This window comes from Antechinus flavipes, chromosome 1 (assembly GCF_016432865.1).
Source record: "Antechinus flavipes isolate AdamAnt ecotype Samford, QLD, Australia chromosome 1, AdamAnt_v2, whole genome shotgun sequence".
Classification (NCBI taxonomy): Eukaryota; Metazoa; Chordata; class Mammalia; order Dasyuromorphia; family Dasyuridae; genus Antechinus; species Antechinus flavipes.
The window spans coordinates 167,158,649-167,735,364 of NC_067398.1; the positions used below are offsets into that span (position 1 = coordinate 167,158,649).

General features: G+C 35.2%; 4 protein-coding genes and 1 pseudogene across 4 annotated transcripts; 3 read left to right on the forward strand and 2 right to left on the reverse strand.

The window, feature by feature from the left end:
• The first annotated feature begins 96,056 nt into the window (after positions 1-96,056).
• On the forward strand, positions 96,057-411,079 carry ATG10 (autophagy related 10). The gene is made up of 9 exons (XM_051992929.1): positions 96,057-96,237; positions 116,414-116,521; positions 185,371-185,457; positions 218,962-219,000; positions 297,715-297,853; positions 333,080-333,177; positions 409,417-409,514; positions 409,778-409,895; positions 410,573-411,079. Exons 2-8 carry the CDS (start codon positions 116,414-116,416, stop codon positions 409,887-409,889), a joined length of 681 nt encoding a protein of 226 aa, XP_051848889.1. The 5' UTR covers positions 96,057-96,237; the 3' UTR covers positions 409,890-409,895; positions 410,573-411,079.
• LOC127545933 (dnaJ homolog subfamily A member 1-like) lies at positions 134,096-155,577 on the forward strand (annotated as a pseudogene).
• Positions 411,080-417,829: 6,750 nt separating the features above from the next.
• On the reverse strand, positions 417,830-422,010 carry LOC127559270 (40S ribosomal protein S23). The gene is made up of 4 exons (XM_051992943.1): positions 421,894-422,010; positions 421,644-421,803; positions 418,513-418,633; positions 417,830-418,014 (listed from the first exon to the last, which is right to left on the reverse strand). Exons 1-4 carry the CDS (start codon positions 421,895-421,897, stop codon positions 417,868-417,870), a joined length of 432 nt encoding a protein of 143 aa, XP_051848903.1. The 5' UTR covers positions 421,898-422,010; the 3' UTR covers positions 417,830-417,867.
• A 1,874-nt stretch (positions 422,011-423,884) lies between these two features.
• LOC127559259 (40S ribosomal protein S23) lies at positions 423,885-426,377 on the reverse strand. Its single transcript, XM_051992937.1, has 4 exons — positions 426,264-426,377; positions 425,052-425,211; positions 424,220-424,340; positions 423,885-424,078 (listed from the first exon to the last, which is right to left on the reverse strand). The coding sequence occupies exons 1-4, from the start codon at positions 426,265-426,267 to the stop codon at positions 423,932-423,934; spliced, it is 432 nt and encodes a 143-aa protein (XP_051848897.1). The 5' UTR covers positions 426,268-426,377; the 3' UTR covers positions 423,885-423,931.
• Positions 426,378-455,762: 29,385 nt separating this feature from the next.
• LOC127559279 (V-type proton ATPase subunit S1-like protein) lies at positions 455,763-483,845 on the forward strand. The gene is given in 7 exon segments (XM_051992955.1): positions 455,763-455,925; positions 465,313-465,391; positions 467,948-468,189; positions 476,812-476,862; positions 479,296-479,536; positions 481,568-481,586; positions 481,589-483,845. Coding segments are annotated over 7 exon segments (1,011 nt in total). The 5' UTR covers positions 455,763-455,830; the 3' UTR covers positions 481,873-483,845.
• Positions 483,846-576,716: the final 92,871 nt, after the last annotated feature.

Below are 576,716 nucleotides of genomic sequence, written 5' to 3' on the forward strand. Positions count from 1 at the left end.
TAAGGAAATGTACTTTATAGTATAGTATTACAAAATTAAGTGGTATATAAGAAATTTGTACCTTTTACCTAATATGGGCAACTAGGTGGTACGATGAATAGAATGCTGGGTCTGGAGTCAGGAAGACTCATATTTCTGAATTCAAATATGGCTTCAGTCACTTACTAGTTGTGTGACCCAGGCATGTCACTTAATCCTGTTACCTCAGTTTCCTCATCTCAAAAATGAGCTGGAAAAGAAAATGGCAAACTCCAATATTTTTGCCAAGAAAACCCAAAGGGTGGCTTGTAACTGAAAAACAACTCCAATAGGGGCATTTCAGATGGGTGCTAGGTACTAAATCCTTTGACTGTTGGTTTCATTTGTTATGACAGTGACTATTTGATTCCCTGCATTCAATGGCCTTTCTTGCACAATCTCTTCTACCTTGATAAAACAGATACATCCTATGTCATGCTCGGTTAATCTGAAGTTAATTTCTTTCTAGGAATCAGGAAGAAGAGTAATTCTGCTCTGTTCCAATTCCAACTTTTTTCTATTTGTTTTTCCCCTATAGATCAAATGATAAATTTAGAGACTAGAAAATAGGTAGCTAACTCTTACAGGCCTTAACCTTTTATGTCCAGGTTTTTAGCTTGACTCCAAATGAATGTCCTTTTTCATATATACAATTTAGTTTCAAAAAGTTAATCACTTGGGGGCACAATTAGCCATTTATACCCTCCAAATAAGGTGAAATCATCTAATTGGGCACATGAGGGGATAATTGTACTTGCAAGAAAAAATGGTAATGAAGCTGTTGTGCATACAACCAGTAGTTTGGAAAACTTTGCCTCAAGAAGGGACAAGCAGCAGGAGCTCTAGCCTGTAGTGGTGTAATTATTTTACAAAACACTAAACTCCCTGAAAAAAAACTTCAGTAGTTTCAACTATGAAATTATTATGGATTCTACTATCATTTGGGACCTTCAGATATTCAATTTTCTTTCAGTATAAATTAGATCATTTGCCTAGTATTCCACTGAACATACATATATTCAGCTGCATGTAGGAAGGACACTGTGCATCCCACTGGAGATAGTCTTTGACTTTAGTGGTACAATGGGAGAATGAGACACTTACTGATTTGTGACCCTGTGTTACAGAGGAGGCAAAACAAAGCATTTTAGGAGCAGAGATAGAGCTGAATGGACTGGAAAAGATTTTAAGCTAGATGGTAAAGTACCTGGATGGGAGTTGGAAAAATGAGTTCAAATCTGAACTCAGATACTTCCTAACTGTGTGATCTTGGGCAAGTCACTTAACCCTGTTTGCCTCAGTTTGGTCCTCTGTAAAATGAGCAGTAGAAGGAAATGGCAAAAACTATTTCAGTATCTTTGCAAAGAAAATCTCAAATGGGTTCACAGAGTGTAAGATATAAGTTAATTCAACAACAATAACAGCAATTATATGTATAGGCCTGAAAAATAAAGGTGTGCAACTAATTCTCCCTTCCCTCCCAAATCCAAAGTTGGGTTTAACTGATTATTACTTTTTTCTCAGACCTGTGATTTTATTAGTGTAGGGTAGTAAGTGGCCAGGGAGGAAACTCCATCTACCAATGCATCTCGAAAAATATTCTGTAACCTTACTTCAGAAAGTTACTCAAGACTTGGAGAAGTTAATAATCTTGATCAGAATGATACAACCAGAATATGTCAGAGGCAGGATCTGAAGGCAGAGTTTCCTGATGCTAGGGCTCCGTCTCATTAAATCATTATTCAAAGGAGAATGCTGCACAAAAAGACATAAAGGGACTCACCAATGAGATCATTAGTATGTACCAACTGATGTACTGCAGTCAGACATCAACATAGGCATATTTTATGAATCCAACTTGAAATGTCCCTCAACCCAAATAGGATGAAGTATCTCGGGACCAGGAGAAGAAAGAGTTCAGTGTAGATGGTGCTAAGCAATAGAGAGTGAAATCATAATCCACCCTAAGGAGCAAAATAAAGTTAATAGGGCAGGTTCTCTAGTGCTGGTTCAGTTGCCAGACACTGGAGTCTGAGGCAGAAAATCAAGGAAGAAATGGATTTCACTTCGTTAGTAAATATATCAATAATAAATTAAAGCCCTCCAAAAGCTAGAGTAAAACTCTAGTATAAATAAAGAAGGTAGTTCTCACATCCACGAAGAGTGTTGTTTAGAATTGCAACCTCTCTGATTGCAAAATTGATTAAAATCACCTCTCAGAAATGCAGATTCTTCTAGTCAAAGGGTCGATGATCTGTTAATTTTTTCTCTTTGGTTTTTATTACACTTTAAGTTCTGAACTGTTTCCCTCCCTTCCTACATGCCTATCACTAAAGAAAGTCACCATTTCATACGTAACATATGTTCACATTTATGTAAAATCATGTTATATACATTTCTATTTATCAGTTTTCTCTCTAAAGATAGATAGCTTCTTTCTTCATGGGTCTTTTATGGTTGATTTCAGTATTTGTGATACTCAGAATATCTTAGTCATTCTTCAAACAATATTACTGTTACTGTGTACAATGTTCTCTTGGTTCTGCTGATTTCACTTTTCATTATTTTGTTTAACTTTCCATGTTTTTCTAAAATCACTGAGGTCATCATTTCTTATAGCATAGTAGTAGTATGTATTCCATAGTAGTATTCCATAAGAATCATATACCATAACTTGTTCAGCCAATTCCCAACTGATGGCATCATTCAATTTCCAATTCTTTGCTACCAAAAAAAGAATAGTACTACATACTTTAGAACATATAAAACTTAAAGACTTAAAGTTTTAGAGAGATGCCTGGGGCACTGAAAATTCAGTGACTTGATCAGGATAATAAAGCTAGTCTGTGTCAGAGGTAGAACTTGAATCCACCACCAACACAACTCTTTCTATACTAAGAAAGGCTTTCTCTATCCTGGCTTACAGAAAATGGTTAATAAATACCTGTTGAACTGAAAATATGACTCAGAATTATAGAACTATAAAAATCTAAAAATGTCAGTGACTTTAAAGCCTAATTCAATTTCCTCATTTAACATTTTTTTAAATTATAAATATAATTACCATTAATATAAACAAATACTCAAATAGGCTATGATGTTACCTTGCTGTATTACTAATGCTTTCTAAAGGCTAAATGAAGAAGACAACCTTGGTGTGATACTTTACTACTTAAAAAAGGAAAATAATTGGAAAAAATAATTGGAACTACACTTGGAAGTGACTTATACAAGAAAGTAGGAGAGAATTTGAGATTATGTAGAAACAGTTTAGCAAGGGATGGGATGAATCAGGATGCTTGTGAAACAGCTGTTTGGGGGCAGTGGCAGCAATTACCAACTTTTAAAATAAAGTGACCTTTTACCTGTGTCTCTTGGGTCTTCCTCCTATAATTCCTTCTAGTTTTAAATATGAACAATATAGTTCATAGTTCAATATGTTCATGCATAAAAACTCATGCACTTTATTCATTAGGGAATAGTTCAGGCTTTAGCTAGGGGACTATTTACTCTTATTTCAGATGTAACTTTAACAAGATTGGTGGTTTTCTGAATCTGTTAAGATTAGAAAAAGCAAATAAAAGAGAGGAGGAAAACTGCTAGAGGCAGGAGTACTGACAGCAGAAAAAACATAGCTGGAAGGAGATAGGAAAAAACACAAAAAGCATAGTCAAGAGATCACATCAGTCTGAACTTGAGTTATCTTGAAAATTCTCTAATGTCCAACAACTCTTTCTCTGATAATATCTGACAAATGAAATGTCACTAAATTTTGTAATATCAAAGACTTTTAGTGAAGTTGGGTCATTTGAACAATGCATAAAAATGGGAAAGTCGTAAAAATATTCAGTATATTTAATATTTTCCTTGGGTTATTGATAGATTTCATGCAGGAGAGAATAAAAATCACATTATGGAAATGAAAAGTCATTATTTCTCTTAATCCTATTGGAATTAAATGACAGAACTATTAATCAAATACAAATTTTAGATAAAAGACAAAGAAGAATATTTGAATGACCACACATATATATACAGTGTCCCAAAAGTTTTAATGTACTTTCATTCTAAGTTTTAAAAGCTTAAAACTGCACTTTGATTTTTTGGAACAGTGTGTGTATGTATATGTTTATGTATTCAAACATAACATATATGATATAATACAACATGATATAATCTTCCCACATATGATTCTGTAAAAAAGAACCATGTCATTTGTTATCTAATATGTTCTTTTTCATCCACTAAAGTCTTCCTTCATTGCTTGATGGCGGAAGAGAAAAGCCTGAATTCTTGAAGCCCTCGGCCACGGAGGGAGAGTGCAATTTGGTTCTACCAAGTTGAGAAGCCTTTGAGCATGGGCCCACTGAGTGTATGTTGACATCTAAGCAGCAACCTTAGCTAAGTGAGGCTCATTACCCACTCTGTGGTAACATCAGCCTTTTAAGATGCAGAGTGGATGGAGCATACTCAAAGACAAAATCAGGCTCTGGAAAATATGTTTTCTCTTAAGTGCTTTCACATTAATTTTGTATTTAGTGTTCTTTTCCAGTCTTCCCTCCCTTCCCAGATATAAACTTTTCAGTTTGCAAATTACTAGTCCTAAGATTATGTATTTTGTTGAAATATTGAGGGTCTCTTGTTTTGGGTTACTTTCATCACCAGTCCTTCATGGGACCTCAAAAGATGTCATATTCTAGTGGTTCTCATTGGTACTTATCCTATATTTGGATTTTTGGCTCTGTTTCAAAACAAGAGAAGCTCTAACCATCACATAAACACTCTCATAAAAGAATGCAGCATGAATAAAATAAAACTATGCTTTAAAATTGAAATATTCTTCCAATATTTTTTATTTTTCTCATACTGAGCGAGATGGTGGGCAGTGGAGTATGAACCCACTTTGTTAACACACTAACTGACAGAGAGAAAAGAAATGGAGTTAAACATTTAGGAGAGATAGCCAAGAGATTATAAATGTGGGAGACAGAATCCCTTAGTGTTCATCAACTCAGATCACTGATTAATTTGGAACTTGGTATTTAGGTAGTATTCACAATGTCCTAGGCATCAATAGAAAGAAAGATGTTGTCCTTGTTCCTAGTTGTTAGAAGTTGCCTGAAATATTAATATGAGAAATGTGCATATTTAATTTCTATTTTTCTTCTCCTTTTTTGTGTAGATGATGGTAATAATAATAATAAACATTTTTATGTCCTGACAGCAGTTGGTGCTGTTTATAACACTGTTAGACATGGCATATTTTATACTCCATTTTAAGATTTTAATAAAGGAAAAATTTGTAAGATGTGGGGTATATTATTATACCTAGAGCAACCAATTAAATTAGTCCCCTGGTACAGCCTGCTTTATAAACTCATTTATCACACAAGTTAGCTGGATTTGACCTTTCAACTCCCTCTTGGATAAGGATAGTAGCAATTTCTCAGTAGACAAAATTATTGATTTTTTTGACAGAACTTCTTTTTTACTTTGATTTCTCCTCTGTTCTATATGATTCTGGTATAACCTTCTCTGAGACTAGAGATCCTTTTACACATTGACAAAGGAAAGATATGGATGTTGGTATTTTAAAACCCCAAATTAGGTTCATAAATTTAGAGAATTTAAAATTGAAAGCATTCTTACAATTATCTTGTCTAACCTCTTATACTTTCTAGAGAAAGAAGTCCAGAGAAAATGACTTATTTGAAGACACAAAGCTTGTCAGTAACACAGCTGGGATTTCAGCTGGGATTTAAATCCAAATTTTCTGTCTCTACTTTCTAAATATTTTTCACTAGACCATGCTGACTCCATATTCAGAGTCGAATATTTTATGAGAGCCTTTTGTTGACCATGGTGGGGTTTTTTTGTTTATTTTTGTGAGGCACAGTGCTTGGTACATAATAGGTGCTTAATAAATACTTGTTGATTGATGATTATTTATTTGACATGCTCATTGAGCCAGAGGGAGCTCTGGTTGTTGAAATGTTCAATTCTGTGAGTTGTGACATATGTCAAAATGTTCTTTTTATATTAAATGAATGGTTTGAATCAAGTCATCTCTGAAGATGTTTCTAGCTCTGAATCTTATGATTCATGATATGTATGCCAAATGTTGGTGCTGCCATTGTGATTTCAATTAGCCAACAGCAATCTTCCTCCTCATCAATAATTGTCATCATAAGAACAAAGAAATGATGATGATTATGATGATCGTGGTAAGAGTATCTTTTCTCACTAATTTCCATCAAACAAGTTTAAAAATAATAAAAACAAAATCTCACAATTTAACAATGGGCTAAGGTTTGCAAAGTGCTTAACATACATTTTTCATTGATGCTTCTTAAATATTGTCACAAGAAGTTTTTGTTGTTGTTCAGTTGTTTTAATCATGTCTAACACTTTGTGACCCCATTTGGGGTTTTCTTGGCAAAACTACTAGAATGGTTTGCCATTTCCTTCTCTGATTCATTTTACAGAGTAAGAAACTGAGGTAAACAAAGTGAAGTAATTTGTCCAGAATCACACAGCTAGTAAGTATCAGAGCCAGATTTGAAATTGGATCTTTCTGACTCCAGGCCGTGCTCTCGACCCACTATGCCTTCTTTTTGGATCTAGCACCTTAGTGATCTCTGCCATTTGGGATAAAAATGTAATTTTCTTAGCAATAGTAGAATGAAAACCTGTTCATTTGAGGAATTGGTACAGGGGATTTGAGCAAAGTAGTTAATTTACTTTGGGGCACCTTTTGTAATTCTGCTCCTATATGGAGCTGTGAGATTAATGGAATTGTTTCCATAGTAGAGGTTGCTGCAGGGATCTTACATTTTCTTTTCTGATGAATGATTAGTGATCTCCCTAAGATTCCTGAAGACCAGAAGAGAATGTGATTGGCCAGATTTTTTTAGTAGAGTCAGTGAGTGATACAAGATTCCCTCCAGACACTCTTTGCAGTCCATAACACCCATTCAAAGGATTATGATGGGATTAAGCTGTAACACAAACAATCTCAGGTCATCTCTTTTGGATGAAATTAACCTCCATTTGGCAAAAACTCTGGGCAAATCATTTTGCACTGAGTCTTTAGCTGATATTCTGTTCTACAAAGGAAGAAAGTGGTTACGTATTTTCCTCTGGACCATTTTCATTATTATTGGGGATCAACTCAGTTCAACTGTATGAATCATTGATGAATTCAGTCAAGTAGTAGCTCGGAATATTATTCAGAATCTTCATGGAGCCATTTAGGAGGCCTGGATTTAGAAGATTAGGAGAAACTAACAAAAAGCCTAGGATAGGATATGCACATGTTTATTGACACAGCTTTGTATGAGGACTCAGACATTGAGAAGGCAATATTGTCCAAATGGGGTCAGAGTCCCTAAAATGAAGACCTCAGTTCCCAGGTCTCTCTTCCAAGAAAAACTGAACTATCTAGCAAAACAGCTTGCATTGTGAGAAGTTGTATGTGCAATTTTGAACTCTAAGCTGAAAATTAGAATTTGCAATTTAAAGAGCTAGGTTAGGATCTCTAAGTAGTTCATTATGGTAGTGAAAGCTATAAAGAACTCTCCAATTTTTGCATGGAGATAGATACATTTGGAAATTTGAATATGTTTCATAATGGAATAACCAATAAACCTTTCTTTAATGGTTTAGCTTGCAATGTAGCCAAAATCCAAACCAATTTCAAAAGTTGATTGAAAAAAAAGTATAAGTAGTTTAATTTATACAAGACAAATTAGCAAGATTAAAAATGTAAAATAGTTGTTTGTTTGTTTTTTTTTTTTTTTTTTTTTTACTGAGACTACAAGTCTTAACTATGGCCAATTTTCGTGGAGTAAAGGTTTCAGTTAGCTTCCAGTGTGGAAAGAAATCAGCCACAGGACGTGGGGATAGATTTTGTGTGTCTGTCCTCTAGGAGATCACATACCAGAGAAAGTGGATGGAGACAGAGCTAAGTATGAGAACTTTATATAACATCTCCAAGGGAAGAGGTGAAGATCCTTGTTGGCCCAAGGAGAATGTATGGGAGGAGCATTAATGTTTAAATCTAGATTGATACTTCCCTTTGTGATCTCTTTAAAAAAAAAAAATCAGAATGGAGGAGGAGTCAAGAGTAGAGACCAGATGGATTCTCCTAATATTCGCCTCTAAACAACAGGATATACTGGGAGAAGGGAGATGGGAAAGGTAGAATGGGGAAATTTTTCTCAGATAAAATAAAAATGCAAAAAAGAGTTATATAGAGCAGAAGAAAATGGAGGGGCAATCCTTGAATCTCACTCTTATCAGAATTGGTTTAAAGAGAGAAGCGTATATGTACCCACTTAATTGTATATAAAAATATAACTTATCCAACAGGAAATAGGAAGGGAAAATGACAAGAGAAGGAAGAAAAGGGGAGGAGTGACCAAAAAAAGAGGAATAGATTAAGAAGAGCAGTGGTCAAAAGCAAAACAGGCTTCTGAGGAAGAGCAGGATAAAAAGAGAGAAATAAGGATAAATAAAAGAAAATAGGATGGAGGGAAATATATAGTAATCACAACTGTGAATATAAATGGGATGCACTAACCCATAAAACTGAATTAGATAATACAATGGATTAGAAACCAGAATTCAGTATATGTTGTATATAAGAGACATACTTGAAACAGAAACACATATACAGTGTTAAAATAAGGGCATCCTGGAGCAGAATCTATTATGCTTCAGCTGAAATAAAAAAAAAAAAAGCAGGGATAGCAATCATGATCTCAGACAAAGCAAATGTAAAAATAGACTTAATTAAAGATAATCAGGGAAACTATATTTTGCTAAAAGGTATCAAGGACAATGAAGAAATATTTTAAAAATTATAGCAGGTTCTTTGATAAAAGCCTCATTTCTTAATTACATAGGGAATTTATCAAATTTATAAAAATAAGAGCCATTTCCCAAGTGATAAAGGACTAGGGGATAAGAACAAGAAGTTTTCAGAACAAGAAATCAAAGCTATTTATAATCAGATGATGAACTAAATAATCATTGATTAAGGAAATGCAAATTAAAACAATTCCACAGAAATACTTCACACCTATCAGACTGACTAATATAAAAAGAAAAGAAAAATAAAACAGAAATGTAACAGAAAACTAATATAGCAAATTCAATCATGCTGGAAAATAATTTGGAACAATTCCCAAAGGGCCATAAAACCATAAATATCCTTTGATCCAGCAATACTACTGCTAGATCTGTGTTCCAAAGAGATCAAAGAAAAAGGACAATGACTTAGTTGTACAAAAATTTTTTTATGGCAGCTCTTTTTAGTGGTGGCAAAGAATTGTAAATTGAGGGGGTACTCATCAGTTGGAGAATGACTGAACAAGTTGTGTGGCATATGATTAGTAACAACAATGTTGCAATGATGATCAACTGTGAAAGACTTGTCCATTTTGATCAATATATAATGATCCAAGGCAATTCCAAAGGGCTCGTGATGAAAAAATTCCATCTACCTCAAAAGAGAGAACTGATGAACTGTGAGTGAAAATTGAAGCATAATTTTCTTGTTTTCTTTCTTTTCTTTTTTTGGTTTGTTTTACAATATGGTTAATATGGAAATATGTTTTGCAAGATTTCGTATATATAATTGATATGTTGTTTGCCTTCTCAGTAGATGGGGAAGAGATAGGAAGGAGCAAGAGAATCTGGAACTCAAAATTTAAAAAGAAAAGAACGTTATAAAGAAAGAAATAATAAAATTTTAGAAAAGACCTTCCTAAAAGATGAAGTGTTGATTTCCCCTTCAATTCATTTATGTTGTTCCAAAACTTCTGGGATTCCTGCCATTTATGTTAAGGGGTCTAGAAATTCTAGTAATAGTTATCAAACACCGGGGTTTCTAGTAATACATGTCAATTAAATTCTTCAGCCCATTAGGAATCCATTGGTGGATGTAGCCTGCAACTGATTGGCACCCACACATTGTACAAACTCCTTAATATCCTTATAAAATAGGAGATTTAAGAAAAGAAAAAAAGTAGTTAGCCAAATTAGAAATGGTTAGTCCTTTTATTATAAATTTAGGGTTTTTTTTTCCTCCACTGCCTCATCAGTCTAGTAGCTTTCCTGTTACTTTTTTCCTATTTATCTTGTATATAGTTTGCTTTGTATATATTTGTTTGCATGTTGTCGTCCCCATTAGATTTTAAGCTCCTTGAGGGCAGACTATCTTTGGCTTTCTTTTTTGTATCCCTGCTATTTAGTCCAGTACCTGACACATAGTAGGTGCTTAATAAATGTTAACTGACCGATTTTCCACAAAAATTTGAAAAAATTAGAATGCATCTTAAAAAAAAATTTTGCCACCTCTAAAGAAAATATTGTAGTATGTTTTTCAGGTTGTATGTTTTAATAGGACCCAACAAGGCAGACTGGACTGTAATTCCATGTGTGCAGTGTATCAGCTTGACAAACTGCACATGCCAAAGAAGGACTGAGAACAAAGACTTCATTGACGACCTTGGAAGCTGTGCTTGGACAAATGAACAACCTCATTCCTCACAGAGTTCTGTTTTATTCTCCTGCATCTGGTAGGGGCACCCAACTTTTGGAAATAGATGTGTTTCTGCACTCTAAATGACTTATTTTGTAATTCTTCGTCATAGCCAGACTTGCTTAAGCTGATGGCAAAAAGAGGTTTTGGAGGTTTTCCACCACAAGGTTATTTAAAGTTCTTTTGAGCTGCTGCCAGACCCTCATTTAGCATTTTAATAAACTTCCTGGGCCAAGGAGTAATTTTCCCTGTATCCTCTTTGTCCTCAGTGTGAAGTAATAGCAAAAAGAAAGGAAGAAAGAAAAAAACAACCTATCATTTTGAAGCCAATCTTTTGTAGTAATTATAAAATTATGCTTATGAATAATGAGACCCAAGACTTGGGTCACAAAAGGGGGAAGGCTTATTTCTGTGGTTAGTGGTAAAACTGGGGGTCACTGAGACACATCAGGGATTTTAAAAAGTGCCAACAGAAACATTTTTCCCCCAATACCGATAGCTAGTGAAGGGCATTAAAGGAAACTGCATATACAGTCAAGTGACAGCAAGATAACTTGAATTAAATTGCCTAAACATTTGCTTACTTACATACCCTTATCTAAAGCTACTTTAAAAGCAGAAGTACCAATAGGCTCACATGTTCATACAGTGATATGAAAATTACCCTCCAAGATAGCTGGCTGTATGTTCCCCCAGAGCTTTTTGGGGGGATGGGGAGGAGCCTGAATTTTAGGTTTTTTTAATTGCCCTATGATGTCACTTTTCAACATTTCTAGGCATTTGACCTAAACTTCAGCAGTTTCAAGAAAAATAATTGCAAAAATGTTTAAATAATTTGTATGGGGTTTTTGAGAGCAAGGCAAGGCTGCTTACTCTGGTCTCAAGGGGGATTTCAAGGCAGGATCGATGTTATGGCCACAACACACTGTTTAGACAGGATAATTATCAGCCCCTTTTCTCTCTCTTTCATTATTAAACTAAGAACTATTCCCACTGAGGGTTTCACCTGGCATGTAGAAATACTGTTGCTACAGAGTCCCCTATCTGGATTTTCAAACAGGCTAAGTCAATTAACAGTCTATTAAATTGCTCATTTATAGTCATTGTTATTTAATACAGTACTACTTCTAGCCATGTCATGAAGAACTTTCTGAAACCAGACCAAAACAAAAGTTAAAGTACAGTATATTTGGAATAACTAAGGGTGACTTCATCTTGTGCAGAGAATTATTTGAAAATATGAGCTCTTCCATGACTTTTGACAACGATGTAAATCAAAAGATCGATAAAACAAAACTGAACGGTAGGAAATTAAAATGCTTGATTCCAAAAAAGAGTTGAGAAAATACACCTCCCTCCCTCCATGGCCAAAGTAGGGGACTGCAGGAACAGAATTTTATACAAGCTGATAGAAACAGTTGTTGACATGTTGCTTGGATTTGCAGAATTGGTTTGGCTCTCTGTTACAGGGAATGGCTTGTAATGGTAGGGGAGGGTGGAGGAGGAATATATTCATAGACAAATGTGATGTTAAAAGCAAAAAGCACCAACAAAATAAGGTTTTTAAAACAAGAAAATATGTGCTGCTATTGAATACTTCATTGTTCATTTGTTTGTCTGCTGAAATTTAGAACTAAGAAGCCAAAATGACAGGAAAAAGGACAACCCAGGGTGGATTGCTAAGAATCAGAATCATGCTTAATTAGGTATCAGAGAAGTGTGTGTATTGCAATAATGCCGTCAATGTCAATGTCGTAATATTGCTATTTCTTTAGGGGACTTCAGAAAGTATCACTCAGATAAATCAAAGTCTTTTGAGGATAAAAGGTTCTTGAAACAACAGATTTGGGACAAGGCAACAACAAATAACATGCTTGCTCTGCTTCTGATAGTGATATCAATTGCACAAAAAAATTGGGGATCTTGCTATACAGGGTCTACCACAGAGAAACCAATGTTGCCTCTGCATATAGTCCAAATCAGAAAATTGTCAAGAGGTCAATAAGTACCAATGTACACCTTGGAACCTTTAAATACAACTGAAAAATTTTAAGCATCCTTCATAAAAATCTCTAAAAGTAAGGAAAACTTAAAAAAAATTTAAAACAAAGCTATGAATTTATAGGAAAAAGAGCTAATCATAAGGCGAGCTTAAATCTATTAGTTATGTCTTACCACATGCACTTCTACTTTTCTCCCCAACATCTGGAATCTCTTATTTTTAAAGACTCCTTCCCACACGGGTACTTACTTCTTATCTGCCACTTTAGAATAAATCATTTTTCCTTATTTTGTATAATCTTTATCCTACGGATTTCTGCACCTTGGGTGTAACTGAGAGATGGCAAGGAAGGGAAACCTTATCTGAGATACCATGACCAGAGAAAGAAACGTTACATTCTAAGGTGTTGAATGATGAAGGACTAGCTTGCAGGAGAAAGCTACCATTGCCATTGTTGATCATCATGGAGACAAGTGAGCCATGGGAGGAAGTGTTCCTGCTCTAATGTTACTATGGTCACCTATTCCTATTGCTCTGGAGGTAGAGCAAGCAGGAGAGAAAGTTTCCTCAAGAAGAAGCTATTGCTTAAAAAGACGAGTTAAATAGAGATAGAAACACTCTTCTTAGCATACTGACATTGCCACTTTAGAGTGAAAAATGCAAAGGAGGAAGCATCCCTGAGATAATGCTCTCAGTGTTCCTTAGCAAAGCCCTAGGGTCCAACCCTAATTATGACTTTGTCATCCATCAATCCTTCATAGAGGATCTTTCTAAATTATCAGAGGACTTCCTCCAAGTCCTATTTCATGGATTTCATACAACATATCATTGATTCATTTGTTATCCCTTGTTATTAATACATGTATGATTGGCCCTACTCTTAAAATCATACATATCTATAATACTGTCTTTTCACAGAGGACCCCACAAGTTGGGGTCATAGACCAGTGTCTCAAGGTGTCTCAAAAGAATTTGCAGATTTGAATCTATTTCCTGGTCAAGGGGCATCGTTTTACTGTAATTGTAACTCCAACTGAAGTGGGCTAAGTTCCAAAAGAAAAGCACCAAGAGAGGGAAGACCCCTTTATCTAGCTTTTTCTCATTGATATGCTAATTCTATGGCCGGGATAGGGCCAGGGAGTGTTCTCTGGAATTTGGTTCTCACTGACCAACAGATTATTGCTATAGGGGTTTGGTCTGTGGGACTCTCCTGAGAAGCTATCTGACCAAGGAGTGGTCCATTCAGAATCAGAAGGCTTAGATTGGATGTGGGGGTTTCCTGAGGCAGACTCCAAAGCCAGAAGATTTAGGATTACTGATTTATTGTTAGAACAGAAGTCTCTCCTCCCCCCGCCCCCCCCCCCCCCTTAAAGTCAGAGGACCTGAAAGTCATTGCTGTCTCCCTTAGAAGCTATATTACATCACTAAGGAGAAATAATCACTGGCAATGTGTTGTAGTTTACTTAGACCTTCAGGCCCTTTTGGTCACTTGTAACATTGACTCTTCTGAGATCATGACTGGCAGCATCACCAGGATAATATTAGTATTTAAGAAATGTGGAAATTTTACAATAAAATACAACTTGGGTAACTTTTTTGAAGGAAACACCCTAAACCGGACATGCAAACTCTTATAACTTAGGCATTCAGATCTCATGGAATTTCTGAGGAGAATTCTGGATTCCCAAACTCACAAAGTTACGCAAATGCATCCATTGGAATATTCTCTTGTTTAATTCCGGGAAAGAATAAATATGAAGGCAACCATGTGCTCCCAGCTGCCATGGCCAGGTAGTACATAGGATCACTGCTCCTGTACCACTGGACTTTTCAGATCAGCTCAAAGTAACCCTACTACAATGCCTAGGAAATAGTATGTGCTTAATAAGCACTTGTTGACTATTGATTAGGTTATTCAAAGTTGAAAAGGAAAGGGACAAAGATTAGGTTGCTCCTTGTGAAAAATGAATATTCTTTTCTTATATTTAACAACTATTTATTGTATTATGACCCAGGCTTTTTTGCCTTTCTATTTTCTCATCCCAAAATGAATCAGTGTTGGAAATCTCTCTTAAAGATTTACCCAAGCCAAGATCTAAAGAGACAGTAAAAGAAATTCTACTTTTGAGCTAATGGGTATATTCCTTCTCATTGTGTTTGCTCACACAGGTATAGAGAAAGGTTAATTCTCCCTATTGTCAAGACAAGTGATGTGGAAATTGATGTCTCTTTGGCCAAGATCTAAGCAACCTAAGTCAAGTAACTCACAATATATTTTAATATATTAATATTAATGTAATTAATATTAATATAATTTTAATATAGCCCACCTCCCGTTGTGTTAACCAATCCAAGTTGATTTCTATCCCTCAAGAACACCTACTCTTTAAAGGACACCTAAACTGTGAGCTCATCACCATGAGAGGTCTTTGGTTTAAGAGAGATGGTTAAATAACTACCCTATTAATAATATGCTGACCTTGTTAATAAAATGATTAAATAACCTAGAAACTATGTCTTTCAAGCCTTTTTAATTGTCACATCCTTTTGTATGTCCCCTTGGTTAGACTTGGCAATTCCAGAGTGAGGTATCATTACAGCTCTGCAACCATTGAAAGACTTTGTTAAACATAATACATTTTTATGTGTCGCTAGAAATCAGCTACTCAACATTTCATAAGTGGAAACCACACAGAGAATATATAGGTGTGCTCCAGGTATTTGTTCCCTATTTCTCTATCTATCTCCATGACAAGCACTGATAAGAAAAAAGCAATTTAGTTAAATTTTATATATATATACATGTGTGTGTGTGTATGCGTCTGTATGTATGTGTGTATACAAACCCACACCCATACATACACTCACATATACATGTTTTTCCATGAGTATACACAAATACTTATATATAAAATATAAAATAATCCTATATATACACATACATATATATATATATATATATATATATATATATATATATATATATATATACTCGGATACTCATGGAAAAATCTAAGGGGAAGCCCATTGTGACTCCAAAGCATCATATGGCCAATATGAATTCTTCATCTGCTATGTTTTCATGAAGGGATTGTTAAGCAAATTTTTTCTGAGTAACAATTAATCTTATTGAGGAATCATTTTGGTGTTTCAGGACTTGATGCAATCAACACAATGCTATTTGAATAAAGAAACATTGGAGAAATTTTACAATATATAAGGAATCCCTTTTCCATTTGGACTTATTACAGAACATCTATACTATCAGTGCATTTTTGTTGAGCTCATGTTTTGTGCCACACATGATATAAAAGTTTTTTTTCCCCTGCTACGATTGTATCTCTCTTTTTTATTTTTTAATTTTAATAGCTTTTTATTTACAAGTTATATGCATGGGTAATTTTACAGCATTGACAATTGCCAAACCTTTTGTTCCAATTTTTCCCCTCCTTCCCCCCACCCCCTCCCCTAGATGGCAGGATGATCAATACATGTTAAATATATTAGAGTATAAATTAAATACAAAATAAGTATACATGTCCAAACAGTTATTTTGCTGTACAAAAAGAATCGGACTCTGAAATGTTGTACAATTAGCCTGTGAAGGAAATCCAAAATGCAGGCGGGCACAAATATAGGGATTGGGAATTCTATGTAATGGTTCTTAGTCGTCTCTCAGAGTTCTTTCACTGGGCGTAGCTGGTTCAGTTCATTACTGCTCCAGTGGAACTGATTTGGTTCATCTCATTGCTGAGGATGGCCATGTCCATCAGAATTGGTCATCATATAGTATTGTTGTTGAAGTATATAATGATCTCCTGGTCCTGCTCGTTTCACTTAGCATCAGTTCGTGTAAGTCTCTCCAGGCCTTTCTGAAATCATCCTGTTGGTCATTTCTTAGCAAACAATAATATTCCATAACATTCATATACCACAATTTATTCAGCCATTCTCCAATTGATGGGCATCTACTCAGTTTCCAGTTTCTGGTCACTATAAAGAGAGCTGCCACAAACATTTGTGCACATACAGGTCCCTTTCCCTTCTTTAGTATCTCTTTGGGGTATAAGCCCAGTAGAAACACTGCTGGATCAAAGGGTATGCACAGTTTGATAATTTTTTGAGCATAGTTCCAGATTGCCCTCCAGAATGGCTGGATGTATGGTTGTATCTCTTAAAGGAATCTCTTTATTACCTTAAGATATGAGAAACTTTTATGAACCAAAAAGCCAGAGTGTTGGGAAATTTTTCACTTACTTGACTGGGGCAGTTACTATAACATGAGGAAATAGGTGCATGATATTCCCTAACATCCTGAAATTGACTCCCTAGTGTGGGCACACAGTTCATATTCTCACTGAAAAAAAAGGTCTTTTGAAATAAAGACAAAATAACAAAAACAGAACTGAGACACTTGAATGAAAAACCATTAATTCTAAAAATGAATGTAAATTCAGAATCCTGTATATGAACGTTCCTTTAACAGATCTCATTCTTTTTCCCAAGTTCTCTCTCTCTCTCTCTCTCTCTCTCTCTCTCTCTCTCTCTCTCTCTCTCTCTCTCTCTCTCTCTCTCTCTCTTTCTTTCTCTCTTTCTCTCTCCCCCCTCTTTTCTCTTTGACTCCTCATGATATTCAGCCTAATTGGTCTTCAAATCATATAATAACCAACCCTTATAGAGTACTCTATGCTTCCTTTACTATTCTCTAGGGGAAAAAGATAAAGTTAACAGCTCCAGATTCATCTTCTTCAACCCTGGTTGCCAATCACAGCTCCTATTTACTATTTCCAACTGTTACTATTCATGCTTCAAGGGAGAACATCATTTATTCTGTAACAGGGAGAGCTGAGTAAAAGTTCTGTCTTTCCAACATATGCTTGGGAGATACATTGGTGTAGAAGAACTTTAGAAGATTCATTCCTGAAATCGACAAATGATGAGCACAATTTATCATCTAATTATCTCTTCATCTCTCAATCTGTGACTGTGAAGGCATAAGATGCAGTAGAATGTCATTTTTGAAAACCTGTTTCTCTTGCATATTTTCATCAAGGATGCTATGGTTATTCAGATTGATTTGGAATCTCCTACTTTGGGCATTCCTCTCTCAAAAGATGCTGATCACAATCAATCTAACTCTTGTCTATGTCCTTCTATACTGTTACCATGGGAAGTCCCCTTCCCTCAAATTATAAGTGCTCTTCATGTTATCTTTTGATATCATTGGACTACCAATCTAGCACATCGGTGACCTATCAGTCAATCCTTGCTCATGTCATAAGATCATTTCATTTTCTTTTTCACTCATAATTTTCTTGTAATCACCATATTTCTCTTCATTCTCTTCAGGCTATTTGTTTTTGATTCTTTGCAGACTGTACCATTTTATGAATTACAGCTCTCCAACATTAAATGATTTGGAGTCATTTAAACAAATTCAAAATTTTTCAAAGACAATCTCCTTAAAGAATCCTTACTTTATGTGAACTATCCCTGCTAACTCTCATTCTCTACCTTTCCCCTCTTGAGAAAACTATCTAGAATTGATTTCTCTACTTCCTTTCTTCTTACTCTCTTCTTAATTCTCTGCAATGTGGTTTTTGACCTCATCATTCAACCTAAACTTTTCTTTCTAAAGTTACCAATAGTCTCTTAATTGTAATCTCTCCCTTCTTAATCCTCTTCTTTCTAGACCTCTTTGCAACTTTTGACACTTAATCATCCTCTTCTCTTTGCTATTATCTTCTCTCTAGGTTTTCACAACATGGCTCTTTTCTGGTTCTCCTCAAACCATATTCAACTGCTCCTTCTTAGCCATGGATATCCCTCAAGATTCTGCCTGGGGCTCTTTTTTTTCTTTCTTGTCTACATAGTCTCACTTGGGGATCTCACTGAAACCCATTGATTCAATAATCAGGTCTATGAAGATGATTCTTAGATCTGTCAAGCCCTAACATCTCTTTTTAACTCCATTGTTACATATCCAATTACCTAAAAGATGTCTCAAACTGGAAGTCACATAAACATCTTAAATTCAATACATCCAAAACAGAACTTATTGTCTTTCTTCTCTAAACCCTCCCTCTTCCTAATTTCTTTACTATTTTTGAGGGCATCATCATTGTTCCAGTCCCCTAGGTTCACAGCTTGGGTATCATGCTTTTCCTCTCATGCCCTTTGTCTAATCTATTACCAGGTTCTATCAATTCTATCTTCACAATTTGTACATTCTCTCCTACCCACTGACTTCTCTCTTTTGACATTTCTACTATTTTGTGTAAGCCCTAATTACACCTGAAATACTGCAATAACCTGCTGGCTGATATCCCTGCCTTGAGCATCTCCCCACATCAGCCCATCTTCTATTCAGTTATCAAAGTGATCTTTCAGGTCTGACCATGTCACAACTTCTTCCCCTTACCCCTCAAGCTCCTTTCCCCTGCTCCTGTCCCAATAAATAAATTCCATTGGCTTTCTATTATCTCCAGTGTTGAATTTAAAATCATCTGTCTACAAGGTATCAAGTTTGAAATGTCTATTAGATGCATGGGAAACTAAAGTTCAGGAGAAAGACTGAATATTCTGCATAGAGATAATAATTAAAGTCAAGGGAGATAATTAGGTAGTCAAGATAAAAAGTCTTGAAGAGGACCAGTGACATCACAGGTTATGTCTTGACTTGTGCATGAATTGGATTTAAAGCAGAGTCACCAGCCTTACTCTCTCTTCCAGAGTCACCAAAGTCCAGTTGCTAGAGAAAAGTAAAGAGGACTGGCAAAGGTCCAGAACGTAATGGATGATATTGAGGATGATTCGTTGTCTGATCAAGCTCTAAGCTCTCCATAGCACCTGCGTCAGCTAGCTCATCACCTGTTTCACCAGGTGAGAATCTTAACCAGAAGAGTCCTTCTCCAATTCATTGATGAGTCTGTGTAATTCATTACCCTCAACTCAATTTAGTCTGTCTGCAAGGTGTTTATATGAGTGTATCTGCTGCACATGATACGGCTTCTTGGAGCCACAAGTGAGAGCTGAGTGGGAGGTAGACACCAAAGGTTGATGAGCAGCCCTGGAAAGGGCTCGGCAAGCTCTGGTACCAGAGATGTATTTATTTTCTTTGTCCTTATCTATTCTCATCTTTGTGCCATACTGTATATCATAGTACACGTTGGTTTAAGTTGAATCATCTTTATTCAATTTAGAGCTGAATTTCCCTACTTCTTCAACTTCAAAAAACATTGATATGTAAGCTGTATCATTTTCGCGGCGGTTTTTCTGCAAATGTTACCATCTAAACAGATAATCAAATGTCCCATGGAATGATATTTATTGTTACCTTGGGAATGGGGCTAAAAACCATCTCACCAACTCTTTTATTTGTTGTTCCAAGGATAACAAAGGACCAGGACATAGAAGGGAGCTCTAGTTGAATACAGTTGAAGGACAGTTCATTTGTCCTTCAACTATATTCAATTAGAGCTCCCTTCTATGTCCTGGTTTCATTTATACATCATAATAACTGACATTCATATAGATCTTGATGCTTGTAAAACTCTTTATATACATGATTTCATTTGATTCTTACAAAATCTCTGCAAAATAAGTTCTGTAAAAGCTATTTTCTCCATTTTACAGATGAGAGACCTGAGTCTGAGAGGGATTAAGTTACTTGCCCAGGGTCATACAGCTAGAAACTTTCTGATGTGGGACAAATCAAAGGTGTATAGATTCTAAGTCCAGAATTCAAGTCACTGTATAATACAACTCTTTCTCACAAAGATTTATAGAAAAAGTAAAATAGTCTGCTGTCATCTTAGGCCCTTCTTTAGGGGAATAAGAAAATTATGCCTAAGATTGTCTGGATTTTTCCCCTCTTTGAAATATCTTGAAAACCGGGGCAGCTAGGTGGCGAAAAATATAGAGCACCAGCCCTGAAATCAGGAGGATCTGAGTTCAAATCTAGCTTAACACCTCCTAGCTGTGTGTTGCCTCAGCAAAAAAAAAATCTTGAAAATGGATTCTTGAGTATATTTTAAATGATGTGGCTTCCAGCTTAAATTTCTTCTGAATGTATTTGGACAGGTCGAGTGGTCCTTCCCAGTTTCATCTTCTTAAGTGCCATCAGCTCTTGGATACTGAAATGTTTGTGTCCAAATGTGGTGGTTCCATTGTCATTGATGATGAAAATAGATGGTTGTAGAAATTCTGCCAGATCTCTTCCATTTCATGCCTGTACTTCGCTAGGCTGATCTTTGGAGAACAGATAGAATCTGTCCCTGGAAAAGTACTAGAAGCCTTTCCAGCTTGGTAGAAACTGGAAGAGCTTACCTTCCCCTAACAGAGTTCTTGTAGAATTGAGGGTCACCTCCAAAATATTGCATTGTTCCTTTAAAAAAACAGGAAGATAGACTTTATCTAAGACAATTGCTCACTTGTAAAATTCTATGCTTGTCTGTATTTTTAAAATTTGAGGTTATTTGCAAGAAGTGTTCAAGGTAATCCCTACCATTTTAGGATTTTCAATAATTTCAGACTTGTTTAAAGTTGATTTTTACATCCTCTAGATTTCAATTTTGAGCTTGTTGGTCAATCTTACTTGATTAAGGTGTAAGATGTCTTGGTGGATTAGTTTCTTTTAACTGCTCTTGCTTATTGGCAAGTAAAAATGAGGCAGCTAGATGGCATAGTGGAAAGAGTGCTGAGACTGGAATTAGGGAGACCCAAGTTCAAATTCAGTGTTAGAATTCACTAGCTGTGTGGTTTTTGTCAAATTATTTAACTGCTCTTTGCCTCAGTTTACTCAACTAGAAAATGAGAATAATACTAATTCCCACCTCACAGGGTTCTGAAAATCAAATGAAATGACATCTATAAAATCCTTAGCACATGCTTGACATGTAACATCTCTTACACAAATTATTATTTTTAAAAATGGTGTTTTAGATTGTTTACCAAAATAATCTATGATCCAAGACTTATTGTAGACCACTGACCTACCAGTGGCTTTATAAAATCAAAAGTACATCCAGAAGACTTTCTGGATATATAGACCAAGAGGACTGTAAAATAGGAATTTACCTTTCAGGAGAAAAAATCATCTAAATTTAAAAATAACATCATTCAGCTGAATAGAATGCATAGAAATCACAACATGAGCAAAGCCAGATGGGTCTCTCATCATTGTGAATATTAGATCCTTTGTGAACTACGATTTTGCTTGATGATTGAATGGCATAGGTCAGTCTGTCTCTATCTTTATTTCTGTCTTCCTGACTTTCTCTCTCAGTCTGTCTCTGTCTCTGTCTCTTTGTTGCTTTAGCACACTAGAACTTAGAGAAACAGAAAGCTGAACATTCCTCAGAGGTCCAGGGCAGAAAAAGAGTACGTGGGTCAGATCCCTAGAAGGATCTCTCTGTCTGTGTCTCTCTATCTCTGTCTTTCTCTCCTCTCCCTGTCTCTCTCTCTTTTTGTCTTTGCTGTTCTGTCTCTTTGTCTCTGTCTCCTCTGACTCATTTCCTCCTATCTATAAATATGCACTGGTTTTCCCAGTCTGAAAAATCTTTATTCACCTGATTTTCCCCTTTGATTCCTGTTCTGTTTTTTTTCCCGTATATTTCACCATAAAACTTCTTGAATGACTGATCTACAACTGCTGCTTCTGCTTTTTACCATACTCCTTAGTTTTTGTGCAGTGTTGCTTCTGTACTCCATGTTATAAGCATTACCTTCAGAAGGTCCCCATTGGCCTCCTGGATGCTATATCTTTTCTCCGTCCTTGTTTCCCTCCATCTATCTCTAGATCATGATGACATAGGTTTCTTTCTTTTTCAGGCTGATTCCTTGGGTTTTCATGATGTTATAATACTAGCTTGATTCTCTCTCTCTCTCTCTTTCTCTCTCTCTCTCTCTCTCTCTCTCTCTCTCTCTCTCTTTTTCTTTGTCTCTCTCTGTGTCTCTCTCTATTTCTGTCTCTGTCTCTCTGTCTCTCTCTTTCTCTTTCTCTCTCTCTCTCTCTCTCTCTCTCTGTCTGTCTTTCTGTCTCTCTCTCTCTGTCTCTTTCTCCCTCCTATTCTTTCTTTCTGTAGCTCCTCTGCCTCTTCTAATGTTCTCTATGTGGGCATTTTCCCAAGATTTAGTCCTAAGTCTTATTTTATTCTCTCCATTTTCTAAGCTCTATCCCCTAAGTCTTCATGGTGATGTTGATAGAATCCTGATATCCAAAACACTGTGCTGGTGGAGCACAATTTTTGATGGATTATCCCAGGCTAGAAAGCCAATGTATGTGGGAAAAATTATGAAATACATATAGGTGTCCTTCAGCCTAACTTTGGTCATCTTGTCTCCAGGTTGGCCACAGGGCAGTAAAATTTTTGGTCAAAGCACCTTTTGAAGATGGTTTACTAAGCTGTAGAAGGAGTGCAACTTGTATCAGTGGAGAAAGTACCCACAGTAACATAGTCATACATTTTTGATGTAAGAAATAAGATGTTTCCCAGAGAGAATTTTAATATTTCAACTATCACTCTGTAAGAAAATGGAAATTTTAGTATATTTTTGGTGGAACAATTGTATGACTCCAGATAATAAGTACATGTAATATTTCTTCACTGAAATATGGGTAGAGGATTCCTTTACACTTAAGGATGAAGTGAAAAATCTTAAAAGAATGGGAGAGGTTGCCATTTGTTCTGAATTAAAGTCCAATGTGAAGTATTTTGGAAATAAAAAAGTTGGTAGAAGGTTAGGAGAAAAAAGACATAGTTTGTTTCCCCTAACCAAAAGTGGACTTTGTCTCAGGGATGAGGATGAAAATGGTGAGGCAGTCGATTTTCAAACATGGGATCTGAACTGACACTAATTTAATTCAGGAAATGTGCCACAAGTCAGTTTTTACTTTTTGGTCAACTACAAAGCCCTCTGATTTCTTGTGGCTGTTATATTCTGCAAACTTTATTTATCTTTTGTAAATAAATCCCTTGATTTATTTTGACTTGAGACTTAGAGAGGGAAAAAATGAGAGTGGAGGGTGGCAATCTAGGGACACAATGAAGGAATAAGTGCTATGGGGCATTGTCTCAGATTGGCAGAAGCAAAACAGGAGATAAGAGTTCCAGTGGGCAGAAAAGGTAGAGAAGCCTGAGGTTCCTTGAATAATCATAATCTAAGGTAGAATCCCACAAATTACTTTAGGAACTATTACATAAAGAGGTGGAACCAAGATGGCAGAGTAAAAGGCAAGGTATTTGCTGAGCTCTTCCTCAAACCTCTCCAAATTTCTTTAAATAATGACTCTAAACAAATTTTTAGAGTATGAGAACACACAAAAAGATGGGGTGGAACATTTTCCAGATGAAAACAAGTTAAGAGGTCAGCAGGAAAGTTCTATGGTACTGGGGGAAGTCCAGCACTAAGGCAGCCCAGGCCCCAGTCCCAGCACCAGTACCAGCAAAGCAGGAATGGTCCTGGGGTCTCTGAATAAGCCACAGAACTAACCATTTCTAGACCTCTAAGCCCAGAGACTTGGGAGGTCAGCAGGAAAGATTTGTCAATAGGATGAGAGGACCTTGGGAAACCAACACACTAGGAATGGGATGCTGGCCATGATGGCAGCAGCAGCTTCAGGAGACATCAGCTGACAGAAAGTCTCTTTACCAGCACTGAGGAAGGACTCTGTTGCTTTAGTACACTAGAATGTAGAGAAACAGAGAAGCTGAACATTCCTCTGAGTTCCAGGGCAGAAAAAGAGTGTTTGGGTCAGATCCCTAGAAAGATCTCTGAAAACATTTTGGGACAGTGCACCCTCCACCCTGGAAATGGAGCCCTATTTTAACTAAGACTTAAAAGCCAAGTAATGGGCTGGGAAAATGAGCAGACAACAGAAAATGGTTCTGATCATAGAAAGTTACTATGGTGACAAAGGAGTACCAAAACACACATTCAGAAGAAGATTACAAAGTCAAAGTTCCTACATCCAAAGCCTCCAAGAAAAATAAGAATTGGTTTCAGATCATGGGAAAGTTCAAAAGGGATTCTAAAAATCAACTAAGAGAGATAAAGGAAAAATTGGGAAGAGAATTAAGAGTGTTGTAAAAGGAAATACAAATAACTAATGAGGAGAAGAATGCCTTAAAAAGCAAAATTGGCTAAATAGTAAAGGAGGTACAAAAGGTCACTGAGGAAAATATTTCCTTGAAAATTAGAATTGAGCAAATGGAAGCTAATGATTTATATGAGAAATCAAGAAACAATAAAATAAAGGAAAAGAATGAAAAAAATAAAAAACAATGTGAAATATCTCATTGGAAAAACAACTGACTTAGAAAATAGAAGAACAAATAATTTAAAAATTATTAGTCTACCTGAAAACCATGATTCTAAAAAGAGCTTAGAAATCATCTTTCAAGAAATTATCAAGGAAAACTCGTCTTTATATTCTAGAAACAGAGGGTAAAATAGAAATGGAAAGAATCCACTGATCATCTCCAGAAAGAAATCCCAAGATGAAAACTCTCAGGAATGGTGTAGCCAAATTCCAAAACTCCCAGGTCAAAACTAAAATATTGCAAGCATCCAAAAGAAAACAATTCAAGTATTGTGGAGCCACAGTCAGGAAAATTCAATATTTAGCAGCTTCTTAAAGGATTGGAGAGCTTAGTATGTGATATTACTGAGAGCAATGGAACTAGGATTACAACCCAGAATTATTTACCCAGCAAAACTCAGTGTAATCCTTTAGGGAGAAATGTGAGTATTCAATGAAATAGTGGATTTTCAAATATTTGTGATAGAAAGACCAGATTTGAATAGAAAATTTGATTTTCAAATAGAGGACTCAGGAGAAACACAAGGAGGTAATCATTAAAGGGATATTATATGAGACTTAATAAGATTTATCTGTTTGTATTCCTATATGGGAAGATGATTCATATAACTCATTAGAACATTCTCATTATTATGGCATTTAGAAGGAGTGTGCATAGAAAGATGGAACAGGTGTGAGTTGAACATGAAGGGATAATATCTAAAAAAAGTAAAATTAAAAGGTGAGAGGATTATAGTGGGAGAATAAGAAAGAGAGAGGTGGAATGGTATAAATTATTTGCTATAAAAGAGGTAAAAAAAAAAGCTTTTATAATAAAGGGGAAGAAGGGAAAGGAGGGGTAGTGAGTAAACCTTACTCTCATCAGAATTAGCTCAAAGAAGAAATAATATATACACTCAATATGAGTATAGAAATTGATATTACTCTGTAGGAAAATAGGAAGATAAGGGGATATGGGAAGAAGATGTAGGTTGATACAAGAGATGATATATTGGGGGAAAAGATGGTCAGTAACAAAACACTTTTGAGGAGAGTTAGGGTGAAAGGAAAAAGAGAATAAAATAAATGGGGGAAACATATAGCTACTAATAGTAATTGTGAAAAGAATTTTGAAGCAAGTTTCTCTAATGAAGGCCTCATTTCTCAAATGTAGAGGGAATTGAGTCAAAGAAGAGCTATTCCCTAAGTGATAAATTGATAAATAGCTATTCCCCAATTGATAAGTTGGTCAAAACTGATGATAATTCATATCAAAAGATATGTCCAAAGGACTACCTAGCAATACCACTAAAAGGCAAGGATCCCCAAAAAGCTTTTTTTTTAAAGGAAAAGGACCTGTATATACAAGAATATTTATAGCAACTCTCTTTTCAGGGCAAAGAATTAGAAATTGAGAAGATGCTCATCAATTGGGGAATGGTTGAATAAACTGTGGTATGTGGTTTGATTGTATGGACTACTACTATATCTTGGACAGGCACAAATGGACAATAAATTGGACTTAGAGTTGGAAAAAGAGGAAGAGAAAAGGCTGGGTTGTATTTGGGAAGTTTTCTGATGCTTTCAGGGATGCCAGACTAGTCCTGAACACAAAAATTCATTAAAAACTATTATTATTCTTCTACTGATGTTGTGTGGCAGTGAATTATGGAATACTATGAGTTCTGAAGAATCAAAAATCATGATTGACCTAAAAGGCAATGGAGAAGAACTGCATGGTGAATGTAAATTGGTTATTATCATTCTGCAAAGAAAAAAATGCTGTAAAATAGGCCTTCAAAGACATTTATGGTCAGAATTAGATGTATGCTGACCATACAATAAAAATGATAACAGTTGGAATCCCAAATGATACAATGATTCCCACAAATCATTAAAAGAACTCAAGAAAAAGATCATAAATGTAGAACTAGAAGGGACCTCCGAAGCTAAATGGCTTCTGGTCTAACCTTCTCATTTTGCAGATGAAGCAACTGAGGTTGAGGAAGGTTAAATGACTTTCTGGAGATTCCCCAGGTACTGAAATCATCAGAGGTGGAATTTGAACCGTGGGTCCTCTAACTTGAGAGCCGGTGTGCTATTTCTGCTGAACCATGCTGCCTCTGGATTCTTCAGGATATTGTAGTAGGCCAGTCAATCAAATCACAACTATTTATTAAGCACCTGCTGTGTGCCAGGCACTATGTATTTATAAAAGATTTTATGTGCTTTTATGATGGATTTATAAAAGGAAATGGATAAGAATTAACAGGATGAAAAGGCGTATAAATGATTCTCACACACAAAGTGGAGCTCCCAGATCAATTGAAGTGACAAAATAGAGGGACAAATGAGAAGCTGTGTCTGTGCTCAACTTCCCCTCTCTACCTCAGAACAGCAAGAAACGCACCAGATAAAGTAATAAAAATAACAACTGGAAGAGGAAAAATGAAAGAATGAGCTATATGACTTATTTTCCACAGAAATAAATAGCAGGATTCTGTTCTTCCATTCTGTTTTCCACTGTGCCCTGGGCACAGGCTGGATTCAGCTCTCCAGGCTCTGTGGGGTGGTGACTTTCAGTTATTATAGGGAGAAAAGGCTGCTGGGACTTGATCAGTGGGTGTAGTGTGATGGTGATCTCCCACCAAATGAATTCAATAAAATGACAATGACAAATAAAAAAGGGAAATGAGATATTCCTGAAGAGACATCAGCACAAAAAACAAACACAAAACAGGAGAAAGACTGAGGCATTGAGCAAGCAAATTGTTGCTTAATAAATTAAAATAATGACATAAAAGAATTTCAGGATAAAACTATAAAAGAAGCAAATAATTCTGCAATATCTGCAAATAGAATCCCAGGATAAAATTTTCAGACCTGAGAGGCCCAAGAGTGGTGGAAGGTCTAATTCTGAGGATTGGCCTATTGGTGGGCCCTAGCTGACAGAAGTGATTCTATATTTAATCACGATTAGCCTGCCAGTGTATTTGAAAGTTCCTTTGTACCCAGGAATTTCTGGTTTAGTTAGCTCCATCTAAGCCAGATATGCAAGGTATGCAAGGCTGTCTTGATCATAATCAATTTATTAAACTTTTCTAATTGCAAAGACCTTGTGGTTCATAATAGAGAGTTCCAACTGCTCACTGTAGGTCACCCTTCAACTTGGTCCTTGACAATATGCCCAAGAACCCCAATAAGAAATTAGGACAAAGACCCAAGTTTCTGATGTGCGCTCCAATTGAGAGGCCTTGCTTATGGAATTAAAAGGCTGGGGAGCCACGTGTTTACATGCCTATGAGTAATAAACTGTCTTACTTATGATCCTTGAGGGCAACCTCATTGGCTGTTGTTGTTCTACCTTTATTCTTGAAGAGAATCAATGATGATCATACCCTGATATCTTGTGCACAAATTGGATTTAAGTGTAAAGTGGTCAGCCTCTCTTTCTCCTCCATAGTCATCAGTGACAAGACAAAAATCAATATGACTGGTGATGACTTAGCAGCTCTATTTTATAAGATATTTCAGGGCTGAATCAAAAATTTTTAATTAGCTAAATAATTTGATTTTTATTATTATTTTTATGAGTACTTCATCTGATATCTTCTTACACTAATAAAAGAATTGAAAGAAGAATGATATTAATTAATTAATTAATAATTAACTAACGGAAACTTGAGAGAACAGTTGATATCTTAGATGTTGGAAAACCAAGTAGTAATGTGTTACATGCTACTTCATGAGATGATTTTTCAAACTTCTTTTAATTAAAAAATATATGGTATATTTAATGATGTAAAGTGAATATATTGACAGTAGTGTCAATCATTAGTACAATCTAAATGGTACCAGTAATTAGGAAGACAGACCATCCATGTTCATATAATTCTTTTGCTCTATACCAACTGATATTGGAAAGTGAATTTTTATTATTTCTCTTCTTTAGCCAGAAGCACACATATACTGTATTTGCTCCCTTTTCCATTTATTTTCCAATATTTTCATTCTAAATTAAGAAAGATTCATTTGGAGTACTCATTTATAGGCATCTTTGCTTTGGGAGTGGAAGGGAAGACTTTAAATATTAATTTACCCCATCATATCCATGAGAAAGAAAGAGAATGAGGGAGAGACCATTCACATTTTTTTCAGTCACCTCTGATTCTTTGTGATACCATTTGGAGTTTTCTTGGAAAAGCTATTGGAATTGTTTGCCATTTCCTTTTCTAGCTCATTTTTACAGATGATAATACTGAGGCAAACAGGGTTAAGTGACTTGCCAAGTATCACACAGCTAGTAAATATCTGAAGACAGATTGGATCTGAGGAAGATATCTTCCTGATTCCAGGCCCAGCACTCTATCCACATGTCCCATTAAAAGAGACTTTTATATTAGGATTTCCTTTCAAGCTTTAAGTGTGTTTTGATTCAGAGGGAATTCTCTAGGTCCGGATCTCAGCCCAGTGTTAAAGACTTTTGGTTCTGGTTCAGACTGAGGTACTTTTATTATATTAAAGGAAAGAAGGGATTCTTTGATTTTGGGTTTTCTAGACCATCAAAAGAAGGTTCTTTCCAGTTCAGCTCTATGAAATAGCTCATAGGAGGTAGCAAGTCACAGGATCCCAAGAGATGGAAGAAGCTTTAGAGGACTTCTAGTCCAACTCCTTCATTTTGTGGATGAGAAAACTAAGCACAAATCTAAAAAGAAAAAGAGGGAAGAATCAGGAGCATAGATGTGTAGAGGAAGCTAGGGGAGGCAAAAGAGGCGGCAAATATTAGCTCCCTCTCATAACCTTAGAATAGCAAGAAAAGCAACAACTAAAGTAATAAGATCATCAACAAGGAAAGGAAAAATGGACCTCTCACAATTCCCGTTTCTAGCCAGAATCAAACTGTGATTCTTCTTTCTAAATCAAACCTTTGTCTTGTTGGAGACAGGAGAGAGAACTCTATGTAAAATCTTCCTAAAGGAAAATAAAATCAAACTGTGAAAATATTTTTGTTCTTAAAACATGAAGGAATCTATATCATTGAAAGCTACAGGTCCTAATCAGAAGCCCGCTAGTATGTGCTACCACATAGATACTCAATGTACAATATCAGTATCAAATATGGAATGCCCCTTATTTATTCTACCATAGAAAATGCAAACAGTAATACATAAAGGAATCTCCTGAACAAATGTACAAACACAAAGCATTTAAGTTGAAAACATGGAAAGAATACTGGATTTGGAGTCAGAGACCCAAGATTCAAATCCTGACTCAGATCACATAGATGTGATATTCCAAATGCCACTTAATTTTGCTGGGTCACAGAGTTCTCATTTGTAAAAATGAAAAATTACCTCTGAGGTCCCTTCCAATTCTAAATATATGACCTTATGGCTTTAAGCTCCATTCTAATTCAAAATCTTCATAATATATTAATTTCCCTTAGAAGGTAAAGACACTAAGTGTTGCTTAACCAAGATGCCCCAATTACCTTCCACTGGCATTTTTTAAGCCATGTACAGCAATATTATGGAGGATTGGCCAAAGATCATCTCTCTTGACAACTCATGACATAGTTTTAGTCTCTTGGCTTAAGAGTGATCTTTTGTGGAGGACTATCTTAATTTCCTGAGAAATCTAATGAAATCTTCTTCTCTAAGGCAAGTGTCCAGATACTTTTAGTCTTTTGAAAATATTCATGCTTGCATGGCAAGTCTAGTCTCTGGAATACTAGTTTCTGACACAGGCTCCCAAAAGGGAAACTTAAAGGCAGAAGGTGGCCAGAAATTTGAGATCCATAGATTTCTTTCAGGTTTGCCTAAATAAGGCCATTTCCCTATTCATGCTCTTTTCCCTACAAGTTACCATTTTCTGTTACTTGCTGGGGAGAGGGGTAGTTGAAAAGCAGGTTGAGCAAAGAGGAATTTTTCATCAAGAAGTGCTAAGAAGAGATTGGAGTGAGGAAAAATGGAGTGAGCTATTTTACAGCCCAGATCACTCACATGAACTCAGAAATCACTCTGACAATGATTTGTATTTCTGAGTTCAGTCAACTACACTTTAAGAGGTAGCCCCAATATTTAAAGTCTGGTCAATAATGTCACTATGCAAGTTTACCTCTGTGGGAGATGGGATTTATCAAGTTGAACAGGGGAACCCCTGATACATAGCTAAAGCCCTTTAAGAAAGGTCACAAAGCACTATTCAAATGCAAATTATCATTGTTTTTGTTTTGTAAGTCTTGATTTCCTCCTCTTTATCTTCCCCAACTATATTTGTGGTTGTTTAGTCCTTTTTTAGTTGTGTCCAACTCTTCATGATCCCATTTGGGGTTATTTTTGGACAGTTGCTGAAGTGGTTTGCCATTTCCTTCTTCGGCTTATTTTATCGATGAGGAAACTGAGGCAAAAAGTGATTTGCCCAAGGTCACATAGCTAGGAAGTGTCAGAGATCAGATTTCAGTTCAGGAAGATGAGTCTTCCTGACTCTGGACCTGGCCCTTTCCCCACTGTTTCACCTACCCACCCCAGATCCAACTGTATACACATTCTAAACTGGGTCATTCTGAATTAAGTGCTAAGTACAGTGTGCTGCACACTGAGGACATAAATACACACAAAAATCTCTGACCGCAAGGAACTTGCAATCTAATGGGAGAAGACAACACAAAAGTAAGCTGAAAAGGTCTTCATTTGTGAAGACGACCATGACATCAAAAGGTGATGCTATGATGTGCAAGTGAACTAGATTTGAGGGAGGGAGGGCTGTGTAAAGTCATCTGCCTCATTTTCTCCTCTCAAGCCCTCTGATCAGAAGCAAAATATAGATCAGGATGACTGGAGATGGCCCTGGATGCAGTGAAAAACCTTGGTCTTTTTAAGCTAAAGTCTTTAAAAAGTCTCAGTCTGACTGAAGCAACTGCCCATTCAGTGATTAAGGCTGACTGAGAACAAAATGAGGCAAAGAATGGCCTTTTTAACTTAGTCATAAATAAATAATAGATAGCTAGACAGCAGACAGACAGATAGACAGAAAGACAGATATAGTTAGATAGAAAGGTAAATTGATAGACAGATAGGTAGATAGATAAATAGATAGACACACAGACAGACAGATAGATAAATAGATAGACAGATAGACAGACAGGTAGATAGACAGGTAGATTGATAGACAGAGTCAGATAGATAGACAGACTGATAGATAAATAGATAGATAGATAAAACTAATTAACTACGATGTTTCCCTGATAATAAGACATTGTCTTATTATTTTTTTGGACAGAAAAACACCGAATTTTTTTTATTTTTATTTTCAGGGGAGGGCTTATTTTAATGAACATTGACAGTAATTTTAATAAACAGGTATATGTGAACCAAAAAAAGTACCTTTATTCAATAATGATCATGTCATCTTCTTCAACATTGTCATAAGTGTCCATACCCTGAATTCCGTCCTGGATGTCTTGCGCCTCTATTTCCTTCAGAAGAAGTGGACCCAATCTGTCATGTCCAGCAATATAGCTCTCTTTAAATGAACATGTCTTGTCCAGGTAACCTGCTTGTAGTGCCTTGGCGACACAGCTGTCAGTAATTTTATCCCATGACTTCTTCACCCAAGTCATGAATTCTTGCAGACAGGGCTTCACAAAGTTTCCACACTGATTTCTTTCCATTCTATTTTCAATGTAGTCATTGACTTCCATGCGCAAATGGTCCTTGAATGGCTTGTTTATTGCAATATCAAGGGTCTGAAGATAGGCAGTCATTCCTGCAGGAATCATTACTTGATCTATTCTTCTCTCTGCAAGGAAGTTCTTCATTTCTTTAGCGCGGTGAGTGCTGGCTGAGTTTTTCTTTTATCCTCCATCATGCCCCCTCACTCCCGCTTACATACTGGGTTTTTATGTTGTCCTGCCTCAGCTCTACTCCGCGGCCCTGCTCTCAATGGCGCCAGCAAGCAAATCACTGGGGAAGAACAGGATGACGCGCTCACTGCTGCAGCTCTGATTGGATGCAGCTCGGAGCGCAGCGTGCGTTTCACCCGGGGGTGGGGGGGTAGGGGGGGGTGGTAAGGATGGTGCATACAGAGGGTACCGTAATGTAGTGTGTAGCGCAGGGGATCACCTTCACTACAGTAGCAATCTCAATAGGGCTTATTTTCAGGGGTGGGCTTATTTTAGAGGAATCTTACACAGTAAGGGGAGGGCTTATTTTCGGGATAGGTCTTATTATCGGGGAAACACAGTAACTAAGGAGTCAGTCTGGGAGGGGAAGATCTTCAGGGTTCTGTCCAAAACAGAAACAATTGTTATTTACAATCACTCTTAGCCCAACAGAGCCCAAACAAAGTCCAAGTTGACTGGGTCCAGAACCTTTTGTTGGCCATTAATGAGAGCCAGAAAGAAATCCCAAGCAGGAAAGCTCTTGGTAAATGGAGAGATAATTGTGGTGGGCCCATTCCTTAAATGGAGATTTTGTAGCTCATGGTTCCATCCTCCAGTCAGAAGGTCCAGTCAGAGAGGGAGGCAGAAGGTCCAGAGAGTTGGAAGTTCCAAAGCTGATCCAAAAGGTTAATGGGGTTCCCTATGATAATCAAGAGAAGCAGCATGGTAAGATGGAAAGGTATTAACTTTAGAGTTGGACTTTGGTTCAAGTCTTGAATCTGTCAAATACCACTTGTATCATCTTGGACAAGTCATTTACATTCTCTTGGTCTTAGTTTCCTCAGGTCTAAAATAAGATTAAAGAACTAGATGGTCAGTAAGCATCATATGTAATAGTGATAAACTGGAACCATTCACAATAATATCAGGAGTGAAACAAGGTTGCCCACTATCACCATTAATATTCAATATTGTATTAGAAATGCTAGTTTTGGCAATCAGAGTTGAGAAAGAGATTAAAGGAATTAGAGTAGGTAATGAGGAAACCAAATTATCACTCTTTGTAAATGATATGATGAGATACTTAAAAAACCCCAAAGATTCTACTAAAAAGTTATTAGAAATAATCCACAACTTTAGCAAAGTTGCAGAACACAAAATAAATCCACAAAAATCCTCAGCATTTTTACACAGCACTAACAAAATCCAACAGCAAGAGTTACAAAGAGCAATCCCATTTAAAATAACCATCAAAAGCATAAAAGATTTGGGAATCTATCTGCCAAGGGAAAGTCAGGAACTATATGAGCAAAACTACAAAACACTTTCCACACAAATAAAGTCAGATCTAAACAATTGGAAAAATATTAAGTGCTCTTGGATAGGTCAAGTGAATATAATAAAGATGACAATACTACCTAAATTAATCTATTTATTTAGTGTTATACCAATCAGACTCCCAAGAAACTATTTTAATGACCTAGAAAAGATAACAACAAAATTCATCTAGAAGAACAAAAGGTCAAGAATTTCAAGGGAACTAATGAAAAAAAAATCAAATGAAGGTGACCTAGCTGTACCTGATGTAAAACTATATTATAAAGCTTCGGTCACCAAAACCATTTGGTATTGGTTAAGAAATAGATTAGTTGATCAGAGCAATAGGTTAGGTTCACAGGACAAAATAGTCAATAACTATAGCAATCTAGTGTTTGACAAACCCAAAGACCCCCCAGCTTTTGGGATAAGAATTCATTATTTGACAAAAATTGCTGGGAAAATTGGAAATTAGCATGGCAGAAACAAAGCATTAATCGATACTTAACATTGCACACCAAGATAAGATCAAAATGGGTTCATGATCTAGGCATAAATTATAAATAAATTAGAAGAACACAGGAGCATTTACATCTTAGACCTGTGGAGGAGAAAGGAAATTGTGACCAAAGAAGAACTAAAGGTCATTATTGATCACAAAATAGAAAATTTCGATTGGATTAAGTTAAAAAGCTTTTGTACAAATAAAACTAATGCAGACAGGATTAGAAGGGAAGCAATAAACTGGGAAAACATTTTTCTAAATGTTTTCTAAAGATTCTGATAAAGGCCTCATCTCCAAAATATATAGAGAATTGACTCAAATTTATAAGAAATCAAGCCATTCTCCAATTGATAAATTATCAAAGGATATGAACAGACAATTTTCAGGATGAAGAAATTGAACTATTTCCACTCATATAAAAGAGTGTTCCAAATCATTATTGATCAGAGAAATGCAAATTAAGACAACTCTGAGATACCCACTATACACTTGTCAGATTGGCTAAAATGACAGGAAATGATAATGCGGAATGTTGGAAGAGATGGGGAAAACTGGGACACTGATGCATTGTTGGTGGAATTGTGAACACATCCAGCCATTCTGGAGAACAATTAGGAACTATGCTCAAAAAGTTATCAAACTGTGCATACCCTTTGATCCAGCAGTGTTTCTATTGGTCTTATATCCCAAAGAGATACTAAAGAAGGGAAAGAGACCCATCTGTGCAAAAATGTTTGTGGCAGCCCTTTTTGTAGTGGCTAGAAACTGGAAATTAAATGGATGCCCATCAATTGGAGAATAGCTGGGTAAATTGTGATATATGAATGATATGGAACATTATTGTTCTGTAAGAAACAACCAGCAGAATGAATACAGAGAGACCTGGAGAGACTTACATGAACTGATGCTAAGTGAAATGAGCAGAACCAGGAGATCATTATATATACTTCAACAACAAGACTATATTAGGATCAATTCTGATGGATGTGGATCTCTTCAACAATGAGAGGATCCAAATCAGTTCCAATTGATCTGTAATGAACAGAACCAGCTACACTCAGAGAAAAACACTGGGAAATGAATATGGACCACAACATTACATTTCTACTCTTTCTGTTATTGTTTGCTTGCATTTTTGTTTTTTTCTTCTCAGGTTATTTTTATCTTCTTTCTAAATCCAATCTCTCTTGTGCAACAAGAAAACTGTATAAATATGTGTATATATATATATATTATATATATATATATATATATATACACATATATATACATATATATATATATATATATATATATATATATAGTATTTAACATTTAACATGTATGGGACTACCTGCCATCTAGGGGAGGGGGTGAAGGGAAGGAGGGGGAAAAGTTGAAACAGAAGTTTTTGCAAGGTCAATGTTAAAAAATTAACCATGCATATGTTTTGTATATAAAAAGCTATAATAAAAAATACTTAAAATTTTAAAAAAGAATTAGATGATCATTTTAGCTCTAAGTCTATGAAAATAAAATCTTATGGAGTCAGTTCTGTGATTTATTTCCCCATGTTACCTTAGACATATCATTTAACCTCTCTGAAATCAGTTTCTTCATCTGCCAAATGAAGAAGCTGGACAACATGGCCTCTAAGGTCCCTTCCAGCTCTAAATCTATATCCCTATTTTAATTAAGAAGAGGTTTGGCAAGATGTTTAGTCCTTGAGACCGGCTAAAAGCCTACCTCAAATATTTACTATCTGTATGATTTTTAGGGAAGTCACTTAATCCCTTAGGATCTTAGTTTCCTAATCTTTAAAATAAAGAAAATCGTACAAGTATGATTGTACAAGTATGATTCTGCTCTAGGAAGTTGAGGAAAATCCTTTGAAAATCTTAAAGTGCTACATAAATATGAGTTTTTATTCTTCTTCCAAAGCACCTCACTATTCCTGGGCATAATGGGTATGGTGGGGGCAACATTTGAATCCCCACTCCCATGCAAGTTAAGCTAGTTTTTCCTTTAAAGGTACTGACACCATTCTTAAGACATAACTGGTTCAGGGGACTGAAAGCTATGGGTCTTTTTAACTCTCTACAAACCAGCTTCTGACTTCATCATCCAATTGAAATTGCTCTCTCCAAAGTTACAAACCTTCTCTTCATTATCAAATCTAACAGCTTTTCTTCAAATTTTATCCTTTTAGATCTCTCTGCAGCTTTTGACCATCTTCTGCTTAATATTTTATTTTCTCTCAGTTTTCTTATTACTGTTGTCTCTTAATTTTCTTCTTTCACCAATTCCTTCCAATCTCCTTTCCTGGATCTTCATCCATGTCACACCCAGTAACCAACAACACAGGGTTCTGTTTGGGTCCCTCTTCCTTTCTCCCTCTATACGTCTTCACTTGATAATTTTATCATCTCCCATAGATTCAATTATCATCTCTATGCTGATGATTCTCAAATCTACTTATCCATCCCTAGCTTCCCTGCTGACCTTCACTCTCATATCTCCATCTGCCTATTAGATATCTCAAAATGGATGTCCTTTAAACAGATTAAAGTCAAAACATCTAAAACAGAACTCATTATCTTTGCCACTCACCCCCTCTAAAACCCTCCCTTTTTCTTAAATTCTCCATTCTTGTCAAGTCCCCCAGGCTTGAAACTTAAGAGGTCAACCTCCATTCCTCCTATCTTTCCTCACCTGAGGGTGAGAGATAGTGAGGTAAAGAAGAAATTGCTCAAACCATTCAATTTTACCTTTCTAACCCCTATTGCAGTGGTTCTCAAACTTTTGTTTTCAGTATCTTTATCCTATTAAAAATTATTGAGGATCTCTCCAAAGCGTTTTTGTTCATCTAGATTTTATTTATAGACATTTACCATCTTGGAAATAAAAACTATTTTTGAATTTGTAGACCCTGTAAAAGGGTTTCAGAGATCCCCAGGATTCTCTAGACCATGCTTTGAGAACCACTGACTTATTGAATATACCACTTTCTTTCTGACATCCATAAAGAGCAGGTCCTCATCTCCTTACTCATAAAAGCCTCTTGGTTGATCTGCTTGAAACTCATCTCTCCCCACTAGTTTATCCTCCCCTCAGCTGTCAAAGTGATCTTCCTAAAGGGCATTTCTGACTATTTAATAAATTTCAGTGGCTCCCTATTACCTCCAGGATCATTTTTAAATTCTCTGTTTAATAAGTTGACTCCTCTCTTTCTACTCTTGTTATATCTTACCCCTACTCCTGACCCTCAACACACACACACATATATATAGTCTTCTATTCAGTAATATGGACCTCCTTGTGGTTTTTGAAAAAAAGATATTCCATTTCCCAGTTTTAGGTATTTTCAGTGGCTGAACTCCATCCCTGGAATGTTCTCCCTCCTTCTCTCATGGGGCATTCAGCTGGCACAGGGGTTAGAGCTTTGGGCCTGGGGTCAAGAAGATCCAAGTTCACATGTGATCTCACTATAACTGGAGGGTACAAGACAAGTCATTTATCTCTGCCTCAGTTTCCTCATTACCTCCCAGGCTTATTGTGAGTATTAATGGGAAAATAATTGTAAAGGACTTAGTATAGATAACTATTGTTATCTCTGCTTCCTTATTTCAAATTTAGCTAAAATTTTACTTTCTACAATCTGCCTTTCTAGATCCCTATAATGCACTAGCCTTGCCTCTATTGATTATTTCCTGTTTATCCTGTATATAGCTTGTCTGTACACGATTGTTTATGTGTTGTCTCCCTCACTGTACTAGGAACTCCTTGAAAGCAGGAATTGTCTCTTACCTGTTTTTGTATTTAGTCGGCTCTTAATAAATGTTTACTGACTGAACGCCTGGCGGTCTGAATATAAGACAGTCCCAAGGAGCTCAGGTGCTCTCTGATACAAGCCGGCAGAGAGGCTTGTGCTGGAAACTCCAGCTGGGGAAGCTTTGCTGAATGGAGGCAACAAGGGGTATCTTCAATGCCCTTCCTTGTTGAATATCCTTCTCTGGCTATGGCTAATTAAATCTCCCTTTTTAACTGTTGAATGACCTATGAGTATCTAATTTCATTCCAATATTGAATATAACCTACTGTGGAACTGAGTCAGGCCGAACTCAAAACAATAGATGTATTCACGCAGGATTGGAACAAAATAATCTCATTGAAATGGGGGCTGGACAGTGCCAAGGAATGTGAGCAGAGTGGCATTTGTGCATTGGGCTGTGCTTTTAGTGATGCTCCTAGAAATGGTGGTTGCTTCCCAGGAGGCCCTTCCATCCTGAGAAGACAAGAAATTAAACTTTCCGTGGCCATTCGGCAAGGGAGACCAACACAAACATGCTCTGGGTCCATAAGAACTATATCTTGACACTGTACCCAGTAACAATAACATTGTTCAATGATCAACAATGAACAGCAATATAATGATCCAAGACAATTCTGAAAGACTCACGATGGAAGATCTTATCCACATCTGGAAAAAGAACACATCGAGTCTGAATGCAGATTGAAGCACACTATTTTCATTTTGTTGTTGTTGTTGTTTTTTGTGTGTGTGATACGGAAATATGTTTTACATGATTGTACATGCATAACCTATATCAGATTGCTTGCTATTTGGAGGATAGGGGAGGGGAGGGAGAAAAAATTGGAACCCAAAATCTTTCAGAAAATGAATGTTGAAAATTATCTTTACATGTAATTGGAAAAAATAAAATATCAAATAACAATAAAACAAGGGGTTTATATGTGCACTTATATACATATATGTATATATGTTTATATACTTATTTATATATACATATAGGTATATAGACATATGATTATATCTTGAAGATAACTGTAGTAAATTATCTTTTAGGCTTACCAGGAATATCATCCCTGGGCCATAAAGCCTTGTCATTTAAACCTCCTCCAAGTTCAATTAGAGTCTCAGTACTCAGTTTACCTTCCAAGTGTCCAGAATTAACTTTTGGGAACTGAAAGAAGTTTTAGCCTTACTAGGAGAGATCAAATGCAGAACAAGGTGTGTTCTACCCTTGCTGAGACTGAATGCCCTTGTATTGCTAAGTCATTGTTACCTACTTGCCTCTGAGGAGCCAACTGAAAGAAAGCCAGCTTGAGGACAATAATATTTGTGTGTGAATGAGGTAAAAAAACTGATTTGGAATGATTTTTAGAAAAGTATAATAGAATAACACAAGTAGCTCCCAAGTCTATAAATGTATTGGGACACATAGCCAGTTGAAAGGGGAAGCGAGGGATATCAATAATAAGAAAGTATATACCAAGGCAGATCCGTGGGATTTTAGGATTGTCTAATACTGTACTGAAGAAATGTTGCACATTTGTTTTAATTGGCATTGCAGAGAACAATCAGAATTTTGTTATGTGGATTTTGCTGTTGGTTGCTTTTTTGTTTTTGTTTTTGGTTTAAGCTATTAGACAAGGCATTTGAAAAAATGATACCCAATTCTTCCCAGGACCCCAGAAACATCTCTGGAATTGAGGATAAGAAATGTGTCAGTTGTACCCAATTAATTAACCAAAGTCAGGAAGAGTTACTACATCAGTTAACATTCACTCTAGAACTTGAGCTATGAGTTGTAGACCTTCCTGCAGAGATCAGGCCCCAGACCCTCTCCTCAAGCCCAGAAGAAATGGATACTGTTTGTACAAGGCACAAAGACAAAATAAACTTTCCTAGAGGGGTCTTATTTTTATTTTTTCTATGAGAAGGTATGAGAGACCCTGAGCTAGTCATTCCTAGTCTTAGGGGAAGTCTTTTGAGTTCAAGATTTCAGGTACTTCTGGGTCCCTCTGGGGAGGTCTGGAAGCAGGAGGAGTTTCCCACATTGTAGAGGAAGACCACTAACAGAAAGAGACCCAAGCTCTGTGGCTGCTGGCCAGAGTTCTTGGACTTCCCAGAACCGATCTGTGTAGCAGTGGCTGATCTCCTTAACTATGCTGGACTAGTCCGGGGGACTCTAGCACCTGGCTGGAGTTAGGCTCCAGCAATAGTGGCAGTCCAGGTGCTCTACCTTAGCAGGTGACAGGGCATGGCCTGGACAATGGCAGGACAGACCCACAGAGGCAGGGAGAAAGAATACGGGGGATTTTACTCCTTTAACAAAGGGAAACAGCTAAGGGAACCTGGCGTCAGGGAAATAAAGGAAACACAACAGAGGCCAGGGTCAGTCATAGTAGCCCGGCCCGGCCCAGAAGGAGAACCTGAGATAGGCTCGCAGCCCTGATACAGAGATAGGGGCTGACTGGCTGAGCGGTCAGGGGCACAAGCAGCAGAGACAGTTGGCACAGGACTGGTGAGCAGCTATATGGCACCCAACAGGACGGACAGACAGGGTAGCAGCTCCCGGAGCCAGTGACAGCCCAGAAGGGAAAGGGCTGGCAAAAAGGAAGGCTCTCTGCAAGCTGGAACTTCTCAGTTCTTGATTAGATTCCATATTACTGCCAGTGTCTGCTGTCATCCTAGAAATCTTCCCCAGGGAGGCCTTGAGGGACCAGGGGATGCATTGTGTGATGACTTGCTTTCCTTGCCTGGTGGGCCAATGATAGTTAAGTAGGTAGTGGTACATGGAAATTCATCTTGACCAATTATGAGCAACAGTGACAATAAAAAATTATTATCATTTTTATTTATGCTGTTCCTGAGCTGTTTTTGCCTTTGGTTACTTCTTTACTAAGGGGAGACCCATGATCAATTGCAAAAATGGGTTAATACCTACCAAATGGACTTGATCTTTTAATCTAGGGTCTTACAAATAATAATAGTGGTGGAAATGCTTCTGAGGCCTACAATTTTTTATTTAATTTTTTATTTTACAATATTTATTTTTATATACTCTCACTCCTTCAATTATCTACTACATTACTTTATTTGATTTTATATATTTTTCTGTTTTAGTTTTTTCCTCTATTATATTACTTTAATTTTATATTTTTTGTTTTAGTTTTTCTTTTCCTCTATTATATTTATTTAATTTCATATATTTTTCTGCTTTAGTTTTTCTTTTCCTCTATTATATTATTTTACTTAATTTTATATATTTTTCTGTTTTAATTTTTCTTTTCCTCTAATGCTGCTCATATCAGGTTACCTTAATGTTGGTTAGGGTTGACCAGTAATAGTTTTAAAGTAATTTAAGAGGTGGAAATTCTAAATCTTTTTGTACAAAATTACTTTTATGGAAATTTTTTATATATTTGTACATGTTAAACCTATATCTGATTGCTTACTGCCTCAGAGAGGGGAGAAGGAAAGGAGGGAGGGATAGATGTTGGAACTCCAAACTTTGAATACAAATGTTTAAAACTTTTTTTAATAAAAATATGTTGGGGACAAAAAAAAAAAATAAAGAAGTGGAAGTTCCTCTAGAAGATCTCTTAAGATCTTACTGCCAAGGGATGGAATATGAGGCTGGTAACAATATCCTAACCTTTGCCCCTGCAAGTTAAACTAGTTTTTCCCTCACAGGTATTGAAACTACCTTCAAATCTTCATAGACTAGGAAGACTAATTGCTTGAGCTATTGATATTACTTTTTGGTCACAAGTACAACATAGTCAAAAGGAGCTATAGACATTCTCTGATGCTTGGCTGGTGGACCATTATGAAAAACTCAGGCAAGGTAACTTAGGATGGCCTCAATACATTTTTTCATTGAATATCTTTCTCTTGCTATGGCTAGGTAAATTTCTTTTATTAATTGTTGTATGACCTACAAGTATATTATTTCATTGAAAAATTGAATATAAGCCATCTGAGTTAGATTAGTTTCCCTTCAGAACAATGAAGTAATTAGCATACATGACATAGCTGCATAAGGCTTATTAAAAAAAAAGATAACAATAGCTGCACAAAAACAGTAATGATGACAATAGTAATAATTACAAAATCTTATCTGCAAAACTAGTTGTTTCCTTAATTTCTCTTTTAGATTTTTTTTTCCTTCCATTACACTTGATTTCAGTGCTCATGGGATTTTCATTTCTAAATTCAAATTTATTTTTCCTGTAGTGTTATTTTTCATTGTGATGAAAAATCTTTCACTTTGTATAAGCTAATTTCCTTTTTCCTTTGAACTTTTCTACTTTTTCTCCAACTCTATTTTTTTCCTTTTTTTTTCTTGCGGCTCTGTTTCCATTTCAACTTTATTTTTTCATTGAACAAAAAGTTCGCCTTTTTTTCCTCTTATCCTTTCCCTCTCGATTGGAAAAAAAGAAAAACCAAACTCTTGAATCAAATATCCAATCAAGAAAAACAAGTTTCTGGAATAGGCATGTCAAAAAAATAAATCCTCAATTTTCTCAACATTCCCAATATTCTCTCCTCCCCCACTCCATTATTCTTAAGAACACAAGATCATAGTTTTTAGAGCTAAAAGGATCTTAAGGATCATCTAATTCAAACTCCTCACTTTACAGATGAGCAAACTAAGAGGCCCAGGGATGTAGAGAAATTTGCCCAAATGAGTAGGAGAGATGGGATTTAAACTCCTATAATGGAGAGACTGAGCCCTAATTGGCCATATATTTCATTTATCTTGGATTTATCCTTCCTGATGGGATATATCAAGCATGTTCTAAGGACTGGGCTCTCATTGGTCAGTTCTCCTATCATAGTTTCGTCTTTTCTCTCCAGGTTTAGTGCTTTTTCAACTACCTTATCTTCAAACATTGTAAGTCATGCATTTTCCCCTGACATATCAATAAAATTTATGTTTCTCTCTGTTTTTAGTCTGGGATGCCTTCCATAACCCTAATTCAATTCCAATCAATTCAATAAAATATTTACTAAGCATTTATTTATGTAATAAGGCAGTCTAAGTTTGAGGACACAGAGACTAAAACCAACTAGTTCACAGACTTCAAGAAGCATATGTTCTTCCAGGGAAATACAACTTCTTTTGCAGATAATTTATAATTTTGCACAATAATTTAAAGAGGGAACAAACATTAACAGATAGAGGAATAATAGCAGTGACATCTGTGTGAAGTTTAGAGGGAAGATAATGGTTCTGAAAGGTAGGGATGAGGAAGGAATATCATGAATTCCAAGTATGGAGGAGGTCTTGAACAAATACAGGCGAATGGGAGATGAAGGGTGGGGTAGAGACTAAAACATATAAATCCGTGATGGGGATTAACATGAGACAAGGTAGGAAAGGCATTTGAGAATCCGATTATAAAGAGTTCTCAAATGTCAGAATGAGAAGTTTATATGTTATCTTAGAGAAATTAAGGAGTCAATAATAGCTTTTGAACGGACATAATTAGATCTGTGCCTTAGAAAGATTATTTTGTCAGCTCATGAAGGAGGATATGTTAGCAAAGAGAGAAACTAGAAGGAGAGGGCTCAATTAGAGATGAAGACAATAGTCCAGACAATAGATAATCAGGGCCTTAGTGCAGTGGCCATGTCAATAAAGAAGAAAAAGTTGAGAGATATTATGGGGCTAGAACTGAGAGGACTTGGAAAGTAAATCAATATGGTAGGTGAGGGGGGGGGGGGAAAATCAAGAATAACTTGAAGTTTGCAAATCCAGGGGACCAAAAAGATGGTAGTGGCCCTTGTTTGGAGGAGAGTCAAAGAAAGGGGACAAAATTATTTCCGTTTTGGACATAATGAGTTTGAGATACCAATGAGATGTTGAAGATAAGGTAGGTAAGATAGGTAGATAAATGGATAGATAGAAATAGATTTGGCAGTCATTTCCCTTGGAATGATTATTGAATCCATATGATGACATCTCTTAGTGATGAAATCACTAAAGGAAAAATGAAAAAATGAGCAAGACAGATAAGAGACTGAGAGAACAGGGTGATTAACATCCATTGAACCACTAGAAGGTATTGTATAAATTGCAAAATCAACAAGAATGGTTGAACAAAGGAAGTTTCAATAACACCATGGGTGATGAGGATGCTGATAAAATCGATGGCCAAGATGTATGAGGAAACTTCAGAATGTATATTTAAGTCTCTAAGAATGAGGGTAGAGTAAAAATGGGAAGAACAATTATGAGCAGATACTGGAATTCTTGGAAAATAAGGTAAAGTAACCTGGAGTCTGGATTCTTATAGCAACAAAGATCTGATGAAAGGTCATGGATAGAACAAACCTTAAAAGAGAAAATCGTAAAGTTCTGGCACCAATGGAATGGAGGACCTAGAAGTGGCAGTGTGGAGCAAGAAATAGTCTGATTCCATTTCCTGGTCCTTTGTTTTGGGGCACAAAAGAAAAGGAGCCACTCCCAGGGAACAAAATAGTGAGGAAAAGTGTATCTTCGAGGGAAAGCCAGATTTCTAGTAGTACCAGAAGACAGAAAAAGTATGAGATAAGGAAATATAGGTTGAAGGGGAATTTTTATTTTACTATATCCTAGTAACTTATTGGATTACTAGGTGTTCTACAGAGTATAGTGAAATGGAAGAGAGGAGAATATGATCTGTCAAAGGATGGGCTACAGGGAATAAGGATAACAATAGAGCTAAGAGAGTGAGGGATGTTTTAAAGGGAAGATATTTTTCATCTTGTCAGATAGTTTACTGTGAATTACTGGGATAAGCAGGATAGGGCATTTGGAGTTTGCTAGCCATTGGATCCATTCATCCATCCATCTGTTAAGCAATCAAGCATTTATTAAGTACCTACAATGTGTTTGACACTCTGCTAGACACTGGGGAAAGAGGCAGAAATTAAATAGCTCTTTACCCTCAAGGAGTTTACATTTTCTGAGGGAAATGGAAGAAGCTGGAAAAAACTATAGGGAGTTTCCATAGCTTGTCATTACAAATATTGAAGAATTAAAAATAGAGAGATCCATAAATTCTTACTGTGCATATAGGTCAATGACTAGTTGGTGGACAATGAGTCATACCTAGAAGATTCCCTGCATTTGAAACAAATACTTGATTCCCCATTTTTCAACCCTCTGACATATAGATCTTTGAGCTTTGGCTCAATGGTTCTTCCATTTCCTTCAGAAAATATAAGTTCTTTGAGGATCAGGATTATTTAATTTCTGTCTCTTTCCCCATTGTCTAGCAGAGTATCATACACATTGTAGGTAGTTAATAAATGCTTATTAATTGATTGACAGATAGGTTTCTTCCTATTGTACTGTGAATTCTTAGAGAGCAGAATGTGTCTTATACCTTTTTTGTAATATAATATTAATAAATGTTTACTGATTGATATATGCATATATAACACATATACATATGCAAATGCATATATAAATTTACATATTCCTTTTGTGCTCAAAAGAAATGTGAGATGTGCAAATTCAGAGATATCTCCATTCCAGATATTCATGTGGACTATTTGTACTTGACCTGTACTAGAGCCTTCTGAACTCATTAGTCACGGTCAGACATACCCTTCTGATTTACACCCTTAAATTGTGAATGGAAACCTCCTGAGGTTAAGACATTCAGAATAAAATGCTTGATAATGAGAAGTTCTCCAGTAAATACAGTATAGATTTTGCCACAGTGGAGTGGCAAAGAGACAACTAATGGGAAAATCTTCTAAGTGGACTTTTGGGAATGTAGTTTGGAAATTTACTTCTATTGTGTCAGGGAAGGGTCTTGAAGCATTGAGGACAAGCTGGGAAGACACTGAGGAGGAATTTCAATAAACTGTGGATTTGGGGGCAGCAAATTGGTGTAGTGAATAGAGCACCAGCCCTGAAATCAGGAAGACCTGAGTTCAAATCTAGTCTCAGACACTTAGCCCTTCCTACCTGTGTGACCCTGGGCAAGTCACTTAACCCCAATTACCTCAGCAAAAAGCAAAACAAACAAAGAAACAAAAAACTGTGGATTCAAGCCATGAGGATCCATCCATCTGTCAATCAATTAATAAGCATTTATTGACTACCTACAATGTGTTTGACACTCTGCTAGACAATGGGGAAAGAGACAGAAATTAAATAATCCTGATCCTCAAAGAACTTACATTTTTTGAGAGAAATGAAGAACCAATTGATTGGATCACCCAGTCTACAGGGTCCTTGGTCCCAATATAATGATGTCATTTGGTCCTTTTTGCGAACAGAGGACAACCAAACTACCATTTACATAAATAAATGTATATGTGTATATGTGAGTATGTGTGTGCATATATATGTATGTACACACACACACACATAACATATTCCAGGAAGGATAAGAGTCCCATTACTTCAGGCCCTCCATCATCCTCATCATTTCTCTTTGGTTGCTGAAGCAGTTTCATATCTCTGACTTTCACCTCTTTTATAATCTCTATCACAAACAATTTTTGGCAGATTATTTCGTTAAAAAACATATTTTGAAATGTCATTCCACTGCTTAAGAACCCAGAGTGTTCCTCTATGGACTCTTGGATCAAGTCCAGATTCCTTAGCTTGACATTTCAGATTTTCCATCAACTAGCCCTACCACCTATCCTACCTTTATCTCTTTGCTGTTTCCTATTATGATTCCTCTTTTCCAAGTCAGAGTCTATATCTTCTTTATCTCCATTTTCATTTCCACCTCTGTCTCTTTGCTTGGATTTCTTTTCCTGCCTGGAATTCCCTTTTCCCCCTCATCCTGTGCTATGTTTTACTTCCTAAAAGAACCATGTCAAACTTCATCTCTCTCTTCCAGGAAATCTTCTTAGACAAAATTCAGTCCTAATGCCTTGCCTCTGCTTTGGATCCTTTTAGCACATAGAACTTCCTACTTTAATGTGTGGAAATTGCTTTTCACATGCCTGATATGTGGGTACCATGTGTATCTTGTTCCCTCAAATAAATGGCAAAGTTGGTTTTCTTTTGCTTCTTTGGTATACTCCTTGTTGTTGCTTTGTTATTCAACAATTTCAATTATGTCTAACTCTTTGTGATCCTATTTGGGGTTTTCTTGGCAAATATACTGGATTGATCTGCCATTTCCTTCTCCTGATCATTTTACAGATGAAGTAACTGAGGCAAGCAGGGTGAAGTGACTTGTCCAGGCTCACATGGCTAAGATATGTCTGCAGTCATATTTCATCTTAGGTCTTCATGAATCCAGGGCTGGCATTCTTTTCATTGCACCAAATAATACCACAAAACAGAATATGCTTAATGAGCATGCTTGCTTAATGAAGGGAATTGATAAAATTTGTCCATTTGTAACCTGCATGGAATCTTATCTGAGTCTATTTCAAATCTAATCTCATGGTCCTAACTGCAGGAATATGTATTTTTTAAAAATTGCTTATTTTATCTTAGCATAAAATACAAATGTCCATGATATTTTTTCCTCAGAATGTCCTTTCAGATAGAATGACATGCTTCTTAGCACATATTTTATGTGTGAACCAGTAAATGAAGTTATCACAAGTAATACATTTCTCTTTAAAATGATGATTGTTCCAGGCTTAACTGAGAATGGAAAAGTGTCCCTTTGGAAGGTATACTTACATAGAATTTTCAAGGATCCAAATAACTTGCTCATCAGGCTAGGGCAGAGTTAGGGTGGGAGGAACTGGGGGACCACCTGGTATATAAAAGCCATCTCCATTCAATGCAGCAACAGTAAGCAGCGCAAACATCCATCCACTTATTTCCAGCCAGCTGCTCTAGTCCAGTTGTTTACATATCAGCTCCAGAAACCTTGCCCTCCTACTTCCTCATGGCTCGAATCCACAGTCTCTTGGAACTTCATTACTGGATCCTGATGTGACTATCCTTTCTTGGAATTCTTTCATCAAATTTTTGCCCATATCCCATATCCTCCCTTGACTTGCTCTGTGTCTTCCCAGCTTGCTCTCAATACTTCCAGACCTTCCCCTAATACAATAGAAGTACCATTACAATTTCCAAACTACATTTTCCAGAAGTCCATTTGGAGGGTTTTCTCATTAACTTCCATCTTTGTCACTCCACTGCAGCAAAATCTATACTGTATTTTTTAGGAGAGTTTCATGTGGAACTTATACTTATCTATCATTTTATTCTGAATGTCTTAACCTCAGAAGGTTTCCATTCACAATTTAAGGATATATGTGTGTGTGTGTGTGTGTGTGTGTGTGTGTGTGTGTGTGTGTGTGTGTGTGTATAAATCAGGGTTAGTGAAGTAATAGAATGAGACCTTTATTCTAAATTTTTGAAGATAATCCCATTGATTTTAATGAAGTGACATCTTCTAGATGGATTTCATAGGCCTTTGTTGACCTACTGAAAATTCTCAGAGGATGGGTGACTGGATCATTACATTCTGGGAAAATTGATTGTATTAGCAAGTAGGACCAAGGGGCCTCCCCACACTGGATTAAGTAGCTGTTCTCAGTCATTTCAGAGAGGTGTCAATCAGTTTCTTTAACTAATCATTACATGAAAGAACTCAAGATTCTTCACTACTTTGGTTGATTTCTCCTGAAAGCTGTTCAGCTTATCAATGATCATGGTGCCCAAAAGTGAGCATACTAATCCAGATGAGTTCTGATAAGAGCAGAGTTTTTAATAGGATTGTCATCCCCCTGTTCCTGAAAGCTGTGCCTAATGAAGCTCTAGATTGCATTAGCTATTTTAGCTATTGCATCCCACTTCTAATTCATAATAACTCTTTTTGCCACTAAGGACCCCAGAACAATCTTTTTCAAACAAACTGCTGCCTAATCATGTGAAGTTCACTATTTTGAATCTAAATGTAAGTCTACATTTATCCTTTTTGAATTTCTTTTATAAATTTTACTCAATACCCTAACTTGAAAAGATCTTTTTGCATCCTGATTCTATTGTCCACTATAATAGTTATTTCTCCTATTTTTGTGCCACCTGAAAAAAAAATGACAAAAGTAATACCTATGTCTTTATTGCTTCTATTACTGGCTAACTCCAAAATATTAAAAAGTTTAACAATCCTGTGGCATATTGTATATTGTGCTGGATTTAGAGTCAAGAAAACCTGGGTTCAGATCCTACATTTAATACTTACTAGCTGGGTGACCATGAATAAGTTGCTCAATTTCTCTGAAGACCTATTTCTCTAAGTCTCAATTTCCTCATTGGTAAAATGAGGGTATTGGATTTGATGAACACCCATGGTCCCTCTCAACTGTAAGTCTATGACCTTATGATCCCTTCAGGCCCTAGGGAGAATGTAAGGGAAACTTTCTTCCAAAATGACATTGAACCATTTACTTTGTTCTTTAAAACTAATATTTAACCAATTTGAGATTCATTGAATCATATTATCTGTTGGTCTCCATTTTTCCATCAAGAAGACTACAAGAGATTTTATTAAAGGCATTGTTAAAGTCTAGATAAACTTTATCTTCAGTAATCCCCCTTGTCTACTTGTTTAATAGTCCTTTCAAAAAAAGTAAATAAGACTAATCTGACATGAATTGTTCTTTGTAAAGCCATGATAGCTTTTTGTAAAGACTACTTCTTTTTCTGGATGTTTATAAGCCATCTATTTAATATGTTCAAGAATTTTCCCAATAATAAAAATCAAGTTCACTGTCCTTAAGGACACAGACTGGGTTCTTTTTTATCTTTCAAAAAACTGGGAGATCATTTACCCTTTTCCTATCTATGTTATTCCTCTTGTTTCCAGTTATCTTTCAAATGTTACTGACAAAGACTTAACAATCACTTCTGCCAGTCATTTCAGTATCCCAGAGGCTGTAATTCATCTGGGCCAGGTGACTTGAATTCATTAAGGGCATCTAGATATGCTTTTACTATTTCCTTGCTTATACTGGGTATTATCTCCATGTTAACTATTTTTGCTTTGTCATTTCCATTGCAAAGGTCATTCTTCTTGGCAAACAAAATAGAACTAAATCAAGAATTCAGGATTTCTGCTTTCCCTTAACTATCATCATCATCATCATCCCATTTACCCCCATCCTAGCTACCTAGTCATTCAGAAGTCTCGATCTCTTGGACATACCCTGCAGAGTAAAAAATATGGCGTGTCAAGGATGCCCCTGTTATAGGACATTTGAGAGAGAGAAAGAGTAGTTTGGAGAGGAGATCAAATAAAGGTGTCCCCCTTCTCTTCTTGGATCCTTCTTTTTTTTTCGGAGTTAGAAAATAAATTCCCTTTATAGTTCTTAGTTTCCTTCTCTAGCCTTAACTAATTATGAGCTTTGGTGCTCCAAATACTATTTTTCCAGAATATATTTATGTATTATATAAATATTTGTATTTATATATATTTATCTTCTGTTATCTGACCTTGCTTCCATGTTTTGTACATATCATTTAAAAATCCAAGTCTTTTAATATAATTTCCTGTACATCCATCCTGTGTCTTTTTAGATAATTCCTATTTTCCCTCTTTATTGAGCTATTTCTCCTTTGTGTCTTCAGAATTTTATTTCAAAAGATTTCTCATCATTCTTGTATAAACATTTCCTGTAGAATTTTAATCCATGTGATGCTACCCATCTTTCCTCAAAACTCTTTAAAAATCTCTTTACTTAAAATCTAGGGTATAAGGACAATGATCCCTGGTTTTCCTCTCTTCTGTCACAAATTCCAGAAGGGAGTGATCACTTTCCCCCAGGGTTTCTATCATTTCTGTACCCACACCATTTTTCTCTATAAGTGAAAGTTAAACCCAATATAGACTTGTGTTTTGTAGATACCTTCATTTGTTGAAGAATAAAATTATCACTTTAGTTTCTTAATTAATTGATCTCAAAGTTATTTAGGCATAAGAACAATTCTTCACATAGTATTGTTTGCATGGAACCATGTGAGTATGTTTTGTCTCTGATTTGCCAGGTATCATTTTGAATATACTAATAATTGCTTATATTATCAGTGGTTTATCCTTTCAAATGAGACTTTTTACACTTAATAATTTTGTAAGCAACATAATATGATGAAAATAATCCTTTTGATGTCACGGAATTTTTTTGGTTTTGATTATTAAAAGCGTATTAATTTCCCTGGAAAAATTGTCTTGCTTATAAAATCTGCATGTACACTTTTCAAGATGTCATTTTAATTTACTAGGTTTTATGTTATCTGAAACTAAACCATTTGCATAGAGCAAATCTGTCTTCTTCATCAGGTACTACTGAGAAATTCCAGTGACAAATATAGTGGATTATATTTTCTAAACTTGAGATTTTTATATTATGCTTCTGTGTTTCCACTACTTAAGCTGTTTTTATTATCTTTGCTTTCTTTTTTTTTTTTAGTTTCAATCTCCTTGATTAATTTTCTTTTCAACTCTATTAGACATTTATCTATAATTTAAAAATTAGAGATAATAAAAATTAAAGACAATTAAATTTAAATTTAATTGTTGAAAGCTTCAAATGGTTTTCTATAAATGTTCTTGAGTCAATTCAACTTTTTAAAAAATTACAGATTCTTTGAAAATAATTTAATTATACTGCTCAAAATAAAATAAGTAATATTGAGAAATATGGCAGACAGGATTGTTTCACTTCCATAAAATGATCATTTTAACTTTGAGTTTATATCCTTCACCTTAAAATGGAGTAAGCAGTGTGACAACACAATGAATCATTGGTTCAAGGATTATGGCTTCATTAAATGTTGGCAATGAAAAAAACAAATAAATAAATAAATAAATGTTGGCAATGAAAAGTTGACATAGTATCTACTTAAATTTACCCTATTTGTGTATCCTATATTAAATAATCACTATTTTGCATTCACTGTCAATTGGAAAAAATTTATTATAATATAGTATATTATGTATATTATATTATAATTATATATATGTATAATTATATATATAAATATATTATAGTATAGTATAGTAGTCTCAAATTAACTGATTTTGATTTGAACTTGGCCTTCAAAGGAAAAGTCACTGTATTATATAAAAGAGAGATTTGGACACTGCTTTGCCTAATCTATTCTCCCTTATTTTCTGAGGTTTCTCATCCATCTCTTGGACAAACTTTCACACTTACCTCCCAGTTTGGAAAATACTTCTCTAGTAAGGAGGGGTCACCTCTACAATAATTTCAATAAGTGACCATCTACTGTCATGTGATGACAGAATTTACTGTCTACGATGGCATTTAGATATGTCAGAAATATTTTTTAAATGGTGGGAGAACGGGGAGCCCAAAACAGCTCCTGGGCATACAAATTTGAGCTATATTACTGAACTCAACTCAAATGCCTGCAATTCCTGCTTCTTAAGGAAGCAGAAATTCTTCAGTAGATATATCTTGAAAAGTAAGGAGATAGTACTGATACTGATGATAGGGAAATACTTGTGGGTCGAGGTGCTCTATACTTTTTGGGTCTAATTTCTATTCCAAATGATAATCCTTTATTCTCTTGAACACCAGTCTTTTTTAAGTCTTCTTTTCCCAACCTTCTTAAGTCCCACTGAAGGTTGGAATGATTTTAATTCCCCTTAGCATCCCAACTGCTCTCTTCTGAATACGATTCAGAATATCAAAATCCTTCCCAAAATATGGTCCCAAGAACTCAGCTCTCCAAACATGGTCTCACCAAAACAGAGAACAGTCTTCCCTTCATGGATGCTGTGATCCTTGGTACAAAGCTTCATAGAATCATGAGCACCTTTTCCCACATATTGTGGTCCAGCCAGATTTCCCTCGATATATTTTTTCCATTGCAGAAAATTCTCTATTTAGGATATAGCTGCTTCTCTACCTTTAAGAGCACAGTTGGATCCTGATTAATGCGAATAATGAATCTGCTGAAGTAGTAGCAGGTGTTCAAATTTGCATTATTCAAATGTATAATTATGTAAAATAAAATGTAGGGCAGCTAGGTGGGGCATTATATAGAGTGCCAGGTCTAAAGTCAGAACATTTATCTCCATGAGTTCAAATCCAACCTCGGGTACATACTAGCTATATGATCCTAGGCAAATCACTTAACCCTATTTACCTTAGTTCCTCATTGTCAAATGAGCTGGAGAAGGAAGTGGCAAACCACTCCAGTTTTTCTGCTAGGAAAATTCCAAATGGGATCATGAAGAAGCATGATTGAAACAACTGAAAATAATGATGAAAATAAAACACGGCCTGTGTTTCCAACTCAATGGAAATATACAGTGGTAATCTAAATAAGGCAATGACTTCCTGGATTTGCACTAATCCGAACCTAACTGCACCTTTCTGCCCTGTAATCAGGACACACCTGAAGTATGTAAAACATAGAAAGCATATAAGTGTTTAAATCTAGTTTGCAGTGAGATATTTATGCTGAATCAGTCTGGGTAACTCCATTTTAAAACTTTTAAGTCCTGGTAGGTAGCCTGCATAAAATGGCTGGTTGCATGCTGATTAATCCCATCTCCTCCAAATTATATGAAATGACCAATACTCAGGGAGGAGCTAAAGTAGCACTAATCCCATTTCCTAATGATTTTATACTCCAATCAAAATACCTTTGACCTTAGAAGTTGCTTTCTCCTGTCTATAAAAAGCCACCAAAAGATGACTACCCTAGCTTATTGAATAAAATTCTTTCAAAAGTTTATTTTCTGAATTTGCCTTTTTAATCAGGTGAATTTTCCTTTAAACACTAGGATATACTTTTAAAAAAAAAAAAAGGCAACACTAGGATAAGTATTTTTGTTGTTATTTTTATTTGTTGTTTTACGGATCTATCATTTCATCCTTTAAAGGAAGATCTCAGCAGAAATCTCCTTTTACCAACATAGATCAACAATTGCTCTCTCAGAGCGATTTTTCTAGAGTGGAGGCTCTCAACCTTTTTAATCTCAGAACCCTTTTACAACTCTTAAAATCACTGAATACCCCTAAGAGCTTTTGTTTATATGAATTATAGCTATTTACTGTTTGTGTTAAAAATAAAAATTGATATATTTAAAAATATTTACTAATTTATTTTTAAAATAACATAACAAACCCGTTGCATGTTAATATAAATGATGATTTTAAATTGTTAAAAAAAAAAAAAACCCTACATTTTCCAAGATGAAAAAACACCTAGTGAAATTGACATTATTTTACTTATTTTTGTGAATCTCTTTATTGTCAGGCTTAATAGAAGACTATGGAACCTACTGACTGCTTCTGCATTCAATTGGTCTCATACAAGATATGTACAGACAGTTCTCACTTTACATAAAATGACCCATCTAATAGACTTCTGTGTAATGGGAATTTGCCCACCCATATGAGGAAAGGAGGAAGGAAGGGATTCAGGAAAGGGGCCATGCACCCACAGGGGGAACAAACAGTTTAAGAATATGTTGAGGCCAGAAATAGAGAAGTAAGAGCAGGAGGAGGAACATGATGGGGCTGCCACAGGAGGAGGGAATCAGACACAGACACAGATAAGATCTGCTTGGGTTTGGCTCTGGACTACTCCATACTCTCCTAAACTCGATCACCTGAACTTTCCTCACCAAGGATACTGACTCACATTCAGATATTCAACACCTTCTCAACTCACCTCAGTTGCCTCTAATTGGAAGGCTTGAGGATGGAGCACTTTGAGGTGGTGGTTGTTCAATCATTCAGTTGGGTCCAATTCCTTGGACAGTAGAACAGCAGGCCCATTTATCCTTCATTATCTCAAAATCTTTCCAAATTCATGTTCATGGTTTCCATGATACTATCCGAATCATCCTTTGCCATCCCCTTCTCCTTTTGCCTTCAATCTTTCCCCAAATCAAAATTTTCCCAAGAATTCTTGTCTTTATTTTATGGTTAAAGTATTACAGCTTCAGCTTCAGTATTTAACCTTCCAAAATAGTCTGAATTAATTTCTTTAAGTATTGACTAACTTGTTCTCCTTGCTGTCCAAGAACTCTCAAATTTTTTTTTTGGTCCCACAATTTGAAAGCTTTCATTCTGAGGAGTTCATCTTTCCTTTTAATCCAACTCTCACAACCATACATTGCTACAAGAAAAACTAGAGCTTTGATTATATGGGCTTTACTTGGGCAGGTGATATCTCTGCTTTTTAGTATGCTTTCTAAATTTGCCATAGCTTTCCTTCCCAGGAGCAGGTATTTTTTAACTGAATGGCTACAGCCACTGTCTGTAGGGATCTTTGAGCCCAAGTGTACAAAATCTGGTGCTCCTTCCATTTCTTCTCCTTCTTCTTGCTAGGAATCTTAGTTTTGTTTTTTGTTTTTTGATATTAAGCTTCAAGTTAGCTTTTATATTCTCCTTTTTCACCTTCTTTAAGAGGTTTCTTAATTCTTCTTCACTTTTTGCCTTCAGCGTATTATCTTCTGCCTGAGACTATTACTGATTTTCTAGCAATCTTAATTCTGGCTTTAGATTCATCCAACCTGATATTTTGCATGATGTGTTCTGCATATAAATTAAATAAATAAGATGACAACATTTACTGTACTCTTCAGTCTTAAACGAATCAATGTTTGCTACTAACTGTTGCTTCTTGGTCTGAATTCAAGTTCTTCAGGAGACAAGTAAGGTGATCAAGTATTCCAAACTTTGAAAATTTTGTGGTCATCTACACAGTTGAAAATTTTAGTGTGATCAGTTAAGCAGAAGTAGATGTTTTTGTGGAATTTTTTTTTCCTTTATTTTTTTTTTTCTGGAACTCCCTTTCTTCATAATCCAGTGAAAGTTGGCAATCCGGTCTCTAGTTCCTCTGCCTCTTTGAAAACTAATCACCTTTGGCCTTTTCAATAAACATCAGTGTTTGGAACACAGACTTGTGTGACTGTGATGTTGAACAGTTGACTTTGGTTTCAAACAGCTATTATTCTGTTACTTTTGAGATTATGTCCCAGAATAGCTTTTCTCATCCTTTTATTGACTGTAAGGGCAATTCCATTTCTTCTAAGGGATTCTTGCTCACAATGGTATATGTAATGAGCATCTGAATTAAATCCCCCCATTTCTGCCTGTTTCAATTTACTAACACCCAAGATGTCAATGTTTATTCTTTCCATTTCCTGTCTGACCACATCCATTTTACCCTTGGTCCATAGATCTTACATTCCAGTTTCCTATGCAATATTGATCTTTACAGTATATCAGACTTTCCTTTCATTACCAGACATATCTGCAGCTGAGCTTCCTTCAGCTTTGGCCCAGACACTTTATTATTACTGCAGCTACTTGTAACGGTCCTTCCCTCTCCCCCAGTAGACTACTGAATACCTTCTAACCTGAGGGGCTCATCTTTGGATGTCACGTCTCTTCTATCATTTTAATTCTGTACATGGGGTTTCCTTGACAAAGATACTGGAATGGTTTGCCATTTCCTTCTCCAGTGGATCACCTTTTGTCAGAACTCTCCACTATGACCTATCTTGCATATTCCTGCACAGGAATCATTTCATTTCGTTAAGCTACATAAGCCCTTCCACCAGGGCAAGACAGTGATCCAGGAGAGGGTGGAACATCTAATTCCTTCCTCTATAGAGAACTCATAGTCATCCTAATCTCAACCATCTCCAGTCATCCTGTATCTGGCCACTGGACCCAGATGGTTTTGGAGAAGAAAGAAAGGCTAGTGACTTTGCACAGAATTTCTTCTTTCTAGGAGATTGTTCTTCCCCAAGAAATGTAAATTTTGATCACAAAAAACTCACAAGATATCTTGGGGTTTACAGCTACATTTTTTCTTCTTTTTTTCTTAAGGACCATGCCTTAAACTCAAATCACTCTAGTTCTCAATGACTGATCAACAAAACGTCCTAGCCAAGTCCACTTGGTCTTTGTTTTGGTCCTGATTGGCTCAGAGTGAACATAAATAGCAATTATTTCTGTTTTGCCATAAACCTGAGTGTCTTCCCAATTAGTTTCCCAAATTAATTTATTTTACTAGGTAAAAAAGGTCATTCTTTAACTCATTTCTTTCTTACCTAGCGCTAATCACTGACTGTGTCCTTGTTTCACTCAGACTGAGACCTGTTAAAAACCTTAGCTTAAAAAAAAAGCCATATGCTCCCACTGTATCCAGGGCCATCTCCAGTCATCTTGATCTATATCTGGCCATTGGACTCAGATGTCTCTGGAGGAGAAAGTGAGACAGATGACTTTGCTCGGCCTTCCCTCGGGGAAATCCAGTACAATTGCATGTCATGATATCACTTCCTTGATATCATGGTCCTCTTCAAGAAAAAGGACAAATAACAAGAACCAAATCTTCCTGGTAACTCCATTGCTTGACTTAGACTCTACAGGAACACCATGACTCTGCTCTTGTACTCCCAAAGTAGGGGTAATCCTCCTCCATAGACAGAAATGGGGGGATTTAAATCAGATGATCATTACATATACTACTGTGGGCAAGAATCCCTAAGAAGAAATGGAGTTACCCTCACAATCAATAAAGGATGAGAAAAGCTGTTCTGGGGCATAATTTCAAAAATGACAGAATAATATCTGTTTTCCCCCATTAGAATGCAAACTCCTTGAGGATAGAACTGTCTCTTTTTCTTATTTGTTTCCCTACTTTGAACTAAACTGAACTTACCTTGGAGTATTTGAATCTCAGTCTTTATTCATTTTACCAGGCAGCCTCCAGAAAGAATATATTTTTAAATGTGTTTCTAAAGTCTGTTGTTAAGGTATATGTTAAAGTATAATTAAATTAAATCTCCTGGTTTTTATAAAAGAGGCTACATTTAAGGAAGGGATAATTTGGAACAGAAGGCTTTGCAAAGGCCAGTGTTGAAAAATTACCCATGCATATGTTTTGTAAATAAAAAGCTTTAATAAATTCAAAAAAATAAAATAAAAAAAGAAGCTACATTCTTTGTTGTGTGAATAGTAATGAAAATCAGCAAACATTTTTAGACCCCACTATTGGCTAGCCACTGTGCTTGGGGCTCTGCATACAATAATAAAGAATAAAATAGTCCCTTACCCCCAAGAAGTTTACATTCTATTGGGTTAAGTGAAGAAAAAATTTTGTAAAAAAATTAAAGGCTATTTTTCTTACAAAAAAAAATTTAAGGTAATAACTATTTTATTTACTTGGAAAATATTTCTATAGCTAAGATACTATTTTTTTTTCAATTATAAGGTAATTCTTAACAAGTCTGACAAGAATAATATTGGGGAAGATTCCATGAAGCACGAAGATGTATTCCAACAAATCCTTGTCTGTCCAATTTGAATATGTCTACAGAGTTAGGTTATAGACAAAGTAACACTCTTTTGAGTTTTTAAATCATGTAGACTTCCTCAAAGAATCCTTTCCCTATTGTCAAATTAGAACTTTTTTTCTTTATGAGTCTTCTTGTCAGAAAGAAAGGATAATAAATTATAAATGGTCACATAACTAGATGGTTCGAATCATTGATAGTAAGAGAAATGCAAATTAAAACAACTCTATGGTTTCTCCTGACACTATGCATATCGATGAAGATAACAAAAGATGAGAACAGTTAATGGTGGAGGGATTCTTGGAAGACAGGAACCTTAATATATTGTGGATGGACTTGTAAGGTATTCTATTCTGGAAGCCTTCACCACAAGGGGGGGGGGGAGGAAGGGGAAGTGACTCAACCATTTGATTCAGTATTCTCATTACTAAGCATATGTCCCAAGTATGTCAAAACAGAAATAATTCAATATTTAGCAAAATCATTATAGCAACCCCCTTTTTTTTTTCTGAAGCAATTGGGATTAAGAAGTGACTTGCCCAGGGTCACACAGCCAGGAAGTGTTAAGTGTCTGAGGCCAGATTTGAACTCAGGTCCTCCTGACTTCAGAGCTGGTATACAGCAACAATCTTTGTGTTGGAAATGACGTAAAACGTATTGAGCAGGGAATGGCTAAACTATCTATGGCACATTAATACATTAACATTAGAATATTGTTGTACATTAAGAAATGTAGAAATATTGTTGTACATTAAGACATGTAGAAATATGTTTAGAATAATTACACATATTTAACTATATTGGATGGCTTATTGTGTAGGGAATGGGAGAGGAGAGAAAGGAAGAAGAAAAATCTGGAACACAAGGTTTTGAAAAGGTGAATGTTGATAAACTGGGAAATGTGGAATTCAAAAGAACATGGGAAAATGTATATGAATTCATATAGAATGAAGTGATCAGAACTAGAAAAAGCCACTAGTATAGATAATTATTACTATAATATAAATCAGTGGTTCTCAAAGCATGGTCTAGAGAATCCTGGGGATCTCTGAAACCATTTTAGAAGGTCTACAAATTAAAAAATAGTTTTTATTTCCAATATGGTAAATGTCTATAAATATAATCCAGATAAACAAAAACTCTTTGGAGAGATCCTCAATAATTTTTAATAGGATAAAGATACTGAAAACGAAAGTTTGAGAACCACTGATATAAATGAAAACAATATTAAAAACTACAAGTCTTTGAAAAACCCAATGAAAGGTCTAGAGAACTACATACACACACACACACACACACACACACACACACACACATATAAACACTCCTCATGGCAAAGTGGTAAAACAGTAGAACAGAATATCATATACTTTGTCAGATATGTTTACTATATATATATATATATATGTATATAGTCACAAGGAAAGATCCAATCTTTGAAGAGAAAAGGAAAAAAAAACATATTTGTTCATGTCTACAATATACTAGGCACTGTGCTAAACACTTTTAAATATTATTTCATTTTATTCTCACAAAAACCCTGGGAGGTAAGTACTTTTATTGTATTTTTGCAGTTGAGGATACTGAAGCAGACATAGATTAAGTGATTTGCTCAAGGCCACACAATGGCCTGATCTAAGCCTGGATTTGAACTCAGTTCTTGATTCCTGGTCCAATATTCTACTACTGTGACATCTAATGATGGAGGTAGGGGATGGGAAGGGGGATAGAAAGACAGGATTGAATGATTGATGAAACACAAAAGGCATAAACATAAAATATTTTTAAGAAGAAATAAAGGGTAATGAATTAGAGATATTGAAGTTTGTAACTCTATTGACAATCCCTTTTTTCTCATTGGACTTATTTTCCATCGTTACTGTGAAAGCACTTAGTAAACCTAAGGGTATTTTGCACATGGTAGGTGCTTAATAAGTGTTTGCTGGACTGAATTAAATGTACTCCTGCACACAATATCTCTATCATGTTTATCCTATAGAGCTGGGTACTGTTATTTCTTAGGCCTTAGAATGCTTAAGGCAGCTTCGCTAGAAGCATCTCTGGGAGTGATGTCCATTAACTATTTAGGCTGATCCTAGTCAAGGCAAAAAAGGCCTTTATGTGATCACAAAACTGCTTGCAGGTAGGTTTGCTGCCCATAAAAACTTCTCCAATCATGGTCGCCTCGCCTAGAATGTAAACTGCCATTTATCTGGTTTTGTCCTGCGCTTAAACAGAGTCATCTTCTCCAGATTATAAGAATGTTAGTGAAAGTGGTTAAGTATATTGTGAAAGATAAGCTCCTAGCTATAATCTGCAAATATAGCCATCTCAGCTGAAGGCCAACCTGTGAGGTTTGCTTTTGTCATCTTAGTTAGAGCCCTAGGAGACACACTTACTGACTCGTAAGGCACAGACCCTGGCTGGCTGATTGTGCTCCATTCACCAGACAACAATGATGCTGTCTCCGGTATCAATGTGTGGTGACTGAGTTCTCACCTGCTACTCAGGTGTCAGGGTTGATAGGAATGATTAATTTGTCTATGGTGGAAACAGTTTTTCTTTTCTTAGGAAAATGACCCTCAGTCATGGGACACTGGCTCATTAAGGGACCCAGATGCCCAGAGTTCAAGCATTTATTGTTCCAAAGCAAGAATTTGAGGAAAGCATTAATACAACCTCCCAGAGGGTCAAAAATAGTCAGGCAGGGAGCTGGAGCTTCTTAGGAGCACAGGTCAATTCAGGGTCCATCACCTCAGAGGGAAGGGACTAGCATTAAGGTAGCCTGGAAAGAAGTAGACAGAGAGGAGGAGAGAGAACCTTCCAGACATGGAGGAGAGCCAGTGAAAATGTAAGTTGGGAAATGTAGTGTTTTGTGTGAAAAACAGCAAGGGGGAGCAAGGTGGACAGTGTCACTGGAATATAGAGTACATACAGGGGAATAGAGCATAAAAAGTGGGGAAAGGTAAGAAGAAGACAGATTAAGAAAGAGTTTGAAAAGAAATACAGGATTGAGAAGATGTATTGGACAAGGAGAGAGAAAGCAATAACTGCAATTAGCTTGTGTGCTCCACTGGCATTGTCTCATTATCAGAAGCACTGAGGAAGGGCCCTAGTACTTCAGTTGGGGCCCCCATGGTGAACTTATACCAGTACATGAAGATGAGTTTTACGTGGCAGGCAGGAATGAATGCTTTGTATTCTGTATTCTTGGATGGGATATGCTCACTGATGAGAGCACTTACACATTTGAATATTTGATAATGTGTGAGGTAATGTGCTAGTTCTTAAGAATTAAAAAAAATATATAACACAGACCCTCTTCTCAAGATGCTTAAAAAAGGAGAAAATACACGTGCAGAAATAACTATAATACATAAGACTGAGTTAAGTACAAAAAAGATACTTAGATAAAGTGATCTGAAGAATCTGAAAAATTCAACTTGGGGAACCAGGAGTCATAGAAAGTTTGATAGAGAAGAAAGCATCTAGTTTTGAAAGAAAGTTGAGGCTTCAAAATCATAAACGGGGAAAGACCAAATAAAAAGTTATTATAAAATGTTAGGCTTGAATCAAGTTAGTAACATTGCAGGGAAGAGAAGCCGATGAATGTGAAAAATATTGTGGAGGTAGATCTAACCAGAGGTAGATCTAAACAGACTTGACAAATGATCTATTGCATTAAGGGAAGTAAAGGGAAAAAATTTTAGAATGATTGATATTATGAACTTGGAGAGAGAGACACAGAAAAGTCAGTTGAAAGTCAATAGGCAAGCATGGTAGGGTTATTTTATTTGTTTTTAGTAAACAGGAAATCTCAGTATATTTATAGACTGAAAAAAGCATGTCAAAAGAGTAAGAAGAAGATTCTAAAAGTAAAGTCACAAAGATGTTGGAAGTAAGATATCAGTGGAGGAGACAGCTCCTGGAAGGAGAAAGGAGATCAATTTGGAACTATGCTCGAAGGGCTATCAAAGGGCTGATCCAGTAGTATCTCTACTGGGTCTGTTCCCCAAAGAGATCATAAAGAAGGGAAAAGGACCCACATGTGCAAAAAATGTGTGTGGCAGCCCTTTTTTTTTAATGGCAAAGAACTGGAAACTGAGTGGATGCTCATGAGTTAGAGAATGACTAAGTTATGGTTTATGAATGTTATGGAATATTATTTGTTCTATAAGAAATGATCAGCAGGAAGATTTCAGAAAAGCTTGGAAAAGCTTACACATATTGATGCTAAGTGAACAGAACCAAGAGAACATTATACACAGTAACAAAATTATGTGATGATCAACTGTGATGGACTTGGCTCTTTTCAACAATGAGGTGATTCAAGGCAATTCCTATAGACTTGTGATGGAAAGAGCCATCTGCATCTAGAGAGAGAACTATGAAGACTGAAATGTAGATCAAAGCATAGTATTTTCACTTTGTGGTTGTTGTTTGTTGTTTGTTTCACGTAAACTGGGAAAACATTTTTACAGTCAAAGGTTCTGATAAAGGCCTCATTTCCAAAATATATAGAAAAAGTTCATGTCAGATAGTTTGTTTTTCTTTCTCATGTTTTTCCCCTTTGGATCTATTTTTTCTTGTGCAACATGACATGTAGAAATATGTTTAGAATAATTACACATATTTAACTATATTGGATTGCTTATTGTATAGGGAATGGGAGAGGAAAGGAGGAAGAAAAAACTGGAACACAAGGTTTTGAAAAGGTGAATGTTGATAAACTGGGAAAACATTTTTACAGTCAAAGGTTCTGATAAAGGCCTCATTTCCAAAATATATAGAGAATTGACTCTAATTTATAAGAAATCAAGCCATTCTCCAATTGATAAATGGTCAAAGGATATGAACAGACAATTCTCAAAGAAATTGAAACTGTTTCTAGCCATATGAAAATATGCTCCAAATCATTATTAATCAGAGAAATGCAAATTAAGACAACTCTGAGATACCACTACACACCTGTCAGATTGGCTAGAATGACAGGGAAAGATAATGCGGAATGTTGGGGGGATGTGGGAAAACAGGGACACTGATACATTGTTGGTGGAATTGTTAACACATCCAGCCATTCTGGAGAGCTATTTGGAACTATGTCATAGAGTTATCAAACTGTGCATACCCTTTGATCCAGCAGTGTTTCTTCTGGCTTATATCCCAAAGAGATACTAAAGAAAGGAAAGGGACCTGTATGTGCCAAAATGTTTATGGCAGCCCTGTTTGTAGTGGCTAGAAGCTGGAAAATGAATGGATGCCCATCAATTGGAGAATGGTTGGATAAATTGTGGTATATGAATGTTATGGAATATTATTGTTCTGTAAGGAATGACCAATAGGATGAATACAGAGAGTATTGGCAAGACTTACATGAACTGATGCTGAGTGAAATGAGCAGAACCAGGAGATCATTATATACCTCAACAACGATATTATAGGAGGATGTGTTCTGATGGAAGTGGATTTCTTTGACAAAGAGAAGATCTAACTCACTTTCAATTGATCAAGGATGGACAAAAGCAGCTACACCCAAAGAAAGAACACTGGGAAATGAATATAAACTGCTTGCATTTTTGTTTTTCTTCCCGGGTTATTTTTACCTTCTGAATCCAATTCTCCCTCTACAATAAGAGAACTGTTCGGTTCTGCACATACATATATTTTATCTAGGATATACTGTGACATATTTAACATATATAGGACTGCTTGCCATCTGGGGGAGGGGGTGGAGGGAGAGAAGAGTCGGAACAGAAGTGAGTGCAAGGGATAATGTTGTAAAAAATTACCCAGGCATGGGCTCTGTCAATAAAAAGTTATTTTTTAAAAAATAAAAAAGTGATGAATATTAAAGAAAAATTTGGGAAAAGAAAAAAAAAGAAAAAGTGAGTGTTGAAAACTATCTTTGCATGTATTTGGAAAAATAAAAAACTATTATTAAAAAAAAGAAAGGAAGTGGTGGACATCGGGAGATGAGTGAAGATAGGAAGAGGTTTAAAGTTGAAAAAGTTCATGTCAGATAGTTTGAACTTTTTCAGTAGACTATGAAGTGAGTTTATTTGTTAAGAGGAAGAAGGGAGGAAGTGAAGCTGAGTGATTAAAGTGCCCCCCCCAAATAGGTTAAGAACTGCCATTTTGGGAAATATAATAGAAAATTAATGCAATATGGTTGATAGGGTTGCTGCAACCTATCAGAGATAGGAACTCTCTGATCAAGATTTCTTGGGATTTAGAATTAGAGGAACCTTAGTGAGCATCTAGCATGACCTCTTCATTTTAAGTATAAAGAAACAATCCTAAAAAAAACTTAGGCAACTTGACTGAGGTCATACAGATACTAAATAGCAGAAAATGAGCATTCAAATCTTGACCCTCTAAATCCAAATTCAGTATTTAGTTCCCTAAACTGTGTTTAGATAGCCTAAATGTGTAGTAGACCCAGTTAAGGAGGCTTCATTATTTCTTCCAGTTGTGTTAAGTTGTGTCTGATTTTTCATGACCTTATCTGGAGTTTTCTTGGCAAAGATCCTAAAATGATTCACCATTTTCTCCTCATTTTACAAATGAGAAAACTGAAGCAAATAGGATTAAGTGATTTACCCAGTAAATTTCTGAGTCTGGATTTGAACTCAGGTCTTCCTGTTGTCAGGCCCACTAACCACTAAGCTGCCCAAGTTCTTCTAGTAAAATTTGGTACCTCAGAAGTAGGAATGAAAAAAACAAAAAGTAGAAGTTGCTCAGGATTAAGGGTTAGGAACGTAGGGAGAGATTGAGGAATCAAAAACTGCAGTGAGGGTGAATGGAGTTACAGGAGGATTAAAAATGTGGGATTAGTGTAAGAACAGGAAAATGTGGTCAGAGTTCCAGATCTTCATGGAACCTCAGAGTTGGTGGGGACTCCAAGTCTAGCTCTAGCCTCAATAGGACCCTCTTCACCACCTCCCCAAACAACAGTCATCCAGATTCCTTTGAAATGCACCCAAATATTTATAGTAGATCTTTTTGTGGTAGCAAAAAACCCCTGGAAATAAAGGAGATTCCATCGATTAAAGAAAGGTAAAAGGTTGTGTTAAATGAATGTGGTGGAATACTACTTGTGCTAAATGAAATGATGAAGGGAATGATTTCAAAGATTTAGAGTAAATAGAATCAGAGGAACAGTTTATACTTTAATATCATCATTATAAAAATGAACATTTCAGAGGATATTTATGAAATGGCGAAGAATGAAATGAGCAACACTAGGAGAACAATGTATATAATTGCAACAATATTTGTAAGAACAACTTTCAAAATTATGAGAACTCTCTTCAATAGAATGATCATTCATAATTGTAGAGGATTGATGATGAAGTGTGTTATACATTATAAAGGAGTTTTAAATTTGGAGTGCAGAATGACATATCTTCATATAGATAGATGGGAAATAGAGATATAGATATAACACACATACAAAATGTATAAATACACATGCATATATGTATATCTACAGATTATATATTTATATATATAGATCTATATACATACACAGAAATAGACATGCAAGCTACATAAAAGATATATAGTAGTTACAGATATATAGATACACTTCTGTGTGTGTATATATGTGTATATATACCTGAAGATATGTATGTATGCATATATATACATGTATATGTGAATGTATGTATACATGTAAATATATTCATCATTAAGGAAATTTGTTTTACTGGACTATACATAATTGTTATAAGAAATTTTTCTTTCTTTTTTTTCCCCAGTGGGTGGGAGGGAGAAAAAAATGTATTTCTATTATTTTTTAATAGACTTAAAGGGAATACTACAGATTTGAAATGTTGCCTTTATTTTCAGGTGAGGTCACTATACTATTAGTTTTACTTAACTGTTTTACTTTATTTCAAGAGACCTCTCTTGAAGTGGGAGTAATCTGTAAATGATTATAATGTAAAAAAAATGAAGCACTTTTATTTCAAGAAAGACCTTCATTAGATGGGAATTTAAGGTAAATGAGATGAATTCAAGGTCCTTAATGTTCCAGATTTAGAGCTGGAAGAGATCTAGCCCAAACCTCTAATTTTACAATGAGAAACTGAAGATCCAGAGGATTATTTCTAGGAGCATATTTGTGATTAAAATAATCTGCCCAAAGTTACACAGGTAGCATGTGCCAGAACAACAATTTAAATCTAAGTCTTCTGGCTCTCCCAAACCATTACACGTCAAAAGTCCAGGAAAACAATTTGATGTGTGCATGGTTTGGAGGCAGGGATTGAAGTAGAGAAGGAGGTACCCACTGTAAGCCAAGAAGTTTCCAAAGCTGAATTAAAGTTGGCAAGAAGACTTGAGATGCCTATCATTCTAGAGCCCTAAAACTCGATCTACTATCCAGACAAGACAGGATTGAAGAAAGGATTCAGGGCTGAATCGAAGGAGAAAATTTGGAGAAAGTAGTTTATTTATATATGTGAAAGAAAAGAGATCAAATATATATATATATTACATATTAACTGTTAAAACTCATATATAATTTCTGTATACAACTTTGTGTTTTATTTTCAACATAAATATTTCCTTACAGCACAAGAAGACTAAAAAGGAAAAGGAGAAAGAGAAAAAGAAGGGGGAAGGGGAAGAAGAAGAGGAGGAGAAGGAGAAGAAGAAGAACAAGAAGGAGAAGGAAGAGGAAGAAGAAGAGGAAAAGGAGGAAGAAGAACAAGAAAAACAAGAAGAAGGAGGAGGAAGAGGAGGAAGAAGAGAAGAATTTATTCAGGTTTAAAGACAATGGATTTTATACACAGATCTTAAAGGAACTTCAGAGTCAATATAATCTAACCTCTTCATTTTAAAGACCAAGGTCTAGTACTATTAACTGACTTGCCCAACATTATACAATTAGTAAGCAATAGAGGTGAAATTTTAATTTAGGTCCTTTGACTTCAGAGGCAATATGCTAATTAACCCCACTGCTTTTTATATCTTTATTCCCAGGTAATACTGGGTGACAAAGAACCCAGATCAAGAGTTGAAGTAGTAGTAAGAAAACAATAGGAAAAGCCAGTAAGTTAAACCTTAGCACATTTTGGTGGGAAAATATGAGGAATGGATTGTTCCCACGATGCCATAGAAGGAGAACGATAGGAACAGGGCTCGGTTTTAAGAAGACTCATCTTTCAGTAGTCTGGGAATCCCTTGCAGCAAAAGCAGAATGGTATGTTGCTTAAGGAAATGGGTGTTGGGAGTTAGAAAACTGCATTCAAGTCAAGGCTAAGCTTAGGTTATGGAATAAAGAACTATCATGTGATAGACTATCATGTGTAGATTTTCCTGGATCAGGGAAATCACTCCTTTGGACCATTGTTATAGTCTTTTCTTTGGTTCTCCTGCTTCCAGTATCTGTTCATTCTCATCCATTTTTTGCACAGCTGCCAAAATATCAGGCATGGGTCTGAAATTCCTCAAATCCTTCAGTAGTTTACTATGATTTATAAGATAAAATGCAAACCTCTTAGTCTAGAATTTAAAACCCTAATTTGAGAGTTTGAGGCTACCTTTACAGCCTTATTTCACATTCGATCCCTTTGTACACTCTATGTTCCAACCACACTGTGATAGTAGCTCTTCCCTCAACTCAACGCTTTATCTTTTACCTCCATGTCTGGGACTGACACTTTCATTCCTACCTGCCAAATCCTTCAGATTGCAGACCACCTCCTCCATGAAGCCTTCTCTAGCACTATATTGAAATCGTTTCTCCTCTTTCTCAAATTTTCTTAAGTTACTGTTCCTGGATTTTTCCTTTGCCCCATCCATACCCTATCTTGTGTATCAAGGCATTTTGTGGCTATTAAATCTGGAGTTGTTAACAACTTGTACTTCCCTTGAGACTCTCTTTTTCACTAGCAGGCCTGTTCAATACAGGTATGAGTGTAAGTGTGCAAATACACATGCACATACACACATGCCTTCGCTCATGTTAACCCTAACTCCCAACATGAAAATGTATAAAACAAGAACTATTCTGACTCTTATGGCTTGAAAGCTATATATTTTATATCTTACCCTTCCCTCAGGATTTTACATTTTAATTAAGGGATTTGAAGGAAGTTTTTAAACCCTAAGAAAACAGCTCCAGAGCCAACCATTATTCGCCCTCCAAGTACAGGAATAGGTTCTTTGCATTACATTTCCATTTAACCATTAGCTGTCAGATTAACTTTTACAAAGGAATATTTATTTCACAAAATATAATCACAAATATATAAATTTACTCTTACAGCACATGGGAGGTATAATCTTCCTTCACCTTTGTACTATTCCAAGCTCTGAGGAGATGAAGGAGATTGAGGTAATAGTTTAGCTCAATTCGTGTAGAATTGAGGTATCCGATTAATAGTCAAAGTGAGCTTGAATCAGATTAAAATGCAATTGGGAAATATTTAACAAAATAAATAAAAATATATAACACAATATAGACAATATTTTTTTGTTTGTTTTTAAGTTAATATGGGGTAACATGCAGATCTATTTCTCTTTGAGTTTGATTTTGCTGTTATAGAGTATAATCTGAAATTCTAAATTCTAAGGCTTCTTTGCTGGGCTAAGTAACTGGCTGCTTCATTCTACCTGCAATCCTAAATTTCTGGTAACCAGACTTGAACTGCTAGATCATAAAAAGATCCATGAACACACCTGAGACTGAGAAAGACACAATATAGAATAGAGGCCCTGGGTTCATCAGGAGAACAAGAAAAGGAAGTCCTTTCTCTCTTACCTGTCTAGTTCATGGCACTTGAGCTGTGGGTCACCTGTGACCTTCACTCTCTGGATGAAGCAGAAAAGTACATACAGGAAAGAGAATGAATGTCTCTGTCTCCCTAGCTCCAAAGACTCATTCTTTCTGGCTACACAGGCAACTAAAGGATTTTGTTTGTATGATAGGAGACAAAGGATGCCTCCATATTAGGTGATCTGGACATACCAAGACTAGTCTTCTGTAAAATAGAAGCTATTAGATGTGGAGAAATGACTATAATAAAATTTCTTGTCAGATTATTTGTAAGAATTAGTAGCCTATGACTATTGAAAATTGCATATTTTTATGTAATTTAACTATCTATCACTGTAAATCAAATGATTTTTACTTTCAGAACATGAGTTATTGTTTGCCACTACTGTGAATGTTCATAGGAATTTTTTTAAAGACCTTAAAAAATATGAAACAAAATAATTTTAGGTTTGTGCATTTGAGGAAATGGGTTAGTAACTATTAAATTCTAAAGGGAATTGGATCTTAATGATGGTGGTATATTCCCACTTGAATAGCAAACCCCCCCAGTATTTATCAAGAAAGCTATTATACACGCCAATAGAAATGGCATAAATGGAAACATTTACATCTTTTGTGGTAGAACTACCCATGGCAAAAGCACCTTTTGTGTATGCTGTTCATATTCAATGGACTATATTTTCCTGGGAACGGTAAAGTAGCTCCCTTACTTCAATGACAGGGTTTCATTAGTCAAATAATATAACTCCCTCCTCTGAATTTCTTAGGCCTTCTCATCAAAATCCAACTTCTTGCTCTCACTGCCAAATCTCAGGGTTATATTTATTATCCTTATTTCTGTTCCTTTTTCTTTTTCCTAGAGTTTATTTTCATAGCTCTCTTTTCCCCTGCTTTGGCCCTCTCAGGTTGAGTTCAGATGACTGATGAGGTAACTCCTCTCAGTCACTTAGGTTTATTTTCACATTGTAACCGCATGTGACTTCTGTCAGCCCGTCTGCTCATATTTTTGCAGCTGTGGTAGTGGTAACATGCAGGGCCTGATCCCAAACTTCTGATCAGTGTTCGTTCTTTTTATTGCTTTTTAAATGTGAGCAGATGACTATGCTACATGAGCAGCAAATTAGGTAAACTGAGTACAGCTAAAGAGAGTTTAGTGCTACAGAAAAATAAAACTGAATCGGACACACATTTAATAATAATAATCAATGTTATGGTTGGATAGTAGTGGAGCATAGGGGATAAGGAGCTTATATAATTTATTGTAGTTTCTATTATCCTTAATCAGTCAAACCATTTTATTAGCACTCCTTCAGTGTTGACAGTTTTCACGGATCCTTTCATCCTTTTGATAGATCCATGATGTTATTGATGTAGGTACTGTCAGCCTTAGTGAAAATCAAATCACATATGTGTCGTCTTAACGCGTATGATTCTTGCTTATGTCTTCCATGCATCTTCTACAGGAGCAGTGTCAAATTCAAATAGAAATTACTACTGTTTGCCTTGTATTTACTTCTTATTATTCTTCAGTTGTGTCTGACTCTTTGTGACCCCAGTTGGAGTTTTCTTAGTAAAGATACTGGAGTGGTCTGCCATTTCCTTCTTCAGCCCATTTTACAGATGAAGCAACTGAGGCCATAAATTAACAATGCTGCATCAGACACTGACTAGCTGTGGGACCTTGAACAAATCATTTAATTCTGTTTGCCTCAGTTGCCTCATCTGTAAAATGGGTTGAAGAAGGGAATGGCAAACTACTTTAGTCATGATAAATTGAGTCATGAAGAATCAGACCTCATTGAATAACTGGACTACAAGAACAATGTTGTGTTATCTTTTTTGTTTATTTTGTTAAACATTTCCCAACTACATTTTAATCTGGTTGGAGCCCTACTCCTTTACCCTTTGCCTTTGGTATGTTTGATATGAGGGGTCTGTTCACCCAACATAGCAGTGGCTTCTCTGAGCTCTTAACTTTATAAAAATATGAACGGAACATACTGTTGATCATTTTTTAGTTTTCCCTTCTTCAGTCTCCATGAGCACCTGCCCACCGCCCTTTCTGATCATATATCTCTGAGGACATCTATACAATTTCTCAGGGATATGATGAATCCTATTGATACCTCCCATGTGCCTCAAGGTGACTGGCAACTTTGGTACCCTGAAGACTAGTATTGCATGCTCTCAGCCCTGTAACATGCTCATATTTTTTAAAAGGGCCCTTGTTTCAGGAGATGTCCAGAGAAACGAAAAGCACTGTGCTGTTTTTCAAATGTGATTTTGCTCTCATAACATAGTTAAATCTTCATTACACCTACTGGTACTCATACTCACATACACCAAAATGTTCTGCACCTGACTTCCTAACAACTGGGTTTTCCTGGATTTCTGATTCTTTTCCTGGGACCCATCATTGAGGAGTCCTGTTTTTTCCCTTGGTCAATCAATATTTGTTAAATGAATGAATGAGTGAGCAAATCATTCAGACTAACATATCCCTTTAGTATGGTACCTGGTGCATAGTAAATGTAAATGTTGTTGGTTGATTAATATAAATCAAAAACACAGAATTTTAATGTTATAAGAGGCTTCAAAGACCACTTAATCCACCTGATGACTGAAAAAGAATCCTCTCTAATACATAATTGTTTTAGGTCATTCAAACCTTGCTTGAAGACTTTTAATAAAGGGAATCCTCGAGAAATAAAAGCCCATTCTATTTTTGGTTATTTCTAATTGTTAAGAAATGTTATCTTTTATCAAGGCTAAATCTACCTCTTTGCAGCTTCCATTCAAGTTGCCATCTCCCGGGAGTCATACTTCCCTCCATGTTGCAATCCTCTGACATAATTCTCTTTGTGCTTTCATTTTCTCTGTTATGTATTTTCAACCATCAGGGTCCTGTCCCTCTCTGATTTGATACTTTCTCTGTATTTTTTTTTCTCTAGGAATTGCCCAGTGTAATTATACTGAACTGTGGTGGACTCTGCTGGATGAATTACCCCTCATTTTATCTTCATATTTCTGACTTCTTCCTAAAGAATTTCCACTACCATTTCACCCTAAAATAGATTTTTCTTTGTGCCTCCTCTCTCTCTCCCTTCCCCACCCCTAACCTCAACCGAACTTACCTCAGGCACTAGAATTCACAGTTCTGGTTCTGCTGGTTCATCAAGGGCTTTTTAGAACCAAGTAGAACAAATGTCATTCCTCTTCTACATGACATCCCTTAAAATACTTGAAGACAGCTATCATGTATCTTAAACTTTCTCTTTTCCTGGATAACCATCCCAGTTCCTTCAGATGATTCTTTTATGTCATGAAGTCTATTTACTCACTGTCCTAGGTGCCCTTCTCTTTATTCTATATGTTGATCAACTTTCTTCTTAAAATGTGATGCCCAGAATTAAACGGTATTCCATATGTAGTCTGGCTAATGTAGAGTATAATTATTTGCTTCATAATTTGGGACATTATGACTTTTAAATGTAACCAGTTTGTATTAGCTTTTTTGACTGCTATGTCATGCTTATAAGCAGAGAATTTTTAAAAATTATTTTATTCTGAACTTGAATAAAATAGGCATTTCTATAACATAGTAGACTGGGGGGAAAAGATGCTTGTCCATGAAACTACAAATCTATGATGTACAACTTGCTAGAATCGAGACAAATTCCAATATAGCTTTAAATATTCATAGTGACACTTTTTTGTCATGTCAAAAAAAATGAATACAAAGAGGTTGCCCAAGCAATGGGGAATAACTGAACAAATTATAGAATGACAATAATACTAATAACTGACATTTACACAGTATTTTGAGAGTGAGAAATACTTTACCTGCAGTATTGTGTAAGAGAGAGAGATCTTTATAGTCATCCAGATTCATAACTTCAATCATCCTTGACTCCTCATTCTTCACTTGTCCCACTTCTACCAGTTGTCAAGGTTTGTTGATCTGCCACTATAAAATCTATTGCATCTGTCCTTTTGTCTCTACTCATACAGCTATCACTTTATTTCAACTGGGCTATTGTTAATAGCTTCCTAATTGATCTTCCAGATTCTAGTCTCTCTCACCTCCCCAATGCATCCCTCATGATATTCCCCAAACTCAGGTATATCCATGTTACATTTGTGCTCAATAAACTCAGGGGCTTCCTATAATTTCTAATATCAAATGGAAGATCCTTTATTTGGAATTAAATGGTTCATTTTATATTACCTCCCTTAACATTCTGAAATATAGCTAAACAGACTTAATGGCTATTCCTCACAGGTGACATTCCACTTCCTGTGTTGATAATGTCCCCCATATCTGTAATGTATTCCTTCCTTACTTTTGCCTCTTAGAATCCCTACAATGAGTCCTTGAATTGGATAGGGCTAGAAGTAGGTTAGAAAAATTCCAAGTGAGGAAAAGTATATAGAAAAAAAACTGGGAGTTCCAAAGAAACTACTTTGCCCACTTTACAATTTTTTTCAGTCTTTTTTTATTTTTAACTGTGTATAGACAGAAGGAAGTTATATGTGATGAATTTTGTGTCACAAAAACTTATTTTCTGTTTCTTACATCAGTATAGCAACCCAAGTCTTTTTCCCCTTCCCCATCTTCTTAATAATATGACAGTTTTATTTTAGAGAAGGAAAAAAAAGGTGACTCCCAAAACATGTGCAATGTGTAACATCTGTCGACCTCCCACCTACAAAGTAGTTTGGGCAAGTCTTATTTTTTTCATTCAGTTCCCCTTGATCTTTATAATTTTGCAGTACTTACTTTTGATTTTTTGATGTTCATAAACAATTTAGTGGAAATATTGCTTTAGTAGCTTTCTGTGCTTATCTGAATATAGGTTTGGAGATGGAAGGTGAAGATGAAGAACTTCTCAGGAAGGAAGTGTTGTCTCTTCTGGCCCCCATCTTTGGAATGTGGGAACAGCTAGTCAGAGCCAGTCACATCTTTTCTCCTCTCACTGAGCAATTCTTATTCCCAAGTCACTGGTCTTGACTCATTCCTTCAGATAACTTCTTTTGCACATGTATGTGGGGATGGGGGAATTTGGGGTAATGAAATTTAAAAGGCCATGTTTTCTGATAGTTCATCCTTGCCCATGGTGCTCTGACTCATTTTTAGCCTAGAGCAAAAGAAGAAAACTTTAAATAGAATTTGGTTCCACCTTTTGGAAAGCTTATAAAAATTATTAATATTTAAAACCACATGATTTTCTTTTAGGAGAAAGTGTAGCACTTTAGGGATCAGGACTCGAACTGTCTGTATACTTTGTGTATAATATAGCCCCACTGTTCTTAAATCAGACAACATAGACATCAGTAATTAGAAAGCAATTGAATTTATGTAGCTGGCAAAAGTTCAAACTACTTATACAAAAATTAGAAAAAAATTATAGAATAAAATTAATTTTGGAAACAGCTATTGTCCTACTAATAATTGTCATACATACAAGAAGGGAGAAGGGACCTTCAAAGTTGGGTACTGATTCACACCAAGAGAAAATCAATAACACCAATTCATTGTGGCAATTGAAAGTAGAAGCCCTTGTAGCACTTGGAGTCTGGCAACTGGCAACCGGAGTCACTCATCAATCAGTAATCTCCTGGGCCAGAGACCATTTCATCCCCTCACTCAATGAGAACCTTGGGGTCACCACTGCTTCTGCTACCACCACCAATCACACATGCTGTTGCCATATGCATTCCCCAAGCAGAGGCTGGCTTAGAACCCGTGTTTGGTTCTTCTTTGGGTGGAAGGAAAATGATTTTTTTGTCAATTCTGTATCTAACCAATAGCCACCACTGGTAGATCTGAAGACTTTACTCTGCCTGCAAAGAGTTGTCTCCAAAAGCTTTTATAATCCTAGATTTTTGAGATTGCTCCTACATTCTTATCTAACTCATTCCTAGTTTTGAACTGAAGGGAAATTCTTCTAGGAGTAAAAAAAAAAATGCAACCAATTACTTTCTCCCTGGATCAAGATTTTAGCTCTTAAGTTAAAGGACTACAGAAATAAAAGGGAAAAGTAACAGAAAGAAAATTTTTAACATCATGTACACAGTTCCTATTTGTTCATGAACCAATATTTTCTCAGCTATAGACATAATGAAGGTTCAGGGGTCAAAGCTGACTGCTTTTTGAGCAAGAGGGCTGAAGTCTCAATGCCCCAAAGGTGCAGTTGCTTTAATATTTCAAAGAACAAAGATGAGAAAGAGGAAGGCAAGTACATGTCCTAATAGGAATTAGATGCAGCATAGGAAAAATCCCACAACTTTGGTCATTTTGCTCTTCCTGCTCCATCTGCTCTCTTTCTTTCTCTTGCTCTTCTTTGTTACATTCTATTTATTTATCAGTTCCTTTCCATTATTTTGTCTCTTTCCTTTCAAAACCTCTGCAAATTGTAAAGCCTAAATCCATTCACCTATAATGAAATCCATGGGTGCCTCCAAGAGGTCCCTTACTCAGGGGACTAACTAGAACATCAGAGGATCTGGAACATACAGTGTGTGACAAGGAGTAATATGAAATAAGGCATCATATGGAAAGGTGGGTTGGAGCCAGATTGTAGAGAATTTGAAATGCCAGGCTGAGGTATTTGTATTTTATCCTGGAGGTAAAAGTGAGATACTGAAGATTTTTCAGTGGGGAAAGCACATGATCAGACCTATGCTTTATGGAGATTATTTTTGGAAGCTCTGTGGAGGATGGATTGGTGGGAGAAGGAAGATGGAGGATCTAGAAGTAAGCTAATTAGGAAGCAATTCATTAAATCAAGCAAAAGGTGATGAGACCTTAAACTTGGTTAGTGACCATGTGAGTGGAGAGAAGGGAAACAGATGTGAGAGATTTTGTGGAAATAGAATGAACAAAAATTGATAATGTAAGAAAAGGGAAAGGAAAGGGTCGAGGATAACTCCAAGGTTGTGAACATGCATGATTAAAGGGATGGTGGTATCTCTCACAGAAAGGGGAAAACTCAGAGAAGAAGAAAGTTTAAGGAAGATTTTTGGAAATGTTAATTTTGAGGTGTTAAGGAAGACCACAGAAGAAAAGAAGAACCAGTATAGGCAGTCAAAAAGCCTTTATTAAGTACTGACTTTAATTTGGGCACTATACTGGTCATCAGGAATATAATGAAAGGCAAAAATATCATTGCCTTCAAGGAACTCACATTCTAATAAGGGAGACAACATACCAATAATTGTGCCTACACGGTACATACAGTGGAAATGAAGTTATCTCAGAGAAAAGGCACTAGCAGATAGGGGAGGGGGAGAGGAAAATCCCTTCAGAAAAGGTCAGATATGATTTGAGTCTTAAAGGAATCCAGGGAAGTCAGGAGGTAGAAGTGAAAGGGAAGAGCATTGTGGGAATGGGATAGAATCAGTGAAAAGAACAGACATAAATTATAGAGTGCCTTGTGTTAGGAAGAGCAAGCTCATCAGACTGGTGAAACAGAGAGTGAGTGCATGGATAGGTTTAAAGTAAAAGAAAACTGGAAAGGTAAGAAGGGACCAGATTCGAAAGGTCTTAAAAAGCTGAACAGTGAATTTTATGTTTGACATTAGAAGTAAGGGGAGACAATCACTAGAGCTTAATGAGCAGGGAATGATGTGGTCAGGCTGAGCCTTCGGACCATCACTTAGCAGTTGAGTTATAGATGGATTGGAATAGGGGGAGTCTTTGAAGGCCATTGCAATAGCCCAAGTGGTGAGAACCAATACCAATGTACGAGAGATGTTGTGAAGGTAGAAACGACTGGATGTAGCAATATGGTCAGTGAGTATGAAAGGACTTGAGGATCATACTGAGCCTGGGAGCTTGGGATGGATTGATGTTGAGTGAAGTAAGAAGAATGAGAAAACAACACAGGCAATATCTACAACAACATAAATAGAAAAAAAAAAGCCACACAGCAAAAAAATCAAAATTGACCATCACAAAGATATAAAGATTGACCATGGCTCAATTGAGCCTTCTTTGAAAAATGCTATTTGTTTAATAAGCTGATTAGGAAGAGTTTGGGCAGAGATGCTGGAGATAATAATGATGTTGCAAGAAATAAAAGACATTAATAAAACTTGTTTTTAAGAAAAAATGGGATATTGTTATTTAACATATACTTTAATATGTTTAACATGTATGAGACTGCCTTCCATCTAGGGGTGGGGGTGGAGGGAAAGAGGGAAAAAGTTGGAACAGAAGTGTTTGCAAGGGTCAATGTTGAAAAATTGCCCATGTATATGTTCTGTCAATAAAAAGCTATAATAATAAAAAAAAATTTTTTTAAAGAAGAAATGGGGAAGTTGGGAAGAACAGAGGATTTGGGAGAAATTGAGTCGGACATAGATTGTGATCTTCCCAGGATCACATAGCTAATAAGTGTGTAAGGTCAAATTTGAACTTAAGAGGCTCTAATTCCAGGCCAGTACTCTATCCTATGAGGTATCATCTTGTCTCTGGTAGAATGAGATAAAATCAGTAATTTGGAACAAAGATCTGAAGAGGGTATATAGATAGATGGATATCAAAGGAGAGCTTGCTGAGTGATGGAAACAAAGGGATGACTTGGAAGGAGCAACAAAAAATATAAATATGATATCTTTTATCCCTGATGGAGAATCCTAGCTCAGTGAAGAAAACATCCCACTTAATGACATCATCAGAGGAAATCAGTAGCTTTACAGCTTAGGAAGCATAAGTTGCTTTCCTATATATGTACCCTTCATATGTTTTCCCTGGCAACAATGACAAATATTCCCTGTTTTGATCAACTCATGTTTTTTGCATGTTCTTTAGTCACTCAAAATATTAGATGTACAAGGGGAAGCTTAGATGGCACATTGAATAAGACACTGAGCCCAGGTTCAGGAAAACCTGAATTCAAGCTTCAGATACTTATTAGTTGACACTTAATCAAGTCATTTAATTGTTGTTTGCTTCAGTTTTTTTCAACTATAAAATGGGAGTAATTAGAACACCTACCTTCAGAGTTGGTGTGAAGATCAAATGAAATGATATTTATAAAGTATTTAGCACAAAGCCTGGCACATAGTAGGTTCTATATGAAAGTTAGCTATGAATAACATTAATATTACATGTATTCTCTATGTGTGCCTCCTTCCTTACTGGTGATATGTCAAATCGAGTGAAAAAGGAGAGAGGAAGGGGAATATTTCTAGTCACTTATTTTGCTGTACTATGTGATTATGTTTTCTGATTTGAAATAATGTACCCTCTGAGTAATCCACGCTATTAAATACAGCAGGTAGCTTTTAGATTCCCAGTTCTTTGCACTCCACATTGTCATAACCACCATCATGGTGTCCTATAATATTAGATGTAGATGATATCATCTAGATATTAGTTATCTAGATAATTTAGATATTATTCAAGGTTACATAATTATTGGTAGAACAGGAACTTCAAGCCAGGTCTTCTGATTTCAAATCTAGAACTTTTTTAAAATTACACTTTTGTTATATTATTTTATGCTATATTTTTATTACATTAATCCTTCTTTTCTTCCTCATTACTTCAGATCCCATTTAATCATTAGCTACAAGGGGATACCAATTTTACTTTATTACCATTTGCTTTATATAAAATTAAAGTAATGACACAACAATTAGTTCTTTTATAGTCACACACTATTATTAAAATGGATTGCTTAATTAAAATTCTCTAATTTTTTTTAAATAGAAAGGTTTCATGACTTCAAAAAGTTTTTAAAACCTCAAATTAGGTGATTCCAATTCATTTAAGAATATTTAGTGGATACCAATTATGGTGGGAATGATATCCTAACATACCCTTATTTCCTATGCAACTTAGGCTATTTTTTAGACTTAAATTGTTTTCCAGAATGATTGGCCCAATTCACAGCTCTTTCAACAATGACCTGACTTCCCACAAACCTTCCAATATTTAGATTAGATTCATTCCTAAAGGCTCTTCAATAATGACTCAATGGTTCATTTTGCCTTCAAAAATTCAAGTGTTCTAAATAGTCAAAGGAGAACATTAATGCTAGAAATTTTCCTAGGATCATCTGAAATTGATTCATTTCTAGCTCTCCCTTAGGGGAATTCAGTTCATCTCTAAGTCACCAAGGTAACAATGGCATTAATATGGTACAGATTTATTAAAAAGCACAGAAGGAAGGAAGGAAAAAATCCCAACAACCTTGCATCTAAACCTAATCAAGAATATCTTTCCTGCTACTTCCCTAATTAGCATTTCATTTATCCTTTACTTATAAATTACAACTATCCATATTCTGGAGCTTCAGTCATACAGTAAATATTTGATAGTTCACTCATCATTGATATATTGAAGCTACATCTTTAAAGCACCATATACATTTTACAGTATCAAAGGATTTTGCATGAAAATTTGATATTGTAATTATTATCTGTTTTATAAAAATATATCATCAAATAAAAGAATAAACCTAATCAATAAGGGAATCGTTTTAGGTATAGTCTCCTACGCAAACCTCATATTTCTTCCAGTAGTAAGTTAACAGATTCCACAAAATCACAGTAGCATTTGATGGTGTCTCCCTCAAAGCAAGCTGAGAGTCTTAGTGAAGAGTCTGAAACTGTAGCTAGCCACTTGCTTACTTTCCTCTGGGATCTGCTTAACTTGATATCCAATCTGTATCTCAATCTTTTAGGTCTTGATTCTGCCATCACAAAATACCAGCATTGCTTTATTAAAAATAGGTTATTTCAGATTAATTTCATTTTCTTCTTTAGATTGGTAGACTGGAGAATATGGTGGCTTTAATTTGTGTAGACATTGGCAAAACATTTCACACAATGTAGAATGCCATTTTTGAGGACAAAATGGAGAAATGTGGGATAGACAATAGCGAATTTAGTTGGATTCAGTATAGAGTGAATGACTGACTCCAAAAAGAAGTCTTTAATGATTTAATATCATGTTGGAAGATAGAACATTCCAGAAATTTTTTTCCAGATTTGTATTCCTTTATATTTTTATAAGTAGGCAAAGGCCTAAGAATTATTTTTTTTTTATTTTTTGGCAAATGACACAAAATGAACTGGCATCTTGGATAATAGAGTTAGGATGCACCAAGATTTTGAGAGGCTAGAACCCTGGATCAAACATAATAAGATTAAATCTAATGGAAATAAATGGTAATGGAAATTACTTGAGTTAAAAACAAATCAATTTCATAAGTACAGTGTGAGGAAGATATGACTTGATATTAGTTCTTTTGGGGGAAAATGGAGTTTGTAGTGGACTCATAGCTCAATGAAAACAAACAAACAAACAAAAATGAGATCCAATAGTCAGAAAGCAGGTATGATTTTAGGAGAGTCATAGTATACAGGAATTGGATAGTTCCTCTGTACCCTGGTCAAGCCACATTTGCAGTGAGAAAATCAAAATGGTGAAAGATGAAGAGATCATGCTATGGTCCAGTTGAAGAATGCAGGCTTTTTTGTTTGTTTGTTTGTTTTGTTTTAAATCTTGGACTAAAGGACTTAGAAGAGGGACATAATGACTTTTTCTAAGTATTTGAAAGATTGACATGCAGAAAAGAATTTTTTTTTTGGCTGATCCCAGTGGATAGAACTATGAGCAATAGGTAGAAGTCATAAATCATAATAGTGGGCCTAGAATTGGGATCATAGCAGGAAGTCCTTTGGGAATCAATAATGTCCTTAGATCAGGCACCTAAAGGTTAGCTAAATCCATCAGTTTTTTAGATTATGGACATATTGGGTTTGCCTAGAATTAATGGTTTCAGGGCACCCTAACCATATTATCTGATTATCCTGGATTATTAGAGATTAAAAAAAAAAAAGAATACTTTGGGCATTTCTCCAGGTGAAGCTATCCCCACTAGTCATGTTTCATGCAATATTTTCCTGGAGTTTGGGGACAGCCAAAGGCAACCCAGTTTGTAAAAGCCCAGATAGATTTGGTGCCTTTGTCTTTTCTAGACTTTTTCTTTTAAGAAAATATTCAAAAGATTCAGAATAAGGGATTAAGAGTATAAAACAAATCTATTGCATTCTCCTTTTGGCAAAGAGCTAGAAAATTAATGGATGCCCATCAATTGGGGAATGGCTGAATAAGTTATGGTATATGAATGTAATGGCATACTATTGTTCTATAAGAAATGATGCACAGGCTAAAAAGCCTGGAAAGATTTACACGAGCTCATTCTGGTGAAGTGAGCAGAACCAGCAAAACATTATACACAGCAACAGGAAAATTGTAAGATGATCAACTATGGTAAACTTATCTCTTCTCAGCAACTCTGTGATCCAAGGCAATTCCAAAAAACTTTCGATGGAAAATACCATCTGCCTCCAGAAAGAAAACTACAGGGATTGAATGCAGATTAAAGCATATTATTTTCACTTTTCCCTATCTTCTTTTGTTTTTTTTCCTTTCATTTTTTTTTCTTTCTTATGTTTTTCCCCTTTTGTTCTGATTCTTCTTCCCCAACATGACTCATATGGAAATGTTTAAAATAAATGTACAAATATAACCTAAAAAAAGAATTGAATAAAAAATATAAAAAGTCATTGCATTCTCTATTCTGGGGAAGTGAGTAGGTTATGACCCATCTTGAGGCAGAGTCCTCTTCTACCTTCTGAAGCATTAAAGTTCTCCTTTGACTATTCTAGAACACTTGAAGGAATTCAATAATTCTTAAGTGACTCTTGCTCTATTGTATGGAGTATAATGTTAACCCCAAACGTGCTTTAACATATTGTGAATTTTCATTTGTCAAATTCCTATAAATGTTACCTTAAATAATATTGGGTTAGAGAGATACCCCAAAGTTTTATTTTTTTTGGGGGGGAGGGAAACTATGCCAGTTTAGTTATTTCTCTCCCTAAACTAGGTATGCATGGATTTAGAATAATGCTAATAAAGAGTTTTTCTGCCTGAAGTACCAAAAATTCAGAATGCATGATCTTGGGCATATAACTTGACCTCAGACAGTTCCCAAAGAGTTACAGATGGAGGGAGGGCCATTCAATTTTATTATTGCCAGAAAATGAGAATTAAATTGAATACCACGGGCAACATGTTAAAGTGGATGAGATCTGGCAAAAAAAAAGATCTGTATTTGAATTCTGCCACTGGCCAACTGAGCACATACTGCTTATATGACTATGGACTAATTACTTAGCATTCTTAGTGCCCCCAAGCAATTCTTTAAACCTACATGTTGTAGAAAACTTAATGACATGCTTCAGAGAAGAGTGTTTTTACAGTGTGAGTTGCAACATTTATGAAACTACAGACCCTGCCTTACTCCTCAAAACAAAAAACCAAAAAATCCAACCCAAAACTCAAACAAACAAGGACTGACCTTGTGCAAATATAACCTAAAAAAAGAATTGAATAAAAAATGTAAAAAGTCATTGCATTCTTATAGTCAGTAGAGACTATTTTGTTCTTTGTTTTCATATATTCCTGGCACATAACATAAAAATTGTTAATATCAAATATAATATTACCTATCATCTTCAATTCCCTTTTAATAATTCTGATAATGTCCTTGCATTGCTACTCTTAAAATATTCACTCTCAATTAGGTTGAGTTGAGCCATATTCTAAGTTTCTACCCTTTCAGCTTTCCTTGTGAAGGAATCTAGCTTGAGTTGGATGTCTGCTCCTAATGTTCTTGTCCTGTTCACTGAGATTTATGGTGAGTTAGATGATAAGAATGAGTGGGTTTTCCTTGCGTAGTTACTGAGGTTGGCTGCCATCTCATGATTAGGTCTCAGGACCTCACTACCTGATGTGTATAAGAGCCTTTCAGGCAGGTCTCCTGCCCAGGAGGCAGGTTTGCTACTTTCTTATCTCAATTAAAGGCACTTTATTCCTCCACTTATGTGTTTGATTTATTTCAGAACTTGATATAGGCACTTAATACTTGTTGATTGACTGATTGTCAATACTTGTAGCTTAGTGGAAAGGTAAATGGAAAGAAAGACTCTTTGAGTTAAAGTGTCATGGGTAGAGTTTTTTTTTTTTTTATTAGTAAAGTTAATTTGGCAGGAAAACATTTCAGTAGCTACATAGGCCATGGAATTGGTCAAATATGGCTTAAACAGAGTTTATGTTTCAGGAAGCACAAATGTACTCTATAACATAGATTGCTGTCCTCGGATGTGACTCAGAAGGGTCAATCAAGGTAACCTAAGGCATAATCCACTAATTTTCTCTCTTTCACAAATATGGCAGTTGGAAGGACTCTGTTTACAAAGTTGAAAAGTTCCCTCTAGAAGAAACTTTTAACTTCAAAAATCTGTCTAGAGTTGGGAAGCCTCAAAAAGAGAAGATAAAAGATCTAGTTTGTTATCCTTCCTGGCAGAATCTTGGCAGGGGTATATTATTAAATGTTTAACAACAGGCTCCCCTGGGGGGAAAAAGTGCCCATGACACACTTTTAAATTTAATCTGTATTATTAATATTTTCTCTACTACTCTTTTTAAATCTAAACAGGGATCCTCAAACTTTTTAAATAGGGGGCCAGTTCACTGTCCCTCAGACTGTTGAAGGACCGGACTATAGTAAAAACAAAACCTTTGTTTTGTGGGCCTTTAAATAAAGAAACTTCATAGCCTGGGTGAGGGGAATAAATGTCCTCAGTTGCCACATCTGGCCCACGGGCCGTAGTTTGAGGACTCTGAATTCTAGACAATCAAATAAACAATAAATCAAGCCCTGATATACAGAGTTTGCTGATTTCAGGATGTAAATGCTCATGGCTAAAAAGTAGGCTTTGCTGGCTCCAGCCTAAGGTACACTGCTGCCAAATCACACAGGATTTTTTTTTTTTCCCCAAAGGAAATACCTCACTTTATTTCTTTAAATGATAGCTTTTTATTTTCAAAATATATTCAAAGATAGTTTTCAGCATTCACCTCCAAAAAGTCCTGTGCTCCAAATTTTCCTCCCTCCCTTTCTCCCACCCCCTTCTCTAGACAGTAAGCAATACTATATGCTAAACATGCAATTCCTCTGTAAATATCTCTATGCTTATTATGTTGCATAAGAAAAATCAGATCAAAAAGGAAAAAATGAGAAAGGAAAAAACCAAGCAAACAACAACGAAAAGGTAAGACTGCTATGTTGTGGTCCACTCAGTCCCCACAGCCCTCTCTTTGGATGCAGATGGCTCTCTCCATCATAAGATCATTGGAACTGATCTGAATCATCTCATTGGTGAAGAGAGCCACATCCATCACAGCTGATCATCACATAATCTTGTTCTTGCTGTGTACAATGTTATCTTGATTCTACTCACTTCATTTAGCATCAGTTCATGTAAGTCTCTCCAGGTCTCTCTGAAATAATCCCACTAATCATTTTTTACAGAACAATAATATTCCATAACATTCATATACCATAATTTATTCAGTCATTCTCCAATTGATGGGCATCCACTCAGTTTCCAGTTTCTTGCCACTAAAAAAAGGGCTGCCACAAACATTCTTGCACATGTGGGTCCCTTTCCCTTTTTCATGATCCCATAGAGGCACTGATAGCCCTTTGGGCATAGTTCCAAAGTGCTCTCCAGAATGGTTGGATCAGTTCACAATTCCACCAACAAGGTATCAGTGTCCCAGTTTTCCCACATTCCCTCCAACATTTATCATCATTTTTTCTTGTCATCTAAGCCAATCTGAGAGGTGTGTGATCTTAATGGATATTTTTAGTGAAAGCATTCATACTTCTGTAATTGACAAACTACAAATCAAGGCTTGATGAATTGTTATAGTTGATTGTCTATACCTAACAAAATGATGGAAATAAATGTTAATAATGCAAATTAAATAGAAAACTTGTGGTTCCTTTTGAGAATCAGTTCTTAAACTTTCTTGGCATTCTATGGGTCTGAAGGCATAAAATAGGAAGAGAGAATACTTGGAGTGGCTATTTGCACATCAAACACTTTGAGAAAAAGGTAAGAAGGGAGACTTGGGAAAGGAAAACGTCATAGAGCTTACCTGGAAGGCCAGAAAACTCTTTATGCAGATGGAGCTGCTATCTTGGAAAATGGTGGTATGTTTAGTTATTTTTCATTGTGTCAACATCTTACAAAACATTTTGGCTTTTCTTGGCAAAGATCTTGAAGTGCTTTGCTATTTTCTTTCCCAGCTCATTTTACAGATGAGGAAAACTGAAGTAAACAAGATTAAGTGACTTGCCCAGAGTCACACAGCAGAGCAAGGACTTGGTATGACAAGCAAAGAAAGATGCTCCATTTGGTGAGGGGGAGTCACTTCTGCTCCTCTAAGAAGGGTCTAAGATGGTTTGGCAATGGGGGCTGGTGGCTGGATGTGGGAATTATGTTACCAGTCTGGGAGTTAGCGTATTCATGAAGGTATTAGTTCCTCTCCTTCCCTTTTCTTTTTCTCTCTCCTTTTCCCTTCCTGTTTTATGAACAAAATATATTGTATTCATGACTAATCCTTCTGTGCAATTCTTTAAGTATAGCTAAGTCACAGGCCATATAACTGCTAGTGGTCAGTGGTTGTAAGATCCTAACAAAGCAACTTAATCCACTTCTATCTGGGGGAGTCTACACGGAATTGGGTGAGATGAGACACTTAAATGTGAAAGAAAGAGGAGGAATGCTTTTTGTCTTTAAATTTCGTTTGTTTACTGACCAATCAATAATCTGTATGCATTTTGGGGTACTGTGATATAGGTAGTTTTTACATTTTTGTAAGGGAGTTTTAATCTTTGTCCATGCTCCATTAATTTTTTTTTTCTGGAAAAATCTCCAACATCTTATATGTGTGGGGAAAAGAGAAGGATAAAGAAAGAATGGGGAGGAGTGTATATGGAAAGGCAACTTCAAATTTTAAATGTATTTTGTAAATATTGCAGTATATCATTCTAGAAAGCAAAGGATATTTGTGTTGCATTTGGAGAGAAATACAGAGGGGAAAAGGCACCAAACAAGCAAAAGCTGAAGGGAAATCCCAGCTTGTCTTTTTAGTGTGAGGATCTGAGAGGAAGTCGTCAGCTTGCCTCTCAGCCTGGTATTTATTCATTGAGCCTTCTCCTTAACTGAGCCCAAGGTGGCAGGGCTCCTAAAGCCTTTCCTAAGGCCTAAAAGCTTATATACAAGCCATAAATTGTAATGAAGCTCTGAACAGACTCAGAACAACTTTTCGTTTCACAATTTGAAGCTTAAACATTTATTGTACTCTAGAATAGAAATCTTGTGTAGCAAATACTGTCTGTTTTCTGTTCTTTTGCTGTCTACTTCACCATTTGCCCCAATTGCATTCTGTTTGAATACTTGAAATTAATTTTGATTTAAAAAAGATTTCTGTATATTCATTTAAATATAGTATTTATGTACTGTTTTATGCTTGCTCATTTACCTGTTTAGTTTATACATTATTTTCCTGAAAATAACTTTTTGTTATGAAGAATATAATGGAAATAATATAATATGATATAATAATATAACATCATAACAAAATATGATAATTTCTGGAAAAAGGTCTATGTGGTCTAAGGTTTTTTTCCTTTGCTGGATGTAACTGACAATCTTAATTAAATTAGGAAGTGATATAGATTGAATAAAAGAACTATAATCTATATAGATAATTACTGTTGCATTTTATCTATATGTAATTCATATGTAGTTATTTTCATTCTTCGTATTTTATAATCAAGATGTTTCCATATTGCTTCAATGGACCCATACTCTCCCAGATGGAGGTACTGCCCTCCAGTGTTGCGGATCCATAAATCAGTCACACTTTCTCATTTGATGAGACTTTTATCTCTGTTCCCACTCCCAATCCCATTGGAGGATTACCTTTCCATGGAGGAGGGGTCTTTTCCTGTGGGAGCATATCCTAAATTTTTACTAGCCAAGGGACTCACTTTTGTTTTTAATCACATTAGTCTTTGGTAATATATTTTACATTATTTCTCTGATTCAGGAAAGAGTATAGAATTAAGATTATGGAAATAGTCTCTTTTTCTTCATTGCTTCTTGTGTTTAATCTTTGAATTTAAATTTCCTAAACTATAAATGGAAAAGTTGAATTAGATGGTCTCTAAGATCTTCTCTTCTTCTAAATCCAAGTGTATGACCCTAACATTTTGGGTATTTATAATATTACTTCTTGTATAGAAAAGTAATGTAGTATAGAAGATTGAGAGCTAACTTTGAAACCAGGAAAATTTGGCTTCAGTTCTTGCTTCTGACACAAATTATCTGTCTGATCCTGCACCCTAACCTTTTACTGCTCTAGGCAATAGTCTGAGACTCTAGGTTGCAGAGCAGGAGCTGAGGAGGGACATGATAGCAACTGTTAATTCTTCTCAGTCTTTTCAGAATCTATTCCTTTAGCAATTTGAAGAGAAGCCAACCTTTTCTATCTTCTGTCTTGAAAATGGAAACCAAACTAGCCAAGACAACTCAATACTCAGAGAAGACCTGAAGCTTGTTCAGTTCTAAAAGAGACTGTTGGACCTGAGGAGTGCAAAGAAGCGCTTCCTGAGAACTGAAGCTCTCATTCCTCACCTTGAGCCAACTCTTCTCTGCCCTTCATGCAGGACAAGACATTTATATCTACCATTAAAGAGAGAGAATATCAATGGGTCTTGGGATAGGACTTACATTGATAATTGCTCATATATGAAATGATGACAGGTCTATTGCAAATATTTTACTTCATCTATTTCCAATTTTTCATTAAACAGGTCAGGATGGAAGACATTACCTTTAGTGTCTTCTGATTTTTATTGTTTCTTCTACTTTGGTATTAATTTTGACCTTTATTCTAATGTGCCCATAATCTTACTACCAGAAAGTACTGCCTTTTCCTCATGTGGACAGAAACAAGACATTCCTTTAAGCAAAGAAGTTGAGACTGGACTGAGGACCTGAGAAAAACCAGTCTGTTAACTCAATAGAATTGATAGAAACAATGCTTATTGGTTCACACATTAGAGAGAATCCTTACAAGGTGTTAAGTCACTAGAATTGATAGAAACAATGCTTAACCTTTAAGAGTTTATACCTCAGAGCTCACACCTTTAAGAGAGTTTACACATTAGAGCTCACACATTGTAGTTCACAAGTACAGGAGGTACACCAAGTTAACTTTGTAACTTTGTGAATTCACACTTCCCATAATCCCACTCTTGGAGGAGGAGTCAACCTTTGAGTTTAGCCTCTAAAAGAACATAAAAGGAGCTAAGTTAGTGAAGTGAATTCAGTTCAGAAGATTGACAAGCTAGAGACTGCAGTTGGGCAGAACGAAGGATTCGGAGGAGAACCAAGATTCAGAGGGAGCTGGAGGCAGAAGCTGGCAGACTAGCAACAAGAGCTCTTGGAACCAAAGAAAGCTTAACTGGGCTATTTTGGAAGAGACAATAAAAGATTGGATTTTAACTCCTGGCTGTATTTGAGGTGATTATTCCTCTGAACTGAAACTAAGGCTGCCTCCAGAAAACCTCCCCAAGAAACTGCTCCCAGAGGACGATCATATTATACAAAAGAGAATACTACATCAATTCTTCCAATAATTGTTTTGAGAAGGTATTTGCATTTGAGAGGTAAGAGGAAGATTGATTGAGATAATGAAGCCTACAAACCATAGTTTTCTACAAGCTAAATTGAATATGACTATTTTCCAGTCTTTGGAATTTATTGCTTGCAAACTCTATACCAAAGAATTGGCTTAGGGACCAAGACTACTGTATAATAACTATCTGTTTTATACTTCATAAAATTATAGATTTGATGTGTCCTATCATAAAGTAATAACCTTATAATCAATTGTTTCAGTCTTGTCCAACTCTTTGGAGTTTTAGACATTTGGAGTTTTCTTGGCAAAGATAGTGAAATGGTTTCCCATTTCCTTCTCCAGTTCATTTTATAGATGAGGAATTGAGGAAAACAGGGTTAAGTGACTTGCTCATCATATAACTGGTATATGAGACCAGATATGAACTCAAAAAGGTCATTCTTTCTGACCTCAGGAGTAGCACACTATCCACTGCAAGACTAAGTTGTCCCCATCATATGGTTTGAGTTACTTCAGACCAGGAGGTTTTACTTTGAAGGAGGAGAAAATGGAGACTAACCACAAGACTGATAACTAGGAACTAAACATAAGCAGACTGATAACTAGGAACTTACTGAGAAAACAAATAAGTCATAGACTAAAGAAAGAAACACAGGAGCTAAAATGATCAAAGTAAGCCTGAGGGAGAGGAAAGGAAGAGTAATTGAGCAGGTGAGAAAGTACAATTTGGATTATATACTCCTTCTTCTACTCTCATTAATGAGTGATTGAGAATGACATAGAGAAGATAAGCTTGGTTGCTGAGAACTGATGAATGAAAGTCTCTGATGCTGGGAGCTGATTGGAGGAATAAAGAATCTTGTAGTGTGGATGAGGTGATATCTAGGTTTGTCTGCTTTGTTCTTCAGGGCCATCTACTATTTGAAAGCCAACTGAAGACAGGCTGATCTGAGAGTTTATTGGATTAGAAAAGATTCCTGATGCTGGGAGCTGACTGGAAGAAAGCAGAATCTTTTATAACTTGAAGAGTAGGTTGGGTTTGTCTGCCTTAGTCAAGTACTATCTATAGCTTGAGGGAGGAGAACATCCTATATGATTGAATTGCCCTTTACTGATTTATCTGATTGGAAGAGGAGAAACTCCTCATGGTACAAAGAAAAGAGCTGCAGATTGTCAATGAAAGAAAATGCTGCTATTTTACTGAGAGAGCTTAACACTTCTAAGAAGAGGCTTTATCTAGCTAGAAAGTGCAGAAGCCCAGAACAGTTCACTTGTTGGTGGAAATGTTGTTTATTCTATTCCCCCCAAAAATCATGGACATCAAAACCTAAAGTTGAGGGTTGGGAGTTTTTCTGGGAACTTGGTTTTCCTACTCATATGTCTCATAAGTATATATAGTGTGTATATGTGTGTGTGTGTGTGTATGTATGTATGTGTGTGTATATATATATATATATGTATATACACACACATATATATACATATATGTATATGTTTGTATGTATACTAGTTATTTTTTAGCAGTCTTTTAAAATTTAAACCTCGATGTGATTAATGGTAAGAGGAATGATTATTCATAACCAATGATTTAGGGAAATCCAGTTATCTCCTTTTCTTAAAGTTCTTATTTCCAAAGCTCTCAGTCTCTGAAAGCTGAATTAACTTTCTCTTCAATCAAGTGGTCAAATTGTACCCAATCTTACAAAGAATTTATTCTAAGGTGAGGAAGCCCATTGTGCTCTCCACAGGTTTGTGTGGGGGTAAATTCTTTGAATACGTTTCCCAAGGTTGAGCAGTTTAGAAGTAAACGACATATAAATTTATTGGAATAGCTCCAGTCCCTCATTGTAATCCATTCTCTCATTAATTTTTAACTTATCAGAGTTGATGTCACTCTCTCAAGTACTTCCTTTTCCAAGGGCATATAAGCTATGAGCCCACTATCATGATTGTCTTTGGAATTAAAGAATGCCACTGAACTACACAGAAATTATGCTTTTCAAACTTTTAAAATGTCACAGTGGATCTTATGTCTTTAATTAATATCCAGTCCAGCAAGGATTTATTAAGCATCTATTAGGTATAAAATACCAGGCTTTATACAAATGAAACAAAAGCAATCCCCATCCCCAGAAGGAATTTACATTCCACTTAGAGAAAAGAATACACATAAATTGTTAAGTGTATTTATGGTGATTTGAGGAAGGAAGGCACAAACAATCAAGAATATCAGGAAAGGTTTCTTATAGAAAGTGGCAAATGGGCTGAACCTTGAAAGAAGATAGGGATTGATTCTAAAAGGCAGAATTAAAGAGATTTCCTTCAAGACATAAAGTCTGGCCTATGCCAAGAACAAAGTAAGTGATTTCAGGAAGTAAGTTATTGTCAGGAGCAGAGGGTACATGAAAGGAAGGGGAGAGAGTGGGTCAGGAAAAGAGAGAATAAACATTTATATATAATGCCCACTATGTACCAGGCACTATGCTAAATGAGTTGCAAATCTGTCACATTTGATAACTTCAAGGAAAAGCAAAATACATTAAAACGGTTGGCAAGACTGCAAGATTGTTCAGGCTTTCCTTTAAATGCTGTTAGGATTTGCATTTAATTCCAGAGGTAATAGGGATCCCTTGAAGCTTTTTGAGCAGAATAGTGATGTGGGCAGACTTGTCTTTTATGTCAGACTTATGTTTTATTAAAGATTGTTTTGGCAGTTATGTGGAGGACAGAGAGATAGAATGCCAGATGTTTACTTAGACTATTGCAATAATCCAGGTAAGAGAAAGTGATGAAGAGTGATGCTAAAAGTGTGGCAGTTTGAGTGGGATGAAGGGACAATATCTAAAAGATATTATTCTTCTTGATTGCCAAACCAATAGTTTTTTGCTCTTTCTTGGTATGTGATTTTTAAAGCCTATAACATATAGTGAATTTTATTTTTGCTCTTTCACAAACAGATCTAACAATGACTTTCATAAAGATATGGACATCATGTATGCATACTATATTGGTGCCCAGAATTGTGTCCATCTGTTCATATTGAGATATGTTCTGATTAATTTAGACAACTTCCTTTTCTAACTAGTTCTGTTTGTCACTATATATTGCTTTTCAGTTCATGCTTCTTACCAACCTGTAGTCTTTGGGTCTTCCACATTCAAGCTAGAACATCCTATCTGTCACCCAAAGGCCAAACTTCTGGCTTAGCTGATGTAATGTTTGGACTAGAACACTGATTAAGGAAAGATGATTAGGACACAGTTCCCTTATCAATCCCAAATAAATAGTGTTGCAACTCCTCACAGTTTTACTTGATATAAGTCAGACAAAGATGGGTTGGGTTCTTACCCTGCAAACAGGGAAAGAATGTTGATAGGAAAGATAGAGTAAAAGAGGAGTAAATAGGAAAGGAGGGAGAGAAGACAAAAAGAATGGAAGTTTAGAAAAGATAACAGAACCTGTATTTAGTTACCAGCTATTTTAAAGTGTCTAGTCTAATAAAATTACTTACTAAACATGATTTTGAATTTTTTCTTTTGGTAAATGATATCAATGATTATAATTAAAATAATGTTATCCTGGTGATGGACCTTAGAAGTAGCCCCAGTTATTTGTTCAGAATGAGGCAAAAGTAGTGGTCAGATTTTGTTAGATTAATTTTATAGTATTTTTGATATGTTTTTGCAACCTATTAAATACTTTTCCTTAATTGTTGTGTATGTTCTGGTGGTTTTGGCAGCCTAGCTTTGCCATTACAATAGCATATACTGTAATCATCCCTTTTCAGTTCCAAGCTTAATAGCTTTGCAATGAATTATTGGACATTCAATAGCCCTTGCTATCAGAGTATGTAGAAATGATGGGTAAACATTAGTTGTACAATACTTGCAATTATTACTTTAGAGTTTCTAAGTTTAAACTATACCTACCGTAATCTTAATTTCTTTTTTTTTGAGCACTAATAACTATTTTTTGCTCAGAAGTGAGGTTTGACCTTCTTTTGTGCTACACATTGCTTTTAGTTTCTTCTCTTTTAATGGGTGAATTATTGAGCATTAAAATACCTCCAGATACCTCTAATGATAGATTTCTTTAATGGTAGCCTAGCGGGAGAATAAAAGAACATTGAACTGGGAGTCAGCAGACCTAGGTGGTGGTTCTGGCTACAGCATTAACTAGCTGTGTGATCTTCTTTGAGCCATATTTAACCTATGGGTGTCTGAATTTCTTGGAGAGTGAATATATAAATTGACTTTAACCCACAAGGTTGTAGGTAGAAGGGTGGGACTCTGTTGATTATTTTAGCTCTTAAAAGTGATTACCTTTGTTGGGAAAGAATGCTTTTGATTGAACAAAGAGAATTGAGTGAACTGGGCCTATTCACCTTCTTGAATTAATCAAAGTCACTTAGTGAGAGGCTAGGCCATAGCTCTAGGAATCTGTATAAAAGGAAGAAGCTATCCTAGAACCAGTTGAGAAGCAAAGAAAGGACTGAGTTATGACAAGAAAAGAGATATTAAAGAAAGTCACTGGCTGTGTAAAAATGTATAGCCCAACGACCAACAGGATGATTTCAGAGAAGTCTGGAGAGACTTAAGTGAACTGATGCTAAGTGAAATGAGCAGAACCAGGAGATCATTGTACATGGCAATAACAAGACTATACGATGATCAGTTCTGATGGATATGGCTCTCTTCAACAATGAGATGATTCAAACCAGTTCCACTAGTTCAGTGATAAAGAGAGCCATCTACACATAGAAAACCGTGGGAACAGAATAGAGAAATACAAATTAAATCAACCTTGAGATATTATTTTACAGCTATCAGATTGGCTAAAATAATTGAAGGGGAAAGCAACAATGGTGAAAAGAATATGGGAAAAAATGGGACCCTAATTCATTGTTGGTTGTGATTGTGAACTGACCCAACCATTTTGGAGCACAATTTGGAATTATGCTCAAAAAGTTATAAAACTATGTATACCCTTTCATCCAGCAATACCATTATTAGGATTGTTTCCTAAGATGATTAGGGATAAAGGAAATGAATTATGTTTTAAAATATTTATAGCATTTCTCTTTGTAGTGACAAAGAACAGAAAATGGCAGGAATGTCCATCTATTGGGGAATGGCTGAACAAATTGTAGTATACGATTGTGATAGAACACTCCTGAGCTATAAGAAATGATGAGTTCAATGATCTTAGAAAAACATGGATAGATTTGCATGAAACGATGGAATGAAATCAGTAGAACCAAGAAAATGTTGTATTCAGTAACAACAATATTTTTCTAAGGCAATTAAATAATTTTGACTATTATAAATGCCCAAATTAACTACACAGGACCTATGGAAAAAGATGGTATCTGCAGTCAGAGAAAGAACAGATAAATAGAAGTATGCATTGAACGATTTTATAAAAGCATACGCATACACACATATTTGTGTCTAATAGTAGCCATTTCTGGGGTGGAGTGGGAAAGGAAAAAGAAAATTACATGATAACTTTATTATATATTTAAAAGGAATATGCAAGTTGTATTTTCATAATAGATGAGCAGTTTCTTATTTAAAAAAAAAAAAGAAAATAGAAAAGGTCATTTCTTTCCCCAACTTTACTTTGGATAATTGTTTATTTTAACACATTATAATATACTATTTCATTACCCAAATGTTTTCCAGTAAACTGAATTTTGTTTTAACTACAAAAGGTCCAGGGTTAACTAGGCATAGATTGAAACAAAAAATTAGGCAGAAAGCCCAACTTCTGTCTAAATATTAGGAATTTTATTAATTGGGGGTTCAAGGAGACTATGACTGAACTCAAAAACTTTTCATCTAAAATAAACCCCCTAAAGTTGAGAAAGGTCCACTTGGCCTTAGGAAAACATTGTCCTTCAGGCTCAAAATTGGCTAATTTTGGTAACAGGGCATTGCATGAGAATCCCCTAAAATTTTATATGTAAAAGTATTTTGAAATTATCTTTGCAATGGAAAAACTAATCATGGGAAGTACACATTTTTAAGTAGTGTTTCTAAAATTGGCAGGTAAGCAACTATCATTCACGTAACGCTATTCTGCTGTTTTAAAGCAGGTTATCCTTCCTCCATTTATTTTCTACATCCACCCGATTCTTTTCATATTAATAAGAGTCTGATGTCTTGCCAGCAGCAGATTGCAGTTTTCCTGATGTCTGCTGTCTCATCCTCCAGTGTTTTTTAGTCATCTTCCTACCACCAGTTCATTCTTCCTACGTTTCTCTTTTGTTCTCTAACCTTCACTTTTTTCCTCTTTTTTTCGCAGTTTCTAATTCCAGAGTTTCAGATCCTGCTGGATTTTTTCTGAGGGTGCCAATATAAGGCCCTGTTGTCAACTCCCAACTCTTAACTCTTTCCCCCTCTAGGTTTTCTCCATCCTTTCCCCTAATCTTCACATACTACCGCAGACCTTGTTACTGATCGAGAGGGGTTTGTTGGCGTGTGACTTTCTGGGGGAGATGCTTAGCAGGACCAGTGCCAGTCCTTTGTAGCGGGTGGATCGTGCGTTATCCATCACTGTCCTTTTGTCCCTCCGCCCTTTTATTTTCAAGAATTGTAAAGTTGTGGTTCTGGAGGCAAGGTCTGTGTGTGCATAATTTGAACAATAACTCAACCACGAAAGTTGGCGACTGCCTTTCCTACCCCCAGACTGGAGCTGCGTAGGTTTTGCTCTCCACTCTAAACCTGTTGGCCCAATGGCGATCTTTGCTCCACTCGTTGTTTGTTCTTTTTTTTTTCCAAATTGCACTGGAGGATGGGGGTAGGCTTGGGTAAAGAGGGGTGGAGAACTAGGGAACCTATTTGGCTCTGGAGGAGGATGACGTCACCAGCGAAGAGGGAGGTCGCCCCGCCCCTCTTCCGCACTGAAAACGTACGTCAGCCTCCTTCGCATCCGCCCGCCCACGCTGACGGGCCGCAGTGGCGGCGTGGGGGGAAGGGAGAGGAGGAGGAGCCTCTGGAAGCCGCCGGCGATCGTAAAGGGAGAGGCAGAAAGGGTGGGGCTCAGTCACGGCTCCTCCTCCTTCTCCCTCTGTGTCGGCGACCGGCGTTCTCTTTTAGGGGAAGCCTCTGCACCAGGGGCTTGGTAGGGGCGGTAGCCTAGCCACCAGTTCCCCGGCAAGCCCCGCGCCGCCCCGCTTCCGTGCCCTGTCCGTCTTGGCGACGGAGCGAGGGGCAAAGCGGAGCGGAGTGAGTATCCATCCGTTCGGCAGTCAGTCCGTCCGGCAGTCCCCACAAGCGACCGGGAGCTCCGGAAGGAAGGAGGGAGGGAAGGCAAAACTAGGGAGGAGGAAGAGCTGCGCGACCCGGCCCTGCCTGGCCTCTGTAGCCTCCTTGTTGTCTCCCGAGACCGAGCCTGGGCTGGAGGGAGGAGAAGGGGGAGGGGTGAGGTTGCTCCGCTCTCTCTCTCCTCCCCGGTCCTCGCGGCTACCGCGGCTGCCGCCCTTGGCAGCGATCCTTCCGAGCCTGCTCACGTCCAGGCACTGTCCGAAGTGCTGGGCATTCGGAGGAAACGCTGTGGCAGCCCTTGCCCTCGGGGAGCTTTCCCTCTTTTCTGGGAAGACCAGTTGTGCACTTACAAGATTTTATGGGGTAGAACGGAGTAGGCGAGGGAGCAAGGACCCTAGGAGGTGGGAGGAATCCGGCAGGCCTTCTGTGGGGCTGAGTAGTTGACTCTTGTACTTAAGTCAGGTATTTTCCAGTAGTGGGTTTTGTTTGTTTGCTTTTTACATTTTAAAGGTTAGGTGAAGACTTGGAACTGAAAGTTTTGCTGCTTTGAACTGTCCTCTAATTGTTAATTTGGAGCTGACGTTTTTCTTTTACCTCGAATAATACATTTAAACAATAGATCTCAAATTACTTGATAGTCTGCATCTAGGTACCACTTAAGTCCACTGAAATGTAACCATGAAGTGTAAGTTACATGAAACAATACATGACAAAATGGGAAAGGATAATCTGACATATATCAAGTAGCTGAAACTTAAAGTTTCTCAGTAATATAACGTGCCTATTCATGACTTAAAATCTGATAAGGGCAAGGTATTGCCAGAAATTTTTGTTGAAAGGCTACAGTTTGAGAGATGAAAGTTCTAAGTTTATGCACCCTTTTCTTGTATGGAGACAGGAACCCGAGTATACAGATTAAATAAGCATTGTAGAGATCAACACTATGTAGTACTATGTTGAGTTTGGTATCCTTAAGCACTAAAGTGAGACAATACTGAAGTATTACTGTTTTCAATAGTAAAATTTATGGCATAAAATAAATACATATTAAGAATTTAGAAACGCTTTCCTGAGGTCATCTAGTTATTTTACAATTGAAACAACTCCAGAGAGATTAAGTGATTTAACAGAATCACAGAATTTAAGAGTTAGAAAAGGATCTTAGAGATTATTTAGGCCAACCCATGTATGACAAATGGCCTTTGTTTTTTAGACCACTTTTGGTCAATCCACAGAACTCCTTCAAGGCAGCCCATTCCATTTTTGCATGACTTAATTATTAGGAAACTTTTCCTAAAATAAGCCTAAACAATTTTGTTGCAACTTTACCTATATTTCTCTTTGTTTTAGTATCCTAGGCCAAGCAAAGCAAGTTAAATGTCTCCTCCACAAGACAACTCTTGTCAAATGACACATCCTCCTTGGGTTTCCTTCAGGCAAAATATGCCTGGTTCTTTTTTAAATTTAAAAAAAAAAAAAAAAGATTAGTAGTCTTTTCTTTTTAAAATTTGAAATCCATATTCTCTCCCTCCCTCTCCTGCTCTCCTGTCTCACCCATTAAAAAGTCAAACAACATATCAATTATACATGTTAAATCAAAACATTTCCATATTAGCCATCTCTCTCTCTCTCTTTCTTTCTCTCTCTCTCTTTCTCTCTCTCACTCTGCCTCTCATGTCTCTCTCACATACATATACACACAAAGTGAAAAAATTATACTTCATTTGGCACTCTACCAGTTCCCTCTCTGGAAGTGGATAACCTTTTTTCATACCTGTGCTCTCTATGCTCCTAATTGTCCTAATAAAATTAAAGTTCTTAGGGGTTATATGTGTATCATCTTCTCACAAAGAAATGTAAATATTTAAGTTTATTGAATCCCTTAAGATAATTCTTTCATGTTTAGCTTTTATGCTGCTTTTGAGTTTTGTTGGGTAAATTATTCTTGATTGAAGTCTTGGCTCCTTGGCTTTCTGGAATATCGTATTCCATGCCCTGTACTCTTTTATAACATAGCAGTTTCTAAGTCTTGTGTGATCCTGACTCTGGTTCCACAACATTTGAATGGCATATTTTTGGTTGCATGCAGTATTTTGTCTTTGATTTGGGAGTTTTGGAGTTTGATTATAATATTCCTGGGAGTTTTCATTTTGTCATCCTTTTGAGGAGGTGATATGGCAAATTCTTTCAATTTCTATGTTATCCTCTGAACCTAAAGTATCAGGGCAATTTTCCTTGATAATTTCTTGAAATATAATGTGTAGGCTCATTTTGCAATCATGATTTTCAGGTTCAATAATGACTTCATTGTTTTTCCTTATCTATTTTCCAGTGCAATATTTCACATTTTCTTCTCTTTTTTCATTCTTTTGATATTTTTAAAAAAATTGTATCTTGATGTCTCATGGAGTCATTAACTTCCAGTTGCTCAATTCTAATATTTAAAAAATTACTGTTTTCTTCAATGGTATTTTGTACCTCTTTTTCATTTGGCTTATTCTGCTTTTTAAGGAGTTCTATTTTTCAATGAATTGTTGTACTTCCTTTTCAATATGCCCTTTTCTACTTTTAAAGTTCTTTTCTTAAGTGTATTTTTGTGCCTCTTGTGCCATTAGTCTAACTCTGTGTTTTAAAGTGTTATTTTCATTATTTTTTTGTCTTTTACCAAGTTAATTCTTTTTTCATGATTTTTTTACATCACTGATTTCTTTTCCCAATTTTTTGTTTATTATCCCTATCTAACTTTTCTAGGAATTCTTGCTGGATACTGGGTCCTTACCTTTTTTTTTTTTTTTTAAAACATTGTTGTCTTCTAAGTTTGTGTCTTGAGTTTCCTTGATAGTTTTATAATCAAATCATTATTACTTTTTTATTGATAGTTTGCTCATTTTTTCCAGTCTGTTTCTTCATTTTAAATTTATGTTAAAGTTGGGTTCAACTTGGGAGTTGAGAAGGCACTGGGCCAAGCTTTAGGCTTTTTTTTTTTTTTTTTGGTATGGGCAATTACCAGTTATCCTAATCTGTGTCTTGCCACTGGACCTAGATGACTTGAGGAGAGAGTGAGGCGATAGTTTCCATCTGTACCCAGTGCCAGCCAAGGGTCTTTTGCAATCTCTTTTTGACCTTTTTTCTGATCCCTTCCCTCTTACCATTTCTGGGCTGAAAGGTCCTGAAGCAGCTGCTGCTCCCTAGCTACTTCTAAGGCTCATCACTGGTGTGCTGACAAGGTCTGGGCCAATGCTGGTATTGCAGGCTTCCCTTACAAACTTCCTAATTTGCCTTAGACTGGAAAATTGTCTCCCCCTGACCTTTTATTGGCTTTTTCATTCCAAAATTTATTTGAGAAATTATTTTGAAGGCTTATTACTATTATTATTATTTTTTTTTTTTTGCTGAGACAATTGGGGTTAAATGGCTTGCTCAGGGTCACATAGCTGGGAAGTATTAAGTGTCTGAGGCTGTATTTGAACTCAGGTCCTCCTTACTTTAGGCCCATTGCTTTATCACTGTGCTATTTAATTACCCTTTTAAAGTTGTTTTGAGGGGAATATTGGGAAAATTAAGCTAAAGATCCTGCCTATACTCCACCATTTTCTGAGATAATATTTGTCATGTCTTGTTCTTTCAACGATGACAAGGAATCAAAGTCCTTCACCTTCTTAGATGCTCTCTTCTATGCGTTCTCCAGTCCATCCATGTCCTTCTTAAACCATGACACCTTGAACTGACTGAGCACAACATTTAAGACAGGTCTAATATTTACAGTGTACAATAGGACTATCACCTTCCTATTCCTCTAAGCTATGTCCTCTCAATGCCTTTACATAGTATTTTTTGCTGTTTCACTGTGCTGCTTGCATATTGAACTTTTAGTTTCTAAAACCCTCAGATTTTTTCCAGCATAACAGGTCTGGAGTGATCTGTTCTCTTGAAACTATGATGACTATTCACTGCACCAACCAGCTGTCCCACTTCTCTCTTCTTTTAAGAAAAAAAAAATGATATTTGACCTTTTCCAACCTTTAACTTTCCTGTTTTCCATGATTTTTCAAATTTCACTGATGATGTCTCAGCAATCACAGCTGCCAATTCTTTCAAAATCTAAGGATGCAGTTCCTCTGGGCCTAGTGATTTGAATTAATCAAGGGCAGCTTGGTGTTCTCTTACTTGTTCCTTACTTGCATTAAATTTTAGTCTTTTTTTTTTTTTTTTTTTTGCCATTTCCAGTATACAGATCATTCTCCTTTTCAGAGAAAACAGAAACAAAATAATAATTGAGCAGTTTTGTTTTTTCTATTATTAATTATCATCATTACATCCATTTCATGTAAAGGTCCTATCCCTTTTTTGTTCCTCTTTTTTCTCCCAGATCCCTTTCATCTTCCATTTTCCCTCTCTTCAGTTATGTTTACTTCTCTTACCTCGTCTCTTTCTGAGCTTTATTGTTCCTGATATTATTTTTTCTGTGTTACTGTTATGCCATGGTTCTCTTTTATTGTCCTGACCCAGCCCTGACTCAGTTTTCCTAATTGTTCTGCTTCAAGTTATAATTGTCTCCTCAGTCCTGTAAAACTACCCCTCCCTCTTTATCAGAATATTTGATAAGGATAAAAGATCTTATGTTTTAGAACATCAGAGTGCCTCTCCCCATCCCAAGCTATGGGAATGTCAGATATTGTCTTATCAAGATGCCTCTCCCCATCAACAGGATTCCTTCCCCCCCATTAGGTCATTCCATCTCTGGTGGCTCACCCTACCCTGTCAGAGTCCATTCTCAGCACCCTGACTCCACTCCCACCTCAGTCTACCCCCTGAGTTTGAGCCAGGTGTGTATATAGGTCATTGCGAACTTCCATTGTTTGCTGGATTCTTGGAGAGGATAGTCTCATTCAGCCCTGGGACCAAACCATGGATCCATTTGGTCCCAGTAAATCTCTCCCTTTTAAATAAATTACTAAATACTCTCTAATCTCTATCTTAGCTCAGTTTCTCTGGCATTACAACTCATTCATTCTTGGGTCATCTATTTGACCTTGCTTACATCTTCTGTGCATTTCTTTTTAAAAAGTATATTAGTTGGCAAGTTACTTAGGAATCCACATTGGTCTTTACAGAAAGATTTCTTTTTTTTTTTTTCTTTTCCCCACTTGTTGGAATTGTTTACTTTTATGTTGTCAGAATTTTTGAGGCTTTCCCATTTCTTCTGGTCTGAGTTTCCCCAAAGTATGTTATTCCATAGTCTTTAATCTTCAAAAGATGTAAGAGCCAGTGAGCATATCTGTATCTGTATTTCTCTGTATTTGATTTCTCACTAATGGGAAAATTTTTGACCCATGTTCTGCCTAGTAATCCTGGAAATATCCCAAGGCTTGGTCATGGGCTTTTTTCTCTTTCTTTCCATACATCTTGTGGTGATTATATCTACTCCTGTGGATACAAAGATTATCTCTAAGCAGATTCTTAGATTTTTGTATCTATCCCTAGCCTTTCTTTTGAGTTGTAGTCATTCATCACCAATTATCTTTTAAACCTCTCAAAATGAATGCCTGGAGGCAATGCAAACCCCACATGTTTAAGTTGGGAGAACTCTTCTTTCCCCATCCCCAAACCCTCTCCCTTTTTGAATATCCTTATTACTGCCAAGGGCTTTAAGAACCTCCTATCCACTAATTTAAACGTTAGTGTCATTTTTGATTTCTCAGGTTCATCTACTCTACACATCCCATTTATTGCCAAATCTTGTGGTTCTATTTTCATAACACAGCTCTTTTACACATTACCTTGTCTCACACAGCAACAGCCCCACTTCAGGTCTTCATGATCTCTTGTTAAATGGTCTTCTTATTCCAAGTTCTTCTCACTCCAATTCATCTTCAATTCAGCTTCAACTCAGTAAAATAATTTTTCTAAAGCATAGGTCTAATCATACTACTCCCATTATATTTAGAATCAAGTATCAACTCTTCCTTGGCATTTAAAGGCCTAATACCTGGCCTTTTTTCTACCTTTCCATCATTTAATTTTTAAGTTTATTTTTAATTTTTGAGTTAACAAAAATCTAATTTCTCTCCTTCAAAGTTATTTATTTTTATGATATTGTTATTGTATAAATTGGTCTGGTTCTGCTCATTTCACTCTGTATCAGTTCATATAAATTTTTTCAGGTTTCTCTGAAACTGCCTCTTTCATTATTTAATGCATATATAAATATATTATATTTTAATTACAATATTTTATAATAATTTGTTCAACCATTCATCACTTGAAGGGTACCTCCTTAGTTTTCAATTCTTTGTCACTACAAAAAGAACTGCCATAAATATTTTTGTACATGTGGTTCTTTTCTTCTTTCCTGTCTTCTTATATTTGATCCCTCTTCATACACTGTACAGTCCAGGAATACTGGCCAGTAACTTTCTGTTGTTTTCAATGATACTCCTTTGTCCTATTCCTGTTTTGGCTCCTTGCTCTTATTTCAAATTATATTAGCTGGTCTTTTGGTTTCAGCTCTTTACTCTGTATTGATGATGGGTAATCTTCTCTAGCTAGTCTTTTTGCCTATTCTCCCCTAATTTCCTACTGCTTATTGGATAGCTTCACATAGATCTAAAACAGCATTCAAAACAGTTTGATTTCTGAAGCCCTGTAGTAATTTTAAATTTGAGATAATAGGATTAAGAGCTGAGCAATCTTGTTATTTATTAGCTGTGTGAACTATGGCAAGGCTTGTGAAACTTTTTCTTCTTAAGACACCTTTTTGCCTAATAAATTTTTACATGACCTGGATAAGTATGTAAAAATACATATATAAACAAACATTTGCTGATAACGTCATAATTTTGCAACATTCAGTTAGGAGACCTTATATACTTGTATATATATATATATATACACACACACATATACTTATATGCATTATACTTTATATACTATATATACTCAATGTACTTATATTTGTGACCCACAATTTAAGAAACTGGGACCCAAGATAAGTCATTTAATCTGTTTGGGCCTCAGTTTCCCCATATGTAAAATAAGATTATTGGAGTTAATGACTTCCAAGGCCACTTCCAACCTCTAAATAATTGATCCTGTGAAACTAAAGTCATAAAGGTTTCAGTGACTTTTCCAGTAGGCACATAATTAGAACTCACTAATCAATTCCATAAAAATATAACATTCCAAAATGTCTTCTTTGATATTTGGTGCAGTTGAGCACCATCTTTGGTATTTTTGTCCTTTTACTTCTGTGATGGTATTTTCTGGTCTATCTTCTTGGTTTCCTTTGCTGATACCTTTTTCTTCCATTCCTAAATCAGAATCTCATCTTTTCCTCGGTGGTCTCATCTACTACCATTACTTCAATTATCATTTCCTGTGCAGATGATTTCCATATCTATAGGCCTAGTCTTGAATTCTGGAGCTCAGACCTTCTTGTCTGAGTATTTCCAGGAACTCCTGCCCCACCCTTTCAAAAAAAAAAAAAAAATGGATGAATGCTTGTAAAAGCATTTAAGTGCTTACTGTGCAAAGTGCATGGGAAAGGAATGGAAAAGTAAGACAGTCCCTGTTCTTAAGGATCTTGCATTCTGATGGGCAGACAGCAATTTAAGATTTCAGCTGTAAGTCAGAGGAAAAATTCTGCAATAAAAGAATAACAAAAAACATTATCTTGCTTCTTTTAACTTCCCTTTTTCTGGTAAAGGTAATATTATTTCACTCCTAAGACTTTGCAGTTTTCTTCCATTTTGGAATGCCTCATTTCCTAAAAAATAGCTATTGATTCTTTCTTAGCAACATCTCATATCTAACCCCTCCTTTCTACTCCCACCCCTTTAATTCAGCTTCTTTCTTAGGCTTTAGCTTTTTAGCCAATTAGGTTTGTGGTCTCAGTTGCTTATAGAATTAACTTTAACTCATGTTCAGGATTTAAGGTTTTTTCTAATGTAGTTCCAAATAATCTTTATAGTCTTATTTCTTACCCTTCTCACATACTCTTTGCTCCTTCAGAACAGCGACTTCATATTTCCTAAGTTACTTTCTTCCTCCTTATAGTATTTTCTGTTCAGAAGAGGAACCCCTTATATTTTCACCTGTTGAAATCTTCTTCCTTCAGAGCTTAGCTCCAGTAACATCTTCTCTGTGAGGCAGAATTTTATTAGAGACCATGAAATGCATTTTATATATAATATGTGCTTTAGCAGAATTCTTCAGTTTATTGTTATTGTTGATGTTGATGTTGTTGATGTTTTTTCTTCATTCTCAAAGAGAACTATGACATCAGTGGGATGATGTCATGACATACAAGTGAATTGGATTTAAGTGAAGGAAGTTTGGGCAGTCAACTGCCTCACTTTCCCCTCCAGAACCATCTGGCCAGAACCAGTGGCCAGACATAGATCAGGACAACTGGAAAGGGCTCTGTATAAGTGGGGAGATCTTGACCTTTTTAAGCTAGTCTTCAACAAGTCTCAGTTTGACTGAGGCTGCACCATTTAGTAATTAAGGCTAGGACTCAATGGGCAAAAGAACACTCTAGAAAACATTTGTAAAGCAAAGAGAAGCTGAGTAGTGAGCATGATGTTAGAACAAAGAGCATTAGATTCTTCAAGGAACTGAGGATTCTAGTCTTGCTTCATATATTTTCTGCCCAAATGGCCTAGGTAAGGTCACTTGACCTTATCTCTGAGCTTCATTTTCCCCATTTTAAAAGTGAAATAACAGTTTGCTCTATCTAGAAAATGAGTGTGGAAATGCTTTGAAAATTAAAATACATGGAAAATGTTATTATTTTATGGCTACAGAAAGCACTCCAGCTTCTGCCACTGGTGGAGGATGGAAATGGAAACTATGTAAAAGAAGGTATAGATAGATTAACACCAATTGATCATTGTTACTAGAAAAACAATGCAATTAAAATAGCATTATCTTGTCAGTTATATTATTGCAAAAGTAATAATATCTTGGGACTAAAAACAGTTGATGTCATAGTATTTATTTAAATGATAAAAAAAACAGTTTGTGGATAGGATAGAAAGACTAATAAAAAGAATGGAAAATAGGCAGGCAAAAAATGAAAAAATAAAAAATACGTGAAACCTAAAAATATTCTTTTTTTTTTTTTTTTTTTGGTAGTTTTTAAATATATGTAAGGCAGTATATTAGAGTGGAAAGGTATTGACACTAGTTTCAAGGCCTGGATTCAGATCTCAGCTCTGAACTTACTATCTTCATAACCTTGATCATGATGAGGTTTAGGTTTTGGGGTTCCCTTTAGTAGGGAGCCAAATGATAAAGTCTAGATTTAGGGAACCAAAATGAGATTAGGGTTTCTGGTGGTCAGGGAGTTAAATGATAAAGTCTAGTGGGAGGTTTGGTGTTCGGGAAACCAAATAGAGAGGTTTGGCTCCCCTGCACCCCCTTGGATTCGGCACAAGGGTAGGGAGTTTGGGGGAACTCTCTTTTGGCAGCACAGAGATTCTCTGTAAAGGAATTTACAGACCGAAAACCTAGATTGATAAAAGATTTACTATAGGGATTTGGGATGTAAGGTTAGAAATCCTGATAGAGAAGCATAAGGTCTCGTTAGGGAGATAGGTGAGGATAAAGGATAACATTGGAAGAGAATAGTATTCCAGCGGGCAGAGGTTTCCTTGGCATGACATGGCATAGCTTAACATGGCATAGCATAGCATGTTTGGAATCTCTGCAAAGAGAGGATTTTAGTTTGGCTCTTTTATAATAGGAGCTTTGACTATAAGCTTAAGGGGGCTCTCAGGTGCATTCCCAAATTGGCTCATCTACTGGGTTTCAGCTTGAGTTGAAATTTGAATAGAATTCAGTGAGTTTCTTTAATTCAATAGGATTGGAATTCTTTTTGCTAGATAGCAGAATGAAACTGTCTTGTTTGCTTTCCCTTTGGTAGGGTCCCTTACTGAGGCAGAATTGAAGGAGATTTTCTTCTTCAAAGGATTTTTAGAGTTTCAGGGTCCCTTCTTCAATGTCATTGAACTTGTCTGGTCTTCAGACTTCTCCTGTAAAATGAATGATTAGATGACTTTGAGATCTCCCTTCCATCTCTAATTCTATGGTCCTCTGTTGTAGGAAAGACTAAAACATTTCATGTTAGTATGATTGCATGGTTTGTTGTTCAGACTTTTCCTTTCGAATGGCTCAAATAAATATTCCTAAGTTATAAAAACAATTAAACCTTTCTTGAGGCTTTCTGTGAAGGCTCATTTTGGCCTAATTCTTAATTCATTTGCATTGGTTGATACACAACTGGTCCAGTGTGTGTTCTTTTGTGTTTTAGAAAAATAAATCAAAAAGCTATAATGAAAACATATCTTTTAGGTCAGAATTGTATTGTTTTTGGCTAAAAGCCATTGTAGAAAATTCATTCTGTAACTTTCTAGCAGCTATTCCAAGTCCATATGTTTGTTAGCAGGAAAAATTGTGAAGTAGGCTGTGTTTTCCATCTGTCCCACTTTTTTTTTTTACTGCTCCATTTCAGTACCCTAAGGTGCTCATAAAATGTGACAGCTGCCCAGGCCCCCTACCACAGTGCCCTACCCATGTATCCAATTGACCCTATGTTCTAAACTACTATTGCCACCTTCACCTGTCGACGTTTAGTAATCCAGTATTGGATTCTTGAGATCCCCGCAAAACTTTCAATCCTTTGGAACTAATTTAAAATAAGTTGCTAATAGCTTAATAACTAGCATTATTTTGAGTGGAAAGATAACAATATTTGGGGTCAGAAGGTGTTAGATTCCTGTTTCTAACACTAAGCATGTGAAACTGGATAAATTATTTCACCTCTCCTTCGCCATCTAACCTTTGGATACCTAATAGTGATGTTGTGAGAAAATGTTTTGTAAATCATAAAGCATTAAATAAATGTGTTTTTATTATACTTTCTAGATGTCATTTTTCCAAGAGTCTCTAGCTAATAAATGGCAGAGTCTGGGTGATAGCTTTCTTTGAGTATTTGAAAGGCCTTTCCTCCAAAGAGGGATTTGTCTTATTTTACTTCTTCCAAGAGGACAAAATTAACAGTGAATGAAAATTAAAAAGAGGGTCAGATTTAGGCTTGTGTAAGGAAAAGCTTTCTAAGAAAATAGTGTTAGCTGAATGCATTCAGAGGAAGGGGGAGGATAAGGGGAGAAAGGGCAGTGAGTTTCCAACCCCTCCCCAAATCTGCAAGCCAAGGCAAGATGAAAACTGGTTAGAGATGTTGTGCAGAGTATTTGACATTGGCTCCCATGGGGACTGACAGGCAGTCCCCAAGAAGGGTGGGAAGGCAACAAGAGCCTGCTGTTGTGATGACTTTGGGGAGACGTGAACTTTCTTACTGGCTATTGGAGGACTGGGGGAAGAAAATTGTTTCACTTGACTGGGTTTCCCAAGAACAGATATATGCCTAAAGATAATGTTTAGCAATTGTGTGAGGAATGGCTTAGAAAGGGGAGAGAATGGACTCTGAACCACCTGTTAGAAAATTACTGATGTAGGTTAGGCAGCAGCATATGGAGGGCTCCAACAAAAGTGGCAGGAGTGGGATCAGAGAAGAGAGGGCAGATGGGAAAGTCATTGTAGAGCTAGAACTCACCTTGGTAATTGATGCGTTTATTAGTAGAATGGGGATAACAGTCCTATGTTGGGACTAATAAATAATATCTATCTTTTCATGATTCTTTTGCTTCCTCCACATCCCTGTGTTCAATCAGATTGTTAGGTCATAGTTCCTACAAATAACTGTATATGAAGAGGGGAAATGACTTTTCAGATTCTATGTCCCATAATTTAAAAAAGAAAATATATCCATCATGTGGTAAATATCAAAATGGTATTCTATAACCTAACAGGGTCCAGATTTGGCACTTTTCCGACCGTTGCTACCTTTTCTTATGGGAAAGGTTGGTATAGTTGGTTAGCTCACAATGTCATTGTGATGGCCAGTAAGTCTAAACCTTTCTCATTCTTGCCTTTCCCAGTTAGAAAAATGACATGGCTGTTTCTAACACTAAGCATGTGAAATTGGATAAATTATTTCACCTTTCCTTCCCCATCTAACCTTTGGATACGTAATAGTGATGTTGTGAGAAAATGTTTTATAAATCATAAAGCCTCATAGTCCTATCTCCACCTATTGGGTCATTTGGGAAAAGACTTTCTCCTTCAATCTTTTGCCTTCACTTCCCCTTCCATTCCTCTCTTCAGAATTTAGTGGCACGGTACATAAAACCCTTAACTTGGAGGTTAGAATATCCAAATTCAAATTTAGTCATTTTAACTTTTCAACATTAGTTTCTTCTTCTGTAAAATAGGTTAACACCCGTCTTACAGGATTTGTTGTAGGGATCAAATGAGATGATATATATGGAGTCCTTTACAAAGTTTAAATGCTATACAAAAGCTAGCTATTTTTATTATTACTGAAGGTAATAGCTTTGGGGAAGCCTTTGAGGAGATTACAACCAATAGTAATGATTCAGTTTGAGGGACTTTGAGGGAAAAAAAGTCCCTGGCCCTATTCTAATTTTATCTTTGGGAGTTTAGCTGTGAAAATACAGGATAAATTGCTCATAAAATGTGCCCTGGTGTTTTACTTTTTGACCAGCTGGGTACCCAAAATGGTCTAGCTCATATGAAATCACTTCAGAACTGTTTCTTTCCCCCTTCTTCCCTCCCTTCCCCTTAGGAAAACCTAGGGATATTTACAGTTATATTCAAAATAGTGGGAAAAGAATTCTCTATATTAAAAGACCAATTTAAAAAATTCACCACTGCATAGTGAACATGAAAAATCTATATTACAGATGAAGGAAGCCCTATAGAGAAAAATCCTTGTCTGTATACATGAAAGAGAGAAGACACTCTCAGCCTCTTGCCTATGTTGCCAGTAATATTACCTGTGGGTCATTCTCTGATCCAAATGATCCTGTCACTGGTGGAGGTCTGCCTATAGAGTATATCTGGTCTTCCTTGAATAGTATGTCCTTTCTAAACTTTGCCAATCTTTCAGTGTCCCAAAACTGTGAAGCTGCCAGATCTCATCTTCTCTTGACCCCAAACTCCATTCACCCATGCCAAATAGACCCCGCTCCACCCCTCTTCCCTAGTAAGATAATTTCATTAATCCACAAAAGTTTTTGGGAGGACCTATGCTATATTATGAAAATCACAATCCTATAATGATCTGGTATGTTCAAATAGTTTGGATACTTATTTTTCTTTATTTCTTTTAGCCTCCTTTTTCCAATCTAGGTAATATTGATTTTATGTGGTTTTTAAATTCATAAGAAGAAATGTCACCAACCAAAAATAATGAAAAGTCAGCTCCACCTACACTAGAAAAGAAATCACACAAAATGTTATTTTGGAAGATAGTCGATGGAAATTGTTTTAAATTAAAAAGAAAGAGCAATTGAATGATGCTTATCCATGGTGTAAAGAGTTCACTAAAAAGTTGTAGTATCAATAGTTTCAAGGTAAGCTCCTGCATGCTTCCTATCCTATTTACTAGATTGTATTTTGTACAATTTTGTAAGTAAGGTTACCTTTTTTTACTCTTTGGAAATCACTCAAACTTTAGCTGCATCTAAAAGTTTTATAGTTAGAAGCTTAAAACAATTAAAATAGCTATTTGGTATAAACTAAAGATATTCACTATCTTTTTTTGGCTATAAACATTTATTTTCATAGGAATAAAAGGCTCATTCTTAAGCAAAAGGTATGTATACTCAGGGATAGTAGATTTTATATTTAGAATTAATATTTTTCTATTCTTAACAACTCCTTGGACTTATATATCTGTTTAAAATTCTCAAGTATTTACTGTGTACAGGGTTATGTATCTTTAAGGATTATCTTTGATATATACTTTACTTATAGGCATGCACAAGGTTGAATGTTATGGCACACCCTGGGTGGGGAGGGGACGCATTACCAATGATACTGTATGGATGTGTTATAGTCCAGAACTGTATACTTGAAACAAGGATTCTTACAAGGTGCTAACTCGTGGAATTAATAAGACAATGGTTATCTAGTTTAGCATGGTGCTTAATAGTTCTCTAGTTCAGTACATGAACTTAGTACTTAATATAGTTCTACAAGATTAGCACCTATTCTACAAGATACACACCTACTATGATGTAAGCAAAATAGAGTATATAAAGCTGGGACAAACTCAGCCAGAGTTCAGAGTCAGAGAAGACAGAGGACAAGTGGCTCGGAGACAGACTAGGAGAAGATAGAAGACTGAAGGCAGGAACTCAAACTCTCAGAGCCAAGGAGACAGATTCACTCCATCTCATACCACCGTGGTGGCTGGCCTTCTGCACTTCCATTACTGAGACCAAGTACCATCTGAAGGTCCTCCAGAAAGCTAGCCGAAGCCCCAGGCAAGGAAACTAGACGTTGAAGGAGATAATAAAGAATTTGGACTTTATCCCTGGCTATTCTTGTGGTGATTAATCAACTGAAATGAAGGCTGGTCTAGAGACCTCCAGAAAATTAATCAGAACATTACATGGATGCATGCATCTTCACTGGAAACATCCTTGTGTAGAGATACGATGATGTAGTGGAACTAAGATGGACTGGCCCTGGAGGCAGGAGGCCAGACTTTTAAAATAGTGTCTCTGACAGGTACTGGTTTTCGCTATGATTTGCAGCAAATACCTTTACCTATGTGTATCTCAGTGTTCAACTCTTTTAGAATCCTTGAGAGCAGAGACTTTGCATCCTTGCATAATATATGCATATCCTTTGCATCAGACCTGATACAGAGTAAGTGCTTAATGAATACTTGTTGATAGATTGATTATAAAATGAGTAAACTACTCACTGTATTGTAGCTTCATAGGGTTGTTGTGAGCAAAGTGATTTGAGAACTTTAAAACATTATACTATGACAACTCACATTTAGAGAGTGTTTCAAGATTTAAAAAAAGTACTTTCCTCTTCTATGGAGAGAAATCCCTCACTGCATACATGGAAGAGAAAAGAACCCCTTAGCCTCTTGCCTGTGCAGTCAGTGGGTGAAAAATTATAGTACCCCTGGCTCATGCTCTAATCCAGATGATCCTCTCACTAGTGGTGGTCTGCTTACAGAACAGATCTGGTTTCAAGCTGCTAAAATTTAAATTTGCACTAATACTTTTGATATACTCTGTATATCAATCAATAGATCAAGTACTTATGTAGCAAGCCTATGCTAATTGCTATGGATACTGTGACAAAAAGTGATATGGTGACCCCTTGGTAATTAAAATTTAACGAGGAAGTAGCATACATACATAACTATGTACATGATATATATAAAAGGAATATAAGATTGTCTATACACCAATAATTGGGGAAGATCAGGAAAGATTTGATATAGAAATTGGTACTTCATCTGAGATGTGAAGAATACCAGAATTTCCAAAAGGTAGAAATAAGATGGGAGGGTGTTTTAGGCATGGGGGATAGCCGTTGACAAGACACTGAGTGTCATGTGTACAGATATTATCTTTCCCATTTTATACATGAGGAAGCTGGACCACAAAGAGCTTAAGTGACTTGTCCACAGTCAAAAAGACTGAGGGTAGAGATTCCAATGTAAATAAATGTCCTGATTCTTGGTCTAGGCCTCTTTGCAAAATGCCATGCCATCTTATGAATGAAAGTCCCCATATTCCAATTTGTATGTCTAAAATTATAAAACCTTGAGAAGACCAGAGTACTAAAATTGTAAAAAGGTATATGTAATCATGTTGCTTTTCATTTTTAATGAGTTAAAATACATATAAGCAAGAAACAATCAAATTAAAGGACATATCTGTATGACCTAAATGGAGATGCGTAAATCCTTTTTAATGAAATTCTTGATTTTATAGTCAAGTTGTATAGCACTTGAATTGTTAGATGTCATATCTTTCAGCGAAACCAAGATTTTAAATTGTTGGAAAATATGCAACTAAAATTATTCATTTTGTTTTATATATTTGATCATCTTTCTGGTACTACTATTTTGTTAACTGGGTAATATGTTACTATTGAATGGATTTGTAATTTTTAACACTTATTTTGACTAGTGTGGTAAAATCTCAGTTAATTGAAATGTTTAGGGAATGGAATATTCTGATTGATTTAACATTAACTAGAGATTTGTTTGAACCATTAACATTTTTTTCTCCTAAACATATTTGTATGCTTCCCTGCCTTAATAACAAGAGTATGCTGAATACAATTTAATCTGTACTTGATGAGTTAGGATCTCATTATTCTGAACATGAGTTTTTCTTAAACAAGATTACATGGTATAGTACTAATGATGATGAATTCAATTCAAAACACATTTATTAAATTTTATTTTTAGTTTAAAATTTAGCATATATCTGCTGTGCCTTAAGTCGCTGTGCTTGTCTCAGAGTTTATGACCTGATTAGGGGTGTCACATGTACACAGAAGCATGACATTGTTGAGAGATTCAAAGGAGATCCCAAAATATTGGGGTTGTAGACCTGTGTCATGAGGTGTCTCAGAAGAATTTGCAGGCTTGAATCCATTTCCAAGTCAGGGGGCAAAGTTTATTATAATTGTTAATGCCAATTGAAGTGGGCTAAATTCCAAAAGATTTTAGCAAAGAACCAGGAACAAGAAGATAAATTTATAGGGAAAAGATACAGAAATTAGATGCTTCTTGTCACTGATATGCTAATTTTATGACTTAGAAGTAGAGTTGAGGAGTGGTCTGGTTTGCCCCTTATTATTGTCTCAGAAACTTTGTTATTACTAACAGATTGTTATCTGACAGCCAGCATTGTTTGTGGAACTACAGCACTCCCAAGGCTAGATGACCTTAAATTAAGGCTAAAACTTCCCTATAAGTTGCACCTGATCAATACAAAACACCACCTCAAAAGGTGAAGTTTAAACAAAATGTTCAAAGTGCAACAAACACTGGATTTGGAGTGAGAAGACCTGGGTTCAGATTTCTTTCAGATATACTCCTTATTATTGTATGATCAATTTGGGCAAGTCATTTAACTCATTTTCTTTTCTCATCTGCAAAAGGGAGACATAGAAGATATGATCTTTCTGGTATTTTGCAGCTCTAAATAATGTTTTACCTTTTAATTGTGGAGTTGGAATCAGGGAAGAAGGCTAATGGTGTAGCTGATGCTTTGAACTAGGCCTTGAAAGAAGGGAAGGAGTGTATTCTAGGCTCAATGATTGCAAATGACTGTTAGTAAGAAAAAAGGAAACATCTGGGAAGGCTAATCTAGTTTGGCTTAAATGAAGCGGGGTAATCTGAACTGAATGAGGAGGGATAATATGAAACAAGTCTGGAAAGGGAAGTTGGAACCAGCTCTTGAGGGCCCTTGAAGTTCAGGTACAGGAGTTGGTATTTTATCCTGTAGGTAAGTGAAGCAATGGAGTTTTTTTTTATGGGGCAAGTGATATGATCATACCTGTGTAATAAACAAATAATTTTTGATACCAGTGTAAAGATGATATATGGGGGTGGGGAGATAGAAATCAGTGAGACCAGTTGGAAGGCTATCCTAACAGTGCAAATTAGAGCCAGTAAGGGTCTGACTTAAGTTTGCTTAAGTAAAAATATATTGTAATGGTAGATTTGGCAAATAATTGCATGGGGGAGGGGAAGTTGAAGAAGCAGTAAAGTAAAACAGGTTTGGCTTAATTAATGATGCCCTTGAGGCTTCTTTAATACTTCAAAAGATCTTTAATTTCATCAATTCTTCCTTGCTGCCAATTGCAACCCCTCTACACTTTAGACAGTTCACTACTTGCTGTGACTTATATGTATAAAAACATATATACATTGCTAATCACTATATTTGCATATATGTATGTATAATATATGCATATATAATATATTATCTCTAATACATATGAGGCCAGTTTTCTGGTGATAAGCCTCTCTCCCCTTAATTAGACAGGCTCTTTGGCAATAATCTTGTTGGAGTAGAATGTGACTCCTTGGTAGTTTTATATTTGGGTTCTCAGATTTGTCATTAGAAATGTTGGGCACTATCAGACAGGTACCAGATTTGCAGTTCAGCTTGGGCCTAGTCTTTTGTCTTTTATAAGAGGGAGGTCAAATTCTTCTGAATTCACATATAATTGTTGATTGTATGATCCCATAGGTTACCTAATGGTTTCTTCACTTTCTAATTTCAGACCTTCACTTATTTATGGTTCCTCTGATGTGAATGAATTACAGATACTTTGATGAACTGCCCTGGGCTCCGGTTGTCTTTGGCCTCTCTAGCATAATTTTAGGCTAGATGCAAAGAATAGCCACTATCAACAACAGTCTCAACCTCTGAGTGTCCTTCTTAAATATTCCAAACCCCCTTTCCTTTCGTTACTCTTCTGCCTACTGAGCAAAAATGCCCGTTTTTCTGTTATTTTGTTTGGTTTTTGGTTTGTGTACTGCTGCCAGAATTTGGTTTTTGAATACTTAAGAAAGGAAGTGGTGAGCACTATGAATTAGGAAAACTTCATAACAAGTTGACTAACTTCATTTTTGTTTCTTCATTGTTCATAGGTCCCCTAAAATATAGTTCAAAGACCTCAGTTTAAGGACCCTTGGACTAGATAATCAGATCACTTGTCAGGGATATTATAAAGAGAACTCATGCTGCTCATTGTGGGACTAGATGACTTTTTAGTTTTTTTCCAACTTTTTGTTTTAATAATTTTGGCATCAGTGACTTAAGAATAAATACTCTAATGATTGAGTTTTTAAAAAAATGTATCCATATGGCCAGTTTCTTGTTTTATTTACCTCTTTCTAATTAATGTAGGGTCAAAAAAGTTCCAGTTAAACAAAGGTTTCAATTAGTTGTATTCTGTTTAATTGGATTTAATATTTTAAAAAATCCATTTCCTGATAATTCAGATCTCTCATTTATCTAAACCATTTTGTTCCTTTATTTTCTCAGAATTGTATGGATTTACCATAGTATGCTCTTTCATCACCTACCACTTCTATGCCTCAGTTTTCTCTTCTATAAAATGAGTGTTGGACTAATTCGTTCTAGTTCTACAAATTGATATTTCTATGTAATAAATTGCTATATATTTCATACTATAGCTAACTGCAGGTTGTTTTTGGTTCATTGAAATTTTAAATAAGTAGGTATTCTCTTTTTAATAAGAACTTCAAATTTAAAGATTTCATAAAGTTGAGAAGGGTATGTAATCTAAAGGCTAACTATATATTTGGGGTCTTCTGTTTTCTTTTTCTCTCTTCTCTCCTCCTTCCTATTCCATGTTCCCCTACTTCCCTTGTTCTCTTCCCTCCATGCAAACTACTCCATCCACATTGTAAAATCTCCAGAGGCATTAAGAGTGATGGGGTATAATAGCGAGATCACTGGATTCTTTGTAAGGAAAAACCTAGATTCAAAACTTGGCTCTGAAGCTGTGGGATCTTGGGCAAATCACTTTAACCCTCTAGTCCTCAATTTTCTTAACTGCAAATATTTATATTATGTGCCTTATAAGGTTCTTTAGAGTTGATTTTTTAAGTTTAAAGGCTACTTAGAAATGTAAGTTGTCATTATGCCTATTGTCATCAAAATGTAAAAAAATTCAATATTCACTTATTATTGTGTGCTTAGCACAAATGGCTTTATTCTTCTTTTCCTCATTCACTTAAAATCTTCCATACAATTGCCATTAATCCCTTCTTTTTGACAACTTCTAGAATGGAGAAAAGGAGAGGGGAAATAGAATTTAGGTGGAAGGCAAGATAGGAAGTGCTATGAAGACCGCAAATAAGTTATCTGTCCAGAAGTGAAAATAGACAAACTCTTGTTGGAGTCCTGCGGTGCTGTTTTACTATCTTCAGCCCGTCTCAAGCTTAGCTGCCACATATACTGTATTATTGTAACATAAAGTGGTGTGCTTCATATTACTTTTATGTGACCTAGTTAAAAAATGATGAATCTTAATCTAGTTTTCTGTTTTTTACCTTAATATTTTTTAAAAAACAAAAGTGAAACTACCTTTTTAAACTTGTAAAATCAAAATTTTGGCCTAACAATTAACATTGTTACAGTGTTCCTTCTGTTTTTAATGTTAACTCTGAGGGCCTTTTCCCCTACAGATGGCAGAAAATGAGTTCTTAGAAGAAAAAACATTCAAGCAACACTGTGAAAATTTTATTAAACATTCAGAGGAAATAGGTGATGGATGGGAATGGAAAAATTCAAAGGTAGGAACAGTAATTTTGTTATTTTATGAAGATATTGTGCTGTATTATTTCAGTAAACATTAATTAAATTTAGTGAAAGAAAAGCTGATTTTAATTAAAAATTAGAATTTGTTATAATTGTAGATATTAGATACTTATAGATTATAGATATTGTATATAAAATTAGAATGTCATATTTGTAAAATGTAAGTTTTATTATTTTCTTTTTTAATTGATATTATTTTCCCCAGATTTCTGTAAAACCAGTTTTTTACATTTATTTTTAAAACTTTGAATTCCAGATTCTCTTCCTTCCTTTCCACCTTCACTCTCTTTAAGAAGGCATATGTGAAGTTATGCAAAACATTTCCATAAAAATCATGTCGTGAGGGGGCAGTGAGGTAGGGCAACTAGGTGATACAGTGGATAGAACACCAGCCCTGAAGTCAGGAGGACCTGAATTCAAATTTGGTCTCAGACACTTAACACTTCCAAGCTGTGTGACTCTGGACAAGTCATTTAACCCCAATTGCCTCAGCAAAAAGGAAAAAAAAAATCATGTAGTGAAAGAAAACATGTCCCCCTACTTCTCTCTCCTGCAAAAAACCCTCAAGGAAAAAAAAAAAAAAAACCAAAGTAGACAAAGAGTATACTTCAATCTGTATTCAGATACAGTTTTTTCATTTGTATGGATAGCATTTTTCATTAAAAGTTCTTCAGAGTAGTAATGGATCATTGGATTGCTGAAAATAGCAAAGTCATCCACAGCTGATCATTCCACAATATTGCTATTACTTTGTACACAGTTGGTTTCATTTTGCTTAGTTTATGGAGGACTTTAATGGTTTTTCTGAGAGCATCCTGCTCATCATTTCCCATAAAGCAATAGTATTCCCTCATAATTACATATCAGAATTTATTCAGCTGTTCTCTCATTGATAGATATCCCATCACTTTCCAATTTTTTACCCTAAGAAGAGAGTTGACATAATTATTTTTTACATATAAGTTCTTTTCCTTTTTTAAAGATCTCTTTTGGGATTCATGCTTTGTAGTGGTATTGTTAGGTCAAAGGATATACATGATTTAAAAGATCTCTGGCTATAGTTCATATCTTTTGATCATTTATCAATTGGGGAATAGCGCTCTCTCTCTCTTTTTTTATCAGTTCCCTATACAAGTAAGAAATGAGACCTTCATTAGAGAAACTTGCTTCAAATTTTTTTTCCCAATTACTATTGCTAACTGGATTTTTACTCTGTTTATTCTATTTTTTCTCTTTCACCCTGACCCTCCTCAAAAGTGTCTTGTCATCTCACCGCCATGCTCTCTCTTCTATCACCCTCCCCTCTTTTCATATTTATTTACCCTCCTACTTTCCTGCAGGATAAGATAGATTTCTATACTTATTGGGTTTCTATATTTTCCCTCCACTTCCCCTCTTTTCTTACACTTTAAAAGGGTTTTTTTTTTTTTTTTTGCCTCTTTCATGGCAGATAATTTATGCCATTCTACCTCTCCTTTTCCTATTGTCCTAGTACATTCCTCTCTGATCCCTTAATTTTGTTTTTTAGATATTATTCCTTCATATTCAACTCACACTTGTTCCCTCTGTCTAAAGATATTCTTTCTAACTGCCATAATAATGGGAAAGTTTTAATGAGTTACAAGTATCATCCTCCCAAGTAGGAATGTTAACAGATAAACCCATAAGTCCCATATATTTCTTTCCTAATTACCTCCTTATGCTTCTCCTGAGTCTTGTATTTGAAAATCAGATTGTCTATTAAGCTCTGGTCTTTTTATTACAAATGCTTCAAAGTCTACTATATCATTGAATGTTCACCTTTTCCTCAGAAGGATTATACTCAGTTTTGCTGGGTAGGTGATTCTTGGTAATTTTAGATAGGTAATTTTAGACCCATTTCTCTCTAGAATATCATATTCCAAGCCCTCCAGTCCTTTAATGTAGAAGCTGCTAAATATTGTATTATCCTATACTGTGGCTTTACTATACTTGAATTGTTTCTTTCTGGATGCTTGCAATATTTTCTCCTTGACCTGGCAGTTTGGGAATTTGGCTATAACATTTTCATCTTGGGATCTCTCTCAGGAGATGATCAGTGGATTCTTTCAATTTCTATTTTATCCTCTAGACAGTTTTCCTTGCTAATTTCTTGAAAGGTGACTCTTTTTTGATAACGTTTTTCATTATCAAATTAATCAAATATTTCTTAAATTATTTCTCCTGAATCTATTTTCTAGATCAGTTGTTTTTTCCAGTGAGACATTTCATATTTTCTATTTTTTCGTTCTTTTAGTTTTGTTTTATTATTTCTTTCTCATGGAGTTGTTAGCTTCTATTTGATCAATTTTAATTTTTAAGGAATGTTTTCCTCAGTGAGCTTTTGTACCTTCTTTCCCATTTGTTCAATTATGATTTTAAAAGCCTTCTCATCATTAGTTTTTTGTGTTTCTGTTTGCATCACTCTCAGTTCTCTTTTTTACTTTTCCTGTCTCTTACTTGATTTTCAAAGTCCCTTTTTGAGCTCTTCCATGATCTGAGCCCAGTTCTTATTTTTCGTGGAGGCTTTGGATGTAAGAGCTTTGATTTTATCATCTTCTGAGTGTGTGTTTTGATCCTCCTTGTCCCCATAGTAACTTTCTGTGGTCAGAATCTTTTTCAGTTGTTTGTTCATTTTCCCAGTCTGTTTCTTGGTTTTTAAGTCTTTATGAAAGTAGGGCTCCATTTCCAGGGTGGAGGGTGCACTGTCTTAAGCTTCAGGTATTTGGTGCAGCTGTTTTCAGAGATTCTTCTGTGGATCTGACCAAACACTCTTTTCTGCCCTGGAGCTGTGATGTGAGGAGCATCCTTGCGTTACTGTAGCTGTGAATTCTAGTGTGCTAAAGCCACAGATCTTTCCTTGGTGTTAGTGGAAAGGCTTTCTGTGAGCTGAGGCCTCTTGAAGCTGCTGTCACTGCTGCCCAAGCCTACTCCTGATGTGCTGGTTTCCCAAGGCCTTCTCATACCACTGACACACCTTTCCTGTTGACCTTCCAAGATGTCTTTGGTGTCTTTGGGTTGAGAGATCTAGAAACTGTTAGTACTTTGGTTTATTCAGAGGCTTCAAAGCTAGTTCCTGCTTTGCCTGTGGCAGAGCCGTGCACTAGACTCCTATTCTAATGCCACAGACTTTTTGTGGTGACCTTCTAAGTTGTTTTCATCTGGAAAATTATTCCACTCCATCTTTTTGTGTTTTGACACTCTATAATTTGTTTAGAATTATTATTTAGCAGAATTTGGAGCAGTTTGGAGGAGAGCTGAGTGAGTCCTTGTCTTTGTTCCATCATCTTGGCTCCCCCTCTTCAGTTTTATATTTTCAATGTCATATGATTCTTTGCATTAGATTAATGGCTTATTTAATAAAATCCTTACATAGCATATCTTAAATGAATTGTTTGATTGCAAAGGAATTGAATGATTCTGAACATCCTTAAAACAGTTTATACTTTTATTTAATAATCAAGATCATGAAAAAAGATATGTTTCAGCTAATGTCACAAAATTTGAATTTATTAAATTTTCTGATATATTTACATTTATTATTATTATTATTATTATGCCTACTTAGAATTCCTACTGAATGTCTATTTGGAAATATTTTCAAGATTGTTCAGTGTATGTGTGTGTGTGTGTGTGTGTGTGTGTGTATGTATACGTATATATATATATATATATATATATATATATATATATATATATATATACACACATATAGAAACACACATATATATGTGTTTTCTCAACTACTGTAAGACATATGAATTAATCTGTACATTTATACTGTATATGTTTGTATTTATTTTAATATATCAGTGAATCTAAGAACTCATCAATGTGGATTTTCTCTTCACTGGTACTAGGTGCACCTCATTAATCAATCAATGAGAATTTATGAAGTCCCAGGCATTGTGCTGAGCTCTAGCAATATAGTAAGATAGTATAATTCCTGCTCTCAAAGATTATATCATCAGTCTATCTGGGGAAGCAACATGAACATGGAGAAAAGTAAATACAAAATACATATGAGAACATGATCTACAAAGTAATTTGGGAGGATATAAGTACAAGCACTTGGGAACATTAAGAAAGGCCTCATGCAGGGGGTCGTGTTTGAACTGAGCTCTGAAGAAGACCATAACTTTTCCAGATTGGGAGTGCATGCCAAATAGACAATAGCCTGTGCAAAAGCAAGGAGGATGTGATGTCTTAATTGAGAAACAGCAGAGAATAGTGTAGCTATAATGAAATATATATGAGGGAAAGTAATATGTAATAAGCCTAGAAAAGTAGGTTGGAATCAGGTTGTGAAAGGTTTTGAATGACAATAGGAATTTTGTATTTGATTCAGGATGAATAATGTAGCCCTTGGAGCATGGTCAGAAAGAAGGAAGAAAGGAAACAGGAATTTATTTAGTATCTGCCATATTCCAGGCACTATCAGCACATTAGAAATATTTCATATGATCCTTACTATAACTCTGAGAAGTAGGTGAATAAACTTTAGGCAGATAGAAGTTCAGGCCAAATTTGAAGATAGATAGATATATGCGGCAGGAAAATCAATTAGCAGCTATCATAATGATTCAGGAGAGAGGTTATGGTGACCTGAACTAGCACCATGGCCACAAATAGAAGTAGGAGATGTTTTAGATGTGAAAACGATGTGAGGTGGAAATTGGTTGGATATGTGGAGTGAGCAAAAAGAAAAATTAAGGATGTGTACTTTAGTGATTTGATTGAGTTAGTGGACTCAATAGCAGTGGAGAAGTTAAGAAGCAGATTAGGTTTTGGGGAAGACATAATTAATTCTGTTTTGAACATGTTAGATTTGAGATGTGTATGAGACATGCATTTAGGATGTCTAGTACATAGATTGGAGCTCAGGAAAAAAAATGAGGATAAGTTATGTAGATTTGAGGAGCATTTGCATAAAAATGATAAAATTGAAACTATGGAAACTGCTGAGATCACCCAGAATATAGGAAGAGATGATGACTCAAGACAGAGCCCTATAATACATACACCTATGCATAGTAGGTAAGGTATGGATGGTAATCCCTCAAAGCACCTAAAGAAGGATCTACACACATGTAGGAAAAAACTAGGAGAGAGTATTTTCACAAAAATCCAGAGAAGAGTATCCTGAAAAGGAGAGGGTATGATGAAGATTATAAAATGCTGCAGAAAGATCAAGAACAATTTGGTTGGAGATGGTGGAGTTGTAAATTGATTCAGACATTCTGGAGAGCAATGTGGAACTATGCCCAAAGGGTTATCAAACTGTGCATGCCCTTTGACCCATCAGTATTTCTACTGTGCTTGTATCCCAAAGAGATCTTAAAGAAGGGAAAGGGACCCACATGTGCAAAAATGTTTGTGGCAACCCTTTTTGTAGTGGCAAGAAACTGGAAACTGAGTGAGGGTGCCCATCAATTGGAGAATGGCTGAGTAAGTTATGATATATGAATGTTGTGGAATATTATTGTTCTGTAAGAAATGACCAACAGGATGATTTCAGAGAGGCCTGAAGAAACCTACATGAACTGATGCTGAGTGAGATGAGCAGAACCAGGAGATCATTATATATGGCAACAAGAATATATGATGATCAATTCTGATGGATGTGGCTCTCTTCAACAATTAGAAGATTCAAACCGTTTCTAATTGTTCAGTGATAAAGAGAGCCATCTACACCTAGAGAAAAGAGAGTGAGAACTGAGTGTGGAACACAGCATAGCATTCTTACTCTTTTTGTTTTGTTTGCTTGCATTTTATTTTCTTTCTCATTTTTTCCTTTTTGATCTTATTTATATAATTATATAGATATGTGTGCATATATTGGATTTAATATATTTTTTACCATGTTTAACATATATTGGATTATTTGCCATCTGGAGAGGGAATAGGGGAAAGAGGAGAAAATTGGAACACAAGGTTTTGCAGGGGTCAATGTTGAAAAATTTTCCATGCAAACATTTTGAGAATAAAAAGCTTTAAAAAAAAAGGATTTGATTGGAGAAAAGGCTCTTGGCTTTATCAAATGAGAGATCATTGGTAGATGGAAAGAATTGTTTCAGTTGACTAATAAGATGGAGTGTAAGGGACTGAGAAGTAAACAAAAGATTTTGGTTTTGAAAAGGAGAGGTATCTGTGCTATGAAACAATAATTCTCAAAAACATTTGGTATTAGTTAAAAAATTGAGAAGGTGACTAATAGAACAGATTAAGTATACCATATACATATGTAATGAACATAATGGCATAATGTTTGACAAACTCAAAGATTCCAATTCTTTCAATCAGGACTCATCATTTCACAAAAATTGCTGGGAAACTGGAAAGTAGTCTTAAAGATAGGTGCAGACTAGCTTCTTATATCATATAAAAAGATAATAAATTAACAGTGGATACATAATTTGAATATAAAAGGCCATGTCATTAACATTAAAGGAGTAAGAAAGAAAATACCTTTCACAATTATCATTAGGGAAAGGATTTGTAACAAGGTATGGCAGAAGATAAAATGGAAAAACTTGCTTAGACAAAACCAATGCATTTAGAATTACAAGGCAAAAAAATGAGGAAAAATATTTGTGGAACATTTCTCTGATAAAAAAACATCTTGCTAAAGGTTTATAAAAAGCTACTTTAAATTTTTAGGGACAAGGGCCATTCCCTAATCATAAGTAATTTTCTTTCTTTTCTTTCTTTCTTTCTTTTTTTTTTTTTGGCTGAGGCAATTGGGGTCAAGTGACTTGCCCAGGGTCACACAGCCAAGAAGTGTTAAGTGTGTGAGGTCAGATTTGAACTCAGGTCCTCCTGACTTAAGGGCTGGTGTTCTATCCACTATACCAATTAGCTGCCCTGATAATAAGTGGCTTTCAAGAGAAGAAATCAAGAATTAAACTTTGAAGAAGAGAGTCACTTCCCAAAAAGTACAAGCAAAATTGCAGAGAAAAATAAAGAGCTTGACCAAAGGGACTACAAGAGTGGCTGGAAGAAATGAAGAATGCAATTAAAAAAAAAAATTACATGAGAGCTTTGGGAAAAAAAAAATCAAAGGGGGAAAATAGATTAGAACAGAATGTAGGAAATCTTTCCCCAATAGTGGCCTCTGTGAAAAATTCTTAGTGAAGTTAATTGAATCCTAGGTGATGATTTGACTAAAATCTACTGACAAGGTAGATCTCATTGAATTACAGTAGTTGGGGTCTAGTGGAAGTTTCTTCCTAATCCCAGATCCTAACTCTAACCTTTTAATATTGACAGTTATACCTACAAAATGCTTGGCAGTTCTTTACATATGAATTGCTTTGAAAGTTTGAGAGACTCTTTGAGAATTTCATAGCTTTAGGGTATAGTTGGAATCAAACTTACCAGGTAGCTTTCTTTGGAAAAACTTGTTGCTATTGGAAACCTCATTTTCCACAAAACAACCAGAAATTTTCAGAAATGGGATATTGCATCCTAGTCTGTTTCAATGTAGGATCAAAATTTTAGTACATGTTTACCTTTAGGGCATTTTGTCCATATGGAATCATGAGGAGGAGAAATGTCAAAATTGTTTCCATCTGATGCAAGAAAGTGGCTATAGAAAGGCATTTTGGGAAAAAAAAAAGCAAATTAGAAGAAATTTTGAAAGCATCAAATTTAAAGCACCCATACATGTAGCTGATTCTTCTTTCACAAAAATATTTTTTGTTCTTTAGAAAAATCCTAGAACTAGCGTAGTGTTTAGAGTTAATGCAATCCAATTTTTACAGATACAATAAAGTATCACTAATGCAGAGTAATCAAAAACAACTTAAATAATTGAAAAATATGAAATGCAGAATAATTAAAAAACTAGCTTCATTATCTTACTTTTTTGGCATGGTGTTTTCACAAACATTATCTCATTTGATCCTCACAGACCTTGTAAGCTAAAACTCTCGTGCTTGCTTTGCAGATGAGGAAACTGAAACTTAGAGAGATATAGGATTTATTTCCAGTCACTCAGAAACCACATCTTATGAGACCAAGGCCAGGGTTCCTTTTTACTCTACCAGACTTCCTGCATTTATAAATATATAAGAATGAATGAAAATGCATTTATTACACATGATGTGCCAGAAATTGTGCTAAATATAAGGGATACTGACAATCTTTGCTCTCCAAGAGCTCATATTATGAGGTTTGGGAGGAGGAAGGTAACTGTCATAGGGGAGTAGTGGCTAAGTAGGAATGTTTTGAACAGGAAAGTCACAATGATACTAACTTAGGGCAATTGATTGCCATGTCTTTTCCTATGGTAGTATTTGTTTGATTATTGTTCTTAGAGCTAAAGTTGGAAGGTGAGGAAATAGGGAGGGACGGATCCCATGCTGAATGGTATATTATATAGATGGCTAGAAAGTAGAATGATGGATTTGGGTCATGGTACATGGTCATTAATCAGATGAAAATAGTTTATAACTTGTCTATCAATTGCATCCAAACTGGGCCACTAGAAATGCTTGGAAGAAGTTGTTCTCTTAAGGATAGAGGAGTTTCCCTTTTTTGTTTGGTTTCCATTGTATATTTGTTTAGCAAATTTTGATGACCACATATTTTAAAATCAGCCAGAGTCAGGAATTCAGGTTAAGGGAAAATCTTCCATCTTTATTCTTTGTGGAGGTGAAGGGGGATGGCGATAGGAATATGAGCAGCCCCAACACAAACCCGACCAGCAGTCTCTCTGCCTCTCTCCCCGCTTCTCTGTCTCCACCCACCAAAATGGTCCCTACATCATTTCCTGTACAACACATCAGAACTTGCACAAAGAGTGGGCGGGGGCCATTCTTTCTCCAAGCATATATTAATAGAATATGGTCCAATTACTATTTAATCTCACGTGCTTGGGACTTCAGTGCATCAACTTGAGCTTCAGCCCATTACAGCAAATTTCCTTTTTTTCTGTCAGCTAAGCCATAAGCATTCATTAAGCCAAGTTCTATGCCAGACCCTGGGGATACTAAGACAAAGTCCTTGTTTACAAGAAGTCTGAGTTCTAAGGGAAAGGCAACATAGATATGTAGAAATGAAAGATAGGGAGGGAATTCATTTAGAATTAGGAGGATCACTGTACATAGGACCCTTTGATCCAGTAATACCCCACCTTGGTCTGTATTCCAAAGTTATTATAGAAAAATGGAAAAAGATCCACATGTATAAAAATGTTTATAGCAGTCTTTTTGTGATAGCAAAGAATTGGAAATTGAGGAGATATCCACTTTTTGGGGAATAACTGAACAAATTGTGATATATGAATATAATGGAATAGTATTTTTTTAAATTAAGAAATGATGAGCAGGGGGCAGCGAGGTGGTGCAGTGAATAGAGTACCAGCCCTGAAATCAGGAGGACCTGAGTTCAGATCTGGCCTCAGACACTTAACACTGCCTAGCTGTGTGACCCTGGGCAAGTCACTTAACCCCAACTGCCTCAGCAAAAAGAAAAAAGAAAGAAAAAATGAGAACAGGTTGATTTCAGAAAAACCTGGAAAGACTTGCATGAAATGATGCTGAGTGAAATGAGCAAAACCAGGAGCACATCATATACAGTAACAGTGAATAATCAACTTTGATAGCTCTTCTCAGCAGTACAATAATCAAAGAAAATTCCAAGACTCATGATAGAAAATGCTATCCAAAAGGACTATGGAATCTGAATACAGATAGAAGCATATTATTTTCACTTTTTTAAAATTTGTTTTTTGTCTTTTCTTTCTTGTGATTATCCCTGTTGTTCTGATTCTTCTTTCACAATATTACTAATCTGGAAATATGTCTAACATGATTATTAAAAAAAAAAAGAGAGGGGAAACACAGGCTTCATGTAGAAATCACAAGGGATTATATATAGGAAATTATGATAATTACATTATCATGGGGAATTTTTAAATGGGGTACTCTCAAATACCATCTTCTGCATGAAGCTCTTCCTGATCCTCACATTTCTTGCCTATACTACTTTGTATTTAGCTAATCTATGTTTAATTTAATTTATCTGCTTTATATTTATACTTGTGTGTATTTGTTTTCCCTCCTATTATAATTTAGGTTTCTTATAAGCAGGGGCTATTCTAGGCTTTGAGCCTGTGCCTAGCACATAGCACTTCAAGCTCATTGATTGATTATAAGTTGCCCATAAACATGGGGAAAGACTAGTAATGTAATAATTGCTCTTACATGTGAGCCTGATTCTATCTTTCCTAAAAGAAGGAATTGCTCCAAATAGACCAGTTACATATTTATGTTCTTTATATATAGCATTAATAGTTTATATTTAATTTTAAAAATCTATAAACCTTAAGGGAAAAAATATTGTCTGAGATGGATAGGGCAGAGTGATCCAGGACAGCCTGAGACTGATCTAATACTTCATGTTCAAGATAGGAAAGAAAAGAACATTCATGGTTCATCAAATGATTAATAAAATAAGATATTCTTAGTCACAGGAGAGGAGAGAGATTCATTTAGGTTACTGAATTACCATAGTTAAATGAGGCTTTCCTCTGCCATTTTGGTTATATTACTATTCAAGCCAGTCAGAGATCTTGGGGAGGAGCCAAAGTCTTGGTCTGTTTTAGGGTGAGTAAATTTTTGTTGATTGAATAATCACTGAATAAGCTACCCAAAATTTCTACAGCATTTACACTTCTTTTACTGATTATCGTAAAGCCTTTGATTCATTTTCACACAAATGGCTTCCTTGTGTACTATAAATGTACAAAATAGACCTAAGAATAATGAGAATTTTAGAGTGTTTGCTGTCTACATGAAAAACTCTTCTTTATTTGAAACATTCCACCAACACAATAATGTCAACAGTTGATAAAAATGTGGCATCTTTCAGGAAGACAGCTGAAGTGCCTTATGGTTCTGACTAGCCTTAAATCCATTATCTTCTCTCCTAAACTGAACTAAGTATAGCTTTCAATTAAAGAAGGAATTTCAACCATTTGATATATATGATATATGATATCAAGTTATCTATTTATACTATATTTTTACTTACCTTTTACTATCTATTTACACTATCACTATATTTAACTTCTGACGTCAAGCTCAAAGGCTTAATTCTACTTCACTTATGTAATCTTTCTCTAGTGATGTCAAAATGTCATTTAGACTTTAATAGACTGTAAATTCTTAATGTATGCCAAGGAAATATAGATACTTTCTGTTTAAATTCAGAGGTCAAATTGAATCAGTGGGTAAAGGCGATATTTATTTTGGTAAGTAAGATGCTTTGGTCTCCTTTAGTCAAGACACAATATAAAGCTGTCATGAGGTTGAATAATTAAGAGACTTTACTGGTATCCTGAAATCAAAGCTTAATGGGGAAAAATGCATTTAAAGGCATTAACATCCATGTAATACCATTTGTAATATATACTTTTAGAACTATAAAATGAGCCATAAGAGATCTGGAAAGTATTCTTATAAAAACTTGTACAATATCAATAAAACAAAACTATCAACCTGAAGCAGTTTTAGAAAGGTTAACAGTTCTTTGCCAAAAAAGGGCTAAAGACTTGATGTGTGTGTGTGTGTGTGTGTGTGTGTGTGTGTGTGTTTAGGTATATATCATACACACATACACACACACACATACACTCAAAGTACATGATAAACAGTGTAAAAAAACGTAACAATTATAGAGGTGCTTTTGGAAGAACCAGATACCATTTAATCAGCCTTCAGTAAGGTATGACAAAATGTAACTGAAAGTGATTGAAGCCTATAAATAATGAGTAGGATACAGATGTGAAATCAAATGGCTCTCCAAATGGGACATCCACATGAATTCAACTAGCAATATATCAACAGAGAAGCATTGGACAAATGGAGTCATCTAAACTTGTTACAGAAACAGAAAGGTTTATTATAGCAATTCAAGACCATATCATTTTCACTAGAAATTTACAGAATAATTTTTTCTAAAAGAATCTAGCTTTAGTGGTCAATGTAGATCATCTGGTAATCTATTTGGTAATTATTTGGTAAGTTGTAAAAGCTGAGAAACACATTTGTTGATTCTTAACATCTACTGAATACCTTGCAAAATGTGATGAGAGAGTTAGAATCACACATGAGATTCTAGTAGGATGACATAGGCCCAGATGACAAATATGGGCCTCAAAACATTATAACAAGAGTATTATCATAGACCAAACTGTTACCTATATTTGCTTGGATATGACATTGATTCATAGAAACTTGAAAACAATTTTTGCCATCCCAAATATGCAATTTCTATACCATGGTTTTTTTTTTTTAAGCCTTTAAAATTTAGAGACTTGGAAGAAGAAATAAAAATCATGTGGAATCTGGATGAGGTCCATATTATCCCCATGGTTCTTTTGTTATTGAAGGTGTACTGAAGATGAACTTATTTACTAATACTTTTGTTTAATTGTAAAAGTAGTTATTTTATCCAGCTGTGCCACAGTCTGTAGATCCTTAAATGTAAAAGAAAAAGTAAGATAGTGACTTGACCTCATATGAACTCTCTAAGAAAGATTTTGCATATTCCTATAATATCTCCCATTTTACAAAGTGCTTGGACGAATGATTTCCTCACAGAAGTCTAGTGTGCTAGGTTTGAATTGGGATTATTAACTGTTACAGATGATAAGAAGCAGAAATCTAGAGAGATGAGGTGATTTTCCCACCTAATAATATGAGTAAGCAAAAAAAACCTAAAGGAATTATTATTATTATTTTAAAGGAATTAAAGGGGAAAAAAAAACTATCCAAAAATATTGTTGAGTTCTTGTCATGAAGAATGTGTACTTATATTTGGGGAAAATTATAGAATCAGAAAATAACATCAAAGAAAAACACATCTTGTCCCTTCTGAAAGTATTTCTTTCTAAAGTTGAAGCTTCATTTCTTTCTTCAGCATTTTTTGTGTCTCCTTTACCAAATTGTTGACTTTGTTATCATGATTTTTTTGGTATCATTCTCAGTTTTCTTCCCATTTTTCCTTTTTCTTCTTTACTCTTTTTCAAGCTCTTCCATGGTCCAAGATCAATTCATATTTTTCTTGGAGGCTTTGGATGTAGGAACTTTGATTTTGTGACCTCCTTACTGTGTGTTTTGATTTTCCATAGTCACCACAGTACCTTCTATGATCAGAATCTTTTTCTGTAGTTTGCTCATTTTCCCAGCTTATTACTTGACTTCTAACAGTTTGTTTAAAAAGGACTCTGCTTCTAGGGTGTTACATGTTTCAGGGATTTTGTGCAACTGTTTTCAGAGATACTTCTAGGAACCTGAAAGTTTTCAGTTCTTCCAAGAAGTTTTGTTCTAAAGAGAGGAGCACTTATTACTCTCCATGTCTGGGTCTGATCTGTGAGCTCATCTCTGATCTGTGAGCTTTTGCATCTTCTGTCCTGGAACTGTGAGAAGAGTCCCCACTTCAAGTCTTGGTGTGCTAGTGCTCTTCCTTGTCCTGGGACTGCCACCCAGATCAGAGTATGGGCAAAGCAATGGAATCCTGCCTTGGTGCCAGCAAAGGGACCTCCCTGTAATCTTCTGGCTAGTTTGATACTTGCTTTCTGTGGGCTGAGAGCTCCTGAATCAGTCATTGCTACTGCTAAATTTGTCATAGTTGACCATCATACAATCTTGCCATTATTGTATACTGTAATATTCTTCTCTAAAATGTAATTTTTTTGGGGAGCAGGTTTCTTGGGGGGCTTTTGGAGTCAGCCTTCCTTTCAGTTCAGTTATCACCCCAAATGCAGCCAGGTATTAAAGTCCAAATCCTTTATTGTCTCCTTCAAAGTCTTAGCTCCTTCACTTGGGGCTCGGTTAATTTTCTGGAGGCCTTCTGGATCTTAGTTTAAGTGTTCTCTATAGGACAGCCTGCCACCACTTCTCTGTCTTCCTTAGTTCTGCCCAACTGCCTTCTCTGGCTTCTGAATCTCCTCAACTGAAACCTGGCTGAGGCTCTGAGAGCTTCTAGTGGGCTTGTCCTTTCTGGCTCTGAGAGCTCCTCTTTATGTTCCACACTGAGTATACATCAGTCATTATATCACTAGGAAACCATTATTTGTTGTAGGATTAAATCAATGCTAAACTAGATTTAACCACTGTCTCCTCAATTCCAATTACTTAGCACCTTGTAAGAATCCTAACAGTATACAATGTTTTCCTGGTTCTTCTCACTTCACTTATCATCAGTTCTGAAATCAGCTTGTTCATTATTTCTTATAGGACAATAATATTCCATTTTCACTGTTCCTCAATTGATGGACATCACTGAATTTCCAGTTCCTTGTTGTCACCAGAAGAGCTGATACAAACATTTTTGCATAATGGGTCTTTTTCCCTCCTTTATGGTCTCTTTGGAAAAAAGACCCAGTAATGACACTACTTAATCAAAGGATATGCCCAGTTTTAAAGCCCTTTGGGCATAGTTCCAGATTTTTCTCCATCAGTTCACAACTCCACCAATAATGCATTAGTGCCCCAGTTTTCTCACATTCTCTCCAGTATTTATCATTGTCTTTTCCTGTCATCTTAGCCAATCTGAGAGGTGTGAAGTATTATCTCCGAGTTGTCTTAATTTGTATTTCTCTAATCAATACTGATTTAAAACATTTTTTCCAGATGATTGTAGATGGACTACAAATATGACTTTGAAAGTTGTCTTTTCATATCTGTTAGATGTTGTAATCCATTAAATTAAAAAGTTTTGCACAAACAAAATCAATGCATCCAAGATGAGAAGATTACAAGACCAGGGTAGGGTGGAGTGAGAAGAGCAGGGGGAGAATTTTACAGAAGATTTCTCTAATAAAAGCCTCACTTTTAAAATATATAGAAAACTGAATCAAATTTATAAGAATATGAGTCATTTCCTAATTGCTAAGGGGTCAAAAGATATAAACAAGCAATTTTCAGAGGAAGAAATCAGGACTTACTATAGTCACATGAACAAATAAATCACTATTGATTAGAGAAATACAAATTAAAACAATTCTGAGTTAGCACCTCACACCTTTCAGATTGACCAATGTGATAGAAAATGAAAATGACAAATTTTGAAAGGGATATGGGAAAATTGAGACACTGCTGGAGTTGTGAGTTGACTCACCGGTTTTGGTATACATTTGGAACAATGCTCAAAGAGCTATAAAACTGTATACTCTTTGACCCAGCAATACTACTACTGCATCATATACTGTATCATACTGTATCCTAAAGAGATTAAAAACAAAGAGGAAAATGATCTATTTGTACAAAAATATTTATAACAGTTCTTTTTGTCGTGGAAACAAATGAGAAATTGAGGAGATAACCATTAATTAGGCAATGGCTGAGCAGGCTGATTTCAGAAAAATATAGACTTTGATGAACTGATGCAAAATGAAATTAGCAGAACCAGGAAAACATTATGTACAATAACAGCAGTGTGATGTTTAAATAAAAAAATAGTAAATAAATTGTGTTTGATTTAGCTTTTCTAAGCAAAGAAAGATCCAAGAGAATTCCTAAGGATTTATGATTAAAAAGGCTATCTCCAGAGAAAGAATTCAGGGTCTGAGTGCAGAGTGAAGCTTACTATTTTTAACTTTATTTCATGTTTTTTTTTTTTTTTCTGTTTTTTTCTTTCTTTCTTTCTTTTTTTTTGGGGGGGGGTCTTTGTTTTCCTTTTACAATGATATCAATATGGAAATATGATTTGGATATCTGTATCTGTATAACCTATATCAAATTGCTTATCTTTTCAATGATAAGGGATTTAAGGAAGGGAATAAGAATTGGAATTCAAAATTTAAAAAATTAATGCTAAAAGTAGTTTACATGTAATTGCAAAAAAACCCCACCCTATTCAATTTATGTAATCAAATGTTGTGTTCTGCTTTCTAGAGCCCCCAAGCTGGGGTGACAAAATGTACCGATGTTTTCTAGAGCTCCCAACCTGGGGTGATTAAATATACCTTCTTAGTGAAGAACTGATGAGGTAGGATTCCTGAGGAGGGTGGGAAAATGGAGTCCATTTATTTCAAGGGCTTTCCCCTCTTTATAATGTAACAAAAGCAACTCTGAGCATGTAGGACCATATAAACAACTTGTTACTGTATGTAGTTTACCCACCTGGTATCATTCTTCCACTTGGTATCACTCTGCTTCAATCTCCACACAGGTTGTCACCTTCCCTTGACTTCTCAGGAAGGCCGAGAGCGCTTAGGGGAAATGGGGAGCCGAACCAGACATTGGTAGCAGGTTCCCTCTGGGCTGAAAGGTCTTATATCTTACCCAGAGTTTCCCACTGACTGTGACCCTCTACAATCAAATTGTTCATTTTATCTTTTATGATCATCTCTCTCTTTTTTTTAAAGGGAATTGCCCTCTTAGCCATTGTTGTACATGATAATGAGTTCAGTGATATAATCATTTTATGTATCCATTGTAGAGTGAAGTCATAAATCATGGGCATTGGAGAGACTGATAAATCTGGAAACCAGTATGTTTGAGGTTATGCCAGTGTATATATTGCAGTCACTAAGTAATAAGGATAAAAGGGAATAAGTTGGACAAAAAGAGGAAGTTGATGAACTTGTTATTGAAATCTGAGAAAGAGGGAACTGACCCGGGGACTAAATAGATAACTACAGCCAGGATCTGAATAGGCTACTAAACCTGGCACCTTGAAGTATGGGTGGTTGCTTAGTGATGGAAGGGGTAGGGTCTGGAAGTTCCAGTGAAAAAGAGGGAATTTTTTCTGGTCTCTGGTATTGAGGAACATGAGAGAAAGAATACATAGTACTAGAAATGGTGGCCAGGGATCCAGTACTTCTGTGAGGAGCCAAGTTTTTTTGATTAGCAAGAAATGGAAATAATATGAAAGAAAGTGAAATATGAAGATGTATGTGATGTAGAAACATTAAAATGGAGTTCCACAGGGCACAATGGAAGGAGAAGGTATAATGGGATAAACCCATAATGCATAAGGATTGCTGTGAGCTACATATTGACTTAGAAAATCCCACATTAACATTACTTGTGTTTGCATTATTATTTATTCATTAAATATTTCAAAATTAAAGGCAACTAGGGGATGTGATGGTTAAGATTTATGTACATTATCAGTCTTCCTCCTTAAAAGAAAGGCTCTCTTTACTGTTTCCCAAATCTCTATCCACTTGCTATTATTTGTTACACAAACAAGGATTTTTTTTGGTCATTTTTGGTCTTTTATATAAAATAAACAAGATAGTTTGGAAATAGAAGGAGATTATAAAGTAACAAGTATGAGCATACAACCTATGACCTTGCTATCTCCATCATAGTGTATTCATATTATATAAGATATATATGCTATATTTTCCTTTTTCCTTTTATTTTTATTATTATTATTTGGATAGAATTAATAAAGAAATTTGTTTTGTTTAAGTCTAAAAAAAAAAAAAGAATATATGTGTTATATATTCTTGCTTCTCTTTCCAAAAACTCTTTTTTCACAAGTTGAACGTCACCAATTTTCTTGACTAAATGTCTCAGCCTCCTGGCAGCTTCCTAGCCTGGGTATGTAAAAAGACCTAATCTATAGAGTTAAAGCCCCTCAAATTTAGTGATTGCTCAAAACCGTGAAAGTTACCATACTCTGATGATGAACTAACCATATGTGTTCCCAGATATAGATGGGGATGGAAATGAGGAGATCTGTGTCTAGATTATTTGGAACCACAATACAAGGTTGCTGATTATTTTTTCTGTGTATGAACAAATAAGTCTCCTTTGTTCAATAACAAATCCCTCATTTCATTCTCATGTTGAACCTGAGCTAAGAGGGCACCTATGACAGAGAAATATTATATATGCAATGGAACTTTTTATCTATAGGAATATAGATGATTGGGGAAACAGAGAAAGAGAGAGAGAGACAGAGACAGAGAGGAAGAGAGGGAAAGAAGGAGAGAGAACATTTTAAATAGGATAAGTCCACTGTTCTAATTAATGAGTGTATTCTCAGAATGAGAAGGAGATATGAATTTGTTATTCCCTCAGTCTTAGCTTCTTGTGCCTTTTGTACTGTGCTTGTGCTGAATGTAATTCTAGAATCTATTCTTGGAGACATTTTCAGATTCGATTGATAGAACCAATAGGAAAGGGAAGACCTTCAGTGCCTTTCTAGCATTTCTCATTCAGAAAAGGCCTTTACCTTGTTGTTACCTTTGACTTCTTTGTGTTCTTTCTCTGTTACTTAATGGTAAAGCAGGAAGAAGAAACAGTTATTTGGTGGTATGATTATTCTCTATATCAATTGCACTTATGTGTGAAGCCATTTTAAGAATATTTTTTCCCAATCATAAATTATTTTACCAGTTAAATCTTTGCTTTTTTAAAAAAAATTGAGTAGACATCCTGCTTCTCACCTATTTCCTGATCAATAGCTTAGGTGTGATGAAAAATAAAATTTAAATTCAATTGTTTCCATAGCAACCATTTCAGAGCCACTTGCTCTTTGATATAACTATCTTTTTTTTTTTTTAAGAAACTTTTTTTTTCTAGTTACAATTGTTTAAAGATTTTTAATGTACTTTATGAGCAATTTAGGGTATTTTCAAGGATAATTCCTAGATTTTGGCTTTAACATTTAACCCCCACATAAAATATAACTCTGCAATACATATATGCTTGAGAAATATAATTTAATCATAGCTTCCAGATCATATTAACTTCTCTCAGAAGGATGAAGTTGTAGAAAACAGTCAGTTTTTGACTGATGGATGCAGTAGGTTTGTATCTGATGAGACTTTTTCTAACCTAGGGGACACCCATCTCAGATTATTCGGTGACCTATATTCAGGGGAAGAAATTCAAAGCAGAAGAAGCAGCTGGAGCCTTGCAAAACAGGCTTTGGCTGACCTAGCAAACACATGGTCAGAGTAGGAGGGCAAATATTTCTTGTTTTTCATGGAAGATCATAGAACCATAGTTTCCAGAGAGAAGAGAACAAAGGAATGAAAAAAGCATTTAAATGTGATCTATGTATTAGGCATCATGCTAAGCTCTAGGGATGCAAATACAAAAATGTGAAGGTCTCTGCCATTAAGGAGGTGATATCCTAAATGGGATATAAAAGGGGTAGCATAACTTGTAAACTAGAGTTAGAAAAAAAGGATTGGGGAGAGGACCAGACAGAGGGGATTTGTGGAATGGCATGGTTTTGAAGGTGGTTAGAAAGTTTTATGAATCTGATTGTGAGTAAGATAAGATCTCTTCTCCTACCTCATGGTCCTCCAGTGTCCTAGGCAAGGATCTGAGCTCCATTGGGAAGGAGGGGAGAGTTGGAGTGCAGGTGGCCTGATTTGGAGATGACTTTGCCATGAGGTCTAGCTTAGTCCTAGGTAAGAGAGGGTGAACATTTATCTCCAGTATCCTCTGTTTTATATGCACATGGTTGTTTCATGTTGTCTCCCCCATTAAAATTTAAGGTCCTTACGGACAGGGCCCATGTTTTTGTCTTTCATTGTATCCCTTCTGATCATTGTACTTATCTGAGAGGTAGCCTGAGAGTTGGGAGTAGTTTTTTTTCTTTAAAATTTCCTGACTCTGTGACAGACCAGACCTCTGATAATTCTAATACTAGAATAGAAGAGACTGTCATAAGTCATTTAATAGTTAGGAAAAGGAGGTTTATTTACCCAAGTGTGATAGGACCAATATCTACTAGAATTACCTTTCTCTCTCAATAACATGAATTGGGCTAGTTTTTCTTTTTGTGAACTTGATGAAGGAGTGGAGCAGGGTTTAATTTGTTGTTTCTGGTAACTTTGGCAATATTGAGGTGACTTCCTTCTGACTTCAGGGCATAAAAAGGCAAACCCATATCACAGTGAGTCTCTTTAAAGTTGGTCGATATTCCTAGACCAGGAGAGTCACATACCCTGCCTATTCCTTTTCCTATATCTTACTCCGACAAGAGCTACTAAATCTTTATTGAAATGCTGTGTATATTAGGGTTAAGGTACATGCCTAAGTCAGGCCAGACTCTAATATAATTCTAAGAGAAGGAGATTCAACTAGGATATGCAGTGAGGTCACCATAAGTTAATTTAGTGGAGTAAAGATCTCCTGCCTCTGAGTTGCTTATCATTATATGCGAGCCAAACATCAGAGAGACTGGAGTTCCCTTCCATCTGTTTGTGACCAGGAAGTGACATCAGTGCCCCCTTCCCCCGCGCCCCCCCCCCCCCCCCCTTTGCCTGGAGCCTTTAGTTCATTGATTTCAGTACCTTCTATGGAAATACTAACCTATCGTGCATGAGGGAGATGGAGGTAGAATATCATCCTCATCACAGTAACCAGTCCTTTTTGGTGTATTCCCATTCCAGGGACCAAAGAATTGCTGCATCATTCCAAAATTTTGCTTTAGCATCTTTAGCACCGAGCCCTCATGTGCTTGGAAGTAGTTTGAGGAACACAGCTCAGCTCTCTCTCCACATGTCACAGGATGTGCTCTTGCAGAATAGAGGGGAAAAGAGAAGAGGATAGTTACTTCTATGTCACATAACAGGCAACATACTATTACATCTTAAAAAAAAAGAAAATAACCCTGAAAAAAAAAGATATTATTACATCTTTTCTAAGAAAAAAGGATTATAGAGGAAAAAGTTTATTAAATGTTTATTTCCTTTGACTAATTAAGATATGCTATATAGCATTTAAACTTTGAAATTATATTCTTTCTTAAAACTGAGTTTGTCTAAGTAAAGAATCCCAAGTACTGATATAGCTTTGAGTGATTCTGGTATAATTCTGGTTTAAAGAGTTCTATAATCAAGAATATAAATAGCTATTGATGGGATAAATGGACCCCAGCAAAATATTATGTTCCTGGTAGCAACCCAATAACTAAGTAAGCCCCAATGAGGAGCAACCTGACTTACTGTGTAATTCTAGGCAAGTCACTTAACCTTTATACTTTAGTTTCCTCATGCAAGGAAATGGCAAACCACTTTAGTATCTTTGCTAAGAAAATTCCAAATGGAGTCATGAAGAGACTTTATCTCTTATGCCTCAGATACTCTTGATGGTTTTAACTCTCTTCAGGACTGTCATACTTAGCTTTTGAAAAACTACCAATGCAAGCTATTCTTCCAGTTCCATCAGAGAAACCTCTTCATACTTTGAACAGTAATAACAGAGTATTAACATGTCTTAATATTGCAGGTAGCCCATTTACACCTTCTTAACTCTGTCATCAGATTCTTATTTTGTGATTAAATCACAGAATCCATCCTCCACTCCATCCCCCAGTCATAAAAAATCCAATTGTTTTTATTATTAAAAAAATCCTACAACATAAAAGTTATTAGATACCTATAATATACAAGGAGCTGAGGGTGCAAACAGAACAGTCTCTGTCCTCAAGGAGATCATATTTTACCAGGTAGAAACAACTATGCAAAAATTAATTTTGGAATGGGGAGAGAATTAACAACTTGGAGAAATAAGAGAAATCTCTAAGAGGACATGGTCCTTCAGCTGGGATTTACAGAAAGATAGATAGATAGAGAAGAGAGAATGTGAATTAACCTGTGAAAAGTCATAGAGGTGGTGTACAGAATGTTGTTTATGGGAAGGAACAAATAGGCCAGTTTTCTGATGTGTAGAATGGAAATTTCAAGTACAATATTGTATGACTGTAATGTTATACATGATCACATATGTATACACGTATACATGAGCAACAAAAGTAATGGAACCGCAAAAGAAAATTGAGCAAGAGAGGCATTGATAGAGTGGTTGATAGGTCTTAACTGCAAACAAATATGATACAGATAAGAATTATAAATGCTTACACAAAGTAAAGACAGTAATGCTATTTACTTGTAATGGACTTAAGGTTTCAGAAATAAATGGAGGTCAGATTATTGTGGGAAATAGAAATATGTTTAAATGAATGTGAAGTAAAGGATGGTCTCTAAGAAATACATTGAAAAAAAACTGAGGGTGAGGCAGAATCAATGTGGTTGTAATTAGAACCACTAAAGGAAATTATTTGTGTATATAATAGATAACCATATTAGTTGGGGTGGGGATGTCTATCATGGAATTTTTATTAATGATTTAGGGTGGAAGTGAAAAACAAGTTAATGATGTCTGCATCAGAAACTAAATTGAAATATGTTGAAATTATCAATAAGGTCAGAGAAAATCATGCAGATCATAAAATCATATTGCTAGAAGGAATCTTAAGAAAGGGTCAAACTCCTTTAGGACCAAATAATGTGGTTATTGGTACTGTTTTTAAAGACATTTAGGGATCAAGATTCCGTAACCTCTTTTATCATTATAAACAAAATTACCTAGTCTGTTTTAGGACTTACTCTTATAAATGGAAGGTTGTACTTGTATGTGTCTGTACTGAGTATTGTTATTTAAATTTGTTTTCTGCTTTGTAGAGACAGATAATAACTACTCAGTGTCTATTCATTTTTTCTTACTCTGACTGCTCTATAGCCTTCGCATATCTCTTTTAAAACACAAAGACTAAAATCAGGCATATTCTCCTCTCTAATCCATCCTGAATCCTGTCAGCAAGTTAATCTTCCTGAAGTTTCACTCTGGTGTCATTTCCCTGTGCAAAAATTTTCAGGGTCTCGGTGCTTTCTAAATACAGTTCAATCTTAACTTTATCTTTAAAGTCTTCTATGTTCTGATCCCAGCTTGAGGCTTCTTGAAACTTTTCTTCATCTAGTCTTGCACATAAAACTCATGCTGTGGAGAGACTGCTCTCCTGGTCATTTCCTGAACCAATACCTTGATGCCTTTGCTTATGTCATCTTTCTACCTGGAATATTGTCCCTACATTGCTGTCAATCAGACCACATTTATGCAGGCCATTCTTCAACACCAAACCCAAGTCCTATATCCTTCACACATATTTTGTTGGTGACTAAAGTCAAAAATGATTTCTTCCTCTGCTCAAATTTTATAGTACTTTTGTACCACTTATGCTTTGTAACAGTAATTATATAACTGTAAGTCAGTTTTTGTTATGCATTCATTTCAGTCATGTGTTTCTCTTCATGACTCCATTTGGGATTCTCTTGGCAAAGATACTAGAGTGATTTGCCATTTCCTTGCAATGAGGAAACTAACGTATAAAGGTTAAGTGACTTGCCTAGAATTACACAGTAAATCAGCTTGCTCTACATTGGGGCTTACTTAGTTATTGGGTTGCCACCAGGGACATAATATTTTGCTGGGGTCCATTTATCCCATCAATAGCTATTTATATTCTTGATTACAGAACTCTTTAAGTTTTTTACATTTCTGTATCTTTCATTGTGACTGGCTCAAGGACTTTTGTATATTATGTGGAAGCAATGTATTCATGATTGGATAGTGGTGAACTACAACTATCCAATGTTGAGTGTAATGTAATTACATATTGTATGTTTTGATTATATAAACTTAAACTAAATAATAAATTTACATAGATTTTGAATGATTACCTTGTGTCCAGTGTGAATCCCAAAAGTTTTTTCTATAATACTTTTGCCAGATTTTCCCCAATTTGCATCCATTGTTAAGTTTTATTGACCCTGTGTAACTTTATCTTGTACTTTAAAAATCTTAAAAAAATTTTTTTTGGGGGGTTAGATCCTTTTGCCATTTATCAAAGTTGCTTGGCAGACATTTAAATACTTCCACATGTTAACAATCCAGTCTTAACTCAGTATCACATGCAAGCAAGTTCTTGGTTGCTATAAGTTTTTATTTTATTTTATTTTCCCTTCAACTTTTCTCTCATCCACTGACAAGGCAAGAAATATAAAATCCATTATGAATGTGAAGGCATGCAAAAAATATTTCTGTATTAGCTGTGTTCCAAAAGAAAAATCTCATGAAAAGGAGAGAGAAAAAAGTATGTTTCAATTTTCTCTGAGTCCATCAGTTCTCTATTTGGAGATGGTTAATATTTCTCATAATGATTGTTATGGATCATTGCATTAATCAGTCACTAAATTTTTCCACAGTTGATTATCTTTACAATTGTTCCCCTGAATATGCTTACTTTACTTTGCATCAATTCTTATAAGTTTTCCTAGATCTTTTTGAAACCACTCCCTGAATCATTTCTTATAACACAATAATGTTGTATAACATTTCATATACTATTAACTTGTTGAGCTTTTCTCCAGTTAATGGATATCCCCTTGATTTCCAATTCATTTCCACTTTAAAAAGAATTGCTATAAATATTTTTGTACGTATAGGTCCTTTTTATTCCTGATCATATCCAGGAAAGAGTCTAGCTTATCTTTATTACAGATAGAGCTTGCTTTTCATTTTAAATTTCAATTTTTAAAACTTTTCAAAACAAAACAGGAATGGGTATTTCATAAAAAGCCTTTTCTGTACCTATTGACATAATCATGTGATTTTTCTTGCTTTGTTATTGACAGAGCCAATTATGCTTGTAATTTTCCAGATATTGAATCAGCCCTACGTTCCTGGTATTAATATAGAAAAAACAAACCATGCATTTGAGATTTGTACTTTTCTGCATTTGTGAGGAGTTGATAGCTTAATACATGATTAGTTTTTGTGGAGGTGTTATTCACAGCTGATAAATAGGTATATCCCATTTTATTCCTATTCAGTATTCTTCAGAGATCTATTATATCTAAATTTTATAAAATTCCATTCATTCCCTTAACTTGTTTATTTTATGGTTAATTTATCTAAGTAGAGTAAGGGTGAAGTACTGTCCCTTACTCTTATTGTTCTATTTCCTCCTGTAATTCATTTAATTTTTCTTCAGGAGTTTGGATGCTATGCCACTTGTTGCACATATTTAGTATTGATATTAATTTATTATCTATGGTATCTTTTTAGCAAAATGAAATTTCTCTAAATATCTCTTTTAATTAGGTCTGTTTTTGTGTTTCCTTTGTCTGAAGTCATAATTGATATTCCTGTTATCATTATTATTATTATTATTATTTTTACTTTAGCTGAAGAACAGATTTTGCTTCTGCCCCTTATTTTAACTCTGTGTGTATCTTTGTGTTTCAAGTGTTCTTATAAACAATGTATTATGTATTCTTGTTTCTAATTAATTCTGCTATCCTTTTTTATTTTGTGGGTAAGTTCATTCTATTCACATTCATAGCTATGATAGCTAACTGTATTTTTCTCTCATTCTACTCTCTAATATTTATTCTCTTTTTTTTATCCAGTTCATCTTCAAGGGTCTGTTTTGCTTCTGATTATTATTTTTCTTAATTTACCCCCCCCCCCTTTCTCTGAAATTCTTTTCTTCCTACTTCCCTGTAGGGTAAGATGGATTTCTGTTTGCAACTGTATGTTTATTTTTTCCTCCAGTCAGTTCATATGAGAGTGAAGTTCAAGTGTTGCCATACTCCCCTGCCTCTCATTCTCTCCTTTGTTTTATCTTATTTATCTGTCTATCTGTCTGTCTGTCTATCTATATTTTTTTGTTAAATAGCATTTTCTTTTTTTCAATTACATGTCCATATAGTTATCAACATTCTTTTATTATAAGATTTTGAGTTCCAAATTTTCCTTCCTCTCCCTACTTCCCTACCCTCACAAGATAGCAAGCAATCTGATATAGGTTATATATGTGCAATCACTATACATTCTTCCTTGCATGCTCCATTTATGTAAGATCATTTCTTGCATTCTTCCTCTCTTGGTATATCCCTCTTTCTCATACATCCAGTTTTACTTTAATATTACCCCAAAATGATGAGATCACAGCCATGCTAAGTAAACTTCTAACGGCTCTAATAATAATAAAGTTCTGAGGGGTTACATATATTATCTTTTGTATAGAATGTAAACAATTTGTTCTTTTTGATTTCTGGCTCAGGTTTGTCTTTTTATACTTCTCTTTAGTCTTGTGTTTGAATACTTTTTTTTTTTTTTTTTACCTCTGCTATTTTTATAAGTAATACTTAAGTCCTCTATTTCAGTAAATATCCATTTTCTTCCTTTAGGATTCACTCAGTTTTGTTGGATAAATTATTCATGGATATAATCCTAGTTCCTTTACCTATAGATCTTATAGATCTTTCTGTAAATAGTATCTATGTTTCCAAAATTCATGCCATCTGCAAATTTGACATAGGAGGATCTTTGCTTTAATTAGTATCATTGGCAAAAAGCTCCCTCTTTGGGAGCTCCATTGAAATCTTCTCCTAATTCAGTATTTCCATCTCCACCAGGATGACGTGAGAGCCCTTGTCTTCCCTTGTAACAAAGAAAACAAAACTGTTAAATAAAACTGATGATATTTGAATATAACCTTCCATTTTTATGGTCTTCTTTCCAGTGAATGTTAAGTGGATTTTTTCTTAACTCTGGAGCCAACATTGGTAGCTGTAAATGCATATTATTTAGCTTCATTTTGTTTTTTTAAATTGTTTTTTGGTAGCTATTATATATTTTTTCATAGTTCTTCATTTGTTTATATTTTCTTATGTTTCTTTGAATTTCTCATATTATTTCTCAGAATTTACTAATCTATTACATTGCTGAACCACAATTTGTTCAGCCATTCCTCAATTGATGGATATCTACTTCATTTCAGCTGTGAGATCTCTAGGTCAAAGATTATGGACATTTTTGACATGACTTCTTGAAAAAACCTTGTTCACTGCTTTCCTTTTTAAGTGCTCACAAATTATTTCTTTAGTAATGTGTATAGTGTTTTGCCAGGAAAAGAAATTATTTTCATTGGGCTACAGTTGGTTGATTCTACTTTCTTTCTTGAAAATTGGGATTCTATTTGCCTTTGTCCAATCTTGTAACAGTTTTCCTGGTTTAGATATTTCAAATTTGACTGACAGAAGTTAAACATTACATTTGCCTGCTTTGCTATTACATTAGGGTAATCTTTGTTTGGGTTTGGCTATTGAAACTCATTGAGGGTAGCTAGCTCTTCTCTTGCATGTTTCTTTGCTTATTTTCCACTAGTTGCTCACCACATTTGTTCTATCTTTCCCAAGATATCTTTCCAGAGAATCTTCTCTTTGGAAGAGAAAACAGAACCAAAACAATAACTGACATTTCTATAGTTCTTCCAAGTTTATAAAACATTTTACATTATCTGTTTTGTTATACTATGAGAAAACTACTTCAATTATTATTATCCCCATTTCATAGAAGAAGAAACTAAGCCTCAGAGAGTAACTTGCTCATGGTCACATAGTTATGATGGGTTCTCCTAACTTACGTTCAACATTCTTTCAATTGTGAGATTGCCTCTTGTATAAGCTGAATTGTCTATCTTTTTCATAATAACAAGTGCTAACAATAGCATTTATAGAGAGCTTTAAATGTGCAAAGAACTTTACATGTGTAACTTATTTAAATCACCATGACATTATGAGGTGGTGGTGGTGTTATCCACATTTTATAGATGAGGAAACTGAGAATGAGATGATTTAAATGATTTGCACAGGATCAGGCAGCTGGAAAGGATGTGAGGCAGGCTTTAAAACCAGGTCTTCCTGATTCTAAGTCCAACACGCTATCACTTATGTAACACTTAAATGGCTTCAGTTGGCAGTTATCCTTGTACTACTTTCTCTAACCATTGGTCTTTTCCCTTCTTCAATTTTCCTTTTGCTTCCAACATAGTTTAAGAAAGAAAGAAAAAGACAGTAGAAGCATCCTTTTTTTAATTAGTGGTCATTGCCAGTTTCTGAAGTTCTGAGGTCTACTGCTGTTGACACTTTAAAAAATCCAACATAATAGTGATATTTTTTTGTTTTCACCTATATTACTTGCTCTTTATTATTATAGCAGAGCACAGGCAGCTCTATGTTATAGTTATGTTGTTGCTATGTGATTGATGAAGTTCACTTAATTAACTTTTTAGCTTTTTGTTGTTGTTTGTTTGTTTGTTTGTTTTCTGAGGCAATTGGGCAATTGGGATTAAGTGATTTGCCTATGGTCACATACCATAATATTTGAACTTTCTCAGGTCCTCCTGACTTCAGGGCTGGTGCTCTATCCACTGCATCACCTAACTGCCCCTTGACTTGATCTTTAATTTAAAAGGGATTCCAGAAGGTGGAGGTCTGTTGAGATTTAGGGCAGGTAGAGAACAGAGAGGGAGTAAACACAGAAATAGACCCAGTTCTTTAGAGGAAGGCCTGTAAAATTCTGTGTCCTCCAGAGAATCATGCTGCCCCAAACCCAGGTTACTTCCTAGGCCATTCTGGGAACTGTACAACATGGCTGGGAGGAGCAGAGCAACAGTCGTGAATCATAGAGGAATTCCTGGGTCAGAAGAAAGGATCTTAGATCAATCCAAGGATCTATTTCAAGCTGGGAGTTACAGAAGCTCAAACCAAGAAGCAATTACTGATAATGTGATGAGTTATATGAACTCTGCAGGTCTAGGAGATGATAGTCCATCTAAGCCAAAAGACACAAAAGAAATCCCTGGGAAGAGATGTGAGCCATTAGTGAGGTTAATTGTGAAGCCTGCAAAATTGAACGTGGCTTTTGTGATTCCAGTGTTCAAAAATATAGTGGATTACATTTCCATCTTCTTTACTTCTTTGTCAAATAGAGGGTTTTTTTTTTTTAATGGCTTCTCTGTATAATGTCTTTAGTCTCCTTAGACATCTCCCCTTTTCTTCTTCATCAGAATCATTTCTGCTAATACCTTCAAAATTTCATTCTTGAAATTAATATCTATTTTAGGCTTATCTCCCTTCAAAATATTGGGCCATAGGATGGCATCTTAGCCAGTCTTACTTCCTTCATCTTCCACATCATAAAAAAGATGATCCTGCCTTAACTCTTGGTAGACTTAATGACTTAATTAACGAAATGATCTATTTGTCCCATTATTATTTTTAAGCTTTTGTAGCAGGAGGGAATGTACTTATGTGCCTAATTTAATCATCTAGACTATTTCTCAGTATATCTTGGCTTACTAGATTGTAAGTTCCTTAAGGACATCTTGTGGATTTATTGTAAATGTAAAATCAGTGAATTACCTCTGGAAATGTTCTACAGAAATGAAAAAATACTGAATTTCGATGAAATGGTATATATAAAAGGAGGATTTGGGATGAATTCTTGAAAATTGATTACTTTTTGAATTACATGGACTTCTTCCATCATAAATGAATTCTTTTGTTGAAAAAGCACTGAAGTTATTAATTAGAATTTGAAAAAATGTAGCTTATTTATTATTTGAAAGAATTGTAGAGATCATCTAGTTCAGCTCTTTAATAATAAACCCAAGGCGTAGATGTAAAGTGACTGGTTCATTGTCACTCAGGTAATCAAAGACAGATTTAAAGATTGAGCAAAGCAAAACTTTTGACTCTAAATTCAGTAATGTTTTAAACATATGTACCATATTTTCCTCTGTGCTAAACATATGTACCATATTTTCCTCTGTGCCTGAGAATAGTTCATAATCTAATGAGCAGTGACCTGGTGATGAACCTCTTTGACTTTAGCTCAGATGACAGACTTAAAGACAAATTCAAAACATTGTCTAATGCTTTTTATTTTCAAATTGTTGTCATTGTTCTGAGATAATAATAACAATTAACATTTATATAATGCTTACTATGAGGCCAGATTTGAACCTGAAGTCTTTCTGATACTAGGCCTAATATTATAATCTAAGAAGACAGAAATATCAATTGGGAGACTGGCAAACAATGTGACAGGTCTTGACATAGACCTGGGGAAACATATTCTAGATTTATAAGTGAAGCTTTCTTTGAGGCCATGTTTTTTAATATTAAAAATAACACATTTGACTTCCACAGTATTTTCCTCAGCAACATTCATAAAGGCTACTGAAATGTAAAATAAAAATGTGTAAAAAAAAAAAAAAAAACCCAAAACAATGAGATCTTAGAATAAATTTTAGACAGTAAAACCAGCTGCCTAAAAGCATTTCTCCTCTGTCTGCTCCAATCCATGGTTTGAGTGTGATGTGAAGCAGAGATCTCTAATGCTTTTCTAGAGGCAGTTGGTGACACGGTAGATAGAACACTGGGACTGGAATTAGTGTCCTGAGTTCAAACATCAAATACTAACTAACTTTATAACTCTTAACTTCTGTTTCTTTCAGTTTCCTCAACTGGAAAATGTATAAAATATGGAAAATATTGTATTTACCTCTCAGAATTGTTGTGAGGATCAAATTAGATAGTAATTGTAAAGTGTTTGGCACCGTGCCTGGCATAACAGTAGGTATTATATAGTATTCCTTTTTCCCCTCCTCTCTAGAGCAGTACAGTACAACCAAGTTCTTCACTGTTTATTGTCATATGCAAACTAAACTTTCATAAGCCTTTGTCAGAAAAATATTTTCATTTAATCAAATTAGATTGTAACTATTCAATGCTCTCACACTTAATAACTTCAATAAATCCATTTTAAAATAAATCCAAGCTATCCATTTATCTCTGTTATTTTTACATTAGCCTGTTTATGGTAATGCTCCTTAGCTAGCAAAGGTAGATTATTTCATTTTAATGAATGTCTCTCATATTTGTATGCATAGATATCAATTATATGTGCATATTATCTTGTCTATTATTAGAGAAATTTCAAGATTCATTAAAAGAGACAGACATTATCCATTGGTCTCTACGGAGTAAAGATATTGTATGAAATTAACAAATAAACTTGTGTGTTTGAAAAACTTAATTTTTCATTGTATGATTTGTTCTTTTATTGCTATTGACTGAGTTCTATGCAGAAAAACTTTCCCTCCTATCTTTTCTCTGTTCTACTTGTTCTCCCAACTTCCCATCTGGCTCCTAGGTGGTCCCCTTGCCTCCTTCCACTGAATGTGGGCATTTTGATACATGGTACACCACCTGTATTGCTCCCCAGCAATAGAAAATTGTGAAGGAAATAAGTTATTATAATGTTTTATAAGTTATAAGCTATGATAAGTTATTATAATGTAAAACCCAGTGCTTCCCAGGAAGAACTAAAAGGACATATGGAAAATTAGCCTTGAAATATTACTCAGATAAGAGTCCAAATGAAGAAGAGTTCAAAAGAGATTTCTTAAGCTTAGGAAGAACATTCTTATTAAGTCCAGTCGACTAGCTCCCTGGAGGCCTCAGGACCTGAAATACTAAGTGAAAGAAGCAGGCAAACTGCCACAGGCTCGCAAGTGATGTATCCTCAATTCTGGAGACCAAAGTCACCAGCCTCTCTCCTCCTCATCCTGCCACCAAGTGACTCTGCCCTCTTTCCCTCTCCCTCCAAACCTTCCTGTGATTATCTTAACACTAAACATTGAGCTGTAGCAACAGTGAGAAGAGCTATTTATCCAAACATATGCTAATAGAGTCATTGTCTAATAGGTAATTAGCCTTAAGTGCTCAGTTGTCTGAGTCCAGTGCACCTATTCAGAATTTCAGTCCTTTACATCTCCTGCTTTCTTTTCTTTTAGAGCACAGGTGGCCATGCCCTCCCTGATTTCTCAAGAAGGGAGGTGAAAAATACCAAAGGGAACTGGGAGTCAAGCCAGATATTGTTAGCAGATATCTGAGATGAAGGGTCTTACTAGAAACAGGTATACACAAACCCATCAGCATGGGAGATATTACACAAGCACATAGCATTAACGTAGAAGATATAACGTAGATGACTCTCCCCACAGCCAGTGCAGACTCAATGTGGTGTAAAAAAATATGAATTGTACATGCAAGTAGTGATATAACAAACAAAATAAATCAACATGGTGTTGTAAAAGATTTCCAGAAGTCCTAGAAGGAGGGTATGTAAACAAAAATCCCACATATGCCTCCTTGAGCAGCCAAGAGAGAGTCCAAAACCAGTCTATTGTCCATTAGTTCATGTGTCAAGGAAAACAATGATCCCCACAAGTTTTTGAAGTCCTGCAACAGTCTTTTTATGTGTTAGGGAATCCAATGATTTTTGCAGATTTTGAAGTCTTTTAACAGTCTTATCATGTCTCAGAGAATCCAATGATTTCTAAGGGTTTTGAAGTCCTACAACAGTCCTATCATGTCTCAGAAAATCCAATGATTCCTCAGGGTTTTCAAGTCCAACAATTTTTGATGTCCATGAGTCAGTGGCCCAAACTGCCAGGCTCTTTCAGTGGTGGGCACAGTCAGCAATAGAACCATCCGATGTTTCTTGGGTCTTCTCCTTTGTTTCAGTCTGCTCTCTCCTATGGACAAGGTGAATGTGACTCATTGGCACCCATCTGATTCCTTCTCTATCTATAGAGATACAAGCAAGCCCTCTCCCCCAAGCAGTTAACCTATTTGGTCCCTTCCATTCACCACTTTGTGGATCTCTCCACATCACCTGGTGATTATCTGAAGATAGTGGAGTTGCTCACACTGGACACTGCCTTTCCGGTGAGTTATAAAACCTGTCTGCCAGAGCCAGTGCATCTTTGTCAAAAATCAAGAAGTTAATAGTATAAAGGGCTAGAATTAGAAGTTCTCTAGGGTTACCCGTGGCTTCCCCTTTCTTTTGTTTTGGGAGTGTCTTAATGTCTCTGTTTCTCCTCTCTACTATTGCCTGTCCTTGAGGATTAAAGGATATGTCAGTGGTGTGTAAAATCTTATCCTGTGCACAAAAGTGTGCAAAATGTTTAGAAGTATATGCAGGTCTGTTTTTATTACTAGTGGCACACCCATAATTGCAAATGCTTGTATAAGGAATTCAGTGACTACTCGGGCTGTCTCTTTTGCTGCTGGTATTGCAAAAGTGAATCCTGAAAAGGTATCTACCACAAAGTGGATCTCTTCGATAAAGAGATCTAATTCAGTTTCAATTGATCAAGGATGGACAGAAGCAGCTACACCCAAAGAAAGAACACTGGGAAATGAATATAAACTGCTTGCATTTTTGTTTTTCTTCCCACGTTATTTATACCTTCTGAATCCAACTTTTCCTGTACAACAAGAGAACTGTTCGGTTCTGCACACATATATTATATCTAGGATATACTGTAACCTATTTAACATGTATAGGACTGCTTGCCATCTGGGGGAGGGGGTGGAGGGAGGAAGAGGAAAAATCGGAACAGAAGTGAGTGCAAGGGATAATGTTGTAAAAAATTACCCTGGCATGGGTTCTGTCAATAAAAAGTTATTTAAAAATAAAAAAATAAATTAAAAAAAAAAGCTATCTACCACAACATGGATAAAAGACAGACAACTAAAAGATTTATAATGGGTCACATCCATTTGCCAAATTTCATTGGGTCTCAAACCATGAGGGTTCTTCCCTGGAAGGAACATAGGAGCATGGAAAGGAGGGCAAGTTGTACAGGCTTTTACTATGTGCCTTGTTTCCTCTCTTGTTATTCCAAATTGCAAACATAAAGCTCGAGCAGCCTGATGATATTTAGAGTGAAATTCTTGGGCTTCCTGAAATAAAGGAATATTGGCCAACATGGTTAAAAGGCTATCTGCCTTTGAATTACCATCAAAAATTGGACCTGGAAGTCCACTATGAGAATGGACATGCATAAATCTTACCTGGATGCTTTCTCACTTGTTCTTGAAGTTCCTTGAAGAGCTGATATATATTAGAGGCTACAAATTTTAATTGGGCTGTGGCAATTCTTTGTACCATACCCAATGAATAAGCCGGATCAGATATTATATTTACATCTCCTAGATAATAAGTAAGAGCTAGAATGATTGCATACAATTCATTCTGCTGAGTGGACTGAAAAGGAGTTCTGACTACTTTCTTTATAGTTAAGTCATGAGAGTATACAGCACAAATGTTATGTTTGGATGCATCTGTAAAGATAGTTGGTCCTTTAAGAGGAACTTTAGAAACTTTTCTTCAAAAATCCATTGCCAATTATGTAATCGTAGGGTTTTCATTAATGGAGACCTGTGTGTAAAATTTGGAGCTGTGGCTAACAAAATTTGCCACTCTGGGATGGTTTCACAGCATACATTAATTTGTGCATTGGTATAAAAGGTGTATATCTTGTCAGGTCTTATCCCAGGTAATTGTACTGCTCGCTTAATGGCCACAAGTACTGGGTAAAGAGTAAGGCTTTGTTCTGGTTGTGCTGGGGGGCTCACCTACTCTATCACACTGTCTCCTTGATGAAGGACTACTGTGGGTGCTTCTTTTGTAGCAAAAACTGATATTTCCAAGGGTTTTTGGGTGACTATTTCAACCACATTGAATAAAGCCACTTCAATTTCTCTCAAAGCCTTTTGAGCTTCTTTTGTAAGCTGGCATGATGAGTTTAAAGCACTGTCTTCCCTTAAAATGTCATATAATGGTTGTAACTGATAGGTAGTCAAGCCTAACACTGGTTGCATCCATTGGATTTCTCCTATCAATTTCTGAAAATCATTTAAGGTGTTTAGCTTCTCTGTTCTTAAGGACAGTTTTTGTACTGTAAGCACCTTAGGGTATACCTCATATCCTAAATATTGAAAAGGAGCATGTCTTTGAATTTTTTCTGCAGCTATGTACAATTTGTAATTCCTTAGACATGCTTCTAACATTTGTTCCTCAGGTGCACATCCTAATATATCATCCATATAATGTAATAGCATAACTTTTGGAAATGCTTTTCTTACTGGAGCAAGAACAGCAGCAACATACATTTGACACATAGTGGGGCTGTTTTTCATTCCCTGTGGCAAAACTGTCCATTCATATCTTTTATAAGGCTCAGCTAAGTTAACACTGGGCACTGAAAAGGCAAATCTTTTCATATCCTCCTTATCCAGAGGGATAGAATAGAAACAATCCTTAATGTCTGTAACCAAAGAAGCCATTCTCTAGGCAACTGAGTAGGAGATGGAAACCCAGGCTGAAGAGTTCCCATAATTTCCATCTGTTTATTTACCTTTCTTAAATCAGTGAGCATCCTCCATTGTCCAGATTTCTTTCTTACAACAAATATAGGGGAATTCCAAGAACTTAGAGAAGGTTGTAAGTGTCCTTGGTCAAGCTGCTCCTGCACTATATCTAATAAGGACTGAATTTTTTCACTAGTTAAGGGCCACTGTTCTATCCATACTAGTGTATCAATTTTCCATTGGATAGGAACAGGTGAAAGTGTTGGCAGGACTTCAACAACAGCCCTGCTTAAAAAACCAAAGTACTCATTTGTGATCCTAATTGCTGTAAAATGCCTCTTCCCCAAAGATTGATGGGGAAGTAAAAACTCCTGTCTCATCTTCAAAAGTCCATCTCATAGGGGCAGCTCTAACTTTAGCTGCTATTGATCCTCCTACGCCAGGCATCTAGGTGTTTGCCTTAATCTTTGGCCAGTGACTGGGCCAATTGGCACCTCTAATGACTGTACAATCTGCACCTGTGTCTACCAATCCTTCTAATGGTAGGCCATTTATATAGATCCTGAGCATAGGACAATCAGCTGTCACAGCTGCAGTTTAGATTATTCCTGGATTTTGTTGCTTGGAGTCAGAATCTGGGTGACTATCACCAGGTTGCTTATTAGGATTCTTTATGAGTAAATCTGGTGCTACTACTTCTCCTGGGTAATAAGTCACACATTGTTTACCTGTATTAGTGACTGGGATATTATCTACACATTCCCCAGTTTCCCACATCAGTGTGTGGATGGACACTGTTTTGTGCATACACTCAAGAGGTGAGATGATCAAGCCTACTGTGCCTGGAGGCAAGGGATCCATAGGCTGGAGAGGAACAGATTTCATCTCTCCAGGGGGTATCTCAGTTGTCCCAGTTGCATACAGCTCTATTCTCCCCAATTGTAATCCCTTTCTCCCATCAGATGGCTTCCTGGCTGATTGGTCATGTCTGAGTACTGAACTTCTAGGCACTCTCTGGGTGCACCATTGGCTGCCATCATACCTCAAGTATTTTTTGCCTTGGGCCCTGGGGCTGGGCCCCTCATCCCATTTCCCTGAATCTGTCTACATTCTGAGGCCCAATGGAAGTCTCTGTTGCATTTTGGACATGGGGTTGTGGGTCTTGTTCTCCCACCCTGTTTTCTCACTCTGTCTCTATGCCAACATTGAGCTTTTGGATACCCTACTTTACCACACTGAAAGCATTGACAAGTCTCTCTGTAAGTCCCTTGCCAAAAGGGTCCTTGTCTTTCCATCTTGGGATCTTGGGAAGTCTGCATCATAGCCTGGCTATAAAAGGCATTTGTGCCCACTGTAGCACAGCATCTTATGAGCTCCTCTAAAGGAGCAGCCTTGAACAGTCCCAAGTATAATTCTTCTGCAAACCTCATTAGTATTTTCTTTAGCAAGTTGCCTTATCATAATTTCTGTTACTGCATTTTCACCAATAGTTCATATGACAGCTGTCTGCAAACGTCTCACAAAATCAGCAACGTGTTCATTTGGCACTTGTGTTATTTTCATGAAGGTTTCTCCTCTGTCCTGTTTATCTGGGACAACACCCCATGCTTTGATAGCAGCAGAAGCAATTTGCTCATATGCTGTTACAGGATAATTAATCTGTGCTGAAGTGTCTGCATAAGAACCTACACCTCTCAGTTGGACCCAGATGATTGGAGTATTAATTATTTTATTGGGCTTGTATCCTACAGAATTCACTATATTCAAAAAGCCATAAGAAGTTTTATCCAGGTTCTAAGCATGTCCTTGCTATAAATTTCCAGTCTCTAGGGGTAAAGACTTAATAAGCCAAATTGTGTAATAACATCTTAATATAAGCTGATGTAGCCCCATAAAGAGTGCAAGTCTTTTTCAGGTCTTTGAGGATTTCTAGATTAAAAGGAGTGTATCTTCTCCTTTCTTTACCTGAAGAGTTAAGGTGTTCAATCGCAGGATACATTTCTATTCTCAAATGAGCTATATTCTGCCCTTCCTCTTTAGCTTTAAGTAGTGCCTTTTGCAATTTAATCATAGGAGGGGGTGATTGCTAGGGGAGAGGGCTGGTGATATCACTGCCCTTCCTACTCCTCCTCCTCCCTCTTGGTGAAATTGATGGCGGGGAGGGAGTGGTTAAGAGTCTGCTCTGGTATGGGCGGAATTGAAGCTGGGCTGTGAGCGTGAGAATCACCAAGCCCTTCAAGTTCACTTAACTCCTCATGCCCTCTGTTGATATTTCCATTAATCTCTCCTTTCTCATCCTCTTTCTCCTCACACTTCCTTATGTGGCTGTTCTTAAAACTTTTCTTTTTTCTATAACTGTAACTCACAGGATTCTTTAAGGCCAATTGTATTAAGTTGTATATATAGAATGTTTCCTTGGAAATTGAATCAGGACCTTCATCACTGTAATATTCACATAGTTGATCTCCTACTAGTTTCCAATTATCTGCCTCTATTTCTTCTTCCTTGAAGAACCAAGGGGACGTGCATTCTAATGTATCCATGAGTCCATCATTCTGCTCCCAAGTTACAAGCAAACCTTGCCTCTTTATTAACCTAAGTATGCTTCCTGTAGATCTCCCTTGGGATGGGGGTGGGGGAGAATCTTTTCCTAATAACTGCCCCATTTCAGCTAGAAAATGAGAGTTACTAAGTTCAGCTCTTAACAAATTAAGTTCCCTGTTTGTCTATTAAAATACTCACTCTATTTCCTGGTCACCAGGAATTCTTCAGTGAAATTAGGGTCCTTAGTCCACATTTGGTGCCAAAATATTAAGTCAAAGCTAGCTCCCTGAAGGCCTCTGTATCAGCCAGAGTCAGAATAAGTAAAAGTCCTTAGTCTTTAGGAGGAGAAGTAAAAGAAGCAGGCAAACTGCCACAGGCTTACCAAAGATGTATCCTTGATTATCGAGTCCAAAGTCACCAAATTCTCTCCTCCTAGTCCTGCTGCAAAGTGACTCTGGCCTGTTGCATCCCATTCTCTAATTCTTGCCTACAATTATCTTAACACCAAACATTGAGCCAGCACCAAACAGTGAGAAGAGCCATTTATCCAAACATGCTAATAGAGTCATTGTCTCACATGGAATAGGTAATTAGCCTTAAGTACTCAGTTGTCTGATTCAAGTAGGCCTATTCAGAGTTTCAGCACTCTACACATTCTGATGCAAATAAAAGACTATATGATAAAGGTGGAGAAGAAGCCTTCACAGAAGATGGTTCTGCTTTGATTTTCCAATGGATATCTTTGTTACGGTTTTTGGAGGTGGGATGGAGAATGCAATGGGAATGGAGAAGTAAAAATGTTGTTCATCAGTTGTTGGTGACCTTAGATTTATGTGATGGTAATAGCAAGAATACAGGCTTTGTAAAAGAATGTAAATTGTGATAGATGTGAAGAAAGGGACAGTGAGAAAGAAGATATAGAATGCTGTCCCAATGGCAAAGTTCTTGGAATACAAATAAGAATTCTTCAGATAGGACTTAGTACTAATTCAGCAAATTCAGTAAGTTTGCATGGTATGTCAGGATTATGGGGAATAAATCAGCCCTAAAGATAGATATAAAAGGTGTAATGGAAGGAAAATTCCTTGAGAGAAAAAAAGGATTCTAGAGAATATTGACAAGAGCACGAAAGGTGGTCAGAAGATAACATTTCAAGGTGAAAGTGACTAGGAGCCAGGAGATATTGTCATTGTTTTGGATCCAAAAGACAATTCTATAATTATACTAAGAGGTGAAGAGATTTTCATGTATATGGATATTCATTTGGATGAATCATTGTGTAGCTTTCAGAAATTAATATCAACTCTTAATAGGAGAATTATACTTATTACTTTTCATCCGGATTGTTAAACATGAGATATCAAATATGTGCTGAATGAGGGCATGACAATTTATTGTCAGCCTTATGAGAAAGCAATTCTAATAATTGAATTTAAGGTAAACTTCCAGAGAATGGCATTTTTTCATCAGAGAAGCTCTCTTTGTTGAAAAAGTTACTGCTTGAAGGAAAGGAACTAAAGAATATTGAAGAAATGGATTAAGTTGAACTGGTGAACCCTGACCCATCTCCATTCTGATGGAGAAGCTTATGAAAACAATGAATATTATCCCAGAGCTGGTATTTAAAGTCAGAAGTCTTAATAGGAGTTAGTGAATACTCTTTATTGTAATATGAGCTTTTATATGCAATAGTGACTGAATAAAAGATTGTTGTTATCTTAATACCCTTACTACTAGCTATTGTTTTTATTGTAATATTGAATTATAGTTGTGTTTTTAAAAAATTAATTAATAAAATCAGTGATATTAATAAAAAAAGATATTTCATCATGGCCTGGTGGTAGGTCCCAGATTTCCAAAGGCTATGCTAATAGAACATTATGAATTTTCAATGTTTTGAAATGAAAAAGTTCTTCAAGTTTATTTTCTAAATTTGAACATATTTCTTAATCAAAACTATTTTTGAAGGACTGTGCAAGTATACGTTCTATTAATGTTTAAAGTAATACTACAAAAGGGAGAAAAAAATAACTACCTTTCCTTTAATGATGGCAAAAGTGAAAAAATATTTTTAGCACATCTTTGGCGATTAGAAAAAAAACTTAAGCAAGGTCCTGATGATCCTATCAACATGAACAGCAATTTTTTTTTTTTTTTTAACTGAGACATTTGGGATTAAGTGACTTGCCCAGGGTCACAAAGCTAGGAAATGTTAAGTGTCTCAGACCATAGTTGAACTCAGATCCTCCTGACTTCAGGACTAGTGCTCTATCCACTGCACCATCTAGCTGCCGCATGAACAGTACTTTGAGATAATGGGAGAAAAGATGAAGTAGACTGCTAAAAGCTTTGTAGACCAAGCAGACATGCCATATCGCTGAATTAAATTTTGAGTCTTAGTCATTAACATTGAATTTCCACTTTGTAATTTGTTGATTTTATGAAACAGTCTGTCACTTAAATATATATGGTCCTAAGCAATCCTTTCACAAAGAACAGATTGTATTGATTGTGAGTAAAATACTTATGAACACCATGATTTTTCAAGTCTATTCAAGAGAATCCCTGAGAAAGGCACAATTATAGTTGGGGGTGGGGGTGGTGTGGAGACCAAATATTAGCTAAAGAATTACAATGCATCCTTTCTTAGAGGTAGCCATTTGAAACTTTAGATTTTAGTCAGAGACTGTTTGCAAAGGATTTATTCAGTATAAAAAGATGCCCTGAGTCTATCAGGAATTTAATACTTAGGTCAAAGTTTGAACTTTTAGTGAAAGAGAAAGCTTTGGTTAGAAATTGTATAACTAGACAGATTTTTGTTCTCAACATATAAAAAAAGTAGGGCCTTTTTATTTAATGAACCAGCTTGGAGACTCTGAGATTCCACATTGAGATTATGAATCTGGTTACTGAGAATACTCATTAATCTAAACACATATATAGAAGAAGAATTGGGTTTTTTTGGGGGGAGGTGTGAAGGAAGTATTTGGTGAATATAGTATCAGAAGAGTCTTGGAAGTATTTTTTGAATGGGAATTTTTGTGTACATCTATTGCTAATACTTTTTATTTGCTTTGTTAAGAAATATGGTATATTTGAAATTATTTAATTATTATTTGTCACAAATAGATTGCTAAATTTTGTGGGACATGCTGACTATTTAAGAACATAAGAAATATTATATTGGATCAATTTTTCATCTAATTCAATGTTCTATTTGGCACACTTTATGCTTATTTAGCAGACCTTATATTTCTACAGTACTTTAAAATATTTAAGACAGTTTCATACCTGTTATCTCATTTTATACTTTTTTCATAAATAATATTCATCGAAGATTTCAATTATTTTGAGTATGATGGACAATGACACTGATGTATAGTGATTCTCAGTGTTTTCCTTTGTCTTATCACATGGAAAGGCATAATCTCTTCCCCTTTTTTGATACAGGTTTTCCTTTCTCTATATGTACAGAATCCTAATTTTGAAACATGTTGAAATGTAAGCATACTCTTTTTCTTGTGAAATTTAAATTTCATTGTTGTTTAGAAATAGTGATTTCTTTTATTGATTGTTTTCAGTTGTTTTTCAGCCATGTCTCTTCATGACCCTATTGAGTGTTTTGGGCAAAGATACTAGAGTGGTTGACCATTTCTTTCTCTAGCTCACTTGACAGAAGAGATAACTGAGCAAGAGGATCAATTGACTTGCCCAGAATCACCCAGCTACTGAGTGTCTGAGGCCAGATTTGAACTCAGGAAGATGAGAATTCCTGCCTCCAGGCCCAACACTAGATCCCCTGTGCCACATAGCTGCTGCAACCTCTTGTTGTTTGTGGTATGAGGTTTTGAGACCAAAAGTATGTCACTGGTTTTAGAATTGGTCTACATGTTATATGCATCTAATCATACATTTAGTCAGAGAAATGATATAGGACCTCCAGGAAGCTGATGAGGTCTCCAAGAAAGATGTCGAGGAAGAAAAGAAGACCAATGATAGCCCCAGAGCAGACACATACATGATAGATTGTGTAGTGCTTCTAGGAAAGTTTTATGTCTCAGGCTGAGCTCAAGTTGTCTTCTATTTGAGGTACAGAGAATAGCAAAAGGTTTAATGGTAATTAAATTGTGTCAGAAGTTCAGTGGCAGTTGTGTCCTTTGTATTTGAGGCATTCACTATGGTATGAATCAGGGGTCATGGGACCTGACACAAGATCCTCTGATAGTGAATCTGATGCTTTTTCCATATAAAACTTTTGTTATATTAAGAATGTTATTTACACAAATGTGCAATTTTGTTATATAAGCCGCTTCACATAATGGAGTATGGGCCAAATTACATTATAATGAACTCCAAAAGGCGGTCTAAAATTCTTTTGTTTTATTAGAATGCCATTGCATAAAATATTGCTCAAAATAAATGGACCATTGGCCAAAAGTTAGAAAATTTTGGCTACATAATAATTTTTATTGTGCAGCAAAATTTCTTTTAAATGGAATCTATTATAGCCAAAGTCCCTTATGTAAAGACAGATTTAAAAAAAAAAAAAAAGAAAACAACAACCAAAAAACCCATCCAAAATGGGACAATCTGCCATAAAAATTTAATTGTGAAAATCCTCAAAATTTTATTTTAAAGAGAGAGATATATATATATATATATGCCAAAATTCATACTTTCCTCTTTAATGATGAATTAGGTTGCAGAAAACAATACAGATTTACAAAGAAGTAACATTGACATCTTGATCAGTTAGTTCCTTTTATTTAATAAAGGCTTTTTGTGAAAATCCAATTTTATTGTAATGATAGTTGTAGTAGGATCTAATCCTGTTCTACAAATGAACCTCCCTTTTTGTCCTTACCATGTGCCAGGCAATGTGATAGGTATTGGTGATGAAAAGACAGAAATAAAACATCCCTTTCTCTCATGTAAGTTACATTTATTGGGTGAAAATATGTTCATGGGTGTGTGTTATTCACTTATTTTAATTGTGTCTGATTTTTCATGACCCCATTTGAAGTTTTCTTGGAAAAGATCCTGGAGTAGTTTTTCATTTCCTTCACCAGCTCATTTATAGATGAGGCAGACAAGGTGACTTGCCCAGGATCACACAACTAGTAAGTGTCTGAGGCCAGATTTGAACTCTGGGAGATAAATCTTCCTGGCTTCAGGCCCAGTTCTTTATGTACTTAGTTGTTGCATGTATTGTGAGGGTTGTCCTCAGGCATGTAGCAGGGAGATGTCATTGTGAAGTTCAAATGGCCAGAATAGACAGGTCTAGTCTTTCTCTTCTTGTCCTCCAAGGAAGACTGAGGTTGGGGCCAGAGGCCACTCTTCTCTTCCAGGGTATGGGAGCAGGTAGGGTGATAGAATAGGCTGGTGCCCAGGTTGGAGTTTGTATGCTCCCTTAAATGATGTTCATCTGGGAATAAGGCTTTCAGGTTTAGTCTAACTTTTGGTCGCAGTGTTATTATTGGGAGGGAATGGGGACTTCAAGCTTTATATTTAATGTGACATCCCTTTTCTACTAAATACTATTTCATGATGAACACACATAGCTCTTAGCCAAGAAACCCAGCAAAATAATGCGATGACCAACTTTGGTTCTTCTCAGTGGGTTCAGTGATTCAAGGCAATCCCAATAAACTTTGGATAGAAAATGCCATCTGCATCCAGAAAAAGAATCATGAAAATTGATGTAAACCAACACATGGTATGTTCACTTCTTTTTTTCTGTTTTTTTGTTTTGTTTTGTTTTGTTTTTTTGTTTCCCGTGGTTTTTCTCTTTTGTTCTGATTTTTCTCTCCCAACATGATTCATAAAGCAATGTGTATTAAAAAAATAAATAAAATTATATTTAAAAGAAAAAAAAAGAAACCCAGCAAAATTGAAATCAGAAAACATATACATGGGGGAATAAATATCAGAAAATATAGAGTGAAGAAGCTCTTTTGTTGAAAGTTAAGGCAACTTCATTTAAGCAAGCAAGCAAGCAAGCCAGTCCTGCATCTCACTGAAGAGGAAGTTCCCTAAAATTTTTAGCATAGCAAATTAGAGTTAGGGTCACAATGGAAACTGCTTGTTCTTCTCATGTTAGTTTCTTCTGACGACCTTATTTTTTCTTTAGCAACCTGAAGTGGTGTTGTCAGCTTCTACTTTTTCTTTGGAAGTCAGAGGATTTCCAAGTCCATAGAGATCCAATTATTGAAATACAACTTGAAGGAGATTGGAGAGAATCTCCTCTTTCTCAGGTTCACCAACTCTGCCCTGCCCCTGACATAAACATCTCTACTAAAAAGAGGATCTCATACAATGAATGGGCTTTGGACTGGGATTGTGTGTGTGTGTGTGTGTGTGTGTATCTATATATATATATATATATATATATATATATATAGATACACACATATACATATATACATACATAAATACATATATACATATATAGTCAAAATCGATACAAAATGATTTGAGGATAAGGTGCTATTAGGATAAGGTGCTATCAGCAAGAGCATCAGAAAAGATTTTAATATAAAAGGTGATACTAGAACTGAGCTATGAAGAAAGGAAGGCTCGGAGGAAGAGGTAAAGAGGAAATGTACTGCTGGCCCATGTTGATGGCTCCTGAATAAGAAGAAAAAGGTCAGTTTGGCTGGGCAGTAGGGTGAATAAAAAGGAATTAACAAAGCTGGAAAACTAATGAAATGCCAAACAAAATAGTTTATAATTCTAAGTCACTTTTTGATGACTATGGGAAAGATACATTAGAAGAGAGAAACTTAAGGCAGAGATGCCAGTTAGAAAATTATTGCTCAGCAAAGAGGTAATAAAGCCTTTTTAGGATAATCAATGTATGAATAGAAAGGAAGGACATGCACAGTCTAACATCAGAAGAAAAGTAGCTTTGTGTTTTGTTGTTTTGTGTAATAAGCACCACATTGTATAATTTATATTTAGAATTGCATAGAAAGTCCCCATTTGTTTAGCTTGGACCCTCACTATTGCACTACCACATTATCAAGGATCTGCCCTTTCTTTCCTTCTCCCTATTGTTCTAGATAATTCTTTGACCTATATAAAGGGCCACATTGAACATACTTAGCACAGTATGCTGTTGGTAATCTTTGCCATAAGTATGTTACTGAAATAGCATAACAAACCTTTGGCTTTATGTTTTAATTCAATCATATGATACCCCCTTTTAATTGTAAGATATGGATCAGTTCATTAAGATAAGAAACAGGGTAGACAAACTGAATTATAATGAATGTGCAGAGAGTAGGGCAAATACTGCAGACTCCTTGGTTAATAACTTGAATGAAGATAATGCTGCTAGTAGTTCCAGTGTGTGTAATTAACTGAGTAATGATGAAAAGAAGACGATTTTGTTTCTCAGTTCAAGTCAATGTGACTAGTCAAAGCTATCTGATGTTCTGAAATTTGATGACCTGGTCTATGATATTCCAAAAAGTAGATTAGGCAGGCAGTCCTGATTATCTTTAGATTGACTCATCAATCCAAGTTGATCATGTTTCCTAGAAATAAAATACAAATAAACTCAATTGATAAAAAATTATAAATATAGTCTAAGATCAAGCATTTTGCTTTTACTGTTCTTTCTTTTCCTTTAATGATACAGTAAGCGAAGGTCATGGTAATCCAGTATATATTGTTAAGGGATTCAGAAATGGGCCCCTGGATAATAAACATTTAATAAAAGGGAAACTGTTGGAATCCTTACTAACTGCTAATTAATTAGAGTTGATATAATCTTACAAGAAGATTTTGGCCAGAACCTGAAACAAGGCATGTACAAAACAGTGTCCATCCACACACTGATGTGGGAAACTGGGGAATGTGTAGGTAATATCCCAGTCACTAATACAGGTAGACAATGTGTGACTTATCACCCAGGAGATGTAGTAGCATCAGGTTTACTCATACAGAATCCTAATAAGCAGCCTCATGATAGGCACCCAGGTTCTGACTCCAGACCACAAAATCCAGGAATATACTAGACAGCGGCAGTAACGGCTGACCGACCTATGCTCACTATCTATATAAATGGCCTACCATTGGAAGGATTGGTAGACACAGGTGCGGATTGTACAGTTATTAGAGGTGCCAGTTGGCCCAGTCACTGGCCAAAGATTAAAGCAGACACCTATGTGTCTGGAGTAGGAGGATCAATAGCAGCTGAAGTTAGTGCTGCCCCTATGAGATGGACTTTTGAAGGCAAAACAGGAGTTTTTACTCCTTTTATAGTTGAAAAACTCCCCATCAATCTGTGGGGAAGAGACGTTTTACAACAATTGGGGTTAAAAATGAGTACTTCGGTTTTTTAAGCAGGGCTGCTGTTGAAGGCCTGCCAACACTTTCACCTGTTCCTATCCAATGGAAAACTGATACACCAGTGTGGATAGAACAGTGGCCCTTAAGTAGCGATAAAATTCAGGCCTTATTAGATATAGTACAGGAGCAGCTTGAACAAGGGCATTTACAACCTTCTCTAAGTCCTTGGAATTCCTCAGTGTTCCTTGTAAAAAAGAAATCGGGAAAATGGAGGATGCTCACTGATTTAAGAAAAGTGAACGAACAGATGGAAACTATGGGAACTCTTCAGCCTGGACTTCCATCTCCTACTCAGCTTCCTAGAGAATGGCCTCTTTGGGTTATAGACATCAAGGATTGTTTCTATTCCATTCCTCTGGATAAGGAGGATATGAAGAGATTTGCCTTTTCAGTGCCCAGCGTTAACTTAGCTGAGCCTTATAAAAGATATGAATGGACAGTTTTGCCACAGGGAATGAAGAACAGCCCCACGTTGGGCGCCAAAATGTTGTGATCTAGTTCAGATGGATCTGAATCGGTCCCTGTTCGGGTGCCAAAATGTGGTGAGCTTCTTCTTCTCAAAACACCGCCAGGTGATAAAAGTTCAGATCTTTTATTATCTCCAATATAGCCCGGTTAGCTTAGAGGCCTATCTCTCTGTTTGGTTCCAAGAGCTCTCTCTGAATGTCGCCAAATCCAAAGGTCTGGTCCTTCATCCTCTGCCTCTGCTTTCTTCAGCCTCCAGCCAGCTCTAAGCTGAAAGGAAACAACAAACCACTCTAGTATCTTTCCCAAGAAAACCTCCAATGAGGCTGCAAAGAGTCAGACAAAGCTGTCCTTGTTATTCCTAAAATTGATTGGTCACCAGTGATGTCGATTTGTTTCGGTGGTTCATCTACTGTATTTCAATATACTGTAGGAGTTTAAATGGAATATAAAGAAATAGTGAAAGACACTTTTTTGTGTTGCTCTGATCATTGTTTGAATCTTTCTTTAGTATGTGCATGAGCTTTAAGCAAACAAAACAGAATTGCCTTTGATTTGATTTGATTTCTTTTTAGTTTTTCTCAGACTTTGTGCTTTTATAGAGTCATATACAGATGCAATAATAGAGATTTTCACAAAAAGCACGATCCCTCTTGAATACTTTGAAGTCCTTGTCAAGCATAAGATGGGAAGGTGGCATAACAGAAGTTTTGGCTACTATAAAACAAAAGACATTATTAAAACAGCTCACTTTGATGATGTTAACTGCAAAGTCAGGGAGTTAGCCATGAACGTAAATCTTTGTCCTCCATGTAATGTCCTTATTCTTCAGATGGTGGTAAAAGGAACTAAAGCTTTTCATGCTCCAGATCTCAAATTATGAGAATGAAAAGCTTACATAAACCATTAGCTACAATGATAGGTGATCCCAGATATTTACAATCTGCTTGCGATAATGGTATGAAAATGTATGTAGAGCATGACAAAAAGGACAACATCCACTTGGATTGGCAGTTTTTTTGAGTCTTAGCATTACTCTAATGCAAAAGAGGATCAAGGCAGAATAATTTTGTTTTATTGATTCCTACATTCTGTGATTACATGCATTGACCACTGATTTGAATAGCAAACTTATAAAATTAAGACTGCAATGGAAAAACTGCTGAGTTTAGATATTGGCAGGAATATGAGAATCATTGCCAAAAAATGTAAAGTGTCCTTGGATGAGTTGGAAGTTGATTTCAGATTACAGAGGATGATGTTATGATTATTCCATTCCTAAAGATAGCACTAGAACACCATCAAAGAATGGTTTGATCAGCTGAAGGATTTTTTTTTTTTTTGCAGTTCTGTCCAATGTTTTGCTGTCTTATCTATTATAGGTTGTTCATGTGAAAGTTTTTTTTTTTTTTAAACCAGCACATGTATGAATCAAACTGAGCATAGTGTCCCACTAGTTCCTCTGAGATTTACTCAGTTTTGTACATTGAATGAGAATGGACTTCATCATTTAATTGCTCTGATATGACTGAAGAACTTAAATACATGATATTTGATGATCAGTGTCACATTTTCTAAGACAGGAAGAGGGGAAAAAACATTTAATCTGTTTTGATTAGTTTGAATATTATTTGGTTAAAGATAAAGGTCATGAAATTTAATTGTATTATTTAATGTGCCTGATTTTTCACTCTAGCAAAAATGCAACATTTTATGTCTCATTTTAAAGATTATATTTTCAATTAAACTTTAGTTGTTAATTAAAAAAATTAAACTTAGCTCAGTTTTAATTTCTTTAGCTTTGTTAATGAATACAAATAATGCCCTTTATGACTGAGCATTCAGTAAATACTTGTGGGTTTTTTTTTTTTTAAGTCCCTGGGGATATACCCTAATGAAATGTTCTGGGTGTGTCTGAAATGCTGAGTTTGCAAATCAGGGTGACAGATGAAGTCTGAAATGCAGAGATGTGAAGTGACCTGCAAAGATCATGTAGCTTATGACAAGACAGAACTGGGTGTGAACCTTCCAATCCAGTTCTGGGACTTCTACTCTTTCACAGCAGCTATAGTCTTGTGTGTCTGTTCATGCTTCCTTCCCTTTAAGTGAGTGATCAGAAAGTATATGAATGTGTGACAGGATGGTCCCATGAAACTGAAGTTATTGTTCTATTAACTACTTTATATATAATAGCTTTCTATCACATTTAACATTCAGAGTTTGAGATCTAAATAAAAGTAGATATATGATTAATCAAACTGCATTTTCCTTAGGGATCAGGAATGTTCTTGGAGAAGTAACTTTTGGCTAAATCTTTCTCCCATCTTTAGTACTTTCAGATTTTATGGGTCAATATGCAACTGTTTTAATTAATGGAGGAAATTCACTCATCTTTATTTCAAAGGCGATCTAATAAGCTGAAGTTATAAACCGACACAATATAATTATGACATTTTTCTCACATAACCAATTTTAGTTAGGTCATGCTGGGCTTAGAGAGGAAAAATAGTGAGGTTGGCAGCTTTTATCAGTGGTACTATGATTAATCCTTAACATAAATGAATTTACTGTAAGAGGAAGGTATTAGCCTTTTCTTTTTTTGAAGGCATTAGCTTTTTATTTTTTATTTTAAATCTTAAACATGACATTTATATCTTAGATATAATAATGCTATTTATAGTGAAATATTGATCTAATTTCTTTTAAAACTACACTTGTGCTCTAAGGGAAAGTGAGGAAAGGCAACTTGAGGTTTGACTAATAAGAAGTGAAGTGTTTTTAGAAGTTTTTCTACAAAGGTACCAATATCCAGCTACTATAAGAGCTGGCTTGATAAGAAGTAAGTGTACTAATTGCCCTCAACAGATGCTATAGATATTTATTGCAAAATGTCATTGAAAAGACAGATTTAACATATTAGCTTAGAACACATGTTGATTTAAAGATTAGAACATGTTAAATAAACTGTGTCAGAAATGATAAATAAACCAAAATGAGTTAAATTATACTTAAATTGCTTGACAGGTCTGCACATTTAATGTTACATTAATGAGTTTTGTACAGAGACTGTTTAAAATGAAATCCTTTTGCATCAGATGTTGCACATATGCTTTCAGTATTTATTTTTGTCTAAAATAAAACTTAATGAAACAGCTAATAAAATCCCATTTTGTTCAGTTTCTTGAAAGAAACAGACCCTTGAAGTGCACACAATATTTATTTATTTATTTATGCCTCCATTCTTGCTACTTTCCAGCATGTAAATTTTCCAGTAATGAAAAACAGTCATAAACTTATTCTTTCAGTAAACCAGGACTTATTTTTGATTTGTAGAATCATCTTATAACATAGATATAAACTTTACACATAATTACATGGATCAATTTAATCTGTTTTCCATATACAAGTATATTCTCTCCTGATTGTAGTGTAGTGTAATATATATGTGTATTTCAAAGGAGAATTTAGAGAATTTAACAAATTTTTATGTAAATAACCAGGAGTTAAGTATGAAATTCAAGCTAAGATTGAATAAAATAATAGGTTTCAATTATTACACACAGCTTTGGGGCTTCTAAATACTTGGCCTCTGTGTTCTACAGTATATATTTGGGAAGGTTTTAGAACTTTTGTGGACATCTGCTTATGAAAATTGACTGACAGGCTATTTTGGCTAGAATATGGAATATGAGAGGAGGAGTAATATTCAGGAAGTTGAGACAATTCTGTAGACATCTGGCAATGTGGAAATGGGGTCAGGAAAGAGGTTGATAAAGATTTGGGAATCATCTGTCTTGAGATAGTAATTGAACCCCTGGGAACAAAGAGATTATCAAGGGAAGTAGCATAGAGAAAGAAAAAGGAGTGGTGGTGGGGGAAGGCAGTAAGCATTTATTCAGGGTCAACTATGTACCAGGCAGTGCACTAGGTCCTTTACAGACATTATCTCATTTGATCCTTACAAAGGTGCTTTTATTTGCTCATTTTGCAGTTGAGGAACCTGAGACAGCAGCAGTTAAATGACTTGCCCAGGATAATACAATTACTAAGTGTCTGAGGCCATATGTGATCTCAGATCTTCCTACTCTAGGTCTTGTGATTTAACTATTTCATCACTTGGTTGAAAGCTCAAGCCACACACTTTTCATCTATAAATACTCTTAGAAAAATATAGCTTACCTTCATCTCACACTACTCTCTCTAGTGGAATGTCTGGGCTAGCTTTCTGGAGGATCTCTGGATGGGCCTTGCAAGGTCTTTAGGTGGAGAAGTGATGAAGGCAGGAGAGCCATGAGGATGGTCAAAGATGGAGTCTGGAGATATTATTGTGTCTGTGGCTGAGAGACTCCCTGTTCTCTAGTCTTCTCAGCCCTTAAATACCTCAATTTGATTACATCACTACAGCAATTGAGCATGTGCCAACTGTAACTATTACATCACCATATCATACTAAGTGTATGCCAACTAGAGTGATGACATCATTATATCACATCAAGTATATATTTATTTTATTTTTTTAAGTAACTTTTTATTGATAGAACCCATGCCAGGGTAATTTTTTTAAACAGCATTATCCCTTGCATTCACTTCTGTTCCGATTTTCCCCCTCCCTCCCAAGTATATGTTTACTTAAGTAAAGAACCATTATCCTATCAATCACACTGAGTAGATGCTTAACTATAAGCACCCTGCTGTCCTTGATTCAAGTATATCTTTCCAGAGTTCTGGCCCTCTACACACTAGCAGCATTATCTCACATCATATACCAAGATAAGTCAAAATGGGTCCATGATTTAGAAATAAAGGGTAATACCATAAAGAAATCAGAGAAGCATGGAATAGTTTATCTAAAAGATCTATGGATGAGAGAAGGATTTATGATCAAATGAGACAGAGAGCATTATGGGATATAAAATGGATAATTTTTGTTACATTAAATTAAAAAGATTTAGAAATAAAAAGCTAATGTTAGCTGAGAAGGGAAAAAAAAATTTACAGCAAATTTCTTTGATAAACGCCTAATTTTTCAAATATAGTAGAGAACCAAGTCAAATTTATAAGAATAAGAATCATTCCAAATTGATAAATGGTTTAAGGATATGAAAGAGCAGTTTTCAGACAAAGAAATCAAAACTATCTCTAGTCATATAAAAAAAATGATTTGAATCACTTATTGATTAGAGAAATTCAAATTAAAATAGTCCTGAAGTATCATTTCTCACCTATCAGATTGGCTAATATGACAGAAAAGGAAAATAACAAATGTTGGAGGCAATAGGGGAAAATTAGGATTCTAATATACTTTTGGTGGAGTTGTGAACTGAACCAATTTTTCTAGAGAGAAATTTGGAACTATTCCCAAAGATTATAATATTGTGTATCTTTTGCTCCAGCAATACTATTATTAGGTCTGTATCCCAAAGAAATGAAAAAAAATTAGGAAAAGAACCTTTATATACAAAAATATTTATAGCAGGTTTTTTTTTTTGTTTTGTTTGTTTGTTTTTTTTTTGATGAGCAAGAACTAGAAATTAAAGGAATGTCCATCAGTTGGGGAATGACTAAAGAAATTGTGGTATATGATTGTGATGGGATACTATTGTGCTCTAAAAAATAGTGAATAGGATGATTTCAAAAGAATCTGACAAGACTTACATGAACTGATGCAAAATGAAGTGAGCAGAACAAAAACAATGTACACAGTAACAGCAATATTATATCAAGATTAGCTGTGAATTATTTAGCTATCTTTAGCAATTCAATGCTCAAAGACAGTTCCAAAGGACTCCATAATGAAAAATGTTATCCACTTCTAGAGTAAGAACTGAAGGAGTTTGAGTACAAATTGAAGCATATGTAAAAAAAAAAAAAATTATTTTTCTTGGTGGATTTTTTTGATGGGGTTTGTGTTTTTTTAATGACATGACTAATATGGAAATGTTTTTGATGACTACACCTGTATAATCTATGTCAAATTGTTTACCTACTCAGAGGAGAAAAGGGAAGGAGGAAGGAAGAAAATTTGAAAATCTAAAGTGTTAAAAACTGTTTTTACATGTAATTAAACAAATAAAAAAAATTTTAAAGGATGAAACCATCATAGAAAAGAAAAAGAATTGCCAGTTCAGTATTCAAAAAGTTGTATTTTTTTCCTCTTTAGTATTTTTTCTAAGTTTCATTATTTGGTTACAATAAATGCCCTGATTCACATACTTAATATGTTTTAAAACACAAAGTACATGTCTTATTTGAATGTTCTCATTATTTATAAAAATTGAATTTATTAAAAATGCTAAGCAGAGCAAATATTCATAAATCTTGTTTTTAAACTTGATACTGTAGAACAAACTTAAAATAAACACCTAGCTACAAATCATGACCTTTCTCACTTAATCCTTAGCTCTTCTGAATCACTATTTAAACTAACCCAGAATTTAGTACAAGATTTTGATTTGGATGCTTTTTCTAACTCACAGTGATTCATATTTTGGAGTTACTTTGTTCCATATGATTTCAAGGATTTGTTCAGTTCTGCTTGTTGGGAAAAGTTTGTGTCTTTCTTGGCTGGCAGTTTTAGCTGAAGGTATCACTCTTATGACTACCCTTTTTCACTAGTTTGCTGCTCAGATCATATACCAAAGATTTTAGTTTCCTCTAACCTTATTTTCTTTTCCGGAAGAATTTGAGTTAATCCCAATGTCTCTGCCAGTCAGAGGAATCTTTTATCTCTTTCCGTATATAGATAAATGTATGTGTCCTGAGTTTCCTGTATGTTAGGGGAAATAAAATTAGGATAGGGAAGTGAGCAAATCTGCCCTACAATTAGAGTTTATTAGCTCCCCAGTGCCACTCTAACTGACTAGCCTCTAGATATTGCTTGTATAGGTATGCATGAATCTTAGCCAGGTATACAGGCATATCCTGGGCAAGCATTCTCATAGATCCATTCTATGATGCCATCAATTTTTCATTCAGTACTTCATTCACCTACCCATTCTGCTCAACTTTTTCTCTGCCCTCCTTATGCTTGGCTGGATTCCCAGGCTTGATTCCTTTCAGCTACTTCTGTCTTATTGCCACTCATATCCCAGGGTGATAAAAATAATTAAAAAAGAGAGAAAGTTAAAAAAACACACCAGAATTTAAACAAATTTTAAAAAATGTATCATCCAATTACATGTAAAAATAATTTTTTTAAAACATTTTTGGGGTTTTTCAAAGTTTTGAGTTCCAAGTTCTGTTCTTCCTTCCCTTTTTCTTTTTCCTTTTCCCTGAGATAATAAGAAATATAAAATAGGTTACATGTATAATGATGTAAAATATGTTTCCATATTAGTCATTTTGTGAAAGAAAACTTGAATAAAAAAATGAAAGAAAGAAAGAAGGTGAAAAATTTTAAAAAAAAATAATTAAATTAATTAATTAAAAAAATAAAAAAAGGTGTTTTGATGTGCATTCAGACTCTGTTAGTTCTCTTTCTGGAGATGAATAACTTTTTTTTTCATCATGAATCTTATGGACTTATCTTAGATCATTGTATTGCTGAAAATAGCTGAGTCATCCACAGTTGATCATCATATAATACTCTTTTGTTTTGCACACTGTTCTACTGGTTCTGCTCACTTCATTATGCATCAGTTCATGTTAAGTCCAGCTTTTTGGAAATCATCTTGCTTGTCATTTCTTATAGCCCATATTTATTACAATAATATACCACAACTTGTTTAGCTATTCCCAAATTGATGAACATTCTCTTAATTTCTAATTTTTGGCCACCACAAAAAGAACTGCTACAAATATTTTTATACAAAAAGGTACTCCCTTCCCTCCACCCTTTTGAAAAATCTTTTGGATACAGACTTAGTGTTGATGATTCAAAGGGTATATATAGTTTTATAACCCTTTGGGCAAAGTTCCAAATTTTTCTCCAGAAGGTTGGATCAGTTCTCATTAGTGGGTGCATTAGTGTCCCAGTTTTCCCACATTCCCTGCAACATCATTTTTCTCTTTTATCACATTATCCAGTCTGATAGGTGTGAGGTGATACTTTACTTATTTTAAATTGCATTTCTCTAATCAATAGTGATTTAGAGCATTTTTTTTATCTAAGTTTAGATAACTTTGCTTTCTTTGTCTTAAAATTGTTCATATTATACAAGACTTTAAAATAGAAATTTGGATTTGCTTTATGCAGAATATTTATTAATAAACTCTTGACAAAATTAATCCTTTGTAGCCTAGGCTATGAAAAAGAGAGCTTGAGATGATTAGGGTTGGGTTGTTCTTGAAGACACTAGTGAAACTAGTAGAGTTCAATGCTAAAAGAAATATTGAGTGGAGATATGCTTCAGGGATGATCTTGATTATTCCATGTAAAATTAGGTGGTTGGTTTTGGGGGGGGCTAAAAAGGGAGAAAGGTCTATATTGTGAAATTTATAGTGACAAAATCCGTCTACCAATTTAGATTAGCAACTCTTTGTTCTTCAATTTAATAGAGTTACTTGCAACATTAAGAGGTTATGACTTACTCAGGGTCCCATTTTCATTATATGTCTGAAACAAGACATGAACCTAGACCTACCTGACCAAGGCTGGCTTTCTATCTACTGTGATGGGAGATTATTTGTTACTTTGAAGTACCATATATTTTTTCAAAGACTACATTTAAAATAACTTTATTATAAGATAGGATCATCTAGAAATAATCTTTTGTCATTGTTCATTTGTTTTAGCTTTGTCTGACTCTTTGCAGCCTCATTGGAGGTTTTCTTGGGAAAGATACTAGAGTGGTTTGTTGTTTCCTTTCCTTTTCTTTCTTTCTTTTTATTATTATTATTATTATTATTATTATTTATTTTTTTGCTGAGGCAATTGGGGTTAAGTGACTTGTCCAGGGTCACCCAGCTAGGCAGTGTTAAGTGTCTGAGACCAGATTTGAACCCAGGTCCTCCTGACTTCAGGGATGGTGCTATTGAGCCACCTAGCTGACCCTGTTATTTTCTTTTTCCATCTTATTTTACAGATGAGGAAATTGAGGCAAACAAAGTTAAATGATTTGACCAGGGTAACATAGCTAGCAAGTATCTGAAGTCATATTTGAACTAAGTTTCTCCTGATTCCGCGTCTGGCAATCTATCCCCTGAACTACTTAGTTGCCCTTAGAAATAACCTTACTGGTCATCTACTCCAATTCTATCATTTAATTTACTTATGAATTTGAAATTAAATAATTTTGTTGTTTTCATTTTCAAAAATTCTCCATAAGCTGCCCTGACAGAGAGGTTCACCTTGTATGTGTAGACTTCCTAAGGGACAAAATACTTAACTATGTGAACATTTCAGTGGAACCTAAAATATAAGTTGTCATCTGGTAATCATAGTTTCACTTTCTTCTTTTTCCTTTCTATTTTTTAAACTAATGCATCAAAGCATATAATGACTTAAGCCTGCCTTTCATCTATATAAGCTTATGGTAAGAAAAAGATTATATTTGAACTATCATGCCCTTGTATTCAATTTTTAATATTTTTGCTCTTATTTTTAATACATCTCTACTGCATTCAGGGAAAGATAGTTTTCCCATAGGTCATTTAGCATTTGTAAATTTCCGATTAACTAGTAGCTGAAAAATGGGGTAGTTGTCTGCTGCCCTGCAAAGATAAGATATTCAAACTTTAAGTGGTGCTTTCATTAATTCTAATAATTTTTCTCATCTGCACTGACAATTTTTCCAGCTTTGCAAATTACAAATTATATAAATAAGTCCCATAAAATAATCAGAATTAAAATAAGACCAATTAATTTATGTAAAGTTATGATTTTCACATCACAAATGAAAAAAGTAGGTTTGAAAAGGGCAGAATTGGTGTCATCACATAAAATTCTTTTAAAAATCATTTTATCTAAGACATTTGATAAGTAAAGATAAAACTTCATACTCTTGATCCCACAAAGACAGAACACTGGGAACCCCCATTCTCCACAAAACTAAACAAAGAGAAGATACTTCTTTATAGTGAGTCCCTGGATCCTTTTCAGCAGCTATATCTTTAGTTGGGTGGTCCTCAGGCACAAATGAGCAGGAAAGCTCTCTCCAAGAACCATTATAGCACTGTACAATAAAATAAGAAAGCATAAGGATACACATGAAATTCTCCCATCTGTGAACTTAAAATTGAAAACTCAAACTTGGTTAGTTGGAAAATATTGAAAACAAGTTTTTTTTTTTTTTTTTTTTTTTTTTAATTAAAGCATTAGCCCTTGCAAAACCTTGTGTTCCAATTTACCCTCCCTTCCCCCATGCCCTCCCCTAGATGGGAAGTAGTTCAATTCATGTTAAACATGGCAGAAATATATGTTAAATCAAATATATGCAGACATATTTATACATTTATCGTGCTGCACAAGAAAAATCAAATCAAACCAATTTTAAAAAGAGAGAGAAAAGCAAAATAAAATACAAGCAAACAACAACAAAAAGAGTGAAAAAAATGCTACGTTGTGAACCACACTCAGTTCCTACAGTCCTCTCTCTAGGTGTAGATGGCTCTCTTCTGTAATGTCCTTAGTTCAGTTTTCTGGAGGTCTTTGGGGCAGCCTTCGTTTCAATAGAGTAATCACCACAAGAATAGCCAGGTATTAAAGTCCAAATCCTTTTTTGTCTCCTTCAACATCTTGTCTCCTTGTCTAGGGCCTAGCTAACTTTCTTGAAATTCTTTAGGAGTCCTGGTTTCAGTGAAGAAATGCAGGCCAGGCCAGCAGGAGTCTGACCAAAGATGGAATTGAATCTCTCTCCTTCCCTCCAAGAGCTTGAGCTTCCAGCTTATATGCTCTACACTGAGTATAAACCAATTGTTATATCACTAGGGTAAGATTAAATCAATCATACTGAATTTAGAGAACTATTAAGCACCATGCTAAACTAGATAACCATTGTCTGTCAAATCCTCTGACTTAACACCTTGTAAGAATCCTTGTTTCAAGTTCAGAGTTCTGGCCTGTAACATCTCCTGCTTTCATTTGTTTTAGAACATAGGTGGTCATGCCCTCCCTGACTTCTCAGGGCAGGTGAGAACCCCAAAAAGAAGGTGATCATGTCTTCCTTGACTGCTCAAAAAAGGGGTGAAAACATGAAAAAAGGAGGTGATCATGCCCTCCCTGACATCTCAGGAAGGGAGATGAAAACACCAAAGGAAATGGGGCATCAAATCAGATTAGTGGGATCCTGAAGGTTCTCTCTTGAAACAGATATACATAAATCCATCAACATGGGAGGCATTACAAACAAACAACATCAATCAACATGAGGAATTATACATGTCCATAAGTCCAAGAAATAGTCCAAAACCAATCTATTGTCCATTACTTCATGTGTCAGGAAATCCAATAATTCCTGCAAGTTTCAGGGAATCCAATGATTCCTGCAGATTTTGAAGTCCTATATCAGTCTTAAGAACAATTTTTCATCTCAAGTAATACAATGATTCCTACTGGTATTGAAGTTCTGTAACAGTCTTATTATCAGCCATACTCTTTCAGTGCCAGATATTTTTTAGGTCTTCGCCTTTGTTTTGAGGTTTTTCTCTTTTTCTATCTCCAGGTGCTCATTGCCATCCATCTGTTTCCTTCTCCATCTGTAGAAATACAAGCAAACCCTTTCCCCCTAGCATTTAACCTATCTAGCATCAGTTCAGTTTTCCTGGAGGTCTCTGGGCAGCTTTCGTTTCAGTAGATTAATCACCACAAGAATAGCCAGATGTTAAAGTCCAAAAGTCTTTATTGTCTCCTTCACTTGGTGCTCAGCTAGCTTCAGAGGGGACTTGGTTTCAGTGGAGAAAATGCAGGAGGACAGGCCTGCCACCACAGGGTGTGAGATGGAATGAATGAATTTGTCTTAGTCCCCCAGGAGAGCCACCAGGAGCCTGACCGAAGATGGAATGAATCTGTCTCCTTGGTTCTGAAAAGCTTGAGCTCTCCCCTGTCTTCTCTGCCCTCTGAATGAATCTGACTGAGGCTCGCAGCTTATATACTCTACACTGAATATAAACCAATCATTATATTACTAGGAAACCATTATTTGTTGTAAGACTAAATCACTTATACTGAACTTAGAGAACTATTAAGCATCATGCTAAACTAGATAATCATTGTATTTATCAATTCCATCGATTTAACATCTTGTAAGAATCCTTGTTTCAAGTTCAGAGTTCTGGCCCATAACATTCTTCATAACTGAACAATTAGAACTGGTTTGAGTCATCTCATTGTTGAAGAGAGCCACGTCCATCAGAATTGATCATCGTATAGTCTTCTTACTGCCTTGTATAATGATCTCCTGGTTCTGCTCATTTCACTCAGCATTAGTTCATGTAAGTCTCTCCAGGCCTTTCTGAAATCATTCTGCTGGTCATTTCTTACAGAACAATAATATTCCATAACATTCATATACCATAACTTATTCATCCCCTCTCCAACTGATGGGCATCTACTCAGTTTCCAATTTCTATCCACTATAAAAAGGGCTTGCCAAAAACATTCTTACACATATCCCTTTCTCTCCTTTAAGATCTCTTTGGGATATAAGACTTAGTTCAAATTATTTCATTTCTCTAGGCTTCAGTTTTCTCATCTGGACTAGATAGTCTCTGGTTCCTCCAAGTTTGAAATTTGCAATCCTATCAAAGGGAGCTAGAATAGTAGTTTGTAGAGATCTGCCTAGAAAGAAGGCAACAGCCCCATTCCCAACCCCCTCAGCTCCCTTTTATGTGCCAACTTCTTTCTTCAGAGTGTGAGCTCCTTGAAGGCAGGGTTCCCTTTTTGTTTGTATTTGTATTCTCCATGTTTAGCACAGTACTAGACTCATAGCAGGTTCTTAATAAATGAATGCTTATTGACTTGACATCCTAGTTTGGCCTAAAATTTTATAGAGAAAGCAGAATCAAAAGGGAAATTCTCGTGTCCCACATACAAATGGTTTCAGTAAAGAAAAAAGAGTATCATCTCAGAATAGTGATAAGAAGGCAAAGTGAACTCTTCAGCCAACTTAGGTTTTAATAGGCCTCCTGTAAGAATGTCAGGATCAAGACAGGGCTTTGCAATACATAATAAACAGCTAAATAGGATGGTGGATAAAGTGTTGAACCTGGAGCCAGGATGACCAAAGTTCAAATCTGGTCTTGGACACTTTCTGGTTTTGTGACCCTGCTGCTCGAGAAAGAACTGGCAAACCACTCCAGTATTTTAGTTAAGAAACCTCCAGATGGGGGTCACAAAGAGTCAGACATAGTTGAACAACAGAAACAGCTTTTTGAAGTAATATTGACAGCTAGAGGATCCAAGAAAGAATAGACTGGTATTCAGGGTGGATAGAAAAATCATGTGTAACCCCAGAAAACACAGAAATTCTCAATTTCTCTTTGTTTTCTCTCCCAAGGAGAATAACTTTTAGAATATAAAACAAAAATAATTAGGAGAGGACTGAAACCCAAAGTAAAGAAAAAGCAGTGGTAAGACCACCTAATGGATGTCAATGAATTTATGCCACAAGATCTGGATAACCTACAGCTTAAGTATATGGAAAGAACTTTTAGAAGTGATAGCTGAGTTCACTGAGTGATAGTCACAGGACTAGAGACATGTAGTTGGTGCACTAATTATTATTTTTTCTTTAATGTTTTATTGATACTTTATTTTTTGTACACCATTATTACTATGCAGTTTTTCTTGTGTTATAGAAATCTGCTTTATAACAAAGAAGGAGAATTAAGCAAAATGAACCAACTTATTGACCATTTTATTCAACATATACTTCATTTGGCTGCTATAATTTACCATCTCTTTGCTGAAAACTATGAATGTGAACATAATTAACAAAACGTAGAAGGCAATAGCTGAAGAGATCAGAAAATAGCATCTAATAATTTATTGCTTAAAAGATAAACATTTAAAACATAAAGAAATATCTGGGGTTTTTGATTAGCCCTAGGATCAATTATAAATCCCTCTGTCATTTAAAAGATACATTTCTCACATGTTTATGCCTCTTTTCCCCTCTTAGGTTTTTTCCCCATCTTTTCTTATATATTTATGTCTCATATGAACATATTTATGTACATGATACTTCCTCCATTAGAATGTAAAGTGTGGGGGAGAAAATCACCCCAAATGACCGAAAGAGAAACTGAGGCAGAGCTCTGAGTTTAATAAAACACTTTATTAGAGGAGTCTGGCTCCTCTCCAACGAGGCATGTCCTAGAACTCTCTCTTGATCTGACATGCCACTTCCCCTCAGAGCACTACTTTTATAGGGTTACAATTATGCTAAATATAAAACAGAAATTTTAAATTGGATACCATAATTCATAGGCTAATATGTGAATATCAGCAGTATCACAAGATTTTGAGATGGGAAAGTCAGGAAATATTTTTGCTGACTAGATGGGTCATAAGATGGATGAACTACCCTTTGGGTTGGGCAAGCGGAGATAGTACAATCCAAGAACATTTTTGGGGAGAGCTTAGGGGTTTTCTATCATGCCAGCATGGAATTTGGGTGAAACAGGATAGAGATACTTACTGTCAGCATTCTTATGATTCTATAGTTATGCAAGTAGGCCTCACAACTGGTACAAAAATAATTTCTATTATATAAATATAAGATTTGCAAAAAAGCCTTTCTATTAAAATCTGTTTTCCTATATGACTTATATAACTATGAATTACTTATTCTTATATTTTTTATTACATGATCGACTAGATATGTATTATTAAGTGAATAATTACTAACAATCATTGTCCCTTATAAAATCCTAATGATTTGACCAATAATAATTGGGTTTAAATAGGGGCCTCCAAGAAATCAGCTTTCTCAAGAGCTTGATACAATCAGCCTCATACCATCCACAAATGAGAGGATTTGAGGCAGGCTCTCATCATCTCCAGAAAAGAATTCTTCTTTGATCTTGACCCTGCACTGGATCTTCACCATCATGGTGGCAAATGAATCTCCTTTTCTCCCTGGCCTGATGGTTTGTTATCAGAGTAGCAATGATCAATATTATTTCTATTGTTACTTCTTCCAAGGAATTTTGAATATTTTGCTTCAAAAGAGCTTAGCCAGCAATTTTTTGTTCTATTGAATCAAATATTTTTTCATATCATTGTTCAGTAAGCCCAATGGGATCTTGTATTTTCTACATCTTTTAGTTCATGGTGAGATGGTAAAGCTATGATATACTTTGAATATCATTTGTGAAATTTTGCTTGTTCCCTACTTATTCAAGGATACCCTTGATTTGTGTATATGTGACTATCCTGCACATGTATTTATGGGATGTAAGGCACAGAGATAGGTTGGGGCTTATTAATGTTCTCTCAGTAAACTTTTAAAAATGTTAACAAGATCTTGAGATTTTTTTTCCATAGGTTTTGGTATGTTCTTTTTCAGATACCTTATATATTTGCCTCATAATTGTATCAGCTCCAGCAAGGATATCCTTTTTACATATACTTATTCAATCTGACTGCTTTTCCCATTTTTGTTTTCTGTAATGCCATTTTCCTTTGTTTATAAGACCTCAGTGACTATAATGCACCTCCTTCTTCTATTTTTATCCTTGAATGCCCTTGGGATGATTTTGCTTAGTTGACTATCTTGCCAAGCTTTCTTTTAAAGTAATTTTACCCTCTACTGCTTCTCTTTGCTTTATGAGACAGTATTGTTCATAATTGTTTATCTTCCTTCTTTTTAAGATTTTATAGATGAATTTATATTCTAACTCATTGTTGCCTTTGGCAGCTATCTTTCTTTATTTGGCAAATCGGATATTTGCTAAGGCATTTTCTATGATCTTTTGGTTTTCTTGTTGAGGCAATTAATTTCCTTAGTTAAATATCTGGATCAAAGTGTTATAGCCAATATTAGTATATACATATACACACATATATTTATCTGTATCTATGTAGATATAGATATTATTATACAAATATTCAAATATATCTATATAATTACATATGTATATACTCAATTATAGCCAATCAACAAACACAGACACATATATATAGCATATGTATATCAACATTGACTATAATAATATGTTTATATATGTGAATATATATATACAACCAATATTATATTATGAATGAAATTATTGTAGTTGGTGTCTATGTTTAGCCCATAAAAGCTTATTCATAATATGATGAGATTATATTGATGCTCCTCTTTGAGGATGACATATTGCTGGTTGCATTAATGAAATCCCTTTACGAAAATATATATAAATATATATTGCAGAGTCTTATGTAAGATAAGTATAATTATTCAAAGAGTTTAGCCTAACCTTCTACAAAGCTTTTGCAATATCAGCATAATGTTATCCTCAAATAAGAACATCAATGTGACCTCACTGGTCACAGATAAGTTCTCCTTAACTTGGATGCTGAATCTCCCTGTCACTGTATTGAATGCCTTTGGCAAAAATCAACTTGGTTTCTGGATTACCTAATATTTATGAACAGAGAGTCTGAGAAAAAAAAATGTCATCCCTGTTTCAAGGAATTTTGTATAATTTTGATTTTTGGATGAGAGATACCTCATTGTGAGAGAGTCTTTAAAATAGAATTTTGTTTTGCTAAACCAAATGTTGATGTTCTTGTCTTTTTTTTTCCCCTGAGGCATTTGGGATTAAGTGACTTGCCCAGGGTCACACAGCTAGCAATTGTTAAGTGTCTGAGACCAAATTTGAACTCAGGTCCTCCTGATTCAGGGCTGGTGCTCCATCCACTACATCACTTAGCTGCACGATGTTCTTGTCTTTTAAATATAAGCAAAACATACTAGGCACAATGAAATCTTTTTTATACAATTTCCCTCTTTTAGTTAATTGTGTGATAGTAAAGATGTGGTATACTCCACAATATAATTTTCAAAAGCCTGCCTTTTCCATACTTGTAAAATCAATGAGGAGATTCTCAATGTGCGTGTAATTGATACTCATAAGATTTTATTTAAATGAGAAAGTAGATTGTAGTTGTATAGTTGTTGAGATTCCTGATCGCCTCATTTGTGTGTGTTGGGGGGACATATAATAAGATCCAATATTTTCCCAAATTTTTGGTATCTTCCCCACCTTCAGAAATTGTATCACCTTTAGCATAAATCTCCTTAGATATTTTTGATCAAGTTTACTTTCCCCATCTTTGTTCTCTTTAATGCCATTTGTTTTTCCCTTATAAGTTAAGTTAAGGCAGTAATTTAAAAGTCATTAGTGTGATGTTTGCTGTCCTTAATGGTTAAAAAAAGCTTTTTATTAAAATCATTGCAAACATTTTCGGTTTTTTTAATTCTACTTTTCAAAAATCTTCCATTTTCACACTGAAAAGCTCTTGGGATTGCTTTGCCCAGTTGGGTATTTTTTTCCCATGTTTTCTTTAAATTGGTTTTACCCTTCATTGCTTTTCTGTTTTATAGAGTGATACTGCTTGTAATTTTCCACCATCCTTCTATGTATTATTTTACAAATAATTTTATATTCTAATCAAGTATTAACTTTGGCTGCCATCTGTCTCCGCTTTGAAAATAAGTCAAGTGTTTGTTAACTAAGGCACTTTTTGGATGTTTTTGATCTCATTGTTATGACAATTGATTTACATTCATTAAAGTCTATGTGAAATTAATATTGTCTCTCTTTTCTTCTGCCCATAATTTATTTTTCATTGTTAATTGTTTGTTTAAATAGGTCAAAGTTAAGTTCTTTCATTTATACCTCAATTAAGAAAAAATTTAAGTTCTTTCTGTTCTGTTACATCCCTAGAATAACATAAATCTTTTTCTTCTTTCTTCTTCTTTTTTTTCTATTTCAGCCTTCTTTATTTCCTTTGTTTTTTTCGTTCCTGCCACGAGTTTTTCTTTGTCCCCTCACTGACTATTAGAGATTGTAATTTTTCTGAAAGGATAATAGTAAATTCTTCTTTCAAAGTAGAAGAATTTGTACATTATTTAGCCCTTACCAGAATATTAAACTTGTTTATCCTTTTCTGTTTCTCTTGATTCTGTCATTTACTTTCCAAAGAATTTATTCAGTTTTGCTTATCCCACCAAAAATGTTTTGGAAACATTCTATTCAAGGTTCATTTTTCCATTTTTATGATTTAATCTCTATTTTGTTAAGTACAGCTAAGCTATTCTTGGGTATAGCCTTTTTTCTTTTGCCTTTTGGTTTGTAATATTTCATTAATTTATTTTGTTTTCTTTTTCTATGTGATTTTGACTGATGTTCTTTAGTGTGTAATTTCTTTCCTATGTATGGATTGTAGACTGTAGAATAAAACTGTCCATAACTATTAGACTTAGGGAACAAATTGAAAATAGAATCCATAGATTACACTACCAAATGCAATTCCAAATGGTATGCATCCATAAATGGGACTGTTCAAAAGGTTAAATACATACATATGTGTTTCAGATTAAATACATTCTTTCTGGATATTTGCAGTGTGTGTGTGTGTGTGTGTGTGTGTGTGTGTATGTAAGTAAATATACATATTGTAAGCATCTAGAAAGAATGTGTTTATTTAACCTGGAAACTTTGGGGTTGTTTTGCCATCTTTAAAAGGAGAACAACAAAAAATCCCTGTACTCAAAGAGAAAGAGAGAGAGAGAGTTGAGATAATATAGAACATGATAATGATGTTGATGAATTCTACAATTTGTGAGTCAGTGTGCTTGACTTCAGTTCCTGGGAAAATTCCATATTGCTATATTAAAGGTATGTTTGTGAACAGATGGAAGGGAAGTGATGAGCATGATGGTCAAAACCAAATTTCTTCAGGAAAAGTTAATCTAGATTACTCTCATTTTGCTTTTTAACTGGATAACTATACTTGTAGATCAGAGGAATATGATAGAATTTATTTTTCTGGATGGAGAGAGCAACAGAGAGACACAGAGACAGACAGACAGACAGATAGTGAGCCCAAGACCTTGGATAGTTTAAATTAAACCCAAATATAATAAAAGATTTCCCATTGGCATGGATAGCTTAGAGAAACATGTATAGCCATAAAGGGACAGCCATCCAAGAAATCAGACCTCCAGAGAATCTGCTGTGCCCCCATTATCTGACTGTATAATATACTTGATGGGCAAGGATACATATGTTAACAGTGAATGATGAGATGAAGGTGGAAAAACTGGACAAGGGTAGGAATAGCAATATGGTTTCAACACCTACAGTGATGGAACCTGACTTCTTTTCTCTGTATATGGGAACTCACGTTGGTTAATGGTTGAAGATTGTGTTGATGTCAAACCCCTAGAAGGAGTGATAATGAAGTTCATTTTCAACTTTGGCCTAAACATATCTATTTAGACTGTACTGTGGGAACTTACTTTTTAGGAAAAGGGTGCTTATAACATTGACAAGTATGCTAAGTGTGTCAGGATGGTGAAGGAACTCAACCATGCTTCATAAGGATTGGTCGAAGAAACTAGGTTTAGATCAGAGGAAACATTAAGATTTGGATAGAGGACATAGTATTTTTTAAAAATTTTTCTTTTTTTCTCTTAATTTTCTTTCCTAAATTTTTTTATTTAATTTTTTAAAATTAAAACTTTATTTACAAAGCATATACATGGTAATTTTTCAACATTGACCTCTGCAAAACCTTCTGTTCCAAATTTTCCTCTCCTTCCCTCCACTCCCTCCCCTAGATGACAGGTAGTCCAATACATGTTAAACATGTTAAAATATATGTTAAATTCAATATATGTATACATATTTATAGTTATCTTGCTGCACAAGAAAAATCAGATCAAGGAGGAAGGAAAAAAACTGAGAAAGAAAACAAAATGCAAGCAAACAACAACAGAGAGAATAAGAATGCTATGTTGTGTTTCACACTTTGTTCCCATGATTCTCTCTCTGGGTATAAATGACTCACTTCGCAGCATACAAAATAAGTCCCCATAAATCCTCAGCATTTTTATACATCACCAACAAAATCCAACAGCAAAAGATACAAAGAGAAATTCCATTCAAAATAACTGTCCACAGCATAAAATATTTGGGAATCTATCTACCAAAGGAAAGTCAGCAATTATATGAGCATAATTACAAAAAAACTTTCCACACAAATAAAGTCAGACTTAAATAATTAGAAAAATATTAAGTGCTCTTGGATAGACCGAGTGAATATAATAAAGATGACAATACTCCCTAAACTTATCTCTTTGTTTAGTGCTATACCAATCAGACTTCCAAGAAAATATTTTAATGATCTAGAAAAAATAACAACAATTCATACGGAAGAACAAAAGATCAAGAATCTCAAGGGAATTAATGGAAAAAAAAATCAAATGAAGGTGGCCTAGCTGTACCTGATCTAAAACTATATTATAAAGCAGCAGTCACCAAAACTATTTGGTATTGGCTAAGAAATAAATTAGTTGATCAGTGGAAAAGGTTAGGTTCACAAGACAAAACAGTCAACTATAGCAATCTAGTGTTTGACAAACCCAAAGATCCTAACTTTTGGGATAAGAATTCATTATTTGATAAAAACTGCTGGGATAACTGGAAATTAGTATGGCAGAAATTAGGCAAGGACCCACACTTAACACAATATACCAAGATAAGATCAAAATGGGTCCATGATTTAGGCATAAAGAACGAGATTATAAATAAATTAGAGGAACATAGGATAGTTTACCTCTCAGATTTGTGGAGTAGGAAGAAATTTGTGACCAAAGATGAATAGAGACCATTATTGATCACAAAATAGAAAATTTTGATTACATCAAATTAAAAAGCCTTTGTACAAACAAAACTAATGCAAACAAGATTAGAAGGGAAGCAACAAACTGGGAAAACATCTTCACAGTTAAAGGTTCTGATAAAGGCCTCATTTCCAAAATATATAGAGAATTGACTCTAATTTATAAGAAATCAAGCCATTCTCCAATTGATAAATGGTCAAAGGATATGAACAGACAAATTTCAGATTTTGTATTTCCACTCATATGAGTGTTCCAAATCACTATTGATCAGAGAATGCAAATTAAGACAACTCTGAGATACCACTACATACCTGTCAGATTGGCTAAGATGACAGGAAAAAATAATGATGAATGTTGGAGGGGATGTGGGAAAACTGGGACACTGATGCATTGTTGGTGGAGTTGTGAACGAATCCACCCATTCTGGAGAGCAATCTAGAATTATGCCCAAAAAGTTATCAAACTGTGCATATCCTTTGATCCAGCAGTGTTACTGTTTATATCCCAAAGAAATTCTAAAGAAGGGAAAGGGACCTGTATGTGCCAAAATGTTTGTGGCAGCCCTGTTTGTAATGGCTAGAAACTGGAAAATGAATGGATGCCCATCAATTGGAGAATGGCTGGGTAAATTGTAGTATATGAATGTTATGGAATATTATTGTTCTGTAAGAAATGACCAGCAGGATGAATACAGAGAGGCTTGGAGAGACTTACATGAACTGGTGCTAAGTGAAATGAACAGAACCAGGAGATCATTATATACTTCAACAACGATACTGTATGAGGATGTATTCTGATGGAAGTGGATTTCTTTGACAAAGAGACCTAACTCAGTTTCAATTGATCAATGATGGGCAGAAGCAGCTACACCCAAAGAAAGAACACTGGGAAATGAACGTGAACTATTTGCATTTTTGTTTTTCTTCCCGGGTTATTTATACCTTCTGAATCCAATTCTCCCTGTGCAACAAGAGAACTGTTCAGTTTTGCACACATATATTATATCTAGGATATGCTGTGACATATTTAACATGTATAGGACTGCTTGCCATCTGGGGGAGGGGGTGGAGAGAGGGAGGGGAAAAATCGGAACAGAAGTGTATGTAAGAGATAATGTAAAAAGTTACCCTGGCATGGGTTCTGTCAATAAAAAGCTATTTAAAAAAATAAATGAATAAATATTAAAAAAAACTAAAAAAAAATAATAAATGACTCCTTTCATCACTGAACAAGTGGAACTGGTTTGAATCATCTCATTGTTGGAGAGAGCCACGGAGAACATAGTATTTTGAAGTATTCTTATGTGTAATAGAGATTAATTAGGTGTACACTACTTAGCCCCTAATAAGGAATGGTAGATAAAAGTTGCAGATAAGAAAAGTTTTGCTTTTATGTGATGAATAATTTCCTGCTATTAGAATTGTCCAAAAATGTCATGGGCTGCTTCAGGGGGCATTTTCTGACTGATGATCTTGTATTTTTGTAGATTAGGCAGGGGGGTTAAGTGTAGATGAACTACCAAGCCTACTTCTAAGTCTATTACTTTGAGTCATGAAAAGCAGTAAAAGCTATTTAACAAAATATTTTGATAACTTTAAAGGTTCTAGATGCATATAAAGCTATTATAGCTTTGCTCTGACCTCTTTGCTAAAAAGAAGGGTAGCTAATGATGACTTTTTGTCTGAATTATGAGCAGTTTTTTAAAACACATAATAAAGACCATTGTTGCTTATGTTGGGTGTTTATAAGTAGTAGCTTTCAGGATAATATTTTCTTAGAATAATTAATAATACATCACTTATTCTTTTTTGGGGGCTGGGCATAGGACTGCTCTGATGGCTACATGAGCAAAACACATTTCCAGACTAGAAATGGGACTTCGGTGCCTGAACAGTTTTTTTCTCAAGCTGAGGTGAGTACTTTAAAATATATATGTGTGTGTGTGTGTGTGTGTGTGTGTAGAAGAAAGAGAGAATATGGACTTCTAATAAAGGGACATCTCAATGAGAAAATTTCATCCAGGGCCCTGAGAAGTTGTTACTTATCTAGGCTTAAAGAATTAGTATGTACACACACACACATCCCTTCCTCCTGGGATATTTGTACCAATGTAGATCACAGTCTCTCAATTGATAGATGGATTAAGGGCTTTCTAAGGTAAAAAAAAAAAAAAAAAACATAGTGGCCAACTCTCTAGGGCTCTTATATCCCCAAATTTAAATAGGCTGGTCTTTTTCTGTCAGATGTGTGGTCCTTCACTGGTGTCATAGAAGTCTCACCAACTAGATAGAACATGCCATACTTTTGTTTTCTGTTCACCTAGACTTTAGAACTGAGAATTACTTCTTTGCCATCATGAAGCATCCAAGTAGGACTTCAGTGTGGGAGCTTTGGTTTATATATTATAAAAATAAATTTAGAGAGATTTAATTTATTTAAAACCTATTTAGCATCTGGTACATTCTGAAAGTAAAGCTCCTGGAACAAATTTATCTTCTAGTACATTTTTAATCAGAGAAACAAGTGGTTGGATGTTTTCTACTTAAGCATTTTCTATCATATTCAAACCAAAGATTTTAGTGAAACCAAGAACTCTGAACACATACAGGTTTTTAACTATAAGATTCCAAGTTTGAACATTGTTTGGAGGTTCATTTATTCCTGAAGATAGTGTACTTGCTGCTAGGTTTGGCTTTATTGTTTGACAAAGATTACCAATAGTATACTGTGCTAAGCATGCTCAAGGGGGTCTTTTATACAAGTCAAAGAATTATTTAGAGCAATAGGGAGAAGGAAAGAAAGGGCAGATCCTTGATAATGTGGTAGTGCAATAGTGAGGGTCTAAGCTACAACAAATGGGGACTTTCTATACAATTCTAAATCTATATTATACAATGTGGTGCTTTTTACACAAAACAATCTATTTTAAAAATAAAAGCATGTAAAACAAAAAATACAAAGCTACTTTTCTTCTGATGTTAGACTGTGCATGTCCTTCCTTTCCACTCACACATTGCCTACCCTAAAAAGGCTTTATCAGCTCTTTGCTGAGCAATAGTTTCCTAATTGGCATCTCTGCCTTAAGTTTCTCTCTTCTAATATATCTTTCCCATAGTCATCAAAAGGACTTTCTTAAAACTCACTCTCTAATTCAGTAAAATCCATTTGCTTACTATGATCTCAGAACTAGCTATAATAAGCTTTCAGGTTTATAAACTAACTAGCTCACAAGGTGATCAGAAAAAGCCAATCAAGGATGCTCTCAAAGTGTCTCTTAGAACTTTGGAAATGATTGTATGACATAGGAGACACTGGCACAGAATTGCCCAACATGGAGTGCTCTCATCAAAGAAGGTGTAAAGCAATATTAAGTTAGCTCAGAAGAAACAAAAGATGTTCAAAGTTAGTTCAAAGTCCATAAATATTCATATGGACTATTGGTGTCTGACTTGTGGCAAAGCATTCTGAGCTTGTATTGGTCTGATCAGCTACAGTTGGACATATTACTGGACTCTAACATAGTGATGTCATAATTTTATCATTTTTTATAGCACAGTAGTATTCCATAGCATGTATATAACATAACTTGTTCTTAAAATCAATTCCATAATTAATGGAAATAACTCTAATTTTTCTAATTCATTGCTACCAGAAAAAGAGGCTATTAATATGTCTGTATATTTAGTTTCTTATCCTGATATTTATTTCTTTGGGACATAGTGATATCACTGAATTAAAAGGCTTATATAGGTTAGTGACTTTTGAGGCATAATTCCAAATTACTGTCTAGAATAGTTAGACCAATTCATAGTCACACACAGTGCATTAAGGTACTTGATATCCCTCAGATCCTCCAGCCTATTGTCATTTTTCTTTTTTTGTCATCTTAGGTAATCTAATAGATATGCAGTAGTATGTCATATTTAATATTTGCATTTTTGTAATTATTAGTGATTTAGAACATTTTTTATATCTTGCAAATTTGCTAAAATTTAATGTTTTGATTAGTTTTTAAATTTAACTCTCTGGATTCTCTAAGTAAATCATCATATCTGCAAAAAGTAATAGTTCATTTCTTTTTTGCCTGTGCTTATTCCTTCAATTTCTTTTTCTTGTTATTGTGATGACTAGCATTTTTTAGCACAATACTGAATAGAATAGTGATCATGGGCATTCTTGCCTTTTCTTTGATCATACTGAGAAGGCTTCTAGCTTGTCTCTATTACCAATCATACTGCCTCTTGGTTTTAGATAGATATTTCTTGTCATTTTAAGGGAAGCTCTAATTATTACTATGCTTTGGTAGTGAGGTTTTTTTGTTTTGTTTTGTTTTAAACAGAAATGGCTTTTGTCAAAAGTGTTTTGGGTTGAGTTTTTCTTTTTTAGTCAAAAGCTTTTTTCTGCCAAATAATCTAATGATTTCTGTGGGTTTTATCATTAATATGTTCAATTAAAATTTTTTTCTTCTTATATTGAACTGGTATAAGTCTAGCCTGGTCTTAGTCTATGATTTTTGTGATATATATATTGTAATTTATTGATATTATTTTATGAACAATTTTTGCATTGATATTCACTAGGGAATTATGTTGATAGTTTTCTTTCTTTTTTTCCTTTCCTAGATTTAGTTATTAAGACCATGTTTGTGTCACAAAAAGAATTTGGTAGGAATCTATCCATTTTTCCAAACCATTTATATAATATTAGAATTAATCTTTAAATGTTTGGTAGAATTCATTTGAAAATTCCTCAATTCCTAGGGTTTCTTTCTTTAAGAATTCATTTGTGACTTGTTTGATTTCTTTTTCAAAGATAGGGTTATTTAAGTTTTGTATTTCTTATCCTGTTAATTTGGGCAATTTGTATTTTTATAAATATCAATTCATTTAATTTATATTATTAGTTTTGTTGGCATGTAGTTGGACAAAGTACCTATTAGTTACTTTTATTTCTTTTTCATTGTAAATTCATTTTCCTCATTTTTCTTCATTGGTAATTTGATTTTCTTTTTAAAATTTAATTAGCCAATGACTTATCTGTTTCATTGTTTTGATTTTCTTTTCTCCAATAATCACATTTTAATTTTAATTATTAGTTAAATAAAATTTTTAATTTCAATTTTGTTCATCTCTCTTTTGATTTTCAGGATTTCTATATAGACTGTTCGAAGAAGATAATTTCTTAGAACTGTTTTTCAGAAGACATTGTTATCAAATCAGGACAAAACTTTTTTTTTTTTTTTTTTTTGGTTAAGAAATTAAGGGAAAGCTCGAGAGTTTTAAGGAAATTATTCTAAAGTATTCTCCTGATAAAATTTCTAAAGACAAGTGGCATCTAATTTTATATACTGATACAATTAAGTTTTTAGACAATTCCCTGGCCTTCTTTTGTCATCAACATTTTTGTTTCCTGTGTACTATAATTTCCCAATAGTCATTGCTAGTTTGGACTGTTCATTTTAAATTAGGAGTTCTTAATTTGGGGTTTATGAACTTAAAATTTTTTTTTGCTATATCTATGTATATTTTGTGCATTTAAAAATGCATAAAATTCTATTTTATTTCATTCATTTAAAAATATTGTCCTGAGAAAGGGTCCATGAATTTCATTAGACTGACAAAGGGGGATCTATGGTTCCAAATATGTGAAAAACCTGTTTTTTTTTGTTTTTTTTAAATCATAGCTTGGGGCAGCTAAATAGCAAAGGGGATAGAGCACTAGCCCTGAAATCAGGAGGGCCTAAGTTCAAATCCGGATCAGACACTTAACACATCTTAGCTGTGTGACCCTGGTCAAGTCACTTAATCCCAATTTCTTTCACAAAAATTTTTTTTCAAAATATTTTTTAAAAATTCAAAAATTTTAAAATAATAGCTTTTATTTTCAAAAAAAATTTCAAAAAGAAATTTGCAACGACAGTTTTCAACATTCACCCTTGCAAAACCTCGTGTTCCAATTTTTTTCTCCCTCCCTTCCCCTCTTTCCTCCCCTAGACAGCAAATAATGCTATATATGTTAAACAGGTTGCAGTTGTTTAGTACAGTTCTTCTGTATATATTTCTACAATTATCATGCTGCACAAGAAAAATCAGATCAAAAAGGAAAAAATGAGAAAGAAAACACAGTCTTCTCTCTGGGTGAAGATGGCTTTTTTCATTATAAGCCTATTGGAATTGGCCTGAATTATCTCATTGTTGAAAAGAGTCACATTCATCAGAACTGATTATCACACGATCTTGTTGCTGTTTACAGTGTTCTCTTGGAAGAACCCAAGTTTAAAGAAAATATATGCTTCCTTTTTTAAAATGTAAGATTATTTTCCAGTGATTATCCTAACATTAGCCAGCAACACAAAAATGACTGTTAGTCTATCAAATCAACAATTAACAAATATTTATTAAGTGCTTTTTATATGTCAGACACTCTGTTAGCTCCACAAATACAAAGAATGAAGCAAAACAGTACTTATTCTCAAGAAGTTACTTTCTGTGCAAATAAAAAGGAAACAAGATGGAAAGAGAACCTCTTCAGCACATTTTTTTCTTCTAGTATGTACTATAAGCTATTATGACCAATATCTCTTCAATTTAGTTCAATTTAAATCAGCGCTATTCCTCAAGTAGATACTATGTGCAATGTATACTCCAGTCTCTCTAATAGGAAGTTGCTTCTTCAAGAACCTGTGATTTCAATGCTAGAGTAGCCCTCATTGATCTTGATTACAACCTTTCCATAACTCAGTTGATGATCTTTAAGAACTGAAAGGACTGAAACTTTTATCATCTCTTGGCCAACCTGGTAATGAATCTTTCTAAACTTTGTTAAGCTAGTTCTTGGACAGCAGACATGAATTCTGTCACTGGACCCATACCTGAAGCCTTTCCAACTTTGTTGGATCCATAAAAGGTTATATTATACTGGCACAATTTTTGAAAACCAGTCTTATGAGGGAATTAGAATAGGGCTTTAGTAGAAATATCATTGAATAATTTGTAGCAGTATCAGCCACTACCAACATAATGATTGCTATGGTTAGGTAGAATTGGAATAATGTGGTTCCAAGTGCAGTGCCACTACAAATATTGGGTTTTTTAGACTTCCTCCTAACAAATATAATACCTGGTGCCTGGCTTAATAAATATCGAACAGACAATAGTTGGATTGTTTTGCTATTTCCTTTTCAGCAAAGATTTTTGCCTCATTCTTTTTCTAATAGTTTGATTACAATTTGTTGGAATCTTTACAAATTGCTAACTCATTAGAGTTGATAGATTGTTGATCTGATCTTATAAGAAGATGTTTTGGGCCAGAACCTGAAACAAGGTACTAAGTAGAACTAATTAGTACAGTGCTTATGTTTACACCTTTACTCAGGAGGAGAAAAATTGGAACAAAAGGTTTGGCAATTGTCAATGCTGTAAAATTACCCATGCATAAATGTGGTGATCTTCTTCTTTTAAAATATGTAGAAAGTTCTCTCTGGGGGAGAGAGTGCAGATTTCTCGGGGAGGTTTTCTTGGAGGCAGCTTTAGTATCAGTTGAAAGTAATAATCACCTCAAAACGCAGCCAGGTGATAAAAGTTCAGATCTTTTATTGTCTCTAATATAGCCCGGTTAGCTTAGTGCCCTCCGAATGTCTTCAAATCCAAAGGTTTTGTCCTTCAGCCTCTGCCTCTGCTTTCTTCAGCCTCCAGCCAGCACAAAGATGGAATGAATCTCTTGTTTCCTTCACTTGGGGCTCGGCTAGCTTTCTGGCAAGTCTTTCAGACCAGCTTGGTCTCAGTGGGGGAGGTGCAGGAGCCTAGTCACCAACCACAGTGGTGTGAGATGAAGATGAATCTGGTTGTCCGCTGAACTCTCGACTCGTAGCTTCTTCCTCTGAAAACTCTTCTTCTGCCACCAGTCAGCCAAGTGGAAAATATTCTGGAATAGATCTTTCTTCACTGGCCTTATAAAAGACTCTTCTGAGAGAATGGGATTATGGGTTTTCTCCCATAGTGCTCTCTGGCCCAAAGAGCTTTAAGGGAGGTGTGAATTCACAAAGTTACAAAGTTTACTTTGTGAATCTGGCATACTTGTGAACTCTGATGAGTAAAGGTGTAAACACAAGCATTGTACTAATTAGTTCTACTTAGTACCTTGTTTCAGGTTCTGGCCCAAAACATCTTCTTGTAAGATCAGATCAACAATCTATCCACTAATAAGTTAGCAGTTTATAAAGATTCCAACAACAATTGTCACCCAAGCTTTTCTTTTAAAAATGTCTCAGACATAATCTTTTCAGATTATTAAATATTATTCCTGTTTGTGATTTTCATAGAAATCATACATATAAAAGTAGAATCTAATTTGATGGGTAACAGACAAATTTTTTTAAACTCAGAAATGGAAACGATCGATGTCTTTTAAATTTAAATTCTGCATGAATTTTGTGCCAAGGATTGATTATGCTTGCCACAGACAAATATTATAAAATATCCCTTCATTTCTGTCAGGACAACTTGATCTTGATATGTAAAAATCTATTGATGTTCAGGTACAAGTGTGCTTGTAGGATAGACTCTGTCAGCAGAATTGTTGGTAAATTTGTGATAATTAATGAGCTTCAAGACCTTTAAAGAGACTGTATAAAGCAACATTATTTAGTGTTTTTATTCTTCATGCCTTAAGAGATACCTTAACTCTGTACAAGGCAAAGACTAATTCTGATTAGTTATGTTTTCTAGTATTCTGAAACATTTAAATTACAGTTTTGAGGATTTTAAAACGTTTCAGAAGTATACATTGTTCTTTATGTTTTTGTACAGTAAAATTGATTTATAAAAGGTTGAATCATTATGCTCAAAGAATGTTGAACCATTATACCTAAAGAATGGTGAACCATTATGCCCAAAGAATATTGAACCATTATGTTCAAAGCATATTGAATAAAGGATGTATTTTAAGCCAGGAGCAAGGTATGGGGCATGCCATTGTGCTCTGTGCTTGTCCCTGTTCTGCATAACATTTTTATCATTGACTTGGAAGAAGATATCGATCAAATACTTTATGTATAAAATTTGGAGAACGCAGATATATGGGAGATAGGTAATACAATGGATGAGAAAATAAAGATTAAAAATTATTTCAGGTAGAAAATAATTTATATTGGTTTAAAAAACCAATATGAAGTATAGTAGGGATAACTATAATTTTTAAACAGTCAGTTGCATAAAAAGAGAATTTTAGTTTGAGAGAAGTTCAAGCAACAAAATCCCTGTTTCTTTAGGTGACCACAAGCATTATCAGGCTAAAGCATAATATGTAGGTGCTCTAAAGGGAAGAATAATGTCCAGATCCAGAGAATTTATCATGCTGTACTCTTACATAGATCACATTTGGCACATTATTCGTGATATTTAAAGAAGGACATTAATAAAATAGAATGTTCCAGAAATAGATGAACACTGGTGAAAAATCTAGAAGTGATGTCTCTTGAAGAACAATTGAGAGAATTGGCTATATTTATATATATTATCTTTTCTAGAAGACATCATAGCTACCTTTAAATATTTGAAAGATTGTTACACAGAAAAGAGTGAATAGACATTTTGTTTTGTCTTTAAGGACAAAATTAGGACAAATGAGTGAAAATTAATTTGATAATTCAACATATCTAGGATATCACTGGTATGGTCAATTTTTATACCCTATATACTTTGCTATCCTGTTGTAGTTCTTTGGACAAGTCTATGTCTTGTAAAAAAAAAAAAATTAGATGACCTACAAGTCCTGTTCTAGGCTTTCCTAGGTTCTTCATATATTTTGTACATATCAGTGGAATATTCAGGCAATCTATCCACTCTCTGTCACTTATCATAGAGGGTAGATTAATTCATTCTTGTTATTTATGTCTCTGATACCTAGCATGGTGCTTGTCAAATAGTAAGTTCCTGATAGATGTTGAATAATTGATCATACATTGCATGATAAATAGAAGATTAGAAATTTTTTGAGGGCATGAGCTTTTAACTTTTGTATTTGTATCTTCCCCATTCCCTAATATGTCGCACAGTATTCTGTTTGACAGACTAGTAATTTAACAATTACTGGTTAATTTATTGTTGGCTCATCTCTCATTTGTATCCTTGATATAGAACCTTTTATGGTTGTCCAAGTGGATATACTACTGAAATTGTATCAGTCTTGAAATACTGCAAACAAGACAAAGAAATAAATGAGTTGCAAATAAATTTAAGGGTATAAGATTTTCCTTGGAAAGGCAAATAAAGGAGTTAGCAGAATCAGTTTTATTGTTTAAAGTTAGCAAGAAATATCATTTGATAAGCCATTTGATCATTTTGTATTGTATTGTACTTTATAAGTATTTGTGAAAAGTATTGCCATAAAAGTAATTGCAGTTTATACATCAACATTACATTACACAGGATGAAAAAGTAGTCATATTGTATAAAGAATTTGATACTTCAAATCAGATCCACTCAGTTTGATACTCAGTGTATTAAATGCAGTTGGGAATTGGTAAAGATGGTGAGAAATGCAAAATATGAATTAGGAATAAGGAAGAGGCCAAAGGATTGCACAGGAGCCTTTAACATATCATAAATACTGTCTATGAGAGAAAAATGAATATGGTGTTAAACATGGCAGGTATCAAGTAATATCACCAAAAAAAGGTAAAAATGAGTGTATTTTGGAAGTCAGGAAAGAATTCCTTATTGAAGTGAAAGTAACTCCTGAATTGACTGTCTATATGTAGATAGACCACTGACTTGTTAGAACAAAGATCAAAGTTGGCACGAAGTTGGAAGAATAAAAATGAATATAGGATATGGCATGCAATTAAAATAACTCCAACATGAATTAAGTTCCAATCTGCAATTTTAGCAGCTCCAAGTTACTGATGATTGAAAAATAGGATATGGATGGAAGAAGAAACAGACACAGACTAAAATAATTTCACAAAGAACCTTAACCAATATAAATCAATTTCTATAACAACGAGAACAAGAGAGCCTACAAAGTGTTTTAGTTGACACACTTTCTTGCCAAGTGAAAAGATTTGTCAGCCAAGGGTAACACCATTTTAGAACCTAAACTCATTTGTAAAATATTATGGAGGATGATAGAAGATTGTGATCAGTATTGCCTCATAAAGCAAAGAAGCATTAGAGGGTAAAACCAATTTTAAAAAGCTTGGTGAGAGATCCAGCTAAGGGGGTCACTCCAAGGTCATTAAAGGGTGAAAATGAAAGAACCACAAAAGATATGCAATGATTTTTATGATAAACTTTTTTTTATTGCCAAGGATTAGCATTACCACACTTATAAATTTATAGTTACTTTGTAATTCTTCCATGATCTTGATGTTAGGAGATGGGAAAAAATAATAAAAATAATTTATATGATATTTTATGATTGCAAGATGTGCTCCTCAGCAATTCTGTGAAGTAAGCAGTGTAAGTATTATTGTTCCCAGTTTATAGAAGAAACTGAGGCACTGAGGGTAGTTGACTTTTTGCTTGATGTGTTTTTAAGTATTACTTAACCTATGCAGCCTTTTAATTTGTGTAATGATAATTTTTGTGACAATGAGTTTTACAGTGTTTTTAATATCTCTGTTTTATCAGTGACAGAGAAGGCTATTGTATAGGTTAGAAGAGGAGAAAGAATAATTATAGCATAAACTAACTTTTATTCAGATTATAGCTGAGCACTTCACTAGCATTTATATGTTGATATGTTGGACTGATAGTTTGTTTTAATATAGTCTTTTAATCATTATAGAGTTAAAAAATTAAATACTTTTCATTTGAAATAATAGCGAAGTGCCATTCATAATTTTTAACAAAAAATTTTCTATTCCAGCAGCCTTTGTTGGAGGTAGAAGCCATCCTTAAATAAGTAAATAGGGACAGCTAGATGGCTCAGTGGATAGAGCACTAGCCATGAAGTCAGGAAGACCTGAGTTCAAATTCTGCCTCAGGCACTTAACACTTCCTAGCTTAGCTGTGTGACCCCAACTGCCTCACAAATAAATAAATAATAAGGTTTTCTTTTAAAGTGGCAGCAGAAGCTCACTATGATAATTTGATAATCATCAATGGGCATGTTTATTAGTTTTTAGATTTTTCATTTTAGTTATGTATAACTTCTTGAAGAAATAAATAGAAAATTATAGAACATTTCATTTTGATAAATTAACTCTTATACTCAATAGTTTAATTAAGCCTTTGGAAATTTTAGAGAAACTAGTTGAATGACATGCAGGAGAACTTTTATTCAAAAGATTAAAATAAATAATATTGTGATTATCTAACATATAGGACGAGAAACCATACAATGTTGACTATTGATGATAAACATGATTAATACCCCTTTTAAAGAGTATTTGTGTTGATTTCTTAAGTGCTTGAGTCTGCTTAAGAATTCAAATCTAGCTGACATATCTTTGAATTACTTTTTTTATCTCTAACCTCTTTATTTATTTGCATGCCTTCCTCTAAATAGGATTATCCTGGTCCTGATTTTTGACTAATATAAGTAAGTTATCCACACATATTTCTTTAAAAAATTACTAAGAGGTCATGGTATTGTCTTGGTTTAGTTTCTTTTGTTTGAGATAAATAAAACAACTTCTGAAATTTAATTTCTTTTTTGTGAAGAGATACAGGGGATGGTTATTAAGCACATTTTCTTTATATTTTCGCTTAAAAAATATCAGCAATCTCAAAATTTCTTTTTTCTTCTGTGCCTCAGGATATACCTGCAGATTATTTTTTTTTAAATTATGAAAATGATAAAGTCATAAAAACAGCAATAGTATGGTAGGTTGAAAAAGGATTTTTACCCTGGGGCCTTCTAGTAAATGGGACTTTTGTCAAACCAAGACAGATAGAAGGTTTCAGAGAAACCCTCAGCAACAGCTAAAAAAGGAAAAAAAAGCCTGCTTCAAATTTCTTGAAGAATAAGCATGAGAACCAGTGTCATACAATGATTTCAATTGCCAATGGTCCTTATTGCACATTGGAAGAGTGATGGTGCTTGGAGTAATCAAAACTTCAAATGTGTCATTTGCTTTAAGGATTTTAAGTGGGTTTTTGGATTTTTTTTTTTTTTTTAATCCTGTTGGAATCTTTACAAACTGCTAACTCATTAGAGTTGATAGATTATTGATCTGATCTTACAAGAAGATGTTTTGGGCCAGAACCTGAAACAAGGTACTAAGTAGAACTAATTGATACAATGCTTGTGTTCACACCTTTACTCATTGGAGTTCACACGTTTGGGAAATTTCAGGGTTTAGTATGAGATATCTGAATTCATACCTCCCTTGAAGCTCTTAGGGCCAGAGAGCACTATAGGAGAAAACCCATAATCCCATTCTCTAGGCAACTGAGTAGGAGATGTTCAAATATTGTTATTTATAATTGAATGAATAAATCAATGAACAATAATGTGCTTGTGCACTGAAATAATGTGCACAAGCACATTATTGTTCACTGATGTATGAAAGTGATTCTAGGTTCACAAAGACAATGCCAGTAGAGCGCAATCTTAGAGTTGCCCTCCCAAAGTGAAGGGCCTCCAGAATAGCCTTAGCAGAGAGCTCTGTATGATAATCAACCTGGCCCAATTCTGAAAAATTCATTACAAGGTTTGCTGCCAGATGGTGAATTTTCATCCTTTGGAACTCTTGAATACCATATACAAAGTTATGGAAGTGTTGTTTTCTATTTTCATGAACTGAGTAGCGATATTGATGAAGCACAGATTCATTAAGAATTAAGAATATTAATTAAGAAATAGAATAATTGATAAAATAGTTCTCAATAAATGCTAATTATTTCTTTTCAAATAATTACTAGCTTTAAGACAAAAATAGATAAATGGTCAATGAAAATACTAAGTAAAAAATATGAATGTGATTGTACCAAGTATACTTTGCTAAGTAATTAATATGCTAATTATTAAAACCAAGTTAAAATTCAGGAAAGTCATATGTATTTAACATATGTAAAAATGAATGGTGATGCACATTGTAGGTATTCAGTAAATGTTTATTCCGGATGATAATGATAAATGAGCTTTCTCAAGTCATTAATTCACTGATTCCTGATCCTAGTTTTGCTGCACCCCAGGATGTCTGCAATTATCTGAAGAGGTATTATGAAAAATTCTCAAGACAAAATAAATATTAATTCACTTTCATTTTCAAAGTAAATACATATCTTATAGTGCTGTTAAAGCTATTTATTTATTTATTTTTGGAGAAAGAAGGACACCATGAAAACAGTGATGCAAATAACAGGAAAGTAGGACTTCCAAAGGGCTTTGAATCATAGCATTAAGAATTGAATAAGCAATAATATACATTATATGTTTCTCTGGAATATTCAAGTATTATTTAAGACTTATGACATTTTTAAAAATCCAGAATGAAGTTTTGTTGCTAAAATTATATTTCATATTTGAGCAAACCACAGGGTAATTTGTGGTTTCTAGATCTTGATTCTATCTATAATCTCAATTTTGGAGTTGTTGGAGAGGCAGAGACCTTGGAATGAGAATGGATTCAAGTCTTTCCTTTGATATATACTGGTTGTATGACGTGGAGCAAGACACTTAACCTCTTACTAACCTAGGCAACTCTCAGAGATTACAGATTTCAGAAATGCATCAGCAGGAGGAATGTACCTCTATCAAAGAAATAAAAAAGTCAGAACCAAAAGAAAAATAAATAAACCAATTGTGTGGGTGTTAGCATTTCACCTAGTTTGTTGATTATAGATAGTTAATAAATCAGCTGAGATGATGGTAGGAATAAGAGCCATGGAAGGTTTGAGGAAGGAAGAAAAGGTTTAGAATACCAGTTGAAGAGAGTGGGATAGCGAATTGATAAGGCTATAGTAGGATTGCCTAGCTGTAGTGAAGGCCGATTTGAGGATGTGTTACACAAATTTGTAATAGACTCAGTCTGAATGCTTGATTTTCTCAATCTTCATTTAGCAGCATCTGTATAGGAGTGGTGAAACAGAAGACAAGCCTTAAGAGTAGAAGGAGGAAATCTCACTCCCCAAAGACTTTCCTCTTCCTCCCTTAAGGTGTAGATTTAGCAGAAGTTAGAAGTCCTGGTGTCAAAAGGATGGTCGTTCCCGTTTGCAATAAAAGTTCTCCATACTGTGGTTAAGAGATTAGGGGGGCCACAAGAGTAGAAGTTGTCTTGTGTTGCCACAGATAGAAACCACCAGACTCAAATCTTTTGGGTCTTTCAAAGGGACAGGAACTGTAGAAGATGTTCTTTTCATCTGAGGCTGGAGATTAGTATTACTCCTGGACACAGGGGGAAAATAACTTTGGGGCAGATGAAAATTGCTGGGCAGGAACCCTTACCTTTTTCTCTCAAGAGATGAAAAGCTCAGAGTCAAAGAAAGATCTGCTCTCAACAATCAGCGTTGTCAGGAAGTGGTTAACATGCTTCATTATGAGGTCTCTAGAATCATGGTTTGTCATTGCAGTGATTAAAGTTTTAAAGTCTTTTAGAGTTGTTTGTCTTTTCAATGTTATTGTTATTGTATAAATTATTTTCTTGGTTTTTGCTTACTTCTTTCTGTTTCAGTTTATACAAGTCTTCTCATATTTCATAGAAACTCTTATCTCCATAATTTCTTATAGTACAATACTATTTGTTTATATCACATATAATTTATTTAGCCATTCCTTGATTGATAGATACCCACCTAGTTTTCTTTTTATTTGGCCATTGCAAAAAGAGCTGCTATGAATATTTTTCATCTTTTCCTCCTTCTTTTGATCTCCCTTTGGTTATAAGCCTAAAAATATTATAGCTAGGTCAGCGGAAATACATACTTTATTAACTTTTTGGGAATAGTTCCAAATTGCTTTCCAGAATGGCTATACCAATTCTCAGCTCCAGGAACAGTGCATTAATGTTCCCATTATCCCACAGTCCTTTCAACATTTGTCATTTTTCTTTTTTTGTCAATTTTGCCAATCTTATGAGAATGAAGGAAAACTCATCAAATTGCTTTAATTTACATTTCTCTAATTATTAGTGATTTGGAACATTTTAAGAAATATGGCTATTGAAAATTTAAATTTCTTCCTTAGAAAATTTTCTGTTTATATCCTTTCACCAATTACCATGATTAGTTTTCATTTAGAATGCTTAAGGCAGGAAGGAAACAATCACTTACTTGCTACTATATTCCAGGAACTATACTAAATGCTTTAAAAATGTTATTTTATTTGATCCTCACAACTCTAGAAGGTAGGTGCTATTGTTATGTGCATTTTACATGTGAGGAAACCCTGCCACAGAGAGGTTAGGGGTCACACAGCTAATAACTGCCTAATGCTAGATTTGAACTCAGGTTTTCCTGACTCCAAGTTTAGTGCTGTATCTGCTTCACCATCTAGTTTCCTTTGCAATGAATAAGTCTTTATAACAATAAGCAAGCCTTTACAATAAAAACAATACAAAACCCCCACAATTATCTTAGTTCTTTGGACATTTTTTCTGTGTTTGAATTTTAAGAGAATATGGCAAAAGAACTCAATTGGCTGAAAGTATATTCTAGTAATCATGGATTTAGAACTGGATGAGAACTTGTAATGCTGGAGAAACTGAGGCAAGATAGAGATTAGAGAGAAACTGAGGCAGAACAATAAAAGGAAATTGTGGCACAACAACCTTAAAGGTTATCTTACCCAAATCCCTCATTTCATTTTATTTATTTATTCATTCATTTATTGCCAGAAATTTTTTTTTTATTTCGTGGTGTCCTTCTTCAGATTTCATTTTCAGATTCTCCTAAAATGAATGTGTTTAAATGATTTAACTCAGTGTCATACCAAGCTTAGTATAAACTCATTTCTATCTGAACAATTTTTCCTTTCATATGGGATAGGGAAATAGGGATGAGGAAATATTGCATATAATTTGTTATTCTCCTCAACATTTTTTTAAACGAATTTATGTCCTAAATTGCCCTAGTTCTTGGACATGAAACCTCTCTGCTTGGCAGAATAAAGTTTTTGATGAATAAAGTGGTTTATAAGCTCTCTGGCCTTCTTATTATGGTTATTGTCTTAGACCATTTGAATTTTCTTTTCTTTTTAAAAAATAATAATAGCTTTTTATTTTTCAAAATACATGTAGATGGTTTTAAACATTCACCCTTGCAAAACCTTGTTTAAAATTTTTCTCCTTTCTCCTCATCCTTCTTCCTTAAACAGCAAGTAATCCAATATAGATTAAACATGTGCAGTTCTTCTAAACATATTTCCACATTTATCATGCTGTGCAAGAAAAGTCAGATCAAAAGGGGAAAAAAATGAGTGAAAATACTGTGCTGTGATCCACATTCAATCTCCAATAGTTCTCTCTGTGGATGCAGATGGCACTTTCCATCACAAGTCTTTGGAATTGCCTTGAATCACCTCATTGTTGAAAAGAGCCAAGTCTATCACATCAACTGCCTCATTTTAGAGATGAAAAAACTGTGATTGAAAGAGTGAGTCATTTAGAGACAAATAGATAGTTCAATGGATAGAGCATTGAGCCTGGAGGGAGGAAGACTTGAGTTCAGATCCAACCTCAGACAACTATTGGGTGGATTTTGGGCAAGTCATGTCTACCTCAGTTTCCTCATTTGTAAAATGGGAATAATAACACCTGTTTCATGAGTTTTTTTGAGGACTTCATGAGATGATATTTGTGATAACCCCTTACCACACTGCCTGGCATTTAATGGCTGCTTAATAAATGCTTATTCCTTACCTTTTCCCCCTTCATATACTATGCCATCAAAATTGGGATCTGAACCCAAGTGATAGGCAAGATATTAGAACTGGAAGGGATGTTCAAGGCCCCTCATTATATAGATACAGAAGCTGAGGCTAATGGAGGCTATGTAATTTTCTCAGAGTTACAAAGCCAATGTGTAGCAGAGGTAGGATTTGAACTTAGGTCATCTTGACCTCAAGTCCAGTGTCCTTTTCACTATATCTTGTGTTCCCCACTCCATATATACATATATATATATATATATATATATATATATATGTGTGTGTGTGTGTATATGTATATAAAATCTCTGTCTATTGATTTCAAATCCTGTTTAGTGACTATTTATACCCACTGTATTACACAGGTGACATGAAATTTTGATTCCTTATAAATGTTGGCATTTCTTGATTTATCATATTGACCTGTTGTGACTTAGGTTATTGACTTTTAACAAATTTGATAATATGCTTTCCCTTGGCAACTTTTAGTTCCTTAGACAACAGCGAGAAAATTGTAAGTTATGTGGGAAGCAGGGAAAGTTCCTAGAGGAAACATATTGATAGCACTGAGAAGTGTCAGCTGACAGCTAGGTTCAACGAAATAATATATACAGGAACTAAAAGATATACCACAATAGCCTCTCAGGGTATGATATTTATAGGAACATTTCTATGTTCCAAAAATCTTAGTGCAATTTTAAGTTTTAGTAAATTAGAAGTGAAAAAGAAATGAGTAAAGGCTGCAAAGTTTTAGGAGCTTAAAACTACATCAAGACTTTTGAGATACCTTGCATATGGGTTACGGACTTATGAGGGAAGTGTAAAAAGTAGTATCAGTTCTCCTTAGTAATTGAGGACACTGAGACTGAAGAGTGATTTCACTTACTCAAGGCTATATACTTCATCAAATCAGGGAATTCAGTCTAGTTCTTCTGACAGCAGAGTCCACGATATAGTTGATGCTGATAATGATAACCCAGAATCATCAACAAAATTGCTTTCAGTTTACTAAGAAAAGATCTCTCTAGTTGTCCTAATCCCTATCTAGCCACTAACTCATAAAATGAGGCAGATGACTTTGCCCAGCCCTCCCTAACTGAAATCCATTTCACTTGCATGTATGTCATAGCATCACCTCCCTGATATCCTGATCTTTGAGAATGAAGGACAAACAATAGTCACAGTGTACCACCATAGAATATCAGTCTCTTTAAAATGGTTTTTTTGCTTTAGGGAGAAGCTTAGGGTTCAATGAAAGAAAAAAATCCAGTCCATTCCACATTCTTGTTCCCATTCAGTTCTGGTCCCATTTAATTATCCAGCCAATTTCCCTAAGATATAGGTACTAGCTCTATGGGTTAGTCATCTAACTGACTCATAATCTGTACACTTGGCACCCTTCAACATAGCATAGAGGTCATTCCTACTTGTACACAGAATAGATAGTGTCCAAGTGTGTTTGAGGGGATATCAAAAAGTCTGCATGATCCAGATCTTTTATATTTTCTCAACTGGTCTTCTATAGTTACCTAAAATTCGACTGTCATGTTAACATGTTTGTGTTACATCATCACACATTGTATATAAAAGAATGCCATTTGGAGAGCTATTAACTTTAACTATTAAAAATCATTCCACAGTGAAATAGTCTATTTTGTCACTTTCCTAGACAAGATCAGGACCCCAAGGATAGAACATGTGACATAAGTTTTGATGTAGGAGGGATCTCAAGCATTAGGTGAGTGAGTTTGAATAGGACTTCTCTAGGATGCTTCCTCCAAGAAGTCCTGAGAAGTATGCCTGAATAGCAGGCAGGCACTGAGTCCCCAGGGACCATGATGCTAAGATGGAGAGGTTAGTACTTAAAAAAGAGATAGGCAGGTACTAGGGACAAACATTCCACTTTGTGATTTTACTAATATTGATGCTGACTAAAATGTATATCATTTCTATTTTAACAAAATTAAGCTTTTGAAAGTAGCCAGTTCAATATTATATCATCAACTTTCTGGCAAATGATGGTATAAAATAATTTGCTTTCTTCAAATTATGGGGAAAAATGATAGTTTCTCATCATAATTTAAATTCTTTGTAGAAAAATGAGTAAGAAATAGAGATATGTTTTCATAAGTAGCCAAGTAGTAAAGTGAATTACAAATATTGAAAGCAGAAGTAAAGCCACTTTGATAAAGATTTTTTAGATTTTTGCTATATCATTTTGAATTGTATAAATTAGTTATAGGAAATTCAAAGCATTCTTCCATAGGGTGATTGTAAATGTAAAGGCATTCATTGCTCTTTGCAATCTATTAGTCTATAGATGTTTTTGATGAATTTAGAATCCAGAATATTTTTAAAATAAAAATGTTTTTGTTTTAACTAAATTTTTTTTTTGAGTTACCATACTTTTTTTCCCCTTTTCTTTCTTCCTTTATCTCATTTAAAAAAAAAAAAACACCCACAAAAGCTTTGTAGTAAAAAAGGAGAGTCAAACAAAACAAATTTTCATATTGGCTATATGCAAAAATATGGATAATTAGTTTATCATCAGTTTGTCATGAGATGAGTAGCAGTCTTCATCACTAGTTGATCATTGTTTTTATGATGTTGATATGTAGTATAAATTGCTCTCCTTTTTCTGTATCCATCCCTTTACATTGTTTCATAGATATCTTCCCAGGTGAAACCATCTCTTTGAAAGTCGGTCAGTTTACTAAAGAATTAAAATACCTCACATGATTAGTTTAAGAATTTCATGATTTATGTTTGAGATGTAAATAAGTGCTAGAAAGGCTTTTAGAGAACTGGAAGACTGGTACATGTGATTCCTGACAAATAGGTGCAACAGGAGATAGAATACGGGGCCTAAAGTTAGGAAGATTTGAGTTCAAATGTGTTCTCATATACTTCTTAGCTGTGTGATCCTGAAGTATGTCGCTTATTCTCTTTGTCTGCCTCAGTTTCTTTAACTATAAAATGGGAATATTAATAGCACTTCACAGGTGGTGTTGTGAGGGTCCAAGGTGATAATATTTATAAAGTGCTTAACACAGTCCTTAGCACATAGGTGATTAATTAATAAATGCTTATTACTTTCTCTTGGCAGAGAAAGGATTGCACGGAAATGAAAGTCCAGGCATATTATGGCACCATTTGGCTAATAGGGAAAAGGGCTTGGATATACAACTTGACTGAACAGATTTTGTGTGTATGTTTGTTTGCATCTAGCAAGGGACCATTTGTCTCTCTCTGTTATTTTGAAAATAAAAGAATACATAAATGCTGAAAAGAATACTTTTGGATATCTTTCCTTCAAAAAAGTTTTTAAGATGATTTCCATAAAAGTCCTATTCCAGTGTCTCAGCAAACTATGGAGGTGAGCTTGGATGGCTAGTTCACTATTAAGGACCTACCTCACTGGTAAAATTGAGTATGGAGGTGAAATAATCCCTGAGGTTTCCAATTCAAAATCTATGAGCCTAGGATTATAACAAATTTGAAATCGTCCAGTGGTGACCAGTTAACTTTATTTCTGTTCTCTAAGAGACTCATCACTAGCATGGCTACAACCTCAACAACTCTTAAGGTCCTCAAAGTAGTATAGATGTAAGAGTGAAGGGCATATCCATGCTGACAAAATCATGAATCATTAAAGTATTAAAAAAAGGTGACCTCTGTCAAACTAAAATGACACAGGATCAAAGACTTAGAGCACAGTGGTCTTAGGTCCTAGATCTCTGCTAACCTCATTTTATGGATGTCATGGTGGTACAGAAAGGTCGTGATGTGCACAAATTTTCACAAGAAGAAATTCTCTGCAAGTCTTTTAAGAGCATGATATTTTATATTAGATCTTGCCAGTAGAAGTTCATCCAACTTGCCTTTTTTTCTGGAACTCTTTTTATGATAGTTTTGTAAGTTTGTTTTTGATAAAAATAGTAAACAAATGAATGTTTCAGAAAACCAAAGATAGAATGAATCAGCTGGAACTGATTTAGTGTTATGGATAATTACATAATTAGTACAGCTTTAAAAAAATACCTTACTTTGTACTTGATGGACTGGAACTGCTGTGAAGATGTATAATTACACAATCAGCATACTTCTTATATCAGTGCACTTATAAAAATTCTTTAAATATTCATTTGTACTAAACTATATTGAAAAAGGAATATTTTAGCTCTTCTACTTGGCAGTCAGTTTTGACCAAAAGTTTGAAAACTATATGGAGGGGAGGGGTCAGAATATTCAAATCTAAAATATTTAAACTGTGATATTATTGTACTAAGAGGTAGCATAGAAAATTGTAATTTTTAATGAATACAAGATTAGAAGGGAAACAATAAACTGGGAAAACATTTTTATAGTCAAAGGTTCTGACAAAGGCTTCATTTTCAAAATATATGGAGAATTTTCTCTAATATATAAGAAATCAAGCCATTCTCCAATTGATAAATGGTCAAAGGATATGAACAGACAATTTTCAGATGAAGAAATTGAAACTATTTTTAGTCATATGAAAAGGTTCTCTAAATCACTATTGATCAGAGAAATGCAAATTAAGACAACTCTGAGATAACACTATACACCTCTCAGATTGGCTAGAATGACAGGAAAAGATAATGGTGAATGTTGGAGGGGATGTAGGAAAACTGGGACACTGATACATTGTTGGTGGAATTGTGAATACATCCAGCCACTCTGGAGAGCAATTTGGAACTATGCTCAAAATGTTATCAAACTGTGCATACCCTTTGATCCAGCAGTGTTACTATGGGCTTATATCCCAAAGAGATCTTAAAGGAGGGAAAGGGACCCATATGTGCAAAAATGTTTGTGGCAGCCTTTTTGTAGTGGACAGAAACTGGAAACTGAGTGGATGCCCATCAATTGGAGAATGGCTGAATAAATTATGGTATATGAATGTTATGGAATATTATTGTTTGCTAAGAAATGACCAACAGGATGATTTCAGAAAGGCCTGGAGAGACTTATATGAACTGATGCTGACTGAAAAGAGCAAGACCAGGAGATCATTATATACTTCAACAACAATACTATATGATGATCAGTTCTGATGGATGTGGCCCTCTTCAACAGTGAGATGAACCACATCAGTTCCAATAGAGCAGTAATGAACTGAACCAGCTACACCCAGCAAAAGAACTCAGGGAAATGAGTGTGAACCACTACATAGCATTTCCAATCCCTCTATTTTTGTCCGCTTGCATTTTTTATTTCCTTCACAGGTTAATTCTTCATTATTTCAAAGTCTGATTCTTCTTGTGCAGCAAAATAACTTATGGATATGTATACATATATCTTATTTAACATATACTTTAACATATTTAACATGTCATCTGGGGAGCGGGTCGGGGGAAGGAGGGGAAAAATTGGAACAAAAGGTTTTGCAATTGTCAATGCTGGAAAATTACCCATGCATATATCTTGTACATAAAAAGCTGTAATAAAAAAAAGAAAGAAAGAAAATTGTAATTTGCCCTTGGAATCACTAAGGCTCGAGTTTAAGTTATGATGAGATTCAGCACAGGGCAGGGAGTTATGGGAATCCCCTTCTGATTGGCGCAGGTCCTTCGTAAATGGATTTATGAACTTGTAAAGTTAAACTGGCAAAAGAAGTTTATTATTAGAACTGAGACTGACATCTTTAGTGGCAGGTCCCAACAGAAAAGTAAAGATCTAGCAGAGAAATCCTCTAGCAGAGAAAGTGAATAGGGTCCTGTTAAGGAAATAGGTGAGAGAGATAGAGGGAGTAACACTGAAAGAGAATGTCTTTTCAGTGGGCAGAGGGTGCTGGAAGGCGTCTATGCCAAGGAAAAAGAGAGGTTTCTTGGCATGATTAAGTCCTCTGCTTTTGACTCTCTGCAAAGGATTGAGCTGAAGGAATCCAACTCAATAGAGTTGGATAGAAATCTTGATCTCCAGCTTGGGCTAAGTAGGAGTGGTCCTGGACTCAACTAGTCCCACCCAGATAACATAATGAAACCATTTTATCTTGATTCCCTGGGGTGGGTCTCTCAGAGGAGAGCTTCTCTGGGGGAGTTTCCCAAGCTTCCCCTCCAAAGTCCAAGAGAGAGAGTGAGAGAGAGTTTCAGGGCTCCCCTCATCATTTTCTTCTGACACATATTGCCTGAGTTATTATGGGCAAATGTTTTAACCTTCCACTTCTCTAGGCATGCTCTAACATTGTTTTATAGAAGTGTTGCTAATCTTGATTGAGGCAGGGATTTTCTACACTGGAAATTCTTTTTGCTTTTGTCCTCTTTCTGTTCAGTTCATCAAATATTTGTTCAGTGTGCATAATAGATAAGGTATGTTCTTTGTTGTTGAGAGTACAATGTTACAAAAGAATGTGGCCTTTTCTATTAAAAAAACATATTTTGGAAGAAATTTTGGATTTTGTAAGAACACGTAGTCAGATCATCATTTTGCTTTTTTTTTTTTTTCAACTTTGCTAAAGTTGTGAATTGTTTCTAGCAGTTTTTCAGTTGATTCTCTAGGACTCTGTACATATATCATCATATCATCTGCAAAAAGTGATAATTTGGTTTCCTCATGACTTACTATAATTCCCTTAATCTCTTTTTCTTCTCTTATTGCTGATGGTTTAAATAGATACTACTGATCATTTTAAGGACTCATTCTGCTATTTAATCAATCAACATTTTAAAAGTATCTATTGTATGCTAGGCACTATGATAAGCTCTAAAGATGCAAAAGAAAATGTAACATGATCCCTTTCCTGATGGAGCTGACATGGAAGAGACAAAATGCAAACAAAGTCATACAAACCAGTAACATAAAGAATAAATAGGAATTAATTAACATAGGAAGACTCTGGAATTAAAATGCTACCTGTAGAAGATGGGATTTTTAGATAAAATTTAAAGGAAGTCCTAGAAATCAGTAGGCAAAAAAGAGGAACAATGTGGGGGACAACCAGTGAAAATGCCTGGAACAGAAAGTGTCTTATTCATGGAAAGACCAAAAGCCTAGTGCAGTTGGAACAAAGAATATATATTGAGGAGTAAGATGTGAGAAGATTGGAAAGGTAAAAGTGGGCTAGATCAAGTATAAAATTGATCTTGGAAGCTAAAGGGAGTCACTAAAATTTATTCAGAAGGGTAGTGAGATGGTCATTTTTCAGGAAAAGAAATGGTATCTGGATAGAAAGTGGATCAAATTGAGGAATGACTTGAGGCAGGCAGACTCACCCGCAGGATATTGTAATAGTCCAAGGTATGAAGTGATAAAGGCTTGTATCAGTGGTGGCAATGTTACAGGAGAGAAGAAAGTGCATTCAAGAGATGTTTCAAAGATGAAATTTTCAGCAGTGATTGGATAGATCATTGCTATAGATTTTTTTTTGGAGAGAGAAGGATAAAGGATGATACTTAGGCTTTGAGTTTTATAGACTGGGAGGATGGTGGTGTACCTTTTAGTAATAAGGAACATAAGAGCTGGGGAGGGTTTGGGGAAAAGATAATGAGTTTATTTAGTTTTAATGTTTAATTTAAAATCTCTACTAGCTATCCTATTTGAGATGATTGAAAGACAGTTAGAGATGAAAGATTAGAGGTCAGCAGAGAATTTGGGGCAGGAAAAGTATATTGGTGAAACATCAAAATTAGAGATGGTATTTAAGTCCATGGGAGTTGATGATCTCAAGTGGGAAAAGAGAAATGAGCCTAAGACAGAACTTAAAAGGATACTTACAATTAGAAGGATGAAGATTTTGCAAAGAAAATTTAGAAGAATTGCTCAGAGAGGTTGAATGGGAACTAGGAAAGAATAGACTCCTGAAATCCTAAAGAAAAGAGAATATCAAGGAATAAGTGATCAACATTATTAAAGGCTTTAGAGAATAAAGATTGAGTTTCTCATTAGATTTAGCAACTAAGAGAACACACAAAGTTAAAATAAGGAGTTGGTGGAGCAGAATCCATTATGTTTCTGCTGAAGTTAAAAAAGGCAGGGTAGCAATCATAATCTCAGACAAAGTAAAAGCAAAAATAGACCTAATGAAAAGGAATGAGCAATCTGCTAAAAGGAACTATAGATGATGAAGCAAAATCAATACAAAACATGTGCACCAAATGGCGTAGCATCCAAATTCTTTTTTCAATTTTTCAATTAAATTTTTTTTCATTCAAATTGTTAAGAGAAAAATTAAATAAGTACATGAGGTACTGTAAATAATATTAGATCTCTCTCTGTGTCTCTTTCTGTCTTCCTTCCTCCCTCCCTCCCTTTCTCTTCACACACACTGAATTATATCAGTATTTAAAGGAAAAGTTAACTTAATTGCAAGGAGAAATAGACAATGAAATTATAATGATGGTTACCTCAATATATCCCCTTTCAGACCTAGACCAAATCTAACCAAAAAAAATCAAGAAAAACCTAAAGAACCCTAATTCAAAATTTAGAAAAGTTAGATATGACAGATTTTTAGCAGCTACTTAATAGGAATAGAAATGAGTTTATTTCTACTTATTCACTTTTACAACTGTAAGCATGGGGAGACAAGAGGAAGGAGTAGAGAATGTTTAACTCTCCTATCATTCTGCTCTAAACATCTTTTAAAATAATGCTTCAGATTACATTCTGGAGTGACAGAGCCAAAGACAATATCGAAAGTTGAAAGAATGACCTATGGTTGGCGGTGGGGAGGGACTAGCGGGGAAGGCTGATCCGGAGCCCATTTAGATGAAACACAACTGATGAGACTAGTTCTAAGTGGTGACAGAAGCAACAGCAGAGACAATAAGGGAATCTGTCAACTAGTCAGAAAGAGATTAGAGTATCCCTACACTAGTACTGAATTTAGACATTGGTTGGCAGTTCCATTGCCTATACCTACTTCCTGATCATAGTTCAAGGGCAGAGAGGAGAGGAGTATTTTTGGTCAGGAGGGAATGGAATCCTTGAAAGGCAGTGCCATTTCTAGCCCAAGGTCTCAGGGACCCTGAGGAACAGTGTTGTTTCTAGTCCCAAGGAAGAAGGGATTCTGAAGATAATTATTGATTGAAATTCTAAGGGATCGGGTGTCCTTCTTAGGTGAGGACCAGATTGTAGGTCAAGTGAGCAGTGACCATACCTCTCTCCAGATCTCAATACCTTGGAAGCATTGAATACTTTCAAACCCCCAGATCTAACTTTGAAAATAGTATGAAAAAACATGAAACTTGAGACAGTCACCCCATCTAGATGCTGAGAACAGATCCCAACATAAACATAAAGTCTCAAGTCAAGAAATAATCTGGAAAAATGAACAAACAACAGAGAACCTAATTATGATAAGTTATTTAATGGTGACAGGGAAGATCAAAACACAAAGACAGAAGAAGGCAATGAAATCAAAACAGTAAAGCCTCAAGGAAAAATTGTGAATTGAACACAAGACCAATAAGAATTCCTGGAAAAGCTAAAAGATGATTTTCAAAATCAAATTTCCCTCTCTGTGAGTAATAGAGGGGAACAAAGATAAAGAAATAAAAATAAAAGAGGAAAATTATGAAAAGACAATAAACATCATGGTAAAAGGCAAAAAAAATGAAGAAAATAACACCTTAAAAATAGAATTGGCCAAATGAAAAAAAAGTACAAAAATTAACTAATGAAAATGACTCCTTAAAAAGCAGAACTGGCCAAATGGAAAAAGAAATGTAAAAGGTCATTGAAGAAAATAATTCCTTAAAAATTAGAATTGGGCAAGTGAAAGCTAATGACTCCATGAGACATTAAAAAACAAGGTTGAAAAAATAGAAGAAAATGTTAAATATCTTATAGAAAAAACAACTTGCCTGGAAAATAGATGGAGGAGAAATAATTCAAGATTTATTGGACTACCTTAAAGCCTAATCAAAGAAAGAGCCTAGACATGATATTTCAAGAAATTTATTAAGGAAAAATAACCTGATACATTACAACTAGAGGTTAATGGAAGGAATCCATCAGATAGTTCCTGAAAGATATCCCCAAATGAAAATTCTTAGGAATATAATAAGCAAATTCCAGGACCCACAAGTCAAAGATAAAATACTTCAGGCAGTCAGAAAGCAATCATTCAACAATGGAACCTCAGTAAGATCACAGAAGATCTTGCAACTACCACATTAAAGGAATGAATACTTGAATGACTACAAATATGATATTCCAGAAGGCAGAAGAACTGGGATTATAACCAAGAATAATTTACCCAGAAAATTTTTTTACCCTTTAAAGGGTAAAAATGAAATTAATGAAAAATAAGATTTTTGATCATCCTGATGAAAAGACTGGAACTGAATCGACAAATTGACTTTGAAATATAAGGCAGAAGAAGCATAAAGAAGTAAACTTGAGAGACAAATTGTAAGGGACTCAGTAGGAGTTAAACTATCTTTCTATGTGGGAAAATGATACATATATTTTCTAAGAATTTTTTTTTATCATTATTAGGGCAGTTAGGAGGATTCTATATAAACAGAGTGCAGGAGTGAGTTGATTTTGTTGGGATGGTATTTAAAAAAATGGATAGGAAAGAAAGAAGGAATGCCCTGAAAGAAGGGAGAAGAGAGAGAATGAAGGAAGTCATCTCACATGAAAGGCATTCCATGAAGAACTTTTAGAGTGAAAGAAACGATGGGATAGCAGATAATGCTTCATCAGTTCTAAATTTAAATTGGTCATAGAAATCTATCTTAGCTAATAGGGAAGTATGACAGAAAGGAGATAACAGAAAATGGAGGAATTTATAAAAGAAAGTCAAATAAAAGAAAGCAGTGATCAGAAACAAAAGATATTTTAGAGAAGGGAGAGGATAAAAAGGATAAACAGAAGAAATAGGATAGAAGGAGATGCAGAATTAGTAATCATAACTATGAATGTGAATGGGATAAGCCCACCCATAAAGTGGAACGAGACAGCAGAATGGATTGGAGACCAGAATCCAATAATGTGTTGTTTATGAGAAACAAATTTGAAGCAGAAAGATATTGTACAGAGTAACAATAATGTAGAGATTACCAAATGTGAAAGATTTAGCTACTCTGATTATTTAGTGAACTAAAACAATTCCAAAGGACACAGGATGAAATAATGCTATTTTCCTCCAAAGAGAATGGATGAATTCTGAATGCACATTAAGGCATATTTTTAATAATTTATTTTATCTTTATTCTTTTATTTTGTTTGTGGTTTCTTTTGCAATATGGCTAATATGGAGATTTGTTTTTCAAGACCTCTAATATATAATTGAAGTCAAATTACTGCCTTCTCAGGGAAAGGGGAGAATATGGGAAGGAGGAAGAGAATTTGCAATTCAAAAATTTAAAAAAATGTTAAAAGTTTTATGATTATGAAATATTTAGGAAAGGAGGAAAGAAGAAGGAGGGAGGGAGAAAGGAAGGAAGGAAAGAAATTAGTTGAGAGCTTATAATGCTGGAGAGACTGAGGCAAGATAGAAATTCAAGAGTTTATAATATGTTATTTGAGAGAGAAAGATTGTTTGGTGCCCAGAAGACTGAATGGGATTCGAGTCTCAAAGCATTCTGTAGGGAATGAAGGATTCCAGGGATTTTTTAGACTCCAGCTATCAAGGAGACAAAGGCAGGGGTGAAGTGAGCACTGGTGAATGGTAATTTCCAGAACCATAAAATTGGTTTGAACAGGAATGATCATAAGTCCCTATGTCCCTATGTAGGGAAGTAGGTAATCAAAGTAGAGACAGGGAGTCTAAGTCTGTAGAACAGATAAAGGGTGCCAACTAGGTATTTGAGATGAGCCCTCTGTTCTTATGGAATGCTAATGGTCAGGGCTCCTAGCCCTAATTTATATCCATTCTAATGGTCAGGAAGGGGGGGGGAGGGGTTCAACCAGGGGGACTGAGGCAGAACAATTAAAGGAAACTGGCATAACAAGCTCTTCTCTCCATATAGCATAATGTCCTTGTAAGGCTTTGAGAAAGACATAAGAGATGTATGTAGCTTCTTGTCTGTACCCTTCCCCTCTCACCCCCTTCAGGGTACTTTAATTTTATTCTTGGTAGGTTAACCTTTCCAGGAAAGGGAACTGGCTATATCCCCTAAGTGTAAATGGAAGATATGGTTGGAGACAGAAAGAGGTTTTGAGATATGAAGAAAGAGTTGAGTTAAAAAACAAAAACAAAACATTGACCTCAGTCTTTTAAGAAAAGTGGGAAGCAAAGTGATCTGCTAAGACAGTGCCTCAAGACACTACAAGAAAAAGAGAAAGACCTTTTGATTTAAAGGAAATTACATTCCTATGGAAGGCATTGATTTTATGCAATCTCTATTATTAGAGTAAATACCTGTATTTATAAAATGACAGATTTTTTAAAATATCAAAATAACCCCTCCCAACTATAATGTTTGTTGTCATTTTATGTGTTTTGATTTTGGAAGGCAAATACTATAAGAGGGCTACCTCACTTTTGGGTATGGGGTGGGTGTGAAGACCTACTTTGTTTTTCACCTGAAGCCTTTCAATCAACCAAAGAGAACTTATACTGATGGGAAAATAGGAGAATCTGAGAGTAGATGCTGATAGAACTCTTGCTAACAAATTACAGAGGAAATAGGAAGATATGGAGGCATATGTTGAGTAGAGGTGTGCCCTAATCTTTCTTATTAACCCTAATACATGTGAAAAACTAGAAGGCTACAGGTCTCATTTTCCTCTTTGTGACCTTATGTTAGTAGGTATTTATAATGTCCAGAGGCTACCGGAAGGAGGCTGATCTGTGTTTTTGGATTTTATTCTTTATCATTTTCATTTGGTATTTTATGGTGGAATGAAAAGAATATTGAAACTGTGATCAGAAAGTTTGCTTTAAAAAAAACTATTACAATAAAAATAGCATTATAAACTATTAATAATCTTAAATTACTACTTTTCCTTTATTATTGCTTTTCCTTTATAAATAAATCAAAATAGACTGAGATTTTGAAAAATAGGAAAAAAGTCCTAATTACAGTTTAATTATTTCATTAAAACTCAAGTGTTACCCCAAATTTTTACTTTTACTAAAGTGCTTCTAAATGTTGGCAAGCTCTGGAATTTTGTATATGGCTTCTCAACAAATTTCTGGAACCCAAAGTATTAAAAGTTCCTGGCTTTTTCAGCTGCTTACATTAAATAAGAAGACTTTTAAAGTATGGTTTTGTTGCTAATTAGTGCTTGGTTTTTTTCAATTACTAATCTATCTATAGCTAAGTGAGAGGAGTCATCTTTTCTATTAAGCATCTTACTTTCTTGTAGTAGTTCAGTATTTCTTTCTCTCCTATATCAGAAATCTAAAAGCTGAGGAAACACCCCTCCCCCCCAACAAAATAGTATTTCTTTGTATTCACTAGAAGATATGTTAAGTTTCATCATTCTGATGAAAAAAAGTTTCCTTATCAACTTAGTTAACTTATTTCTCTTGTTTATCAATACTAAATTAATACTAATCATTCTTTGCTAATTATTAAAATTTTAAAATTTGTTGTCAGACTAAAGTTGTATTTTCTTAAAGAAGCCAGACCCTTTTTTCTCTATTAAAAAAACCCCAAACACTCTAAACTTTTAAGACAGCTCTAAAGAACAGTTATATAGTGGTTTCCTCACATTGTGTGAAATGCAAATCAAAATAAATGACAGAAAGCATGACCAAGGTGGGATTGAGACATGGTTACTCCATTGGAGAAGAAAGAATAAAAGATATGGAAGAGAAGCTATGTCATTTTGTCATTGACCTTCATTAAATTACAACTATTGTACTAGTAACCATAAGTGTGAAGTAGTAAGGACTGAAGAAAGAGGATTGAGTCAGAAGTGGAGTTAAAGGATTTCACTGGCAGAAACTGAATGAAGATTTAAGAAAAAGAAATATTTCAGAAGTGGTAGGTTTATTACATTAAAAGAAAAAGATATTAAAAAGGAACAGCAAGTTGTACAAAATATATTTTTAGTTTAATGTGTAATCATTGTTTCTATTATACTATATTATAGAAATGATTGTTGTGTTCCATACATTACCATTAAATAAATTAAATTTTTTAAAACTAAAAAAAAAAAAAAGAAAAGAAAAAGGATATTTTCACACTAGTGAGAAAATACCCTTTGATTTCAGAGACTACAATGCTTATAAAAGTTTATAAAAGAAACTATAAATTCATTGAGGGCATTGACAATGACCCTTTTAATTTTTATATGTCCAGGATTTAGCATAATACCTTGCATGTTGTATCTGCTTAATAAATATTCGTTAAATACTTTAATTACACTGTTCTATAGCAATATGCAACATATTCTATTATAAATACAATAGACTTGACTAAAAACTGCAACAGGATATTTCAGAATGAATTTTGCTTGCTGTTTTTGTCATTTAACGTTTTTTGAACCTAATTTTCTCCCTCCTCTCCTCTCAATTTACACAATGGTTTCTTTAAGGAACTTGAGGCTTTCTTAATGGCACATGTGGCAATTGAAAGCAGTTGATAACCCTGCTAAGTCTAACCCTCTTAATCCCTCTCACATTTACTTAACCACTATCATGAATCTAAAGGGATTCTTTCTCATGGATCTACTTCAGGAGAGACTCACCAAGGGGACAGATGCCTACTCAATACTCTCTTCACATATATATCTTGCAGGAGAATACAAAATAGGAAAGTACTTTACAGATAAAGGAAAATTGGAATCACCTAAACTCAGTGGTTTAATGAGGACATGATTCCTGCCAGAGGAACTTACAGACTGTGGCTGATTAGCTCAGGTAGTTAGAATACTCAGTTAATGAAGGCAAAGGGATGAGCTTGGCTTGTGTGAATTTATTTTCTTAGCTTTGTTTAATGGCCATAAACTGAACCCTTATCTCTGGCCAGCCATTGATAGTATGCACACAGATGCATGCCATTGGTCACAAGATGTAAAAGGGAGGCAGTGTTCACAGTGTAATGATTATTAACTCTGGAGACCAAAAATCTAGGGCCAAACCATTCCTCTGATAGCATTCCCATGATTTGGAGCAAGTTACTTCCTGGACCTTCATTTCCTCATCTTTAAAATGAAGGCTTTAGACTATAGCCTCTATTCTCCTTTGGTCTAGATTATGATTTTCTAGTTGAAATGAAACATCCCGAATTTATACACTGTGTTAGAAAAACAATGGGAAGTGTATGTCTTAGTAATAGTAACATAGTTTTGCCAGCTTCATCGGACAAAACAACAAATATTTATTAATATGTGCAAGATAATGGGAGATAATAAAACAAAACAATTGTCCCTGTCCCTAAGGAACTTATAGTCCTTGAAATTTAGTCTGGGAAATGATAGAAGTTAAAGGACAGATAACAAAGACTAGTAATAAGTCATTAAATGAAGTATGGAGAAGTATTTTATATTCTTATTGCTTTACAAGATATAAAGAATTCCTTCAAAAATGATTTTCATTATTTAGAGCACAGCTGTTTATTGATTTACCATTGATTAGCCATCCTCCTAGTGACTGTTTTTAAAAATGAGGCACACTTTTTAAGAGCCTGAAAAAGTAGGAAAAAACTTTGAGGAGCCTGATCCTTGATAGCTTAGAAGTGAGCCACTATGAAGGAAGAACACACCTGAGAAGTGCTTATTCCTTCATGCTGGAGCAGGGAAGTGGAGTTCTTTCTTATTCCCTTATCCTCATTGGTCATGATGTCTTTAAAAGGAACAAGGTATGGAAACACATAGTCAGCCAAAGATAGGAGACGTATCTCTGGAGTGTGATGTGTTTTAGGAGCTGAGTGACTAGTTTAGCAAAAGCACTGTGCTCAGAGGGCATTAGAATGCTAGGAAATGAGAAAGGATGCAGAGGTTCCTTAGTACTAGGGTCAGATGGTATGTGTTTTGTAGTTTTATGTCTTTCTAGTGAAGTGTGTGCTCACTCATCCCACTATCGGTCCTTGTGGTAGAATGTGCCCAAATTTATTAAGGGAAAGTTTTATTATTACTGTTCTTATGATAGCATCTCAGTAAATACTTTAAGTTGATGGTATCTATTAATTGAATCAATCTGTTACACAGGCTCAGGAATTCTACTTTTAGGAGTGTGTACCCACACGGTACTTTAAAGGTGAGAAAGTAGCTCCCTGGAAGACCTAAATTGGAACCCAAGAGTGTAAAGTTGGGGAATAGCTCCAAGAAGGGACATTATTTAAATACATAGAAAACATAAAGTAAATGGAAGGCTGTTTGTTGGGGATGGGAGGTATTAGTAGCAGAGGGCATTAGAAAAGGATCAAGACAGTTCTTAAGCTAAACCTGAAGGAAACTGAATTCTAAAGGCAGCAGCAATAACCTGTGTAGAATGGAAATGGAAGGATGGATGCAGGTGTATGGAGAGGGGAGACATGTATTTGTATAATAGCAAGAAGGCCATTTTGGTTAGAACATTTATGTGAAGAACAGTAGCATCCTTTTTATCTGGGACAGATAGGCTGGATCAACAAAAAAGATGAAAGAATAGATCAATAAATTGGGCTGCAACTAAAAACCCAACAAATTAAAAAAAAACACCTTAATTAAACACTAAAATAGAAATTTTGAAAATCAAAGAAGAGATTAATAAAATTGAAAGCAAACAAACAAAATAAGCATAGGGGAATAAATAGCAAGTTTGAATAAAAAAGAAACAAATACCAATATCAAACATGAAAAAGAACATGTAACAATAAAAAAATAAAAGGAAAAGTTATAAACTATTCTACTTGACTAAGTGTCATTTAAACATCAACCTAATGAAATGGATGAATATTTATAAAAATATAAAATGTCCATATTAACAGAATAAAAAGTGAAGAACTTAAATGACCCAATTTCAGAATAAAAAATGAACAAGTTATATTCTAGTTTCTGGGAACAATGTGTCAGATCTTTGGTGTTTCTGAGTTTGATTTGAGAATCCAACATCTTATTCTCTAAGTTCCTATTTGTAGAAAAGACATTACTCTCGTTCTCATTCTCTGGAGGGCCCACTGTAATAATTTAGTAAAAATATTTCAGAGTCCCTTCATCTAATATAGGCTCTACAAAAGTCAGGAAGTAGAATCAAGATGAATTGTATTCAGATGTCATACAGTTAACATAGATGCATTTATTTTTCTTATACCCAGTAGGATAATTGTGAGATAAGTTAAAAAAAAAAAAAAAACCAACCCTTAATGAAAAGCTATTAAAGTATATGGAAACGCAAAAGTTCTCAAATATCTTTTCATTATGGGGCATCTAGAAATATTTCAGCAAATAAGTAATCAGGAAAGATGAGGTTGTTTTCTTCAATTACTTGATTAACCTCTTGTCTTGTGGGCAGCTTCTGTCTTGAAGGTCCTCTTGAGATTTTATCTGAAAGTGCTTCAATTAGTCTCAATTATTTTTATAATGTTTTCTTTCTGATAGACTTCAAGATTTTACTTTATGCTTCTTCTTTAAAATGGTAATTGTGAATAAAATCTGCATTGAAAATCTAATCGACAATCTTTTATTGAACTTATGTAATGTAATTAAATTTCTTTAATTAACAAATTCCTAAAATAATAGGAAAACTATTTATTTTCAGGAAGATGATGAAGGAGCCAGGCATAGCGACCTGAATTTGGTAAGTAGTGATTTTTATACTCTATTCTAGTAGTGGTAGTCTTTGTTTTTGTTTTTTTTTCGGAGATGGGAAGGGGGCTCTAAAATCTAATCTTATTAAATTGAGATATTTACTTATAGTTTTTTAAAAAAGCTCTTCACAAATTTTTCCTAATCTTAAGACAAAATGGTTAATATATAATGAGTTACTTTTATAGCTGTAAACCCCAGGATAAAAATCTGTGATTATAACTAATAAAAATAGCTATCACCATGAAAGATATTCACAACAATTTTAAAAATTACCAATTAGATCAGTGCCAAATTCATTGAAAACTTTGAATTTTTCCAAAGTGAACTTTTTTTTGAGGAAAGGAAAATTGGTATAATTAAAAAAAAATACTTATTTTAGAAGGTTATACAAGGAGAAGAAGTTTTCCAAAGTGTTAAATTTTTTTGCCCTAATTTAGTTATTGCTATTAAAAAGTTATGGGTTTCTTCTTCCTTTTGTTTCTTCTCCTTACCCTATTCTGCCTTTTTCTTCATCTCCTCTTCCTCTCCTCTCACCCTTTCTCCCTTCTCTTCTGTCTTTGACATCATCATATTTATTCCCAGAATTTTTTCTTCTCTTTCCAGAGAGGAACCATATAAACAAATAGTCTTTTTAAAGATTAACAAAAGGGGCAGGGTAGTGCAGGGGAGGTTGGAATCTGCACACCTAATGAATCTATTTAATAAAGCTCAAACATATCTGTAACAGTGGTGGACCTCCTGTGGATCTCATGAAATGGGTAGGTTGGAAAAGTCTTCTCATATTTGTTTATTTGAGTCTCCCTTGGTTTTTTATAACTTTATTATATTGACTTCTGATTTTTTGGTATGTGGTTGTCCTTTCCATTTCCCTGTGGTTACTATGTATATTGTTTTCTTGACTCTGCTTACTTCACTATATATTAATTCATATAGATCTTTCCTTGCTTGTCAATATTCATCACATTCATCATTTCTAGTAGATAATGATTATATGACCTAACCACCATTTGTTTAACAATTCCCCAACTAATGAGCATTTACTTTGTTTCCAATTATTTTTTTCACAAAAAGAGTTGCTAAACTTTGTTTTTATGGACACTTTCTTATTATTGGTGGCTTTCTTGGGGGCATAAACCCTAATAATGGAATCTCTAATTCAGAGTAGAGACATTTTAGTCTATTTATTAATTCCAAATTGTTTTCCAAAGTGGTTGAGTGGTACAGTAAAAATTGGGAAAAGAAATGACAGTGATATAAGTTGTTGTTTGTCCTTTGTTCCCAAAGAGGACCATGGCATTAGGGAGAGGATGTTGTAACATGTGAGTGAATTGGATTAAAGTGAGGGAGGCCTGGGCATGGTCACTTGTCTCACTTTCCCTTCCAGAACTGTCTGGGTCCAGTGGCCAGATATGGATCAGAACTACTGGAGATGGCCCTGGATACAATGGGAGACCTTGGCCTTTTTAAGCTAAAGTCTTCAACAGGTCTCAGTGTGACTGAGGCAATCAATGGCCATTCAGTGATTGAGGCTAGGTGGTAATAGAGGAAAAGAATCTCCTCTTTTACTTACCTGACCATCTAAATAAATAAATGAATGAATCTGGGAGGGCAAGACCTCAGGGTTTCTGGCCAAAGCAGATATCACTGCTACTTACATTCAATCTGAGTCAATATGGATCTCCACAATGACTGAATGGGGCTTGGCTTAGAACCTTTTGGTGGCTCATTAGAACCAGATTGGTTTTGCTTTAAGGCCTGGTCCTTAAGAAATAAATCTAGCCAGCAAAACCCAAGATATCTTAGGAGGATTCAGAGGTGCAAAAGAAAAAAATGCTTTTTAGAGCAGCTGTAGGAACGGTATAATACCCTCTATAGACAGAGGGAGGAAAGGAGAGAAGGAGGAAGGAAGAAAAGGAGAGAGGATAGGAGAAAAAGAAGGAAGGAAGTAGACTTCCAACTGACGAATTTCAGGGTTTTTTTTAAGTTATTGTTTGTGAGTGAAAATTGCATATTATAATATTTCATAGTATTTGTCACATTGGCACTAGAGATAATTATATAGATCAATTTATTATTTTTGATGAATTTTTTTTTGAAGACAAAACAGTTTTCTTTTAGGATAGGAAATTTACTTGTATTATTGGTTGAGTTTCAGTAACATGACACAAATAGCAAATTAATATTTACTATCTCTTTGAGAGCTGCTGTTTATTTCCTTTTCAGTTAGGCTCATTTTTAGTTTTTCTAAAATTTATCTTTACAAGTTAAAGATTCTTAGAATTTTTTTCTTAACAGTGAATAGTCAGTTTACTTGCAGGTAAAAATTAGTCTATGGCTTCTCTTAAAGTACATTATTCTGTTGCTACAACTTGATTATCTGACAGATCTGCTGAATTGTGGACAGCACTCTTGACAGCAGGTTTGCTCAGGAAGCCGATATTCGTGTTGTAGGCAGCAAACAGTTGCTTTAACTTTTTTTCTCAAAATGATTCCGTTAACTTCACCCTGCACTTACACACTCATTTACTTCTATAGATAGCCAGGCACAGAGAAGCAATGGCTCATGAAACAAAATAATAACAGGAAAATGAACAGTAACAGGGTCAGAATTTGAAAAATAAAAATGGCGATGCTGTGGATTTTATGACTTCTTTAGTGACTTCACACATGGGAAGCCTCACAATATGCCCAAATAGGAAGCTTCAAAAAAGATTAAAAAAAAAAAAAAAAAAACCAGTCCTATTCCTCTTTTTCTCTTTTTGTGCTGAATTTCTTGACTTTTCTTGTATTCTCATCCTACTCGGACATAGAGCTTCTTACCTTTGTTCCCAATTTTGTTCCCAAGGTAATGTTCCCATTACCTTTGGTTCCAAATCAAAATGTTGGCACATCTGCTATCACATGGATATTATTACATAGTCAAATAAAGACTAGAAAAACATCCAGTTCTCCAGTCTGTCTGCATTTGGAATATTTTTATGCACTGCTGTGAGAACAAACAGGTGCACTCATACATCTATTTCTAAGGTATTGTCTACTTTGTCATATGATTTTCATAAAAATGAGATTTCAGGTCTTGCAGATGTAGATTTTGGCTATCTCTGCTGTTAAGAGATGGGGTTAGAAGGGGTAGATGGCATGTACATAACATCAAAGATATTTCAACACTATTAAGGTTAAAGGCCAGTTTTAATCCCCATCAGAGATTCTTAACTTAGGATTCATGAACTTTTTAAAAATAAAATTTAGATAACTATATTTTAATGTAGCAGTTTTCATTGCAATTCTTTACATTTTAGTTTAGGCAATTAAAAACATCCTCAAGAAGGAGCCCATACATAGGCTTCACTAGAAGGCCAAAAAGAGTTCATGATATTAAAAACAAACAAACAAATAAAAGCAAAGAATTCTTGCCTAAGATATATCATCCTGTGACTACTCTATTGACTCTGACTAAATCCAAAATACCCACTATGATGATTGGACTAACTATTTGAACCTAAGGGGAATGTGTAGTTATTGAACAAATAATGTACTGTACTAACAAACTTAAATATAGCTCTTGTTTTTAAACTTAAGACTATAATCCTTTATTTGGACATTACAAACATGACTCTTGTTCCTTTTAGAAAAGCAGAAAAAATAAGGATATGACTGAAGCTTCCCTACCAGTAAAGGCTCTCTTTGTTTCTGTTGTTTCTATTTAAAGAGAAAAATTTTAAGTTTGGAGGTGTGTATGTTTAGCAAATATTTGAATACTGTTGTGTGATAACTTCTGTTTACATTCACATATGTGTACATTACTGGCAACAGTGAAACTCTAACAGCTGAAGTGAGGACAAGCAGGATAAGGGGAGGAAGCAAGATCATTAGCTTACAGATCTTCTTTCCTAGTCAGCTTGTTTTTGAAGATTAGCGATTCTTTAATTAAACTACAGCTTACTCTGGTGATTATTATCCTTCCTTAATGCATTAAGGTATTCTTGGCAAAAATTGGCTGTCTTCTCTGGAATGCAACCTGGTAACAATTTTGCTTTTCAAATTTGGGATAGTATCTCAACAAACATTATTATTAACTAATGGTCAGAATTATGACCCATACTTAAGTGGAATTTTTGCCAGAACTGTAATCTTATTATTTAAAAAAAAAATTGATCTCACTACTTAGACTTCAATTGATCTAATACTCTCATCTTTGTTTTTGTGTTTTGCTAAAGACTTAGTTCATCTTCTTTAATTTATAAAGGGAACTCAGTTTCAATTGATTAATGATGAACAGAAGCAGTACACCCAAAGAAAGAACACTGGGAAATGAATGTAAACTGTTTGCGTTTTTGCTTTTCTTCCCGGGTTATTTTTACCTTCTGAATCCAATTCTTCCTGTGGAACAAGAGCACTATTCAGTTTTGCACACATATATTGTATCTAGAATATACTATGACATATTTAACATGTATAGGACTGCTTGCCATCTGGGGAAGGAGGTGGAGGGAGGGAGGGAAAAAGTCGGAACAGAAATGAGTGCAAGGGATAATGTTGTAAAGAAATTTTTTTTCAAAATAAAAAAAAAAGTTTAAAAAAATTTATAAAGGGAAAAGAGAACAATTATTTCATGTTTTCCTTGGCATCCAGATTTTTTTGAGTATTTTTAAAAATTTCATTAGTTTTTTTTTTCTTTGCACTTTGAGATTTTGGTTACTAATTATATTTTCAGTGCTATTAATTTACTACCTTTTCCTCTTTGAGGATTTGGTAATACAGTCATTTTAAAAATTTTGCAAATCTAAACATGTTGGCTTCTTCCTTTTGGCCCTGTTGAGGCATACACCATTGTTAGGTTTTGGCAAGCATAAATTCTTCCTGTGATATGTTTCTGAAAAAAGTTAAATCTATTATATCTAAGGGATTATTATTATTTTAATATATATACATAGCAGACATCTTGTGGGTGGCTTTTGCTTTTAATGCATTGAAGTCTTCATTTGGCTTTAGAAAACTTTTTTTTTAAATCAACAAACAATAAAGTTGCATCTTGTATCTCTGCATTATTCATTCAATTATTTATATTTATATATATATTATCTTAATTTTCTAAATCAGTAGTTCAACTGTATCAGTGACTCTTTGGTATGAGTTTTTCCTTTTTTGCATATATTATGATTCATTTGTGCCTTTTTATCTTGTATGATTATTGTTCATATTTTTCTGTAAATACTTCAAATTAGTCCATCCAATGTGCCAGAATTCATCTTCTAGAGCAAAAGGTTTCAACTTTTGGGGGTCATGGAATCCTTTAGCAGTCTAGTGAAACCTATGACTTTCTTATAAGAAACCAATTTTTAAATGCATAAAGTGAATTACATATGATTACAAAGGGAAACATTGAAATCTAGTTATGTAGATTTATCTAGCTATGTCCATCACTCCTTCTCTACATGTGTATACACACACACACATACCCCCATACATATATTGTAGTTTATACTTCATTTTTGAAGACGACTAATGATATCATGATGTTGAGTTTAGGGTACAGTATTCTCAACTGTGATTAATCAATATAAGTCCAAATAGCTCTACCACAGAGCCTGCAATACCAATAAGATAGTAACAATGGATTTTAGGTGATGTCTTGATTTGTACACTAATTGGACTTAAGTGAGGCAGAATAGTGAAAATTATTAGCCTTACTCTCTCTTCCAGAGTCATTGAAGTCCAATAGTAAGACAAAAGTCAAGGTGATTGGTGATGACCTTGGTGTCTTCCATAATTACCAAACTTTAACTGCTCCATGGTGCTTACTTTAGCCAACTTTGTGGCTCATTTGAACAAATTGTGCTCATCCTCCCATTCCACCAAAGTAAAGTCTTCACATGTTTGGGGCATCTCCCCAACTCACCAATGGGTTTGAGACTTGTTGGTTGCCCTCAACCTGCCTTTCTGCCAAGACAGTTTTATTAGGATTTGAACCTTTTAATTCTTATAGTTTCTTGGCAAGTGGATATCAAAAATGGAAAGCACCCCCCCAAAAAGTATCAGCAAACCTTTGTACCATAAGTGCTGGTCCTCTTGGACAATCCCATACATGTATACATTGTACTTTGTGTGTGTATGTAAACATGTGTATATATGCACATACATAAATACTTACACATATATATGTAGGTTAGGTATATAAGTATTTGTGTACATACACATTTTTACATACATAAATGTTTTCTGACCACAAGTTAAAAACTGTTGCTCTAGAATTTTCCTTATTTATTTATTTGATTGTGTAAATACTAGAGGAATGTTTGAGTTGTCTGTTGGTTTTATCACTCATTCTTGATATGTCATCCACCCATCTCTTGCAGACAAACATTTCTTTGGATACATCCTTTTTTGTTGCTTCTCTTACATGGTATATTGGCAATTTGCTTAAACCCACCAAATCCCCTGGTCTCCCTATTACCTTTTGTGTGACCCTTCAACTTGAATTCTTTGGAGACTGTAGTATTCATAGCTCATAAGGAGTATGTGATGTTCAGTGAGTATGGCCTCTCATCTGAGGACTTGCTGAGCCCTTTTCAGGGCTGTTTGGTGTCCACCTTCACCCCACTCTCATCTGTGGTTCCAGGAAGCAATAGCATGTGCAAGGACCATACTCCTGTAAAACATTTCTGCAGATGGGCTGAACCAGGTTGAGGGTAACTGATGGGCATCAAACCTCTTGATGAGTTAAGGAGATGTCTACCTCAAGCATGCCCTGACAAGTTGGGCAGATGAGAACTGTTTATTTAAAGGGTTATGAAGGTAGCTGAAGCAGGCACTGTGGAGCACTTAGAGCTTGGCCAGGCATCAAAGATGTTAAAGCTATTTACTACATTCCAGGCTATTGCCAGTCATCTTGACTTTTGTTTTGCTACTGGACTTCAGTGACTCTGGAAGAGAAAGTGAAGCTGATAACTTTGTGCAGCTCTGCCTCACTTAAGTCCAATTCATAAACAAATCAAAACTTCACCTGTGATACCATTGAGCCCCTTTGAAATGAAGAACAAACAACAATAAATTCATAGCTCACAATTGTAAATGACTAGAATACTATTGCTAAAAATGTGGACTCTTTTTTTTTAAAGGAAGAGGATGAGAGAAAATAAAAGCACTTTACAATATAGTATATAATATATAATATAATATTAAAAACAACAGAAAAAAGAAATGGACATAGCATGTGTTGATTTACATTCAATCTATAGTTCTCTTAATGGATGCAGAAGGCATTTTTTTATCCAAAGTTTATTGAGATTGCCTTAGATCACTGAATCACTGAGAAAACCAAATATTTTATAGTTGATAATTGCACAATCTTGCTGTTACTATGTACAATGTATTCCTGGTTCTCCTTGTTTTACACAGCATTAATTCATGTCAATCTTTCCAGGCATTTCTAAAATCAACTTGTTCATCATTTTTTTAATAGAACAATAATATTCCATTACTCATATACCACAACTCATTCAGCAATTTCCCAATTGATGGGTATTTACTCATTTTCCAATTCTTTGTCTATTTCTTCTTGTAACTGGCTTGGTGCATATACATTTTGTATCATTACTACTTCATTGTTTAGGGTGCCCTTTAACAAGATGTAGTTTACTTTCTTATCTCTTTTAATTAGATCTATTTTTACTTTTGCTTTATCTGAGATCAGAATCACTACCTCTGCTTTTTTTTTTGCTTCAGCTGAAGCACAATAAATTCTGCTCTAGCCTTTTATTCTTACTCTGTGTGTATCTCTCTATTTCAAATGTGTTTCTTGTAAACAGTATATTGTAGGATAGTGCTTTTTAATCCACTCTGCTATTATCTTCCATGTTATGAGAGAGTTCATCACATTCACATTCACAGTCATGATTATCAATTCTGAAGTTCCCTGTATCCTATTTTCTCCCCTATATATATATTTTTATTCTCTTTCCACTCTAGTCCCTCCTAAGTAGTGTTTTGTTTCTAACCTACCCTGCCCTCTACTTGTTCTAATTTTCATCATCCTTCCTCCCTTATCCTAGGCTTTTCTCTTACTGTTTCTGCCCTCCCTTCTAACTTCTCCCTTTTCTTTCCCCTTCTTCCTCCTACTTCTTTATAAGCTCAGATAAATTTTTATATCCAACTGAATGATTTAAGTTATTCCTTCTCTGAGCCAAAACTGATGAGATTAAGTTTTAGACAAAGCTCATCCTTCTCCCTTCTTTCTCTCTATTGTAATAGGTTTTTTGCACCTTTTCATGTGATCTAATTTGTCTCATTATATCTCCCCTTTCCTCTTTTTCCAGTATAGATCTTTTTCTACCCCTTAATGTCTTTTTCTTTGATACTGTCACATCAGAGTCCATTCACAACTATACCCTCTGTCCATGTATTCACTCTCTAACTGTCCCAATAACAGATAGTTTTTCTAAATTACAGATATCATTTTCTATACAGGAATATAAACAGTTTAATGTTCAAATTTTATATATATCTATATCTATATCTATATCTATATCTATATCTATATCTTTCCACTTTTACCTTTCTATGCTTCTTTTGAATCTTGTGTTTGGGGATTAAAAATTCTGTTTAATTTAGTTTAGTTTTTTTTTTTTTAAATAGAAATGATTGAAAGCCTCTTACTTCATTGAAAATCCAAGTTCTCCCCTGAAAGATGATGCTTAGTCTTTCTGTAATCTCAGGTTTTTTGCCTTCTGAGATATGGTATTCCAGGCCCTCTAATCTTTATTGTAGAAGCTACAATACAATACAGGAAAATTGTTTTTGTCTAGCAGATTGCAGTATTTTTTCCTTGAAATTATAATTCAGAAGTTTTGCAATAGTGTTCCTTTGGAGTTTTTCTTGTGGGATGTCTTTATGGAAGTGATTGATAGATTCTTTCAATGACTATTTTCCCCTCTGATTCAAGTATATCAGGATAGTTTTCCTTGATGATGTTTTATTGAAGAATGCTATCCAGGCTTTTTTTTTTTTTTTTTTTTTTTTTTTTTGCATATGCAGTTCACTTCCTGCATATAATGTTATTTACAAAAATTTGGAAAAACTTTTTTGAGTGACTATAGATTATCATATTTAGGAGGCTCTTCAATATTCCAGGGCTTAATATTATCAGTATAATGTTACCCAAAAGCAAAGAGCTTCAGAAGAAGCTTGGTTCAAATATATCAGGACAATTTTACTTGATGATGTCTTGAAGAATGCTATTCTGGCTTTTTAAAATTTTTTTATTTTTTATTATGGCCTTCGGGTATTCCAGTAATTTTTAAATTGTTTCTCCTAGATCTATTTTCTAGGTCAGCTGTTTTTCCAGTGAGGTATTTTACATTTCTTCCATTTTCTCATTCTTTTTAGTTTTTTTGACTGATTTTTGATGTCTCATAGAGTCATTAGCTTTCATTTGCCCAGTTCTAGTTTTTAATGTGTAATTTTCTTCAATTAGTTTTTGTATTTTTTCCCCATTTGTTTCAAGGTGTTGTTTTCTTCAATGGAATTTTTTTTTTTTTTTTTGCTTTAGGCCAATTGTATTTTTTAAATAATTGCCATCTTGGGGCAGCCAGATGGCAAAGTAGATAGAATACCAGCCCTGAAGTTAGGAGGACCTGAGTCCCATTCTGGCCTCAGATACAAAATTATTTTAAATAGCTTTTTATTTACAAAACATATGCATGGGTAATTTTTCAACATTGACCCTTGCAAAACCTTGTGTTCCAACTTTTCCCCTCTTTCCTCACACTCTCTCCCCTAGATGGCATATAGTCCAATACATGTTAAATATGTTAAAATATATGTTAAATATCTCTTAAGTTATGTTATGTTAAATAAATATCTTTTTTGTGGTGATTGAGCTCTGCTCCATGGCTTTGAGCACAGGGGCTCCTTGGGTTTGGGTCTTGCTCACAGCAGGAGGTAGCTCTACCTGCTCTTTCCAGGAAACATCCTTGTTTCCCAGAATTTCCCTTCTGAGCTGGGACTGCCCCACTGGTCTGCGCTGCTACTGAGCCAGGACCAAGGTCTCAGTTGCTGATCTGCTATATTTAAGACTCCTAATTGGCTTTCTTAGATTCTGCTGGGCTGAACACCACTTTCACCCCAATAAGACTGACATTTCTTGAAGTCCTTCCAATCTATCTTGAGCTAGAGAGGGGTTTCATTCCATTAGATTCTGTTAAGATTTCTGGTTTCATGTGGTTTTGGATGGAACCTAGGAGAGCTTGGGCAGCTTCCTGGCTTCACTCTGTCATCTTGGCTCCATCCCCAGAACTCCTCTAGAATTACTCTGGAAAATGTTCTTTGCAGTGCATTTCCTGTATATAATATTATTTACAAAAAGTTGTAAACACACAAGTTGCAAACACTTTTTTTGAGTGACTGTAGATTATCATATTTAGGAGGCTTCCTTAAATTCCTTAAATATTCCAGGGCTTAATATTATCGGTATAATGTCACCCAAAAACAAAGAGCTTCAGGAGGAGCTCCCCATTTATAGACAATCATTTTACCGTGAGGATTCTGTGATAAACATCCTCTATGACAAAGGCTAACACCCCAGTGAGTGTACGTATTGCTGTTTTATAGCTCAATTAGAGCAATGATGAGAAATTATCGAAGTTATGTTTATTTTGTCATCTTTTAAAGATTCTTTTATTGGAAGGAGAAGACTTTAGGCAGTATATTGCTCTATAGTATCAAATACATTTTTATAATCAACCAACCATAAACACAATGTGATTTTACATTGTACCTTTCATCAATTTTGTGATTTTGAAGATATGTTGTACTATAAAATAGAATTTGTAAAATGTCTGTTCTTGTCTTATACATTTATTCAGGATGCCATCAATGCAAGTATAGTTTATTTTCTTTTTTTTTTTTTTAATAATTTTTTTATTGACAGAACCCATGCCAGGGTAATTTTTTACAGCATTATCCCTTGCACTCACTTCTGTTCCGATTTTTCTCCTCCCTCCCTCCACCCCTTCCCCCAGATGGCAAGCAGTCCTTTACATGTTAAATCGGTTACAGTATAAGGTATAGTTTATTTTCATAAGATTTTAGAGAGAAGAGAAACTGGGCATATGTTTGGTACTTATTAATGTATTTTGAATCCCCTTTTGGATGGTCGAATCCATATGTGATTTTTGCCATCACTGAGTATATATACACCTTAAGAACTGATCTCTCAATTATTTAAAAATTATATCATCCTCATCAATTTCTTTTATGTATTTTTGGTCTCTTAAAATGGTGAGGTCTTCCAGTCCTGGTTGTACATAACATTGTATTGCTTCAAGCCTCAGAATACTATAGGATCTTCTTAAGATACATAATCACTCAAAAAAGTTTGACCTCGTTAAAGTTAAGCAAATCAAAAATGTCTATTTTTTGTACTATGTACCATTGGTTTGACCATCAACTGAATTAATCCATCAGTTACATTTATCTTTCATACTAAGGTTGGCCAGTGAGCTAGGCATATAATTAAATAGTAAAAAGAGAGTGTGCTGGACTGAATTTGGCAAATCATGCATCATGTTCATTGATCTAAGGTTTTTGTTCTTTGAAACAAATACTCATCTTCCTAACACCAGTATTTTTCCAGTGATTTATATGTCTATGAATCATGGTATATCACACATTTGAAGAATCAAAATTATGGGTGATCCAGAGGGCAAGGGAAAAAAATTTATAGTTGATATAAATAGGCTGTAGCACATTATCCATGATGACTTATATGCAATGAGATTTGTAAGGAACATCATTCAGGATATGTATGTACAGAAAAAGAGATGGGTCACTCTTAAGTAGGCTGGAGAGAAAATAGCAGAAGATAGCTCAAGTATTACATTTGTACTTATGCAATATTAAAAGACCTAGAGAAAGGCTTCTAGCCTTTTGGGTGGAAGACTCTATGGAAGCCTTTATGGAAGATTTATGGAAGGATATGAATAAGAGTTGTTCCACAGAAGATTTATGGAAGGACATGGATAAGAATTGCTCAGGAAGAAAAGGCATAAATGGGCCATAATCTGCACTCTTCTAGGAAGTATTCATTTCAACAAGATCCATTGAAGTGTATAGTAGAAAATCTCCCACCAGAAATATGAGTTGTATTTAAAATAACATTATATGTATCACAAAATTGACAAAAATAGATTTCTCTATAGCCCTGAATTTCCTAATAAAAGACAAACAATACTACAAAAACATGAAGAATTATTTTATTATGATATTAATGACTCCAACAAATGTTAGTATTAAATAAAAAAAAAAACACTTCATTTTTTAAAAAACAAATAGTCCTGAATCAAGATCAAAGGTTACAGTGACTTGATGATTCAGTAATAAAATATCAATGTATTTAGAAAGTGCTTTTCATAATTATTTCAATTTTGCTGAAAAGTTTATCAAAAGGTCTAGGCTACTAATATGAGATGGATCCCTGCCCAGAGGGAATTTGTAGAATTCAAAAAAGAATTTAAAAATCAAATGAGAGACACTGAGGAAAAACTAAAACTAAAAATCATCCAAGAAAAACAAGAAGATTATGAAAAAAAAAGTTAATCAGCTAAAAAAAGGAGATTCATCTTAAAGATGAAAATAACTCTGAAAACTAGAAATTGGGCAAAGGGAGACTAGTGAAGCTATGAGAAATCAAGAAATAACTAAACAGATTATAAAAAGTGGAAAAATAGAGCAGAATGTGAAATATAAGAAAATCAACAGATCTGGAGAACAGATCAAGAAGAGAAAATGTAAGAATTGGACTGCCTGACCAAGTTGTGAACAAATAAAGGATCTTGACACAATAATGCAAAAAATAATCCAAGAAAATTGTCATGGAGTGGTAATACATAAGGGAAAGTATAAATAGAAAAAAAAAATCTACCTATCATCACCTCAACAAGATCCTTTGTGGAAAACACATAGGAACATTATTGCCAAATTTCAAAACCTCCAGATCAAAAAAAAAATTTTACAAGAAACAAGAGAAAAACAAAAATCTCTGGAGCAACAATTAGAATTGTACAGGACTAAGCAGCAGCCACAATAAAAGACCACAGGTCCTGGAATCAACCGACGCTCAAAAAACTTAGGCTTGTGGCCAAAAACATCATAACCAACAAAATTATTTATAATATTGAATGAGAAAAAAATGGATATTCAGTGAACTTGCAGATTTTCAGGACTTTCTATCAACCAAACTTGAACTTAATAGAAAATTTAACATATATGAGCCAATATCAAAAATCAGTTTTAATAAACTCAATATGGACAAATTGTTTTATGTTTTTTTTATATGGGAAATGTATAGCATATGTTTAAGTTTGACATTAACAATAGGGCAGCTCAAAAGAAAGACTAGGGCAGAGTTAAAGTAAAAATTGTAATTATGTTAAATAAATGAGGTACAGAGGAAGAATAGACACAGAAAGGGCAGCTAGTTGGTGTAGTGGATAGAACACCAGTCAGGAGGACCTGAATTCAAACATGGCCTCAGACACTAAGCACTTCCTAGCTGTGCAACACTGTGCAACAGCCAACTACCTCAACAACAACAACAACAACAAAAAAAAAGACATAGAAGCATTACAGGTGGGGAGGAGCTCTCAGAATTCAGAAAACTTACTCACATCAGGAATGGGTTAAATAGGCAACACTCCATATATACCATGAAGAATAGCAGCCTTTAAAATCTATGAAGAAATAGGAGGGGAAGGATGGGCAGATGGGAAAGCAAAGGATGTAGGAAGAAGACAAGGGATGGATCCAAGGATGGGGGAAAGGTTAATAGCAAGGTGTTAGGAACAGAATTAAATGGGTTAGCAGAGATAGGAAAGATATATGTGTATGTGGGGAAATGTGTGTGTGGGAATGTATATGTATATGTATATATAAATATATTCTTAAATATAGCCTGCTTGGGAGTGGGAAGGATGAAAAGGGGAAAAAAGAATAAAGTAAAAACGGTGAGCAGCAGAGAACAAAAAACAATTTACAAGGAAGTAAGAAAAGATGGATACTCATGAATATTACTTCTTCTATTAATATATATATATATATATATATATATATATATATATATATATATATATATATATATACACATACACACACACTTCTTTGAACTGGTAATTTTTTGTTATATATTTTGAATCCTCTCTGATGTTGTGCTGGGCACATGACAATGTTCTCTTTTGTTTTGTTTCATTTTGTTTTGTATTACTTTTATAGTCCTTTCCAAATTTGTGATCTTTAGTTAGGCTAACTGGATTTCATTAGTTTTCTTTTTTATATAGCACATCCATGCTCTGGAAATATTGAAACAAAACAAAAATAAGAATCATGTAAAAGCAATAAAGTAATATAGATTGAACTCAAAATAAATTTAATTAAATTTTAAACAAGCACTTCAATTGAAATATGAATCTGAACCTATATAAGTGCACTAATTTGCTGAACACTGAGCTGAAATAAAATGATTTTGCTGTTCTGTGACCCTCCAGCAACAACAGTTTGATCAAACCATTCATATCTAATGAATCAGGTGACATGAAATCTCCCTAATCAATTATGCTACTTATTATAGCAGCTTTTCCAAATCTTTTCATCTCTTCTCAAACCTTCCATGCCTCTCCCTCTCAGCTAAGAACTTTGCTTCATATTTCACATGGAAAAAAAAAAAAAAGTTGAGGCCATTTGCTGAGAGCTTCTTCTTGTCTTCCCTTCCTCATTTCACTTCACTCAGATGCTTTCTGCTATCTTCTGTTACCTCCTCCTCCTGTCTCAATGAAGAAGTGGCCTTTCATCTGGCTAAGAGTAATCCCTCCACATGCACAAGTGATCACATTCCATCCCAGATTCTCCAGCATATTGCCTACCTTATTCCTCCTACTCTCCTTCTCCCGCTCCTGCTCGCTTCCTCCTTCCCTTTTCTCCTTCCCTCTCTCTCTCTCTCTTTCTCTCTCTCTCTCTCTCTCTCTCACCAATCTCTCCATGTTTACTAATTGCTTCTCTACTGTGTACAAACATCATCAATCCTATTAGCCATTGTTCCATAACTCCCTTTCATGGCTAAACTCCTTGAAAAGACTTTCTATACCCAGATTCTTAACTAAGGTGTCAGCCTTGACTTCTCATTCTCCATCCTCAACGCCCACTCCCCACCCATTTCTAATCTGTTGCTAAGTTCTAATACTTCTGCCTTCATAAGGTCTTTCATATATTTCTCTCTTTTTTTTTCTGACACTTTTGCCACTCTAGTGTGGGCCATTATTACATCATACCTGTACTACTGCAATAGCTTTCTGACTTGTTGTACTGCCCCAGTTCTTTACCCATTCCAGTCCAAACTCCATTCAGCTGTCAAACTGATCTTCCTAAAGCACAAGCCTGACCTGTCTCCCATTAAATGAATTAGCAATTACCTATTATTTCTGGGATTCCATTGTGATGACCGCGCTAGTACCCCAGACACCCCAGAATCAGCCGGAGTCAAGATAAGCAAAAGTCCTTTGTCTTTATTCTTATCTTTAGATGCAGGATTGAACAGGATGGAAGCAGAATCTCTGTGATCGCCTTCTTCCTCGTCTACTGCAAAAAGTGACCCTGGCTCATCTTACTCGACCCTCTAGTCCCTCTTACAATCCTCTGTATACACCAATCATTGTCCAATAAGTAATTAGCCCTCAGTGCTTGAACCGACCTCAGTGCAACGACTCAAGAGTTTCAGCCCAATTCCATATATATATATATATATATGAATAAATCTTGTGGCTTTTAAAGCCCTTCATAACCTGGTCTCTTCCTACCTTTCTAGTCTTCTTATACCTTTATTGCCTTCACATGTTTTACAGTCTGATGACACTGTCCTCCTTGCTGTTGCTCATGTAAGATGCTTCATTTCTTGATTCCAGGAATTTTCATTGGCTATTCCTCATGCCTAGAATTCTCTCTTTCCTCACTTCTATCTCCCAAATTTCCTGGTTTTCTTAAGTGTCAGCTAAAATTTCACCTTCTTCAAGACCGTTTTCCTTACTGCTAGTGCCTTCTTGATATTCATTCTCTCCACTGATATCCTTCAGACACTAATATAATAATAATGGCAACTAGCATTGTATAAGACTTTAAAGCAGATAAGTACTTTATGAATGTTTTTTCATTTTTTTATTCATTACTATCTTGGGAGGTAAGTGCTATTATTATCTGATTTTATACCTAAGGAAAATGAGACACAGAGAGATTAAATGATTGCCTAAAGCCCCATAGCCAGTAAGTGTCTAAGACATATAAGTAATCCCGAAGTTAAATTTAAGCTCGTGTCTTCTGATTTGAGGCTCAGTGCTTTATCCATTGTAACATCTGAGCTGCCTATGAGTTTTGATCAGAAAAAATTTGCTATCCCTTTAAAAATGAAATGTTTTGGAAGTTATAATTATTAGCTGAACAATGCCATCAATAAAGGTCAGTCTTCGCACACATTCATGTAGAAATTTTTCATTTGATAAATTGATAGTAATCTGATATTCTTCATACTGTGACTGCTGTTATTTTGCTCAAAAACTTCAATTGTGGTCAAATCTAGAAAGTGACTATAATGGTCTTCAGTAGTTAAAAATGTTTTCAGTCTTTTAAAAGATCCTTTACAGATATCACTAATGCAGGTTATGGAGGTATATTTGTATTGATATCAGTCAGTCAACAGGATTAAGTCACTAACATACTCAAAGTTAGTCACAAGTAGACTCTTTAAAAAGGCATTTTCTTTGAATATTTAATAACTGAATGAATGATTACCACCAATAATATTTAAGAACACTGGCAAAATGTTTCAAGTAAGGACAAAATAATCATAAATTATGTTTCTCTTTATTGTGAAGGCTAATCATTTAAACAAGATATTCTGCCTTCGTATTACTGTGTAGACAACAGTAGTTATTTGATATTTCAACTTGATAGCCAGGCTCAAAATTATATTCTAAGATGTTTAAGAGAGAAATCCTTACATAAAAAAGCAAACAACAACAGAATCCTTAGAAGTAGAAAATTATAGGTAACCATAATTTGTGAGTTTGTTTATTGTTATTACCTGATTTTGGTTAATGACCAAAATTTTAATCATGATTTTTTTTTTCCTTTTTTGGCTGTCATGATACAGTAAAGTGCTTCCCATGTCCTAATTTTTCTAGTTTTTTGACTTTGTTCTAATATTTCTTGCTGTATCATTGAATTAAGAATTTCTTTTTTTTTTCTTATTTTTTTTTCTTCAAGGTATTAACAATATCAATAAAATTTAACACCATCTGTTCTTATCTATTTATTCACTATCTGGCATTAATTCAAATTTAATTCCTTATCACTTGTTTCATCTCTTCCTTTATTTCCACCAGGCAGTCTCAGAATCCTTGTGGCTAATACATTTTTTTTCTAGTGTCCTAAAAATTATTATGTATTTATTTTATTCTCTCATTTGGATTGAGATTCTCTTAATCCCATAATATTTTTTCATTTTTTCAGGAAATTTCTTGTATTTTTGCTCTCGCTTTTAATCTTAGTTTTCAGATTGGAGTTCCGCCTTTTCCATTCCCATATTCTTTGCTAAGGGGGCTATTGTTATGTAATGAATCCTGCTGTGGTCTTTAACTGTTTTCTTGTTCTTCCTCTCCTACTGTAATCTTTAACTGAGAAAATGCTTGGAGCTAGTCCCTGACTTCTTCCATAGTATTGCTCTTGGATCTGGAAGTAGCCTGTTGTCACAGTCCATAGCTTGTGTCTCTGTCTCTTGACTTGGCTTCTGATGAGAGGCCATACCAGCTTTAATTCATTATTTGGATCAAGTAATTAGATCCTGGTTGTTCTCAGCTTTGATCTCATTACCTGTCACAGCCCAGTTACATTGCATTTCCTGAGGCAGCCTTGACCACAGTTTTTGAAATTTGTCCTTTGGAATAGTCTTGGGAATGGTGGAGTTTGAGGATGTTTTTGGTATTTTTCACTAATTTTATTGAATTTTTAAAAATCTGATAGTTGTCATTATTCCTGAGGTAGTTCTCATGGAACTTGCCTGGAAACTTGCTACAAAATTTCTTCCATACCAACATATCTCTGAAACTGTCATAGAATTCAATTTAAAAATGTGATTTGATATTTATGTATTTGTTTTACACTCATCTTTTCAGTAGGATAGCTAATTCATATATAAAGGGAGAGCAACAGTGCTATCAATTTGATTTCTTCCTATCTGAAATTCTTTATCATATAACTAAACTATATAATAATTTTCTGTCCGAAAACAATTCTGAATATATCATTTGAACAATTAAGTATAGCTGTATATTTTGAAATTTGTGATATAGGTGTTGTATTTTTACCTAGCCTTCAGTTTGTAATAGAAATTATTCCCTTAGGTTTTCTATTTTAATTTTTCTTCTTTAGCTTTTAACTTGACTCTTTCCCTTCAGACAAATGTCATAACCTTGATGTGGTAGAACAGAAATTTTTAGCTCTAAAGAATTTAAAAATCTATTTGGTACTATTTACTAAAATTATGTCCCAATCCTTCACAGTTTCAACTTCCAAAAGTTTGAAATAATCATATTGAATAAATCTACAGTATTTTCCAGACCTGTGCGCGTTCTTGCTGACATACATGATGATAATGCACAAATTGTGAGGAAATAAACTAAATGGTCATATATATTTATGCTCCATTAGAAACAGAAGGAGAAAATCCAGTGTATGCCAAACTAAAATGAGCTCTATAAAAATAAACTTTATTTCTGAGGTTCTAAGTACATATTTAAAAAAAAAATCCTGCTCCTTTAAGGACAGAGTTGAATAATTATTTTATTTAATTATTTTTTTAAAAAAAGAAACAATTATAATCTGGACTATTCATGCCTATGAAGACCAAAGTTTTAACTGATCCTAGCATTGTCTTGTGTGACCAGTGGAGAGAACCGGAACAATATTGATATTTTTGCTCTAAGACCTATTATCTGAGAGACAGCTCAGACTAGTGTGTAGAATAGGAAGATCTTCATTTAAGCCCTGGCTCTGTCATCAACCAGCTGAATGGCCATAGGTAATATTTTACTTGTGCCCTCCAAAAGCTCCATAAAATTCTGTGTTGTTGAAGAGTTATCAACCTTTTTATACTACCCATGATTTATGTATGATCTATACAACAACAAAATAATGGGTCCAGGCCTCATTTCCCCTATCCCCAAAAATGAGTATCAACAGGAGTCTTAATTTAAAATAAGTTAAGATTATTCTGGGGTCATACCATGATGCCTATGCTGGTTTTCTATTCTGTATCTTGTAAATATTTTATCAGTGTAATGTATCAATGCCCAGTAGAAATAAGTACACCTCCCTCATTCTTTGTGCTGTCACCTGACACATTAATCCCTGTTCTGTTCTTTCCAAAAGTACTTTTATACTGCCTCTCCCCCAAATGAGATTTTAAACATTTGATCCATAATTTTTCATTTATTTTGTTTGAAAATAGATGAGCAGAAAGAAGTGGGTTAGGCTTGGCAATGATTGGCAGTGGATAGAGAGTTCCAGGGCTTGAGTTTGAATCCTAGCTCTATCACTTTATAATTATAATATTGACAAAAATATTAGTTAACATTTATTAGCACTTATTGTATGTTAGGATTTTACAGTTATTATTTTACTTAAGATATTCAACAATCATGGAAATAGACACTATCATGCCCATTTTATAGAAATGAAAAGTTGAAAACTGAGACAAAGTTAAATGACTTGTCAGAGTCACACAGTAAGTGTCTGAGATCAGATTTAAACTCAGGTCTTCCTGACTCCAGGTTTGGTGCTCTCTTAAGCCACCTGAGTAACTGAGGGCAAATCAGATTTGGATCAGATGATCTCTGATCTTTCTGCTCTGTAATAATCTTATGTTTTTCTTCTCTTGTTGTCTAGAGGAGGACAACCAATAACATAAATGATGTTATGCCATAGGAAGATTGATTGAAAGAACTGAATATATTTAGCCTTGGGAAAAGGAGACTGAAATGGATAGCATATTAAAAATTTGATTTCAACAACATGTTACTTTCAGAAAGTATAATAAAACTGAGAGATAAATACAAAGATAAAAGAATGGGATAGAGTAGAATACATAATAGTAAAAAAAAAAAAATCCCAAAACAAAGATAGTAATCATGATATTAGACAAAGTTAAAGCCAAAATAGCTTTAATCAAAAGAGGAAAAACAAGGAAAATACACTGTCACTAATGTTAGTATTGTTTAGATCCTTTAAAATAACTAGATTCTACAAAATAACTATAAGTATACCTGCCAAAACAGACACAGAAATGGCATGAACATAATATAAAACACTTTTTTTTTTTTTTTTTTTTACAAATAAAGCTAGATTTAAGTAATTGAAGTAATATTGTTCATGGATAGGTAAAACTAATATAATAAAAATGACTATTTTATTGAACTAATTTATTCAATGCCATCCCAATTAAATTGATGAAATATTATCTGAGTTAGAAAAATAGTACCAAGTTCATTTGGAAGAACAAAAAGGTTAGGAATTTTAAAGAAATCAGAGGAATCAGAGATGTAGAGGAAGGAGAGTTAGCAATATCAGATCTTAAATTATATTGTAAGGTAAGAACATTGGATGGATAATTTCCATTATTTTTAAGTTAAAAGTTTCTTGTATAAACAAAACCAGTATAGCCAACAATAGAAAGAATACAGAAAACTGGGAGAAATGTTTCATGGACAATCTCTCAGACAGGATGTGATTGTGTTGGAATGCTGCTGTGGTATAAGAAATGATGAGCTGCTTGATTTAGAAAAACAACATATAAGAAAATACTATTTACCTCCAGAGCAATGGATGATAAATGGAAATATGCATAATATGATCTTACATATATATACATCTATCTATATAAGTGTGAGAGTATATGTGTATATATGTTTATGTTTATAGATATTAGTGTGTGGATGTATGTGTGTGTGTGTATCTTTAGCTGTAGCCTTCTTTAGAGCAGAGTGGAGAAAAAAATAAAATAAAAAGTACACAACAAAGAACAAAAGAAAATCTAGAAAGAAACAAAGAAAAGCTGGTTAGCCTTGAAAACAATGTGTAGTATTTATTACATAGGATTTCTTGAAGTGGAAATTTATTGTTTTATATTAAACCCTCTCATGTTCTGTATACATGGAAATTTTCTTTTAGTTTTTCTATTTAAGTTTAAAATGTGTTAAAAATTTTTCAAAAAAAAAAAAGAGAAGTGAACACTCAAGGGTACACAATAGCTATTGTCATTATATATAGTCATTATAAAGACAAATATATTTAGAGGAAGGATTATACTCATTTTATCTGTTCCCAAAGGGAAGAACTAAGATCAAAGGGTAGAAATTATAAAAAGTTAAATTTAGGCTTAATGTTGGGAAAAATTTCCTATTAATTATCCCAAAGTGGACTAAATTTACTTTGGGAAGTAATGGGTTATCCATCTTTGCAGGTCTTTACACAAGGGCAAGATGATCAGATATATTGTTGTGAGTAACTGTTTTCTAGTATATATTGGAATTAGGGCAGTTGGATGCTGCAGTTGGATGGAACACAGGATGTGGAATCAGAGAGACTCATCTTCCTGAGTTCAAATCTGGTCTCACCACTTACTGACTGTATGACTCTGGGCAAATCATTCAACTCTGTTTGCTTTGGTGCCCTCATTTAAAATGAGCTGGAGAAGGAAATAACAAACCACTACAATATCTTTGCCAATAAAGCCCCAAATTGGGTCGTGAAGTGTTGAACACAACTGAAAAACAATATGAGTGGGACTTGACAGTTTCAGAGATCTCTTCTAACTATAAAATTCAGTGATGGCGTTCCTTGTTTCTGTTTCCAGGACAAGGTTTAAATCTTACATTAATGCTACAAAAGGGATCATTTGAAGTACAGGGCCAAAGAGGCAAGCCAATACTAGTTTTCGTGTCATAGGAGCTGAATTCAAACCTTGCTTCTTCTATGTACTACCTGTGTAACTTTGGACAAATCAATTAACCTCTTTCAGATCATCTATTAATTTTTCAGACCTCTTAACATTCTATTAAACCTAAGCTCTTATAATCCAAGGTTAAACTTTGGACATGTAATGAGGTATAACTGAAGCACCATGGTGGTGATAGTAGTAGGTACTTTTCCTACATAGTAAGTCAAGATACCTATGTGCCATATACTGTGCTGTTTGCTGGGTTTATAATGACAAAGAGTGAAGAGTCTTACATTTTGATTGGGGAGACAACATGTACATATAAAATATGTACAGCATAAATACAGAATTATTAAATATACATATATGTGGTAATTAGTTTGGGGGAGAGAATACTAGTAGTCTGTGGATCTGCATCTTAAAAGAAGAGAGTGGCTTATTGAGGTGTAAGAAACAAGTGTTAATTCTAGGATAAAAAATGACCAGTGCAAAGGCAAAAATAAAGCATCATGAATGGAAAATAGAGGGGAAATCCATTTGGTTATATTGCTTCCTGAAGAATGGAGAGGGATGTTGAGTAAGTCTGTGAAGACTTACTTCCTGGGACCAGGTTATGTAGGGCTTTAAAAGCTAGACAGAGGAGGTTACATTTTATTATTAGAAAAAATAGGAAGCCACTAGATTTGCTGATTAAGGGAGTGTGAAAGAGAGATTAAAATTATGAGATTTGGGATCAGAAGACCAATTAGGATACTGTTGCAATAATCTAGGTGAGAGGTCTAGGTCTTTGTTTACACAATTCTAAAATATTAGCATGAAAAGTTAAAAGTACAGTTAATCAATTGATTTTTTGAATCCAATGCTGAATGAATCATATAACTGATTTCCATCCCTCACCCCCTAATTTATCCTTGTTCTATTGGTCTGTAATATATCAACCTAAGAAGTTATTTTTATTTAATGCTTAATCTTTCCTGAAAGAAGAAAACTTCCACTAAGAAATTAAATCATTAGAATTAACATCCGTATTCTGATTTATTGTGAAATTATACATTCAACTTCCTTTTAAAAAGATTTAAATATAACATAGAAGTACATAGTACTTTCAAGCTATTTTCAATCACTTAATTATGAATAGCTTTTTCTTCCATTAGTTAATTTTCATATTGTTCTAGATATTATAGTAAACCATATCCTAGCATTCCTATGTTCATTCATGTTAATTGTAAATTATACTAACTATAAATAAACAAAAGCTACCATTTTTTCCATATTTAAATGCTTTTTAGTTATTGTCTGTCAGGTAATTTATAGCTCTGGAACTGTGTTGAAACCATTGGAATAGAGTATTAGATTTCTTTTAATTTCCCTTCTATAAGAAATTATTGATATCTTTTATTTTTATATTATTGTGTTGTCCCATTTATATCGTGTTATCCCATTTACATTGAGTTGTCCCATTAAACAATAACTAAGTCATTTTATTAAAAACAGGGGGGTGGGAAAACAGCCAGATGGCACAAATGGATAGAGCACCAGTCCTAGAGTCAGGAGCATCTGAATTCAAATCCGGCCTCAGACACTTAACACTTGTGTGACCCTGGGCAAGTCATTTAATTCCATTTGCCTCTCAAAACAACAACTTCAAACAAACAAATGAAAAAATTAGAGAGGATCAAGAAAAAAAATCCTTTATTCAAAACCAATCAACTTGTTAACTGAGCTTGACAATATATGTGGTATTCCACAACTATAGCTGCTCATTTCTGTTAAGAAGTGAGAGAGATGCATTTTCTCAGTTCTCTTCAAGATCTAATTCTGTTTTTGCTCTTTCCATTTACAATTTGCATTGTTGTAATCATAATATATATTCCATTTACCTAACTCTGTACTTGTTTTTGAATCAATTCATTTAAATCTTTCCATGCATCTCTGAATTCTTTTTTTTTTATTTATTTTTATTTTTTTTTATTATTATTATTTTTTTTTATTTAATAATTACATTATATTGACACTCGTTTCTGTTCCGATTTTTTCCCCCTCCCTCCCTCCACCCCCTCCCCTAGATGGCAAGCAGTCCTTTATATGTTGGATATGTTGCAGTATATCCTAGATACAATATATGTTTGCAGAACCGAACAGTTCTCTTGTTGCATAGGGAGAATTGAATTCAGAAGGTATAAATAATCCAGGAAGAAAAACAAAAATGCAGATAGTTTACATTCGTTTCCCAGTGTTCTTTCTTTGGGTGTAGCTGCTTTTGTCCGTCATTTATCAATTGAAACTCAGGTCTCTTTGTCAAAGAAATCCACTTCCATCAAAATATGTCCTCATACAATATCGTTGTCGAAGTGTATAATGATCTCCTGGTTCTGCTCATTTCACTTAGCATCAGTTCATGTAAGTCTCGCCAGTCCTCTCTGTATTCATCCTGCTGGTCATTTCTTACAGAACAGTAATATTCCATAACATTCATATACCACAATTTACTCAGCCATTCTCCAATTGATGGGCATCCATTCATTTTCCAGTTTCTAGCCACTACAAACAGGGCTGCTACAAACATTTTGGCACATACAGGTCCCTTTCCCTTCTTTAGTATTTCTTTGGGATATAAGCCCAATAGAAACACTGCTGGATCAAAGGGTATGCACAATTTGATAATTTTTTGGGCATAATTCCAGATTGCTCTCCAGAATGGTTGGATTCGTTCACAACTCCACCAACAATGCATTAGTGTCCCAGTTTTCCCGCATCCCCTCCAACATTCATCATTATTTTTTCCTGTCATCTTAGCCAATCTGACAGGTGTGTAGTGGTATCTCAGAGTTGTCTTAATTTGCATTTCTCTGATCAATAATGATTTGGAACACTCTTTCATATGAGTGGTAATAGTTTCAATCTCATCCTTTGAAAATTGTCTGTTCATATCCTTTGACCATTTATCAATTGGAGAATGGCTTGATTTCTTATAAATTTGAGTCAGTTCTCTATATATTTTGGAAATGAGGCCTTTATCAGAACCTTTAACTGTGAAAATGTTTTCCCAGTTTGTTGCTTCCCTTCTAATCTTGTTTGCATTAGTTTTATTTGTACAAAAGCTTTTTAATTTGATGTAATCAAAATTTTCTATTCTGTGATCAGTAATGGTCTCTAGTTCATCTTTGGTCACAAATTTCTTTCTCCTCCACAAGTCTGAGAGATAAACTATTCTATGTTCCTCTAATTTATTTATAGTCTCGTTCTTTATGCCTAGGTCATAGACCCATTTTGATCTTATCTTGGTATATGGTGTTAAGTGTGGGTCCATGCCTAATTTCTGCCATACTAATTTCCAATTATCCCAGCAGTTTTTATCAAATAATGAATTCTTTTCCCAGAAGTTAGGGGCTTTGGGTTTGTCAAACACTAGATTGCTATAATTGACTATTCTGTCTTGTGAGCCTAGCCTTTTCCACTGATCCACTAATCTATTTCTTAGCCAATACCAAATGGTTTTGGTGACTGCTGCTTTATAATATAATTTTAGATCAGGTACAGCTAGGCCACCTTCATTTGATTTTTTTTTCATTAATTCCCTTGAGATTCTCGACTTTTTATTGTTCCATATGAATTTTGTTGTTATTTTTTCTAGATCAATAAAATATTTTCTTGGAAGTCTGATTGGTATAGCACTAAATAAATAGATTAGTTTAGGGAGTATTGTCATCTTTATTATGTTCGCTCGGCCGATCCAAGAGCACTTAATATTTTTCCAATTATTTAAGTCTGACTTTATTTGTGTGGAGACTTTTTTATAATTTTGCTCATATAATTCCTGACTTTCCTTTGGTAGATAGATTCCCAAATATTTTATGGTATCAACAGTTATTCTGAATGGAATTTCTCTTTGTATCTCTTGCTGTTGGGTTTTGTTGGTGATGTATAAAAATGCTGAGGATTTATGGGGATTTATTTTGTAGCCAGCTACTTTGCTAAAATTATGAATTATTTCCAATAGCTTTTTAGTAGAATCTCTGGGGTTCTCTAGGTATACCATCATATCATCTGCAAAGAGTGATAATTTGGTTTCCTCATTGCCTACTCTAATTCCTTTTATATCTTTCTCGACTCTTATTGCCGAGGCTAGTGTTTCTAATACGATATTAAATAATAATGGTGATAGTGGGCAACCTTGCTTCACTCCAGATCTTACTGGGAAAGGTTCCAGTTTTTCCCCATTGCACATGATGCTTACTGATGGTTTTAAATATATGCTCCTGACTATTTTAAGGAAAAGTCCATTTATTCCTATGCTCTCAAGTGTTTTTATTAGGAATGGATGTTGGATTTTATCAAATGCTTTTTCTGCATCTATTGAGATGATCATGTGGTTTTTGTTTGTTTGGTTATTGATATAGTCAATTATGCTAATAGTTTTCCTAATATTGAACCAGCCCTGCATTCCTGGTATAAATCCTACTTGGTCATAGTGTATTATCCTGGTGACAATTTTCTGTAATCTTTTTGCTAATATTTTATTTAAGATTTTAGCATCAATATTCATTAGGGAGATTGGTCTATAATTTTCTTTCTCTGTTTTCAGCCTACCTGGTTTAGGTATCAGTACCATATCTGTGTCATAAAAGAAGTTTGGTAGGACTCCTTCAATCCCTATTTTTTCAAATAGTTTATATAACATTGGAGTTAATTGTTCTTTAAATGTTTGGTAGAATTCACATGTAAATCCATCTGGTCCTGGGGATTTTTTCTTAGGGAGTTGATTGATAGTTTGTTCTATTTCTTTTTCTGAGATGGGACTGTTTAGGATATTTACTTCTTCCTCTGTTAGTTTGGGCAAGCTGTATTTTTGGAGGTATTTTTCTATTTCATTTAAATTGTCGAATTTATTGGCATAAAGTTGGGCAAAGTAACTCCTAATTATTGCTCTAATTTCCTCTTCGTTAGTGGTGAGTTCTCCCTTTTCATTTTTAAGACTAACAATTTGATTTTCCTCTTTCCTTTTTTTAATCAGATTTACTAAGGGTTTGTCTATTTTGTTGGTTTTTTCATAGAACCAACTCTTAGTTTTATTAATCAATTCAATAGTTTTTTTACTTTCAATTTTATTGATCTCACCTTTTACTTTTAGAATTTCAAGTTTAGTGTTTGACTGGGGTTTTTAATTTGTTCCTTTTCTAGCATTTTTAATTGCAAACCCAATTCATTGACCTTCTCTTTCTCTATTTTATACAAATAGGCCTCTAGAGATATGAAATTTCCCCTTATTACCGCTTTGGCTGCATCCCATACATTTTGGTATGATGTCTCATTATTATCGTTTTCTTGGGTGAAGTTATTAATTATGTCTATGATTTGCTGTTTCACCCAATCATTCTTTAGTATGAGATTATTTAGTTTCCAATTATTTTTTGGTCTACTTCCCCCTGCTTTTTTGTTGAATGTAATTTTCATTGCATCGTGGTCTGAAAAGGATGCATTTACTATTTCTGCCTTACTGCATTTGAGTTTGAGGTTTTTATGTCCTAATATATGGTCAATTTTTGTATAGGTTCCATGAATTGCTGAAAAGAAAGTGTATTCCTTTCTGTCTCCATTACATTTTCTCCAGAGATCTATCATATCTAACTTTTCTAGTATTCTATTTACCTCTTTGACTTCTTTCTTATTTATTTTGTGGTTTGATTTATCTAATTCTGAGAGTGCAAGGTTAAGATCTCCCACTATTATAGTTTTACTGTCTATTTCTTCTTGCAGCTCTCTTAGTTTCTCTTTTAAGAATTTAGATGCTACCCCACTTGGTGCATATATGTTTAATATAGATAGTGCTTCATTATCCATGCTACCCTTTAGCAAGATATAGTGTCCTTCCTTATCTCTTTTAATTAGGTCAATTTTTGCTTTAGCTTGATCTGAGATCAGGATGGCTACCCCTGCTTTTTTGACTTCACCTGAAGCATAGTAGATTTTGCTCCAACCTTTTACCTTTAACCTGCATGTATCTCCCCGCTTCAGGTGTGTTTCCTGTAAACAACATATTGTAGGATTCTGGCTTTTAATCCATTCTGCTAACTGCTTCCTCTTTATGGGGGAGTTTACCCCGTTCACGTTTATGGTTAGAATGACCAATTCTGTATTACTTGCCATCTTGTTAATCCCGGTTTATGCTTTCCTCCCTTCTTTCCCCTTTCCCCCCCTTCCAAGTATTAAGCTTGTGAGCACCCCTTGCTTCTCACAGCCCTCCCTTTTTAGTGTCCCTCCCCCCGCCTTAGAGTTCCTCCCCCTATCTTACCCCTTTCCCTCCCAGTTCCCGTATTCCCTTCCGCTTAGCTTATTCCTTCCCTTTCCACTTTTCCCTTCTCACTTTTCAATGAGATGGGAGAAGTTTCACCATAGATTGAATATGTCTTAAGATTTTTCACTTAAAGCCAATTCTGAAGGCAGTAAGATACCCACTATATTCATCCCCCTCCATTCTTTCTCTCAGATATAATAGGTTTCCTATGCCTCTTCATGAGATGTACTACCCCCACTTTACCCTTTTTCTGGTACAATGTCCTTTCCACATCAATTTCTAGAACAAGGTATACATGTATTCTTTATACATCTATATAGTCAAAATATAGTTCCCAAGATTAATCTTTACCTTTTTAGATTTCTCTTGAGTTCTATATTTGTAGATCAAACTTTTTGTTAAGTTCTGGTTTTTTCATCAGAAATAGATGAAATTCGCTTACTTCGTTAAATGTCCATCTTCTTCCCTGGAAAAAGATGCTCATTCTCGCTGGGTAAGTTATTTTTGGTTGCATACCAAGTTCCTTAGCCTTTCGGAATATCATATTCCAGGCCCTTCGATCTTTTAATGTGGATGCTGCCAGATCCTGGGTGATCCTTATTGTGGCTCCTTGATACTTGAATTGGGTTTTTCTAGCCGCTTGCAATATTTTTTCTTTCATCTGAGGGTTCTGGCATTTGGCCACTATATTCCTTGGTGTTTTGATTTTAGGATCCCTTTCAGTGGGTGATCGATGAATCCTTTCAATGTTTATTTTTTCCTCTGTTCCTATGACTTCTGGGCAGTTCTCTTTGATAATCTCCTGGAAGACAGTGTCCAGGCTCTTTTTTTCATCATGTTTTTCTGGGAGTCCAATGATTCTCAGATTGTCTCTCCTGGATCTGTTTTCCAGGTCTGTTGTCTTCCCAGAAGGTATTTCACATTTTTCTCCATTGTTTGATTTTTTTGGATTTGCTTGACTGATTCTTCTTGTCTCCTCGAGTCATTCAATTCCACTTGTTCAATTCTGATTTTCAGTGAAGTATTCTCTTCACTCACTTTTTTAAAATCTTTCTCTAATTGTCCAATTGAGTTCTTTTGTTCTGTGGAATTTTTTTCCATTTCGCCAATTTTGTTTTCCAGTTCACCAATCCTATTTTTCAAGGATTTTACTTCTTTATCCACTCTCTCTTTAACTTTCTCCAGGCTCTTTTGCCAAGCCTCCCTCTCCTTTTCCAAGCTTCCCTCTCCTTTTGCCAAGCCTCACTCTGCTTTCCCCATTTTTCTTCTAGCTCCCTTGTGAGAGCCTTTTTAATTTCCTCCATGAGATTCATCTGTGCTGAGGAGCAGACAATCTCCTCCTTTGGGGATTCACCTGGGGACTGCCTGTTTTTAGTCTCCTCAGGATTTAGAGTCTGCTCTCTATCTGTGTAGAAGCTGTCAAGGGTTAAAGTCCTCTTCAGCTTCTTGCTCATTCTGTCTATTAATCAGAGACAAACTACCAAAGAAAAACAGAAAAAACTGGAGTCTTTCTTTGGGGGGGGGGGGCTGGGTGTGTTATCGAGCTTCCTCTACAGACTGTGGGGGGCAGCAGTGAGGCACTAGCAGGACTGTGCTGCGCCTGCGCTCTGAGATCCCAAAGCGTGCTGAGTCACTGAGGGGGGGGAAGGGGGGGGCGGCCAGGTCCTGAGAGACTCCAGCTGTTTGGGGTTGTGTTCTTCAGCCCCGGTGTTTTTAGCTTCTCTGCTGGGCTGCTGACTTGCTGCAGGTTCCAAACCTGTAGCGAAGCTCTCCCCGCAGAGACGGCTGCGATCACTCTCCACCCCCTCTCCAGTCTGCTCCCGTGCTCTCACTGCCGCTGCCCTCAGCCTGCGCCCGATCTAAAACCGCCCCAGCCCTCCAGTAAAGACAGACCTTTCTTGGCGGATCTCAGGGATGGCTTCTCTTGGTAACTGTTTGTGGGTTTTTTTCAGTCAAGCATTGATTCAGAGGCTTGTAATGAAGTGGATAGTGAGAGAAAGCGCGGAGCTTATGCAACTGTGAGCTTCCTCTCCGCCATCTTAACCGGAAGTCCACTCTGAATTCTTTAATCATTTTTTCTTGTAGTATATTATTATTACATTGCATTCACATAACACAAATTTATTTAGCTTGTCATCAATCATTGGATATCTACTTTGCTTCCGGTTTTTGCTACCCCCCCAAAAAAAATCGGTGTGGTGAATGTTTTATTATATATATGACCTTTTTTCCTTGGCTTCTTTGGAATAAATGCAAGCCGTGGGATCTCTGAGCCAAAAAAAAAAAGGGTATGGGTATTTTTGAAAAATAGGAATGAGAAAAAATGATTAAATATTTACAGTGCATCAAAGTTTTAAAAGCTAGGAATACAAAGAGAAAAGTGAAATGGTTTTTGCTTTTAAGGAGCTCATAGTGTAATAGGGAAAGAAAACACATACAAGAAGATTCAACTACAGATCCTTAGTATGAGTCACAAGGCAGATGACAAGAACAAGGGCTGGGAGGAGGCATTAAGGGCATCAAGGCAGGACAGATGGCAATGCCTGGAAGTCCTTAAGGTAAAGCAATGATGCACATGGTAAGATCTAATATTTTTTAGGAGGCCAACATAATTTCAAATTTCTTTCCTGAATGACTAGACTAATTTATAATTCCAAAAATTGGTGGCCGTATATTTCCAATATCCCTCTAATATTAGCTATTTTCATTATATGTCATTTTATGAGTGTGAATTGTTTTATATTTTTATTTTTAGTGATTTAGAACATTCTCTCACATGGTTGTTGAGAGTTTGTATTTTTTTTTAAAGAATTGTTTATATTTTTTGACTGCTTACCACTTGGAGAATGGATCTTGGCCAAATATTTTTGTGTTGGTGCTTGTATATATTGGACATTAGATTTTTAGCAGTGATATTTGATTTAAATATTTTTCTCAATATATATCTTTCTTGTCAGCCTTGATTTTGTTCATGCAAAAGTTTTCATTTCATGTTATTACAATACTTTTCCCCCTCTTTTGCTAGTCTCTAAACCTTGCTTTAAGAACTTCTTCCCTACTGTAGCTATAAAAGGTCCTTGATCTGATTCTCTATTAACTTTTTAATAACATGATATTTTATATGTAGATCATGTGTCCATTTTGAGCTTTTTGTATTATATTGAAAAAATGTTTGTTTCAACCTAATTTCTGCCACATTACTACTTCTTCTCCTTTCCATTCAGTAATTTATATTCCTGGGTTTATTGGAAATTGAATTATTGAGTTCAATTGTTTCTGATTCTTAACTATATTGTTTGTTCTACTGATATGTTATTCTACTTTTTAATCAGCACCAAATAATTTTTTTTTGGTTGAGGCAATTGGGATTAAGTGACTTCCCCAGTGTCACATAGCCAGGAAGTGTTAAGTGACTGAGATCAGATTTGACTTCAGGTTCTCCTGACTTCAGAGTTGGGGCTGTATCCACTACACCAACTAGCTGCCCCACCAAATAATTTTTAATAAATTCTTTATTATATAATTTGAGATCTAAAAGTGCTATTTTCCCATGATTATTGTTTTTAATTATTTCTCTGAGATTTTGGACTTTATGTTTCTTTAATTTTTTTTTAATTTTCTTTTTGTCTAGCTCTATAAGCACTAAGTTAATAATTCTATTGATATAGCACTAATTATATAAATGAGTTGTATTATCATTTTTTTATTGGCATGTCTCAACCATGCACAGTGACTATCCCTTCAACTATTTGCTGTTATTTATTTCTTTAGAGTTTAATAATTTACATATAATCTGTATTATAAGATATATTGAATATGCCTTGGTAGATAGTTTATACATTGGGAATTATTTTAATTGGAATTTCCTTTTCTGTTACTTCCTCCTGGATTTGATTATTATATATAAAATTGTATATATTTTTGGAATTATTTTGTATCTTGCTATTTTACTGAAGCTATTAATTGTTTAAATTAGTGTCTTTGCTACTTTCCTAGGGTTTTCTAAGTAAATAATTTTTATCAATAAATAAGAATGATTTTGTCTGCTCATTGCCTTATTGTGTCTTTATAAACTTTCTTTCATCTCATTGCTATCAATAGCATTTCTAGAAGTATATCAAAGAATAGTAGGAAAACGGCCTATATTTATTGATACTTATATTTGGAAATGTTCTGATGTTTCCCCTCTAGAACTCTTTGATTCAGGTATATACTTTTTAACATATTAGAAAACGCCTATACTAGGTAACTTTTTTAGGATTTTTTTCTGCTTTTGTTGATGTAATCATGTATCTCAGAATATCTTTTGTTTTTAATATGATGTGCTGTTTTTCCTAATGGTGCACTATTGTTATATCTTTGGCATAAATCCTGTTTGGTCATAATGAATAGTTCTTTGAATATATTGCTGTAGTTTTGCTAGGATTTTATTAAACATTTTTGTAAAAATATTCATTAGTGATGTTAGCCCTCTTTTTTTTTTTTTTTTTTAAATCCTTCACTGATCTAAGTTTTAGGACTATTTATCTTTCTCATAAAAGAAGATTGGGGTTTTTTTTTTCTCTTGATATCCAGCTCTGTTGCAGCTAAGATTTGTGTGTGTGTTTGTGTGTAAATATTGTATGTGCACAGTTGTGCAAGTGTGTGATGGGGTGGTTTGGGAGGGTTGTTAGATGTGGCCCACTATTACCATTAATATGTTGCTGCCATTAAGGAAAAAGGTTATTTCAATTGTCCAAGCAAGAAATAATAATGGGCTAAAACAGACTGATTATGGTATGAGCAGAAAGAAAGGGATAGGTACCAAAAATGTAAAAGAAAAATCAACATGACTTGACAACTGAGAAAAGGAATAAGGGATGATAAAGAGTCAAGAATGTGAAAACTAAGTAAGTGCAAGGATGATGATGTCCCTATAGCAATAGGAAAGTTTTAAAGAGGTACAGGTTTGGAAAGGAAAGAAATCTTTTGGATTTGTTCAGTTTGAGATGTCTATGGGATATCCAGTAAGAAAGTGGCAATATGGTAATCAACTTTTGAAAAGAGCTGAGAGCTGGATATATAAATCTGGAATTCGTTTTCAGAAAGATAATTGAACCTATGGGAAATGGTGAGAAATTTGAGATAGAAGATATATAGAGAGAAAGAAGAAGGCCCAAGACAGAATCCTGGAATACTCACAATTAAGAGGCAAATTATAGATAATGATTAGATAGGTAGGAGATACAAGAGAAGCAAAGTCTAGAGAAGACTCATGGAAACTGCATTCAAATCCATCTCACTTTACCTGTATAACCTTGGGTACTTAATATTGAGGCTCTGAGAAATTTATCATCTTTAAAATAATAACATTAGGCTAGATAGCCTCTTGAGTTTCCTTATAGTTCTGAATCTATGATCCTAAGAGAAAGCAAGGAGAAAGTGTCCAGGAAAAGATGATGGTAAACTGTCTAAGACTAAGAAAACCCCCTTTAGATTAGGCAATTAAGAGATCACTGGTAACTTTGTATGTAGAATATTCAGTTGAATGATATCAGAAGTGAAATTTCAATGAGTTGAGAATGGAGATGTTAGAAATACACTCATGACTTTGAAAATTAGATGTCATCCCTCTTTGTAATGGCCAGAAACTGGAAACTGAGTGAATGCCCATCAATTGAGAATGGCTGAATAAATTGTGGTATATGAATGTTATGGAATATTATTGTTTGGTAAGAAATGACCAGCAAGATGATTACAGGAAGGCCTGGAGAGACTTACACGAACGGATGCTGAGTGAAACAAGCAGGACCAGGAGATCATTATATACTTCAACAACGGAACTATATGATGATCAGTTCTGATGGATGTGACCCTCTTCAACAGAGATGAACCAAATCAGTTCCAATAGAACAGTAATGAATTGAACCAGCTACACCTAGCAAAAGAACTCTGGGAAACAAGTACATAGAATTCCCAATCCCTTTATTTTTATCTGCCTGCATTTTTGAATTCCTTCACAGGTTAATTGTACACTATTTCAAAGTCTGATTCTTTTTGTATAGCAAAATAACTGTTTGGACATGTATACATATATTTAATATATACTTTAATGTATTTAACATATATTAGTCATCCTGCTATCTGGGGGAGGGGGTGAGGAGGAGAGGAAAAATTGGAACAAAAGGTTTTACAATTGTCAGTGCTGAAAAATTACCCATGCATATAACCTGTAAATAAAAAGCTATAATAATAATAAAAAAAGAAAATTATATATCAAGGAAAATTTATTAAAAAGGAATCTTAAGGAATTGTCTTAACATTTCTGGCCAGAAGCAGGCCCCACTGCTCTCTGAGAAGAGGGAGCACCAAGAACAGAAGTAGGACAACCTTTATACTTGCTGGTGTGCCGCAGCCCCTCCCTTCAGGGAATGGATTGGTTCATTTCATTTGGAGTACAATCTTTCTGATACACCTACTACATGTTTCTTCTTAATATGTATAAAACATGTTCCCTCCTCATCATACACGTTCAAAAATGTGTGGAAAACTCTTCTGGGGTGTGTTGTTCAATATTCATTTAGCCTCTTAAGCAGGCACAGTAGTGATTTGGTCACTAACCCCCAACCAGTTTGGGCTGGATGGGCTATTATCTTAAGTTTGTGGTTTTCTCAAAACCACAAGATTCTTTCTGTTTGGTTGAATCTACCTGTGTCTTCTTAGCTCCCCAATTCCTTGTTTGCTCAAGGCTTCTATTGATCACTTAATTGTTCTGTGAATCTTAACCTTCCTTAAACTCTCATATTCTGAAAATTTCTTGGTCAGTGGTGCCTACTATCCCATACTACCTCAAAGGTAGCTGTGGAAACCCAACTTTTCAGCATTTCTCTCAGAGGCAATATATATTTTCTAGGTATTTGGCAGATTCATAATTTCCTTTTTATGAGAAGAGTTACCTCTTCTATAAAAAAATAAGTTTTTGAATTATTACTTTAGGGTTCTATCCCTTGGAACTCTAAGGACATCTTTAATGAAATGTAAAATGTCATATGTAACTATATCAAGACAATTAATATTTGATCCCATTTTCACAAAAAAATTTAGCAGTAGTTCTTCAAAATAAAATGATTTATTTCATTTTTTGAAAGTGCTCTATTTAATATGCTGGGAATTTTAAAGAAATTTGTTACTTACAAAAATATGAAGTATGCTATTTAACAGGACGTAAAGAAGAGATTTTAAACAATACAATCTGAAAGAATGAAACTGAGCTGGCTATTAAGGAAGTAATAGATTTGTTGTGTGGGGGTTGTGGGGGTAGGAATCATAGTCAAGATGAATTTAAATATAAATTCTATCAAATGCATAAGGAACAATTAATAGCTGTGGTATACAAATGATTCTCAAAAATTGGAAAAGAAAATATTTTATCGGACTCCTTTTAAGAGTCAAATATAGTCCTAATATCTAAATCAGGGGAAAATAAAGAAAACTGTAGACTAACATTCATAACAAATATTGCTATAAAAATTTAAAATAAAGTGCTGTATAAAACAATATATCTAAAAAAAATTATTCCTTATGATCAAGTTAGACATATCAAAGATACAAGAATGGTTCGGCATTAGGAAAACAATTAGTATGATTAATCATCTTTAAAAGGACAAAAAAAATCCCCAACCCCCAGATTATATCAATATATGCTGAAAAAAAAAAAAAAACCGTGACAAAGTACAGTACTCATTGTGCTAAAGATCCTGAGAAGTGGAGGTGGGCCTTTTTTTTTTTTTTTGCTGAGGCAGTTGGGATTAAGTGACTTGCCCAGAGTCATATAGCTAGGAAGTATTAAATGTCTCAGGCCAGATTTTTTTATTATTATTCTAGCTTTTTATATACAAAATATATGCATGGGTAATTTTTCAACATTGACCCTTGCAAAAACCTGTTTCAACTTTCCCCCTCCTTTCTTCCACCCCCTCCCCTAGATGGCAGGTAGTCCTATACATGTTAAATATGTTAAAGTATATGTTAAATATAATATGTGTATACATATTTATACAGTTAACCTTTTGCACAAGGAAGATCGGATTTAGAAAGAAGATAAAAATAATCTGAGAAGAAAAAACAAAAATGCACGCAAACAATAACAGAAAGAGTGGAAATGTTATGTTGTGGTCCCCACTCATTTCCCAGTGTTCTTTCTCTGGGTGTAGCGGGTTCTGTTCATTACAGATCAATTGGAATTGATTTGGATCCTTTCATTGTTGAAGAGAGCCACTTCCATCAGAATTGATCCTCATATAGTATTGTTGTTGAAGTATATAATCTCCTGGTTCTTCTCATTTCCCTTAGCATCATTTCATAACTCTCTCCAAGCCTCTATGTATTCATCCTGCTGATCATTTCTTACAGAAAAATAATATTCCATGACATTCATATACCATAATTTATTCAGCCATTCTCCAATTGATGGGCATCCATTCATTCAATTTCCAGTTTCTAGCCATTATGAAAAGGTCTACTACAAACATTTATGCAAAAATGTAAAAAAAAAAAAAACCAAAACATTTTTGCATATACAGGTTCCTTTCCCTCTTTTAATATCTCTTTGATATATAAGCCCATTAGTAACACTGCTGGATCCAAGGGTATGCACAGTTTGATAACTTTTTGAGTATAATTCCAAATTGCTCTCCAGAATGGTTGGATCTGTTCACAACTCCACCAACAATGCATCAGTGTCCCAGTTTTCCCACATCCCCTCCAACATTCATCATTATTTTTTCCTGTCATCTTAGCCAATCTGACAGGTGTGTAGTGGTATCTCAGAGTTGTCTTAATTTGCATTTCTCTGATCAATAGTAATTTAGAGTACCTTTTCATATGACTAGAAATAGTTTCTATTTCTAAATCCGAAAATTGTCTGTTCATATTCAGGCCAGATTTGAACTTAGGTCCTGACTTCAGGACCGGTGCTCTATCTACTACAAAAAAATTGTAGCTGCCCCTGGCCAATTTTTTTATGGCCTTGAGTCTTTCCAACATTTCTGCTAGTAGATGGTTTTTAAGCATAGATCTAGTGGTGTCCCTTCCCTGCTCAAAAGATTTACTAGCTCCCTATTTCATTTAGGATAAAAAAAAAAAAGAATTCATAGATTTAGATTTTGCATCCTATATTTAGAGCTAGAAGGAAACCTAAAAGCCATTGAATCTGATCCCCTTATTTTACAACTGAGGCTGAAAAGTTAAGTAAGTTTCCCCAAGTCACATAATTACCAAGTATCCTAGGTTGTATTTGAACTGTAGCCTAACTTTTACCAATGTATCATCTAGCTGCCTCAAACTCCTCTGTGTGGTTTTTAAAACCCTTTATAGTCAGCCTCTAGATTACCTCCATTATTTGCCCTTAGAATAATATACAATCCAGCCATAATGCCTATTACTAATTTTTTACACTCAGCATTGTCTCACATGCCTCAAATGCTCTCCCTCTTCACTTCTTCCTTTCCAACTCCTAAATTTAATTCAGAACTCATTTAAGATGTTAACTACTAAAAAAAAAAAAAAGTCTGTTCCAGTTTCAAGTGCCCTCTCCCCCCCCCCCCCAGCATTATTTTTTAATTATTTTACATATATTTTGAGGTTAGTTCTGGGTATATATGCAGAATGTATATATATATATATATCCAGAACTAACTATATAACTAAAAAAAATGTATATATATATAGCAGAATGTAAGCTCCCTGAGGTCAGGAAATTTTTTTTTTTTAATCCTTTCATCCTCTATTTATACATATCACAATGCCTATCTTGAAGTAAACAACTGATAAATAACTATTTAATAATTGAATTATGAAATCAGGTCAGTGACAGCTGTGACTGAGATACTGAGATATACACTTTCTGTTTCAGATATTCTTCCCTGATGCGACTATTTATAAAGAATATCAGTTTCTAGCTATCATTACTTCCACACAGCTTAAGTTGTGATAGTGACAGGTTAACAGACAGTGGACCATGTCTACTCACCCCCCTAATTCTAACACCATCAGTAGGGGTTTAAGAAATTATAATCCTCAGTGTGCCTGTGGAAGTTGCCCTAATGAATAAAATCTTGTACCTTTTTTGATTAGAAATAACGCCAAAATATTTGTAGATTAAAAAATTAACTTTTGATTTTTTACATGTTCAGTTCAAGCAAAGTTGTCAATATCCAATAACTTAGGACTAGGGGCAAAAACTGAGGCTATAGTCTCATAATTACTTTGATATTTAATCATTACTTAGATACAAATACATTTGGTTGTTTTTCACGTTTGAGTACTTCTAGCTATTGCTTTTTAATATTAATAAAGCTTCATTTTTGCATGAAAGTCAAATTGCTCAGTGATCAGTCTCCTTCCTTGAAAAATAATTTAAGCATATAATAAGACAGAAAGCTTTAAAAGAGCATTGAATTATGAAGAAAAATCTAATACTATATTTATTTTTACACTTTAGCCATGAAATTCTTTCTTTTACCTCCACTGATAGAGCCCTTGGATCCCATTCAGAATCACCTCTAGTGTCCCTTCCTTTCTGAAATCTTTCTTGATTCTCCCAGATACTAGTACCTCGCCCAAATCACTATGGTCCTACCTACCAGGTAAACTTCCTGTATTTACTTAGTTCTGAACATAATATATCTTACAATGGAATGTTAGTATTAATACTCAATGCATTTATTAATGTTTGCCTTAGTAGCCTCAACTATAAAATAGGATTAATAATAACACCTGACTTGGTTTGGATTAGTGTAAGAAACAAATGAGATATTTGTTAAAAAAAAAAAAAAAGTGCTTAATACAGTGCCTTCACATAATAGGTGCTTTAGAAATGCTTGTTCCAACAATTCTCAGATGAAGAAATTGAAACTATTTCTAGCCATATGAAAAGATGCTCCAAATCATTATTAATCAGAGAAACACAAATTAAGACAACTCTGAGATATCACTACATACTTGTCAGATTGGCTAAGATGACAGGAAAAGATAATGTGGAATGTTGGAGGGAATGTGGGAAAACTGGGACACATTGTTGGTGAAGTTGTGAATACATCCAGCCATTCTGGAGAGCAATTTGGAACTATGCTCAAAAAGTTATCAAACTGTGCATACTTTTTGATCTATGAGTGTTTCTACTGGGCTCATATCCCAAAGAGATACCAAAGAAGCATGTGCAAAAATGTTTATGGCAGCCCTCTTTGGAGTGGCCAGAAACTGGAAACTGAATGGATGCCCATCAATTGGAGAATGGCTGAATAAATTGTGATATATGAATAATATGGAATATTATTGTTCTGTAAGAAATGACCAACAGGAGAATTTCAGAAAGGCCTAGAGAGACTTACACGAACTGATGCTGAGTGAAATGAGCAGGACCAGGAGATCATTATACACTTCAACAACAAAACTATATGATGATCAATTCTGATGGACCTGGCCATCTTCAGCAATGAGATGAACCAAATTAGTTTCAATAGGGCAGTAATGAACTGAACCAGCTACAATCAAGTGTGATGACCACGTATTTAAAATCAGCCGGAGTCAGGAATTCAGGTTAAGGGAAAAATCTTCAATCTTTATTGAAGTGAAGAGGTGAAAAAGGATTGCGATAGCAGTATGGGCAGCTGCAACAGGAAGCCAGCTAGCAGAGGGGGATTGGAGGTGAAGCGCCGTTGAGATAGCAATGCGAGCAGCTGTATCAAGATGCCAGCCAGCAGTCTCTCCTTCTGCTTTCCTTCCCACTCTCTTGTCTCCACCCACCAAAATCATCATTTCCTATACAACACATCAGGACTTGCACAAAGAGTGGGCGGGGGCCATTCTTTCTCCAAGCATATATATTAATAGAGTATGGTCCAATTACTTTTTAGCCTCATGTGCTTGGGACCTCAATGCATCAACTCAAGCCTCAGCCCATTACACCCAAGGAAAGAACTCTGGGAAATGAGTATGAACCACTACATAGAATTCCCAATCTCTCTATTTTTGTCTGCCTGCAGTTATTATTTCCCTCACAGGTATGATCCTCAAACTACAGCCCGAGAGCCAGATGCAGCAGCTGATGACAATTATTTCCCTCACCCAGAGCTATGAAGTTTCTTTATTTAAAGGCCCACAAAACAAAGTTTTTGTTTTTACTATAGTCTGGCCCTCCAACAGTCTGAGGGACAGCAAACTGGCCCCCTATTTAAAAAGTTTGAGGACCCCTGGAATTGTCCCCTATTTCAAAGTCTGATTCTTTTTGTACAACAAAATAATTGTATGGACATGTATACATATATTATATTTAACATATAACCAGTTATGTACTTACATACTTAACATGTATTGGTCAACTGCCATCTGGGGAAGGGGGTGGGGAGAAGGAGGGGAAAAGATGGAACAAAAGGTTTTGCAACTGTCAATGCAGAAAAATTACTCATGCATATATCTTGTAAATAAAAAGCTATAATTTAAAAAAAAAATAGGAAAAAAAAGTGCTTGTTCTGTTAGATCTTCTTTGGTTGAGGGTGTTTTCTTATTGGAAATCAGAGGTTTAAACATATATGTAGGTGTGTATGTATGTGTTTTAACTTAAAATTGAGCAAAGTACATTTTATGAAACATCTTAATTTATGATACATTGTATAAGTACTTCTATATTCATTTGATCAGCTAATTGTCACAAATTCCAGAAGAGGGAAAGGGATTTTAATTTTGGCTTTGTAACCATTTCTATACATAAAGAAGGGTTTTTTAAGTAGTTTGATTTGGTGTCTCTGGGTCTCTTCTTCAACTGCATGTATCAGCTTGTAGCATAAAAAGGCCTTTTCAGTAAGTGTTTAGGCAAATACTTTCCATGAGATCTGCTCAAGATTAGTACAACCAAGTGTTCCTCTCTGTGGCTTCCTGTTTTGGAATTAAATGCCTTCAGGATACTTAGAATAACTCAGTTTAGAAAAACAGGGAAAATTTAACCTCTTAGAAACCTAACTTAGGCTATTAAAAAAAAAAAAAACTTGGAAAGAAAAAAATGCATATGCATGTACAAATACACACATACTTATAGTCAAAAGTCTAAACCAGGGTTTAAATATTTTGTAGTCAGAGATTAGCTAGTATAGGAAGTTGCAAGAAGTATAATTAAACATGCATCTTTTTAACTAAAACTTAAGATGTAAGAAGGCCAGTTTTGATTCTTTATAAATAGTCTTTATAGGTCAACCTTCTTAGAGATATGCAAATAATATATTATTCCCAAATGAACTCAGTGGAAGATTTCCATTGAAATGAAAGAAAAACATTCTGGTTGGTTTTTTCTTAGCAGAGGAAGCAAGTGAGATGGACTTTTCCTCACTTCTCCAGTAGCCTTATTGAACCTTCTTTGCCAGGACCTTATTAGTATTCTTTGCTTCATCTTCAGAGCCAGCAGAGGGAGCAGCAAACACTATTTTTATTTAGATTAGAGTATTCTTTATTTTTATTTTGACTTTAATATTTTTCTCCAGTATAAATTTAAAAATTTTACAGAAACTAATAATGTATCGTATAGTTTTTAACTGCATGATTTTAATCTTTTTGGATGATTCTAACTTCTTTCTGAAGCAATCTTAAAAAGAACATATAAAAACATGTGAATGGTCTTAAATTGCTGTGTGCTAGGTTGGGTAAAACTATTAAATTCTTATCTTACTACAGTTAAATTGTTATTCATGAAAAAAAAACCTCCTCTCTTGCTTAGAAAATTTGAAATTTTCATAAGATCTGAATCAAAAATCTTTTTTTCTTGGATTAACCTATAACATTGACCATATTTTTTATAATATTTCCATCGAATCAGCTAATTGTCATAGCTAAAATTGGTATTTCTCTAGTAGAGACCTAAAAACTACTTTGTAGCAATTGCCAGAAACTTTGAATATGAAATATTTCAGTTCCTGATAGGTTTGTGATAAATTAAAGGTTTGCATAGAAAGGGCCCGGTTTTGTCAGACAGACATGTCCATCTCTATTGGTATGTAAATAAGGTCCTCTGCTGACAACTACTATTATTGATTTCTGCCAATTTATCAACATCATTTATTAAGCTCTTAGAATGTGCCAGGCATTGTGCCAAGTCTTAGAGATACAAATATAAGCATAGACAAAGTCCTTACCTTCAAGGAGTTTATATTCTAACATAACCACAGCTATTAGCTGTCTACCATGGTCATTCTCCATATCATAATCTAATCACATTATTCAAATATATCTATATCTCAGGAACCACTAAGCTGAAGCCCTGCCCCACCTACCTTTTCAGATAGCAGCTACCTGATGTTCTTGTAAACTTTACAATCCCTCAGAAATGTCAATTGTTATTTCTAATTGCTGTACATGAGGAAGTAAAAATTACTTGCTGCTAAGTTATTCACAATCTATACTGGAGAATAGACAGGATAGACATGCAGAGATGAACAGCATGACAGATTTAGCAGAGGCTAAGGGCTCTTTCATTTCTTATTAGTTATTGTGAACTAACTGAACATGCTCATTTTGGCACTTGATAGATTGTTGTTTGAACTCTCAGCACCATGGGAATTTAAGGAGGAAAAGGACCTTTAAGAGACTGTATTCATATAGAAAGAGTACTGAGTGTTAAATAATTGAATATCAAATACTAGATAAGATGTCTCCCTAAGAGTGTGAAAGAAAATCACTTGCTGAACAAAGATGATTTAAAAAAAAAAAAAAAAACAATGTCAAATGTTTATTTTTTAGCTAGGATGTCTTCAATTCAGTTCAAAAACGTTTATTAAGAATTTACTAAGAATAGGGTACAATGTTTGAGTAATGGGGGCCCTCTTAATAACTCAGTCCCAGCATGCAAAGAGCTTATATTCTATTGAGATATACAAATAGAAATAGAATATGATAGTAATATAGGGGAAGCTTGAAATGTTCTAGGAAAATTTGAAGAGCATTAAAATCTGGGAAAATCAGAAAAGGCTTCATGGTGGTGAGCACATAGTTTATAAGATGTTGGATGAGCAGGTGTTTCTAAGGATAGTAATCAACTCTGATTGGTTAACAATTAATGAGAGAATGATTATAATGGAAGGAAGGCTAAATTATGTGATTTGTATCACCCAAGTCTTGGTCAAAGAAACTTATCAATTTCCATATCTCCTGTTTGACAAAAAGGAAGAATCAATTATTTTCCCCAGACTTGTCTGAATAAACACAATGAGCAGGAATTAGACCAAACTTAGAATTTCTCTTACTGTCTGATTAGATTTTGGGCAGGGTAAATCTTATAGAAAGATTTTCCACACTGGTTGATTTTTGGATGAGGATGTAGAAATGATAAAAAATCTAATATAGTAATTATTTATTAAATCCAAAACAAAAATATTTTCTCTTACTTCCTTCTGCACTTACCTCCTATTCCCATTTTATCTATCTAGTATGTGTGTGTGTGTGATAAAAAATCTAATATAGTAATTATTTATTAAATACAAAACAAAAATATTTTCTCTTACTTCCTTCTGCACTTACCTCCTATTCCCATTTTATCTATCTAGTATGTGTGTGTGTGTGTGTGTGTGTGTGTGTGTGTGTGTGTGTGTGTATAAAGATATATATAGTAATAGTTATTTCTCATGTTATCTTCCTAATTAGGTTATGGACTTCTTGAGTTTGGACTTTGTTTTTTCCTTTCTTTATGTTTTTTCTATATTTCCATAAGGCTTAGCAACCTGCCTGGCCTTTACAAATTGCTTAATAAATGCTTATTATTAATGAGAAGAAGGAAGAGAATGGTGGCATGTGATTGCCATGGGAAAAGATAGTAGGATTGGATGAGCTTAGGCAATGTCTACAATGCAGCTTATTTATTACTTAAATTATTTTGATGTCTATATGAAGAATTGGATTGGAAAAAATAGACATCAAAAACAAAATAAAGTCAATTAGGAGGTTCTTAAAATAATCTGGGCAAGAGATAACAGTGGTGGTAGTATGAATTGGGGGGTGAGAATGGATATGATTCAGAGAAGTAGAATGCATAAGACAAGTAAAATTGTGATGGAGAGAAAATATGAAGGAAATGAAAAAGTTAATAGATTTTTTTAATGTTTAAAATTTTTTTCTTAATATAGATTTTGAACCTGAGTGGCACTATCAACAGAAATAGGAGAAATGAGAAGTGGAATAGGTTCAAGGAATAGGTTCAAATTCAAGTTCTTGAATTTAGTTTTAGATAAATTGACTTTTGATTTGCTGAAGGAACATGCAGATGGAAGTATCTAACCAGTGATTATATGTCTGAGGAGATTTTGGAATTAGTCATATGAATTTGGGAATAATTTGCATAATGGCAATAACTAAATTCTTGGGAGCAGATGAACTCACCAAGGATGAACAAAAAGAGAGAGAAAGCCTGAAACAGAATCTTAACAGAGGAAGAGATTACAAACCCAAACAGGTAACCAAAAAGAATTAATAAAGAACAGTGTCATAGAAGACAAAGGAGGAAAGAAGATGCAGGAAGATGCAGGAATGAGTGATCCACAGAAATGTCAAGGAGTATGAGGACTAAGAAAAACCATGCCTTGGTTCCTTACATGGCAGTAGTGACCTTGGAAAGAGCAGTTTCAAGTTGGTGTTATTGGAAAGCAGATTGTAAGAGGCTGAAGAATAGATAGTCAGAAAGTCCAGGCAAACGCAGAGGGGAAGGAGATGGTTACTGAGGGGATGAGAAAATTAAAGAAAAGTTGTTGGATTTGTTTTTTTAAAGACATGGGGGATCTTGAGCATATTGGTGATTTAAAAGATGTATTTAATCACATGTTTTTCTGTTTATTCTGTTAATCTAATTATATAGTTTTATTTTACTAGTTAATTTTTAATATTAGTTTTAATTCCTGGATTTAATCATAATCTAACCTATCTTCTGGCATAGTTCTAAATTTTTCTTCTTTATAAGAATGGTGTTTCCTAAAATGTGAACCTAAATTCTTGATTTTAGGCAATTACCAGTTATTTGAATCATATTTTCTCTTTGACCTTAAAATATTAGGGGAGAAAAACACCTTTATTGATTTGAACACAAATTTTCAGGGTTTATATAGTAATATGATTCTTGGTTCTTAGTGCTAAATGCCAAAAAGCATTGAACCTAGAATCAGAAGAACCATATTCAGCCTTAACTGATATATATGTGATTAAAGGGCCATCCTTGGTTATTTGATTGGAATTCCTTTATATTTAATAATAACAATAATAACTAGCAATCTCTTTAAGATTTGTTGTTATCATTCAGTTGTGTCTGACTCTTTGAGACCCTTTGGACCATGCTGTCCTTGGGGTTTTCTTGGCAAAGACACTGACATGGTTTACCATTCCCTTCTTCAGTGGATTAAGGCAAACTGAAGTTTCAATTTCCCTGGGGACACACAGCTAGTAATGTCAGACTGGATTTGAACTCAGCTTTTCCTTACTCCAGGCCCAGACTCTATCAACTGAGCCTACCTGTGCTGCCTTCTCTTGAATCTTTGCAAAATACTTTTGTGAATATTATCTCATTTTATTCTTACAACAACTGTGGGATGTTATGCCATTATTACCCCCATTTTATAAAAGACTGATGTAGATAGTCAGATAGTGCTTTGTCTACAGTCACTCATCTAATCAGTATCTCAACTAGGTTTTGAATTAAGGTGTTTTTTTTTTTTTTTTTGAAGACTCCAAGCTATTGACTTTATCTACTATGTTACCTAGGATCCTATTCCAGGTTGCCTATAAAATTTGCATTATATTCGTGAAATTTAACCACTGTCTGCCTTGGAGTTTCAAATATTTTCCCCCTATGGTGATCTGTAGTTCTCATACATCAGTACTTTATTGTCTGTATCCTAAAGTTCTAGATAGATTTCTTTCTGCACATTCTGTGTTCTAAGTGAGTTGCTTCAGCTTAAATAGAATTCATGTGTTCTTTTAATGTTCTGACCTTTTGCTTCCCTTTTGCCATATTTCTGTGTTCCATTTCTGTTCTTTTTGCTCTCTCTTTCTCAGAGCTTCTATTTCTTTGGAGAGAGTCTTTATTATGTATTCAATTTCTGCTGTCCTGTTTTTATTTTAAAACTTGGTGAGCTTTGATTGTGGATAATTTCAACCTATATTCATTATATACCTTCATTTTTTTTTTTTTTTTGCATCATTCTGTAGTTTCTTCGTTTGTTGCTCCTTTGTCTGTGGGGAATCTATAGGATTCTCTTTTTTTGTCTGGTAATCTTGGTTCATTTTCTTCCATAGAATTAATGCTTATTAAAAGTGCTCTGATTTTTCTTTGAAGCTTTATTTATTCTACCTCCAGACTCTATGATACTCTCTTGGTTCATCTTCCTTTTAGCTAGATTTTTATTCAAGCTTTGTCTCTTGAAATTTTGGTCTTTCATAGCCTTTCTCTTGTATTTACTCATATTCCATTGTTTCTCTTTGATCTCTTCTCTTTGCTGGGTTGCATAGATCATATTAACCCAATTAGAGGTTTGACTGTTATACTGTTCTGTCTCACATTCTGATACTAACTGGCTCAGATCTTTGCCCAAGGTAAACCTAGAGGAGGAATAGGTAGTGGAGACGACTATAGCTAAGTTTCTAGTTCCTTTCATTCAAGTGTTTTTCCTCTCTTCCTGGTGACTTTATTTTGCATTCCTCTTGCCTTCCAACCTTCCTCCACTAGCTGCTAATTGCATTTCCTTTCTTTTGTCTTACTGGGCAGCATCAGTTTCTGCCACCCCTTGTGGAGTAAGGGACAATTCAAGCTAACCATGGGAGAAACAATTCCTACAACTGGATCCTGAATCGCAAGTTTAGCCAGTATTGAATAGGTTAGAGGTTGGGGATGTTAAGTTTTAGCTACAAATATTTAATTTCTTTGATGGCATTTCATTTTGAAGTGTTAATGTCTTTTTATCTTAGTTACATTATATTTGTGCATAATTCTCTTTCCTCATTGTCCTGTGTTGCTAAAAACAACTACTCTCCCATCTTGCTGGGTTTCTTAATTTTGTAATTCCTCTTCTGAGAAGCCATGATTATTAGCTTCCATACTTCACAGTTCTGATAGTGGAGATGCAGTGTCTTGTAGACAGACATCTTTTGTAGCTTATGTCAGACCCTGAACATTCTATTTTTGTCTAATGAATAAGTTGTTACACCCTTCTCTTCCTCACTTTGCCACTTTTCTGATAAGGCAGCACAGATTAGAGAGGAAGGATTACAGGCATGAGAAGAAGAGTTTGGGGGAAAGGGTAATAAAGTGCCTGATACTTTCTTTAATTTCTTGTTATTTACCTTGCATTCTTTTTGCAATCCCAACCAAGTCCAGGAGACTATCCAGAAAGAAATGGGGGCTGGTGAGCAATGGTTTTGGATGAATTTGAATGAATGGTGGGCCTAAAGATTTTCTAGGAACCTCGGTATAGCAGTGGGCTACTATGTCTGCCTCACAAGATGGTTGTGGGGGGAAAATGATATAAATGAATTATTTCTAAAAGTAGTCATGATTTTTCATATTGTAAATTCAAGGGTAGGGACTATCTTGTTCCCTTTTGGATTCCTCAGAATTACTAGAATGACACATAGTAGACACTCAGGAAATATTGAATGAATGAATGAATAAATACTGTAGGTAATTCTTTTATGGTGTATGTTTTTCTCCTTATCTTTGTGGAGTCATGTATAAATTTTTTTGAAATTATTGTTTTCTGGGATTGTCTTAGTAATTATATTTGGCCTCATGCTCAAATTTTGATGAATGGTTTAAAAAACAGAAATAGAAAATGTTTACTTTTCAATAGTAAAATATTATAACTAAATAGTAATCTAATTTTGCTTCATTATATTTTCCATTTTATTAATTATTAACTAGATTATAATATCAAATTGCATTTTTAAACTTTATTGCTACTAATTATGGAATTCAGGGTATTATGTTTATCATTTATTGCACATTAATGTTACAATTACTTGGAATACATTTCATGATGATTTCAGTTTGAAATGAGGAAAAATGTGACATGAAAGATATAGTTTGCATATATTATTAGAGATCAGTTGTAACTGATAGAATATGCTATACAGACTTGAAACGGTGAATTTAGCTTTTTAATTCTCACACTGTGGAGAACTATATTATGCTAGCTGTTAGTGATATAAGATACTGAATTCCATTCCTGAAATATCAGATGTATGTATTTTTAACTTTTGTATATTTAAAATTTTACATTTTAAAAGATTTTACAACTATTTTTGAATGATTTCCATTTAAGTAGGAAACTAGCTTAATGTTAGTTATTAATGCAAGCATAGTAACATAACTAATTTTTATTGATCTTCCCATAATTTTTTTTCATAACAGAAAAGTTGCAGTATTCAGTTTATTGACACATTGTAATCCATATTGCACTATACTGGCAAGGAAGGTATAGCATATATCATTTCCCCAGAACATTTAGCACCAGATTTGTGATTTTCTAATTTGGTTTGTGGCTTGCCAAAGAGTATGTGAGTACATATTTGATCAGAAGCATAGTTTTGCATATGATGAAGAATACTTAATGAGTCAATGCCAACAAGCAAGGCAAAGAAGATGCAAATAACAGTTTTGCTTTAAAAATTGTTTCATGTGAAATATCTCAGAAAAGGACAAAATGATGTTATCTAAAGGCTTTTAGGGTGTTAACTCCTACCTTGTAATAGAAGTTTATAATGTTATACTGGGAATGAATTAAATTCTAGATTTCCATCATAATGTTTGCATTTACATTCAGTTTAACACTTCCTTTTTTTTATTATAGCTTTTTATATACAAAACATGCATGGGCAATTTTTCAACACTGACCCTTACAAAAACTTGTGTTTCCAGTTTTCCCCTCCTTTCCTCTACCCCTTCCCCTAGATGGCAGGTAGTCCCATACATGTTAAATATTTAACACTTCCTTAAAGTATAGTATGCTTCTTTTTCCTGGTGGCCTTAAAAATGTGCTAAATAAATGTTCACCTAATATAACAGAGGTCAATTACCTGAAAAATTCCACCCCTCATCCAGTATTCCTCGAGATTTATTTAAGGAAAAGCTTGGTCATTCTTTCCCACCAAGTTCAGTATACAAAAGAGTGATTGTACTTATTTGTTCTCTGGAACAATTAGCTCGATTTAAGTGTATGGCCTTAAGTAGGTGGACTAGGAAACCAGGAAAAAATTATGAAATAAAAGGAGTTGGCATTTAGTCACTTTTTTTTTTCCCTAGGAAGGCAAGAATGTATTCTTTCTTCTCCTCCTCCTCCTTTTCCTCCTTCCCCTCTAGTTCCTCTTCCTTCTCCTCTTCTATTCCTCCCCTTTCTTTTCTTGTTTTCTTCCTTCTTCTCCTTTCCTTCCTCTCCTTTCCTCCTTTCCCTCCTTCCCCTCTTCCTGCTCTTTTTCCTCCTCTTCCTCTCTCTCATCCCTTTTCCCCTCCTCCTCCAGATTTTTTTTGTTTTGTCTTGTTTTTCTTTTTATAATTAATGCTACAATGTAATTTAAATCACAAATCCAGGAGGAGATATTTTAAGTTTTATCAATTTAAATTAAAATTAAATTTGTCTTTGTCCTGAATCATGGAAAATCCCTTGTCCCAGGAAGGACGAGAGATATCAGAAAACCCTGAGAAACGGGGTGGGGTATAAGTTTCCTTAGCTGTATGTGTTCTTTTAGTGTATGCCTCTTACTTGTGAACTCTGTGTGTGGTCATTCTTCTGATGATTCTGATGGATACTCTGTTTATTTGTGGGAGAGCATGCCATAGATTTTTAGTGGTGAGATATTTTCTTGCTATTGTTCTTACTATGCTATTTCAGTAAATTCCTTTGTTTGAAATTAATTATGCCCTCTGGCTAAAACCAAACCAGGTAAATATACAAGTGAAGCTCATTAGCTATAGTTTTAGGAAAGGAGATACACCAACTTGCAAGTGCATGTTACATCTTGGGATAGGTGTTAGGCCCTCTGTAAACCCTGAAATTACACCAAATAATCAGCTTGCCAGTTTTTTCCTGTATAGAAATTTCTTGTCCCAGTATCCTATTAGCAAGGAACCTCCACAAAGGCATATGCTTCATCATGGTGTGAAATGATGCTGTTCCTCAAAGCTTTGTTAGTAGAGCATGAGAACTTCCTAAAAGAGGATTTAGCTATGCATTGGGTAATGAATGTATCAGACTTGTTTGAATCCAGTTGGCTGAGTTCATAGATACTTGTCATTGAAATGTCTATTGGATGATGAATTTATTTTGGCCACAGCAGTTCCTGGAAACTGTTTTTTAAGGTGGCTGTAGATTGGAGAGGAGCAGGAGAACACTGAGGTTCTCCACCCAACCTCCCCACCCATATTATAAAACTAAGAAGGGTGACTCATTGATTCAATTACAAAATGTATTGTCTAAAATATAAATAAGAACATTCGGAATAAATACAAGTAGATACCATCAGGGTGCCCAATTTGGGTGTCTCCTTGTCCTCTGGGCACACTAGATCCAATATCCTTTTTGTTAGGTAAACCGAATATTCAGATACTCCCTTACTGGGGACCTAGTAAAGAATCCTCCCTTACAATAAAACTTCCCCGAAGTTGTATCCATTCTGTTAAGGTAACTCAGGAACTCTGGAGTACTTTTGTTGTTCCCCTATCTTCTACTCTCTTCTTGCTCTTCCTTTTCTTCTTATCCTCTTCAGGAAACCTGCTCTGGCATTATGCTATTATGACTCACTGCTGTGACCCATCTTCAAGACTTTTCCCAAGTCTTTTCTAATTCACTCATTTAATTTCACCTCTGTTCTCTTACATACTTGAGAGGACGAGCTTTTCCCCACTGACCAAGGCCTGTGTAAGCTCTGAAGAGGAAGAATTAATCTGCTAGCAAGGAATCGTCTTATTTGAAGAAACCTTTAAAATCGTCATTCTGTATTTCCCAGTACCTTCTATGTTCACCTGTTGAGGCAAAGTGATGGTGAAGAAAAATATTCTTACTGAAAACCAGTGTTGGGTCCAGGGGGCAGGAGCACTATACCGATTCCCTTCCCTGCTATGGGGCTCTTATGCTTTACACACATACACACACACACACACACACACACACACACACACACACACTCTCAGACTAAGTTCAGTCTTGCTGTAGTCTGGCATAATTTGATCATCCCTAATATAAAACATGTGCCGACATAAAGCATGTGGTTGACCAGAATGGGGAGGAGCAACTCTGAGATGCAAAGTAAGATGGAACTCATTACATCCAATCTCAAATATATAGCTAAAAGGGAGATTAGAGTTCATTTAGTCTATTTCCTTCAATTCACAGATGCAGAAACTGAAGCCCAGAGAATTAAGTGACTTGTTTTAAGTGACAAATGTAGTAAATTGTAAAACTAGAATTTGAACTCAAATATCATAGAGCTCAGAATTTGGATTCATTTTCCTGAGTTTAAATCCTGCCTCAAACACTTCCTAGCTATATGACCCTGAGCAAGGCACTTAACTCTGTTTGCTTCATTTTTTCATACATAAAATGAGCTAGAGAAGGAAATGGCCAGCTACTCCAGTATCTTTGCCAAGAAAACTCTAAATGAGGTGTTAATGATTTTTCTACTTAGAAAAGTACTCAATTAGAAATGAAATAAGTACCCATTGGAGACTCTCTTCTTGATCTAAACTGAAAAACTGAAAGATCATTTAAAAAAGAGGAATTGTAAAAAAATATAATAGGAATATTTGTATCCTGGAACTTCTAAATCCAGATGACTTATTGAAATTATAAATATCTATCTGTTGTTTAGTAGGTTTTCAGTCATACCATTTCCTTTTCCAGCTCATTTTACAGATGAGGAAACTGAAGTAAACAGAGTTAAATGATTAGCCCAGGATCATACAGCTAGTAAATATCACTAAAGTCAGATTTGAACTTGGGTCTTCTTGACTCTGGGCCTGGACTTCTATTTGCCATACCACCAAACTACCCTTTCTATCTCTAGATGAATACAGTTTGTACCCTCATATATATTCATTCATTTGTAGTCAAGTGAATTTTGTTACCCTTGGGAATATATATGTTGTCTCTCCCAGTTAGAGTGTGAATTCCTTGAGAGCAAGAACTGTCTTCTTTTTCTATCTGTATCCCTAGCATTTAGCATAATGTTTGGCACAGTAATAGTAAACGGCAAAGTAAGTGCTTAATCAAATGCATTTTCCTTTATTCATTTGTTCTTCCATCCATCCATTCATTCAAGAAGACTGACTCAACAATGTTTTTCTATTGTGGCAATTCACTTAGAGACAGAATTGCCAAAGAAATGCCCAGCATATCCTCCTTTTTGCTTTTTTTTTCCCTGAAACTTAGATTTGTCTCTCTACATAGACTAGAGATTAATACTTAATATCTGATTTGGCTTTCCCAAACTCAGAATATACTTCAATCTGCATTCAGACTCCATCAGTTCTTTCTCTGGATGTGGGTAGCATTTTCCATCAAGACTCCTTTGGAGTCATCTTAGGTCCTTGTAATGAAGAAAAGAGCTAAGTCATTCACAATTGATCATCATACAGTATTGCTGTTACTGTGTCCAATGTTCTCCTGATTTTGCTCATTTCACTTTATAGTAGTTCATTAAGTCCTTCCAGGTTTTTCTGAAATCCTCATGCCTGGATTATTGCAGTAAATTGCTGGTGACTCTTCCATCTATAGGTCTCTCTTCACTCCAGTCCATTCTCCAAAATCACTTTGAAGTGATTTTCTTAAAGGTCAGGTTCGAACAGGTCACTGACACCATCCCTCCCTAGCTGCCCACACTCAGTAAACTCCACTGGTCCCCTTTCACCTCTAGGATCAAATACAAAATCCTCTGGTTGGTGTTTAAATTCTTTCACCTCTCCTCATCACCCATACATCTTTCTAGTCTTCTTACATCTTATGCCCCACACCCCAATATACACACACATACACACACACACACTACACACACACACACACACACATACATACAAACACTGACATTGGTCACCTTGATGTTCCTTCAACAGATTCTCCATCTTTCAGCTCTAGGCATTTTCTCCATTCTTGGAATGTTCTCCTTTCTGATCTCTGCCTACTGATTTCCTTCAAGTCCTAATTAAAGCCTACCTTCTACTGGAAGCCTTTCCTAATACCTCTTTATTCTAGTGCCTTCTTCTGTTATATCCTACTTATTCTATAGTTAGCTTATTTGTACATAGTTATATGTAACTTAAGTTGATTGTGAGCTATTCAAGAAAAGGGACTATTTTACCTTTCTAGTATCACCACAATACCTGGCTAATATAGTAGACATTTAACAAATGCTTATTGATTGTCTTTTCCACCTAAGGAACATGCTTGGGCTTGAGAAAGTGTAGAAAGACAAGGAAAGAGACTAGATTGACAAAAACATGACAGGAATATACTAACATTTTTTTTTTTTCCCAGCTCAGGGCAGAATATTTCAAACCTGTGATATGTAACAGAATATGGCGGGCCATTGCCGAATGCCAAATATTGGACCAGTCAGATCCAGAACTGGGTGAAAAGCCTGTAGTAAGGTTGGACAATAGCATACATAGCTATTGTGAGCACTGAAACACATTTTGGATCCATTTCAATGATGGAATTTTTTTCTACTTGTGAATTCTTATGTAAAAATTATAAGAAGGCAAACACTATTTCTTATATTTAAACTTTGTATCTCTCCCAGCACCTAAGGTTTTCTGTACACATTAATTATTTAATAATTTGTTGAGTCAATAGAAATTGAAGCATAGGAAGTATTTAAAGAAAACCCTTTCTTTGGATAATTCTTAATCTCATTTGATAGTCAAACAAGGGTTTTTTTCACTGCATAAAAAACACACCTTTTTATGTGTTTTTGATGTCATTTGGATTTTGATATTGAAAGATCAAATAGGGTTTTGAGGTACAAGCAGGCCAAGAAGTCCTGAAATTTTTTACTAACTTCATTCCTTTGGGGGGAGGGAGAATGCAAAAATGGTCAGAACTATTGTGAGCTTTTAGATTGGTGGTCAAATTACTCAAATGTTTTACCTCGTGAACTTCTAACTGCCTTATTCCCATGAAATCCAAAAAATATTTCTTGTTTTAGAAGCTTAGTTCAATTAATAAGGCATGCAAATTGGTCCCAAAATATAGAACTGCAGAAATAATAGACAAAGATTTGGAAAGACATTTCTACTTTTAGATGAAATGCAAGTCCTCAAACTATTTTCTCTTTTAGTTTTCATGGTCCGCTGCTTCTTTCACTTGAATAGATTTTGCTTTTCACTTGTGATAACATTTTTAAAGCAATTAAAAGACAAATGTAATTTCCAGCCATTATAAATGATTGTTAATGCAGAAGGGTATTATTATAACTTTTTGTGCCTGTGCCTGTATGTACAGTGTGGAGAAGTTGTCATTCTTTCATTTGGAGGGGTTTTCTGAGGTGCTCTGAGCTTTATTTTATTTTTTTTCTTTTAACTTCTACTTTATTCCCCTGATTTTCTTAGGGAAAGTGTAGTGACTAGATTCTTAAACAATCACCAAGCAAGAAAGAACTAAAAGACAGACAAAGAAATTTTTTTTAGTAATAAAATATATGAAAAAATATTTTAAAAAATATGAAAACTCTATGAAGCTTCAGGGATCCACTTTTTACTTACCCAGATTAACCTGCCTTCAATCCAATTGATAGGGTTTGTGGCCAATTTAATGTTGGATTTGCTCATTAAGTCTTAAATATACTCTTTTATGATTTTGATAAATGCTCAACAAATACTTATTGGTTTATTGGTTACTGGATGAGATTATTAGATAGTCTATGATAGCTGAATGATTGCTCACACATGCATTTTTATGGCAATATAAGCCTGATGGCAAATTCTTTAGGTGCCTTTACTGTATATAGTATAAGTGGCCCCTGACCATTGACATGGTACTACTAGATTTTCAACAGGGAGCTAGGTTGCGCAATGGTTGGAGCTTTGGGACTGGTGGTCAAATTACTCAAATGTTTTACCTCGTGAACTTCTAACTGCCTTATTCCCATGAAATCCAAAAAATATTTCTTGTTTTAGAAGCTTAGTTCAATTAATAAGGCATGCAAATTGGTCCCAAAATATAGAACTGCAGAAATAATAGACAAAGATTTGGAAAGACATTTCTACTTTTAGATGAAATGCAAGTCCTCAAACTATTTTCTCTTTTAGTTTTCATGGTCCGCTGCTTCTTTCACTTGAATAGATTTTGCTTTTCACTTGTGATAACATTTTTAAAGCAATTAAAAGACAAATGTAATTTCCAGCCATTATAAATGATTGTTAATGCAGAAGGGTATTATTATAACTTTTTGTGCCTGTGCCTGTATGTACAGTGTGGAGAAGTTGTCATTCTTTCATTTGGAGGGGTTTTCTGAGGTGCTCTGAGCTTTATTTTATTTTTTTTCTTTTAACTTCTACTTTATTCCCCTGATTTTCTTAGGGAAAGTGTAGTGACTAGATTCTTAAACAATCACCAAGCAAGAAAGAACTAAAAGACAGACAAAGAAATTTTTTTTAGTAATAAAATATATGAAAAAATATTTTAAAAAATATGAAAACTCTATGAAGCTTCAGGGATCCACTTTTTACTTACCCAGATTAACCTGCCTTCAATCCAATTGATAGGGTTTGTGGCCAATTTAATGTTGGATTTGCTCATTAAGTCTTAAATATACTCTTTTATGATTTTGATAAATGCTCAACAAATACTTATTGGTTTATTGGTTACTGGATGAGATTATTAGATAGTCTATGATAGCTGAATGATTGCTCACACATGCATTTTTATGGCAATATAAGCCTGATGGCAAATTCTTTAGGTGCCTTTACTGTATATAGTATAAGTGGCCCCTGACCATTGACATGGTACTACTAGATTTTCAACAGGGAGCTAGGTTGCGCAATGGTTGGAGCTTTGGGACTGGAGTGAGGACATCCTTAAATGATTATTATGTGACCTGGAAAAGTCATTTAACTACTATTTACCTCGTGAAATAATGTTTATAAAAGTTCTTAGCACAGAATCTGGCATATAATAGGCAGCTATATAAAATGTGTATCTTCCTTTCCTCCTCTCCCCTTTTTCTCCTTTATGCTTTTTCACTTTGTTGTTTTTTTTTTTTTTTTTTTTTTTTTTGGTTACTGAGGCAATTGGAGTTGTGTCTTGCCCAAGTCTTAGTGTCCAAGGTCAGATTTGAACTCATGTCCTCCTGACTTCAGGGCTTTCTCTGAAAATGGCCTCTAGTTATTCTATTTTTCCTATTCCTCAATCTAGTCTTTATTTGTGTAATGACCTCCAATCCTAAATTCCTCTGAGTTCTTCCCATCCATAACTCTTGATTTAGTCTTATTTTGTTCTCTGTAGTCAACCAGTTCAATAAACTGACCTCTCTTCTCATTAACTTTTCTTTCCTGTGTACATATACAACTAATCTTCAATCCTTGATTACTTTGACCAGCTGCCTATTTCAGGCTCCTCTGGAGCCAATGAATAATATTAGAGGAAATTATAAAGGCCCCTCAAAGTTCATATTATCTAACCTTAAATGGATCCTGACTGCTATGTTATCATTCTTTTTATTATTCATCTTTGATTGAGTATCACATTCTTGCTAGTGGCTATTAACAAACTTTCATTTTTCAAATTTTCATCTTTCACTTTCAAACTGATTCAAGTCAAGCTGCTGACCTTATCAGTTTGAGATATGGTAAGTCTAGAGCACTCTAAATATCCAGAGAGTAGTGAGAGTGTGTGACTGGATTTCAGGGGAGAGAGTAAGGTTATGTAAATAACTGTAAAGAAGTTGTAAGTAAACTTAGGGGGGCAGATAAGATCACCAGAGTAGACCACAGACTACTATAATCTACAATACAGAGAGAAGACAAGCTCTTAGAACCTTTGGAAACAGCAATAAGTAGGGAGTAGGATAATAACTAGGGTAATAACAAGAAGAAAACATTAAAAAATATAGGACAACCAAGAGAAAGCAGAGTCATAGAAGCAAAGAAAGAGGGAGTAGTCTATGAAAAGTGTGGCCAAGGAGGATAGGAAAAAAGACCATTAGATTTGGAAAGTAAGGGGTTATTGATACTCTTTCATATCAGAGTGATAAGGTCAGCAGCTTGACTTGAATAGGAATGAGCAAGGAAAGAGAAGCAGTAAAGATAAAAACTGGTTTCTGGGAATTCAACAGTTTGAAGGAAGATGTAAGAAGGTGGAAGCTGGAGAAAATGGATGGCTCGATGGGACTTTTTTTTTTAAAGAAGAGAGTGATCTGAGCAAAGAAGGCATTGGTAGAGAGAGATAAATTTTGAAATAAAGTGAATTATCAATAAATTTCCAAAAAGGACAGAAGGAACTTCCATCAAGAATACAATTGAAGCAGTTCCTAGGAGAAGAGTTTCTTCAAGTTTTTAAGAGTGGAGCAAAGGAGGAAGATATGACTAAGAACAAAAATTCTGAGATATGAAGAAGGAAGACAAGGAAGCTCACACTGTATGGCAACAGTCTCAGTCAAGAAAGAGGTGAAGTCATCTAGTCAGAGAAAAAGGGTTGGAGAGGAATCAGTTTGAAAGTAAAAGATGAAAATTTGAAAAGTAAAAGTTTGTAAACAGCCACTACCGGAATTCCTTCTTTCACCCTTGAAAAAGCTCAGCCTAGGTGCAGATTCCTTTATGAAAACTTCTGTTATCTCCTTAGCTAAAAGTGGATTTTTTTCTTCTAAAATACTGCTGTTTAATTTCTTCTTTACCCCTCTCTCAAAACGGGTATTATACTTATTGTATTATAATTGTATTATACTTAGCTTTGCATATTTTATATTAATTTCCAGTAAAATGTAAGCTTCTTACAGACAAGAACTAGTATGAAAAAAAATTTTTTTGTTATAGTAAACACCTAAAAAATATTGGGTGAATTGAGTTGAATTATTATTAACATATGTACAAAAACAGTAATTGATTTATAAGTCCATTTTATATATCTAACAATATACACAGGGTCATGTAAAAATCTCTTGGGCAAAAAGGGGTCACAAGTGGAAAAAATTTAAGAAGCCCTGATATACAGAAATGCATTGCTTATGGGACTATTTCTCTGAAATAGATTCTGCCAGTCCTCTTCCTTCTTGATCTATTTTATAGAATTTAATACTCTTGACCAACCCCTTCCTTCTGTATGCTTCCTCCTCCTCAGATTCTGCCATGGGAATCTCCTGACTTATCAGAATGATACATTTTGTTCTCTTTTGCAGGATTATTCATGTCTCATCTTCTATATCTAAAGTCTTTGCTTTTGGTGATTTTATCAGCTTCCATAGATTCATTCATTATTTCAGTGCATCTGACTACCAGATCTCAATATCTAGCCCTCATCTCTCTTCTGAACAACACTACTGCATCTCCAGCTCTTAGATATCTCAAAATAAGTCAAAAACAAGGTCATTATCTTCTCCTTCCTCCTTACCCCCTTCCCAACCCCTTCTAAGCTTCCCTCTTTTCTTCTGAGAATCATCTTTGGAATTTATTCTTCACAGAGTTCCCTAAATGATATTTCTGAAGCTCAGATTTGAACATTTTACTTACTCCCTGTTCAAAAAGTTTTAGTGGCTCTCTATAACTTCTCTTTGTCATTTGAAATTTTTCACAGTCTGATTGCAGTGAATTTTTCTGGGCTGTTCATATTACTTTTTCTCAAACACATTGTGCCCCAGCCAAACTCTATGGTGCTCCTTATATATTAAATTCAATCTCCTACCTTCATGCTGTTGCTCAGATCTAATACACACTCTGTCTTTAATTTTGCCTCTTGGAACCCTTAATCTCTTTAGCTTAATTGCTACCTCCTTCAAGAGATTTTTTCTGAATCCCCAAGTTGCTTTCTTATTTTGTACTTTTAAAAGTTTCTATCCTGTTTTTACTTATCTCTGAAATATTCTTCTTGTAGAATACAAACTTCTTAAGGGCAGGATTGTCTCTGTTTTATATTTGTATTCTAAGTACCCAGCATAGTGTTTGGTACAGAGTAGATGCTTAAAAAATGTTTGTTGATTGATTCCCACATTTTAAATATGACTCTTATATATTCACTTTTAAAGATTTTTTTTTTCCTTTTTGGCTTAGCTATATGGTTTATTTCCCAGGCATTTTGCCCAGTTTGGTGTATTTTAAAAATAATTTGTTCAGCATTCCTGAGCCTTTTGAAACTGATGTTTTCAAAAAATTATTTAAAGGAATATCTCTTCATTTTTATGTTTCTTCTAAATTACTATCATGATAGTGAAAAGAGGTTATTGTGTAAGATGGCAAATATATGGAAAAGTCAGATTCTTTTAACTAGGAGCATTTCAATTTAAAATCACAAATAGAAAAATAAAAGGAATATATATTACTTTGCTAATTAGTTTGATTGTTGTTGGTTATGATCAATTCTAAGTATGTTAATCCAAAAAAACCTTTTTAAATCAAAAAAGAGATTTTTATAACTTAAAAAAAATCTCCCCTAATTAGCTAAAATTAAGAATTACTAGTTTAGTTATAAGAATTTTATTTTAGTCATGATTTGGTGATCTTTTGATTTTTGTCTTAAATTCCAAAATTAAATGGTATAGTTTCATTGACAATATTAAAAACAGTTTTTCGACTTCTATCTGCAGTCTTTCTTCCACTTCAATATGATGTCAAAGACTAAGTCCCAAATTTGAAAAGTATGTACAGGCTCATACCCTCATTCAGATTAGAACTAAGTTCCAAGTGGATTAGGCTAGATGTGTGTTAAAATTCATTTCAGCTCTGATATACTGAAGTTTGGTCTAGTTATTTCTACACATCAATAAAATTCTACTTTGTGCCATCTTCTTGGTTTTATAATATTTTTGTCTGTATACCTGTTTTCCCCTTCTTACCTCTCCTCCAAGAGGACATAAGCTTTTTGAAGGCTGGACTCTTGTTTTTTGCTTTTGTATCCCAGAGCCTGGAACGTGGTAGTTTTGCCATAATGAACATTGGTTGAATTGACTCCTTCAAGTGTTGAATTGTACAGATTGAGCAGTACTATCTGTGGTTGATCTCATGTGATCACTGTTCGTAGATGCTTCCAAAAAAAATAGGCCTCTCCTTAAGAGGTTAGGAATTTTGAGAACTGTTTTCAAAATCAGAGTGATACTTGGTTAACAGAATAGACTGATTCTTCCCATATACACTTCCCATTAAGAATACCTTTTCTCTATAAGTTTATTATAATATTTATAAGATATTGAACTAAGAGGAAAAATGAGTCTTAACTCATTTAAAGAATAAACCTTAAAGAATAAGATCTGATCTTTTTCATGAGCGTTTGTTGCATATATGTCCATTTGTTGTAAATGATCCCTAGAAACTGTTTTGAACTATCTGCTTATCTGGTTTATCTTTTCTCAAATAATTTCATATTGAACATGGTATGCCTTCAGGGTGACAAACTCACAACACTATACACTATCAGATATAGAATGCCAAGAAACGAAATCTTACAGCAGAGCCTCAGGCTTTTATTGAAGTGATCTGAATGGTCATTTGGATCATATGGGGTTGGATTTTTAATCCAGCAATATGACTTTTGAATAAAAATGCTAAGAGACAACTTTTGATAGAAATGTAGTTAAAACTACTGAAAGAGTAGAGAAAAGAGTAAAAGCTATTCTGGATTTATCAAATATAAAGAATTGAGGGAAAGATTTTCAAAGATTTATTAGAATGCAGATATCTCTGGGAACAAATTTACAGAGGCCTGCACCATCATCATTCTGTACTCCTACTTCCCCTGACAGAAAGGGCAACTTGTAATAATGATAGTTCATATCACATGTAAAAAGTGCCTTTTATAAACTATTCATCTAGAAATAACCCTCTGAGATATTCATTGGATAGACCCCTGGGCTGAAAGGAAGTCCTGAATTCAAACTCAGACACTTACTGGCTGTATGACTGGGCAGTTTCTCAATGTTAATCTGTAAAATAGATGCTAATGTTAGTATCTATCTTCCAGAATTTTTTCAAGGATAAAATAAAATAATATTTGTAAAGTAATTTACAAACCTTAAAATGTAGTATTTTCATTTTTTTTCACTTTTTTACAAATGAAAAAAAATATTGTGCCTTTCCCAAGATCATACAGCAGTTAAAGCTAGAATTTGAAATCAGGTCTTCTGACTTCAAGTCTATGCTCTGTCAGAGAGGAAGTCCCAAATCTGTAGAATAAATTTGTGGATGCTCATATCAGCATTCATTTTGGAACAAAGGCTTCAAATGTGTCACACTACATGGTCAAAGCAACTTTGAAATTTTGCATTTCTGCTTCTTTCTGGTCTCTCCAGCCTCATTGTATTTACACTCATAGTGCTATATATCTAGATTAGACTCCTCCCTTATCATCTGTTTGCTTCAAGTTTTTTTTCTTCTTTCAAGATCCAGGTCAAGTACAGATGCTTTTTCATTTCTGCTATTACTATGTTCATTTATTGCCCCTCTGTCTTCAAGGAATGATCCTGAAAACCAAGTCTTTAATCTATCTTTAATTACTGAAAGTATAAGACAATACATTTTCATTTTTCTTATGTTGTTGATCCAGATTTTATAACAGTACTAACAAGAACCAGGGGATACTGATTTTTGCATTGCTTTTACTTTTTCTCTCAAGCAACCATTAAACTAATTTTCCAGATCATTGGTGACTCGTACTTTGTCTTATTGAGAAGCCTTCCTGTTGTATCTTTACTGAATATTCTTTCCATGTTATTTGTTAAGGATGTTTCCATTTTAAAAAATGTTATATGATATATTAGTTTCTGTTCCAATTCTAAGTCAAAACCAATTGAGTAGCCTTAGTCAGGCTTGGTCCAGAATATTCCCTTTGTAGTTACCAAGCCTTATCAATATATAAAATCTCTTGCTATATCTTCTTCTTTCCATTTTTACTATCTCAGTTATACTAATTCAGACCCTTATTATCTTTCCAATGAATTATTGAGGTCTCCTCCCAACCTTTCTCATCACTTGGATCTTCATACAAGTTTAGTCCATCTTATATATCACTGACTAATAATCTTTCTCAAAGCACAGTTCTTATGTTGAAACTCAAACTCCTTAGCTAGAAATTCAAGGCCCTTTTCATTTCATTCTAAACTCTTTTTTTGTAATATCTCCAGTGTAGCCATTTTGGCTAAAGCAATGGGTACACAAAGGCATATTGCAACAATCAAGGAGAAAAGCAATCAAGGCTTCAAATTTTGAAATACAAAGCAAAATTGGGCAGTTGATTAGTAGAACAGTCATTTAGAATTTCCCAGAAATATTCAGTCTCCCTTATATAGACAGCTATCTATTTTTTATCTCCCTGTAAAGTTGGGTCTCATTGCTTGACCCATATTGACATGAATGATTTATTAATCATTTTAAAAAGAACCAAAAATCTCTTCATAAAAAGTGAATTGATTGGATTAGAAACTGAAATGACTGGTACAACTTTCAATCCATTAGAAAAGTGAAAATTCATTTATAAAGGAACTGATATTAATTAGGTTGTAGCTCCTTATCTTTTTTATTATTCATGTATTGCTGTGGGTATAGTGCTCTAAAACATCTGCTCAGTAGTCCGTTATAGTAGCACAAGAATGCTTTTACGTGAATGCAATAAAGTAACAGATGCTTCTTAATGACAACTTCCCAATTCATTTAGGAAACAAGTCAGTTCTGGATTTGGTTTTTCCTTATACTGTGGTAGCTATACAGGCAAATGATTTTGAAGAGGCTGGAATTGACAAATCAAGTCATTCTGGGTGATTTTTTCAGGGTGCTGCAAGTTAGTCTAAAAGCCTCATTTAATAACACTTTAATAAAATTAGCATTTTTCTAACTGTGCAAATAATTCTTTGCCATTATAAGTATTGGAAAAAATACATTAATTCAGTGTTGCAGATTTTCTATTTATGTCTTCAAAACCTCTTCTTGAATGTTGATTCACCATCAGCATTACAAATAACAGAGTGCCTGTAATCCATGGTTAGTAACAAAGAGACATGGAGGGCAACTGGAACTGTATACTTCAATTTTGCACTATATGTTATCAGAAATGATAGATCAGGAGGTAGCAAATAATATTGAAGGTGCACTTGGAAATAGGATCTCCTTCATGGGTTCTTCTTTTCTGGATTAGTGGCTGTGTCTACCTCTTTGTTACAAAAACTGAGGCAGAGGATCAGTTTTGAGGCATAAACAAGGTTCATATTCAAATAAGAGATATAGCTGAAGATATACCAGTAATGTTCCTCCTTACATCCTGTCCTCAAACTCTCTGCTACTGATGCCTGAGATTATGCCATTGATCCAATTCCATTCAGTGAACATTTATTAAATTCTCACTATGTGCCAGAGACTGTGCTAGGATTGATTATACAAAGACCAGTAAGCCTTTACTTCTTTTATGTAAAAGTGGTCTTCTTTATTCCTTCCTTTAGGTAAAATACAATTGTTCTCAGGAAGGGTAATGCTTGGAATCTTTTAACACTTTACTGATGCTCCCTATTATACTTTATTATATCCCTTTTTTCTAATGATAAGGAGATATATGAGACATCACTTAGTAAAGAAACACAGCATGAGTGAGATTATACTGAAATGATAGAAAAGCTCTCAAAAAAGAGAAAGTGAGGATTAAACAGAAAAATTTTACCTAAGTCAGGATTGGGTCTAAGATTAGCCCAATTCAGTGAAGCAAACTATTGTCATCATAAGGATAGATTGTGCACCTGAGGATGTATACAATTAGTTCTACACATGAATGTGTGTATTCCTAAAAATCCCTGCACTATGCAAAATCATGTAATAGAAATCATAATAAAATCATAAATCATAAGAAAAGTGGGGTTAGGGGCACAATACTAAAAAACTAAACAACACATAAAAATGATAGGAACTTACTAAAATGGTAGCATATGTTCTATATCTTATTTTAGAAAGTAAATACATTAAATGATTAAGAAATTAGAAAATCCCATATTAAAAAGAAGTGGTAGCATCCATGGCCTTAGCCTGCTTCCTGGCTTGCACCCAAATTTTTATAGGCCAATTTCCAAAGTAAACAGGTTTAAGGGCAAGAGGGTAGCCTCTGCAGGGCTGTGACTCTGGGATGCATAGCCATGGCAAAAGGTGAGGCAGAAGGGTAGGGGAGCTAGTCATCTTCTGCCCACAACTCAGACTGCACCAGAAAATAGTCAATACATGTGGCATTTTACGTTGAAAAATACCTGAAGCTTGTTTGTAGAAATGAGTGTTGGAAGGGTTGCTGCTTGTGAGTTATTGTGAAATGGTGCAGTTTTCTACATTCTCTGTTTGGGCTAAATTGTGCATAAGCAAACATGAAATTAGCATTATACTCAAATTATTCCCTAATATATCAGTCTCAGTGGAGCAAATTCATGTTTTCAAAATAAATGTTATAGCAGAGCTGACTGAACACTAGTTTATGTGTGCCTCTAGGTGGGAATGGGTTATTATATCCCTTTTCTCTAATGATAAGAAGGTATATGAGACATCACTTAGTATGTCTCTATTTTTCTCTATTTCTCTATTTTGCTGTGTACATGTGATAGGATATACATACATGAATAAGAAGGTCAAGGCCTATGGTCTCTTTTTGGTATTTCTTCTTTATTGCAAAGTAAAGGAGGACTGGGGTCGACAAAAGGAGTGTCAGGAGACTTTTCCAGAGTTAGCATTGCCATAGTGTAGTAAAGTGTTACATAAGGAAGTTGTGGTTGGTTAAGTAGCCTGATGAGTTTTAGGTGTCATTTGTGGTCACTGAAATATATCTATCAGCTTGACTTATATAATCACTGATCCTTGGAAAAGATGGGAAAGAAAGATTGAGATATCATAAAGATCCCTGAAAGATAAAGCTTATTTTATACTTTTATTCAAAATTGGGAAGATGAAATTAAAAATCCAAGAATCAAATTCTTAGATTCAATGTATTTAGAATTTAGGAAACATTATATTTTGCCCATAGTTCTCAAAAAAAAAAAATTAACTGACTTACATTGAGTTATTGAGCTTCTCATTAAAACTCAGTAGTGTTTCTCATTTATGCAAATGTAATAGAAGTGGCATGACATTCAATCTTGCACCATTAAGTATTATTTAATGGCATCCCATGGTAAAAGAGAATCCATAAATTGATATATTTGAAGGACAATTGTAAAGAAAGTAAAAAGGAACTCATCTGTTTGCTTGTTTTTTTTTATTTTTTTTAATTTTTTTTTAAGAAAAGAGCTATTCTAATAGACATTTTTATGATTCACCAACATTTAAACTTTTTGGTATATGTTTTAAGAGATAGCAATTTTTATTCTTTGGGAATAAAATTCACTCATTTTTGGATTTGAGTATAGTAGTTCACTTATATGATGAAGAATTTTGTAGTTTGTTCCATAAGACATTTAAAATCTCTCTAGCTTAAATTAGGGTAGTTCTATATCTTACTTTAGAAAATGATTTCAGCCAAACTTTCAGCCCATTGGGATTTAATTACTTTCATCCATTTAAGCTCAAAATTTATTATCTTCTTAGGAAAGTCTAATGTAGCATCCTTAAGATTAAAAGAAAAAGGAGAAAAATAGTCATTAGATATAAGACTGAAGGAATATAGATTTTAGGTTTTTTTTTTTTTTCTATTTTAGGAAAATGAAATGCATTCAAAGATTACAAAATGGACTCCATTGTGAAAAAAAGAAAGAATTAGGATTACTTCATTTGGAGAAGACCCTTTTCATTGTCTTTGCTTTAGGGGAGTTTAAACATCTTTGAGATTCAGTGGAAAGAGTACTGACTTTGGAGACAGAGCAGTGACTTTGGCACTTAAATGACACATGGGGCAACTCATTTAACTTCAGTTTTTTTTGTTTGTAAAGTAAGAAGATTGAAATACATGATTTCTTCTATACTTCTCAGCTTTAATCTTATAATTCTTTGAAAATCTATATCATCCAATATAAACACTTGATGTTTCCAGAAGTTTTGAGGAAACTTATGCCCAATTGGTGTCCAAGGTCATATAATCTACTAGTATCTGATCTGAATATAGAACCTAAGCTTCCTAACTTCTATCCCAGAGTTCTCTCCACTGAAGTTTGTCTGGGGACCTCTTCTCTTCTTCTAATAACCTACTTTATTTGGTGATCTCATTAGCTCCCATGGATTTAATTAGCATCTCTATGCTTAAGATCCTCAAATTTACCTATCTTGTCTCAATCTCTCTGTTGACTTCCAATCTTGCATTTCCAATTGCCTTTCAGAAATCTCAAACTGGATATCCAGTAAGATATCTTAGATTCAACATGTCCAAGCAAAATTTATTATCTTTCCTCCTAAAATCCCTATTCCCACCTTTCTAGTCATCATAGAGGGCAATACCATCCTCCATGTTTTTTAAACTTGTAACCTACAAGTCATCCTGGATTCCTCATTATCACTCACTGTATCCATACTGATTCTAAGGCCTGCCAGTAACACCTCTATAACATCTGGAATTTGCCCTTATTCTTTTTTTTCTGACATTGCCACCACTATAGCTTGGCCCTTATCACATCATTAGCCTGATGGTAGATTTGTCTGCCCTAAGTCTCTTCTTACTCTAAGCCATTCTTCTTCTAATCACTAAAGTGATTTTGCTAAATCATCAGGTCCAGTCATATCACAAATTCCCCCTTTCCCCCCTTCTCCACCTGGCCCCTGCAATAAATTCTAGTGGTTCCCTATTGTCTCCAAGTATGACTATAAAATATTCTAGCATTTAAAGCCCTTGCCTACCATTCTACTTCCCAACATATACTCTTTGATCCAGTAACACTGATCTTCTGGCTGTTCCATAGACAAAAGTCCCATTTTACAGCTCCGGGCATTTTCTGTATCTATTATGCTTAGAATGTTCTCCATCTCCTCCTAACTCTAATTACTGACCTTCCTACTTTCTTTAATTCTCAACTAAGATACTGCCTTGTACAGGAAGCCTTCCTTAAGCCCCTCTTAATTAGCACCTCTCTCTGTTAATTATTTCCTATGTATCCCATATATATTTGTTTGCAATGTTGTTTCTTCCCTTAGATTGTAAGCTCCTTGAAGGTAAGGTCTGTATTTAGGCTCTTCTTGTATCACCAGCACTTAGTATAATGCCTGACACATAGTAAGCAATAAATAAATGTTTATTGAATATTAAATAATAAATGTTTATTGAAGACCACCATTGTCTTCAAATATTTAAAATATTAAAAATAAAGTTTATTCTGTGGAAGAGAATGAACATATTAAGGATAGCACAAGTGAAAAATATTTAAATTGTTGCATAATGAAGAATTTCTAGTTGGAAGTTTAGGGTTACCCAGTGTCTTCTAGAGTTTCCATCTTTAAAAGATTTAAAAACAGAATATATTTTTGTCTGTCTTCAGTATATACTAAATTTGCTCACCTTTGTTTAAGACACTGGAAGATAAGCCCTTGCAAGGTGATTTCTATATGTAGGGTTGGGTGGCATGATTTGAGAATGACTACAAAATCCCCTTTACTCAAAAATCTTTCTTTTATTGATTAGTGGTATCCTAAAAAAAATCTGTATTTACCTGTATTTCGGGGGGCCAGTTCACTGTCCCTCAGACTGTTGGAGGGCCGGACTATAGTAAAAACAAAAACTTTGTTTTGTGGGCCTTTAAATAAAGACACTTTATATGGCCCTGGGTGAGGGGGATAATCGTCCTCAGCTGCTGCATCTGGCCTGCAGTCCTTAGTTTGAGAACCCCTGTGTAAGAGTCTTTTGTTAAATGCAACTACCCATGACTTTAAGTTTATCAGTCATGAATACTGTTGCAAAATTTGTTTATCAGATTATCTTTCAGTATAGATACTATGTGAGTTAAACTGGAGCAGTTTGTGATAGGAGAGAGCCAAGAAACAGGGCAGGAAGAATATACCTGGAAAGACTTGGGGAAGAGAGTGAGAAGGAGAATTGAAAAAAAGGCAGCATTAAGACCTTAAGCAAGGAGATACCAAATAAAATAGTGAGAAAATACCAAAGATAAACTTTATCTGCTTTATAATTTTAATAATACTTTGCAATTATTCTTTTCTTGTCATATAATTCAGTGACCAATGAAATTTAAAAATGGTAAACATGAATAGTTATAACTATATGTGTTATATAAAATAAAAGGGCTATTCTGATTTAAACATACTTAATAATTTCTGAAATCTAGAAAAACAGATTAACATATTTTCTTTTTCTTTCAACTAATAATTTTATAGGAGATACCTAATTTGCAAAAGTCCTTATCCTATAAATCTTGCTGATTTGAATGCAAACATTATAGGATCATAAAATCATTGCCTTAGACCTACAAAATTATCTAACCCAGCTCACTCAATTTATAGCTGAGAAGCCTGAATCCCAGAGAGGATTTGACCAAGGTTACATAGCAAATAGCAGAAAGACTAAAAAGAGAATGAGAAGGATTTAACTTGTCTTGCAAAAATGGAGAAATCTCTTAGCTCTTTCTATTCCTCTCTAGAATACTTGGATATTTTGGTAGCTCATCAATATACTTACTTTTTCAAAAGTACAGATTACAATCCATCTATTCTTTCTCATTCTGTCTGATTCAGACCCTTTCTTGATATTGTTCAGTTGTGTCCAACTCTTCATGACTCTATTTGGGGTTTTCTCTATAGAGATACTGGACTAATTTGCCATTTCCTTTTCCAGCTCATTTTAAGTTGAAGACTTGAAGCAAACAGGTAGTTAAGTTTCTGAGACTGGAGTTGAATTCATAAAGCTGAGTCTTCTGTTCTAGTCCCAGAACTTGATCCACTGTGCCACCTAGTTTCCTTTCCTTTAGGTTTTTTAATATTCAAGAAATAATAATGCATTACTAAGGCTTCCACATGTTACCTCTTACTCTTATTTCTTGACCAGCCCACTTTATTTTCCAGCTCCACACTTTCTTCGTGACATGTGCTATATGCATCTCTTCATTGTCCTTCGGATCACCTACAATTTTTGATTTTCCAGAGATGATGGTTTTCTTTGATTTTGGCACTATATAGTATTATTGGGAAAATATTGATGTAAAAAAGATAATCTCTGGTTTGGTTTTGCCAGAAAATAATTTGGGATTATTTAAAGTGTTGTACAGTTTCCCCAATGCAAACCAGCCTGTTGGGCTAACCATGCAATCCATGCCATAATCTAGGTAATAGGTATTCTTCAACCAGAAGGTTTTTTCCAGTGTGGTTAACAACAGACCAAGTAGGCCTAAGGGGGCTGGAGTGCTCATCCTCACCCAAACTACTTTATTCACTTCATATTTATGGGGGGTGTGTGTGTGTGTGTGTGTGTGTGTGTGTGTGTGTGTTTTGCAATAGAATGTAAGCTCCATTTGTGTAAGGATTGTGTCATTCTTTGTCTTTGTATCTTCAGTGCTTTACATAGCAGGCACATAATAAAATTTTTTTTGATTGATTGTATGAAATGGTTCTAGCTCTTGGTGCATGCAAATACCTGATTTAGTACTTGTGATGCTTGGACTCTAAACGAGAGGGTTTAGGCTAATTAATCTTTCTTTGTACCTCTGCTCAAGAACTCTGGGAACAAATCACTTAAAACTGAGATTTGGCTCATATTTGGGCTCCTCAAAAATGGAGTATAAAGGTCATCAATGAATAATAGAGAGCAGGCATAGGAGAACTCTTTGTTTCTCCTATATAAAAGAAATGCTTACCATATTTAAAACATAATATGGTAACCTTTAACCACTCTTTTACCTTTCTAAAAGGGTGATAACTTAAAACATTAAAGCATGAGACTCTTAGTGGGATTATTGAATAAACATTCCCTTAGCCTTTATTCTGCATTATGAAATAACTTCTATAACCTTTTCTTTCTTGGACTTATTCTCCTGTTGATGTTTATCTTCTTTTCTAAGAGTGCTTGTGGTGATGGCACTATAGTGAGGACTGATTGAAGGGTTTAATATTCCCTGATTCTTTGAACTCACGAGGTTACTTCATAGGCCAACCTGAGATTGCTATTTGGTTACCTTTGCTCAGAGGTGGGGAAAAAACACCCACAAAAACAGGGAGGGAGCCAGGACCTTGAGATCATGATGTAGACTTAGACGAGCCTATCTTCTAGCTACCACCAACAATCAGCTACCAAGAAAAGAGAAAGCTACTCTTTCTCCCTGTCTCACAGGGAGGTACCAAAGAATGTTCTATATCATCCATTCTGGAAACAAAAAGACAGTAAGAGTGAAATTGCCTTTACCTTTAGAGTGCATTGCGTGGCTCTTCTTGATTTAGTGCATCTTTTGATGTGTCCCCCTCTCCCTGATTCTGTCAAAGGAATGAAACAGTTTCTGTGTCAGCCTAAAGTGACAAGTCTTTCAGCCCCCTGGAAATGATGGGAGAAACTCAGCAAGTGTTGCATTCAGTGGCCTCTATTGCCTCCTTTCCCCACAGTGAATGGGATTATATATATATGTGCATATAGACTTTCGTATGGGTATTATGTTACACAAAGCACAAGTATGTGTTTGTATGTGTATGTATGTATGTATATTCCAATCTAACCCCCACAACAGGGTGCTAAACCAGCTCCTTTGAATGGCTGTGGATTTTACTGAGGAGGCCCTAGGGCATTCTTGGACTTGATTTGATTAGTATGTGAAAACAAGAACCTATAAAGGACCTTACTCACTTTAGGCATTCTCTCTTCCATCTGTGTGGTATAGTGAAAAGAGTCCTGCATCTGTACTCAGAGGACATCAATTCAAATTCAGACCCTGCTATTTATGCCTTGAGCAGGTCCTTTTATCTTTCTCTCCCTCAGAGTTTCCTCATCTGTCAAATGAGGGTGTTGAAAATAGATAAATAAAATGAGGAGGTTGTGTCAGATGACCTCTAAGTTCCCTTCCAGCTCTAAACCCATGAATCAGCACATCATAAATTTCATGGACATCCTCCATGACAGCAGTGAAGGCGTTTAGTAAGTATATGTCTCCCTGTTTTTATGCCTTGTTCAATACCAATAACTAGAGAATCAGTCGACAAAATTTTCTCTAAGGTTTCATCTATCAAAGAATTGCTTATGGTTTTCTCCAGAATAATAATGCTTTCTTAAACAAGGTTTGTGCTATCATGACCAATCAACATTGTGCTCATGCCAGAGAGTTTATAGTCTCGGGGCACAAAATGAGAGGAGAGAGTCTTTTTCATTCAGTCAGAATGCTTCAGGCGAATGATATCTCCTGAACTATCTTTCTTAAAGAAAGTAGTGTCTAGGAATCACGGAGCTAATAATGAACCCCAGAGCATCACTAGATATATGTTGGTTAACTTTGACTCCCCTGCACGTGTTCTGAACATGCCAGACTGAGAGCATTTCTTCACTTCTGCCTGGGAGTTGGTAGATTGTTCCTCTCAGGAGAAGCCCAAGCAGTGTATGCTGATACTATGTTGCTTCTCTTATGTTACTTTACTGTTAGTAATCATAAATATATTATCAATGGTATTGGAGCATTCCTCTGTGACTTACAGTAAGTAACCAGCTCTCTTTAATGGGGTCAAATACATTATTATTAATAGTACATATAATAGGAATTTATTGAAGCCTCTGTATTCTTAGGTTCTGTGTCCTGGAACTACTTTTTTAGTTACCCTTACCTCTTTGAATGGGATCATCAGTAGATTTATCTTGTATCAAGTATCACTCTCTAGTGATTAGTATTAAATTGACTTTTCAGTGTAATAAAAATAATATAATCAAGTATGTATATAAGGGAGGGATTGTACTATATTCTAGGGGGAAAAGACAAACTGAAAAAAGTCCCTGTCTTCAAGATATGTACATTCTAATGAAGGCATGCAATATGTACACAATTAAATGTAAGATTACTTGAGGAGATAGAGAGAGAGAATGAGGGAAAGTTTACAGAGCTAACATTTACTGAATTGAACTTTGGGGGAAAAAAAAAAAAAAACAAGAAGAAGAATTTTGAGTATGAATAAGCCAGAAAACACATCATATATATGGGATAGTCCATGTGAAAGTATGGAGATAAAAAAGGGAACAATACATTTGGGAAATAGCTAGTAGTATCATTTAGATAATGAGTGCATAAAAAGTGTGCCAAGTATGAAATAATGCAGATTAGGTAGGTGGGGGCTCTATTGTGAAGGTCCTTAAGTGCCATCCTGGGGAATTTGTATTTCATTCCAAATTCAAAGGGAAGCCATAAAAAGCTTTTAGGTTAGGTTATGAACTGGTCAGGCCTGTGTAAAACGGAAGAATATTTTGAGAGAAATGGAATTTTTGCCTTTTTTTTTTTTATTCCCAACACTTAATATATGGCACACAATAGGCACTTGGTAACATGCTTCTTGCTGTTGTTACTGCTAATGGCAATAATGATGATAGCCTAAATGTGGAAGGTGATTTGGAGAAGTGAAATACTGGAAGAAAAATCAACTCATAGTAGTACAGGCTATTGGTGGTGAAGGCCTGAATTATGTGGCAACTGTGAGTAAAGAAAAAGGGATGTTTTCAAGAGATATCATGAAGATATGATTGGATTGATAGGAGATACAATTGATATGTGGAATAAGGAAGAGGAAAGCATCAAGGATGAACCTGAGGTTACAAACTTGAGTGTACAAACTTGAGTGACTGTAGGGATGCTAATGACCTCAGTAGAAATAGAGAATTCTGAAGGAGAAGAAGACTTATACATAACCAAAATAATCAGTATAATTTTGGATATGGTGAGTTGGTTTGAGATGCTGAAAACTATCTGACACAAATGTTCTACATGCAGTTGATGTTATGGATCTGTAATGAAGTAAAATATTGTGAATTATTCTCATGATACTCTTTGTTTACTCTAAGGCCACAGAAATAGTCAGAGGGCCTTTTTAATGGTTAATAAAATAGAAACATTATTGTACAGCAGAACTATAACTGAACAATAACAAAAACTATAACTATATTCTAGAATCTGGGACAATTGTCGAGATGAGTGGAGAGAAAATGAATGACTCTGGGGCATCCAGAGGTTTTAACCATTGTCTTTACCACTGATCCTTAGCCTTTTGTGGGAGTATATGCAGGTTAGTCTGCTCTGTTCCAAGTTAACTAACATTCCCTTCCCCCATCCTATGTCAGTATTCTTAGGCAAAGTTCCGATGACCTTCTGTTGGTTTAAGTTTTATGACACAGAAAAGTGGAACTTACTATTGAAGAGATTATAAAGTACAAATGAAATTGGGAAGGAACTGAAAAAATCATGAACGAATTGTTTTATTCATTTCATAATTGTTTTAATAAAATTAATCACATGTTGTCTTCCTTCCCTTTTAAAAAAGACTAGTTTATAGGAGAAAGTGATTCTTTCAAAGGATATAGTTTTTATATAAATATATATGTGATTCTTTCAAATATATAGTTATATGTGTGTATATATATGTATATATATGTATAAAGTGATTCTTTTGAAGAATATAGTTATCTATCAATCTAGCCCAGCAAAGTTAACCAAAGAAAATAGCTCTCTCAACATATCTTACCTTTTTATTTTGATTCTTGAGAATGGCTAACTAAATCTATTTCTGGATATACCAACCTTTATCTTACTTTTCTTTACCTTCTCATTTAGCTTCTACAAAAACACTATCCAACAAAATATAGGGATTAAGGAAATGTTATATGAGTAAAGATTAAGCCAGTATATCCTTTTTCCTCAAAAAAATCATTTTAAAAAACATGAATTCTGCATATCTTCCCTGTCTCTCTGACTGTAGCAATAATGTGTAAGTTCCTAGAGTACAGAAATTGTGTTTGCTTATTCTTGCATTCTCTACAATGCTTAGCATAGTGCTTTGCCTAATAGTAAAGTGCTCAATAAATATTTGAATTTGAACTTAAATTTAAGACTGATAAAAGAATGTCTTCCTTCAGATATTCTTCAGTTCTTTAATGGACAACCTTCCAGGAGCTTACAATCATCTAGCAAGGCAGGAAAAATATACATATACTGAAGCCCTTTCCATTCCATTATATTCCATTATTAGTGTGAATGCTAATTAAAAATGGGAATGTTCGTTTCCTTAAGAAAGGTTCATCCCTGACCTCCAGTGTGATGCTTTGCTGGACAATGTCTGATAGCTGGACAATGTCAAAATACATGATTTTTTAAACTAATATTGATGTCCTGGCTCCATCTAATGATTTCCTTACTTAACTGATATTTGCCAGGTTCAACAAACAGTATTTTGATATGCTAGGTACTGAGATTTATTGGATATAAAGAAATTATAGTAAAGTACTTCTGATACCTAACATAATGCTAGATATTGCAGTAGAGAGATGGAACGGTTATCATAGAATTGGGATCCACCAATTTCTTTCTCTTTCTTTCTCTCTCTCTCTTTTGGTGAGGCAGTTGGAATTAAATGACTTTTCCAGGATCACACAGCTAGGAAGTGTTAAGTGACTGAGATCCGATTTGAATTTGGGTCCTCCTGACTCCGGGACTGATGCCTTTTACATTGTATCATCTAGCTGTCCCATCCCCAAATTTTTTAGTTCAGAGGAAGCTTTTACAATGAACGTGCATCTTATTTAATCAGTTTGTTGTGGTTGTTCAAACATTTTCAGTCACATCTGACTCTTCATGGCTGCATTTGGAGTTTTCTTGGCAAAGATACTAAAATGTTTTGCCATTTTCTTGTTTAGCTCGTTTTATAGATCAGGAAATTAGAGCTAACTGGGGTAAGTGACTTGCCCAGTGTCACACAGCTAGTAAGCTTCTGAGGCCAGATTTGAACTGAAAAAGGTGACTCTAGGCTCAGCACTTTGCTACTTAGCTTCTCCACTTAGTCAATTACTTATATTCAAAACATAATTGAGAATTTATTAGAGATAACATGTATTTTAAAATTATGGGAAATAGAAATAAGGACTAGACCTATGATTTATTCTAAGATGAAGAAAAACTTTTCAATTCAGTTAATACTTCTGTAACTTTTGGTCTTAGAGAACTCCCAAGAGCTCTTGCAATTTTAAAATTATATCAAAAGAAAATTGAAAATTATTTAAATTCTTTTTCATTCTTTTAATACTTGGAAGTCTTATTTCATAGAATGACATGCAGTCAGACTTATAAAGGATCTCAAAGAACATCTACTCCATGTAGAAATAAATAAAATTTCTTTCTATAACGTATTTGTCTGGTTGTTCAGCTTTCCATCAAAACTCGTGACTGAAGGGGGTAACATACTTTTTCCTGAGGCATCTTATTCCATTTTTTGACAGCTCTAATTGTTAGAAAGTTTCCCCTAAAACCCAATTCTGCCTTTGGGCAAATGGGACAAGTGTTAAGCTGTGTTCCTTGTTACAACCCTCACTTATTTTAATGATTTATAATGATTCTCCCCTCCACTCCATTCTCTTCTGCGGTGCAAACAAATACAGTTGAACTGATCCTCCTTTGGCATGATCCATATCTTTTTATCATCCTCATCACCTTTCTCTGAATGTATATATTCTTTCTTCTCAGTGCTTGGGATTTTTTGAAACATGGAGACAAAAATTCAACAAAATACTCCGTGTATGCTCTGATCAAAATATAGAATTATCACGTCCCTTATTCGGGATACAGTAGCCCTTTAAGTCATCCTAATATAACACTGACTTTTAGGACAAACTGTCACACTGTTTAACTCATATTGAACATGCAGTCCTACATCTTTCCCCACCCTAAATCATCTTTTTTACACAAATTGATATCTATTCTCCTTCCCCAAAATTCTTTTTGTACAGTGGATTTATTTTTAACTCAAGTAAATTAGATTTTACATCTCTGCCTATTAAAATTAATCTTATTTGATTTGGCCCAGTATTATAACCTGTTGGGTTCCAACATATTAACTATCTCTCCAGCTTCATAACATCTTAAAATTTGATATTCACATTATTTTTGCCTTCTTCCTAGTAATTTTTAAATGTGCTGAAAAGAAAGGATGAAAAACAGGTCCTTGAGAGCTTACCCTAGATCGCCTTCTAAGATAACATCAATCTATTAATGATTATTTTTTAAGTCTGGTTTTTGAACCTATTTTGAATCCCTCTAACTATATTCTCATCTAGCCCTTTCTTTGTAACTGGCTCACTGATAATAAGATTTTGTGACTAGACCACATGAAGCTAGATAGGTTAGCTAGGTACTTTCTTTACATCTTCACATTTATTTTGATTTTTTAACTCCATGTTGACCATTTTTGTTCTCCCTTCCCAAGCTAAAAGTACTTTCCTTAGAAAAGAGAATAAAAACAAAATAAAATTTGAATAGTATTGTCTTCTCTTTTTGCCATTGCCATTATATTATCCATTATGAATAGTGGAACTATTCCTTCATTTTTTTTTCTTAACCCTAATATAGCTTAAAATAAAACCAAATCAAACAAAAAAAAAGTTCTTTACTTCACAGCATTGATCTTCAATTCATGTATATTCTTAGTGTTGGTATCTTTGCCATTCCTCTGTTGGACTGTGCCATTTTTTTGTGTTTCTTTTTTTGTTACCTGTTATATTCTTCTATTCTCTGTATATGACTTTAGAAAACATCTCCATTGGTTTATTAGTTTCCAGTGCATCCACATTTGTTTCTTTGAACTCTTCTCTTTTTTTTCAGCACTTGTGTCATTTGAATTCCATTTTTTGGCATTTCTATCACCTTTGAACCAATTTCTTCTGTGGAATTTTAGATCATGTGATCCTACCTATGCCTTGCTCCTCATCTACTGCCTTTTAGAAATTTCTCTGTTGTTTTTTCCCCCTAGGTAAATGGTATCCATGCTTCTGATTTCATCCATGTAAAAAGCTCCCATTGCGGAAGCTATCCACTGATGTAGATCAGAAACTTCTTTAATGAAATTTATATTCTTAAAGGACTTTCTAGAGGCACTAAGAGATTAAGTATCTTGCCCACAGATCAGAATTTAGGTTTTTCTGACTCTTAAGAGTCAGAACTCTGTCAACCGCCATGGTATTTCTCTAAACATTTTAATTTTTTGCTTAATTGAAAAATCTAGTACTGGGGCTTACAAAACATGGGGTAAGCAAGTTTAGTGTTCAAAAAGATTAATCCTTACAATCCTTAATTATTCAATTATGAATGAAGAATAACAGGAGGCAATAAGAGTTGGATATAACATAGATGGCTTTAGATATCTGAGAATAAATTCTTATTTCAGACTGATGACACTTAGAATATTTCCTTGTACTTTTTTTATTTGCTTGTGATTTTTTGATATTTTGAAATACTTCTTTGCTCTACCTCATTATTACTTCTGAAGGGAATTCTTCAGAAAGAAGATGTACATGGGAAATGGAAGGGGGAAATGTATTTCAGTTCAATTGATTTTGTTCCATTATATAGAATAAAAGGTAAATTACTAAATTACATTTTTCATCAAAAACTAAAATATAAATGGTAAATAGTAATATATAATAAGAATGTGTATGACTACTAAAAATCCCTTTATACATAATCATAAAATTCTATTTAATCTTAGAGTATATTTGCCTACTTTATAAATCAAGGTTTGTTATAGAAACACGATATATGATAAGTTATTCATGCTATATAATAAATTATTGTTATATATTGATGATATATAGAAACAAATAACAAAGATTCATCTTTGCTTTTGAAACATATCTAAAAAATCAACTAAAAATGGAAGTAGGAACTTTTCTTCTTGCAGCCAATGAACCTTTGGCAAGTACAGTAAACTATTAAAGATTATTTTTCACCTACCTCCAAGTGGAAGACATTTTTATATGCAACAGATAAGGAAGAAGATTGTTTCTATAGCTATCATATTAGTCAGATTTTGTCAGCAAGCTTTGCAGATGAAATATATTTTCCCCCTGTTTCTTTATATTGAACTTTATACCAAACTTATTAATCAAAAGTAGTCTTGAATTATATAGTGCTAATGTTTTCTCATTAATGTGTTAAATACTGATGATAAAAAGACCTCTCCTTTATTTATTTCACTGCCTTTCATTTACTTAATTGTTAAGCAGCATAGAATACAGACTCCCCCATAACACCCATCCCCACCATGTTAGTGTACTTTTGATTGACACTTGTCCATTTTGTTTCCTTGCTTGTTTTAGGAAGACTTTGAGCTCTACTCTGATGACTCCGAAGTGGTTGGGCTCACTGCAGCAGCAGAAGTGATTCGATATGAATACCATGTTTTATACTCCTGCAGCTATCGGGTACCTGTACTGTACTTCAGAGCAAGTTTTTTAGGTGAGACCATACCTGAAATGAAGAGTACATTCTTACTATTTAGATAAAATAGTGGGAAAATATTTTGAAAGTAATCATTTAGAAAGTCACAAATATTCCTAAAAATAAGAAAACTCTGGGTATGGTAAAAATTTTAGTGGTATTTTTCCTCATGCTTCAGAATGAGTATCAGGACTTCAGAGATGATATCATCTTAGCCTGAAAAAGTCTGATGTTCAGATTGTTGGCATTCCGCCCATGGTTGTCTAAGCCTCCTGGCCATTTTTCTTTACTTTAAACAAGTAGAAACAACTTAAAGCTACAATGTTAACTTAAACTTTATGGAGGGGAATGTCTTGTAGCTCAAATTATTTAATAAACTTAAAAGCAAACAATCCTTTACTTCATTGATTTCAGTGATTTATCAGTTTGAGTGATATTTTATAATATCTGTCAATTTTTTTCCCCTCTCTAACCTCCATGTCAATATAGCTAGTAACTCAATGCCTAGCTACCTCTGCTGCTATTACTTAACTCCCTCCCCTGCCAAGAGGGTGGAATATACTGTCTCCTCAGAGGCCTCTTTTAATAAAGCTTATTTAATCAGCAGCCACTTGGACTCTCCATTTTGCAGCACTGCCTTTTCTCCTTCCTGGATAGCCACAAACTAAACAGGTCAACCATAGTGATAACACCTAGCAGAAGAAAAAGGAGGAGCCATCCCTCCATCTCTAACAACCACCCTCCTCCACCACCCCACCACTGTCTTGCCTGGCAATATCAGGAGTATTTTGCATTTTGAACAGCCTTCTAACTTTTTTTTTTTTTTCTGAATAGCTAAGACATCTGAATTTAGCCAGTGATATTTTATTTTTAATTAAAAAGTAGCTTAAGTTGCTTTGAATGTGTGTTTGGTAGATTTAATCACTTGCTGCCTTATATTGTTTAATGGTCTCTAATTTTGCAGTGTTGGCGTTTTAACAAGCACTTAGGATTTAAAACACGAGAACAAATTCTCATAGACTCCCTGGTGAGAAGATTTTAATCTGAGGTGCAGTTTCTAAGAAGTGACAATTTGGGGTAAATTTTCAACATGGGACATGGGGAATTGAGGACACAATAAGAGTTCACTAATTCACAGACTCCATGCTGCAGAGTTACGCTTATGGTTATTGCAATCATTTAAAATGCTCACCCTGTTGTAATTATATCCGTGTTTGTAGTCAAAAGGTTAAAGAAGCTTTCTTGTCAGTAAGTTGTGTTACCTTACAGAAGGAAGAGAAGGCAAATATATTTAATGGGGAGAAATGGCTTTTTTCTGGGTTTAGTTGCCCCTCACCCTGGATGCGCTTTCTGTATTCCTGAGAGTGCGGGGGCTGCAGCAGGTAAAGGAAGTAGGGCGCTGTTGCCACAGTACTGTACTTCCATGTAATTAGTATTCACCATAAGCAGTTAATCACCAGAGAAGAGCTCCCAGAGACAAAACAAGTTGTTTAGCTTGTCAGCATCGGGGAATCGGAGGTGTTGAAACATGACTGCTTCTAGCTGGAAGTGGGTATTGCAGAAGCTGGTGGCTGAGCTCATGTGCCCTGCTCCTTGTTATGTGTCAACAGCTCCCCTTACAGTGCAGAAGAGTAAGTGTTCTTGCAAGTACCATTGCATTTTTAAATTATATTTTTACACTTCCTCAGATCTTTCACAATTATGTTTTTCTTTTTCCTAGAACAAGATGAGGCTTCTTGGTTTCTCATTATGTACTTTTAAAATGCCCTCCAGTTATGTCTAATAGAAATGAACCATTCAAGTCATTTCTTTTTTTTGGAAGTATTCTCTTTTTTGTGCAAAGCAAAGGATAGCTATTAGTTATCTACCCTTCATTTCAAAATATTTATTTAGTATTTATGCAGATACCTGAAATGTCTAATTTCTTTTTTAAAAAATTTTTTACAAAGCATTTAGTGTGTTTTGTCATGGAGAAATATTGAAGAAATAGTTATTCCCTTTAGCATATATAAATAATTTCTCCTTTCTCCTCAACCTTGCCTAACCTGAAGATCAATCTGGAGAATATTCTAAAAATGGATTGCCCTTTACTCTGGAATCCTCATTTTTAAATCACATCAGTCTGTTTATAATTTCTATGTTAACTGATTGCTGCTGCTTTATGCATTCTTTTGTTTAGCAAATAGGGAAATAACCTTCTCTGAAATCTCCAAGGTGGCCACCATCCTTCCCTTAATTCCTTCCTTTAATGAAAAGTCAAGAGTTTTTGTGTTACTTACTCGAGAACTTAAAACTTAAAACCTAAAACTAATTAGTATAGCTAGCTATCAAACCTCCAGCATGGGGGTTAATTTTGTTGCTTAAAAGATCATTCAGTGCATCTCAACTTTTTGAGTGCAGATGTTTGAAATTTCTCTTGCATCTAATTGTTAGTATGATAAAATGATCCTTTTTTTTTTTAGGATACTTTTCCATATTCTTGGCAAAATATCTTAATGTTCATATGTGTTCTATCACAATCATATATTGGTAATCTTATGACATAGATTAGATTATAGAAAGAATCATTATTAAGACCCCCTTTCTACTAATCCCAATAAAAGTCATTTTTATAATTTATTAGTTTAATACAGTGTAGCTTTGAAAGGCTGAATTACTCTGGGAAAGATGATAACTTGAAGGGTTTCAGCCAAGTCAAAATTGCACTAAAAACAAAGCTTCTTTACTTGGGGTCTACAAACTCTGTGAATTTCGATGGAAAAAGATCATATCCTTGATTTCATTAACCTTAAACTGAAATTTAGCATTTCCCCCCATTACTTAAAAGCATTATTCTGAAAAAAGAGTCTTTGGTTTCAATAAATTGCCAAAGGGGTCCCTAAAACAAAAAAAGGTTAAGAACCTCAGCTCTAGAGCCAAAGCAGGAATAATAATTTAAAAAAAAATAGTATCAAGTGAGAAGATCCTAAAAAAAAAAAAATAAAGTAAATTAAAAAAAAAAAACTAGTCAGATAACACACAAACACACACACATACACATATGACACAGTAAAGAATGATTCAGGCTATAAACTTCGGCTCTGAACTAGTACCTGGCAGACCCCCATCTTCCTCTCCCATCTAGAATGTGGGAGGAGGCAGGAAGAAGAGAATAGAATCCCTGCCTCAGAGCACCTAAAGATTCCTTCTCAGAACTTGTTTCTATTGCCTTTTGGCTTCTTTCACAATTCTTGTGATTGCCTAGATCAAAACCTCTCTCTGTGGTGTGTGTGTGTGTGTGTGTGTGTGTGTGTGTGTGTGTGTGTGCACGTGCGCGTGCGCATATACATGCAAACATATATATATACATATATAGTGTATGCAAAATTCCCTCTTATCTCCTTGAGAGTAGAGACTATCTTACTCTTGTGTTTTTAACTAGAACACCTAACTCAGTGCCTTGCTTATAGCAGATGATGAATAAATACTTGTTGATTGACTGTTTGATTAATTGATTGAAATGCTAGCTATCACAATCACAAGAAAAGGAAATTGAAAAATACAAATAAAAAGAGGCAAAATCACCTCTCATTTCAAATGATATGATGGTTCATTTAAAGAATCCTTGACATATAAAGAGTCCATTGAATTTAGCAGTGAAGAGATCATTAGTAATGATGGAGAAAGTAGTTTCACTTCAGCAATGAGGTGGGAAGCCAGATTACAGAGGATTTAGTCTTTTAAAAAGATGAAATAAAAGGAGAGGTAGTAGAGGCACAAATAAATATAAATGGTCTTTTATTTGACTGAGAAAGGAAGTAGAGATATAATTCTATAGCTAGTAAGATGTTTTGATCTAGTGAATTTAATTTTTTTTCTATGTTTTTATTATGAATTTTAAAATTAGCAGATATGAATATTTCCATATTTAGTAAAAAAGAAAAAAAGAACAAGAATCATATGAAACCATGAATCTCTATTTTGTATATCTTATTTTTTTAAAGTATATATTAAATTTTACAAATAGTATTAACACTTCCTTCTTGGGTATTCCTCCTATCAATTTCCTTTTGCTCTCTTCTGTGTGTGTTTTTTTTAAAAATGTCAATAATGATCTTTTTTTTTTTTGGTTTCTTCTTCTTTTTTTTAATTACTTTTACTATCCTTCAATCTCCCCTACAACTCTGTCCTATAAAAATTAAGTCCACCCTAAACACAAATTAGAATAGTGAAACAAATTCACACATTTCTCATAGTAGTTTTTACATTATTATAGTCATTGTAAAAATTGTCCCCCTGGTTACATTCATTTCAATCTTTATAAGTTCATAAAAGTCTTACTATATTTCCTGAAATCAATTCTTTCTTCATTTTTTATGATGCAGTTATAATCATTTATATATTTGCTCAACCATTCTCCAATTGATGGGCAGATATTTGTCCCGAATTCTTTGCTGCAACAGAAAGGGCTACTATAAATATTTTTGTATACAAGAATCTTTTCCCTGTGTCTTTGTTCTTTTGTGGGAAGGTATGTTTAATAGTGGTATTTCTGGGTCAAAACAGTAAGTTTAATGACTGTAGAGGGATTGATGCTTTCCATAATAGTTGAACCAGTTCACAGCTCTACTGATAATGCATTGTGTAGGTTTGTCCTCCTCCCTCTACAACTGTAATTTTGATTTTTTGTCAACTTTGCTATTCTGAAGTAGAACTTCAGAGTTATTATAATTTAGATTTTTCCACCTCATAATCAGATAACTTTGGGTCCATTTTCATAATTGTGGCCCTTGATTCTCATAACTTTGACTTGATTCTAAAAAATTCTCCCTTTCCTAGGTAGTCACTTCCTGGCCAACAGAGTGAGGGAAAACTCAGATAAAATTATTTTTATACAGTTCTTTCTTTTTCCCTCGCAATGTTTATAAATATTTAAGATGTTTTATATTTTGTACACTACATGTTTTGATTTGTAAGATATTTTCATGTGATTGTTTCTAATCTAGATTTATTCTTTTTAGAATTATCTGTTCATGTCTAATATCTAATGGGGAATAGTTCTTTTTCTCATTTATTTGTATTAATTCCCTGGATATCTTAAATATCATGAGATATTTTGACTGTTGGTTCATCTAGGCCTAGAAGTGTTAATATATAGCAAGATAAGTAGATAAACAGAGATTGAGAATTAGAGAAGGGGAATTGGGGAAATGACGTGGATGAACAGTTTTTATTCCTCCTCTTGTCATTTCTATCCCAATGGAAACTTAGATTCTGCCTTGGAACAACCTGGGCTTTCATAGGTAAGCTTTTACCTTATCTTGTCCATTATCAGATCTCACAATCATTTTCTTGTAATTCATAGCTGCACAAATGCTCTCTTCCTCCCTTTTATATTTTTCTTCTTGTAATAGAAAGTAAACACATTTAGGACAAGTCCTTATATTTGTATCCATAAGCTTTACCTATAGACCTTAGACATAATAAGTTAATACAACTTTATCATTCATTCATTTAGTCTTTCATTCATGAAGATCTAAGAGATCTATGAGAAGTGGCCAGAGAAATAGGAGAACAAAGTCTGAAATGTTGAGAAAAGAGAGTATCTAGGAAGAGAGGCTGGCCAATAGTGTCCAATACTTCAAAAGGATCAGGAACAATTAGGACAGAGTAAAAGTTATTGAATTTGATAGTTAAGAGATCATTGATAGATATAAAGGGTGATATTATAAACAAATCAGGGGAATATGGAAAATTAGGGGAGTCAGATCTATGGAAAGAATTTAAGGAATTTAATTAAGGAATTTAAGGAAAGAATTTAAGACCAAATAAGAGATAGAGAACATTATGGAATATTAAATGAATAATTCTGATCTGATTAAATTAAAAAAGGTTTTGCACGAACAGATCCAAATGTAGCCAAGATTACAAAAGAAAGTAGGATAGTGGGGGAAGAGGGAATTTTCCAGCCAGTTTCTCTGATTACGGCCTCTTCTCAAATATATAAAAAAACAGTCAAATTTATAAGAATACAAGTTATTCCCTAACTGATAAATAGTTAAAGGATATGAATAGACAATTTTCAGATGAAAAAATTAAAGCTACATATAGTCATGACTAATTTTGGAGGAGTGTAAATAGGGACACTAATACACTATTGGAGTTGTGAACTGATCCAACCATTCTTGAGAGCAATTTGGAAATGTGCCCTAAGGGCTATAAAATTGCATACCCTTTGAGCTAGTAATACCACTACAAGGTCTGTATCCCAAAGAGATTATAAACAAAAAAAGAAAAGGACCTGTAATATACAAAAATATTTAGAGCAGCTCTTTTTGTGGTGGAAAAGAATTAGAAATTGAGGGAATGTTCATCACTTGGGGACTGGCTGAATAAAATACGCTTTTTGATTGTTATAGAATATTGTTGTGTTAGAAGAAATGAGGAGCTAGCTGGTTTTAGGAGAACCTGGAAAGACTTACATGAATAGCTGCAAAGTGAAGTAAGCAAAAGCAGAATAGTATATACAGTAACAGCAATATTGTAACATAATCAACTGTGAATGACTTAGCTATTTTCAGCAGTGCAAAGATCAAAGACAATTCCATAAAAAGCTGATAAAATATAAAAAAATTGCTGATCCCCTCCAATGGAAAAAATGATGGAATCTGAATGTTGATTGAAACATATTTTTAAGCCTTTTTTTCTTGTTTTTCTTTTTCTTTTTGGTTTTCATATTCTTTTTCAATATAGTTTATATGGAAATACTTTGCAAGACTACATGTATAATCAATATCAAATTGCTTATCTCCTTTAGGAGGGGAAAAAGGAAAGCAGAAAATTTGGAATTTAAAGATTTTTTTCTAAATGAATATTAAGGGATTTTTTTTTACACATAATTAAGAAAAAATAAAATAAAATGAAAGACGTAGGAGGAACCACATTATTATATTGTTAGTTAGCTTTTCCAGACTGACACTTAAAACTACTCCTCCAGTCTAGGTGTGCAATATAATATGTTTGTATTTTATATAGTCAATTTATTCTGAAATAAAAAGAGACATCATTAGTAACTTTGATTACTAATCCTACTTGAACTACATCCTACTTGAATATAATTAGAAGTTTAGGAATTCAGCCAGAGATTAGCATGTCTTATTAAAATTCACTGTAATGTATTCAGTTGAACTCAAACCAACATTTATTAAGTGCTTACTATATACAAAATAGTATGTTGGATTCAGAGTAATACAAAAATGAATAGCAGCTATCAGACAGTGACTTTTAATTATGTGCATTTCATTGACAATGACACATGGCAAACTTATTGTAAAGATAGAAGGCTGTGCAAGATTCAAGTTGCTGTTTGATCTGGGGCAATTACTTCACCTCTGGTCTTCAATTTTCTCATACATAAAATGAAAGAATTGAACTGCATCATCTGTAATGCCCTTTAAAGTTCTGACATCCTGTGATACTAACTCATAGAAAAGCAGAAGTACAAAGCAGAAAGAGTATATTAAGTGCCTGCTCTCTCCATGATTTTGCTAGCTACTATAAGAGATACAAAAGATGTATTAAATGTGGTCTCAGTCCTTGAGCTTATAATCATGTTGGGAAGACAGCTCTCACATATAGGAAACAATTAGAGAATAATATAAGCTTCAGTGAAAATTGTAGTGTTTGAAAATTATTGCTGAATGGTTTGGAAGTTTATTGAAATCCCAGGAAGTAAGATTTTGGATAATGTATGAGTCACAGGGAGGAAATCTTACCATTTAAGGGGCAAAAATCTATCATTTTGATGATGTTACAAGGCCAGTAGGTCCTAGAATCTCCATTACTTTATATCTAGGTAACCTTTTTAGTGTCCTGATTGTAGCTCCCTTTCTGGAGATCTGAAGGATTGGTTATGAGAAGAGCAAGCCCCAAGTCCTGAGCTCCAGACCCACATTTATTTCTAGTTTCTTACAAGGAAGAGTTACTCTGCATTCCCACTGACAAACTCAATATACTTAAAACTGAACTTAAGATTTTCTCCCTAAATCTGGCTTCAGTAATTTCTTTTATTGATAACATCATATACTCTTATTCCCCATTCTTAATAAAGCCTTCTTTCAAATGTCACCTTTTCCTTGAAGTTTTTCCTAGTCCTTGATGTCTGTAGTGACTTTCCCTCCAGGACTGCAGTGATGTTTGGTGTCATGTGTTTCCCTTACATTTATTATGCACTCCAGTTATGTATATATTCTTCTTATTCCCTGCTAGAATATAAATTCTGTGGGGGGCGAGGGAGGAGAGGCAAGGATCATTTCTTATTTAAGAGAAAGAGCTTAACATCTCTTCCTCCCTCCCCTACCTCAATTAATATAATCACAAGAGCCATAAGTAACCAATATGAGGAATTGGGGTTTTCATTCTACTTCAGGTAAAAATGGACTTACAGAATTAATCAATAATTTATTCGCAGGAGTAAATATAACCATAAAGGATAAATTCATATTAAGGAATTTTCCTCCAAAATTCTACAATGTGGGAATAAATCTTTATATCAGTTTGAAAAAATGATAAGGCTTTGGCCAGTGACCTTACAGAAATGTCTTATAGTTGGCTAAGAGAATTATTCATTTTCCTTGAGAGCTCTGTATAAAAACAGCAGGGTCCATTGAGGAACTTACTAGTCCTGTAGCAATGGATTCTAAGTTTGAGAGTTAGGACCAAAATTGGGCCAAAAAACGAGGCCAACAGAGGGAATCTCTTTTGGGGGAATCTTTCCTGAAATCCACATTCTCCCTTTTCCTATTACCTAGAGACTAGGTTACAATGCATCCATTGGAGAACAGTACTTGACTTTTAAACTTGAGACAAATAGAGATTCCTGAGGGAAGAACCAGCTTCAAAAGTATCAGAAGATTGCCAACTATGTATTTTAAAAAGGAGCATGGCAAGAAATTGCATCTTAGTAGTTCAACTCAGTAAATACTTTGTAGGCAAGCCTCCTTTGTGAGTATCTTTGTGAGTGAGGTGGAAGTTAGGGGAATGACTTGGAAGAAAGGGTATGAAACAAACATACACACACACACACACACAAACACAAAACACTTTGTATTTCTTTGTGTCTAATGTGTTGCATACAAAAGGCATTTAAAAAATGTATGTTGACTTTTTAATCATTTAGGGAGCTGTTCTCTTCAATTTATTCCTCAATCTCTTCAGTCTGTTTCCAATAGAGTGTTGCTGTGACTCTACATTTTGCCTCTCTTAGGACTCAGAAAGCCTTTTTTATTTTATTTTTATTAAAAAAAATTGTTTTATTAAAGCTTTTTCTTTTCTTTCTTTTTTTTATTATAGCTTTTTATTTACAAGTTATATACATGGGTAATTTTACAGCATTGACAATTGCCAAAACTTTTGTTCCAATTTTTCCCCTTCTTCCCCCTCCCCTCTCCCCCCTCCCCGGTTGGTAGAATGACCAGTATGTGTTAAATATATTAAAGTATAAATTAAATACAAAATAAGTTTACATGTCCAAACCGTTATTTTGCTGTACAAAAAGAATCGGACTCTGAAATATTGTACAATTAGCCTGTGAAGGAAATTTAAAATACACACACACACACACACACACACACACACAGCCAGGCAAAAATATAGAGATTGGGAATTCAATGTAATGGTTCTTAGTCATCTCCCAGAATTCTTTTGCTGGGTGTATTTGGTTCAGTTCATTACTGCTCCCTTGGAACTGATTTGGTTCATCTCATTGTTGAAGATGGCCAGGTCTATCAGAATTGATCATCATATAGTATTGTTGTTGAAGTAAATAATGATCTCCTGGTCCTGCTCATTTCACTCAGCATGAGTTCGTATAACTCTCCAGACCTTTCTGAAATCATTTCTTGGTCATTTCTTACCGAACAATAATATTCCATAATATTCATATACCACAATTTATTCAGCCATTCTCCAATTGATGGGCATCCACTCAGTTTCCAGTTTCTGGCCACTACAAAGAGGGCTGCCACAAACATTCTTGCATATACAGGTCCCTTTCCCTTCTTTAGTATCTTTTTGGGGTATAAGCCCAGTAGTAACACTGCTGGATCAAAGGGTATGCACAGTTTGATAACTTTTTGAGCATAGTTCCAAATTAAAGCTTTTTATTTTCAAAAGATATGCATAATTTTCAACATTCATCCTTGCAAAATCTTGTGTTCTAAATTTTTTCCCTCTCTTCCCTCTATTCCTTCCCTTAGACAAGTAATCCAATATATGTTAGACATATGCAATTCTTCCATACATATTTCTATATTATCATACAGCAGAAGAAAAATCAGATCAAAAAAGGAAAATAATGAGAAAGAACACAAAATGCAAGCAAACAACAACAAAAAAGTGAAAATATGTTGTGATCCACACTCAGTCTCCACAGTCCTCTCTCTGGATGCTCTTTCCATCATAAGATCATTGGAACTGGTCTGAATCATCTCATTGTTGAAAAGAGCCACATCCATCAGAAATGATCATCATATAACATTACCTTGCTGTGTATAATGTTCTCTTGGTTTTCCTCACTTCACTTAGCATCAGTTCATGTAAGTCTCTGCAGATCTTACTGAATGAAATCATCTTGCTGATTGAGAAACCCCCCCTTTTTTAATGCATATTAAAATTCCTTAAATTGATAAAATTATTAATTAGACTCTAGAACTTACTCCATACCCTATTTTAAATGTCTAAAAACAGATTTGATAGAAGAGATCACTCCTGAGATGGGCCTTGAAAAAACTGATAAATGTTAGATTATATATAAGGTGTATGTTATATAAGGTAGGATGAGGAGGGCTTTTCATTAGATAAACAGAAAATATATTGGTCACATCCTATACACCTTTGGCCTTTCCTTCTGATTTTCTGGTTTCTCCAGAATTTCTTTTTTTTTTAAGTTCATTTTTAATTTATGAAATAAAACAAGCATTTCTATAACATAGTAGAATAATAAAAAGATTATCACACTTGAAACTGCAAGTGTGTTACATAGAATTTGCTATTTCTTTTAAATATACAATGAATTGATCACGAAAATTTCCTTTTTTCCTTCCCTTCTCCTCTCTAGCCCAATTCCCCCAAGGATGCCTACACCACTAATGTCTTCATTTATCTCCAACCTGCATTCTTTAGTCTCCTCCTCAACTCCTCTGCCCTCCCCCACAAACATACAACTCTTGCTTTTCAATTTCCTTTTATGTATTTTCTTAACCGAATGTCAGCTTTTTGAGGAAAGGGACAATTTTTCTTTATGTTTGTATTGTATGTCCAGGACTTAATACAGTGTCTGGAACACACTAGTTGCTTAATAAATGCTTATTGATTTGTTAATATGATTTTTAAAATTAAAAAAAATACTCTTGGAAGTTGAAATAAACATTATTGAAGTAGGGTAGCAATTAGGAAACCCTAATTTAGAATGAAGGATTGGTGAGAGGGCAATAGTAAGAATAAAATAAAATATATAATCTAGTCTATTGAGAATTTTGAATACCATACCAAAGATATTAGGTATCAGTACTTATTCTTTCTTTTTTCTTTTTTGATCCAATCAGGTATAAGTGACTTGCCCAGAGTAACCCAGGTTATAAGTGTCCGAGGTGGCATTTGAACTCAGGGCAGTATCCACTGCACCACCTAGTTGCCCTGTCAGTATTTATTCTAAACTGTTCATGAAAGAGAGATATTATATTTGATAAACCTATAATCACTAAAAAACAATTGTTTTTTTAAGTGGATCAAGGATAATTCTCTACTATCTATTACCACTAAAGCTATTCAAATTTCTTATAAAAAAAACCATATGATTGCCAATTAAATTTCCCAAGAACCGTCATATCTAAGAAGATTATGTTCAGTATTGGACTACCTGCTATTTACAGAGGAGGGGAAAAGTTGGAATGGGAGGTTTGGCAAGGGTCAATGTTGAAAAATTACCCGTGCATATGTTTTGTAAATAAAAAGCTATAATAATAATTTTTTTTAAAAGATCATGTTCATAGCATACATTATTATTCTAATCCCTGGAAAGGTTTCTCCTGTCAAAAATTAGAGAAGTGATATTCTGGTTTGTCAGTCTTATGATTGAAAAGCATTTTTAGAGTATAGAGTTTAGCTGGGTATAGTGGTGGATCTTTGGCCCCTCTACAGGATGAATTGCAGACTGTTGGATTGCTTGAATTCAGGCATTCTGAGTGGCTATGGGGCTAAAGTAGATCTAGTCTCAAAAAAAAAAAAAAAAAAAAGGCAAGAAGGTAATTTGGGCATTTAAATTTCTTTATAATCTGAGCATTCCTTCCTAAGGCCAGCCTCAATATGGGAAATAAAGCACCACCAGGATGCCTGAGGAGAGGTAAACAAGCCTGTAAAAGAGAATAGGTTAAAGCATCCAAACCAGTTTTGTAATCAGGTTCAGAATCAGACACATGAGTGGCCATTGCCTTCCAGCTTAGGGGAGAGAGGCAGATCCAGTCTCAAAAAAAAAAAAAAAAAAAAAAGGCAAGAAGGTAATTTGCTATAACAATAATAATAAGGAGCCATTCTAGTTTCCTGAGCCAGGATATGAAAAAAATGGATTGGAGAGGCTAAAAAAGAGTTCAGTGAGAAGTTATAGAATCAGTCCAACTATGAGAATAAGGATCCCTCAGGGAAATAAGTGATCTGGATGTAAAAGGATTTACCATTAAGCTAAGGTTAGGCAGAAGATGAAATTGTGAAATGTGTTTGTCTTTTACTGCTCAGGCATTGAAAACAGTTTATTGAAAAATATCATGTTTCTCCTCCTGGTTAAAATAATTATTTAAAAGAAATACTTGTTAATTTATTATGAGTTATATGGAAAAAGAAAAGAAAGTAGTTTCTCATTAAATTTCATAATATCTCCAGGATCAAATATAGGCTTTTCTGTTTGGAATTTAAATTGTTCCTTTACAAAATGCTTTGGAAGAAGATAGAAAAGGAACATACATGTGGAAATAGCAATACCATAAAAGTAGCAAGAAAGGAAGAGAGGAAAAGTAAGAAATTAATTATTTATAAGACCTTATTGGGGGCCTGAAACAGTAGAAAATCTAAAAGATTGGAAGAGACTTCTAAATTTTTGTTTATTATGAGAGGAAAAAAGGTAGGAAGAAGTACTAAGTAGATAGTAATTAGATTCAAGTTTTTTTTTTAATGTTTTATTGATGATTCAAAAAAATGTTATTTTTCAGTCACTAGTCTTCTCCCCACTCCATCATCACCATACAACACTCCCTTTTTTAAATTAGAATTTTATTTTTTATTATTATAAATTTAGCATTATTTTATTATTATAAACCTGACATTTCAATATATAAATAACAAAAAAGTATAAGAAATGACAGCACAAATCTCTATTACATATAGCTTATTTTTTAAGTATTGTTATATTTAATTTCATGTTTCCAATACTGCCTAGTTTTTGTGGCACTTTATAAACTTCCCTTTGTACTCTTCCATCCAGGTACTATTCCATATACTCCCTTATAATTAAACTTTAATAAGCAAACAACCATATGTGGGCTATATATGACAATGTAATGTCTCATTCCCAGCCTAAAGTCTACTGATTTCCTCTGGGAAAAGGAAGGTCATGTTTCACTCCCAGTTCTCTGAAGTAAAGGTAGCAGTGATCCAAGTTCTCATGTCCTTCAGCATAATTAGATTTTTTTTTGAAGAGCTCACAGAGAATAGCTGTAGGTATTTTCTATTGACATTGTGGCTTTTGCAAAAAACTTCTAATAGCCAAACAAAATCATTTAAGTGAATGATTGTCATCTTGTGAACAGAATATAGAAGATAACTGTGAGCACATAAACCAGTCTCAAAAATAAACAGTACCTTCACCGAACAAGAAAATAGGCTTAAGCTAGCACAAGAATAAAACAAGATAGCAACCAACAAAATCAACAAAGAACTGAGGCTCTCAATTACCATTTACATACTAAACTAAGAGGAATTATGGTTCTATCCTACAGAGACAAAAGAAGGTTAAAAAGGCTGAAAGAAAATACTGCAAATAGAATTTGAGGGAAGGGAATCAAATTTATTTCTTATTATTTTAATATTTTCCCAAACAACTACAAGAACATTATGGAAAAGGGGATGTAAAAATGATGAAAAGCTTTGTAAAAGAAATGATTTCATATACTATTATATCCAACAGGAAAATATAAATATATTTATTTTAGTTAATATATGTGTTTAAAAAGAAAATTAATTCCATTAGTTTTTACAGTGGGCACAGAATGAAAAAAAAAAACACAGTTGGTATGTTAGATGATATTTACTTAGATACTATTTTAAGATATTTCATGTATGCCAATAATATTTCTTTAAACAAGAAAATCTAGTCAAAATCATGCAAATAAAGTGAATGTGAATTTTGGCAGATAAAAAAGAAAATCAGGGTATTAAGATGAAATTTCAGAAGCAGACAGTAAAAGATAATAAGAAAAACATGAAAAGTAATTAAATATAGGACACTTTCAGATCTAAATAGCTCATTGGAGATATGAAAATAAGTTATTTATTGAACCATGTAGATTTAAGAAATATCATAGAAAATTGAAAATTCTTTGAAAATAGAAATTACTTTATTCTTTATTTGCATATCTCTAGTGACTCTTGGTAGGATTTAATAAATGCTTGTGGGTTAATTGATTAATAATATTGTCTGACAGCAAATAAAAGGGCTAGAGTAGAAAAGGCAAATTGAGAAAAGTGTAAAAAGAAATATGGTGAAATAACAAAGTATAGGAAAAAAACCAAAAAAGCCCATATTAATAAATATTCATCAAGCATTTACTATGGACAAAGCCATGCGATTGAAACTGGAAGATACAAAATGGATATGATACTGTATACCTATCTTGATGTTACTTCTTGTTTAGTAGAGGGATATAACACATATCAAGTTAATTAGCATACAAAATGCAAAAAAAAAAACCCAAAACACCCTGCATAAGACAAATATATAATATGAAACTCAAGAAGAAAAAGCTCATTACCAACAAGGAAGAAAAGGAAAGATCTCATGGAGAATGTGGTTTTTGAGTAGGACTTTAAATGTTGGGTTTTCATATACTTTCACATATTTAACATATATCGGTCTTCCTACCATGTAGGGGAGGGAGTGGGAGGAAGGAGGGGAAGAGTTGGAACAGAAGGTTTTTTGCAAGTCAATGCTGAAAAATTACCAATGCATATATCTTGTAAATAAAAAGCTATCATAAAAAAAAATAAAACTTTGCTAAGCCTAAAAAAAAAATTAATAAATGTTGGGTTTCCTTTAGAAATTGAAAATAAATAGTATTCCAGACATATGAAATAATGGGAACATAGAGGTGGTAAGCATGAGTTGTGTAACAAAAATAACAAAGTCTAGTTTAATATATAGTATATAAAATAAAGGTAGAAATATAGGGTGGTATGAGATTGTAGCTAGCTCTAAATGTCATATCAAAGACTACTCCATAGGCAATAAAGCCATTGAAAGATTTTGAAGAGGATTATCATATGACCATATAACTTCATAAAAATGTACAGAAATGTTGTTCTGGAAAGATTAGAAAATTAAGAGTAAAACTTTCTTCTATTTGAATAGAACAGGTAAGGTGTTATTAGTGAGGGCCTAAGTTAGACTGACAACAGTGGAAATATAGAAAAGATGTAAGTTATTGTGAAGATATAATCAACTATAGTTGATAACTAATTGGATAAAAAGGATGTAGAGCAAAAGTCAAAATTAACACCAAGATTTTAAACATGGGAAACCAGATGAACTGAGTGTTGATGTCACTAGGAGAAATACTCTGTATTGTTAAAGATGAAACAGCAATAGGTTTAGAAAGAATCAGAGGTTTGGATTCAATTTAAGCACAACCTTTTTCAGAAGGCCTTTCTCAGTTTTCCCTTTCTACTTCCTACTTCTTTACCCTCTAAGGTTACCTTCTTTCTACTTTATGTATCTTGAATATAATTATTTGTGAATATTCTAAATGTTCTGTCTCTTCTGTTCCTACCATTAGTCAATCAACAAATATTAATTAAGTGCCAAATACAGGACACACAAAAAAATGCAAGATATCCCTTGATCTCAAAGAGCTCAGAGTCTAATGAGAGAGACAACGTGTGAACAAGCTATATACAAGTTAAATTAGAAAATAATCAACAGATGAAAAACACTAGAATTAGGGGGATTGGAAAAGTCTTCCCGGAAAAGATGAGAAGGATCAAATATAAATTTCTTTTTTGGGCATTTAAATTTCTTTATAATCTGGCTTTTTCCTGTCTTTCCAGTCTTCTTATGCATTATTCTCTTATAAACTGTGCTGTATATCCTTACTGACCTCTATGCTTTTGATTTGTCTGTCACTTATGATTGGAGATGAGTTCATCTCACTTTTGTTTCTTTTATCCCAGGTTTCCTTCTAAACTCAGCTCAAACTTCCCTATCTTCTTTAAGCCTTTGTTGACTTCCCCTCAGGTGTAGTATATATCTCCCCAAAATTATTTTCAGTTTATATATTGAATTCCCCAGGTTCAGGGATACTTCTTGGAGTCAAACTGCTCAAGTTAAAGCCCTCCATCCTTTGCCACTCTTTCAAATAAAATTAAAAAAAAAAAAGAAAGAAACTTGAGCCCCATAGGATGATCTGGCTAATATCAGACCTGGTCAGCGCTTGTTGAGAGTCAACATGAGACTCTCAAATGTTATTTCTTTGTGGGGGGTTGAAAATTCCCAGGTGTGTGTTCCCCTTAGAAAGACTTTCTTTTTGTGACATTCATAGAAATTATACAGAAAGGAACAATGTTGTTTAACTTCTTATGCTTTGGATTTTGTCAATATGACAGTTTCATGATATAGTTAATTCATTCATCTTTCTGGTGATCAAAGTGGATTTCATTGGATGGTACCACAGAAGAGGTGAGCACATAGCACATTGATCCTAGAATATGAGAACTTGGCATTTGAACTCTGGCTTGAGAGTCAGAGGACCTGAAATTTCAAACCATGGCTGTACCACTTCCTTGTGGGACCCTAAGAAGGTCCCTTAACCTCTCTGTGCCTTATTTTGTGCATCTGTAATTAAGGGTTGATAACAGTCCCTTCCTGATCTGTTTCCGATTTAGTTATACTCTTCATTAGCCTATCTTGTTATGTTTAGATCAAGTTTATTTACACATTGGCTTGCTTTCAATATGAATTAAGAGTCAAACATTTCTAGGGGGTCCCATCCACTTTTGCCATTGTGGCACAACATTCCTGATGTCCTATAACCATTGAATAATAGTTGGGGCAAAAAGAGGCAAATTATTAACTTGGACTTAATTGAGACTAGAAAATATAAGTGGATTCTTTTGACAAAAATGGAGAGCTGAAAGGTTCTAGTGAGGCCAGCTTCCTTGAAAAACACCACCAACAATAAACTAGATGAACCAAAAGTTCAAAAAGAAAATAGAAAGATGCCATTGTTCATTACAAAAGAGTCAATTTTTTTTGTTTCAATGTTTTCTTTTTTTTAGATTTTATTTTATTTTTTAAAGCTTTTTATTTTTCAAAACAAATGCATGAATAATATTTGACATTAACCCTTGCAAAACCTTGTATTCCAATTTTTCCCCCCTTCCCCAAGCCCTTCCTCCAGATGGGAAATAGTCCAATGTATGTTAATCATGGTAGACATATATGTTAAATCCAATACACACACACACACAATTATTTAGCTAGATAGAAAATCAAATCAAACCAGAAAAAAATGCAAGCAAACAACAACAAAAAGAATGAAAATGTTATACTGTGATCCACACTCAGGTCTCACAGTCCTCTCTCTCTCTGGGGGTAGCTGACTCTCTTCATTGCAAGATCATTGGAACTAGTCTGAATAATCTCATTGTTGAAAAGAGCTATGTCCATCAGAATTGATCATTGTATAATCTTGCTGTTGTTATGTACAGTGATCTCCTGATTCTGCTCACTTCACTTAACATCAGTTCATGTAGGACCAGTCTTCTCTGAAATCATCCTGCTGATTATATTATATAACAATAATATACCATAACTTGTTTGACTATTCTCCAACTGGTGGGCATCCATTCAGTTTCCAATTGTAAGACAGTCATTTAACATAACTTAATGAAAGGAAAATTGAAGGGAATATATGATTCTAGGTTCTGAAAGCAAGTATATTTTATGATTCCACTTGTTATCCTCATTTCATGTCAGTATCACACTGCCAGAATCAGAAGATAATTTCTATTTTCATTTTACAGATAAGAAAACTAAAGTCCACTAGGTTGTATTTCTCTCTAGTGCACATCCTTACTTTAGGACAGAGCCAGGATTTGGAGGCTGATTTAAAGATGACAGATGCTGTGATTCACAATGAATTTTATTCATCTAAATTGAAACTATTACCACTCATATGAAAGAGTGTTCCAAATCACTATTGATCAGAGAAATGCAAATTAGACAACTCTGAGCTAGCACTACACACCTGTCAGATTGGCTAAGATGACAGGAAAAAATAATGATGAATGTTGGAGGGGATGCGGGAAAACTGGGACACTGATGCATTGTTGGTGGAGTTGTGAACGAATCCAACCATTCTGGAGAGCAATCTGGAATTATGCCCCAAAAGTTATCAAACTGTGCATACCCTTTGATCCAGCAGTGCTACTTCTGGGCTTATATCCCAAAGAAATACTAAAGAAGGGAAAGGGACCTGTATGTGCCAAAATGTTTGTGGCAGCCCTGTTTGTAGTGGCTAGAAACTGGAAATTGAATGGATGCCCATCAATTGGAGAATGTCTGGGTAAACTGTGGTATATGAATGTTATGGAATATTATTGTTCTTTAAGAAATGACCAACAGGATGAATACAGAGAGGATTGGAGAGACTTACATGAATTGATGCTAAGTGAAATAAGCAGAACCAGGAGATCATTATACACTTCAACAACGATACTGTTTGAGGATGTATTCTGATGGAAGTGGATTTCTTTGACAAAGAGATCTAACTCAGTTTCAATTGATCAAGGGTGGACAGAAATAGCTATACCCAAAGAAAGAACACTGGGAAATGAATATAAACTGCTTGCATTTTTGTTTTTCTTCCCGGGTTATTTTTACCTTCTGAATCCAATTCTCCCTGTGCAACAAGAGAACTGTTCGGTTCTGCAAACATATATTGTATCTAGGATATACTGCAACATATTTGATATATATAGGACTCTTGCCATCTGGGGGAGGGAGTGGAGGGAGGGAGGGGAAAAATCGGAACGGAAACGAGTGCAAGGGATAATGTTGTAAAAAAATTACCCTGGCATGGGTTCTGTCAATAAAAAGTTATTATAAAATTAAAAAAAAGAAAAAAAAGAATTTTATTCATCTATTTGTAAATAACTATGATAATATGAATGTTTCATTTAATATTATTTGAGGACAAAAAAATGTGTTGAGCATTTCAGAGTACAGAATTGTACATGTAGCAAATCACTTTAACTAAACTGTATTTTTGATATGATCTTATCTACCATATTCTCAGTTGCTTGAAACAATCCTCTTTCATTTTCTCTTTAGGTTAGCTGTAGGTCAGATCTTGAAGCAAATTTCAGTAAACAGCTGAAAGAAAAAAAAGAGAGAGAGAGAGAGAGAGAGAGAGAGAGAGAGAGAGAGAGAGAGAGAGAGAGAGAAGACAAAGACGGAGGAGGAGGAGGAGGAGGAGGAGGAGGAGGAGGAGGAGGAGGAGGAGGAGGATAAAGAATAAGTTGGTGGGAAATACATTTAGCAATTGTAAACTGTGGGAAAAAAATTTGAAGTTTCTTTGATAAAGGTCTCATTTCTCAAATATATAGAAAAGTCAAATTTATAAAAACAAGAGCCATTCCCCAGTTGGTAAATGATCAAAAGATAAAAAGTTTTCAACTGAAATTATCAAAGCTATCTATAACCATATTTTTTAAAATGCTGTAACTCACTAATGATTGGAGAAATGCAAATTAAAATAATACTGAGATACTCTCTCATACTTACAAGATTGGCTAATAAAACAGAAAAGGAAAATGACAAATGTTGAGAGAATGTGGGAAAAATGAGACTTTAATGAATTGTTATTGATGTTGTGGTTCAAACCGTTCTGTAGAACAATTTAGAACTATGCTCCAAAGGCTATAAAACCACATATACCCTTTGACCACTATTAAGTCTGTATTCAAAAAGAGATAAAAAGCAAAAAGGAAAAGAACACACACACACATATACACACACACACACACACACACACAGAGATATTTATAGCAGTGTTTTTCTGGTGGTAAAGAATTGAAAATTGAGGGGATGCCCATCAATTGGGGAATGGCTGAACAAACTGTGATATGTGATTGTAACAGAATACTATTGTGCTATAAGAAATGATGAGTAGAATGATCTTAGAAAAACCTATAAAGACTTACATGAATTGATGCAAAGTGAAATGTACTCTGTACATAGTAACAGCAATATTGTAAGATGATTAGCTATGAATGACTTAGCTGTTCTCAACAATTCAATGATCCAAGTAACCCTGAAAGACTTATGATGACAAATGCTATCCATACCCAGAAAAAAGCTGATGGTGTCTGAATGCAAATTTTGGGCATTTTTTTTACTTTATTTTTCTTGAGTTTCTTTTCTTTCACAACATGATTTACATGGAAATATGTTTTGTATGACTACACATATATAAACTATATGGAACTGCTTACTTTCTCAGTGAGGTGAGTGGGGAGAAAGAAAGGGAAAGAGTTTGGAACTCAAAGTTTTTTAAATGAATATTAAAAATTGTTTTTACATGTAATTAGGGAAAAATAGAATATTAAGTAAAATTTTAAAACAAATTGGTAAAAATAAAAAAAATTAGTAACTACAAAATTTTCTCCCCATAAACCTGGGGTACACTCTCCCACAAATATAGTGTCAGTAGAAAATGTGAGTACAAACTTAAGCACACTTTTATTGAGATAGAAATATAGGAAACCCATGGCCAGCTCCGTAGGTCTAAGGCCCCTGTTGTCTTTTTCTTGACCTCACATTATTCCCTAGTGAGAGTAGCATCTCTGACAGGCAATTTACTCACATGGACTCCCTGGGTCTGCTCCTTTGCTTCACTCAACTCTCCTTTACTAGTTCTATTTATTTGGTTTTTTCCTCTGCTCATAAAGGTCACATCCCTTGAGGCTGATGCCTTCCCCCAGCTGTCTATGTCTACAAGTCCGTAGGGAATGTGTGCCATTTTTTTTTTAAATTGCTAGGAATGGAAACTATTTTCAAATTCCATCAAACAGAATTCCTTCACACTTCATAGGGTAATAATGTTATAGATTTAGTGTGTATGACATCTCATTATCTGCTTCTTCATTAACTGAACTGGAGAGGCTGGACAGTACAAGTCAGGTTACATTTCTTACATTATATTAATATTTACATATTTACACATATACCTGTTATCTCCCCTATTAGGATAGTCTCTTTAAGAGCAGAAACTCTTTCAGTTTTACTCTTATATGTCTAGATGGATAAATGTTTGTTGATTGATTTATTACCTATTTAACAAAGGTATAGCTAGTCATCCAATTTGGCTGGAATATATTGTTTCTGATCCAAAATTCGTTATCCTTCTCCGTAAATGTACCCACTTTACTAACTTTTTTATTTCTGTTAGATACCAATATTCTTCTCATCATCCAGCTTTTTAACTAAAAGCCATCCTGGACTCTTAATTTATTTCATTCCTCATATCCAATCAGTTTCCAAGTCTTATATCTATTATACCTTTGAACATTTCTTGTACCTATCTCTTCTCTCTACTCACTCTACAGGCACAATTCCAGAACCTCATTATTTCTTTCCTGGAATATTTCAATAGTGCCTTCAGATTGGCTCCCCTACATCCAGTCTTTCCTCTTTCCAATTCATCCTTCCCAAGATTTCCAGGTTGATATTACTAAAGTACTAAAACAGTCATACCATTCCTTTGCTCAAAAGGTTTCCAGTAATTTTTCATTGCTTTTAGGTTAAAATAAGCCATTTAAAGCTCTTCATTATCTTTCAATAATTTTATTCCAGTCTGATTACACATTACTTCCCCATAGACACTTAATGTTCCAGGAAAAAGCAGTTTTTTTGATCTGCTTATTCTTCCCCATAGACAACATTACATTCCTCATCTCAAATGTTCTGCCTCCTCATCTCCTATCTGTTTCTTCAAACCCCTAACTCCCTTTAAGGTTCAACTCCAGTGCCACCTCCTTCAAGAAGCCTTTCTTGATTCCTCCAGTTGTTAATGGCCCCTGAATATTTATTTTTTATTTATATATGTATGTATTGATGTAGGTGTATATGTGTGTGTAATTTACTTAGAAAAGTATATCGTGGTATAAATATACATCTATAATTAATATTTGAATAATACAATAGTTTTTTATTTATGTGAGCAAAAATAAATTACTAAAGTTTAGTTTTTGAATGAATATTTATGACACTGAACTTCTAACATTAAGTCCTAAAACACTGCAAGATAAATGAAATTCATAGTTATTCAAAAGATTTTGGTCTAATTATCCATATAAGAAAAGCCAAATGGAAAAGAATGTCAGTTGTCCAGGGTATGATATGCAGTTAGACAGATAACTTATTATGTTAGTTTATGTGTGTGTGTGTGTGTATGTATCGATCAGTCAGTGGGCCAGTAAAACATATTTCCCTGTTAGCCATATTGCAAAAAAGAAAAAGGAAAACAAAACAAAGGAAAAAAAGAAAGTGAAAAAAGCATGCTTCAGTCTGCACTCAGAATTCATCCATTCTCTGGAGGTAGATAGCATTTTTCATCATGGTATTTTGGATATGTCTTAGATCATTGTTTTAATCAGGGTAGCTAAGTCTCATATCCTTACAATATCACTGTTAACTAAATATAATTGTCTCCTGGTTCTTTTTACTTTACTTTAATTTTACTGATATGACACTATTCAGATAGAATTGTCATTTTATTATGTTGTTTCAGTCTATCTCTGAGCAATCAACATTTTCCATTGTTGATGGAGAACTATTTTTCTGAAAAAAAAAATGTTTTCTAATTGGGTTCATAGGAACCTTTGGGTCCCTCCTGAATGAATTTAGATAAGACTGAGTTTCCAACATTGCCTACTCTAACATCACTTCCCCCTCCACTTTAAAGACTCTTCCTTATACACCTCTTTTTTATATATAATAATTTCCTTCTTTCTTTCTCTCCTTTATCCCTTCTCCCAGTACACTTTTATTTCTCAACCCATTAAATTTTTTGAGATCATATCAATAAAACTCACTCTACTTCCATGATCTCTACGTAGAGTCCATCTAACTACTCTAAATATTGATAAAGTTCTTAAGAGTTACATGTATCATCTTCTCATATGTGAATACAAACTACTTAATCGTATCAAGTCCCTAATGATTTCTCTTTTTTGTTTGCTTTTTTAGTCTTCTCTTGTGTCTTATATTTTGAAGTCAAATTTTCTATTTAGCTCTGGTCTTTTTATCAGAAATTCTTGAAAATCTTCTATTTTATTAAAAACAAATTTTTCCCTGAAGGATTATACTAAATTTTGCTGAGTAGGTTATGGTTGTAATCCTTGCTTTTTTACTTTCTGTAATATCATATTCCAAACTTTCCATTTCTTTAACATGGTAGTTTCTAGATCTTGTGTGATTATGATTTGATTTGATCCTGATTGTGATCCTGATTTGAATGGGTTCTTTATGGTTGCTTGATATAATTTTTCTTTGATCTGGGAGTTCTGGGATTTGACTGTGATATTCCTGGGAGTTTCATTTGGGATGACTTTCAGGAGTTAAGGATATTAGGACAATTTTCCTTGATAATTTCTTTAAAATTATGTCTAGGCTCTTCCTTTGATCGTGGCTTTCTGGCAGTCCAGTAATTCTTAAACTATCACTTCAATCTATTTTTCAAGCCTGTTGTTTTTCTGATGAAATATTTTAGATGTTCTTCTCTTTTTTGTTCTTTGGCTTTGTTTTATTGTTTCTTGATGTCTCAGGGAGTCATCAGCTTCTATTTGTCCAATTCTAATTTTTAAGTAATTCTTTTAAAGAATTTTTAGTAAGCTTTTGTACATCTTTTCCTTTTGTCCACTTCTGTTTTTCAAGGAACTATTGTCATCTGTTAAATTTGTGTCTCTTTTATTATTTAGCCAATTTTTAAGCTGTTACTTTCCTTAATATTTTTGTGCCTCTTTTACCAAGTTATTGTCTTTTCATAATTCTTTTGAATCACTTTAATTTCATTATTTTCCGAATTTTCCCCTCCCACTCTTATTTGATTTTTAAAATAATTTAAAAGTATTCCAAGGTTTCTTGTTGGATTTGTGCCCAATTCACTTTTATTTTTCCCTTTGAGGCTCCTTTTGTAGTTATTTTGATGTTGTTTTCTTCTGAGTTTGTGTCTCAATCTTCCATGTCACCATAATAGAGTCTTATGATCATGTTCTTTTTTTCTTCTTTGCTCATTTCTTGACTTTGAACTTTGTTAAAGTTGGGCCATATTCTGCCAATTTGGGGAGCAGGACCCCACCAGCTCTGTTGGTCTGTGCTCTGGTCCTTACCCAGGAAGGTGCTTACCTTGTACCTTGTAGTCACAAGTGTTACTGTTTCTCTGAGGCCCTGCTCCCTTGGGACCAAAAACACTTCTTTGCCTTAGAATGGTGACCTTGAAGTAGATATAGACAATGGAGTTGCAAAACAATACCCTTTTGTGCCCAATGCCCAGAGCCAGGGCAAAGGCTTTCTGAAGTTACATGATCCCTTGGCTGCCTCTGGCCTAGGAGCTCAAGAAGCTGCTTCTAGTGCTGTTCTGGTGTCGCTGCCACATTGATTCTAGGCCAGCATGCCTCCTAAGGATCTCAGACTCATTTGGACTTTTTGTTGGCTCTGCTGCTTCAGAATCTGATGTGGGGCATTATTTTAGAGCTCTTCAGAGGAGAATGTTGTAAGATCATGACTGTAATATTTCCTCTACACTATCGTGTTGGCTCCAGCCCAGAATGTTACTGTCTTCAAAGAACTGAAGTTGGAAGTCATGCTTTAGGCAGTAGAGGTGCAGCATGGTTTTGGAAGACTGTAGCATATTACCTAGGAAGAATGTCTTTGGAGAGTCACCCTGGAAGGTACATCACTGGAAAAGAAAGTGGATCAGTCATGTAGTCAGAGTGAAGCATAACCAATGAACAGTCCTTAATGTTGTACTGGTTGCCACACGTGTCAGGAGAGCCATCATGTTGATGAGAACTCTGAAAAGGACCTGTGGATGACAAGGACAAAAGACAGACTGAGAAGGCAAGGGTGACTTGCAGTCTAAACCATTACAGAGGATGCCACAAGATTTGAGATTCATCAAAATATTGATTATTCCTCATATGAACTGTTGAAAAGACATAATCTGTTTTGTGAGAATCCATATATACCTTTTGTCTTGACCAGAGTATTATTCTTAAAAAGATTTGTTCTCATTTCTTTAAGCTTTCACTAATCTTCAGGATAATACTAGTAAAATATCTCATTCTGTTACTGAAACTAAAATATCTCATGCTGTCATGAAAACTAAGAATCCTGAGGAATTTAATTAGGAAAAGTGCAATTTTTTGAGGAATATATAGATTAGTTGACATGTAGGTTATTATTCAATTGAGAGCTTTGATATAAAAATGTTAAATACTAAAAGTATTGCCAAAATTGTACTTTTTAATTCATCTTTTAATTTTAATTCCATGTCCCATTCTCCTTGTCATGTGAGTTTTAGGTATTGATAGAGAATTTCTTGAATCTTCATGGATACTCTATAATTTCTGGGTAAAAAAGACCTCTCTTGGTTACATTGTGGTATCTTGGTACCCCCAAGAATCCCTATGGGCAACTTAAAATTAATGAGGCTCCTACTAAATTTAGATAACATTTTTATTTTGTTTCATTCTTAAAAGTGGTTAATTTTCACTCAGAAGTAGGAATTTTTCTTGGTAGTGAAGTACATTAAAAACCAACCCATCAAAGGACTCAGACTCTAAGCCAGAGAGTCACTTGATTGATCACTTTCCTGTCTGTTCTAACTTTGTTCAGAGAAAATGGAGCACCAATTAACATAGCTCGAGGTTTCTGATTTCATAAACACTGAACTACATATCTGTCTTTGCTTAATTTTTGAATTTTAAGTTAAGGTTTTGAAGTCTCTGCAGTTTCAGATGGGGAAAAAATGACCAAGAATAAAATAGTTGGCATGATTATGATATAGCTGTTGATAAATTGTGAACACAATACAGTAGTAACATTTTTACTGTGGTGTGCAAATTAATTGAGACAAAGTAATATCATTAAATTTATAATCATACAATGAGCCTTAAAACTTTTGTACATCTTTTAAAAGTTTTTAAGATGCAAAATGCTCCCCTTTTGCTGAAATTTTATCTGAGTCGGCATTGAGTTCTAGAGATTTTGACACATTCTTTAATTTTTCATCATGAAGCTATCATTTCATCATATATTGTGTCTCAATGATGAACAATCCATTTTTTCAAGTCTAGCTTTGATTATAGTTCTTAAGTTTTTAATGTGGTTTAATTTAGTTAAGTTTCAAGGCCTTTGAATATTGTTTATTGCCATATCATAGATAAATTTATTAATCTTTCATGGCATATAACATAGTGTCAGGTTGTATTTCAGTATTCACATTCCATTTGAGAATTTCTGTAATTCTGGTACAATTCTGTTTCTCAGTATATCACTATATTTATTAAAATTCATCATTCTCTTAATGGGACATTCCATTCCCATTGGAAGTTAAAAAAAATCTTCATAACTACACCTTCTCCCCTGGATTCTCAATTGATGGCTTTGTCTTCTTTACTGAAAAGTTCTAGGTCATTTGTTATTAATCTCATCAGTTTCTAACCTTTCCATCCCAAAACTTCTGTAATTTCTCCCATCCTCACCTCCTTCTGTTTTGTTAAAAACAAAATAAAACAAACAAAACAAAACAAAGAGAAAGTGTCAAAGCTAATCCTTCTTGATCCCATTCACTATGCCCTCCAGAACCATAAGGCATCAATTATTCCCTCTTTTTTCATGTATTGAATTTCTTCCTGTTCATTTACATTACATTTTGATAAAGATGGCCAAATCTCACAATCTCCTCCAAATTACTTTTGAAAACAATTTTGGTAAATGAACAAAAAACAGAACCCTTAAATGAAAAAATCAATTTCATTAGTAAAAATTACCTTTTCCAAAGTTTATCATTCCAGCCTTTCTCTTTTTTATCATGACAAGTGTTTTTGCTTCATAGCAATGGCTAGGAGCTGTTTTTGTTTGTTTGTTTTATTGGCTTCATCATTATTTCAATTTCAAGAAGTTTACACCACACTGTATAGGAATTAAACATAGCTCTTTCAAGTTCCAATTCCTCCTGATAGTCTACTTATTTAATGATAATTAATTTATCTATTTCATAGTTTGTTTGTTCTTGGGGTTGCTGGGTTTTTTCCTTTCCCTTTTTGACCAGATTTTTCTTGGCTCTTTAAGCAACTAGTTCTAGTTCATTATGGTCTTGAATCATCTTTGAGCATGCCTGATTCCCCCACACCAACAACACTGAACTGTCTCTTATAGCCATTGAAGTCTGCTCTTTAAGAATTACCAATGTTTGCCTCATTTCTAAAATAGAGAGAATTGACTCAAATTTATAAGAATTCAAGCCATTCTCCAGTTGATAAGTAGTCAAAGGATATGAAAAAAAACAATTTATGAAATTGTTTCATAACGAAGCTTTCTCGTCATATGAAAAGTTTCTCTAAATCAGTATTGATCAGAGAAATGCAAATTAAGACAACTCTGAAGTACCATTATACACTTCTCAGAGTGGCTAATATGACAAGAAAAGATAATGAAGAATGTTGGAGGGGATGTGGGAAAACTGGGACACCAATACATTGTTGGTGGAATTGTGAACTGATACAGTCATTCTGGAGAGCAGTTTGGAAATATGCCCAAAGAGTTATCAAATAGTGCATACTTTTTGATCCAGCACTGTTTTCTACTGGGCTTATCCCCCAAAGAGATACTAAAGAAGGGAAAGGGACCTCTATGTGCCAAAATGTTTGTGACAGCCCTGTTTATAGTGACAAGAAACTGGAAATTGAATAGATGCCCATCAATTGAAGAATGGCTGAATAAATTATAATATATGAATGTTATGGAATATTATTGTTTTGTAAAAAACAATCAGCAGCATGATTTCAGAAAGGCCTGGAGAGACTTACATGAACTGAGGCTGAGTGAAATGAGCAGAACCAGATCATTATACATGTCAACAAGAAGATTATACAATAATCAATTCTGATCGACATGGCTCTCTTCAACAATGAGAGGATTCAAACTAGTTCCAATGATCTTGTGATAAAGAGAGCCATCTGCACCCAGAGAGAGTCCTGTGAGAACTGAGTATGGACCACAACATAGCATTTTCACTCTTTTTTGTTTTTGTTTGCTTACATTTTGTTTCTTTCTCGTTTTTTTTTTTTCTTTTTGATCTGATTTTTTTTATGCGGCATGATATTTATGGGAATATGTATAGAATTGCTCATGATACTGTGTGTCCCAATTAATTCACATACCAATATAATTTTTTAAAAATTAGGTAGTGATTATAAAATAATGAGATTGATCATCTCATAAAGTGCATTTGAAACAAATTTCAAAAGAATTCCAAACACATTTTAAATTGGAAAAATATACATACTTTAAAAAATGTCTGTTTGAAGAATGGTCCTCATTTAATGAATAACTTCTGGTATATTTGTAAGGAAAAAAATCAGTATCATTTTGTCAATATAACTTTATATAGACAAACATAATCAAATGGTTGCCAAAGAGATGATTAAAGGAAAAGAAGAATAGTGTCATTCAGTAATGACTCTTAAAAATGTGGTTTGAATATGATGCTTGACTTAATTGAAAACTCAAGAAAAAATTTTCTCTCTGGGTTTTCTAGTGTGAATGCTGGCATAATAAGATGATAGTTTTGCTACCTTTAAAGTAGCTTATTTCCACTCATAGCTCTTTTCCCCAATAGAACATGTGAAACAATTCTCAATCCTACCAACATGGTCCTTATTTTACATCTTTGTATTTTGTAGGCTATGGAACTTATGTCTTTTAAACTTCATCCTCTTCGTGATTGTCCATTCCTCTTGCTTGATAATGATATTCTTGAGTTTTTTTGCATTTTGAAGAGCATGGTTTAAATTTCTTATCTAGTGATGGAAAAAAATAAATAGTATCCAACTTCTCATGTTAGTTGTACTCAGAGGTGTACTGGAACCAATACTAAATAGCTTAAAAGCTATTTAAATTTTTAAATATTAAATTTTCAGGATGAACATTTAAGCTTCCCTTAGAATTAAGGAATTCAGAATTAAGAAATTGGAATTAAGTAATCACCACAAATCAAGGCTTGATTTATTGTTTTGTACATTGTCTAAACTGAAGAAAGTAATAATAATGCAGATTAATCTTAAAAGTGTGTGTACACGAGAACCTGGTTGTTACATATTTATCAGCATACTCTTGTAATACTTTCTAAACATCACTCAGATATACTGCACCAAAGATATGGTAGAAGGCTCAAGGAATGAAATTGTCCCCAAACTGCCTAGAAGTTATATTCCAGATTTGGAAGTTATCACTAATTAATGTTATAATGACTGATATTTGTATAAGCACTTACACGTTTGCAAAGGAATCCTTTATTTTATTTGAGCCTCATAACATCCCTGATACTGCTCCATTGATCAGTACATTTTGGGTGAAATCTTCTGGCAACTTAAGCAGCCATCTGATATAGTCAGATCCAAGCCATTTACACTATCTCTAGCTTATTGACAATAATATTTTGAGAGATAAAATGAAATGCTTTCCTGATCTCTAGATAGCATACCAGCTGATTCAGAGAGAAGTGTAGTGGACTTTGGAAACAGAAGAAAGCTTGATTGGGAATGCATGTAATGTTTGCTAGAGATTCTCCTCAAATGAAAGTATCCCAAGATGGTGGGGAGCAGTTTCAAAGTAGGTCTGTCTGTGGAAGAAATTAGATGTAGTGGAGCTTTATATCTAATAGCAAACAGAAAGAGTTTGTGGGGAAAGTGTAAGTGTACAAATGTGTATATTCAGGTGTAATATTTATGAAAATAACATACAGGGAAATGTAATATTTGTAAAAAAAAAAAAAACCATACATAAGATTATAATGAAAAACCATCATATTGAAATGCAGTTCTCAAAATATTTTCAAAGAACAAACTCATGGGCCCCAAGTTAGAAACCCAGGAAGGGAAGCCGTGTGCTGCCATTTCAGCTTAGAATTAATTGACCTTCTCCATTCTTCTCAAGTCCTCTGCACCTATTCCCTTGGATTCTCAATTGATGACTTTGTCTCCTTTACTGAAAAATTCTAGATCATTTGATGTGAATCTCCTCAGTTTCTAACCTTTCCATCTTAAACCTTGCGTAATTTCTCCCATCCTCATCTCCTATTTTGTCTCAAAAGAGAATGTATCAAAGCTGATTCTGCTTGATCTCATCCATCATGCCCTCCAGTATCATACTGCAAGAATTATTCCCTCTTATTTCATATGTTTATTTTCTTCTTGTCCCATGGTTCTTTTTTCTTTGCTTGTAAAACATGTTCTTCCTTATCCAAACCGTCCCCCTTGCCCTCCAAAAAAAAGGTTTAATTATTCAATCATATTCCCTGTTCTTCCTATTTTTCACCCCTAAATTTAGTCCACATAGCAATAGAACATCAGAAACAATGGGGGTAAATGACATCACTGGAGAAAGAGGGCAAAGAAGAGAACAGAATGTAGTTGTTTTCTTATTTCTTAACCATATCATTCTTCAGGCTCCTGCAATCTGGCTTCTTTTCCCACTAGCTTACTGCCACTGCTATAAACACTGCCACTGGTCAACAATGGCCACATTGCCAGTGACTTTCTCAGATCCTCATCCTCATTGACAATCTTTCCAGTATTTGAAATTGTTTATGACCTATTCCTTCACACTTCTACTTCTTTGGCTTCCACGAAAGCATGCTTTCCTCCTTCATCTCCTATCTCTCTAATTGTTGCCTCCTCTTTTTCCTTGATGTAGGAACTACTCCAGATTATGTCCTTGGTATACCTCTTTGTACTCTTTCTTGCAGTGATGTTATTTATTCCCATTGCTTCTGAGGTGATATATACATAGACATTTCCCAATTGTGTGTCCAGCTCTGGTTTTTCCCATGAGTTCCAGAATTATATTTTTAGTGGGCATCTCAACTTCACTGTCCAAATGGCTTCTCAAATTTAACATGTCCTAAAATTTAGTATATTTTGCCTAAAATCTATCTTTGCCCCAATTTTACTTTTTCTTTTTATATTATATGTTTTATGCTCAAAACCTCATATTACCTTTGACTTTTTCCTCTCCTTCACCTTCACCCAATTAGTTGCCAAAGCTTGTTATTTCTCCTTTTTCAAAATCACTCACATCTGACTTCTCCTTTCCATTTCTTCTGGCACCATGCTCTCCCAGCTTCTCATTACTTCTCATATAGATTTTTATAGAAACTAGGTCTTCTCCTTTTGGTCTTACCCTCTTCTATACATTTTATACATGCTTGGCAGATTCATTTTAATTATTTATAGATCTGACCACATCAAGACCTTTTAATGCCTACTGAATCAAAGGCAGAGCCTGCCTTTATGGCCTTATTTCAAACAATATTCCAGCTAATTTGTACTGCTCACTTGCCCACAAACATTCAGTGCTTTCCTATCTATTTAGATGTGCTTGTACCTCACTCTCTGCCTGGATCTTCTCCACTCCTGTCTCTGCCTGTTGCAACCCTACTGTACCTTCATAAAGCTTTCCCTGAGGGGACTATCCATAAATATTTCCTTTCTCAGAACCCTTATAACACCTCACTTGCAGCTCTCATGCACTTATTTATTTGGAATGCTTTTTATTAGTGTATGCCTTATTTCTCAATAGGGTATAAACTACTGGAGGACATTCTATGTCTTGTTTATTTTGAGATCATTCTCAACACTTAGAATAGTGTTTAACATTATTATTTAATATATTTTTAATGTTTTTATTTATTCAGTTCAATTTATTATGATATTGAGGTTAAGATCCATTTTTGTCATATCTCCTAGTTACACCTAGTTACATGAATTTCTATTTGAATTTTAAATGTTTAAGTATCCTACCTTTCTAATTCAAAATTTATTTATTTTCTCTTTTTCCCTTCTCTTTTTCTCTCTCTCTTACACACACTACCAAACAAACACACACACACAAATTTTCAAGATGTATAATGTTTGTCTTAAGGGCAGAATTTGGCCCTATTTTATAAATGTGTTCAGAAAATAATATAACACCAAGATGGAAGGCAGCTTGTTTTTAACTTGTAGCTAAACATGACATTCAAATGTTAATTGGATGAATAAATCTTGTTCATTTTACAGACATGAAAATGTCAATGGAATAAAACTATTTATCACAAGATAATGGTCTCCTGCCGCCAGATAAATGCCAAGATGAAGATACTTATTGAAAATGTATCAAAATATTGTATTGCTATTTATTGAAAATAAAGGTAGAAGAAAAGTTCACATTTTCAGTTACAAAGTGAGACATACTCTAGCTATGACATCAGTCTTATTATATTTCCAGTTGCTTGTGAGTGACAGTATGACTGATATAGGATGGGGATGACCCTGGATTCAAACTTCAGAGAGCTTTGCTTGAGTGCTACTTCTATCCCTTTCCAGTCCCATGGTCAAGGGCAAGTGATTAAACTCTTTTAAACCTCAGCTTTCTCATTGGTACATCAAAGATATTAATATTTCAACTGCCTGTGTCACAAAGTTGTTATGAGGAAAAGGCTTTGTAAAATGTAAATAAATGTAAGTGTGTGGTTGGCCACTAGGTGACTAATTCTTTGGCTGTAAAGCCCAGATTTGTCTTTGCTCTCATAAATGTCTTCGAAGGTAATGAAGTCATTTGACATGGTTTTTTTCATGTTATTTTCACATGATGAATTTAGCATACAAGGAAGTAATGAAAAGGATGTCTTCAAAATTAAAAAATGGTCTAGTTACATGGAGAAGAGTAATAGATGGAACTCAAGAAAGGACCCTCAGTATGTTGGGGGAACTCCCTTACAGGAAGACATAGGCAAGATTTCCTCAGAATTGGCAAGCATAGAGGTTGTGAGTGAATATGCACATCATTCCCTTGAAATACTAGCATAAGAGTCATTACAAAATGATAACATTCTTCCTTTCCTTTAATTATTTAATATGCTGATGAATCAGGGAATATCTAAATTTCAGCTTGATATTTAAAATTTTTTCAGATAACCTTATGAATGAATTGGAGAGATGTAAGTTGGATAATGATATATTTTTATCAGTGACTTGGATAAAGGCAAAAATGGTAGGTTATGTTTATTCAGTTTCTGGGAGATACAGTGTTGTGAGGGATAACTAACACTATGAATGATTGTATTGGAATCCCAAAAGATCTCAACAGGTTATAGGAATAATTCAGATCTAGTAAGATAGAATTTAATTGGAATAAACCAAGTCCTATACTTGTGTGAAAAAAAAAATTATTTGTACAAGTATGGAATGAGAAAGGCATAGTTAGATAAAAGTCCATGTGAAAGGACCTGGTTTTTAATGGACTATACAGTAGTGTAAGATGGAAATTGAAAAACTAAATGCCCGTTTTAGTGATTAACTGAAATCAAAAGATCTGCAAGTAAAAGATTGGAATCAGGGTATTGATGGGTAACAGGGTGTTGTCAAGGGTATTTCTTCTAGGCTCTGATAACTAGATGAGTTCTATGGTTCCTTCAAATACTTGAACTTTATGATTACTTCAGATCAGAAATGTTTTTTCCTTCCTTTGAACCCCTTTGTACTTAAGAACTGTGCCACATTCCTTACAATTTTTGTGATCTTTTCTTATCTTTCTTTCTAATTTGAAAGTTCTTTTATAGCAGGGACCAAGTTGTTCATCTTGTGTTCCCAATAGCCCCTAATACAATGTCTTGCACAGAGCAGATATCTAATAAATGAAATGAATACACAATTTGCATAAGCACTGGATTTTAAAGAAACAAAGAAAATACTAAGATTTGAATGCTATATCCAGGGCAAATACAGACCTATCTTTAGGGTATGTTTTCATCTGAATGCAGGCATATGTCTCTGTCATTCTGCTACCAATTTAATAGTTGTGTTAAAAAAAAATTACCTCCAAAATGTTTTTGGATTCTATTTTCCCAAATATCTGAAGACTATATACCAATTAATATTCAATTAGCAAGTGGAAATTTAAGTGTTGTTATTCAGTTGTTTTCAGTTGTGTCTGACTCTTTGTAACCCCAGTTATGAATGGTTTGTTGTTTCCTTCTGCAGCTTATTTTACAGATGAGGAAACTGAGGCAGACAGAGAAAGTGACTAGCCCAGAGTCACACACTAGTAAGTGTCTGGGGCTGGATTTAAACTAAGGCTTCCTGACTTCAAGCCCAGGACTCTGTTCACTCTGGTGCCACCTGGCTGCCCCAACTTAGTACTGGTGTGATATGAAGAAGGGAAGTCATATTTTTAAGTAACATTAGCAAACAGTTTTTCAGATTCTGTTTGTAGCTGAGGTGCATTAATGGAAGAATACAGAGAGAGAGCCAGCTTCAGACTCAGAGTGACTGCCTCTGACAAATATGGGCTATGTGATTCTAAGCAAGTCATTTCCTTCTCTGTGCCTCAGGCAAATCATTGAAACTGTAAATTAAAGAGACATCTATACATTTTCTTCTCATTGACAGAAGGAGCTTCCTCATGGGAACTAACAAATCTAATCCAAAACCAAGCTGTTATTGAGTGTAAGATATATATATTCATGTATGTCTAGGTATTTGTCATATATGTATGTTACATATGTCACATGTATGATTGTGTTGTATAAGCAAAGATTTAATTCTAATTTTTCAGTATTTGCAGGAATACTCTGAGCATTAAATAAGAATTAACCAAAAGAATATTACAAACTTTTACAGATGGAAGACCTTTAACACTGAAGGAGATATGGGATGGTGTTCATCAGTTCTATAAAGCTCGTCTTCTTCAAGAGCCGTGGAGCACCATTACACAACAGGTTTGATAGTATTTCCAGTTTTTCTTTGCAATTAATTTTCAAGAAGAGTAGGGATCATTTTAGAAGTATTATTAAAATACAGATGATTTTCTTATGTGGGCACTGTAGTGATTCACATAGTAGATATGAGTTAAATTTGCAAGAAAACTGAAGTATAACTTTGATTGATAATAGAATTGCAATCATTTTGGAAAATAAGTGGAGAAAATTGATCTGTCAATCAAATAATTTGTTATTACTGTCTAATATACTAAAATCAGTACTTAATGAATTTAGAATTTTTTTAAAGCACTCTCTTCACAGTGTATGTAGTATAGCCTTGAATTTGCATTACAGCAAATTGTCTCACTTGCAAAATCACTTTCATTTGGATGGAAAGGCTTACTTTTTTTTTTTACCAGCCTCCATTAAGCCTAATCAAAGCATGCTTTTTCAATTGACTTTACCAGTCATTAGGATGTTATGCCTGGTTATGAGTTAGATCATAGAGATAAGATAGATTATTTATCAATCAAAATGTTTAAAATGGGCTACTCACTTTTAATCAAGGATCTGATATTGCATGTCTCATGCTGCTAGTCTGGGATCATTGTCAGAATTCAGTTTCGGTTTATTTTGGTATCATTTGAGAGGAAATGAAGGAAGAGGAAAATGGGGCAGGGAAGATCATCTTTGAGAATGCTGGTGATACTATTCCCCTCTTTATCTACACTAGACATTGCTAAAGAGACCTTTGCCAAAGTTCCACTGCTGTACAGAATGAACATGAAGATAGATGATAACCTATCCTTTAGAATGGTTTCAAAAGCAGTCTTTGCAAAATGTAAGGTGTACTTGCCTTACATGTTTTTCATTATATTACACTGCAGTTAAGCTATTATAATAACAGATCTGTGATGGTGATGGCAAAGATATGTATATTTCAAAATTGGGCCCTTTCTTTTAAGTATATACCCTATGTAAATTTGCTCATGACAGTTACTTACCTGGCTGTGTTTCATGTAGTACATGCACTATTTCATCAGCCTTTGTGTGCTAAGAACTTGTATATGGAAAATCACAGAGGTGACTGTACCAAGCATACTCAGTATTAGTTGTGTTAGAAAGAAAGCCTCAGAGACCTTGGTAGATGACTAGGATTTAGAAGAGATGGAGGAAATTTAGTAAAGAGGGGGACCAGTTAGATTTTGATAAGACCTGATTAGGATGTATGTGGATAAGGAAAATACCTTTATGATATATTTTGGATGTCCAGAATACTTTAGATTTCTTTTCATATTTTTAGTATATTTAATGTGTGCAAAAATATGGTAATTCATTTCAGTAACTTATCTTTACATGATGAATTTTTGAGGTGACATTTGGCAAAAAGTTATTTTTTTTTTTTACTTTTAGTAATTCAGGAAGATAACTTGTTAATGATTCTCAAATAATGAAGCTTGATATGTTTCGTAGTGATTTCTAATGATAGCTAATAAAGTGTGATGATTTAATTGTGCTTCCTCTAGTAATAATCTTAAGTGCTCAAGTGAAGTTGCAGTGATTGGCTTTCTTCTGCACTCCTTCTCCCTGGAGTCTGTAGTTGGCTCTTTGATACAACATATGATAACAGGCTTTAACTGTTCCTATTTTAAATAATACAAATCAATTAAAGCACACATACACAGCTGTTTAACAAAACTTCTCAATGTTGGTATAGGTCTCTGTGGGTATTTCCTGATGGTTCATAATGACATCAATTTAGTGCACCTGGTAGGATATGTGTGAGCTGGAAGTTGCTTCATTCTGAAATGACAAGAAAATGGAGAAGTATTTATGGATTACTGCTACTTCTTCAGAAGTACTGCCAACACAGATGACTTTTTTTTCCCCCAACAAAGGAGTTAGAGATGGGGTTGTAGACATGATGTAATTATTTTTCTGGTAGTATACTGGTAATCTGTTGAACATAGATTTCAAGATGTTAGTTCAGACCTCAGAGAAATCACTTCCACTTGGGTGGATTTTGCAACGAGATACTAAATATTCCATGTTTCATGCCTTTTGTGGCTTAACAATGCATAAAGGTTCTATTTTACTCTGCTGACAGACATTGAATTTAAACATAGTTTCCATCATCCATTTCAGTATTACCGTGTTTCCCCGATAATAAGGTACTGTCTTATTATTTTTTTGGACAGAAAAATACCAGAGGGCTTATTTTCAGGGGAGGGCTTATTTTAATGAACATTGACAGCAATTTTAATAAACAGGTAAATGTGAACAAAAAAAAAGTACCTTTATTCAATAATGATCATGTCATCTTCTTCAACAACATCGTCATAAGTGTCCATACCCTGAATTCCGTCCTGGATGTCTTGCGCCTCTATTTCCTTCAGAAGAAGTGGACCCAATCTGTCATGTCCAGCAATAGAGCTCTCTTTAAATGAACATGTCTTGTCCAGGTAACCTGCTCGTAGTGCCTTGGCGACACAGCTGTCAGTAATTTTATCTCATGACTTCTTCACCCAAGTCACGACTTCTTGCAGATAGGGCTTCACAAAGTTTCCACGCCGATTTCTTTCCATTCTATTTTCAATGTAGTCATTGACTTCCATGCGCAAATGGTCCTTGAATGGCTTGTTTATTGCAATATGAAGGGTGTGGAGATAGGCAGTTATTACGGCAGGAATTGTTACTTGATCTATTCTTCTCTCTGCAAGGAAGTTCTTCATTTCTTTAGCTCGGTGAGTGCTGGCTGAATCCCAGATTATCAGACCTCTTTGGTTACCTCGCATAACAAGTGGCAGCATTAAATCAACCCACTTTCTTATAATGGCTTGTGTATACCAGGCTTTTTCGGTTTCAAGAACATAAATGCCTGATACACGTTCAATCTTATCTTTCTTACCCTTACTGATGATTAGAGGTGTGGCTTTCTTTCCATCCAAACGAATTGCCAAAACACAAGTGACCCGTGCAGACAGAATAATAAAATTATGACCATCAGTCCTTCTTTTCACTCCATCATGCCCCTCAATAATGTTTTAACCCCATCATGCTTCCTGAGTGCTCCTTCTATCCTCCATGATGCCCCCTGAGTGCTCCTTCTATCCTCTATGATGCCCCCTGAGTTCTTCTTTTATCCTCCATCATGCCCCTTTTATCCTCCATCATGCCCCCTCACTCCCACTTACATACCGGGTTTTTATGTTGTCCTGCCTCAGCTCTCCTCCCCGACACTGCTCTCAATGACGCCAGCAAGCAAATCACTGGGGAAGAACAGGATGACGCGCTCACTGCTGCAGCTCTGATTGGATGCACCTTGGAGCGCGGCATGCGTTTCACCCGGGGGGAGAGGGGAGGGGAAACGGTGCCTACAGAGGGTACCGTAATGTAGCGTGTAGCGCAGGGGATCACCTTCACTACAATAACAATCTCAATAGGGCTTATTTTCGGGGGAGGGCTTATTTTAGAGGAATGTTACACAGTAAGGGGAGGGCTTATTTTTGGGATAGGTCTTATTATCGGGGAAACACGGGTACATTATTTATATTATTTTAAATTTTCAGGGGAGTATTTTGAGAAAATAGTGGAGTAGGTCAGAAAATTCCATGCTTTCCATATTTCCCCCACAAACAAAACAAAATTGCTCCTTAGGGCGAACACAGACTGATGAAAAACAAATGAGACTTGGGGAACTTCCACTTCCCAGACATTGAGAGGAATCAGGAGTTTGAGTCTGGGAAGACTGAGGGAACTTCTACGGATAAGGAACACCAAGTCCATCTGTGCTACTGAGATGCAGCTCTGGTTGAGAAGGAATCAGCACACCCAGTGAGTAGAGAAGCAGTGGGGCAGAGATGCTACTGGCTGCCCGGTAAGAGTTTTTGGTTTTGGGTTCCAGGGTCAGAGGGAAGAACTGAAGTGAATTCAGAGGCACTGTTTCCTCTTTTACCACCCCCACTCCCTGCCAGCCAGGATTAGAGCTATTTAGTGATAAATTCTCATTTTTAAAAAAGGGTAAGCAAAAGAGAAAGAATCCAACTATAGAAAGTTAATAGGGAAGACAGAGGTTCATCTTCAGATGAAGTAAAAAAAGCTTCTCCTACTATAAAGAGTAACATTAAATGGCTACCTACCCAGAAAGAATTTATATAAGAACTCAAAAATGACTTTTAAAACCAAATTAGAGAGATTGAAGAAAAACTGAAAAAAAAAAAAAAAGAATCATCCAAGAAAAAAGAAGCTTATGAAAAGGAGAAGCCAGTGGTACTATAAGAGATCAAGAAATAAGAAAAAAAAAAAAGAATAAAAAAAATAGAAGAGAATGTGAAACATAAGAAAAAGAACAGATCAAGAAGAGAAAACATAACAATAATTGGATTAATTGAAATCTGTAACCAAAAAAAGAAGTTTGACACAATAATGCAAGATATAATCAGGTGGAACCAAGACGGTGGAGTAAAAGCAGGAACTTGCCCAACCTCTCCCTCCAAATGCTTCAAATTCCTTTAAATAATGACTCTAAACAAATTTTAAGAGTGTCAGAACACCCAAAAAAGATGGAGTAGAACATTTTCCAGCCAAAGTAACTTAGAAAGCTAACAGAAAAGATCTGTGGAAGTGGCATGGGTGCCCAATGCATGCACCATCCTAGTGCAAGAAGCACCAGTGCAGACCCAGCCCTGGCCTCATTAAAGTAGGAACTGGTCTAGGAACTTCTGAATTAATATCAGCACTGGCAAGTTCTAGACCTCTTAGTCCAAACACCAAAGAGGACTTGGTAGGTCAACAGAAAGTCTGTGGCAACAAGTGAGAGCCCAGCATGCAATTCCAGTGCAGGCCATACTAGTGCAGCCTCAGCCCCAACCCCATCCCGGCCCTGGCCCCAGGGACAGCTAAGCAGAGCTCCTTTGCTTTAGCACACTAGATCTTTCAGCTGCAGTGGGACAGGGACCCGCCTAACAGAGATGAAACAGAAGGGTTTGTGTCAGATCCTTAGAAGGATCTCTGAAAACAGGTTGGGACAGTACACCCTCCACCCTGGAAACAGAGCCCTACTTTAAATAAAGAGTTAAAGGCCAGTAAAAAAAGTTAGGGAAATGATCAGACATCAAAAAAAGTTTCAGAACATAGAAAGTTACTATGGTGACAGGCAAGACCAAAACACTCTCTTAGAAGATGATAAGAAAATCAAGGCTCCTACATCCAAAGCCTCCAAGAAAAGTAAGAATTGGGCTCAGGCCATGAAAGAGCTCAAAAGGGATTTTGGAAATTAAATAAGAGAGAAGAAAAATTAGGAAAAGAATTGAGAGTGGTGCAAAAGGAAATTCTAATAGCTAAAGAGGAGAAAAATGCCTTAAAAAGCAAAATCGGCTAATTGGGAAAAGAGATACAAAAGCTCACTGAGGAAAATAATTCCTTAAAAATTAGAAATAAGCTAATGGAAACTAATGTCTTTATAGGAAATTAAGATACAATAAAGCAAAATTTAAAAGAGAAAAAAAAACGAAATATCTCTTTGGAAAAACAACTGACTTGGAAAATAGATTCAGAAGAGATCATTTAAAAATTATTGGTCTACCTGAGAGTCATGATTTTTTAAAAAGAGCCTGGACATCATCTTTTAAGAAATTATCAAGGAAAACTGTCCTGATATTCTGGAACCAGAGAGTAAAGTAGTAATTGAAAGAATCCACTAATCACCTCCTGCAAGAGATCCCCAAATCCTGTGAATATTATGACCTAACTAAGGAACTCCCAGATCAAGGAGAAAATCCAGAAAGAAACAATTTAAGTATACTGGAGCAATAGTCAAGATCACACAAGATTTAGTAGCTTCTACCATAAAGGAATGGAGGGCTTGGAATATATTTTGGAGAGCTGTGGAATTAGAATTACAACCAAGAATCACCTACTCAGCAAAACTGAATATAATTATTCAGAAGAAAGGGTGGTTATTCAATGAAATAGAGGATTTTCAAGTATTTGTCATAAAAAAAGACCCCAGGGTAGAATGAAAAATTTGATTTTTCAAATAGAGGATTCAGGAGAAGCAGATGGAGGTAATCAGGAAAGTTGTAAAGGGCTGAAACTATGAAAAGGTGTACTTGAATCAGACAAACGAGCACTTAAGACTAATTACCTTTCGATATGAGACAATGATTATTAGCATATGTATGGAAAAATGCTTCTTCTCACTGTTGGGTGCTGGCTCAATGTTTGGTGTTAAGATAATAGGAGGCAAGGATTAGAGAGTGGGGTGAGAGAGGGTAGACTCACTTGGCAGATTGAGAGTAGAAAGGTGGAGATTCTGGACTCTGAAATCGAGAAGAGATCTTTGGTAAAACCCCTGGCAGTTTGCCTGCTTCTTTCCCTTCTTTCCCTGAAGACCACGGACTTTAATTTATCCTGACTCTGGCTGATCCTGAGGCCTCCAGGGAACTAGCTCAGACTTAACAGAAAGTGATATCATAAAGGACTTAATAAGGTTTATCTGTTTACATTCTTACATGGGATAATACTTATAGCTCATTAGAACTTTCTCATTATTATGGCAATTAGAAAGAGTATGTATAGGTAGAGGGGACAGGTGTAGGTTGAATATGAAGGGACAATATCTAAAAAAAGAGATGAAATTAAGGGGTGAGAGAAGAATGTACTGGGAGAAGGGAAAGGAAGAGGTGGAATGGTTTAACTTATATGCCATAAAAAATGAGGCAAGAAAAAGCTTTTACAGTGGAGAAGAAGAGAAGGAGGAAAGGGGGAGTGAGAGAATCTTAGTCTCATCAGAATTAACTCAAGAGGAAATGACAATATACATTCATTAGAGGTATAGAAATTTATTTTACCCCGCAGGAAAATAAGAGGGGAAGGGAATGCAAGAAGAGGGAAGGTGATAAAAGAGAGGGCATATTAAAGGAGGGAGTGGTCAGTAACAAAATATTTGAGGAGAGACAAGGTGAGAGAAAAGAGAGAATAAATGGAGGGGAAACACTGTTAGCAATAGTAATTGTGAAAAGAATTTTGAGGCAAATTTCTCTGATAAGGCCTCATTTCTCAAATATAGAGGGAACTGAGACAAATTTATAAAGAATGAGAGCCATACTCCAATTGATAAATGATCATCTATGTCCAAATTCATGCATATCCTTTGACCTACAAGAAATAATCAAAGAAAATTGTACTGAAGTGATAGAACAAGAGGAAATTGTAGAAATAGAAACAATCCACTGGTAACCACCTCAAAGAGATTCTACAAGGACAATATATAGGAAGTTTTACAAGAAACAAAAACAAAACAAAATAAAAACTCCAAATATGCTGGAACTACAATTAAAATTGTATAGGATTTATCAGCTGCAGGTCTTGGAGTATTTTATATCAACAATCAAAATAACTAGGCCTGTGGCCAAAAAGTATTATATCCAACAAAATTAAGTATAATATTGAACTAAAAAATGGACATTCATAGAACTCTAAGATCTTCAGAATTTTGTCTTACACAAATCTGAATTCAGTAGAAAATTTAATATGTAAGAGCCACATCAAAGACTAATTTCAAGGGACTCAATAAAGAAAAATTATTTATGTTTTATACATGGAAATATAATCCATATGTCTAAAATTGACACTAGTAAATGGATAGTCCAAAAGAAAGACTGGTGCAGAGCTGAGAATGACATGACTTTAAAAAGCAAAACCATATAGGAAAAAATAGTAATTGTGCTATACGAATGAGGTGTAGAGAACCAACACACAGGAATTAGATGGAGGAGAAGGGTTGGTAGTTCTAAAAACTTACTCATATCTGGAATGGGTTAAATAGGGACTAATACACATACATACACATACATATACACACACAAACCAAGAAGAATATGCCCCCTCCAAAATCTATAAAGAAATCAGTTGGGAGGAATAGGATAAAGTGGAGCACAGAAGGATGTCTAAATTAATGGGAGTGGGATAAGATGTATAGATTAATGGGAATGAGATAAAGAGTAATAGAAAAGATGAGTGGAGAAGATAAGAGAGGGATCTATGGTGGGGGAGGGTTAAGTTACAGCAAGTCAAGTTAAAGAGTAGAACTAAAGTGGAGGAGCTAGCAAAAATAGGAAATAAGATACATATACAAATATAATAACAATGATCAGGAGTAGAATTTATTAGAAAAAAAAGTAGAGGTAGTAATCATTGGCCTCAAAGTCATACTTAAAATTTAATCAGGAAAGAAATCTCCATTATGTGTCAGCCATATTAATATTGTTTTAGATGCATATTTATGTATGTATATATGTATATATATATAGATATATATTTATGTGGGCATATGTGTGTGTATATATATTTTTATATATGTGCATGTATGTGTGTAATTCTTACTTAACTGTAGCCTGCTTGGGCTACCTTTGGGGAAGTGTAAGGGCATGAAAGGGGAAAAAATAAAAATACAGAGTGCACAGTAGAAAACAAAAAGCAAAGATAGTCATGAATGTAATATTTTTTATTATTATATATGCCCTCTTGAAATGGAAATTTATTGTCCTATATTTTGAATCCTCTCTGATGTTCTGCTGGACACATGACAATGTTGGGGTTTTTTTCCTTTTTCTATCTATTTTGTATTTTAAGTTTTAAATAAAAGAATTATTTTACATTTTTCAACAGATAAATCAATTATTAAGGAGCATCATGGCTAGAAAGGCAGGTAGAATCAGAAAGACTTCAATTTGAGTCTCATCTCTGAATATGCTTGCTGTGATCCTGGACAAGTCACTTACCCTCTCAATGGCAGAGCAAGTGCTGATCTACATTGATAACAGGGGTTCCCTTTACCAATGAAATCACACTTGGCTTTCCTCCCATACATAGCATTAGTATTTGACTTTTCATAAATGATAAACCTACCAAAGGAGCAGAGGATGGTTTCCTTTGGTATGATCATTGACATCAAGCATAATTTGTTAATGTTTTGGGTGTTTTATATTATCTCCAGAGAAATGTTTCTGTCTTGAATCTTGTTTATTCTTGACTTTTTTTGGGGGGAGGGGACTTGCAAGATAATTGAAGTTAAGTGACTTGCCCAGGGTCACACAGCTAGTACGTATTAAGTGGCTAAAGACAAATTTGAACTCGGGTCCTCCAGACTCCAGATGTTATAAATAAAATTATGAACCCCAAAAAGGATACAATAAATGAACAACCTCAGGATGAGTGAAGCACTTAAACTTTTTAAATGCTCCTGTGAAAGCAAGTGTAAAAACTCCGTATGCGTTAGTTCACACATTGATACAGAAAGGAGAGCAAGCTTTTATACTCTTAAGGTTAGTCCTACATTCTCTTCAGAGTTCTGGTTGGTCAAAGCTCTTCTAGTTTACAGCCTTGTTTATCCACCCCTTATGTGTTGCTCCTAGACATGTTCTCCCTTCCTGGTCATGTAATTCATGAACAATAAGACATGACAACTATCTCTGCCCTCAGAGTGTGTCAGATGATATACAAGGAGCCTATTAAGCAAGCACAATGAAGAAAAGCCTTTTCTAGGTCATTGACCCTGGCCTATTTAAGGGAGTTTCTAGCCTAGCCCCCTTTCTCAGGACTTTGTAGTTAGGCTAGTTCCTTCTTCTGAAAACTGATCCATCAATAGTGATTGTTATCCTGCATTACCTTGAAACTTGCAACATCTTATGGAAACCTTATTTTGAGTATGCTCTATCCCCTATTCCTTATATTTTACTAGAATGGCACAAATATTTTATTTGAATATTTTTATAAGTATTTTTTTTTTTTTTTTTTGCATTTAAGGCCTCAAATGCTTTTATTATATATTAGATGCTACAGGTTTTTTTTTCTATAATATTTATTCCTCCTCTAGGTTTTATTCTCCTTTTTCCTTACCATAATTGTGACTGACCCATTGACTAAATGAAGAAATTATTCTCAAAAGAGGATTTGTTGGTGTTTTTAAAAAAAAATCCAAATAATTTCTTCTCCTAATTAACTTTCTGGCATGTCTCATTTCATTTCACATTCAAATGAATTCAGAATTTATAGGAAGATGTATGTTTCTCAAAAATAGAACATCTATAGATTATGCTAGTGTAATTTTTTATCAATTAAACTTAATCAGGCAAAAAAATTAAAAGGCTAGGCTCATGTTTCTTCTTTATGCTTATGTCTAGTTTGTTAATTGTCCAGTTTTTTTGCCGTAAAAAGTAGAATAATACTTTAATTTCTGCAATGCTCTTTAATTTTAAAAGTAAATGTTTCATTTACTTTTACTTATTCACATTGCTAACATTTCCCAATAACCATTCTTTGCAACAAGAAATTTGTTGTTCAATCATGCCCAACTCTTTTTGACCCCTATCTGGACTTTTCTTGGAAGAGAAACTGGGGTGCTTTGCCATTTCCTTCTCCAGTTCATTTTTTTTTTTTTTTTTTTTTTTTGCAGATGAGGAAATGGAAGTAAACAAATTTTTAAAATGACTTGCCAAGGTCATATAACTAGTAAGTAGTTGAGGCCAAGTTTGAACTTGGGAAAGTGAGTCTTCCCATCTCCAGGGCAAACACTCTAGCCATTGTACTACCTACCCACCTGACCACATAGCTAAGCCAAATAAACCAATGGCCATATCATTCTGCCCTCATTCTATCACTGTCGAGCCAAGCGGATACTGCTATGTTTCACTGTCAGTCCTCTGAAATCAATTCATCTGCAACCCCAACACAATTTTGCTTTTAGTATTGTTTTTCTTTACATTGTTGTTCTGCTTACTTTTATTTTATTCTGAACTCCTATAAAAGAAATAATTTCAAATTTTTCAAAATTGTTTTTTCTTTCACCTTTTTTTTATTTTAAAGTTCAACGAATTTATTCTTATTTGTGGAATGGTAATTAGGCAATTAATTGATATTGTAGATAGAGCATTAGGCCTGGAGATTTCCTGACTTCAAAGCCAGCCTCAAACACTTATTTGCTATGTGACCTTGGGCAAGTCACTCAGCTCTTTTTGTCTCAGTTTTTCATCTATAAGATAAGTTGGAGAAGGAAATGGCAAACTACTTCAGTATCTTTATCAAAAAAAAAAAAAAAAAAAAACACAGATAGGATCGCAAGAGTCAGATGTGACTGAAAACTACTGAATAGCAGTAAAACATTTGGTGGGAAAAACATCAGTGAGGAGGAGCTCTGGTTGTGCACTTATTTGCAACCTGATAAAAATGGAAAAAAGTACAAAGTAGTATGATGCTACCAGTCTATGTGAAAATATTATTGACTTTTATCTTTGACTTTTCATAATTCCATAGGACATAATTCTCTGCCACCCCCCCCAATACCTCTTTTTACATGCTTAGCCAGCTAGCTTTCTAGATTTTGTTACTTGAAGTATACAGTTTGCCCAGAGAATCTGTAGCTTTACCAGGGCAAAATATTGTTTGACTTAACAAACTTGACAGGTTTATAAATATAGAGTTGAATCATTTTGTAGAAGTGTTTATCTGATGGAAAGAAACAGTCATATGTATTTTGAGGACTTGGTTCTGATATTGTCTCTGACATTTGTGTGAGTGTGGGTGGTCATTTAACCTGTATAGACTTCAGTTTCTTTTTCTGTAAAATTAGAAGCTTTGACTAGATGCCCTGAAAGGTCCATTTGACTAGGTCTAATTTTGTGTGCTTTGGAGTATAAATTTGCTATTATAGCTATAATATAGGGTTTTTAATTCTGTACCTCTTCTCAAATAAGTAACTATATTTTTTTCCTTCAGAATTCAAGGAAAGTTAATTGTGCAAATGAGGAAAATGAAAATGGTAAATTAATATAATATGAGAGAAAATGTTGAGTGAAAAGTAAAAATTCATAAATTACATGATTTAGCTAAAAAAAATCCATAAATAGAATTATTTGCTTTGATTTCAATAACTTTTCCTTAGTAAACTGGGAGGAGAATTGTGAAGATAAATGAAAGTTGCCAAGGGTAGTAATGGGTAACCCAGATGTTCACATAATTCCCTGTGCACACACAGTTCCTAGAATGAAAACATGAGTAGGGATAAGGGGGAGATGAGGTAGGAAAAAAAGAAATGTCATTAAATGTAGCATTTTATCTGTATTTTTATTTAATTTCTTAATTTTAATTCAGTTAGTTCTAATAGCTCTTGAGCTGCTTGTCGATTTTGAAGGAAACAAAAGATCTTAAGCATTTGAACAATGTAATTAAACTATGAAAGAATTTGTATTGAATTCTTTACTTTCTACTCCTTTGTCATTATGACTGGACAAGCAGAAGGGAGATTTTTTTACTTCATACAAATAAATAATAGAAGGCTCAAGTAAGCATTCAATTTTACATATTTTTGTGTGGTTTTGTTCTTAACATTTAGCTAGATCATCACAAAGAGAGAATTTTATTACTTGGATCCACGGTTTAGAGGGCTGTTGCTTTAATTTTGACTCATTCTGTTCCTAGGGACAGACAGCTGTTGTGTTTCAGCTGAATGAAGTTCTAAGAAGGGTACAATACTATGATAGATGGTTCCTTAGGGTTTGAGGCCTATCCTAATCAGTCGATACTTCATTTAAGCTTATTTTGATCTTCACATTGTTTTTTCTGAATTCTTAAATCCTATTCTTAAGCCAGTAAAAACATTACTTAATGTTTACTATAATAAACTTACTTTTAGCTTCCTGTAAGATGCATAATGTGTACTACACAGCATCTTTCCAGTTAAATGTGCACATTCAGCTCTTATACTGATGTGCTCTATAGATAATTCTTTTCTAGTTTTTCTTTCAGATGTTTCAATATAAAACCTCCCAGCTCCAACAGTCACGTTGTCTATGCCAAAAGAATTCTTCAGTACTAACTGGCCTCTTTTAGAGGCTTAGTAAACAATTTTTGAATAGAGGGGAGGAAAGGAGGGATCATGTTCTTATTAAAAGAAAACAAGACAAGAAAGTTTTAAGTTAAACAAAAAATAGTTACATAGGCACTAATTAAATTCACATTTTCCTGAGTTAGAATTTATTTCTTTTAAAATGACAAATTTTCCTTTATACTGATGTGGATATTTTTTATTCCAATAGGACTTCCTAGTATTTTTTTTTCCATTAGTACAGAAATATGTGAAACTATCCTGAGTAGAATGTGTTATTTCTATTCTTTTTTTTTTAAGTAGAAACTTTACTTGAAGCCATATTGCAATCTATAGTTAGTAACAATATTACCTAAAACATAATTAGTGATATAATTTTTGGACTCTCTTAGCATTGATTTATACTTCTGAGAGCCAAACACATAAATATTTTCCTGTAATCCAATACTCTGGATCACCCAAGGACTAGAGTTACAAGCATGGGAATTTTCAATGTTAATTTATCTCTTTGATCTCCTCTTGCCTTCATTCAGAGAATTGGGAACTTGTGAAGTCAATTCTGATCTAGCTATTTCTCTGCTTATCATCTTAACAGATACCTACAAAAATCAGCGTCATTACAACAGCAAGATATTTACTCAAGACAGAAATAAATAATAAAGTGGTAAAGCATAACATTATTGCACATTTATGAAATAAATTTAAGCCATATCCTTTTTCTCTAGAATAATTTGGGAAACAAGTTATTCTAAAGTCTCACAGCCTTGGTGGGAATTGGCAAAATGTCATCCAAAAATTGAACTCAACAAAGGACTGAATCTATATCTAACTGATTTTCTGATTCCTAGTTATTTCCTTCTCTAAAGAAATAACTAGGCACAGCTTGCTGAAGACATTATCTGTATCTCTTGATTACATCACCTCTCATCAGATTTTCTATAGCTTATTGTGCCTCATCTCTCCAGTTACGATATTCTGACAGAAAAAATTCCTGCTACTGATAACTGCTTTTCTTGAAATGCTCATTTTTTGGTATGCTGATAAACCTGACAGAAAATTGCATTAATCCTTTATCACCATGCAGATTTCTCCATTTCATTAGTAGCAATTCCTTGGGCAAACAGCTTAAGAAGAAATGGAATCATTTTACTTCCCCAAAGTACACCTGTATATTAGGCACAGCCTTCCTAAAAAACAACAACACAGGATCCCTGAAACAAGGTGAGGGGCATTACAGGGAGAGAAAAGAGCACCAAAAATGCCCACAACATAATTGATTCAACAGCTAGCATTGGCATAATGGCATAATGGGGATATGTGCTTTTAAATCATTATACTTTGTACTATAGCTTCATAAAATCAAGAAACTATTAGTTCTGCTCACTGAAACTTATTCCCTCTTCTGTGGGAACTTCTCATGAAGCAAAAACACAGTATAATGGAAAAGCTATTGGACTATAGATCAGAAAATCTAATTTCTCCTGTAGACTCTGCCATTTATTGACTAGTGATTTTGGATAAGTCATTTCAACTCTGTATTGAGAGTTCTGCTATAGCTTCCTCATTTATTAAAAAGGAGTGGGGATGAGGGACTCAGTGACCATAAGGCTTCCTCTGATTCTGAAGCTCTCTGAGTATGATTGGGACTATTTCTTCAAAGAGAATTTTGATTGACTTTTCAAGATTGTCCTCTGTTCATATTTCTGCTAATACCAAGTAAGGCTGATAGATTCACAAAATACAGGTAGATTTCCATCCTACATGCATAAATGAAAGGGCTGGAGAAATATAGCCCTACCTTGTGGTTTATTAAGGTGAAGGAGGTGTTTCCTGAAAAGATGGGGAAAGTGCTCTGGGTGAAAAAAAATGTGAAGAGGCACAAGGGAATTCTAGATGTTGGAGGGTGAACAAAAGTGACACAGAGAAGGAAGAAAAGAAAAAAGACTGAGTATTTGGAGCTAAGTACAATGTATAAGGCTCATCTTATAAAATAGGGATTCTTAACCTTTTCTGTGTGTGTCATCTATCTCTCATGTAGTCAGTCTTGTTAAGCTTATGGACTCCTTAGGAAAATACATAGGGTTATTAAAAAAAAAACCCGTTATATCGAAATACAGTCATCAGAATTATAATAAGCAAACCAAGTTCATGGATCCCAAGCTAAAAACAAGTTCACAGGCTCCCTCTACTGTAGCAGGTGCAAAGGGAAAACAGCTTCTTGTTCAACTAGCAAAGGTGGTGATGCTGAAGATGTGATTTGAATTTTTGTATTATTGCTTAAAATAGGAAAAATGGACTCGACGCAGGGATAGAGGTGGGGGATGGAGGTGGGGAGTATGAATCTAACAAAGGTTGATTTTTTTTAAAAAGCCTCATTTTAATGAATCTGATTAAGGGGCTCTAAATTGACAAAATGTTAAGCCTGGTACCATAGAAAGAAGTTCAAAACAGAAAAATAGCAGAATAGATACCTAGTAATTCACAGAAGACAATATCAAAGAAGAAAGTTAACAATAAAAGTCAGATATCTACATACAATTGCATAAAGCAAAGATAATATCCAGGACAAATTTGACCTGAAACTTAGTGGGATGGGACGCGTGACTGGAATTTAGCTCTACAATAATAATATATCATTCAAAAGTGACTGGATAAATGGAGTGATAAGAAACTTAAAGAAACTGATAGGAAAAAACATGATAAAGAGTATTTATGTAAAAATCAGTAGAGGGCAAAGCATCACTATTGTTTGTAAGAGGGGAAAGAAAAGGTAGCATAGTCTGATTCTAATCCTAAATTTTGAGAAAGAAGATTTCAAAGGGTTTAGAGAGTAAGATGCAGTGACATAATATATTGGAGGAGGAATAAGGCCTTGAGAGATGGCAGGCTTTCAAGAATGAAACTTAGAAAATGTGAGAAGAAAAGTTTTGACTAAGGAAGAAAAGGGGAAGGTGGCTGCCCTAAAAATAATGATATGATTGTACAGGAAACTCATTAATTGGTGCAGATTTTTAGACACTTGTATTAAACATGAAAAAGTTACTGAGGAGCAAATCAAAGAGAGAAATAAGGAAGGAAACAAGTCATTTATTAAGTATCTACTAATTGCCTTGCATTGTATGTTGTAAGTTTATTTCATTCAATTCTCACAATAACCCTAGGAGGTTGGTGCTATTATCATTCCCATTTTACAATTGAGGAAACTGAGGTAAACATCAATTAAGTAACTTGCCCAGGATACAAACTTGTAAGTGATTGAGGTTAGATTTGAACTCAGGTTTACCCACTGTATCATCATCTAGCTAACTACAATAAAAACAAATTGCAGTGTCTTGCAAGACTTTTGTCAGGGCATTCATCCCAGAAAGAATTGAGACTGATAATCATTGTTGAGAATCACAAAAAAATAATGTTATTCAACTATATGGTGGGAAACAGGAAGATGATGGAGTCAATACATAATCCTGTATTTATTGAACAATAAAAAGGTAGTATTGATTCTCTTTTTAACTTGGGCTTTCCCTTTGAAGGAGGGATGTGATGTATTTTTTCACAGTGGTAAAAAAGTAAATCTCTTTATCTGAATTTTAAAAATTGTTTTCTTTTCCCAAGAGTCTTTCTTTAGCCTGAGAAGACTAGAATAAAAATGGTTAATAGGAAATAGAGCTCCTAGTGAGACAATTTTGTAATAGTACCTAGTAAAGATTGTCAGAAAATATTTCTTGCTTCAAGGAGTTGTAGTCTGTAAGCCCAGAAAGGTGATTATATCCTTGAGTCCTGAAGAATTGACAGAAGGGATTGCCAAGATGCTGTCTGTGATGTTTGAAAGATCAAAAAGGGAAAGGATATGGCACAATGGGTAAAGAAAAACTATGGTCCCAATTTTCATTAAAAAAAAAAAAAGAAAGAAAGAAAATGAAAAAGCTTGAGCTTGATATCTATCCCTGGCAAAATTCTAGACCACATTATTAATAGAGTGCTTTTGACTATCTAGAAAGGCAGCTGGCATTGAGTCATATGACTTAAGAGCAGACTACATCAGACATACATTATTTCCTTTTTTTTTTTTTTTTGTCAGAATAACTGACTGTTGGATCTTCAGTTTGCTGTAGATAATAAATTTAGATTTCAGTAAAATGTTTGGCAAAGTTTATCATGCTATTTTTGTGAACAAAATGGAGAAATATGAGCTAGATAAAAGTGTATTTAGACAAATTCAACACTCTTTAAATGAACCAGACCAAAAGAGTGGTCATTAATAGGTTGATGTTGACTAGTGAGGAATTTCTAGTGGAGTACTTCAGAAACTGCAGTTGACTTTATATATTTAAAAATGTTATTGGTACCTTTTGTATGTACATGTGAGTGTATGTGTGTCAGAGTGATTTTCAGATAATCCCTTTCTATCATTGCTGCCATTGAATTCTCCTTTGTGATCAAGAAAAATAGTTAAAAGTACCCAATAGAGCAAACATGTCTAATAACATCTGTAATACTGGATACCTATAGTCTCCCATCCCTTTTTAAGAAGAGGGAAATATATTTCATTATCTGCCTTCTAGAATCAGTTTTGGTGGTTATTATGAGTTGGAGTTGGCTATCTTTTAATCTTATTTTGTTGACATAATAGTATAACATTTTTCTTATTTTTTGCCTTCTAGTCTATTTGGGATTCTATCCTCCAATTCATGGACTAGGGTCATACTGTTACTTCTTAGAGGTCATGAGATTTAGACCTTATTCTTCAAGTTACTCTTAAATCTTTAGTTCCTTTGGTCTTTATTTTATCCTTAATGATCCCTATTAATTTTTTTTTATTCCTAAGCTCAATTTCTTTTTAAAAATTAAATGTTTTTCAGTTAATAAAAATCTGTATACTTTCTCTTCCACCTCTCCCTCCCCCATTGAAAAAGAAAAACAAAGTTTTTGTAACAGATAGATAAAAAGATAGATGGATATCTCAATTTGCATATATGTTTCAATATACATGTGTATGTATGTTTTCCATAGCCTTTCTGGCATTTGTCATTATCCCTTTTTGCCAATTTTGCTGGTCTGATGTCAGTTGTGAGGAGGAACCTCAGAATGGTTTTAATTTGCAATTTTAATGATTAAGAACATTTTTATAAGACCTTGAAAACTTGAATTTCTCTCTTGCCTTTTCATTCTTTTGATACTTTGACCATTTATCAACTGAAGAATGATTTTTCTTATAAATTTGGGTCAGTTCCTTATATATATCTTAGAAATGAGACTTTTACAAAAGAAACTTTTAACTTAGTTTCTTTATTCAACAACAGAAAAACAAGCATATAGCATATAAACATGAAAGAATCAGTTTCATTAATTAGTCATTCTATAATAATCATATGTTTACTTTTTTTTCCTTTCTCTTATCTGGGGTGCTTAATTTTTTATCCGGGGCACTTTAGGCAGAAGTGCCTTAAATGGCTCTATTTTATTAAAAATCTACCTTTTTCACTGATGATTAAACTGAAGTTTTCATGATATATTATTTCATAAGAGAACTTGTGCTTTTTTTGCCTTTCCATTCTCTTCTTTAATTTGACATTACTGAAGAAAATACTAGGTTATTCAAATGAACTATCTGTCATTGTTAAAATCTGTTTCTCCTGTTTGCAGAATATATTGTTTACTATTTAAATTGTGAAATTTAACTACTGTATACCTTGAAATTCAAGCACAGGGATGTAGGGGTATGCGTGTGTGTGTGGGGGGGGTGTTGATCTGTAGAAAATTTTTTTAATACCTTTTTATTGACAGAACCCATGCCAGGGTAATTTTTTACACCATTATCCCTTGTGCTCACTTCTGTTCCGACTTTTCCCCTCCCTCCCTTCATCCCCTCCCTCAGATGGCAAGCAGTCCTATACATGTTAAATATGTCACAATATAGCCTAGATATAATATATATGTGCAGAACCGAACAGTTCTCTTGTGGCACAGGGAGAATTGAATTCAGAAGGTAGAAATAATCCGGGAAGAAAAACCAAAATGCAAACAGTTTACATTCATTTCCCAGTGTTCTTTCTTTGGGTGTAGTTGCTTCTGTCCATCATTGATCAATTGAAACTGAGTTAGATCTCTTTGTCAAAGAAATCCATTTCCATCAGAATACATCTTCATACAGTATCATTGTTGAATTATATAATTGATCTATACAGTTAATTGATCCGTGTTATATTATGCTATCTGTATTCATAGAATCATAGACTTAGAGCTAGAAAAGAATTGAGAGACCAGCAAGTCCAACCCCCTCACTTTAAAGATGAGTAACTAGAGGAACAGAAAGTTTAAGTGCCTTGTCCAGGGACATAAACCAGTATTTATCAAAGGTAGAATTTGAACTCATATCTGACTGACTTCAAGATCAGTGCCATATTATGTTATGCTTCCTCTTAAAAGTTTTAGGAAGTTACTTCAATCCTTTGAAGAACTTTTTAAAGTATCATTTTTCTGAAAGGACCAATGATTGATGAATATCTTGTTTTCAACCAATTTGGCTTATATAAAATTCATATATATATATTTTTAAGGTTGTTGTCATTTTGCTTTTCTTCTGCCAATTTTTTCTTCTACTTGGAATTTTTTATCTTACAAATCTGTCATTCTCTTTTTGATTACTTCTAATTCTTTGGAAAGATTCTTTGCTGTATCTTCTGGATGCTGTAATCTATTATTTTCTTTAATTCTACATCGATAATTCATATCTGACCTAATTTTACTTATTATATATCTTCTTTTAAAAGTTTCTATTTTTTTAAGTCATTCTGAAGTTTCTTACTGTTCTTTTTTTCTATGAAGTCTATGAATTATCTTGTTGACCAGGAGATTTTTGGTTCATTTTCGTTCATAGTATAATACTTGTTCATTTTGTTTTCTGTCCTCTCTTTGAATTTTTATTCATTTTTCCTTCTGGTGCCCTGTTTTAATTCTAACTGAGGTCAGTGAGATTAAAAGGCACACAAGAAGCAGATTTAAAATTTGAACCTAAGTCCTCTGGTCCACTGCCATGTTTCAAATAAATATAAGAATTTTAAGATAGGGAAAGTACAAAGCGCTTCTTATATGCCCTTTAACTTCACTAATCTCAGTTTTCTTATATGAAAAATAGATTTGGGGACTAGATATTTTTAAAAGTCTTTTCTAATTGTATATGTGTGATCCTATTTAGCTAGTTCCAGTCTGCCCAATCTTCTACTCCTTTCCTTCCCCTTTACCCCCAGTTACTTTCTTTCATTTATGTGTGTGGATAGATTCACCATATGCTACCTCTTGTAGATTATGGAGAAGCATCACAGAATCACTGTCATGGGAAAAAGAAGGCAAGGAGTTCAAAGTGCCAAATTAAGTGTTAGCTATTAATTTTATTATTTCTAGAATAATATTGCATCGGGGATAAGTAGTCTTAGAATTAAAAGGTTCAGATAAAGTTCCAACCCTACACTTATACAGGAAGTTTACTCATCTCAAAATTTCCTATACCATTGAAATCATTGTACAAGTTCAGTCCCTCTCCAACATAATGATAATGGTGATGATGATAGTGATAATGATGATATGGTGATGATAATGATGGTGGTGGTGGTAGTGGTGATGGTGGTGGTATAGTTAAGTTCCTCTTTATTATTTTGTGGAATTTGTTTTACCTCTTATGGTATTTTTTTTATTTATTTAATTTTAGTTATGTGGAGCAAATTCCTTTTACTGATATTTTTAAGTTAAAAAGTTTTATTGAAAATGTTAGTAGCAGTTCTTTTTGTAATGACATGGAAGTGGTAACTGAGTAGATGCCCATCTGTTGGAGAATGACTGAATAAATGATGGTGCATGAATATTATGGAATATGATTGTTCTGTAAGAAATGATCAGCAGGATGATTTCATAGAGATCTGGAGAGACTTACATGAACTGATACTGAGTGAAATGTGCAGAATTAGGAGATCATGATACATGACAATGAGATTATACAGTGATCAACTGTGATAGACTTGACTCTTTTTAACAATGAGATGATTCAGTCAATTCCAATAAACATGTTAGAAAGAGCCATTTGCATCCAGAGAGAGAATTTGGGGACTGAATGTAGATCACAAGATAGTATTTTCACCTTTGTTGTTGTTTGTTGGTTTGCTTGTTTTTTTTCTTTTTCATTTCTTCCATTTTGATCTGATTCTTCTTGTGCAAAATGATAAATATGAAAATATGTTTGAAGAATTGCAATTTTTAACCTATATTGGATTACTTGCTGTCTAGAGGAGGGGAGAGGTTGGAAGGGAGGGAGAAAAATTTGGAACACAAGGTTTTGCAAAGGTAACTGTTGAAAACTATCTTTGCATGTATTTTGAAAAATAAAAAAATTATGATTATAAAAAAAAGGTTTGCAGAAAACAACTAATTTACCATTCCTCTGATCCTGTTATGATTTCCACTCTTTTTATAGGCATTATTTTCCTGTTTCCAAGCTTCTGCCACCTCTCCTTTCTGAAAGATTTCTCAAAACTTACAAACAATAATTTCTTCATCATGCTTGCAAATTATTTTGAAATTATGTGGTATCAATTATCAGTAAAACAGACTTGAGTTTGTTATAAATGACTAGATTCTTTCATAAAACTTTTTATATCCTATTCCTCTTAATTATGTTTGTTCCAATCATTCCAGTTTAAAGATTGTTCTGTTTAGGGGTGAGGACAAAAATACAAGCAAATTTGTGGAAGTGGACTTTCAGTCATTTGAGATGCAAAAAGACATAATGGAAAGAGTCTTGAATATGAAATCAAGAGACAACTGGATTCAAAGTTGGTCTTTGGCATTTTCTAGCTGTGGGAGCTTGGATAAACAAGGCACTTAATTTTTCTGGATCTCAGTTTCCTCATAGTGATAGAAATTTCTGTAATATTCACTCCACAGGGTTGTTGTGAGATTCAATGGAGATGATGGGCATAAATTACTTAGAAAATCCTAAAACACTTTATAGCCATTAGCTCTTATTATATGGACTTATGCTATCTTCCCAAAGTAGTGCTTCTTTTCCTCTCCAATTTAAGGTTCCAAATATAATAGTTTTGGGTTTTTTATATTATTGTCTTTGGTATCTTAAAAAAAGAATCTAACTTTTTTTTTGCTTTAAGACTTCCTGAAACAATTCTTAGAGGATTATTCTACTCCTTTGTATTCATCCTTGGTTATATGCCTGCTGTTCTTTTTTTGCTCCTTTTAAAGGCTAAGGTTATCAAAAAATAACAAAGCCCCAAACAACTCCTTACAAAGGCATATTTATTTTGGAGGGATATTTCCTTTTTCTTCCTCATTGAGATCATTTGTGAAAAATGGAATTTAAATTTTCAGAACATCTTGCCTTCTTGAGCTCATTCCTTTTAGTAGTTCCTGAAAATGTCAAACTTTTTTTCATTTAGTTTTTCATTCTGCTTTTCTATAATCTAGGATATGTATCCAAATATCCTAGTTTTTTCTTCCATTTTTATTTTTAAAAATTAAAATGAGAGAGTCACTTTTTAAGTTTAAAAAATTTGAATTTAACAAATACCAAATAAAATGAGCTTCACTAATAAATACCTTATGGAACAGAAGGAATTGCTTGTATAAGAAATTGTGAATCTCTATTATGCAGAGCTTGTTTTTTCTTTCTAAATATATTATAAATTCAACATGTAACTTTCAAGGTCACATATGATTCCTGCTAGTCTTTTTATTTTTATTTTTTTGGGGGTAGAGGGGATTTCTCTGTTTTCAATTCCACTTTCCCTTCTACTCCTCCTTACCATTAAAAAAGAAGAGAAACAAAAACCTTGAAAAATATAAGCACAGTCAAATAGCAAAATAAATCTCTACATTGGCCTTGTCCAAAAATGGATATTTCATTCTATATCTTGGATCCATCTGTTCCCTGTCAGAAGGTGAGTTGCATGCTTTGTCATGGATTTTCTGGAATCTTAGTTGTTCATTGTACTAGTCATAATTCTTAAGTCTTTCAAAGCCATTTGTTTTTACAATTTTGTTTTTATATGGTCTGATCTCCTGGTTTTGCTCACTTTACTCCTTCAGTTCATACAAATCTTATCAGGTTTCTTTTAAATCATGCATTTTATCATTTCTTACTGCTTAAGAATATTCTATTACATTCATATGCCATAATTTGTTACTCTCCAATTAATTATCAGTAATCCACTTTCTTCCAAATTTCTCTATTATAAACCAGGCTAGAGTAGTGATTTTTTTCTTCATTGTTTTTTCTATCTTTTAAATGACAAAATTGCCACATATGACCACGTCTTTTAGAAGCTTGCTTAAGTACTATACCATGTAAACAGTATTTCTACATACTTCAGGCAATTCCTAGGGATTATTTACAAGGAAGTAATGGTTTGAAATGAACCCATTAAGTTATATCTATGTGAAATGAATACTGATTCTACTGAAAACTGCCCTCTCTGACCACCGCATGTATTCTGTCTTTATGCAAAATCACGAATATTGATATTGATTAATGCATTTTTAGAGAAAATATCTTTTCTCCCATTTAAATTGTGAAGACTAATAGCAATAGTTTCTCTAGTCTAGCAATCCTTAAAAGTCTTTATTTCCTCTTTTTCCCAATTATTTTCCATAAAGATTTATTCTTTTAGATTTGCCAACTTTTAGATTCTCTTAACCTTACACCAACCCCCCTCCCCATTACATTCTTTATTTACTTAAGAATTCTTTCATTAACAAGAAAAAAATAAAACTGACAGTGTTTTCCAATATGCTTTCTGTTTTCTATCAGTCTTCATACAGAATCATATTTCTTCCATTATAAACTAAAAATATCCCTCTTTATCCATATTTATCATCTTCCTCTTAATTTTATCATCTTCCTCTTAATTTTTTTCTCCAGGTTCTCTGAAAGACTTTATCTGTTAGCTATACTCATTTTCTCTCTTTCTCCTCTCAGTCAGCTTCCACTTATTTCATATTAAACCATGTTTACAAAAACATGTTTTGTTTTTGTTCATTTGACTACACAATTTCACCCAGAATCAGTGGTATTTGGCAAAATATTTTCATTAGGTCTGTGTTAAAAGTATTTACTTAGTACTTGATTTGAATTTGTTTTCCCTTTGCCTTAAGAGTACCCTAAATTTTAGAGACCTATTAGATGCATTCATTAAAATAGAAGATTTAGATAAACTGACAATAGGGAAAACTAGCCAAATTGTTATTAGCATCAAAAAACAGTTTATGTCATTTGCCTTTTCCATTTCGATAGGTCCATTTATAATGGCAAATTTCATATCTGAATGAGACGGAATAGTCAAGAACCTCTACAGATATAAGTTCTTATTTTCTCTACATAAATGGTATGCTTAATTTATTAGGTTACAAAATATGAACAATGGAAACATTCTAAAAGTAGAGAGTAAATGAAGTTAACAAAACATTCTTTTGTTTCTTCCCCCTTATAAACACTGGAATGTTCACTCAAATTCATTCCAACTCTAATCCAACAATCAGATTTTTTCTTTAGTCTCCAATTCTGAACAATTGTTTATTACAATTTCTTTTCTTTTTGCCCTCAGCTTGTACACATTATTGACCCAAAATTGTTTCATTTCCTCCAGAGGAAAGGTAATGACTTGGCATAAAATTCAGACCAACAAATCAAGGATTTAAGGATACCTTTATATTTCATCATAAATAAAACAAAAAATATGAAAATTGTCAGTTTTACTACACTAAAGAAACTGAATAATTCAAAATAATTTAAAAAACTAAGAATATGAGGTGTGTATATGGAGTAATAAAATTACTTTTATTTAAGTCATTGCATATAAAATGCAAAAACCAACTGATGAGTAGAGAGGAAAAGACTTAACATCAAATATCTTTGATAAAAACCTGATATCTAAAACATATTATAAGTTGATGCAAATTTATAAGCCACTCCCCCATCGATACATTTTCAAAATATGTAACATTTTCAGAAGAAAAATTCCAAACTATCAAAAATATTTTTAAATGTTCTAAATGGCTAATCATGAAAGTAATATAAACAATGAACTTTTAAGTTTTTACTTCACATTGAATGAATAAATTGTGGAAGATGATAAACCCCCCCAAAGAATCAATTTTGAAAGGATTATGAGAAAACTGACATATTCTGATGCATTTGTTAGTAGAGTTATTGTTCTAGAAAGCAATTTGGAATTATATGAAAAACAGGTTACTAAACAGTTGTGCCCTTTGATCCAGTGATCCTACTATTGAAAATTTAATTTATCAGAAATAAAAGTCCCAGTTATATCAAAACATTTCAAATGGGACTTCTGGGGGGCTCATCACGTAGCTGATGAACAAATCATAATATGTGAATGTTTTGGAACATTTTGAGCCATGAGATATGAGAAAGGTGAGGAACTTATAGAAACAGAGAAAGGGCAGCCAAGTAATGAAGCTTTTGGAGTCAGGAGGACCTCTGTTCAAATTTGGCCTCAGACACTTAATACTTACTAGTTGTGTGGCCCTAGGCTATTCTCTTAACTCCAATAGTCTTGCAGAAAGAAAAAAATAGAAACACAGAGAGATTTGATGAACTGATTCTGAAAAGAGCACGGTCTTTTGGGGTGTCACCCACTTCAATTATCTTCGCTCCAGCCAGAAGCTGCATGATGAGACCAGAGGTAATGATGGGAGATATTCCTAGCTCCATCAGATTCCAAGTAAGCTGAACCAGAAAAATAATATGCACAATGACTCCAGTAATAAAAACAGAAACACTGGCTGAACTCAGATTAATTGCAGTGACCAATCTTTATCCCAGAAGCCAGCTATGAAACACTTTGCTTAGTTGAAAAGTGGGAGATTATGTGAGTAGAATATTACATATGATATCAGATACAGGCATTTTTATTTTGCTTACCCATTTTTCTTTCTTACAAGTGGGGAAGCCTCCACAGCCAGGGGAGGCCCATATTAGGAAATAGTCGAAGTCTAGAAAACAAAAGTTTTTTTGGCATCAAAAAAAGTGAGTAGAATTTAAGTATTCTAATCAATTCATTATGTCCCTTTGAGAGGACATATATTTGTTACAATGTTAATACTGCTCAGGATATTTTCAATACTTTTTTTTAGAGGTCTTAAGGCTCAGTTTATGAATCACTTGAAATTAGTCTCATTTCTTTATCATTAGATTAGTTTTAATTCATTACCCAGTTTGAACATCTACTTTATCCTCTTATTCACTAGACTTGGGCACATGATGACTTTTGTCAATGTCATGAGATTATATTATGGTTGAAAATATTCATAAGACTATGCCAGAGCCTTCTTAAGCTTTCGTCTATAAAAGAGAAGCAGGAGGGACAGGTAGATGGTCTAGTGGATAGAGTAATACCAGTCCTAGAGTCAAAAGAATAAGAGTTCAAATGGGACTTTAAACACTTAACACTTATTAGATGTGTAACCCTGGGTGAGTCGCTTAATCCCAATATCTCTCCCCCCACCCAAAAAAAAAGAGAATCAAAAAGTATGTTTTGAACAATAGTAGCATCACTGGAATAAGTTCATAGTCACTTAAGTTGACAGCTTTATATTTTTACAGTATTTTATTTTCCTAAATACATGTAAAGATAGTTTTCAACATTCATTTTTGTAAGACTTTGTATTCCAGATTTTTCTCCCACTCCCTTCCCCAAGAGAGCACGCAATCTGATATAGGTTAAACATGTGCAATTCTTCTAAACATATTTCCATATTTGTCATGCTGTGTAAAAAAAAAAATCAGATCAAAAGGGGAAAAAAAAAACATGAGAAAGAAAAAACAACACAAGCAAACAACAATAACAAAAAAAATGAAAATACTATTCTTTAATCCACATTTAGTCTTCATAGTTTTCTCTCTGGATGTGGATGGCATTTTCCATCATAAGTCTATTGGAATTGTCTTTAATCACCCTATTATTGAAAAGATATGTGGATGACATTTTCCATCATAAGTCTATTGGAATTGCCTTTAATCACTCTATTATTGAAAAGAGTCATATCCATCAAGTTCTTTGGGTTCTGCTCACTTCACTCAGCATCAGTTCATGTAAACATTTCCAGCTTTTTTGAAATCAGCCTATTCCTCATTTCTTCTAGAATAATACTCCATGACATTCATATACCATAATTTATTCAGCCATTCTCCAATTGATGGGCATCTACTCAGTTTCCAATTCCTTGCCATTACAAAAAGGGCTGCCACAAACATTTTTGTACACGTGCATCCTTTTCCCTCTTTTATGATTTCTTTGGGACATAGACCCAGGGAAGATGCTCCTGGATCAAAGGATTCACAGTTATATAGTCCCTGGGGCATAGTTCCAAATTGCTTTCCAGAATGGTTGGATCCATTCACTGTTCCACCAACAATGTATCAGTGTACCAGTTTTCCCACATCCCCTTCATCATTCATCATTATCTTTTTGTCATCTCAGCCAATCTGAGAGATGTAAGGTAGTACCTCAGAAGTGAAGGTGACAGCTTTGAATGGAACTTACAGAGAATGAGCTGAACCCTAAGTAGTCCTGCAGGACTTCACTTTTTCAGATCTGTAAGAGACCTTAAAAATTTAATTTAACCCTTTCACTTTACAGTCAAGGAAGCTGAGACCCAGAGGCGAAATGACTTTTCCAAAAGTGAAGTAGTGACAGAGCCAAGACTAAACCCCAGACCAGCACTCTTTCTGGGCATGAGAAGAGGCCCTGCAGAGAGGGTACAACCAGAGCTGGCTATTGATAGGAATATTGCAGAGCAAGTAGTTTTGAGCTAGAGGAAAAGAGCTGAGCTACGCGCAAGGGTCTAGAGGTACCAGGCTTGTGTTTCAAAAGTGCCAAAAAGATAGGAAAGGTAAAGAACAGTTCTTTGAAAGGATTTGAGCACAATTAGTAAGAGTCATGGTCTGTTTGATCAGGTTCAAGGCAAGGTAAGCAGAGGAAGAATACAGAGTGGGCAGGGAGAGGGCAGGAGCTGCATGGATGTTTGCTAGATGGTAAATACTCCAGAGATCTCCCTGTGTGCAGGAATAACACCTGCTTCAGTTATATTCTATGTTAATTAAAAATACAAGTCACTTCACTTGTTAGGTCTACTGTGTATTCTGGATAATGATTAGCACATTATTCAATAAGCATTATAACTATTCAGTAATCAGTAAACAGAAACTGTTGCAAAAGATACAAGTTATCTTTCTATAATTAGAAAGTTGGCTTGGGTGAAATGTGAAATGTGCTTCCCAGAAGTACAAAAAATGATGGGAAGCTGATTTCACTAAAAATCAAAGAGAAAAAAGGCAAGAGAAACTCTATTTAGCAAAAGAGGAAGCTTAGAGCCAACTTAATACATATGTGTCTCTTTTTTTTTTTGAATGATACATTCTTGAAAAGTTGGTAATCAGGCAAATTTTTAAACAAAACCAGACTTTCCATTAATTTACATGATAGAAATGAAGTGGTAATTCTAAATAAAAAAATAAGGCTTCCAAATTTATCAAAAAGCATGCTGACAAAAGGATAACTTGTAATGTCACATATTTAATATAAAACTATTTTATTATAAAATAATTATAATGTGCAAAATAAGTCACAATGCAGACTGTATAGTAATGGAAAGTATACTAGGTTAGAAGTTGGAGAGACTGATTTGCATTACATCTCTTTTACTTAGCTATGTGACCTTGGACAGGTAATTCTGAGTCTTAATCTCAGTAAAACTAAGGGTATTAAACGAAATGATCTCTAAGTGCCTTTCAGCTTTGACTCTATTTATGATCCTGTAATTTTTATAGGGTAAGTCAAATTATTTAACTACTTTGATGAACATATTATCTTTTTAACATGTTAACATATGGAAAGAAAAAAAAACATCATGAGTATCAAGGCAGCCTTTGGGATGAATGTACATATGTTATTCCTTTTGACCATCTGATCATTTGATCTCTTTTTTCTTATCCTATTTCAAACTGTTTCTTATATGCAAATCACTGGTAAGTTATTAAAGACTACTTTTATGTACTGTTAAATCTACTACTAATTAATTAACAAATCATTTTTTAAAATGTGTTGGTTCAAATGTACAGTAAATGGAGAAAGTGTATTAGAGGAAGAATTGAGATCTGACACACACAAGCCACACAGATGATAAAGGTGCAACTTGAATTAACTCATAGGGTAACAATCATGGAAGAGGAAGGTATAAATCAAATGCATGTTCATTCTGTAATGAAGTGAGAGGGCCACATAAAGAGTTTTTTAGCTTGGATAATATCTATGAAGTCAGGCTTAAGGAAGCTCTATCCACCAAGAAGCCACCCACATCAACCTGAAATAATGCTTAGGGTTATGGTTACAGTTGGCACTTGTCATGGCTCCATAAGTGGTTCCAGTAGATTGTGCTACAGATTCTGAATCATGGCTCTTAATCCAGACCCAGAGTTCTCATATTCCTTTGAACTTGCTGTCTTGCTGGGTACATCTTGCCAGTACTAGTAGGCCAAACTGATGTATGAGCGATGAAGATTTCACTCCAATCATTCATATTATCTGCAATGCCTTTGGTCTATTCAGTGATTCCAACTTCTTTCTCATCCAACTTCTCACCAATACAATCATTCACCCCAAAACCTTTTGAGATACTTTCTTCCCAATCAACACATTTCATTCCAAAAAATATGTCTCTCTCAGAGTATCCCAGAATCCCCCATCAGCCTTACAAATCCTTAATCATGGCAGGTCTAAGCTGACCAATAAATGCTCCCTTGTCAAATTATAGCAATTCTAGAACTTTGCTAGTTGTTTTCATTCAGTTTCTGTTGGGTAAAAGCAAGGTACACATATTTAGCAAGCATTTGTAGTTATTCAATAATTATTAAAAAATTGGCATAGGTGAAATGTGAAATGCCTATGAAGCCCAACGAATGGTGGAGGCTAATTGAACTTATCTTACTACAGTTATCCATGAAAATGTAAGAAAAGAAAGGTAGGGGGTTTGGGAACAAGGAAGGAAGGAAAGGAAGAATTTTTAGAAAACTAAGCAACTTGAGGCTAGAGATTATTTTCATTTTTGCTTTTGTATGCACTAATACACTTTCTAGCACATACTACATAGTTAATAAATTGAATTGAATATTTGAAGGGCATTTTAAGAAATTTCTTACAATGAATGCTGATGTACATTGAAATGAGTTCATAGAATTTGGATCCCAAGTTCTATCTAGTCCATTAACCTATAAGTATTGTATTCCAATTTGCAGATGGAAACACTAAAGCCAAAGAAAATAAACAATTTGTACAAGGTCTTCTGGGCAATTACAAATCTTGGATTGGAACTGAGGTCTGACAAATTCAGTTCTCTTTGACAGGATGGTATAGTAGGAGGTATATTTACCAATATCTCTTGCTTTGTAGACTAGGAGCTAGTCTACACTAGGACTAGTGTAGGCACTAGTATTACTCTAACCTCCAATTTCTAAAATGGCATTGGAGATTTTATTGACTCATTCAGGGGATTAAGTCTCAAGTAGTTGACATGCATTCCTGGAGTACCGAAAGTCACAAAGAACTCATCACCACACTGAGGCTTGAATGGTAGACAATCTTGGGCAGAACAGAAGCAGTTTGCTCTCACCTGAATTAACTCTATATTCTTGACTGACTCTCCTTTTCCTAATCTCTTAATATCTTTTCTCTGCTATGGCTAAGCAGATCTCCTTTTGTTAAGCTATTAGATGAGGACTTCTTCATTTTAACTTAATATCAAACTTAAATTATGAAGCAGACCTAGTCATATTTGGTCTATTGAAGGTGGTATCTTTTTTTCTATAGACATAAATACCTACTTGTAGCAAAAATATTGATAGAGGATGGAAAGATAAACTATATAAAGACATCTTAGGTTCCTTTTATTGCATCTAGAATTCAATAGAATTCATTAACTAAGGTATATTGATTTTTATAAAAACTGAATAAAAAAATACAAAAAAAGGATAGAATAAGCACAAATAAATCTGGGTAAAATTCTCCCACTGACAAAACATAAAATAGAACTCATGATAGTATGGCAAATACAGGATCCAGGTTATGTAGTTGTATCTTTTAGGAACCAAAAAACAATCATTTTGAACAGGCCCATGATAAAAAAAAAAAAAATTCCTATTTCTTCTACCTCACAGTTTACTGAATTTTTTTTCATATTTTACAAAGAATATGGGTCAGTGAATTAATGAATAAGTGTAATTGTGATTACTAATAATTTGTTATTCTAATTAGCAATTAGAATTATCTCATAAGCAGTACTGTTTTAGAAAAATATATATATAGATTGGATCTCATTACTACCAGGTGTAAATTTATCAATGAATAAATGAAAGAATAAGCAAGCATTTATTAATGCACTTACGTGCAAAAGCATTAGAGATAGAATAAAAAAGCAAAACAGTCCCTTCTCTCAAGGAATTCGCATTTTAATGGGAGAGACAATAATATAGAAGGTTTCGGCTATAAATCAGATGGAAAAGGACAGAGGTCCTTAAAATGTAATGGCAAAGCAAATTGTAATGAATTTTATTTGATGTGGTTTCTCCTTGGAAAATCATACTTTCTGAGGCTGTCATTTGATAATGTTGAGAACTTTGGTAGTAAGAGTTTTATGTTCCAAGTATTCAGTAACTATGACTATTGAAAAGGTAGAGGCTGTAGCACTTGTAGAAGCAGTTGTTAAGTAGCATCTGCACAGGGGTTAATTTCTTGATCTATAGCTTCTTGTGCTGGATTTGGAAGCAGCAATCCCTGATCAAAAGCCTCTTGTATTTACTTGGTGGATAATAGGTGGCAATTGGGCAATAATTGGTGATGGGGCCCTTTCTCCAAAATCATTACTCCCTTCAGTGATGGCTTTCAGGCCCAGGCTGAAAACAGGGTCAGTTGTCTGGAGGGAACCCAAAGTTTATGGGTTCAGGGCTCAAAACTGTCTTCAGAAGGGCTACGGGAAGGTTGAGATAGTAGTATTTGTGTGGTGTACCTAGCGCAGGTTTCCTTCTGACTCTTTCTCAGGGTATTTTGCTGCTTCAGATAAGTTAATTTGCCTATATCCATGTGGAAATATGTGTCTATATTAATAAATAACTTACTCATTAGAAAAATATAATTTACATCTTATTATTTCATATGTCCCTTTTATCTTTACTTTTCCTTTAGGGTAGTTCTCCTAAAAATTTAATTATGTTTTTTAAATAAATCTTTTTAGAAAATATTTTTAAGGTTAAAGAATAATTTGTATATTGGAGAGATGTTAATATATCTTGTTGGGGAAATGAAGAGAGCAGTGGAAGGGAGAAAGGGACTGTTTAAAGTAAAGGTAAAGGCTCTCACTAATAAATATTACATCAGAGATGAGCATTCTGAAAATTTTCATATTATTGCATTGTATTAAACATGACCTTCTGAGATACAGAGAAACAAAAACAGAGGAACATGCAGTAGGCTTAATCAATGTTTAGTGATGATGGAATGTAAAATCGAAGAGCCAAGGATAGAAATCAAATTGCCTTGCTATAGAGAGCCTCAACAGTTGAAAAACTGCTTCATAAAACTAAAGAACAGCTTGATGATTTAGAAAATAGATACTGCAGGAATATTCTATAGATACTAGATATGTCTCCAGTTATTATTAGTTCTTCTCTGAAAGTAAAGAGGGAAAGGATGAGAGAACTAAATTAGATTGTCCTGAAACATATTGGTTCAGAACTTTTGTCTCTTAAGTATATATTCTCTCCTCTTCTGACTTTAAGTAATTGCCCATCCCCACATTCAAGCCAGAATCCTGACATATATTATTTATTTATGTACTAATTTTTTTCAGAGCTCTTGATTAAAGAGACTTTGATGTTCCAACATGCTATAAAGGATTCATCAAAACCATATAGTGATCTTTAACAGTAAAATTTTGTTTTAAAATAAAATAAAGCCAGTTACTTTAGCACTTATGGGTTTCACAGATACTATTTGGATAGCTCATAAAAAAGGAGATGATTCGTATTCTGGTGATACTTCAGAAGTCAATGTTTCTAAATATTTGCCTGGAATATAGTAGGCTCTTGATAAATATTGATTGATGAATTAATATGAGCCAATAATAGAGTATTGTAATGTATAATCCAAAACAGAATTATATCCACTTTATGGGTTTAAAACAGACTGAGTTGAATTACAAAATTAAGAATGAGGGTAATAGCAGAAAGTACTCATATTCCTTTTTTGCATGCTGAATGGTTTTTTTGTATAGGTTTCTCCTTAGAAGTTCAGCATACGGCTTGCTATGTTCATTTCTTTTTTCTGTTTTTTTTTTTTCCTTTTCCCATGGTTTTTTCTTTTTCTGGGTTTTTTTCTTCCAACATGATTCACAATGCAATGTATACTAAAAATAATTTGATAAATTTAATAAATAATAAAAAAGAAGTTTAATATCCTGAATAGTTGGGGTTTTTTTTTAATAAATTAATTTTCAAAATTTTCCTTTTAGGCAGTGTTTTTCCCTTTTTAATTTTTTGAGAGGCAAAAAACAGTTCTCAAATCTCTCTCCCCTCCTCTGAGAAAACCCTATAGTCTAAATTTCCTTTTCTACAAGGAAAGTTCCTGGTGAGGGCTTTATTGTCACTAAAACTGATGACTTTTTCATACTTTCTTATTATTGAATTCCTTTTCATTTTTGGCTTTCTAATCCTTTCCATACTGGTCACTGCTTTTGACTTATACTAATTTCCTTGGAATAAATGTCACAGAATTCAGATGTTTTGTGTTCTCTGTCATCTTTTTGCTGCCCTTTTTGCCTTGTCTAGAATGTCCATCACTCCAGTGGCATCCTTTTAGCCTGTGAGTTCAGTTTGTTTTTAGCATCATCAGCCACAAGAGAATTGTGGAGATAGACATATCATCACAGTGATAGGATATGTCATTTTCTCTCTTCTATTTACCATCCACAGCTAGGGCTATTTTTACATTAATCCAAGAATCCGCTTTTTCCCCCCCTAATATGTAGTTAACCATCTAAATGACACATTCTTTATAGTACCGCAATAATTCTGTCCATTACATCACTTAATTTATGGGAGTGTTAACACCAAAATCGATAAACATTATTTCTGAAATGTCAGGAGTGTTAATGGTGTGATTAAAAAAGAAAAAGATTCTAAAATCTTTTCTGCACAAAGCAGTTTGATATACTATTGTTAAGGCACATCTAACTGAAGCTGTGATAGAGAAGATTTAAATCATTATGGCTCAGTCAACTTGGAAAAAAAAATGTGTGTTGGTAGCTATTCTTAGCCACACAAATCTTTTGTACCATATTGTGGAATTCTGTTAACAGGGAGAGACTAAATATCTTAGAGAAGATTGTGAAGATCTCAAGTTGTTTTGAGACATATCAACAGTTGCTATGGATATGTTGCTAATGCTTCTGGGAAGTTCTGTTATATTCCTCTGAGAGAATGAAAAAAAATATTATGCATGAGAGTTTTTTAGACAAGCTATGCATGTAAAGGGTGATTATTATTGGACAATTTCAAATTAGAAAAATACTTTCAAGTTTCCCAGTAAACCAAGTTTAATGAAGTTTCCTGATTCCATATAATATCCCCTTACAGCATACTGGGGACTATTCATTTGCATATGATTTTAAAATAAGCAATATTATACAATTGGTTACATTTTAAGTTTTTTTCTCCACTAATAATTGTCCCAGAATGGAAAATAGTACATTTCTCTGTCTCTCTGTCTCTCTCTCACACAACACATAAATAGAATTTTTTTTTTTACTGTTTCTACTGGTATTGATTCCTGAATTTTAAATGATGAAGCTTTATTAACAACATTAAATGTTGATGATGATGATGATGATATTTATTAAGTAATATTAACTAGGTGTCATAGAGATATAGTCTTAGTGCAGTGGTTTTATAATTATTTATGACTATTATATAGTTATTTATAACTATGTAAGAGAACAGAAATTCCAAAGAAATGTTATTTGAGAATTTGTAAAAACTGTCATTGATGTAGTGCCATAAAAGAAAACCATAAATCTTGATAATTTCACTGCCTGTGTTGTTGTAACTACATAGCTTACAGTAGGCATTTGTCATCATGAGATTTATAATGAAAATAAGGGCATCTAGCTGATTCATTCTGCATAAAGGGTCAGATATGGAACAGGAGCTTGATTCTGCATTTCATAGGTCAACAAATATAAGACCACATTTGCAAGTCCATGATGAGAAATTACAAATGTATTATAGCAGGGCAATGGAATTTTAGTAATGTCCAAATAACCCCCATTGAAAGAGATATTGATTACTTATTTTATCATTAACTTCTGATGAGTGCTGTGGTAAAGCAACCCTACTGATTAGTGGCTGAGTCAATATGTTGACTATGCTCTATATCCTTCCAGTTTTTGTTACTTTATCTTAACATTGTGTAGTATTTAAAATCCATTCACTCATGCCTATGAAGGAGAGGAAATGGTTGAATCCCAAATAGATATCTCTTTTGTATTTATCTTCCTCTTCCATCAAAGTTATTTGTGACCATCTCTCTCATTAAATTGTGAACTCCGTAAAAGCAATTTGTGTCTTATATCTTTGTATCCCTTATATTTGTCATGATACTTGTATGTATCAGATACTTAATAAATATTCAGTGAATGAACAAATACCTACATTCATTTCTTCTGGTAGAATTTAAGTGATTTGAGGGAGAGATTCTTTCATTTTTGTCTTTGCATCCCCAGTGATTGCTACAAAGTGCTTAATACATAGCAGGTGGTATGGTAAGGGTAACACACTAGTCATAACTATCCATGTAGTATTCATTCATTTTAGTCATGTTCAATTCTTCATGACTCATACCTTGGAATTTTCCTGTCAAAGATACTGGAGTGGTTTGCCATTTTCTTCTCCAGCTCATTTTACAGATGAGAAAACTGAGGCAACCAGGATTAAGGGACTTCCCCAGATCACACAGCAAGTAAATGTGTGAGACCCAGTTTTGAACTCAGGTCCTCCCTACTCCACTCCATTTCTGTATCCACTGCCACACCTACCTGCCTCATCTGTATATAAATGTCCATATGTTAGGCATACATAGTACCATGATTGGTATTTTGCATGCATGAACTTAACCAACACATATCATTTTGTTAATCAATCTGAGAAAGTCTGCAGAGGACTGGCTGTCTGGAGAGGTTATAAGCATCATTAGTTCAGTCCATGAGGGAATGATGGTGAGAGTTATAGATGCAGCAGAGAGAGATAAAATGCATTAACTGTGACTAATAGCACCAAAAAAGGCTACATTCTTGCACCATTATTGTTTATTATCTACTTTTTAGTAACATTATGTTGCCTTTGGAGATTTTGATTCAGGTATTAACATGGAGCTTGTTAGATAAGAGTGTATTCAATCTACCACAATTGATAGCAAAAGCATATTATTATTTGGCATACAGACAGTCTTATTAAAAATTGTCTGTGTGCCTGTGATTGCATACTTGTGGTTCATAATAAGAATGATGAATAGCAATGGTTAGATTGTTTTTGCCAAGCTGTGTTTCACTTTGGTCAGATTATCAACTCTTAAGTAGACAGAAGTCCTCTAGAGGTCTGTAGATCTCTGCCGAAAGTTGCAAATAACTTTATTTTTTTTGTAGTATCAACTCTTATGACCAAATTATCAAGTATTGAATATCTATTGTGTAAAGAACCTACAGCATAGCTGAACAGATGACATAAATTCACAAAAATATCAGATAAATATGAGTTACATAATAATGCAAGACAATTGCCAAATGAACAGTTATAGATGATACATGAGTTCAGAAAGGGGAGAGACCATTATAGTTTGGAATGGACTTAGAAGAATTTGAGCTGGTTCTTGATTGGTGAGGAGAGAACATTCCAAGTGAAAGGGAAAGAATAAGCAAAGGCAGAGAGGGGGAAAATGCAGGTGAATTCAGGAACCTTGAAAGCCGGTTTGGTGAGAGTAGAGGATTTATGAAGGGAACCAGTGATAGGGAAGATAGATCGGTGTCAGATTGGGGAAGATGTAGAATGCAAAGCTAAGAAACATGAACTTTAATTTTCAGGCAATTGAAATCCATCAAGGATTTTCTTAGCAGAGGTGGGAGTTGATGAAAGTGGCATTTGTGGAAAAATAATATTTGGCACACTGACCATCTTATTCATTGTTGCTCTTGCTACCTTCTGTAGGGGGTAGATTGAAAGAAGATGAGTCTAAGAATAGTCAACTATAGCAATCTAGTGTTTGACAAACCCAAAGATTCTAACTTTTGGGACAAGATTTCATTATTTGATAAAAACTGCTGGGATAACTGGAAATTAGTATGGCAGAAATTAGGCAAGGACCCACACTTAACACCATATACCAAGATAAGATCAAAATGGGTCCATGACCTAGGCATAAAAGAAGATGAGTCTATAGGAAGGTTTGCCAGTTAGGAGGCTTTTGCAGCTACCATCTGATGAGGTGAATTTGAGAGATTGCCATAGAAATGGAAAGGAAGGAATGCATATGGAAAATATTGCTAAGGGTTATTGATTAGATATAGAGAACCAAAGAAAGGGATGCTTTCAAAAACATAGATGAGGAAAAAGAAAGTCATTATTGACAAGAGTATTTGTGGAAGGGTTGGCAAAATTATGGGTATAAAAGTCATCAATAATTATTCATTGGGCACACATGGGTATCTCCCATTATGAGATTACATAGCTTCTCATTTGGTAAGAAGAATAAATAGCTTTATATGGACTATCAGTACACAATAAAATATAGCACATAACACACAGAGAGCATGGGAAGGTAACATTTCAAATAAGGGGATTTCAAAATATACTATCAATGGAATAGAATCCTTCATGATTTGAACAGTTTTGCTGACATGTTTCTGTCTCACAAAGCAGGATATAACCTCCAAAAGAGTTTTCTATAGCACAAAGATTTCCTAAAGGGAAACCAAATGTCATGTTAGCATCAGCCTGAATTGATTAGGCAGTCTCATCAAATTGCCCAAAGACTCCCATTATTATTCCCCTTATACTACCTGGGAAAAGTTACTTAAATTCTTTGGGCATCAGTTTCCTTATCTGTAAAACAAAGTTGATGGACTAGATGATCTCATCCTACAAACTATGTGCACTCAGCTGCTATTCCACTGATGTAACTCACTTCTCAGTATAGCTGTCGTGGGTGACAAATTGAAAGGTAGATTGCATGTGGGAGAGCTCTGAACAGCATCAGACTCCAATCTCATTCTGCCTTCTGGTATGTGTATTTGAGAAACACTTTAGGATTGCCCTACACACCTTTATTTTTATGGACCCTTACTTTGTTCTTTTAGTTACTTTAGATTGCTCTGCTGATTCTTCTTTTCATAATAGATCAGCCTGTCATTCAGTTTAATGCATCTGAAATATCTTCCCCCCTAACAAGTGCAAAGCAGATGCTGCTTTAAAAGGTGAGGTACCAGTATGACATCTGTTAGCAATGCTATGTCTTTAGGATTTAGATTGCTTTTACATTAAAAGAGACCTATCCTTGAGAGCTGTCAGGCAAGGGTTCAGTTGTTCATTCAGTTCTACTTTTGAAACAAGGAGTAATTGAATAGTCAGATTTAAAACAAACCAGAAACACTGAATCTGGAAATTTGCCTGGCAGATTTTAAGTTTCCATTGTCTGTTACATTCTTTGAAATCATTGTCAAGTCAATCCAGCTACTTCTACCTCCCACCCAAGCAAATAGCAAATAAAGAATAGCATAGATTTTACAAATAAAAGGACACTTGGCACAATATCAAGAAGGAGAATAAGATTACGGCCAAACCGCTACTGGGCAGCACTTCTCAGCATGCTCTATGCTAAGGATCCCTGGCAGACAGATAGATTGGTCTCCATATACCTTTATTCCTATTCCATGCAGTAGGACATGTGTTTGAGAGAATTTCTAAGATCTGCACAGAAATACGAGTTCTGATGGCACTCTGGCGGGCTCTGGTGGTAGAAGGGCTGTACGTATTTCCAGTAGAGACAACAGCTGTCTGTGCTTGACACCATTTAAGTATAAATGAAAAAAGCAAACATTTGAACCAATCCACAGAAATTCTCTAGTGAGAACAGAGGCCTGTATTAACTTCCTTTTGTAACTCAAAAATGCCATTATGTTCTCTGTAATAAAGACTAACATCCTAAAGTATCTTTGTAAATCTATATCATATTTCCTATCAAGGTCCACAAGGAGAGAAAACAAAGTTCATCCTTTCATATAGCAATTCCATTTTTCCCCTTGCTTTGCGGAACTTATTCATCCCTATATATAGGATTTGGTAGCTTAGGTATACTTTTTTTCCTCTTTCTCTTCCCTAAAATAGCATGTGGCTGAAGTGATCTCCATAACCCTTAATCAGACAACAATCAACAAGTTTATATTAAATACCTATTATGTTCTAGACACTGTGTTTGGCATTATGTATACAAAGACAAAGAGGAAACAGACCCTACAATTTGAGGTACTTAATTGCATGAGACCTGTGGGAGGACAAAACAATTACATCAATAAATATATGCAAAATAAATATGTCATTTTTTTGGAGGGGGAGGTACTAGCAGCAGGAGGGAAGGAAGATTAGAAAAGGCTTCATAATAGAAGGTGGTGCTTGAATGGAACTAGGGATTCTTTTTTTATAACATATTATTTTTCCCCTAATTACATATTAAAATATTTTTAATATTAAAAAAATTATGAGTTCTAAATTCTAGCCCTCCTTCCCTTCTCCCCTCCCTGAGAGGGTTATCAATCTGATATAGGTTATACATATGTAATCATGTAAAACGTTTTCCTATTAGTCATTTTGCACCAGAAGATTTGAACAAAAAGAAAAAGAAAGTGAAAAATAGCATACTTCAGTCTGTATTTAGAGAATAGCAGTTCTTTCTCTGGAGGCAGATAGTATGCTTCATCATTAGTCCCTTGGGATTGTCTTAAATCATTGTATTGCTGAGAATAAGTCATGGAACAATATTGCTGTTACTATGTACAATGTCCTCTTGCTTCTGTTCACATCACTATGCACTAGTTCACATAAGTCTTTCCAGGTTTTTCTTAAATTATCCTGCTTGTCACATGTAATGGAATATTACAATCATATACCACAGCTTGTTTAGTCATTTCCCAACTGATGGATATTCTTTCAGTTTCCAATTCTTAGTCATCACAAAAAAAATTGCTATAAATATTTTGGTACAAATAGGTCTTTCCCCCCTTTTCTGTATGTCTTTAGGATATAGACCTTGTAGTGGTGTTGCTAGATTAAAGGGTGTACACAGTTTTGTAGTCCTTTGGGCATACTTCCAAACTACTCTCTGGGGTGATTGGATCAGGACTTAGAGATTCTAAAAAGTATAAGTGATGAGGGAATGTGCAAAGGAATGTAGAATAGATTTAAATTGTCATGTGGGAGGAATAGCAAGAAGGCTAGTCTAGCTGGACCATAGGACACATAAAAGGAAGAATATAAGTCTGAAAAGATAGATTGGAGCCAGGTTGTAAGGTCAGGTTTAAATGGCAAACAGAAGGGTTTAAATTTGAACCATATTGAGCAAGGGAATAACATGAGTAAACCTGTACTTTAAGCACATTATTTAGGTAGCAGCCTTGTTGTAGACAGACAAAAGAGGGGAGCAATTGGAGGCAAGGATGTTCCATTGGAGGCCATTGTAGTATTTAAGGCTGAAAGTGATGAAGGTCTGAACTAGGGTGGTGACTACATTATTGGAGACAAGGGGGCACATGTAAGAAGTGTTAATGGAGATAGAATCCCAAGATTTGGGAACTGATTGGATATGTGGGGGTGAGAGTGAGGCACTGAGAATGTCTCTGGATTATTTGAAGAATGATGGTGTCCCTGACAGAAAGAAGAAAGTTAGAATTTAGAGTGAATAGAGGAAGAAAGAAGATGAGGTCTCTTTTGGATATGTTGTTTTAGAAGACTTTGAGAGGTATAGATGGAAATGGCAAATTGCTGCTGCAGAATATGAATATTGGTATATCCATTTAGGAGAAGAAGCAATCCCCTTCAGGATCTTGGCCCAGGCAGAGCCCTGGAATACACTATGTCATGATGATCAAACATGGATGGAGAGTCTTTGGGGGATCCCAGAAAGAGTGATCAGATAGGTAGAAGGAGTACCATGATAGAGGGAAAAAGTTAGTAGTAACAAAGCTGAAGAGATATCAAGATGAGGATTGAGAAAGAACCACTGGATTTAGCAGTAAAGAAATTGTTGTCGACCGTAGGTAGAGTGGTTTGAATTGAGTGATGGGTGACAGAAATGAGATAGAAATTGAGAAGTAAGGGGGATTTGAGGAAAAAAGAAGTGAGGAATAAACATTTTTTTTCCTCAGGCTATGAAGGGTGATAGCCTGAGGAAGATGTTAGGACAGGTGAAGGGTTTTGTTTTATTTTTCTTAAATATGGGAGAGATCTAGTCCTCAGCATGCTTCTAAACATCAGGGAAAGACCCACTGGATTTAGAGGAATTAAAAATAACGAGGGGCCAGGAATGACCAAAGGGACAAGTTCCTGGAAGAGACAGAAAAGGATGGGACCAAGGACATAAGTAGAAGGGTTAAAGACGTTAATAACTTTAAAATTGGCATCCTGATTTTATGTATTCAATTGTTAACAGAAACAGAAGTGGGACATATGCCACATGAGAGCCATTTTCACACTACATTTTGCAAAATATATGAGGAGTTTTTATTTCTTGGTAGAACGTGTATAACCAATGATACAAACATTATCCATCAGTGAGTTCAATCTTCCCTAAAGTATTAACATTCTTGGTAACCTTATTACAGAAACATTTTAATACTTTATTAAAAGGCCTACAGTATTAGAGTTGCTACAACCTGACCCAGCGTTATACAATTAGTATTATAATATAAGCTCTATTATAATGATATATAACGTGTATCATCATAATAAAAGTTCCTAGGAAGGAACAAACCTATAATAACACTACTTCTAGAAGGGTGATTTCTTAGTAATGAAGCTTCTTTTATAGCAACTTCATTATTAGGAAATGATTTTAGTAATAGAAATGCAAATAAAGAGTTAGAACAGAACATTTTGCATGTAAGTGCAGTCAGTACTGACCTTCTACCATGCATTGCATCTAATCATTATATACTTACTAAGAATCTTCTAGTTCAGCTTATTGCCATTTTCTTTCCTTTTCATACTTTAGTCTTCCTAGGTGATTAAAATCAGAATAACTTAAAAAAAAAAGCTTGACTATATATTTCATTTTTAGAAATATTTTATTGTTTCCCAATTTCATATAAAAGCAATGTTTTAACATTTTGGGTTTTTTTTTAATTAAATGCTAAGTTCCAAATTCTTTCCCTTCCCCCCTCCCTGAAATGGTAAGCATTTTTATATAGTTTAGTGCAGTCATGTAAAACTTATTTCCATATTAGACATTTTGTGGAAGAAAACACAGACAAAAAAAGTCCACAAAAAATAAAGCAAAAAATAGTATGCTTCTATCTGCATTCACTTCTTTCTCTGAAGGGCTCTGAAGTGATAGCATTTTTCATCATGAGTCCTTTAAAATTATCTTGAATCATTTTATTATTGAGAATAGCTGTGAGTATGTTTTAAAGACATTAAAAATGTTTTATTTTCCAAAAGCAATGAAAAATTATAACATAGAATCATATATGCATAAAAAGTGTGCTGTGAAAAAAAACCAACAACTTTGGATTTGAACTCAAGTGAGTTCAATCAAAATACGTCCATTTAAATCTTGCTTCCTCCTTTAAGGTGTTAGACAAGTTGGTCCACTCAAAATATAAGATTTCTTGAAAGACTACAGATAAGTTTCTCTTATTATTAATATTAAATATAGCACAAAATGAGAGTATGTTTACTGGCCCCTGCCTCCCCAAGAGACCCTGAAAGCTATTCCCAGATTCAAAGCACATTATCAATATCAAATCAAAACTCAAAGCCTATGATTCCTTCCCACCCCATAAGTGTGTTTTACTTTTTATAGAGGACACAGTTCAAAGCAAAAGACTTTTCATCCAACAGTGGGCAAAAGGTGAAGTAGATCTTTGTGTCCCTACATTACCACCCCACCAGAGAAGGAGGGATTCACCCAGAGAATATGTGTGAAGGGGCAGACATGGCAAGAACACTTACAGTCAGAGCACGTATGTCCTGCTTCCAGGACTGAAGAGCCATCAGTGTCCTCTGCTGATGTCATTGGTGAGCTTCTGGCTGGAGGAAGCAGGGAGCCTGTGTTCCCTTAGTCACTTGTCATTCTGCTCTCTGCTGGGCGTCTGGGCAGCTGCTCTCTGGTACCAACAGCTGTTCTTTAATTGTGACTTCTAATGGAAACAGTGTGGTGAAATGGGAAAAAACTCCCACTGACTTTCAAGTGAGAAAATGAAGCTTCAGTTTCTACCTCTTCTTGGGTTTCCTTATCTTAAAGGAAGATAGCCTCTAAGGTTCCTTCCAGCTGAAAATCCAAGATCCAGGAAATCTTTGCTGCTGGAATAACTCTCTACCAGATCTATCACTTATAGAGAGGAACTAGTGCCTGCAGTGATTTCAGTTGTGTCTGACTCTTTATGGTCCCATCTGGGATTATCTTGGCAATGATACCAGAGTACTTTGCAATTTCCTTCTCTAGTTCATGTTACAGTTGAGGAAACTGAGGCAGAATGAAGTGACTTGCCCAAAGTCACACAGCTAGTATCTAAGGCTGAATTTGAATTCTGGTTGTCCTGTTTCCAGATCCAGTGGTCTATCCACTGAACTACCTAGCTGCCTGCCTGGCACATTAAAAGCATTAATAAATGCTTGCTGATGTGTACTACTTTGGGACTCTGTAGGGGAGTCAGACAAGCCATTTTGCAAGCCTTGAAACTCCACATCATCATCACTCTTTGTCTCTCTGAACAACCACAAACTCCAAAACTTTACTTAAGAAAAGAGACTGGGTCAGAACATTTCATTTCTCATCTGACTCACCTTTTGGACTTCTCCATCATGTCCCTTAATCCAGTACATTTCTCACCATTCCTCCCCCAGCTTTTGATCTTCCTTTTGTGTATTGTCTTCCTTCATTAGATTGTAAACTCCTTGAGGACAAGGACTATTTTTCTATTTTTCATATTTTTAATTCCAGTGCTTAGCCCTTGCCAGGCACAAAGCAGATGCATAATAAATGTTTATTGACTGACTTCAGCTTGACCTAGCTTGTTAGCTAATTAAGTAAATCTTTAGGCATTTTTAAGCCTATCCTTCTAAAGCAAAAATAAGAAAATCAAGAGTCTCCTGTAAAATCCTGACAATTGCCTATTTTTGAACCTGTGAGCTAAGAATGACTTTTGCATTTTAAAATAAAGTTTTATTATATTTAAAATGGTAAAAATTATTCTCATCTTGTAGGGCTGTACAAAAACAGATTAGATTTGACACTCAAGCTATGAGATCAAAATGTTGCTGACCTCTGGAGAGTCTGTCTTTCCAACTGCTGAGTCTCTCAGTCTAAATCTTTTCTGAGTTATACTCAGATAATTCATTTTCCTTATCATCATTCCCTCCTTCCAGCTATCATTCTGAAGGTCTTCTCTTAGCCAAACAGCAAAGGAGCTTGGTAAAGCTGTGATAAAAAAGATTCTTCTCAATGCCGAATCATTCCTCTCATTTGCTGCTGCTGTTGTTCAGTCAGTCAGTCCTGTCTGACTCTTTATGACCCCATGGAGAAGAGCACATCAGATCCTTCTATCCTCCAGTATTTCTTGAAGTCTGTCCAAATCATGTTCATTGTTTTCATGATGCTATTTATCCACCTTATCCTCTGCCATTCCCTTTTCCTTTTGCCTTCAATCTTTCCCAACATTAGGGTCTTTTCCAATGAATGTAGCCAAAAAATTTAATCTTTACTTTCAGTGAATTACCTGAATTAATTTCTTCAAGACTGGTTTGCTCAATTGATCATTGTTGTCCAAATGACTGTCAAAGTTCTTCTCCAGTGCCACAATTTAAAAACATTGATTCTGCAGCACTCAGCTTTTCTTATAGTCTAAATCTCATAGCCATATATTACTACAAGAAAAACTATAGCTTTGACCTTTATTGCCAAGGTGATGTCTCTTTAGTATGCTCTCCATGTAAATCCTAGGGGCAGGATTTAGGCTGGGTAAAGAGCAAAAGAGCTGATTACCTTTCCCCTTTTTACATCAAATAATAAAAATGTGGCTCTTCTGCCAATTTGCCATTATCATGGAGGATGCCCAGCAATAAATCCAAATTAAAGAGGGATTCTCTATAGCATCCAAGTACTCCAGTTTGTAAATGTTGTTTTGCTGATTATGGCAAGCTCTAGAACATTGTAGAAATTAACACTCAAAAGATTCAGCCAACTCTACATATAAGAAAAAATCAAGTAGATAAAAAATTCCAATTGTCCACTTGAGGGGATCTGGTGAATTAATCTACCAGTTTGTATATCTTGAACAACTATTGAAATTAGACGATGAATTGGACTCTAAATTTAGGAAGATAAAGGTACCTTTGGGGAATTGGAGGGAACTGAGCCCAATATCACACAGGCAAAGGCAGGATTAAGAACCACATCCTCTGATTACAAATATCTTACTGTAACATTTTCTCCCCTATACATGGACAATAGTTGTGATACATGGAAAATATGTATTTCAATGAGATCACAGTTCCATCACAGTGCTGAAGAAGAGGAGGTATTACATAATTTTCCCCTCGTATTTTTAATAACCTTTATATTATAATATTGCATTTTTCTAAGCATTTGAAACTCAGATTAGATTGTTTTTGTTGTGGTTAGGAAATCTAGCAGAATGAGGTCAAAGGAATCTGATGTCTGTTGTCTTTGCACAAAACAGAAAGGATTTTTGAGTAAAGTAAAATGCAAGTATCCAGAAATTATGAGTGCTGCAGAATTCATTAGCAATAATACCCATGATAACTTTGCCTTCACTCAGGATCTTATTTTGCCATGTGCAAAGGGCATTTTATATCAAATTTTATATCAAAATGCTTTTTTTCTGTAGCATAAATGGAGAAAGGCTGAAATTGTACTGATGGAGATTATGTGATAGTGGAAATAGAAGTTATTATTACTTTTAGAGGAATTTCACTTAGTATAGGAAAAACTAAAACTACTGATAAGACAGCTAAGTGATATGACAGATAAAAGCACTGGCTTTGGAGTTGGTGAGCCCTGAGTTCAAATGTCTTAAGAGATGTTTACTGGCAGTATGACTATGGGAAAGTCATTTAACTTCTCTCAGCCTCAGTTTCATTATCTGTAAAGTACCTTCCTTACAGAGTTGATGTGGGGATTAAATGAGATAACATGTATTTTTATTACTGTTCAGTTGTTTTCAGGTATATGCTAAAACATATAAATTCAGACTCTTTCTGATCCCATGTAGGGATTTGTTGGCAGAGATATTGGAATTAATTGCTATTTCCTTCTTCAACTCATTTTACAGATGATGAAACTCAGGCAAACAGGATGAAAGAAGTTATCCAGGTTCACACAGCTAGTAAATGTCTGAGGCCATCTTTGAACTCAGAATGATGATTTTTCCTCTCCCTAGGCCCAAAGCTCCACCCAGCTATCTTGAACAATCATGTTTTGCAAACTTTAAAGGTCTATATAAATGCTAGGTATTGTTATTAGTCAGTAATCAATAAACCTCTATTAAGTTCCCTCTGTGTGCTAGAGAAAAGTAGGGAAAAACAAGGAGAGAGGGAGAAAGAGAGAGATGGAGAAACAGACAGACAGACACAGAGAGGGAAGGAGGGAGACAGAGGGAAAGAGAGAGGGAGAGAGAAAGAGAAAGTCCCTGCACTCAGGGAGCTTACAATCTACTGGGGGAAGACATACACAAAAGGAAGCTAGGGAAAGCCTGCAGTGCAACTCTTGGGAATTGAGGGTAGCTGCAAAATTCTGAGTTTTCTACAAAGGGAGGCTTTGGGAAGAGTTTATTACTTTGTCTTCCAGCCCTTCAGGCAGAGGATAGAGGTACTAGAATATAGTGAGGCAGTTTCTTAATATTATAAAAAGAATGACATTCTAGAAAAACTATTGGCTACTTACCAAAAACAACATAAAACGTGTGGCAAACACAGTAAAAGCTACATTATAGGAGTTATTTATTTCCTAAGGTAGAATTTATGCCAAATTTTATTTTCTTGGATAACCTTCTTTATAAATGTAAGCTTTACTATTTTGTGCCATACTTTAAATTGCAGAAATTGGTTTTCCTCCTCCTTCTAATTGCACTGGTTCTGTTTTAGCATATAGCATGGCACCTGTTTCTTTGCCAAAGCAAAGCATAATCAGTCCTCATTATTGTGGATTCCATATTTGTGAATGTGCCTACAAGCTAAAGTTTGTTTGTAACCCTGAAGTCAATGCTTGGGATACTTGTCATTTAGAGTCATATGTACAAGGGTAAAAAAAAATTTAGTTGCCATATCGGCTATGTTCCCTGCTGAGGTCAAACAATGTAGCATTGTGCATTCTTGTTTCACCTCTTATTCTGTAAACAAATATCCTATTTAGTGCTACATTTTCCTCATTTTTGTGTTTTTTGTTGTTGATTTTACTGTTTAAAAGCATAGTGCCAAAGGGCTGTGTGGTTCACCTTAGTGCAAGAATAGCATGATGTGTCTAAAGAGAAAATACTTTGTTAGATAAGCTTTGTTCAGCATGAGCTATGGTGTTACAATTGACCATGAGTTCGGTGTTAATAAATCAGCAGTATGGGGCAGCTAGGTGGCACCGTGGACTGAGCACCAGCCCTGAATTCAGGAGGACCTGAATTCAAATCTAGCCTCAGACACTTAACACTTCCTGGCAGTATGACCTGGGCAAGTCACTTAACCCCAGTTGCCTCAGCAAAAACAAAACAAACAAATAAATAAATAAAACAGCAATACAATAATTCTAGAAAAAGGAAGAGGAAATTCACTAATCTGTACTCTGGGAAATGCAAAAGTAAATACTGTGACAAGAGGCTTACAGGAATCTAACTCTGTATTTCCTCTAAGAACAATGATTTGGTAACTTACTAATTTAATGTGTGCAGTGACTTTAAAGAATCACTTTATTTTAAATAAGAATCACTTACAGTTTGTCATAATAATGCCTCATGGTACTTTGACTGTGTTGATACCCTGATGAGAATGGAACGAGATATGATCACAAGATTTAGTTCATCTTGTGTGTCATGACCTATCTTTGAAGCTCAGCTCTACTTCTGGTTATCAGAGCAATCAATTCCTAGGCTAGAGGTCCTCAGCCTGTGGTATATCTACTAAGCATAACACGTGGTTAGGATCAGAGTTCCCTCCTATCCGCCTACATACACACACACACACACACACACACACACACACACACACACACACTAGTCTACTCACCACCATTTCTAAGAACCATTATCTGCAACTGAACACCTCCACCTATAAAATTAATAGATCTTTCCTTACTTTATAATTGTGGTGTCTCAGAAAAATAAAAATTTAGTCATCTAGATATATTTGTGAACACATGTACACATAGCCCAAATATAATGCCAGAAGAACAGAAATTGCAACATTGACCCTTTATTTTTAAAAAGTTATTGTCCTCTCTCATAGCAAATTTCAAAAAAATAATTTCTAGGGATATCCTATGTTTATAAGAACACCTAAAAGAGAGGCCCTGAATGTATATCCTCTCAGTGTAACACAGTTCAGTAGGGAGCGTGATCTACAATATCAGCAACTCAGGCTAAACCATATTGGTTGTTTATAAGACTTTGCCCAAATATAACAGAAGCAATTTGATGAAAAAAAAAAATCTGGAGTTTTATGCTTTAGAAGTTGTCACTCATCCTCACATGCAGGCATCTATGTATGAGAAAAGAAGAATTGGATAGGAGAGATGAAAGATAAGAATGGCAAGCTTTGGCTACTGATAATATGTGTGGTGAGGAGAAGGAAGAGTTGAAGGTAATGGAGATTTTATGAACCTGGGTGACTGGAAGAATAGTGGTGTCTTTGATAGAAATAGGGACATTTTGAATTGAAGAAAGTTGAAAGCTGTGGGACATGAAAAACACATCAGAAAGATTGATCATAACAAGGCCCAAAAGATTGACCCTAAAACCAAAGGACGATAGATTTAAAAGCCGGAAGTCATCATATGGATCATCTAATCCAACATTCTAATTTTATATACACAAAGAGGTAATAAGTTCTCTTTTGGATGTAGCAAATTTGAGATGTCTCTAGGACATCTATTCACTATTGTTGAATTGTTTCAATCACGTTTGACTCTTCATGACCCTATTTTGGTTTTCTTGGCAAAGATACTGGAGTGGCTTATCATTTCCTTCTCTAGCCCATGTCACATATGAGGAACTGAGGCAAACAGGCTTCAGTGATTTTTACTCAGTGTTACAAATTTAAGCAATTTTGCTCCAGCTAATGTTCATTTGCTATTCTCCATCTAATTTCTTATGCATGTGTCTTAGGATGATCTGGCTTAGCAAGTTCTTACAGCTTGCTGTCTTTAGACAATTTGTTTTGTGAGGTGGTACTGTATATAATCTTCTGATCCTCCAAATATGTATGGTACCTCTTTTGGCCTTTTATTGTGATAATCAGTTAAACTGGTAATAGAGGCCTCAATGCCTCTGCTTTTACTCGTTTTCCATTTTTTTCATAGTCAACAATTTGTGGGTAGTTTGGGGTGGAGCTGCTATGACTATATGCATTATTTTCTCCTCCTTAACCTATTGATTTTTACCTTTGTTGTAATCGATCAATGAATGGATTGCATATAAACAACCAACTCTGAAATGATTTCCATATTATATACTAGCTGTTTTTCACCCTGGGAGGTGGGATGGTACAGAAAGAACATTGGATTTGGAATTAAAGGTCATGGGTTTGTATCTTCCTCTAAGAATCTCTATAATCTTGAACAAGTTGGTTGACCTTTCATAGACTCAGTATTTGTGTATATAAAATGAGAATATTGGATTAGATAGATGTTCCATATGGTGACTTCCAGCTTTAAATCTATGGTCCTTTGGTCTTAGTTATGGTGCCATTCTTTTTGATGTGTTTTTCATGTCCCATAGCTTTCAACTTTCTTCAATTCAAAAGAGATTTATTGAATTCTAGTAGTGTCAGTCAAAAAACATTTATTAAGCAAATACTATGTGTTAGGCACTGTTCCAGGTAATGTGGACACAAAGACAGAAGTGGAAGTCTTAACTTTAAAGAGCTTATGTTCTGCTTGGGGAAAAAAAAAACAGTATATAAACAAACATATTTGTAAAAAAAATGTATTTAGATCAGATCTGTGCTTTTTTTTCTTAATGTTCAAATGGGAGTAATGTGAGATAAAATTTTTGAAATTCTTGAAGGAAGTATTCATGATGTACAAGCATGATTTCTTTGAATAATCTGTAGTTCTGTACCTCTATTTCCTCTGCTATGCCACAGTTACTATGGAAACAGAAGTAGGAGATGCATAGGACTAAGAGTCGATTTAAATTTTTCATCTGTTTAACACGTTGCCATTACATCGAATAAGCTCGATAACAAGCTTCTCCATGTTTAACTAGATTGGTTCTTGTACCTTGAGCTATTGGCTAGACAGTGGTCTCCAAAATGAGAGGCATGGTGTCCTGATGAACTGTGGTCTGACCCAAAGAAGTGTGTGATGAGCCATTCTGAGGGTGGAAGAAAGATTTCATCCCACTCTTGTGCTGCCGTAAACATTAATGGTCTTGTCTCCAATACCTCTTGTTCTTATTTCCCTATCTACCTCCTTATTTGACGCACCAGAACTTGGTGCCTGCCTTCATCCCTGCTCCCAGATCAGAGTATATCAGCATTAGAAATTTCTGTAAACAAGAACTGCTGAAGTCTATCCTCTTTGCTATAGTATATGACTACATGTAGTAATGACACCAGGTAGTCCCAACAAAACAGTTATTTTTGCCTCGCTAAAAATACCCTAAGTAATCCAGATGGTGATTACAGAACTACAGAATTTGAGAGTTGGAAGAAAGCAATCTGTACATGGAAAAAAATTGCTACTCTAACAAATCTAACAAGTGTTTATCAGACCTGTGAGGATCGAGAGCTGACCTCTCCCAACATATACTTTGGGACCTATATTTTCTAACGATTAGAAAATTTCCCTTGATATCAAGCACACATTTATCTCTTTGCAATTTCCATCCATTGTTCTTGTATCTGCCTTCTGGGATCAAACAGAATAAGTCAGTTTCCTTCAAGAGGCAGCCCTTCAGATACCTGAAAACAATTCTCCTGTCTCCCCCAGAATCTTCTCTTCTCCATAATAAATATGCCAAGTCCCTTTAGCCTACAATCATGGGATACAGACTCAAGGTTCTTAACCATCTTGGACACCCTCTTTTAGATGTTCTTTAGCTTATTTAGCTTCATTAGCTCCCAAGAGTCCAGCAGTTTGAATTTCTAGGTTAGCAGAAGGAAAGAAAAGGTAGCCAGTCCTGAATATCAATATTCAGATCTCACATCCTATTGGTCATATCATAAGGCTTCTACTTGTCTGGCTATTGCAAATCTGATTCTGGCAAGGAGATGAGGGCAATCTGTGTGTTCCAGGACCATAAGAAATCCCTTTTAAGTCTTCCTGAATCAGTGTCACTTAGAGGTCAGAAGGAAATTATAATTAACACAGAGAAGAAGGCAAGATATGGATATAGATTACAAAAATAAGCTGACAATGAAAAATGAGAGTAGACAGAACAACTACTAATTATTAAGCTCAACAAGCACTTATTGAGTTCCATTATGCAAAGGACTATGTTGATTATTGGAAATACAATGCTAAAAATAAAAAAGAATCCCTTTCCTTCCCCTGGAGGTTCTGAGAGAAACTTACTAATGAGAGAAAATGCTTCAGGGATGGAGGGAGAAGGCAGCTGAAACATGGTGGCAAAGTCCTGAGCATGAATTAGAGTGATGTAGGCGATGTGGTAGTAGAGCAATAAGATTTGGCAATTGATTAGAGATGAAGAGTGAAGAATTTAGGACAATTTTGTGAACCTGAATGACTGAAAGAATGATGATGCCATAAGCAGAAATAAAGAAACTTGGTGCAGATATTTTCATAGGAAAGTTAAGTCCTATTTTGGCCATATTGAGTTTGGATTGCTTTTAGTATATCCACTTCAAAATGAGAAGAATTGTTGAGACAGGTAGGGGGAAAAAAAAACCAAGGGCAATGTGACTACTACCGCATTAGCATCCAGGATACCTCAGAATCAGCTGGAGTCACGATAAGCAAAAGTCTTTAGTCTTTATTCTCGGTCTGCAGATGCAGGATTGAACAGGATGGAAGCAGAATCTCCCCAACCTCCTTCTCCCTCATCTACCATCTAGAGTGTGTGTCCCTAGCTCATCTTACTCCATCCCCTAGTCCCTCCTACAATCCTCTATACACCAATCATTGAGCCAGCACAGGATAGTGGAAGGACCATTTTCCAAGCATATGCCCATAGAGTATTGTCCAATCGGTAGTTAGCCTCAAGTGCTCGGCAGTCCTGACCTTAGTGTATCGACTGGATAGTTTCAGCCCTCTACAGGGCAATATCTTGGAATGGTAGAGGAATGTGGGGAATGAAATAATGAAATGAATGAAAATATCCCTGAGGAGAGGATAGTGAATGGTATCCCAAATGCAAAAAATGTCAAAAAAAGAATGAGTACTTATAAAAGATCAGCAATTAAAAGGTCATTAGCAACTTCAGAGAGAAGTTTCCATGTAGTAAGTCTGGAAGGCAGATTGCAAGGGTGCAAGGTATTTGAGAAGAAAAATATATTCGGAACACTCACACTAAGAAACATAATAAAGAGTCAATCAGGCAATTTTCATGAGCCTTTGAGGACTCAAGCTGAAGTTAGATAATAACTTAGTCAACATAGTATGACTTCCTCCACTAGCATAGAGATAGGAATGGAGAAGGAAGATGGGAGAGGTCATCAAGAGTTCGGGTTTAGCAAAGCAGAGAACAAAGAGCTGAGGGATTCAGTGATGTAGAAGGTAATAGTTGAGCAGGTTATCAGTAATCAAAACTACTGCAAGAGGAAATTGATGCCTTAGCTGTACTTATGAATTAGAGAAGAATGGAGGAATGAAATGATTAGAAAAAGAGGTAAGAAATAATATAATTTGGAGGAGTAAGACAGAGGGAGAAGTAGAAAGATAGTAACTTAAGAGTTCTAGATCATGAAATGAGAATCTGTTGCTATTCCCCATGGAGGTTTAATCAACATAAATGTTGATAAATAGATTTTAAAATAAATAGATTTTTAAATGTCTAGAAACTGCATTATTCAGCAAACGTTTGGCCTGCTTGCAAGTGGAAGGATGTGCCCAGCCAAGTATAATATTAGTTTAGACTGTAAACTTATGTAAAACCTTAAAGAAAAAAAAAGATGGAAGAATATGAACAGTATTGTCTTACAAAACAGTGAGAAATAGTAGCAAGAGATATGTGAATTTGCAGAAAATGAGAGACTCAGTTATGTAAAATCATCCCAACAGCACCTAAGGATGGACAAAAAAGATATGAAGAATTGAAAAGATGCCAAAATTTCTATTTAAATTTTTTTCATCAATTACAATAGAACTATGACATTTGAACTTTTAACATTATGGTCCCTGATAGCATAAGAAGTATAAATGATGCATAGGAAAGTGTAAATATGTCAATAAAGAAAACAAACACAGAAAAAGCAACTGGACTAGACCAGGAAGTGTATGTTGAAGGTTCCACACTTTTGTGGGCAATGAAAAATTGATTTTCAAAATAGCTGAAAGAAGAGAAGATACTAAGCAAGCAGGAAAAGAATCCTATGGTTATGAAAAGCATAAACAAAGAGATCAATAACTTTTTTTTTCTATTAAATCTTTATAATGGTATGCATGCATATCAAGGGTATCTTAATGATAGGGAAAAGAAGAAGGGAACAAGCAGGCTTAACTGAACACTATTCAATAGTAGACAGTATCTCAAGAGAAATACTGTTGTCTGAAAGAAAGAGAAGCCAAGATCCCACTATATTTTTTTATTGTTGGATCAAGAAAATCATGTATGTAGAGCAGAATACAATCTTAAAGGTTCTCCTGCAACAAGATGTCTCTCATGCATTTTTTAAGATCACAGATGATTCCTTGATAAATACAACATTAGAAGTCACATGGTTCAGTTACCTTTTGATTATTACTCTCTGGTCATCCATAAAACAATATATATGCTTACTGAGATGATTGCCTCTGTCTTAGAGTATGTCCAGCACAGATTACAAATGTAAGAGGGATTCTCTGTAGATTGTGAGACTTCATATACATTTGTCTGTAGATAATATTGTGCTGATTGCATCAGACTGGAGCACTTCAGAGCCTTTTACGTGACATTCACAACCACTTAAAAGAATTCAGCCTTATATTGTAGACCACAATTTACTAATGCTGGTCCTGTGGTTCGGGTTCCAAACTAGAATGAAATGAGAGACCCATAGAACATCTAGAAGTTAACAAAGGAAGTTTACTTAGCCATAATAAAAAAAAAAGGACCTTCAGCAAAGATACAGCATTGATTTAATTGGATGTATCACTCAACCTCTGCATTTGCCATGGTAACACAGTCCAGAGGGAGGAACTCCTGATGCCTTCCAAGTTATCTGTCTTTTGTATGTAGGCCACCAGGAATTTGTATCAATTATTTGTAGCTTCATGTCCTAGATAAGTCAAATCCTGTGGACAATTTTACTATCCTTTTGGGGGGACAGGGCACTAGGCAATCGGAGTTAAGGGAATTGCTCAGAGTCATACAACTAATGTATGTTAAGTGTCTGAGGTCACATTTGAACTCATATCCTCCCAGCTCCAGAACCAGTACTCTTATTAATTGCATTATCTAGCTGCCCAGTTTCAGAATCTTTTAAGGAAATGCCAGCCCAGCCTTTGTGGATAGATATTGCTCCTATGATGTTGGGAAAAAAAACAAAAACAAATAATTTGGACAATTGTTAGTTAGCTAACAATGGTTAGCACTTGTCCATTAATATGTGTACCTTGGGCAGGCACAATACAAAGAATATGACCTGGGTCCAGGATCAAATAAGAAGAAAAAGGTTAATTGGATTGCATTTGAGAAATTGTGCAGAGCTATGAAGTCATTACTATAAGCCAATCCCTAAAATCTAGGACTATTTTTTTAACAGCAATATTCCTTCAGTGTTACTATGTGGTTGCAAATTAGGAATCACCTATAGCCTCCAAAAAATCAAAATTGCCTATCATTGAAAGTGAGAGACATATAGTAGTAGACATAAGGAAAACAGTATATCATCAGTGGTGATTTGTATTCAAGATGGGACAGGAAAGAAATCATCCAAGAAATATGTGATCAGAAGGGGATGTATCTTATTCATGTCCTGAGAGCCCTGGGATATGGTATAATGTTAAGATTTAGAGTAGTGGCATGTAACATTGGATAGACACTCTATGAAGGGTTTGTAGGAAGATATGGGTAAGATATCATCGATGGTCATTGCTATATACCCTGTAACAAAAAATCCTCTTATCTTAGAGATTGTGGATCCATTGAAATATAGGAGTATGGTGAAATAATGTTGATGCTGTTTATCTTTGTTCTCCCTACCTTAGCAACTAACACAGAGAGTGGCACATAGTAGTTACTTATGGTTAAATGAATGGCACATATAATGAAAGTATTTTTATACATAAAGTATTATATGTTTTTTTCAGATAGCATTCAGTAGATATTTTCCCTCTGATAACTAAATTGGAATTTGAAATTTGAAAAAATGTGTGGCAGGAGTGAGGAGTAGAAGGAATCTTTATATGCTTTTATAGGTCATATTTTTCATTTCTGAAAGGCTAATAGACAGCATTATTTAGTTTGTATACTCTCAGGAACTTTTTATATGAAGTCTTTTTTCCCTAAATAAATTTACAAAAGAAAAGCATTTTTAATTTAAAGAATTGAAAAGAAGAGCTGAGTTAATAAAAACATCTTTTGTTTCCCCCAAAGAAGTTAGGCAAAGGGCAGAGAGACAAAACACAATGTTACTAGGATCCATAGAGTTAAACTCCTCTAATTGTAGGAGTTAGAATCTGTATGTAGTTATCTAAAGAAATTAAATTGTTAAATTTTAGGAGGGTGACTACTTCCTTAGCTCTTTGTAATTATATAGTAGAATCATCTATCTGTTTTTGATACCAAGAAAATTCTGTTCTGTACCACTCAAGATAGTAATTATAGTAATAGGCTTGTAATTTCTTCAGTGTTACACAGAATATATTCCTATGTGACAGTTACCAGACGTTAATTTCTGGTTACCAATAAATCGGGTTGTGTTTTTTTTTGTAAATTTGTTCTTGAAAATCCCTATAGGACTTTTGGATTTTCCAGGAGCTGATTCACCAGGATACCTACTCCCAAGTAATATCACTTGCCAGAGTATATATCTCTTAGAAATAGACTTAACTGGCCATAAAATTGTCAGCAAGTGTAATGTAGTGGCAGCAGAAATGAATTAAGACTTGGAAGCCATAGGCTCCTGGATTGTTTTACTTTAAGATAAAAATATAATAAGATTAGTTCTTCGAAGTTTGAGCCTAAAAGTCTTATACTCAACCTTAACAGGTTTAGTATAGACAGAGAAAGAATGCAGAAGTTTTGTTCAAGAGAAGCTTCCTTATGTGAAGTCATTTAAGTTAAGATTTTAGGCATGACCTTTAACAGTATTTTTAAAGGATAGTGGCAGATGTATATCTAAAAGGATAATTCAGATAAATCATAATGTCTTCTATTTCTGTTTTTATTCTACATTAACATTTCTAATTATTCACATATGTAGAGAACCAATTTTGTTGACTCTGTACTCCTTGCTGTTCCTTGAAGAAGATACTCCATCTCTCTATTCTGGGCTTTTTCACTGACTATCTTCTGTGCCTGGGATGCTTTTCCTCTTCATCTACATCCTAGCTACTCTGGATTCTTTCAAGTCTTAATTAAATCCCAACTTCTACAAAAAGCCCTTTCTGATCCCCTTTAATTCTAATGTCTTCCTCTTGTTGATTATCTCCAATTTGGACTATTTTGTACATAGTTTGTTTGCATGTTGTCTTCTCCATTAAACTGTGAGCTTCTTGAGACAATGGATTGTCTTTTGCATTTTTCATTCCAAGTGTTTAGCATGGTGCCTGAAATGTAGTAGGCATTTAGTAAATATTTACTGAACTAAGAATTATAAAGATTTGATGGATTTCTTTTTGAGTCAGATTTAATATGATAGCTCAGATAGCGTCTCTAAGATTTGGGTTATAAGGAGACAGAATTCATAGTAATTGAAGAGATTGATGAATTGGGAAGCCAGAGTGTCAGCATGAATATTTAAATCATCAGTGATGAGGACAGGAGTTGAGACAGAGTGGAAGACTGAGATCCAGGTGTTAAACTCAGTTAAAGAAGGAGGAAAGATGAAGAATAATCTTAATGGTAGTGTAGTAAGCTTAAAAAATATTTATTGATTGATCTCAACTACTGCGAGAGCCAGTTTTAGCCACTCCACCTAAGCACCTCAAATACTCCTTTACCTCAACAGAAATGATTCTCAGTGTCCAAATTTCCCTTGTTACATTATTTTACCTTGAGTGATGTCTCTGGTTTTAAATCAGTGTCACTAGTATCACAAGATAAGTTTCTATAAGTGCACTTAAAGCCTCTCTCACTCTGGGATCTCCTCCCTATCAGGGTAACCACTGGCTTTCATAGCTCCTGGGCCATCTGGACCCAGATGACTCTAGAGGAAAAAGACTTCCCTCACCTAAATCTAATTCATTTGCATGTCACAGAATCATCTCCTGGATATCATGGTCCTCTTCAAGAAGGAAGGACAAACAACAACATCCATGATATTATCAAAGACCTGGACAAGATGATATAATTGGATAATGATAGCCCACAATTTATACTGCATTAAAGTTTGCAAAGTGCTTTTTACATATATTATTTTATTTGGACAATCTTGAACTTCAGAGGAGAAGTCAGCAAAAGAAGAGTATAGAATAGGCAAGAAGTCTGGAAGTAGAAATAGGAAATGAGTACTCCTCCTCCTGGTGGAGTGAGAGGAGGCCTGAAGGTGAAAGGAGTAAGCAGCAGAGAGAGTAGCAAAGGCTGGAGAGGGAGGAGTGCCATGGTACAAATTACAGGGGGAGGACAGGAGGGAGAGGGACTGTGAATGGTAGAACTGAGCAGGTTAAGAATTAAAGAAGGTAGGAAAGGGCATTTTGCTTACATAAGATTCTCAATTACAGGGATGAGAAGAGGAAATTGTAAAACAACATAATGGGAGAGTCCCAAACAAGGAGAAACTCAAGTCAGTCCTAAGCTGTGAGCTTGCTGCGCTTTAGTTTCCTCCTTTGTGAATGGTGGTAATAATACTTGCAGTATTCCTTTCACAGAGTTATTTTGTTTTCTTCCTTTAAATTTTTATTATTTATTTTTAACATTTTTTCTTTTTAGATTTTGAGTTTTAAATTCTCTCCCTTTCTTTCTTTCTTCCCCCCCACTCACTGAGAAGGCAAGAAATTATGTGTGTGTGTGTGTGTGTGTGTGTGTTATGCAAATCATATTTTGATATTAGCAATATTGCAAAAGTAAAAGGAAGAAAAGTAGAAAAAAATTATACTTTGTTTTGCCCTCAGAGTTCATCAGTTCTATCTCTGGAAGTCGATTTTTCATCATGAGTCCTTTAGAATTGTCTTATTCAGAGAATTTATAGCTTTCACAGTTGATCATCATTACTGTTACTGTGTACAATGGTTCTGCTCACTTCACTTTGCATCAGTTCATCTAAGTCTTCCCAGATTTTTGTGAAACTATTCCTTCATCATTTCTTATAGCTTAACAGTTATTGTTGTGTAGTAGTTTTCGGTCATGTCCAACTCTTTCTTCACGACCTCTTTTAGGGTTTTCTTGGCAAAGGTTTTGGAGTGGTTTGCCATTTTCTTCTGTGATTTATTTTACAGAGGGGGAAACTGAGGCAAAAAGGGTCAAGAGCAATCCCTAAACCCATCATATCTAGACAATTGCAATAGCCTATTGGTTGGTCAGCCTACCACAAGTCTCACCCCACTTCAGTTCATCTTCTATTCAGTCACCAAAGTGATTTTCCTAAAGTTCTAGTCCAATTGTGTCACCTCTTACTAAACTCCATTGGCTCCCTTTCACCTCTAGGATTGAGTGTAAAATCCTCTTTTCAGCATTCAGAGCCCTTTATAACTTATACTCCCTCTTTCCTCACCTTTTCAGTCTTCTTATACCTTCTCCCCTCACACATATTCTTTGATCTAGTGTCATTGGCTATCTGGCTATTCTCTGAACAAAATATTCTATCTCTTGGCTGTGGGCATTTTCTCTAATTGTTTTCCACATCCAGAATGTTTTCCCTTCTCATCATCTTTTCTTGGCTTTCCTGCATTCTTTCAAGTCTCAATTGAAATTCTGTCTTCTACAGGAAATTTTTTGCAGTCCCTCTTAATTTTAATGCCTTTCCTCTATGGATCATTTCCTATTTATCCAATATATAATATGTGTTGGCTTCTTTGTCTCTCCACTAGATTATGAACTTCTTGAAGGCAGGACTGTAGCTGGAGATGGGGGATTGATTGCTAGCTTAACCACAAGTTTGTCTTTCCAGTCTTAGTTCAAACTACATGCCCTTATTAAAGTAAACTTTTTAATTGCAAATTGCTACAAATAGAAGGCTGAGAGTCCTAAGGCAATTTCACTTTGACAGACTGATTGATAGACACTTACTCTAAACCAATAAAATATCAGATTTAATAGTTTTCTCATTCTTCCCCTCTCCAGAAATTTCCCATTATGCCTTTGACATGCCCATACTCCAAATGTTGCCAATACTATGAATTTGGATTAAGAAAGCTCCGGAGGAATAAAATAGTCAGATGATCTGCCTTGTCCAATTAAATTATGTTCAAAGTAGATTTCCTAAGATTGCTGTAATTTTTCCTATCTCTCTCTCTTTTTTTTTTATAAAAGTAAATTTTGTAAATTATTCTTTGATTACCAATTACTGAGGGATCAGTTGATCAGACTTAATAGTAATCTGTTGACTGTTACTATTAAATCATTACTTGGAAGCTTTTTACCTCAAAATTATTTTCCATTTCAGACAATTAGTTCTATCACTACATAGCTTCCAAAGTGATTTTCCTGAAGCACAATTCTGACCATCTTACTCCTCTTCTCTTTAAAAGTTCTATTACTTCTAAGATCATATATAAATCTTTTTGTTTGATATTTAAAGACCTTGATAGCCTAGCTTCAATCTACCTTTCCAGCCTTATTATATAATCCAACTCTTTCATGTACCTTGTGGTCCAGCCAGACTGGCCTACATGCTGTTCTTCATATCCAGGATTCCATATTTTTTGTCTGTGACTTGCATTGGCTTATAACTCATGCCTGGAAGGCATTCCTTCCTTATTTCCATGTCTTAGAATCCCTATTTTCCTTTAATGTTCAACTTATGAACCACCTTAAAATGAAAACTTTTAAAATACTTCTCACCCTCTAATACCTTTCCTGTTATCTATTTCATATGAAGTTGTGTATGTGTCTTCAGTGCATAAAATAGTGCCTGATACATAAAGGGTGTTTAATAAATGTTTGTTGACTGAGAACTATTCATGCATATCCTTTGATTATCATGAGTGTTTTTCAAATTTCTAAAATAATTTTTGTAGTATAGGTAAGAATTATTCCTTAAGTGTTTGATAGAAATCACCCATAAATCTGACAAAATGAGGGGTTCTCTCACCTTAAGTAGTTCCTTTATGGTGAGTTCAATTTAATTTTCTAACATTGGGTAGTTTAAAACCAATTATATTCTGTTAATTTGGGTATAATCTTTCATTTCTTTTAAATTATGGTGAATATAATGACACTGGACAAGTTTTCAAGACAAGTTAATAGTTTATTAACAGTAGTGCATAAGCTGCTAATAAAGTGCATCATTCTGGTCACTTCAGGGAAGTCAGAGACCCCAATGGGATGGAAAAGACCATTTATATTGAGACCCTAAAGGAAGGGTAGAAGTCAGGTGGTTGGTACGACTTACAATTAATGGCTGACCACATCCCTCTCTGACACTTAAAGAAAACTGTTAATTATTTTATGAACTTCAGTTTCTCCTAGTGATCATGGCTAGACAATCAGAACCATCCCATCAGGATCATCCTATTAGCCATTCCCTTGGCAGACAGCTTATCTCTAATTTTGGCTAGGAGAAACTTTAAGAGAGCTGCCCCTTGGGCAGGGGCCCAGCTAAACTGGTTCTTTATTTAGGTAAACAAGGCAGGGTTCCCAAGTTAAATTGATTTAAAAAGTACATGTTGGCAAGGAGGCATCTAGGAGTGATTATACTCAGTCAAATCTTTAGTTCCTATTGAGAGATATCAATGTTCCATTCTGCCGTGGACCTGAAACTAGGGTCCCTGTTCCCTTGTGAGCCAGCGCAAGCACTGTTCTTAACCTTAGAACTATTCCCAGGGCACTTGCTCCCCCACAGCAGCATCTCTTCACTTTTAGACTGCTTACCTAGACCGGTGATATAGGTAATGCAATGGGGTCATGATCCTAGTGCCACAGAAGAGTTCCCTGCAGTCCCCACCTGACCAGTTGTCTGACCAAGTCTCAAGACTGAGAATTCCTGAATCTGCTGCTGCTGCTGCTGCTGCTGCTGTTTCAGCTGCCTCCAAGATCTGCTGCTGGCTTGCTCTTCAGGCTGGATACCATCCAGTGAGACAGACCTTTCCTGCTGACCTTCTAAGTCCTTTTGGGCTAGAAAATTGTTTCACTCTGATCTTTTGTTGGATCGGCCTCTCCAGTATTCAATTTGAGACATTATTTTAAAGTTGTTTGGAGGGGAGCTTGGGAGAATCCAAGCAAGATCCTGCCTTTTCTCCTTTACTACTTTATTTTTAGACATATTTCTTATATATAGCAGATTGTTATGATGAGATGCAAATGATGAGGCTAGTGATAGTGAAGAGACATGAGGAGAGGGATGGCAAATCCCCTCTGGTGGGTGCAGGTCCAAAGCAAAGAATTCGCAAACCCGAAATCTGTGGCAAAAGAGATTTATTGTGGCAATGAGAAGCCAGTTTTTCTAGAAAGGCAGATTTCTTAGAGGGTAAGGCCCTGTCAGGGAAATAATACTGAGAAGAGAATATTTTCACAATGGGCAAAAGTCCTGGCAGGCAACTTTGCCAAGAAGAGAGCTTCCTTGGCAAGCATTGTACTGTTTAGGACTTCTGCAAAGATTTGGGGTTCAGAGTTGTCTTTTATTAACCCTCTGAGGCTTGGACTCTCATTCACAATTGAATGAGATTCCTTAGATGTTGTCAGTGCTGGGGGCTTAGATCTCTAGTAGAAAAGAGATAGCTTATTTTAGGAGTTGAGCTACTGGGAGTGGTCCCAGACTAATCTCCAACTAAGTGAGACCACTTAATTGCCCTGAAGGGTGGGGCCTCTTTCAAAGGAGAGTTTGGACAGTCTCGGGGTTCACCTCCATCAGTTAGATTTTGTTTTGTTTTCTTATCCATTCTTACATTTTTATTTTATTGACTAGTTTAATGCACTTACATTTAAAATTATGATTGTTAGCTTGGGTTTTCTTCCATTTGTTTCTTTCTTAATGTTTTTTATTTCCTTCCTTTAAGTTGAATACTTTATTCCTGTGATTAGTTTTGTTTATATTGCTTTGATGTTAGTCTATTTCCCTATTTTTTTCTTGTTTCCCATTTACCTGACTCCCTCCTAAATTCTTTGAATTTTCTTAAATTGCTCATCTTTTTAAAATGTATTCATCAATTTTCTGTTTTGTGTCTCTTTTCTTGCCTAATCAAATGAATGCTTCACCATTTTCCCTCTCCTCCAAACTTTTTTTTCAAGTGATTTCCTTTTACTGTTACTTTGCTTTATCTTCCTCATCATTTCTCATCCTTTATACTATAATGTGAATTTTATTTTCTGATTGATGGGATATATCCATACTTTTCCTTTCTTTATTCTCTCAGTCTCTCTTCGAGGTGTCAAACTTCTGAAATGCCAGTTACCTCTTCTACACAGTTTCTGTGTTATTATTTCTCTAAATAATATTTCCTTTTTATTAGTTGTCTTGCTCTTAGAAGTACCATTGATGGGAGAACCCCAAAATTTGTAATGCCGGAGAAACTGAGGCAAGATAGAGATTAGAGAGTTTTTAATATTTTATTTGAAAGGGAGAGATTGTGCTGGGGGCATGCAGTCACCAGGGCTGATGTCCAAAGCATCCAGCAACCCACATGAGTTCTCAATCACACACACAGACACACACAGAAAGGGAACAGGACTAACAATCTGATTCTGACAGGGGAGGGGGAGGCACAGGACATTCTGATAAATTAGGATTTCAGAATAGGGACAGGCACCTGATATTCTAATTAATGGGGATGGGGAAAGGCCTATGATAGTCTAATTAATGGGGATGGGGAGAGGCACCTGATATTCTAAGATATAAGACTTTTATCTTATTAAACATTTGTTATGAGTTCAAATATTGGAGTTCTTGTTCTTCTCAAAGCACAGGGCTTAGAGGCTTAGAGCCCTCCGAATATCTCCAAATCCAAAGGTTCTGTCATTCAGCCTCTGCCTCTGCTTTCTTCAGTCTCCAACCAACACAGAGATGGAATGTCTCTCTTGTCTCCTTCTGGGGAACCCAGCCACCAACTTGCCGCGGAGAGAGGGCTTCTGGACTCTCTTCTGCGACCAGCCAGCCAAGAGGAAAAAAATGTATTCTGCCATAGAGCCCTCATCGCTGGCCTTTTATCTGACTCTTCTGAAAGAATGGGATTATGGGTTTTCTCCCATAGTGCTCTCTGGCCCAAAGAGCTTCAAGGGAGGTGTGAACTCATTGAACTACAATGAGTAAAGGTGTGAACACAAGCCTTGTATTAATTAGTTCTACTTAGTACCTTGTTTCAGGTTCTGGCCAAAACATCTTCTTGTAAGATTAGATCAACTCTAATTAGTTAGCAGTTAGTAAGGATTCCAACAAACATTCTGATGATTAAGAGGGAAGGGTGGTGTTATAGTCTGAGGATTGAACAGAACAGTTAGGAACTGAGGCAGAACAATTCAAGGAAACTGAGTCAGGACAATTAGGGAAACTGAGTCAGGACAATAAAAGGGAACTGTGGCACAACATTCCACACTCTCTCTCTTTTGAATATTCAAATAATTGAATGACCTTCCTCTAGATATCTGCAAGGTCTAGCACCATAATTTTGACCAACCCTATGCAAAGCAAATAAACCAAAATAAAACTAGAGAAATGCAAGGACTTATGGCGAAAACAAGTTTCTCCCTGATAACCCCAGAATTAATCAGCAATACAAAGGTTCCCTGTTGCTAGCATGTCAGGTCCTCTGCAATTGAAACACCATCTCAGCCAGAGAATCCAATTTGAGATGGACAGTTCACTGTGAGTTAAGTGATCTGCAGTCATTTGCGCATTTAACTCAACCTCTGCTGAGTAGCAGTGCTCAAGACAATCCTGCTGCCCATTCTAAGAGGGGCACTCCAAGTCTGTTAGGAACTCCAAAGGAGGGCAAAAGTGGGGCCTGGAGTAGCTCCACCTGTTTCCTCTCAAGAGACCAGGAGGTGCTACTAGGATCCAGAAAGGATCCAGACTTCTGAGCAGAGTGTCAAAGTATGCAGTTAGATCAAGGCAGGCAAAACCCAAACTTTTAGAGGTCTGATACAAAACTGGAAGGTCCTTTGAGAATGCTGAAATACTAATTAAGGAATTGGGGTTACAGGATTGGAAAAACATATCAGAGAGACTTCCAGTCCCAAGACAGGTGTCTGTTTTCTGGTTGTTTCTAAAAAATAATCCCCAAAACTGAGTCTGCCAGGGCAATTCCAACAGAATAAGGGATTCCAATGTTAAAGCATAACCAGCAAATCATAGTCCAGTAAATTTAAGGACTTCCAATTCAATCTGAACTAGTGAGATGGGGGGTGGGGCAGAAGTGTCTAAGGCAAACTGAATAGGAACTAGAGGTTCCCATTTCAAGTATTTTGAGAAAAATCACCAGTTTCCCCAATTTCCTATTTCTTCCTCCCCTTTTTTCTCATGGAAAAGAATTATCAAATAACCATCCCATATATAAATCCCAAGAGTGAATCAAAATTCTTATACATAACAGATTAGTACAGTAGGGTTTTCTAAAAATCCCTTAAACATAACAGCAATAGTTACACAATTTTAACAATTTCCATCCCACATCTTAAAACACATAGTAATAGATGACCCAGTCAGGTTTTAACAGTCATTCATCAACCATTCCCAAATTCCCTATATCAGTCCAAAGTACACTAGAAACAGGAATAGTGGTCTCTCAAAAAACTGTTTCATGCTGAGGACAGGCAGAGACTCTAAATCCAGGATGGGGCTTGGGTGTGGTGTGGCGTACTGACAATCAAAGCTGATCTAGGTCCCAGATATATCTGTAATTTGATCAAAATCTAGAACAACAACAACAAATCTAACAAATCTCAGAACAGTCTGAGAGAGAAAGATTGGTCCACAAGGACTGCTACAAGATGTGAGGAGGCAAATAGATTGGCCAGTAGTTTCGTCCCCTCATTATTTAGAAACTTTTTTAAAAACACTTGAATATTTTAGACACAATATCCAGTAACAGTTTGGAGAACTAGTTTAAATCTAAGTGAAACAAACATATTCTTTTGGGCAATTTTAAAATTGTGGGAAATAATTTTACTGTTGCCTATGCAGCCTAAATTTGGTTATCTTTGAGTATAATACTTATTTGCCCAACTATTTAGGATATAATGATTACATAAAACCAGATTGGAAACAGCAAGGTATGGTATAATTGAATTTCATTAACAGTTTTTTATCGACCATTGCTCTGATCATAGAAATGAGTCACAGGAGGAAAAATTTGCAGGGACATAATTATAACATAACATAAGTAGTTAAAACTCAACCTCCACACATCAGAGAGTGTAGCTTCAAAATTCCCAAATAGCATTAACTATAAGCCCAAGAAATTTTACCTCCCATAAACAAATCCCATTAACCAAAATTTCAGATAAATCCTAACCAGGTATTTATCATGACTTTATATTGATTACAGTAAGAAATTTGTCCCAGTAAGTTCACAACTTAGAACAATTATCTTTCATATCTAATATTATACATACAGACCAGTTTGCTTTTAAAACACTCAGTACATAGACAAATATCCCAAATTGCATATTGTCTATAACAGAAACATTTTCAAAAAGACAAAGAAGAAAAATTTATTTTCAGAGGTCCTTATAATGACCTCAGGATGACCCAATACAATCAATTAAAACTTATATAGACTATCCTAATACCACATAAAAGAATCTGAAAGATTTTTTAAAATATCAATTAAACTTTTAGAAATAGCCCTACCAAATTATGGATCACATTTATGACCACATTCCTTAACCAAAAGAAACAAATATTCAGTCAATTAATTTAAATCACAATTTGCTCCTTTCAGAGAGAACCAGGTGGCTGCAACTTGATTTAAAAAAAGGGCTGGAACACACTTAGGGAAGAGGGGAACGAGAAGATTCCATCTGACCACTCTTCTATATCAAGTTTAATTGGGGGAAGGGGGCTTCACATGGCCTCCCTTCCTAACATGGCATTTCTCCTAACTCCCGACCTCCACTCAACATTTCTCCATCCTTCTTCTCTCCCTTAGCTACATATTTTAACCAATATCCAACAATCTTTCTAACTAGATGCTCCATTGCTAAAGTAGCAGAAAGCAGTGGGGGAGTGAGTTTAATCTTCACCTTTGAAGACAAAAGATCCCGTTTCTTCCTATCCCACCCAACCTTTTTTCCACATGCAAATTTTCCTTCTAGTCTCTCTTAAATTGCCTGGATTTAAAGCATAACTTTTAATGTTAACAAATTACCCAAAGTGTTTCAGAGGGTAACATACTTTACCTAATTAGAGACACATGACCCCTTTCAGGCAAGTTAACAGAACTTCTCTTTAACAAGCCATTGTTTTTAAGATCTTATACTCAAAGATAACCAAATTTAGGCTGCATAGGCAACAGTAAAATTATTTCCCACAATTTTAAAATTGCCCAAAAGAATATGTTTGTTTCACTTAGATTTAAACTAGTTCTCTAAAACCTTTCCCCAAGTTTCAAAGCAATTAGCATAAACTCCTTTGTCTTCCAGAGGCCTTATCTGCCCAGCCAGCCTAGGCCAGGCTTGAATTTGAATTAGTAAGGTTTTATTGCTCTTTCCCTTAGAAATCCTACTAGCCGACTTTGAAAACTGCTCCTGCTAGTCTTAAAGTAGCCCAGTTTTTGTTGTTGTTGTTGTTGTTGTTGTTGTTGTTGCTGCTGATACTGTTTTTTTACTTACAAATTAGTGCAAGAAGTTAAAAAGTTTAAAATCACAAGCAAATTTTATATTAAGCACAGTTGCAACATTGAAATAACCAGTTCTTGAAAAGAAAGTGTACTCCTTTCTGTCTCCATTACATTTTCTCCAGAGATCTATCATATCTAACTTTTCTAGTATTCTATTTACCTCTTTGACTTCTTTCTTATTTATTTTGTGGTTTGATTTATCTAATTCTGAGAGTGTAAGGTTGAGATCTCCCACTATTATAGTTTTACTGTCTATTTCTTCTTGCAGCTCTCTTAGTTTCTCTTTTAAGAATTTAGATGCTACACCACTTGGTGCATATATGTTTAATATTGATATTGCTTCATTATCCATGCTACCCTTTAGCAAGATATAGTGGCCTTCCTTATCTCTTTTAATTAGATCAATTTTTGCTTTAGCTTGATCTGAGATCAGGATGGCTACCCCTGCTTTTTTGACTTCACCTGAAGCATAGTAGATTTTACTCCAACTTTTTACCTTTAACCTGCATGTATCTCCCTACTTCAGGTGTGTTTCTTGCAAACAACATATTGTAGGATTCTGGCTTTTAATCCATTCTGCTAATCGCTTCCTCTTTATGGGGGAGTTTACCCCATTCACATTTATGGTTAAAATGACCAATTCTGTATTACTTGCCATCTTGTTAACCCCGGTTTATGCTTTTCTCCTTTTTTTTCCCCTTATCCCCCTTCCCAGTATTAAGCTTGTGAGCACTACTTGCTTCTCACAGCCCTCCCTTTTTAGTATCCCTCCCCCCCCCTGCCTTAGAGTTCCTCCCCCTATCTTACCCCTTTACCTCCTAGTTTCCGTATTCCCTTCCGCTTAGCTTATTTCTTCCCTTTTCACTTTCCCTTCTCACTTTTCAATGAGGTGGGAGAAGTTTCACCCTAGATTGAATATGTCTAAAGAAATAACCAGTTCTTAATCATCATTCTTAAACTTTTAGCAGAGCTCTTTAACCACAAAACAGACAAATCATACAGAACACAGAATACAAATCACACATAGACTGCACAATTACAACATTAACCAAAACATTTAACACATATAACCATAGAGTGCCCAAAAAGGCGCTCACAGTCAGATCAGACCAGATGTGTCTTAGAACCAGAGGGGATCATTCAGCATCCTGGAATGATGCCCTTCTCAGAATTTAATGCCCATTGACATTTTATTATTCTGAGAATCCAGATGCTACAGACAGACAGAACAGGTAAACAGATCAGATTATGTCCTAAGACATCCAGACTTACTCTTCCGTGGCCAAAATGAAGGACGTGTCCACTATCGAGCATGGCTACAACAGAAAACTGCTCTTTTTCCTGGAGACTCTGGAGAAATCCAGAGGGCCAGCCTCTCCAGGCCAAGAACTCAGATTACTCCAAAGCCCAAGGCAGAGACCGGAAGGTCTCTAATCTCTACTCCTGATCTCATTTTCTAATATCTTGTTGGGGCCTCCAAAATGTCATGCTGGAGAAACTGAGGCAAGATAGAGATAAGAGTGTATTTGATATTTTATTTAAAAGGGAGAGATTATGCTGGGGGCATGCTGCTCCCAAGGCTGATGTCCAAAGCATCCAGCAGCTAATGTGAGTTCTCAGTGACATATATATGCAAGTGGCTCAGCTACAGGGGTAAACCAAGGCAGGGGCGGAGTCAGAGGACTCAGAACAGGAATGGGACTGTCAATCCAGTTCTGACTGGGTAGGGGGAGACTTGGGACATTCTGATAAATTGGGATTACAGAATGGGGAGAAGCACCTGATATTCTAATTAATTGGGATGGGGAGAGTCACTTGACATTCTAAGATATAAGACCTTTATCCTATCAAACATTCTGATGATTAAGAGGGAAGGGTGGTGTTATAGCCTGAGGATTGAACAGAACAGTTAGGAACTGAGGAAGAACAATTCAGGGAAACTGAGTCAGGACAATAAAAGGGAACTGTGGCACAACAAACTGTCCTGACCTGGGGGGAAGCCACGAGGTAAATGCTTGAGAAACTTTTTGAAAGGGAAAAATTCTCCTTGAACTCTTGAGAAGGCTGTGAAAGGCCCGCTTCAGGGAATCAAAATAAAGTGGTTTCATTCTGTTATCTTGGTGGGACTAGCTACATCCTCTATCGAGTTGAGTCCAGGACCACTCCTACTTAGCTCAAACTTAAGCAGTCTCATTTAGCTGGAGATCTAGATTTCTACCATTCCCAGTAAGTGCTCTTGTTCAACTGGAAATCTAGGCCTGGGGGCAGTAATCTTTTTCAATTGAAACTTCAGTCTCAAATCTCTTTTAAAGGGCAACTCTGGGCTCATATATGCACCAAGTGGTGTAGCATCTAAATTCTTAAAAGAGAAGTTAAGAGAGCTGCAAGAAGAAATAGACAGCAAAACTATAATAGTGGGAGATCTCAACCTTGCACTCTCAGAATTAGATAAATCAAACCACAAAATAAATAAGAAAGAAGTCAAGGGACATGCCAGGCTAAGGGATCTCTCCTTGGCATAGCTGCGTGCAAGGACCCCGTGCCCCCTGAGAAGACATTCTCTTCTCAACACCCCTTCCCCTCCCCCCCTCTCTTCCAGGATTTCTCTGCTAGACCTTTACTTTTCTGTCAGGACTTTGTCACTCGGAAGTCAGCCTCCTAGCAAAAACTGACTTCTCAGTGCCAAGTATTTTTGCCAGTCTAACTTTTCAGGTTTGTGAATTCTTTCACATTGGCCCTGCGTGGACCAAAAGGAGTTCCCATAACTATCTGATTGCCACAAACTTCATCACCAGTACGTGAGGGAAGCAATACTGGATGGTAGAAATACCTCTATGCTAGAAATGCCCCTGTACCTGAAATCATGAGTCCTGGCCCTACCTTCTACCCAGTCTCCATTCTAACATATCACTACCCTAATTGTTATTCTATATCTTCCTCCCTCTCTTTTTTGCATAAAATCTTTAGAACACATTTGCTAACTATGGCCAGGTCCAATTCAATACAAGTATAGTTAGATCTCCCACTACTTCTCTGTGTTACAGAGGAACTACTTTATTGCTATTCTCAAAATATGCATTATGATGTGTGTGTGTGTGTGTGTATACACATATTTGCTTGTGGAAGTGAATTCATCTTAATGCCTCACTCTCACCTTTATCCATCAAAACCCATCCATCCTTTAAGGCTCAGGTTATTCTTCTATAAAAGTTTTTCTGGTATTTGCAGGAGTCAGTTTATTATATTGTCTGCTCTGAAATCTTTTAGCATTTGTACATTTCTTATCTCATACCCTCTATATTATGGTTATTTAACACATGGCTCCACAGTACAATGGAAGAAGCATTGACTTTGGAATCAAGGTGATGGGTTCGGATCCTACCTGACACTATTGATGTGATCTGACAAAGTCACTTCTTTCCCCTGGCCTCAAAATCCTTATCTGTAGAATGAGAGGAATTGGAGTAGATAGTTTCTGAGGCCCTTCCTACTCAAGATTTTTGCTCCTCTGTCCAGCCTCAGACATTGTGTGACCTTAGCAAGTAATGTAATCTCTATTTGCCTCAATTTCCTCATACATAAAATAGAGATAATAATAAAAGTCACTTCCAGGGTGGTTGTGAGTATGAAATGAGTGCTTAATTGTAAAGTACTTAGCATATTGTCTGATACAAAGTAGGTGCTATATAAATGCTTATTCCTTTCCCCTTCCCACCTTTTTCCTGCTGCCAGACTAGATTGTTTGAGAAGAGAAACCAGACATGTTTCCCATGGAGTCTATCTCCATACTTTGAACATAGTAGTCATGAAATACATTTTTGTTCAGTGAAGAACTATGAATGAGATAGTACAATGAGATAGTTTGGGAATCAAGACCTGGTTTTGACTCCAGGCTTTGCTTATCTCTTTGGTTTTCATCAGTCTACTCCATAGCCCTGAAACTCAGTTTCCCCATTTATAAAATGAGGGCATCCTAAAGCCTCTTTAAGCTTTAAAAATATGTCCCAACAATGAAAGAGGAAGTTTTGGGAAAACTATTCAAAACGATAAAGCAGCTATTATTGTAATAACATGAGACAATAGTGTGATTAGAGATAGGAGAGCTGGGTTGGGATTCAAGAAGTTCTGCTATTGCCTTGTTCCATCTCTCTGGGTCTGAGCAAGCAGTGTCCTTAAATTAAAGTAAGGGTGGGAGCAAAGGGCTGTTTGGGTCCCTTGCAATCTGTGAATCTGTAAATCATTATTGGTTTCTCTTATTGGAGGTTCATGCACGTCTACAGAAGTGTTTGTTCTCTATTGGTTTATTAACAGGAGGAAAAATGCTTCTCCACTCATTGGTGCTTTCTGTGGCTGAGGGAAGCTTTACTTGTTATAAGGATTAAATGAGTTAACATATGTCAAGTGCTTTGCAAACCTAAAATTGTTAGCTACTCCAATTATAATTCCATGGTTATGTGCAACAACATCTGGGGGGAGAAGGGTAAGAAGAAGTGGCTATTAGGCATTCTGTTAGGCATATATTTCTAATATTAGCCTCTCTAAAAATTTTTTTTCCTATATTTAAAAAGTATCAAACGCAAGAGCTAAGGCAAGTCACCATCCACCAGGAATTGAAAACTCAAGTTCAGGAGAGAATGAAGGAATATTTTTCTAGCATGTTTGTAGAATATACTTGGGACAAAAAGTAGACTTGGGCTGTCAGAGAAATAAAATCATGTGAAAGCTCAGTATTTGAAATTATATTTGTGCCCTCCTAGAGGGCAAACAAAATGAAGAAATGAAATAAGAAACAATGCAGTTATGAGATTCTGAAGGGTCACTGCTATAATATCTCCATATGGTCAAAATATTTAATAGCTCTGAGACAGTATTCACATCCAGCTAATTTTATGAGATATTTAACCATTGCAAAATTGGTCAAGGGAATGAACCCATATAAATTCTCTAGCATTACAGAGCTATGAATTTGGTCTAATCTTCCTATCTTCATGAAAAACCATTTAGAAGAACTTTATTTGAAGAGAAATGTTTATTAAATTGTAAAATTGATCCTAAAGGTTGGCTTTCTATATTGCCAAATTAATATTTTGCTGCCTGTATTGAATTCTATCAGTTCATTATTTCCAACAGCAGATGGTAGCATTTTCACATGAATTTACCTTCTGAGTTGATAGTTAAAAATATATATATATATATATAAACATCAATCCTGATGTTTTGTTCTCTTGTTTCTGAAAAAAAATTAATATAAACTATTGTCAAAGGGAGATATTTAGAACTTTCATTTTCAAGTATATTCCCCTATGATTTGCAAATTCTCTTCTCTTACCTTTAAAAATATGTTAACACTTGTCCTTCTCTAATTCTTTAGCACCTTCTCTCCCTGGTCTTTCAGAGATCACTGAATTATGGCTGCTCAAGTAGAATGGGGAAATTGAGGCAAAGGAAGAATTGGGGAAAAACAGTATTTAATGTTGGGGATGTTAGACTTGGAGGTAGGAGGACTTAAATTCAAATCTTGTTATTGACATTTAGAAGTTGTGTGACCACAGGCAAGTTACTTGGCCTCTGAGCCTCAATTTCTCCATCTATAGATTAGGATTAATGTCTATAGTACCAATTTGTGGATCACAAATGGAACAATGTTTATGGTTTTTTTTTTAAAAAGCTTTTTATTTTCAAAATATATGAAAAGATAGTTTTCAACCTTTATCCTTGCAAAACCTTGTGTTCCAAATTTTTCTCCCTTCCTTCCTCCCCTAGTAATCCAATATATGTTAAACAGTGTGATTCTCCTATACATATTTCCACATTTATCATACTGCACAAGAAAAATCAGAGCAAAAAGGGGAAAAAAAAGAAAAAAGTAAGCAAGTAACTAAAAAGGTGACAATACTATGTTGTGATCCATATTCAGTCCCCACAGTCCTCTCTGGATGGAGTTGGCTCTCCCCATTAAAAGTCTGTTGAAATTGGCCTGAATCACTTCATTATTGAAAAGAGCCACATCCATCAGAATTGATCATCATATAAACTTGTTGATGCTTTGCACAATTCTCTCTTGATTCTTTCTATTCACTTCACTCAGTATGAGTTCATCTAAGATTCTCCAGGGCTTTCTGAAATCATCATGTTGTTCTTTTCTTATAGAACAAAACTATTCCATAACTTTCACATTATGTTTGTGTTTTGCAAACTTTACAAATTATATAGATGTCACTTATTATTATTAAGTAACCTACTTGTACAACAGCAGCCATAACAATAAAGCCCCATGCCACAGGGGCTCTGAGAAGCAGGGGCAAGAAGTCATGAGGCCAGCTGTTGCCCAGGAGTCACAGCTGTCAGAGGGATTCTTGTTGCAGTATTTTGGGACAGGAATAACAGGAATTGTTTATTCTCAAGCCTTTTAAATTTTCATTCTTGAGATGTTCTCATCTCTCCTAACTGTCCCTTCTACAAATGCTTTAAATTGGGCTAACATTTTTATCCTTTACAAACTCTTAAGATTTAGTGCTGATTTTTTCCCTAAGGATTTCATTATTCTCTCCATCTCTTCCTCGCCCATCCCTTCCTCCCTATCAGTAACTAGTTCCTACTTGTTCAGAAGAATCATATCCAGCATAGAATTTCCTTTATTTATTTCTTTAAGTTATAAAGGACAAAATTTTCATTAGGGCAAGTTAAGGGATCATTAGCTATTCTGCTTTTATCTTAGCGAGAGTTGAGAGAAAATGAGGGGGAAGGAAAAAGACAATTACTAAATTTCTTCATTCAGAATTTTTTCATATTTGCACTGAATTCTGACTTTTCCTTCTTAGACTGTTAAGCAGTTTCTAATACAGTTTCAAAGCCTGTAGACTTTCATTTTCAATGTTCTTTTCATATTTAAATGTAACACACACTGGATTCCTCTCCCAAAACCCATTTACACTGAAAGGTTGGGACCTCAAAACCCCTCTAAGCTCTGGAAATCAAACACATGGTTTTTTAATCCTAAAGTTCCTAAGTTCTCATTAAAATGTTACCTCCTATGATTACCAGGTGACATCAAATAGTTAGTCTCTAGACAAAGAGATAGTTACTGAGGAGTAGAATCAGAAGAGCTGGTGCAAATTATCTCCCCAAGTCTGTATCACACCCTCCTCCCATCGCACACATGGACCATGGGGGAAGGTGGTCTCCGATCAGGAGCTCATGTGACACACGATCTCAACTCTTGGAAGCCCATTTTCTTGGAGATCTTCGGACACCAACAGGAAGCATTTATTTGGTCCTTGCAGGGAGAGGCCCAGGCACTCCAGCTGAGCAGAGCCGGAGCCTCCCAGCTCCCATCCAGCCAGAAATAGTGAATTTGGTTAAGCAGCAAAAGACTTGGGTTCATTGGATGCACTGAAAAGGAAGTAATCATCGACCAATGGTCAGCAATGCTGTCTACTTCCTGTCACATGACTTCCTGAAACTTAGACCTAGGATCTGACCTTCCTGTCCTACAGACTTCTGAGAATAGGGATCACATGACTTCTAGAAATTTGGGACTAGGGTCTAATCTACTCTCTGGGCCTAAAATCTAACTCTGTCTCATAGACTTTTTGAGAAATCTTCACCTAGTCCCATTCATAAAGTACTCCTCTGGTCCAGGTTGGAGAGAAAAGGATGCCATGGTACTCTCTTCCTTCTGGCTCCCAGAGATTCCTTCTTGGAGGTTCAGCTATCCCCTCTTTTCTTTCCTCTGTTGTCACTATTATAGCAGAGGCCCTCACAGCTGCCTCCTTGGATTATTTTAATGTTGTAATAGCTTCCTAATTAGCCATCTCATTTGCTGTTCCTTCCCGTAGCTCTTGAGGGAGTTGGCCTTGATAGCCTCTAAGTTCCCTCCTAAATCTAAATTCATGATCCTGTAAGGATCCTTTCCTATGCATCATACTACTGAGAAATTAAGCTCTATATGCATAAATCTTCTCAAAATTCTTTTTTAAAACATGATTCTGTTTCAGTAAAGCCCAAACATTCAAGGATTCACCTCATCTGGAACCATTCTGTGCTTTCAGCTTTATCTCAAGTACTCCCCCAAACCAGATTTCTCCTTCTATTCCTTTCTACCTTTTTCACCTCTCTGCTTTCTCATGGTGTTCTTTTTGTTTAGATTGCCAGCCCTGCCCTCTCCATTTTAAGCACTTAAGACAGAAATTGCTACTTCTCTGAAATTTACCCTTTTCCCCAGTAAGAAATTGTTTTTCTTTCCTCAGCTTTATTTATAGTTGTATGAACCATTTTGGGTTATAATTATTGATGTGTATTTCTTCTCCTTCCCCTTTTCAGATCAAAAGGAAGGACCCATAAATTATCTTGTTACTGCATAGTATATTGCCAGCACATAGGACTATAATACTCTGCCCATAGTAGACCATTAATGAGATAATATCTAGTTAATGTTTTACATTTAAAGTACCATTAACTCATTAAAGTAAAATCAATCATTATTACTATCATTGTTGTCTGGTTAATAGAATTAGTTAAACTTGTTCAAAGCCATATTGATGAGTAATTTTCTATCCATTCTGATTTTTTCAGGAGCACCCAATACTTGGACAACCTTTCTTTGTCCTTCATCCTTGCAAGACAAATGAATTCATGACTTCTTTATTAGATAATTCTGAAAAAGATAACAGGTGAGAGATACTAGTCTGATACATGTATTTATGTTTAAATGTAAATTTATGGTTCTAAAATAATACTATTAAACTATTACAGATTTCTAATATAGCATTTCAGATAGTAGTAAGATCTGCCTTTAAAAAAAATTAAGTAAATCAGTGCCTAATATGATGCTGGGCACATAGTAGATACTTAATAAATATCTACTGCTTGAGATTCTATCTACCACAATGAAAATGTTGGGGGTTTTTTTGTTTGTTCTTTTTTTTTTTTTAAGGAATATAAACTATATTACATCGTGGCTCAGCATTGTTGGACCAGTGGTGGGGCTGAATCTACCTTTGAGTTATGCCAAGGCAATGTCTCCGCAAGATGCAAAAATGGATTAATACAAGGTAAAGAAAAGGGCTTTTGAAAAATTTGCTGTTATATAAAGTATTTTCAGTACTCTTCATTTTTGTTGTTGTTCAGTTATTTTCAGTCGTGTCAGCTCTTTCCCAAAAGGGAAAATCTCACTTGGGATTTTCTTGGTAGAGATGCTGGAATGGTTTTGCCATTTCTTTCTCCATCTCATTTTACAGATAGGGAAACTGAGGCAAAAAGGGTTAATTGACTTGTTCAGGATCACATAGCTAGTAAGTATCTGAGGCTAGATTTGAACTCGGGAAAATAACCTCCAGACCACTGACTGCCCAGGTACCCTTCAAGTGGTACCTAAAATGACCATTTTTCCCCTTTATAAAATGTTGCAGTACTGAATTTGGAGAAAGGATCCTGTTCTTGGATCAGCAATTTTAAGGATTCCTCATGACTTGGGCTTCAGATTTCCTCATTTGTAAAATAAAGAATTGGGCAAGGTGACTCCCGAGATCTCATTCAGCTTTAAATCTGGGGCTCTATTGTGATATTCTGTGCTATACCTTTGCCCTCTAATAAGCTGAGACACAGATACAGGTTTCCCCTTCCAGGTCAAGCTGACTTACAGAAGTTTTCATTCAAATGGGTTTTTTTGGCTCTCTGTTCACCTTACTTTGCATCTGTCTCTTCCTGTTTTTCATGTACTCCATTCAAGTCGGTGAGTCAAACCCCACACACTGAGGAGTCACTGCAGTAAAGAGCCTTCGTTTTCTTGAGCAGCTTAGGATAGATGATGGACAAGATCACCCACTAGAATCTTCACTGGAGCTGTTTCTGTTTTTCCTTGGAAACAAGACACAAGATTACAACTCAAGACAAAAATGCTTATAACACCTATCTCAAAGATGAAGGTGACTGATCTTCATTAAGAGGGACACTCTGTTGAGTGTCATTGCATTTGAGGGAAGAATCATTTCCATTTTCTCTTGCTTTGCTATATCTTTTCTTCTGACTGTAGAGCTTTACCCTGAAATGGATGTGAATATTCATTGTGAATATGACCAAAGTTCTCTGGCATAATTTTTTTTTTAATATTTAAAATAGAAAATTGGTTTTATGTACTTAAAAGGATTTTTTTTACTTTTTATTCTAAGAAATAATAAACCACTACTTGTACTGAGCACGATTGATATTTAATAAATACCTTGCCAGTGACATCTTATTTTTCATTTTATACCATGTTCCTTCCTTCTGTCCCTATCCCCCTGCATCTTCCTTAATCTTGGGCATAAAATTCTCTTTTCTTTAGATCCCATTTTAATTCATTCAGAATTTTTAAAGTATCTGTTATGTGCCAGATCCTCTACTAGCTGCTGAAGATGCAAAGACAAAAATGAAAAGACTTTATAATCTACTATGAGAAAGGTAAGAGGGCATCATAACATTAGCAGAGAGAAGGAAAAACAAAATATGCACAAATTAAATGAATGCCACTGAGGCGAGAGGGCTGTCTTTAGGGAAGACCTCAAATCCTACTTCACATACCCTCTCAGGGGCTCAGTTTTCTCATCTGTGCACTAAGCAGATTGGCGCAAACAGCCTGGGATGTACCTTTTATCTCTGAACCTATTATCCTCTCTTTAATGTGATCCTCTGAATGTTTCTTTAAGCAAGCAAAAGGCAACTTTCTTTAGGAAAGGAAAGTTGTTTCTAGAATAATAATAATCTATATAGCTAACATTTAGTACTTAGTATGTTTCAGGCACTGTGCTATTATAGGTCTCCCCCATTAAATGGCAGGGACGGTCTTTTGCTTGTTTTTATATCTCCAGCTCTTAGTACAGTTGTTGTTTGTCTTTCCTTCTTAAAGAGTATCACGACATCAGGGAGGGGTTGCCATTATGTGCAAGTGAACTGGATTTCAGTGAGGAAAGGCTGGGCAAGGTCACCTACCTCACTTTCCCCTCTAGAGCCATCTGGGTACAGTGGTCAGATATAAATCAAGACAACTGGATGCAATGGGAGTACTTGGCCTTCTTAAGCTAAGGTCTTTAAGAGATATCAGTTTGACTGAGACTGTAATGTAAATAGCATGCATTTCTGCTTTGGCCAGGGTTGTCTTCTTGCAGATTTATTTATTTGTTCTTTTTAAAATTTTTTAATTTATATTTTTTTGAGTAGGTGAAAGAGGAGATTCTTTGCCTCAATTGCTACCGAGCCTTAATCTTAGTACAGTGGTTAACACATAGTAGATACTCAATAAAATGTTTATTGATATAATATAGTGTTTTACATACATTATTTCATTTAATCCTTATAACTAGAAAAGTTGTTGCTATTATTACTCTCATTTTACAAATGAAGAAACTTGAGGGAAACTTTTAGTCTTTGAATTGTAATCAAATTATAAACCCTATTATCTACTATGTGCTCTGTCTTAAAGTATTCATTTGCATTGGTGTTTGCATATATAACAGGCAACAGATCTGTTTCCTTTTTAATCCAAAGATTTTTTTCCTGTGTGCTTTCATCTGAAAATTTTGTTTTGCATTTGAAGGCAATCCCAGTAAATATTAAAATAGTACAATAAAATTTTTGTTGTAAAGGTGATAATATGCTTCCATAAAAGGGATTAAATGACTTGGTGAGCACAGTACAGCATAAAAAAAAAAAATCAACAAGAACTTATTAAGTTCCTGTTATGGATTAGGTACCTGATTTGATCCCTTTTGTTCCCTGGCCAATGAGTTCTACAAGTTTTTCTTTCAAATAGGGAATGCAACTATTCATTGACTTGAGAACAAGACTTAAAAGGGAATGGTAGGAAGTTCCTAAGCTGGTGGCCATATTACTACATATTTGTATGACTTACGAGATTTTTTATTCAGTCATCTGTAAGCAGATTTCCTGGCCAGTTACACATTTAACTGAATATTTTCTGGGAAGTTTGTCACAAAATATTCTACAACTATTCTACATTAGTGAGTATGGATTGCTGTTGTTTCAGTCATGTATGACTCTGTGACCCCAGATGGAGTTCTTCTTGGCAAAGATACTGGAGAGGTTTGTCATTTTCTTTTCCAGTTTGTTTTACACTAAACTTTACCCAGGGTCACACAGCTATTACGAGTCCGAGGCCTGATTTGACCACAGGAAGAGTCTTCCTGACTCCAGAATGAGCACTCTACCCATTGTCCCATCTGGCTGTGCCACATTAACCATGTCTAGAAATCTACATATCTGCACAGCCCTTCTAATAGAAATTGAGTGGTGTGTTTCTTCATCCTTTTGATGAAGATCATGGTTTATTATTACCATGATCAGACTTCTAAAGCCCTAGACACTTGTACATGAGTAACTCTGTGGACCAAACTGAGTAACATCAAACAAAGTTAATCCTTGAAGGAAAGAAAGCACTGTTTGTTTAAGCATTTAAACTCAATTCAGAGAGGATTACATCTGGCTGATTAGCTGCTCTTGTATTAGGCAGAGGCAGCAGCAGCAGCAGCATTCCAATGCTTCTAATAAACAGGCATTGTAGGCCCAGAGATGGACATTTTCTTGGTAATAGGGATGGGGAAGAAGAGGGGCCCTACCAGGAAGAGTCATTTTAAGCTTCCTAAAAGCCCAGAAATGAATGAAGATGAATGCTGAACATGTGTGTGTGTGCCTGCCATGTTGACTGGGCAGTTTTAAATAATGTTTTCCACTCCTACAAGAAATTGTTTCTTTTTACTTTTATTTTCATGTCTTCAAATCCTGATTTCTTTTTTTAGATCAAGAAAATTTTCATGCCATGTTTTCTATGCTTAGGAAAAAATACAATACCTCATACCTCTCAGATTATAGATGATAGAAAAAGATAATGATAAATGTTGAAGGGGATATGGGAAAACTGGGGCACTAATGCATTGTTGATGGAGTAATGAATTGATCTAGCCATTATGGAGAACTATTTGGACTTATATCCAAAGGATTATGGGACTGTATCCCAAAAAAGATCATAAAAAAGAGAAAAGGACTCATATGTGCAAAAACGTTTGCGATAGCTCTTTTTATAGTGCCAATAAACTGGAAACTGAGTGGATGTCTATCAACTGGAGAATGGCTGAAAAGTTATGGTATATGAATGTCATTAATATTATTATTATTATTGTGCTATAAGAAATGATCAGCAGGATTTCAGAGAGGCCTGGAGACATTTACCTGAAATGATGCCAAGTAAAGTGAGCAGAATCAAGAGAACATTGGACACAGCAACAGAAAGATTATGTGATGGTCAACTATGATAGACTTGGCTCTTCTTAGCAATACGGTGATTCAAGAAAATTCTACTAGGTTTTGGATGCAAAGTGGTATCCATAGAGAGAAAGATCATATGTGGATAGAGCCCATTATTTTTACTTTTTTTTGTTTGTTTGTTTTATTTGGTTTTTTCTTTCTCATAGTTTTCAAAGTTTTGTTCTTTCCCAACATGACTCATATGGAAATGTTAAAAATGATTGTATATATATATAACCTTAAAAAAAAGAAACACAATAACATAAGTCATTCAAATGACCCATTCAAGTGAAAAAATCTTAAGTTTGAAAGATTTACTGTCTTAGAAAGATTAATCTTCTGAAGAGACAGGGCCTATTTGTAGTTCTATTTTAGATGTTTTTATTCCAAAAACATAATCCATCAATGAAAATTGATTCAGATTTTATTCAACCTTTATTTATGTCATTTCTTGGCCAAGAAGTACCATGGACAAAGTGGAAAAGTTTATAATTATCTCCCCCAAACAACCATATATCAAAATAAATACGTCTAACATTTGATTTTAATTTCTTCCATTTCATTCTTTTATTTTTGGTTTAAATTTACAACATTCCTTTTTTTTTTTTTTAAAGCAGGTGTATTATGCAGAAAATACCTCATCTTTTTTTTTTTTAATTTCTAGTTTTTCCTCCTCTCCCATTCATAAAAATATAAGAAATATGATATTTATACATAAGAAGTCATACAAAACAAATTTCCCCATTAGTTAAGATGGCACATGGTGGTGGTGGTGGGGAGAAGCAGGAGAAAAATAAAGTGCTTTATATATGGAAATGTGCTTTAATCTGTACTCAATTCTTTTGCTGGAGGTAGATAGCTTTTTAAAAAAAAAACCATGAATCCTTTGGAATTATCTTGACTCAGAGTAACTCAATTTTAATTATCAATGGTTTACCATTAAAATATTGCTCTTATCGTGTACAACATTCTCCTAGTTCTACTTACTTTATATCAGTTTGAAGAAGGTTAAGGTCCCTTTAAGAAACTATTTCCTATTGATCTGATTCCTTTCAGATTCCTTGCTGAGGCATATGCTCCCCAGACAAGTTGTCTTTCCTGGGTGCCAGAGCCTTTGATTCACAATCCTGGTCAAAAAGCATCCCTTTGAATTCCAATAGGAGATCCAGGCTTGTCCCAGCCCCCATTCTGACTTGCTTGGGCCGCCCAACCTCTGCTAGTTCTGATCTGCTCCCCCCACTAAGATACCCAATATAATGAGCTTCCATCAACTAAAGTCTTTGCAGATGGACCTTGGCAGTCCTCTTTACTGCCAGGATCTTCTGTCCACTGAGAACTGCATTCTCAGTGCAAAACTCCATTTTCCATAGATCTGCCACTATAGAAGTCAGTCTCTGGGTAAACTTATTTCTAATAATAAACTTTCATTTTGCAACTAATATTCGGGAATGAGTGAATTCTTTCACTCCTAAAAACCTATGGCCAATTTAAAGGGGATTCTTAATAACTCTCTTATAGCCACTAACCTCTAGACAACCAGGAATCTAGACCACTCTAACCTTATCAAATTCATATAAGTCTTCCCAAGTTTTTCTGATATCCTGATCCTTTCTTAAAGCAAAATAGTATTCTATCATAAGCATATATCGCAACTTGTTCAACCATTTTCCAACTGGACATCCCTTCAATTTCCAATTCTTTGCTATCACAAAAAGAGCTGCTATAAATATTTTTTGCACATATTTTCTTTTATCTCCTTGGGACACGAATCTAGTAGTGATATTGCTGGATCAAAAGGTATACTAAATTTTTATAGCTCTTTGGTCAATAGTTTCAAACTATTCTCCACAATGCTCAGATCAGTTCACAATTTCACCAACAATATATGAGTACACTAATTTTCCCATGTTCCCTTCCAGCATGTCTTTTTTTTTTGTCATTTTCTGTGATCTTGACCAATATGATGGATGTGAAGAGGAACCTCAGAGTTATTTTAATTTGCATTTCTTTGATTTAATGTGGTCAGTTGTTTTAATTGTATGGAAAGTAAAGTTCTTGGTACCTTTGGTTTTGCTTTTGAGACATGTCAAATACATGGACTAGCATTTCAACAGTAAAGAGAACTAACCCATATTTACCAAAATAGATTGGTATTTGCTTTTACAACTTACTTTTAGAATTACCTAGAGGAGTAGAAGGTTATGTAACTTGCCAGACCTAATTTGTTAGAGGCAAAACATGAACCTGAGGTTATCCACTCTGCAATATTATCTCTCTTTTTTGAACTTTTGTTACTAAGTCAAAAGAAATAAATTTGCCATCTCTGCAATTTTGGGGTTTCTTACATCAATTTTTTTTTTTTAACCTACTAACTTGATTCAAGTTGAGGTTCATGGGACCATAGCAGAATCACAGATGAGAACTAGAAAGGATCTTAGAGGCCATTAAGTCTATTCCTCTCATTTTATGGATAGCATGAGTTTGGGCATTGTTGGACAGGAATAGTCATCCTATTTTGATTTGTAAAAATCTCTATTTGGATCTCACTACCGCTTCCATTCCAGCTCAGTATGTCTTAAAAAACCTATTTTTTTCATTAAAAAACAAGTTCCCTTTTCAACTACCACAGTTCTGTCATTTACAGTAGAATCATTTACCTAAACCATTTTGAATAGTACTTTTATATGAGACTAGAAACCTTAGTCATATTTTACATTTTTATCATGTAACTTCCCTCTTACATGCTTTGTGTTCCATCAAATTGGTTTCTTTGCTATTTTTTGTATATGACATACAATCCCTGCCTCTATTCATTAGCACAGATTGTCCCCGCATGCCTTGGATGTTGTCCTTACCACCTATGAGAGGCTTTTCCTGATTCTAAAAGTCCCCTGAAATTATTTTTTTGTTTCAAATCTTTCATCTGTCCCTTCCTTTTTTCATTGCAATATCACTTCAGTCTATGTGATAACACCTCATTCTTGTATTATATCCAAACAGCTTCCTACTTCCAATTGTTTTCTTCTCCAAACACTTGATTGTTGCTGTTGTAGTCATTATCATCTCCCATGAGTTGATTCTACAGTTGTAGACCTGGGAGAGTGTTAGTGCCCTAACACTCCATTTTTTTTTTTTGTTGTTGTTGTTTTTCTGAGTGAATGAATTCGCTAAACTCAGAGACTATGATAAAAAAGCTTTATTGTTAAAGAAACACCAAGAGGGATTTTCTTGGGGGGCATATTATTCTCAAGGAAGTCATTTTATGGAGACTCATTTTATGCATGAGTCTAAGGGAAATCTCAAATAAATGTGAAATCTTGTCTGGAGTTGTGACTTCCCCCAGGAAAGCTTATCTTGCTTTGAGAAGATGCAAGACCATTTGGGTTTGTAAATCAAAGGAGACATTTTTTAGCGATAATGAAGAGGGGATCCCAGGGTCCCTTATTGAGGCAGAGTTGAAAGGAGATTTTCTCCTTCAAGGATTTTCAGTTTCGGGGCCCCTCTTCAATTTTACATAATTTTACAGGAATCACTCAGGTCATACAGTTTACTTTCAGCAATCCCAGTTTTTCTGATTCCCAGTAGGATACTTTTTTTGACTTTATCATTTTCCTTGGAACCAACTCTATCCTGCCATCCCATTCCTTAATTAAATACAATTTCTGCAACAAATGTAAAGGATTCACAGACATTCTTTAAATGAAGAAAAACTTTATTGTAAGAATCATTTTATGATCTTGGTCTCTCCTTTTTGCCTTTGTACAAAGCTAGAAGAGAAACATTGGCTACTTTTACAACTTTGAAGCGAACTCCAGGAATATCACCCACAGCATGGCCCTTTCGGCCAAAACCAGCCACTAATACTTCATCATTTTCCTGTAATAAAAAATAAATCATATACAAGAATGCAAGTTTAAATTTGTATATCTATTAGATCACAAATGTTTTAATTCAGCTATGCTATCAAATTAAAGAAACATTACCAACTTTTCTAAGAAAGTTTAATTTTTAGTCGGAAGGAAAACATACATACTCATTATTGAGGTTTCCCGTATCTTTCTTTCAAATAAACACCAAAAATCAAATGATTTAATTTGAATAGTTTTAAACCAGTCTGCATTTCTATCAGTATGTAATAAACAGTATACAAATAATTAACAATTTTTATTAAACATTTATTCTCATTTGGGACAGACCATTACCTACAATAGCAGGTATATAATTTTTTTATAATTAATTTTGTAAAAGAGTAACTCTTCTACAGAATAAGTATTTTTTTCATGATTACAAATTCAAAATGTTGTCTAAAAGAAAGGGACCAGCTTCCCCAACAACTACCCACTAAATTTCCTGTTTGTGTAAACATTCAATTACCTCAATAAAGTTTAAACAGCCATCATTTGGAACAAAGGCTGTGATTTTCTTGCCATTCTTGATCAGCTGGACTCTCACACATTTCCTGATGGCAGAATTTGGCTGCTTAGCCTCCACACCCCTGAAATTGTGTTTAAAAAAATTCATCAATTTGAAACTTGTAATATCCAGAGTACCTCATTCTTAGAAATATGGTTAATTGAGACTTTGTTCCTTTAAGACTGTAAACAAGAAAGTAATTGGACTCAGAAACCTACACCCATCATTGTTCTCATTATATCCCACCTCACTGTTACCTCACAAAGTGAAAGTAAGCTTAGGTGCTAATGGAAGAGATTATAGTGCTTTGCTGTTATTTTTAAATTGCAAACTTGACATAAAATAATTCAAAAGGTCCTTATAGGTCAAAGTTGTAAAGGGCAGAAAATCTGGAATCGTTGCACTGAGATCGGTTCAAGCACTTAAGGCTAATTATTGATTGGCCAGTACTCTATGGACATGTGCTTGGGGAATGGCCCTTCCCACTATCCTGTGCTGGCTCAATAGTTGGTGTATACAGAGAATTGTAGGAGGGACTAGGGGGTGGAGTAAGACTAGCCAGGGTCACTCTCTGGGCAGGAGACCAAGGAAAGTTGTGGAGATTCTGCTTCCATCCAATTCAATCCTACCCCTAAAGACCAAGAATAAAGACTAAGGACTTTTGCTTATCCTGACTCCCGCTGATTCTAAGGTATCCAAGGTGCTAACATGGTCATCACAAAAAGTTATTTCCAGATAAGGAAATTGAGTCCCAGAGAAGTTAACTTGTCAGGTAAAAGAGCTAAGGTTCAAACCCAGACCCTCTAAACCCAAATCCAATACTTCTTCCACTGCACCAACCCGTCCAATTCCGATTTAAAGAACAGTATTTCCAAATTTAAAAAAAAATAACTCTCAGAAATGGAATACCAAATTGCTTCCCAACAAAAAAAGCTTATTCAACACTTGCTTAAACAGAACCTTAAGTATTCTCTCATTTGAAGATTACAATACAGGGTAGCTAGGTTGCGCAGTGGATAGGGCACCAGTCCTGAAGACAGGAGAACCTAAGTTCAAATCTGGCCTCAGACACTTAACACTTCTTAGCTGTGCAATCCTGAGCAAGTCACTTAACCCTAATTGCCTCTGGAAAAAAAAATAGTGAAAATGGTACAGGAGTAACCCCTGCTCAGCCACTGCCCAGGGAATCCTCGACAAATCCCTCAAGACTTCATCCTTTTGGGGGATCTCCATTTCCTCATCAGCAAAATGAAGAGATGAAACAACATGATAATCACAAAGGTCCCCAGCTAGAATGCTGAAAATGATTCCTGAGCCTGATACATGCTTAAATGGCCATTTCTCATTAGTGTTTCTTAAATATTCACTTAGTTTTTACTGATTATTTTTCCAAAAGTCAGTAAATGATCAAGGTGGCATTTGAATTAAATTTCCCCCTTGTTTCAGTCACAAAGCACCTCCTCTACTACTGCCTTCAAGAAGCTTAAGGTGTAGTGGGGGTAAGGCAGAATATATAAAGCAAAGACAAGTACAAAAAGCCATGTAACATGAAGGGAGGGAAAAGAGCACTGTATTTGAGTTCAGAGATATGTGGGTTCTAATCCTGACTCTTACTTATTACCTGTGGATAAATTTGTAAGCCTCCTTAGACCTCTTTTTTTTAATATAAAATAATTTAGTTGTACTGGAGGATCTAAGGGCCCTCTCAACTCTAAATAATACTTAGTAAAAAGCACTAGGAAAATTTAAAGTGCAAGGTTCCAGGGAACTTTGAAGGGGAAGAGAAGAGGGAGTGAATCATGAGGGGAAAGGATTAGGCAAGGATAAGAAGCAGGAAAAGAACATGGAGAAATGAAAGCAAGGTTTTCTTATGGGACCAAATATTAAGAAGTTGGTGCTCCACTGGAGATGTCACCTGTGAAATGTCTATTTATTTAGAAGCAGAAAAGAAGCCAATGAAGGTTTTGGAGCAATGATTAGATATAGTTAGAGCTATGCTTTTGAAAACTCCTCTTTGGGTACTATCGAGAAGCAGGAGGACCAATTAAAAGCTGAATTCAGGAGTTAGAAGATCCAGTTCTGAATCCAGATTCTGACATTTGCTTATTATGTGGCTCCAGGCAGGCAAGTCACTTACTTACCTCTCTGAGGAAAAAAGGAGAGTAGCTAGAGCAGAGCAGGGATAGAAAGAGGGCTGACACATTTCCAATGGCTCTTCTAGCTGTCTGGGATGCTCTTCCTTCTCATCCCTGCCTCTAGCTTCAAGTGCCAGCTAAAATCCCAGGAAACCTTTTCTAATCCCTCTTAATTCCAGTGGCTTCCCTTTATTATTTCCACATATACATCTATATATGCATCCGTATTTCCCCCTTCCCCCCCCCCCCCCACAGGAAGAGACAAGAGACACGTTTCTCTCCCATTGGACTGTAAGCCCTTGGGAGCAGGGACAGTTTGATGTTTCTTGGTGTCCTTAACACTTACCTGGCACGTGGGAAGTGCTTAGTAAATATTCAATGACTAACTGGACTAAAATAGGATGTCTGCTGCCAAATCCAGCACTTTCTATGGCTTTCATCTAGCCTGGCCCACCCTAGCTCGAACCCTTCTCACTGATCTATCCCTAATATCCCCTCTTCAGTTTCACCAGTTCATCCTCTACACCCCTGCCAGAAGCCAATCTAACGGAGTTCTAACAAACTTCCCCCCAAGTAAACTCCCGTGGCTTCCATGTTACCTTTAGGAATAAGCAGCAAACTCTTCAGTTAGACATGCCACTTCCCACAAGGGGCCTCCAGCCTAGTTGCACCCAACTTGCCCCCTCCCGCCCCTTCTGTCACCCCCAAGCCGACCTATGAGCCGCTCCACCTCCCCCCGCTCGGACTCTGCACAAGAACGAGCTCCCTCCAGCCCTCCCCTCCCCGCCGGTGATCCTCAAGACTGGGTCACTCCGAGGCCGGAAGCTTCCCCAAGGATTGGGCAGTAGCAGGTTCACTTCCCAACCTCCGAACACACCCCCAGAATGGATGCCGGCATACGGGATCCACTCTTCAGTGCTCTCCGGAGCCTCGAGGAGGGTGGGCGTGCGCACTCACACTTTTTCCAGAACGATGCCTTTGGCGTGCGAGGCGCCGCCGAAGGGGTTGGCTTTGAGCGCCGTGCCCAGATGGGCCTTCTTGTACTGCTTGTCGTGCCATTTCTGGTCCCGCCGGTGGCTGCGCAGCTTCCGGGCCGTGCGGAGCCCGCGGCACTTGCCTGAAAAGAGGCAGAGCGATGGAGCCCGAAGCCGAAACCCTCACCCTGCTCCTGCTTCTCCCTGCTCCGTTCCCGGCTTGCGGCACTCACCCATTTTAGCACTACCGCGTCGCTGTGAGAGCCCAGAAAGAATGAACTACGCACGCGCGAGTCAGGGAGACAGCGTAAACTGGGCAGAGGACCCCGGCTCTCCACGCCCCCAACTCCTAAGGCTGACCGATGCAGCGCCTGAAAGGCCAAAGCCATACATGTTTTCAGGAAGGACCAGGCAAATCACCAGCATGCCCGTGGAGGAAAGGACCTACTCCTGTTCGGCGTGGCCAGTTTTCTCCCTAGCATTTTGTTTCTTTTGGCGATCCTTTGAATCCCCACGTATGATTTGCAGGGATTACCACTGATTAAAAACGCCACCATTGGTCAGACACCTAGATAGCTCATTGGATCAAGTGCTGGGCCTGCAGTCAGCGAGGTCTCAATTGCTAGTTATGTGATCCAAGCAACCCCTTTATTCCTAATCCTCCGGAGGTCCAACTTCGCCAGCATCTTTGCCATAAGTCGAGGGTCCATGGGATCACGAATTGGACACGACTAAACAATTAAAGTAACTTTCTTCCAGTAGTCTGGAATGTAATTAGTGATGATGTAAATGATGAGGAAACTGAGGCTTTAAGAGGTTGCGATTTCTGCAGTTTTCATGACTACCAAGGGAGCCCCCATCAAAGTGTTCCGTTGTCCTAAATCAACAACGGGGAGCCACAAAACTGCCCATAAGGGACCCTGCAGGCCACAGAGTGATTTAGAAAACCACACACTTAATTCTTTTTATTATTGTACCAACACTCTCAAATCAGACATTTCAAATGTGACTCAAATTTTCAGCAGTGTTGCTTCCCAGTGCACTGGTCTTCCAAGATGACAGGTAGTTGGCAGCAGACTGAGTCTTTCTAGTAATTCTTGGAGTTCAATATGGTAGTGAAAAGGAAGCCCAAACAGCTAGATCCAAATCCCATCTCTGATGCTTGCTATGACTTTGCAACAGTCACTCAGGTGAGATGGAGAAGAGTGAGTATATTTTTCATGGCCCATTTATCAGGACCCAAACATCCCATTTTACGAGTAAATTAAAGCCCCCCAAAACTAGCCTGTCATAAAGCAGTAAAAACCAGTTCATTATAACTACTATTTCTTAAAGCCATTCTAAGTTACTGCACTATTTCCTTTCAGAATATATTCTTATCCTCTCCACTGCCTTCAGAGAAAGAACTCAAGACAAAAAAATTAAAGACAAATATTATTCCTTAAACAATTGTATAGAATGTGAAATTGCAATCCAAATCACTCAAATCTGAGTCTTTTAGCACTAATGGCCAGCTTCTGGGTTTCTTGAGAAGTATACTCAAGGCGCTAAATGTTGCAGTACTTGGCCTATTACTGACATAACAGATCATTTCAGATTTAGACATATTTGTCCCTATATAATCCAAAACAAATGCACAAACTGGGACAGATCCATCTCAGCTCCAGCATAAAGTGCTAGGCAGGCACAATGTGCAAAAATATTGACATGGGTATACACAGGCAAGCTTAAGTCCTCTTTTGGCAAACTAATTAACATTGTAAATCTGTTAATACAAGTATTCACAATGTTGGTCTTAAAAGTATTGTTACTTAAATTGCCATCCTCATTTGAAATAAAAGCTTATTTCCATCCAAAGGAACCCAGTAAATATTTTAACTCAAGCATTCTTCCTTAGTACTTATGATGAAAGCAGATTAAAATATCCAGTTCAAATGCTTGATATATCTACTTGGAATTTAAAATAATGAAAGTTTGGTTTGATGATTCATATCATCTTGTATTCCCCAAGGAGAATGTAATCTGCTTGAAGGCAGAAACTATTTCAATCTTATTTGTACCCAGCATAGTAGATACTTAAATGTTTGATGATTGGTACACATCATTCAATCACTATCAACTATTAAACAGTTTTGTTCATAAGTATAAGAAGACAGGCATAGCTTAGATATTCCAACTTTTAAGTACCATCTTATATGGGTAGAAAAAGTCACACACACACACATTGTTACATGAAAATGTTTTTACTATGACAAAGACATCATACAATTTTTATGATCTTGGTCTTTCCTTCTTGCCTTTGTATAAGGCCAGAAGAGAAACATTTGCAACTTTTACAACCTTGAAGCGGACTCCAGGAATGTCACCAACAGCATGACCTTTTCGACCAAATCCAGCAACCAAGACTTCATCATTTTCCTAAAAGAAAAACATAACTTATTTCCTGCATACTTACAACAGACTCAAAGATAACCATGTGTTCTTTAGTCTTATTCCTTTTTATTAAGAAAATGTCAAATGGGAATAATGGATTAAATTGAAATCACTAGAAATACTTACCTCAATAAAATTCAAGCAGCCATCATTAGGAACAAAGGCAGTGATTTTTTTGCCATTCTTAATCAGCTGGACTCTCACACACTTCCTGATGGCAGAATTGGGCTGCTTGGCTTCCACACCACTAAAATAAAATAACCACAGAAACTGAGTTATAAAAACAACTTTTTACTTCAATCAAAATTTATTAAATCCCCTTGAAAACTAAAAGCACAATAAAAATATTAGGCATGTAGTTTCTTTTTAGACAAAGGCATTTACATTTAAAAATTCATCACTGCAATGTAAGCTGGCTAGAATTCAACTACTTTTGAAAACCCTTATTTTTATTGTCAAAAATTTTTTTATTTTTATTTCGAATTCAAGCCCAAAGCATGAAAACATATGAAGAAAACATGTCTTAAGGACTGTCCAGATGACATTATGCTTTCTCAATCTTTTTGCCACTTGTGAAATTACAAGTCCAAAAAGCCTCCTAATAAAATTAATACAACACTAATGTTTCTGACAGGGCTCAGATTACAAGTATATAAATCTCATTTCCCCAACTATCTAAAATAGTCAAGGCAAAAAATTCTCAACTTCTGCCCATCATTTGTTTGCCTTTGTCTTCCCCATCAGATTGCATCTTTGTATTCCATTAATTTATTACAGTGCCTAGCACAGAATAGGTGCTTAAGATTAAGTGATTTATCTCAAATCAAAGGCTACTATGTGTTACAGGAAGATATTAATTCCACACTTTCCCAATTCCATGGCCATTTCATGCAACTGTCAAACTTGTTTATATGACATTAAAATTCATAAAGAAACCACCTATCTTCTTCCCACTTACACTTTTTCTAAGACAATCCCTTTTGCATGGGATGCTCCACCAAAGGGATTAGCCTTCAGGGCAGTGCCCAAATGAGCTTTCTTGTATTGCTTGTCATGCCACTTCTGATCTCTTCTGTGGCTGCGGAGCTTTCTAGCAGTACGAAGACCACGGCACTTACCTACAAAAGAATATTGGAAGTTTTAAATTAAGCTAAAAAAAAAAAAAAAAAACCTAATTTTTTTTTTTTTGGTAAATTAACAACGGCATGCTTTTTGTTTACATTTCACTAGATGTCTCTGGTCCTAAATTTCCAACTCTGTATCTTTAAACCTCTCTATACCCAATAGGAACTTCAGTTCTCCCAGGTGTAAAATGCAGGGGTTGGAACCAATTACTTTAAGATGCTAGTTCAACTCAAAATCTACATTGTTTTTTCCTATTCTCCAGCTGCTATTGCTTTTCATTTACTCTGAATAAGTTTTATGTCATTAAATATTTATAAAACACATGTCTTTAGGACACAATCGAGACCAAAGCCTAGTTTTTGCCTTTCCTTGTACCTCAATTGTTTAGTGCAATTTCTGGTAATAAGCGCTTAATTTCCGATTAATAAACGTTTATTCATTTACTCATATGCATCTTTTCCAAAACAACGGGGAAACTCAATTTTCATTCATAATACTTGGCAAATCCTTGACAAATACTCAATTAAAAAAACTTTTCGGGCAAAGGCTGACTTTCATCTTTTTTATAAATGCACAAGCAGTCACGCGCCTTTGAGGGACTCACAAAAAAGAACCGGCATTACTAGGAGAAAAAAATACTTGGTTAGTTACTACGTGGCTCTGCCTCCTAGGAGTTTGTTAATAGGCCAGGATGAGTTACCATGGCTGGGTCTAAAAATCATTAAAGGATAAAGTAGAAGGTCTAATTTAAGAAAATCAAAAGTTAATAAGGATTTTGCTGGCAGATAACAATCTTTCGGGGGCACTGAGCTTACACACCCTTTCCCAAGATCGAGGCCCCGGGTCTGAAGCAGCAACGGGTACCCGGCCACGGCCTCCTCTCCTAGCCCCAGCCTCCCGCCACGTGCCACGGACGCCAATACGTCTTTTCCCCTGCTCCCCCTTCGTACCTCGGCGGGCCCATTCCTACGTTCTTAGAGACCCCGTCCTGCACAGCTCGCGACCCCCACCCCGACCGCTCGGGTGCTTCAGCCCCGCCGCTTACCCATGTTGCCGCCGTCAGAGCTGAGAGCAAAGAGAAGGAAGGAAGGAAGGAAGCGCCCACAATCCCCTTCGGCCGCGAGCTCAATCCAGGACCCTCCTTAGGGCTGTCTATACCGAGCCTGACAAAAGTCACGTTGTAGTTGTCTGGGAAAACAGTCGATGGATTTACTTTTGGGAGCCAGAATCTGAGTCTTTTTACTAAAACGATAATAAAATTAATTTCTAAAGCGCAGAGAAACAGAAGAGAAACTACAACTCCCATAGGCGGCCGGGCATGCTATGAAGACCCTATGCGTAAAGCGCATGCGCGTAATGCAGGGTCTGCCAGTTTCTGAAGCCCCGCTGGAACCTGGCGGAAGCAGGGACCACGTGGGTGCAAGGACTGCCGAATAATGAAATATGCAGAGAAATAGTTAAAAGGACCAAGTTCGGGTCTACTGTGCTTGGGCAAAGGATGATTCGGTCGATGAAATCGGCTTCTTTCCCCATAGCCTACAAATATTTCTTGGCTTTCGCATTCTTGGAAAACTTTCTTTTGACTCCATTCACCCTCAAGCTGTCTTCACTTCCTCATTCTCCCCTCCCCCCTCTGCGGTGTGGCATCTGATCGCCCTCCCGCGGCGTCCACCGAATGACCCAATGTGCTTTATATGTTATCCTCCTCTCCTGACTTTCTGTGATATTGAGCACAGTGAACTTCTTATGGTTCCTCCCATTCATGCGCTTCCCCTTCTAATTTCCTGGCTCCTCCTCTCCTCCCATAGGTATCCTCTAAACTTTTGTCCTTGGCCCCCTTCGCTTGTCCCTCCGTACACTCCCATGGATTTAATGATCACCTCTTGGTGGATGACTCTCAAATCCCTGTATCCATGCTGCATACTAAGTATTCAAGTATTTGTTCAATGAGAAAATAAATGAACGGATGGATGGATGAATAGAATAATAGGAAATTTGAAACTGGGAGAATTTTAGAGAAAATTTGCTGGATTCCAAGTAGACATACTGGAAAATTATTTGGTTGCTTTTTTATTCATTTGGAATTGGCATATTAATATCATGATGAGATTTTACATCTGAGGGCCTACTTTGATAGGCACACACCAAGTGTGGAAAAAGCTTTGCTCCTGACTTCAAGGATCTTACCTGACGAATGAAGATCATGTAAGGAAATTTTCTGTGAAATTAAAAAAAAAATTGTCAAAAAGCTTTAGTTCCTACATGTGTGATAATTATTCAAAATATAGAGTGGATTGGTGTTGATTAGTTGTGCCACACTTCAGAAGTGGTTTGACATTTTCTTTTCTCATCTCATTTCCCAGATAAGAAAACAGAGACAGACAGAATTAGGTGATTTGCCCCGTGTTACAGTTAGTAATTGTCTGAGACTAGATTTGAACTCATAAAAAATTAGTCTACCTGATTCGAGGCCCACTATTCTATCCCCTGCACCACTTAGCTACTTAAATGTTTATATGTCCATATTAAATTGCTTTCCTTCTCAAGGAGGAAAGAGGGAGAAAGATAATTTGGAAATTATTTTTTTTTCAAATGAATGTTAAAAATGTTTACATGTAATTGGGAAACAATGAAATAAAAGTAATGAAAACAGTTTGTTACATTTAAAAAAGCAAAATTAGGATCATAATACCTACTTCACAGACTTTTTATGAAACTTAAATGAGATAATCTATCTGTAAAGCACTTTATAACCTTTAAAATCACACAGATTTCAGTTATTACTAGTAATTTGTGACAAAGGATTTTCAATAAATGCTCATAACTTCTGATAACAATATCTGATGAAGGATTCTACTAAATAAATTCAAGTCAATTAGATAAAATTTAATTAAGGTCTATTATTAGTTGCTATGGCCACAAAGACGAAAAACAATATGGTCTTTACCTGTAGGTAAATGTAGTAGAATGGATTTGGGGAGGTAGAGGTTTCCCCCTTACTGGAGGGAATCAAGCAGAGCTGAATAACCACTTGTTCAGTTTGTCCCTGAGGAGATTCTCATTCAGGCACCTTTATTTGTAAGCACTTAATATAAATACATGTTCCCCTCTCCCTTTTACCTGTATTTATAGGAACAAAAATCAAGATGGGTATGTGGTAAAGAGAGGGAATATCTGAAAGCCCTTGTGCTCTACTCCTATCCATTTAATATCAAGAAGTTGGGTGTACTACCTAATGCATGACTTGGGCAAGAGACAACCCAGCCTAGTTCAACAAATTCTCAGGGGGAAATGAGGCAGGTTGCATCACACAAGTAAAAATACTATCATTTCAACCATTATTTCCTCTCAGATCTCTATGGCGATAGCCCAGGACTTTAAACTCAAGAGCTGTGGTAATAGCAGTGCAGTGCTTTTCCTTCCCTGCACAAATGGCCCTTTTTCTAGTTCAGGCACCAAAGCAATGAACTGAGGAGCATTAATTACTGTGAAGGAGCCCACCTTTCTTGTCACCATCACCAACAACTACTGACCAACTCACACTGACAGACATGAAAACCCAAGAGTACTAGTAGTGATGCTATATCCCCCACCTTCTGCAATTAGTCAGGAAGCAACCACCATCCTAAAAAGTGACCTGAACTATAAGGAGAGGTAAAGGAGAGGGTGCAACATGCATTTATCAAGAGCCAGATACTGTGCTATATGATTTACAAACATGATCTCATTTGATCCTCACCTACCTGGGGATAGATGCTATTATTATTCCTGTTTTATAGTTGAGGAAATACCTGCATCCAGAGGTTATGTGACTTTATTCAGGATGACACAGTAAATATCTGAGGGAATCTTTGAATTCAGGTCTTCCTGATTCCAGGTCCATTATTCTCCAGAATGCACAGAATACACAGCAACATACTTATGTATGGTAGATTATACAAAGAACTAACTTGAGATTGGTCTAGCTGTGATTGGTTATTAGTCATAAGGTAGATGAGAAGAGACAAAAAGGAGGCTTATTATCACTTTTTTTTTTGCTTATTTAAAAAAATTATTATAGTTTTTTATTTACAAGATATATGCATGGGTAATTTTTCAGCATTGACAGTTGCAAATCCTTTTGTTCCAACTTTTCCCCTACTTCCCTCCATCCCTTCCCCGAGACCAATACATGTTAAAGTCTTATTATCACTTTTGTCACCAAAAAAAGATACATTTCTGATCCTGAGGAAATAGAAAGCCTAGGTTTGTTTCTATAAAGCAAGAAAACTTATTCAAAGGAGCTAATAAGACTTAGGTGGAATCTTTGTTTCATATTAAGGATAAAGAAGATTTTGGAGAGAATAAATTAATGAAAGACATAATTTCTATTACTTTATCATTAAAAAATGAGGCCACAGTTACTATGGAAATGTGCTGAGTTGAAATGTGATGAGACTTTATGTGAACAAGGAAGCAGACAATATTTGAGATTAACGATTCTATTACATGCACATGAGTAATAAATATTAAATGCTTAATTTTACCTAGTTGAATGATTAACAAGTAATTTTTCCTTTTAGATTCTTTTTCTGTGAAAGTGATGTAGGAGTATCTGCTTATTCTAATTACTTCTGCCCGATCTTGCATCTTATTTCTTTGCCAAGATGGGAAGTTTGAGAGAAAAGAGAAGGACAATTCCTGGTAAATTTCGATTGCCTTATAATCTTAATAGCATTCAGGGCTGTTCTGGTGTTTCCTGTCATTATGCTTAAACCTCCGTGGAGGGTCTTAGGCTGTGGAGAGCTGACAAAGCTGTTCTTTGATTCCCTTTGTGAGATTATTGGAGAGCAGCTATAATTTTAACAAGCATATTTAAGAGTTATTATGCAGATGATGCTAACCAGCTGTTCTCTCACTTGGCTGAGGACTGAACCAGAGGAAGTGGGTTGATATTTCAGCAGCAAGGAAAATTTTGGTTAGTAAAAAAGAAAAAAATATATTCACTAAGAAAGTTGCCAAGTACCAGAATGGGATATTTGTTAGGTTGTATATGCTTATTCTCAGAAGAGCTTTTAAGAATAGAACTGAAGAGATGACTATTTGTCAGGAGATAAGTTGGGTTTGACTTTCCTTGGAGTTAGAAAGGGGTTCCTTTTAGAACCTTAGGATTCCAAGGCACACACACACACACAAAAAAAAAATCAAAATTCACACTGTCTTTTTTTTTTTTTTTTTTAAGCGTTGAACATAGCTGTGAAAAACAATTTTAAATGGTTCAGTATATTTTTTTCAGTCCTGTGCACATTTTCTCTTCTTGGAAATAGAGGGAAGTCAACATCTGCTGTCTGTGGGATTTTAATGTGCGAAACAAGGATTTTTTGTTGTTATTGTTGTTTTATTTTGTTTTTTTAAGCATTTCTTTTATGGTAGAGGAAATAAATAACTGTCCTATATTTATTATGTCTGACATCTACTTTGTATAGTGAGTATCTTTTCTAGAAGGATAACTATTAATCCCTTTTGGGAAAAGCCCTTGACATAAGTCTTTTATAAGGTTTATTTAGGAGATTTTCCCAGAGCTGTGGGGTACAGGTAATGAACTCTAGAGCATGAGACTTTGATTCTTCTCTCTTTGGAGTTAACGCTCTTTAAAAACAGAAACGGATCTGCTTGAGTCCACTGCTGGAGTCTCTTTATAGGAAAAGACCCCTTAGGACTTGCCTTATATCTTGGGGTATCATCTAGGATTTGAAAGATTAATTCTTTCAGCCCAAATTCTTCATTCCTTTTTAGGAACCTACCAATGTGTTATCTAAGTTTGGTTTATTTCTTTTAAAAAATTAACCTTCTTATCCTATCATTAGGTGACTTCTAATTTTTTTTTTTAAACCTATGGTTTTGTAGGTTTCTACTGGACAAATTTGAGGTTCCTATGTTTCAGGGCACCTACAGAGATTTTTGTCTGGACTATCATTGGATCTCCATCTTCATTGCTAGGCACCCACTGGAGAAAAGTATAGTTGTATTCATGTATCAAAGGAGAAGTTCATGGATCCAGAGTTCATGGGTTCATAGGGAGTCTTTAGATAAATTTTAGTGGGGTTGATGAAAGTAATTAGAAAAAAAAATCTTTATTTTCACTAATCTCTGTTAAATCTAGTATTTCTTTCTATTATTTAGTCTAAAAGGATCTTATAGACTTCACTAGACTGCCAAAGGTATCCATGTCTCAAAAAATTTTAAGGATCCTTATACTGGAGAGAATGGATGGAACTTTCCCCAGAATAAATCAATACCAAATCCCTAATTTCTTTCAGAATAAACCCTTGTACTCTCAAAGTTCTGCTGGGAGTATACCTTTCCACTAAAGGGGGAAGCTCTTTTTTTCCCTTTCTTTTACTTAAAAAAAAAATTATTTTGCTAGTGTTTCTTTAATGTAAATTATTGTTCCTTACTAATTGTATTGGAACTGGGGGCAGGCCCTTAGAAATATAGGTGATATATATGTCTCTCTATATATATGTATAAGACACATACATATGTATGCTTTTAAATGGATTTACTTTTTTTTTTTTTACTTGATTACCTATTGGATTAATACTTTTTTGGGGGGTAGAATTTAGAGAATTGACTGAACTTAGTATGTATACTTTGATAAAAGGAGACTAATCCTTAAAATAAATAGTAGCTTTCTTAGGTTTTAACTTTATTACATATTGATGGCATTTTTTTGTTGTTCTTTGTTTTGTTGAGAACATATCTTTTAAAATTATGATGAAAACCAGTGGGAAATAGTTTTTGATAATCCCATTTTTCCTGTTACATATTATATATATATATATATATATATATATATATATATATATATATATATATATATATATATATATATATATATATATATTTAGGAATACAGATAATGTACAAAAAAGGTCAAGCTGAGTTTTAGGACCAGGAAATCTTTCTATCTCCTTGGACCTTTTAGATTGCTTGGTTTATATTTCTCTGCTACTTAGGTATCATTATGTATTGTAGTTTATTTGGGTATGTGACATCTCTCTCTAAGGAGAGGGATCAGCTTTTTTTTCTTTATCTTCTCCAGTGCTTAGCCCCACTATTTGCACAGAGTCTTAATATACATCAGTTGAATTAAACTGAATCTAGAGTAAAAGAGGCATGTGTACAAAACTCAGTGTTATCCCAGTATCTTTGTCAGTATAAAGAAGTATAATCTTGAAGGCTGACTGATATCGAGTGGTTTTTTGCAAAATACTATTTTAACATTTTCCTTTCACTCTTTATTCCCTTCCCCTCAAAGTCATGAGTTGAATTGCTTCCAGAAAATCACAGTTTAAGTGTGACATCTCTTTTAAAAAGGAGTGTGAAAACTATCAGCAGCTGAGTTGTTTTTTCTTTAAATATTCTTACAAGTAGAAGGATTTTTTCAATAAGAATATTGAATTAAAATATCATTATACTCATAAATGCTGAATTTTATTCCCATTTTAAATGAGATTGATGGGGGGAGTCCCTGATCAATTTTATGTGTTCCTCAAAGCCACTTGATAAGACTGTGGAGGTGTGACACTTTGGAGATCTTGGAGGGCTACCTTTCCATCCTTAATAGGACAGAGAACTCAAAAATGAATATAAAGGCATTTATTATGTGCAATGACCCTGGGATACAAATAAAAGAGTAAGATAATCTTTACTTTTGTTCAGAAATTCACATTCTTGAGAATGGCTGTAAGAGCTGAACTGGAAGAAGAGCCAATCATCTGAAGGACACAGCTCTTTTCCAAAACTCAGGATCCTGGAGTAAATTTCCCTTGATCCTCCTGGCAATGCTACTGCCTCTGAAGCAGTATCTTGCTGCTTCAGAAATAGGATTGAGCAACACTGAAGAGACTAATCCCTTGCCAGAAGACCCATCTACATGGGCTATGAAAGAAAGCTGAAATAATTTTGTTCTCTCTCATTTTCTTTAGGACTGCCCTTCTTTATTCCTTGTGCTTTTTCCCAGAGTTCAGGAAGGGAGGAAGGGGTGAATTGCACACATTGCAAATCTTAAAGGACTATATAAATTCTAGCTATTATTATTATTCCCAGAGAAAATCAAATGAATGCATTCTCATTGTTCTGGGAAGTTGTTAAAATAAATCAATAATTCTATCCTTTGACTACAAATCTATAGACAGAAACCTCAATTTGACAAACGAAGCACTTTAATCTCCTTCTATTTCTTCCTGGGTCAGTTCCAATAGTCACCTTCAATGTTGCATTTAGGCAATAGTTCATTATAATAGAGCAGCAATTCTGCTGATCAATATATATATATATATATATCACATTTGCAAATAAGAATCTTCAAAGTAAACTTTAAACACATAAAGGTAAATGCCTTTCAATGGAGATAAGCATCAGCTTCAAAGAGAGTGCAGTTACCCTTTTAAAAATATTATTTTATAATGTTAAGTTATTATATTTATTTTAATCAGGCAAGATCCATCTTCTCACCCTCCTACTCTACCTCACTTTCCAGTAGCGAATGCCAGAAAAATCAATACACATTCCAAACATATACAGTCAATCAAACAAATTTCCATATTGGTTGTCTACTTCCCCCAGTCCCCATATTTTCTCCCTCATTCTCCATTCTGAGTTTTTTACCTCCCTAATAGGAGATAGGTAACATGTATCCTCATGGAATTTTGGTTGGTCATTACACTGATAAGAGTTCAGAACAATAATATTCCATCATATATATGTATAATATATATTTTTTATATTTTATATATATGTATTTTTTTTCAGCCATTTCCCAATATATAGGCACCCCCTCAAATTCTCATTCTTTGCTATCTCTACAAGAATTACAATTTTTTTCTTTTTACATCCTTTGAGTTTGTTTTGCTTAGGATTAATTCCTCTCTTAAATTATTCCTCCTCCTTGATTGCCTATCATCTAGGAGAGGGGGTGGAGGGAAGGAAGGGAAAAGTTGGAACAGAAGTGTTTTCAAGGGTCATTATTGAAAAATTACCCATGCATATGTTCTGTAAATAAAAAGTTATAATAAAATAAATAAATTATTCCTCCTCTAATTACCCTTCCCTTTCTCTCCTTTCCTTCCTATTTGCCTATTGAATGAAATTTATTTCTGCATCTAACTATGTGCGTATATGTATATTTATTTTTCCTTTTTTTAACCAATTCAGTTAAGAGTAAAGTTCAAATGACTCAATATTCTTTGTTTGTATAAATGTCTACTTCATTACCCTGATTATATGAGATGATTTTCCCGACCTTCCTTACCCTTTCTCTTCCATACCAATATATTCCTCTTTCCCTCTCTTTCCATTGTTTTGGATTATCATAACAGAGCAGAACAATTCCCAGACTTGGTCTAATTGGACTCTGAACTCTGATGATAAGGGATTCCAAAGAGACACATCATCTCTTCATATTCAAATGTAAGCAGTTTATTATTGCTTAGAGAGGAAGCTGTAGGGCAGTAGATATGGTACTGGGCTTGAAATCAGGGAGACCTGATTTCAAATGTAGTCTTAGACACTTACCAATTGTATGAAACTTTGCCTCAGTTTTACCCATTGTGAAGTGATGATAATAATAGCATCAACTTGCTGAATTGTGAGGATCAAATGAGATATTTATAAAAACAGCATAGTACCCAATGCAAAGTAGGCACTATATAAATGATTATTCCTTTTCTCCCTTAGTATTTTCTTTATAGGTTTTTTTAAATTCATTTTTTGTATTTCTTACATCACAATAATATTCTGTTATCTCTTCTCTTTCACCCTCCCAGAGAGCTATCCCACATGACAGTATTTTAGAGAGAATAAAAAGAAAAAAAAAAAAGACAGTACAATTGAATTGTACATTGATAAAGTCTGAAAACATGTGCAATGTGTAATATCTGTGAATCTCCCATTTTCATGAAAGGGTAGGTTGGAAGTGTTTTCTCATATCTTTTCATTTGAGTTTTGTTTGATCTTTATTCTTTTGTTGCATTTTTATTTATGGAATTTTTGTATCATTGTTTTTTCTATTTTCAATTTTGCAATTACGATGCTTATTGTTTTCTTGACTGCTTGTTTTACTCTGTATCAATTTATATTTATCTTTCCATATTTCTATATATTCATTGCATACATTATTTCTTATAGTATAATAATATTCCCTTATGATTATATTTCACTTTTTTTTTTTTTTGGCTTCTTGTTATGCAATTGTGTTTGACTCTTCCTGATCCCATTTGGGGTTTTCTTGGCAAAAATTCTGGAGGTATTTGCCATTTCTTTCTCTAGTTTATTTTACAAATAAAGAAACAGAGGCAACCAAGGTTAAGTGATTTGCCCCCACAGAATTAAAAAGTATTTGTGGCAGGATTTGAACGCAGGTATTTTTGACTCCAGGTTTGGTCCTCTATCCACACTACCACCTAGCTGCCCAGCAATTTATTTAATTATTCCTCAGTTGATGGGCATCAACTTGGTTTTCATTTTTTTTTTTTAACATTACAAAAGTGCTGATATAAATATTTTGGAATACATGAAACTTTTTTTTTCTTATCCATAACTTTCTTGGAGTATAAATTTAGTAATGGAGTCCCTGGTTCAAAGTGTATGAACATTTTAGTCACTTTATTTGCATAATTCCAAATTGCTTTTCAGAATGTTTATATTATATCATAACTCCACCAACAATGTATTATTGTGCCTACCTTTCCATAACTTCTCCAGCATTGAATATTGCAATTTTTTGTCATCTTTGCCAAATTGCAGGGTTTGAGATAAAAATTTAGGTTTGTTTTGACGAGCATTTCTTTTATCATTAGTGATTTGGAGTGTTTTTATGTAGTTGTGAATATTTTGCAGTTCTATCAAGAACTGTTTGTTCATATCCTTTGATCATTTAACTGGTAAGGAAGGGCTATTAATTCTATATAAATTGTTCACATATCTATCACTGCTTTGTGGTAGGGCCCTACACCACCATATCCCTGATTTCACAGTCCACACTGATCTATACTCTCTTGTTGACCTTTTTTTTTATTCTACATTTGTCTCCCTGTGAAATCTCCGCCCCATGTACATGCCGTTTTATTCCTCCAGGTACTAGTTCTCAGCAGAGTTTCCAACTCCACTTTCCCTTCCTCTCCCCTCCCAGATCAAATAGACTTTTTAATCCAGTATAAAGTCTTTATCTCCTGTCATTGCCAGTCTCTCATCATTTGTAGGAACTTTTGTCAGTGTAATCCCCTCCCACTTCCAAACCTTCCTTTCTCTCTTCACTTCAATCTTATATCTCTTCCTCATCCACATCCCTATAGATTCTTCTTTTTTTCTGAGACCACAGAAGTCATTTTCTTCTCATTGCTAGTTCTTGATTTGACCCAACTTGACATTCTGTCCCCTTTATATAATCTCCCATATTGTAATGTAATCCTCCAGGGAAAAAGCTGTAGTCACAGTCACAAGGTTTTATTCATAATGTCCCCTGTCATCCTATTCACTATTACCTTTAAGAGATTTCTGTCCTCATTCATGTTTCCCTGCGTACATTTAGAAAGAAACTATTTACTGGTCTTTCTGTTGTCACTCTGTTGCCAATAACTGTCCTTGCCTGATGCATTCATTCACTCCTCCTGCATTCCCGTGGTTTGGAATGTTTGAGAAGAAAATAATCTCTTGCTTTTCTTTCTAAAAAATGGTTTTTTTTGATTTGCTTTTTTTTTTTTTTTAAATTACTGAACAGTCATCTTTTGTCCTCTTATGGTAAATTCAGATTTGCAGAGTAGGTCACTCTGGGATGATACCCTAAGCTCCTTTGCTTTTTTGCAACTTATTATCCATTCCTTCCTCCTTTTCCCAATGGGTGTGGTATAGTCTTGCATTGTTCACAAGTCCTTTCCTTTGTTTTTAAAGGTCTTTCTTCTGGCTTTCAGAACCTCTTGCTCTGAATTGAATTCTTAAATTTGAACTCTAGGAGTCCTAGAGTTTGTAGGGCTCAAGTTCTTTTCTAGAGATGATTTGTGAATTCTTTCCATTGGAATTTCATTTTCTATGTCTGGAAATTGTGAGCAATTGTCTTTTATTAGCTCCATTATACCATTAACGTTTTGTTCTTTTTTTTTTTTTTTAATTTTTGGGTTTTTTTTTTTTGTTTTGTTTTGTTTTGTTTTGTTTTTTTGTTTCCAGTGTGTGTGTGTGTGTGTGTGTGTGTTTTTTTCCAGTATAGGCAGTTCAGAACCTACTTTCTGTGGCACTAACAGTTCAGAGTTAGTAACTTTATGCTTCTGGGTTGTAGTCCCCAGCAGATTTTTGCTGAAGGCCTGTGGCTAAACTAATTGCTGAGGTTCCCCATCCCCCCCCCAATATATACAGCCTGAACTGGGGTCTCTACAGCACTGAAAGAGGAAAAAAAGAATAAGGTATAATGGTGGGCTTATCACCTGTGATATGTTCTTGGGACTGCTAGTGCAACCTTGCTGACAGTAATGTGGAAGATGGGAAAGGTCAAGGATATCAGAAAACGTATCTAGTCCTGAATCTTGTTGCTTACATAACCCCTTAGTCCTTTATTAGCATTCATTCATGTCTATCTCATAGTTATCTTTATTCCTTTCTTTGAACATCAGATTTTCTCTACAACTCTGATATTTTCATGAAGAATGCTTGGAGAGTCTTATTTCATTAAAGATCCATTTTTTTCCTTCCATTTTTGTGGAGTAAATTATTTTTAGCTGTGAGTCCATATCCTTTGTATCTTAGAATATCATAATCCAAGTTTTAGGTGGCTAATATAACATGTATAATCCTGACTTTTGCCTTTTAGTACTTGAATTCTTTTTTTTTTTTTCTGACTGTAATGTTTTTCCTTTGAGCTGGAAGCTCTGGATTTTGTCCATGATGTTCTAGAGAGATTTTATTTTGAGATTTCTTTTAGGAGAAGACTGATGAATTCTATTTCTACTTTATCCTCTGATTCTAAGAGATCCAGGTAGTTTTCCTTTAAGATTTTTTGAAATATGCTATCTAAATTCTCTCTCTCTCTCTCTCTCTCTCTCTCTCTCTCTTTCTAATCCTAGTTCAATGATTCTAAAATTTTTTCTCCTTCATCCTTTTTTTAGGTCAGTTATTTTACCATGAGATATGTTACATTTTCTTTTATTTTTTCAGTCTCTTAACTTTAATATTTCTTTTTTTAATTACTGTGAAACAACTTTATTTCAAGAAGCACTGCAGTATAAACAAATTCAAAAGTTATAAAAATACTAAGGAATTAAAAGGGAATAAAATCATTATGTAGCTAATTTTTTAGTATTTTATTTTTGATTATTTTATTTTCCCCCAGTTATATGTAAAACAATTTATTTTACATAGATTTTTAAAACTTTGAATTCCAGATTTTTCCTTTGTACCTTCCCACCTTCATTGAGAAAGCACATATGAAGTTATACAAACTATTTCTATAGATGTCATGTTGGGAAAGAAAACATAGATCACCCCCCGCCCAATTCTCTTAAAGAAAAAACTTCAAGAAAATAAAGTTTTAAAAAAAATATGCTTCAATTTATATTCAGACATAATCAGTTCTTTCTTTGGGTATAGATAGCATTTTTCATCAGAAGTCTTTCAGAGTAGTCTTGGATCATTGTATTACCAAGAATAGTAAAGTCATTCATAGCTGATCATCTCACAACATTGCTATTACTTTGTAGACAGTACATTTCGTTTTACTGGAACTCATGAAGGACTTTTCAGGTTTTTCTGAGAGCTTCCTGCTCTTCATTTCTTAAAGCACAATAATATTCCATCAGAATCACATACCACAATTTATTCAATCATTTGTTCCCTAAATGATGGATATCTTTTTAATTTCCAATTCTTTGCCCTAAGAGCTGCTATAAACATTTTTGTACACATAAGTCCTTTTCCTTTTTTTTTAAAAAAAATCTATTTTGTGATTTGTGTTTAATAGTGATATTATTAGTTCAAAGTATATGCATGATTTTATAACCCTTTGGTTATAGTTTATATCTTTTGATTATTTATTAATTGGGGAATTTTATTAATTTGACTCAGTTTTCTATGCATTTGAGAAATGGCTTATCACAGAAACTTGCTTCAAAATTCTAGCGCCCCCTGTTTATTCTATTCTCTCTCTCTCTTCACCCTGTCCCTCTTCAAAAGTGTTTTGCTTCTGACCACTCCCTCCCCTAATATGCCTTCCCTTTCTTCACCTTCCAGCTTCTTTTATTCCCTTTCCCTTCTACCTTCGTAAAGGGTAAGGTAGATTTCTATACTCATATTAAGTCTGTATGTCATTTTCTCTTTGAGTCAATTCTAATGAGAATAAGGTTCACTCACTTTCTCCTCTCTCCCTCCTCTATAAAAACTTTTTCTTGCCTTTTTTATGGCAGATAATTTATAGCATTCTACCCCTCCCTTTCCATTTCTCTCAGTACATTCCTCTTTCATCCCTTAATTTTATTTTTTTAGATATTATTTCTTCATATTCAACTCATACCTGTGCCCTCTGTCTACATATATTCCTTCTAACTGCCATAATAATGAGAAAATTCTAATGAGTTACAAATATCATCTTCCCATTAGAATTGTAAACAAATAAACCTTATTAAGTCCCTTATCATTTCCCTTTCCTCATTACTCCTCTTATGCTTTTCTTGAATCTTTTGGTCAATACTGGTCTTTTCATCAAGAATGCTTTAAATGGAGCTGAGATGGTGGAGTAAAGTCAGGACTCACCAAGCTCTTCCCCAAGCTATCTCCAAATTCCTTTAAATAAAGATTCTAAATTTTAGAATGTCAGAATACACCAAAAAATGGAGTCGTGCATTTTTCCAGCCAAAGACAACTTAGAAGGTCAGTGGGAAAGGTCTGTGGCACCAGGTGGGAGTCCAGCCCACAGTCCCTGCATAGGCTATATCAGTGCAGCCCAGGTCCTGGCCCCAGCCCCAGTCCCAGAACCACCAATGCAGGAATGGAACTTGGACTTCTGAATCAATGGCAAGACTGACAATTTCTAGACCTCTTAACCTAGAGATATCAAAAATAACTTGGAAGGTCAGCAGGAAAGATTTGTCAGTAAGGTGAGAAGGTCTTGGGAAACCATGAACCAAGAGAGGGTGTGGGCAGCGATGGCAATAGCAGCTTCTGGAGGACTCAGCTCAAAGAAAGTCTTTTCTCTAGCACTGAAAAAAGACTCTGCTGCTTTAGCATACTAGAATTTACAGCCACAGTGGAGCAGGCACATTCTTCACAGTTCATCAGTTACCTCCTGAAAGAGATCCTGAAATGAAAACTCCCAGGAATATTATAGCCAAATTCTGGACCTCCCAGATCAAGGAGAAAATATTGCAAGCATCCAGGAAAAAATAATTCAAATATAGTGGAGAATAACACAAAATTTAGCAGCTTCTACATTAAAGAATCAGAGGGCTTGCAATATAGTATTCCCAGAGAGTAATGGAGCTAGGATTACAACCAAGAATCACCTAAGCAGCAAAACTGAGTATAATGCTTCAGGGAAACAGGTGAGTATTCAATGAAATAGAGGACTTTCCAGAATTCCAATGAAAAGACTAAGGCTGAATAGAAAATCTGATTTTCAAATATAGGACTTAGGAGAAGCATAAAGAGATAATTAGAAAAGTGATATCATAAGGGACTTAATAAGGTTTATCTATTTACATTCCTACATAGTAAGATGATACTTGTAACTCATAATTATATATATTATATATATTTATACTATATATAATAATTATATATTTCTCATTATTATGGCAGTTTGGAGGAGTATATATAAACAGAGGGTACAGGTATCAGTTGCAAATGAAGGGATAATATAAAAAAAATTAAGGATGAGAGAGGAATGTACTAAGAGAAAGGAAAAGGGAGAGGTAGAATGGTGTAAATTATCTGTCAAAATAAAGACAAGAAAAAGCTTTTATAGTGGAGGGGAAGAGGGAGACTCTAGAGAGAATGAGTGAACCTTATTCTCATCAGAATTAGCTCAAAGAGGAAATGACATGCACACTTAATATGGGTATAGAAATCTATCTTATCCTTTAGGAAATCTATCTTTCCCTTAGGAGGGGAAGGGGATAAAAGAAGGGGAGAGTGATAGAAGGGAAGACATATTAGGGGAGAGAGTGGTCAGAAGCAAAATATTTTTGAAGAGGGACAGGATGATAGGGGAGAGAATAGAATAAACAGAAGGGAAATAAAATTAGAATTTTGAAGGAAGTTTTGTGATAAGGCCTCATTTCTTAAATGTATAGGGAACTGAGTCAAATTTATTAAAAAATAAGATCTATTCCCCAATTGATAAATAATCAAAAGATATGAATTATGACCAAAGGACTATAAAATCATGTATATACTTTGATCTAGCAATGCCATTACTAGGCATGAATCTCACAAGAGATTAAAAAAAATAAAAGAATCTATATGTACAAAAATGTTTATAGCAGTTCTCTTCTCAAGAAAAAGAGTTGGAAACTGAGGGGATGCCCATCATTTGGGGAATGAATGACTGAATAAATTGTAGTATGTGATTATGATAGAATATAATTGTGCTATAAGAAATGATGAGCAGGATGCTCTCAGGAAAAACCTGGAAAGTCCTCCATGAGCTCAAGCAAAACAAAATATACTATCTACAAAGTAATATCAATGTTGTGGGATGATCAGCTGTGAATAACTTGCTATTCTCAGTAATAGAATGATCCAAGAATATTCTGAAGGACTTAAAAAATGCTCTCCATACCCAGAGAAAGAATTGATTATGTCTGAATACAAATTGAAGCATACTCTTAAAAAAAAAATCTATTTTTCAGGAGTTTGTTTTTTGGGGAGAAATCTGTGTTTTCTTTTACAACATGACTTTTATGGAAATGTTTTGCATAACTTCACATGGGCAGGAAGGAAGGAAGAAAATCTGGAACTTAAAGTTTAAAAATAAATCTAAAATATGTTTTACATGTAACTGGGGAAATAAAATATTAAATATTAAAAAAGAGTGCTTGAAATCCTCTATTTCATTGAATACCACTTTTTCCCCTGAAAAATTATACTCAGTTTTGCTGGATATGTGATTCTTGGTTATATTTCTAATTCCTTTGCCCTCTGGGATATCATATTCCATGCCCTTATCTTAAATATAGAAAATGCTCAATTTGGGGTATCCTGACTATTTCTTTCTAGATGCTTGCAATGTTTTTTCCTTGGCCTTGGGGTTCTAGAATTTAGCTAGGTGATCAATATATTCTTTCAATTTACATGTTACTCTCTGGTTCTAAAATATCAGGATAATTTCTTTCTTTTTTTCTTCCTTTTTTTTTTTTTTTTTGCTGAGGCAATTGGGGTTAAGTGACTTGCCCAGGGTCACACAGCTAGGAAGTGTTAAGTTTCTAAGACTAGATTTGAACTCAGGTCCTCCTGAATTCCAGGCTGGTGCTCTATCCACTGTGCCATTTAGCTGCCCCTAGGATAATTTCTTTTTTTAAATATATATATATATATATTCCATATTCCATGCCAGGGGAATTTTTTTACAACATTATCCCTTGCACTCGCTTATGTTTCAATTTTTCCCCTCCCTCCCTCCACCTCCTCCCCTAGATGGCAAGCAGTCCTATATATGTTAAATATGTTGCAGTATATCCTAGATACAATATATGTTTGCAGAACTGAACAGTTCTCTTGTTGCACAGGGAGAATTGGATTCAGAAGGTAAAAATAACCTGCGAAGAAAAACAAAAATGCAAATAGTTCACGTTCATTTCCCAGTGTTCTTTCTTTGGGTGTAGCTGCTTCTAACCATCGTTTATCAATTGAAATTGAGTTAGGTCTCTTTGTCAAAGAAATCCACTTCCATCAGAATACATCCTCATACAATATCGTTGTTGAAGTGTATAATGATCTCCTGGTTCTGCTCATTTCACTTAGCATCAGTTCATGTAAGTCTCTCCAAGCCTCTCTGTATTCTGGTCATTTCTTACAGAACAATAATATTCCATAATATTCATATACCACAATTTATCCAACCATTCTCCAATTGATGGGCATCCATTCAATTTCCAGTTTCTAGCCACTACAAACAGGGCTGCCACAAACACTTTGGCACATACAGGTCCCTTTCCCTTCTTTAGAATTTCTTTGGGATATAAGCCCAATAGAAACACTGCTGGATCAAAGGGTATGCACAATTTGATAACTTTTTGGGCATAATTCCAGATTGTTCTCCAGAATGGTTGGATTCGTTCACAACTCCACCAGCAATGCATTAGTGTCCCAGTTTTCCTGCATCCCCTCCAACATTCATCATTATCTTTTCCTGTCATCTTAGCCAATCTGACAGGTGTGTAGTGATATCTCAGAGTTGTCTTAATTTGCATTTCTCTGATCAATAGTGATTTGGAACACTCTTTCATATGAGTGGTAATAGTTTCAATTTCATCATCTGAATGTTCATATCCTTTGACCATTTATCAATTGGAAAATAGCTTGATTTCTTATAAATTTGAGTCAGTTCTCTATATATTTTGGAAATGAGGCCTTTATCAGAACCTTTAACTGTGAAGATGTTTTCCCAGTTTGTTGCTTCCCTTTTAATCTTGTTTACATTAATTTTGTTTGTACAAAGGCTTTTTAATTTGATATACTCAAAATTTTCTATTTTGTGATCAGTAATGGTCTCTAGTTCATCTTTGGTCACAAATTTCTTTCTCCTCCACAAATCTGAGAGATAAACTATCCTATGTTCCTCTAATTTATTTATAATCTCGTTCTTTATGCCTAGGTCATGGACCCATTTTGATCTTATCTTGGTATATGGTGTTAAGTGTGGGTCCTTGCCTAATTTCTGCCATACTAATTTCCAGTTATCCCAGCAGTTTTTATCAAATAATGAATTCTTATCCCAAAAGTTAGAATCTTTGGGTTTGTCAAACACTAGATTGCTATAGTTGACTATTCTGTCTTGTGAACCTAACTTTTTCCACTGATCAACTAATCTATTTCTTAGCCAATACCACATGGTTTTGGCGACTGCTGTTATATAATATAATTTTAGATCAGGTACAGCTAGGCCACCTTCATTTGATTTTTTTTCATTAATTCCCTTGAGATTCTTGACTTTTTATTGTTCCATATGAATTTTGTTGTTATTTTTTCTAGATCATTAAAATATTTTCTTGGAAGTCTGATTGGTATAGCACTAAATAAATAGATTAGTTTAGGGAGTATTGTCATTTTTATTATATTTGCTCGGCCTATCCAAGAGCACTTAATATTTTTCCAATTATTTAAGTCTGACTTTATTTGTGTGGAGGATAATTTCTTGAAAGATGATATCTAGACTTTTTTTTTGATCCTAGCTTTTAGGTGGATCAATGATTTTAAAATTATCTCTCCTGGATATATTTTCCAGGTCAATTGTTTTTTCTAATGATATATTTCATATATTTTTTTAATTTTTAAAAATTCTTTTGGTTTTATCTTATATTTCTTGATTTCTTATAAAGTCCTTAGTTTCCATTTTCTCAGTTCTAATTTATAAGGAATTATTTTCTTTAGCAAATTTTGTAGCTCTTTTCCCATTTGGGCAATTTTGTTTTTTAAGGGATTCTTCTCTTTATTAGCTTTTCATATTTCCTTTTGCATCACTTTCATCTCTCTTCCAATTTTTCCTTTACCCCTCTTACTTGATTTTCAAAATCCCTTTTGAATTCTTCCATGGCCTGTGACCAATTCTTTTTTTTTCTTGGATGTAGGAGCTCTGACCTTGTCATCTTCTTCTGAGTGTGTGTGTGTGTGTGTGTGTGTGTGTGTGTGTTCATTTTCATTGTCACTAGTAACTTTCTATCACCAGAATCTTTTTCTGTTTGTTCATTTTCCCAGCTTGTTATTTGACTTTTAATTCTTTGTTAAAGTAGGGCTCTGTTTCCAGGGTGAAAGGTTCACTGTCCCAGACTTCAGAGTTTTGTGCAACTTTTCAGAGATCCTTCTAAGGACCTGTAAGTTTTCAGTTCTTCCATGGTGGTATGATCCAAGGAGGAGTTTGTTTACTACTCTCCTGACCTATGTTTGAAACTGTGAGGAGAGTGCACAATCCACTATGGCTCTAAATTCTAGAGTGCTAATGCTCCTCTTCACCCTGGCACTGTGAGCCAGTACTGCAATCCAGATCTGAGTATAGGTAAAACAACAGAAAGCTATCTTAATGCTAGCAAAAAGACCTCGGTAATCTCCTCCTGACTAGCTGTTTGACTCCCTTTCTCTCTGACCTGAGACTTCCAGATACCACCTCTTGGACTGAGCTCCTTAGCTGGGTTTGGGTTAGAGCAATGATAGACTGCTTCTTAACTCAGTCCCTATTAACCAGCTGGAATTTAAGAATAGCAGAATTTGTAGGCTTCTTGTTAGTTAGTTATTTGTGCTTTAGTTGGTTAGTTAGTTAGTTAGCCCAGTTAGTATCTGGGCTGGGCTAGATGCTTTAAGTGAGACCTAGGATCTGAGCTAAAATGCTGCTATTGGTTTCTGGACGTTTCTTCTTTCCTAGTATACTTGCCCATTGCCTCTGTACTAACAATCCTACTTTCTTGTACTGGTCTTTTTCTCAATCCAGGCTAGATTGCTGACCTGAAACTGAATGGTGGGCTAGGAAATTGTTTCCATTTGTCTGGCCCATATGGATCTGGGAGTTCCCTAGTAAGGGTTTAGGGTCTTCTCTTGAGTTCATGTGTAACTCTCCTTGGGAACTGAAATGCTTTGCCAATGGAGCATTCCTGGCTGATCCTGTTTCCAGTACCAACAGATCTTTCTGTCTCCCTCTGCAGAGTCAGGTTGAATAAATGACTCACTGTGACTGTGACTCTAAATTTCTTCATCAGAATTCAGTATAGTTCATAATGGAGATTGTTGCACTGCTTTCTATACTTTACCTTGTTGGATCTGTCTCCTCCCTCATCATCTTTAGAGAGAAGCACAAAGAAAGGTCAGTAGGATCCTAATGCAGAGAAAAAGTTGACTTCATAGATATCATTTCCACTTAGTGGGAAGAGACTCATGTCCTTCATAAGAAACAGAATAGGGAGAACATGTTCTCAAGTATTTATAGGAATGCTCCCATGTTCTAAACATCTCTAGGGAAACTAGAGGCTTCTAGGAAGAACAAGGAGCTTTCTGTGATGAAAATATGATATATTTTTACTTTTCTTATCTTCTTATAACTTATTCCCCTCAACAAAATCTATGATGCAGTGAGATCTTTGAGAGCAGGGATTGCTTTTGCTTCTCTTTGTATTTAATACAGTGCCTGACTCATAGTGCACACTTGATAAATGTGTTTTGATTTGTTATAATGTACATTTATTTGAAAAATCTGAATTGGTTAGTCAGTGATCTGTTCATCCATACTTATCTCTTCAAAAAACTTTTTCTTCTTCATGTGGAATTGTTTCCTTTTGTATATTCAGAATTCATTTTTGATAATTGTCCATCCCTCTGGGCTGATTTCCTAAGAATTTTTGTCCCTGAGATACAATTTATGCTACTTCTGCTTTCCTACTTTCCTCATGCAAGACTTTTTTCAATGCTAATAATAATATTTATTGAGTGCCTACTATATGCCAGACACTGGTAAGTGCTGGGACGCAAATAAGAAAAATAAACAGTTCATCCCTCATTCTTGAAGAAGACTACTAACATTAGAAAGGTGATGTCTTGACTTTCAAGTGAATTGAAATTGAATGAGATAAAGCTGTGTAAAGTCATTATCCTTACTTTCTCCTTTACAGTCATCAGAGTCCAGTGGCAAAACATAGATCAAGACAGCTGAAGATGGCGTTGGATATAGTGGGAGAACTTGGCCTCTGTAAGCTAGTCTTTCCTAGGTCTCAGTCTGTCTGAGGCAACTTCAGTACTTAAGTAAGTACATTCAGTACTTAAAGACTGGGTAAGAAGTGAGGCCCTCAAAAACTTAGAATCTAATATGGGAGGAAGGTAGTCAGAATGGGGATATGATGATACCCAAGTTGAATCCAAAGGCATAGTACATCTGGAAGGAAATAGCTGAATTGTGAAGTCTCTTTTTAAAAAAAATTATTTGGTATTTTATTTTTCCCAATTATATGAAAAAACAATTTTTAACATTTATTTTTAAAACTTTGAATTCCAAATTCTCTCTCTTTTTCTTTCCTTATCTTTCCTTAGGAGAAGGCAAGCAATTGCATATAGGTTACATGTGTAATAATGCAAAGTGTTTCCATACAAATTATGTTGTTAAAGAAAGCATATCATTTTGTATGGTTTTTCTTTTTTCATATTCTGCTTTTTTATTGAAAAAAAAAACAACCCACTCATATCAGGAATGAGCTAAATAGGCAACACTACCTATGTGCCATGAAGATGACAGCACCCTCCAAAATCTATAAAGAAATCAGGGAGGAGGAAGGGGCAGAGAGGGAAACAAAGGGAGAGGGTAGAAGACAAGGGAGGGATCCATAGATGGGGGAAGATTAATTAATAGTAAAGCCTGCCCCGCCCCACTCAAAACCTCAAGAAAAATAAAGTAAAAAAAGTATGCTTCCTCTCTATTCAGATTCTAGCAGTTCTTTCTCTGGGGATGGATATAATTTTTAATCATAAATTCTTGAAAGTTGTATTGGATCATTATATTGCCAAAAATAGCTAAGTCCTTCACAGTTGATCATCTTACAATATTACATTATTTCATGCACAGTTTATTCCACTTTGCATCAGCTCATGTAAGTCTTTCCAGCATTTTTCTGAGAGCATCCTGTTCATCATTTATTTATTTTTCAATATGTAATGATAATTTTTATTCTTTTTTTAATAAAAAAGCAGAATATGAAAAAAGAAAAACAGAAAAGGAATACAAAATGATATGAATCAAAAGAGAACATTGTCATGTGCCCAACAGAACATTAGGAAGATTCAAAATAATTAACAATGAATTATCAGTTCAAGAAAGTATATATAAGTAGACAAATTATATTCATGAGCGTCCATCTTTTCTTTACTTCCTTGTAAATTGTTCTTTTGTTTTCTGCTGTGCACCTTTTTTACTTTATTCTTTTTTTCTCCCTTTCATTCCCCTGACCTCCCCCCAGCAGGCTATAGTTAAGAAAGGGCATATTTATGTTTACATATATAGATACACACACACACACACACATACACACACACACACACACACACACACACACACACACACCTTTCCTATCCTTGTTGACTCTATTTTAATTCTGCTCCTTAACTTGCTTTACTATTACTTAATCTTCCCCCATCTATGGATCCCTCCCTTGTCTTCTACCCTCTCCCTTTGTTTCTCTCTCTGCCCCTTCCTCCTCCCTGATTTCTTTATAGATTTTGGAGGGTGCTATCGCCTTCATGGCACATAGGTAGTGTTGCCTATTTAGCTCATTCCTGATATGAGGGGGTTTTCAGAACTATGAGCCCTCCTCCCCCCTTTAATGCTTCTGTGTCTATTCTTTCTCTGAATCTCATTTGTATAAGATAATTACTATTTTTATCTTAACTCTGCCTCAATCTTTTTTTTTTTGCTACTCTATTGCTATTATCATTCTTAAACATATAGTATACATTTTCCATTTAAAAAATATAAATGATTTGTCCATGTTAAGTTCCTTGAAATTGACATTTGATAATGGCTTTAATATGTTAAATTTTCTATTGTTATTGTTTGGTTGATAGGAAGTTCTGAAAATCTACAAGTTCAATGAATGCCCATTTTTTTCTCATTCAACATTATGGATAATTTTGTGGGATATAGTATTTTCAGTAGCAGATCTAGTTATTTTGATTGCTGGTATATATGATTCCAGGATCTGCAGTTTTTTATTGTTGTGTCTGATAAGTGCTGTACAAGTCTTTTTTTTTTTTTTTTTTTAGCTAAGGTAATTGGGTTTAAGTGAGTTGCCCAGGATCACACAGCTAGGAAATGTTAAGTGTCTAAAATCAAATTTGAACTCAGGTCCTCCTGACTTCAGGGCTGGTGCTCTATCCACTGTGCCACCTCCCTGCCCTTTGTCCTGTACAATTTTAATTGTAGTTCCAATGTATTTAAATTTTTTTTTCCTTCCCTTTGTTTCTTGCAACAATTTCTCTCTGATCTGGGGGTTTTAAAATTTGTCACTAATATTCCTGTGTGTTTTCCACAAAGAATCTCTTTGAGGTGGTAGTTAGTAGATTTTTTTTCTATTTCTACTTTCTCCTCTTGTTCTATCACTCCAAGACAATTTTCTTGGATTATTTCTTGCATCATTGTGTCAAGGTTCTTTTTTTGGTCACAACTTTCAGATAGTCCAATTATTCTTACATTTTGTCTTCTTGGTCTATTTTCCAGATCTATTATTTTTCTTATAAGATGTTTCACATTCTGGTTTTTTTTTTTGTTTGTTTGTTTGTTTTTGTTTTTTTATTCTTTGTATTCTATTTTGTTATTTTTTGGTCTCTTGTAGTGTCCCCGGCTTCCTCTTGCCCAATCGTAATTTTCAAAGAGTTATTTTCATCTTTCAGACTCTGGATCTCCTTTTCTAGTTTACTTATTTTCTTTTTCATTATCTGCTTGTTTTTCTTGGATGGTTTTTATTTTATTTTATTTTATTGTTTAGTTTTTCCTCAATGTCTCTCATTTAAATTTCAAATTCTTTTTTTGAGTTCTTCTATAAATTTTCTCTGGGCAGGGGGCCATTTAACAACATTCTCTCAAGAAGAACATTTTTTCTTTTTTACTTCAGTGTCCTTCTCTAAAGATGTTCATCAGTCTTCTCTGTTCTCATAGTAAGTTTCTATGACTGGGTTCTTTCTGCTTTGCTGATTCATACATAGTTTTAATGAGAAGTGTTAGTGTAATGATCTCTAATTGTTGCGTGGGGAATGGTGACTCTAGATTCACTTCAGCTCTCCCCTCTGACCTGGAACTCCAAACCAAGAACTCCATCCTGCCGCCAGCAGCATCCCTGTCCCATTGCCTCTGCACTCACAGATGCTGGTTCTTTCTTTCTTTCCAGGGCCAAGTCTCTGCAGCATAGCTGAGCCTGCTATTACTAATCAGCTGGGATTCCCTCAGTCTTCTTAAACTCAGACCTTCTACTGTAGAAGGTGTCCTCAAATTATGGCCCACAGACTAGATGTGGCAGCTGAGGACAATTATGCCCCTCAGCCAGGGCTATGAAGTTTCTTTATTTAAAGGCCCACAAAACAAAGTTTTTGTTTTTACTATAGTCCAGTCCTCCAACAGTCTGAGGGACAGTGAACTGGCCCCCTATTTAAAAACGTTTGAGGACCCTTGTTAAATCTGCACACTGTAGTCTGGGAGGTGAAAGTTTCTGTGATTTCTGCTGAGGTACCAGCTACAGCCAGCTAGCCTTAAGAGTCCCCATTTGATGTTTCTGAGTTACTCCAGAAATGTTTGTACTTCACTTGAGTTAATCCTCAGCCTGGGGGCTGATCAACCTGATCATTGAGACAGAATAATTCTCTCAAGTACAGGATTTTTCCATTGCAAGAGGCCCATCAAAGAGAATGTTTGTTCATTCATCCAGGAGGACTATGTTTACTCCAAGAACTGGCCAGAAAGAATCAAATTTCTCCGATGAAGGTTTCATTTCTCAAACATAAAGAGAATTGATTTAAATTTATAAATAATGGTGACTAGGTGGCACAGTGGGTACAGCACCAGCTCTGAAGTCAAGAGAGTTCAGATGTGACCTCAGACACTTACCACGTCGTAGCTGAATGTCCCTGGGTAAGTCACTTAACTCCAATTGCCTCAGCAAAATAAAGAAAGAGAGAAAGAATAATAAATTTATAAAAATAAGAGCCATTCTCCAATTGATAAAAGATCAAAATATATGAACAGTTTTCAGATTAAGCAATCAAAGCTATCTATAGTCATTTGGGAAAATGCTCTCACTATTGATTGGAGAAATGCAAATTAAAATACTTCTGAAGTATTGCCTTATATCTATTATTTATTATTTATCTATTATAGTCCTTTGGATTTGGTTCCAAATAGTTCTACACAATAAAAAATTTCTCAGTTCCCTCAACATTCTCTCCAACACTTGCCATTTTCCTTTTCTGTCCTATTAGCCAATTTAATAGATTGCCTCTTGCAATGGGAAAAATCCTGTACCTGAGAGAATTATTCTGTCTCAACGATCAGGTATTTAATGAGAATATTTAATATAGTGCCTTTTTTGTTCTCAGCCTATAAAAACCCCTTAGTGCAAAGAGACTTTGAGAACTTAGTTAGGAGGGTTGGGTACCACTTACCTAACACCATTTCCCACTAGAGACTCTGGATAGCTGTGACTCAGGTTCTCCCAAATGTTAGAATCCAGATGTTGCAACTTCCTCACTCACAGTGGTGATAATGTATGTTTTATGTTGTTTATAGTCTATTTGTTCCTTATATTGTCTTGGTGATCACTGTTAATTGCACATTACCTTTATGTTATAAGTTTCCCCTTTTTCTTATATCTCATTTAAATCAAGATTCTGAGCTGTAATAAACTTGTACCTATCCTCCAAAAAAAAAGAAACTTGATTCTTTTTTTTTTTTAATTACTGTTACTAAGTATATTTCCTCCATCCTATTTCCTATTCTGTTTATTCTGTTTTCTTTCTCCTTTCACCCGTTCCCTCTCAAAAGTGTTTTGCTTCTGGTAGAAGGATCCCTCCATCTGCCCTTTCTTCTATATCACTAACTCTCCCTTCTCCTCTCTCCTTCCTCTCCTACTTTCCTGTAAGGTAAGACAGATGTGTATATTATTATATGTGTATGCTATATGTAACACATGTGTATATCATTCTGCCTTTGAGACAATTCTGATGACTGTAAAGTTCATTCGCTCTCCCTTACCTCCTTTTTCTTCCCCTCCACTGTCTCTTTTATTTGAGATAATTTACCTCATTTTACTCTCCCTTTCCCTTTCTCCCAGTACATTCCTCTTTCTTACCCTTAATTTCATTTTTATATGTCATTCCTTTCCTATTCAATTCACACTTATAACCTCTATCTTTATATATATTCCTTCTAATTGCCCTAATAATGAAAAGGTTTTTATGAATTATATCATCTTCCTGTGTAAGTGTGTAAACAGTTTAACTTTATTAAGAACCTTATAATCTCCCTTTCCTGCTTACTTTTTTATGCTTCTCTTGAATTTTGTATTTGACAGTCTCAAATTTGCTATTCAAGAGGCAATTGGATGGTGCAGTTAAGGAGGACCTAAGTTCAAATACAACCTCAGACTCTTAACACTTAATTAGCTGTGTGACCCTGGGCAAGTCAAGTGACTCCAATTGCCTCAAAAAAAAAATTTAGGCTGCAAATTTTCTATTCAGCTCTGGTCTTTTCATCAAGAATGTTTGAAAATACTCTATTTCACTGACTATTGTCTTTTCACCTGAAGAATTATACTCAGTTTTGTTGAGTAGATGATTCTTAGTTGTAGTTCTAATTCCTTTGCCCTTCAGAATATTATATTCCATGCCCTTATCCTTTAATGAAGAAGCTGTTCAATCTCGTGATATCCTGACTGTGGCTCCACTATATTTGAATTGTTGCTTTCTAGATGCTTGCAATATTTTCTCTTTGATCTGGGAGTTTCATAATTTGGCTATAATATTCCTGGGAATTTTCATCTTGGGATCTTTTTCAGGAGGTGATCAGCAGATTTTTTCAATGTCTATTTTGCCCTCTGTTTCTAGAATATCAGGGAAGTTTTCCTCAATACTTTCTTGAAAATCTAGACTTTTTTTTTTTGACCCTGGCTTGCATAGTTTAATAATTCTAAACTGTCTCTCTTGAATTAATTTTCCAGCTTAGTTGTTTTTTCCAATGAGATATTTCATCATCTTCTATTTTTTTCATTTTTTTGGTTTTATTTTATTATCATTAGCCTTCATTTTTTCAGTTTTAATTTTTAAGGAATTATTTTCTTCAGAGAGCTTTTGTATCTCCTTTCCTATTTGGCCAATTCTACTTCTTAAGAAGTTTTTTTTCTTTTGGCCAATTCAGCCTTTCACTGGCTTTTTGTACTTCTTGCCATTTGGCCAAATCTATTTTTTAAAGTATTATTTTCTTCAGTATACACACACACACACACACACACACACACACACACACACACACACACACACATAAATATATTGGCTCATTTACCAAGCAATTGACTTTTTTTTTTCATGATTTTCTTGTATCACTCTTATTTCTCTTCCAATTTTTCTTCTGCCTGTCTTACCTAATTTTCAAAATCCTTTCTGATCTCATTGTGACCTGAGACCAATCCATATTTTTCTTGGAAGCATTAGATATTTTTACATTATTTTCTTCTTTTGAGTGTGTGTTTTGATTTTCTTTGTCATCAAAATGACTTTTTTTGGTCAAAATTGTTTTCTGTTGTTGGCTAATTTTCCCAGCCTATTATTGATTTTTAATCTTTCTTAAAGTAGTATTCTGCTTCCACACTGGAGGGCACATTGTCCCAAACTTTAGGGATTTTGTTCAGCCACTATACTTCTAGGGACCTGTAAGTTATTCCAAAGTGGTATGATATAAGAAAAGGTGTTACTACCTCTCCTGGTCTATGTTCTGTGAGAGACCACAAGCACTCTTTTCTGCTGTGGAACTGTGAGAAGAGTCCCTGCTCCACTGTGGCTGTAAGCTTTATTGTGCTAGTGCTTCTCCTCACCTTGGGACTGTCATTCAGAACTGTGACCCATATGAAGTATGGGCAAAGCTACAGAGTTCTGCCTCAATGCTAGCAAAGAGAGCCTCTGTAGTCTCTTTCCGACCAGTGATTTGGTCTTTACTGTCTGTTTGCCAAATGCTCTGGAAGCAGGCACTCCCAAGGGCTAATCCCAAGGTATGTTGGGTCTGGATCTGCATTGGACTGTGATGCACTTTCACTCAGGCATGACAGACCTTTCCCTCCTTACGTTCTAAGCTGTCTTTGGTTGGAAAATTGTTTCACCCCATTATGAAGAGAGCTGCTAAAAATATTTTTGTATACATAAATTTGTTTCCTTTTTCTTTGATATTTTTGGATATATAGATCTAATAGTGGTATTACTGGGCCACAGCGTATGCACACATAGTTTTGTAGATTTTGGGGACATAGTCCCAAATTGCTTTCCAGAATGGTTGAACTGGTTCATGATTCCAACAGTAATATATTATGTACATATTTCTCCACATTTCCTCCAGCATTTGTCATTTTCCTTTTCTGTCATCTTGAAGCAGATGGATGTGAAATGGTTTCTCATAGAGATTTTAATTTGCATTTCTCTAATTATTAGTGATTTGGAGCATTTCTTCATAGAACTATTTGATTTCTTCTTCTGAAAACTATCTATTCATATGCTTTCTCATTTGGGAAAAAAAGTGTGAAAAGGAGCCAAGGGAAATAGAAAATATTGTTTATTATTATTGTTTTAGGCACTTAAATCCCTCTTCTGGACACTGACTTTTTTATTCATACTTAAAAATTTCTTTTAAAGTATTCTTGATATGTTGTTAAGTAATTTGGAAAGAAACTCTTTTATATTTTCCCTTGGTTGGATCTTCTTCTTCTTCTTCTTCTTCTTCTTCTTCTTCTTCTTCTTCTTCTTCTTCTTCTTCTTCTTCTTTAGTAAAAATTAAAATCCTCATGATCAATTTTATAATGCATTTTACACATTTGTTAAAACTGTTGCAGTTTGTCCATGCCACTTACATTAATATATAATAAAGATCTCCTCAAGCTTTTCTGACAGTTAGCAAATCCTCTCATTGGGAATTCATTTTCCTCTAACCCATATCTACTTCAAGTACTTTATTTAGCACTTGAGTTAATTAAAGATCAAGGTTTGCCAGTTTCACAGCTGTTGACTTAACATCTTTTAATTTTTTTTCCTTTTGGAAATTAAAGTTATCCAGGCATTTTCATCCTAAACGTTATATAAGGCTTCTGAGCTCAAAGAGGATTTTCCCCCGTTCTTTGTTTGAGAAGGAAATAGAGTGTAATGAATTGAGCAAGGAAGTGAGAGCCAGGATGCTTACATGACCTTGGACAAGCCACAGAGCTTTTTGCATATTTATCTATCAGTAAAATATACCTGCTAAAATGGTAGTTTACAGGCTGACCATTCTATTTCCATATTTAGTGAAAATTAATAGTTTCTGCAAAAGCACTTTGAAATCCTTATTTGAAAGGTCATTAGAAGATGTCAAAACTGTTATTAAAAAAAACAACAAATATTAATGTTATTTCCCCCCACTACTGCCCACCTGCTTCCAGGTGATGCACATCCTAATTCTTTCATTTGGCAGAAGCAATTGAAAGAGAAGTGGTTGATTTCACTTTCCATGTATCAGTGCAAGGTCTTCCCTGTTTGCACAATACATTCCAGCTCAGAGGCTGCTTGTTATTGGTGGAATGGGCTCTCGGTCACATGGCACGAGGGAGTGCTCCCTGGTTCTCCCCTGATTGTTTTCACGGATTAACAGATGTGCTTGGCTTGAAGAAACTGATTAATTTCTTGATGGAAAGAAAAACCCCTTTCCGCTTTTCACTCATTTTTTTATCTGTAGGATTTTCCCTGACAGCTGACCAAATGTTTGCAAGCATGAATATCAGGTAAGTGTCTTCATATCCCATGTCTGAGAATGAATGCATATGAAAAATTAGAGTTCTGAGGTTATTTTGTTTCTGCACTTTGAACTGCAGTTTAACATAAGCAAAGCTGATTAATCTATTCTAAATCTGATCCTAAGAAGTATTGAACTCTGGGAAAAATAAGTATTTCTAGGTCTTGAAACAAAGTCTAACCCTGGCCATGCCTGCTGTAAGATATTATTATTCCATGATCTGTAATAATCCTACAACATGGAATATGTGTGCATGTATATGTCTTCAAAAAATGACAGCACCTAAAGATGCATTCTCCTTGTTTATTTTATATGTAGTGTTTTTTTTTAACCACTTCACTTATTGATATATTAGAAGTGACAGATGAAAATATCACCTATATTTCCATTATCTTTTTGGAGTTTTCTTTTGCATCACAAGGGGGAATGTAGACAGAAATTATGTAATGATATTACAAAGAAAAAATCACTTTTATAGCACCAACTTTCAAAAAGTAACTAGCAACATTAAGTTATTTAATTTATATTTCCCAATTGCCAATAACATTCAGCTTCTTAGAAGTTATGTGATCTGAAGATGCACATGATGAGTTGTCTAAAGTTGTATTAAAAGAACTTTGACACAATATATAATAGAAAAGAAAGATAATAGGCATTTCTTGTGTATAATTGATTTTATCATGCTAAAAATATTACATTTGCAAATCTTAAAAGGTCTTGAACAAATATGTACACAAACATATTTGATCAACTTATATTTTTTATTATAGATGGCTTATATGGATACATATGCATATGCATGTATCTTTAAACGTACATATTTGGTCCAGACCTGTGATACATACATGTGTACACAATAGAAATACTTCCATGCCAGTATCATGTGTGCATATGAATGTATTTGGTTCAAGTCTATGATTTCAGCCTCATAAAGAACTTCCAGGTGTGGAAACTCCTTCTACCAATGAGGATTTGTGACTTATTTGTAACTTCTAGTTTTAAAGAATTCTCTGGGACCTTAAGAGATTAGGAGCCTTACAAATAGCTATCATTGTCAGAGGAAAGACTTGAACTTAAAAGTCTTCCTCATTCTAACACTGGCCTTTTATCCCCAGCTTGAGGCTGCTTCTCATTATATAAATGTCCTATTAAAATTGTGTCTGAAATGAAAGGTATTTTTCAGTTCTTTTTGTGTGATGATTGAAAATTCTGAAACCTAAGAGAAAAATGATGGATTAAAATAAATCCAAAGGCAAAATAAAGCTTTGAGATATATAAGTCCCATTTCTTCCTTTTGAACCTAGAAACAGTGATAAATTACCAAAGAGACAATTTAGAGCTATTTAGGAGCCTCAAAGATGAGTAGAAATGAAGCAAGGAAAATTCAAACTGGCTTTTGCCCATGGACTCTGGTTTCAAACTGTTGATTTAGATGCTGGTCACAGCTGTGCTCTATTTAACCATCTTTCCTTTATTTTAATCTGATTATTTTAATTTAAAAATTTTTTTGGACAATAGCTTTTTATTTTCAAAGCACACACAGAGATAGTTTTCAACACTTATGCTTGCAAAACCTTCTATTCCAAATTTTTCTTACTCCCTTTTCGCACCTCCCTCCCCTAGACAGCAAACAATTCAATGTATGTTAAACATGTGCAATTCTTCTATACACATGTCCATATTTATTATGCTGCACAAGAGAAATCAAATCACAGAGGAAAAAACGAGAAAGAAAAAAATCAAGCAAACAATAAAAAGTGGAAATACTGGGTTGTGATATATGTTCAGTCCCCACAGTCCCCTCTCTGGGTGCAGATGGCTGTTTCCATCACAAGAGTGGCTGAATCACCTCGCTATTGAAAATAGTCACATCCTTCAAACTGATCAGCATATAATCTTGTTGTTGCTGTGCACAATGTTCTCTTAGTTCTACTCACTTCATTTAGCATCAGTTCATGTAAGCCTCGCCAGGCCTTTCTGAATCATCCTGCTGATCATTTTTTATAGAATATTATTATATTCCATTACATTTACATACCATAACTTCTTCAGCCATTCTCCAACTGATGGGAATCCATTCAGGTTTCAGTTCCTTGCCATCATAAAAAGGGCTGCTACAAACATTTATGCACATATAGGTCCTTTTCTCTTTTTTATGATTTCTTTGGAATACAGGGCCAGTAGAGCTACTGCTGTATGGAAAGGCATGCATACTTTTTTAGCCCTTTGGGCATAGTTCCATATTGCTTTCCATAATAGTTTAACCATCTTTTGGAGAAAATTCTGAAGGCCTATCCTCAGGATCTAGATCCAGCATGGTGCCTGTGGGTGGAGGATACATGTTCCCCAAGTAAAGATAGGGACCATAGTCTCTTGGAAGCTATTAAGTCTAAATCTAGCACCATTTTCATACATTTCTGGCTCAGGCTCATCTAGCCCTCGTGATTCTAAGCCTTTTCTGGTTTGGCCTCCTTTCCATAAGCTGGATGCACTCTTAACCTGTGATCCATGAACTTAAAAAATTATCTAAAAACACAAGAATGTGAATCTAGTATATTTATACGCTATTGCAACTTACCCTGCCACTCATTACCAAATTCCAAAATAGCAGGTTGTCATAACCTGATTTAATCTAAAGGTTTTCCTGCTTTGATTTTGTTGCCCTAGATCCTATTTCATCAAGAAATGTAAGCAAGCTATCTTATATAATTCATAATTGTGAGTTTTAAATTTTTTTGTTTTTTTCTTTGTAATTAAAATGTAGTTGAAACTTATTTTGAGAAATAAAACCTAGATTGAAACACTAAATTGTAAGAATACAGTCTGAAGTTAGAAAACCACATCATTACTGGCCACTGTAGAGGGCTGATGGAGTTAGTTCTGGGATGCATATGGGAACCTGCTTTCTTCTCCTGTCCTGCTTCCCCGTCCAGATTTGCATCAGACACATCTTTGAATGGCCCTGAGATGCTATAAACAAATGACAAATGACTTGGAGGATCTGTAGAATGATGGATCCCCCTGTAAGGTTTCATGTTGGGGTAGAGGGCTCTCCAATACTGGAACAGGGAACCATACTGAGTATCTTTAGCTATCAGAGAATACTATTATTTGAGAAAATACATGATTCTGTCAATATTTTCATTACAGTTAATGACAACTAGTTTTTTTCAAACTTTTATTTATTTGATTTTATATTTGTTATAGGTTTATTCAATTTGTTGGTGATATTTTTTTATTTTAGATTAAAATTTGCACTTGCCATTTTAAAAATCTGTCAAGTTTTAAAATTAAGAACATAATATTTTTATATCTCAAAATTAAAATGTTATTTGGTAAATAAAATCATAGAATAACCCCATTTTTAAAACTGCAGAACTTAAAAATGATTTTAGTGTGACTCTGTAGTTTGAGTGTAATTAAGCTTGAATATTCATTTATTCATATGTTTATTCATCTCCATAAACAACTAGGAAAAGTTCCCAAAGCTTTTGTGCTGAGTAGATCTACACGGTCTTATTCTGCCTCTGAATGGAAATTACAAATTTCTTTAAATCCAGAGAGAAGAAGAATCTCTTTTGCTTCCCAATCTTTCCATGGACGTGAACCATCTTTGGCTCAAAAATAAGAAAGCAACCTAAACAGCCTTCAAAAGATGATCCACAATCTTCAGAGCCACTAAGAAACTTGTCAGAATGGAAATCCATGGTCTGTACAGTATGCCTGGGAAAATCCTCAGGTAGACCAGCCTTCCCCAGTCAGAACTGTGCCTCTGACTGATGGTATGTTTAGCAACATTGTACTCTTAAGTCCAGAAGTGGGAGATGTCTTTCTTGTGTGGATCTCCTTGAAAAGCTCCCTCCCCCACAGGTTTATAAAATTACTTTCCAGCTAGAGTGTTAGATTGAAGAAAGGGCAGTGTAATATTTTTTGAACTATGCACAGTTTTTGCTTTTTCTGGAGTTCTCACTTTATTTTCTCTTAAATTCAGATGTCTGGCACAAACTTATGACATCATCTATTATCAGATGGATATTCTTAATATATATTTTGAGCATCTTTTTCTAGATGTTAAAAAATAATGTGATGAAAATAACCTCAACATAAGAATTATAATTATATTAATTTAATCCCACATTAGCTGTCCTATGTTTTAAACATGTATATACAAATGTGAATTTTAGTTTTCTATCATAATAAGGGTTATTCTGGGGAGCACAATGCCCTACATTAAATTAAATGAATCAGTCATTCATTTATTAAGAGCCTACTGTGTGCTATGCACAGTACTAGATATTGCATTCAAAAAGATGAAAGACAAAAATAGTCCCCTCTCACTGGAGTTCCTTCTCCTGGGGTGCACATTGATGAATATGTGGAGAATACAAAATAAATACAAGACAATTTTTTTGTGGGGGAGGAGGGCATAAGCAGTTAGAAGGATCAGGAAAGATATGGACCTCATGATTTTAAAAGAAGGGAAAGGAAAGTATTAAGTATTTATATGGTACAGGATATATATACGCTGTGGGGAATATGGGGTGTTCAGGAAGACTAGCATCTTTGGTGTGAGGTCTTGCCAAGCATTTTTCAGAGCTGCTCACTCACCTTTGATGTCTACCTAGCATTCAAATTTCACCAGTGACCCCAAGAAGCTTGTAGCATGCACAGTAACAACACCACAATTAAAATCATCTCAGCAGATAGATGGGCAAGTAAGTGCAGCTACAAATCATTAATATTTAGAGAAATTCAAATTCAAGCATGGCTAATGCTACATTCTCTTTGACAGTGCATTCAGCGTAAGTCTGGCTATCTAATTCACAATTATAACAAAAAAGCATCTGTTATTCTGATGATGGTTGGAGAAATTGGTTGCTCTTTTTTGCTCCTGTGTTCCACACTCAAGAAGACCCAGAGCCTGCTGAATATGACTTTGGTTGTCTCAACTTGGATATTTTTTGGCAGTGGTTTCTGTGCTGCATAAATAGCTTTGATGGCATTAGATGCATGAGGGTCATGTACTAAGCCCTTGGAACAATCTCTGCTGCATAATTTTTATTCTTGTATTTTCAGGACCCACAGTGCTTATCTCTATCAGTTTCTGTACACATTCCTCCATTCTGAGGAGGAGGAACTTGATAAGCTTTTCTCCTTAGTGCTGAAAAAATTATCATAGGAATCTTCTGATCCTGTCATTCAATAAACATTTATTAGCCACCTAATATGTACTAAGCACTAAGCTAAAGCTCTGGGGGTACAAAAAAAGGCAAAAGATAGTCCCTGTCCTCAAGAATTCCACAAACTCATGGGGGAGATAATAAGAAAGCAAATTTGTACAGATGAACTCCATTCAGGATAATTGAAAAATAATGAACAGAGGGAAGACCCTAGAATTGAGAAGCTGGGGAAGGCTTCTTGTGGAACAGAAGTAGGGAAGGCTTCTTAAATTTTTTTGCACTTCCTTTTCATTGGAGAAATCTTTTTGTTACCCTGGATATATAGGTATATAAATCAAACATATATTGATAATCATAATTTTGCAACTCCCACATTGTTACATGATCCCACATAGGGTTACGATTTACAGTTTAATAAGCTTTGTTGTAGAAGATGGATTTTTGTTAGAATATGAAAGAAGCTAGGGAAACCAGTAGGCAATATTGATTAGGGAGAACATTTCAGATATAGGAGAGAGCTAGAGAAAATGCCTGGAGCAAAAGAGATAAAGTGGTTTGTTTTTGAAGTAGACATGAAGCCAATGTCATTAAGTGGAAGAGTGCTTAGTGGGGGAGTAAAATATAAGAAGAATGGAAAGATAGGAAGGGGCTAGGTTATAAAGGACTTTGGATGCCAAAGAGAGTATTTTGTCTTTGCTCCTAATGGTGATAAAGAGCCACTGAAATTTATTGGCAGGAAAACATGGTCAGTCCTGCATTTTAGGAAAATCAATTTGGCTGAATAGAGGTAGATAGGATTGGGGAATCCCTGGACCAGATTGGTAGCTGTGTCAGAGGAGAAAAAGGGGCATATTCAAGAAATGTTACAAAGACAAAATTGACAGACTTTGGCAACAGATTGGATATGAGGGGTGAGGGACAATGGGGAGTTAAGATGACACTTAGATTATGAGCCTGAGTGACTGGGAAGATGATGCTGCACTCTTTAGTAATAGGAAAAGTAGTTGGGAGAGAAAAGGTTTAAGGGGAAAGATAATGAGGTTCACCTTCCTCAAACCTCTAAGCTTAAGTTTGTATACATTTATGTCAGGTAACATCTGGCTTTGCCTGTATGAGATTTTCTATTACTTTGGCAGCTGTCCCTCTTTCTCTGTTAACACTTATCACTTTGCCTGGTTTTAGGGGTCTTCCATTTTCCCAGGTGCACTGTTGCCTATCTAACTTAAATCTCCCAAGATGATTCTTTCAAACTGTAGCAAAACTGAAATCAGAAAAAGTATGCAGCCAGAGTCTCTCAAGCATCCTCTTATTTACTAGCAATATAGGGGTACAGTTTAGGCATTTCAGTGGTAAGTTCTTTCTTTCTCTTGGGATTTCTACAATCCTATAACAGGTAAATTCCCAGAATGATAGTTAAGAAAAACTCTTGTCCTCAAAGATTCTTTTTACAATGTTTCCTTGCAAAATAAAAGTTACCATTGGCTAAGAAAAACCCCATTCTTTATCTTACAGTTCTTCTATAACCATTTCTGTGAACAGTGTCTCTAGAAGGACAGTTAAAACTTGAACCCTTCTTAAATGACAGTTAAAAACTCTGTGTTCTCACACACTTTTTATAGAGCAAAGTTAAATCTTATTTCCTACTGACTTCTTAAGAAAAGTAGTTAAACTGTCATTATTCAATATTACTTCTTAAAGACAGAGGAACACTATCCTTTCTGTGGGAGAGACCATTGATAGTCACAATAGATTTCTTAAATGTGTTAGTTTTTTGTATAAAAGCAGGCTTCTTCCCTTTATTTTTACGTTAGAATTCCTCTAATTTCCTCTTTTTCCTGGGGATATCTTATAGCCACATTTTTGTTATGTCTAATTCTTCATGACCCCATTTGGGGATTTCTTGGCAAAGATACTAGAGTAGTTTGCCATTTCCTTCTGTAGCTCAGATGAGAAAACTGAGGCAAACAGGGTAAAGTGACTTAACTAATAAATATTTAAGGCCAGAAAATAACTCTTCCTGATTCCAAGCCTCTATTCATTGCATCACTTAGCTGCCCAAGTTATTATTGAGTCATTTCAGTAATGTTCAATTCTTTGTAATCCCTTTTAGAAATAGAAAAAAAAATCAGCACTACTGATAAATATATTGAAAAAGTCTGAAAATGTATGCAGTGTTTAACACCTATAGACCTCTCTTCTATGAAGGAATACGTTGGTGATGTCTTCTCAGATATCTTCTCCTGCTTGATCTTAAATTTTTTATTGCATGAAATTTGATTTTTTTGGTGTATAATTGTTCTTTCATTTACATTGCAATTACCATATATATTGTTTTCTTGGCTCTGTTTACTTTATTCCACATCAGTTCATCTAGGTTTTTCATGCTTCTATATTTTCATCACACATAATTTCTTAGAGCACAGTAGTATTTCATTACTTTTATTTGTCACAATTTGTTTAGCCATTTCTCAATTGATGGACATCTATTGTATTTCTAACTCTTAGCTATCATAAAAAAGTACTGTTATAAATTGAAGTATATGGAGATTTTTTTCTTAGCAATGACTTCCTTGGCTTACAAGTGACATAATGAAATCTTTGACTTTCCAAAATGATTATATCATTTCAAAACTTCATCAACAATATGTTAGGGTGCCCATCCCATCACAACCTCATTGACATTGACTATTGTCATTTTTGTGTCATTTTTGTCAGTTTTCAAGATTTGAAATGAAATATGAGTTGTTTTCATTTACATTTATTTTGTTAAATTTTTTTTTTAATTTTCAAATTTTCTTTTTGATTTGGAGCATCTTTTCATGTAGTTGCTTATACTTTACAATTCCTTTTGAACTGTTTGTTTATATTCTTTGACTACTTAGCTATTATGGAATGGCTATTATTCATATGTAAGTTAATTTTTAAGAGAATGAGTTCAGTTTTGATCCAACTTCCTCAAACATCTCAGCTTAAGTTTGTATATATTTATGTCAGGTAACATCTGGCTTTTCCTGTATGAAGTCAGTCTTGTATTGAATATATATTTAAAAATTAAAAAGACAAATAAATAAACATAAAATGAATAGAAAGGAGGAGAAATAGATAAACTTGAACCCCCCCCAAATATAGAAATGTTAAACAAAACTAAGCTGGTTCTTTGAAAAGACTAATAAAATGAATAAAATTTTAGCCAATCTGATTAATAAGAGGATAGAAAATTAAGTTTACAAAATAGCAAATCATTAAGGTGAAATCAAAACAAATTAGTAGAACCTTCTGTGCACATTATATGCTAACAAATATATATTATATCTTAACTAATGGAAGATCAAATAGAAATCTTAAATAATCTAATCTCAGAAAAGTAAACAGACATAATTATTAAAAAATTACCAAAGAATAAAAATTTCTGGCCTCAATGATTGAATAGAATTCTATCAAACTTTTAAGGGTGACTTCTTGCCATCTAAAGTTTTAAAAGCAGAGAAATTCTACTTTTAAATTTTTATGAGATCTGAAGTAGAGAAATTTCTTTAGCATTAAAAAATTTTAAATTCATGAATACTTTTGGTCTGGTCTTTAGCAGTAGTGAGATTTGGAATTGCTCTCATGAATTATTTTTGCTTCTCTGTGATAGATATCATGGAGTATAGATGCTGAAATTGTTCAAAATTAATACATAATGATGAATAAATTTCTGTTATTATTGGAGCCTCTTAATAATTGCAACTCCTGTTCAGTTATGAAAGGTATCATGATATATATCTAGCTTCAAAGCCAAAAGACCTGGTCCCAAATATTACCTCTAATATATGTCTGCTTTTTGATGCTAAGTAAATCATTTAATGTCTCACTGTACCAGGCTACTCTCTTAGACTAGAAATTGCACAGAAGGTTCTGACCTTTGTGGGTAAAAGGATCTTCATCACTTGAGAGTTCCATATCAGTGAAATCCCTTGAAATCCCAGGTCTGGTTCTCATCTCTCCAGTGTTCAGGTGAAGTGAGGATTAGAAGCCTCTGAGAGTCTGTACATTTGTGCTTCTGTGAAATGTATCCTAAATTCTTCACCACATGTTAAAATGGGAACATGCATAGTTTTAGTTTAGTTTATTGTCAGGAGCCAATGATGTGATGTTTGTATAATACAAAAAAAAAAAAAAAAACAATGTCATTTATTTGTTTGTTTTCCTCATAGCACTGTTTCTTTGGCAGATCAGAGGCATGATGGAGATGTGAAGACAATCTCAAATTTTAAATCAAAACCAACCCCACAGGTATGGATGGGTCAGGAAATTATATCATGTCTTTTTCTTAAATATATTGAATAGTCCCATTGTTAAAAGCAATTAATGACCCCATTTCAGTGATTGCTGAATTCTCAGTGTGAGATTCAGCTTGACTTTTTCATCCTGCAGATTGGGGAAGCATAGAAGGGACCCAGAAATCATTGGCTGTAACTCTAACAAAGGCTCAAAGACTTTAAATGACTTACCTAGAACCATATAACTACTAAATAGCAGAGGTAGGATATGACTCCAGTGCTTCCTGATTTCAAGTCCTGTACTGTATCAACTATGCTACAGGCAATGTACTGACATTGCCTATCAATACCATTTAGCACTGCTCCTTGGTATAGGGAATAGAATCAAAAATGGGTTTTTGATCCTCTTCTGGTACCATGGTAATCTATTTTCCTTAGAGCTATTCATGAAACCAGTGATCCAGAACTATTTGCTTTCTGTATTTATTACTTATATTTTAAGTATTTCTTTACATTTGTTTGCTTTGGAATTCAAGCTCTGTGTGTGTGTGTGTATGTGTGTGTGTGTGTGTATGTGTATTGTTGTTTTTTTTTTTTTTTGCATTTTTGCTACTTTCTGAATTATTTCTAATTTTCCAAAGCCAATGCTACATACTTACACTAATCTAATGGAGCCAAATCTATTGGCTTTTAGGGCGCAATTACATGCTTCATTTAAAAGTTGATTTACTAAAAAGCTAGATTGGGTTGATTTATTTTGCATAAGAATTTTCCAGCCACTGAAGTCTATAATCACCTGCATTTTATATCACTATGTTAGTGTTGCTTTGAGGTATACGTCTTCCCTCAATTAGGTTACAATGGTTAAATGACTAAATATTAGTAACTATTTGTCCTTTTTGATTCTGAGATTCTTTTTATTTTTCTGAACTTCATTGTTGAATTTCCCAGCATCTGTTAGATGTTTATAATCCTGCTACCCCTGTGGCAACATTCACTACCTGATAATTTTATATTGGAATTTGTGAAACTTAATAGCCAAGAACATTTTTGTTCTTAATGTCCTCATGCTTTAATTGTAGGGGCAATCTGTTTAAGAGAGGCAGGTTTTCTTTTAGATGTAGAATGTTCTGTTTATGATGAGACCATTTTTAAAAAGATAAAACACATAACAAAACATTTTATTTCAAACAGCTATAAATGGGAAGTTGTTAGAGGACTAAAGGTAACAAAAACTTTGTTTCAGATGTGATTGTTCTGTTTTCTGTCTTTGTTTCAATTTCTCAGGCACCTCATAAAACAATCTCCATCCTGGAACTTGAGCTTTTAAGTTACAAAAGTAATAATAGTAAATGTTTATATAATGTTTACTATGTTTCAGGTACTGGATGCTAAGCACTTTATAATTATTGTCTCACTTGATCCTTATAACAACTCTGGGAGGTGGCTTATATTGCTGTCTCCATTTCATAGTTGAGGAAACTGAGGCAAACAGTGATTTGAGTGACTTACACTAGTCAGTCATATAGTTAGGAAATGTCTGATACTAGATTTGAACTCAGATCTTCCTGACTCCAGACCCAGTGCTCTGTACGCTATGGCTTCACTTAGGGACAAGTCTTTTCCCTCCCTTTAGAACTTGTTTCTTTGTAAAATCAAGGAAATAGAATGACTCTTTGATCCCTATGATCTCTTCTAGTTTAATTTCAGACAATTAATCAAGAAATATTTATTAAAACCTATGGTGTGGAAGGCATTGAGCTCAGTTATAGGTATACAAGTATAAAGATTACACAATCTCTGCTCTAAAAGTTTACATTCTAATGGGGACACCAAAATATGTACAGCATAAATATAAAGTAGATAAATACGAACATATATATATATATATATATATATATGAAATAGTTAAATATAAAGCAGTTTGGGATGAGGAACTGATGGGACCACAAAAGGTTTCATGTAAATATGATATTTGAGTTGTATCTTAAAGGAAGAGGGAAACTGTGAGACAGGCAAGGAAGAAGTGTATGTCAGGCTTGATATTTTGACTAACTATTTTTGGAGGGTGTTTTTGGCTTCAAGCTCTCTTGATCCCTTCTGTAAAAACATTTATTTGTGATATTATAAAGGTTGCCACTCTGTTTCCTGATCCTGTTCTCCCAGGTTTCAATCTTCGATGCCAAGTATTACTTCAAGCCACCTCCCTTTGGTACCTAGTTATCAAGAAAACTAGTTTAAATTGAAAATTTCCTAATGATCTGATTCCTCTGTGGTAGATGAATTCTCATTTGATCTAGAATGAATGACTTCATGAATTGTGGGGTTCTTATTTTGGATGTTGTGTCTATATGATGTATACTTCTAATCCTCCAACTGGGTATGCTTATGATTTGCAGTACTTTCTCTAGGTGCAAAAAAATCAGAATTCCAATTATGGGTCTGTTATTATCTAGGACATCTAACATTTCTACATGTGACCTCTGGACTTTTTGATTTCTAGAAAAGCTTTTATATTATGAAGAATTAAGCTCTTTTTTGTTGTCTTTTTAAAAATTTGCCTAATTAGGGCATCAACTACAATCTCATGAAAAAAGGAAATCTAGAGAGAAAACCTTGGAAGACCTTCAGCCCCAGACATCTCATTCCCATTAATGTCTCAATCAATGGAACTCCTTGCATTCTTTTCTGGGCTAAGAGAATAACAATTAAATTTAAAAACCAGCCTTTGTTGGACCTCACAGATAAAACATTTGGAAAAGAGGCAAGAGTGGATGTTGGCAATTCAAACTGCAGTGAAGAACATGCCATGTAAGTATGAAATCTCTCCAATGGGGGCATTGGGGTTTAGAAATTGTATTGTTGCTGCCACCTCTCCTAACCTATCATTAGATAGTAAAACAATGGTGAGGACTTTTGTAATATTTGATATCTCTTGTGTTAGAAAGAAGAAATAGGTCCCTTTGGGATTGACCCTGAAATTTTTCTTCAAGGAATATCAGATCATAGTTTCAGGGCTAGCAGGGTTCTCAGAGGTCTAGTCTAGCTCCCTCATTTTATAGAAGAGAAAGTAGAACACCAGAGAGATCAGTTCAGTTGTTTTTCAGTTATGTCTGACTCTTCATGACTCTCTTTTGGGGTTTTCTTGACAAAGATATTGGAACTGTTTACCATTTCCTTCTCCAACTCATTTTACAGATGAGGAAACTGAGGCAAATGAGGTTAAGTGATTTGCCCAGGGTCACACAGCCACAGGCAGGATTTGAACCCAAGTTTTCCTGGCTTCAAGTCTACCTGTTTATACAGTAAGCCAAATGGATAAAATAGCAAAACCTGATTGCCATTTATATTTTTCTATGTGAAACCTTTATCCAGGCTCTAATTTGTGACATTGGGAGCATCTTTTGCCCTTTAGCCCCACTGTACTCTTAGTAGAGGAAATAAGGTTTCTCGACCATGTGTGCTACAAAAGATCACTGAAGCAGCAGTGAGACTCCTGTGACTTTGATGGAAGCAGAACACACATGAAAAGAGTTAAACTATGTCCAAGAGCAATTCAGGAGTGATGGAGTTTTCTTTTGTCCCCCAAAACTATGAACATGTATAGGTCAGTAATGGACTAAATAAACACACACACACACACTATATATATATATATATATATATATATATATATATATATATATTTAAGTCTTCCTGACTCCAGGGCCTGCTCTATCCACTATGCCACTTAATTGCCTTATTAGTTCACTTTATTTGCAAAGTTCTTTCCTTGAAAAGCCTTGGGAAGTTGATAGTGCTAAGTATTATAATCTTCATTTAATTTGACCCAATTCACAGTCCAAATAAAGAGAAGTAGGCCTTGAATTCAGACCTTATGAATCTAAGTTCACTGCATATTCTACTATATCATATTAATTTCCATACATTGGACCTGACAATTTGCAGATGAGCATTTCTATTTTGAATAGACTCCAGAGAGTCATTTACAATCATTCATAATGCTGAGGATTATTCATTTTAACTTAAACCAAGCAAATAAACAAACTAGGAGCTAATTCTCCAAAGCTGTAGTCAGGAAACATTTCCCAGAAAATAAGTAGGAATAAATTCTTCTACCTTTCCAGGATTTTCAAAGTCTGCCACATAAGGGATATCTTATAAATACCTATTAATGGCTTCATCAATTTATTTTGCTTAGCTCATGTCATAGGTAATATTTAACATTAACATGACTATGAACCACCTTTTTAATGACTGTGTAATGATCGGTTTTGAATGGTCTTAAGTGGTACTCTGAGATTGTGTTCAGCTACTGGCAAATGGGTGGTTCCTATAAATGAATAATTGCCTGGAATATATATTTATTTTTTTATATAAATATTTCAATCAGAAATACCTTTTTCCTCCTGAACTTCACCCCTCACTTTTTCATGAAAAATAAAACAGATTATTATGTTGTTATTTATTTCCAAGTCAAAATTGGTTTATGTTATTCTTGATGCCATTGTTATTAATAAGTATTAATAAGAAAATTAGATTCCATCAAGATAAAAATTTTAACTCTTCCTCCAGGTGAGATATATTGTAATGAACTGAGTAATAGCTGATGGCCTTTGCCTCAGATAGTAACCTCCAGAGGGTCTTTCTTATCTGATGCTTTGTACAAAGGAGGCTGTGTCATTGTCATTTTCTTATACCCTAGTCAGAGCACTTTGATGATTAGGAGCAGAAAGTCAGGACAGTTATCTCCTGCCCCTCTGACTCATTTTTAAAGGAACCAGATCTTCTTCTTATAAAGGTCTTGAAAGCCCTCAGAAACCACTGATGCCTTCACATCAAAAGAGCTCTTGAATAGGTCTCAAAAAACCTTGCTTTTAGTCTTGATTTTGCCCCTCAGTTGATGTTGTTAGCTAAGATACAGAAAAAAAAAGACGAAGAAGATGAAGAAGATGAAGATGAAGAAGAAGAAGAAGAAGAAGAAGAAGAAGAAGAAGGAAAGAAAAAAAAGAAAAATAGAAGAAAGAAGAAAGAAAAAATAGAAGAAAATAGAAGAAAGAAGAAAGAAAGAATAGAAGAAGAAGGAGGAAGAGGAGAAGGAGGAGGAGGAGAAGGAGGAGGAGGAGAATGAGGAGAGGGAGAGAGGACAAAGAAGAAATAACAATATCCTGCCTTCCTTATAGAACTATCATAGAAATCAAATGAAGTAATACATGAAAAAGTTCTCATTATTACATGGTTAAATGCTCTATAGATTTAATTTATTTACACTTAGAGGAGTCATGGTTTCTTTGGTATGAATACTCTCTTCACCAAAGTGAATTAATAATACCACAGTCATTTGATAGATGCTTTTTGAAAGTTAATATGGTCAGAAAATTTATCTTCTAGCTGCCAATCTGGTGATGAGCTTCTCTGTATTCAACTAGCCTGGATCTAAGATGATAGACCCGCTGCACACCTTTGGAGAGTTTCTAGCTTCATAGGACTGGCATTACCTAAGAAAATTCAGAGTTACTGAAATACAATGAAGCATTGGAGGAGTTATAATAATGAAGGATACATATATAAGGTTTCATTATTATTACTGCTTTTGCTTATGTTAATAATATATTTAGGGGTTGAATTATAAATTTTCTATAGAAGTTTTGTCAATATAAAACAATTGCTACAATAAAAAAAAAATGGAAAGAACTTCCAAATTACATAACCAAGAAGTGATTGAGTCCTTGCTGCACAGGAAGACAGAAATGCCAAAAGAAATGCCGTGTCTATAATGTCTATAAACTCATGGAATTACAGAACTGGAGAATTGAAAGGGATCTCAGCAGCCATCTAGTTTAATTGACATATAAAAGGAATACCACTATATAATTCCTAATAAAGAACCATCTAGCTTCTGTCTAAAGACATCCAAGGAATTATGACCTTACCACTTCAGTTTTGGAAAGCTGTAATTGGAAAGCATTTCATAAAATCAAAACTCAATTGGTCTCTTTGTAACTTCCTCATATTGGTCTTGGCTCAGCCCTCTGGGACCAAATAGATCAAATTGAATCTTTTTTGTACATGACAACCTTCCAAAATATAAAATCTTGAATATTGATCTGTTGCATCCATCTGAGATTTCTTTTCTCCAAGGCACAAAGGATCAGTTAGACAACCTCTTATAGGACTCAGGTTCTTTCATTATTTATGAATGTTTTCCAGTTTATCCATGTCCTTAAACTGTGGAACCCACAATTGAAGCTAATCCTGCAGGGGAGGTCTGCCATTAACAAATTGTTATGAAGTGGGATGGTGGAAGATTGTGAGCAATATTGCCTTACAGAAAAGGGAAGAAGAAAGGAGGGGAAAATAAATGAGTACAAAATTTGGTGTGAAATCCAGCTAAATAAAAGCAACTAGTTGGTGCAATGGGCCAACTGAGACTGGTGGACCTGAGGTTAGGAGGACCTGTGTTCATTGAGGCATTTGGTAACTGCCTGACCCCACAGAAAGCTTCTTAACCTTTGTCTCACTTTGCTCACTTTAAAATATGTATAATAATAAACACTTACCTTTCAGGATTGTCATGAGGATCAAATGAGATATCAAGTATTTTGCAAACCTGGTTGCTATTTCTAGAATTTTATAGATGAAACAAGGAGATAAAAAGACAAAACCAAACCAAATTCCCAAAACCACTTATAATTTCAGTCGAGTTCTAATTAGTTGGAATATATAATCTTGGGTCTGGAGAACCAGTAATGAAATGTGTTTCATTTTCTCTTTTCATTAGGAAGGCTGAGAAACTTAGGATGTAAAATGTGGTATAATGAATCTATATTGTCACTGTGTTGTTGGTTTTGCTTTTTTTTTTTTTTTTTCTTAGCCTACAAGGGAGAGTTTAATGGGGATAGAGGTTAAGAGGAAATAACTTGTAAAATGACTTATGCATTTTTTTACAACCAGTTATTGTCGTCATCAATAACAGAAAAACCACTATCTTTCAACTTCAACGTCTTGAGTACCACTTGTGGTATGTGAAGAAGTTGATACGGCTCTTAATCACAGAAAGCAAAGACAGGAAGCAAAGGTGGATTAGATCACATATGAACATATAAGAAGTAACACAATTTTGAAAGCATTGCAGGAACAATTTTTAACATATTTGATAGTGGAGGAAGCTCAATGATTAGTAAAAAAAAGAATGAAAGGAATTATATTCTCCCATATGGCAACCAAAGTAACTTCAGTAACTACTGACTCATATATTTACTTTTTCCTCTGTATAAAATCTTTATGAGAGTGTTCTGTTCTTTAAAAGAGTCAAGATAACCTTGAAAAAAATATGAAAAAGAGAAGCTTTTGCAAAATAATTTTTTTCTATGAAAGGTTATACCTTTACAGTCACAAATTTACTATATGGAAAATTCAGGATCCTGCTATAGTTCAGTAACTAAACTAAAACATATTTGAGTCTATCAAACAAAATCCTTAAAGGCTTTTCCACAGAAAATCTCTCATATACAAAAAGATCCACCATGTGTGATTTATTGAAAAATATAATAAAAGAAATAATATTATTTAATAATCCTTAGGTTAAGTTTTCAGGTGGGGAAGATATATTCACCAGTTAGCCAATGTCCTGAAAAGGATCCAAATGGAAGGACTGTTCTGAGCGTGCTGAGCATCACCCAGAAGAAATTATTGATGGATAACATTTTGTTGATTTCATCAAACCCCAAAATATGACAGGGATTACTAAATGTGATTCCTCAGTTACTTGGAAGAGATTAGTCTAGCAGTTTACATGGCAAAAACCAAAGGGATGAAAATTATCTATTTTCTATTATATATAGATAAATAGTCTATTGAATCAGTTCATCATTAGATGAAATGTGGACAGTGGACATGGAAAATGGGCTATGATTTTAATCGAATAGAAGGAATAGTATGGGCTGAATTGAACTTAACTAATTGTGCTTCAATTTCAATGATCCCAAGCTGCTCTTTGACACACACAAAAAAGTTATTATTTGGGCACTTTTATTGTCCCAGAGACACAATTTGACTGTAATTCATAGAAAACTTCAGCATGTGAAGAATTAAAATTGTAGATGAATCAAAGAGCAATATAGAGACAGACTGTAGACATAAGAAGGTCATAACATTTTGCCAATAATAACATGCAAGAAGGGAAGGATATCATCCAGGAAGTACATGATTGTGTGAGGAAATGTGCTGGTCGTGGGTGACAGGTGGGCAAATGTCTTTGTACCCTAAAATGTTAAGCTAACTAGATGGGAGTTCTCTAGTACATCTGACTGGTTAAGTGCCTTGCTCATGGTCATAAAGCTAACAAAGGTCTGGGTTGGAATTTCAAGTTAGGTTTGAAATCCTGAACTCTTTCTACTATGCCATTGATGAACTTTCAGATGCATTGAAGTCCTGGAATGTATAATCTAAAATTGGACTTTAACCCTATCATTCCCACAGAGGATACTTAACTACCTGTTGGACAAACTTTAGTTCATGACATTGATTCTAGTTGTTTGGTTGTCATTCGATTTCCCATCTTCCATGGAACTACTTAAGAATGCTTCCCTTTCCCTAGCATTTTATGTGCTGGTAGAAACTTGACTTAGAAGCAGAAGGGAGTTATATTATGAGATTCCTAAAGATGTTGAGACTCCAGGGAAGGCTTAAGTCTAATGCAGTTGATTATTCAGATTCTTTGTAGTGATACACTGCTACCATTATTGGTAAGAAAATGACTCAGAACCTCATTTCCTTAAAAATCATCATGGTGAAGAGCCAAATCAAAGCAAACATATCCATGTAAGGTAAAAATGTGTGACTTTTACAAAAATGACCATGTTTTTCTTTTGGTATAAAATGTTCAGGGAGAGGATGGTTGTTGTCACTTGGTCACAAAGGGAATCTTCTTTGAAAAAGTGAGGACAGAATATCAAACACAGCACAGGCTAAAACATCTGGGTAAATTTCATGCTTAGGCAGCGAGATCCTGGAAAAGCCAGAATTTGGCTTTAAGGGTGATTTGGCAGAGGGGACAAACATGCTTTAGAAAGTTTAAAGTTTTCAAATTATTCTGATGCACTACTTCTGAATGTAAAATTCATAAAATGGGCCATATGTTTGTTTATTAACATGCAGCAGCTTGCTAGCTTGCATCCCAGCACAAAACAGTGGAAAGAATGCTGGCTTTAAAGTCATGGTACATAGTTCTAGGTTTGCATGCTCATTATGACACTTGACACCTCTGTGATCTTGGACATATCATTCAACTTCCTGGGAACTCAGTTTTTTCCTTTGTAAGATGAGGGTTTGACTAAATGATATGTAAGGTCCCTTCCATCTGTTAATTTGTAATCCTATTTTCCTAGTGTCTAATCACAAATGCTGTTAGATTCTCAGGAAAATTTAAGATCTTAGTAAGTGCATGAGAACAGGGAGCCTGAAGGTATTCAGAGCGGATACTGGATTTTCTTTGACTTTAGTGGGTCATGAAATCAGGTAATTTTTTAAATAGTTGATAGCATTCCATGAGTTGCCTAGCTGAAGTTTAGGGGGAATAGCCCCATAATAGTCCTAGACTTTTGTTGGTAAAAAATTTCGGCATTATAGCAATTAAAGCTTCAAAAACTTGGGAGAATAAGGAGGAGGCACTTTGAATAAATGAAGTACTTGAATTATGAGATTTTGAAAATAATTTTTAACTAGACTAGAAACTCACTGGAGTTAGGATCTGTCTTTTTTCCAAATTTTATATTTTTTTATCATGATGTTCTACGTATAATAGTGAGTGTTTAATTAAGTGGATGTTTAATTAAATTGCTTTTCATTATACATATTAATTTACATTGAAGGAACAAACTGCTCCAAATAGAAGTCCTTTTATAGATTTAACTTTTGAAAATAGATAAGAATTATAATAACTCTAAAATTTCCCAGGTTCATTTTGGTTGTATGTGGGGAATCAGTTATGAAATTAGTACCTGAGCATACTATCAGGTCTAGACCAAACTAGACACAAATCCACTTTTTGTTGTTCAGTCATTTATTAGTTGTGTCTGACTCTTCATGACACCATTTGGGGTTTTCTTGGCAAAGATAATTTACCATTTATTTCTCCAGTTCATTCGACAGATGAGGAAATTGAGGTAAACAGGAGTAAGTAACTTGCCTGGGTCACACAACTAATAAGTGAGATTGGATTTGAACTTCCTGACGCCAGACTTGGCCCTCAATCCACTTTGTCATCTAGCTGCCCCCACAATATATTAGCAAAAACATTTAACCAAGCAATAAAACCATATAAATATCAGGGAAAGAAATAAAATAAAGCCACATTTTCTGTACCCATATAAAAAGGAATAGAATCTACAAGAATTAGAATCTCATCCCCTTTTAATATTTGGTTCTCTGACAGTAATACAAGTAAGTAGGAGGAGATTTCCATTTCAGAAGTCACAAGTCCCAGAGGTAAAGGCTGAGTATACAGTATAATATAACTTGACCTTGCGTCATCATGGTCTAGTCATGTTCTGTTTCATGTGGTTCTCTTATTTTGCCATATACTTACCACAGATCTGGGTCTGTTGGTGCTTTTCTTACATTTGCTTGATTTAATCCCTTGTTTATTTATGCTACTTGAGGTACTTAGATGGTACAAAGGATAGTGTACTAGATTTCGAGTCAAGAAGGTTAAAGACCTGATTCAGCTCTAGCCTTAGATACTTCCTACCTGTGTAATCTGGGTTGGTAACTTTACTTCTGCCTTCCTCAGTTTCTTCAAGTGCAAAATGGGGATAATAATATTAGGAGTTGTTGTAAGGATCAAAGGAAATAATATTTGCTTGGTGCTTAGCATAGTACCTAGCAGGCTTAAGAATGCTTATTCTTTTCCCCTATCTTATTCTTATATCTGCTTTTCTACTTTATTTCTTGTTCATTAACTTCCATATTGCCCACACCCAGTCACTCCCACTATAGAATGATTAGCATATCAGTAGTTCATAGATGGGTCTTTATAAAGCTCTTGAAAACCATTTGATCCCTTAAGGACGTACAATATTGCCTTAATAATCTTGGTAACATTAATTTGCTGAACAAAGATTTTTTTCTCCCCCCAAGTAAGTGGTCAAAGTAAACTTCAGCTCAGTCTCAGATTGATGGGATTACAATTAATCAGGTTTCACAGTAGCTGATTTTTTTTTTTTTCAACTGGAACAACCTGAAACCCACTTCTATTGTGTCTTCTCATCTGGTACTAAACCAAGCAACATTTAACTACTGTTTTATGCCTGGGTTACTTTGCTTTGTTTCAAATACAATAATTTTACCTTATGCTTTAAAAGACTCATCCTTTCCCATTTCAATTACTTTTATTTCAATTTAATATTTAATATGTTGTACTCTTTTCCCTAGGCTTTCCCTGAAATTTGGTGATATTGACAATCTAAAAGGACTTGACATCAGGTATGTTTTAGACTAGAAAATACGGATTTTTTAAAACCTTTTTTTTTCAGCTTAGTAGTTCTTTAATGGGAACAAAGGAACAAGAAAAGTTATATATACTTCATTACAGAAAAGAGTATAACTCTGCCCCATGGGGTTCTCCAGTAGTAGTTTTTTTTTTTTTCAGTTTCTTTCCAGTGTATTCATTCATATTTTTAATCATCATCACCAACTCATAGTGACAGGCATGTCAATGATAACTTTTAACCTCAGGCTGATTGCTGCTGGAGGACAAATGCTGTGACTATATGAATTATTCTTTATAGCATTATCATTGAGCCATACAAGGCAAGACTCATATATAGCATTTGATGGTGACAGTAAAAAGTGGCTATAATCTGAAAGACTGTTGAGGAATAGACAATTATCTACAGGTAAATTCTATATATATATATATATATATATATATATATATATATGGGGGCTGGACAACAGTACCCCCTATGTACTTACATATGTAAGTATACTAAAAGAAGATGACTAATTAAAATGAATAATTGGGGATACCAAGGACCTAACTGCTATTGCTGGTTTATATTGATAAGTGGTAGCTTTTGACATAAACAAATTAGGTTTTGTATGAGAATACATTATAAAAGAGCAGAGAAGAGGGCTAGATGATCTTCAAGATCTTTTCCAGATGTATTTGATTCTAGAAGTGAACTTTTTAATTTTGCCCTTTTTAAATATTGGCCTATCACTAGAGGGATCGCCAGTAATCCTGGCACAGCAGGTCTAGCTAGATAATAGGTCACAAAGATTTATTGGATGAGAAAGTAGCAATTTATAAAGCTGAATTTAGCACTTTTATCTTTTAAATAACTGGAAAGCAGCCAATACATAGGAAGATGGGCTAAATTATTAGTGATTTTCAAAGCTATGCTGCATGCAAAGAAGTCTCCTATTTCCAATGACCAAACATAATACAGATCCATTTTTATATGGGAATGACGGTTTTTCCTCTATGTGATGTCTTGAATTAAAAAAAAAAAACTGTCACCTTTTTTCAGTTTTCTTGAGTTTTTTCATTCCCTTTCACTCCCTCTCCATCATTTCTTTCCTTTCTTCTCTTTTCTCTGTCTCAGTATCTCACTATCTCTGTCTGTCTGCCCCTCTCTCTTTGTCTCTTGTCTCTGTGTGTGTCTCTCTCTCTGTCTCTGTCTCCCTGTCTGTCTGTCTTTCTCCTCCTCCTCTCTCCCTCTGACCCTCCCACTTTCTCCCTCCCCTCTCTGTGTTTCTGTGTCTGTGTCTCTGTTTGTCTGTCTTTCTCCTCCTCCTCCCTCCTTATGTCCTTCCTCCTCTCCCTCTCCCTCTCTCCTCCCTCTTCTCTTCCTCTCCCCTCCTCCCTCTCTTTCTCTCTCTGTGTGTGTCTCTGTCTCTCTGTCTCTAGCTCTTCTCTCTGTGTCTCTCTGTCTCTCTGTCTCTCTGTCTCTGTCTCTCTGTCTCTCTGTCTCTATCTCTGTCTCTCTGTCTCTCTCTCTGTCTCTCTGTCTCTCTGTCTTCTCTCTGTCTTCTCTCTGTCTCTGTCTCTCTCCTCTCTCTCTCTCTCTCTCTCTCTCTCTCTCCCCTCTCACTCCTTCTCTCTCTCTCTCCTCTCACTCCTTCTGTCTCTCTCTGTCTCTCTCCTCTCTCTCTCTCTCTGTCTCTCCTCTCTCTCTGTGTCTCTCTCTCTCTGTCTCTCCTTTCTCTCTCTCTCTGTCTCTATCTCTCTGTCTCTCTCTGTCTCTCTCTCTCTCTGTCTCTCCTCTCTCTCTCTGTGTCTCTCTCTGTCTCTCCTTTCTCTCTCTCTCTGTCTCTGTCTCTCTCTCTCTCTCTGTCTCTCCTCTCACTCCTTCTGTCTCTCTCTGTCTCTCTCCTCTCTCTCTCTCTGTGTCTCTCCTCTCTCTCTGTGTCTCTCTCTGTCTCTGTCTCTCCTTTCTCTCTCTCTCTGTCTCTATCTCTCTGTCTCTCTCTGTCTGTCTCTCTCTGTCTCTCTCTCTCCTCTCTGTCTCTGTCTCTCCTTTCTCTCTGTCTCTCTCTCTGTCTGTCTGTCTCTCTCTCTCTCTCTGTCTCTCTCTGTCTGTCTCTCTCTCTGTCTCTGTCTCCCTCCCTCCCTCCCTCCTTTCCTTCCTCTCTCTCTTTCCTTCTCTTCCTCCTTTCCTCCCTCCCTCTCTCTCTCTCTCTCTTTCCTCTTTTCCCCCTCTCTCTGTCTCCCCCTTCCCTCTCTCCTTTTCCAAGGTGGATCAAAGGAAGAATTTAGTTAGAGGCTGCTTCAGCTCCCAGGTCTGAAGACTTTTCCTAAAGTCAGTTCTTTCATATGACAAGAGAGGGCGCTGTTGTTCCATCCCTAGAAGACAACTAGACAAAATTCAAACCTCATTCTTTGTTAATTCTTGGTTTTGAAATTCTTTTCAGATTCATCTTGGTCAACTATAATAGATTGTCTGTTCAGAGCTGGTTTAGTTTACATAGAGTTCAGATTCTTTATAATAATTCAATCCAAGCAACTTTTAAGGCAACTCGAATTCATGCTCCATCAAAGTACTCCTATCACTGTCAGCATGTCAGCAGTATGCAGAGATACGACGCGCTTTTGGTGCCCAGCTCCGCAAATGACATCTCAAGGCAATGGGAAGTCACTTTTATTGATTTCCAGGTAATATTTTGGCTCAAAACGACAATCCTTGCATTGATCGGCCACAGCACGTTGAGGTCGATTAAACTATCTGAAATACTGTGCTTTGGATTAGGGATGGAAGATGTCTTGATCTATTACTTTAAAAACAGTTTATATTTTGCCTTTATTGTCTAATAAATGAATGAAAGGGGATATAGGATTGACCTTTTCTCTTCCCCCATCCCCTCCGTTCTCCCCTCTGCCTCTCTCTACCCCCATTCCATTTTTAAAGGTCATGCTTTAAAGAAATCAGTTTTCCATTCAGGCACTACATAGTTATCAGTGAGGAATGTCAATCAGCCAGAGAGGAGACAAAATGGGGCTGTGATCTGAAGTCCGGTGACTGTCACATCCTGGAGTGAAGAGGCCCATTCTGGGCAGAGCACTTGTTGGACAAGCATTTCCTTTCCTTCTGGGAAATGAGGCCCCTCCGTGCATGTGGAAGGGAAGATAAGAAGGCCTCCTGTGGGCTGACTAACTCAGTGGCCATTTAGTGTAAGCATGGATGTGTCAGTCTGGAAGGTGGTGAGAACGAAGCCAAAAATACCCCTGAGAGGTTTTCAGCAGTATTTGGGCAAAGAGGTTTCCTTTCATACTGCAGTTAGAGAGGAGGAGATATTCTATTAAGTTTTTCAGTCCTATTTATCTTTATTTAGGCATGGGTCTAAATACATTTATCCAACTTATTATCTTATTTATAATTCAGGGGAGCTTACTCCAACTTCTGCCTTTCCTGAGGACAGTATAAGGTCTTTTCTTCCTTCTGGTCTTCTTTTTCTTGTGTATTTTTTTTTTTTTATTTGAGGGAAGAGAGGCAAAATGACAGAGAAAAGAGAGAGAGATAGAGACAGTCAGAAACCAAGTGACAAATAGTGAGAGACAGACAAGAGAGAGATAAAGACACAGACAGACACAGAGACCAAGACAGAGTAACACACATAGAGACATAAACAGAGAGAGGAGAGAACAAGACACAGAGAGAGAACAAGACAGAGAAACGAGAGAGGGGGAAAAGAGACAGAGACAGAGAGACAGAAAAGAGAGAGACAGAGAAAAGAGAGAGACAGATAAATTAATAGTCATTAGAGATCTGAACTTAAGTTCTGGAAGTCTTGAGTTCAAATCCAGCCTCAGGTACTTGCTCAGATACTCTATGACCCTGGCCTAAGTCACTTACCCTCTGTAAGGAGGGATATAAGCCCAGTAGAAACACTGCTGGGTTAAAGGGTATACACAGTTTGATAACTTTTTGAGCATAGTTCCAAACTGCTCTCCAGAATGGTTGGATCCATTCACAACTCCACCAACAATGCATCAGTGTCCCTGTTTTCCCACATCCTCTCTAACATTCGACATTATCTTTTCCTGTCATTCTAGCCAGTCTGACAGGTGTGTAGTGGTATCTCAGAGTTGTCTTAATTTGCATTTCTCTGATTAATAATGATTTGGAGCACCTTTTCATATGATGAGATAGTTTCAATTTCTTCATTGATCCAATGAGATAGTAATTGTTAAGTACTTAGTACAGTGGGGGACACATGGTAAACTATATAAATGTTAGTTATCATCATCATTGTTATTGATTCCACTGAACTTGGAATAAAATTCTGAGCAAGTTTGGCTTTGTAGGAACAGGTTTCCCTTCTAAATGTGTTTCAGAAGGCACTATGGCAGAAATGGTTTTAAATGAAACTGAATGGCTCTAAATATTGAAAAGTATCATGTGGAGTCCTAATATAAAAACTTAAGTTTAGATCTCAGTTGATCCTCACAACAATCTTGATAGGCAAGTGCTATTATTATCTCTGTTTTGACAGATGAGGAAACTGAGGCAGAGAGAACTTAAATGACTTGTCACACAGCTAATAAACAGCCTCTCCTGATAGAGATGGCTTTTATGAACCAGTCTCACCCTAAGGCTCTCCATCTCGGAATATGAGTGTAGATTGTGATGTGGTTCTTGTGAGAGGAACAGAGAGCTTCAATGAAGTCTTTTCTTTCTCCCGACAGATTCAAGGTTTTAATATCAAGCAGGCCAGTTTTCTTATGCCAGAGATTGCGCCTCGTTCTTCTCCCCGGCCATTCTGATGGGCCTGGCTATGTCCTTGATCCTGCTGCTGGTGCTGGCTTATGCCCTACACATGCTGATCCACCTGAAGTCCCTCGACAGGCACTATGACCACAAAGCATCGCCCCCCTACTTTGTGCCGATGAAAGACCTCGAGGTGGCTGCCGAAGAGAAGGAGCCATTGCGGAGCCATGGGCACGACTGCCATGAACTGAGAAGCCCACACATCTGCAACATTTATGTATAGTAGTTCTCCTCTTCCTCCACCTCCTACAGCTTGTGGGCTGGGTTTTTGCTGTTTTGTGTAATTTTACTTGCAAATTAGTTAAAGGTTTGCACAGGATGACATGATTTTAATGGAAAAGAAGAGAAAAGGAAAGGAAAAAAAAAAAAGAAATTCCTGTTTTTTCTGCTTAGTTATAAATGCCCTTTGATCCTTGAAGGAGGCTTCTTCCAGAAAAGAGATCACGTAGTCCAAAGCTTGTGTTGAAGCCACAGAAAGTGAGCACACCATTACCAGTCTAGAATTAGAAAGGACATTCGAGTCCAGCCTCTTCATTTATAGATGAGAAAACTGTGCAGAGATTTGTCCAATACTGGATAGCTATTAAAGGGACTGTTGGAATTTGAACACAAGTTTTCTGCCTCCATGTATTTCCACTAAATATATTTTAAAGAACCTCAAAAAGGTACCAAAAAGGAAGAAGCCATGTAGAATGGGGACTGTTCATGTCTTCTCAACAGTCCATTTAGCAAAAGCTTTGAAATCTCCATCAACATCTATAGAGAAGATGACTTCAGAATCTATCAGAGTGTTTTATTCTGCTTTTCTTGATCACTTGACATTGGATGTGATATTCAGGGCCAGCTCTATAGCAAAATTATGAAATGGGGACATTTATTTGACACCTCTAATGTCTTCCATAAAGCTCCCTCTCCTCTCTTGCTTCTACCTATGTCCTACATGCAGATCTATTCTGTGTCCACCTCTTGATAATCCTATCAATCCAATCAATTCTTTCATAGGATTTTTTTACATTTTAATAAGAAATTCTTAGAAAACCCCAAAGCCTTCAAATCTCATAGATCATATGAATTAAGCTATGCTGGTGGGAGCAGGTGGTGGATTTGATATTTCTGAATAGTGGTCAAAGGCATTCTTTACCTTTCATCTCCTCAAACAAGTTGCCTACTCTAAGACTGGACCTGCTGCTGTTTATCTTGGCTGAGACATTCTGAGTTCTTGTTATATCACTCTATAAAAAGCTTTCCTTGTTTTTTACATGTTTCAGACACAGATGAGGGAAATTAACCAGTGATTATGTAGAAATGTGGGTTTGAACATCTCCAAATCTCCCATGCAATTAGTAGGCTTTTTCCTTGCCTAACTGAGCAAGGAGTTTTACAATACATGAATAAGCTTAATTCAAAACTTCTAGATGGATAAAACTAAACTGATGTAGGACTGTTGTAGAAAGTTTAGGGTCTTGGATGGGGGGGGGGCAAGAATTTTCTCTGTGATGCCATGAGGGAATGAAATATTATAATGTGTGCTCCTGGACTAGAAAGAATCATGAAAACTGAAGGAGATTTTTATTAAAGATTACATCAGAAAGCTAAAGTATTACTTCATCTCTCTGGCCAATTATAGTTTTTTAATGTGCATTTAAATTTTTTAACCACTCCATACCTTTTATGATAATTAAATATAGTCAAAATAAACAAATTTACATGACATTGAGGTCCATATAACGTAAGTCTCATTCTGCATATTTATTATCTCACTGTTAAGATTTGGTTCTCTGGAATCATGGCTGATCATTTAATTAAACAAAGTTCTCCAGTCTTTCAAAATAGTTCATTTTCACAATGTTGATATCATGGTATAAACTGTTCTCCTGATTTTGCTCATCTCATTCTGTATCAGTTACTACACATCTTCCCAGGCTTCTCTGAAATAGTCTTTTTCATCATTTCAAGTAGTATTCTGTTATATTCATGAATCATCATTTTTTCAGCCATTCTACAATTGGTGGACACACCCTCAGTTTCCAATTCTTTGTCATTATAAAAAGAGCTGCTATAAATATTTTTTTGTACATCTAAAACCTTTTCCTCTTTGACCTCTTTGAGTTAATATGCACTTTTAATTACCTACTTCTTATATCCTTTTTCCTGAATGTGTATATTCTTCTCTTGTAAATAAACCTTTAAAATGTAGTTTTGTGATCTAAAATATATGGGTAAAAGAAAATGGAGGCAGAGAATTGGGTATCTAAGTTATGAATCCAAGTGGGCAAATTGCACTGAGGAATTTGGCATAACTGATCTCAATCAAAATGGCTCAAGTTTCAAGATAGTCTAGAGATATTAATATCTCAAATTGGAGTTAAGAAGTCAGAGAAGTTGAAAAGTTAGTGGAAGGGAAAACTTTTGAGCCAAGGGATTAATTATAAAATCTGCTTAAAAGCCAAGGGCAAGCTGCTAAAATCAGAAAGACTCATTCACCAGCAGATAAATGGTTAATGATTTTCTTCTCAACTACACCAACTCATGAAGAATACTAAGTCATGAAGGGATTATTTTTGAATAATGGGATGAGGGATATATAATAATAGTAATAATAATAGTTAGCATTTATTAAATGCCCATTATGGGCCAGACACTGTACTAAGCACTATACAAATATTAACTCAGTTGATTCTTACAATAACCCAGGGATCTATATGCTGTTATTGTTCCTATTTTATAGACAAGGAAACTGAGGCAAACAGAATAACCTCTGTGACTTGGTCAGATCACTCTGTGTGTGTGTGCGTGTGTGATATTGTAGAAACTTTGATTTCAAGGGTTGGGAAATTCTCAGTGAAGAATCTCCCTCTACAGTTTTTGGAATTGGTTTCTTGGGACGCTGGGATGTTATGTAACTTCATCTTATTCCACTGTGTGTATAGCCAATAATCAATCAATAAACAATTGAGACTTTACTATGTGCCATGTGGGCACTGTGCTAAGCACCCACAATGGAAAGATAAAAATGAAACAATTCTTGCCCTCAAGGGTTTACATTTTAAAGGAGGAATGGAAATAATACTTATATATTCAAACACATACATGGAAAGTGCTGTACCAGCCTGGGGTCACTGTGCATAATGGCATAATGAATAAGGCATAAAGCCTTATTAATCTGATAAAAATTTAAAAATCTGCTGCTCATTCATTTACTAGCTGTATGACCTTGCCTCAGTTTCTGAAAATTCCAAATGGGGTCATGAAGAGTCAGATGCAATTTGAAACAACTGAACAATAACAACTCTCAAAGATTAGCAATGATAGTTTAACTATACACACACACACACACACACACACACACACACACACACACGTCCAGGCCATGGAATAGTGGGAATATATCTGTTTACTCTAACATTATCATTAAGATTATAGATAGAAAATATGCCAAAGTAGGTCATTGCAATTGTAGGCCACAATAATTTTTGGCTGTATATGGGGACCCAAATCAAGAGGTCTAGAATTAGTATAATGTAATTTTAAAAGATCATATTTGGGAATAGCATAAAAGTCTGAAAGAAAAGATGTTTTCCTGAACTGAACATATTCTTGGATGAAGATTATATGTTATCAAGATTTCTTAGGAGCAAGACAAAGTTTGTATCCAAAAACATTCTAGCCCTCACATCTCTCCAAAAATGTTTATCTTCATCTGAGAGTCAACTTCAATCTATCAACTTGAACAAAATCCATCCTTTGGATTTCAAATCATGTTGTAGTTATTTATAGGACAGTGGTAGAATTAAAGCATTTTAGATGACTTCAAACTCTTCTCATTCTTTAACTAAATACAATCTTTGCTTCTTCAACCATATCCTTTCTCCCAATAGATCCAGCATGAGGATAGTTATCTCAGTGCTTGATATTAATTTTCTCAGAGAATATGTTCTCAGAGATGAAAGATGCATCAAAGGTAGTGCATAAAATAACAGCACAATTACCCTTCACATTTCCTCTATGTCTTCTTCTCTCTTAAGTCCCATTTTGACTTAAGAGGATCTTCCATTTTGAGATGGAGTCTGGTTTCCAGGACAGCTTCCTTCCTTCCTTCCTTCCTTCCTTCCTTCCTTCCTTCCTTCCTTCCTTCCTTCCTTCCTTCCTTCCTTCCTTCCTTCTTCCTTCCTTCCTTCCTTCCTTCCTTCCTTCCTTCCTCCTTCCTTCCTTCCTTCCTTCCTTCCTTCCTTCCTTCCTTCCTCCTTCCTTCCTTCCTTCCTTCCTTCCTTCCTTCCTTCCTTCCTTCCTTCCTTCCTTCCTTCCTTCTCTCTCTCTCTCTCTCTCTCTCTCTCTCTCTCTCTCTCTCTCTCTCTCTCTCTCTCTCTCTCTCTCTCTCATCCTTTCCTACAAAGTAAAACAGAAAATGTCTTGGCTGAATTCATTTTATATTTAAACTCCCCCTGGGAGGTCTTCACGACCTGCCGACTTTCTCAAATTTTTCCACTTTGCATCTATTTTAGCCTCCAGCTGGGTAATAGCTGCCAGATTTGTTTTCAAGGAAATCAACTCCAAACTGACCTCAGGAGAGGAAGGATCCCTGGTAATAATGAGTGTGGGTCGAGAAGAGGGGCGGGTGGTTGCCATGGCAGTCTCATTCTTAGGTACTGCTTTCCTTGAGATTAGAGGGGAGGAGCAGTTTTTACGGCTGCTGGGCTATAAGAAGATTTGCATCTTTCAAGGGAGAGGGAGAAGAAGCAAGGGGTCCTGCTAATCCAAACTACTTACTAAAGGGGAGGGGTACACAGCAAACATTAATAATGCTTCAACCTAAGATGTCTACAACTCAGAAAATTAATATTTGCCATACACATATACCTTAAGTTTGAACCGTTCCTTCTTGCTCTCATACAGAATCAGGGATGACTGGGCACTTGTAGAGAGGAGGTGATGTAAGAATTAAAAACTGATGCAATGAAAATGCAGAGAAAAGGATGCAGAATTAATCATTAGAAGATAGGTAGTTCTTCAGATCACCCAGGTTGTGCAGTAGTTAAGGTGATAAACCAGGAGTCAGGATGACTCATCTTCCTGAGTTCACATTTAGCCTCAGTCTCTTTCTAGGTACTGGGGTAAATCACTTAACACTATTTGCCTCTGTTTCCTCATTTGTAGAGAAAGAAATTGGCAATCCACTCCAGGACTTTAGTAAAAAAAAAAACCCAATCCCAAATGAGGTCACAAAGAGAATCAGACCCCACTGAACAAGAAAAAAGGTAGTTCCTTATATTATTTCATGTGGATCACCTTATTTGAGCGATCTGGGTAGGGGCACTATGCTATATACTGTATAAAAGCATATACATCCTTAAAAGAAAATAAGCCTCCATCTGCCTCTCCTTTTTTCTTCTTTGTGATTGGATTGTCTTGGGCACTGAATTCTTAGAAAGGCTAAGTATGTATGGCAAACATAATTTTAAATGACATTGTAAGGACACAGCAAAATGGGAGTAGCAGTAGGAATGTAGGATGAAGATTGCCAGCTCTATACCCACTCCTCCAGTATTGCATGAACTATAATTATGTGGGGAATTTCCAAGGTCATTTTCATGGCTCTGGTACTAACTTTCAGGGGAGGATGATGGTAGTTAAAAGGCACTTATTCCAACATATATAAAGTTGGTCTATAAGAGTTGAGGGAGAATGAGATTTCTAAAAAGATGAACTTGATTGGAAAGATTTTTTGCCATGCTGGCTGAGTACATCCGTGGGCTTGGCTCACAAAATAATTGTAAATGCTTCCTGAGAACAGATGATGGCAGTTTAATGGAGAAGTAGTAGATGACAGCAATTCAGTGTTGAAGCAACCCAGAATCAGATTCAGGGTCAAAGAGGTGTTCCTCGGGGATGTAATTCTAGGAACACGAGATGTTTGATGATCAGTGTTCCTTCTCCAATCAATGACCCGGGAATCTGTAAGAGATTGTGAGTATGGGACAATGAATGTAGGCTTGTGTGTGTGTGTGTGTGTGTGTGTGTGTGTGTGTGATGTTTCATTCATCTTTGTTATTTTCATTGCTATTCTATTGAATTAAATGTCTTTTGATTTGAATTAATGTATTGTTTATTTTTGGTCTAATAAAAGATACCATTGGATAGGTTTCCTGAACAGTGACTTTGGATAGAAATTGATTCAAAGAACTTGGAAGTGGGTGCAGCTTTCAGTGGGCCGTAGGATGATAACTTTGAATACTATGCCCCACCTTTGAAGGACATTTACTCTAGCAGGTTGCTGGAGGGAATCGAAATTCCTCCTACTGGTACTTTAAAAGTTTGAGGAGCCTATATCTCCCCTTATGCATTACTAATTTTGTAGGAAAGATACTGAAATTCATTTCAAAATGTCTTGTAGGGATATGATGATATGGAAATGGGGCTATACATACATACACACATCTTGTAGTTATTTGCATAATAATTGAAACCATGGGAACTGATAAAATCATCAACTGAGATAGCAGAACAAAAAGAAAAGAGAGCAGAGGATGGGGGAGCCTTGAAGGAGATCCAGGTAGTGGGTATAATATGGATGAAGAGCCAACAAATGAGACTCTGAAGTCATCACACAGATAACTGGAAAATAAGAGAAGATAGAGTTTAAAAAAAATAGGAAAAAAAAAAACTTTCCAGAAGGAGAGAGTGATCAACAGTAACAAATACCACAAGGAGGTTAAGAAGGTTGAAAACTATTTTGATAGCACCAAAAGGTCTTTGGGACCTGATTGTTCTCAGTTTCCTCATTGTAATTTCCTTTTCCCACTTCTATCCCCTACCTTCAGCTTACATTCATAGTCGTAGGAAAAATTACTCATGGCCCTGGCTTGCTGGTCATCCAGGACCACAAAAAGTCCCCACCCCATGTAATCTGGACTTCTTAGAGTTGGTGGATGTCTAAGTGAGTCACTCTACCTGATGACCAAGTGACCAAATGCTAGTCCTGTGGTTTAGGCTTGGAAGTGGAAAAAAAGAAAGTGCTTGTAAACTGTTTGTTGTTGTTTGTCTTTAGTTTTAGAAGAGGACCAATGACTGCTTGAATTGGGTTTAAATGAGGCAGAGCTGCACAAAATTCTCATTAGTCATCAAAGTCCAATGGGAAGCCAAAAGTCTTGTAAATTATATAACATTTAATAAAATAAGTTTATTGAAACTCATACTGAGAGGGTACTCAGTAAGGATATGTCATTGGTTCGTTTGGATACAGCTCTCTCCTTCCTCAATCCTTTTAGGATGAGACACCCATCAAAAGGGTGTATTGACTTTACAGCAATCATAAGTCTGTTAAGCCTGAAGAATCCAGATTATTCATACAGTGGGATTTAGGCAAAAAAGAAGTTACAAATGGTTCAAGCCTTAGTTCTCTGACAAGTCAAGTCTCAAAGCTTTTTTCATTGCCTGTTAAGGAAACTTCACATGGCAAATTTCTTACTGTTCAGTGGGACCAATAGTTGTGTCTCTTTATATCATATGTCACTCAGCACAGGGAATAACTGGTTTACACAGGTTTGTCTTTTTGCTCTGTTCCTTACTTGATTTTTCTCTTTTTTTCTCAAGCAAGGTCCTTGACACCCATTCCCCTTCTACTCAAGGCATCTCCATTTTCCTTGCAAGCAAGCATAAGCTGTACCACCAACTGGCTCCAGTTACTGCAGATTTCTTAGCTCCCGGCAAAACTGTGACAGATGAAAAGAAAAGTTTCTCCCATCTGGTTCTCTAAAGAGGCCCTATTTTTCTAGTTTACTGTACATGTGAAAATAATAAACAAATTGCATCTCTTTTCTAATTCATACTCTAACCTGAGGGCTTTTATATATGAAAAAAAGAGACCTAGTCATTTCTATAGGATATGGATTTATGAGATTTTGGCATTTTTCTTGGTTTTTGAGATTTTGTTAACATTTTTAACTTTGAGGGTTTTATAAAAAAAAAAAGAGACCTAGTCATTTTTATAGGTTATGGACTTATGAGATCTTGGCATTTTTCTTCTGTCTTGGTTTGTGAGATTTTGTTAACTCTTTAAGTTAACAAAATTTTAACTTTGAATTTGTTAACTCTAAGTGGAGAAATAGTTGTATCATACCTAACAAGCTCAATCTGCCTCTTTGTTTTCCTTTTTGGCCTGTAAATGTATAAGAAAAAGAAACTATCATAAAATGACAATGTGGATTTCTTGGAACCAACAGGATACTTCTGTCCTTATAGAGAAGCAGTGAGAAGCATGATTACAGCCAGCTTTTTGTATTTGTGGAAGTGAGGCATAGGCAAAAACCCCACAAAACTCTAAAATTTCATTTTAGACAGTTGGTTACACTGAGTCCTTACTCAACCTTTTGCCAGACAAATGCTGCTTTAATCCTTTCTCTGCCCCAATGCATCCCTGGAGGAAAGAGCAGGGAAATGGACAGCAGGCAGGAGACAGGAGGGGGGAAGAGGAGAAGTATGGAAAGGCAGCCTTTAGATTTCTTCTTGGTCACTGAAAATCACTTAAAAGAGGAAGAAGAAAAGGAAAATTTGTTGTGAAAGAGTGAAGGGCACTCTTGGGTCTGCCCTTGTGCTTTTTCAATTAATATGCATTCATATTCTCTCCTCCACTCCAGCTCTGCTCCCTGCAATTGCTCAACATCCTGAGGTAGGAGAAAAGATGCAATATTAGCCTTGGCATCAGAAGGCCTGGATTTGAGTTCCGCCTTCCTTGCTTGTGGCACTTATGGGCAGATAATAATGCTTATAATCTTAAATCATTGTGAGAATTAAATTAGATGAAATCCCTGAAGCAGCATCTAATGAATTTTGCTACTGTTATTGTTCTCTTTCAGGCTAACATTCAGAGTTATTCTTCTAATTAACTAAGCACTAAATCATAGATTTATAACTGGAAGGAGTTTTAGAGATTATCTAATCTAACACTCATATTTACAGATGTGAAAATTGAGGCAGACTTTGGTTCACTCACATAGCCCCAAGACTACTTCAGGAACTCCTCACCTCTTACCTGGACTACCCCATTAGCCTTCTGGTTGGTCTTCCTACCTCACTGCCTCAAGTCTTTCTATAATCTGTCCTTTAGCAAACTGCCAGAGTGATTATTATTTTTTTTTCCTGAGGCAATTGGGGTTAAGTGACTTGCCCAGGGTCATGATGACCTCCATCACCTCCCTATTATCTCCAGGATCAAATATAAAGTCTTTTGTCTGTCATTTAAAGCTGTTCAACGACCCACCCCTTTCCTACCTCATACTTTACTCCTTTCTAGCTCCATTGGTCTGGTGCTGTCCCTCCAAATCACTCCATCTCCCATGTCTTTGTGCAGTTCCCAATGCATTCTCTATCTCTTAGCTGACCTAGTTTCCTTTCAAGGCTGAGCTCAATTCCCATTTTTTCCTGAAAGCCTTTCTGGGTCCCATCACCAGCTAGTGCTTTATCTGTTCTGTCTATATCTGCGTGGTGTCCAGGAGGACTAGCATCTCTGATGTGAGAGCTGCTGGATCCTTTTCAGGGCAGCTTGTTTGTTCTGGTCATCCATCGACACTCAACTTTCACCTGTAGCTCCAAGAAGCTGTAGCATGTACAGCAGCCAGACTATGGTAAAACTACTTCAGCAGATGGGCCAGAACAGGTTGAGGATAAGTAACAGACCTTCGTGACTTAGGGGGATGTCTGCCTCAAGCATGTGAAGAATAATTTGTTCCAATGGCCATGGAGCTGCTGGGGCAGGTACTGTGGAGCACTTAGAGCTTGGTCAGATGCTGAAGTTGCCACTGAATCACAGGCCATTAGTATTTGTCTTGACTTTTGTCCTGCCATTGGACTTCAAAGATCCTGGAAGAGAGAGTGAGATTGATGACTTTGTGTAATTCTACTTCATTTAAATCCAATTCACCCATGAATCAAGTGATTCACCCCATGAATATTATCGGTCTTTTTCGAAGAAGGAAAATATATGTTGTATATTTTTTATTTATCATAATAAATTGTATTACATATAATTATTATATGTATTTATTTTTATGTTTGTCTTTCCTACTAGATGGCAAGCTCTTTGAAGTCAGAAACTGTCCTCCTGTCTTTGTATTCCTGGCCTTTAACACAATACTTGGCACACATTAAGAACATACTAAATGCTTGTTGATTTACTGGTTTTCTCTGTAGTGAAGGGACATCATCATTCACCAGGACCCCTGTTACCATCTACATTCAGGATCCAGTCAGCAGTGAATGAAGGTGTGAAATTACTTAGAAAGCATTCTGAAGTTTGATGCCATAAAATCTCCTTTCTCCCCTCTCCCTTTAAAACAAAAGGCATAAAGGATTTGAAACAAGGTTAACTATGGAAAATACATCAATACTTAATTCAGCAAAAAAAAATTATTAAGGAATTACTATGTGCAAGGCATTATGATAGGCAATGGAAATACAAATATGAAATAAGACACAGTTTACTTACTACTGTAAGAAGGAAGTAAACATAGCCAGGTACTATGCTAAATGCTTTATAAGTATTATTTTATCCTCACACTACTACCATAAAGGTAGATATTATTATTAATCCTATTTTACAGATGAGGAAACTGAGGCAAACAGCGTTACAGAGGTAATAAGTATCTGAGACTGATTTTGAATTCATGTCTTTCTGACTAACTTTGGACAAGTAATATAACCTTCCTGAGCATCACTTACTTCAATTGTAAAGTGAGGCACTTTAACTCAAGGACCTCCAAGATCCTTCCAGACATTAATTCATAATTTTACTTGATACTATTAAAAATGATAATCCAACAAGAAAGAGAAAATATATACAAATAACTAATACAAGGTCATCTCTGATTGATGTTATTTCCTCATTTCTCCCACCCATTCCCTTCTCTATACTCCCACAGCCTCCTTCTTGCTTATCCTTCTGGTTGATCTTTCTGACCCTTCCTTCCCATTCAGCAAAGTGATATTACTGAAACATACATCTGACCATATCATTCCCCTCCTCAAAGAATTCTGATTCGGTTGCCTCTGGTATAAAAATAAACTTTTTTTTTAGCATTCAAAATCCTATACAATCTGGCTCTGGCTTTATGCCGTTCCAGCACGTGCAATTTCTCATATACAACATTCCATACCTTTCTACAGGCTTTCCCTTATGCCTGGAACATGCCCTTGTGTTCCCTTTCATCTCTGCTTCTTGGAATCTGTAACTCCCTTTAAAGCTCAGTTCATCCTTTCCTGATCTCTTTCTGCTGGAATTCTGCTCCCTCCAAGCTACTAATGCCTTCTCTGGAAACTACTTCACATTTGCCTTGACTATCCTTGAAATTTACTTTTATATATGAATGTTTTTGTTTTTGTTTTGATTTTGCTTCTCCAGCACTGAAGTAACCCCCTAGATTCATACCCTATCTCTGACTATGACTTGGATAGATCACAACCTGTCAGTCAGTGATGTGCTTGTAAATATTTAGCAATGGTTCTGGAGGAGGGGGGAAGTATCTAAGACATACTTTTAAATTGAATCTAGTTTATTTACATTTTAACTATCACTTCCTTAATTCTACACAATCAACAAAACAATAAATCAAGCCCTAATTAATAGCATTTCCTCACATTGACAATTGATAATCCCCTGTTAGGGTGGGAAATGAGGAAAAGAAGCTGGTTTCAACACTCCTCTGCATTCCAGTTCCTTAAGCAACCCTGTAATAGGACCAAATTGCAGAACAAGTGCTCATCTTCACCTTCTCATTTGATTTTCTCTATTCAAATGTAATTACGAATCTGGTTTTAAAACATTCACAATGCCTGGCCCACTGCAGGCACTTAATAAATGCTTGTTGATTGATAAGTGCAAAGGAGGGTGTCCAGACAAAATGGATGAGAAACAAAGAGAGTTACTAATTTCAGCTGGGGGATTAAAGAAGGTTCCATGGGACAGGTCACACCTGAGGTGGATATTGAAAAAAGAGAGCAGGGTTTCAACAGAAAAGTGGTTGTTTAAGAACATGGCGAATGACTTGCAACAATGCAAGATGGGACAGGGTAGGACAAGCTGAGGGAAGAACAAGAAATCCAGACTGTGATATAGAATTCATAAGGAGTTAGTACTGTATAATTATTCTCAGAATAGATAGTTCTACTCTCTATTCCCACTGAGGAAGTCCCACTGAGGAAGACCTCAAATACCCGGTGAAAGATTTTGCATTTTAACTTGTAATTGCATTTAATTAGCATTTATATTTATTCATATCTTGTATTAGCTAGAGATAATAGGGAGCCTCTTCAGGGGATTTATAAGATCAAAGCTAGATATTAGAAAGATTATCTTGTCAGTGAGGTGAAGGATGGATGAGAAAAGTAGACCATTGAGGAAGCTATTACAACAGTTCAGGTGAGAGGTTATGAGATTGTGACCTAGGTTAGTAGAAATGGGAGTGGAAAGGAGATGGACGGGGAAAAATATCAAAGTTGGATTCAATGGGCTTTGGTAAATAATTGGATTAGAAAGGTGAAAGAGAGAAAAAAGTCAAAGGTAATGCTGAGGTCATAAGCCTGTATTCTGGGAGGAAGGGTGAGCTCCCATGGAGTCATCTTTCTTTAGTTAGTGATCTTCTTGAGGAAGATGATTTACTTGAATAGGTCAAATACTTGACTCTTGTTTGGGAGACTGGGATGTCTTGGTTCCCCAATGAGTTTCAACAATCAAAGATAGCAAGGGTCTCTGTTATCTACTTTCCTCTAGATTTCAAAGTCTCTTGAATTAACAACAACAATAAAATCTGCATCCATTCAAGAAAAACGATTCATTTATGGTGACCAGATGTGATGTTATTGCCATGGAAATCCTTAATCTGCCCTACAACCCGCTAATGTTATCCATTGAATACTCAGGAAATATTATTCAGTGAGAAAACTTTACAGATTCCTGAGTTTCAGACGTTTCTAAATGTGTGTGTGTGTGTGTGTGTGTGTGTGTGTGTGTGTGTGTGTATCCACGTGCTTGCACACGGACACTCTGGTGTATGTGATGGTTTTGGGAATCTGAGTATAGTAATAGGACCCAATTGGTCTTTTTATGGCCGGCACATTTCCCAGAAAAAGCCATATGTCCCCTTCTGGACATAGGAATAGAAAAATAATTAGGTACTTTTGGTTCTTCTTTATACTACTGGGTATTTTAGGGTTTCCTCTGCAAGCCTCCAGAGAAGCCCATAAAGGCAAAAAAGATCAGACCTCTTATAACAAGCTCCTCATGAAATAGTCAGGAGTCTCATGGAAACTGGCAAAGAGCATGCTGGACTTGAGATTTCTCTTTCCTTCCTGATTTTCTGCAATTGCCTGTCATAATGGAAAACATCTTGTTTTCCTATGGTTCATTTGTTCAAGCCGTTAGCTGCCCGTGGGAACTGATGGCTGAGTGGCCTCCCCCCGGGCGGCACAGTTTGCTAGGGGGAAGAATGATTATGTGTCTCACTAGGGGGCATGACTTTGTGTGCAGGATCAGAGACTTGCATTTCTAAGCAAACTCTGCGAGCCATCCCCAAACTGGGAAATTCTAAACAAAAGAAATCGCACAATTGATGGCCAAAGAGTGCTTAATTCTTCATTTTTTCCAAGGCGACATCACTTGTTCCTTGATATCACTAGCGGAAAACGTGTCTGGAAAAATAAATTTGGTTCACATTTCTGTCACAGCAACTAGTCCTGTCCACCAAATTAGCTAATTAGTTTCAGGCTTCCAGAATGAATGCTTCAGCCTTCAGTGAAGGAAATTCAGGCACACCCAGTCTTCTGTAGCTAGCTCAAAAAAAAATTCTGCTTTTGTTTATTTTTAGGAATAGAGACACGTTTTTAAATCTTCAAAATGTTTCAGTTTTAAGGAAGAAAGATGGGTCTTTCTCTATTCGGTAGATGACCAATGGCTTCCCTACCCACACTAAACTAACTAGACTAAGGTTCTTTCCCTGGGCTGGATTTACTCCTCAGAATGGTTGAGAAAGAAATCGGAGACTATCTTATCTTCTATGAAATAATGCAGATAAAATTCTAAAAAAGTATATTAATGAGGCTAGAGTACCTCAAATGTGTTAAGTTAGATCAATGCTCTCTATGTCACTGATAATTCACTTTTGGTTTGTCTATGGATTTAAAAAAACTTTTAGGATACATCTATACTCAGGTTATCTATTATGACTCAAATCCTTACTTTACTTGATATTTATCAATTTAAAGATGAAAAAATTTCTTAAAAAATTTGACACTTTTTTTGCCACACCACACTACAATCATTTCCTAATATATGCAACCTCCCAATAATCAAAATTTCCCCTTATAATGAAGAAAAAGATAAGCAAAAATTAACCAATGAAGTTATCATGTTTAATCATTCAACATTCTGCACGTTTTTAAAATAAGAGGAAGAATGTTCATTTCATTCTCTGTGTTGTGACAGAGATTAGAAATGACAATTAAGTTGAGTTCAATAGCATTTTGGAGTTATTTCATTTACACCATTGGATTCTTTGTGAATGTTCTTATTTTACTTTCTTTACTCTGTATCAGTTCATTCAATTCTACTTATAGTTTTTCTGAATTATTCATATGTATCATATGTATTGTTTCTCATGATACAATAATACTTCATTAATTCATAAAATACAATTTCTTCACTTATTTCCAATGAATAGGCATTAGTTTTCTTCTACTACAAAGAAGGCTGTTGTAAAGGTCAAATTCTCACTTTTCTATGAAATGCCTGATTAATGAAGTCAAATGTATTTTCTCCATTTGAAATGACTGAATAGTTTCTTCAAGTTAGTCAGTCAGCAAGCATTTATTAGATAGTCAAATAAATATTTTTATGTACCTACTATGTGTCTCCTGTGGGCTTAGCACAGTGCTAAGCACTAGAGTTTACAAAGATAAAAAATAGCTGTGCTCTTGAGAAGTTCACAGCCCAATGGGGGAGACTAAGTGAAGACAACTTTGTATAAACAAACTATATATATGCAGGGTAGATTGGAAAACCTCAACAGAGGAAAGGCACTAGAATAAAGGTGGATCAGAAAAAAGCTTCTTCTTGAAGGTGATATTTTAGCTGAGAGTTGAAGAAAACTAAGGAAACTGAGGAGGCAGAGGTGAGGAAGAAAAGCTTCGTAGATATGAGGGGATAGCCAGAGAAAATGGAGAGGGGTGTTTTGTTTGAGGAACAGCAAGGAAACTCATGTCATTGTATAAAAGAGAGAGAAGGAGACAGAGAGAGAGAGAGAGAGAGAGAGAGAGAGAGAGAGAGAGAGAGAGAGAGAGAGAGAGAGAAAGTCTAGAAAGGTAGAGGGACCAGGTTAAGGTGGATTTTTAATGCCAAACTGAGATCAAATTCATATTTGATCTTGGTAGTAATAGGAAGCCACTGAAATTTGTAAGTGACATGATCAGACCTGTGCTTTGGAAAGATTAATAGCTGAAGAGGTAATAGGCTGGAAGGGGAAAAGGGACCACCCTTAGTTGCTGTAATTGTATTAACTGTATTGTAATGCTATTGTAATAATCCAGGGTTAAGGTGTTGAGAATCTGTACTAGAGTGGGAGCAGTATCAGAGAGAAGGGGATACAAACAGTTATGATTGACTTAGTTCTTCTCAGCAATATAATGATCCAAGACAATTTCAAAAGATTTATGATGGAAAATGCTAGCCACATCCAGAAAAAGAACTCATGGAATCTGAATGCAGATTTGTCATTTTGTCATATTGTCACTTTTTTATGGTTTTTCCCCTTTTCTTCTGTTTCTTCTTTCACAACATGACTAATATGGAAACATGTTTTACATAATTGCACATATATAACCTATATCAAATTATTTATTGTCTTAGGGAGGAGGGAGGAAGAAGAATTTGGAATTCAATATTTTATTAAAAATGAATGTTAAAATTGTCTTTACATGTAATTGAAAAAAATAAAATTCTATTTAAAAAAAGAAGGGAGGTATATATGAGAGATATTAAGAAGGTAAAATCAATAGGCCTTGGGAAAAGATTGGAATGGGGGGTGAGAGAGAGTGAGGAGTCAAGAATGATATGTAGGTTGTGAGTTTGGGTGAGAGGAGGGTGATAATGCTCTCAATAGTGATAAGAAAGTTTGAATGAGAGGAGGATTTAAAGGGAAAGATAACAAGTTCAATTTTAGACTTGTTGAATTTAAAATATTTATAGGAAATCCCAGTTCTAATTAGACATTAGAGATATGTAATAGGCATTTTGAGATAGGAGGCTGGAGTTCAGCAGAGAGGTTAGGACTAGATAATTTAGATTTGAGAATCATCAGCATAGAGATGATAATTGAATCCATGGGAAGCTGATGAGATCATCAAATGAAACAGTATAAAGGAAGCAGAGAAGAAAGCCCAGGACAGAACCCTAGGGGATACTAAAACTAGTTAAAGGGTCTGAAAATCTAGAAAATGAGAAATAGTGGTGAGATAGGAAGGAGGAAAACCAGGACGAAATAAGGCCCTCAATATAAAAAAAAAAAAAAAAGAGTGTTTGACAATGTCAAAACCTGCAGAGAGATCAAGAAGGATGGGGATTGAGAAAAGGCCATTGGGTGTGGCAGTTAAGAGGGCACTGGCAACTTTTCAGGGAAAAGTTTCAATTGAATGATGAGGTTGGAAGCCAGACTGTACAAAGTCAAGAAGAGATAAGATGAAAGGAAGTGGAAGCACCTAATGTGTGCAGCCTTCTCAAAGGTTGTAGAGTAATGCCATGAAAAATTAAAAGGGGAGAATATCTGGGAAAGGAGGGTCAAATGGCAGGGTCTGTGCTAGGCATTGGGGACCCAAGGAAAGGTAAAAAAACATGGCCCCTAATTTTAAGGAACTCATTCTAAGGGCAGAGACAACATGCAAATGACTTTGTATATACAAGATACATAAAGTATAACTGGAAAGCAATCTCATTTTTCCCTTCTCTTTTTTTATACACACATATACTGAAGCCAGCAATTTAAAAATGGAAACTCATTTCTCTTGAGGATATTAAAACCGATCACTTTTTTTGTCTAGCAATAGCAAAATCCATAACTCCTATTTTCTCCATAGCACTTCTGGCTTTTATAGAAGAATTTTTGCTTTAGTTTTGACTTAATACTATTCAATAGGCTTTGAATGTTATTTTCTTCTAACTCTAGCAATCCCTTGCCTTTTCTAAAAAATGTACCCAAAGATATTGTTACCAAATTGAAAAAATTTAAACTTCCTGGTCATCTTTATAAACATTGAAGTAATGTTCCATTTGAAGGCTAGTTATACCAATTGACTGAAAATATAGTAATAATGTCATGGGTTATATATTATATAATTTTATGAATATTCAAACATTTTATTAACTTAAGATATTGCTTTTGCTTTTTCAGGCCTTGACTTTCTTAGTGCACACAAATTTGCATATTTCTATTTTTTTATTTAATGTTTTATAATTGGAGATTTAGGCTAAATTCATAGACCAATCATACTCTTGCTTATGAATGCTGAAACTGAAAATGCTTATACTAAAACTATGGACAGGTGGCAAATCTCTTAGTCTTTCTGGACTCTTGAAAGCTTTATTTTATTTTAATTAAAGTTCTAACTGCTGTGAGAAAGCGAGCAGTTATGAAGTCTCCACATTTTCTATTATAATGACGTTTGATCATTTGCAATGAGGATCTGATGAGAAAAAGCTGTTATCCTTGGGACCCTGACTGAAGGAGAGAGGAGAAAGGCTCACTCACTGAGAACATCATGATGTGGTGAAAGGACACAGCCTAGAAATCAGAAGACCTCCCAGTTCTGCAGCAAATCAGCTGTGGCTTTTAAACAAGTCATCCACTATTTCTGAGTCTTAATTTTTTTATCTGTAAAATGAGTTGGATGGCACCAATGATTTTGATGATCTCTGGAAATTCTAATTTTCTATCAGTCTAATAATCAAATAAAAGAAGTCATTTTACAGAAGAAAATACCACAAATTAGCTTGCCCCCTTACCTTGGAATTCTAGGGGATTACCATTGATTAAGTGTAAAGGGTATCTTTGGAAAATATATTATCCCAGACTCACTGGATCTCTTCTCTTGGGAAACTGTTGAGCTAATGGACCAAAACGAGTGATGATAAATGATACATTTGTGTTGTGTAAAGAGTTCATTTTGGCATCTGATGAAATGTGACTTGTTAAGCTAATTGGAAATGGCTTTTGAGTATGATCACAGGAATAGAAAGCTAACTGGAGAAGAAGGCCAGCTGTTGAGAAATGAGATTATGTTGCTACTGAAAGCATCAAGAAACAATGATAGGTCTATCCTAATTATGTATCTTTGCAAAATCTCTACAAGTGGGAATAGGCAACAGGTAATTAGGAAATGTTTGTCATCCTAGAATGCATAAGATGATGAAGAGGCCTGGAGCACATGGAAATTAGTGCCAGTATCTAGTTTACTTGTAGAACAAGAATCCCAAAGACAGATTGAAGTTGATAAGCTGGGTACTTTGAGATGCCGGAGGCATTTCCAACCAAGCTATTTATTAAATTTTTACATCTCAGAAATTGGCAAATGATAAAAATTAGAGCTTGATTTATTGTTTTGTTGATTATTTAGGCTTAAGAAAGTGATGGAGAAAATGTTATTAATGGAGGTAAACGTAAAAGAATGCCTTATGCATGTTTCTTGAGAATTAGTTGTTAAATATTTAACAGCATATTGCTACCTCAAGTTGACTATGAATGGAAATCAAAATGTAAAGCTCTCATACAGAGACAACCACTTTTCTCTTCCATCCTAAGTAAAAGGAAGGAACAAGTAAATTTCAGTAAGAGGTTAGCAAAAATAAAAATGCAATATTTTATTTAAGTTGTGTAGTGGATGAAAGATGAAATTACTGATGAAACAATGGATTGATCTTCTGAGAATATTAAGCAATGCATGGCAATTGTCCCACAAAGTGGGAACAGATATCCTTAGTTTAGGCCTGGATCCTGTATACAGGAGGATACAGACTTTTATACATTAAAAACAATTAATCAAATAAAGCTGATTAATTGAAAGAAAACAAAAGAACATTAGGCAATCTGATTTCTAATTGGAGGAAAGATTCCAAATTTTCCAAGTTGGGAAGGAAAGAATAAACTGGTGCAATTCTCTGAATTCCAAAAAAGAGGTGTCCTATTCCTTTTAAGCGTCTGTAAATAATCAAAGGAACGTGGAAATAATAAGTGATGGATCAGTATGGGGCCGGTTTTTAGTTCAGACATATGAATTGCTTGAGATGTTCAATTTTGAGAAAAGTCCCTGCATCTGACTTGATTTCTGATTAGCATAACCTATCTCCTTAATTAAGAGTCTCTAAAGAGGTAAATGGAACCTCCCCCCAAAATATCCATCCCTGATAAGCTTGATAAGCTGTGGTTCCCAAGTTAAGAACTTTTTCTACGGAACATAAGCTTAACTCCTAATACTCATTCAACTACAAAAATATGTTTTTCTTATCTACCATTGCAATAATTTATATGACACTAAAAACAGAAGAATAACATCTTACCCCAGTACCATTTCTATCTGAACCCTGTTAAAAAATTTAAGAATAAAATTAGATTGATAATGATGATAGTAATGATAACTGACATTTAAATAGTATTGTTTTTATTTACATACATTATCTCCTTTGAGTTGTCTATCTAGACAAAATGTTCTAAGAACATGTGAACCAGAGTTAGACAACTTTTACTTGAGGGGATAAAGAACATGGAAATGTTGGTGCCTGATCCAAGGCAGCTAGGTGGTACAATAGATAGATCATTGGGCATGAAGCCAGAAAGACCTGAGCTCAAATATGATTTTGGACACTTACTATGTGACTCTGGGAAAGTAATTTAACTTTTGCCTCAATTTCCTCACCTGTAAAACATCTGTCTCTAAGGGTTGTTGTATCAAATGAGATAATATTTGTAAAATGTTGAGACAGTGCTGGTCATTCTTTTACTTATATCTTTATACACACACACATATACATAACAATAGCTAATATTTAAATATACATACATGCATCTGTATATACGTATACATATAGACATGTATGTATGTATATATTTATATGTGGGTTATATACACAAACAAACACACACATACATGTTAACTATTGTTATCTGGACCTTGAAGAAAGAAGGCATAATGAACTCGATTAGTTAAAATGTGTGTAAAGATTTGACCTGAGAAGTCTCCCTCATACTTTAGTCAATAAACTACTAAGTTTTAGAAGCAAATTGAGCCCAGAGATTTAGCGGCAGAAAACGTTATTTAAGATGTCAAGTCAGTGGTTCTGGTCCACAATTTCCCTTTATTTCCTTCTTTGCCAAAAAAGATATCCATCTAATTGAAGCTCTAAACTGACCCTGTCCAAAATCTGTCATTCCTAGAATAACTAATGTTCACTGCCAAGTATTTAGCAAATAAACCCAGCTAAGAATAGTGTCAATTTCTTGAGCTCTGATATAAGAAACTCAACACTCAATTGGATTCAGATAAGCTGAATTTTTCTAAATCATGTTCAAGTGAGACTAAGGTCTTTCTAGTGCCCTAAGAAGGTCTCAGACTTAGGGCTTTTCCTATAAGACTTCTTTATTCCAAATAAGAGCAAATTAAAAAGTATTATATTGGCCTGAAAGTGCTTCTCTCACAGCCAATTGATTATAAGCAAGTGCCATAGGTACCGGGAGATTCTATTTTATTGATTCTGCCTACTCTGTCTCATGTACTTGATGCTCTTAATTATCACTTAATCATCCCTAAAATTTATACTCTTCATCCTGATGTATTTATTGGAAAAGTGAGCCTCCTTTTGGCTTTTATTTCCAATGCTTCTCCAGGCAAACATGCCTTCTTTTCTTAGAGTCAATTGAGCTGGCTTTTTTGCTGATCCCAAGAGTCCTATCCTGGTAAATAATAACCCTATATAGTATAAAATAGGCAGCATACCATAGAGGATGAAGAACAGGACTCAGAGCCAGGAAGACCTGCATTCAAGTGCTGTGTCAGACATATATTAACTTTGTAGAATAAGTCCCTATCTACACTGGTAGAGAGAGTTTTCTCACTGGAAACTTCCTACAAAAATGAAATTATAGGTCCTGCTCTACCCTTACCTCCAAAATTTGTATAGCAGTTAATAGTTTTCAAAAAACTTTCCCATACTTGGGACAAATGCTTCCATTTGCCCAGAGTTAGATTAGGTCCAAGCAGCTGTTTTGAACAGCCCATGATTGATTGATATGACCCTCCCCTTAAGATTCTCTGTAACCCACAGAATTTAACGTTAGAACCTTCCTCTCCTTCCTTCAAATGCATTCTTTGCTTCTAGCATTAACCAAACTGCTTTCCCAGGGCTTCATCTGTTAAACATAAATGGTTAAGAATGTCTTGTGCTTTCCTCCCTACCCTACCCTAAATTATTCCTTCCAAATTAGAATTCTTTTTTTCTCCATTGGCATTCGTTAAAAATCATAGGCAAGCAGAAACCAACATAGCCATGCTCCATAGACTTCTGGAATGCCAAACATAAGAGTCAGTGCCCAAAATGGGATTTTTTTTTAGACTTGTCAGTCTTTAGCAAGAAATCTTCCCATGTGTCTCTACTGAAATAAAACACACACACACACACACACACACACACACACACACACACACACACAAATTAACAGAAATGCACTATGTGGCACTTTAAAGTTTACAAAGCCATGCTCACAATAACTCCTGGGAGAGACAGGTGATTCCAGAATTTTATTTTCATATCGTATGTAAAAAAATTCAGAGAGGGAGTGAGCTGCCTATGGACACTGTTAGTAAATGTCAGAGCCAGTTCCTATAGATTGGGAGATGATGTCATGTAGATAAAGTTGTCTAATACATCAAGTGATTTGTGATTTATCAAGTGATTGTTACCACTGCTGTCTGAAGATTCCACTTTTCAAACCTGACTTTCTCTGTTAATCTCTTTCCTTTTTTTTTTTTTTGGCTTAAGGTTACTTAAGTTTAGAAAGAGTTCTAATTCTGTCCAGAATCCACAGCTGAGAAGCCTAGCTAGTCCAAAGCCGTGATCGACCCTAATGATTTGCAAGCTCTTGTTGAAACTTGTTTTTGCATATGGTAACCATTTGTTTCTTCCTTTGTGGAATTGATTAAACCCACAAGAATGATGAGACATGAAATCAAATAGTTTGGGAATAGTGTAGGCTGTATAAAAATGAGTTGAAATTAATTCAGTGTGAAAAATGTAAAAAAAAAAGTAAAGAATCAGAACCACAGAACCTCAGAATTGGGAGAGACCTCGGAGATTGTTGAGTCTAACTTGTGCCTAAGCAGGTACATCATGAGTGGTCATCTAGCTTCCCTTTGAAGGCTTCTATTGAGAGAAAGTGTCATAACATTTTTCATACGTGGAGGAAGCTTCATAAAAAAGGATCAGGACAAATAGCACAGAAAGTACCCTCAGATAGTTTTTTGTATGTTTGCCAAATTCAGTTCCACGGGTCTTAAGGAGACATTCTTAAAGAAATTGTGTGTGTGTGTGTGTGTGTGTGTGTGTGTGTATGTACAGGAACAGGGTCCAAAAAGAGAAACCAATGAGGCACAGTGAGACTGCTTTCCTGATGGGTGAGACAGCTGGAAGCAGGAAATATTTTGCTAGCGGTAACTACTTATTTTAACTATTCTTAATTTTTTTTTTTTTGCACTGAATAAGCATTTATTTACTCTCTTTCTCTTACCCTATCCTTACCTAAAAAGAACAAAAATAAAAAGAAAGCTCTTGTAACAAATATTTATTCAACTAATTTTTTTGTACCCCAAAAGAACAATGTATAGATTTCTAGCACCCTCTGAATTTTAAGGTCTTGGAGTAAAACTCTGGTTGACTAGTTTTAAGTAAGGTTGATGAGGGACTCACTATTTCCTAACGCATCCATTCTGCTTTGGAATGGGTCTCACTTGAGAAGAAGATTTCCTTAAATCATATTAGAATCTATTTTGCTACAATTTCCACATCTTTTTCTTAGACCCCTGCTTTGGGGCCAAGTAAAATAAATCTGCTCCCCCTCTTGTGCCAATCCCCTCCCTTGGCTTTTTTCTCATACCAAAAAGTGATCGCAACGCAAAAGAAAACTTCATCCTTCACTTTGCCTGACATGTTCAATGAGTGCTGGCTTTTACATCTCATCCCTTCTATTCAGATATAATAAAAGTGCATAGATTTAGGACTGAAATGGGCCTTAGAGACCAGGAAGTTCAATTCTCTTCCTTCATATTATGCAAGAGAGGAAACAGAAAGGTTAAATAATTTTTCCCCAGGGTCTTTCTATGAATTAAAAGTTTGAGGGAAAAAAAGTGAACTCAGGTCCTTTTGATTTTAAGTGCAAGGAACCTGGAGGAGGGACTATTATCACTGGGAGAGAGAAGGGGACCAAGGTTTGTAATGAAGCAGGGATTAAATGATTCCTCTGGCAGGGTCATGTATGCCTGGGAGAAGGGACACTCTGCCAAGAAAAAAATGGGAGAAAGGGCATGAGGAGGCTGATAGGCTATGGATAGCCTAGAGGCAAGTATGGAGAGGCAGTTGGTTCTTCTCTGTGATAACTCCTGCTAGAGCCTTCAGGCACACATACAGATGGCGTCACCATAGTTAAAGAGTTCATCACCTGGGATTGCCCATTGAATTTTAGAAAGATCATGCTATTTTACAATGTGTATGGAAGTGCTTATTTTATTTGGGTTTTATTAAGTTCAAAATTATAAAAAAAGTATTTTTGAAAGATGATATAAATATGTAAAATAACTGAATTTGAATCTTACTCTTTCAATTCCTATTTTATAGCTCTTTCCATTTCTCCATGTTGCTCTTTTTTTAAATATCCTTTCTAGTTCTACCATTTTAGGATTCTATGACCATATCATGATATTTTAATTTTAGAATGATTTTAATTTACAATGAGGTGATATAGTGAGATTGAAAGAGACTTGAATTCAAATCCTGCCTCAGATGCTTTCTAATTTTGAGGCCATAGGTAAATGGCTCAACCTTTCTCATTCTGTGTCCTTATTTGTTAATGGGATTGGTAATATCATTTACTTCACAGACAGGTGCTGGTAAATATTTAACAATCAGTTTTCTAAGGAAAAAAGTATGCAGGACATACCTGTGAATTTAAGTTGGTATCCTTAACATTTTTTTCCATTACTTTTTAAAGTCTAGAAATCAACAAAACAAGAAATCAAATCCTTATTTTTAGCATTTGTAGATTTCCAAGGTGTAAATGCTCACACTGAAATTTTAACAATCAACTCTACTTCAGTCTGGCTCTAGCACATTCTTGTAGGATTATTTTGAATATAACAATCATCTATAACACTAATGAGCACCTTGCAAACCCCAAAGTGCTATATAAATGTTAATTGAAATTATTCTTGCTCTTAAAACTTTTCTGGTCCAATTTAGGAATATTTGCAGTTGGCTGGCTGGACTTCATACCTCTAGGAATGTTCACTTTTCCTTCACTGAGGAATTGGATTTAATTCCTATTGAAAAGAAAAAGAAGGATATTACAAAGTCTGTGTTTTGGCATCAGTTCCTATTTCCCTTGCTATCCCAATAGTTATTGTACCTTTCACAAGGTCACAGGTGTCCCTTTTCCTCATTCACAGAAAAGGAGATACTAATTTTTCTGGAAGACTGAAAAAAAGTCATATCCTTAGCTATTCTGTAATGGTGTTTTTGTGGTTCCTATCTATCCATGTTCATTTATGTGATTGCCAGGACACCACTGCGGCATAAACAGGTTCAGAAATAGTGTTGTGGGTCAAAAGCTTTATTTCAATGAAAGTCTGTATGTGTCTTCCATATGACATATTGAATGCCCAGACTCATTTCTTTAAGGCCATAGGCGTCCAGTCTAAATTGCGTGCCTGAATGTGACATCCCAGACGATCTCTCTTTCTTTGATGTTGTCAGTGCTGAAGCTTGAGCCAGGAAGTCTTGTAAAGCTTCTGCACTCAAAATACTTGCAGAGAATCCCCACATTGGAAGGCAAACTACTGCCAAGCGCCTGTTTCTGCTTGCTCCTTCCCACTAGTTGAAGAATTAAGGAAGTGAGCGGCCCTTGGATTTCCAAGCAGCTGTCACAATTCTAATCCAGAAGAGGACCAAATCCAGATGAAACATTGACTGGAAGCATTTCCATTTCCAGTTATATCTAGTCAGATTTTGGGGGATTTTATACAGCATCACCAAATGTGCACTTTGAAAATATCACTGTGAGTTCCAGTCACAAGTGTCTCAGATTTCAAAAAGACTGATGCAATGGCATTTAATTCTTTTCTTTGTCTGCTTTTAGAAAATCAGGCTGGCAACTACAGTGTGAAAGGAAGCATTTGCAGAACTTGTGCTCATTCATTGGTGAATTGTTTGATTTGTCTGAGCCTAAGTTTTCTTGTTTTTAAAATAAAGAAAATAATAATCATATTTTCCTAAAGTTCTATTCCAATGGCAGGACCCTGAATTCTTGAATTTGGCAGGTCACAGCTCTGCCAGGTATTACAAAGGTAACAATAGACTATATCCATGCACAGAAAGGATCATCATCAATAGGGTAGCCAGGAGGCCAAAATGTTTGCTCTTGTGCAAATTAACAAACTTCTCCAAACTTCAACTTATATTTAGGTAAAAAACAAAATTTAAATTTTCCTCATCTGAGAGGATTTTGTTGTGAGGGTCAACTGAAATAAATATATTTTAAGCCTCAGACCTCCTTATTGCCTTCCAGTTAAAATACATGCTTTTTTATTTGTCATTTAAAGCTCATTCACAGTTGGAATCTTTCTCTAAGGTGATTATATATGTCATTTTGCCTCATGCCTTCTAAACTACAGTCAAACAAACTTGCTTTATTGCTCTTCATATGTGATTTCTATTTCTTGCTTCCTTGCTTCCTTGCTTTTGGGCATATTGTTTCCATGCCTAAAATACTTTTCTTCTTCACCTCTATCTCTCTTTTAAAAATTTAATTTAATTTATTTTTTGGTTACATTTTTTAGTTCCAAACTGTCTTCTCTCCTCCCTCCCCACTTTCCAATAGAGAAAGCCACCATTTAACACAAATTTATAAAAATATATAAAACTATACAATGCATGCTTCTATTTATCAGTTCTTTTTCTGGAGGTGGATAATATCTCTCCTCATAGATCCTTTGTAGTTGATTTAAGTATTTATAATACTCAGAATAATTTAGTAATTCACAATTATTTTTTAAATGTTGCTATTATAGTATACAATGTTTTCTTGGTTCTGCTCATTTTACTTTTCATTATTTTATGCAAGTCTTTTCATGTTTTTTTAAAAACCAATCAGCTTATCATTTCTTATAGCATGGAGTATGTCATTACAGTTTCTTTAATCATTCCTCAATTGATGGACTTCCTTTCAATTCCAGTTCTTTGCCATCACACAGAGAGCTGTTATAAATATTTTAGAAGATATATTGTGTTTCCCTGATAATAAGACCTATCCTGAAAATAAGCCCTCCCCTTACTGTGTAAGATTCCTCTAAAATAAGCCCTCTCCCGAAAATAAGCCCTATTGAGATTGCTAATGTAGTGAAGGTGATCCCCTGTGCTACATGCTACATTATGGTACCCTCTGTATGCACCGCCCCTCCTCTCCCCCCTCCTCCCCCCGCCCTGCCCCGGGTGAAACACATTCCACGGTCTGAGCTGCATCCAATCAGAGCTGCAGCAGTGAGCACGTCATTTTGTTCTTCCTCTTTTTTTTTTTTTTAAATAACTTTTTATTGATAGAACCCATATCAGGGTAATTTTTTACAGCATTATCCCTTGCATTCACTTCTGTTTCAATTTTTCCCCTCCCTCCCTCCACCCCCTCCCCCAGATGACAAGCAGTCCTTTACATGTTGAATGGGTTGCAGTATATCCTAGATACAATATATGTGTGCAGAACCGAACAGTTTTCTTATTGCACAGGGAGAATCGAATTCAGAAGGTATAAATAACCTGGGGAAGAAAAACAAAATGCAAGCAGTTTATATTCATTTCCCAGTGTTCTTTCTTTGGGTGTAGCTACTTCTGTCCATCTTTGATCTATTGAAACTGGATTAGCTCTCTTTATCGAAGAGATCCATTTCCATCAGAATACATCCTCAAACAGTATCATTGTTGAGGTATATAATGATCTCCTGGTTCTGCTCATTTCACTTAGCATAATTCATGTAAGTCTTGCCAGTCCTTTCTGTATTCATCCTGCTGGTCATTCCTTACAGAACAATAATATTCCATAACGTTGATATACCACAATTTACTCAACCATTCTCCAACTGATGGGCATCCATTCATTTTCCAGCTTCTAGCCACTACAAACAGGGCTGCCACAAACATTTTGGCACATACAGGCCCCTTTCCCTTCTTTAGTATCTCTTTGGGGTATAAGCCCAGTAGAAACACTGCATCCTGTTCTTCCCCAGTGATTTGCTTGCTGGCGCCATTGAGAGCAGTGCCGCAGAGGAGAGCTGAAGCAGGACAACATAAAAACCCGGTATGTAAGCGGGAGTGAGGGGGCATGATGGAGGATAAAAGGGGCATGATGGAGGATAAAAGAAGAACTCAGGGGGCATGATGGAGGATAAAAGAAGAACTCAGCCAGCACTCACCATGCTAAAGAAATGAAGAACTTCCTTGCAGAAAGAAGAATAGATCAAGTAATGATTCCTGCAGGAATGACTGCCTATCTCCAGATCCTTGATATTGCAATAAACAAGCCATTCAAGGACCATTTGCACATGGAAGTCAATGACTACATTGAAAATAGAATGGAAAATCAGTGTGGAAACTTTGTGAAGCCCTGTCTGCAAGAAGTCGTGACTTGGGTGAAGAAGTCATGGGATAAAATTACTGACAGCTATGTCGCCAAGGTACTACGAACAGGTTACCTGGACAAGACATGTTCATTTAAAGAGAGCTCTATTGCTGGACATGACAGATTGGGTCCACTTCTTCTGAAGGAAATAGAGACGCAAGACATCCAGGACAGAATTCAGGGTATGGACACTTATGACAATGTTGTTGAAGAAGATGACATGATCATTATTGAATAAAGGTACTTTTTTTGTTCACATTTACCTGTTTATTAAAATTGCTGTCAATGTTCATTAAAATAAGCCCTCCCCTGAAAATAAGCCCTCTGGTGTTTTTCTGTCCAAAAAAATAAGACAGTGTCTTATTATCGGGGAAACACGGTAGGTTCTTTTTTCTTCTTTCCTGATCACCTTGGGAAATAGACTTAACAGTGTTTTTTCTGGATCAAAGGGCATACATAGTTTTATAATTCAATGGGAATAATTCCATATTGCTCTCCAAAATGGTTGCATCCTCCAGTCTTATCTCTGTCTCTTGAAATCCTTGCTTTCCTTAAAGAAAAACATATAGTCTACATTTGCTTATTTTTGAACACTTTTTACTCCTCCATTAGAATGTAAACTTGTTGAGGGCAGGGATGGTTTCACTTTTGAATTTGTGTGTAAGTGACTAGTGTGGTTCTTCACTTCTATCTCTCTTTTAAAAATTTAATTCACTATTTGGAGCGCATGAGCCTAGGATATCAGTGCTTTCTGGTGGAGCACTCCCATGGCCCTTTCCCCTTCTCCTCAGGTCAAAGGCCCTTGAGGATGCCCACTGCTCACTCAGAGAGTATTGATACCTTCAGTCCATCATTCTCTGTGCAAATAATAGATACTTAATAAATGCTTGCTGATTGATTTATAGACTTAAGCTACTCTTGTTGCTGTGGATGATGAAAGATTGTATGTTAATTTTGCATGTTTGAAAAGATATCTAGGTTCATCCAACCCAGTTTATGCAGCTATGCTTAATGTTATTTCTTGGGGCTTGGCTCCTGAAACTAAAGAGGGATGTGTGTGGGAGGTAATGAGGAGACAGGGTGGACAGAAGAGACTGATTGCTTCCTCAACTATCTTCACACTGTCCAACAGTTGGTGCTTTCATTGATATCAGGGATCCTGTAGTTGTAATCAGGGCTGGAGAGCCTTGTTCTTTGGCACTTGGTTTTTACAATAATACATTAAGTTGGGATGCATGAATGTGGCTGCTCCACAGTTAGTTCTGTGTTGATTTGGTAAACTAGACATATGACTTTCCATGGACTTTTCCTTTTAGTTTTTCAAAATGGGTCCTGGAAGGGAAATTTAATCCATATGGGTCTGATTCATTTACACTGAAATCATTAGAACATGCTTTAGAATTATGTGATGTCCAACAAGACTTTTATCCTTTTTTATGAAGTTCCAGATGACTTGCCAAGGAGAGAGCCTAATGCAGATTCCCATTTTCATGTTGATCTCTGGGGTCCCAATCCTGGTACTAGAAGTGAGTTCACAGCTTGGCAGTGGTCTCTTACCCACCCTTGCCACTGAGGGTCTCCAAGGAGCTGTGCAATAGAAGAGTGGATATGACAAGGCATGATTTACACATCTGGCACAAATCTAGAGTCTTTCCCTCATCCTCTCCACTCCCAATCTCCCCCTTTTAACTTGGCAGGAGGGTCAGGATGTACTTTACTTTCATCCACCTCTGGTTCACTGGAGTTATTGTGTAGAGCCAACTCCAGATCACTTCAAGTTCATTTGGTGAAAGTGAACATAAGGAAGAGAGCCCTATTTAAGAAAAATGACTCCAGCCCAAAATATGAAGATTCCTGTAAGTTCAAAGTTTTTCGTTATTTCCAAGAGACACGGCACTTGCAACTTAGCAATGCTACACCTTAATCTTTATTGGACAATTCTTCAGAAAAGCAATTAAGTATAAAATTGTGACATTAGTGAAATTGGCCTCCACAACTCCATTTCCCCTTCTTATTTCCTTTGTTCTCTTTCCATTACCTTTCTCTTCCTTCCCTTCAGTTTTTACTCTTCTTACCACAAAGGAAAGGGATGACAAACTCATTTATGACAAAATTCTAGTGACTTAATAAGTTACTTCTTTGATAAATACTTCTGCATGATACCTAATCATGGAATTTTAATCATAGACTATAGGCCAATAGGGAGATTATATGTATATATAAACACACATTACATCCACCCACACATAAATATAAATATATACTTAAATATATTTATATACAAACATATGTATATACACACAAAGATATATAAATTTAGATAGTAATTAACTAATATGTATTAACTTTCAAAAATAAAGCATGAACAACTATATATAAAACAATTATATATTGCTACAACTATGTCTGCAAAACATATATATGTAACAAATATGTGTATATATATGTGTGTAACAATATATGGTATACATATATGTATATGTAAATATGTAACATGTATATGTATTAATTGTTATTCTTTGTTTTCAAAGAGAATCAGTGACATTGTGAGGGTCTTAACACTCAAGTAAATGAATTGGACTTAAGTGAGTTGCACAGTTATCAGTGGCAAGACAAAAGTCAAGACTATTGGTGATAGTCTAGGATACAGTAGATAACCTTGATGGCTTTGATATCTGACCAATTCTAAACCTGCCACAGCATCTACTTCAGTTGCTTTCTTGGCTGTTGGAACAAATTGCTCTCATCCACCCATTCTCTCATGGGAAGTTTTCACATGCTAGTGATAGATATCCTCCTAACTCACTGCTGAGTTTAAGAACTGTCAGTTATCTTCATCCTGGTTTTGCCCATGTGCTGAGATAGGTTTATTGGAGTGTGGCCACTGAACATGGTAGTTTCTGGGAGCCACAAATGAGAGTTGAGTGACAGATGGACACCAAAGGTGAAAAGACCTCAGGAAGGTACCCTCTCTGCCCTCCCCCTCACCATGTGAACATATATACTCATATATATTGATATTTATATATATATATATGTTTATATGGATCCTCCTTAATAATAATAACTGGCATTTCTATAGCTCTTTAAGTTTTGCAAAGTGACTTATAAATATCTCATTTGGGACCCTCATAACAATCCTGGGAAATAGATGCTACTATAGCTCCCTTTTCTAGATGAGGAAACTGAGGCAGACAAGGATCCAATGCCTTTTCAAGGATTATATAACTTTTAAGTGTCTGAGATTTGGATTCAGGTCTTCCTATTTCATGAATTCAATGCTTTATGCCCTATGCCACCTAGCTCTTTAGTCATAGATTATAGGCTATTAGTTGGAAACAGGCTGAGATAGAGAGTGGGATCCTGGGATAATGGAGAGCATCTTTTGCTCTAAAAATGAGGTAGAAGGACTTGAATGTGCATTTTTAAGTGTCTACTATGGTCACTAAATTTCAGATGTCATTTCAACCAAAACTGTGGATTTGGGCATTTTTGGAGTACTGAACCTGAAAGCTATGAGAGAATTTGAGAATGAGTTTCTTCTTCCCACCCTCTCTGCCAGAGAACATTACATACCTTTTCCAAAGTTGTCTTAGGGGAGGAAATTCTGTAATTTTCCTGAGTATGCCACCTTATGTCTCATGGTCCTTGTTGTCAGGAAGTCTCACTTCATTTCCAACTTGAATTCCTCAGCCTGGGGCCTAGACATATTTCCTCTCAAATTAAAGTTTGATTCATTAAGTTTATGTGCTATAAATAATTCCCCAAAAGCACTTTGGGTTCCAGGGTTCTAAAGTGGAATCCTGGTCTATTTTAGATTTAAAAAATATTATGTGTTTGGGATAACGGTGAAAAGGAGGAAGGAATTAAAAAAGACAGGATCATAGGATTTAGAGTGGAAAGCAGGGATGTGTTAGTAAATATTTAACAACAAATATTCTCCAAAGATAAATGTATGTAAGATATACTTTTAAGTTTAATCCACTATCCCCATTATAACTTATTCTCCATTCCTTTTTAAGTTTAGACAATCAACAAAACAATAAAGCCAATCTTGATCTGTAGTATTTGCCAATTTCTGAAGTGTAAATGCTCACCCTGAAAGTTTAATCCCTTTTCTGGCATATGCCACTGGTTGAAAAGCACTTCAGAGATCAGCTAGCCTCTACTTATCCATTTAACTTTGTAGTTCATATAAGTGAACAACATCTGGAATTTTAAGGTAATAGCTTGTGATAACAACAATAAAAGCATGATGTAATGAAAAGACCATGAGTACTGGCATCAGAAGAACTGGGTTCAATTCTTTTATTTTTATTTATTTATATTTTAGGCAATAAGTGACTTATTTAGGGTCACACAGTTCATAAATATCTGAGTTCACTTTGGAACTTAGCTTTTCCTGAGTCCACAGCCAGTACTCTATCTACTAAGTCACCTAGTTGCTCCCTTGGGTTCAATTTTGACCTCTGACACAATTTATGTCAGAAGAGAAGAAGGCTTTCCTTCCCTAGCCACTATCTCCTCTTTTGTAAAATGAAGGGGTAGTCTTAGCTGGAGGTGGTCCTCTCTTTCATATCTATGATCTCAAATCCCTGATTACTGTCTATTATAAAAAAGGAAATAAACAAAATGTAGAATGTATTAAATAAATGAAAAAAATTATATTTAAAAAACATTCATCTGTCCTTGCCATCTTTAGAACTAGAAGAAAAGAAACAAGCATTTATTAATCACCATTAATCACCTGAATTGTTTAAAAACATTATCTTATTTAATTCTCACAACAATGGTGGGAGATGGGTATTATTATTATACCCATTTTATAATTGAGGAAACTGAGGCAGAGGTTAAGTGACTTATCCAGAGTGACACGGCTATTAAATATCCAAGTACAGATTTGAATTCAGTTCTTTTTCACTTTATGCCCAATACATGTCCTCTTCTTCCTCTAAGAATAAATCTACTTTATGTTCTATATGTTTGAGCAATTCCTTCCTACTTAAAGCTGAGTTTGATCTTACTTGTTTCTGACTTTAAGAAAACTCTCAATAATTGGATCCACTTCTTTCCAATCAGTATCTCACCATTAGTTCTTTTCTTTCTAATTAATTCATATCATAAAATCTGCCTATTTCAAATGAATTGAATAAGCTTACCATGTTATAAATCCTTCTCATGTCCATATCTAAACTATTGAGGACTGCAGTCCCCCTCTCTCTGAAAATATTGTTCCTGTATTCCCCCACTAAATCTGTTAAAAACTTAGGCTTTCCTACATTCTCCTTCTTTTGTGTTTATTTGGCTTTGGACAATAGGATACTTGGTAGGCTGAACTCCAAAGAATAAACAGAAAATGTTGCTCAAGAAAAAAGAGAGATGGAGATATTTAAGAAAAATTAAGAAACACATGAGTGGCAGCTTGGCATAGTAGATACAGGGTGGGATTTGGCATTAAGAAGACCTGGAATGAATTCCTGTTTTTGATGTATTCTGATTGCATGACCATCAACGGGATACTTAACCTTTCATTATCCCCAGGCAACTTCCTAAGACTAGAAATTGCCAATCTATATCAGTGGAGGGGGTTTCCACACTAGAAATCCCCTAGATTGGTAAACCAAAATTTTCAAAGAAAAAAGCAGTAAATGGGAGTCTGGGGATATTTCTACACTTGGTAAAAACATGCAACTGCATGAAAAATGACATTTCTGAATTGATAATATGATTCTTAGTAGTAACGCTAAACATGCAAGACATTCCTTCAAATAGGGATGGGATTATATCAACTCTCCTGCTGTGCATGATTTCCATAGATTAAAGAAAGAATTAGGGAGAAAAGAAAGAGACAGATACAGAGAGAAAGAGAGACAGAGACAGAAAGGAGGGAGAGACAAAGATAGAAATAGAGAAATGGAGACAAAGAAAAAAAGTACAAGAAGGGAGAGAATTATTTATGTTTACAGTAGAAAAAGGGGATATTGAAAAGCTCAGAAAACCAATGTGTTTTTAAGTGCTTTCCCACTAGTTCCCATTTATAGATAATGTGTAATTACTTCTTTCTTTAGTGCCTGCTTTTCTGGACTCATTGAGGTCCGTAAGCAACATCATAATTTACTATATCGAACTTTATAAAAGCTCATATCAGAGGACTAGTAAATATGATCCCTCAATCCTTTTCCCTTTCAAGGAACAATTCAGTTTTGAAACAAAAGGTTCCTACCTTATTAAGAGTTGAACCTCAAATAGTCTTATGTCTGAATGGAGCCCTTGGCTCCTGTAGTTCTTAGCATCGCTCTTTATCTTTCTCTATCTCTTTCTCTCTCTTTCTGTCCCTCTTTTTGTCTCTATCTCTATCTCTGTCTCTCTCTTTCTCTCTCCTTTTCTCTTTTTCCCTCTCTCCCTCATCTTTTCTCCCTAAATTCCTCTTTCTTTAATAGATGGTAATTGTATATAACAGAAGAGGTAATCTAATCCTATCCTATTCATAGCATATCATATTTAGGTTATTACTAAGAATTAGATTATCGATGCAGAGATGACATTTTTATGCATTTGTATGTTTTTACCAATTTAGGAACTTATTGTTCTGACTTAAGCCACTTGGAGAGGAGACAATAATAACACAAACTTCTATTCCAAACAGATAGAAAATAAATTCATGTTAATTTTGTTAGATCCTTGCCAAAACTGGCTATGCAAGTAGATTCCCAAGAGGATGGATATTGGTAACATTAGCCAATCTCCATGCCCCTATGTGAGTTTGGATTAATCCAGAGGCTTTTAGAGTATTCATCAGTGAGTAGGGTGAGCAGAATAGTTACCTGGGGGATTGGGAACAGCTGTTGCCATTTTCCACTCTACTCCCTGCCTGATACCAGGTGAGTTGATATGGGTATTGTAAGTTTCCAAAATCCTAAGCTCTAGAAGCTTTGCTTTTTCATTGCTCACTAGCTGAATTCCTCTAGACTTTCCCATCATATCTAGTGCCTTTACCTTTCCCCTTTTCAATTTCCTCTTACATAATATCTTTTCTGTTAGAATGTAAGCTCTTTGAGGTTAGGAATTTTCTTCCTTTGTACTTCTTTTGTATTCCCAGAGAAAATGGATTATGCCAACTCTATTTTATGTTGCTGAAGGAAAAGACTCTGGGAAGAAATCAATATGAGATGATCTGGCAATCTCCATCATGTCCCGATCCCCAGCTTGCTATATTAGAGATATTGGGTGAGATCTTTGGTGAGATCTGGGACTCTCTCTTGGTTAATATTCTCGCTGTGAGAGCTTCTTCACTCAGTATCCTTTGATATATATTCTCCTAGATATTATTTCTCAGATTTTTTTTTTCATGCTATTGAATTGGACAAATTGGGTCTTTGCTATTTGTCTTACCTATGATATTTGGTGGGAAAGGAGTCAAGTTACCTGGGGGTTCTCCTGCTTCCCCTACTTATGGAACTGTAACCAGAAGTTAGCTTGAACCTAAAAATCACATTCTCCAGACCAACAGTATTTAAAGGAGCCTACAAATATAATTCTAGCTTGCTACTCCCTCTCTCTGAAGAAAGCATAGTGGTTAGCTTCTGATCCTGCTTCTGTTCTGACAGGAATTAGTTTCTTTTGGAGAACGGTTGGGGGAGAAGATTCCAGAGATGTCCGTTCTCCCTTCTTTTGAGTCACACAATGACACCCCCTTGCTACATATGAGGAGTAGCCTTTGCCACATCAGAATAAAGCTTTTTTAAAATCATAATTGGGAAAAAATGCTAAATTTCAGTTAGAAGTTAATGAAAACAAGTATCTAAATACTAAATAAATAAAAAATAATGAAAACCTGATCTAAAATCAGAACCCCTAAAACTTATCCACAGGCCTTATATTAAAAACTTTTGGACTAAATGATTTTTGATATCTTTTCCTACTTAAAATCTCTGCTGCTTCTAGTCTTTGTGACTAAATTTAAAATCATCTAATTTAACTGTGCAACCAGTACAGTGGCACATTGTTTGGTGGCGCCTTCACAACAAGAATGACAGCAAGAAGCCTTACTTTGTACTCTACTGTGCTGAAAGTGGAAACACAGAGTGACAATTTGTGCCCATTTTGGACTTGGTGGCATTCTCTGTGAACTTTGGGAGGAAGCTGTATCACTGAGGGTTTTGTCCTTCTTAAGCTTCAGATTGAAATATGAAGTTTGTCCCTTTTGATTCCTTGTTTTCAGTGATGTCTGTAGAACCATATGAACTGAGATTTGGGATGACAGGTCTATCACCCTGTCTACAATTCCCCAGAGAGAGCACCCCGTTCATGCTGACTCACTGGACAAAGACACACTGACTCTTTTTTCTTACTCTGTTTTTTGATTGCCTCAGGCAGTGGCTGAGTGTTAAAGATGCCAGTGATTTTCTCAGATACAGAAGTGCTCTTCCATATGAGTCACCCCTGGAGACAATCTCTTTATGGTTGGGAATATTGAAATCAGCGGGCTTTGAAAAGCCCACATGCAGCTGCAGATGATACAGCTGTGATCAAACGTATTTAAGTTCCAAGTGGCTGGTCCTGAAGCCGTAGGTTGGCCAAACTTCCAAGCAAATGAAAGAATATTAATAATAATCATAATACATTTTTGTCTCTTAGAGGATAACTGGAGAAAGCTATAGATCATCTCATTAGCAAACTCAGTTTTCATCCTTTGATTTAAACTTAATATTTGTAAAGCAAAATAAAATTCAATGAAAAATCCCACTCAAACTCTTTATACGTGGAAGAACCTTCTTGTAGGATTTCTGTTCCAAGACAACATAGTATTTTAATAATTTTAGATGCCAACTCTCTGCAACTCATTCTGGTTCCCGGACCCAGATGTAAGATTGCTATACTTTCTGTATCATCCTTAGATGTCTACAGCTCAGGAATCTCCAGTTTAGCTTTGGGAGCTTTGAGATACTCCTGTGCTTCACATTAAGGTGGATGCAAGTTTATCACATGCACAAAACTATCCCTAGTTTCCCTTTTTGGTTTGCTCATAGGCTATCAAATACCTCCTCAGGTATTTGTGGAACTAATTACAAGCATGACATGCTCCCAACTTCAGCCTTTTTCCCCAAATATGGGATTGTGGGATTTTGGAATTTGTGGATAAGCCTTCTTCTTTGCAGATGTGCTTCTGGCTCTCTTGATGTTATGTATTGGCTGGCTTAGAGTTGAAGGCTGCCAAAGTGGGTGTCATGTGCTTTGTGCCTTTCTTTTCTTAAAAAAAAATCCCTTACTGACCAGAATCTCTTCCTTGCAGTGAAATTTCACTTGAATATTTCTTTGTTTTTGTTTTCCCACTTAGAGGTGAGAGATACAGGTGACTGAAAGGTGTGTTTAGTGCCATGATTAGTTATTAGTTGTTAGTTATGGAAAGACATATCTATTGTTATTTGCTTCATGTGTAAAGTTTTTTTTTTAATAAGTTTTTATTGAAGTCTTGCTTTTTCTGACATCACCATAGTTTTTCTAAGTATCTCTCTCCATTTCAAAAAAACCATTGCATTAAAAAATATTATTTTAAAAGATAAAAATGGAAAATGAAATGAAAAAAATCAGCACAACTGATCAATATGTTGAAAAAGTCTAAAAATGTGTGTAATGTATTACCCTTGTGAACCTCCCCCTTTTGCAAAGGAGTGCTGTAGGGATCTCTTCTCATATCTCTTCTTTCAAGCCATGCATGTTCTTTATAACTTTGCAACATTGTTTTAGCCATGATTTTTTCATGTTTACATTGTTTTAGTCTTTGTATATATTATTTTCTTGGCTCTGATTACTTTACTCTGCATAAGCTTGTTTAGATATTTCCAGGCTTAACTGTATCATGATGTCTATTGTTTCTACAGCATAGTAATATTTCATTATATTCATATATCACAATTTATTTAGACTTTCCTCAATTGATGAGCATCTATGTTGTTTCTGATTCTTTGCTATCATAAAAAGTACTGCTATAAACAGATGGAGACTTTCTTTTTATCGTTTGCCTACCTAGTGATGGATTCTAGATGAACGAATACAAATGTTTCAGTCACTTGCTAACTTCAAATTGAAACACACACACACACACACACACACACACACACACACACACACACACTACTAGCATTAGCTTTCAGAGGCCATAGCCATCCAAGATCTCTTCTTCTTGTTCACTTGTGTCTTCTTCATGTCCTTATTTGTGGTTTTCTTGGTAAAGATACTGAAGGGGTTTGCCATTTCCTTTTCCAGCTTATTTTACAGATGAGGAAACTGAGGTAAACAGGGTGAAGTGACTTTATTAAAACATACATGGTAAGTGTCTGAAGACACATTTGCAGTCGGGTCGTCCTTATTCTAGGTCCAGTGCTCTATCCACTTATCTAGTTGCTCATCAAGTGAGAGGAATGTCTAATAGAAGTGCAGTAAAAGAGAATATCTTTGGAGACCAACTACAGAAATCATGGAGCCAGAGCAGTAATTGTGATCACTTCAAAGAGGTCCTAGATCTTTTCTTTTGTGGCAATCTAAAAACCTGAAGAGAACCTGCAAGAGCATTCTGGGGAAGAAGTAACTGAAGGGAAGGAGAGTAAGAAGGATCAGACACAGACCACTTGGATTTCATTAATTCTCCCTACTTCCTTAACTTCCAAAAGGACACTGAGAAGGGACCAGGGCTTATCCACAGCCTGTGTATATTTAGCCTTGTTACATTCTTGCTTTGGTCAGACATTGAGTGAGCTGAATTTCTTATTCTAATATTGAGTATGAAAGAGCAAGCACTTATGTCAAATAGTCAAATCAACAATATTTATTAACCTCTTAGCATCTGACACTATATACTAAGTGCTGCTGATAGAAATAAATACACAAGAAGCAGTCTATTTCTCCAAGGAGTGAACAATCTATAAGGGAGGCAACACATTGCATGAGTAGTAGCCAGGGAAAGATGAAATCAGAGATGTTGAGGAGAGCAATTCAATAGATTTGGTATTTGTTTCCTATCCTTAAAATGAGAGATAGAAAAATTGGCAACAGAGGTGATGGGGAGGGAGTGGGAATGCAGAAAGATGGCATCATTGGGTGTCTGGGCCAGCTGGATATAATGAATTCTTACCAGTCAGTCCAAACTAGTTATTCAATTTCTACCTTTATGCTGATCATTATGCTTCAATGTATACCATGTTTCGTCCCTTAAAATAGCCTTTTCTCCTATGAATGATATATACATCTTTCAGTTTCAAGTAATTTCTTCCATAGTAGGATCTAATTCACACACTTTTTCTCTCCGAAGGTGAAAAATCTCGCCACCTGGGATTCTATCATTGAGAAGTTTTCTTCTAAAGTATGGTAAGAAAGCTCCATCAGTGAGTCAGCAGCTAGTATTACTCCCTCCCTGAGAATCTTGTTCATCTCTTAAGTCCTTTAATTAGGATGGCATTTGCTGAGAATAAAATTTAAGAGCAGAGGGAATCCACCCCAATGTGCTGAGTAGGATTTAATAGGATGCAAACTTGCCAAAATAATGTCTGCAACCAAGAACCAAGGAGCCAGTTATCCTGGCTTTCCCACAGATATCTATCCTGGCTTTTTGTCAAAAAGACATCCTGGGACAAGGGAGTAATGTCTACAGAGGAATAAATCAAAAAAAAAATGTGCTCATGAGATTTTTATAGAGAAATGTTGAATTCTTGATATTGTCTTGGAAGTTTCATACAATAGAGGATATGAGAAGAAATATTCCATTCATAGTAGCTTTACATTTCAGTACCAACTACAACTCTCCTCTACCCTTTTAAATAAAACTGAATTACATGGCTAAACATAGCTTCTTATAGCTTTAGAAAATTGCAAGCTAAATTTAAATAAATTTTATTGTTATTGTTAACTCCATTGAAAAGCCTTTTTGGGTTTTCATATTTAAACAGTGAAATGAATTGCTTATTTATAAGGATAAACTTTGGCTCAAAAGAAGATATGAGAAGGCAAAATTCCCCCCTTCTCTTCAGAGGTAAAGGACTATGAGTATGAAACACTGTATATAATGTTAGACTTTTTCTATAGATGCATAAGAAGGGGATCTCTGGGAAAGGAAGAAGGGGCATATTGGGAAATGGAGATGATATAAAAAACAAAAGATAAACAAGTTCTTAAAAGAGCTGTGTGTCAGGCTTATCTCTACAAGAATGAACTTTGACTCTTTCTTAACTGCTCAATTCCTTTGACATGATTAAATAGGCATCTTCTACTTCAGGCTCTAGGTGTGTGTGTATATATATATATATAATACATATATATCTATATGTATTATATATATTTCCCACTTATTTAATTTAAATAGCTATCATATCCTCCTATTTTGGATTTAAAATTTTCAAGGATAGGGATTTTGTCTAGTTTTTGGCAAAAAGTAATAAATAACAATACACACTCTACTATGTATATTTACTATACTATGATATATATGTTTACTGCATCTATATATTGTATTATACTATTCTATATAATACTACACTGTTATATATTCATGCACATACTCTATGTACATTTAATATACTATACCATACATATTATACTATACCATGCCATGTATGCCATGCCATACCATACCATACTATAATGATATCATTCAACATTGCATTTAAATGTTCTAGTTTAAAATATGTAGAAAAGGGGGATTCCCCCACCCCAGTTTTTGGCAAAAAGTAGCATAGAGCAATAAAATGGAGAGGAAGGCGGGTGGAGTGAGTTAGAAACTTGCTGACAGGGAAACTCCTTCCTGGGAATCATGAAGTTATATTCCAGACATGTTAACTTTGTATCTTTCTTTTGGGAGTTCTGGGTCTGTTAATCTCAAGGCAGAGAGTAACTAAAGCTGAGGACATAGTATTTAGGTGATGGGTGTAGCTTTTTCTTAGGCAAATGAAAAAAAAGATCTTCTGGCTAGCAAGACAGTTGTAAAGGGAGTATTTAAGTTTTTAAAAAGAAGGATGCTCATCAATAAGCTAATCTGGGTATTAGGACATCACTACCTATTGTTGTGTACTCTCATTTATTTTCTGCCAGAATGTCCTCTTGCCTCTTTCTTATCATGCAGAACATATTCTCTCTCTGCTATGCCCCCAATTTATTTCTGTTACTTTAGATTTATTTCCCTATGGAAGCCTTTGGGAATTTTCACTTTAGTCCAATGATGGAGACATACTGGTTAATCAGACTAGAAATAGCATTTCTTACTTGGGGAAGCCAATGTCCTTGGGAAAGGTTTTCCTCTGCTAGAATAATATAGCTGAACCACTAGACATAGTATATATGCTATCAACTATACTGATTAGTGATCTATGTAGTAATTGGTCTGGAGTGGACCACTGTTTTATTATCATGTGTGCCCTGACCTGTCTCATCATATTGACAACTGCTGATAAGTTTTGGAGTTTAAAATATCATGAAGTAGTTTGCTTCTTACCCTTCCCTCTTACAGTTTTCCAAGGCATACTATAGGTATTTCTTTATATAGGACAGTCCTAACAAAGTTTGTTCCTAAGACATCCTTAATTCAAAAGTCCTTATTTACAGATCGTGTCTACCTAAGCATGGATAGGAGACATTTACTAGATTAAGGTAATGAGATCTGCAACCCAGCTTCCACTGTCTGTTCCAAGAGAGGAAACAGATGTTTTCAGTTTTTAGTTTGAGGACAAAACACTCCTGTTGGTAATGGTGGTAAGAGATGTGGTGGTGAGAGGGAAAGGTTTTGCCAGGATAATGTCATCCAGCCCAACCTCCAGGCAAAGACTGCGGTAGGCAAAAGGATTTTTGATTCTTCATAGAAATTCATAGATTCATACAATTCAATTTTTTGTTCAGTTGTTTGTCAGTTGTGTCCAGCTCTTTGTGACCCCAGTTGGGGGTTTTTCTGGCAGACACTGGAGTGGTTGATTTGCTATTTCCTTCTCCAGCTCAATTTACAGATGAGGAAACTGAAGCAAACAGGGTGAAGTGACTTGCCCAGAATCACACAGTTAGTAAGTGTCTGAGGTCACATTTGAACTCAGGAAAATGAGTCTTTCTGACTCTGAGCCCCATACTCTATTCATTATGTCACCTAACTGCCCATATCCAATTCATTTAAGTTTAGTTAAATTCAACAAACAAATTCAACAAACCTACTCTGTGCCAGTCACTGTGTGTTAAATGCAAAATGTTTAGTTTAGCTAAATGCTAAAGAAAGCGAATGAAATAATTCCTTTCTTCAAGAATCTCTGGAATCATATAGTAAAATGTATATCTGAGCAGACATAGCCTCTATAGCATTCAACTCGATTCAATTCAATTCAATGTTTATTAAACATCTATTATGAACAAAAACAAACTGGTCCCTGCCCTAATAGAACTTATATTTTAACAGGAAGGTGGGACAGAGGCACATAAACAAGTAAATACAAAGCAATTTCAAGAGGGAGGGAGTTATAATAACTGGAACATGTCTCTTGTAAAGTCTAACCCCTACTGAGAAGGAATCTAGGGAGTCTATGAAGTGGAGGTGGCAGGGCTATACTTTTTAGTCACTGGGGACCACTTGTACAAAGGAATGGTGAAGGGTGATAGAACAGTTGTAAAATAGTCTCTATTTAAAGACTTTCAAGGGTTGGGAAACAAAGTACATTCTGAGATAGCCCCAGCCACTTTTGAGGCAGCTTTCATTTTTAGGAAAGTTTTCTTTACCCCAAGTTGAAAGGAAACTACATTTAGCATTAGTTCACCTCTGTTCAAATCTCATCTTAATCACTTGCTATCTATATTGTCTAAAGGAAGTCACTTTATCCCTCTTGGCTTCAGTCCCTTATTTTGTAAAATAAGATGATTAGCGTAGATGACATTTAATGTCCTTTGCAGCTTGGATTCCTTGTGAAATATGCATCGTTGTAACTTCTACCAGCTCCTAGGTTTACCCTCGAAAGCTATGACGAACAAATACAGACCTTCTCCTATGACAGCCCTTAACGCTCTTGAAGACAGATATAATGTCCTCTTAAATCCTCTCTTTTCCACATGAAGCATTTCTAATTCCTTCCATCAGTATTCACATAACACAACCAGCTTATTCATGAGTCTTACATAGCATGATTCTGACAAACTTAGAATAATAGTAAGACCCTCCCTCCCTCCTTAATCTGGTCAGTATTTTCTGGACACCCTATAGCAAATACTTCAAACTTTTGAAAAACATATTTAAACCCAACCTCTGACTTGATCATAAGCAAAGCTGAAAATTCAAGGTTTATAAGATAGTTTCTCACCCAGTTGCACTCATTTGGGACAGCTTTGACTTCACCATATTCCTTCCCCACTTTTCAGTTTTCTTTTGTGTGTTGCCTTCCCTGATTAGATTGTATGATCTAGGACTGTTTGTCTTTTTTTTTTTTTTTTGTATCATTTTCTTGGAATTTAGTTCATTTAATCATTGAATGGGTGTTGTCTCAAAGAAACTGAGACCTGGGAAAGATCTTAGCTTAAAAGGTCAAGTTCTTTACTGCATCTGGGGCCATCACCATTCATAGTGACCCATGTCTTGCCACTGAATTCTGATGAATCTGGAGAAGAGAGGGGGACTGATGACTTTGCACAGCTCTGACTCACTTAAAGTCAAGACATTGCCTTCCTGATGTGACTGGTCTTTTTAGGGAATGAAGGATGAACAACATTAGATCTGATTCTTAATTAATGATCAATTATTTATTGATTATTATTGACTACTAGTGTGGAAAATTCTTCTAACTACAGGAAAGTTTGTTCAGATTGCTCAACAAATATTTATTGAGGGTCTGTGATACTCAGAGAGCACTCTACTAGAGTCTCTATATAAAGATGAATAGGACATAGAATTAGGAACTTGCTGTCAGCTTTTGTTCAAAATCTATGACCTCCTCAATATCTTTTTGCTTCTCCCTACATCAATCAAACCTCTCATTTATTCAATATTGATGTGTTTGATTTTGTGCCTGTGAATGTTTTTAAATTATTCTTTTACATTCCTACATGTCTGTGTGCACTTCGTCTCTACAAGAAAGTTGTATAGAGAAGATAGAAGAATAGAATATATAATAGAAATTGTATAGTGGAGATAGAGCCTCTAAAACAGTATTTGTTGAATGAATTAGTGAATGAAAAAAAATCAGCATTGAATTGGCATTTCTTTTTTCCCAGTTCTATTTTTCTATTTTAAAAATTATTTTATTTTCAATTCATGGAGAAAAACAAGCATTTCTATAACACAATACAATAAAAAATGATAATTGCATGGTGAAACTACAAAACTACCATGTACAATGTAGTATTCCCTCTAAATATACAACCGAGTTAAATTTATATAACTTTTTTTTCTTTCCTCCCCTCCAACTTGTTCCATGTTTCTGAAAGATTTTTTCCCCAAAAGAATAAATTTTGCTGCAAAAATTTATTCTTTGGCAAAAATCCTTCAGAGTTAATTTTTTCAGACTGTAGTGTTAACCTGTCAGATAGATGACTTTCCTCTCCTCAAACTCCTCATGCCTAAATCATGGACATTAATAAAAATCTTCTGCTCCTGTTTTGTTTGTCCTAGTGTCATTTGCCATTAATGCATTCCCAAAACATCCCAGTTCCCATCAGGGTAAGCTCTGCTTATCATCTTTGCCAGCTGCTGAAGGTTCTTAAGCAGATAGGGACTCTCTTCATAATCTATGCACAGAGGAGAAAAAGAATTCTGTAGTTCAGGTAAGGGTAATAGTTAAGTATACTGAAATCTCACAAATTATTCTTGTTAGTGTAATACATCTGTTTTGTGTAATGAAAATATGTTATGATTGTTTCATAGCTAGGAGGCCTCACACTTCAAGAAACTGAATCTTGGAAAAACCTAATACATATCTTTGTGTGTTTATGTGTGTATTCGTATTTGCACATGTATATGTTCATCTTGGACTATTTATGAAGTTATATCTGGTAGATGAATGAAAGACTATGAGTGGGAAAAGAAAAAAATGAAAGAAAGAGGTTTTTATGGAAAATAGGCATTCATGTTGTATTCATCTGAAAAATCACGTGACTAATTTTAATCTGTCAAGAAACAAAAGGTGTTGAATATGCTATACAGTGTTTGAAGTGAATTATTTATGTAATTCTTTTTGACTCTTTCAGACATAAGAAATATCTAATCATTTTGTTTTCTTTTCACTATACAATAACAAGACAATTAGTTCCAGAATGATAAATGGAAACCTCAGCCCCCAGCCTCTTGCATAGCTCCTGTGCTAAATCTTTCTTAACCCTCTGCTTGCCTAAATGAAGGTATCAGTTGGCATCAATATAGAGGCAGCCTGAAATAAGCACCAGATAGCTTGGGACTTTAAACATCATTTATGGGAAAGAAAAAACAAATTGGGATTTCTGTTCTATGCTAGAGGAATACAAGAGAACTGAACTTTCTGTTGGCTCAGTCCTTATGCCCTCTGCAGCACTAGGAAAACTCCAGTCTGTAGAAACGAATGTAATTCTGATCGAAGAGATAGGACTAGTAAAAATTAAAATGGAAATGTTGCTCTGATCAAATAAAGAAGATAGAAGAAAAGCACTATTCAATGGAAAAAAACGAGTTGCAAGCTTATTTTCCATCTCATTCGCAAACTTTTTTTCCTGGTGAGGCCCCTTGCATACTCTGGGCCCTGCATGTGGAGGTCCCTGGCATATATTAAGGGATTAATAAATATCTGTTGAATTGAACTTGTTTTCATTTGATGGACCCCAGATGCCACCGAGTAAGCAACTTTTTTTTTTTCCCCCACATGTAGTACTAGAAGTGCTTTCAGTGACCACTGGGGGTCTCTGGAGAACCACAGATCAGTCTATAATCACTAGTATGGTTATTATCCAGAATTGGAACAATTTTAGTGGGACAAAACCAAGAAAGATCTGTTGGCATGATTCTGACATTTCCAGATAAGTTTTATGGTTTCTTTAGCCAGTTTGGTTAAGGTAATAATGTAGTCAGACTAATCAGAAAAAGGAATATAACTTTGGATATGTTCTTGAAAAACCAATGTGAAATGGAGCTTTTTGCCCAGATTTTATCCATGATGATAATTACATAGATGCAGAATTACTTAGGCTCAGAGGGAGGATATCCAGCATTTGGTCAAGGAATTGAAGAGTAAAAATCAGGCAGCCTTTATTGCCTCCAGCTAATTGTAAAACTCCTTACTGACCCCTCAGTTTCTCATTAAAGTAAAGGTTAATCTTTTTAATATCATAATTCTACCAGTGTTGCTTTATGGCAGAAAACAGGGACAGCCACTGTTATGGAAATGAAAATGAATTATCACACAGAAGGAAATGGAGAGGTGCATGATGGGTGTGATCAGGCCATAACATACAAATAATGAGGAGATCCAAGTGTACTAAAGGATGCTATCAAGAAATGCAATAGGAGAAGAATTTGGGCTGGTCATGTGGCGTGGGGGTACAGTTTACTAATAAACTTCTGATATCAAGAGAAATTGGGTAGATCTTTTGTGCCAAATTTATGGGAGGAGAGGGACAAGAGTTGCAAAGGATGAGCAGACATGGATGGGTTGCAATTTGAAACATTGGATAGAACTTCCAGATCAGTGGAATCACAGATCCACTTGAACACAAGGAAAATGATTCCAATGAATCTATCCTACCTTGTCCCTTAGAATAATAAATTCTCTTCTAGGAAATATTGTCCCTTTGTATATTCCAAGAACAAAGGATACTAGTGAAATGAAGTCATGGAAAAATAATTCTGTAGATTCAGGAAAGTGTTGTTCTGATTAAAAAACAACAACATTCTTTTCTAAGTTTGAACCTAATCAATCTTTAGAGAAACTGATCAGATAAATAGCTTTGCTTAAAATGTCTTGGCTGATGGAAGGAGAGGAGAGAAATCTCTTTCTTGATCCATGAGCCTGAGAAGTTCATCTTATTTAGCTAACTCACTTTTAAATTGCTGGAGTTTATGCTGCTCTGCTCAGAGATATCTCGTGCCTAATTCACTTCCTTGAATGCCTGCTTTTTAAGGCTGCTATGGACTAGTTGGTTAATCCATCAGGCAGCCAAATGACTAAATGCCCTATAATACTAACATCTTTGATTGAAGAATTTTTTTACTCCCCCTAAAGGAGTAACAAAGAATAAACATTTGTTCTACTTTATTTAAGAATCTTAAATACTTCTTAGTTTCTGTCACTGGCCCTTTGACATTCTGTAATTCATATGGTGGCTAGGTGACATAGGAGATAGAGTGCTGGCTCTTGATTTAGGAGGATCTGAGTTCAAATGTGACCTTAGACACTTACTAGCTGTGTGACCCTGGACAAGTGACTTAACCCTCTTTGCTTCAGTTTCCTCATCTGTAAAATAAGCTGGAAAAGGAAATGGCAAACCACTCCAATATCTTTGCCAAGAAAACCCCAAATGGGGTCGTCAAGAGCTGGACTCGACTGATGAGCATTACAATAATTTCATCAATACTTCTCTCTCTGTTACTTTGCCCTAATATTCTGTAATATTGATTGATCAGGATTATCCTAATCAACATCCTCACTACATATGTATATATTGTCTTTGCTGATTGAGTAAACTTGCTGAGGGCAAAGACTATTTTTGCTTTTGTCTTTGTACCCCTACTGCCTAACATAGGGCCTGACACAGTAGGAGTCTAAGAAATAAATTGCATGAGCTATAGTCTATTTTAGTCTTATGACATTTATAAAAATTATGCAAAAATAATAGACAGTAAACACGTGAGAGATATAGGCTCTGGCATTCCAATAGCAGAATGATGGTCTGTCTTGGTATTAACAATAAAGAGGGTACATTATCTGCAGAGAACATGTGAAATATCTAAAAGTTGCTCTGCTTTTTATTATCACTGGTGATTCCAAGCAATGCCAATGATAAAAAAACTACTCAAAAAACATCTTTTGATGATCTAGCTTCTAAATAACTTCCATCACCACAATCAGTTCCTGACGCATGAGAATTTGACTATACATATTATACAAATTGGTTCTGAGATTAAGTTTGTAAGTTTGGAATGGAATCATTTGAGTTTGCTTTGAGCCAGTTTATACCTCCAGACCTGATGTAGTAACATCAGGATACATATATATATATATTTATATACATACATATATTTATTCCTATATCTAAACAGTAGATTAGAAGTAAGCAATTATAGTGTAGTGATTGAAAAGACAAAGAATCAAAATTTGTTGTATTTTAATTCTGTCTGTTTATGGGAGTGTTTATGGAATTTTTGTTTTTAAGATTTAAAATGGGGATTCTGTGAAATCTGGGAATTATTTTTCGCATGGCAAGTGCAAATTTTAGTTCATATATGAAATATTGTATTGAATTTGAATTATATCTTTAAATTAGAAAGTTTTTCTTCCTTTGAAATGGTCATTTTTGAAAACTAAAGAATAAGCCAAGAAAAGAAAGCATTATACAGGTGGTACAATGTAAAAGTTGCCTTAATTTTGCCTTTTGAAGTCATTTTAATTGTATTAAAATTCATTTGTGATATGAGATTTTTATGAATCTCTGCCAAACTTGTCTTTACATTTAAGGCTTTCCCTAAGCATCTGAAAATCTATTATTGTTTCATGTGAAAGAAACTTTTTGAAATTAAGATGACGTACTTGGATTAGGATGAGTGTAGATGGGCAAATCTAGTTACACTATTTTTGTTTCTTTTGTTTCTTTCTTTTTTCTTTTATTTATTTTCTTTTTGAATTTTTTAAATTAATAATTTATTTGATTTATTATTTCTTTTCCAATATGTGAATAGGTTTTTCCTTTGAAAAAGAAATACATATTAATCCATTGGATTTTCCCCTTTTTTGAATATTGGCTTTATTTTATTTTTGAGGCTTGATTTTATATCATGTTTAACAAAATAATATTAATAATACTAAAATAAGACAAATGTCTCATATATGTAAAATTGTAATATGCATACTTCTATTATCAGGTCTTTCTTTAGAAATGGATAGCATCTTCCTTCATAGCCCCTTTGCAGTTGATTTGAATACTTTTAATACCCAGAATAACTTAGTTGTTCATGTTTTTTTAAAATAGCATTTTATTTTTCCAAATATATGCTAAGATACTTTTCAACATTCGTCTTTGTGTTCCAAATTTTTCTCCCTCTTCTCCCTCCTCACTCATTCCCCTTCCCCAAGACAGCAAGCAATCCAACATGTGCAAATCTTCTAAACATATTTCCATATTTGGCATGCTGTGCAAAAAAAAAAAAGTCAGATCAAAAAGGAAAAAAATAACACAAGAAAGAAAAAAACAAGCAAATAGCAACAAAAAGGGCTCACAATTATTTGTTGAACAATATTGTTGTTACTATATACAACATTCCTTTGGTTCTGCTCATTTCACTAGAAAGTAAAATGGTTACGAATAATTTTGTACACATAGGTCTTTTCCTCTCATGTTTTAATAAAAGCCTTAGGCTATAGTACTAATAATGGAATGAATGGAATTAAAGAATATATTTAGTTGTATAGTGCTTCCTGACCAGAACAGATTGCTCTACAAAAGTACTGTTTTAATTCATTAGTCTACCAATAGCATAATGTTGAGCTTGTTTCTTTGTAGTTCTGCAACACTGATTTTTAATTTTTTTTAGCTAACTTTGCCAATTTAGGTGGTAGCTTGAAGCTCTTTTGATTTGTGCTCTCCTAATTTTGAGTAGCTCAATGATTTTTCAAGTGATTATCAACAATTTGTGTTTCCTCTGATAATTGTCAGTTCATGTCTTTTGATTAGGAATGGAAGAAGGTCAATAGGAGGAGGCGTAGGAAAGTCTGTGTGCAGAGATAGGAGAGGCTGGAAGGAATGTGATCTATGTGAGGAGGGTCTGCCACAAACTCTGTACAGGTTGCTTCATTTATCTGCTCTTTATTTTTCTTGTGTTTAAACAAAAGAATTGCATTGATGATCCTTCAGGTTCCTTCCAGTTCTGAATTTTATGGGTTATAGGGTAATAGCCATAGAACTTAGAGGGATCTCAGAGATCATCTAATTCATCTTCTCATTTTACAGTTAAGAAAACTGACTCCAGGATGGTGAACTGACTAGTCCAAAGTCTCAAAGATAATAAACATTGGAGATTTGAACCTAGTTTTTGGACTCAAGAACCACTGCGCTTTCTACTGTGCCAAGTTGTCTGCTTTATGGATCTAGAAGTATGACATAAAGTTGGAAAAAGTGAAATCTTATATAGTAGTTTCAATTCCAATATAACAAAAACTGATGACTTGTTTGGTAAATAAAAACATTCCATTGAGTTATCTGATGTATCTTTTTCTTTGTTGTACCTATTCCTAATTCTTGTGATATAATGCTTATCTCTGTTGATTTGAATGTACTTCATATCTGGGAGATTGATTTCCTTTTTCAAGTTCCATCTTTGTGTTATTTTTGTGCAGTTGTTTCAATTTTGTCCAATTCTTCATGACCCCATCTGGGATTTTCTTGGCAAAGATACTGGAGTAGTTTGCCATTTTCTTCTCCAGCTCATTTCACAGAGGAAGAAACTGAGGCAAACTGGGTTAAATGATTTGCTCGGGGTCACACAGCTAGTAAGTGATGAGTCCAGATTTGAACTTAGAAAGATGAATCTTCCTGACTCCAGGCCTTGCCTCTATTGACTGTGTTGCCTAGTTGCTCCTAAAAATACCTACCTCTCAGATTTTGTACGAAGAGGAAATGAAATAATACTTGTAAAGCACTTAGTACAGTGTCTGGCACATAGTAAATGCTTAATGTTTCTTCCCTTTCCTCCCTGATCAAAGCTACACAGCTAAATAGAATGATGATGTTCTTTCCCTGATAGAATGTGAATAAAGACTGACTTATTTTTCTACATATCTATATGTACACATGTACACACAACACACAAATATATACCCAGTGCTTAGAATGTTGCTTTGCACATAGAGCCTAATGAACATTTTTCACTTATTCTTGATTTTTTCTTTTTCTTTCTTTGCTCATCCCTTCAGTCATTCAATGAATGAATATCTAGATTTCCTTAAAGAGTCCTAGACTATCTTTCAATTTGTAGAAAGTCCAGTTTCTTTCTTTTGAATCTATATTTAAAAATATATTTCCTCACCAAAGTCCTTTTGAATCATAAGTGCATAGGTACAAAGCTAGAAAAATTTTCAAAGCATATCTATTCTAACTCTCTCAATAGGAAAATAAGACTCAGGGAGGTTATGACTTGCATACAAATGATAATAATGTGGGAAAATATTTTATCATATTATTAGGATAACTTTATTATATTGTTTGAACCTAGCTTTTTATAGCTAGAAAATTGTCTAATCCAAAGTTGACTAGTAGAGAGCAGAATGTGTAGATTCCACTCAGTGCTTGACTCTAGCAAAAGTTTGTGTTTTGGATCCCCTAAATTAGACTGAATGTTAAAATTCAAGAATACTTATTTGCTGATATATATTTCAAACTATCTTTCTTTGGAAACTACCTATTGCCTATGTGTGGTCAATCATCAAATGTTCTATGCTCATCTGAACTCTATTTAATGTAACTTCACAAAGATTCAAAGAGGGAGCCACCACCTTTTTCAGATTCTCTCCTTTGCCCAAATAAATAAAATTCTTTTAAAAATTATGTCAGGTTTTGGGATTTGTTCTTTACTAACATAATAGTTAGCGTTTCCATAATACTTTAAGGTTTTCAAAGCACTTTACAAAGATCTCATTTTTATCCTTGCAATGATTCTGGGAGATGGGTGTTATAATTATCCCCATTTTACATATAGAGAAACTGAAGATAATCATTTGCCTATAGTCACTCAGGTATCACAATAGATAGATTGCTGGGCCTGGAGTCAGGAAGACTTATCTTCCTCAGTTCAAATCTGACCTCAAATACTTTCTAGCTGTGGGATCCTAAACAAGTCACTTCATCCTGTTTGCCTCAGTTTCCTCATCTGTAAAATGAACTGGAGAAGAAAAATCTTTACCAAGAAACCTCAAATGGAGTCATAAAGAGTCATATACAATTGAAAAATGACTGAACAACAATAAACGGGATCACTTTGTAAGTGTCTGAGAAGGACAGGTTAAATCCAGTGCCCTATCCCTTGTGCCCAAAGCTAGCTTAGAATTTTACAAATTAGGAAGCTGAGGTTGAAATAGTCTAAATGATTCATTGAAAATCTTGTAGTTGTTTCATGATAAACACTAAATTTTTTTTTCAGGAATCAAATCTTCCCCACTTAGCAGGACCCTTAGGAAAAAGTCACATTGAGTGAAAAGACCCTGAAAGGAAAAGTGGACAAAATTTTTAATTTTGCAAATTTGTCCAGGACCAAAACTGTGGTTTTTTTCCCCGAGATCACTGCCCCATGGCATCTGTAGGTACTCCTTATTTTTGTAGTATATAGGAGAGATGTATCTTGTGTTTCTATTAAGAACTTCTGTGGTTTAGACAGATCTGTGGCATCTAGATTTTCTCTGCCTTCTAATCCAATCATTTCAAGTACACTGTATCTCGAAAGCTGAAAGTCTCAGGGTCATGCTCTTTTTAGTAACATGAATTGCACCTATTCAGAAAATGATTGACATTCCTGATACCATCCTTGTTGACAGGAAAACATCTCAGCACTCCAATATTAACAATAGACATGTAATTATTTGTAATGAATGACTGTTGAAATTTGGGGAACAATGAAGTACTGTGTTAGTGTTTTGGATAGCTGGATCTAGGAAATTTTTACCCTATTTCTCTTTTTTCAGTATATAGTTATTATGGTTAAAAATAAATTCTTACCTCTAACAAATTATTAATGACAATAATAAATTATTAATATTAATGGTAATGATTATATAGAACTTTAAGGTCTGCAAAATACTTTACAAATTATTTCAATTGACTCAACTATCTTGTAAAGTAGTTGTTGTTATTATCTTCATTTTACAGGTACAGAAACTGAGACAGTAAGTAGTTAAGTGACTTTCTAAGATCAAACAGCTAATTGGTGTTTGAGGCAAGATTTGAATTCAGGTGTGCAAGGCCATTCTATCAAGTATGTTCCCTAGCACATATTTCATGTTAATCACAAGCATTGTCAATGTTATTTCTTGGTGTCTGCTGCTCAGTGAATGATAACAAAAATACTTTTTGTGAAAGGCAAAACTCTTTTGCCTTAATTTCACATATTCCATCATGAAGTATAGGTTTCTTCCATGGCACAAAGAGGTATCAGAGATTATTTACTTTTAATCTTAGCAGGACATTCATTAGCTTTCTTTCATAATTATATATATGTGTGTGTATATATATATATATATAACAACAGCAACTTTTAGGTTATGGGCTTGAACCAAAACAGAATATTAAAAAAATCTGTCTTTGTGCCACTGGGTTGGATTAGGTTTCTTTTCTTGCCAATGATCTGTAGCACTATTTTAGCTCTCTTAAATAATTAAACAGTAAAGCAGTTATCATGTGTGCTCTCCATTTCTCTAGGACCTTTTCTTGGGAGAAGGAAGTATGTCAGCATTATTTCAATATGTTCTTCTAATATTGTAAAAATTACTCTTTTCTGTCTTTGATCACTACATCAAGAAATGGGATAAATATTTAGCACTCCAGTACTCCTATTTTAAACAGAAGTTCTGAAGAGTAAATTGAGATTTGGAATTTGTTGTCTGCCATAAGGGAGAATTAATTCGCTCTCTGCTAAGGAGGTCAGTGTGAGAATAGTTCTTTCTCTAATTAGAAAACTTTAAGATTATAAATTCTGATGTAGAATTGGTCTACATTGATAGAGGAAATTACCTACTGGAAGCTCCCACATATTAGGACTCATGTTTTATTCCCATTCTACTCTACTGCCACACCCCATTTAATGAATTAGGGCTAATATAAACTCTGAGAGGCATAATGATAGAGAGGAAGGCTTAGAGGCAAGAAGATTTAAATTCTAGAGCTGTCTCTGATAAATACTGGCTATGTGATCTTGACTGAGTCCCAGTGCTTGAAATAACTGTCTAAGTTACAGAAGAAATGTTGATATACTTTGGAAAATGTTTTCTCTATCAGTGAAATCATAGATGTAGTACTAATCCCTATATGTTATATAATTTAATAATAAGCATCTGTGCCATATCTTTTGGAAGAAAAGTTTGACAGTTTGTGATGTACTTATTGGAAATGAAGGGAAATAAACTTATTTTTTCTTCTGATCAAAACAGCATTTGAGCCCGGTTTTCCAAAGAAAGGAGCTGGTCAAACCTTTTGTGTCTTATCTGTGGATATCTAGTTCACCCCTTCCATGTAATGTTAACATTGACCCTTTGAATAAAACATGGTTTTGATGTCATGGAGGTATGGAGGGAGTTTTGTAATTCTGCCAAAGAATAGCTTAGTCTTTATGAGCCTCAGAAGAAGGTTTATCAGGAATTATTGGGGCCAATTTTTTTTTTTTTGTTTGTTTGGGCAGTTAGGTGGGGCAGTGGATAAAACATTGGGCTTGTAATCAGAAGGGCTCATCTTCATGAGTTCAAATCTTGCCTCCTTTACTAGCTGTGTGAAACTGGGCAAATTAATTAACCAGCTTAGCTCAGCTTCCTCATCTGTAAAATGAACTAGAAAAGGAAATGGTAAAGAACTTTAGTATCTTTGCCAGGAAAATTCCAAATGGAGTCATAAAGAGTTTTTGGAAAGATGTTTTTTCTAACTTTGCTATACTGATTTGTTCTTGGACAGAATCTATCTTCAGGCCTATATCTGAATATCTTCAATCTGAATAGGGCCTTCCAGAAATCAGATGGCATTTAAGTGGTATAATTGATAAGATGCTGGGTCTGGAGTCAAGAAGATCTGAGTTCAAATCAGGCCTCAGTCATTTAATAGCTAGATACTCTAGCAAGTTATAGCCTCTGGCTCAGTTTCGTCAACTCCAAGAGGATCATAATAATATCTATCACCCAGAGTTATTAAGTGTTTATCACAGTGTCTGGCACATAATAGATGCTCAATTAATTCTTGTTCCCTTCCTCCTGCTCTTCCTTCTTCCTCACCCCTTTTTGTTCTACTGACTTAATGAATGAATAAATGAATGAAGAACTAGGTTTACCTCTTATTATGAGACCTTGGCATATAGGACTTCAGTGGAGGTAATATGGTATAGTGACTAGAGGACTTAGAGAAAGGAAATCCTGGCTTCAAATCCTTCTTTTGATACATGCTCTGTGACTCTGGGCAAGTCACTTAATATCTTATATGCTCAGTTTCCCCATCTGTAAAATGAGAAAGATGATTTTGTGTCTAAGATCCCTCTAAATAAATATGAATCTGGAGGTACCTGTTTGGAGGTAGAGACACATACATAATACTTATAATTAATCCATTTGCTATTTTAAGTAAATGGGAACTTCCCTTGATGTCAAACCTATACTTGAGAACAAGGTTTTGTTTTTTAATTAAATAGATCCATCATGCTGTATTTTGTCAGCCCTGAAATACTTCCTGCCAACTCCTTTTTGTTTAAAAAAAATTACCATTGAAAAATCACCCAGACCATAAAGTAAATTAAACCACAGAAGACATTAAATGATGCTTTCCCAATTTAACAGTGGGGGAAGAGGGTAGGGTAAGTCAAACTGAAGTGTAGGGTATCATGTGAACTAAACCAGGAATAACTGAGGAAATGTGGAGATGAGTGTCTAACTGACAAATGAGGAGGGAGAGCAGAAATCTGATTCCTAATATGTGCTTTATATTACTTTAGAAAACACTGAAGAATATATATGTTAAGATGTGTACTCCACTCACAGGGACAATGGCAGATGGAGACTCCATGTATTCCCTCAGCAGGAAAATTCCATCAAGTGAGATGATGAGTTGTCTGTTCAAGCAAGCCTGCTTTGGGGATCTCCTACTTTGAAGTGGATGAGTTATTCTCTATTCTCCTGACTGCAGAGTGTTGGGATTTTTGGTCTCTGCACATTATAGCCATCCAAGAAGTAATTAGTACCTCAGTGAGCTTGCATTTTGATTTCTCTGACACTCGAAATTTGAATTCTCCCAGAATTGGGAAAATAAGTAATGGTTTAATAGAATTAGCACCAAAGGTAGTTCCAAACACTTGGAACACTTTGCTTTCTCAATGTTGTCCAATTGTAGCTGAGAATTCTTTTTTTTTTTTTTTTCACTGTTTTCAGAATGTTAGAGTACTGAAAACTAGTTTTCAGAGTACAGAGTACTATCACTTTACATCAATGGTCTTTTATATTTTCTGTGTTTTTTTCTGAGTTGCATGTTTTAAATTTCCCTGGAGTCACAAAGAAGCCATGTGTATTTCCTAGTTAATGCTTGAGAAGTATGATCACCTCCATGGCCCATGATCTGATGTTTACTTACCTTCCTATAATACATCATTTTTTTTCCTTCCCCAGAGAAACTGGATTCATAGACATTGAGGCTACTCAGCAGTAGAATCTCTGAAGCAATTGCCATCAAATTTATAGGTTGTCATCTTGGCGCAGTGGATAGAGTGCTGGGCTTGGAATTAGATACATCTGAGTTCAAATCTGTTCTCAGATACTAGTTGTGTGACCTTGCTCAAGTCACTTAGCCCTGCTTGCCTCAGATTCCTCTTCTGTAAAATGATCTGGGGAAGAAAATGGCAATCACTTCAGTGTCTTTGCCAAGAAAATCTTTAATGGGGTCACAAAGAGTCAGACAGGATTGAAATCAAATGAGCAACAACATCTTGGAACAAAGTAGTCATGTGAAAATTAAGAAGAGACTTCCAGCATTGAACCCATAATGCCCCTGATGTTTTAGTTTCTTTTGTATATAGTTAATTGAAAATACGTCTTCTTTTAATGTGTTGTATATTGGCTTGAATCCTAGAAACCTTGTTGATTTTTTCTAATAGTCCGCACTAGATGGAATAAAATTAATTTCCCTAATTTATGACCTTAACTGATTTGATAAATCAATAAGAACATATTCATATTAGCTGCATGTTCTTTAAAAAAAATCACAATAATTTCATTGTCTTTAAAATATTATCTTAATTCATATCATTTTCATTTAAAAATCATCTTCATATTTAAATATATCTTTCCCCCTTTAATTATCCTGAAAGCCTTGTAACAGTGATTTAAGAAGAGAAAAGCAACTGGAAAAAATCAATCAATAGTGTAAAATAAGAGAAACAGACAAAAGAGGAACGAGAGTTGAAACTCAATGACTATTCTGTTTTTTTTCTTTCTAAAACATGTATACAATATTGGACACAATGTACAATATAGGACACCTGTAGTTCCTCCCTTTTTACAAAGATGGGATTGAAATAGTGAGGTAATTCTTGGCTAATATGAATGTATACATTATCTTTTTGAAGTAAAACATCATCAACAACAAAAAAACCTGAACTGGATTATTCCTAGAATTTTTTTTTTTTTTTTGAGACTGAGTTTTCTTATTTCAATAAGGCTGGAAGTGCAGCTGTCTTTCACAGGCTGATATCCCAGTTCATCAGTTTGGAAGCTTTGACCTGTTCTGTTTCTGATGAAGGCTACTTTGTTCTTCATCAGAATGTCTGGTGGTTCCAAAGCTCATTGTATTTTGTAGCAGAGTTAATATGGATGCCCAACTGGTTTTAAACTTTACTGAAGCTCAGAACTTCTGAGTCAATTCATCCATTCATCTCAGTCTCCCTAGTAGCATAAAATCAGATATTTGTTAAGTACTTTGCAAGTTTTAAAGCACTATATAAATGCTATTGTTAGCACTATTTATAGGCATAAGAAATTATTAGAGGCAAATGAAAAGATAAACTTATGATAATGTGTTATAAATGAAAATTGCATGGGGCCAGTCCTGCATTGGAGAATAGTAGTACAAATGAACTCCAGCATTTCTACTGCAATGCCAATCTTCTTGTGACGTAGAGGAGCCATTCACAGCAGACCTGATGCATAGACAAGGAAAGATAATCCATTTTATAATGTCTATTTGCAAATTATTCTCTTTTCTCCTTGTTCTGTGATCTGAAAGTACCCCCCTGTTATCATAATAACTTATATTTGTAGAGTTCTTCAAGGCTTACCACTTTTTTCACTACAATCCTATAGAAAGCACAAATATACTTATTATCCCCACTTAGCAGATGACAAAACAGACTCAGAAAGATTACTTGTCCATAGACACACAATTAATTGATTAACAGAATGAGAATTTTAATTTAGATCTCCTCATTTGAAGCATTGAGTATTACACAGCATATACTATACTGTTTCTGTCATCCATACATTCTTTGCATTAGAGTCTGTCTCAACTCGATTTGATGACAAGTCAATGATGGTGGATTAGGGAGACAGCAAGATTCTCAGTGGATAAAATCTTGGGCTTGGAGTCAGGAAGGCCCAAGTTCAGATGCAGGCTAGACACTAATTGTGTAAACCTGGACAAGTTTGAGGGTATGAGGATAATAAGAGTACCTACTTTCCAAGAGTTGTGAAGATCAAATGAGATAAAACTTGTAAAGTGATAGCACAGTGCCTGACACATATTAAGCACTGTATAAAAGTAAACATAATGCCATTTTAAATAATAATTTATAATAATTATAAAACTATTATTATTGTAGCAGCTCAGAAAACTTGTAATCTTAGGCTGTAATAAGAAAATTGGTGTCCAGCATGAGAAGTAATGGTCCTGCTGTATTCTGTTTCAGTTGGACTATATCTTGAATATTGAGTTCAGTTCTGAGCAACTTGAAGAAAGATATTAATAAGGTGGAAAATATCCAGGGCAGTTAGATGGCATAGAAGATAGAATTCCAGGCCTGGAGTTGGAGAAACTCATTTTCCTGAATTCAAATATGGCCTCAGATACTTACAAACTGTATGATCCTGGGCAAGTCACTTCATCCTATTTGCCTCAGTTTCCTCATCTGCAAAATGAGCTGAAGAAGGAAATGGCAGATCATTTCAGTATCTTTGCCAAGAAAATTCCAAATGGGGTCACAAAGAATCTGACATGACTGAAAAAATTGACAAAAAGAATATCTAGAGGAGGATGACTAGAATAGTGAAGAATCTCAAGGTTGAAGCAGCTAAAGATGTAATTGTGTGTTTTTGAACAAGTAATTTAATCTTACTGAGTCTCTTCATCTGTCAAAAGGTGATTAAGTATAACTGTGTTTTTTATAGGATTGTTGTGAAAAAAGTGGTAAGTCTTAAAGAATTTTTTACAATTGGAAAAGAATATCCTGGCTGAAGGGAAATTTTTGAGGGTAGAGAACTTCACCAGCAGGATAATTTTCTTGAAGTGTTTGAAAGAAGGGTCTGTAGAAGGGATAACTTGGCCCTAGAGGGCAGAGTTAGAGGAGAAACATTGATAAGTAGATTTAAGTTTGATGTAAGAAAAATCTTCCTAACCCTTAGAGCTATCTCCAAGTGGAAAGAACTGCCTGAGGCATCAAGAGATTCATTCATTGGTCTTTAATCAAAGGCTGGACTGATAGTTGTTAGAGTTTTTTTTTTTTTTTTTAGAGGGTCTTTTGTTTAGCTAGAGGTTCTGTGATGCTGGGATCAAAAGCTCAGCCCAAATGAATGACCCTGGGCAAAGATGGACCCCCGTCTGACTCTGAAGCCCTTTACCACTTGTTAGATATGAGGTGCTTCGTGGGGTCAGCAACTATCCTCTCCTGGGTCTTCTCTTGCACACCAAACTAGATCAACACATGAAAGACATTTAATGAAAACAAGGTAAATAGAGGGCAATAGGTTAAACAGTCACTCTAGCCTCCGCCTTGTAGTCCTGCCCCTGTGTCCTCCAACAGAGCTAGTCTTAGCTCTCAATAGACACTTCTGTTTCTGCATTAGAGCAAGGACATCATAAATCACATCACTGGTGGCAAGGCACTGACACAGGAACAGGAAAAGTACTATGGGTCCCCTTAGTATGGGGGACTTGGCTGATCTCCTAGAGCTCAAAGTATAGCTGCTATGTTAATTATTGTCTTTTCTCATCTAACCTCACCTTCTCCAATCTTTTTTTTTCCCCTCAGACTTTTCCCACTGGATAATTAAAATAAATATAGTAGTTAAGAGTAGGTAGAGGTCACTGCTAATTATAGGAAAGTAAAGGAATTAGCACTTATATTGGGCTTACTGTGTGTCAGGTGCTCTGCTAATCTCATTTGTGTGTGCTTATCTCATTTAATAATTGCAAAAACCTTTTGAGATAGGTGCTGTTTTTAATCTCAATTTTATGATTGAAGAAACTGAGGCAGACAAGTTAAATGATCTGCCTGTGTCTGGCTTTGAACTCAGGCATTCGTGATTCCAAGGCCAGCCTGCTACCCACTGTATTACCTACTTATCCTTTTTATTTCCACATTTCTATGGAAATCAGAAAGCGTCAGAGAGGAGACAGTATTTGATAATGAATATTGACAGTATATACTTGGTAATCAATCAATCAAACAACCAATCAATCTGTCATCAGCAAGCATCACCAAAGTGCCTATTGTACTGAAGCATGGGCAGCTAGGTGGTACAGTGGATAGATTTCTGGGCCTTATGTCAGGAAAACTCATGTTCTTGCATTCAAATCAAGTCTCAGATATTTCTAGCTATGTTACCCTGACCAAGGTTAGTTTCTTCATCTGTAAAATGAATTTTGAAGGATCAAATCCTGTGCAGTTAGAGATCCAGAATGGAAGAAGCCCAGCTTACTGATAGGAAATAGGAGGACAATTTCAAATCTCTAATTCATTAGAAAAAATCAGGGGAAAAACAGGGCCAGAACCACGTGAGACATCTGGATTTGGAGGTTGGAAGAATCCGCTAAATCACCCATCCATTGCTTACCTTTTTACATGCCTCATCACCATTTCTAAAGCCCTATGAATATGAAATTCCCACAGAAGACTCTGGATAGCAGCAAAAGCAGTTACGCAATTTCGCTTCTTCCTTTCTTTGTTATCAGTAGCAAAGAAAGGCTGTAAATTCTGACTAAATCTATGAAATGACAATTTCTGAGTTAACACATTTATGGGAGAACATGTGCTCTTAACAGCTCTTGCGTCCGCACATAATTTGTTAGAGAATATGAAATCAACATTACATAATACACAGCAGGATTTTAGGACACATATTTATGACAATTTCTGAGTTAGCACGTTTATGGGGGAACATGTACTCTTAACAGCTCTTGCATCTGCACAGTTTGTTAAAGAACCTGAAATCAATATCACATAATACACAGCGGGATTTTAAGGCATATATTCTTGATATGGGAATAAACCTTTTCCTCTTTCTTTTCCTGTTTTTCCACAGCCATGGAATTCCACATCTAAAAAATAAAAATGTTATAGAATTAGAGCAAAGAGAAAGAAGTTTAGAGTAAAATCTCATAAGATTCCAACTACCCAACTTGTGTGATCTTTTCTCTATTTATTACTTTCTTTTAATCTATCTTAAAACTAACCTAGATTATAATGCATCTTATGTTATGTGCTTTCTACTTGTTTATAAATTGCATTTCTCTCTCTTCTCCATTAGGAAAAATGTAAGCTTCTTGAGCCAGGGACTATTTCACTTTTTTTTTAAAGCTAAGTCAATTGGGGTTAAGTGACTTGCCCAGGGTCACATAGCCAAGAAGCATTAAGTGTCTGAGGTCAAATTTGAATTCAGGTCTCCTGACTTCAGGGCTAGTGCTCTATCTACTGCACTACCTAGCTGCCCTAGTTATTTTGCTTTTAAGTTTCTGTCTCCAGTGCAGGATTACTGCACAAATATATTATTACTGTTGTTCAATTGTTTGAATTGTGTCCTACTCTTCATGACCCCATTTGGGGTTTTGTTAGCAAAGATACTGGTGGGAGTTTGCCATTTCCTTCTCCAGCTCATGCTATAGATAGTGAAACTGAGGCAAAAAGGATTAAGTGACTTATCCAAGATCACATTGTAAGGGGCTGAGGCCAGATTTGAATTCAGAAAGATGAGTTTTTCTCATTCTAGGTCTGGTATTCTACTATAACACTATATGCAGTTGCCAGTGGATGTTTATTCATTTTAAATGAGGAGAATATATTAAATACACAATAATAATCATTAATAAGTGTAATAGATAGCATTTATATAATACTTTAAACTTTGTGAAGCACTTTACAAATGTTATCTCATTTTACCTTGAGGAAACTGAAGCAGATAGAGTTAAGTGACTTGCTCAGAGTTACATTGCTAAGTATCTGAGGCTGGATTTGAATTTAGATCTTTCTGACTCTTGAGTTTTTGACTCTTGCCACATATAAAAATATATTCAACATAAATATAAAGTTATTAAAAGTAAATACATGCAAGGTAATTAGATTCAAGGAAGTTTATGAGAGAGGGCACTTGTAGTTAAAAGATTAGGAAGGACTTCATTCAGACATTGGTACATGAAGAGATGGACTCCGCAGACAAAAAGGGAATATATCTGAGACGTGAGATGACCATCAAAAAGGTACAGGAGGAGAGTGAGAGTTCACATAATAGGTGTTTAATAAAAGTTTATTGAATGGAATTGTAGTCTTCAAATGGAAGTAGAAAGTGAGTGAGAGACAGACAGTGAGACAGAACAAGATAAAAAGAGAGAAACGGAAAGATAGAGACAGAGAGACAAAGGGACAGAGACAGAAAGAGACAAAGAGACAAAGAAAAGGAGTGAAAGATACAGAGAGGCAATGATAGATTATCTCAGGAAAGATTGAGGGTGACATCTTCATTTTATTTCATTCTTGCTATTTTCCAATGTGCTTCCCCATCAGGCCCACAAATTGTAGAGGGAAGAGCATTCCTTCTGTAGCCACAACCCCCAGGCTCAAAATCTGATTCCATTAACTTCTTATTTGTGAGGACTTAGATTAGTCACTTTGCTGAAGTTGGATTGGACCTCTTGTGTCACTTCTAACTTTAAATCTATGCATTAATGTGTAAATTATCTCTCTCTCCAAGCACAATCAAAGTATTAGCTCATAAGGTGTGATGCTTCTAGGGAAAGAGGGGATCCAAAGGAATGAATAGCAGAGTGGAGACAATGGGGCCAATATTTGGCTGGAGCTACTGTTCAGTCTGCCCTTGAATCATACCATGTAAGCAACTGCTTTACCAATGTGATAAGACTTGCAGTGTCCTCTACTTGGAATGAGGGTTTCTGTGATTGAGGCTGGGAACGGATAGCAAGCCTTACTGTAAGTTGCTTATATGTCTTGGTAGATTAGAAAAAACTATGCCATTAGAAGACATGTGGGTTCATATTCTGGCATATTTACAAATTTTGTAAATCATTTAGCCTCTTTGCCCTCAGTTTATTTGTCTATTAAAAAGAGTAGATTACACACACACATACACACACACACACACACACACACAGTCTCTAGGGTAATATGTTGGTACTAGATTTGTAGATAGTGGACTTAGGTCTTAATGCTGGCTTTTGCTTGTGCAAATCAATTAACCTCTTGCTTCAATTTCCTCATCTGTAAAATGGAGTTGGAATAAATGGCTTCTAAAGTCTCCTTTATATCCAAATCTATGATCATTCTAAATTTATGATCTTAAGCTTTTCTTCCCTAAGAGTGACTTAGCCATAGGATGAAGAGCAACCTTATTGAATTAAGAGAGACTGGTACATAGTAGTATGAGAGATTAATACTAAATAAAGTCTCCTTAATATTTCTGAATCCCAGATTCTTGGTCTATGAAATATGTAGATGAATTCCTTTGGGGGCAGGAGTTGAAACTGAAAGCCCCCAGAGTTGATCTCAGGAAAAAGGAGAGGGTAAATTGAGTCATCAACAAATAAAGGCATCCATACGGATGAGATCTGGGAAATACAGTAAGTCTTTTGTTGTTTGTACTATAAAAAGTCCTGTGTTAATCTATTGTTACTTTTTTGGGAATGCCTGAACTTAGGTTAACTAAAATAATAATAATAATTATTATATTAGCTAACATTTATATAGCTCTTTATAATTATCATCTCATTCAGTCTTTACCTGTGAAGTAGGAATAAGGAAAAGGAAGAGGAATGAATAAGGAAATTCACTTATTCCCAAGCGACAAAAAAATTATAAATTATGTCATTTATATGTCATATAGAAACATATATAAATATGTGTCAAATAAATATTATATCATAAAATACTATGTTATAAATGATAAATAAGCTAAAATAAGTAAAATATAAAATAAATTTGAGAGTTAACCGCAGAGCCTAGATCTGGGAGACCTTGCACCATTTAACAGTAATGTTTTTTCTCCAATAACGCTTGCCTTATTGTACTGTGGAATCTTTTCAACATTGAAAAACAAACATTTTACTCATCATAGCAGTAGGACTTCAGGAAATCAGTGTCATTTATTAAAAACCAAACCAAATCAAGCCCAAATCAAACCAAACCAAAAGAAAACAAAACTCCTAAAATCTCTTTGAATGCTTCAGTACCTGCACAGAATCAAATTTGAGGGTTTTTGTTCTGAAAGCGGCCTAGAGGGGGAGGAAGCACCCCGGTGTAAGCAAGGTAAAAGAACTGGAGTGATTGATGTCTATGGAAAGCTCTGTCAGGCTTGTCCTCCGTGTTGTTTGTCCAGAGATGCTTATATGACAAAAGAAGTGTCAGCACCTGTGTGAAGTCTCATTCTTCAGGACTCTCCTCTGTGCCAGAAGAGGAGGCCTCTGTGAAATGCTTGTCATGTTTAATTGGAAAAATCATTCTGCACAATGGAGGAGGCCTGACAAGTCTGAATTAAAGGCCTGAATTAAGTTTGTTTGGCAAGGTTGATTTAGGCACTGAAAGTGAATGGCATGTGGTTTCTCTCAATTAAGCAGGCCTCTGTCAGGAAAAGAAATGACTTAGCTTTTCAATGTCATATAATGGCATTAAATACTGTCTTCTTGACTTTTCTTCTTGACTCAGTCTCTTTCTTGGTTCTTTGCTCTTTCTTTTTTATGTACTTTTTTCTCAAAAATATGTGAAAATTTTAAATTAAAAAAATTTGCACTAATTCTCTATCATTCTTTCCCCCTTCTTGAGAAAGCAAACAATTTTTATTAGATTATAAATGTACAGTCATTTAAAACATATTTCTATATTAGCCATGTTCCAAAAGAAAACATAGACTGAAGAAACTCCCAGGAGTAATAAATAAAGTTAAAAAAGCTTTGATCTGCATTCATACTTTATCAGTTCTTTCTCTGGAAGTGGGTAACATTTTACATCTTAAGATCTTTGAAATTATCTTGGATCATTGTATTGTTGAGAATATCTAAATTATTCATAGTTGATCATTGTACAATCTTGCTGTTACTGTGTACAATATTCTCCTGGTTCTGTTCACTTCCCTTTGCATCAGTTCATATAAGTCTTCCCAGGTTTTTTTGAAATCATCCTGCTCATCATTTATAATATTGCATCACAATCATATATCACAACTTGTTTATCCATTTCCCAATTGTTTGGAATCCCTTTGATTTCCAATTTTTTGCCACTGCAGAAAGGGCTGTTTAAATATTTTTGTGCAAATAGGTCTTTTTTCTTTTATTTTGATCTCTTTGGGATACCACCCTAGTAGTGGTCTGGGACAAAGGGAATGCACACTTTTTTAGTCCTTTGGCCATAGATCCAAATTGCTCTCCATAATGGTTAAACAATCTTCCTAACTCCACCAATAATGCATTAGTGTCCCAATTTTTTTTTCCACTTTCCCTCCAACATTTGTCATTTTCATTTTCTTTCATGTTAGCCAATCAAATAGGTGTGTCTTTGCTCCCTGTTGTATCTTTTCCTTTATGATTTTTTGAGATGGATATCAGAGATGGTTTTGTCATTTTTATGATAGGGAAAATGATAGATCTTCCTCTTGAAAGGTCTGATCTGGAGTCATGAATTGAAAGGGATATGGTGTCTGACTCTCTTCATATTATAGATAAGGAAGTTAAGGCACAGAGAAATAAGGCCCAAATTTATTATCCAATAACCAGCAAGTGGCAGAGCATAGATTTAAACTCATTGTCTCTGAACCTTAAGTCAATGCCCTTTCCTATCTCCAAAGTACTCTTATTTGTTATAGAGTAACAGAAAGTACAGGCTCTTGGGCTGCATGTGTTCTGTTCAGGCAGAATGCATTCCAGAATTCTTTTAAAAGCAAATGTCTAATATTAGCTTAAAAATTGTAGTTTGACTTTCTCCATTAGCTGCAATGATAGGGGAAATCTGATTAATTTGAGATTCTGGTTATTTGGAATTCTAGTTAAAGTTTGAGTCTAATTTAGAAACACAAAATATTTGGGAAAGCCTGTATTCTCTGGGTACATAGGTCTGTGGTAGTGTCTATTTTAAATGGTAACCCAAGATGGTAGCTACTGTCCTATTTTAAATTTTTTAGTGTGTTCCTCATGGATGTGTGATGCATTGCATATGTGTATTCTCTGTTCTGAATTCCTGAAAAATAAAAAAAAAAATCTTCCGTTTTGTAAAACTCTGAATGGGTTGAATTATCTAAAAATTCACAAAGATTTAGAGCCATAAAAAATAACTAGGACAACTCCCTAGTCCCTTTAAGTGGGAAAACTAATTGCTTCTCTATTTCTATTCCTTCTCTTGCTACTTACCTATTAGTGCATCTCTCAGTTGTAGATACCCAGTGCAGGAACTGAGCTTGGGGGCAATAATGTCATCACTTCTCAGTTAAGTATAATGGGAGGGAAAGAAATTAATAACTTTGGAAAGTCATTCCTTGCTGAGGAGTTGGAATCAGTTGCTTGCAGGGTAAAACTGCAGTGTTATATTTTCCAACTTCCTCTTGAGAAAAAGTGATCTTTGTGATTTAATGAACCAGAGAAGCTTAGGACTGTAAATTGGTGTTGTGTTACAGATTTTATGCCACTGAATTGTTATTGTTTCTTTGCATTACATTAACATAATATGAATCCAGCAATTACTGCATAATTTAAAAAAGACTGGAATTACTTTCAGGGCAACAGAAAACAAACTCATTCAGGATGGTCCTACAAGTGTTTTTATCGAATTCCTGATCAGATGTTACAGTACTTTGTTATATTCACCCTTTGTTTATTAAGAGTGAAACCCATTCTGTGAACTCACCTCACCTTTCTTCTCACTACCTTCTACCACTGTGCAAACAGCATAGAATCAGTAGAGGGCATTCTTAATCCATCTTTTCAAAGGAATAACAATGGTGAGACAAGAGCCAAGAGTCAACTTGCTCATTGGTTTGGCTGAGGGGCAGTTTCTAACTTGCATATGGAAACACTTGGATTCTGGACACTACCCTGCTAAATAAACAACCTCCCAACCCTAGGATATTAGAACCAGTACATTTACTACTGACTGGTCACATTCTTCAGTTCTTTGTGCTGTTATATTGGGACCAGAGCCTTTTTCTGAAGCCATGGGTACTCAATTGTCTAACTGAAAAGCTAAAAACTATTTGATAGCATAGTTTGTGGGAGTAAGTTTTCACTATCTCCTTGGGCTAGTGAAAAGTAACCCACAACTTAGGAAATAATATTGCATTGTGCAAAACCAGAACCTAAGAACTGAGGACTAGCTTTCAGAATGACTGATGTAGAAGTTTACCTATGTAGTACCTTTTGAGAGGTCCTGGGAGGCCTCAATGCTAGGAAATACCTAATTCACATAGATGACATGGTGTTTGAAATTTCGCCATCATAAAGTCATTTCTTTGGGTTCTGTAATTGAAAAGGTAGCAAAATATAGTGAAAAATATATTTGTGTTGGAATACATGAGTTTATATTCTAGCCCTGATACTAGCTATGTGATGGTAGGGCAAATCACTTTCCATCTCTGAACCTTAGTTTACTCTTCTGTAAAAATGGGAATAATAATTCTTTGCACTACCTATCCTTATTGTGAGGAAAGTATTTTGAAAACCTTGCTGTGTGAACTTGTGAGTTATTAAGGTACAGATGCTCCTGGGAAAGGTAATTCATTGTACTAATTCATACTAAACTTTTAGGGAATTCTTATTCTCTCCTCCAGATATGAAGGCAGGTTGAAAAACTGGGTACCTGGGAAAAGAAAGGGAACAGAGACAAATTTCAGACCCATACCACAATTTTGTTGAGGGTCAGTTCTGTGTGCAGTAGACCACAAAGGTTTTGAGATATTTGTACAGTAATTTTCTGCGCCTGTCATTTCCAGAAATATTTAGAGGGAGGCTGCTGTTTGGAGGAAAATTTTAGGAGTCCAATTACTACATCAAAAATATGATAGGCCTTTAGGATTCAAATCCAGATTTAGGCAGTCCTATGGTTGAGGGAGTTGCATACCTCAGGATAGTTACAACAGCTCTGGATCACTATTCTATTGTTTTTATTTCCAATAAACAAACATTCATTTTTTTCCTCCTTGTAACCTATATTCACTCATAGAAATAAAAAAAAGAAAAAGAAAAGAAGGAAAGAGACAAAAAACAAAGGAAGGAGTAAAAGAGGAAAAAAGAAGTAAAGAAAGAAATAAATCCTATATCACAGTCAAATAAAACATTCCCACATTGGTCACATCCAAAAATGAATTTCTTATTTTGAACATCTGTTTATTGTCTTTTTGTTATGAGGAGGGCAGTCTTTACCTGTCTTCTGAAATTATCTAGTTTTATATTTCTTATAAATTATTTTGGAGCAACACTTCTGACAAGCACTCAGAGAAAATTGTGAATGGTCTTTCAGCCTAAGGGGAGCACTGCCACACCTAGAAAGAACAAGAACCTTGGCTCTTATTGGCAAAGCAATTAAATTCTCTTTGAGAACAAGAAAAACTTGTCCCCTAGTCATTTGGGAAGAATCTCTCTGCCCCCACAACCCATTTTTGGTGACCCCTCCTTTGGGGATTTGGAAGCAAGGATCTTGCTGATCAATTTCTCTAGATAGGGGTACTTCCTGTCATTCTCACCCTCATATATTCCTCTTTCCTACAAACTAATGTTGATTTCTAAAGCAATAAATATTATTCTTGATTTTTGAAAGATGATAGACTAGTGTTTAATTGAAAGAAAAAAGAAATGAGACTGAAATGAGAGTGTGTGAAAATTAATGAGCTGATTAAATACCACTGAATAAGCAACAGAATATCGAATTCTCTTGTTAATCTTTTATGTCTTGGGCTCTCCCCTGAGAGAGCACAAGCTCTCTGGGTCAAGCCAACAGTAGGTGTAGCAGGCAAAGGAGTTGAAGATTTCAGTTGGCCTTTTTAAGGTTATATCAGAAGAGCAATTTGAAAGTGAACATATGAATGGTATAACTGAAATCTCTCTCTGTAAGGATTAATTTCTGGTAGTTTTCAAATATACTAACTGAGGCCACAGTATAAGCTACTCCGTTCTCATTTTGAAAGGAAAAGTCATTCTGATACTGTAATTCATCACCGGGTACATGCGTGTGTGATTTATTATCAGGTAGATTGTATTTGCCAGTTACATAGAAGAGATCATCAATGGGTTTGAGGGCTTAGTCTCTCTGGATCAAGAGTAAGAAATTATTTTCCTAAGGAGGAGGGAAGTTTGAAAATTGTAAAGAGATACCTAAATATCAGTCTGCCTCTTTCTTGAAATAGATGGAATCAGTTGAAAGGTTTTCTCAAGCTGGCTGAATTTACTCTTTCAAGGATAACTAGGTGGTGCTGCAGATTAGAGCAGTGGGTGTCAAATCAGAAAGATTCATCTTCAGGAGTCCAAATCGAGCCTCAGACACTAACTCAGCCCAGTAACTTGTGCAAGTCACTTGACTATCTGCCTCAGTTTCCTCATTTGTAAAAGTGAGTTGGAGAAAGAAATGATCAATATTATAGTATCTTTGCTAAGGAAACCTCCAATGGTGTATTGAAGAACTGGACACAACTCAAACAACTCAACAACAAAACTATTCCTTTACTGAGTTTCATGAACTCTACTCTTCAGTCTGTTTTTTTTTTTTTTTTTTTGGTCATCATATCTTTGTTATTTCTAGCGGAGGATACTTTGACATCAGTGGACTCAGAAGACATTCCCACAGCTTTTCAACCATGACAATATAGCATGTTTGTTTATGTATTTGCTTGTGTGTAGCTGACATTGATTCTGAATTTTTTAATCCATTTATTTCCCCCAACTTTTCCTTTTCCTTTTCCTTCTTCCCAAACTTGCTATTCCTATAATTTAAAATATCTACCAGAAAAAAAGAGAGAAGAAGATCAAGTGGAAATGGTGGTAATGCCTGTAAAGTTAAATCCTACTCTTGGGAGAATATGACAAAACTAAGAGCTTAAAACTCAGATTTGGCATCTTTGAACTGAGAACAATGTAATTTACCTGGTACAACAAGGGCATAAAGTTGAACTTGATGGATCTATTAAGAAAGCTCTTAGAGGGCAGAAAGCATGCAATACATTTGATTTACTTGTGGATATATAACAATATTCTGGGAGTTCTTTATGGGACTGAGGAAAGAAGGATGAAATGAAATGGAAAAAAAGTATTAGGCCTGAATCAGGGTCCCAGAGTATGGTTATTGATGCTGGTATGTCTAAGTGCAAAAGGAGGACCATTTGTCTTGGACCTCAAATTCAAAGGAGACCTTGAATTTAGCAGATAAGGAAATCTTATTATTCATGTATGAGAAAGAGAAAATTTGAAAAGTCTTTTGGGATTCATTTCAAATATTATGTTGCATGAAAACTAGATTTTTTCCCCCTCAAGATGGTATATTTGAAAATATAAAGATAGAAAAATATATTCTAAATAAAAAAAATTTCAAAGTATTTTTATCTCAGAGCTAGGAAGACCTGAGTTCAAGTATCAACTTTATACCTGTTCATCATATGATAATGGGGAAATTACTTTACTTTCCAATAAACTAGACAAATTTCCAAGACAATCCATTGCAGATTAGGTGATAATCTGAATTAGTTAAGGGAGTTCTCACACAAGTTCCACATTCTACCAAAATTACAGATTTAAGAGTTGGTTTGTGTGAGTCAACTCTAAATGTTATAGAAATCTAGGTAGGAGTAAGATGTGGACCTTTCATATACATGCATTTTGATTGTAGAAAGAGGCAAAAAAGAATAATTCTGGTGGATGAAAAATGGATAAAATTCGTATCTAAAAAGAAACAGTTTTTCCTTCTACATGTTAGGACAAATAAATATTATCAGGAGGATTCGACAGAAGACCAAGAGGGCCTATGTGAGTCAGAAAAATTATTGAGGTTGCAGAGCATTGTCATTCCTTATTTATTTACATGTTTCTTTTTAAAAAGTTTGAGAGGTCAATATTCACAAAATGGTAAAATACCTAATTGTTTGGAGAATATGGGAAGATTGAATAAAGATTACTGATTTTACAACTAATAGAAAGCTGGATTTCATGAGTTTTACTCATAAGAGAAGTATGAATTACTGAACAACAGGAGGCTCTGATAGGAGCCATTGGAAGTGATAAAGATCCTAGCAGCAAGGGAATAGAAAATAGGAGTAGGTAAGATCATATGTTCCAGGATAGAAGGTGGAGAAAAATAAGCATTTATGTAGGTCCTATTCTGTGCCAAACACTGTGCTTTTGCAAATAATATTTCATTTGATCCTCACAACAACTCTTTCCCATTTGAGGAAACTGAGGCAAACAGAAGTCAAGTAGCTTGTGCAAGGTCATGTAGTTACTAAGAGTCTGAGACTGCTTTTGAACTCAGGTCTTCCTGATTCTAGACTCTGCTCCCTCTTCACAGTGTTACGATTAAGGCTTCAATTTATAGTATTTGGAACCTGCTACATAGGGAAGAAATCAATGAAGACAGGATTAGTTAAAAAGGCTAGATTTCCCACTTCCCAACCCTCCTACACCCCCTCCCCCATAAGGCTTCCCTTAGGGTTTTTGAGACTAATTGATATTTTGTTATAAAAAAAAGAGAGTGTACCAAGCAAGAGACCATTAAATTGAAGGCAAAAAAGCATGAATGATCATGGTATATGAAAACAGAAAGAGAAGACTTGATTAAAATAGAGAATGGACCTTAGGGAAGAGAAGGAAATAAGGATAGAGAGGTGAAAAGTGGGGGCATATTGGAAGATTGATGTTCATTGATTGAAAGTGGGATATACCCTTAGATTCAGCCATTTCTATTTAGGAGATTCTCACAAAACACAGTATGATGCAGTCAGTAATGTCCTGAATTGGGAAAAAGAAGATCTCCCTTCTAGTTCTACCTCTACTTGTACATATCACCTAGATAAATAATTTCATCATTCTGGGCCTCTGTTCCTTCTACAATAAACTAGATGATCTTTAATTTAGGGATTCTATGATTTTATGTTTGGTTAGAACTGAGGTATGGAATTTGGTTGTGGAAGGAGGTGAAAGGATCAGAAGAGAAAATAGTGGAAGCATTGGGGAAAAGGGCTAGGTTGAAGAAAGGCTAGGTTGGTAATAAAAACAAGGAAAGAGGAGAAACAATTTGAAAAAATGGTTGAAAAATATAAGAAATCTTGAAAGAAGAGAAGAGAGAGAACAGTTAACAATGGTTGGATCTGTATTTTGAATATTAGGAAGCAGTATTGTATTTTTATAGCAAAAACAAATCCTCTCAAAAGATAATAGACAGCTCAGGGCTCCGAATGGCAATGAACATTTGGGGTTAATCCTAATAATATGCAGCCATAACAGTACAAGGGAGTAACAAATCTAACATATTGAAATAAGTTAGTTAAGTATTCTTTGGAGGGAAGTTTGTTTTTCAAGGCAGTTTTATTTACTGATGAAGAAAGTCTAAATATAATCCATTAGATTTTCTTGCTAGTAACATGCTGATGTTGGCCAGATGCTTCTATCTTTGAGGTTACTGAATTAAGGAGTCTTTTTGTAGGTGATACCTCATTTTGTCCTTTCTACCTCTGAGACACTTTCTGCAAAAACAAATTTAGCAAAATCTCTTTCATGCTCCAAATGTGCAGTGCCTAATGGGGAGAAATGCTTACGCAAATGAGACTCTATTCATGGGCAAGCACTTTGAAATGGAGGTTTGAATCTCCACAAGCCTGATATTTACTCCAAGGAGGCAATGCCTTGGGTAGACTTGAGGCTTTAAAAATGAAAATCACAAAGAGATGTGGGTTTGAGGGTTTTGAGATCACAAAGCAAAAAAGGATAATACAAGGGTCTGGCAGTTTTTATCTCAGAGAGTCGAGGAGGCTGGCAAGGAAAAAAAGTTCTATAAGTACTTGATGCTTGTGAAAACCAAAGAGTTGTGTGTAATGCTACTTATGGTTTGGGGACTAAGAGGCCATTTTTAATTTTGGGGAAACTTAATTTAGTTGGTTTAGATGAAACTGAGAGTCAGAAATTTAAGAAATACTGTAGAATTTCATTTAAATAGCATCAGAATAAGTTTGACCTAACTTTGGTCAGAGCCTTGGATCCAATCTCCAAAATTTTATTGTTCACATTATTTTATTCTCATTTGCCAAGCTTGAGTGAAAGCATTTTGCTGAGTCGAAAACTGGACATTTATTGTAATTGAAAGGGGGAAAGAATCACATGTAGTCTCTGATAATTCTTTTTCCAATTTTTTTTCTTTTCATTTCCAGATTTCATGGGAAAATTACTCAGCTTGGTTACGTAGGTCTCTGAATGATGTAACACTGCCCTGCCCATTTGTCTTTTTATTTCCTACTTGCATTCAAATGACATTTTCCCACACGACTGATTTTTTTTTTCCTTTTCTAATTGAGCAGCACTTTGATGGCTCTTTAGGGAACTCATTTTCTGAAGTATTCTCCCTGGACTGTCTTTGGTGGAGGAATGGATGATTCTCTAGCCAGTTAGTACCTGTGCCAGCCCCATTCTGTAGCTATTCCTCACCCTTAGAGTTCTTTAATTAGCAGGTGCAGGTGAATCACTAATTGGCTTTCATGGTTAGGGATCTATGAGTGAGATCATTGTAGGTTTAGAATTATAAATCTTAGTCATGCTTGATTTAAATACACCATTTTTAGAATTCATCATTCATTCTTTAAAACAATCACTTTATTAGATGTTTACAAAACAATAATGATTTTGGTAATTGTTGGTGGGTATAAATTGTTTTTTCCTTATGCAACAAATGAGGATATGTTGGTAGAAGGTTTTTTAAATTTAATTTTCTATTGATGCCTTTTGTTTATTACAATTGTTTCCAAATATGTATCTGTCTCTTTCCCACTCAGAAAGTTCTCCCTTATAAGAAATATTAAAAAAGAAATAAAAAAATCCATTCTGAAAAATCAATATGGTAATTATATCTGACAACATATACAATATTGCAAATTTATAATCTCGGATCATTGCTATGAAGGAGATACATTTTCTTAGACTCAAAATTTGATCATCATAAAGACATACTCTTCAATTTCATTTCACTTTTTTTCTTTATATTGCTGGTCCTGCTTATTCTCTATATAAGTTCATAAAAGTTCTCTGAAGTCTTTATTTATTTATTTATTTGGTTTGTATGAAGCAGTAATATTCAATTTTATTCATGTAGCATAATTTGACTTTTCATTCCTGAGTGATTAGACAATTGACTTTATTTCCAGTTAGTTGTTAGGTGGTAATGATTTTTTGAGGAAAATTAAATAAAGAGGGAAAAAATGGAAAATTTGGAAAAATGTACAGAAAAAAGGTTAACATATATAACATAGTAATTAATTAATATAACATAGAAAGGTTAATGTTCAACATACTCCCTCAGAGAAGCAGTGAATAAAGGGGCTGATGCTAGTCATCTATTAATTTGAATGAAGCTCACAGTTTGAGCTTAGTGAATCTGATTTTCAAAGAAGTGTACCCATCCTTTGAATAATTTACAATTTTGCTCCAATGATAAAACCTAAAGTTGAAACAGGAGACCTATCAGTTTCACCTGGATTAAATATGTTCCTTATAATACTAATAATTAGAAAAAAAGGGGGATTCATTCCACTGACCACTCAAAGACAGATTTGGGAGGAGGAAGTCACTCCAAAGACTCATATATTCCTTATAATGCTAATAATTAGAAAAAAGGGGGATTCATTCCACTGACCACTCAAAGACACATTTGGGAGGGGAAAGTCACTCCAAAGACTCATATGTTTGTGTAGTATGGAGAGGAATGTGGGATAGGGGCAAGGTATGGGGAAATGAGTTTTGTTAATTAGAAAGGATTTGGTTGTTAGTGGGGAGATACTGGGGAGGAATTGGGGCTGCAGAACAGTGGGATTTTGGGAGAGAGTAAAGAAAAATAGGAAATATTTACTTATGCTAACTTTTTTGAGGCCTGTGACTTAGGGGAGTCCATTTTTCACTCTGGATGTCTATGTGCCTTTGCCCTGCAATCCTAAAAAGTTCTTCCTCCTCACTTCTATTCTTGAGGTCTCTGGAAGTCTTCAAGACTTAATTCAAAGGCTGTTTTCTTGAGAAAGCCTTTTCTGGTCCTATGAACTGCTAATGCTTTTCTATCTCAGGTAACATTGTATCTGCTTTATTTGTATCATATATATACAATACACGTTTCCCCTGATAGAATGTAAGCCCCTGATGGCGAGAAATGAATGAAGGAAACTTACTTTACAGTGAATACTATGTGTCAAACACTTACTAAGCCCTGAGAACACTAACTGAAAAGCAATTTTGTGGATGCTTTCAACGACCTTTCACATTCTGAGTGGGGAACACACAATATTTAGAGAATTTGCATCAGGGAGATGGAAAGGCCTGGGAGTCCTTAATATGCATTGGAAGCTCATACTGTATCTCAAGTACCATCATCTACATATAAACTTTTCTGATATTTTCAATCACTAGTGGTCTCCCTTCAAAACTACCTTTTTACTTTTTAATTGTGAGATACACACACACACACACACATATATACATACCCACATATCCACATACCTACATATTGAGAGACAAACAGACAGATATTGGGTATCTCCCTCATAAGCTCTTTATAAGTAAGAATGGTTTTTAATTTTTTTATTCAATGTATTTATATTCCCAGTGATTAACACAATAGATGCACAGAGTAGACATCTATTGACCAATTAGTTGAATGATCCTCAAGAAAGCTTCTATTCTGGATTAGTTTATTAGATTAATGAATTTTATCTGCCACTCAGCTAAACACTGATATATGTAATTGCTCAATGTTATTGTTCAGTCATTTTTCAGTTGTGTTCCACTAGAGGCATGGGAGATATCTAGTGCAGAGGAATGGAGATAAAAGGTGGAGTATAATTTGTGAAAAACAGAAAGAAGGTCAGTTTGGAAGGATGTCAGATTTGGGGAAGAAGAGCAAAGTCAATAAAGTTGCAAGATTGGTTGGAGGCAGGTTGTGGAGAAAAAGACAAAAATTAAAAAAAAAAACACTTTGGTGGGTGGTGGGTATCAATTCACCAATCACTTCCATAGATTTGCATGTTCCGTTTAACATAAGTGAGGCTATCAAAGTTTGTAGACAGACAAGGAAATAAAATAGCAAGTTCCTCAAGGCAGACCTTTGTTGGTACTATTATTTGTCTGAACTGCAGAGAAAACTGTGAATAGGGATGGGAAAGGGAGTAAGATAGATATCCACAGAGGGGCAATCCATCATCATGAAAGGCTCTCAGCAATGAGACCCGGGCAGAAGTTGCTTTTTTTCAAGATCTGACCAAGTTTCACTGTGTCTATGAATCTAGTCAGAGGTTGCTCTCCGTGGAAAGATGGAAAAATTAGTGTTTTCCATGAGTTCTCAGGCTGACACACTGTTTGCTCCCTCATATGTTTCTAAAGGTATAGCCTTAAACCTATTGGTTCTACTCCATTAAATAGCTTGGCTTGGTCCTATTGACCATATGGGATAAGCATCAGCTGATTTTAAGCTGCCTGGGGTCAGAGGGTGGAAGAAAATTGGCAGGTGCTGCAAGCCCTTCTTCTGCCAGGGTGGCATAATTCGGCCCTGAACTCCCTCTGGGGGGTGAAGTCAATCACCCAGATCTGTCAGGATTCCCCACATAAACTCATCCATCTACTCAGCAAGGCACCATGAGAGCAGGAAAATTAGGTCAGATAAACCTGAACATCCACCCTCTACTTTGCTGAATTTAGAAAAACCTGGCCCACATCTTTTCCCAGACCTGCTGCCGTCTGCCTCAACTCCAGCAGAACTTGAGAACTAATCCATAGACTCTTATAGGAATTGGGGATATCATGGACCCATAGATTTGAGGATGGAAGGGACTCCAAAAATCATTCAGTCCAACTCCTTTCTTGTACAGTTACAATTAAGGCCCGTGAGATTGAATTACTTTCTTAATGTTGCATAGGAGAGTTGAATTCAAGTCCTCAGATTCCAGAGTTAGGGAGTAAGACCATAAGTATGTTGAAGAGGACATGTTGCTCATTGCCATGTTTGTGAGCATATCAAGTATTGGTCCACTATCTTGGAAATTCTAGTCCTGGATTTGAGTGAGATAGGGCACTGGATCTGCAGTCAGGAAGACTCATCTTTCTAAGTTCAAAACTGATCTGAGACACTTACTGTGTGATCCTAGATAAGTTATTTTATTCTATTTGTCTGTTTCTTTATCTATAAAAGAAACTGGTGAAAGAATTGGCAAATCTCTCTGGCTTCTTTGCCAAAAAATCCCAAATGGGGTTTTTCCATTTGGGAAAGAATTGGATATGAATGAAAATTATTGAACAATGAATGATATAATTATAATGATGATGTTAGTTAATTCAGAAACATTTTCCTTGGATATTTCTGCTTGGTGTACAGGAATATGAGGATAGTGGATAGTATTTTTTGATTAGAATATAAAACTATGTTTAAGAGTAGCACTGATAATTTTTGGTTTACTAATACTACCTGTAATTTGGTGTTTTCCTGATTCAGAATTTGGAATTAGGAGCTCTTTAATTTGGGGATAGGAACCCAAAGTATGTCTAAAGCTCATGAGATCCAGAAGATCAAGTTAAATGTCCATTTGGAGAAATCCTTTTATGTTTTCTAATCGATATTTTCTGGAACCCAGAATAATGCCTGGCATATGATGGGTGCCTGGCAAATGTTTAGAGAGGCCTCCTGGCATAGTGTCTAGAGAGTTAGTCTCAGAGTTATGAATACTCTTTTTGACACATACAGATGAACTTAGGAAAATTAATTGACTTCTCAGTGACAAAGACAACTCTTGAAGACTAGAAGTTGCAGTTGATCAGCACTGGTAAAGAAGGAAGGAAGGAAAAAGGGAAGAAAGGAAGGAAGGAAAAAAGGCAGGAAGAAAAAAAGGAAGGAGGAAAGAAAGCAAGGCAGGCAGGAAGGAAGGAAAAATGGAAGGAAACTAGGAAGGAAGGAAGGAAGAAAAATAGGAAGGAAGGAAAGAAGAGAGGGAGGAAAGAAAAAAGGAAGGAAGGAAGGAGAGAAGGAAGGAGGGAAGGAAGGAGAGGAGGAATGAAGGAAGGAGGGAAGAAAGGAAGAAAAGAAACAAATATTTATTAAGGGACCTACACACTTCAGAAATTGTACTAAGCAATTGCCAAATATCATCTCTTTTGAACCTCGTAGCAATATAAGGAAGGAATTAAGAGACTGTTTTAGCATCACACAGCTAGTAAATATCTAAGGCTGGATTTGAATTTAGGTCTCTCTGATTCTAGGCCCAGAACATTACCCATTGTACCACCTCGCTGCTTTTCCTCTAGAGTTCCTCACACTCCCAAATTATTGCTCTAATTCTCTACTTTCCCTTAAAATAAATATAATAAATATTTGTTTAGAAAATTTTCTCTAAGTAGAATGTAAGCTCCTTGAGGACAAGACTATCTCCATATCCTTAGAACTTAGCATAATCACTGTCACACAATAAGCACTTGCTGTTTCATTCATTGATACATTAATTTTTATGTATGATAACAACTGATAATGAAAATCTATGAAGATAAAGTTAGAAATACTGAACTCATACAGAGATGCTCACAATGATCCAAGAACATGGTAGACTCAATGACCTCAAAGAATCATACCAGTTCTGTCTATGAACCTCGGAATTTTGGTCTACAAGAACAAAAGACAGACATCTGTAGTCTACTAGATCATAAGCTCTTTGAAGGTAGCTATGTTTCACCTTTATAACTCCATTACCCAGGACTGTGTGTTGCACATAGAAGGCTCTTTCTTAATATATGCTGTTTTGAATTGTTCTTTATCTGGTGTGAAATTGAAAAACTTATGTACAGAATCTCCCTACCAATTGTATGACAGATGTATATTTTCACACAAAGTTGGAGTGACAGATGGATTGGAGATGATTTATCATGTGCAGAGGTTCTGGGTGGGCCATGTGGTGAGAATGGTACACAACAGATGGGTTACTTACTATCTGACTCAGAAACTTGATCCTAGAGGAGTGAGAAAGGCTAACCAAGAGGCTTAAAAAATTGGTAGGATGAGCCAAATTAGGTCAAGGTACTTACATGGAAACAGAAACAGTAAGTATGAGGTCAATCATTTATCTTGATATTTGGTGGATCTGTGCTATTCTCTCATCCACAAAATAACAGATTACAAGAGAACAGAATATAATATATTGGAAAATAGGAATGACCTGTTTCCAGAGTAGAACAATAAGAAAATCAGTACTGAAAATGCCAAAGCTGAGAAAAGGGAAAAAAAGTGGACATAAAGAAAACACTATTCTGATGAAAGTTAGAATGCTGCAATGAATTTTATGATCAGAACTCTACTTGAAATCCAAGCTCTGATTCTACTTTGTGGAGTTATTATTGTTCAGTTGTTTCACTGTGTAGCTCTTCGTGATCCCTTTGGGTTTTCTTGGCAAAGATACTTACATGGCTTACCATTTCCTTCTCCAACTCATTTTACAGATGAGAAAACTGAGGCAAATGCCATTAAGGGACTTTGTGTCACACAGCTAATAAATGACTGAGGCTGGATTTGAAACTCATGAAGATGCATCTTTCTGATTCTAAACCTGGTGCTCTACCCATTGCTGAAGCTCTGCTAATGGGCAAATTTAGATCAAATAGTTTATTTAGCCACTGTATCTGCTCTTCCCTGGACTTCCTACTGGTCCTAGTGATCTTTGTTACTAACTCTGATTGCTGAAGAGATCTGGATGTTTCTTCTGGTCTTTCCAATCTCACAAGGTCATAACCTAGTCAGTTCTGTCTCTGGATACTTAACTCATTCACTGAGAATCAGAAAAGAATAAACATAAAAGAAGTATATGTACCATGCATTCAGGGACACATTCTCTTCTCTATCTGGTAGATCAGAGCAGCTTCTTAATTAGGAGTTAGCAAAAGAAGAGAGAGAGATGGTATACTCAAACCTTTTATATAGACCTTCAGCCAAAATTGGTTAGTTGCTCTTTATTAATTTGGTGCTAGTCACTCATGAAAAGGAATAAATTACCCAAATCTCCATATGATGGATTAGAAGTGGGCGGGGAAAATTGCACAAATTTTGTATAATCCACCAGAAAGGGCATGTTCTAAGGACTAGGCTTTCTTTAGCCTGAAGTTCTTTAGTATTATCTGTCTTCAAAACCAAATCATGTACCTACCTCCTTTGCAAAGCCTTTCCTTATGCTTCCAGTAAGTGTTTTCATCTTCCAGAAATTACTTTGCATTTATTTTGTATATTTATGTGTTGTGGTGAGAAATAGATAACAAATGGGTAGTTGGCATGCTCTATTGAAAGCCATGCATTTAGGGGAAAGCAATCAGTGCATTGGATTTGGGTATAAATTCCCCTGTGGAGGATTTATGGGATCATATTAATAAATATCACATAAAGTAAAAAGATATAGATGGACTATGAAATGCACCATGGATGTAATATATACATTAATGCATCATGCTGCAAAATTAGATATATGGTGAGATCAGGTTGTATGATATGTTTTTGGAAAGAGGTTGAAAAAAGGCCACCAGAATGTTCAGTCTTTAACTAGACTAGTTTTTGTTATTTTCATAGAGCAGAGACCATATTAGAAGGAGGTTATCTATCTTACTTTTTACTTTAGTACCCTAGAAATAATACTATAGCCAGAACTAAAATGGGTTTCTGATCATAAATAAGATGAAAGTTGATCTGAGAGTATCAAAGGAAATGATTGTGGAATAAATTATTTAAAGAACAGACCTATATTTAGTCTTGCTATCTGCTATCTTCTCTGAATAATCTGACTTAGTGAAAGTGGTTTATAGCCATTGGATGAAATAAACTAAGTAGAGTACACCCTAATGGTTGATGAATAAATTAGGAGGTAACTGCTCTGAAATTAACATCTCAATTGAAGATTATAGTTGAGGCCTAAAAACCTAAGAAAGCTGACTAAAAAGAGCTCTCCTTTGTTAGGGAGAGGTTGCCTAACCATAGCCTTTTAAAATGTATGGTGTAAGTGGCTGAAAGAGCTGAATGTCAGAGCTGCATACCTTGTAGTATCTGTACCAGATGGAAGACAAAATATTAGGTAGCCCTGTAGGTTGATGGATAACTAAAGTCCAATAAGAGTGGAGAATTCTAAAGAGAGGGAGAGGTAGACAGAAAGAGAGTGAAAGACACAGAGACAGCTAGCTAGCTAGGGACAGAGACAGAGCAAGACAGAGATGGAGAGACAGAGATATACAGAAAGACACAGAAACAGACAAAAACAGAGACAGAGAATGACAGACAGTGACATAGAGACAGCAAAAGAGAGAGAAAAAAAAGAAAAAAAAAAGAAGAGACAACCAGATAGGCAATTTGGCAGCCTTACATGTGTTTTCCTGGCCCCATATATTCCCTTGTGTGTATAGTGATACATGATCATTAAGAAACTTTTTTTTTTGACTCTAAGTCTCCTAATCTCTCCCATATTTGAAGTTCACTTACAGGCTCAGTCCCAATACTGATTATCATAGAAGCTTTAACCTGCTCTTTTACTCTGACCTGAGTCAGTTTGTCCATTTTTAGGCAGCTTGGTATTCCTCCAATCCTGGGAGGCTCATTAAATTGGTGCCAGACTTAGTGTGGACTTCTGATTGACTTTAGCCCTACTATGTAGTTCAAAATTCCTGAACACAAGTGATCCATGAATCTCAGCCACCTTGGCAGCTGAGATTATAGAGATATACTCACTTGACATTATGCATGTCCTCTTCTTCCACATGTATACAGATACAGGAATCTATAGAGAAAAAGCCTAGGTTTATGGGGAGAGGTAGAAGTAGATTCTTTGGTTATTTTTATTACTATGCTTTTATCATCATTTTCTTTGAACTAAATCTGTCTTCCATTTAATTAGTTAGAATAAACCATTGGTAGAGAAGATGCTGACCCATAAAGATGATAGAACTGGGGAAACCTTATAGCAGTTCACAGGTGAAAGGGATGCTGAGTGAACTATCAAATTGTTGAATAAGAAGTTCTAAGAAATTAAATTATCAAGAATTTTTTTTCTACTAAGGTCAGCATGAGTAAAGGACAAATCCTCCTTGTTGAAATGGAAAATTAGCAGGAAGAAATACATTTCTTAATCAAAATGCTGCTGAGTAGCCATCACATTGAGAACAACTACCCTGCACATTTTATTTGCAGAATGATTACCTATTTTCCCTTCTGGAATTATGTTTAATTATCCTTAGACCAGCTTGCATTTTTAGTTATTTTAATGGGTATTAGGTACATAAGAATCTTTTAAAAGACTACAAAAAACTTTGAAATATAAAGTTTTGTTTTGTTTTGTTTTAAAAATATATTTGTGACTTCAAATAGCATTTCCAGATAGCAAAGCAATAAACCAGACATGATAATCATATCATGTGCGTGACAGAAATTACACATATTCCCCAGTGAAATAAGAATACCCAAGACTCAGTGGAGACAGACAAATTTATCATTCTGAAACAGCTGGATGGGTGATACACTGGGTGGTAAACTATGTAAATATTAATGGAGATTCCAAACTCTACTGTGTCTGTAGCATTTTTTATGTTGTGTTAGCAGCTGAGGGTCAAGGCAACACAAAGAACTGTGAGAAAAAAATGAATGGTCTTGGATCTCCTCTAATGTTTGGAAAAGCCTTCTGTTTATTTTTTATTCTTTTGGTCCTTTCTGAGTTCAGGGGCAGATGCGAGTTCCAGTGCAGAGTTGGAGAACACTTTCCTTTGGAAAAATCACTGATGTTCCTGCCATGAGTTTGTGTGACCTCTTTCTTTAAAATGCTGGATTGTCTGCTTTGGAATAGGGTAATTTTAAACAGATTTCCTTCTCAAAACTACCTACCTTTCTTGTTGGAGTTACAATGAAACACACTTGAACAGGGGATATAATGACAAGCAGAGTAAAATTCACAAACTACTGGGTCTCAAATTCTCAATCACTGCTCATAATTTGTCTTCTCTTCTCCCTCTTCAAACCCCCAATTCAGGAGGCCTAAGGTTAAAGTATAACAGCTGAAAAAACAATATTCCTGGTTGAGGGTCATATACTGAGTAGTTTTTGTTTTATGTGATTGTAGCACAAAAATGGAGGAAATCTTTTAAGATCTGTGCTTGCATCTTGTAGAAGGGTCTAGATTATGTCTAGAGTGAGAAATATGAACATAGCTTCAAGACCTTGAGAAGCTAGAACACATCTAGAAGAAGGAATATATTCTGGAAGATGAGTGGACTCAGCTCCATGCCATAATGCTAGATACACAAAAAATGGGGGCTAACATGTATCGGTAATTAATTAGGACAATCACTTAGCCTATGGGGAAATGATGGACTGTGTCCAAAATGGTATTATAAACCAAAGAGGACAGATTAGAAACCAAAATTTCTTGGGAATACAAAATCCTCAGGGCTGAGGGAAGTAAGAAGTCAGGAGACAGAGGATGAGGGATGAGGTTTAAGGTATAGAGGTATTCATGGAGATCAAGAGGCATAGTAGCAATAGTATCTGGCTGACATTATCTCTCTCCTGAAAGCCCTGTTCCTTTTCTCTTTTGGGAAGTGTTCCTTACTTCCATCTTACTCTGACATGCATGTTGGACACTCATGACAGAACCCATATTTGCCCTACTGTGGGAAAGTTGTGGGAAAAGAACAAAAGAATTGATTATGGGAAGATTTTTAGCTTTGATACAAGAAGACTTAGAAGGAGGTATAATAGTTGTATTTAAGCACATCAGGGATTGTTATGTAGAAGAGGGACTTGACATATTCTACTTATCAGAGGGAGGATTTAGAATCAATGAGTGGAAGTTTCAGGGAGAAAGATATTGACAAAATTTAAGAAAGTATTAACAAGCAAAAAATTACCCAAAGTAGATCTACCTACATGGGGAAATAGTGAGTTAGGTTCCTGTCAATTTAAGGTCTTCAAAGCAGAGGCTGGATGACTATTTGTTAGGAAGTCCTATAAAGAGGGTTCATGACAAAATGACCTATCTTTAAGGTCTCTTCTAGGTCCAAGATTCTGTGTTGTCATGCAAGATAAAAAAAGTCAGATATAGCCCTAATAGATAGAAATAATACAAGTAAAAGGAAAATATATATCTTAGCTTTTTCAGTACTTACTAAGATCATTGTTATTTCTAAAGTTAGAAGCATCTCAGATATCTTGTTTGACCTCCTTGTGGGGAAACTGAGGTCCAGAGAAGTGGGGCTCATCTCTCTACACCTCAATTTTTTATCTACAAAATAAGGTTAAAGTTAGATGATTTTTTAAAAGAAAAAACCCTAATTTTTCTAAGTTGATAGCAAAATAGAAGTCAGAGAAAGTATACATAAGAAAATATATACTTCAGAAAACATAGAATGAAGGTGTTCTGCTTTTGGCAGTGAAGTAACTTAATTATAAGACAGGGTTTTGGATTTCATCCCAGAGGAAGTACCTCAAAGCCTCTAGTGTAGCAACCTGGGGATATATACATGGTAGCGATAGCCTACTCTTCTCAGGTTGACTTTTTAAAGTTAGATGATTGCTATGAGTAGGTAGTGCCAAGCTTGGAGTCAGGGAGACTCATCTTTCTGTGTTTAAATCTTACCTCAGACCCTTACTATCTGTGTGACTTTGGGCAAGTCACTTCACCCTGTTGGCTTTGGTTTCCTTAGCAGTAAAATGACCTAGAGAAGGAAATGGCCATTCATTTCAATATCTTTGCCCCAAAAATCCCAAATGGGTTCATGAAGAGTTAGACACAACTGAAATGACTGAACAATAAAAAATTTTTAAATCTTATGATCCTTTTTTTTCTCATAGTATGATCTTTTGTGGGGTTTTTGGAGTGTTGAGATTCCAGGACAATAAAATGACCTGAGTTCCTATTGGGAGGGGTAGGGTTCTTGAGGTGATTCAAAATAGAGAATCCAAATGGTGGCAGCAGTAAGGAGGTAGGGTATTGAGAAGGGCCTTATTTGAAATCTCTTTGTACATATACACACTGGGGAAGAATATATGTATATATGTATGTTTGTATGTGTACATTCATGTGGGTATATATGTGCATGTTTAGTGTTTGGGTCAGCCTGGAAGAACATGATCTGGTGGGAGTGAGAGGATTAAGAGGGAAATGGAGAACAATTTGTCATAGGAGGGTTCATTGGTAAACAGAGTAGGTGGTCTTTGGGGTCTTTTGACCTCTTAAAGTGGTCCATAGATCAAAATGTGCAAGAACCACTGACCTAGTTCAGTCCTGGGTCTCTGGGGAGCAAAGCTATAGAAGACAGATGGCAATGAATGTTGTTTTCAAAGATCAGGGTCAAAAACTCCATGGTGATATTTGGTAGCTGTTCCTGTTGGGTCCAATTTAGAATGAAAAGTCAGAGAGCTGAACAATCATTTTAAAACTATGACAATTTTCTCTAGTTTGACACTTTGTGAAGATGGAGAACAATTGGTCTGCATCTCCCGGCTGTCCCCTTTTTTTATATTTGAAATTAATTATTAATCAAACCCTTAACCTTTACATGTTCCAATATAAACAAGCACAGAATGAAATGAAAGTTAAACAATGGCCAGTCTAAAGAGTGGCCACAATAAATCTGGCTGATCTTTCCAAGTTTCCTTTTCCATCTCCTACCAGGAAGCCACCAAAAGTCTTTCCCTCTAATTAGCAGGTCAACTGGGTTTTAATTATTTTCCAACGTATCTCAACTCATTATTTCAGTCAACAAGAATTTATTAAGAAAGTTCTAGGCATTGTACTAGTTTCTCAAAGTAAAAAATTCTCAAAGAATATAAAGTACAGAAATTAAACAATCCTTGCCTCAAAAAAAACTTGTGTTCAATCACAAGAGACAACATAACATGTGAATATGGACATTTGTACAAAATATATGCAAAATAAATACAAATCACTTTTTTCCTGGTGGAGAGGTACTAACAGCAGGATATGGAGATCAGGAAAGTCTTCAATAGAAAGTGACTCTTATGTTGAACTATTGTGAGAAGCAGCATTGAGAAGAATATTCCAGGAATAGGGGACAGCCTGTAAATGGATTTTGTGTGTGAGAACAGAAAAAAGACCACAGTATGGATGAAGAGGAATTAGACTGGTGAATGGCACTGGTGATTAATTTTGGGGGGACATGGGATAAGGACACTTATATTTGAGTAGATAGGGCTCTATTAGTATCACTCTGACCATATGGGTTATTAACTCTAGGAATAATTGGTGGCATCTGAATCAAATAAAGGCCCGTTAGATATTTGATAATATTTTTCTTTTTTATTAGTGACTTGAATATTCTTTCATGTGGACTTTCAAGTTTTTCTTTGAAAACTGTTTATATCCTTTACTTCTCTATTGAGGATTGACTATTAGTCTTTTGTACATTTATTAATTATTTTCATTCTGTTGTTCAATTATTTCAGTCATGTCTAACTCTTCCTGATCCCATTTGGAGTCTTTTTGGCAAAGATACTGTAAAGCAGTTTTCCATTTCCTTCTCTAGTTCATTTTACAGATGAGGAAACTGGGGCAAAAATAAGTAACTTGCCCAGGGTCACATAGCTAGTAAGTGTCTGAGATCAGATTTAAACGCAGAAAGATGAGTCTTCTTGTCTTCAGGCCCAGTACTTTCTCCACTATACCATTTTGCAGCCTGATAATTTCTTATTTATCAAAAACTTATCAGAGAAATTTGATACAATGATTTCTGGCCCCTGTCATTTGACCAATTCCTTTCTTATCCTAGGTACATTAATTTTGTTTGTGCACAAACTTTGTTGTTTCTTGATTCAGGGTTATTTATTTTATCTTCTGTAACTGTTAAATGCTTTTTAATTAAATCAATTTAGAAAAAATAAAGAGTTAAAGATTTTAAACTTCTTGAGAGTGATACTTTTCTAGTATACTCACACTATTAGCATTATGCTAAAAATATGGTATCTGCTCAGTCACCAAAGAATTGTCAAGTCCATTGGGTTAGACTTGTTGTGTCAGTGTGTCCTGAAGCACATGTACCATTGAAGGGGGTGGTGGGGAAGTCATCCAGATATATGGGCAAATGGTGGGGAAAAATTAGCTTGACACTAAACAGCAGTTGAGGATGATGCCTGAAGAAGATAATAATATACCCTCAGATTCTAGAGAACTATTAGTACAACACTTATGTCTCAGGGCTTTAAGTTCCCATTTGACTTTTCAAAACAGTCTCTTTACTAAAGTGAGATACTTAAAAATCAAAATAACATTACCTATAGATCACTTTTGAATGACTTTCAAAAATGCTATTTAGAATTCCTTGTCCTACAGTGGCCAGTATTCCACTGTCAATATATACTACTGGTTTAATGACTAACACCTACCTACCCATTACCATAAATTAAGACCAAACGTCAGGCAATGTACAGTTTATTGAACTGAAATTTCAGAGCCTCCAAATTTATGATCTTGCTACTGACTTTTCAGAGTAAACAAACACAGAATGAAGTGGAAAGTTAAACAATGATCCATGAAATCTAAGCAATGGCCAATTTTCTTGCTCTGATGACCTCCCCCTGCAGGAGTTCACTGTTTTGAAAGATAGATTATAACAGTACCTTGTATGTGGTAGGTGTTCAGTAAAGAAGAGCTGGAGGAGGAAAGAGAGAAAGAGAGAGACAGAAAGGGATGGAGAGAAAGAAGGAAGAAGGAAGGAAGGAAGAGAAAAGAAGGGATAGAAGAAAAGGAAGAAAGAAAGAAGAAAGGAAGCAAGCAAGCAAAAAAAGAAGGAAGCAAGTGAGCAAGGACGGAAGGAAGGGAGGGAGGAAAAGAGGAGAGGAGGAAGGAAAGGGAGAGGGAAGGAAGAAGGGAAGAAGGGAGGAAGAAAAGAAGAAAGGAAGAAGAAATCAGTGAATACATTAATTAGTATAAAAACTCTTATATCCAACCTGGTACCCTCTAAAATGCTTCCATTATAAGAAGCTGAGATCAGGTTTTGTCGGTGTGATCTTTGTAAACATCTATCCTATTCACAAGTAGCAAATTAAACTTAATTCTGGAAAAAAGAGAAAGACACTTTTATGCCTGTCTAGACAGACTTCTGTTAGTAGCTGTCTGATAATATGGGTTACTCACTCTAGCAATATTAATCGGTGGGCCTGGAGCCAAATAAAGAGAACCCCTATCTGCCAATTAAATTTACTGGGCTTACCGGGTGGTTTAGAAAGTCAACATGCTGAGCAAGGTTTACATCTGACCAGGGAAACTGTTGTTTTCTGATCCCGGCATTGGCTGGGAGCCACCTCAAACACAAGACAGATGTTGTGCTTTCCCAGGGTCAGGGTTATCAAAGGGATGTGATGAATAGCCATTAGCTCTGATTTTTTTTTTTTTTTTGCCACTTATCCTTTGCTGAGGAATTAGAGCAAATAAAAATATTCCTAAATGGGTTTCAGGAAGCTAGTCAAAAAAGTTGGGAGTAGATGGGACATGTTGAAATATCAGTAATACTAGGGAAAAATCTCAGATAGACAGATAGGCCTAAAGGCAGGCAGATATACATACATACATACATACTTAATTTGGAGTTTAATGTGAATATTAGTGATGCTGCTAGTTGTGAGGCCAGAAGTTAATAAACGACTTTCTATAAAGATAGTAATGACAAGCAAACAAGGTGTTTTCTGCTTTGCAGTGGTTTCTTATCAAGGAATGAAGAGGGGAAAAAAAGCTAGGGAATTGAAAACACTTTGAAAAAGCATCAAAGTAATTTGTTGGTTTTTGAAGTGGCAAGTTTTTTTAAATAATAGATTTCACAAAGAACCTTAATGGGTTGACCAAAAAGAAATTAAGTTAAGGCTGGGTAACAGGAAGACTAGATGTTTCTAAAATGATGGAAAGGGCACTTAGAGTAGGTTAAGCACCTTGCAGAATGGTATTGTGTTTTCTGTTCCTTTTGGGAATGGGACTCAGTTTTCTTCAGGTGATATATATATATATATATATATATTATATCCATCAGTTCAGCTTCTCCATCCAAGTAGACCAAGCCTTAAAAAAAATTTCCTGTGGGAAAGGACAATCTGTGACAAAAAATACCAATAGTATGAGAATCTTGAAGGTAATTGTTTCTGGTGCTATCAGAAGTGTCAGGGGATATTGGTCAGCATGAGAAGGGGGAAATATTAGGGGCTGGTAAGTATTTTGGCAGAATTTTAGGAGATTATTTAAAGATCTTTTTGGAAGGCTGGAAATATCTATCTAGGTAGATAAAATTTATTCTGGGAATCACATATTAAATTGCATTCCAGATACTTGGTTATATTTGGTGACTGGGAAATTGTACATGGTTTGTCTATTTAAGGCTAACATTTCCAACATTGCCTTTTAAGCATGCAATTGACCACAAAAATAGAAAATAAATACATTCCTCCCCCACCCTGCTTTAACTGCTTTTTCCATCTACACATTTCCAAAATTAACTTCCTTTTCAACCAATAAATGGGGAGTCTCCTTGTCACCTTCTGCATCAATCCTGTTCACATCTGTACTCTCATTGTCTCTTGATTGGGTTCAATACCATTACCATTCTTTTGATCCTAGAAAGTGCTTAATAAATACATTAATAAAGTGCTTAATAAATGCATTTTCATTCTTTCATGCTTCATTGTGTGTATGTGGGTCACAATCCCTCACATTCCCTTTTCTCCTCTCTCTCCCTAGAACTTAAGCTCCCTCCTTTTCCTCTCCTCATAGTTTCCTAAAAGCTCATGTCTTCTGCAAAGGTCTACAGTGATCCCTCCCTGTTGGAGAATCTTTTTGCTCCCACACTCCCTTAATGAACCATAAAAATAAAGGCTCTTAACCTCAGAGACTTCCCAGCTGGTGTGCTTCAGCCCAGTTGGTGTTATCTGAGTTTGCTAGCAAACCTCTCTGTTATTTTATTATTATCTCTCCCATTTATCAGCTATGAAATTTGGGGCATCATTTTGAACTGTTCCTGCTTCTTTCCATCTTACACTATTAATCCTTTGAATTTTCCATTTATCAAGTTCTCATAACATGCCTGATGATGTACAGCATAATAGGAGTCAAGCATTCTAATGTTCTAATGTACCGGATGGTGACATCCCCACCAGCTATAGGCAGATCAACATGGAGGATGCTGTTCAATGCAGTTTGGTAACTGACTCAATTTAAGGATTACTGAAGTTTGTTGACTGTAAGGTACATTGCTGTTATAAATACTTCATCCAGAAGTAATCTTTCAGTCTTTCTCATGTTTTTTTGTTAATGGTTAAAACCCCATCTTTGACAGCAAAATGTTGAGTCATGGGTTCATAGTGATGTTAAATATTAAGAGCACAGTTTCCCCAGGTCATAACTTTTTATTATCTGGTGATCAGGGTAGTTTTATAGCTGTGGAGTTGGAAAAATTTTATTCTAGGAGTGGTTAGAATGTAATGTGCTAGTTTCTTTCTTTGTGAAAAATGATATGGGCAGCAAATACAATGAATTCTATCCTTTCTTTATTTTTGTTGCTTTAAAAAAATTGAATACAATTGTATCAGTGAACTAGAGACAAAGTTTTCAACATGAAGAAAATCTTCTTCAGGATCATGTGAGAGTTGAGGGGTGTCATTGACTTAATTATCTAGCAAGGAAGAGCAGTATCTGAGTAGACAACCAGGTGGCACTCTACTTTAATCCAGTCGGTGACTGTGACCACCAGGTGGTAGTGATCATTCTAAGAATGTCTAAGCTGTTTCCTGCCACTATCAAGCCTACAATGAGCAGATGGTGCTAAAATAATTGGATTAACACTCTTAGGTTGGGTCAGAAATTAAACTAGAGAATGACATGGAATATTGATCCAAATATAAAGCCTGTTATATTTCTCCAACTCATGAGCCCCCATCCCATGAAGTTTTTCTTCTTTTGATCACAACTCACAAGATTCTGAGATTTAGTGTGGTATTACCCTATCATATATTGCACATAGAACATGGTGAAAAGAGAATAAAGTACTTCTTTGTGGAGATATTTATCTTAAGCCATTTTCTAAATCTCCTCTGAGTTCTCTAGCATTTTCAGATATATATATAGCTGAGAGGCTCCCAACCACATGCATCTTGGTTTGTGGAATGGGATCAATGAAGGTTTTTCCATGGTGTTCAGAGAAGACTAGAATTTCTGGTATGAGGCCTTGCTCATCTACCTTTGCTGTCTACCTGATTCACCCAAATCTTGTCTGTGGCTCCAAGAAGCTAGAGCATGTGCAGCAGCCATAACCTAGGTTAATCATTTTAGCAGATAAGCTAAATTTGCTTGAAGGTAATTGGCAGGCTTCAAATCTGATGATGAGTTAGGGGGTGGTCTACTCCAAGCACATGGGTGGATGAGGATAATTTGTTCCAATGGCAATGAGAGCAGCTAAAGTAGGTGCCATGGAGCATTATACATGGTTAGATACTAAAGATGCCAAAGTCATTCCCTGCATCCTGCTCCACTGTGGGTTTTGAGTTTTGTCTTGTCCCTGCATTTCCATGACTGACTCAGGAAGAGAGAATGAGGCTCACAACTTTGTGCAACTCTGCCTCACTTAAATCCAATTTATGGGTAAGTCAAGACATGACCCTTTTGATGTCATTGGCTCTCTGAAAACAAAGGACAAAAGCAATAACATCAAAAACAAAGACAAAGAAAATCAAAGAAGATAAGGGAAATCAATTTTTCCACTTCTCCAGCCTATGGGATTTCTAATAGGTGACAGTTTTAGAACCTCTAGACCAGGGATTCTTAATCTGGGATCCTAGGACAGATTTTGGGGGATCTGTGAACTTGGATGTATAGTTTGATAGTTCTTTGGTTGTAACTCCAAATTGTTCTCTAGAATGGTTGGATAAGTTCACAACTCCACCAGCAATGAATCAGTGTCCCAGTTTCCTCCAACATTTCATTATCTTTTTCCTGTCAACCTTTCCAAGTTGAAAGGTGTGAAGTGGTACCTCAGAGTCTGCATTTCTCTAATCAATAATTATTTAGAGTATTTTAAAAAATATGACTATAGATAGCTTTAATTTCATCATCTGAAAATTGTCTGTCCATATCCTCTGACCATTTATCAATTAGGGAATGACTTGTATTCTTGTAAATTTGAGTCAGTTCTCTATGTATTTTAGAAATGAAGCTTTATCAGAAACACTGACTGTAAATTTATTTTATTTTATTTATTTAATATTTTTCCTAGTTATGTTAAAAAAATTTACATTTATTTCTAAAATTTTTGAGTTCTATGTCTCTCTCTTATCCTCACCTACAATTAAGAAACTACTTGTGAAGTTATGCAAAACATTTCCATAAGAATCAAATTGTGAATAAAACATAGATCTTCTACCCCAATGAAAATACCCCCCCCCCCCCAAGAAAAATTAAGAGAGAGAAAGAGAGGGAGAAGAAATGGAAGAGGGAGAAGGAAAAGGAGAGAATGCTTCAATCTGTATTCAAGCACAATCTGACTGCAAAATTTCCCCCCCCCCCCCGGGTATCTTTTTCCTTTTAATCTTGGCTGCATTGGTTTTATTTATGTGAATTTTTTAAAAATTAAATTTAATTAAAATTATCCATTTTGCATTTCACAATATTCTCTAGTTCTTGTTGTCCTAATTTGCTTATAGAATAACTCTTTATATTATTTATGTCTAAATCATGTTGTCAAACCATAATAATGTTAACAGTACCTATGATTTTGTTACTAACAGAAATCCAGATATTTTTATACTGATATTACTTTTATTGCAGAATCTCAAAATATCATTTACACTTATTACTTCAAAATTGCTATAGTTAGTAGATCCATGTTTAGATCTTACATTATCACAGTGTTCTTTACTCACATATCAGATGTCCAATATGGATTGTATGTTACCTTGTCAAAGATCATGCCACAGTTTAATGTTTTTATTCAAGCTGTTTGCTTGTTTTCTTCTCTGTTAGAATTTGAGCTTCTTGAGGGCAGGGATTGTTTTTGCTTGCATTTGTATCCCCAGTGCCTGGCATATAGTAAGTCTTTAATAAATGGCTGTTCATTGATTAAGTGACAACATCCTTCACATTGCTATACCTTAAAAATAACTTTATCTCGACTACATTTTAAATTTTTTATTATTTAATGAAACAAAGAATATATCACAAAATTGTTTTTAATATCTTGATAACTATTTAAGTAGATTTTTTAAAAAAGGCAATTGGGATTAAGTGACTTGTTCAGAGTCACATAGTAAGTGTTACATATCTGAGGCTGGATTTAAACTCAGGTCTTCCTGACTCCAGGGCCAGTGCTCCATCCACTGTGCCATATAGCTACCTCAGTAGAATGCTTTCTTTTTTAATATTATATATTAAAATTATTTTGAAAAGTCCATGTATTTCAAAGGAATCCATGTCACAGAAAGTTTTAAGAACTGATTTAGTTCAACTCTTTCATTTTACAGGTGAGAAAAGTGTGACCTAGAGAGATTTTATGATTTTTTTTCCTAGTTCACAGTGGTAATAAATGGCAAATTGGAATTTGAATTCACATCCTTTGATTCCAAATCAATTTTTCTTTCCATTGCATCACATTTCCATTTGTTTCGCCTTTCTTTTTTGGATGAAATCCTAGGCACCTCTAAAAACTAGAATTGTTGCTGAGAAAATAGAAATGTTTAGAGAAGTAGAATGTTTTTTATTGAATAAGACCTAAAAGAATAGCTAACTGGTATCCAAAAAGAAAATGATGTAGAAGAATTGGTAGAAGAATTTAATGCCCAAATTCTTAAATTGTGGTTCATAACTTCATATAGGGTCTTGTAACTGAATGTGGGGGTCACAAAAGTATGATTTACTATCAGTAAATGTTTGATTTGTATACCTATTTTATATACCCATATCCCCAGGGTCATGTAAAATTTTCTTGAGCAAAAAAGGATGACAAGTACAGCAAGTTTAAGAAGCCCTGATTTAATGAAGCTAAAAATTAAGGTATATGAGGGCCAAATACTAAGATATCTTTTTGGCATTTTAAGAATGATTAAATTTTTTGATTGTCTTGTAAAATATGTGGCAGACTAATATTTTTAAAACTGCAGATTCTGGAATGAAGTTACTCAGTAATTAAGCACAAAATCCTATCTAGTACTGGCAGTCAAAAAGCTTTGAGACCTCTCTGAACTTGTGGGCTGTCCTGATGTACATATTTAGATCCATTTAATATGTGACATCATCTCCAATTTTCTGTTTCTGAGAGCTGAGGCAGAGAAAAGTATTGGTAACTAAGCCAACTAGAGAGGGGCAATGTGAAACACAGACATGGCTTATATTCAGCTAGATATTTCAGCCCTCCCAGGCATCAAAGAATGGAAGAGAATGTGTTTTAGCAATCCTCACCGTGACCTTATCTCTGTTGTTGACCACTCTGCTGCTATGGCTTTTGGGAAACTAGAGGTAGATGGTCTTTAGATGACATTAGAAGAGTTATTCAAGTCTTGTCAACTTAAGTGCTA

Bases quoted from the DNA above. Each gene is read 5' to 3' on its own strand.
- ATG10 (XM_051992929.1), top strand. From the start codon at position 116,414: ATGGCAGAAAATGAGTTCTTAGAAGAAAAAACATTCAAGCAACACTGT. The intron at 116,522-185,370 runs GTAGGAACAGTA...GGCTGGGCATAG, and splicing joins GGGAATGGAAAAATTCAAAG to GACTGCTCTGATGGCTACAT. The intron at 409,515-409,777 runs GTGAGAGATACT...TTTTTTTTTAAG, and splicing joins AATTCTGAAAAAGATAACAG to GAATATAAACTATATTACAT.
- LOC127559270 (XM_051992943.1), bottom strand. The intron at 418,634-421,643 runs GTGAGTGCGCAC...ACACAATTTCAG, and splicing joins GGCATCGTTCTGGAAAAAGT to GGGTGTGGAGGCTAAGCAGC. The intron at 418,015-418,512 runs GTAATTGAATGT...TTTTTATTACAG, and splicing joins GCTGTTTAAACTTTATTGAG to GAAAATGATGAAGTATTAGT.
- LOC127559259 (XM_051992937.1), bottom strand. The intron at 424,341-425,051 runs GTAAGTGGGAAG...ATTTTATTTTAG, and splicing joins GGGATTGTCTTAGAAAAAGT to TGGTGTGGAAGCCAAGCAGC. The intron at 424,079-424,219 runs GTAAGTATTTCT...TTTTTCTTTTAG, and splicing joins GCTGCTTGAATTTTATTGAG to GAAAATGATGAAGTCTTGGT.